General features: G+C 38.9%; 22 protein-coding genes across 31 annotated transcripts; 11 read left to right on the top strand and 11 right to left on the bottom strand.

Moving 5' to 3' along the window:
- Positions 1–31,843: 31,843 nt before the first annotated feature.
- On the bottom strand, positions 31,844–58,985 carry LOC117380025 (arf-GAP with Rho-GAP domain, ANK repeat and PH domain-containing protein 1-like). 6 transcript variants are annotated; one of them, XM_033976744.2, is made up of 33 exons: positions 58,096–58,985; positions 55,422–55,600; positions 54,562–54,650; positions 54,401–54,483; positions 53,747–53,896; positions 53,604–53,673; positions 53,387–53,507; positions 53,111–53,295; positions 52,932–53,038; positions 51,987–52,186; positions 51,833–51,918; positions 51,559–51,741; positions 44,841–45,015; positions 44,459–44,593; positions 44,112–44,244; positions 43,921–44,023; positions 42,665–42,857; positions 42,519–42,558; positions 42,253–42,416; positions 41,303–41,515; positions 41,020–41,125; positions 40,790–40,937; positions 39,607–39,690; positions 39,448–39,522; positions 39,250–39,367; positions 38,385–38,498; positions 38,161–38,306; positions 38,007–38,089; positions 37,510–37,569; positions 35,622–35,685; positions 35,294–35,452; positions 33,921–33,961; positions 33,156–33,214 (listed from the first exon to the last, which is right to left on the bottom strand). In XM_033976744.2, exons 1-32 carry the CDS (start codon positions 58,968–58,970, stop codon positions 33,941–33,943), a joined length of 4,662 nt encoding a protein of 1,553 aa, XP_033832635.2. In that variant the 5' UTR covers positions 58,971–58,985; the 3' UTR covers positions 33,156–33,214; positions 33,921–33,940. The 6 variants fall into 6 exon arrangements, with proteins under 6 accessions (XP_055081857.1, XP_033832635.2, XP_033832637.2 ...); XM_033976746.2 differs by having other exon boundaries at positions 33,168–33,214; positions 35,377–35,452; XM_055225882.1 differs by lacking the exon at positions 33,921–33,961 and having other exon boundaries at positions 31,844–33,214.
- Positions 58,986–70,271: 11,286 nt separating this feature from the next.
- On the bottom strand, positions 70,272–79,979 carry stard10 (StAR-related lipid transfer (START) domain containing 10). Of its 2 annotated transcripts, XM_033976709.2 has the most exons (7): positions 79,771–79,942; positions 79,160–79,327; positions 73,659–73,806; positions 73,419–73,522; positions 71,805–71,922; positions 71,415–71,467; positions 70,272–71,247 (listed from the first exon to the last, which is right to left on the bottom strand). In XM_033976709.2, the coding sequence occupies exons 1-7, from the start codon at positions 79,771–79,773 to the stop codon at positions 71,038–71,040; spliced, it is 804 nt and encodes a 267-aa protein (XP_033832600.1). In that variant the 5' UTR covers positions 79,774–79,942; the 3' UTR covers positions 70,272–71,037. The 2 variants fall into 2 exon arrangements, with proteins under 2 accessions (XP_033832600.1, XP_033832601.1); XM_033976710.2 differs by having other exon boundaries at positions 79,160–79,979.
- Positions 79,980–82,760: 2,781 nt separating this feature from the next.
- On the top strand, positions 82,761–102,297 carry clpb (ClpB family mitochondrial disaggregase). The gene is made up of 16 exons (XM_033976708.2): positions 82,761–83,390; positions 83,463–83,514; positions 85,151–85,237; positions 89,050–89,153; positions 90,165–90,293; positions 93,463–93,560; positions 94,332–94,446; positions 98,563–98,640; positions 99,434–99,489; positions 99,559–99,603; positions 99,960–100,121; positions 100,204–100,360; positions 100,436–100,509; positions 100,595–100,714; positions 101,581–101,685; positions 102,016–102,297. The coding sequence occupies exons 1-16, from the start codon at positions 82,940–82,942 to the stop codon at positions 102,211–102,213; spliced, it is 2,031 nt and encodes a 676-aa protein (XP_033832599.1). The 5' UTR covers positions 82,761–82,939; the 3' UTR covers positions 102,214–102,297.
- A 6,605-nt stretch (positions 102,298–108,902) lies between these two features.
- Positions 108,903–113,053, top strand: phox2a (paired like homeobox 2A). Its single transcript, XM_033977135.2, has 3 exons — positions 108,903–109,498; positions 110,551–110,738; positions 110,995–113,053. Exons 1-3 carry the CDS (start codon positions 109,276–109,278, stop codon positions 111,475–111,477), a joined length of 894 nt encoding a protein of 297 aa, XP_033833026.1. The 5' UTR covers positions 108,903–109,275; the 3' UTR covers positions 111,478–113,053.
- Positions 113,054–116,279: 3,226 nt separating this feature from the next.
- Positions 116,280–132,540, bottom strand: inppl1a (inositol polyphosphate phosphatase-like 1a). Its single transcript, XM_033977225.2, has 27 exons — positions 132,068–132,540; positions 127,347–127,410; positions 126,057–126,204; positions 125,871–125,952; positions 124,891–125,037; positions 124,391–124,481; positions 123,904–123,993; positions 123,367–123,465; positions 122,704–122,854; positions 122,502–122,608; positions 122,122–122,224; positions 121,836–122,032; positions 121,608–121,725; positions 121,406–121,502; positions 121,164–121,302; positions 120,981–121,080; positions 120,805–120,893; positions 120,649–120,730; positions 120,451–120,540; positions 120,264–120,377; positions 119,768–119,944; positions 119,524–119,679; positions 119,344–119,428; positions 119,176–119,262; positions 118,364–119,099; positions 117,765–117,898; positions 116,280–117,681 (listed from the first exon to the last, which is right to left on the bottom strand). The coding sequence occupies exons 1-27, from the start codon at positions 132,244–132,246 to the stop codon at positions 117,585–117,587; spliced, it is 3,759 nt and encodes a 1,252-aa protein (XP_033833116.1). The 5' UTR covers positions 132,247–132,540; the 3' UTR covers positions 116,280–117,584.
- Positions 132,541–133,576: 1,036 nt separating this feature from the next.
- On the bottom strand, positions 133,577–135,473 carry folr (folate receptor). The gene is made up of 5 exons (XM_033977229.2): positions 135,383–135,473; positions 134,613–134,754; positions 134,352–134,540; positions 134,054–134,189; positions 133,577–133,969 (listed from the first exon to the last, which is right to left on the bottom strand). Exons 2-5 carry the CDS (start codon positions 134,751–134,753, stop codon positions 133,695–133,697), a joined length of 741 nt encoding a protein of 246 aa, XP_033833120.1. The 5' UTR covers position 134,754; positions 135,383–135,473; the 3' UTR covers positions 133,577–133,694.
- Positions 135,474–136,608: 1,135 nt separating this feature from the next.
- On the top strand, positions 136,609–139,828 carry anapc15 (anaphase promoting complex subunit 15). Its single transcript, XM_033977231.2, has 4 exons — positions 136,609–136,928; positions 137,117–137,176; positions 137,259–137,399; positions 137,733–139,828. Exons 1-4 carry the CDS (start codon positions 136,809–136,811, stop codon positions 137,778–137,780), a joined length of 369 nt encoding a protein of 122 aa, XP_033833122.1. The 5' UTR covers positions 136,609–136,808; the 3' UTR covers positions 137,781–139,828.
- On the bottom strand, positions 138,320–139,364 carry tomt (transmembrane O-methyltransferase). Its single transcript, XM_033977232.2, has 4 exons — positions 139,103–139,364; positions 138,818–139,014; positions 138,610–138,732; positions 138,320–138,524 (listed from the first exon to the last, which is right to left on the bottom strand). Exons 1-4 carry the CDS (start codon positions 139,362–139,364, stop codon positions 138,327–138,329), a joined length of 780 nt encoding a protein of 259 aa, XP_033833123.1. The 3' UTR covers positions 138,320–138,326.
- Positions 139,829–139,990: 162 nt separating the features above from the next.
- Positions 139,991–142,051, bottom strand: sfrp2l (secreted frizzled-related protein 2 like). The gene is made up of 3 exons (XM_033977228.2): positions 141,344–142,051; positions 140,903–140,983; positions 139,991–140,821 (listed from the first exon to the last, which is right to left on the bottom strand). Exons 1-3 carry the CDS (start codon positions 141,867–141,869, stop codon positions 140,412–140,414), a joined length of 1,017 nt encoding a protein of 338 aa, XP_033833119.1. The 5' UTR covers positions 141,870–142,051; the 3' UTR covers positions 139,991–140,411.
- Positions 142,052–142,352: 301 nt separating this feature from the next.
- lamtor1 (late endosomal/lysosomal adaptor, MAPK and MTOR activator 1) lies at positions 142,353–145,690 on the top strand. Its single transcript, XM_033977230.2, has 5 exons — positions 142,353–142,585; positions 142,878–143,014; positions 143,087–143,164; positions 143,979–144,102; positions 144,166–145,690. The coding sequence occupies exons 1-5, from the start codon at positions 142,544–142,546 to the stop codon at positions 144,256–144,258; spliced, it is 474 nt and encodes a 157-aa protein (XP_033833121.1). The 5' UTR covers positions 142,353–142,543; the 3' UTR covers positions 144,259–145,690.
- A 5,190-nt stretch (positions 145,691–150,880) lies between these two features.
- numa1 (nuclear mitotic apparatus protein 1) lies at positions 150,881–161,860 on the top strand. Of its 3 annotated transcripts, none has more exons than XM_055225879.1 (25): positions 150,881–150,957; positions 151,184–151,238; positions 151,304–151,401; positions 151,494–151,570; positions 152,049–152,137; positions 152,215–152,289; positions 152,372–152,465; positions 152,536–152,686; positions 152,763–152,902; positions 152,981–153,092; positions 153,202–153,319; positions 153,444–153,584; positions 153,657–153,770; positions 153,855–156,686; positions 156,757–156,966; positions 157,045–157,235; positions 157,303–157,434; positions 157,529–157,607; positions 157,757–157,946; positions 158,052–158,188; positions 158,297–158,581; positions 158,649–158,735; positions 158,803–159,126; positions 159,266–159,298; positions 161,411–161,860. In XM_055225879.1, the coding sequence occupies exons 2-25, from the start codon at positions 151,206–151,208 to the stop codon at positions 161,432–161,434; spliced, it is 5,766 nt and encodes a 1,921-aa protein (XP_055081854.1). In that variant the 5' UTR covers positions 150,881–150,957; positions 151,184–151,205; the 3' UTR covers positions 161,435–161,860. The 3 variants fall into 3 exon arrangements, with proteins under 3 accessions (XP_055081854.1, XP_055081853.1, XP_055081855.1); XM_055225878.1 differs by having other exon boundaries at positions 157,529–157,631; positions 161,411–161,858; XM_055225880.1 differs by lacking the exon at positions 159,266–159,298.
- Positions 161,861–161,905: 45 nt separating this feature from the next.
- nlrc3l (NLR family, CARD domain containing 3-like) lies at positions 161,906–167,604 on the top strand. Its single transcript, XM_033977226.2, has 12 exons — positions 161,906–162,109; positions 162,519–162,734; positions 162,821–162,913; positions 164,046–164,226; positions 164,294–164,441; positions 164,512–164,604; positions 164,686–165,038; positions 165,177–165,386; positions 165,507–165,682; positions 165,754–166,030; positions 166,136–166,348; positions 166,438–167,604. The coding sequence occupies exons 1-12, from the start codon at positions 162,069–162,071 to the stop codon at positions 166,813–166,815; spliced, it is 2,379 nt and encodes a 792-aa protein (XP_033833117.1). The 5' UTR covers positions 161,906–162,068; the 3' UTR covers positions 166,816–167,604.
- Positions 167,605–167,658: 54 nt separating this feature from the next.
- On the bottom strand, positions 167,659–177,321 carry naalad2 (N-acetylated alpha-linked acidic dipeptidase 2). Its single transcript, XM_033977447.2, has 21 exons — positions 177,149–177,321; positions 175,436–175,557; positions 174,506–174,617; positions 174,139–174,325; positions 173,911–174,012; positions 173,718–173,843; positions 173,562–173,642; positions 172,825–172,930; positions 172,639–172,732; positions 172,454–172,549; positions 172,202–172,287; positions 171,986–172,105; positions 171,838–171,920; positions 171,703–171,766; positions 171,374–171,441; positions 171,212–171,303; positions 169,879–169,969; positions 169,528–169,792; positions 168,855–168,936; positions 168,409–168,501; positions 167,659–168,318 (listed from the first exon to the last, which is right to left on the bottom strand). Exons 2-21 carry the CDS (start codon positions 175,515–175,517, stop codon positions 168,129–168,131), a joined length of 2,220 nt encoding a protein of 739 aa, XP_033833338.1. The 5' UTR covers positions 175,518–175,557; positions 177,149–177,321; the 3' UTR covers positions 167,659–168,128.
- A 1,249-nt stretch (positions 177,322–178,570) lies between these two features.
- LOC117380274 (NADPH oxidase 4) lies at positions 178,571–189,854 on the top strand. Its single transcript, XM_033977054.2, has 18 exons — positions 178,571–178,731; positions 178,922–179,017; positions 180,041–180,151; positions 180,574–180,658; positions 181,723–181,820; positions 182,342–182,369; positions 182,457–182,529; positions 183,216–183,296; positions 184,177–184,336; positions 185,117–185,281; positions 185,459–185,521; positions 186,173–186,233; positions 186,873–186,954; positions 187,882–188,001; positions 188,073–188,181; positions 188,251–188,319; positions 188,937–189,037; positions 189,649–189,854. The coding sequence occupies exons 1-18, from the start codon at positions 178,675–178,677 to the stop codon at positions 189,767–189,769; spliced, it is 1,680 nt and encodes a 559-aa protein (XP_033832945.1). The 5' UTR covers positions 178,571–178,674; the 3' UTR covers positions 189,770–189,854.
- A 693-nt stretch (positions 189,855–190,547) lies between these two features.
- On the bottom strand, positions 190,548–192,858 carry tyr (tyrosinase). Its single transcript, XM_033977629.2, has 5 exons — positions 191,852–192,858; positions 191,558–191,774; positions 191,341–191,488; positions 191,087–191,268; positions 190,548–191,018 (listed from the first exon to the last, which is right to left on the bottom strand). Exons 1-5 carry the CDS (start codon positions 192,677–192,679, stop codon positions 190,771–190,773), a joined length of 1,623 nt encoding a protein of 540 aa, XP_033833520.1. The 5' UTR covers positions 192,680–192,858; the 3' UTR covers positions 190,548–190,770.
- A 5,267-nt stretch (positions 192,859–198,125) lies between these two features.
- grm5b (glutamate receptor, metabotropic 5b) lies at positions 198,126–234,695 on the top strand. Of its 2 annotated transcripts, none has more exons than XM_033976717.2 (17): positions 198,126–198,284; positions 198,883–199,311; positions 200,210–200,324; positions 203,876–203,950; positions 204,072–204,246; positions 219,930–220,165; positions 221,258–221,379; positions 221,529–221,653; positions 221,749–221,917; positions 221,988–222,114; positions 223,337–223,454; positions 223,536–223,722; positions 223,857–224,015; positions 224,113–224,238; positions 232,263–232,445; positions 232,543–232,709; positions 233,624–234,695. In XM_033976717.2, the coding sequence occupies exons 1-17, from the start codon at positions 198,126–198,128 to the stop codon at positions 234,693–234,695; spliced, it is 3,744 nt and encodes a 1,247-aa protein (XP_033832608.1). The 2 variants fall into 2 exon arrangements, with proteins under 2 accessions (XP_033832608.1, XP_055082140.1); XM_055226165.1 differs by lacking the exon at positions 198,126–198,284 and having other exon boundaries at positions 198,928–199,311; positions 233,624–234,045; positions 234,139–234,695.
- Positions 234,696–243,451: 8,756 nt separating this feature from the next.
- On the top strand, positions 243,452–352,939 carry ctsc (cathepsin C). The gene is made up of 9 exons (XM_033976718.2): positions 243,452–243,723; positions 243,965–244,110; positions 244,469–244,623; positions 244,775–244,930; positions 245,253–245,371; positions 246,104–246,235; positions 246,307–246,539; positions 246,740–247,036; positions 352,930–352,939. Exons 1-8 carry the CDS (start codon positions 243,564–243,566, stop codon positions 247,004–247,006), a joined length of 1,368 nt encoding a protein of 455 aa, XP_033832609.1. The 5' UTR covers positions 243,452–243,563; the 3' UTR covers positions 247,007–247,036; positions 352,930–352,939.
- Positions 247,677–253,542, top strand: rab38a (RAB38a, member RAS oncogene family). The gene is made up of 3 exons (XM_033977034.2): positions 247,677–248,004; positions 250,304–250,584; positions 253,047–253,542. The coding sequence occupies exons 1-3, from the start codon at positions 247,806–247,808 to the stop codon at positions 253,200–253,202; spliced, it is 636 nt and encodes a 211-aa protein (XP_033832925.1). The 5' UTR covers positions 247,677–247,805; the 3' UTR covers positions 253,203–253,542.
- fzd4 (frizzled class receptor 4) lies at positions 274,947–281,706 on the bottom strand. Its single transcript, XM_033977109.2, has 6 exons — positions 281,102–281,706; positions 278,893–279,030; positions 278,216–278,602; positions 277,792–277,937; positions 277,460–277,707; positions 274,947–277,359 (listed from the first exon to the last, which is right to left on the bottom strand). The coding sequence occupies exons 1-6, from the start codon at positions 281,360–281,362 to the stop codon at positions 276,941–276,943; spliced, it is 1,599 nt and encodes a 532-aa protein (XP_033833000.1). The 5' UTR covers positions 281,363–281,706; the 3' UTR covers positions 274,947–276,940.
- LOC117380629 (uncharacterized) lies at positions 344,397–350,583 on the bottom strand. The gene is made up of 8 exons (XM_033977462.2): positions 350,552–350,583; positions 347,692–347,720; positions 347,507–347,577; positions 346,852–347,142; positions 345,958–346,239; positions 345,104–345,178; positions 344,535–344,592; positions 344,397–344,457 (listed from the first exon to the last, which is right to left on the bottom strand). Exons 1-8 carry the CDS (start codon positions 350,552–350,554, stop codon positions 344,427–344,429), a joined length of 840 nt encoding a protein of 279 aa, XP_033833353.2. The 5' UTR covers positions 350,555–350,583; the 3' UTR covers positions 344,397–344,426.
- Positions 351,144–408,640, top strand: LOC117380151 (cytoplasmic dynein 2 heavy chain 1). The gene is made up of 96 exons (XM_055226164.1): positions 351,144–351,243; positions 351,643–351,848; positions 351,938–352,111; positions 352,203–352,341; positions 352,444–352,562; positions 352,641–352,785; positions 352,881–353,026; positions 353,092–353,178; positions 353,268–353,402; positions 353,635–353,748; positions 353,821–353,932; positions 354,010–354,134; positions 354,211–354,386; positions 354,467–354,662; positions 354,732–354,827; positions 354,901–355,062; positions 355,187–355,285; positions 355,353–355,492; positions 355,563–355,791; positions 355,868–355,995; positions 356,146–356,261; positions 356,350–356,477; positions 356,558–356,707; positions 356,925–357,130; positions 357,205–357,360; positions 357,437–357,551; positions 357,639–357,809; positions 357,918–358,076; positions 358,206–358,274; positions 358,369–358,523; positions 358,604–358,736; positions 358,820–358,937; positions 359,020–359,132; positions 359,289–359,402; positions 359,479–359,629; positions 359,971–360,176; positions 360,584–360,766; positions 360,854–361,036; positions 361,207–361,430; positions 361,502–361,617; positions 362,698–362,897; positions 362,963–363,094; positions 363,381–363,513; positions 363,631–363,838; positions 363,914–364,043; positions 364,147–364,302; positions 364,458–364,717; positions 365,826–366,072; positions 366,137–366,288; positions 366,364–366,508; positions 366,588–366,690; positions 367,506–367,670; positions 368,396–368,520; positions 368,787–369,035; positions 369,171–369,279; positions 369,606–369,719; positions 369,831–369,973; positions 370,070–370,151; positions 370,245–370,405; positions 370,478–370,615; positions 371,351–371,464; positions 371,534–371,694; positions 371,828–371,951; positions 372,071–372,192; positions 372,300–372,386; positions 372,477–372,603; positions 373,219–373,360; positions 373,658–373,767; positions 373,954–373,968; positions 374,480–374,578; positions 374,805–374,928; positions 375,462–375,625; positions 375,790–375,909; positions 376,297–376,431; positions 376,705–376,848; positions 378,413–378,502; positions 380,503–380,568; positions 380,651–380,755; positions 380,848–380,979; positions 381,417–381,489; positions 384,356–384,516; positions 384,915–385,040; positions 387,618–387,728; positions 388,765–388,834; positions 388,915–389,000; positions 390,871–390,946; positions 391,059–391,279; positions 392,827–392,931; positions 396,960–397,076; positions 397,926–398,033; positions 398,679–398,780; positions 399,188–399,277; positions 404,197–404,306; positions 404,384–404,465; positions 406,596–406,712; positions 407,406–408,640. The coding sequence occupies exons 2-96, from the start codon at positions 351,666–351,668 to the stop codon at positions 407,565–407,567; spliced, it is 12,921 nt and encodes a 4,306-aa protein (XP_055082139.1). The 5' UTR covers positions 351,144–351,243; positions 351,643–351,665; the 3' UTR covers positions 407,568–408,640.
- A 50,126-nt stretch (positions 408,641–458,766) lies between these two features.
- pdgfd (platelet derived growth factor d) lies at positions 458,767–556,953 on the bottom strand. Its single transcript, XM_055226155.1, has 7 exons — positions 556,463–556,953; positions 507,313–507,502; positions 503,829–504,006; positions 491,292–491,342; positions 485,958–486,174; positions 470,549–470,766; positions 458,767–464,357 (listed from the first exon to the last, which is right to left on the bottom strand). The coding sequence occupies exons 1-7, from the start codon at positions 556,578–556,580 to the stop codon at positions 464,226–464,228; spliced, it is 1,104 nt and encodes a 367-aa protein (XP_055082130.1). The 5' UTR covers positions 556,581–556,953; the 3' UTR covers positions 458,767–464,225.
- Positions 556,954–558,781: the final 1,828 nt, after the last annotated feature.

Genomic DNA, 558,781 nt, shown 5'->3' with positions numbered 1-558,781 from the left:
AGATCACGGATACAAGCGATCTAAATGAGTTTCCTCTGCTGGGTGGCTGGACGCTCCCTTAGAGATAGGGTGAGGAGTACAGTCACACGAGGGGAGCTTGGAGTAGAGCCACTGTTCTTCCACCTCCTGGATGCCTCCTCAGGGAGTTGGATGGACTATGTCTCTCAGCTGGCCTGGGAATACCTTGGGGTCTCACCGAACGAAGAAGCTGGAGGAAGTGTCTGGGGTGAGTCAAGTCTGGGGGTCCCTGCTTGGACTCCTGCCATAGCAACCCAGCTCCAGATAAGCTGAAGAAAACCGATGGATAGATGGAAATATTGTGGTTATAGGGAGAGTTCTGGCAGCTTTTCTTTTTTCCCTGCCCCATTTAATTGACGCTAGTCTTACAGTCGAACAAAAATTTCTTAAGTCAACTACAGCCATACTAAATATATTATAGATGTAGTAGATGTTAACTAAACCCAGCAGCATTTTGATCAACAGACTTCAGCTGAAATGAATGGAATTTCAAAACCGGAGTCAAAATGAATATTCGATTCAACCACCACAAGTTCATCTTCAAATAGAAACGGATCTTTTCTGAATAGTCTGAATATTTTTCCTCTCTTATCTCCCATCCAACACTTGTGGCCCGGAACACTTTCCAAAGGGGAGGAACGTTGTGTGTCTGTGAAGTCGTGCCATTTTAATAGATGCCTCTTAGGTCACGCAGCATGGAGCCATCAATTACAAGAAAGGACAAGACAGAGAAGATAAAGAGGTGGGGAGACGTATTGTGAGTGTGACAGCAGACAGCGGGAGGGGCAGAGGGAGGAACACAAGAGAAGAGAGGAGGTAAACAGCAAGAAGAATACAGGGCACAAATGAAGGGAGGAGAGAGAGGGAGAGGAAAGAGAGAGTGTATCTGTCATTTTGTGACATGTAAAATCTGTATATGCTCAATTAGGGATCTGCCTCCCTTACGCCGACAAAAATCAGGTCCCCATGTCATAAGTTTATCTATGATTTATAATAGGTTATGTTTAGGCTTTAAGGTAAGTTTAAGCAACAATGGTTAAGGTGTGAATCAGTCTCCAGGAAATTAATGTAAATCCCCAAAAAGCACAGAAATCTAATGCGTGTTTGTGGGCATGTGTGTGTGTGTGAGAGTGTGTGAGTGGTTTTATCACATTGAAGAGACAAAAACTGTATACACACTCACATTATGGAGATGGGGACAACAATCAGGTCTTGATGATATAAAGCCGTTATTAATCAAGTTAAAACATGAACTTAAGATCTGAGTAAAAAAGGTGACGGTTAAGTAGTAACTATGGTTAAGGTTAGGATCAGTCTCTAGGAACTGGATGTAAATCGATGTAATGTCCGCAAGAAGCATGGAAACCCAACATGTGTGTGTCTGCTGTTGGACACACTGCTCAGCTGGGCTCATGTGACGGTCCATTGCCTAAGGGCCCAAATGAAGATGTGTCACAGAAGCCATTAGGGAGAGCTCCGCTGGGGCCTGGGGCTTGCACTGTTAGCAACAGAGTATTTTGGACTGTGCTGTTATAAAAGGAGGGCTATTATGAACAAAAAGTCAACTGTTGATTCAGTAAAAAAAAAAAAAAAAAAATGAACAGAGTGAACTCCTTGACAATATGTTTAATATATTTAACTTAGCATGTACTTTTGTATCGTTACAGAAGCAAATTTGACTTTCCAATTTCTTGCATAAATGCATAAAGTAGTGACTGGATTTTTTGTATTGTGACAAGATGCTCATTTGTGTTTTATTATAGATAATTAGAACCCTGATGCATAACCACATTTGCCACTTGGCCTGATTTAAACAATACATACAATATTGTTTATGATAACAATGGTGGAGTGCTGCACTGGATCAAATGCAGTAAAACATACAAAAACAGATGCTCATCGTACCGACAGTTTGAAAGAATTGTAGAAAAAAATAGCAGATCACGGCCTTTTTACTCACTCATTCTGAACTTAGTCTTTGTTCAAAATACTACTCGCAACCAACCCGATGCATTTATCCAAAACCCAATGAAGACTTGCAGGCCTGGTGTAGTCTATGTAACTTCAAATACATGCAAAAATCAAACATAGATGGGCAGAAACAAGAATAATTCCTGAGTCAAAGGAGCCCGCTCAAGCTAACATACTGTACTAAAATGTATGGAGAAGCCTTTTTCCCTATGGCCATGTGAAAATTTTATTACGTTTCATCCAAGGGCTTATTGATCTCTTTTATCACTACCGCAACACTTGTTAACACCCTGAGACACAATAAACTATAATGATCCCCTTCCCGTTCTTTTATTATGGCTACATATTGTCCCTAAGAGCACACAGAAAAATTATATTGTGTGTAGCAAAGAGCTGCTTAACATGTAGTAGTACAAATGCCCAAGCTAACGAAGCATAGCCACATTTAAGAACGCACGGGAAACAGCAGTAATGAAACAGTGGTGACCGACAATTGGTGATAAAGTGCAGCCAGGCTTTTGCTTTTATGAGAGGGGAAATTCCTGCTCTTCCAGTTTGTACAGAGCACAGGCTGTAAATAAGACAGGACAGATGAGCAGAGCCAGTGGACCATAGCCTCTCAGTGTTTTAGCACACTTTTAATATGGAATAACGGGCTGTAAATGTTGGCTCCAACAGCAGGCGAGCTCATTAAAAGTTGATTTGTTTGTTACATAAGATAATATTAAGGACATGCAGTGCCCTAGGTCACTAGTGTACAGACTTGTCACACCAATAACAACCAGTAAAATATTTGGATGGTCAGTGTAAATTAGTGGAACGCTGGGTGCATTTTATCTAATGGCTTGGCCCTATACAGCAACTTATGATTATGCTCTGGAATTATATAGCTCCTTCCAAGACATCTGAAGTGTTTTACATGACTTTATTCATTCAATCCATACTCACTCACACACCACATTCTTACGGCAATACGGGTGAAGTGTCTTGCCCATAGACTGTCAAAAGAAGTGGACTAAGTGAGTGTGATGTCACCCATAGTGTTCAGCTCCAGTCAAATAAAGCTTATCGAGGCTAACGGTTATAGGGGCAAATTTGGAGCCTAGTTCCTGATTTGGGATTCCGACTAATACCATAGGAACCAAAGAGCCAGAGCCCTTCCCTCCTGGACAGCTGGATTAGCAGGGAGCAGGTGCTTTGCAGTGCTGTCAGTCAGACCTGTTGCAAATACTAGAGGGAGTGAAAGAGTATGATTTGTCTGTTATTCATGTTCATATCTTGATTCATGGACAAAATAGTGAAATAAAAACACTAGGATCATGTAGAGCAGGTTAGTATGAACATTTTAAAACCAAAATAACAAGGCTCAGTGCAGCAGTTACAGAGAGAGGGGTGACTATTTTTCAATGCAAAGTGAATTGGAGTTGATGGAGCAGGAAGAGCGCTCATGATAACTTCCTATTTGGAATGCGGCAGGTAGCGTGTTAGCTCTGTCCATTTATAAATACAGTCTATTGTCATGCCTAAGGACGCAACCACAAAACGCACCAGAGCCACTGCAGCCCCACTGTAGCACCTGGTATTCCCAGCGGTCTCCCACCCGAGTTCTAGCCAGGCCCGGCTTCACTTAGATTCAGAGATTAGACAAGATCAGACAAGCAAGTATGGTCACTGTGCTTCTTAAACTGGGATTTGTTTCTATAACTGTTTTCAATAATATCACTTCTGGAAAAAAGACAGTAAAACATAATTGGAATGTGTAAGAATCAATTGATGGGGTCTGACAAGAAATGTTCACAAGAATTATTATTTTTAGTCTTGCAGATACATAGCACTACTCTTGCAGCACTTTTCTGTGGAGGGTTTAAAATCATAACAAATACAAATTGACAAATGACAAAAGTTCAAACACTAGAAGAATGAAATTGTTATAGTTAACCGACTAAACCAACCAATGTCCCCTCAGTTATGTTATCAGTGATTGGTGAACATGTGCTTGTGGGACCTACACCTCTGTTTGAGAACCATCAGGGGAAAGCATGTGCTCTTTTCTGTTGAGTGTATGAGAGATTGGCGGGGTCAATAAAATCGTTTAAACTCTTGAAAGTCCCCCTGTGCGGTCCAAAAGGTCAGAACAACAGTCCCTCCTCCCCTGAAGATCATAAGCAGCTCAAATCAAAATGAGCTTCAGCTGACAGAAGACTCCAGAGAGCAGGTCTCATATCAGCTTCTTAGCATCACTGCACTCTCATTTTATATCACTGCACTATATGGTTGGTGTTTAGGGCTCCTTCTTCCTCATTCTCAGCATTGCAGTTTCTACTTTCTAATATTTATTCATAGTTAAAGTAATTGTTATGCTATATATATTTTTTCCCAACCATGTTACAGTGTTTTTTCATCATCAAATAATACCCACAGTCTGCAGTCCTTTTATGAAATCAGCCTCTCTATGCCTTGTTTCAATTTGTGAATTTATGAATCGAACCGCAAATGTTTTTGACCTTGTTTACACTGTTTCGCTAATCAATGAACAATCAGAGGAAAAGTCCTTGTACCATCTGCTGGAAATCTGACTTTGTATGTTCAGAAATCAGGTCTGAAATACTGTAATACTATTACATACCAGATATCTATAAAGTTTCTTTATGGACACCCTGCATATTGTAAATATACAATTTTAATAATGTATCACAAAGGCAATTGATAAGATCTTAATCAGACTTGTTCTATTGTATTCAGTGTTTTTTTCAAAAAGCTTTTTACCTCATTTAATACACCTCTGTATGGGCACCATTAGTCACACGAAGCACATCAAGACAGTACTCGATTTTTTGCCATGTTTGTCTCATCAGTGCTTGCCATCGCTTCTGTTATCTTTTGCTTTAGTTCAGTGTCCCATATATGTCCCATATAAAAATATAAAAACATTTATAACCACTGAGTACAGTAGAATAAATCTAATTAATATTTCTTATCAGTCTTTATAATAATTTTTTAAAATTGTAAAGAGACTTTATGGACACCCTGTATATTTGAATCTGTAAAAATTCTTTCAACAGCTTGAATAATGTTTGATATGAGAGGATCCATGCATTTGAAGATTACATTGATGCCATGTTGAGAACTTATGAGAAACAATCGCTAACCATATAAACCAGAGACACTTTTCCATAGGGATGCACGGATACAACTTTTTCAGTTCCATAATATCTATAGCGATAGATATGTGGCTTTAAGCATCTGCCAGTATCCAACATTAACCAATCCCATTGTAGGGATTGAAAATGGTATTTTTTTTCCTCTTAAAGCAAAGTTAGCTTACTACAATATTTATCCAATTGTGTTATGATTTCATACATTTTCATATTAACCAACCCAACAAAGTATTATTGTGTCATTTATATGTAAAGCACTGCAGAATCCAGTGAGCCAATGGGGAGCCTTTCATTAGATTGTCCTTCATGGAGCACGTATCTGCTCTCACTGCGGCCAGGCGGAGCAAGGCTAGAGGCACTGTGGCTGTTTTTCTTTGTATATTTATCACTGGTGTCATCGCACTTTGGTTTATTCAGTCCACATCCCCCTTCTTAACAACTGGGACATCACTATCTCATCCTCACACTCAGTGCCCAGAATAAAAACCATAATGCAGGAATGCTAGCCACATTTGCTCCTCATTCGCACAGCTCCTTCTCCGACAGCCCGTGGAGTGTTCACACGATGTCAGGAGGTAACAGGCAGTGCATGACAAGCACTCACACTCTCACTGCAGAGCCCAGAGCTGTGAGGCCATTTGTACTGCTCAAATTAAAACACACATTTATTTTTTGTTTATTATGGTATATTTCACTGAGTTTTAGACCATCTTTAACGGCGCTGTAGGCCGAGCTAAATTTTCTTTAAAAAGTAAAAAAAAACAAGTATATTATAAGTTTGCTGTGGTCCAGAGTTATACCTTATTTTCCTAAACGCATCCCTAGCATCCTTAGAGCTTAGAGTTTTAGCGTCTATGAAATTCTAACAACAACTAGCATGCTAACAGCACACCCACCCTATTTCCTGGTTTATAAACAGTAAAATGCTTTCTAATAACATGCAGACAACACACAGTGGTCTCATTTTATTGTAACAAATTTAACTGTGACCAGATGACAGCTGCTGTTGTGTAATAAACCTGAATTATTATCAATTGGAGCAATGGCACTCCGAAGGATCATCAGCACTCACAAACTCACATTAACATTATTTTATTACAACAAAACAATCAGGTACGCCCACATAAATCTTTTGAAATGGATTATAGTGTAAATATAATATCTGATGAAATACATTTTTATTCATAAAATTTTACACTCAATATCCTAAAATTAAAAAATTAAAAATAAATTAAAAAAACATATATATTTTGAAAGTTTTAAAGAAAATAATAAAAATAAAACAGCCTCAGTATTACAGAAGTACTCAGACCCACACAGCAATTTCATTAAGGATGAATTTTCTCCTTCATAGCAGTAAATTATACAGTTTGATCCTGATTTGGAAAGGAAAATGCAGTCTTTTTGTGTTTATTTTTCATAGCTTCCACAAATTCTAGTCTTCGTTGTTATTGTTTAAGACATGAGCTTGTACATAAGCAACCGTGCTGTGCTTTGGCCCACCTCCTCCAACTGGGCCGAAGTCCGAAACATGCCGTACCTGAGCACGGATCTATATCTATGGATTGGGCTGGTGTGTTAATGTTTTGGAAAAGGGGATTCCAAAAGAGGAAAAGCATACTAAATCAATATATGTACACATGGTGAAAAATAGATATATTTTTAATTTTAATACCATTCAAATCAGCCAAGAAAATGCAATTTGAAGTACGTTTGGTGGTCAATGTTTTCATTGTTGTTCACAGACTTGTTGGGAAGAAACTGGACCACTGTCAAAAAGAAAAAGAAAAATACTCCAACATTTCTCACTCCTCCTATCTATCTCTTTTCATCTTAATCCTCTGCTTTCACCGCACACTCCACCCCTCCTCTTCGGTCTAATACAGCCTCGGAACGCACAATCTCACTCTCCTTCATCTGTCCATCCTTTCCTCGTATGTGTCCTTCCTTGCACCCTTCCTCTCCCCGTGTAAGTCTCATCCAAACATGGCTTTAACTGGAAAGCTCTGGGCAATTTTTACTTGATCTTTTGAGTTTTTCTTTTTCTTTTTTTTTTTTTTTTATCATAGCCAGTCGTACGGGCCACTGTTATCTCGGGCCCTGAGCAGGATTTTTCTCAAAAACTAATTAAGTCTCTTCTCAGTGTTCATCTGGATTACCTTGCTGCAGTTCCTGGTGTGAACTCGCTGTGGAAAATGCTGGTTTGCAATGAGTTTCTGTTGTGTGATCTTATGGGTGAAACGTATTACATCAGCTTCTATAATGAGTTGCTACATGCACATGTTAGCAGAATAAACCTCATTGTAAGCATGAATGAAGTGTTGGGGGATAGCACAGTGATTATTTTTGAAATGGTAACAGATCGTTCTGTTCTGAAAATCACAGCAGGAGAGCATGGACACTTTCTGAATGTCAGTACTGCACCAACTGCCAGCCTTTTGTTACCCAGTTACAGCTTTCTTGATATGTGGTTTTTGCATTTGAATTTTGTAGTTTATGTTTTATATCAAGTAAACCAGTGGTGGAAGAAGCACTCAGTTTTGTTACTTCAGTTAAAATACAGAAAAAAATAAATATTCAAATCTCATGAAAAAGTGTTCTTGTAGTAAAAGTATTTTGTGCTGAAACTTAAAAAACATTCAAATGCACTGATTCTGCAAAAAAAAATTATGCTGCATATTGTTCAACTGAAACAATAGAATTATTATTATTATTATTATTATTATTATTATTATTATTATTATTATTATTATTATTATTAATTTATTTATATATATATTTTTTTGTATATTTTTGTTTGCTCCAACTATGTCAGCCGATCTCAAACAATGATGAAAAAAATACTTTTACTTCTTTTACTACTTTTACTCAGTTCTGTTCAAAAATGTAGTGGAATAGAAGGTACATCTACATGCTCTCAAATGTAGGGGAGTAGAAAGTAAAAAGTATCCACTTTAATATTTACATCAGAAGAGTACAGATACCTTCTTTTTTTTTTTTTTTTACTTAAGTACAGTATTTCAGTATTTTTACTTCATTCCATTCCACCACTGATGTAAACCAAGTACAATTCATTACCATGAACAGATAGGTTGTGATAAAATGTATTACAGAAATGTACATTTTAGTTTAAAATATGTTGATTTGTGTGTGAAGTCTCCTTTTTAAATGTTATTATTTCATGTTGATCCAAAGCCAGTCATATGAATTGCACTATACTTTTTTGGTGGAGAGAAAGTTTGTCTATCTCTAGTACAGACTTGTAAAACTGTGACCTCTAAAACAACAACAACAACCTGAGACCCCCTGCTGTAAATGTAATTGGCTCATGTAATAATTTCCAACAATAAAAAAAAAAATTTAAATTGCTAAAAAAAAATTGGTTTCATTAATTTTTGGATAAAATCTTGTGCCCCCCCCGCTCACTTGCTCTTTTGATGTTACCCTGCCTCCTGTATTCTGCTTACCAACATCTCACATAGTTTTGCATACGCTCCACTTCGTCCTTGGGAGTGATCTTCAAGTGCGCTGACGCCTCCGCAGTCTGGAACCACGCAGGACAACGCGGAGTTAATGGCATTACTCTAATTATGCTTTATCAGGATACAATCAGTGAGAGGAGTGACGCATGGCCAGACACTACACACTGATGAGATCTGTGAATGGTGCACTGCATGTCTGAATACATTTGCCAATTTTAATGCTTCAGAGGAATAACTTTACATAACAAAAACAAAAAGATGGGAGCACATCATCAAATCGAATGAAAGGACTTTTGGAGCATAGAACAATTGTTGAAGGCGCACTATATAACTTCTCTGGTGCAGTGTCCCCCAACTGTGTGTCTCCATGGTGATGTTATTGTTTGAAAGAATGTGCCTCAGTATGGCACTTATCTACCTCTATGGAGATAAGCACATGACGTCACAAGGTCTTCTTACAGGTCAGATCTGTGGAGAGATGGATAAAAACAGAATAAAAGCATTATGATAATAGGATACACGGCTCAGTAATAACATCTGCATTAGGTGAAAAGCCAAAAATGACACAATGTAGCTTTAAAATATAGCATCTAAACTGTTCTACATGTTCTTCTAAACTGTGATTACATGTATATTGATGTGCTAGAAGAAAGGCCCACTTTAAGTTTGCATGGCAGGAATTGAAGGCAGTTATTAAAACTTTCAGATGAGTCAGCGCACATTATAATAGAGTAAATAGAACTGGAGTTACATGCAGTAATTATTTTTAACATCACTGGCTGCGCAGAGCACCTTGAGGCTGTATGTTAATCAGTTAATCAGTAGGTAGAGTTTGATCACTTCACCCACTGTGCCTGTATGATTCTGGGATGGGGACACAGCAGAGCATAGGCACAAGTGGCATATAGTTTAATTTGACCCAATGCAGATAAAAAAGCATAGGATTCATATGGTGCCTTTCAAGAGTGGCTCAGGGCAGCTCCGACCACCACCAACTTGTTCACACTCTTTCATACTAAGCAATGTGGGAGACGTATCTTGCCTAAGGACATAAAAAAAGTTTTGCCACTTGCACCCCACTGTAGCACCTGATATTCCCAGCAGTCTCCAAATGTTGCCTCAGCCCTGGTTAGACAACAGGCTTTGCCAAGGGCTTTGGCCACAACACAGATTAGTCATATTTTTAGACTCATTAGCAGCAAGATCATGAGAAATACAGTACACTACTATTTTACCAATTTTGACTACCTTCTAGCTTAGAGAAATAAGTATGTAGTCAGCGTAGACTGTATATATAAATGGACATAGCTAGCTCATTAGCCGCCACGTTCCAAATAGGAAGTACTGGCTCCATCGACAATTCACTTTACATTAGAAAACTGTCGCTCCTCTCTCTGTAACTGTGGCTGTGCAGTTACAGTTGCATTTTGGCCTTAAAATATTCGTACTGACCCTTTCTACACGGTCCTGGTATTTTAATTTCACTATTGTGTCCTTAACTCAAGATATGAACATTAATAGGAGACAAATCAAGCACCTTCTTTCCCAGAGGTCACTCTCGCTATAGCTTTAACAACAGGTTTGATTGACAGCATTGCTAAGCGCCTGCTCCCTACTAAACCAGCGGTGCAGGCGGGAAAGGGCATTACTTTCAACAGCTTCACTCTAGATTGGCTTTTTGGTTGCTATGATACTCACGGTCAGAATTCCAAATATGGAACTCAGCTCCAAATCCACCCCTATAACTCTATGAGCCTCGATGATCTTTGAGATTTGACTGGAGCCAAACGCTATGGGTGACACTCACTTCGTCCACTTCTTTATATACTCTGGTAGTCATTTAGGGCATCTGTAATAAACACCATATGTGAGTACATTTAGACAAGTGGACAATCCATCTACTGTGGCTGCTCTAATAGCCAAATAAATGTGGTTTACGGTACACTTTGCATGGTTTTAGTTTCCCAGTGTATATAGTCCTCTTGTCAAATTGAACCCAAATAGAATGTGACAGTGCTGATGCAAACCATGGGCCGGGTGGGTTTGTGAGACTGACACATTGTGGGCACTGGAGTGTGCACTATTTTGTTTCGAAATGGAAACTTCATCGAGTGCATGTTGCAGAAATATTGCCAGCATTAGTCAACAAAACCTGCTCTGTTCCTAGTTTAATGTCAGCAGACTTCAGTTAGTCATGCTCCGAGCCCATCGCCACGATGATTTAAGTGGTGGGAGTTTACATTCATTTTCATAGCACAAGAAAGCATCCTTTTATTGTGTGGAGGGCATTTAACCAGTGAATGTGACCAGAGAGCACAGAGCCACATATTGAGTTGGCCTTTCACAAATTATTGGTGAAATCTTTTGAACCCAGGAGGAGGGAAGAGGAACAGAAGATATGGCCCATTCTGCACTTGAGTTTATTGAATTTCATTTGTCCTCAATGGGCTCCTAAGATGATTTTATAAATGTCAGAATGAGTGCAGAAAATGGGACAAGAAAAGTGAATTCTCCAGGATGGAACTTTTTCTATATCTTAGCGGAGATTTGGTTTGCTGGAGTATTGATTGAGTGAGTCTAGCCAAATAAAGACGGTATCGAGGAAAAGATTAGGCAGGCTCTGGGGAGAGGACATGAACTCAAGCCTTTCTCTAAAAGTATGAAAACATATCAAAACAAGAACTAGAGTTTGCCAATCTGTTGCTCTGGTTTTACTGTGATATATGCAGTGGTGGAACTTAATGAAGTACAAGTAGTGGAGTACAAGTGTTCAGTACAGTGGATACTTTTAACTTTTACTTCACTACATTTGAGAGCAGCTATCTGCACTTTCTACTCCACTACATTTTTGAGCTGGACTGAAAGTATTTTTTTGTATTATTGTTTGAGACCTGCTGAAAAGGATGAGGGTTTATTTTTAGTACGTTTTTAGTTTGAGCAAATGACAATATACAAAGAAAAACAGGCAGAAAAACTATTGATTCAGCTGTTTCTGTTGGGCAAAATTCAGCACAAATCTTTCTCAAAATCAATCCATTTGAAGCTTTATTAGACCTCAAAATCTGTGTGAAAACTTTTCATTTTTGTTCTTTAACGGGAACTTTTACTAAGTAGATGTAGATTAAGTAAGATTTTTTCATTATTATTATCATTATTATATTATTATTTGAGTATTTCTTGCTCTAGTATCTGTATCTTGAGTACTTCTTCTACCACTGTATATATGTGATTTGGAATTGATTAAAGGCAAACTATGTAACTTTTCTAGGAGAGGCTACTCCACTTTCTTGTATCTATGGAGATGATATCACTAAGAATGTACTACAGTAAAGTAAACTTGACTAATGTTGGCATTGATTTGATTACACATTTTACAGATTTTTAAAAATTTCTCAAAATACCTTAAAACCATCCTTTCTTGAGTGAGTGGGGTTGCTTCTCCACAGATCTGATACCACACTACGGAACATCCTTGGCTAAGCGATAACATCTCCATGGAGCCAAGTAGGTGGTGTGTCCTCCTCCAGAAAAGTTAACAAAAATACAATTTAGTCAAAGCTCCTTATATTGCATTATTCATTCAATCATGGCCATTACTGAAGCCACAGCTGCCCAGGGGCAAACTGCTAGAGACAAATGTAAATCTGGACATCATCATGGACATATGTAGATGAAATCGATTACATGTCTTGCTCAAGGACACAACAGCAATATGCAATAGTTGAAGCTGAACCCCTAACCTTTGTATTTTGTGGATGAAGCGCAGTTATAATATCTAATTTCTTGCTGCCGTTACATGATATACAGTGGAGGTCGGCGTGCGCTCTGTATGTGATTATAGCGTCCAGGGGCCCAGATGGCAGGCAGCTGACTTAGCACATTGAATTAAAGGAAATCAAATGAGACAGTGGCTCTTATCTCTCCATTAACGCTCTTAAATGGCCAGATGCACACACATGTACGCAACACAGTAGTTTACGGCTGATTTGAGATGTACATCCTTCTATACTGCAGCGAGAAGACAATTCAATGGTATTTTCCCTCAAGCCAATTATGAAATCATAATAGAGTTTATATTGGCAACCTACTAAACATTATGGGATCTTATAATATTATGTGTCACAACTATGTATCTAATATGAAGCCCAATACAGCAAAAATGTACTAACCCATCTTTAGTGAAACTTTAAACATGGACTCACTATGTTATATGTTTATTTAGCTGTGTTTTTTAGACAGGGTTTCAATTTTGTTTCCTGCATTGTAAGTTCAGGACAACTGCCAAAATCAGGAGGGTTGACATTTAGAGTCAGACAACCTTTCATTCATTACCTATGGCCAATTTAAAGCCGATCAACATGGAAACAGTTTGTCTGGGAGAGCACCAACACAGCTATTAAAAAATAACAATACTGCCATGCATTCAAAGTAAACTACAAATAATACAGTATGTTTTGACAAGTAAACATAAAATGGCTACCTTCTACTAGCTTATTAATATCAAAATATCCATCAGGCCACTGCAGCATCTGGAGTTGCTGATGCAGATTAGTTTGAAGCTCTTCTCTGTTTGAGCCAACTCATTTTGGAAAGTCGGGAGTTCTCCATCATCAAATACACCGGCCCTTTGGCTCCTACCTTGACAGTTCAATCACCGCCAAGAAGTGGCACCGGGGACGGTTTATCCCAGTCCATATGGAGGCTGTGTCAATTCAGATTAGCATTTACTGTGTAGGGTGTGAGGGCATGTTTTGACTAGCACACATGGAGGAGTGGATGTTTCATTTAATTGCTGATAACATTTAGGAAGCAGGTATGTACATCTTTAATGTCAAATTTGATACATATGATCTATCTGTGTCTACTACTACTGATTATATTATTGATTTATTCTTATTTATTTATTATTACAGCAACATTGGGCAAGATGGCAGAGTTGTTTATATTATAATTTGGTGTTTTGATTGTCAAGAACCAAAGAAAGCACACTGAGGCTCACATGAGTCATTTAGATTGCCAGTTTCAGTGCTGAAATCCTGTTGGTTTAAACCTAAAAGGACTCTCTCTGATCTGAATCCCAGCTACCTAAATCCCAGTACCTGCAGCCAATCATTAATCAGTGCTAGTGCAGCCTCTGCAGCTCAGTGAGTGAATTCTGCAGGTTATGAGCTTTTGCAAGAGGCTGGGCCTGTCCATATACTGAGAATGGAAAAAAAAAAGTGTTAAGGTAGACCTATTAAATGGCAAAATTGACTTTTCAGAGCTTTTAACCATATTACATTTGTTTTGCTCACCATTAACTCACCTGAAGTTGTATTTGGAAAAATTCATGCATGTTTTGAGCAATCTTTAATCGCTTATTATCAAGACGCTATATTGCTGATCAATCCATTTTCACTGCCACCAGCATACACCCACTGCTCTGTACTTACTTCATTCTTTGATTTTATTTTCTTAATTGATGATATTCATAGGATTTGGCAGCATCACATAGTGAATTTGGTACAAATGGAAAAGAGTTACTCGCTAGCATGATCTGCAGCTATCCATCAGAGCACAGACTATTACACAGCTCTTTGTTGTGATGACGTTTATGGCAAAGTCATCCGACACTGCAGTTTTCTAAGGCAGAAGTCAGTGGACTTGTTTCTTTTATTAACTTTTTTAGATTAATGTTGCAATTTAAATGTGCAAATTATAACACAATGATGGGTGTCACAGAGTATAACTATAGCAGTACAAACACAATACGTCGTCTTTTAGACACTGGCAGCCCAGGTTCAGTTTAGTAAAAGCACTTGCTACGTACTTACGATTAAATCCTAAAGTAGTATTGTGAAAAATCTTGTCCTACTCTATAAAGTATTAATGTTAGTAATGCACGATGTCACTTAATCATTCTAGCCACAAGGGTTCAGTAAAGAGCATAATATTCATTTTGGCACTGTTACTGTTGGCGGTATAAGCCACAAAAGATCACGGCTGATTTATGCATTGCAATATTTACTTGATGCCTTGGCAGAGATTTGTGTCTTTTCCTATCAATAATTTATGATTTACATTACGCTGAGCATAGCAAGGAAATTGTGCTTGCATCCCATCCAAAAATCTAGAGCCATGACAAATCTTTGGCATCTAAAATTGCATTTCATTGGACACTGTATTAGCTGTAATGTAACTTGTGGCTCCTTCTGTCTTTAATGTGCAAACATTTAAAGAGTCTGTGGCATTATAAATATGGTGTTTTTAGCCAAACAAGAACTTTGGCTGGAAATGCCCCCTCTCATAAACTACATATTAGCCAGTGGCATCGCATAACCTCACATTCTGTCATAGCAGCTGTCACTCAGAAGGCACATTATTTTCAATGAATTCGGATATCACTGCCAGTAGTTTGGTCATAGGGCCCTAAGCTACAGTATTTGCGCATTTTATTCCACTAAAATAACTAAAAAGACAAAGCCTTGCAGAACTGGTGATGAGACATGAGTGTGTTGTTCAGTATACAATGATGTGCCATTACACCTTACAGCTGTGGTACCCGTTTAGTTTTTGTAAAGGAGTATTTTTGAGTATATTATAAAAGCAGCACTTTGTGATAAAATGAGACCTCTGCACGTTGTCTGCAGCTAATAGTTAAATATTTTTATTTCTTGTCAACCAAAGTAAGCACCAAAAGCAGCATTCTGATTGACTGCTCTTTGGCTGTCCACCTCAGTTTCACTTCACCACCTGAAAAAATCTGTTCTAAAGCCATGCACACACACAGAAATCATTGCACATGGATATCAATGTGTCTCATGTGCCCAAGGATTTGTGAGAGCCACATGCAGGTTTATTAAGAATGATTTGGGCTTGGTAACTACTTTATTGAAGGGTTAGGTTATTAATAAGGTCCTATATTGCACAAAAGTGACGCTTGTGAGTTTTTAGCCATTTCCTCAAAAACATGGAGTTGTGTTTTGTTTCATTCACCTATGTCTGAGTAATCCTGCATTATTAAGCCCCATCTCCAAAACTCATAATACCCAGTTCCTTCTTGTGATGTCAACAAGTTGTAGTTTCAAAGTAAACAGCTATGAACTGATTTACTCTACAATACATTAGAATAACCATAAATCCTTTTTTTTAAAATCCTCGCTTTAAAAAAATTCTCCAATATGTTCTGGTGCAAAGAGAAGTGAAGTTTCAACAAGGCTCAAACAATAGATTTGAAGTTTGGCAGTAAATGATGCACTCAACACAGCCTGAATATACAGGGTTCGTGGGTTAAACATGAATGAAAGAAAACACAACTCCAGATGTTTTTGATGAGGAACATTATAATAAAAGTTTGTGTAATATATTTAAGTAGCAACTATGTCTGAATTATGAATAAACTATTTGTTCATAATGAATTAAATGTTTGTTCATGCTTTATTAAGACAATCAAAGGTCATATATTACACAAAATTTACTCTTGTGAGCTTTTAGCAATGTTGTTAGCTCATCAAAAACATATCTGGAGTTGAGTTTTGTTTTGTTCACACATGTTTGAGTAACCCTGTGTTAATAGTCTGTCTACAATCTCCAATGCTCACAATGCTCTGTTCCACCTTATCATGTAGTGGTAGTTTTCAAATTAACTGCAACCTTTTACCTTTTGTTCAGCAGATATTGACAATTCCAGGCCTGAAATCATCCAAATGATTCTAGTGAAGGTGTATGGCATTTAAAAACACAGTGGAGCACTTCCTGTATTACCACATGACATCACAAGGGGGAACAGAGTGTTTTCCATTTGAGAGAAGAACTTAGCCTAAATATGCAGGGTTTGTGTGTGTTTGTGTGAATGAAACAAAGCTCTAAGTATGTTTTAATGAGGAAACGACATTATAACATAGATGAGAAAATAGTGTAATATGTGTGCTGAGCGTTGTGCTGTACGTGTCTATGCTATTTCTGTGCCTTATGTGATAATCATCTTTATTATATATCATGCCCTGCAGACTGCTACAAAGGTTCATCCATGGCTTGAAGGAACATTTGACTGCCTCGCTTCGTAAACAAGCTAACGCCATTTGAACACGCCCCTCCCCCCCTCTCGCATAGAGCTAACATAGTTCAAATTATATGTATCAGTACTTTAAATATTTATCTCAAATCTAGCTCAACTAACTCAGATGAAAAGCGTGTGCTCATATGGGCTTGGGTTTTCTGAAAGCTGAGTAGTTATAGCCAGCATTTGGTTTACATTAAAAATCAATCATAAATTTGATGCATATTGCAGTCAGATCCTTCAATAAAAATGTCGCTTCTGTGAGCCAATAACCAAAGTCTCCTCCAGTGATGTAGTCATGGTGAATGTGGTGTGTGAGTCACTGGTGGTGGATAGATAGACCAAAGGCACAGATTGGCAGCCACATAGCCAACAGTCAACCTCAGGGCAGTTGGGTCTGCAGATGTTTACCATGGAGTGTAGGCAGAGAAGTGGCTATGTAATGAAATAGGCTTCGAATATGAACATTCAAGCATAGATGGGAAAAGTACTCAATAACAGATCATTTCCATTGTATGCTTGCTTTCATTATTTTGCAAGTACTCCTAAAATTAATGACTAATAATAATAATAATAATAATAATAATAATAATAATAATAATAATAATAATAATAATAATTATAATTATTATTATTATTATTATTATTATTATTATAAGTAATTTTGACATCATAGCAATAATAAATAAATGTGTCAAACAGCAGAATAAAAATAGTAGTTTCTCTAAGCAATTTTACACTGGTTCTGATATAGAAAATTCAACAAATGTACGTGATTTTTCAGTAAAATACTTCCAATCCAATCTAGTACTGACGATTTGTATCTGGGTATAGATTTTTGGACCACCCTGCTTCCCTTACCATATTATAATCCTATAAATACCACTTTCTGTTGCCACGGACGTCACAAACTGCTCTGACGATTTACCTAACTAAAAGTAACACTTCTAAATTTAGTCTCACTTGAGCTGTGTCTGGCCAAGAAAAAAATACACTCAATGGCTAATTCAGGTTTTTCTGCTTTTTACTCTGCGTTAATCCCTGTATATGTGCGACAATGGAAGTGGGATTATCCGATTTTCGAGTGCACACAAAACTGACACTGCCACCGCGACTGACAGACCTTCACAGATGGAGCTGTTGAAAATCACTGTCCCTTTTCTCCGCTTTTAGCAGCAGATTGGTGCGTCATGCTTTGGCATCCCCCCACCCCGAGACGTGTGAGCGAATAATGACTGCTGCAGTACGGGAGCGATGATGAGGGCGGCCATTTAAGACAAATGGAGGGGGAGGAAAGAGGATTATACTGTCATGTCAAAAGTTGTGAGAATAAATGAAATCAAAATTAAAATTATGTAAAATTAAATAAAGTTTGTTTGGAAGAAGAACAAAAACAAAAAACACGACCCTAACTAACTAACTATGAATAAATATACAAAAATACAGGGTAAACATGTTCAGACAATTATAATAGTAATGTGGTATTATTTGTAATTAGAAAAAAGGGACATGATGGCCAAGTTGTTCATATTGTCATTGATGTTTTGGTTCAATCAGAAAGCAGATCTCATGAGCCTCTCATTTGGGTTTCAAAGCTGAAATCCAGTTGGTTTTAATCTAAAAGGATTCTCTCTGATCTGAATCCTCACTACCTAAACCACACCACCTGCAGCCAAAATACATAACTATGTACATAAATACAAAAACAATGTTTTCAAGTTTTGATGAAGTCACTAGATAAACTCTCTCTCTCTTTCTCTCTCTGTCTCTATGTTATTTGTGATACAACTGGTGTTATTATTTCTGTCTGCTGTAAATTGCATTTTTGCAGCTATTCTTCCTGCTCCTACTGTGCACAGTTTAGCCCAAACAGCTTACATAACTGTCAGGGCATAACCTGGACTACATGCACTCGTACACACATCCATACACACACCGCACATGCACAGGAGAAGAACCCTGTGGCTATCTCTCTCTCTCTCTCTCTCTCTCTCTCTCTCTCTCTCTCTCTCCCTCCCTCCCTCTCCCTGTTCCCAATTCTGCCCCCATGCTGTGTTTTGTCCATCTCTATCCCCTCTATCTTCAATATGGCTCTCTATATTAAAATTGCATTGTCTTGTGCATTTGGCACTGACATTTCTGACTCCAGTTCAGCATTTAGTATGATAGCTTGGATGCTTGAGGGTGTAATAAAATGAGTGATCTAAATGAATGGAATAAATGAGGCATGCACGCCTCATGACAGACACATGTTCAATATCAGTTGGTGGTTTTCAGAGAATGTGATGATCTTATACTTCAAGATGGGGGCAAGAGTCAGATTTATAATAATGATAACACTGTATTATCATATGAAATATCTAAGGTAGCATGTTGGACTCCACCAGGGCTGCCCTTAGTCACTGGTTCTGTTAATTGTTTTTATGGACAGAATTTCTAGGCACAGGGGCTGGAGGGGGGTCAATTTGAGGACTACAGGATCCCATCTCTGCTGTTTGCAGATGATGTTGTCCTGATGGCTTCATCAAACCAGGGCCTGCAACATGTACTGGGGCGGTTGAAGCCCCTCCAAATCTGAGGCCATGGTTCTCAACCGGAAAAAGGTGGCTTGCCCTCTCCAGGTGGGTGGTGAGTCCTAGCCTCAAGTGGAGGAGTTCAAGTATCTCGGGGTCTTGCACAAGTGAGGGAAGGATGGAGCGTGAGATTGACAGGTGGATCGGTGTGGGAACTGTAGTGATGCGGTCGCTGTATCAGACTGTTGTGGTGAAGAAGGAGCTGAGTCAAAAGGCAAAGATTTCAATTTACTGGTCAATCTACGTTCCTACCCTCACCTATGGCCATAAGCTTTGGGTAATGACTGAAAAGACATGAATGTGGATACAAGCAGTTGGAATGAGTTTCCTCAGCAAGGTGGCAGTGCGCTCCCTTTGCGATAGGGTGAGGAGCTCAGTCACACAGGAGGAGCTCAGAGTAGAGCTGCTGCTCCTCCATGTCCGGATGCCTCATGGATGCCTCCCAGGGGAGGTTTTCCGGCCACATTCCACCTGGAGGAGGCCCGGGGAAGACCCAGGACACGTTGGAGGGATTATGTCTCTCTGCTGGCCTGGGAACACCTCGGAATCTCCCTGGAAGAGCTGGATGAATTCTGGGCTTCCCTGCTCAGACTGCTGCCTCCATAACCCGACTCCAGATAAAGCGGAAGAAAATGGATGGATAGAATATCTAAGGTAGAGACCCTAGAACTCACAAAAATCTGCATTTTAACAAATTTCATTTTAGTTGCCCCCATCGTATTGGACAATGGAATGTTGTAATGTGTTCTGATACCCACCAATACAACCAATGAGTAAAATTACTTTTAAAAAGGATTTAAAGTGTTTAGGGGTAGATCAATGTAAACAATGTTATATATAATACACTTACTTCATTATATTTCATTATATGTGGAGTTGTGGAGATGTCATTTCGTCTTCCTCTCCATTAAAGATGCTTATGTAAATGTTTAGTTACAGGGCCCAAAACCTTCTATTCTCCATAAAGATGCTTGTTTTGCCATTAATGTTTGAGAAAATAGCATAAAAAATTTAACAATCTCCAAGGTGACTCTGCTAAAGCAATTATTTTCGGGAGCAAAAAAGCATATTGAATAAATGAAAGCAAGAACATTCCAAGTAAAACAATAATATTTTTATGAGACAAGCGGACCACCAGAAACCAGAAAAGTTACATCTGGCACTTAAGCTCCTCTGTGTTTTTTAAGTTCCCATGACGCTCTGTGCTGCTGTTTTGTATAAACAGTTTTCATGGCAACTAAGGCCTTGGGATTGTTTCCAGACACATTATTTTGAATTGTCCAGAATTGTTTAAATAGGTAAACAATCCATACTGTTGCAGGTTTATCTATGCTGCTTGCTCCTCTGCCTGTCAGATCCCCTCAGTCTTTAACGCACTAGATTGAAAACCGACCTCTTCTCCCTTGTATTTAATACTAGGTAGGCAGGATATCTTGGTGTTTTATTGTACTTTCCCTATGTATCGTGTTATCTTGTTTTAAATGTGCTATATAAATAAACTTGAATTGAACTATGAACTAAATATGAACCAAAAAACTGTAGCGAAGGATTATGCAATAATAGTTGGGCCAAAAATCAAATTGACCCCCACAGCGACCTTCTAAACCAATGCAAACTCACACTGCTGCATTATCCTTTCAATTCAAATTATGCAACTGCTAACAACAAGCCTGAAGACATATACGAAGCGTTTTATCAAAGCTGTTCTTCAATACCACACTAGGCCATCAGGGGAATTTAGACATCAGTAAAATGCACAAACACGACACGTAATGCCCCAGGATGACAAAGGATATAATATAAGCTGCAATAACTAGAGTGGTCTGTCAGAATGAGGGAATCCATGTTTTATATTTATGCCAGTGTGTCAGGAGAGGGATCTGCCCTGAGTGTATGGGGGACTTCCTGTTACGTGACATCATCAGCCTGCAGCTCACTCCGTCTGTCTTAAAGTATGTGTGTGTGTCAGAATGAATCATGTGTACAGTCATTAAGAGCCTCGGACTGTCCTTCTAGGCTTTACATCTACACTAAAGGAGGCACTGTGGACACTTGACCTTCCTTTCATGCATCCTTAACTCATCCTCCAATTTTTCCGCTTTATAATTACCTTGGAGTGAAATTTGTGTGTAACTTGTTAAATCTCTGAACCAACATGGTGGCAAAATAGCGGTTAGCAGTACCCATTGAAAAATCATACACTGTATAAAGGACTAAGTGGACAAAGTGTGTGCACCCATAGTGTTCGGCTCCAGTTAAGCAGTTATAGGGCCAAATTTGGAGCCAAGTTGATCTTATTGGCTTGGTCAGGACAACCTCAGATGGAGGATTTGACCAGTGGTGCATGTTTTGGGTTGATGGGGTAAACCGGAGTGCCTGAAGGAAACATACCCAGACACAGGGAGAACATGCCAACTCCAAACAGAAAGGACCGGACGACCAGAGGATCGAACCTTCTTGCCACCGTGCGCCTGATTTGTCTGTTATTAATGTTCATATCTTGATTTATGGTCACAGTAGCAAAATAAAAATACCAGTATCAAGTAAAACGGGTTCATACAAACAGACCAAAATGTCAAGACGGACAGCAGCAGTTGCAAAGAGAGGAGTGACAGTTTTTTCATTTGAAAGTGAATTGGAGCCAGAGGTGATGGAACCAGAAGTGCGGCCAGGCTCACGTCATATTTGGAACATGGCCACTACCAGGTTAGCTACATCCATTTATATATACAGTCTATGTGGAAAAAGTGACATGTTCAAAATAAATTGAAATTGTGAGACTTTGTAAATTTGAATTATTCTTTTGGTTGGAATAATACTTTATGATGAGGAAACAACTGTACAAACACATGTTCACATTTCTCTCCATCTGGCCTTTGTCATCATAGGTTATAATACTCCCTACAGTGTAAGCATGGCCAGACTTAAATGGACCAAACATTCACCCATTGAATGTTCAAATCTCCAAATCATCTGTACTCTCTGACTTAATCCAAGACAGGTCAAAATTAACTCGTATCAAGACAAATATCCTTGAGTTCAAGCTATTTTAGCCTTTTTTATTTTTGGCTCTTTATTTGCATGTCCTCTCTGTATCGGGCTAAGATTCTGCCAAATATTAAAGTTCTCCTCAACCCCAAATATTCCCAAATCCTCCAGGTATAACCAGTGCCTAAATGCATAATCAATTCTGTGCAGTAATTCTTTTTGCAGATGCCATGTTTTGTGTTTTCTTAAGCCTAACATGTCCCTAGAATAACCAAAGAGTTCTACCACACAATGTTTACGTAACAAAAATTCCACTTAGTCTGCACCACAGTTCAACTCAAGGTTTAAGCACATGTCTGTAGGCCATGATTAAAGTTGTATTCAAGTCCAGGGCTTTAAAAGTGGATGAAAAACCACAAAAGTACACCTAAGTTATTCAAATCACACACCTCGATAGAAGCACATAATTGAATTCGCGCATATGCAAATGAACACAGCTGTACAAATGTCATGTTGTAGTAATTACTGAAAAAAACCCAAAAAACAACCACTTACCTTTATGAAATTGTAAAATATAACCAGATAAGTTGTGTTTGAATAGTAACAAGATGGTTTTGTCAAATTTTCACAATACAGAAAGCAGCTTACCTGGAATGAATTTCGAAAGCCCTGCAACCTTTGTTGTCTAGTGTCTGAAAATATTAACATTTTTTACTAGATATGGATGTTTTTTGGCACTGTAGTTAAACTAGGAAGCGAAAGTAGCTCAGTAGTAGTAGCTCCACTGATCCAAACGTTGGCAGTTTGAATCCCGCTCTAGACATAAACATCGTTGGTTGAGCGGTCAGATCCACTGACGCACAGGTTGGCAAGGTGATTCCAGCTTCCACAGATGAACGCTGTTCTTGGGCAGAACACTTAACCCACCTTGCCCTCTGTGTCTGGATAGACTGGTGTATCTGTGTGTGTGTGTGGGTGTGTGTGTGTGTGAATGGGTGAGTGGTTCCTTGATGTAAAGCGCTTTGAGTGCCTTGAAGGTGGAAAAGTGTTATAAAAAAATGTCACCATGACCATGACCAAGCTGTAGATATTATAACAGTAGTAGTAATAAAAGTAGAAGTAATATCGGTAAGTCCATGTGCATTTTGCTATTCCTGCTAGTTTATGCTGCTTGTTCAAATATTAAAGGTTCATTATGAATCTTTTCTGGTGGACGGTTTGCCAACTGCTTGTCTTCATGGACATTTTTTATTTTTTTGCATTAAACTTACCTTTCTCCAGGGACAAACTGGTGATGCTACTGAGCCAAGCCACAAGTTAAAATGCAGGATTTTCAAAGTATTTAATTTCAGCCATCTGTAAAACAGCTGTAAATGACGTAATGCAAGATATATACGTTTAATACATACTGTGGAACATTAGAAGCCAGAACTTTCCCTTTAAAAGTTACACAGTGCACTTTTAATGGCCCAATATGGTTCTAAATTTGTAATGCGTTTTATGATTGTCTTCAGTCCTTTATGATTGGTTCCATCCCACACTGCTTGCTATCTACTGTCCCGCTTCCCTGCCGATCCATCATCTCCTCACATCCTCCTCTTTACCTCATGGCCCCTCCTCGTCCTCCTCCTTCTGCTGCCACCACGCTGCCTCTTGCTGATGACATCTGGAAGATAAGGCACAAAATGCATTTCAATTTTGGGGAGTCTGCTCCAGGGGAGGACAGGACACAGAGGAGGAAGTGGAAGTCAGTGGTTATACGCTGCCAAAGAGTGGAACAAATTCATTCTTGCTTTTGGGGTTATTATTGATCTGGAGCATATGAAGACATATGATGGTTTTAGGGCTATTTAGTGTTTGGTCATTGTAAAACACTATATTGAAATAAAAAAAAGCTGATTTGCATTTGCTTGTTTTATTGTTGAAAAAAGCCATATGTGACATTTTATTCAGTTTTTTTGAATGCGGGATCACTCAAACTTGCATGGAACAATCAAAATATAACTCAGAGTAACATAACACTGCTATAACATGGTTTCATAATATGTCCTCTTTAAAAACTATGAAGACAAGTTCTGTATAAATGCATCAATTAGGACAACCAAAGTTGGAATCTGGAGCGCATTCACATCTATAGTAAACATGTTTCCCAGCTCAAGAGCTGGAGCAAAAACTAGATGTTTTTATGCAAAGACATGTAAAGACTTTGATTTATCTATCTCACCCATCTTAAATACAACCAGAGCGTGATCTGTTTGTGTCAATACGTGTCAGGTTATAAGTAAAAAGGAAAAGATAAAAGAGCGCTATGAAACATCACAGAGTGTACTACAGGGTATATACAGGCTGTGGATCAAAGAATATGATAAATGAAGAGAAACAGTATTTTTTCTTCAGGGTCATTGAAAAAAAAATGCTGTCTTTACTCTCACCTATATGCACAGAATGTTTCAGTCCTGATAACATTACATGATAACATTTACAAAATGTCAAATAGTCTCGGCTATGTTAAAATCCAGGCCCTAATGTCTTGTCAAATTCGGTATTCAGATTCACTTCTCAAAGGCTGCTACATCGCTCAGCAGCTCATGAGTGATTTGTAAATGGAGTTCAGTGGTGCTCCTGTCCCCCTCAGCTCTGTGTGGGTTACTCACCTGAGACCGGAGCAGAGAGCGGCAAGTCTCCAAATGATACTGCTCCTTCACTCTGACAGAACCTTCTTCTACCATTATGCTAATCAGCTTCACAAAATCTTTTTTTTGTTTTTTGTTTTTTTTTACCATTTACCTACTTTCTTCTTATTTTTTAAACTTAAAGAGGAGGTATTATGCTTTTTTTTTTTTTTTAGCTTTCTACCATGTCATAAGATCGTTCCCTCTTCAAAAACATGCTTAAAGAGGTTTGAAATGTCATCAATGCATGTTTCAGTAATTTAGCAATCTCTCTGGCCTTAGTTGAACCCTCCTTACTGTTCGCTATAAGATTCTTTACGATGTTCAGCCCAGTCTACACACTCACCCACACTCCCACACGACAATTCGCCATAAATATACAAAAGCATGATACAATACAACTTGACAAACCTGATGCGATGTACAGTGTGTTGTGATAGTGCTCTGAAGGGGAAGTAACTTAGCATGGAGAGCAAAAAAAGCGTTGAAAATGAAACTTATCAAACATGTTACATAGTTTTCTGCAAATATAGCATTTTCAAAACAATAAAAGGTAACATGTTGATCTAAATCTGTTGCATGTATTAGCAGTCAATACTCCATAGAAGTAACATACCCCCTCTTTAACTTGGTAACGCAACATCATTTGTTTTTCCTATTGTGTATTTGTATGTTATGTTTTGTTTGTATATGATCCTGTTTGTTTAATTTAATACACCCTGCATGTCCACTTATTGCATCACAAGCGCCACATTAAGCTGCTTCTGCTCATTTTGTCTATAAAACCACAGACATAAAATCTCCCAGAGGTCGTGATGCACTTTACAGAGTGTTAGACATGAGATCAGATGGCAAAAGGGAGCTCAGGTCAAATTCATGTGAAAAGTGAGAGAAGAATTGAGTTATCCTATTTTTTTTTCTTTTTTTGTCATTTCAGTGCCATATTCACCCAGAGAGACGTGAGAATCCGCACTGGGGTGACAGACAGCTGACGCATGACAAGCCGACCTGCCTTGTCATTTCTCGGATCTCTCAATATGTCATGCGGGTTAACAATAGCAAGAACAAAGAGCCCGATGCCTAAAAGGTACCAGCCCTGCGCAACAAAGATTTTTTGATTAGTGCCATTTATCTTTACAAGCATCTGCCTGTTATTGTGCCGCTATAAAGCTCTTGAAGTCATTAGTGTTGATACTGAGGCATAAAAGTGAAAGAAACTAAGCGAGGAAACCGGAGGGAGTATATGTCCCCAGTGTGTTGTGGTGAAGTGGTGCTAAAAGTTTTGTTTCAGAGATTAAGTAGAAGGCTTTTCGGGAGACCAGGGCTAAGTAATACTGAATCACTTTTTAAGAGATGCATAGAATAATAATAATGATGAAAATAATAATAGTGATAATAGTAAGTAGAAGAAGAAGAAAAATGCTCCCTCCACCAGTCCATCAACACCTATGCACATACCACTTTCATACTAGGTGATGCGGGTGAAGTGTCTTGCCCAAGGACACGACAACAGTTTTTACCACTGGTGCCCCACTGTGGCACTTAGCATGCTTCAAATGATTTGTCAATATTTTAGCTTGATTTTTGCATATTTTATGTTGAAATAAGATATTGTTCCCAAGGACCCATATTTAATTTGAACTGTTATAAGCTTCAATAATGTTATGTCGTTTTATCTTCCATTTAGATCATTTAGAAATGTAAATATGACACAGTTACAGTATGACATTCATGGAGGTGGTATGTCACTTCGCATGCTTTTGTGGAAAAAGAAAGTTTAAACCATATTTTGGACCATTCTCTGCCAACTAAATTATAATGTAGCAGAGCTGATATTGCCAAAACACATACCCTCATCTGATCTTATGGGCTTTCATTAACACCCGGTCAGCAGTCACCTCCAGCTGACCGCATGACATGGTCCACTGACATGTCTAAGGACTCACGCTGCTCCTCTCCCAAGACCTTTTCCTGCATCTGATTAGCTTCCTCCAGCCCCTCCCTCCAAGTTTCTCATCAATTACCGGCCCTCAGAAATATAAGGGGTGCAGGTCTTCCTCCTATTCCCATGGCAACCACCTCTCCTCTGCTTTCAACACAATCAATCAGACTGCAATGTGTAGCTGCTCCTCTTCACTCGGCCAAAAAGGAACGAAGCATGACTTTGAGATGTCTGGATGTAGTTTAGTTATTGTCTTAATGTCGTGGCAGTTTTAGCCTATTTGATTTTGAAGTGTTGAGAAAGCAAGTCAGATGTCTCAAACATGAGGTAGGTAGGGCATGTACATTGGAGGGATAGTGGTGCTGGTATAAAGAGCTAGAAAGTTGCGCGTGTGAAACGAAGGTGCTCATTGGTCGGCCATAATTTTGAACTAAATAAAATTTCTCTCACTTCAGATTTACAGACTTTAGAGCTGCGATGTTTTTCAGTCCCTTGTGATATTTTTTCCATTCTTCATCCTTCATAAGTAGGAATATGTAGATCCCTGACTGGCTAATCCACCTGTCAATCACAGCCAACTGAAACTGGGGAGCTGTACCCATGACCAGACTCACATCAAACAAAAAAGACCTTTTCAGATAAAACTTTGATGCTCTTGCTTCTTTTGTGGGCTGTGGGCATAGCGATGATGTGAGTGAGGCAGATCTATGTGCTCTCCTGTGGCACCTCTGCAGGGAGCGGGGATTGCCTCATGCTGCCCGCAGTGATCTGTGCCCACCTGAATGCAAAACTATGGTAGAAAAAATGCCTCCACCTGTAAAACCATTGCCTTTTCTCTCATTGTTGCCCCTCTTCTCACTCCATGCATTACTAGAAAACCATTACTTATTATGCTCTTTAAAGGTCCTATATTACGCAGAATGTATTATTAGTCTATCTACATCTCCAAAGCTCAAAATGCTCTGTTGCACCTTGTGATGTCATGTAGTGGTAGTTTTCAAGTCAACAGCTATTTTTATTTTTATTTTTTTACCTTTTGTTCAGTAGAGATTGGCAATTCCAGGGAAGCAGTTTTCCAAATGATTTTAATGATGGTCCGTGGAGTTTAAAAACACAGTGGAGCACTTCCTGTATCACCACATGATGACATCACATGGTGGAACAGAGCGTTTTCAGTTTGAGAGAACTCAGTGTAAATATGCAGGGTTTTTGTGTTAAACATGTGTGAATGAAACAAAACACAACTCCAGGTATGTTTGTGATGAGGAAACAATATTAGAACATAGATCAGAAAATAGTGTAATAGGACCCTTTAATAGTTCTATTTAATTGCATTACATGAACTCACAACTCTTAATCTGAGGCCTCAAATTGAATACAAAGCGTTGACTTGTTTATGTCAAATATGTCCTGGCTTACAGATTCTTCCCAGATTCAAATCTTTCCACCATACTGATATGTCATCCCAGTGCAGTTGAATGCGTTGATGTCTTAAATTTGAAGGGCACCCATGGGCGCACATTGGCATTCATTTATGCTTCAGTCATGCAGGTTATTTACTATGAGTTTGATGGGTTCACTCTGCAGTTTGTGTGTCCGTCTCACGCTGTTATGGTGGAAATGAGAGAAATTGGCTCTTACAGGTAGAGACGTGAGCAGGCTTCAGGGGATGAGACGCACTGCGGTTGTCCTTCCCATTGTTTTCCAATAGAGGGAGTTATGACGGTGGAATTTACATTTTTATTTTGGGAAGCCAGCAGGTGGGCAGGTTGGCAGGCTGGCACGCTGGCAGGTCCCGGCTCACCCTGGAGTCAGTCTGTAAGGTGACGTTATCAGTGTCTCCTTCTGGCCACAAAGCCTATTCACATCAGAGTGAGAACAAAAGCTTAGGTGAGGGAATTCAACTGACCAAATGTTCAAATTAAAATATTAAACTTTGTCTACATTTTAAGCATAATAAAAACTACTGTTATATAAACTGAAAATGTGTTGCAAAATGTGATGTGAGAAAGAAAATTTGCATCTGTTCTTGTGCCGCAAGTTGAGTTGGTACATCATTTTAAGATACACTATGTAACTTTTAGGTGGAGGGTCCTGAACCTTCTAGTCTCCATGAAGATGTTTTGCCTGGAATGTTCCACAATATGGCATTGAACATATCATAAGGCCGTTTTCATCTGTGGAGAAGCTATTCGTAAAAACACCTGCAATTAAAGAAATGATAGATAAGGCCAAACTGTCGAGCATTCCAAGCAAAGCAATAACATCTCCATGGAGACAAGCAGATGGCGGACTGTGCACCAGTAAAATTACGTATTACACCTTTAAGATACAATGATAACATGAACCTGGCTTTTGTTTTGCAGATAGAAAGAGTAGCCATTGTACTGCATTTAAGAACAAACTGATCTAAGCTAATCATCTAATGACAATATACACAAACTTCCTTAGCATCTGATTGAATTAGCACTTAGGCTTTGTTTGGAAATAGCCTATTCCAAAGTGTTCAGTTTTGGCATTTGTCCAAATGGCTACTTTGGTAATTTTGTAATTTTTACATAACCTGTCTCAAGAATTGAAGATAGGTTATCAGGCAGTGTGTGGTCACCCACTATTCATGCAGATTTATATTCCACAGAGAATATGAAGAACCTTAACCTTAAAGAACCTTATGCTGTTTCTGGTATTTATTATCAAACTATTATTATTTTGCAGTTTTCTCATTATAAACCACTATATTGATCTATGGCTCATCGAAATAGGTAGAAAATACAGAGAACAGGGCATAGGTGAACAATGAAATTTACTGAGGACTCAAGGCAATGCAGGGCGATACAGTGTACAACTCAAACACTCAAAAGACAATCCAAATAGAACTCTGAGGAAGTTATCAATGAGGGACATGATTAAAAAAAAATAAGTAAAAGTTATTATTTCACATATAATAGCTATATGTTTATACTATAACCTCAATAGTCATAACTCAAAACTCAAAGCTTGCATGCCTTAATGCCAGCCCTATGCGACCTATATAGTAAATGCCACTCTAGCGTGTACACTCAGGCATGCTCCTTCCCTGTGGCGCTCCTGTCCCGTACGCGTGGATGGGACAGTGAAGGTCTCGTGTATCCCACAGCCTGCTGGGGGTGTTGGCGGTGTGTGTCTCGGGGAGCTCTGTGACCCTGTTGTGTCAGCTCAGCTTATGAGGAGAACTGGTGGACCACAATGACTAACCAGGAGCTCTGGGGGGCTCCCACCACCAGGACTGTACAACCTATGCACTGCTCACGTTTTCACTCACAGCACTTCTATAGGAGCGGCTCTACAATGTGGAGGCACGCAGGAGAAAAGTTGACATGTTCTAAAGGGCACAGGTCATCAAACTTTTGCTTCATGGAGCACATTTTCAAAAGTTAAAGTTCAGAAGTTAAAGGGGCTGTATGTAGCCTGTGCTCTTACTGGCTAAAAATGAACTATAATCACAATTGCACTTGGGATGCCAGTGGATAACCTGCATGTAGAGGACACATAAAGGTTTTTCTCATTCTCAGTATATGGACAGGCCATGCCTCATGAAAGCTCAGAACCTCCACAATTCACTCACTGAACTCCAGAGGCTACACTAGCACTGATTAATGATTGGTTTCAAGTGCCAGGGTTCAGGTAGTGAGTATTCAGACCAGAGAGGCCTATTAGGTTTAAACCAACTGGATTTCAGCTCTGAAACTGGCAACCCAAATGAGAGGCTCAGTCTGCTTTCTGATTGGATGATTATCCGACACCAAATTCTAACATGAACAACTTGTCCATCATGTCCAATGTTTTATGTAATTTAATAAATCAGCATTACAGTTGTCATCTGTAAAGGGTATATTTGATTTGTACATGTCTACTTTGTATCTGGGGACACAGATATTTAGCTTTCAATTGTTGCTTATATTATCACTTTTATGTACATAGAATTTTCTCTACGTCCAAAACTTTGAGGGTCTATTTCCATCCATTTTATTCACATAATATCAGAATCCTAAAAATATTAAATTTAATTATTATGAAATTATTATTTAAACTGACAATACAGATAAAAAAAAAAAATAAAAAAAAAAATCAACAAATAATCAGAGGCAACGTGTACCACCACTGGAACTTGCCCCATATTTTGAGAACCGATGTTGCAGTCCCGTTGCACAGTCCACATATTATGCAGTTCCCCTGTAGGCCAGATTAGAATTTGTTTGGAAACTCATTTCATAAAAAGCAATGAAAAAACAAGAGGATTACCAAGAGAGGGCAAAGCAGAGCTGGGGGAAGCCAACCTTTTGAAAAACATGTCTGAGAGAAAACATGAACTTGGGGGGATGCAATAACACCAGAGCCGCTGCAGCACTTCAGAAGACTACGAGTGAGGAAATGTGTTTATTGGAGACTCCAAGGTGTAAAAACAGGGAAACAAAGGATATTTATATTGCATAAGAACTGAGAGTAAAACTATTTATGTAGTTAACTGCAGAGGCTATTTTGATTTTTAAAAAAGCTGAATGAATGGAACTATTTTATGCACAGTTGAGTTTTGGGGTTTTTTTTACACTAAGTTTTAGGTTTGGGCTAGTCCTGGTATGGGCCAAATTCCGTCCTGATGTAGATTTGGCTTGTCCTGGTTTAGTCCTGGGCTAATCCAGATTTAGTGTCAGATTTATTCCCAATTTTCATGTGATGTGTGAACAAATTGATGTACAGTTAATTCCATTGACTTCTCATATTTTCATTTTGTAGTACAATAGGTTAACACATTTGGTCAGTCTTTCTGTTCATTCTTCTGCTCACTACTGGTGTTCCCACTCTTCATGGCATCAATGAAAAAATTATTTAAAACATTGTTTAAGTCAGATCATTCTGTATGTGGCTATGATTGGTTTAAATAGATAAATAAATACCACAATAACGAAGCCTCTGAATAAGAATAACATTCCATGGACAACATAGACAAATGAAAGAAACAGATTTTGTGATTTAATATATGTATTTGTATATACATTTTAGGTGAGGTTATAACAGCTATAAAACTATACAACAAAATGCAATCTGTACAGGTACTACTAAATGTGGGTACTACATCAAAAACTGGAAATATACACATGGATTTTAAACTTGACCCAATGAATTGTAAGTAGGCATCATGACGTCTCTACTACGATGCAATATGTCCGACCAGCCGCATCCAACGATAGCATGCTAAAATAAATAAGTGTCTTTACATATACCTATGAACAGTACAGCAATAACGTAACTAAAGGTTTTGATATGATACAAAAAGTTAATATTTTCATCAGTCGTGAACCATTGCTGTGTCGTGAACCATTGCTGTGTTTATCATGTTTTTGCAGCTATACATTTGCTTATATGATTTAAATAAAGCTATAAAACAATACACTATAAGTAACAGGGGTGAGAGGCAACAAAGACAGTCTAGTCCTATCAGAAGGGTAAATTATACAGAGCGGAGGACCATAGATACAGGATAAAATAAATCATTCAAAACATTACATTTGACGCAGGTTTGACTGAGCAAACACACCTTTAATAACTTTAATAGTCTGTATCACATCAAAGTGTTTCTTATTTGAGTTATAATAGCAGCATTTAAAACATTTGCTGTCAAAACTACTACTTTTGGTCATTTGGGCAAATTCAGCAGGAAGCTTGAGGGCCACAGTGTGGACACCCCTGATTTAGACTATACTAACCAAAACAGAGTAACTTAAAATACATCTACATATGGAACATCCTGTGCCTTCACTCTTTCTGGCTGTTTGGAGAGAGTTGTGACACTTTCCACCTTTACATGGAAATGCAAATCTTTAGTCAAAAATGATTCTGCTAATAGTCCTTGTGAGTAACACATAATCATCCTTCAATAGCACCAAGCCTTTGCCTGAATACACCAACACTGCAAAAAAAAAAATAAAAAATTGTCTTGCTGCCTCCATGTCATCACCTGGGCTCATCACAGCACATTTCAGAAGAGAGTTAAACAGACATCAACATATACAAACACTTTTTTAATACTTAATAATACATTAGCCAGTAAATGGTTTGTGAAAAGTAAATCTAAAATGTCCTTCATGCATCTATAAACGATGCAACACAGATGAGACTAAGCCCAAAGTTCAGCTGAGCGAAGGCTGCTGTTTGAGCTGTTTAGTAACTGTGACTGTAGTCCATGAAGCTACTGTACAAAGATACCCCACGGTTGGTGCTTTAAGTGATAAAAAGTCTAAGGATGTGTTTAGTTCCGGGTCCAGACTTTTCAATGGGTCTCCAGTTTTCTTACGGCTGTAGCGTGTGGTGAGGGGAGCCGTGACTTCTTCCATCCTGTGAAGAAAACACACAAAGCTCAATGATGGTGGGTGGAGGATCGATCTTTCACAGTGGACCAGCTGTAGAGAAGTCAGCATGGCTCTTCCACTCCCAACTCCAAAAGACAATTTCACAGCAGTTTCAAACTCAATAGAAAGGTCACACTTCAAATGTCTATCTCAACTACAAATGTACAGAGCCATGGCAATCATATGAGACAAGAGGATGGAGTGGACGATGGATTTTTCAGCCATGGTAGAAATTGTGGACCAGCTAATAATGGGAACGGTTACTTTATTAAATCAGGCAATAAGGCTAGAACAACAAACAACAGCTAGATGTGACAGAAAGCTATAGAATTTCTTAGACATTGGCATTAAACTTATGCATCTCTCTCTCTAAGGTAAATGGCCAGGGTTTTATATATAGCGCTTTTCCCCCTTCAAGGCACTCAAAGCACTTTACATCAAGGCTAAGTGTTAAGGTTAAGTGTGTTGCCCAAGGACACGACAACAGCCTTCATCTGTGAGAGCACCAATCATGTTTATGTCAAGAGTGGGATTCGAACTGCCACCCTTCGGAGCAGTGAACAAACGCTTTACAAACTGAGCTACTGTTGCCACTATATGGAGACAAGCGACACCACCAGGGAAAAGTTACAAGTCAGATTTGTGGAGTGATGACTATATGTAATAAAAAAATTTACTTTTCGGAATCTTACCTTTTAAAGCAGTTATTCCACTACCGGACATCTCTAAAAATCTGAAAGTTAAGAACAGATTAAGACAGAAGCAGACAGAAATGCACATAGAAAAAACAAGTACAATTCCACATGCGGCGTGTTCAAAACTCAGACAGATACGGAGTGGTCTGTTCCAGTGGCATTAACGTTCAGTCTTGTCTGCCATCATTGCATTCACCTTGAGAACCATAAACAGAGTCACTCAGCCATCTCATCTGTTTCCCTCTGTCTCACATACACAGGAATAGGTGTACTCTTGTTTATATGAACTGTCAGAGTGTCAGACACAAACAACCCCACACTTTGACACACTCGGCTAGTGTTCCATAGATTCTCTCTTTCACTGGCCGGTTGAAACTGGACATAAATATGCAGTGAACCAGACCACTCACTCACACAGACGGCAGCATCAAATATAGGCTCCAGCACAGCACCGCCACCAAAGTAATCACACCTTCACAAAAATGTTATGTGCCAAGAGGCTGGGAATCAATACAAACTATCTGCAAGGCCACAACAAACTGCCCCCGACTTTTCCACACGGTTGATGGGAAAGGCAACACAGGAGGGAATGCTTAAGTGCTGCCGGAGACTTGAAAAACATAATAAGAGCTATGTGATTGCAAGACGGAGCGGGAGACAACTACATCATCATACTATGGACATTTGGTCCCAGAGCACCCAGACTTGCAGCAGAGTGATTTATTTTGGATGACTGCACACAATTTTGAGATGAAAATAAGAAAGAATTGATGGAAAAATAGTAGTGCAGGTAAAGACTGACTTTGCAAGGCTAGATAATATGCAGCCAATCATTAGGTTACTCAAATTCAGACTTTTAAGTTGAAAGATGCATCCTAAGAGTAAAACTGTATATACTTTTATAAATACTTTTATTTTTACTTTTTAGTTGGTTGGTTCAAAAATCTGTGTTGAAGCCCCTTAGCATGTAATGTGTATTTGTAACCCAGACAACATATTGTGTTATAATTAGTAATACACTGAGATATGTTGAAGTAAATATTAGTTTAGAATTCAATCAGAATTAAATTATATGAAATCACAAAACAGAGAGACTGCACAGGCACTACACAGGCCTAAATATACCATGTCCAACATTTTCAAAACCCGCTACATTTTAATTCATGTCCAAATACAAGGATTTTTGAGAGGATATGCGAGTTATTACATGGAGTTGAAATTGTGGCGCTAATGTACAAATGAGTCCACATTAGCCTTTGACAGACAAATGCAGAGGGCATGTGCCACCTGTTCAGTCTCTCAGCACAGCCGGCAGCTCCACTCGGAGCGGCCTGCTTCCCCTTGATTAGCCCCTGTGATTGTTGACTCACACCAAGCGGGTCTTGGCTGAAAGCTGCGACACTGTTCCGCATCTCGTTTTCACTGCCACGCAGTGGAATCAGTGACACGTTACCATGGTGCATGTCCGGCAGCGCGCGGCTCACCCGCGTGTGCTTCTGTCCCTCCTCAGGCCACATGTCTCCCTCACACTGTAATGAGACAGGCACAGACAGCAGGGGTCATACATGACAAATAAGAGACATAGCAGGTAGAGACCCCCGCAGGGCACTCCTGCTATGAACCCATTAATGTATGCTTTGTGAAGCATAAACCATAGCATTTATGCTATATACAAGAACGTATGTGGACAAAACTTACCTGTATACTTAGGAAACTAGCCAACCATTCCCTCAGATCTGACTGAGTTTCACAGCACACATACCTGCACATAAACAACAAAACATAAACAACAAAACAGGGGTTTGCAGGAGAAAAGTGGGCATTAATATTGCAGAATTTTTCTCATGGGCCCAATGGAGAGTGCAAATCCTGATTGAAACATGGGAGAGGAAGACCTTTATCATTTTTAAGGTCTGGGCTCATGAAGGCACCCTCTGTGTCTGCTTGTCTTTGTGCATATTTTATAACACTTGTAGAGCCCTGTGAGTCATCAGCTATGCTGTGATGCTGAACAAACAGGCTATATTTACACAATTATTAGTGTGATGAACACACATTGAGATTAAACAATTACGCAACACTCACTAGAGAGACAACAAAACATCAATAAATACAAAACAATACATAACACGTCATGCTCCACTAACAGGATTGAGTCTGGTGTATGGCACATGTACCTACATCTCACATTCTCCTCACAACTCTCCAGTTCATTTGGACCCACACAGCTCATTATGTTGTAGGGCAAAATTGGCATAAATAGAGAGCATTCAGTCACATTAGCCCAGCTCATCTACAATCAGACTTTAATTACAGATTCTACAGAGTGTCAATGCTACAAAAATAAAATCTGTCCATCATTACTGGAGTCCACTTGCCTTGATCAGCGTGAAGTTAACTCATGTGATTCCAAGTATTTAAGTGGACAGTGTTAGTGTTTCGATATTAGTTTTAGTATCTGTCATTTTCTTGACAACTCCAACCCCTACTCATCCCATAAGTTTACTTTTCTTACTTCTAACAACTTACCTGCAGCAGATGTTAGCCCTGATTTTCATCATAAAAAGCACCTCCCCAAAGCATCTTTTGCTCCCACTTTCCTCTCTTTTTATCTATCCTCCAGACTTTCCCTCCTCCCTCCTGCTTTCTTCCTCTCAGGTGTGTTTTGGAGCTGTGAGGGACATTGTGATGAAGCATAACCAAGAGATGATATACCGCCTGCAGTGTGACGAGAACAGCACTGCCACCGCTCCAGCACTGAGGCACACTACGGTTGACAGTGGAAAGGCGACTAGAAACACAACCCCAAATGTGCAGACGATATACATACACACGCACACATTCACACATAAAATACTGTTAATGGACTTTAGATTTGCCAAAAAGAAAGAAAAAAAAGTATCATATCCAGTGCCAACAATTGAGTTTACAGTGGTTTACAGGTGGTGTTTGGTTGTAGATTCTCTTACATAATAATAAAACAATAATATAATGCACTGAATTTATGTTGTGCCTTTCAAAATCCTCAAAGTGCTCTCCACAGCTGCTATTGAATAGACTGACAGAAGCAAGGCTGCCAATCTGTGCCATGTGCCACCAATCACCACCACACACACTCCACAGATAGAGGAAAGATGGGTGACGTGTCTTGCCCAATGATAGAACAACAGTGCACTGAGCTGGGATTTGTGAGATTGGCTATAGAGTTAGACTATTCTACAGCTGCCATACCTATACATACATTCCTTTAAACCCAGGGACAGTCAATACTAGTATGTACTATATGACAGATACTGACTTTAAACTTGCTGTAAAACTGTTATGATTATCCACAATGTCTATATATGTGTTGTTGCTCCTGGGTCAATACTGTTATGAAGCTGAATTGGCTCATTTACTCGTTAAAAGCTAAACACAAGGGAAATGAAAAATCACATTAGCAAATTATGATTGGACAGCCCTCTTGTGCACAGTGACACGAGATTAACGCAAATGGACCTATAATAGCAATCCCATTTCCTCCTGCATATGGATAAACATTTCAATGTCTGCTGCTGACTGCAAAAGTTCATAAAGAGGCACTCACCACTGCTGTTTTTCATGCTTGTCTTGTTTTTTACTTTCACAAACCAGTGTGAGCCCCCAACTGCAACGGAGAGGAAAAAAAACATTATTTTTCATGTCAGTTATTAAGTCTAGATGATAGACTTTTGGTCTAACGGTGCCATCTAGTGGACACAATTATAGTAACCACGAGATGATAGGAGCTGACATTGCTATGGGATACTTTAAAAAATATATTTACATAATATTAAATGTGCTCTAGAGTTGGGTGTTTAATCAAATTAGAATCAGGGCTGAGATACATTCATTTGTAATCGTCAGTGATCAGCTTGGGTATTTTTAATTGAGAGGCCAACAGACAAGTTTGATGCCATACAGAGGAAATTCTAAGAAAAACAGTAACATCTCCATAGAAACCAGAAATTACATAATTCATCTTTAACCTGTATTTAAAAGGTCAGAGGAACATTGAGGCACATGAATTATTGATCTTTGCATTGTCCACTTGCTTGACCTTACCAAGTAGCTGGACGAAGTTTCTTCTTAATTCCCAGGTACACCATAAGATTTTTGACGGGCCACTCATTTTCTGGTCGGTTGCTCTGTCAGGGAAACAGCCAGTATTAGTGGTAGTATCACAACATCTGCAATATACAGTGTTGATCAATATTACCGTGACTTCCTTGTACATCCTGAGAGAGGTGGCTGTGAGAGTGAAATATTTTTCATGGAACCCTGAAGAGAAGAGTCCAAGCCCTGGAATGTTCCTCCCATCCCTAAACTTCATCTTGCCGTGTTTGGAGACATCTGGTTTACTGGCTAAAGATCAGAATAATAATCTGAAAATCTTGAATACTGAACTTGTTCCAAATACTTGCAACTAGCATTTGTGTTTACCCAAATAGGACAGCATTGCCTCCATGCCCAGGTGTTTCTTGATGAGTAGTTTGGAGTCCGTGCCAAAGGAGTGAAGAATGGGTAAAACACGCTCCCTATAGTGTAGAGGGCGTTCTGCCAAAGAACAAAAACATATTTCAAGGAATTACAATGTTTGTTTTGCATTTTATCTGTGACAAGGTGACTACATAAATATACACCGAATATTCAATAGCTTGAAAAATGTTGCCTGGCATCTTTTGGATAATATTATGTTTGCAACTGTATTATTAACTGTTTCCATTACTCCATCAGACATCATTATCATAAACAAACAGACAGCATTCCCCTAAAATTCCACTGTTCGTTTCATAAGGGATGGGAAAGTGCCATATCAGAGGAGCTTTACCGGCAGCTGACAGGACACCTCTAGCCTTCCCGCAGAGGAACCAGATGGCCCACATAGCAGGCCTCAAACATGAGCTCACAGCCCCAGTGCTCGAAAGGACAAGCTAACCTCGCAGTTTGGGTGTCTTATCAGCTCACATGTCTCTTCAAAATCTCAACAAACAATGACCATGTATGTTATGTTCTTTGAAATGTTTATGTTGATGATGCGAGTTTTTAGTTCAAATTTGAATGTTCTAATAAAGTACATCTACATTAATTATGTGAAAAAGAGAAAAACAATATACTATGCTGATTTAGCAGAAGGGGATACAACAATTTCAAGATATACAGAGGCCATCAATTGTTATGTTATTCCATAGGAGGAAAGTATTCATGTCTATATTTTGATGTAGTTTTACAAGATACAATAAATGTAAATAGTTAGTGTTAGTGATCCAACAAATACAGGTTCTTTACTTATTAACTTATGTCTCACCCATTTCCTCTTTTTCATTGATCTCCCAGCAGCTCCAGTAATCCTTGTCCTTAGCGGGGATTTTCCGTATATCTAAAACTTCCCAGGTCAGTTCTGCTGCTGTCATCGAGCCAGGGATCTGACAAAACAATAATATTACATTAAGATGACTTCTGTTCATTCTCGTTCTTTCTTGATGCCTTCACACTGGTACAATACCTTGACATGATGCTCTGTGAGACTCTTTTCCTCAAGATACACTGTACAGATGATGTGTCCTCCTTGAGTGTTAGCCTGATATAAGCAAAGTCAAAATGTATAAACAATGACAAAACATTCAAATATAAACAGTATTTTATAGCGACTCTTTGTACTTACTGTAAACTTGTTATTCAATGTTTCCCGAAGCCGAATAATCACCTCAATTTCCTGTAGCTGTTTTGCTAGCTGTGTCTGATTTACCTGCAAACACGAATAATTATTTAGTATAGTGCTATAATTACTGTAAGTCACTGTTTACAATCCCCGATTGTGTAGTTTAGAGCTATTCATTGTCATTGTGATGTATAGACCTCCAAATATCTCAAAGCCGCGTGCACACACACACACACACACGCACACACACCCACACACACACACACTACAAAATCCTACTCTTGGGTGGTCCTAAACAAAAAACATCATCATCTGATATTTTGAACTCAAGATGGAAATCCCTAACAGTAAGTACTCTGATCTTTTCATCAAAACACTGTAGAAATCCAAATGTGCAGAAATAGCAGCAGGAGTTAAAAAGTTCTCTTTATGAGGTTGTTTACAGGATGTATAGTGCCAATAAACTGAAACCCTCCAGGCCACTTTAAGTGCTAGTCATAACAAAACAAAAAAGAATAATCTGGTTGGATAAGGGCACGCATCCTTAAATCTTTGTTGAAACACCTGTTGATATGATTACAGCCCTCAGTATTTACAGTCTAATAACATGGATTATCTCAATTTGGGAATATTTAACATTTCTTCTTTCCAAACATCGAAAAAAAAATCATTATCTTGTTATCATATATTTTCCTGTCTTTTTTTCTTGTTGCCTGTATACTCGTCTCTCAGGTTATATGTTTTTAAAGTGGAACTAAACACTAAATCCATTTGTTGCTACTAAACTGTATATGGTGTTTTAATATTTAATAATTCCTAGTCATTTTTGGTAATTATAGTGCAAACTAGGTCAATTTGCAGCTTTCTGGTAAAAATGCCTAAATGAAAGTGTGTGCCATCTTCAGTGCCCTCTGTAATTTGCAGTAGTTGGTGACATCACACAGAACTGCCCTGATTACAAACACCTGGCTGCAGGGGTGGAGTTGTGGAGTGTGGATACCGGTTAGACCAATCACACTGTTCCTTATACCCTGAAATCCCATCCCTCCTTCCTCATCACTCTTTTCTTTAGTCCTCTAGGTACAGCCCAAGTTAGCGCCTCTATTTTAAATGTGGTTATGGGCAGAGTGTAGGTGCTTAGTCCCACTTTAAGATGGATATTCTGGCTGTTACCTTCGACTCTTACCTCAAAGATGGTTGTGTAGTGTTCTATTAGGTCCTCAATCACTTGGCCTGCAGTGTAGTCTTTTCCATCAGTCTGAAAAAGTGTGGGGCCAAACACTATGGCCAAGTTATGGATGTTCATCTGGTTGATATGTGCATGACACTGAACACTGTAAAAAAATAATAATAATAACAGTAATTATTTTTATATACAAATGCCATGAACAAAATACGCATGTGTCCATTTCTTACCAATACAGGTGGTTTATAAGTGCTTCTAGAGTGGCCTTATTGACATGTGGAAGCTTGTCTAGCAACTGCTGATACTGAGAGATTTTGGCATCTTTGTCCTGAATGACTGAATGAGGATAAGAGGAACTTAAAGGGAAGGTATGACAAAAACTCAACCACGTTTAAACTAACTTAAGGTGGAAGTTGAAAAGAAATGATGGAAAAATCAGATTTGAAATAGAAAAACAAACATAAATGATTGTTCATTTTTTTGTCTCAAATGTAGTTAGCATAATAATCTTACTAGATGTCTGGAGCCAGTTTGGACCTTCCTCTTGTGTGAACAGCCCTTCCTCCAGTTCCCTAAAGAATCGCTTGAGAGTGTTGGAGACATCGTCCACCACGTTGTTTTCTTCCTTCAGACAAATGCTGCGCGCGTCTGATCGGAATTTATCTAGGAGTGCTTTGACCCGAGAGTTCACCCCGCTCTTTCGATAGATGCCCTCAGATGTCAGGCCTGTACAAATACAAAGTACACAGGAATTACAGATAAAGTACATATTACATTCCCTACAAGTTACTAATTATTAAAAGTGCACTATGTAACTTTTATAACAACAGATCATCTCCATAGATATATTATAGCATGTTCCTCAGAATAGTTTTACAATATTTCTAAGAAAAACATGGAAAAAGATGGCTTATTAGTGTAAGCAGTGTCACCTCTCCATAGATCTAATCTGTATCTTGTTCTGGGGACATCATCTACTTGTCATCATGGAGATAGACATGTTTATTCCAGGCACATCTATTCCAGACTCAAAACGGTTCTGTTTAGCTGTGCATATGACTGAAAGGTTTTTATTCTGCACTCTTCTCTTAATGTTAATTTTGTGATGATTTGTTTGTATTGTGATTTTAATAATGTCTTTGTTACTCTATAAAACACTTTGAATTACTTGTGTACAAATTGCTATACAAATAAACTTGCCTTGTCTTGCCTTATTGCCATAATAGTGCACCTTTAATTAAGAGACACACAAATAAACGAAACATCACATAAACTATTCAAGCATTACAAAGGTCATTTAGATAAAGGAGACCAAATGTTGTTTAGACACTGGACTATAAAACATCGAAAATGTTCAGACCTCCAGCCTATAATTTGTGGTCATGATGTATACCAAATGACTTGCTCCAAAATACAGTTTCATTTGATAAAAACACACTGATCAAGATAAAAAAGTATATCACCATATTGTGTGATGAAGCCGATGCAGCTGTGCACTATGACGGGAATGTCTGTCTCTGTGAGTTGCTGTTCGCTCAAGGTGTCTGCTCCACTCTGTGCTGCGGTTGTAATGGCCTCACACCAGCCAGCAAAGTCCAGCTTCCTCTCACCTTCAATGTACAGGGTCCTGAGAAAACAATGAAAACGTTTGATAATACTTTTGCCTCTGTTTTTTTTTTTTTTTTTTTAATTAAACACTATTAACATATTGAAAGTACTGGTTCTTTACCTGCCCTTTTCCACCAGAACTAGTACATCTGACTGTGTTGCTGTGACAGAATGAATAACATTTATATTAACAGATGTCCATAAATATGTACTGAATGAAGAGCACATGTAGCTTTTATACATACGAATGATTTATGATTTACTCACATAGTTCAGTTAGTTTGCGCAGATTTATTTCCTCCATGTGGCCCTTCTCCATGTGCGCGTGCAAAGTTGAGCCCTCCAACGCAAACCAACCCACTTTGGAAGTTTCCAGATTCAAGCCACCTTTACACCGCAGCCTCCCGATTCGGACAAAATCCAGTCGTAGTAGAGACTCTGCACTGGCTGGAATAATGCTCTAAGGAAGAAGATGCCAACATTAAAAACTGAACATTGAAAAACTGAATTCACTTGAACTAAGACTTATTAAAATTAAAAGTTCTGATACTATGGTAATTCACAGTGTATATAAAACATACATTTATATTTTTATTGATACACAAATATTTTCTTGTTTTTTTTTCTTGTTGTCTGTAGTTCCACTTCAAAAACATATAATCTGAGAGGAAAGAGGATAAACACTAAATCCACTCTTTTTTTGCTACAAAATTGTGTATGTGGTGTTTTAATAGAATAATCTTCTGTTTCGTTTAGTTTATTGTTTTATTTTAACAGGTACCATGTGCAAATATATTAATCTCATAAAAGAAGATGCTTTACACCAGATTTAGCTAAAGCTAGTTTCCATCTGTAGTCTCCGGGCAGGTGACAAACAATTAAAGTACATCTGTTACAGCACATACTGTTCCAAGTAATTTTTGGCAATTGTGGTGCAAACTAGGTAAATTTGCAACTTTCTTGTCAAAAATGCCAAAATCTAAGTGTGTGCTGTCTTCAGTGGCTTCTGTAATTTCCGGTAGTTGGTAACATAATATAGAACTGCCTTGATTACAGCTAGGTGTTGCTGGTTGCAAACACTTGACTGCAGTGGCAAAGTTTGAGTGTGGATACCTGTTAGACCAATCACACTGTTCCTTATACTTCTAAACCCTGCCCTTCTTCCCCTCTCACTCTTTTCTTTAGTCCAGGTACAGCCCAAGTTAGTGTATCTATTTGGAAAGTGGTTGTGGGCAGAGTGTAGGTGCTTAGTGCCACTTTAAGATGGATGATAGATTCTGAATACAGTGATTTGGAGTTGGTTTTACTATAGATGTCTTCCTCAAACAACCCTTTCCATTTGGGCTCAAATTCAAAATACATTGGGCTGTAACTCATTAATGTCAACATGCAGAAGAAGCTGAACATATCATACTGTTTATCCAAACCCTAAGAAATGTTTCCTCCAACACACACTGTCATTTTCATTTTTCTCTACAGACCTAAAAGCACATTGGCCTTATCGGAGTGTCTCTAAATCACACCTTTGCAATGGACTTGATCCATTCCTTGTGGCTGTCAGGATCGTCTGTGCCAAACAAATACAGACGCTCTGCTTCTGTGTACAGTTCAAATGTATGGTTATACCTGTACAGAAGAAAAGATATTTATGCATTATGTATTATTATTAGTAAAAAAGTATCGGGTAAATATATAAATGTGTGATGACGTTTACCCATGACTGATTGTGCCAACTGACAAACACACAATCTCTGAGGCCTTTAGAGATCCGTTGGGGTTTGAGTTCTTGTCACTTTCATAATAACTGAAGGTTCCGTCATTTAAAGTACACCAGCGCCGGCTAAACTCTAGATGAAATTAAAATACAAATGCATACAGTGTGCATAAATACATGAAATAATGACTTCCTGAGTCACTAAAGCAAGTAAGAGGTAAAGAACTCAAAAGTTGGTAACTATCTCAGGTAATTTGATATGATAAAAAAAACTTGTTCTATAATATAATTAATATAGTTTTTTAGTTTTTTTTCATTGTTATACCATATAAACAAATCAAACAAACCTTCTTTTGCTTTGCGATCTGTCACTGCTCGAGTCATTGACGCGGTCTTGAACAGAAAACCATTAAGGCAAACAGTGGATGGGGCCGAGTACGGCATTGTGTCAGTGATGTCGCCTACTTCTGATCGGGGCAATTCTGTGAAAACAACAGAAGGACAATGAACCCAGCAGACTAAAATCAAAATGCCCACTGCATTTACCAGAGATGCGTTTTTATCTAGAATGATATAATATAATGTTCTGAAATGAAACTTATCCATACCATCACGGGTCACTTTTGTACACCAAATAAAAACAAATGAATTCAAAGTGAACTAGTTTGCATTTTTTTGTCAGTATTTTAACATCTTAATTCATCTCATTTATCACAATATAAGACCTACCTGTGTTGAGATTGTGGCTTATGAGCTCTGCTTGTAGAGGCTGTGAACTTGCTTGAGCCAGTGTCAGTGGGGATGGACATTCGGGAACACCAGTGGAACAGTTAACATCCGCCCCGCAGAAGATCAGGCGTAACGTCTCCAGGACATCACTGCCCTGCACGTTAATGCACAACGCCTGGAGAGGGGAGAAAAACATGAGTTAAATTGGCAAGGCAAGCATTCAATCCAATGCACTGTGACTGATAACTGTAATAAAAACAAACAAAAGGGGCAAGGCAAGTTTATTTGTATAGTGCAATTCATACGCAAAATAATTCAAAGTGCTTTATAGAATAAGACATTAAAATCACAATGCCAACAAATCAATAATCATCATAAAATCAACACTAAAAGAGAAGAGTGCAAAAAAAAGTATTTATTTTTTTTCTCTTCTTTCCAAACTTTACACCCTTTCCTTCTTATTTTTTTTGTTTCCTTTGTTTGTTTTATTACTTACCTGCCCATACACACATGCACACACGCACACACACCAGTGCACCCCCCCCCCCCCCACACACACACACACACACTTATATTCCCATATCCAAAGAACAGATGCAATTCTTATTCTCTCGTCACCCCCTCTTTCCCTCAAGTAAAAATGTTTAATCTCTTTTATTGTTTGTGTTGTCTCTAATATCACAGCTAAAAAAGAGAGAAGAGTGCAGAATAAAAAAAACATTTTACTTTCTAAAGCAATAACTTAAATTAAGAAGAGGATGTAAAAGAAAAAAATAAAAGTAAAAAATTTCGCACTACACTATAGCTTGTGGGGGCCTTGCCTAAATTCACTGGACTGCACGGTTATCAGAACAAAAGATTTGCACAATAAATATACCACCTGGGGAATAGGTAAGAGTGATCCTTAAACGATACCAGAAAAAAAAACAAGCAAGTATCCAGTGTACACTTTTCTTTTACAGTGGTTCCCTTTCTGCTCTCTTTTCCAACAGAATTAGTCACTTATTAGTAGATAGTCACAATAGACAGAGCATGTCCCACATTTTTAAAAGGGCAGGGGAAGTATGTGGCAAATGCTGCAATCTGCGTGAATTTTGAACTTATGTTTGTTTGAAATGCACTATTTTGTGTAGTAGAAGAAGCCTAAGCAAAACCATATACAGCAGTGGTGGAACAATTCTATTATTTAAGCAAAACTACAGATACTAGAGCAAAGAAATACTCAAGTAAAAGTATCACATGAGAAAATCTACTTATGTAAAAGTATTAAAATACCTGTTTAAAAATGTATTTAAAGAATAAAGCGTAAATGTTTTTCATGCAGATTTTGAGGTCTTGAAGCTTCAAATGTAGTGATTTTGACACAGATTTATGCTGAATTAGTTTTTGTTTATATATTTTTGTTTACTCAAATTATGAACATGTTAAAAAATAAACCCTCAGCCTTTTCAGCAGGTCTCACACAATAATAAAAAATACTTTTACTTTTCAGTCCTGTTCAAAAATGTAGTGGAGTAGAAAGCACATATACCTGCTTTCAAATGTACTGAAGTAAAAGTAAAAAATATCCACTTTAAAATGTACTTAAGTAAAGTACAAACACCTAAAATTATACTCTATACTTTACTCCTTTTACTTTGTTATGCCCCACTTCTGATATATAGACAAACTATTACCCAGGTTAGAAATGCAACAGTGGAAATATCAGATTTGAGAAAGTAGGGACAGGGACCACGTCAGAGACAGAATAATGAATGCATTCTAGTGACTCTTGTCCTGCTGACCGGACCTTAGCGTCATGTGATGCTCTGTCAGCTTTTTGTATGTGTGAGACATTCGAGGACAAACTCAAGTGATTCTTCCTGTGTCTATGTCAATGAATGCACTGTGGGACGTTTGGAGAGCTTCTTTTGCATCAGAGCAGAATGCTAATGAGATTTTGAAGAAGAAATTAAACAGATCCTAACAATGAGGAGAAAACACTGGATCCCATAAAAAGTATATTATCAAACTTAATTTCATAGATTGTTTTGGTCCAATAAGAAAGAAATCTTCGATATATAGTACTGACATTTTCCTAAGCTCATTCATTCGTATGTGACGTTCCAAGTTTGTTCTCTGTTTACACATCAGATGCACAGACAGTGACTTATAATGGAAGACAGATGTATTTCAAAACTGCATAAAATTCATACTTAACTGCAAATGAGTGGGCCTTGCAATAAATGTAAAAACATCAATATGAACATAGGCAAACATCAGTTATCAGCTACTACAGTGTTACAAATATTGCATGATCCCTAACTCAGACTTTAGCCATATTATTAAAAGAACAAGGAAGTGGGCTGGGAGGAGTGGAAATATGTTGTGATGGGAAAAGAAGGATGCAATGTTTTTACAGCTGAAGATCTCAAGTTGGCCACAGAAACCGCACACGACTCCGCTCTCAGACTCGGCACTTTGTTAAAACCAATAAGCTCCTTTGGATCTGATTGGGAAATTCCACAGCAGCATGTCACCCATATAGACAGCCCCTCCTCTTTTTAATCACCACTGAGCCTTAAAACACACATGCACACACATATACACTCACACACACACACACACAAGCAAATCAGTAAACATAGATCTAAAATTTCGCAACAATTCAAAGACACTCCCTCTTTCATAAGCATATAGCATGAGGACACCATAAAAGTACTACAAAGGAGCTAAAAGGGGTTCATGTCTAACTGTATTTATGTAACTGTCGTATGAATCACATATGTTGGTGGTTATAGATGAGGTTTTACTGATTGGAACTGGAGTTGGAGCTTACAGTAACTATGAGTAAGTACTACTACGAAAGGCACTGGTTTTATGCTGCAATGACCCAGTAAGCCTCTGCAGATCAAGGACTAATATTTCATCCAGTAATATGTATAGGAAGTACATCAATACAAAATAATTATTTGGGTCATTTTTTTGGGTGAAATGAATCTACAATTCGTGCTATCACAATATAAAAAATTTCCAATTCAATTTTGATACTAAGGACTCAATATGGACTTCGATACCACAATCATCATAAAACCAGTAGTAGTTTTTAAAAATATTACTACCTGGTGTTGTAAGGGTTGTGATATTTTCATTTACTGGATACATTGGTGCCACTAATACACTTTAATAATCTGGTAATAAACATTTATAATCACACCTGCTCCTGTTTTAATGTTTTAATTGGACCTATGTAATTATTTGTTTTGTTTGTTTTGTTCCTTATTTTAACGGTGCTCAAGAAAAAGAGTCTGGTACGCTCACTGGTCGCTCCCTGTAGAAATAATGATACATGAATTTAAAATTATTCAAGAAACGTCCAAATTTGTCCTATTTATGGGATGCTTTATGTTATCTATATCAATTAAGTTTCTAGTTTTTGATACTGCTTTTACTATCAATTATTATTTTGGGGAAAAAAAAAAAATGACAACATGTTTTAGTAGATTAAAGTCATCTCTGTTACCATATCAAATCAGGGAAAAACTTCCTTTTAAAAACAATAGATTCATTTAGTATCAGTATCAGTATCATAAATAAAAAACAGGAAATTCTCTTAAAAGTTAAAATCAATTTCAGGAAAATTGTGAAAAATATAAGTATTTATATTACTATCTACAATTTTTTTGTTCCAAGCAATCCCCCAGCACCATTTACACAGCATTAGAAGTAATAAAAACCTTTATTGCACTTTTGACCCAAGTGAATGCAGCGTAAAGACAAAACATATCAAGGCCATCAGATAAACAGCACTGACTGCACTAATCAAAGCAAACGGAAAATAAGCGAGGAGGATGTTTCAGTGTCTGAACAACTCGCTCTGACATCTGTAGCTAGTGAGAGGGGCAGTAAAGACCAATCCCACTTGTGCATATGTGAGCGAAGGGGGAATTCAAGAATCTCAACCAACTTCCCCAGAGAGCAAGCGAAAGATTTTATCGGGGTGTGTCAAAAAAAAAAATCTGAGTATTCCATCTGGCATCTGCAACCCTATAGAACAGGAAAAGGACGAAAGACAAACAGGAGAAGGGAAAATATTGAGAAAAGAAGATGAAAGGCGTTACAATTATGGTCGTTTGATTGTGCAGTGGAAATGTCCAAACAGTGCGCACAAATGGGCTGTTCCACTTAGGCCATTTAAACATCAACCGAAGACCCACCCACGTTTATACGCACACAAGTCCATATATTAGATCCAGATGAGGGAAAGGTTGTTCCATTATTACCTCACCCAGACCACTTTACAAAGATGGGGGTGAAACTACACAGAGGAGGAGGACAAGGAAGTAAGTAAAATTTCAAAATGGATCTTGGAGATGGCTTTAAATAGTTGGGTTTAAATAGTTTGGGAAGAATTTTGCTGGGAAGTGGTTAGAAAGAGACTGAATTGATGTGAATGAATTTTCAATTATGACAACTATAAAGACATAAAAACAAACATATAAAAAGGTTTAACAGCTTCAGTATATTTGCAACCGGTATGAACCAATATGAACAAACCCCCTTGATTTGGGGGATTTTCGTGGAGATATTCTGAAATTTGAACATAATAAATCTTCTATAAAAAGTCAACTGTAGCTTAAACAGTTTACCTGATGTATGGTCATGATAGATTTATGGCAGCTTGCGATTCCTGTAATGTGACAATACAAATAATTGACTTTATGAGTTTATGACACGATTGCTGCTCAAAGTCAATCAATGTACCCAGTTAGCAAATGATTATACAAATTGGGAGTGATTCTTGAATGTCTCCCCCCATTCTTCACCCCTATTTACGTAATTTGAACAAGGTTTTCATTGTACTGTGATACAAAGTTCTAAGAGTCAGTTTGAATGGGGACTAGGGTAGGTGGGTGGAAAGGAGGAGACATAACAAAACAATACTGCCCGTTGAGTAAGGTGACCCTCTAACCCTAAACGCATGGACACACACAGTGATTGCTACCGGGAAGTGCTGAAATTACTTGCAGATAGCCACCAGACTTCCTACACATATCTGCATCCATATTCATCTGATATAACTCAGCCCACTTGCAAGTATAAAACACACAGAAGCTTTATATTGGAAACCTCAACAACACAACACCCATTGTAGAAATAGCTGCAGCCCTCTCAACCAAAGTGGCACACATTCCACTGTAGCTTGCACTAAAAGCTTTTTCTAAAACACATTCTCAAAACTACATTCTTCACTGAGATCCAGTCTAACAACTTCCATTTCCAAGTAAAACCACCACCCCACCACTCACCTGTAGAGTTCAGTTTGATCAAATTCACACTCGTGCTCAAATGTCAGTTGTCAAAGTTGCGGAACGCCAGTGCAAACAGGATCTATAAACCAGTCGAGCAAAAAGTACAGACAGAAACTAGAGATCAGCTCCCGTTCACAGTGGCAGCCAAACAATGAGAAGAACAGCAGAGGGAGAGAAGGAGGAGAGCGGAGGTGGAGTCAAGCACATTCCAGCTCACTGTGAGTAGTGATGTCACAGCCAGAAAAAATGCAAAAACAAAGAGAAAGAAAGACCTAAACAAAAGTAAAGAAAAGACTGGCTTACCTGAGAGAAGCATTGTAAAATAACCAAATAGGCTACTATCAGTGAGCAATGCCACTCACTTACATACAGGCTGAGGGATACTACATATTACTGTGTGTTTTTTTCACAGTGAATGAAAACACACTGCATTCTACAGACACACCCAAGACAAAAGAGCAAGCCAAGGGTTATTCAATCTGGAAAGTTAGGTTTTAAACAAAATGACTGGAAAATACTACACACTGGCTATGTTTATGTGCATACAGAAATCAGATTATTATTAGATTTCTGGAGTTGTCAGATTATGAAAATTAAAATCCAAAAGCTGATGTGGGTAATTGTATTTCTTCCTGATCATGGTATGGCTCATCAGATTACTCATCTCTGATATTGCTGTTTACATGCCATTTTAATAACAGAGAACTTCAGAAATCTAATAATAATCAGATTTTAAGTGTGCATGTGTGCTACTGTTTATCTACACAGAACAAATTAAACTGGGTCTTTCAGTGGAATGAATGGAAGAGTTGGGTTATCTCAGTTCGGTGCATCTCAAACACTGTGAATCACCAGCCGACAGGAATAAAGGAAGAAAAAAGCTTCTGGTTTAGTGTTAAATGTGATTCACACAGAGCCTTGCGTTTATGAGCAGCCCTTATTGTCTGAGGTAAACTGGGTTAAGCTGCTAATGAGTGACCCAGCTGGATCTAAAACACTCACAACTCACCACACACTCCAGCTCAGCATGGCTACAATTACCACAGTTTCCTAAGGGCACAGTTCTTTCAAATGTTTGTCTTCACTTTCTCCAGTATCAGTGGTGTTTTTAAGAATCCAGTTAAAAGCAGAAAATCATGTTTCTGTGCAGTATCATGAAAAACAAAGAAACTATGTAAACACTTCAAATAAAGCTAAACATAACTGACATCCAGGACAGCGAGTCTATTTTCTAAAATCCTATGAAAATCATTGGACCTCAAATACTTTAATGTGGTCAGTATTCAAAACTCTGCAAACCTTCAACAAGACAACAACCCAAAATTCCATCACAAAATCATGCCACTCTTCTTCCAACCCAAAAATAAAAATAGAATGCATTATGTCACATTTAGCTTTATTGTATAATGGTTAGTAACTCTACTTACATTGTTCAGCTCTTTCTGATTTCCAAACAGTTGGTGGTACTTCCTGTATTTTCCCTGGCGATATTTGTTTGTGATGTAGCGTCTGCGGTCTTCAGTGCAGCTGGACGGTGTCAAAGCTTCACTCGGAGGAACGTTACCAGCCCAAAAACTGTTGACTCGTTCATTGCCCATCAAAAGAAATACCTGCAAGAATGAATGCAAATAATGCATGCTACATATACTGTACTGTACACAACATAATCTTGTATTTAACTTTCATTGTAAGTATACATACCTGAATTAGTTCATCTGTCCACACCTTCTTGTCCATCTTCAGACTCCGTACTTTAGAAATACTCGGACCCAAACCACGATGCTCTCCTGAAATAATTGTATGTATTTAAATTGTGTGTAAAATGTATCTAACAATCATCAACAGTGGAACTAACCTGCACACCGTTTACAGACCACCACACACAAATTTATAGCTGCCCATTCTGGCTTGGGGGCTCCACAGTCCGCACAGCAGCTGTTAGTAGGCTCCGCCCAGATCCGCTCTGCCACTTCGCTATTGGACAATGCTTCATCTATGGCATTATGCATCGCCTCAACCCACTGGTCCTTCAGCTGCTCTGACTCTGCAATGAAGCTGCAAAAAACAAATTCCAATAGTACATCTTAATAAAATCTAAAAATAGGAAGGTTTGTGTCTGCTTTGGACCTACTAAATACAAACTGGACAACTAAAGATACACCACTGGCAAACACTTGTAATTTACATGCTATGACTTGCAGCTTGTTTTATCCATAGGTCTCAAAGTGATGAAAGAATTTGCACTGTGGCCATAGTAACTAACAACTGTAAAAATCTATATTTTGAATTAACTATGGCCTTAAAGTGGGAATAAACCTCTAAACTCAGCCCCCACAACCACATTTCAAATAGAGATGACAAAATGGGCAGTGCCATTGGACTAAAGAAGAGAGTGAGAGAGCAAGAGGGATGGGGTTTAGTGGTATAAGGAACAGTGTGGTCTAACAGGTATCTATACTTCAAACTCGGCCCCTGCAGCCAGGTGTTTGCAGTTTCAAGTAGTTGGTGACATCACGAAAGATTGCCCTGATTACATGCAAGGCTGATTACAAAGGCCACTGAAGGCAACATAAATAGTCTCCCCAGATTTATCTATCTAGTTTGCACTAAAGATACCAAGAAATGACTAGGAACAGTAGATGATTCTATGAAAACACCACATACACAGCTTGGTGGCTGCTAGTGTTTAGTTCTACTTTAAGATGTCGCCTATAAACAGGAAGTTGAAACCCATAAGCCCTTGCTGACTACTACTAGGAGAATATTATAGAGTGAGTCACACGGTGAAGATGCATTTTACCAGAAAGTACGATAAGGTGTAGTGAGATCAAATGCACGCTGATCAGTAACTTTCACATTGCCAACATTCATATCAATAGTGGTGATGCCTACACCAATACGGTAGTCCTGAAATATAAAAACAAGGAGATAAGTTTGTTTATTTTTCTTGCAAATACATAAAAAGAAACTGGTCCTTACCTCCATATTCTTGTAGAGAAAGACCTTATCTAAAGCAACCACAGTGTAAAGCCTGGAGCGTATTCCTCTTAGCCCCAAATACCCATGAAAATCAGGAGCCAAAGGAGAACCGGGGGTGATGGTGTTGCGGTACTGGCGCCCTCCAGTGCAATCCTTTAAAAGTGCCACCCACTCGTCTCTCTCAGCTAATACAAGATTAAATGCATTATAAAAGTGTACAAAATATAACTAGATACATACATATTTTTCTTCCATAAGCACATATTACATACATACCTTCACTTTCAGCCCTGAAGATAAAAGTTCTATTGTTTGTTACCACCTCAAACTTCAGTTCTCCAACACTTGATACACTAGTGATGAATGCTGTTGAAATTAGCCCTTTAGAATAGATAGCCTTTAAAAACAAAAACATTTACTGACAAATCCAGTTCTTTCATCATTCGACCTTGAGGTAATATCTGTCAAATTATGTAGAGAGAGATTGTATTACCTTTTCATTGTCAAAATATCTCAGGTAGTCAGTGTCTAGCTTTACCCATCTCCTCTGGTAATAAAGTGCTCTGTGGACAAAATATAATGAGTTCAAAAATTGCAATAGCTAGTGAGACTATTCAAATTCAATTGGATACGTACCCTTGTGGTGGGTTCTTGTCTAGCCAGCCCACCTTAATGATGGCTGATTCCTGAGTACTGTCGTCCCGAGAGGAGGAGGGTAACTGGCCTCTGTTTGGGGGTAGGTAGATACTTCCTTGTGGACTGTGGCCCTCTGACCACATGGATGAACTTATACACAAACAACAAAGGACATAGTTGAATACTTTAAATAGGAGTAATATTTAGTTAGTAAACAACAATATGCAAGTATTTATACTGATGAACTGCGGGCAATTGTCAATAACCACCAGACAAACAAAAAATCAGTTACTTGTTTGTAATGTCAGAGTTTGATACTACAATGGCAGCATATGAAACCTCATATAATTAGAAAATGGCTAACTAATTATCTGCAATTGTAAAATATAAGTAGGGTTTTCTGCAAGTTATTATCACAAACCTAGTTTAAGTCCAGGTTTAAGTTTGTATGTTTTTGATTTTGACTTTTTAAAACATGTTGGTATCTGTGTTGTTGTAAAGTGCTATACAAATAATTGGTAATTGACTGAATATTTAGAATAAGCAATTTGAGCATGGGCAGAATTTACAAGCTACTCTATATTCCAGCCACTGTGGATTTGGACAATAACCTTAAGATCAGTTTTTCTGTTTTTGTTTTGATGTGTGACTCACTCATCATCGTCCAATAGCTCATCGTCGCTGCACAAAGCACTGTAGCGCATCTTTGCCTGATTGGCCATTTGCAGGGATCTGTCCTATTGAAAGACAGAGTAATAAAGGTTGACAACTAATAAAAAAGAGGTACGGTATTGGTTTGTTGTGGACAGTCTTACTCTGAGTGGCATGTTCACCTGTTGGGCACCAGTGTAAAACAGATCTGGGTCTTCGTATTCATCTGAGTTGTCGTCAATCGAATCTAATCCTGAAAAATACAAAACTCAAAGGTCACTAAAGACAGAAATTTTTTTTATCATTTGCAAAGATATAAAAATCTCACAGCCACTGTCAACCAAACACTTGTGCAGTAAAAGTGCAATGAGTGGTTAGCAGTTTGGTCATTTATAGATAATTTCACACTCATTTACATTTATAAATCAAAAATGTATTTCCTTAAATTTCAGCAGTGTGACTATGACTCAGTGTCAAATGCAAACATTTTTTTCAGATTGAGTTAATAACACTGAATATAATCACAGGGCATGACTTCATGCTGCTATATTTGGTTAACTGTTAATGTCATGTTGCAACTTTAGGCCTCACTCATGTGTTTGTCAGAACTGTTGCTATAAATGTTTAAGATTACATAAGACCAAAAATGAGTTGAACATTTTAGAAATTTAGAAATTTGAACAAATGAGAAAACTGTACACAAAAACTAGTAATAAGAGTCATTTTGAGGTTAATTCAATGGTTCTATTATTTAAACTAAATAACAAAGCAACCATTTAATTAGAATTGCCAAACAAAAACTTATCACCAGACAGTAAGTGATAAAAAGGACAAAAATTTTACCTTTCCTGAAGTTTTAGAACAGTCTTTATTTATATCAGAATAGTTATTATAGAAACTACTCTTACTTTTGTTAAGAATTACATTGTCTGAAAATAATCTGTTACTATATTAAACTTATAGTATCATGACCCTACCATCTATATGTTTATTCATATCTGCTGCAGGCCAAATTTGTACTCACTGGTTTCCCTCTGCGGTGGTGGGGCTCTCCTCGCTGGTGGGGCGGGTGCCTTCTCGAGCTGAGTTGGTTGTTGTATTTGCTGTAAGTTATCTTGACTTCTCGATAACGTGATTCGAGGTGGGACCAGCGGTATTTGGTCCTGTTCCATGTCATCAGGAGGTTTGATAGTAGGTGGCAGACTGTCAGACAGAGATGGAGAGGTTAAAACATCAGTGCTAGGTAGATAAGGGCAAACACTGTCAGTCTCCATGTTAACGTTTGAGCGAGTAAAAATCCAAAGCAGACGGCTAATTCTGTACATCCTTGGGTACTTGAAAGTGTCCTTAAAATTCACATTACTGCCAGTTCAGCTTGTCCAGTTGAATAAGGTTTAGTCTTAGAGTGTGTACGACTTGCAGCAGCACTGGTCTCTTCCTGATTCTTGAGTTTTCTGTCACTGCCTATGTTATGAGCAGCACGTTTAAACCTGCCTATCTCGTAAAGAAAGCCCTGCAACCCCTGCATACCTTTGGATTCTCTCTAAAAGCACATTGACGTACAGTGGTTAAGTATATGGTAAGCAGACGTTAGCTTTAGCATTTTTAGCTGCTAGTCCACCCGCTTCTACTGACTGGTTTGCTAGAGGGATTCAGCAGCAACAGCATAACATTGTAAGAAAGAAATGTAAATAAGATATGGGTAGGCTACTGCTTTTCCTCTTCCTATGTTGCATTTCAAACTATTTATTTTTCCTGTTTAATGAAACCTCGATAGCTTCCATTGACCAAACACACACTTAAAAAACATGCAATTACCTACTACTCATTCGATGGTACGATGCCAATTTGCAGTATGGTCTTATAACTGCAGTGTATTTTAGTGTATTTTTCTCATCAATAATCTGTAATCAAATCAGATTCAGTAAAAATGTGACCAAGCTGCTGGGAAATTCAAATATGGCCACACAGAACTCATGTCTTCCCTTATACTATTGTGAAAGTTCCTCTTACCCTCGGCTTATGTGCCTTTGTGTGTTATTTTTTATGATTTGCATACAATCCTTTTCAAAAGTAAGAGCAGTAAACATATGTGTGTGCTATAAAAACATATCAACGTTATAGTTCACTGCCAATAAAAGATAGCTTGTAATACTATTCACTACTGACAATAAGTTATGTCCCCTACACACAGTTGACATACGAATAGGTCATGTCTATAATGGAATAGCAAGTATAAAAGTGTTTGTTTTTTGTTTTTTTTAATGATGTAAAGTCTATACACAAACCAGCCCCACAATGACAGGAAACTAACCTGACAGAGTTCCTGCTTTTACACAGAGGAAGAGTGTTCATAGCTGCAGCATGCTAAATTTAACCATAAATGCAATACGAATGCACTTATACTGTACACAAAGAGACTCTGGATACAATAGACCTCTAAAAGCATTTGTAAAACAACTAAAACAGTAAAAAGTACACATATTAAAGCACATGATTTTATCCAATAATGGAAAGATAAATGAATCCTCGTGCTATTAAAGAAGATTTAAAGAGCTTAAAGTAGCTTACGTCTGAATCTTTTTCACATCTAGACTAAAATCTAACAAAGTATTTACACACTGCATGTAACTACAAAGCACCGTGCCAAACACAGACCTAATAATAATTCTACGAGGGAACTACCCAAGCCAATGAGTATGTAAGGTTATATTAACGCTCTGGCAGCCAACTATGTTTTTAATTAAACAATAACAATAAACACTTCCTTGTTTGAACTATGCCACAGTGAAAAAGTGATGACCAACATAAAAATACAAAGACACGAGAAGTAGTGCTGAGTCAGTCAATAGATTAGAAGCCATAAAATTATTTATAAATGTTACCTGCTCTGGCATATTCACAAGCAATGCTCCGTTCATAGTGAGGCAACAAGATTTCAGTAGCACACAAAGCCACGATACTAACAAGGACGAAAAGATAAGGAAACAGGCAGCTAACCAGAAGATGGGAGGAGACAAAAAAACCCGGGTCAGGACTTTTCACATATTACTTGGAGTTAGTTGAGTAAAGTGAGTTCCTTTTAGCCAACCACTTTCAGTGTTGCCCCTGTATTTCTTCACTCAGCCATGCCAGTTTTCTCCATTCATTGTAAGTTCCTCATACTTACTCACATATATGCATATATTATTTTAAACTATTTGCTGATTAAGGCCTGCAACAAAAATTTCAAATCTCTAGAGACTGCAATAAGTAACATTTTTCTTTGCAACAACAAAAAAATCTTCTCATATTATGTATAAAACTTGATAACTCTCAACCCCAATATGTTTTGAAAGGCATGAGATAAGTTTAGCAGGGAACTGAATCCTATTAAAACTACCTACAACAACCTATTAAATTACAAACCTAATTGTAATGAAAGAAAATCACCTTAATATTTACAATCAAACTATTTCAGAGCCTGTAGACACAATACATCTGGATATCTTTAAATGTAATTCACCACTTTGACCAGTTGATGGTAGTGTTGCAAAGTAGGTCGACCTGTTAATGAAGGACCGCTCACTTTCTGTAAACAAAACTATGTCAGAATGAGGCAGCTACACAGCAATCAGTACCTATAATTTATGTTAGTATTACCATCCAAACAAAATGTATATTATTTTGCAACATAAAATGATCGGAAACAAGTTTACCTATGACGTTTAGGAGATGCAGAGATCCTCTGGAGCCGGGGAGGGGGGCCTTTGGGTGCTGGTCCAGTTTTGGGAGGCAGAGGTGGGGCAAATGTGTCTTCACTAGGGGAGGGGATGGGTGACACAGGTGAGCTCCTCTTTTTCCCATCATTATTAGAGTTTGCAAAGTCTTTCAGTGGAGATGGCAGACTCCGAGGCAGAGTTTGGCATATGGAGGTGGTGGGCTGAGAAAGTTGGGCAAATGGTTGGTCCGATGTATGGGTAGGGCTTCTGGATGATCTCGGAGGTCTGCTGGGTAGCCCTGGCATCGTTTGCTGTTTGTCTCTACGCAGAGAGATTGGGGGTGGAGTTTCAGGGGAGGTGAACAGTTGTGGGGGGCAGTTGGGGGTACTTCGCGGCGGGACAGGGGGCAGCGTGACCTCAGTTGAAGTCATCTCTGAATCTACTGGAGCTACAGGAGCAACCGGGCGATACTTTGTCCTTTGTTTTGGCACCGGGCGTTCACTTTTGCCATCTTCCTTCAATAAACTTTGCTGTAAAAGTGACTCTCTCTCTGGAACTTGCCTCTGCCTGGGTGTGGGTTTATCCATGATCTCATCTCCTCGTCTTTCTCTTTTCTCCTCCACAAATGTGAAGTGAGGGTCTTGCTGCAGAGATGATGTCGTGTCACAGAGCATAATAGTTTTATTAAGGCTGGATAGGATGCGCCGCTGGTGTCCTGGCAGGTTGATGCCCATCTGCTCCAGGCGCTCTTGTGTCAGGGTGCGACATTCTTGTAGTGTTGTCAGTCCGGCACTGAGAAAAACCTCCTTGTACTGCTCAAGGCGGAGCATGTTCAACCAGTCTGGCAGAGATATACAGGAATCAGACGTCATGTTGGGTAAGTTACAGGTAGCAGGTAGTTCATTCCATGGTTCACATTACACTGTTCATAGAAAGAGAAAAGGAAGTACACAGTTAGAGTTATAGGAAAAGACCTAACACTCAGACATGCTTGGGCGGGTTGTGCTTTCAAGCAATCACACTAAAAGATCTATAAAAAGGTTTCCTCTTTACGAAAAAGACTTGTACTCTAAGCAACCCTCCAACACCTGTAGTTGCTACACTAATACATTACATTGAGAACTGGACATGGGTGGTAACCCCAATCCCAAAATAAAACCCAATCCTAACAGTTGCTAAGAATATTGATAAAATGCCAGATATAGAATTATGAAAAATCTACACTAGGTCATTTACAATAAAAATCTAAATAATGCATTTTGGTAAGGGTTTTCTTTTTTTTTCTTTTTTTTTATAAAAAAATAAGTGTAATGTCACAGTGACAGTATTCAATCTCTATACAACAAAAAATTTACAGATTCCACATTCATTAACAGTGTGACAATTCTAATCTGCTCTTTCATTAGAGCTTTTCCCCATTGTTCACTCATCAAAAACATGTCTGAAGATGTTTTAAATGTCATCCATGCAGGTTTGAGTAATTTTGTAATCTCTCCTGGGCCCTATTCGAATCCTCCTTATAGTTAGCTGCAAGATTCTGTGCAATTCTCAGCCTATAAGCCTACGTCACCCATGCTTCACAATTCTCCATAAATATACAAAAACATTGTACAAAGGCTTTCTCAAGTTTGTATCATATTTAATTTTATCAGGACATAGGCCTAGATAAATTATTCCTGTTAAAGGCAACACTTTTTCCCCATTCAAAACATAGAATATTTTGGTTTAAATTGTTACTTGTTATTGCAGTAGTCATCATTTTTCATTCTTCAACTCATGGATAGGCTGAGGAAAAAGGAATCTACATTTACCATTGCAATTGAAGGCCGTCAAGGCTTGTCTTAAATACTTGAACATAATATACATACATTTCTAAATTTTCTCTTTCAATAATCTGGAGACCCCTGAAATCACTGTGCGGCCCATTAAAATCACTGTGGATCATGCTATGAGGAAATTCTCCAAAAATAGCGTTATGCTTGAATAGGGAAAAGATTGCCAGCTCTTTCTGATTTTGAATACAATTTGTTATTATTTAGAGCTACTTAGTAACAGGTGCAAACATTTAGGAGGAGACTGCTGTTCTGCACTTTAGACTTAACAACACCTCAGTAGCACGATAACACCACACACCATGGTGCAAAGGAAGTGCTAGTGCGTTGGCACACACAACTTTCATAGTTTTGTCTCCCCAAATACTGCATTATAGGAGCAGCTTCACTCCGAATGCTTCTACAAAATAAACATGGTTAATTACAGATTGTAAAGTGCGCATTACCAGTGGTCTCTGGTCTTAAAAGAGAAGCTTCTGTTTCCTAAAGCAATGTCACAAATGCAACACACGACCAGGGCAACTGCATTCATTTTTTAGAGAAATACACTATTACTATTAACACTGGTTGATAGAAGAATTTTTTCAATTAAACAGCTACATAACACAGTACAGTGAGTTTACTACGCATGACTACACATATTGAAATGTGTTGCTTAAGAAGTCTAGTATGAACTTTTGTTTGAAGCACATCTAATGGAAAAAGTGCTCAGTCAAGCCATTTTTCTTACAAGAGATGAACTGTAGTTTAGTCCACTCACACCACAGTTTCACACTTAATACCACTCTTTTCACCTGAAGAAAAGAGTTTGTCTGAAGAAGAGCCAAATATAGTAATACAGTTGTAAAAAAAATAAGTCTAGCAGAGTAGTAAAGTTGAAACAAAGTAAGTTAAGGTTATATACTTGTACAGTGGTCAGTACCCAAATGGAGAACATATTGTAGAAAGTGAAAGGTGAGACATATTGGTAGAATAAGATCACAATCTAAGACTAGGATCTATTGGTGCAAAGGGAAAATGCTTTATTTTGAACAACAAAGCAATAACATTTACAACTGCAATTACAAAACTATCAACATGTTTCTCTACTGACCTCTTGTGGCAGTAGTTAGTATCTAAAACTGGAGCCTTAAAGGGGGCATATTACGAAATACTTTTACCGTTTAATGTTATAACTGTGTTCCCTCATCACTAGCTTACTCAAGACTTGCATTTCCATTGATTCACACATGTTTGAGTAGCCCTTTATTGCTCTATATTTGAGGCTTGAGTGCTCGGAAAATTTCTGATTCCACCTACCCCCTTTCCATGCGCAGTAATATTCACTTAATTGTTACAGCCATTTTCAACAATAAAAACACATGCATGAAAATCTTCTGCTTGTTATGGTGAAATTTCACTATGCAGTTCTGCAGTTTTGAACAGGAAGTCAATGGACTTCTTTGTTATTTCTATCTGTATTTTTTTTTTTATTTTTTTTTTTTTTAGATCAATAAAACTAAAATTAACAAAAATATGCTAAATATGTACTTCCAAAATAAAAAATAAAAATTGAAATATGTAATTCCAAAATAAAAAAAATATATGTTAAATAATGAACTACATATGTTATAGTTTATTACTAAATATTCACCATTTTGGGCAAAATATACTCTTTTTTTCTCTTTGGGGTACAAATTTCAAACTAAATACAAACCCAAACAGACTGGACTGCTAAGCAACCACATACTTCAGTTGGTGAACATGTAAAAAAAAATGTAACCACACATTTCCTGTCAACTATTTCCGCCTCCAATCGCTGACCACACAGTGAGAATCCCAACATCTTACTTATCAAACACAGTTCCTATTTTTAAAAAAAGGAAGTACTTTAGTATAGTAGTCCATAGGTCTTAATGGGTCAACAGTTTAGAGATCACTCAATCAAGATAAAATAAAAATAAATGCCCTCTCTGGCGCAAAGACATTTTTAAAACAAGCAAACAGTTTTACATGATAAATTGCAGGTTAATCTTGAATAATCTCTAAATAGTTTTAGGTATTAGTGAAAAGGGAAGCTCAAAATGCAGAAGAACACAAGATAACTGCAAGGGTGGTTAACAGCACTGAAAATACTAACCAGGATACTAATTTTGAGTAGATTCCAGGACAGTTACTTTTTCATTTGGTGGTATTCAGACAACAGTTAGTTTCCCGAAATTAAAACAATACATTACAGTACTTGATCACACAATTTAGGTTTCAAACTGAACAGTATTAATGACAAAAATAGAAGACACTTGTGGTGAGTGAATGATTTTTCCTTGTCCAGTCAGTGATAGGAAATGCTTAAGGTGAAAAAAGCATAAAGCTGTTTTTGATCTTATATTGCGTTTTTACACTATAATTTAAATGTAACTCAACGTAAAAGTATTCTAAGTATTCAGAATACAGAACTCTGATTGACCCATAACAAAGTGTGCCACTTTCAGTATTCAGTATTCTATAAGTGAAAACATTTTCAAAGTATTCTTCCCATCACTGGCGGTTAATGAGATAGCCATTGTGTATAGCTGTTCAAATAGAAAGTTTAAATTTTTACACCGATTCTATATTTTTTTCAAGTAATTTTCTTTTCCAAAAAAAAAAAAAAGATAATTGGGAATGCATTAAGCTATAACAAACTGTATATTAGTCTAATATCAATACAAACTTGTCTAATGATTAACATTGCATTTGCTATTAGAGGTTTATATTTTAAAATCTAAATTTTGTTCATAGTCCACATTTGAAATTTAAATAGATCTGGCAGGCACATCAACATTTGAGAGACTATAAACTGCTAATAACTGCTCTGAATAACATGTATTTCAGAACATGTTTGTAGGCGTCTAGGATAGAGTTAGTACATTGTATCTATGCATCATATGACAAGCTGGAAGCTTGAATTCAAAACATTGCATTGGCATAATACTAGTAACAGTTTCAAAAGAATACCTGTTAAAACTGCAGAACTGAGAAACCTGGTCTCTTCAAAGTGGTATTTGAACCTAGAAAGCTATGTGACATTTTAGAACCCTACAAGTATGACCTGGAGTCTGAATGTTCTGAACAATAGCACATAACTCTCTTTTGCTTATCGAGCTGGTCAGACATGGAACATATATATGCTCTTATACGACAGCTCTCAACACTGGCAGCATTTTCAAAAGCTTTAAACTGTGGTTGTTCGAGGCTCAAATATGTCACCATGTGTAACTAAATTACTTTTATATATTGAGGGGTTGTTGATTTAAATTTTAACTTCTAACTTCAAATAACTGTAATTGTGTGTATAGAGAATTGTGCTGTGTGTATAGAGAATTGTGTTGTGCGTATAGAGAATTGTGTTGTGTATATAGCGCGTGTGTTGGTGTGTTACATTTGCTTTTGATTGGCTGTTGCTTTGTCATTCTTATGTTTCAAGCATGCTAAACCGAGATATTAATCTTCTCAACTAACTGAAGATAAAACAGCAAGCACACTTCCTAAAATAAAATCTTAGCTGGTTAACCTGGCCAAATACATTTTGTTTTTACAGAGAAGTTACAATGTAGATCACCTCAAAAAACACCATCATCTGTCCCCACTTTCCCTTTCTGCTTATCCCTCATCTAGCACTCTCTTTCTCTCCCTCCCTCCCACTCACTCACAAATCTGCCAATAACAGGGTCTCTGTGTGGCCTTTACAATGGAGTGGTCTGTATGGCTCTGGACAAGCGCACACTCACATACTCTGTGACAAGAGCGAGGGAAACGCATTGTGGGGCCCACTGTTCAAATAACACTCTTTGAAACAAGTGCTCACCTAATTATTTTGTTGACGTCTTGGAAAGACGTGCTGTTGCCTCTAATCCTCCTTAAGATCATTTGCATCTATAAATCTTTTCTGGAACAAAATCAATTAGATTAGCATCTCAGTGTGATGCTACATTTTTTCGTACGTCAAATGGAAAATCAACTTTTTGGATCCATCACATTATGAAGTGGTCTCTTCATCAAAACACTCTGAATTGTGTTTTGTTCATGCATGTTTATGGAGGCTAATCATTTACACTTCATCACATTTTAATAGACAACCAGATTCTGTCATTTTAATCTGGAGGTGTATGGCCAGTCCTCTGACAGTGAAAGGTTACGGTTTGGGGCAGAGTTCGGCAGTTGAACGCAGTTATTAAAAGTCTGTATAGTTATTTTATGTTAAGGAAATAAATACTGAAAGCCATTTTTAAAGACACAATAAAATTTGAGATCATTGAGGTGATTAATCATATCGCCCAGCCCTAGTTCTTACCTTGACCTATACTGTTTCTAACACCTATACACACAAGCACTGACCTATCAGAAAGCCCTCTAAAGTTGGTCCCCTTTTGTTATCATCAATGCTTACATTTTAATTTTTAACATTAATATTTTCTGCCCCCAATATATGCGGTCTAAACAATGAAAGCAATGAATAACCTATATTTAAATCTACCCTTTTGCACTTGAGCTGCATACAGTTTTTAACAGAACAATGCATAACAAAAGGAAAAGAAACCCAACTTCCTCAAAATGACACCAGTTAAAAGGACACTGAGCATGCCTTTTTTGTACAAAAGATTATCATGTAAACTAACATCTTCTGCTTAATGCACATATTCCCAGATTTTGGGCTCTCTCCTCCAAGTTTGACAAGGAGGTACTGCATGTTGGCTGCATATTTCATAAATGTACTCATGCGGTGCTGGTATCAAAGTACTGTTTGTGCCTTTTCTTTGGTTTCTTAATACGGTTTCATAAGTTAGTGGCAAGTGGGGAGTGCACTTTACCAGCAGAGACAGTTTAGTGACTTTTGTGCTATACTTGAAACTCAGTCACAACGTTCAGATGCATTTTAGCCCCTTTTTGTGGGACTGCCATGAAATCTTCAGAATACCATCATCGGGATAAACCTAAAAAAAATAGTGAGATATTCATTTTTCAAGCAAGAGTTAGTTATAATAGAAACCATATGAGCACTGGCACAGCAGCAGTTACTGTTGAGACAATAGTAGAGACAAAGTGATTGATGATCTTAAATGTGTAACATCTTGAAAATTCGCAATATGTTTTCCTCTCTAAGTTAAAGCCGTGAACATAGTGACACATTTCTATTAGCCAGTTTCCGGTCTGACCTCTCAGACCCCGCATATTTGTCTGAAGGTATTGCAAAGGCCCAGTGAGAGCATGACTCATATCGCCACTGACACACTCTTCTGTTCAGCCAACTTTCAATTAGACCTCAGAGTGACTCAGTGCTGCCAGTAAAGAAATGTGTTTTAACAATGTCTTTCAAAGTCTCACTCACAATTTCTTTATGTTCCCCATGGCAACCATCTTTTGTCACCATCTCCAACATTGTAAGACATTCAGCACTGATGGAAGGTATTTATTATACTCAACAAATGTGCCTACGTAGTAAAGATTGACTGATATAGTTTTGTTTTTTTTTCATGGCCGTTGCACATACTAACTGTTGGCCGATAAGCTCTGCCGATATTTTTCGGCTGATATGAGACCGAATTTGATTATTTTCCACAAATTATGTCATTTAAATTTAGCAGACAGACTGTTTTGATTAGTCTATACTAAGTAGTTCCTTTAATTTACATGGGGTTAGTTTTTCCATTTCCTTTTCATTCTAGTGCCTAAATTTATACACAATTTAACATCAAAAATAGAAGCACATACTCAGATCTCTGCAAAGGTGTTGTCCTATTTTGCAATAAAAAAAGATCAATATAAATTGCCTGGACATGGGGTCATAATATCATTGTTTGAGAATATGTGCTTCTCTCTTCTTTGCAGAACTTGCATTCCTTGACTAAAACTCACTACAAAGTGTCTCGCAGTACAAGTTATCAAGTGGATCTAAGACACAGGAAGACCAAAAATGTAATGGACACCGCAGATTTGAGAAGATATAGAAAATTGCAGACTTCATAAATCAGTATGCTTTCATTGCAAAGGCCTATAGAAGTAAATAACCTCATGTGAAATACTGTTATAGTGAATTTTTTTTACTATCATTTTGTGCTGATAGTTCCCGCTCAGATGTGTGTTGTTACTTTCGCAGGGGACTGTAGAACTTATGCAGCAGAATAATGTGATGTCTCAGCAGAATGATTTTCACAGTTCAGGGAGCCTCTCATCGCCTTTGCACTGGAACGCTGCTTTAGGCTGTTCTGTATACCAACAATCCGTACACTGCTTATCACAGGTTTATGCTATGGCAAATTATGTGCATAGAACTTGTAAAGTAGCATTTTAAATTAAGTTGAAGTATTAATAATGTTAAATTTGTAGGACTTAGGACAGGCTATAATAGGTTAATAGCTGGTTTCATTCTTCAAAAATTTTCAAATAGGTTATATTTTCTAATCTTTATTTATGATACTACAGGGTGTCCTCTTTACAATTTTAAAATGAAATTGCAAAAGCATATGATAAGATATATTAATTAGATTTATTCTATTGTACTCAGTGGTTACACAAGTTTTTAATTATGTTGCATTTTTGTATGTCAGGCATCCTGTTGATTAAAGAGGCATTCTTTTGAATCAACCCACAAGAAATGGCTATTCCTCAAGAAAAGGCACAATGTGTAACATGGTTTCTGTGGGGCTATGTTAAAGATATCATGTATCAAACAAAGATACGGGACATTACTGAACTAAAGCAAAAGATAACAGATGATATTGCAGACACTGATGAGGCTATACTACAGCGAAGACAGTAAGAAATCGAATACCGTCTTGATGTGCTTCGTGCAACTAATGGTGCCCATATAGAGGTGTATTAAATTAGGTAAAAAACTTTGGAGATCACTGAGCACAATAGAACAAGTCTGATTAAGATATCTTATCAATTGCCTTTGTGGTACATTTTTTTTAAATTGTAAGGAGACTTTATGAACACCCTGTACATGAAAACAAATGACCAAAAAATCTGTTATATATTCAGTATTTCTAATGTGACGTGGTGGATGGTTTTGGCAAAAAATAAAACCTATTATGGTGGACTTCACATTTAAATAAATGGGAAGTAAAACGTCTGCTTCAGTTGAGAAATGACCTGTCAGGCACATACCGATGTTGCCATGTTACCTAATGTAGCCATAACATAACTAATAAAGCTACAGAAATCATTCTCCAGTAGGCCTATTTGTTGATTAGTGCATTCTATGCTGTTCTAATGTAACTTTTATGTTTTATCACTCCCACTGCTCCACATCACATCATTTCAAATGCACTGTAGCCAGACCAGATTATTAACACTGGATTCCAATAGGGATAAACAACTATAAGACTTCAGTGGTACTGGGGGATTAATATTAAGAGGAAACCAGAGAGTTCTAGAGAAAAACACAGACACCTACTATGTCCATGCTGTCATTATTTCCTCCTTTTGATTAAAGAGTAAACTGATCAAAGGAGAACCGGTCAGTCTCAAACTACACACCACAAGTGTGCCGAAAGCAACCTGTTGAGTCTATGATCTCATGTTTTAGAAACATTTAAAAAGAAAAAGGCAAAGGGTTAATGACTGGATGTTACCTGGACAACACGTATCCAAGCTAAACCATCCATCCCGAGTTGTTTGTATCCACTTTTAGCTTGAAGCATACAAAAGTTTTACGCGTAAACTTTGATGAGCTTGATTTTTCTTACCTTTCCGTCTGGGGCAGGTTTAAGATTTCCAGTGAATGGTTTACGGTGAGCGTCTGGTTAGAAGGTGTGCTTTACACACCAACATCAACGCCAAATATAGCGGATAACAGTTTTTTCTCACGAATGAACCAGCAGCAACACCAAAGTAAAGAAGTGAGTAAGAAGTAACAAGTAACTTCCGGTTTGGTTCCTTCAAAATTATGCACTTCGAACAGTTTTTTTATACCTGGGCGTTTTATTTTGAAAGTAAGATAAACGTGTTCCGCTTTCTTTTCAGACAGCGTTTGAGAGCAAAGATTGAGCCTAATTGTGAAAACTTCCGTCAGGCCCTCATGTGACCACACTAAAAAGGACTGAAGTGGATTTTTGGACTGCCCTGTTAATTTGTATGCTTGTAAACAACATATCACATGCGCATGAATAGCCCTCACAATTATACAAATAGGCCTACTAATCAAACCAACGCGCTGCAGTCTAAATAGGCCTATAAAACTTTATCCCATGTTATCGGTCCATACGTTGGAAGGCTATCTTGCAGTCTCTGTGCGTAATACGAATTTATTTTTACTGAAGAGATGCTGATGTGGCATAGAAATACAGTCTAGAATATTCACAACCCCACGTTACTGCAAGATCCCATGGGGACCAGTAGGGGGCGACCAGTCACTATCTAGAAATGATCACTGAACACTCAATTCAAACGGCGCCTTTATGTAAGCCTAAATTATACTTTAGCCCAACCACTTTTTGTCAAAATGTGAATGTGGATGCACAGATGCTAAATAACACTGTGATATAATAATATGCTATTGACCCATAACTGCTAGATGGATTGTGATTTGTGAAAAAAACAAAGGGGACACATGCTCAGCTCAGGCCTTACAATGGGAGCATATACCTTGAGTGTGTTGAGTCTATTCCCAAATGTGCACTACACTTGGTTTCTGCCATGGACGCCAGTTCCCAGTAGTGCAATGAGCCTGAATGAGCAATATGCCGTCTTTATAACAAATCAATGGCTAGATGGTTTGTTGTGCTTTTTTACTACTGACCTGGGGCAATACTGAGATTGGATAAATACTATATATACACAGTATGCAGTATATAGTCTCAAGACTTGTGTTCTATGGGGTATCACTGCAGTAGACTAGGTAATATGAAATAACCAATGTAATATAGAGTTTCCAATGGTTTGTTTGAACATATTACCCCAGAATATGATGCCACATAACTGAATAATAATATGGATCTATGTCACTAAATGGTATCTGTGCTTGGGCCTGGCACAAATAGTTTCCTGGTCATTCAAGTAATTGGTTACTCAGTATTACTTAACAATTAACAATGAAAGAAGGCATAAAGCTTCCATATACTGCATTTTATTCAAAAGTGCAAGTATTTGGAGTTCTGAGTCACAGGCATTTATCAAAAAGGTGAAAAAAGAGAGGACACACAGAGGAGAGCACGAAAAGACTGATAGAATCCGGGCTGAAAAGGACTGAAGGGAGGGAGAGGAGTAGGTGAGGCCGTGGTGACTCATCAGCGGTCTAGCAGCAGTGGTGGGCCCGTGCTGTGGGGGTGGCACATACACACATATACACGTGCACACACTGCTCATGTCTGCTCCTGATGTGTACAGTGCCGCCCAAAAGCACTAAAGGGCAGCCTCAGAGTCACTTCACTGTCATAGACTACACCAGCAAGCCCCTCCTGTCCCATGTGCATGTGATGATAATGACAGAATGAGAGGACCATTAGGCAGCTAAAGAGGGGCTGGCTCTGTGCACCATGGGGATCGATACAGCTGTATGAACAAGGCAAAGCTGCTTTATGCATGGGGCACATGTTGTCACCTCACAGCAAGGAGGTTGTGTGTTTAATTCTCAACTCAAAGCCTTTAATAGATGGTCTTCTGCATGCACCCCTGTTATTCTTGTGGTGTCTCAAGGATACTCAGATATGTTACTACCACACAAAATAATGCATTTTTTAGAATAATTGATTACCCTAAATTGCCCATGCTTGTGACTAATTGCTTTTCTGTGTAAATGTGTCATCCATATGACCCACAGTCCTATGCACCACACTGACGGTTAAGGTACATTTGTCTCCATAGGGAAATTTGTCCTTCAGTGCTGCTCTGGCAACCTGTCTTGAGCTAGGACCAGAAGGCAACTTCTTATGGAAAAAAATACATAGAGACAAATGAATGTAACCTTTCTTTAATACAATCTTTCTCACTGCCCCTAAGAGGAAGTCGACTCAAGCCAGTTTGATTGCAATCAGAAATGATGCATGCCTGAAAACAGTATGACAAAGTATATGTTTACTTCCTCCATTAGCTGTTTTTGAATGCACCAGCTGCTAACTCTTGACAGTGCTTTGGGAGATAAGTTAGCCCACAAGCACACATGCCAATAATTGAAAAAACGTTAGTCAATAGGTTGTATGTAGTGGGGCAGTTTAGGTTTAATCATGACAGCTCATTTGAATAATCAATAAAGTTGTCCGTTTATGCAGTGCTGAAAGAATGGATCAATATGAACAGTTCAGCAAGTTCCATCAGATTAATGACTCTTAATATCCACTATTTGAGCAAAAGCCTTTATGCACAAAAATATGAAAAAGACCATTTCTGTTGTGAAATTCAAAAATCTTTATAGAATTTCATGTTAAATTCTACATACATTCATACATCTCTCAAACAGAGGAGCAGACAGTATGCGTGAAATGTTTGTGAGACAAAGCTTCCAAGATGGGGATCACAGCTGCCCATTTATGAATATTAAACATGATGGAAACAAATCATAAAACAAGGGTAGGGACTCACCAGTGTATTTACGAATAAAGAAATCTATGCATTTTAAATTATATTTTAATCTGTGTACACATGTTGCCTTTTTCATGTGTAGGACTAAACCTGGAATTTATAGAGAGGTAGCTAAACTTACAAAGATACACCTCTCAGGTAAAGGAAGTGGACTGTGTATGGTAACTTACATGCAAGGAAAGGTTGTAAACAGATGCTGTAAACTCTAGAGAAAATACAGTCTATTTTGCTATATTCTCCTGGATAGCCTTCAATTACAAAGTTCACTGTATCAGGCACAGAAAATGTACAATATGTTATCCACTGTGTGTAAAAAGTACTCCTGCAGCCTAAGAGGTTGTCTGAGAGTGCATCTTTTATGGGGGCTTATTATGTATAAATTATGTATACAAGGAAAATATGTATATGTTTTAGTTTCTCAGCATAAAACCTGCATTTTCATGTACAGTATGCAAGTATTTTCATGCCGACTCTAATACAGAACCTCATACTTGTAAATGACGGTATGCGTGTCAGACATGCGTGTATCCCTGCATTACACTGTGTACATGTAGTAGAGAGGGCTGTACTAATCACTGTCTTCTCCTCTGTCCTGGGTCTCAGCCAAGCAGCTCTCATCAATATTCTCCAGGCTCTCAGCACGCTGGATGCTAAGTTCCGACAGGGGAATGCTGGGTAATGTAGTCTGCTCAGGGTAGAGCCAGGGTTTGAAGCCAGGGTTGTGTCTCTGTTTCCATTCTGCATACTTCAAACATGCTTTGTTGATTTTCTTCATTGCCTGAAACAATAATTGAAACAAAATATTTTCACATGTTTTTTTCAGCATTTTTGTATGTTTTGTATGTCTCTTTGCATTCCAGTGTACCTGCACGGATTACTAGAACATGTTCACAGACACCCACACAAGGATAATAAAATTATATTTTTATTCTGCAAAGTACTTACACTAGGAGCATAGAAGTGGGAAGACTTGTTGACCAGCCACTTGGGTAGTGAACCTGCAAAAAAAAGGGAATGGTAAACAGCAGAGAAATAAAATGGGGGAATAAGGCTTGGCTCCGGCTGTTAGTGCCATTACATGCACTGTTATTTAGCCTTATTTTGCACAATTAGATTCGCCTCACACTTAAGCAGCATAAAACGATGGAGCACAGCAAGAAACAGGAGCACAAAACCGACTGTGTCCTTCAAATGGTTACTATGGTGACTCATTTTGACATAAAGGAAGGAGAATGAATCATTCATTAAAAGTATGAGCATGCGATTATCACCTGGGTCAGTGAGTGCACGTGTAAATGTTAGCCCATGACTATTTTAGTTATAGGCTTTAGTTACCTCGCGGATCAACCTGGGCCAGGTACGTCAGGGTGCAGGTGTTGGGGCCTTGACTCTGGATCATGTACCCGGTCTGCAGGGAAACAGCTCGAACCAAATTCTTTTTAGGAGGGTATTTCTGCAGAGAGATACACAATGCCCCAAAATGACACTCATTATCATTCACTGCGGGTAATAGCAGCAGTGTGTCTTGTCAAAGCAGCCCTTGAGTGGAGCAGGGATCTTCTTAAAGTCTTGCAACTGTCACAGTTGAAAAGTCACACTGTCAGTGAAGGAAGTCATGACACAAATACTCCCACCAGTACAATTCAGGTCAATTGTCTGGATCAAGTTGAGAGGTTGCAGTTAAAATGACACTTACAGCACAAGAAAAATGATAGACTATTTATATCAATGGAAAGCTTATAGTTAACTTTATATTGATTCCATGTAAGATGTGTTCATAAGCCAGGTTTGATCTGCATGTTTAAGATTAAGGTTGCATTTTTGTGTCATATTTCTTTTAACTTGAAATTTTGTTGTTGTTTTTTGTTTAATATTTTTCCACATGTGCCAATTAAGGACTTGATCATGACCTTTTATGTTATTTCAAATACCAATACACCCATCTGTGATCAACCAAGCACTAAAAGTCATTTCTCGCTTCCACTGCTGCCTACTTTGACTATCCATCTAAGGTTATTATTCATGATGATAATGTGCAGAGCTGGTTAGGCCGAGCTAATTAGAGGAGGCACACCTCAGAGGACAGAGCACTGCAACATTCAGCTAGAGATCATTTGAAAGTACTTCATCTGTGTTGCATAGACTAGACTGTATATGATGAATAAAATGGCTTAAAATGGATTAAACGTCACAGCCATAGGGCTAGACCTCAAGTCAAATTCTTGTTAAAATCAAATGTGACCTTGGCTAATCACACAAAGCCAGGCACACAGGAGCACACAGTGTTATGTTAGTGACTACTTATTGATGCAGGAATGCGGAAGGCAAGATCGCAGTCAACAGTCACATGAACGACCTTATCCTTCTGCAAACATGATATTAGTGAGGGAAACTAAGGCACAGATGACATGGATGTTTGAGACAGGCTGCGAGTGATAAGATTTTTTAAAAGTTATCTAAGTATTAAGAGAATATGAGCAAAGGTATTTTTGTCTACCAACAGCCTTATTGACTAAACGAATGATTTAATTTTCTCTTGTTCTACTTGGAAAGAAAAAACAAGCCATGAGCCAAGCTCACTATTTTCTGATAATTCTGCTTGTTTTAGCCCTTGGCACATTCAATTTCCTAAAGAGTACAGTGGGACAATCAAGAACAATAAAGCATCTACTATTATAAGCATGAAACGCCATCCGGGCATATGTGATAGCAAGGGAAAACAGAGGAGGGCATTACTTCCTGGGTGGCGTAACTCCATAAATTAGTGATTTTATAAATATTGCATTCTGGCCTGCATTATGGATTTAAAATATTTATGTTTTGTGTTGCTGTGGCCTTTCCGAGGATCATAGCTAGTATCCCACATCTTATTTTTACCTCCTGTATAGATCTCTAATGGTTCTGGATTGACAGTAAACAGAGTAAAGAGGACCACTGGAGTGTACTCACAGAGTGTTTGACAGAGTAGTTCATGATGATGTAATCTCTCCCGATTGGAAGCCAAGAGCGCAGTGTGATGACGTCACGGTTTCGAACAGGCTTCGGACATTTCCCTGTTAACAGCAAAAGGATAATTCAGTGAACACATCAGGCTGGATCAGGGCCTTTGCCCATGGTTCATTCATGTTGAATGAATCCCACTCATGAGAGCAGAAATTATTTCCTCATGGGTGTGCAAGTGTAACATACATGCATAATAGCCAACATCTGCGTTGACTGTGAGTTTCCCAATGTCAAAGGTCTCTATGACGTTGGTGTCCCATTTTTTTCTGTATTCAATATCATGCAGCACATCGTACATGGTCTCTGCAGACACATCCTTGCACACCATCCGGCACTGAAAAGAAAGGAAAAATATAACTAGTAAAATAATATAAAAGCTGTGGTATAAATCAACAGTGCTGTACACATGCACAAATATTTGTAAATACTTGTTTGCTTGGCTAAATAATCAAAGTACTAAGATATTTGTGTGTCACCATTTATAAAAAGGGACCATGGGGACTCCTGCTAAAGTCTATTTAAAAGCAGACAAGTAGGAGAGGTCTGCAGAGTAAAGCTGTTGCTGCAGCTACAACAGCCCAGAAGGGATTAGTCATAGTAAAAACAAGAGGGGCAATGTTCAGTCACAGGCAGAGTAACACAAGAGACAGGAGAGACAGAGACAAAAAGTTAAATCATGGAAAAGCACCAGTTACCAAGGATGCCCATCTCTCACAGAGCCTTATCAGCTCACTTTTAATTACTTGTCCCTATTAAATATTGCACTATTCATGAAAAGTATTTTAACTCTGCTTGGATAGAGAATCCTAGAGGTAGGGTTGTGTTAAGAAAATGAACAATTGTGCATCTTTAGATTCTTAAATTAATGTTAAAATTTAAAAAAGAGTGAAAAACAATATACTAAGCTACTACTATGAGTTAATAAATAAGAGTGTCTACAGTTACACTCACAGACGGTAATGCTGTATCAACATTACTACAGGAAAAAAAAGGGTCCCTTTGGACCTGACATATAAACCAACTGAAATAAAGGAAAGCAGAACACACATTTCCTCTCAATGAAAGACTTGGAAATAAAGCTGAGGACAAGCAAACATACACTGCCTGGCCAAAAAAAAGTCACCAACCAAAAAAAAAGATCACACACTCTAATATTTCATTGGACCGCCTTTAGTTTGATTACAGTATGCATTTGGTCGCTGTGGCATTGTTTCGATAAGCTTCTGCAATGTCACAAGATTTATTTCTATCCAGTGTTGCATTCATTTTTCACCAAGGTCTTGCAAAGCCTTCTCCAGCACATCCCAAAGATTCTCAATGACGTTAAGGTCTGGACTCTGTGGTGGCAAATCCATGTGTGAAAATGATGTCTCATTCTCCCTGAACCACTCTCACAATTTGAGCCCGATGAATACTGGCATTGTCATCTTGGAATATGCCCGTGCCATCAGGGAAGAAAAAATCCATTAATGGAATAACCTGGTCATTCAGTATATTCAGGTAGTCAGCTGACCTCATTCTTTGAGCACAGACTGTTGCTGAACCTAGACCTGATCAACTGGAGGAGGCTCGTACCTGTTTGCCTAGTTAAATAAAGGTGGCGACTTTTTTTTTGGCCGGGCAGTGTAGATACATTACAAAAGTAACAAAAACATGATTATTTGTACCAGGATATTCTGAAAAGTAGCCTTTTGCTTCAGAATCAGCAGCTTGAATAGCACTCAAGAATGCATGACAAACTGATAAGATTTGAGAACAAGGGAAACTCTACCCAGTTGTTATTGTAATGATTTACTACAACCCAGGGTCTGTTCACACTTGCACATATGACACATCATACTCTGGACTAAACCTGAGCTAAACCAGGACTAGGACAGGGAATTATATATATCAGGTAACAAAAGATGGAAACTTTACCAAGACATCCATTGGAATGAATTGTGACTAATTGTTTAGGAGGCTGATACTCTCATTACTGCTGCAAACTAATGAACCAATAGATCAGTATAGATAAACCATGTAGTGGTTTTATTAAACTATGTAAAACTTAAATACCTTGTGATACTAACTATATGAGAGACCTCGTAGTTATGCCTTGACTAAAAACAAACAAGTAACAAAAACTTTACCTCCTTGGTAGAACATTGTCCAAGAATTCTACCATTTCTTATCCTCAATGTTCCCACTCAAAATGAGCTATGACTTTTGACTGCAGCCTCCCACCCGCCCTCTCTGTTCTTCTTGGTTCTTGCCTGACAGTGCGCACCGATCCTCCACCTCTCCACCTTAGAGATGCACCAATCCAGGTTTTTCAGCTTTGAGTATCTGCCAATAACCTATATCAACCAGAGCTGAGACTAAAAACCGCATGTATTACCTTTAAATAAAAATAAGACAAAACTGATCAAAATGTGTCATGTAGCGGTGTTATTTATCTCTCAAGTAGCTACAGAACAACTTTGTATAAATAAAAGTTTAAACATTGATACGTTCCAGGCCAACTATGACCAGTGAATAGTTGTGTTACATTAATTTATAAGTCCAAACATGATAAAATCGATATTTGGAAGCTGATATCCAGTCAAGCAAATTTTTCTGTTTCGGTGCAGATAATACCAGTAACAGATCAGTCCATCCCTACTCCTCCTGTCAGCTTTTATCACTGGCTCCTTTGGGGGCTGATGCGAGATGGTGGAAGATGATTATGAAAGGGAAAAATCAGTGGGTGGGTGTGATTCAGCGCAGGGCTTCCCTATGTGTCAGCAGCAAACCTGGGAGTCTCCGCTGTTTGGAGTAGAAGAAACTCTACCAATCTGCTGCCTACACAATAACAACACATCGGGTGGTGAATAGTGAGAATGATGTTAAGTGTTAAGAAAAGAATTGTAGAGTGATATTATTAATTTCGAGTACAGCTGCACCAAATACGGGATATTTGCACATTTCCTAGTTATTCAATTTTCTTCGGATTACCAGAACAAACAAGTGACTGGCAGGTTTTTACACCCCAACCCCAGCCTGTAGAGATCAGACAGACATATGTGAGGGAAATGGGTAAAAGTGTCTTGCTGAGGGGCACAACAACAACATTTGGAGGAGGCTTGATTCCAGAGACTTCAAATGGGAAAGGACATGAAAAGAAAGTTCCAAAATAACAAGTTGATTCTGCTGTTTTAAATAAGCTGACATTATCATTATGAGGATTATTTGTGATTATTTATGTTTTGATTTGTTGTATTGTGATTTTAATGTTTCTTATTCTGTAAAGCACTTTGAATGACTTTGTGTACGAATTGTGCTATACAAATCAACGTGCCTTGCCTTGCCTTGTCATTGTATTATCACCCACAGTGGTTCCTCTAATATTGCGCATAATCACAACGCGTACTTCCTTATGTATAATGACTGCACTAACACAATGTGATACCAAATTAGTATTGATGAACATAGCAACACACTAATGACAAGAGATTATGAGCCCACTAATGATAACGTTGGTTTGTGATGGTGTATTAACATTTCTCATTTACATTCAACAGGAAGTACAAGCACGAAGCTGTCAACGCCCAACATTATTCAACAGCAGAGATGCATACTTTTATTTCATCTATAAATAGAACAGCTGTATCTGCACCGTCGCATTCACGCTCACACAACGGCACCTACAAACATGTGCCAATAAACTACCATCACCAAAACAGTCTGAAATCTTCTCCTCTATTTAAGTTTAAGCATTTTTGGTCCAGATCAATAATTTGAGAACCAGAAATTTGTATTTAAAAGCCGTATTTATTGATGTCCATATTTATAAAAGAGCATACCTCCAAACATAAATCAATCAACGTGATTATGATGAGAACAATGATATTAAAAGGAATTATAGAAACGCTCAAATTAGCTTTTAAGTTAGCTTTTGATGTAAGTGTAAACACCAAAACTAAGATTCTAGACGTTCCCGGAACATCCACAGATCCTGTTTTCATTTACTTATTCCCAGTTGGCCTATGTACTCTCTTCCCGTCTGTCTTGTTTGCAGAGCTGTCATGAGAGCCCGCACCTGTCTATTCCTAAAATGGTTAAATAAGAAACACCTGTATGGTAGCTATATAAACACTGGGTTTTACTCATTGACATATATTACCCAGAAGTAGATGCAGTACACAGGCTCTGCAATAAAAAATGCAAATGAGTTAATTGAGCACACTTTGTTAGCGTTCAACTGACACTGTGTTAACAAGCAGAAACCTGATCTGTTATAGCCACCGGTTAGGAAAATTATACACACAAAAAAGAACACTATTATTTGACAAGTAAACATTCGCCGGGGCTTCCAACTGCTGTGACATTTAAGATGCCGCAGAATAAAGTCCTAAAAAAGTTAAAGTAAAAATGCAAATAAATTGTTGAATTGGTGGCAGTATAATCTAGATATACAGCTCTGGCTCCAATGTGTGGCTCCAGCTCCCATTATAGCTGTAATGTCATTGACAGACAAATGAGCTTCTGTTATATGGTTACAGGCTATCATTAATCATACATTTGTTTTAATACAATCTAAATGGGTTAGATAAGCTTTCTCCTTAATGTAGACCTGGTGATTTGCTGACAATGTTTACAATATTTTATAATCCACAAGAAATTCCAAGAAACTCAAAATTACAGTTTGAAAGATAACCTCTTCTCTTTTTTTTCCTTTTTTTTTTTTTTTTTTTTTTTAATCACAGGCTGATAAAACTACTGGTTGATAGAACGACTTTGCATATCTCTATTTTGGTATCTCTCACCATTATGTTGACTGTAATTTGATCTCAGTTTAATATAAATGGGTTTTAGAATACATCACATACAAATGACTAAAAGCACAGACCACAGCAGAATTTTGATAGCTGTTCACTTTCACATTGCCTCCCAAGACAAACATTGCGGTTTAAAACTGCCACGACTGCTATTTGCCTTGATAACAAAGTTTACTCATGGGGCTCTTTCTATGTGGCATCACCCTATTTCCTTACCTTATCCTAACAGCTGAACTACTGTAGAAGCACTGTATATTTGGCACAACTCAGAAATGTCCTGCTTGCAATCAATACTTAAATTATTCAACAAAGTTATAGCTGAATAGACACCAACACTGCAGCCAAACTCTGAACAAACAATGGCCCCAGAGGAACAAGAGGTATTCAAATTTCACTTACAATAAGCAGTGATAAGCAGCACATTCTTTACTTTGCAGCCACAAAATCGACCGCTTCAAATCATTAGCTAGGGTTTAAACAATATAACTAGACCAGCACTTTGTCTACTGCTGCAAAAAAGTATAAAAAGTTAATATGCAAACTAGAATTAACCATATGGGGAAGTGCAGAGTTGAATATTGGCATGACATGTACCAGAGTCATATCCATTCAATTTTCCAAATCAAATGTGGAACTATGAGTGTTGATATAGTTTTAGTTCTTATTTATTACATGCACATATGTTATCTGAGGCTGTGGATGCTCTAATACAGATGTTTTACAGTTGGTATAGTGCAACAAACAGAATAATCACAACTAAACAGTTCAATCTTGGAGGAATTTAGATATTGTTCAATTAACGTTCTGGCTGCTACTTATCTTGAAAATTATAAACTATATAGCCTATAAACTTTGAGTCCCAGAACTTTCCCTGTGTTATTTCCAACTTACCTTCATTTTGTGGACAGTCTTGCCCTCCTCAAGAGACTGCGCCCACACTGTGATGCTCCCCTTATTGTGGGTCACGTTCCATCCATCCTCACGCAGACACTCAGACTTGAAGCTGGCAAATGCCCGGTCGTCTGGGATGGTCACTGCTTGTCCGGACATGGCTTTTAACTGGGAGGAGGAGGAGATTTTGTTGGCTGCTATTATTGATCGTGATAATGGGGGGAGAAAAAACAAAAAACTACAAAAAACAACTCTTGCGCAAATGGAGCCTGGTGTCTACTGACGTCTCTTCTCTTCTAAAAACTTGTTTAATTCAATTTCCTGCCTGTGACTTGTTTTTGTAGGCTGTACCAACCCCAAGTCTTGTGATGTAGGTGTGTATGCGTGCGCGCGCGTCCAAGGAGGCACAGAAAGCAAAGCACACCGCAGTCAGCTCCGCGTAAAACTAACCGAACAGATGCGCTCTCACAGGTGGACAAACGAATACAAACAAGTCTCAAAAAAGCCCCAAGCAAGCCCCAAGGGAGGTATTCGTGAGTCCTTTAGCAGCGGAGTTTAAGTTTGAAGCTCGGTGCAGAGGAAACGACCACTCTGCCTCTCCTCACACTAACCATATGTTTGTGATTCGGCGCGTCTCAGTCCCCCGGTTCTCTCCCTGGTGGCGTGTCCTTATCCGGTGACAGATATCCTGGGCTTTTTGGTGCGTTTCGCCTCATTTACGGGGGCTCGTCTTCTCCATCATCGCTGCGTCGCGGCTGTGGCAGGTGGCACAGAAGATGCGGTGAGAAATAGGAGGAAGAGGAGGAGGAGGAGGAGGGAGAAGAGGCAGGGCGGGCGCGCAGGCAGGCACCGTTGACTTGGCTACAATAGACACGCCCCCCACTGCTGCATTCACGTGACCCTCGTAAAACTTCATCAGTAATGTTGCACACAGTTTTTGTAGCAGATTTTTAGTCACTGAGCTCATTGAAAGAAATCTCGAGAAGAATTGTCCACAAACAGTGTTTCAACAGTGTTCAAAGACTTAACTTCATTTATGTGCAAAAGAATCGTGCGTTCATTAAATACTTTTTATCTAAACGAATAGGAGACCCCTAGCTACTGACTTTGAACTACCAACCTTTAAAGTGGCTTTTCCATGATAAAACTATGAACATAATCAGATCAGAACCCTGTGATAAGGCTAAATTAACTTAGAATGGCGTGTCTCAAAGAGAGTGATGCATTTCTCAAGCATGCCATTTCAAAAAATAAATAATAGTAATACGCTTATCCCAACTCGAAAGAGAGGAGTAACACCCATCAACCTTTTCAGTTGAGGTGAATATTCAGTCAAAACTCTGAAAAGCTTAAGTAAAACTGTTGCAGTGTCAACAAACAGCCATTTATAGATCCGACAGTCTGCCTCATAATCCTAGTATAAATCAGGATAAAGACCAGGACATAGAAGTTCTAAACCTTAAAATTTAGGGCTGCAGACATATTTGTCTTGGTTTGGCCCTGGTTTGAGTCCAGTATACTTGTGATGTAGACCTAGTTTATTCCCAGATTTAGTAAAGACGGTCACAGATTACAGACTATTCTGTGCTAAAATTTGAATATATCCACACTCAATTAGACGGCCTATTGTACTGAACACTTCTTTAGACTGTTGAGACATAACATTATTTTATTCAACCTAACTGACCCCCATTAAGCGTTTTTGATGCCCAACCATAGAATGTAGATATAAACTCTTCATACAGTCTATGTGCCTGACACCAACATCAGTTCATGAGTTTAGTTTACCAATGGGGTGTGCTCCTTATCTGTTAACACCTAGATTATTTATCCACACACTCTGCATTTGTCTACTCTGGACATAAACAATAAAGCCATTGTAATGTGATATAACCCTTATTACACTATCTTTGTCTTGTTAGCCTTTGGGGCAACAAAACAGCTGGTGCATATAAGTAGACAAGCTTTTTCAGTGAGAAATTAACAACTGGAAAAGCCAATGCCTAACTGGCACCTAAAAACAATGTGTGCAAGATGTTCAATGAGTCTTCTTAAATCACTCAGCCACTCTTTATAGAGAAAGAGGCTAGAACGTCCATGAGCGATGCAGACTTAGTGCCCTTTGGATTTTACAAAATAAATAATCTAATAAAAAACCTAATGGCCTGAGAGGTTGCATCAGACTAATTTAGATGCAACACCACTTGAGAACATGCCTCAACATGTGGCACTCTGCAGCAATAATAATTAACAATCAGAACTGAGTACACCAAGCTTGATTTATACACAGGATAATACATGTTGATGTGTGTGTAGATGTTTATAAAAATATCCTCAATAGCTTTGCAAATGCTGTTGGGGATCTCTACCACTATATTTGCATATTAAGTGTAGAAGAACACTGGCAGAGCAAAATAGTGTGGACCAACAAACTAAAAATGGTCAAGCGTATAATAATAGGGCATTATTACAAGAAAATAACAAAACAAAACACTGTTCTGTATTAAAAATGATAATATATAACAAGGTGACATGAACTTATGTGGCCTACAATTTCCATTTAGGCCTATTTAGCTGGCTTATGGTTTAAAATATTTGAGTTTTAAAAGGACAACAAAAATATCCTACTTAGACTGATGGATGTAAGTCCTCAGTTGACATGCCAGCAAAATCTGCAAGCGAATTTATGGTCTGACATTCCATATGATTAATGTGTGCCCAGTGCAAAAAGTCCACAGGTAGAAATAAATTACCCTTTTCCCATATAAACTAAGGACCCAGTGCCAAATGATTTATATTAGCTTGTCTAAAACTCTGCTCTGTTGTGCTGAGCAAAGGTGCTACTGATTCTCCACAACCGCCAGTTCATCAGACAAGGGTTGCAGAGGATGGCTGGTAGGCTTACTTCATTTGGCAATCTGAATGGTTGCCCTTGAGCAAGACACATCCCCAACTGATCCACTGTGCACTCTTCTCAAGAAATGCTTAAAATAAAACATTTATACCACCATGTTAAAAGTGTCATTTGGCATAATGTAAATTGTGTAAATATGAAGAATTTAGAAAAATAATTTTAATACACATTTTTGTTGTTTTAGATCTGATTAAGCCATAGTTTTGGTCTTGTTATAGACCTGGCGGAACTTAGAGGGCCAAATATTTTCTTACTTTTTGTAAAAGTTAGAACCACTGAACTACTTGGCTCAAAAAAGGTGTAGTGGCTCTCTGGTGCCATCTGCCGACTAACTGGTGAAACTAACAAGTGCATGGGGTTGCAGTTTTATCATACTAAGTGCCTAAAAGACTGTATAGGCTTATAAATTCAGGCCACAATACAATTATCATTAGTATAGGCAGCAATAACTATAAAAAAAAAAGTGAAATATTGTATCATCCATGACCTACAGTGCTTGGACTGTGGGCCAAAATTGTGGGTAATTGTTTTATTCGTATTTACTAATTGATCAATTAGACCTATTTTACATTATAAAGTTACAGTTCAGGCCTATATTTAAAACACGGGTTATATTACATCAGTTTCCCCTTTTACGCTACAAGCCATAGAAAACGACATTTCCCAGAATGCATTGCGGGCGTTCTAGCGACATCCACTGCATCATGAGGGGAAACGGTCATTGTTTTGCTCAAGCTGTGCTACATTCAGTGGTTCTACAGTAGTTACACCGTCATTACAGCTAGACTCGCTTCATTCTGAGGACACATTAGGTCAACTGTAAACCCGAGGGCTCGGACCAGCTCCTGATCGGTGAGTTTAGAGCCATGTTATCCTCAGTTCCCACCAGGTTGATAGCCCGAAGGTCGCGCAGCCTGTCACCATGTAGTCGCATTCTCCAAACAAGCGCAAGTGGAGCGACTTATCAGAGCATTCGTGACACCCCATCTGAAACCAACCGAAACCCCGTTGTGTCCACCTCCCGAGTGTCCCGCAGAGGCATTCTAGCCGAGGAGAGCTCGGGTAGCGTGAACCCCTCAGTGCAGTACCACCATCTCGCCCCCAGATGGCTTTCTCACCTGCAAAACCGCCGCAGTTCATGGGCGGCCCTGGCCAGCAGAGGGCGCAATAACAACCAGTACTGGGAAGACGGCGATCATGGCCGAGGTGAGGGCCACGGGACAGATGGAGGGGCTAGCCGGGCAAGACTGGCCTCAGCCGGGGTGCTGTCTGCTGCTGCCGTAGCCTTCTGTCTAAGGAAAGATTCTGATGATAAAGGTACCCTCAATAGTAAATGATGCATTAACATGTCTTAAAAGTAAACACTGAACAAATCTCTTCTGATTCAAGGTGATGCCCTACTGGAGGCGGCAAGGACCAGTAATAGTGCAGATGTTATGAGGTATGACACATTCAGCATTTACATTTTAGTGCACACATCCTATAATGAGTATAGTTTTTATCTCAATACTACAGGGGTACAACAATGATAAGGAAAAATATTCTTATTTTTACACAATAGGATGTAATTACTGTAGTTGAAATAATAAATCAGGGCTCGAAAAGATAGTTTCAGGCACTTTCATTACAAATATAAAAGCTTTTATTTTGAAACAGTTGTACCTGCAAAGTGTGCATTGCTTTTTGATTTGAAATCAAAAAAGCAATGCACACTTTGCAGGTACAGTGTACCAGCCGGTAAAATTGCAGTATTTGCTTTTCCTGCTACAAGCCACTAGGTGGAAACCAAGACTGACTTGTCTGAGAGCATTCACTGGCTATGTTCACATGCGCACCAAAAATCAGTTTATTATCTAATTTCTGGGCCTTTAGTTTATTTAAATGACATGCAAACCGCAAAATCTGAAATGAGTAATTAGAGGGACCATTATCACAAAGAAATTGATGATTTAGTTACATGTCATTTTAATGGTCTTATAACTCACATCTCTGTTAATAATCAGATTTTGAGTGTGCATGAAACCGCAGCCAATGAGGTTTTGAAACATACCAGCACATACACACGCCAGGGCCATTTGTTACTTGTTACTAGTAAGTAAAAACGTGGACTTTTCCGCTTCTTCGTTCTATGTAAAACTGAACCGTGATTTATACAACCGTATTGCATAAAATACTGGTAATCAGGCTCTCACACATAAAAGTGCACTAATATCTGTTTTCAGCTTAGGCTGCCCGCACTTGGACTACCTTCTTAAATTACCTTGTTTGCAGCAGATGGTGTAGGTGAGATTGAGACAGGCTGCAGGTCATTGATGTGTTAAGTGCTTTGGTTTAGTTTGAGCTAGTAGGAGAGTGCCTGTCTTCCTGTTTTCAAAAGTTCAAACCACTTCTCAACAAATTTAATCTATAATTAGAATTAGCCAATAAATATAAAAAAAAAATATTTTAAATATATAAGGATTAGAGTGAAAATGACATTTAAAAATGTAATCATTTGGTTTAGCTTAAAAAAAAAAACACTGACAGGACATTCTAGGGTCGCTATACAACATTGGATACATTTCTCTCGTTTGTTGTATTCCTGTGTGTCTCTCTTTGATTTTCTCTCTTAATGTAATAAAGGTATCGTTTTAAAGTCCCAGATATTGTCTGTGTACTCTCTGTTACCCAAGTCCATAGCACATTAAAATAGTTAAGTACAGTATATTCCCAACCTCAACATTGTATAAATACTCCTATTGAACCTATCCTTCACATACAGTACAGTTGAACGACCTGTAGTTAAGTGCAGATGTGTCAGAGCCCGCTGTTGTCTAAACAGTGACTGCTTGCTCAATGTTAGACTCTCAGATCACTTACATTTAAAGCAGTGGAGCTGTAGCCCCGGGCACAGGCCTCACACCTGGCTCAGGTACAGCTCTGCAGATAAGGCCTAAGCTGTCACCGTCTGTGTTTATGTTAGACTGTGAGACAGACTAAACTTTGATACAACAGCAATGACAGCTAGAGCAGGGTATTATATTTGCTTTAAAACAAAGCCATAAAAAACAACTAATGACACTTTATTTTGTCATTAGACTGGTAAAGGAGGGAGTGGATCCAAACCATCGTCACCGCCTCGGCTGGACTGCTCTCATGGTGGCAGCCATGAACCGACAGCACAGGTGTGTACACTCTCAGATAAGGTTTTCCTTCTTAAGCAGATGAGCTGTACGACTTCTGCCCATTACAAGTAAAAAATGATCCTTTGGGCCTGTTACAGTAGGCTGTTCCGGGGCTACTTACAGGCTGACAGACGGCCGGTGCATGTCCCCCATCTCAGTGACCACCAAATTAAATTAGCCTGCTGGCCCCCAGAACACAAAACGCCTCAGACAGGGTTTGAGGTTAAGGCCGGGGCAAATCCAATTTACTAGGACTTTTTGGGGGAGAATGAATTCTCTAGTCAGTGTTCGCTTTTTCTATATGTCATTGTACATATGCAAGAAGCCTAGTGTGACATTTAAATGTATAATTGGCTTTAAATCTTTAAAAAGCTTAACTATAGCAAACACTGCTTTTTCTATTGACTAATTAAATTTAGAAAAGGCCATTTAAATGATATGCATAATTATGTTTGATTTGATACTGAAGTTAAATCCTCATAAATTCATAAGTTGACATATATAGGCCTTTTAAACTGGTGTTTTTATAATAACTCATTACTGTGGATTCTGTGCTCACATGAGTGCATGTTATTTGTGTCAGCTCTTATAAAGAGCAGCGTCACTTTGGCTGTTAGTGTTTTTGCCACAGATGATGTTGTTTGTGTCTGGCAGTGATGGTATGTGTGTGACCAAAGTGTCCTGTGTGTGTATTATGAGTGCTATAACTCAGGCGGTCATGACATCCCTCTGTGTTTAATCCTGTCTCCAGCCCCCAGTGAGCCGTCAGTGCTGCAGGGAAGACACAGCATCAGCTCCCTGGCATCAGTCACACTCCCTCTGTCCCAGCCTCACCCACACAGGCTACTGGAGTTTAGACCAAATATCAAGTGTCAATTACTCAAGCACATGCTACTCAACTGTTAAGTAGAAAACACCATGTATGAATGGCGCATCGATGTTGTGATTTAATGCTTTTTCAAGTACGTCAGGAGCACAGCATCCTGATCATTTCAAGGCTGAAGTGATGCTGAGTAAAGGGGTGTGCATTCGAAGCAGCACTGAGAAATTGGGGGCGTGTATTTGTTTAGCTTTGATGTAAGGCTCAATCATGGATCAGGGAGGCGCAGGGCCTGGCCTAATGTTTGCACTCTTTAACACACAATACCTATCTCCATCTCTCTTTCTCTGCTTCATGCCTCCCGCGCAGCATTCACGTGCACAAAGAACACTCAGCCGAGTGTAACACTGTTGACCGTTCCGACCTGTCGGCCGACTAACTTGATGGGTGGGAGAGAATAAAAGGAAAAGAAACGTAATGCCAAAACGAGAGGTTTCATCGGAGAAAGGCAATATATGAATACCGGTAGTTTTGTGAGCAGAACAGGTTGTGAAGTGGGATTACGGGCTGGCACTTATAAATTCCAATGAAATGCAGCAAATCAATTAAACTCTATGGAGGACCGTTCAATTTTTGTTCACTGTAATTGTGAGTGATAACCACAGAATTATTTTAACTAACTGAAAAAGGTTAGATTGAGATATTATGCATAGCTGTAATGTCAAACTAGTTTGTAGGTTGACGTTGTCTGGCTGACCTCAGGTGTGCTGCTGTGAGCCAGGGTCAAGTGAGGTCCACGTCTGGACCAGGTGGTCAGAGACATGGATGGTCAGTTCAGCTCAGGTGTCCTTATATCACAGCATCGGAAGTGTCTGTTTCCTGTCTCCCCTCAGGCTGATGAGAAACTAACACCACAAATAACAAATGTTTAAATGGGTCTATCAGCCTCTAAGTTTGTGTAGTAATGCTTTTTGTTATGGTATTCAAAATAACTTAAATGGTTTAGCTTTGAGAAATCTAAAGCAAAATATTTGGTAAGCCCGACAATGCACATGCTTTAGCTCTTTTAGTTCAATGAAGTTGCCAAAGAACTTGCTTAATAGTTGTCAGTTTGAACACAGAAAATTTGATTTTCTCCTTGTCCTCCAAATTTTAGTGGCATTTAACCCAATTGATCTTTGCATTCCTCCAGTTTAACATCACATTAGGTCTGTAGCACTTTTTCTAAATGGCCAAATAAAGTTAGTCACTTGATAAAAAGTTGATTAGTTTAAACTCCACACTGTTTTCACAAGCTCATTAGTTTTAGCAACTCTTTCTAATTAAATCTACTTTCATCTGTGGCTGTACTTCCCGTCTTTCATGGTTGCCCCTCCCGCCTCCCTCTGGTTTCTTTATCCCGCAGTGTTTACCTTTCTGATGCCATTAACCCTTTTCACAGCATCTTGTCTCTTCACACAGCCGTGCCCAGCCTCGTGTGACCAGTTGCAGTGGAACTTTGTGTGTGCGACTCTAAACATGCTGAGGATGCTTGGACCTGTTTGTAGAAGTGCTTGGAAGGGTTAGAGAAGAGGCCTCTGTGGGTCATGCCCCCCCTGTTGCCCCCTACCTCTGCGATACAGTAACAAAAGAGGACCCCCCGATAGCCCTTTTTAGTCCATTTAGCAAGGTCACGCACAAAGACCTGGTCAGGCTGTTCTCACAGCTGCACACATGTTCCTAAAGTCCAGACAAATTACACCAGATGACAGACGCAAAGAAAAAATACATCAAACAGCCACAATAAACTAAAAGAAAATTCAATGAGATATTTATTAAAACTTAATAATTATTGTTAATACTATTGTTTGAATTGTAAAAACATTGAATTGTTTAAAGCATTTACAATTTTTAGTCAACATTTTTGTCATATTAAAAACACTATTAAAGCCAGAGGTATTTTCAGAGCTGCAGTCAAACTCCCAAATAAACAAATTGCTACTTGCCATTTGCCACTTGCTAGGGTCCTGTGTCGGCTATCATCCTCACTGGTTTTAACTGGAGTTGTCTCAATGTCAAAGTTTAGTTCACGTTCACAGTCTGAAGCTAGAGTCTGTAGACCGAGATACCGTACCTGGAATGTCCGTCGGGTCACAGTGGCTGGTGTTGCCGAGGTATTCAGTGTTTGCTCTATAAGGCGGCACGCTCCAATGACAAACTACACACACATAGCCAGTCTAACATGCAGACCCCCCAATGGCACCGGAAACAGCCCGATTCAGAGGCCTTTCACATATATGTACATACATGTAACAAGGAGAACAAGTGTGAGGAGCAAGAAAAACGGGGGTTGTCAGCTGTGACCGCCATGGGTTACAAATAAATGCATTGTCTATTCAGGGAGGAGGAAGTGTTGTCAGTTATAATTGAGCATAGTAATAGTTCAATTTTTGTGTAGATTTAATTTGTGTTGTGTTGTGCTAATGGTCAAAAGCTCAGTGCCAGGAGTCACATGCACATTCTATGTCCTTTTTGAACTACTTTCACTGTATAATTATTTAAAAATAGCTTTATGTGATTTAATGCTTGGTCACTTGTAATAAAACACTTAACATTACAAATATGAATATAGTAATAATTCTTTACTGAGCTCCAGTGCAAACTTGAAAATTTGATACGGTATATAATTTCCCATGTAGTGTTCATTAATTTAACAATTTGAGGTGTAAAGTTCTATACTTCCGTCTATAAAATGTAAGTTCTTGTTACAGTAATTACTTTTATGTTTATGCTTTTACAACATGGTAAACCACTCTTGTAATATACAAAGAACCTAAAAAAGTATGATTTGTCATGTTTGCCATTAAATGCAGTGTTTTTAGTCTGTGGGGGGTTATGGAGGGGCACCAGGGTCCTTTATTAATGAAAAACACTGGAATATATTTAAGAGGTTGTCATATTGTTCTATGACATACAGCACACAAACTATTGTCTTTTTTGTTGTATTTTTCAGTGTGGTGAAAGTCCTGCTCGAGGCGGGTGCAGACCCAAATGCTGGAGACCACTTTAACAACGTCTATGACACCTCTCGAGAGAAAGGCATCCACTCCTTGGAGGGTATAAAAAACACTTTGTGAATGCAATCATGTGTGTGTGATATTGGTGTATTTTTCAGCAAGTGTAGAACCAGATATTATGAGGCATTATCATTTGCATAAAAATGTGCATATGTACAAGCTTCATTTTTTTCGCCTGCATTATTTATTTTCCATGTAGCGCGTATTTTATTTGTTTTTCTTATGAGCTGCCGACCCACATGGCAGGATGCATGCTCACTACGCACCTCCCTTCCCTGTTTCTTCTCAGTCTGTGCTGGGTTTGGGCAGACATATTTATATGGGATATGTATATTGCAGACATTTATATGGCTGTCAGGTTTGGGTCCACGTGGGGCCGGCCTAGCATGGGGAAGCGCTTGCCAGACACGCGCTGATGGATGGGCTAGGGGGGCCTGTGCGACGCTTTATTGGGTTAGCTATGATTATCCCGGCCTATCTCTCCCTCCCTCATACACACTCGCACTGCAGAAAGACTGTCACGGAGATGAGGAAGGAGAGTAGGATGGATGGAGGAGGGAAAAGACTGATGAAGAAAGGGGAGAAGAATAGGGAGAAACAGCAGAAGAAAGTGGAGAAGTAAAGTAGGTATGAACAGAGAAATGATAGGAGGTGCAGATCGAAGGGTGGCATGCCTGGAAGGAGATCGGCTCGCATGATGAGAGCCAATGAAGAAAGGAAGTCAAGAATTGGAGGAGACAAAGTTAGTGGCTTGGGAGGAAGTGGGTACCAGTGATGAAAGGAATTGATGGATTCTGAGCAGAGGGGGAAGGAGGCAGCAAGATAGACATGATGGAGTGGTACCAAATGAGTGCTCTTATGAAAAACTACAGTAAGCTGCGAATTTATATGGCGCAAAGATAACCTTAAAACTAGCTTCTGCTAGCTTACATGGTCAAATTTAACTTTATTTAACAGTAACCAAAGCATATAGATGGTCCTACTGTTATGTACTACAATAACGTTTCTTCATATATCTTTTAGATGTTCATTGAGTTTCTTATGTCGACAGTTTTGGTTTCCAGAGAGGATGAGTTCAGCAGCAGACTCAGCAGCCGGGCAGGGTTCCGTGGTTGCACAGCGTTGCACTATGCTACGCTGGCCGATGACCCGCACACTGTTCAAATGCTGTTGGAGGCAGGTATGTATGCTCTTCACAACACGTGAAATTGTATGACAGTTCCAGATCATTTTTTGATTTGGTTTTTGAAAATAAATTCACAAATATAAAAGACACAGTCAGTCACAATTTTGAGCTATAAGATGTGATCAAAATTGCAATTGGAATGGTAACAGTTGGTATAAAATATGCCGTCTCATACAAAACCCCTACAAACACATTCTGAAATAAATTCTATAATCCTTGCATTAGTGTAGCAGTTGAAATTTCAGTCTTGGACAAGTTTAGAAATGTGCACATAACACACAACAGGATCCTGATCTTAAAACTAAAATTGCAATGAGCCTTACCCCAATACATTCACAGATGCCACAAAGCTTCATCTGTATGATCAGTTTTAATCCATCCTCTGTCTTGTACACCTTTTTGACTTCTTAAATGTTCTCCATGTATCATCTTATTAACCCTCTAGTGATATAGAGTATTACAAAGCTCATTTGAAATTGATCACTTGTTCATACCCCCCGTTTCCTCACATTAGAATCGCACCTGTCGTTGACTCAGCACCACCAGCACACACACAGAGCCTGGGGCAGAATATCCCCCCAGTTTTCAAGCGGGCAGTTCTTAAACAAGCTCTGCCTAGTTGAACTCTGACCTCTGCTCAGAACATGCCCCTAGGATAACTTGCAAAATGAGTGTGTTATGATACTCAAGCTCCCATTACATTATAATATTCATATATGTATACATGCTTTGGCTACAGCTTTTAAAATGTCCTATCAGTTTGAGGACATTTGGGGGGAAAAAACTCCAGGTCAGTGGTGTGGTCTTTTTAAATTCATTTTGAAATAAAATATAATGCACCCGAGTTTCTGTTTTACACACATGTATTAATGTCTTGTTTATGTTTATGATGGATGGTGCGTTTCAAAGCGTTGCCCATCCCTCATCTCACCTTTGCCTTCGTAAGCACTCTGTACACTTAAACAAATCGCCCCGTCTAACTCAATCAAATGTTCTCTACGCACATTTTTGAATTAAAAAGGTAAGAAATTTCACAAAGCAGGGACATTTGTTTCAGGCAAATCAGATTAAAGGCGGAGCAGGTTGTTACTTGCCCGGGTGGGTCGTGGCTGAGTTGGCGCCACTTTCACATTCAATAACAGTCATGACATCACTACACTTTGTTTAACAGTGTGCAAGTGAGCGACACAATTTATAGATACGTGTCCATTAATCTTTACAGCTTTTTACTGAATTCTGTTGATGTATGTTTTGTTTTGTAATATACTTTGTGAAACTGCCAAACATCTGTATGCGCTCATCTTTCTTGTATGTATGTTATAGGATGGATAATACTGAAAAAGACAAATTTCCCGCTGTTCTTGAGATAACAATATTCTGATATTTGGATATTTTTGCACACCATTAAGAAGTTGCCAGTCAAATGTCTTGGATGAGATTCAGTTATTTCACGAAAGTTAATGAACAAAGGGCCATAACATCATCTTATACCCTAGTTTTTGTTCTTTTTGTGGCTTTTTGAAAATTCTCTTTTTATAGATATACTTAATTTCGATATTACCAGGATATAGACTGATGTATCACCCACCTCTAATCTATGTATGAGCATGAGGTGTGTACACTGCATTAGATATTATTTCCCTTGTGTTTCAAAGTGTCCATGTTAACACTAGTGGCCACGGGTCGGCACTTTTGGCCTTCGCCCGCTCCATACTCACATCTCCATCCATCACAGTCTCCAGGCTCACCCTCGGGCTCCTGCTTGGCCTCACTGTCCCTGGTCCTACCTGCCCCAGCTCACCAGTCTGTCCCTGGGCTGCACATCAGCCCACTGGCCAGAGGCGCCCGGTAATGGCCAGCTCTGTAGGAGGTGGTGTGCCAGAGGAGACACAGATGCACACAATACAGATATGTGGACACACAAAGAGCAGCAGGGGCTCTCTCCCACCAGCTGCGGTGAAAGGAGAGGAGGAGGAAATGGGGAAGAGGAGGGGATTCCTAATAGGCATAACTAAAGCAGTCCTAATGAAAGGGTCCTGTGTATGCTAGTGTGTGTTCCAGTGTTCAGCTGTGGCGTATGCGTCCGAGTGCCAGTGTGACAGTCGTTAGGGTTGATCCTGTTATAAAGTGCTATGGCCCAGAGGGTTAGCCTGATATTAAAGCCCTAAATGATGCTATTTATTATGTCCTGTGTGTCTGCGACTGTGTGGGTGCTTTATTGCACTCCTCCCCAGTGTTTGGAGGAAGGTGGTCACAGTGTATTGTTGTCAGGATCGATCGTTTCATGAGCAGGTCACCAAATTTAGGGGCTTATCAATAATAATCGCTGCGATTATTAGTCTATGCTCAAAAGGAAGGGGCAAAAGAAAGCATAACCTATATTGATCGAATGCAGTGAATTAAACAGTATATGTACCAGATACCAACTGTAATGTTTTTACTTTCTCCTAACTAACTTTTTTTCAAATGGTCTCAATTCATTAAAATATTACTGGTTGCTTTGAAATATGTTTGGTTAGAAATTTCAGCTTCATGGACAGCAACTAAAATAAATGTTTTTATTTATGTGTTTTAGGCAGATATTTCAGATGCCTACAGAAATACCAGCAACTTATTCTTTACACTTTTAATGAATACGTCATTACAGTTTATGTAGTGATTGCTACTATCTTCACCTTCATGTGAAGGCACGTTTTCTGCAACCTGATTGAAAGCAGTTGCACAGGTCAGGGCAGAAGGCACTGCTAAGCATCTCTGTCAAACCCACTGCCAGTTGCACTATTACATGCTTTGTGTTCCCCCATCACCAAAATCCCCAATCCTTTCAAAAGTGTTCAACACAATTTCCTCTTGCTGTTAAAAAGTGTGTGCTGTACAATAAGGCAAGAGTGCAGGGGTCAAACTGTGCATTATTGGCACACGTTGCACATTTGAAGCCCCCCACAGAGTGATTTCTTTGGCTAGCCTCCTCTCTGCAGTTAAACCCATGACCCCTAGACCTGTGTAACCTCTAACGGTACACTCTAGATCGACGTCCTGCCCCTCCTGCTGAGACAAAATGTGTGCATTGAGCATGATAACATCACTCTGATAGTAAAACAAAGTATTTCTTACATGCAGACAGTTTTCATCTATAAATTGAATGTTGACCACTTGTGTGCAGGTGCTAACCCTCTGCAGACCAACGGACTGGGACACACACCACGAGCGTATGCTAAAGATGGAGACGTGGGCAGACTACTGCAGGAGTGGGAGGGCAAGGTATGGAGTTCTCATCCTGACAGATACATTTTCCCTACTTTATATTATTTAAAAAACTATAAATACACAGTGTTGTGTGTCTGGAGCCAGCTGGTCTTGTAGATAGACACCCTCTCTTCAGGAGGTCTGCATGTCTGCTCATTGAGTGACAGGTGCTTTTGAAGATCCATAATATAAACACTAGTTAAGGTTAACTGGGGTTAAAAACATCTAGAAAACTACATCGTGTTGTAAATTTATAGGAGTCCTTTAATGTGCGGGTCTGATTATTTTCAGTTTAATCAAACACTTAAGGAAGTGATCCTTTGGAATAATGAAAGTAGAAGTATGTTTATACTGGTCAAAACTGACTAAAACCAGTCAATGCAAAAATGCTTACCCTAAGCAAAATGTATTTAGTTCTTTGCTCATTTTTATTCCCCATGACCTTCCTGATAGAGAGAGACATGAATTCTTAAGTGCCAACCCACACAAGAGTAACTGATTAACGTACCATGATCCATGCAGCCTCTCTCTTGTCCATCTACTTCTAACCATTTTCTAAATTTCAATAAATGAGTATTAAAAATTATCTGCAAAAGAGACAAGAGGTTTCTGCCCAATATAAAATATACAGAGATACAGAGTGTTGTTACACGGAAACAATGCATCATAAATGCTAAGTTAATTACATACTTAAGCACTAGTTCTCCCCTCCCTGTTCTGTGGAGGCTGTCATCCGGCCTCCTCCCTCCTGATTCATGGCCCGTCTGCTCTGTTTTGGGTGTGTAGTTCCAGGAGGCACAGGCTCGACGGGAGGCTGAGGAGCGCAGGAGGTTCCCCCTGGAGAGGAGGCTGAAGGAGCACATCATTGGGCAGGAGGGGGCCATCAATACTGTGGCCTCAGGTAAACACACTGCTCCCTCTAAAAGTCTATACTGTGGATCTTAATGTACACTTTTCTCCTCAATGTCTTATCTCTGTAGCTGTAGGCGGGCTCAGACAGACCGGCGGAGGCTCTAATTGGTTAATTGTGATAAATGAGCTGTCCGTCAGGCGCACACAGGTGCTTGGTACATGCGTGTGTGTAGTTGTGTGTGACAGCTGAGAAGGCCAGGCCCGGAGCCGCCAGTTAACACAATTACACAGGGAGGAGACATAGTACAGAGCCAGGCCCTCGCTCTTCCTCCGTCTGCTGCTCTTCCTCATCTGCTTTCCCCCATCTTTGGTCCATCTTCGGTCTACTGCAGCACCACACTTTACTAAACAACACAAACACATTCTACTTTACAGTTTCATCTCCTCCCTTAAACAACAAACTTGTGTTTTATTCAATGTATTATTTATATTTTTTATTTACCCTAAAGAAAATGATCAATTTATTCCATAGAATCAAACTGCTCAACAGCAAAGCCCACCTTAAAGTTAAGGTATCCCAAACACACAAAAATATTACTAAAGTGTTGTCAGTGTATAATTAGTTCAACTTCATATTTTCATTTGTTTAATAAAATCCTTTTTACACATACAGTATGCAACATATTTCCATTTTATTATAAGATTGTTGTTTTAGAATCTTATATAAAGCTTGCAATTCACCCTCTTTAGACGTTAATCCACCTATTATCCATTAGGGGAACAATCATGCAAATCAGATGGGAAAACACAGCCAGCAGGGGTATTCAACAAGCCCTTTAAGCCAACTACTTTAGCTGCTTGGGAAGGATCTTCAGAACAGGAAGCTGAGGCAATGGCAAACAGACAAAGGAGGCCAAGTGCATTGCATGGAGAGGAGAAGGAGGATGAGTTAGAGCACAATAAGGCTGCAGACAGTAAAGAGCTGATATTACACCAGGCATCCATGGAGGCCACGTATTGATCGCGCCACCATCCACCCGTGCAGGAGGCTGTGTGTTATTTTTATGATCCCGGACAGTGTAGATTTGTGAAAATAATCAACCCACTCCCTAAACCAACAGCAATAATAGTTATTTTTGTCTACAGATTAACAAACAACTGAACAGTTTAATAAGTCTTTAGCATCTCAACCGAATACATTTTTTTGATCTATGAAATGTCATTGCTGCTTTTAAAAAACAAAGTAGAGAGAGGGAGGATTATGGAAGTTGTAGTCTTTCAGCAAGGCAGTGAATGATTGCGGTTATCATGGCAAATTGTCCTGAAAGCCATAGAAGACGTCTCTGCAGTGATAAAGGAACAGCTTATTGATCCCTTAGAAGTATTACAGTGAATATATCACACACAGTCCTCTCTCTACGCTCCACACGTGCACACACTCACTACCACGGCAACCAAGATGAAACAAACTGGAAAACATTGCATGAGCTATAAAGTACAAGTGATATACCAATTTTGTTTAGTTTGGTATGTTTCTAATAATGTATTCTAATAATAACTTTATTTATAGAGCACCATTAGTACAAAACTCAAATTCAAAGTGCTTATTATACAACAGAAGGAAAATTACAATTACAATTTGAAAAAAATGCTGACAAACACCCCCCCCAAAAAAAAAACCCAAACAAACAAATATTTATCACATAAAGGAAAAAGCCTGTTACTTTTAAACATGTACTGGTTATAATTTATTATAAAATTTCAAAAAATATATAATATACACTGGTAACATCAATATTATTCAGTTTAAAAAGTTTTGTTGTTTTTTTTATTTATTTTTTTATTATCGGCTCAATTTTGGCATAGTGACACAACTTCTGTCCTGTTGTTATCCATATATCTAAAGACTATCAGAACCAGAAAGAAAAGTTTTTGCATGCAAAGGTGTCACTATCCCCTTTCCCTGTAATGACGAACAGCCGCCCTGTAGCTCCAAATATACGAACTCTGCACACAGGAAGAAGGCTTGGATTGATCCAGGTTTAGCTCTCAGGGCTAAGAGTTATTGAAGAGAATCATCCCACTGTAATCGTGTTAGAGCCGAGCAGACCTGCCCAGAGCGTGCGGTGTGCAGTGCCGTGTGTGTGTATGCATGTGAGAAAAAGAGGGAGAGAGAGAGACAGCTTTCATTTGTTTTGTGTCTGCTGCTTTCCTTGTCATTGTCAGGCCCCTCTGAGAAATGTCAGGGTGCCCTTCTGTCAAAGTCGCTCTCAATCAGCTAAAACGCACGCACACACACACAACTAACACAGAAGGTTACGCTGTCATTCGCACAACCATTGATAACACATAGGAACCCCTCTTGTCACTGCTCATCTCCAAGGCCATCTCTGACACACCTGCCTGTTCCTTCTTCTCTGCCTCCTTATCTCTTCACACGGCTATCTAGCCCTCTTTATCTCCTTTTACATCCTTGCTCCTCTTCCCTCCACTTATCTCTCCGTCCTCCTCCCGATTTGTATAATCTGTCCATCTCCTCCTCCTTCGATCTGCTCTCTTCTCATGCCAAGCTTCTGGGCTTTATGATTATCAGCTATTAAGAGTTAGTTTAACACTCGCGTCCAGTTATCATACATTGTGGCTTGGTTGCTTCGAATGGCTGTATTGTTTGTGCATTATTTCTCAGTATTTTAACCATTGTGGACAACCCAACAAGAAGACCTGCATATAAACAAGGAGAAAGCAATATATTACAGTATTATCTTTTTCACATTTGAAACGTTCTTTGCTGTGATGTTCCTTTCTGGCTTACTGTCAATAAAACTGACCAGGAGTGATCTAGAGAAATCCTGCTTTAACTGAGCTATTAATAATAACATGTAAATCAAATTGTTCACAGATTGCAATAATCTGTATCTTTCTTATTAAAATGGTCTATCAGCCAGTGTTTTATCTTGGAGAAAGTATTCTGGAGGAATATAGAATTTTTCTGTTTAAAATGGCACTGACTAAAAATCCTTGTTGTCTAATAATGGCTTACACTTGTAATGTGCTTTTTCAAAGCCTCTCAAAGCGCTACACTATAGTCATTATTCATTCATTTCCACACTTGTTGATGGTAAGCTACTACTGTAGCCACAGCTGCCCTGGGGCAGACTGACGGAAGCAAGGCTGACAATCTGCGCCATCGGCCCCTCCGACCACCACCTATCATTCGCGCACACACCACTTTCATACTAGGCAATGTGGGTGAAGTGTCTTGCCTAAGGACACAACAACAGAACTTGGTCCGAGCGGTACTCGATCCTCCGACCTTTGGGTTGGGGGGACCAACACTCAACCACTGAGCCACTGTCGCCTCAACTGTCTGTTGTCTAGTGTACTAATGTTCTTTGACATTCTTTTTAATGTTACATGTTTATTTTTTGTTCAATTAACTTAATGTTTGATCAAGTATGCATGCATCACATACTCTCTACTGCCACAATGAATATGTCTATACGGCATAGTTTACTTGTTAAGGGTTTTTAATCAGACTTCACCAGATTGATGGGCCCATATTGTATCAACAACTACATACAGGTGCATAGTGACAGGCTGAAAATTTTAAACCTTATAATATTATACTCCCCAGCCTCCCCCCATTCTGCAACAGGTTTCAGTTTGAGTAGGCCCATGCTTGTGTCGGCTTTCTTTGTCATGTGCTTAAAACTAAAGCCATATACACTCTGTACGTTCCTGCCATTCACCTCATCATCTTGTCTTTGTGCATGTGTGTGAGAGCCGTTGCTGGGGTGATGGCAGGGTTGGGTAGGCACTCCTCCTTTTAAGCGAGCGTGTGTGCTTCTGTGTGTGCGAGCCTGCGATCTATGCTAAACTGATTTGGGCATGGCCGCGCCAGGGAGGCTAACACAATTACTGCTGGCTAATGGCCCCACTGACTGAAGGGGGGGGGCATCAGCGTTGGCTTTCTGGAGGTCTCTCATCTCACTTGCTTTTCTTCTCCTCTTTCTCCTTTTCTTCCAACAAATGCCTCTGACCCTTTCCGCGTCTCAATTGTCTTTTCTGTATGGTTTCTGATATCCCCCAATACCATCAGGTCAACTAAGTACTTAAAGACTTGAACTAAAGATAATTCATAAGTGTCTTTGTCTTTGTCTAATAGCCATCAGGAGGAAGGAAAATGGCTGGTATGATGAAGAGCACCCCCTCGTATTCCTCTTCCTTGGGTCGTCAGGAATTGGTAATGCACTATTTAACGTTACATTGAGTCAAAATGTAACTCAATACAACACAAGTCCAAAGAACCAAAAGAGTAGACGAGAGCAAGAGAGCAACATTGATGGATTAATGAAATATGGAATCATGTAGACTGTAGTAAAAACAAAAAGAGTTGATTACCCTATGCCTCAGCCAATGCTCCAAACGTCTTGCTAGTGATATCAAGACCTAACGATCTTGTTCAAAATGAAATTAACCTGTAACAAAGACAAAAAAACAATCTATTAAAACATATTGTATAAGACATGTGTTTAAACATGCCTATTTTAGTGTACATATATTTAATTGTGTACTTACGAAGGAAGTTTGAGGACACAAAGATGTATAAAACAGCAGGAGAGGGTGAAATGACAGGACAGAGAGATAGATGGATAAGCACCGGTGTTCATATTCTCTCGTGCCTTCAGCGACAAATAGTGTCCATGAAACATCAATATTAAACATCAGCAACGAGGCTCTCACAGTGAAGCCGGGCGCACGCATACCAAACACAGGACATCAATATCACATGTGAGCGTTTGTATGCAGAATATTTTACTGACAAAAATAATGCACGCCTTGGTAGAGCACAAGAAGATTGAAAGCTTTGAGGGGGATTTGGATCTAGGCCAGCCAGCAATATTGGATGTAACATTGATTTAATGCAGTATATGATGTTGTTACTTTTTTGATAATTTTACAGTTTTAGTGATAACTTTGCCCTAAAATCTTTTTTTTTGTTTGTTTCTGATTGTTTCTCGGGATTTCTGTTTCAGGCAAGACTGAATTGGCCAAACAGGTTGCCCGATACATGCATAAAGACATAAAGAAGGTATATTAAAAGCAACACATCTAAAGTTACAATATCCTTGTAGTCAGTCTAAATATGTTGTATTTGTAGGGCTTCATACGTTTGGACATGTCCGAGTTCCAGGAAAAACATGAGGTAACTTGAATTTTTTATAGTAAAAATGTCAGTAGTCAGACTGTGTCTTTGATGCATAATCAATGCATAACAATGATCTGTGAGAAGAGTTCATTATTTTCACATGTCCTGGCTGCACATTCTTCCAAATGATGCATTGGATTAATTCTCTTTATGTATTTCATAAACTGAACTGATGGTGTTTTCCTGCCGTTGTGTTATGTTTCTGAATTTTTGATGATGAATACATTTAATTATTAAAACGTTTAACATTTCTAATATTGTTTTACAATTAATGGAGAATTTCAAGGCAGTTTAGTTTTACAATTCTTTTTCAAGGCTCTATATACAAATTAATTGTGTTGCAATACTTGTAGGTGGCAAAATTCATTGGATCTCCTCCGGGTTATGTGGGTCATGAGGAGGGGGGTCAGCTAACCAAGCTGCTGAAAGCCTGTCCCAATGCTGTGGTTCTTTTTGATGAAGTGGACAAAGCTCACCCTGATGTTCTCACCATCATGCTGCAGCTCTTTGACGAAGTATGCATAGACCACAGCAGCACACAATCACATCTATATGTTTGAAAAGATGCACATGCTATAACCACTGTCCTCTGCTTAGGGGCGTCTCACAGACGGTAAAGGAAAGACCATAGAATGTAAAGATGCCATCTTTATTATGACTTCTAATGTTGCCAGTGATGAGATCGCCCAGCATGGTTTGCAGCTCCGTCGAGAAGCTGAAGAGGTCAGCCGTAGGAAACTGGTGGACAGCCTGGGTAAGAACACAAGACAGTTCAAATATTTGTGATCTTATGCCACTATTAGAATATTAATGCTGGTGTCTTATGCAGATGATGTACAGAAAGGTAATGACATCCAAATCTCACGTCAGTTCAAAGAATCAGTAATTCGGCCAATTCTTAAGGTAAAAACCCTGCCTTATATTATTTTTCTATATATAGTTTTTGCACAAAATAGCAATAAAGCATTTATATTATTTTGTCCTAAAGGCTCATTTCCGACGGGATGAGTTTCTTGGAAGAATCAATGAAATTGTGTACTTCCTCCCATTCTGTCACTCTGAGCTCTTACAGCTGGTCAGCAAAGAGCTCAGCTTCTGGGCAAAGAAGGTAGGCCACACCGACTGCTCTATAAGAACACTGATGTGCCAGTCTGTGGATTTGTGACATATTACTTAATCGCACTTGTCACTGTTTCTATATTTTCCGAGGCTTCCTTACAGTATCTTCAATGTGTGTGTCCTTCTGCTGGACGGGTACCATATGCTCCTGTCTTAGAGCAGCAAACACACACAGATCAATAGTGCCTTTGCTACTCACTATAATGTGATTACAGTGTTTAACATGTGGAGCCTTCATCAATATTTAATTATTAATATTACAGCTGGTTCCTCTGGGCCTTTCACAGACATGAGTCTGGAGTCACTGGGTGTCTCTTGATAACTATCGTGATAACCTCAGTTTGTTTGACCACTTTCAATTCTGAGTGCTCAGCTTTATAACCACTGGGTTGATTCTTCATTGATTTATGTTTAGAATAAGTAAAATATTTTGCATCATGGGTTTCATTTGTGTAGGATTATTTTTCCATCTCTGGAGAAAAGACAAAGTAGATTCTAATTGAATGAAGTTGACCTTGGATTCTAAATGAGCCACTGTGTTCATTGCTATTGACTGGTGTTTGATTAAAACACATTAATGAGTTGTTGATTAGCACTCAGAAACATGTTGTTTGACAGCAGATTTCCTCTGCCCATTTTAATCCAATTTTTTCTTACACATTTACTTTTTCTTATATATAATAGATTGCCCATATCATTTGCCAAAATGTACATCCATACATTACTTAGTAGATATGTATTTGGTTTACCATACAATAATAAACATATTTTAAATCCATAGCGGGTTAAGGTTAAGAAACTGTGTATTAGACAGTGATTTACTGTACATGTATCATGTTTTAACTGTTTTATCAGGCTAAACAGCGCCATGACATCACTCTTCAGTGGGAGCGCCCAGTTCTAGATTTGTTGGCGAGAGGATACAATGTGCACTATGGCGCACGCTCTATCAAACATGAGGTATGTTTGAAGACACCTGACCAGTTGGCTGTTTATTACACGAGTGGAAACTCACCGATCCTTCTATTTCAGTCCTGATCCAGTCAGGATAATTCCTGTTACTAACCAATATTAGTGCAGAGAAGAATAATTATTTATTCTATAAGTAAATATGATCAACAGTGTCTAATAGACAATATTTACATACATTCATAGATTAGCCCTTAACCAATATCCAGGACCAGTGCATCTTTACCTGTGGCCTGTCAAGGAAGTTACAATAAAAGTACTATTTTTTGGACATTACATGTATTGTTTTTTTGTAACCCACTGGTGTCTTGTGGCCCGTAGGTTGAGCGACGTGTTGTGAACCAGTTAGCTGCTGCCTATGAACAAGAGCTCCTGCCCAAAGGTTGCACTCTGCGCCTGACTGTCCAAAGCGAGGGCCAGGAGGAGCGCAGTTCTCAAAGTCTGCGGCTGGAGGTGGTAGGAGAGGACAGCTCTGCCAGAACACTAGACATCCGCCCTCCTCTCAGCCCAGATCACTAACAGTATATGTTACCATTACCACCAACATATATAAGGTTAGCACTATGGATGTGTGGATTAGCAATAAAAGTACCTCAAGCAACACATCACTGCCTCTCTCTTTCACTGACAGAGTAACAAGCTGCCACCCAATATTTACACTATATCTTCATGTCCCTTGCACATAGTCCAAAAAATGTGTTTTGTCTTAAAAGTAGTCGAGTAAATAGATGTTCATGACATCATGACATAAGAGCCATATGAAGACCCATAACATGATCGATGTTGCTGCCACAGTTAGTATATTTTAACATAAATTTATTTATTTATTAAAATGGAAGTAGATTTATAGATCTGAGGCAACAAAAGGGGGCATTTGAAGAGTATTGAGAAAAGGTTAAACATATAAAGACAATTCTATAATTCCTTTTGCTTACCTGTTGAAGTAACCAAAGAGGGTATCTGATTTGCTTCCACTGTTGCTGCTTGATAACTCACTTTGATGCATATCACATTCACCAGCATTGTCATAGTGATAAACGTATGTAAATGTTGAGTTCTCAGTTTATTTGAAACAATAGCACCACATAGGATTGTATAGCAATCTTGTTGAGATATGGGCCATAAAACTGCCGTGTCCATCACTTTGGCCAATGCATCTGTGTTTAAAAGTGTTGCAGATTTCTCACATGCTTCGCCGTCTTAGTGCAAATGGCTTTGAAGAGAAATTTTGTAGCATGACATGCCTATATATAAATATTCAAAGTTGTGTGTCATTAATGTTTAAAGAGCATGCTGACAAGGCGCATATGTATTGGCATTTTTCACTCTTGTATCCCAGCCTACACCATGTAAATAAAGCCAGGACAACAAAAAGAGAATTGTGTGTTTTTGTTTTGCCCTGACACTCCTGATGGATGTGTCTGTGCCTGACTCCAGACCCTGGGTGGGAATTCCTACCACAATGACGCTTGTCCACCTTGTGAAATGACAAGACGCTGGAATTTGTTAGGAATTTTAGTTTGTATAGGATGTCACTGTGGGACATTGGGAGGGAATGCTGTGCAACAAGCCTGCTGCAGGGACATCCTCCATTTTGGGTGAAATTAGCATGAAGTGTGGTCTTGCTTTTTTAATGTGCTCCACCTGGACCCCCCAACAACCCATACACAGACTGTAAGCTTCCTTCCACACTGAGTTGTAGTTGTCTCCTGTGGAGGTACTGTAATTGTATTGTTTTTAAATCACTCCCCTATGGCAGACACTTTTTATTACACAGAAAAACCTTTCCTCTAGTCATATTCACATATGCCTCAGAAGAGACAGAGAATTTGTGGCTTTAATAATGGTAATCAATAAAGAATATGATTTGCTTTTTTCTTGCATGGTGCTAAAACATGCAATATTTAGAACCTCGTTCATCTATGTACATTTGATGAATCACTGTACCATTACAACAGGTTACACTGCAAATAAACATAGGATACTGGTCACATCACAAATGCCATCTGGATGCCGGTGCCTTTGATATCAAACAGTGATAGTTGGCCAAACCTCTCCCATGCAGTAGCCACATCTGGACAGTAGATCAAGTTTAAGCTCTGATACCTTGAGGCTTTTCCCATATCTCTTATCCCTCAAACTCTTCTACACTTTATGGTTTTAGGAAGCCGAGTTGGCATGCATGTGTTTGTGTGTATCCATTTACCCTCCCCGCGGAGGAAGACAAGAATAAGGAGGAGGAGTAGAAAGCGAAGAGGCTCTTAGTCTGTCCGTCAGGCTATTTCTGACTGCAGCCATTTCTCTGATTAGATTATGGAGAAACAGAACCTGGCCCACCATCGTCCTAGCCTCCATCTACTCTTTCCTTGTGCACTGCACTCTCTCACTCAGCTCTGTGTTCACTTTTTCTGGACTCTACCAGGCACTCCGTTACTTTCCACCCATCTCTCTATTCCGTCTGCCTGTCTATCCCTCTCACCTTCTCTTGTTCAAATCAAAAGATTCGTATATGCATTGCTTTATGTAGGCCAGTTTTGTCCCTCTGGTGGAGCTTACCCTCTTGTATCTGGTTTTAGCGCAATGCAGTGGCCCAGAGGTGCAGCCAGGTGGAGGTGCTGAATGATGAATGACTACTAGAGTCTTCCCATTATCATATCTGTCCTGCTCTTAACGGGGCATTTTCATCCGTGTCCCTCTGCACTCCTCTCATCTCTCACTCCCTCAGTGCGCTCCCTCCGGAAAGCAATCGATTGCATCTCCATTACCAAGGTCCTCCACTCAGATCCGAGTTTAAGAGGAACTCATACTCGCTGGTGCAGCATAGTCTCACAACAAACGCTATCCTTGTGGCTTTAGACATAAAAAACAAAACAAAAACGTCTGACCTCTGTGAGTTGGAGTTTTACGCGTGTGCAGGTGGATGCATTACGCACACAGGATGACGTCTCCTCGTTGCAGGTCACAGAATAATTAGCATAAAAGACGAATAAAGGAGCCACCAAAAACACACCAGTCTGTCCGCTATTCTTTTAAAGAAAGGGAACAAATCCATTTCGCCTAATTCGAACCTTGCTCAGGGACAGCTCGCGTGGCAGATTGCAGCCTAATTAGTTTAGAGGGAATTTAATTGAATTAAGTTTCCACAGCTCCGCGCGCCCCGCCGCTGGGCTGCTTTCAGAGCGCGGGGCCAGAGCTGCAGATCTAATTAGCGTTGTTTGGAGAAGCTCCCGTACGCACGGCCATCCTCGCTGCTCCAGCTGTGGTGTGCGTAAACCATGAGTGTGTGCCATGGTCTCGCGGGACCACCTTTTTCTTACAAAAAAAGCTTATTTTAAAGCAACACACAGTCATCCATTACAGTATTACATACTCACCGCAGTTGCAACATTGTGTTAATGAAAACCACCAACTCAAACTGGAGCTTACAGTGATTGAAAACATTTATAACCCGATAACCATTTAAATATTTATCTTTACAGAGAGAAAAAGTATGAAGCATTGTCTGTTATATATATATATATATATATATATATATATATATATATATATATATATATATATATATATATATATATATATATATATATATATATATATAACAGACAATGCTTCATACTCAATCACAAATTTTAGTTTTTTTTTAGATGGGACTGTTGATCCTTCCGACCAACACCGAATAGGTTGATCCATTGTGTAACTTATTAACTTATTAGGCCTACGAGAGCAAACCCCGTTTATCTGAACATAAGACTGATTAATTCAGTCCGAATGTTTTTGGGGTTTTTTTTGTTTTTGTTTGTTTGTTGTTGTTTTTTTGTTTTTTGTTTTTTAAATAGGCGCCAATAGCCAAACAAATTATCACCATAAAACTGAATTTTTGGTCTAATTTCTCACCTTAGTATTTCATCACCCTCTACCAAAATCTGTGCTTAAACTTAGGCTCCTCTTACTACTGTGTCTAAACAGGTTACAAGTCGTAGAGCTGAAGCGTCATAGTATATTTCAGTAATTGGAGAGTGAAATGCTGGGACAGGCGCACGCGTAAGGGACCCAGGCCTCGGGCCCACCCCCTCGCCTTATCTCTCTCATCCATCATCAGCGAAATCAAATGTGCTGCGCCCCTGCCACTGCGGCTGGTGCTTTAGAATCTGGCTGTGCGTTAACGGCAGCATCAACGTTTACATTATGGCCTATTTCAATCACAGTTTAATCCACGCGCTCCGTGGACGATGACGCAACACATTTCAATCACTAAACTACGCACAGCTGATACGGGCCACACTGCAGCATCACCTCGAGCGTTCACCACAGTGCTCCATCAACTTACTCCATATAAATCAGCAGAACAGAGACATTTTAGGTCTGACTCACAAAGGAGGAATTAGTAACGTATCAATTAAGCAGTGTCCAGAAATATTGTTACGTTGACTAATGTGTTGTTAAATCAACCAGTTGACACACCCGAAATGGTTCAAACAGCGTATGACCATAAGGAGATTAGGTATCTTAAACTTGCGCACAGACTTAAATGGGCATTAGCTTACAAACATTTGTTTCTGTTTTTTACGACTCTGTTGTGGATAAATAAAGTGTTTAGAATCGATAATAGCACCATGCTTCCTCACCAGGGAAACATACGGGACATGATGTTGTGTGTGTGCGCGGAATGATGGATGGAGCTGGCAGTCGCGCGCTCTGACTGACAGCTTCTCTTGGTTCAGACCACCACCGCGTGTTTCAGGACATATACGACATGGGCCTCCCGCGAGGCCTTTCTTTAGTGCAGTGCGTCTGCTGGCCCATTTTTTACTCATCCCTTATATCCTGTCTATGTCCATACACTCTTCCATCTCTCCATCAAAACCACCCCATCATCCATCACAAGGTCCAGCCATATTCTGCATCATCTCACTCCCTGCGCTCACCTCGCACTACATTCCCTGTGCGCGGGGAGCGGGACCCCAGAGACTACAGACAAGGCGAATCCGGGCAATTTAATAATGATTTTTCTACAGAATGTGCTTTTTGTAATTGGACAAATTGGGGTAGATGGGGTCTGCCCACTACATCTTCTCTAACTTGGAATATTAATGACACTGCAAAGATTTTCAACTGCCAGCAAAAACATTATTTGATTACGAACAATTTTACGCAGAGCGTCGTTATTTGAGCAATTAAACAATTATTAGGCCTCTATATTACGCACTTTGTAGACTAACCTAGGGGTGTAATACCAAATTCAGCGATACATTCTTAGTTTACAATTCCTGTCGAGTTTTTAATTGTAACATTTAAGATCATTTCTGAAGTTACAACATGAAGCCTGTTGGTCAGATCATGGGTCTATTATCCATAAAGTGGAGGTTTCTCTCTCAGGGTCCCTCAGCAGAAGCCTCTGGAGAACCATTGTGCGTCTCTCTGTTGACTCAAACGTCATGAATGCCAAAGCCTCCCGTTACTGTTTCCGTCAAATGGCCCCATGAATGTAAAAGTCCAAAGTTAAAGGCTGCGCAGAGGAAAGGTCTCCCCCTGCGCCCGGGCACTAAGGGGGGATTAGGAGCCTGGAAGAGACCGCTGCCCCTTTGAAGGGATTAGGTTAGAAATGTTTAGGAGGGAGAGTAGGGTCGTTTATAGTTGCTCTTTTGGGACCCTGAAGCAGGGGTGAGAGAGTTTAGCAGTGAAACTGTTTACGTTTCCCAGCAAACACTGAACTTTTCTTTCATGACCTTGGAAAATTGAAATTATACATGAACATACACTATTTTTTTCATTAGAGCTACACCTGCCATTTCATTAATTTGAAATTTTATGCCCAATGAAGCGTCATGGCCTGTCCTGTAATAAATACAAGAGCTACAATTAAATAAGATTAATAAGATCTATATTCAAGTTTAAATTAGGGTAATTTAGGCTCGCTAGGCTACAGCCTATATTTTGCAAAATGGGGTGCGTAGGCCAGCGGTGCGCACTGCTACAAACAGGCCTATAAGCAAATCGCAAAACAAGCTTGTGACAAATCTGATTATTTATAGACTCTCTCTAAATTTCTTGTGACTGTCTGTGTGATGCTGGAGCAGTAAACGCACGTGTGCGCTCTCTCCACACTCTGTGGGTTAATGGCATTAAGGATCATCGTACAGCGCCCCCGGACACCAAGATAAGAGTGCACTTTGTGCGCGCGCACGCAAGAATAAAGTTAATTATTTTTGTCGCGCGCTTGTAACGTCCTTTTGGTTTGTGGATCATATCATTTGTTGAAATATATCCTCTAATAAAAAGCCTGTTAATTCCACAAGCTCCAGCGTGGTCTTAAATGGCCTTTAACTAAAAGTGTGGGTAGTGCGCTTCTCTGCCACTTTTCCACGTTCTCTGTGTACGGTGTGCGCTGGGGCCATGTGGGATATGACTTATCACATTGTATGACACCGAACAATAAACTTAAACCAATTTCTAACGCGTCAATGCGTTTATGGTTAGCCTGCCGTGGTTGCTCACTCGCTCCTTTCTCTTCTATATATCAAAATGACGCGCACTCTAGTGACATCTCCCTAAAAGTGATCGGAATCGAATCAAAGCTTTTAATCTCACCAATCAGCGTCACATCTGGACATTTTGAACTACATAAAGACTTACGGCAGAAACTCACTCTGCGCACCAAGGATGTTACAAGTCAAGGTAGGCCTAAATATTTAGACGTTTGGAGAATATTGTGTCATTTTTGGAGGGGTATTGATGGTGTTATATTTTACAGGCTATATCCAAATCATTACAAAAATAAAATGGCTGAGCTTTGTCAAACTATTTGGTAGACCTACTAATCAACTAATGCATTTATTTGCTATTTGTAATTACAAAAAACAGGGTAAGTATTGTGTTTTATTGTCTACAGGTTTCTAGCCAAATCATCTGAAGACGGGAAGATTTAAATTGTGGCCTCTTAACACAAAATGAACTGTTTTGTAGCCTATAGTAAGGCCTATAAGAAGTGGCCTTTGCTATAATGCTGCCTTATCAGATATAGGCCTAGTAACGTATGTCTGATAACCTAAAGTACAAAAAGTAATGTGGATCAAACGCGCCCAGTGTCAGTGTCGTAGAGAGCGGGCTGCCACCTGCGCTCGTCTGTCCTGCCGGAGGTGCACGTGGGCGGTGCGTGGCCTGTGGGCGTGACCATTTCGTGTCCAGCGTTGTCACGACTCTGCCATTGGCTCCTTGCAGGCAGAGGGTATTGTCATGGAAACTAGACCACCGCCTTGCTATTGTCTCCGCGCGCTGCCAACTTTATTATAAACCGTGCGCAAACTGCAACGGACTGTCAAACGGAGCAAGAGCGCACGAGCTGAAGTGGGTGGACAGAGGTAAACTGTGCCATTGAAACTCTACTGGATTATTCCAAGACTTCACAGCATCTTCTGTTGAGTTAGTGACCAGGATTTGGATGCCACAAGAGCCACTGAGGACTGAACATTCTTGATTTGTTTTCACCATTGTCAGCCCAGTACAACAGATTGTCGCGGGTCTGAAAGTCACTCCTGGCACTTTTTCCCGTGCACACACCGGTCATTCAGCCGGTCCACATCCATGTATAAGATGGATTACTCATATCTGAACTCCTATGACTCCTGCATGGCAGCCATGGAAGCCTCTGCCTACGCGGACTTCAGCTCTTGCAGCCAAGCCAGTTCGTTCCAGTACAACCCGATTAGGAGCGGGCCCTTCTCTAACCCGGGCTGCACTCCTCTCAGCACGGCCAGCTGCACCCTGGGAGCGCTGCGGGAGCACCAGCCCACACCGTACTCTTCAGGTATGCCTCCAACCAGAGCTCATCCGCAACCTGAACACCTGAAAGACCAAAAGTCCTTATAGATTTTAAATAAAGAACCTACATTCTTATTGAATTTGTTATGGATATGCACATTTACTTTTATTTTCACTCCCAACTAGTAAATGTAAGAATAAGCTTTAGGCTTACATAAACCAATTAGGCTGTTTATGGATGTGAACATATGAAGCCTGAATAATGATAAAAGTACAAACAATTTGGGGGAAAAAAGCTTTATTTTTGCAGTGATTTTATTTGTATGCTTTATTTGCGTGCTTTTATTTTGAAAAAGCATCTGATAAATGTAAATTAAGCATTAGGCCTACGTAAACTAATTACCAATTAGATTGTTTATGGATGTGAACATATAAAGCCCTAATAATAATAATAATAATAATAATAATAATAATAATAATAATAATAATAACAACAACAATTTTGATGGAAAACACTTTATTTCTTAATATATATCTAACAAGATGAAAATGCACAAGCATTTTTTCATTGATTTATTTCATGTTTTATTTATGTGCTTTTATTTTGAAATGTTTTTTTATCGTGCTTTGTACTTTGCAATTTACTTCCTGTTTTTATTTACCTAAATACCTACACCTGGTGGACCCTTTTAACCAGAGTGAGAGTGGAATTTTAAAAGGAGGGCATTTTACACTGAGGAAAAAACAAAACAAAAACAGAAACAGAAAAGCCAGGGGCAACAGCAGCTGGCGCGCTTCTGCCCTGTTCCTAGATCATTTGGAGGACTAAAATTCGACGCCTAGGACCTTCCCTGGATTTTAATTTTTTTTGTTTGTTTGTTTGTTTGTTTTAAATAAATGTATTTTATTGTTCCTTGGTTTCATATATATTTTACTGACACTGCTCCTTTGCTTTTAGAACCTTTTTTAGCCTTATAGTGAGAGTTCCTAGTCTCTTTTTAAAACTAGATGGCGTTGCTTTTAGTCTGCTTCTTATTATATTTGCCTCTACTCAGCCACAGCTTGCATACATAGAAATCTTAAATTTCTCTTTTGCAGTACCGTACAAGTTTTTTTCGGATCCGTCAGGCCTGAATGAGAAGAGGAAGCAGCGGCGGATCCGGACCACCTTCACCAGTTCCCAGCTCAAAGAACTTGAGCGCGTTTTCGCAGAAACTCATTACCCGGACATTTACACGCGCGAGGAGCTGGCACTGAAGATAGACCTGACCGAGGCGCGCGTACAGGTCAGAAATGTTCCCGTATGCCTTCTCAAAAAGCACATCATTTAAAACAGTAAAGGGTGCAAAGTTTCCATGGTACTACTGTTAATGATTTGGACATATAAATGACAACCTCTTCAGCATTTAATAGTAGGATTTTGCTCCACCTCAGAAAATATTAAGCTGATAAAGTCATCGAAAGCATGTCTAAATGATTAATACTAAACCAGGACGATTGTGAAATGAGTTCAAGTACTATAGTTTTTCTTTTATCCAACAGGTGTGGTTCCAAAACAGGCGTGCAAAGTTCCGCAAGCAGGAGCGAGCAGCCAAAGCAAACAGCTCTGGAGGATCCACGGGCAGCACCGGGAGCAGCTCTACGGGCAAGAAGAACGGAGAGCCCAGATCCTCCTCAGATGATGAAGAGTCTAAAGAGTCCACCTGTAGCCCCACGCCTGACAGCACTGCCTCCCTGCCCGGGTCAGGCAACGGGAACTTGGGCAGCCCTGCTAGCCTCAGCCCCAGCCCTGCACCTGCGGGTACAGTCTACAACACCTCCAGCTCCCCAGTGCTCCAGGGGCTCAAGGCACCCAGCTGGTCCAACCTGGGGCCTGCCAACCCAGCCGTAGCTCAGCCTGCAGCCCAGACTCAAGAGATCATCAAAGCCTGGCAGCCGGACAGTATGACCGGGCCCTTTGCTGGAGTGCTGTCCTCTTTCCACAGAAAACCCAACCCGGCGGCCATCAAGACAAACCTGTTTTGAAGCACAGAGCGGGAGAGCTGGGATAAGACACGCAGGCTGATTGAGACTATGAACACTACAGGTGCAAACAGCTGTACTCTAATCCTGCTTTGACATCAACCTTTTTTGGGCAGAACAAGTTTAGAGATGAACAAATGTCTTGGTATGTTGCAAATTGTGCACATAGTGTTTAAACCTGCAAAAATCAAACCGTTAAAATCGTATGACAACAAAATCTACTAAATATGTACTAAATGTCCACTGAGGCCTTTCTCTCAAAGCAAATTTATAGTTGGACAAATTTGAATCACGTGTACAGACAACTTTTGTATTACCCACAATGTTATAATTTACTGGTCGTTTTTTGTTTTGTTTTTTTGGGTTTGTTTAATGTCCAACCTTTTTCTCACAAATGCCTCATTGTAGTAAGACCCTATTCAGTATGTAAGTCAAGTCCGGATGTAAGTTGTGGAACTAACTCCAGTCTTTGCTGAGAATACAAAACAAACTTGCCAGCAAGCACAACCTCCTTTAAGCCCCTGACTCAGACAATAAGAAAGGAAAACAACTTTACAAATCTTCACTCCACAATCCAATAACTTGTAATGGGAACCCCCCTGGCTTCCTCTCCATTGTCATACCCTGTCTCTCAGCTGTGACCCAAAAATACACAAAACAAATGTCAATTAAATTAGTATTTATTTAGCAAATTAATAGTTTAAGGTACTTTAATGAGGTGTGGAAATATCAGGGTGTAAGCGTGTGTGTGAGAGAGGGGTGTGTGTTGTAAGGTACAAGTTAAATTAGAGGAAATAAACTAGTGTGTGTGGAGGGCTGGGAGTGGAGCAAGCCAGCATGAGCTAGTGGCTGTAGGCAGTTCTTGTATATGTGCTGTGTGTCGGGTCCTTGACACTGGCACGGCCAGAACTACTCCCCAGCTCCACCTGCACACAGCAAAACAATTAAATACAGTGCCACAATGGGGCAGCCAAGATGGGGCCGTGACATCGTCTAAATCTCATCACATTTAAATTCAGCGTCCTACAAGTCTTTTTTTGTTTACAACTTTTACAGCAGTGTTCACATGGAAGTTATATGGGGTCATGGTACAACTAGGATGTACCAACTAAAGATATTTTTACATATGTTAACGATTCAACAATGTGGACATTAAAAGTAGTTGTCAATTTGCTCTTACTGTTGCTCAGTCTGCTCACTTCTGCCTTGGGAACATGACACAGAAAAGGAAAACAAATGTATTTATTATTTGAATTATTTGACTGAGTAAGCCACACATTTTGTGTTATATAACGCTGTTATATAAACTGTTATACTGTTATATAAAAAGTGTGACTGTAAACTCTGTAACTAGTAATATAAAATGTTAGGTAGCTTTTCTTTTGATTTTGTTGCTTTGCAGATTTCTTTTGGTGCCGAGATTCTGTCTACAAAGGACCAACACATCTATGAAACTATGAAAGACAGAAGCTCTAGTGAATGAGAAGTTATAGCACTACTCTGAATACTAATAAATAAATCTACATTATGGACGCATTAAGTGATGTCTTTAATCTTTTCCTCAGACTTAATCCACCATGACGTCCCATAATTGGCCCTCACCAGCAACGAAGTGTAACTGGCGAGAGGTATTGCTCTTTGTTTTGCGATTTTAAATTTTTTATTTATTCTTTTTCAAAATGATTGCTTTTTTTTTTTTTTTTATCTGAACACAAACTGACAAAAAGTCTCACATGGGGGTATAAAAGCGATCGACCCGACAAACATTTTTATTAAATGGGCATCAAGACAATGCCTAGAAGTGGAGAAGAAACAAGCAAAGTTTGGCATAAAATCACTAAATTCAGAACAGTTCCATGCAACAAGCCTAAAAATGAATTGAAGCACTGCTCTATGATGAACAGGAAGTCGGCCATATTGGATAAAAAATGTGTCACCATTTTGGCTGCATGTTTATAAAGAGTATCTAGTCCTAGGTTTTTTGTCCAAGTGAGCTCAGATTTGACATGCCACATCTAGAGATATAATTTTTTTAAAGTTATGTTGTTGTTTTTTTGGGGGGTTTTTTTTTTGGATACTGGGATACTACTTGCAGTTTCCCTGTAATAAGCAGGTGAAAAACACCTTAATTTTCTGTTTCTTTGATTACTTTTCATGGCCACAGTCATCCCCTACCATATTCATCAAACATCAACATTATCCGATTTGTACAAAACTTGGGGATTAAATTCTATGCATAAGGTGGGGGAAAAAAAAAAACACCTATTACAAACAGGGCATTTTTCACAACTGGCCAGCAGAAGTGCAAATACTCAAAAACACAAGAACTTGTTCGCATATTTGACCGGATTGCTTGATTATGTTCATATATATTATGATATATATTAATACATTATTATTATTATTATTATTATTATTATTATTATTATTATTATTATTATTATTATTATTATTATTGTTATTGTTATTGTTATTATTATTGTTATTATTATTATTATTATTATTATTATTATTATTATTATTATTATTATTATTATTATTGTATTCATAATTCACACTTAATGCTCAGTGCTATAGTGCCTCCAATAGGACTGGGAGAAGAAGAATTAATTTGACAGAACTGACTGAAATTTTGCAGACAATCCCCTATGTGCCCCTAATCATAAAACATAATTAGACCCATGCCCTAATTATTACATTTACACTTTACAAGTTACCTCTATGGGGTGTGAGACATAGGTCAATTCAGTTTGGAAGAGTCACAGTACAGAAGACATAGGGCACATGACAACAACCCTAAAAGATAATGGGAGCAATGCTCTGTCCACCTTATTCTGGACGTTGCTGTGGGCGCTGCCATTGCTATTCAGGTTGTATTATTTTGTATTGTGTTGTATTAATTTGCATGGGGCTGCCAATCTTGAAAGCAAATAAGTTCTATATGGACTACAGAGCCATTTTAAAGCCTCCCAGAGAATTGGTGCAGTGTTGACTTGTAGATAAACATTTGACACAAATCAATCTACTTATATGTTAGTGGTGAAACTTCCTAAATTCTCAATTGAAATGAATGGGATTCCCACTTAACCGGATGTGCCACCACAAAGAAAGTGCAGTTTAATAGCATTTACGACAAAAGTGCATGGGGTGGAATAAGGTGAATATCACACAGGAAGTTGGCCATATTGGATGGCATCTGCTACCACTTTGACATACGTTTATATGAAACCTGTCTAGTCCTAGGTTTTTGATCCAAAAGAGCTCACATTCCACACGCCACATCTACAGATATATATAATCAGTAGTTATCCACTTTTCTTGGATATTCATCATGTTTTTTGTGTAACATGTTGTCAAAGCATTTATTTATTTTCAGTTTTTTGATACCTAGTCAAATTTTAGGCTAAAATTTTAATCAATAGTGCAAAATCAAAGTCTGAATAGAGCAGAGTACTGAGCACATAACCAGCGGTGACTATAGCGCCAAAATTATCTAGTTATTACGAAACCTGGGGGATAAATTGTATTCACTGTAACATACAAAAACGTCAGTACTATATGCTTTATATTTGGACTGTGGGAACTTAAACATCCAATAAGAGAATTTTTCATTACTTTCTTTTAAGTCATAAGTTTACATACATAAATATTACTATGCATTTAAATAATTTGGGAAAACCCACATGATGATGTCATGTCTTTGGAAGCTTTGGAAAAGATTTTGGCAGCATTTGAGTTAATTAGAGACATGTTTGTGGATGTATTTGAAGGCACACCTGAAAAACACTGCTTTTTTTGTGTAGCATCATGGGAAAGTCAAACGAAATTAGCCATCAGGAGAATTGTGGACTTGCACAAGTCTGGTACATCCTTGGGTGCAATTTCCAGATGCCTGAAGGTGCCACATTCTGTTCAAGTATAAACACCATGAGTCCTAGAGATTAATTGCTTTTGTTATTGGGTTGATATGCACATTTCAGACTAAAGCACAAAGAGCTTGTGAAGATGCTGGCTGAAACTTATAAGAACCTGTGGTCTAACAAAATGTTTGGTGCATTTCACTAAATATATGTCATCATGAGGAGGATTATGTAGAAATCCTGAAGCAACATCTCAATACATCAGCCAGGAAGTTAAAGCTTGGGTGCAAATGGGTCTTCCAAATGGATAATGACCCGAAGCATACTGCCAAACTAGTTACAAAATGGTTTAAGGATAACAAAGTCAGTGTTTTGGAGTGGCCATCGTAAAGCCCTGACCTCAATCCTATTAAAAATGTATGGGCAGACCTGAAAAGGCATGTGTAAACATGGCAACCTACAAACTTGGCTCAGTTACAACAGTTCTGTCAAGAGAAATGGGCCAAAATCCCGGTATATAAACTTCTAGTTTCAACTGTAACTTGATAGAACTAAAGTGTAAAGTGATTGAAAATTGACACAAACATTAGTTAGGTGACTCCAATCAAAAAAGTCAAATACAACATGGCTGTATTATGCATAAGATTGCTGGTTCAAAGCCTACTGGGCACCACCAATATAAAGCAATTTACACACTTCATTATAGAAATGGGGTGAAGGGAAACACACAGTGGCCTGGGCAGTAGCCAAGCAGGGAGATTGCAATGCCAAGGCAGTTGTGACACAGGGGTGGTTGGGATGCAAAGGCTTATGTGATGCAGAGATGGACGCGATGCAAAGGCGGCTGCGAGTCCAAGGCAGACATATGGGAGGAATGAGCACACAATGGCGAGGGCCATCATTGCAGCTTGCAGCTTTAATTCTTATTATCAATAATGATTTAAAAAAAAATATAGATTGTTATATATTTTAATTGAAAAAACATGAATAACTGTCTTAGATTAAGTTAACACATTGAACATTTGCAAACACAAATAACAGACAATGGCAGGAGCACACTTTTCATACACACATACACAAGAACACTGAAATGCCAAGAGGCTTAAAAACAATATTTAAAACATCTGAACAACACATCACTATACTGAAGTTGCCAAAAAAAAGAACAAGATATGGCACATTTACAGGTTTAGCAAAATGGAAACGTGAGATTATGAAAATGACCTGGCCTGATGGTGAGAATGGTAGTTCTAATGGCCAATAGTGTCTTCAGATCCCGAATCTCCAAAGTCAGAAATCGTTAAAGTAGCAGCGCCATCTACTGGTAAAAGATAGCATTGACCTCAGCAGTAAAATTCTGTGACATGAAATTTAATATGCTACAAAAAATGTAACAAAATAATAAAATACTCAAAACTATTACAGACATATTTGGCAACTGCATTACAGTCTATTGAAAGACAATTTGTTATTCTACTTGGCCTTTTACGCTTTCCCGGGGCAATTAAACTTAAATTAAAAAATACACTGAAAATGTATGTTTTGCAACATGTAGTAGTCTGCTTAATATTCAAATAAATCAGTATTTTACAAATCACAAGAGATCATAGTGATTTAGCTACTAATATATCCCCCATGACTTTGTAATTTTCCAGATCCTCTATGTTTACTCAATTCTAATTCCCTTTGTGCCAAAAACATCTGAAAAAGCAACTAGTATGAAAAGTCAGTGACCCCAACATTATACAAAAGCTGATTTCAAGTTGCTTCACTGCTAGCCTAGGTCCATATTACTCTTTTCACAAAGAAACCTTATTCTCAAATGGATTACCTCAGTTTCCCTACTTGGCTCCGACTCTAGCAGCTCCAATGTGTATGAAATAAGTCAAAGACAAAACCTGAGACAAGCAGTGCTCAAAAATTTGATTTTAGTTCTTAAAAATGAACTGCATTTTTGCATTATTCTTCTGAAAGAATTCCCATTTCTCCCAGTCAAAAATATACATATAAATAAAACTAGCTAGATTTGTTTCAGTTTAAGGCTGATGGCTATATTTTGTTGAGTAACATAAAAGATTGAAATGATTATATTAAATAAGGCCACATGTATAACAGTGACAAATTAATAGTACATTTATACAGTATGCTTTAAAAAGTATTTTTGAAGTCCACTTGGGATAAGGTGTGCTGCTTGAGTCTTATAGCATTACAAGGCTGGTTTGGACCACTCACAGACCTATACAGCACAGTTCATTTCTGCTGCTGCTGTCTGAGGCTTTCCAACAAGATCCGCTTGTGTGCAGGGTCCAGCACGCCTGCCTCCTCCAGGTCCTCTTCTGTGATGTCACTGCAGACCACAAACACATATTCAACACAGAGTCTCACATTCGCCTAATTTTTTACCAGTAAGGCTTTAGTAAATGAGTGTACCTTAGAAACTCCAGATCATCCCAGCCATTGTGTAAAAGACCCTGTTCATACTGTTCGAGTCCCAAACGCTGCAGCCACTCACCCACTGAAGATTCACCCACAGACAAGGATGAGCTACTACTACCCCATAGTGCCTGCAGACAAGAAATAAATGTAGAATTAAAATCACTTTACAACCCTAATAAATGGCAAATATATGGCTTTTATAGTTGAAAATATTGTGAAATTGTAAATTGTTATTGTAAAAATTGCCATTAAACATAATAATGGGCAGCTATACTCACTCACTAATACACATCAATTGTAAACCACAATACGATTCAAAGATTATGTAATATCTCTGGGCCAAACCAAACAGAAATTCTAGATCAATGTCATTTATTGATAATTTCTTGTAATTAATGTTCCACTCTAGATTAGACAAGTGGCTTTGTTCTTGGTTTTGAGGGGCAGAACCAGTGCCCATACCATTCAAATCTATTTTTTTTTTAAATTAAAGCAAAAATCACGACTAAAAATTTTATTAACTACACAGTTGTAGTATTTTGGGTGGTGTAGCTTTAAATGTAAATTCTTCCCAACATCCCTGTGATGCATACCTCTTCAGGCATGTCCTCTGCTATGCTCTCTGGGATTGGATTTCTGGGTGGGAATGTGCGACAGGCGTCAAGTCCAAAAGCCATAGCCTGCCCCCTGAGTGGAGGCGGTGCAGAGGGGGCCCGTGGGGGTGGTCCTGTAAACTCACTCTCACTCAGTGTCTTTGCCATCTGCAGCACAGAACACGACTGGTCATCCATTAGACTAGCCGCTACTGCTGCTGCCCCACCTCCTCGCCTAAACCCCTCTCCAAGTCCAAGGGGAGGGGCAGGACTGGCTGTTGGGATTCGGACTTCTGCCATATCTGGATAAACGGGTCGTGATTTGGGAAAAGGCACTTCGGTGACCATCTCTAGGGCTCCTTTTGGCAGAGGGGGAGGGGGAAAGTCCGGCGGGGGACGATTGAGTGAGCTTCCTGTTGTCCCAGCCCGTGTCAATGCTGCTATACAAGAGTCCTCCTCGGATGGGCCGTCCTCGCAGATGGTTCTGACGGTGTGCCCTGTTAGAAGCACTCGGGTATGAGAGGGTCCTGGGGCACCGCAGGGGGGTTTGGCACGAGTGCCGGAGGAAGGGGGAGGCACTTTAGTTGCTGGGCCAGTGGCAGAGGTAGGAGATGTGAGAAGATCAGGGGAGGCAGCAGCTGCAGATTGGTTGGGGACACCTTCCAGGATGTAGTAGGCAGGATTGTTGTAGCTGTTGTTGACGGGTGGGTCAGTGTCTGAAGAATCTTGTTTTGGTCTAAGCAAGACAAACAAACCAGCTTTAATATAGACATGCTAGTTATTTAGGTAAATTGCCTTTCTAGACAAGTTACCTAGCTGAGGCTTCCTCTTTGCTATTTCGTTCTCCCTCCTCACTGACTTTACCCAATTCTCCAAGTTGTTTACGAACTACAGAAGGCCTAAGAAGTGCAAAGAATGAAAAAAAAAAAATCTGTTAAAATGATAACAAATTACTTAAAATTTCTCAAAAATGTACTGACTTAATATATTCGTGTCCTGTCCTTGGATGAATAGTTGATTTTCCTTTAGGTCCTCCAGTTTCATCTTTGTCCACACTAATCCACTCTGCAATACAATTATGGTACATCTTTAAAAATAGACTTTAAGGAGTTTAAAGTAGATAGAGCATAGAGAATCTTGAATGGAACATTTGACCTCACCATAGAGTCTCTCTCTGGTTCCCATTCTTTCAGAGGGAACTCGGACTCTCATTAAACCCCGAATATTCCCTGTCTCCTCACCGCGATGGGACAAGTAAGTGTGGAACTGCTGTGGTGTGCTGCCAATCATGGACTTCAGAGCCAACACACACTCTCCTGGTGAATACAGATAGGTACCCTAATGCTTAATAACAGTCCAGTAAATAAAAGGTAACAATTATGGGTATATCAAAAGTGCATATACCATATGACTCGTATCCATCCAGAGATTTGACTGTCAGCAGCAGATGTTGGTCCTGAAGATATTCGACCTCAGAGAGCAGTGGTTTGAGTGTGGTGAGCTGCTTGTTCGACCAACCGACACGCAGGAAATTGACATTATCACTGCTCTGACTGTCATTCTCGTAGCTCTTCTTAAACTCTACAGAAGAAAGGGAGATTGAGGGGAAGGGAGCACAATTAACACAAGAGGGAAAGAGTTAAGGGGAAAAAGGACAAAGAGACAGGGTATGTTCTTGATGCAATTTGAAAGCATTATGCAATGACAGTGAGGAAGGAACATGCAGCCAGGTCAAAAACAGATGCAATATACTAACTGCCTGATACAATGCGGGTGGGGTTAGGATACAGAAAAGAAAGAGATAGTCTAGTCTCAGTTTAGGATTATAGTATACAGTGACTGTATGGGTGACTATTAAATGAAAAAATAATGTAAATTCTGTTATGTTGTGTGATCTTACCTTCCAAACAAGTTGAGTAGAATTCAATGAAGAACTTGGTTCTACTTGCTGTTTTCACTATAGCTTCTATGCTCTCAAACTCTATGTAGGCCTGCTCCGAAGATTTGGGCAAACCTAATTAAAAACAGAAATTATTATTAATTATTATTATTAATTTTCTTTTGCTTTACATTGACAATAGTTGTACCCTTTTTAGAAACAAACTGGGAGGTCACACCAACTTCATAGGTTGCAAACACTGGGGAATGGTCACTGGTCACAATATCATCTGTACAACCTAATTACCAAAATAACAAAAACAAAACACACTTTGTACCACCCATTTACAACCAATACAATTCAAATGTGAATAAATAAATATATTATGAAATTACATTTCATTTACCATATGAGTTGCAAACTATATGTGTTTCTGGGTAGGATTTCCACAGGATTCGGTCACACCAAGACGGGACATTAGTCCTCATCTGCAATAAACAGAAAACACACCACTGTTAATCACTGCAGCAGAAATAGACAAAGAACTTGAGTATGATCATACCCCTGTGGCCTTCTGCTTCTGCCACACATACGTGTCTCGTGAGCCACGTTCGTAACGATAGGTTGGTGGGAATGAGATTTCTTCTTCAGCTGCAGTCATCAGACAAATAACAAATGAACAAATGAATTGATGTTTAGCTTTCAAACGAGGTTGTTACAGATTAAAGTCATACTAACCAAACCGAAGAAAAACCTTGTTCTTTTCCCTTTCCAAATTAAGCTGGTCCACTTTGAGAAGGGGTTCAAACTCTTTTCGATTAATGTAGTTTAAGATCTCCTGCACACAAACGATACATATATAGAACTTAGTAATGTCACTTGTAACCATAAAGCTCTCAGACCAGTGTGATACTAGTGTACCTGAATGTCCATATCCAGTCTGTAATTGAGGTCCCCCAGCCAAAATAGGTGTGTAAAACGCAATGAAATATCAAAGGAGCTCAGCTGTTTATCTCCTAGAGACAGCAGTCGCAGGATATCCAAGTAGTTCTGGTTCCTCCTACAGCAGGACAAAATATAGCTGTTGAATAATCTGTTGCCAGATACAAGTAGCATTTATCATATATTGTTCTGTATATCTGTGATAACCAAAAAAAAAATACCTGGCAATTTTTTCATTCCCTGATGTCAAGTGACAGTTTACAAAGCCAAAAGAAGTACCATTGAACATAAAAGAAACCCCCACAGCTCCTTTGTTACCTAAAATACACAATGAAAAAATACATTAATCACAATTTTGTATGTAACAACATATAACATTTTAAATAGGTACAAGAAAGTTGAATTGAAAATTTTGATGGTTACCCAATGTGTTAGCAATTCCTGTTTTTACACTGGACATTCCCACATGGCTAATGCGATTCTCATGCTCAGGCTTCACCAGCACAGCAAGCTTTATATTCCACAATGTCTGAATTGCTATCTTTAATAAATGATTAAAAAACATTTGTTAGTGAAAGTAAATTACAAAGCCATACTATTATAATTACTCCTTTAAAAGGTTATTGTGATAAAAAAGAAACTTATTATTACCAATTTGTAATCTAGTTCTGTTTGTTCTTTTAATAAGGTCCGTAGTGATTCAATCCACTCTCGATCACAAACAGAGTTTTCTTGGCTACCAAAAACATACAAGTCATGAGGGATAGTGACGGTCATCTCATCCAGAGTTTTCCCAAGGCCACGACACAACACCCATGATGCAATAGACTTAGGAGCTGGCACAGAACCTAGAGGAAATTTGAAAATAATTTAAAATTTGGTCCGCAGTGCAGTACAGATAATAGATCTAGATTTGCAAATATAAACAAGCATTTACCCATATTCCAGGTGCCGATAAAAATGGAAATCATGTCAGGTTCATCCTGGTTGGAATGTTTATTTTTCATGAGCTGCAGTAGTTGACAGAAAGCCTCTCGTTTCTATAAAATACACACGCCCACAAACAAAAAAACAAAGTAGAAACCACTAGATGGCAGTGTAAGATAACTAAACACTCAATACTCAACCCATCAGTTGTAATTGCAAAACCAAGTACACCAGAAATATAAAAACACCGTAATGAAAAAAAGAGTTGAACCTAAAATATTGAACTGCAAATAGTATATACGAATTGGTGTTGGAAATTTACCAAAGTTCAAATACAGAAAGAGTTTGAGTGGCATGAACTGAAAGATATTAAAGTTGGTGTTTGCTAACCTTGGCACTTGCAAATATAAAGTCTTTCCTTTGGCTCTTGTCCTTCTCCTTTTCAAAGACTATACCCAGTTTATTCTGAACTCTCTGTGACTTGATCAGTTGACGAACTGAAAAAAGAAAGATGTGGCCAGCTCAGTGTGGAAGAGAAATAGACATAATAAACAAACATGAGTTGCCATGCAAGGACATAATAAAGACTTACTTTTATCATGTGTGAACGTGGTCCAGTCTTCCTGGCTGTCTTTCACCTTCTTCATCACCACAAGTCTTCCTCCCTCCACATCCACAGACAAAGTGTACTTCTGACTCTTACCGATCTTTGTCAGTTCAGCCAGGTAGACATCCAGTTTTACCTGAGTAGGAATAGAAAAGTATAAAAAAATATGCTGTATCCATATGTATAATGTAGGACTTGTTTACGCCTTACCCAGATCTAATCATGTTTTAGCATGAGTTCTATCTATAAATCATTTAAAATAATCTAATCACAGTAACCTCAACCCAGTTCTTTGCAAACAGGAAACCAATGTGTCAGCATTTTAGCATTTCACTGTTTGCTAACATTATCTGCTGCCATCTCCATAATGACATTGGGTGTTAGTACACTCAACAGACTATGATTAAAGTAATACACCTCTTAAATAGGTTACAGAAACAGACATGTGCATAATGATGAGATACACGTGCACCATCATAGATTAAATTATAGAAAACATTTTACTTAATGCGTCAATCTATACCAGAAAAAGTGTATCTTCTTTTATGTGGAAAGTCTAAAGGTAAAATAAGGCCACCAAAAGTATAACCATGACTCAAAAAGGCAGAAGAGCAGTCACATGCCTCTATGTTAGTGTGTTCTGTATACCTCAAAGGCTTGCACTGGGATGGATTTACTGTTCCGCATCGACGGTGGAGGAGGGGAGCACGGAGAGGTCAAGCTCATGTCCTGGAGAGCTTTGAGAGCCTAGTGAAGAAAGTGAATACAACATGATTAAATAACAATAACATAAAATGCATTACAGAGATTTGGGTCAGGGTTACAAACACAGAAACACACTGATGGCATTGTTTTTCTCTCCCATTGTTGGTGTCAACAAGGAAACAGCTTCCTATTTCCTGGAGGATCTACAGCAGCAGAAAACTTATGGCAGTGTGACAACGCACGAGGCTAGATATTGTCTCTAGCTTGATTGTGCGGTGGTTATTTCCTTCCTAAGCAGCTCTGCTAACTATATTGTAACATTAGCAAAGTAAAGCCAGGGCTGGATTACAAAACGCATTACACAGTTACGTGAATCAACTACCAACTTGTTTGCCCTGTTCAGAAATTTCACAAAATTTTCAGCCCAGTGTAAAACAAAAAATAAACCAATTACTCCAAACATTATCCAAACATGCATACCTTCTTCTCTATGGAGGAGAGCAGGTCTTTGAGAATGGCAAGCTTTGTCACAAGGTTCTCCAACTCCTGGTCACCACCCTGATTTACAGACTGTTAAGACACAGAAAATACATTTGCTTAAAAGCCAATATTTACAAAGGTATGTCTAAAATATGCTAATTCAAGTTATATGCATACTTGCACTTACCTATGCTTTGAACTAGTTGACATAATATTAAAATACATTAGATCTCTATGTTTAGCTCCATAGAGGCAAGTCGAATGTGTGCTAAGATTTACTTTCTCACGCTGTATTATTTCATAAAACTGTTCTGATTGGCTGAGTCACACACAAGAGCCCCGTTTTAAAGAGGATTTTAAAAACATGCTAGCTGGTTACTTAGGGGCATTATGTCACCAATTCTGTTTCTATTTGAAACTTTTGATACATTTGACAGATATACTGGCACATTAATTTGTAACATATCAAATCACAAATGCAAATTACCTGCTGAATCATCTTTGACACCATGAATGCACTTTGCTGGTCAAAGACTTTAGACAGTATCTCCAGTCCAGACAACACCTTGTCGACCTCCCTGTGTTGGAAAGAAAGATATTTTTTGGCATCAGTAAACAATGCCTCCAATGCAAAAAGTATTTCAAACTGTATAATGAATTGCACATTGTGCAACACAACTGACTGTCCCCAAAACAAGGAACTGTATAAAGCCCATAAATAGCTGAGTAATTATTATTCACAGTCAGTGTATTTGCAATGAAATTAAATAAACAATACTATTATTGTGAGTTCACTCTGCTCAAATTGGCCCAGCCCATGAAGGTGATTAGAGTTTATATAAAAACATTAACTCCAGAATGTAGGATAATCGTTAGTAAAGCCCCTCGGCACAAATCACTTTTGATTGTGATCCTGGAACACTTTTTGTATCCCTGAAATATGTATTACAAACATAACCCACTTAATGATTGTCATTTCTTTCATACCCATTGAGACGTTTACATGAAGCCACTAGTGTCTTGTTGAGGTGAGGGAGAGAGCAGGCTCCTTGTTTAACCGCCTCCAGGTCCAGAGCATAGCTCCCCTTGAGGTATTCATGGGAAATGGTACTGAGGCCGTTAGCTGCTGGAGTGCTAAAACACAAAAAAGATAGATATTGCTGATTTTAAGAGATAAAAATCACCAATATGTAAGTAAATGATTGCCACAAAATGATGATTTAGATATAAAGTTGGCATCATGGCTGGTTCAATTCTCCCTTTGTTTATAATAGCCTCAAAATCCCTGCCTAAAAATAACATTCACATGCTTTTTTAAATCTGTTGTCAGGGTTTTTAGAATCATATACTTCCTCTAATCCGGGGAGTACACTCCAGTCTATGTAAGTTACCACCCACAGGCACAAACATAGCCCAGACAGAGTTTACCAGCACAACTTCCCCATCCCCCACGTGCTGCTGCCCTGACCATCTCATACAGCAAACAAAGCTACCATCAACACAAACATATAATGCATTAGATTTACGCATTGACAGGAGTAATAAAGCCCATGCCCTTCTTTACTAACATGATTTGAACCACATAGTTTGCATTAAAAAACAGTGATGGTACAATGATTGAATATGCTGCAATAACAACATAGTCAAGGGGTTTCTAAGCAGTCATAAAACTTATTAGTGAAACTGGAAACCAAAAACTATAATCTTAAACAACCACAAGATGGATCGGGGAACGCGCCATTTATAGGCTAGCGTCATCTGTGTGCAACATGGCTTTTTCAACAGGATGTGGTTTTCTTTTTACACAGTCAAAGGTAAATCAGGCAGCAGAGGAGTAACATCCATGCTCCTTCAAATATTATGGCTTATATAAAAGGACAGCTTGTCTACTTAGTATTTCAAAGATGGCTAAAAATAATTCAAATGTACTCTTGAAATAACTGCGGTAATACTGACACACAATGTACCTTTCCGTCGGTGCGTCTGTTCCAGGGGGGGTGGAGGTTGAGGCGGATCTGGGAGGGAGTGGTGGTTTTTCATCTTCACCATCTACCAAAAGTGATTAATCAGTGATTGATCGGTTATTAATAGTGATTAATGTGTATGATTAACAAGACAAGGAGGAGGGTTTGTCTAGCTTTGTCCCTTTGTACCTGAATAGTCCCTGTCGTCACTCACAGCAGTTTCTTCTCTGTCCACTGGGTATAGGAGAGTGGTCACCAAACCCTGGCTTGGTTGGAGGTACAATGACACCAACTCTGGTAATGTCTTGAATCGTTTAGGTTGCACACCCTGAGATGTCTGAGAAAGAGAAAAAAACTACAATATTTATAGCAGTCTCATACAATGACTTACCATACTCTCTCACATTATATATATTAATACAATAGAGAAACAATGCAGTCATAATGATTACATTGCGTTGCCTTTTACAGGCTTTGTTAACTGCAATAATAGTTAAACTAGGACTGCTTACAGACAACATAACAAATGGGCTTTGCTATACAAACCACAACAGTGTCTTATTTTATTTAGAGTATTATTTTTAGATAATTTGAGATATTTAAGTAAAAGTACAGATATGGGAGCAAAAAATGTAAAAAGTAATAAAGTATCTGTTTAAAAATGTACTTAAAGAGTAAAAGGTGAAAGTATTTGTTGCAGATTGTGAGATCTAAAAAAGCTTCAAATGTGATTTTGACACAGATTTGTGCTGAATTTTATTCAGGTAGGAAAGAAACGATTGATTCAATTGTTTCCGTTTGTTTACTCAAATTATAAATGTGTTAAAAAATAAAACCTCAGCATTTTAAGCAGGTCTCAAACAATATTAAAAAATGCTTTTACTTTTCAGTCCTGTTCAACTTTGTAGTGAAGTAGAAAATACAGATGCCTGCTTTAAAAATGTAGTGAAGTAAAAGTAAAAAATATCCACTATAAAATGTACTCAAATACAGATAGCTAAAATATACACCCAAGTACAGCACTTCACTATTTTTACTTGATTTGGTTCCACCACTGATGAAAGTAGACCTTGTGGTTGAGGTCAGAAAGTGTTACCCACATCGCTACACATAAAAAAATGACACTTTGCTGTCCATACCTCCTGCCTCCACCCCTTGTGGAGTATACTTTAAATCATTTGGGCAGTTGGATGGTCTATAATTTGCCACATGTGCCACTGAAAATAGTCTTCATATAGTCTTCAAATAGCAACCATAGCACTGTGTCGGAGCGTGTGTGGCGAAGAGAGGTGGTGGTGACAACCTCACAGCTGCTGGGCCTGAGACACAAAGAGGCTGCTGTTGCCCCACACATGTACAAGTGTGCTTAGAGATCACAGCCAACAAAAGCATCTCTGCCCAGTCTGCCTGTCTGATACTACTTAAGTCAACCATTTCTACCACACAAATGAGCAGGATACACCCAGCCTAAGAGTCTACCTGAACAGCTAGAAAGCCCTCTTCATCCGGGAGGATTCTGTATGTATGGACATGCTTCTGAAACCTGAAAGAGAGAAAAAAACAGGAAGAAATTAGACTATCTTGTGTGTATCTTTATCCTAGGACAAGTTTCACGATACAATATTAAACTGCACGTGACATTCTGCAATATATCACCATTTTTAAAGAATCAAATACATTTTAGGAACGTTTCTTTTTTTAAACACTACCTGCATAAACTTAATGTGAAATACACCCAGTTTATTCATCAAAATCATAAATATGTCAAATGGATAAAAACGGAGATAAAGCTTTCTTTCTCTAAACAAGCAACCAAATTAGCACTGTCACTAAATAATTTTGTAAAATATACAATATATTGGCCGATATATATAATCCAAATCTGACCCACACATCACAAAGTGGTTGCTCTGTATTCTAAACAATTGGTGTCAGCATCAGCCATGAGAAAAAAAAAAAACTAAACAAAAAATAAAACCCAAACATAATGGGCAATCTCTACTGGCAATACATGGATAAAGCAGCCAACAATATCAATACTGTATCTCCACATTTAGTAACTTAGCATAGTTTTATGGTGTGCCAAAATATCAATATACCGACCGAATACTTTATTTGCACATGTGGAGATTTTTTTTATGTAGTATGCTAACACACACTGCTGCAGACGGTCAAACAATTATACAGCCATGACTCATTTTATTAATACTGTTACTATTTCTATTAAAGTAATTTATTGTGCAGTTTATTTTTTGCTTTTGGGGCTTTGACATTTATCATAAAACTTTTCAGTAGCAAAACTCCCTCTTTTCCACATAGTTTTTTATTGTGACAGGCCTAAAAACTATTACAAAATGATATAAAATGTTAAACTGTGAAAAAGGTTCAATAGGCCTTCTATTTACTTTGATGATACATACATGACCCGGGATAAGGGGGGGATGGCTAAATGGTGTGGAGAACCCAAACCTGTTGCTGTCCATCATAGCATACAGACTGTTGTCCTTTATCATTACAGTAGCATACCATAACATGACGAAGATAGTACTATTGTTAAACCACAATAGTTTTGGCTTAGCAGTTGTGTCAGAAGTCTATTTTCAACAGTAGATTTTCAAACCAGCTAATGATCAATACTTCAGCAGTGAAACAGAGGGCTACATAACATGCAGCCTGCAGCCCCCATTTCAATGATTTTCATGTCCACTCCCATGTCTACCCAGTGGAGCGTACACGAAATGTCCAGTTTACTAAAAATAAATTGTTACGGTCTGTTGTGGTCTCCTTGTTGTGATGTTAATGAAAGTTAGTGGCAGAAAAAGTAATAAACCTCTGTCCCATGTCCAGCACAGCACCCTGGCACCAAATACATACAAATAACCAGGAAAGAATAAATCCATGTGACGAATTCTTCCCTGTCGGAGAGCTCAGCTGGTTTTCCTGTCTTTCCAGGTCATTATTATTAGGGAACCATGAAATACAAAATTTTATCTGAGACTAGAGTAAATTACTGGGTGAATTATTATAATATAAAATGTTTTATGTTCAAGTTTTGAGTCAGGTGTTTTTCTACATCGAGTCAACAAAAACAAAAGGCAGCGGAACAAGTGGAACAAGAAGATTAAAATAACAGCGTATAACCTAATAATTACTTACATGGTTTGGTCATTCTGTGTATTTGATTTATTAACATTTGAAGTATATTTAAAAGGTGCACTGGTAACATCGCTTCCAAGTAGATGGACATGTTCAATGCCTTAATGTGGAAAAAAATAAGGGCAACACCGAAACCTCTCCAATGGCAACAGGCAGGTGGCAATTCCCGAACCCTCCATTAGAAAAGTTACAGAATGTGCTTTTAACAAAATGCATTGACCATTTTTATCATTATAGGACATTTTTGGACACATGATCTAGGTTAGTTATTAACAGTGATATGCCTATGGCTTTTGGGGGGGAAAATGCAAGTCGCAAACAGTGCTGAAGTGTGTCTTCCTGTTGGCTCAGAGAGGAGATTCTCCGCAGGGCTATGAGGTAAAGACTATTGTTTCAGGAGCAGCAAAACTAAAACAGGCACATGCACAAGGAAGGAATGTGATTGGACAAATTGGCAAACAGATAGGGATGGTTATGTCGTTCAGTGCTTTCAGTACCTCCATGATTTGTTTGCTCTCTTGTAAACTTAATATTAGAACAGTTTCCAGGCTTTTCCAGTATTTCTTTAACTGATCAGTCTAAAAGATTAAGCTTGGACAAGTCTGGGTCTAATACCTGTATACATCCATTGTTCCACTGTGATAGGCAACAGGGAGAAATAATAAAATATCACAAAAAAATCTTATATATGTCCAGGTAAAAGAAGAAACATCTACAATTCATGCATTTATCATTAACATACTAGTGTTGTCACAATACTAACATTTCAAATTTGATTTGATACTAAAGAATTGCATCAATACTAGAAAAGAACTTTCATATCCAAATGATATTTTAAAAGCTACTTCTAAAAGACAATATTGTAATTTTCAATACAAAATAGTAGCAATTGTTTATTATACCATGTTGGCTCACACTAGTTCTGATAAAACTCAGGAAAGGTAAAATTTTATCCAGTTAAGTGTTTTTCCCTGTTATCACTACTTGCTTAAACGAGTATCTAGTTGTGATACTAATTTTAGAATCAATTAGCATCTGATTTTCAATACTTTTACATATAACCCAATATAACAAATACTAGTGCAGACCAGTTCTCAGTTAACCTAATTAGTAGCAAATCCATCAACAATTTTCCTTTAAAGTCCTTCTTTATCATACAAACCACACTGTTAATCAAGACCAGATGCACACTACTAGACTACAATGTTGAAGAGTTATTGTAATTTAATAACATAAGCCAATAAAAAGGTCTTGAAGGAATGTTTTAACAGTCTCAGATTTCAAATTCTCACACATACAACCATCCTTGACATGTAAAGACGCGTTGAGTCAATATGAAACAACATAATCCTGACAAGAAAATTCAATATCTCTGAGAAAGACAGCCCCCCACAACAATGAGATCAGTTCAGGATGAAACGTTATTGTCCTAGCAATAATAATAACCAGTCTGCAGATTTTCTTATTTATGAGCTCAATCTACAGACCGTGTTGAAAAGTATGTAACGTAGTGGGGTGGGATATATAGTTGTTGTTTCAGCAATATGCAAATTTAGAACATAGAGCATATCATCTATAATGAAACAATAAAAAACAACCTCAAAAATAGACAGAAACATCTAGTGTAATCTTCAAAATAAAACTATAATGTGATAATTCTGCCTTCCTTTTGTGATTAATACTATGGTCCGTTGTGTGCAATGCTAGACATTTGCAGGCATATTTAGCACACCCTTACGAATTGTTAAAATATTGTCTGAATATTGTAAAGACATTCATTTTTGTCAGTGTCACACTCCTAAACATAGGGCAAATGATTTCAGTCTAGTTCAAGTTTCACATCCAAACTCATTTTTAACTTTCTGGAAATTCATCCAATGGCATTGATATTTCCTTGTGATTTCCTTGTGATCAGAAAGAGCTTGCAAAGTTGTTTTTTTTTTTTTAATTTTTTTATCATTCTCCTTTGCAAGAGTTTTATTTTGTACATTTGAAGAAGTAGTTGATACGGGAAAAGTCAAAGAGCAGGAGCCATATGTGGTGATGTGATGATGCAGTGATATGAGGAACTGTAATTTCAAACGTAACTAATTGAGCACTACATCACTGGTGCCATTTACACAACACTACAGGAGCTTGGATCAAGTCTGAGAAAGTCACTCCAACAGACTGTAAACATAAGCACACTGAACTTGGCACAGGATCAACTGACACATAGGGGATGTAGGTCGAGTCAATGTCAGAGTGCTGAATCACAGGCCTTTTATTTCCTGCAACCGCTACACACAGTGTGGGCTGTGCATGAGGAGAGCTAAATGCACTTTATCTGTCATTTGACTTATTTGTAGTGTCCTAATTAAGTTTTTTTGTCGACATTGTGAAGTACAGAAACAGCATGGAGATGAAGAGATCACTGAAGTGTACTGATATAACTTGTCACACTTGAACCCCATAAATGATTGTTTAAATTTGTACCATTTTCTTGCTGAACAAAAGGATTAAAATATAGGACTGGTTAAGACTATTTAGAATGTTTACTAACTGAATATATGGCTGATGAGTCGGCCATAGCTGGTATGCCAATCAATCTTTGGATAAGGTATAATAGGATTTCTAGACAAATGGCTTTGAGTAACCATACAATCACAGTATCCACGCCAAACACTGTTCAGCATCTTAATATTCCTCCTCCCATTAATACACTGCCACAAGACTGCCTGTTTTTCTGTTCAATCCTTCCAGTAAAACAAAACTACAGGCAAACCACAGTCACACAGGACAGGGCTCAAGTCTCAATTTGTCCTGATAAAATGAAGGAACACAGGAATAATTCATTTTCCATTTTGTTAAACTTACTCCAAAGTTTGGGGATTATTAGACTATCGCAGGAACAGCCCGGGGTCTTGTGGGAAGCCTCAAAACTCACGTCCTAGCTGGCATATCATTGTAACTCAAATATGTGGTGCTGGGAGCGTCGAGGCAAAAATGTAGCCCGGAAACACAAGTCAGACTCATAAAGTTTACTGAATGCCAAAGTTACTTACAGCACACACAAGGCGTAAGCCCCGTTGACGCTCTCACTGTCCCGCACCAGGAAACTGCCATCTCTCCCGGCGCGGGCCAGCAGCTCCTCGGCCGCGGCTCGACTCAGGTCCCGGTGATACCACATCGGCGGCGCGGGGCCCATCGGTGAAAGCCCACCGACTCCTCCACTCCCAGCCATGGCCACAGCCCCTCAGCCCGGGCTTCGACTCAAGTTGCTCCCGACGTCTCCGAAAAATCTCCCGAGCCTTTTTCCTCCTCCAGTGTCGAAAGGAAGAGCTGAAAAGTCACGGTAGGATGAGAAAATAAACTTAGGAGAAAGTGTCGAAAGTGTCGTAGTTACAAACGCTGCCCCCCAACTGTTATTTTCTAAAGCTGCGCTGTTTGTGCCCTGTCCTGGGTTCCTGAAAACCCTACCCAGCCTTTTGGGCTTCCCTGTCCCACGGAAATCAAGCTGTGTAAATCCTCGCTGGACTGATCGAGTCTCGTAAAGGGACTTCCGCTTTAACTGTGCAAAGTAAAAGCAGCTGCACTCTGGAGGATGACTACCTTTATGTTTGTTATTATAGCATTATTTAGGTGAATATTGAACAAAATGAATAGATCAGATGAAGATGTAGGCCTGGTTATTTATTAATTCTAAACTAACCTATAACAAAGAATAAACTGACTAAAATGTTTACCTATTTCTAATCCCATAGTCCAATGGTTATGTAATTATACTCTTGTCTGCATGGAGGAGTAGGCAGGCAGTTAGCAAAATTAGTTATGTTGGCTTTTGGACAAAAAAAAAGTTGCTTTAATCATGTATTATGGCCATTGTTCTCTTATACACAAACTATCACACATGTTTAGCTTGACTAGACAAAGCATGAGATGGCAATAGTCAAGGAGGGGTGTGTCAATGATCTTAGAAAATTTAAGTATTTATAGCCACAGGGACAGCAGCCATCCCAAAGTTATTTTTGGGTATGGCATCACAACTGCAAATCTGTCAGTAACACTGTATGTCAAAATAAAAGCATGCAGTGTGATTTTTTTTTTAAATGAGGGTAATAAAATTAGGCCTCCTTTTTTGTGATGAATAGAAATTGTGAACAATGTATGCAGCGTCTAATAAGAATAAGCAACAATAAAGGTTAGTTCCAGTTCTAAAAAACTGTGAATTAGGTTATTTTTTCACATGTTCAATCATCACACAAAAATGACACGAAAAGTGATAATATAAGTGACATGCATGAACATATTTGCCATAAACTGGACAAATGCAAGTGTATAATAAAATACATTGCCGGTTTTTGCATTTGCAATCTTTCTCCGTTTCTCTTTCTTTCCAGCGCTGCAAATAGGTACTCATGGAAGAGAGGAATCCCATAATTAGGCTTCCAGTGGAGCTCTCTAACCACTATAGGCCCAGGGAGCTGAAAATGCTGGGGCCCAGTATGAAAGTTTATTTGCATACAGATTCCAATACAGTTATAGAGACTTTTTATTTAGACATAATTGTTCCCTTTTTACATTGATTTAAAGATATTAAGATTAATAAATGTAAGGTATAAAGCATTGATTATTATAGTAAAACAGACTGTACAGAATAAGTAAATCAAGTTTGTCACATCAAGTGTTTGATTACACAACTAAAAAAAGAGGTGTCACACACAATATGAGAAGAGCTGTGAAGGAAAGTTTGAGCTGTTGGTCCACACTGTTAAGGAGATAGTACTCAGCTACTTTTTTGTTTGGATTCTCCCCAGTGAACCACATCTGCATGCAGCGGCCTGATGTATTGGAGTGAGTGGTGTAAAGGTAGGAATTGGACCAGATCTGTTCACACATGGCCTTAGGAGTTGGAAAGACATCCGTCCACTTCCTGCACTGCGTATCTTTTGGACATTTATTGGTGCCTGTATGAGATGATAAATAAATAAAAACAATACTGTTGTTATATAAGTCTGTATGTCTTAAATACAAAGTCTATTCATAAATACCTGAGCTCCAGTCCCAACCCTTGTGCCAATCAGTCTTGCAAGTCACATCATTCTTGCAATCCTCCCACCAAATATGGCAGTCCTCTAAACACAGGGGCACATTCACAATGCGCTGCTTACGCCAACTCTGGTTTGCCTAAACACACACACACACACACACACACGAAAGAAAAGTTAAATGTCCATCATTGTAGGGACACCTAAAAACCTAAAAATAATGTCTCATATTTCAAGCTCTAATACTGCCATCTAGAGTTAAAAAAAAGCATGCACAAAGAATCATGATAACGAAACATACTTCCTCTATCCATGGCCCCAAGTGAGGAGAGCACTCATAGAAACAGGTGTCTTGGATGAAGTGTTTTTTGCATTGTGGACTCATAATGCCACAGTGATTCCAGTTAAAGTTGTACAGGTAAGAGTTGTCCTGGTGAGCCTCAGAGCTGGTATTCGCAGTGCAACATGCATTATCACGCCAAGGTGCGCACTAGAAAACGGTTGTTATTCAATAACGTATCACATTAACCCCATTATAAATCAAATACACAGAGAAATAAACCTGAAGGTACAGCTCTCCCTCAGGCCCAGGGGTAGTTTTGTGGTGTTTGGCATCCATACACATGGACAGTTTGTCCAGAGACGAAGCACCACTGCAAAGACTATAGCACTGCAAAGTCATAGCCACAAACAACCACATCATTCTGTGGAAAGAATAAAGCATAAATAATACAATTTAATACATTTCTTATTTTAAGAAATTTCTATTTTGTATTATATTTTGATTATTATATTTCACAATAATCAAAGGGCACATCCTTCAATATAAAATTCCTTAACTATGACAGATTATCACAACAAACAATATAGAGAGTAAAAGTTATTTCATTTTAGCAATAAAGTGACAAAAGAAAAAAAAAAAGAAAAATAACAAGAGATGATCAAGCTTTGATTAGAACAAGTGCATCTGTTGGTGGTGTCCTTTAATCATGATTAACCATTATAATTCTAATGAGCAATGTATTGTAATTGTGTAATGGATTGAGCAGGTTATCTAAGGTCTATCCTATCTACAATAGGTAAATTGTGTTGTTGTGGAATGAAACTTTTATTCAAAATTGAAATTAAGCTTAACACAGCTTAGTATGCTTGTTAAGTCCAAAATTGTCATCAGACAAAACAACACAATCCAGTATCAATGAAAGTAAACAATTGTAGCACTGAAAAACAAAGACTGAAACTTACACTATTCAAATTTGATGAATGAAGTTGATAATCATTATTTAGGCACAAACATGTTGCAATAATGTTTGTTATAGTTATACAAGTTACCTGGTTAGATGAATCTGGTGATTCCTTTGTCCAATTTGTTCTTTCCTTGGGCACCTTCAATACAACTCTGCTGCACTCACACAAGTGTTGATGTGAGTGGTCAAGTGGTTTTAGGCTATGTGCAGTGAATTGCTCTTTATGTCCAAAGTTCAAAGTTTGCCAACATCTGAGGACTCTGAAGCGTATGAGTGTGTGAGAATTGTGTGTTTTATTACTTCTTACTCTGAGAAATGCTGTTATCTCAAGGTCTTAGCTGGTCACACACTGAAGGGTGTTATAGAGTTATTGTGACCCAGGACAGTTAAAAATAAATAAACTGCATAATAAATTGCATAAAACATATATATATATATATATATATATATATATATATATATATATATATATATATATATATATATATATATATATATATATATATATATATATATATATATATATATATATATTATCATTGTGCAATACCAAGGATACAATACCTTAGTTTATAGCCTGCCAATGTTTAAAGTGAAAGACATGACACAAACAAATAATCTATGTATAAAATATAAATCTAGAAACTGCTATGCCTAGAATCATTGCCTTACTTACTACCAAGTTGTTAAAGGCTGGGTTTGACTCTGCTGTCCTTAAGCCAAATCAACCATTGTAAGTATGCATGGCCCAGTTATAGACAAAATTGTTGGTACACGTCGGTTAATGAAAGAAAAACTGACAATGGTCACAGAAATAACTTGAATCTGATAAAAGTAATACAAATTTAACCAATGAAAGTCAGACATTGCTTTTCAACCATGCTTCAAAAGAATTATAAAAAAAAAAATAAACCCCATAAACAGGCCTGCATAAAGATGATGGTACCTTTAACTTAATATTTTGTTGCACAACCTTTTGAGGCAATCACTGTGTAGCACCCTCAAGGATTTAGCATGAGCACGAGGTAGAGAAAACAGGGTTTATTCTTCCTTTTAACAACCCGTGAGAACTATCACTATCACGAACTATCATGTATGTATGTATGTATGTATGTATGTATGTATGTATGTATGTATGTATGTATGTATGTATGTATGTATGTATGTATGTATGTATGTATGTATGTATGTATGTATGTATGTATGTTTGTTTGTTTGTTAAAAGTTTTTATTATTTTTTATTTTTTTACTTGAACGCGGAACTTTTAATTTCTTACTGGGAATCTTTCCGGAATTATTTAGGAACGAACACCCGTGCTTCCGGTAGCAGTTGTTTTGAATTTGAAAACGCTGCGAGAGATAACAAATACCCCATTAGGGAATAGTTTATCTAAATATAGGCGTATGTAGCTAATTCATCTTGCCGTCAGTGTTTATTTGGGGCTCGGTACCCTGGTATTATTTCCCTTGCATTAGCCCCTCGTTCCTTCGGGCTTATTTGAGTATCAGGCATGTCTACCCTATTCCCATCATTATTTCCAAGAATAACCGAAGCTCTCTGGTTTAATTTGGACCGGCCCTGCGTGGATGAAGCCGAATTGCATCAGCAAGAGCAGCAGCATCAAACATGGGTAAATATGACTAAAATGGCTATAACTAGGCTGTAACATGGTTGTTAGGCGTTACGATATTTTCTTGTGACAAGTGCTTTAGAACTAGAATAATCAATAGAGTTAGAGTTACAGTAGACTTTGTTGTCCTCAAGGGGAATTTTGCCAAATTTGTCACGTTGTTAGTTGTAACTTTACATCTTTCCCAGCTGCAGAGCATTGCTGAAAAAGACAACAACCTGATGCCCATTGGGAAACCAATCTTTGATGTAAGGCAGTCAAAATGAACTTAAAAAAAATACCAGTTTAAAAATAAATGTGAGTATTTTGTGTTTTCTTCAACCATTCCAGACAGGTTATGAGGATGAAGAAGAAGAGGATGATGAGGATGAGGAAGACAGTGAGGAAGATTCAGAAGATGAAGAGGACATGCAAGACATGGATGAAATGAATGATTACAATGAATCACCTGATGATGGAGAGATTAATGAGGTGCTTTTGTTTTTGTACATCATAGGATTCCTTCAAGAAAAAGTTGACAAAATTAGGTCAATAATCAGGCTATGCCTAACCAAATTATTTTGGTATTTTATTATTGTTCACATGTATTTATAATTAATGTGATATAATCATTTTCACAACTATACCACTACTGCAAATCACTAAACCATCAGCGAAACTCATTATTGACACATGTGGTTCTCAACTCACTTAAGCCAAAGTAGACTTTGGTTATTAAATGTACAATTTCTCTCTTTATAATTATGTTGTTTAAAATGATGTTCTGTCTTAATATGTCTGGCATTCTTTTTGTTCTGTTTTTAGGTTGATATGGAAGGACCAGATCAAGATCAAGACCAATGGATGATATGAAATCTATAGACTTTTGCTTAATCAATGACAATTATCTGCTCATTTGTACAAAAATATTTTTATAACCTTTCTTGAAAGAGTGTGAAGCAACATTGGTCTCCAGAACTGTAGATCATCACTACTCACACTTTCAACAGCTGACCTTGCATGTACAATAGTACACTCAGCAAGATAATTTGTTACCTATAAAGAACTTGCACAGTTGGCAGCAAAGGTGCAAATGCAACCAGCTGTATTTTATTAAACTTATTTTGTAGATACAAGCAATTAAATTATCACAGCTACAATATAACATTTGATCTTTTGTGATGATTGTCTATTTCCCTTGCATAACAAGACAAATTCCCACAATATTTGTGAGTTCACAAACTTAATGTGTAGAATTCAAATAACATATCATTGTGACTTCTGCCAGGCCAATTGTCTAGCACAGGGATGTGAAACCACCTTAGAAGTGTAACCATATAAATTCAATTTTCTATATGCCATGTTGTACTTTTAAAAAGGTAACATTATTTCAGGCAAAAAAAATTAATGAAAATAATCCTATTTGATTCCAAGATAGATCAGCTCAGCCATCCCATCCCTGATGCCTTTGCTATATTCTAGCGTGGCTCTATGAATTTTCCATTCATATAAACCACTTTTGCGAATGTGTCTAAGAAACTTTGGTGCACCTGGAAATAATACATTGTCAGCCAAAATGATTGATCCCTTTCCCAAGAGTCCAGATTCCTCAAGCATCTGCAACAAATAGGCAGTACTATAAGCAATAACTTTAACAGGATATTCTTACATTTTAACTTACTGACAATTTGCAGTCACGTACCTGCAGGTCTGGGAGGTAACTTCTCTTCCAATGATCCATGAAAACAAAATCCAGCCTTTCCAGGCCATAGTCGGACCGCAATCTGGGGATTACTTCATCAGAAGGACTCACAATTAATTCCACCTAACAAAGAAGCAAGTTATATATACATACATTAATGAGATATAAAGTTACAGATACAAATGTCCCTGACAAAAAGACACTTAACTGTATCATCATCTAAACCTGCCAAACGAATAATTTTCTCTGCAATGGAAGCATTTCTTTGATCCATCTCAACACTGTAAATTCTGCCACCCAGGGGCAGGGACCTGGCCATCCGCACTGCGCTGTAGCCACAATGTGTGCCCAGTTCTAACACTGTTAAGGGGCTCTGCTCCACCAAAAGACGGTCTAAGATCTTTCCTATACACAAAGTAAAACAATCTATCAATAATACAGTAAGTGGCATTTGAAAGAAATCATACTGAAGAAGATACAAAGATCTACTGACCTTTCTTTGGTCCAATGTTACTGATAAACTCCACTTTGGTGCACCATGTATCAAAGGCATCAAGAATGCTATCAGCGTCTCCAGGGGTGGCGTGTGTTAAAACATATTCATAAACTCGCTCCTCTCTGCTCAGGCCAGTAGAAATGTCTTTCCAAATTCTTACTAAAATAGCTCGATAAAACAACAGAAAGAAGTGCCTATATCTGATAATTAGTGTCAGCAGGAGTGGCAGAAAAGCCAGTGCAATGGCTGGAGACACCATCCTAAAACCACAATGAAAGAAAAAGTTTCAACCTCACATTCATAACGTATAATTGTAAATTATTCCATAATACATAAACCTAGCAAGTAGTAACAACTCAAGCAACATTCTTTTGTTTAATTAAGTTCCACTGACCTTTAAAAAGTACTCTCAATGGTAATGCAATGCAAAGAGATAAATGCACTGCGAGGAGAGCAGACCAGAATGACAGCGGTGTTTGTTAGAAAGACTAGTAGACCTGTGGGTATGAATAATATATGGTTCGCATGTTGATAAACGTCCTCAGAAAAGCCATAATTTAAATGTGACTAATTTTAACATATTGTCATATTGCAATTAAAACATATATAGATTTTTAGCAAGCTGGAGAATATATATAGTGTAATATTCATGATGAAAAGGCTGAATAAGCCTGGTAAGACACAGGAAGACACATGATATAGAAGCAACGACAGGTGTTTGTCTGGGAGGTTTAATAAGTGTCCTGTTTCTTCCTTAGTTACAATAGAAAACACAATAAAACACCAATAACTAGTAGTTTATGAAAGGTATTACTGTAAAATATATTTAAAAGAGTATGGCATGAAATATATACATGCAAAGTATTTTAAATATTTCACACTAGAAAAAAAAACACATTCACAGACCCAAATGAACACTGCTGTGGGTCTATGTAGTAGGGGAAATAACTTAATGTACTGCAATTAAAGGTGGATGTTATTGACAAAAAATATCTTAATAAAATTATTCAGCCTATATTATGTCATTCCAACAGAAATGTGTTAAAACATATCTTTAAATCTATGAGTCCATGTTTAAGTGTCAGACAAAATGTGAAACAACTATAATATTACTGGATTTAGTGCAGAAACATCACTGTATATCCTTACTTGGAAGTTTTTTTCATCTTCTGAAACAATATACTTTAGTTTATATTCAAATTTTGCATTTCTTAAAAATAAAATAGCATTCACAATATTTTGATTATCTGCCCACCTCTATTTGCAATTATAAATGGTACTGAATTTGCTGTGTAAAATGAAATGGCTACACATTTTTCTCTGGACAATGCTGTTTAAGAAGAGCTCTGATAAACTTCTTTAGCTCTTTGTCATCTTTGGTCCACCTCACCAGGCGGGTTATGACCAACCTCCCCTCTTCTGCTTTAGCCAGAACAAGATTCCACCCCTGAACTGCAGCACTTTCACTTCCATTGACCTGCCCTGCATCTTTATTGTCTCCTAGTTTTGTTCCTGACAGCTCTGAAGAGTCCAAACCAGGGCAAATGCAGTTGCCCCCTTCAGGGAGCCACAAATCACTGTGTGCCATTGCACCACCAATCCCCTCCGCCTTCTCAGCGCCTCCTCCTGCCCATCTCAAGATTCGACTCCGAGGCGTAGGCACCAACTGCCGTTCTCCTCCAACAGTGGAAACACTCCGCAGGCGCATCTTAAAGGCTGAAAGAGACAAGGATTCTATAGGCTAAGCTACATTGTTTCTACCTAAATATTTGACAGTTTACAGTTGCCTTCACTCACCATATGGGCTCTGACAGAAGTTGTCCTGGATGTCAGTTTCTCCTTCTGCAGCAAGGCTACAAGCATCACAGATAACAGTTCCTACATATAAAAATATGTAACATTATCATAAGGTTGTGAGTGATGCTCTTTTGTCTACTCGTGGTATTTATGCTTTTACTGTACAGTCTTTGATATTGCTATTAACCTTAATGCGAAATTGCTGAAGTTTGAATGTACAAGGCGCCTTGATCTGAAGCACTGAAAACAATTACACAGGTCACACAGACTTAATTAGGTGACCTTTCTTGTGTCATCTTGTTTACCTGTAAACCTACGTCTGCCTGGACATGTTTTAGTATTGTTTCTCGATGATGGTGATGTTTCAGTGGACAGTACAGTGGAACTAGTTACCCCCTGTGGTGAGATGTAGAGACTAAGTGTGTCAGATTTTGCTCAAACCTTTAAGCGCCTCCTCGTTCTTGAGCTCTTCGTCTGTCCGCGTGTCCCCCTCTCCAGTGGCTGGGATACAGAGCTCGGTTCCACGTGGAAACCGTGTACAGTTAAACATCTCCGGCCATGGAAAACCAAAGGCGCTCATAACAGGGACACAACCATCTCGTACAGCCTCACAGAGGCTCCGACACGGGCTTACTGGCGCGCTGAACTCTGGCAGACACACGGGGGCGAATAGTGAGCAAAGAAACTTCTTGGTGTCCCTGTGACAAAGCTTGGAAATCAGGGGCATCCATGCCGCAGATTGTTGTTGGGCCTCCCTCAAAGAATCATGGCCGAGAAGGTTAGGTATACGCATTTGTCTGTAGCCGATCCCGTGGCAAAGAGCCAGGGTGCTCGGGATGGGTCTGCACACAGAGCGCACCGAAGACGCCAAACCGAGTGATTGTGGTCCATGTTGAGTTTCAGACTCATTGTCAGCATTACACAATCCAACTAGTACAAAAAAACTCAAGGAACATAAAAGCATCATTCTGTCTTTAAAAACAAAAAGAACAATAGAACTGAAGGCATCGGGACCCCTGTCTGTCCTACTGCAACCGAGTAGTAAAGGTGTAAACGAAGAGGTGTGGTGGAAAAAGGGGGTAAATTATGTAGGCGTCCCCCATTCCCACCTCTGTCTGGAGAGCAATGGGCAGCACTTTACAACACGGTCTACTGATGTTTGAACGAAACTGCGGGAATGTCCTTCATCGCAACAGAGTGGAAGCAGCTATAATAGCACAATAGACTACATCTATATTACGCAACATGCGCATATTCGTTTGATTATAAAAAGACATTTGATGAAATTAACACGTGATCGGTTTCAACAAGTAAGTAATACTGTATTTCAATAGCTAAAACTCGTGGTCTGTGCAACGGGACTGTCATCACAATCTCATGGGAGACTAAACTTTCTGTAACTGTCTTTCCAAGTTAAAAAAGAACACGTCTGTCACATGACCCTTTCTCAAAAGCGGAAGTGCTTGTTGTGCTCTTGTATTTGGCGTCATGTGATTTCCTTGTAGCCCAAGAAGCTGCTTTGACAGTTAATACTTTTTCATGATACTGAAATAATTTTACTCACACGTTGTATGTTTACTGGGGTCCGCACACACGGGTTGTTTTCTGTGTGTGTAGTAGATTCCCCCCCCGAACGCTGCCATGGGTTGCTGTTACAGCAGCGAAGACAAGCCCCTAGAGGAGGTAAGCTAGCTGCTAGCGTGTCCAACTATCATGCTATATAGCATAACAACCCTTGTTTACACGTATAAATGTAATAATTAAGATCAACCATTAGCACATGACAGCATCAGCCCGTTAAAACCTTCGGAAAAAGACTGAGCTAAACAGTCCAGTTGCAGAAACGTCAAAATAAACATTTCTCCATAAGTATTTTGCAACAGTGTACTATAATTTCGTATTTCAGTATTCTTGCTCTAACCTTATTTTGAAGTCATGTGGGGTTTTTTTTGTCATATTTCTGAACACTTTTTAGGAAGTAGAGCCCCTGATGCCACCCAGTAATACTGTTAGCAAATCTCCAAATGGAACAGATTGGACCACACCAAGTGTCCCCTCAGCACGTACAGATGAGCAGGCCCTCCTCACTTCGATTCTCACCAAGACTGCACAGTAGGAAAACCTCTCATGTAGTGACAGTATTTATAACATGATCCCAAACAAAGCAACTGTTTTCCCATTTAGGAACATCATTGATGTCTCAGCAGCTGATCAGCATATGATGGAGCCACATGAATACATGGATAGAGCCCGGCAGTACAGGTACAGTACTTTAAACCGTTTTTAAGAAGGATCTTGCTGCAGACCTCCACCCAGAGAACCAAACCCACAGATTTCCACCAGGAGAACCCTCACGTGACTTACCTCCATCCACAGGTCCCTAAAAGTAAACAAACAGTGGCCATGCCATAAGACCGTCAGGACACTGTTTCCTGACTGCTGTTTTCAATGTAACGTAACAAAAGTTGACATTGTTTTACACTAAAGACAAGCCAAAACCCTTTTCTTTAACTTAACCATTGCAGATTTCTACTTAATCTTAACCTGACACGAGACCTGTGGCAGCAAATGTAAGAACAAACTACATCTAATATGCCCATGCTATTTATGCTCTTGTATATGTAGGCCTATGTTGACAGTTTTTGTCAACATAGTTTTTTGTTTGGAACTACATGCTTTAAACTGCTAACCTGCTTAACCTACACAAGCAGAGTAGAGACGACACAAACCCAGCTTCAAATTAGAAATGATATCTATTGGTGATTAAATGTCTTTGAAGTGCTTTGCTCTAAACAATTTGAAATGAGCTTTATCAGCTTTAATGATCTTTGACAAGCAATGGACAAAAGCAACAGCTGAGTGCAATTAAGAGGTTTATAAAGTAAACTAATGAAAAATGGTGAGGGACATGTGACCGAAGGTGCATGCTGGTTGAAGTCTGTGAGATACTGTCCTCTGGATGGAACTCTGCAGCAGTGTTTTGGCATGGTAACTTGTAATAATTGTCTTTATCATTTTTTTCCACATTTTTTTTTACATATTAACTTATTGGTGACTTTAACTATTTTAATTGTAGCACAAAATTGGCTGTGTTGGGCAGCAGTTTGCCACCCAAAAAGGCCCTCACTCTCCCCTCCCTTACCAGTCAACCACACCAAGTGCTTGCAAGTGACCTGGTGCCATATTCAGATGTTCAGCAGGTAAATGTACACTAAAATATGTGTGTATATATATATGTTGATACACCATTTTTTTCTTTGCAGGTTTCCAAAATAGCCGCTTATGCTTACAGTGCAATCTCTCAAATCAAAGTGGATGCTAAAGAGGAATTGGTTGTCCAGTTTGCAATCCCCTGATCACGTTAACACATTGTCCCTCCATTATACTCGCTGTAGTTCTGACTCTTTTACTTCTTTTAAACAATAATTTCCATGCCTTTAGTCATTAATCAACTGCAGTTCTAGATCATGGGGAAACTACACCACAAATCATAGGTGTCTAAGTTATAATGTGGGACAATGTCGTCATGATGGCTACAATATAACACTTACATATAAAATACTTATTTAATAGGTTTCAGTAACTTTCAGTACCAAACCTATTTGGTGGTGTGCTGTTTTCCTTAGTATCATACAGATTGAGTTGGATTAATACTCCTATCTACCTGTTCAGAATTCAAGCATTCTGGTTTGACTCACGTTTATATGGTAATTAACAGGAATGAAACATGAGGAGGTAAAAATTTCAGCAGTGACTTACCGTGTCCATAAAGCAGTGAGATAGAAAAATATATTTTTCTGTTAAGATTTTTATAGCATTTAAATAATATAAGCATATGGTAAACTTTACATTCAGTTTTCTCACTTTATATGCCATGTCAAAACGCCGTTACATAAAGTCCATAAAGTGCTACAGCCAAAAAAACGAATGATTCACCCAGTCTGACCATACTTTTAATCACAATTCCAATTAACCATGGGTTTCAGAATTTAAAAAAGGCTGTTGCATTAGCAATTTATCTCAAATGTCTTTTTGACATGTGAAAAGTCCTCAAAATGTCACCTATAACGGAATGCAGAAAATCATTAAGTCTTGCAGTTGTATTTGTAACTACCGGTACTCTTGTACTCTCAGAATGTGTATTCACACTGGACAGGATCTTATTCACATGGGGAAAGTTCATAGGGGCAATCGGATGTTGATGGATGAAATTAGGAGAAAAAATATCATTACATCCAACTTTTTTGAAGCTTTCAGGGCATGTATATAAGAATGAGGTTGTTGTGGAACTGAGATGGACGAATCATGCCCCATTTGTACTTTTTTTTTTTTTTTTTTTTCAGTCTGTTGACCGATGGTAATAAAGTTACTGTTTTGTTAACTCTGAGCAGATAACTGTCAGAAAATGATTTTAAATCAGGTCTGCTTTTGGTCAAATTCTAATTTGACTGAGGATTGCAACTAACCATTGTAGCAGCGTTTTTTTGAGTGTTTTTGAACAATTTTAACAGAACACCATAATTTTGAGACTATTTATTTGAGTTTAAATGTAATTTTTCTCTTAATAATAAGGTTATGAGTATACAGTATGTCACCAATAAGCATGGCGTGGCTTGTCTTTAAAGGGATGATCTCTGACTGTTCAATGTTTCAATCTGAATTTTCTTGCAATGGGTTGTTGACAATTTTCAGCCACAAGGTCTGTAATATGATGTTTGTAATATACTATAGCACCAAAAATATATGTTTTGGTTGTCCTTTTTGATTCATTAAAATACTTAAAATACATGCTGTGCAAAGGTACTCTTTACAACAGTAGGCAATACTCTGAGTTTACTATGAGTTTACTATAGGTTACGTGACCGTAACCCCAACCTAAATGATTTACATTTTTTCCCCACTGATCGCATGCACCACAACCATAAATGATAAACTTAAGACAAAAAACAATCACAGACTGACCATCTAACGCAGAGGTGTCCAAGCTATGGCCCAGGGGCCACATGCAGCCCTCAGACCAAATTTTATTGGCCCTCAGGCCTTCAGTTGAACTGGCCCAATTGATCATAATCAGTACTTTTTACGGCAAATTTGAGTAATGCTACCAATATAACCTAAATAACATCACATTTTATTGTCATGCAGACCTAATATTATATTTCAAGCCTTATTTAAAGTATGAAGTCAAAACTATGTTAAATACACCATCTGAATTATTCACTGTATTGATCACTGGTCTGAGGCCCACTGTGTCAAACATTTTTCAAGATATGGCCCTTCGTGAAAAGAGTTTGGACACCCCTGATCTATCGTGAAGATGGAGGGAGATAAAGATGGTGGAGTGAGCAGTCAGAAAAGTTACAGGTCTGACATAAAAAGTTATTTTGACGCGCAGTTCATTACACTCTGAAAATACAGTTACCCATGGTGGATTTTTTAAGGTTGGTAAAAACCCGAATATTTAACTGTTTTGTGAAACTTGGAGGAAAAACGTATAACATTTGATTTGGAAAATATAGCTAACCCTCAGCTAACTGTTAGCATCCTGGACCATAACTAAAGCTGGACGCGCTGCGTGAAGCCTACGGGATGAAGAGGGTTTAGAGGAGACGGAGATGACTGGAAAAGTCACCACACTCCACAGCAAAAGCCCTAGTCCAAAGAAACTGAGAAAGAGAGACGAAACAAGTCATATAAGGATAAAAAGTGCGGCCGATGCAATCACAGCTTTATCAAAAAGGATGGATCAAAGAATGGACATGCTCGAAAATAAGTTTGAGAACTTAGACCTGCGCATGCAAGCTAACCATTTTTTTAAGTGAACAAACTCAAAGCGCAGACACAGAAAAAATAAATTAATTAATAAAACAAAAAACGATGTGAGAAGCCTGCAGATCGCGCGGTACTGGAGACATTCAGGGGCTGATAAAGCTGATGATGCTGATCAAGCTGCCCGAGAAACAAAACGAAAATACACCAGACACGACGAGTCTCCCTGTGTCAGTGGACAGACAACAGGAAACAGTGGACACTGTCCCTCCGACTGGGACAGAAGAACGATGCAGCCATCCAACAAAACTGTCCGATCAGCATCCAGTTCAGCATGAGGACAAACCGGGACGAGGTCTTGGCTTTAGGCAGCTGTGGAAGAAGCATCCTGCAAAAAGAGCATTCTTGAAGGAAGGGTATGCTCTAATTAATGGGAGAAGAGTTGAGCCATAAACAAAAGTTAAGCACAAATACGAGTATGCAGGGGTTCTGTAATATTTATTATTCATATGGTAAAAGAGTACCATATGAATGTTACCAGAAAAGAGGGAACCACTGTCTGTGTGAATGGTCATATATGTTAGCATGCACAGGTGTTTTATTTTAGGGTTTATGGGGATGATAGGTGATCACAAAAGTGATGAAGGTCACTGGGTCATGGCGGTGATAAAGGTACTTGATATAAAATTTATTTTATTAATGTGTATGGATACAATACCAGGTCTCCTGAAAGGAACAACATGATGTCAAAATTAACCAAATTAATTGGAGAATGTAGTGCAGCTTATGGGACAGACAACATAATAACAGGAGGTGATTTTAATATAGCCCTAATGGCTATAATCGTGCCTGGATGGGAAGCCTTTCAAGGTTTATTATAAGATTATTAACATCTTTTGTGCGTGAGATGTTTTGGGCCGACACTGGTCAGTAAATCATCTTATTACACCAATTTATTGATCAAAATGGGATATCAGATGAACCGATATCTTGGAAGCTGATATCTGATCCACCAAAATGTTCAATATCTGCACCGATACCATTACTGTATTGGTGCATCCCTAATGTTAACCCTGACACATTAAAATATACATGGATTACACCGGTCTACTCTAACCTATACTCAAGGTTGGTTTATTGGCTTTTGTCTCTAACTAGGCAAGGCAAGGCAAGGCAAGTTTATTTGTAACTAGCTGATTTTGTAAAAAAAAAAAAACACACCAAAAAAACAAAAAAAAACAATGTGATATCCAACCATCACCACTTACTGATCATTGCAATATTAGTGTATCACTGGAATTAGTAACCCAGAAACAGAAATCTGATAATGCCTGGAAATTCATTAATGCATTGTTGCTAAACAAAGAATTTTGTTGCCAGGTTTAAACTTTTTTTTATTGAAACAGACAAGCTGGACATGTCAAATATGAGCAAATGGGAATGGTTCAAATTTCAAGTGAAGCAACAAGCTATGGAAACTGGAAAGACAACTGCAGATGCATGAAAACTTAAGCAAAAATAATTAGTTGAAAAAATAAGATTACTAAATAAGCTATTAAATTCTTTTCAAAATCAATTAGATGACCTTTATCTAGGGAAGGCAAAGGCCACCTTTTGTAAGATCTAAAGCCAAAGGAACAAGGGGAGAAAAAAACAGTTTTTTTTTCTACAGTCTTGAAAAAAGAAAACTATGAAGAAAAAGTATAATCAAATTAAGTAAAAATGGTAATTCAGGACTCAACCCAAATAATGATGATAGTCATTTTCTCAAGGCACTGATACTGACATGGTCTATTCCTGTGAAAACTGAAATTAAGTATGGGCATACACGTAACCACAGATGTCAACCAGAGATAGTGTGTATGTATATGTATGTGTGTGTGTGTGTATATATATATATATATATATATATATATATATATATATATATATATATATATATATATATATATATATATATATATATATATATATATATATATATATATAGACTATGGCAATAAAAGTCTTCTGATTCTGATATATAAATATATATAGCAAATTTTGGCTATATATATATATATATATATATATATATATATATATATATATATACACACATATATATATATACACATATATATACACACACACATATACATACACACTATCTCTGGTTGACATCTGTGGTTACGTGTACCTGTAAAACTGTCTGAATACCATAAACACATTGTCTATTATTGGAAGATGATATTTACCTGTAACCTGCTCCAAATGGCTCCACCTTATGGAACAATAGAGCAGTTATATCAAACAGGAAAGCATTATTCATTCAAAAATTGTATGAAAAGAATATAATCTTTATCAGTGATATATTAGAAATATCAATTCCTTCCAGGTCAATTCCTTAGTTTTAAAGAGTTTGAAACAAAATTTAATATACAAAGTTCTCTTAGGGAGAATGAAAAGGTTTGCAAAGCAATACCCATTGCCTTAGAAAATTATTTTCCTATACAATGGACTAAAAATCCCCTTAAATGAAAATACATAAATAAATCATTTTGACAGAAATGTAAAAAATTCAATAAATAAATTACAATATTTATGAAATGGCTGTTCCCCCATAAAATAAAAGAAATGCTGTTTAAAATCATAAATCCTTACTATCCAACAGCAACAGTGCTTAAAAAAGGTTTGGTTGTTAGGCTCTCAATTGGAGGAAACAATTGAACATCTCTCTTTTTTTTTTTTTTTTTTTTTTTACCTGGATGTGCGATTATATTTGGAACAAATACTTTATGGTATAAACAAATTACCAACTGAACTGTTGAAACTTTGTAATATAATTATAATTATGGGTAAATGCCACATTCATGAAAGTAAATGGCAAACCAGAAGTCCATATCCATCCATCCATATCTTATGTTGTTGGAACATTTTCTTTCTATGTTGATCCTGAAGATATATGGAAGCCCGTTTCCGCCATGAAAAAAAAAAAAAAAGCCCCACAGAAAGTCGAAATTACGAGTTTTAAACTCGTAATTAGTAGTTTTAAACTCGTAATTAGGAGTTTTAAAACTCCTAATTATGAGTTTAAAACTCGTAATTAGGACTTTTAAAACTACTAATTATGAGTTTAAAACTCGTAATTAGGACTTTTAAAAGTATGAATTATGAGTTTATAACTCGTAATTTTGGGAATGTAACATTTACAAAAAGTGAACCTTATCAATTTTGATTAAATGAATTTGGTATTTTAATAATTTCCTCAATAAACCAGCGGGGTTGTGACCAGCTGGCACTCTGCTCAGACCAGGAAAACGAGCGCTCACAGACACAGAGCACAGCTCATGAGTGGTCAGAACAGCACTCAGGGCCCACTGATTTGTTCAAGACGCCAGAAACTTTACTGGAGCTTAATTTATTCATTTTTTAAAAGTATGTAGGTGATAAACATAACAGTCCTCCTCCTGTCTCCTCTGCTCTGTACACTCAGTTGCAGTGTGCTACAAGCTCAATTAAGACTTTAAAAGTTCTAATTACGAGTTTTAAACTCATAATTAGTAGTTTTAAAACTCATAATTACGAGTTTTAAACTCATAATTAGTAGTTTTAAAACTCATAATTACGAGTTTTAAACTCATAATTAGTAGTTTTAAAAGTCCTAATTACGAGTTTTAAACTCCTAATTACGAGTTTAAAACTACTAATTACGAGTTTAAAACTCGTAATTTCGACTTTCTGTGGGGCTTTTATTTTTTTTTTCATGGCGGAAACGGGCTTCCATATTGAAGAACTCTAATAAGGACATAGAATTATTGTGTGATGATGTCTAGAAAATATTTAAGATTTGAATCTAAATAATTTGCACAGAAAATAATGTAAAAATATAAATAATTTGCGCTGAATATAATGTAAAAGTATAAATAATTTGCGATGAATATAATGGCTTGTAAGGAGTCGTGACTGGCCTTGCAATGTGTTTTCTTGCTTTCCATTTTTTTTTTTTTTTTAATAAGTCAATTTGTTTTAAAAATGTACACGCAATGTTGTTATCTCCCACCAAGAATTATGCATATTAGCTTATGTAAATAAAATAAAAATCTAGCGTTAATATACTGACTTCCGGCATTTGGACCAATCATCGTGAAGCATTTTCAGAAGTAGCGAAAGAGGAGCATGTGATTGGCTGGTTAAATTTTAAATTCAATCCGCTCACTCCCTGTACACAGTGGGACGTTGGATCCTTGCCGTTTTGGCTTTAGTTTACTTCAGGAGAAAGAGGTTGAAAAGGTGGATTTGTATGCGTAAGTTTGCGCTTTTATATTATTATTAGTAATATTAGTACATCATTAACCTCTCGGTGAAATCCCAGTTCGTGGCTAACTAACTGTTGGAGAATCTAACACAAAATGCGGGACTATACTAACGCTAAATGATAATATTAGCTTTAACGTTATCCGTCTTTAGTGTATGAAGTGCCGCATCAGTAGATTTTGTTGAGTAAATTGGCTCATTTCTGTAATTTTGCAGTCGTTTGGGCAGAGAGGTCGAAATGAATTTGGGCGTCAAAGCTCTCCTTAGCTGGGTAAGACCTTACAGCATATAACTAGGTGAGTCGATCGTTTTACGTTTTGCCAATGTTGCATTCAGGTCAAAGCTACAATAGCCACAGAGAGCGAAGCTGAAACTGACGTAAACATTGAAGATTTACAAAATGGGGAGATCTTACTCAAACTTGTCCATCTCCTGTAAGTAAACCATCTGGCAGTGTTCTTTTATTCATTGTTAATTAGACAGGCCAAAACAAAACTACAGATTTTTTTTTGCCCTGTCTTTGCAGAAAGAGGGAGTCGTCTACCCCTTGCCTGAGCAATTGTGTTGATGATCGCTTCAAGATTATTTCTGACTTTGTTGAAAGTAAGTTTGTTATGGTCTGAGCATTTACATGTAGGGGTGGGCGGCATTGACAGGAATAAATAGCTTCATATTTTCTGGAGTATCCCGTTGTTTTTATTCAACAAAAGTGTGCTACAACCAGTCTTTACAACTCTTTGTCAGACAATGTGGAATATCACTTTACTTTTATTTGGAAGGTTACCACAGTTGCACCACAATTGTTGCACTATGAAAAACATTATTTGGTTCACACATGTGTAATAAGAAACCTCACCTTGACTATGTACATTGCACATGCTGTCATTAAAATGCATGCGCTTTCTAGTTTCTGTTGGTACATCTGTAAACAATAACTACATTCAAAGATTGAAAATCATAACATTTTGAATCTTGTGTGCGTATAAAACAACTGAATATACTCAAAAAGTAAGCTTTCTTTTTTTGGTTCCTAAACAGTACCCTGGATTATTCATGATCTTCAACTTCTTTCTCTTCACAGGAGATTGCAGATTTAATGCACTAAATGGGACTCCAATTATATGGGAAACTATTAAAGATGGCAGCAACTTAACAATTGAAATTGCAAAGGTAAATAGTATATATTCAGTGACACTGGATATTTGTGGGTTTTTTTTCTTCAAGTACTGTACTATGTTTTATTTTAGGTCCTTTTGTTGCTTGTTTATCATGACATGATGAATGACCATTGCACACTGAGGACCCTTGATTGTGATGTGGAGGTCAGTCTTGTCTTGAAGTGAATGTATTTTTTTTTTTTTTATTGTCATTAGAAAAAAATTGATCTAAATCAATATTTTTTAGAATCAGATAGCAAGCTTAACTGCTACATATGTGATGGAGAGTGAAGGAAGTGTCTCTTTGAGGCCTGGACTTGATGCCCATTTGTCCAGACGTTGTAAGACATAATTCCATTTTAATAATTTGTAAACCGTTGCAGGTTAAACTGACTCTTGCTTTCCTTTTAGACTTGCCTGTACCGCGTGATGTTTTTGATAAATCAAGCTCCACTTCATTATCCAGTGCATCATCTGTGTATGATGATGAGTCCCCTCTCTTTGTTCGTTCTCAAAAAGTCAAATTTTTGGACTTGCAAAATGTTGCATCATCTTCAGTCAGGTTTTTGTCAACCTTTTTGACACATTTTTAGTTGCACTTTATATATGTACTAATTACCATATTTTCATTCTTACAGCAGTTCACCTATACAAGACATTATGAACACACCCATATTCCAGATGAGGAAGATGCAACGGCAATTATTACAAGACCGAGACTACAGAGATGGGCTGGAGAAGGAACTCTCCAGCAAACTGGCACTTTTGGCACAAAGAGGCAACCTGAACTTCTAGGTTATAATATGCATTTTATTACTTTTTCTACATTTTTAACTTAGATTTTTTTAATTTTTAGAAACTCAAATAAATCAGCTGCAGTATTGTTTGGATAAATTAAAGGAGGACCAACGTGTTGGAGAACAATTTGCAAAAGAGCAAAATGATGAGCTGGAAAACAAGAATAACATGTAAGTGATTGTGTCTTAATTACAGTGTGATTTGTAGGTTTGGCAGGTTGCATTTATTTTCACTTGCAACATACAACACTGGTTAGTAATTTTTGTTTTATGAGTTTAGGTTGCAGTCACGCTTTAATGATGTACTGAAGCAGAATAAAGAACTCAAGGGTAATGCTGCACTGATGGAGCGCAAAATAGATGAACTAACTGAAGAAAATGGTGTGCTTTCTTGCCAGGTAAATGATTTCTGCGTGCGTGTTAAGTTCAACACCTATAATATTGTTTTTATATTATATATTATATATATATACACACCGTATATAATGAATGGCACTTGGTCTTATCTGTTTTTCCATTTAGATGAGGACAGTGTGCTCTCAATTGGCCAATTTTGAAGCAGAAGTTGGCAGGCTGACAGTGATCCAAACGTCTAATGAAGTGGAGTGGAGGAGCACTGTAAGCAATTTGCAATCAGAGCTTAATGAAGCAAGGGCACAAAAGGTAAGGAAAAGGTTTTTGACCCTGTAGTCCAAGATGAAGTGGCAAATAAACTCCAATATTCTCCATTTACAGGAACTTCTTGCAGAACAAACTGAGATCCTACAAGGAAAGATATCCTGTTTGGAAGATAAAATAAGCAGATCCACACAAGAAGAGGAAGGAGACAATATGTGGGTTTCAGTGGAGGTAAGATGAACTACAACAGTTTATCCACTTAATAAGTATTACTGTAATTTTTACTAATTGACCGCACTTATGTGATATTGGCAGAAAGAACTGCTGGAGAACAAAATCAGCTTGTTAACAAATGAGTTGGAGAACACCGCAAATTCTCTTCAGAAAATTGAGGTGGAGGTTCAGGCCAAGTCACAGCAGCTGAAGGAACGTGAGCAAGAAATTTCTGACCAGAAGAAACTTTTACTTCAACAACAGAACCAAATTGGTCAATTGATTGAGTCAAAGAAAATGGCTGTAGAAAACCTTGTGAAAGAGATGACTGAAATGAGAGAACGTCTGCAACAGGAGATATGTGCCCTTAAACTTCGGCTGGAAGAAGCTGAGCAAAAGAAACATGAACAGATGACAAGGTTACAAGTCCAAGTTGAGTTATGCAATCAAGAAATTGAAATGCTCAAAAAGGAAGATCTTCAAACTTCAGAAAGAATTAAAGATCTAATGACTAAACTGTGTACTGCCAATAATCTTTTGGCTGATAAAGATCAAGAAGTAAACAGCCTCACAGAAAAGGTAGTTCTACTAACTGAAATTAATCAACAAACCAAAGATGAAAGTTTAGCCAAAGAGGAAAAATTTTCACAGTTGCTGCTAGAAAAATCTCGAGATGAGGAGGTTCTTCAAAGTAGCATCCAATCGTTAAAGGATCAAGTCAACAACCTTAAAACATCACTAACACACACTGAAGAGGAATTGCAAATAGAAAAAAATCGCCTCAGTCAAACTAATAAAGATAGCAGTGAGCGAATTGAGGGACTCAATCATGATCTTGTACTTTGTAAAGAGACAATTGAGACACTTAAAGAGGAACTTCACATCAAAGATGAGCAAATAATTAAGACTAAAAAGGATAATGCAATAGTGTGTGAAAGGCTGCAAGAAGAAATTTGTGCTCTTAAAAGTCAAATCAATGGTTTGGGTGAAACTTTGAGTGAAGCCAAGCAACAGGTCCAAACACAGCAGAGTGAATTGTTGAAACGGGAAGAAGAAAGTTCTCATCAAAAAGTCCTTCTGCAGCAACAGTTGACATCTTCTGAGGAGATGGTAAAAAATTTAAAAGTTGAAATTGGGACAAAAATTGAACAAATAAGCTTGTTAGAAAACCAAACTGTTGAGCAATCTGTGCTCTTGAAAAGGGAAGCTGATAACTTCCAGCAACAAGTGGAGTCTCTCACATCTCGGCTAATAAAGGCCGAAGGGGATTTGTGTTTCAAGGAAAATGACTTGGTCCTGAAACAGCAGCAGGTGGAGTCATTGCAGACAAAGGTCTCTGAATTTGAAAAGGAGATCAAGACACTACATGCCAACATTCAAACTAAAGAGGAAGAATTATTCAATCTTAAGGGGGAGCTCTCCACAGACATGAAACGTGTAAAGGAAGAGAACCTTAAACGGTCAGAGGAGCTTGAAAATGAAATCCAATTTCTCAGTTCCCAAGTACAAAGTTTGAAACGATCTCTAAACAGTGCTACAGAACAGCTGACTCTTACAGAAGGCATGCTGGCCAAAAAGGAGATGGAGATGTCACATGAAGAAGAGGTGATTCAAAAACTCAAGACAACATTTGATGAGGAGATGCTTGCACTTAGGCAGCACCTATGTGCTAATGAAGAACAGATGATTACACTAAAGAGTGAGGCTGATAGCCAATCGAGCATACACCAACAAGAGATTCAGTCCCTTAAGGACCAACTTTACAATATGGCTGAAGCGCTGAGTAAAGCTGAAGAGATGGTTCAGACTCAGCTACAGATAATTACTGAACAAGAGATTAAAAGTGCTCAGGAGAAAGAGTCACTCGAGAAAAAACTTTTAGATTCTCAGGCTGTTATCAGGGAGCTTGAGAATGAGATTACTGTTAAAGAACAACAAATGACAGAGCTGAGGACGCAAAGCTCTGAGCAGTCCAATGTTCTATATGAGCAGAATGAGTATCTTCAGAAACGGATGGAGTCACTAGCTTCATCTTTAAAAGCCACTGAAGATGAGATGCATTCCAAAGAGTCTATACTAACTCAACAACAACATGAAAACCAACTGAAACAAAAAGAGCTTTGTGGCCTACAGCTTAAAGTCGAACAGGCTGAAAAAGAAATGGCAGCATTTAAACAAGAGAAAAGTGTGATACAGGTCAATCTACAAGAAAAGGAGGATCTTCTGATCAAAACTAAAGAGCAGTACCAGATGGTTCAGGCAGAGTTATCTGCCATTAAATTCAGGATGTCTGAAAATGACAAAGATGTTGGTAAACTCAGGGATGATGCCGTGGCACAGAGAGAGTTGCTTCACAAAGCACAAGAACAAGTCAAAAACAAAGATGATATGTTAAAAGAGCTAAAAGGACAAAGTTCAAGACAAACCGATGATTTGCAACGATGTGTGGAGATCTTGAAAGGTCAACTAGAAGATTGTTCTCAGAAACTTGTGGGCAAAGAGCTGGAGTCGGCTCAGCAAATTGATCATCTTAAGCAAGAACTTGTCTCTCTAAATTCAGAGCTCAACCAACACAAAGAACTGAATACCCATGTCCTCAGACAAAAGGAGGAAACACTCGAATCTACACAAAAGGAAAGGGATTATCTAATTAAGGAAAAAGAAGCTCTGCATGAAAGAATACTTGCAGTGGAGAAACAACTGGAAGTCACTGCCTCAGAAAACCAGAGACTGGCCAGAGCCAAGCAGGCCATAGAAAGAGAAAATGATGCTGCGTTAAAGCTCCAAACTAAATTGCAGCAGGAGCTGCAAATGCTGAAACAGGACAATGATGCGCTCCTAAATGGAAAAATGGAAGACGTTGAGGCAGTCAAGACAGACTTCCTTGAGCAGCTCTCTGCTAAATCTACAGCTGTGGAACATTATAAAGCTCAGGTGAGTGAATGAATGGCTCTGAAATTTTGTTTGTGCTTTGCTCATTTATTTATTTTTTTTGTTTCAATAGATGGAAAAGGCAGTGAGTCACTACAATAGTAAGAAGCAGCTTTTACAGAAAAGTGAGGAGGAGATGGCTAATTTGAAACATTCACTCGAGGTTCAGGAGCGTGAAGTTAAAACCGTTACCATGGAAAACAAGCTTCTACAAATGGAACTGGACAAAATACAAAGCAATGAAAAATTTCTTCTGAACAAGATTACCAGTTTGGAAGCACAGGTATGGTCTGAAGGTACTACTCCATTAGTGTGAAAAGTGGTTTTGTAAGTAACAGCTCATCTGTCTGATTAATTTCAGCTAAGCTTTGCTGACAAGGCTCTCCGTGCACAAAGTAAGTTCCAGTATGACGAAAAGACTTCAGAGCAAATGCCCTCCACATTGGAAGTTCCTGGAGAGAGATATGGTATGAATACAAGAGCAAAGCTTAGAAGCATGAGCTCTGACAGCCTGGACCAGAGCTCTCTAGATGATTCGCTGAATAACACAAGGTATTTAACGAATGTGACTAAAAGACACACAAGACAACTGTTGTAAGCTTGTCTTTATTCTTCATAGAAAATTATCTGCACCTAGTGAAGCAAGCACACCACTGGTTCGTAGTTCAGAGCGCCTAGCAGCCAAACGCCGTGGACCTCAGGCTGAGTCTCTAGAGACCCTTTACTTTACACCCATCAACACAAGGCATAGGTAAGGCAAACCATGCATGTTTTCTTTAAACTGTTTTCTGTATGTAAATGTTAAGGATGCACTGATGCATTTTCTGTACATTGTGACTTTACAGGACTACTACAGACTTCAAACCGGAGGAGTCCGCCAAGAGAAATTCAGCTTCGTCTGTCAAGAGGCGTAGGACCACACAGGTTATAAACATCACCATGACAAAGGTGGAGGAAACTCTCACGCACCCTAATGTTTATTTGTAATTCACATCGTTGGACCATGCATGCAATTATTTTAAGGCTTAAACAACTGTTTATTGTAAAACAATCTTTAACTTTTTTCTCTGTAGAAAACTCCAGGCCACAATGAAGCTGATGAAACGTTCTACAGTTTGACTTCAGCTCGCTCCCAGCCAAACCTCTCCAGTGCCCACAAAGCCCAGGGAATCTCCACAGAACTTTTCACTACACCTAAAGCATCTGAAGCAGACCAGCTAATTGGTCTCCCAGGATACAGACGCAGCACCATCCATTCACAGGGTAACTTTTTCTTGTTCACAGGTTAACTTGTTTGTATCATGTTATTATAAAATGTAGGGTTAAAAGGTTCTAAATTTAAATTATTTATTTCTGCTGTCCCCCTAGCTACAAGTACATTCTGTGTTGGAACAGAGAATGAACCCGAAGGTGGACCTGAGGACTGGATGAGAATAGCTGAGATTCAGGCAAGAAACAAGGCTTGCCTTCCACATCTGAAGAGCAGCTATCCAGTGGAGTTTGATGTGAGTTTGACACTGGTTTGTAATACTAGTATACCAACTAATATTAGTTGGTATACAAGTTAGAGTACATGGAACAAATGATTTTGATGGCAAACCTTTTTTTCTCAGACTGTCCGCAATAGTGCTTTGATGTTCACTGATGAAGAACTGCGGACTGGCGACCCCATTGAGACAATCCGCCGTGCATCTGTGATGCCTGGGCAGCTCCAGGACTCTCTGACTTCCCATAGGCTCTCTTACATGGGTCAGAGTGGTAATAATGCCACATCTTGGTCACGGCTCTCTTTAATGCCAGGCCAAGCCATTCCCGAAGCAGTCAGCTCTACTCTCAGAAACCCAAAAACCAACAAGCGGGCGCCATCTACGCTGACTATACATTCAACCTCACCTGAGGTAATATTTATAGCTATTTTAATTTTTGTTTTGCATCGGCTTTATGAAATATTTTGTCTCTTCACAGAAAAAAATTAGAGCCAGCTGTTTCCCTCGTCCACTTACTCCCAAAAATAAGAATGTTAGTGGTCCAGCTATCCCTCACATACAGACAGTGAGTTCCTGCATTTTTTATTTTAAATGGTTGCCTTTTTCTTTTACTAATATTATATATTTTGTAGGCCGATCGGAGGCAATCAATGATGTTTACTATTGACAACACCCCAAGAAAAGACCCTAGAAAAGACATTCTAAAGAAAGGTCTGAGCAAACTACGAAGCTCTACTCGTAAATCACCAGGGAAAAATCTCAAGTCGCCTGCGCAGTCAGCTAACCGTCATGGCCAAGAGAATATTCCTGTAAGAAATGGACGCATAGCTGTTGGAGGGGCTGCCAGGCTGGGAAGCCAGAAATCCCCACTGATGGCAAATAAAGGACCGAAAAAGTCCCCACGTGTATCCACTAGGGCTGCAAAATCCCCTGGCCTTACAGCTAGTGCTCGCAAGGTACGTTTCTTTTAAACTGTAACTATATAGTTATGCTATACTTTACTCTGAAGCACTGTTTATTAAAAGGCAGTGCATGATGTATAGCTACAAAGCCATAGGAATTACTCAAACCCAATTTGATATGAACACTTTTCAGGAGTGTGTGCCTGTAACTCAAGAAAATCTCACTGTAAGTGTAAATTGTTGTTCTGGGGTTCTGTGGAGTGGATTCACAATGGTTCTAATTGCTTCACATGGGCTTAAATGGGCACGCTAACCTTTCTGGTGAGAGTCCACCACTTGCTTATCATCCATGTTTTAGCTTTGCCTAAAATGTTCGCTGTATAGTATAAATCTTTAATTAAATGAATCGATCTATGAGTTTCAGCATCATGAAAATTGAGCACTTTCACCATTCAAACCTGTAATGTTTTTGAAATGTTAAAGTGGCACCTATTCTGCCATGTATCCAGTATAGAGATTTCTTTAAAATAAAAACAAAAAACATTGTTTCTGGTAGCGGGTCATCTCTCAGAAGGTCAGACTGATCTTACCTGAGGGTGTCATTTACAGTGAGGCGAATAAGTATTTAAACACCCTGTGATTTTGCAAGTTCTCCCACTTAGAAATCATGGAGGGGTCTGAAATGTTAATCTTAGGTGCATGTCCACTGTGAGAGACACAATGTGATTTCCAGATTTTTTTTTTTTATAATTTATTTGTATGTTGCTGCTGTTAATAAGTATTTGAACACCTGAGAAAATCAATATTTGGTACAGTAGCCTTTGTTTTCAATTACAGAGGTCAAATGTTTCCTGTAGTCTTCACCAGGTTTGCACACACTGCAGGAGGGAGTTTGGCCCACTCCTCCACACAGGTCTTCTCTAGATCAGTGCGGTTTCTGGGCTGTCGCTGAGAAAGAGTTTGAGTTCCCTCCAAAGATTTTCTCTTGGGTTATCCTGGCTGTGTCCTGGCCATGTGCTTCGGGTCATTGTCACGTTGGAAGACCCAGCCACGACCCATCTTCAATGCTCTGAGTGAAGGAGGTTGTTCCCCAAAATCTCGCAATACATGGACCCGGTCATCCTCTCAATACAGTGCAGTCGTTCTATCCCATGTGCAGAAAAACACCCCCAAAGCATGATGCTACCACCCCCATGCTTCACAGTAGGGATGGTGTTCTTTGGGTGGTACACATCATTCTTCTTCCTCCAAACACGGCAAGTGGAATTAAGACCAAAAAGATCTATTTTGGTCTCATCTGACCACGACTTTCTCCCATGACTCCTCTGGATCATCCAAACGGTCATTGGCAAACTTAAGATGGGCCTGGACATGTGCTGGTTTAAGCAGGGGAGCCTTCCGTGCCATGCATGATTTCAAACCATGACGTCTTGGTGTATTACTAACAGTAACCTTGGAAACGGTGGTCCCAGCTCTCTTCAGGTCATTGATCAGCTCCTCCCGTGTAGTTCTGGGTTGATTCCTCACCTTTCTTAGGATCCTTGAGACCCCACCAGGTGAGATCTTGCATGTAACCCCAGTCCGAGGGAGATTGACAGTCATGTTTCGCTTCTTCCATTTTCTAATAATTGCTCCAACAGTGGATCTTTTTTCACCAAGCTACTTGGCAATTGCCCCATAGCCCTTTCCAGCCTTGTGGAGGTCTACAATTTTGTTTCTTGTGCATTTTGACAGTTCTTTGGTCTTGTCCATGTTAGTAGTTGGAGTCTTACTGATTGTATGGGGTGGACGGGTGTCTTTATGCAGCTAACCACAAACAGGTGCTTCTAATATAGGATAATAATTGGAGTGGAGGTGGACTTTTTAAAGGTGGACCAACAGGTCTTTGAGGGTCAGAATTCTAGCTGATAGACAGGTGTTCAAATACTTATTTGCAGAAGTAACATACAAATATATTATTTTAAAAATCATAAAATGTCATTTCCAGATTTTTTTTAGATTATGTCTCAGTGAACATGCACCTAAGATGAAAATTTCAGACCCTTCCATGATTTCTAAGTGGGAGAACTTGCAAAATCACAGGGTGTTCAAATACTTATTTGCCTCACTGTACTTGGCTTCATAGCGACAAGTTTATTGGTTTGCCTGGAATGCTCAACAGTATTATAACACTCACCTCCATATAGACAAGCAAGTGGCAGACCCTCCACCACAGAAGTTGCCTGTATAGTAAATAATGTTGGTGCGAGCTTAACGAGAGATGTAGTCCATTTTAAAATTGATAAAATGCATTGTTTTAAATATGACCATATATTTACTAGATATTTTCTTTCCACAGATGATGAGCAGGATGAAGGTGTGATGCTTTTAAGTGACTGCACAGGACAAAATCATTCCATTGCTTTATCAAATCATTTGAACTTGATTTTAACTACATAGTAGTACCCTACAAAGTAAATCAACATGTTTTAAGCTTTGCATATGGTAACATGGACCAAAATGGGAAAAAATGTATTTGCTTCTTTTATCCTTTTGTTTTAAATGGGGGGTTTGTGTGCCTAAGTTTTTACAAAAAGTAAAAAAATGCCTTATGGTTTATTATTTTTAAGTTTTTGAATTAATTAAGTGAAGATTTGTACTACAACTGTGGTTACCAGTGGCTAATATTTTATCTAGTTTGTCACATTTTTATGCCACACCTATCACTACACATTTTAATGTAAGCAATTTGACTTAAGTTTCAATGTAATATATTTTTATGTTTGTGAATAAAAAAGTCTATCCACATATTTTTTTTTATGCGTGTTTTTGTTTTTTCACTTTTATTTTGAAAGGGTATATCCGGGGGATGGACTTCGAAACCGAAAGTCAAAACGTCTCTTAAATGATGGGTCATATTTCGTATTGAACTTTGTATTGACTTTATTTTTAAGCGAATTCCTGTCTAATCCCAGGCAATTATGAACAGATTTTGTTTTAAGATCAAAATCCACTGAATGCTTATACTAAAAATGGAGCCCAACGCGGAAGACGACCGGTAATTTTAGCCTCCTAGAGATAACAGCTTAACATGATAATAGTAAGGGGCTGTAACTTGTGTTTAAAACCAACTTTGCATTACCTTTAGTGATTTTCGAGGGGTATACGAGCCATGGTTTTAGATTTCTATATGGAGCTTCCCTGGGAGCCAGACTGATTCTCATTGTATAAAGATCTGACTTCGTAAAGTATTGCAGAAGTGGCTGGGTAGACAAAGATTGGGCAGTCATACGTTTATCAGTTTAAAATGGATTCTCCCTTTGAATAATGTTGACTTTCCTCGTTTCTGTTAATACACTTAAATGGCAACTACTAAGCCCCATCTATTAGAATGTGATGCCATCTGTAAGGAAAACAACACGGATTTTTTTTCTATTTTATTTAATTTATTTTTTTCATTTGTGCAGGTATTCGGATGAGGAGATGAGGAAGAAGCGACAAAGGCCACCCTCCAGTTATGGTTCAATGAAAAGTGACAGCGATGACTTGATGGAGGACACTGGTGCTTCGGGGGCAGATGAAGATGACCAAGAGGAAAGCAAATGTGATGAAGAAGTGGCTGGAGTTTTTAATCGCCCTGGTCCTTTATTACCCCGAGAAGCAGCTGTTTGTGAGGGGACAGGGTAAAAAAAAAACACATAAATTTGACCACATGAAATCATAGGCTATATTTTCTTTTCTCAGTATGAACGTTGTTCTGACTTTATAGGTTGCAGATGAATCGTCCAGTTTCTCCAGAGACAGAGTACACCATGACGACAATGCAGACCAAACCACCTGGAGCATTTGTCATAGAGACCAGGTAGATTTTTATATCTGTGTGTGTTGGCAGACTTTGGTGAGCGGGTAAGGCCGGGATCTTATTTGGCAATTTGTTTCACTTGCTTTTATAGTTAACTTTTTTTTTTTATAACTGCGAGACTGAGAGATTATTATTTAAAGGAACTGTATGTAAGATTTTAACTTCCATAAATGTTACCTATTTGTATCCCCAGATATTTCTAATCAAATACAGCTTTTACTGATAACAATTTTGATAGTGATTTATTTTAAGCTGCAAAAACATTGGACATGATACCCATTTTCTTTGTTAGAATTTGGTGTTTTGTTTATCAAGGCTATTATCCAATCAGGAAGCAGAATGAGCTTCACATAAGTCTCATTTTGGTTGCTAGTTTCACTGTGGAAATCCATCTAAAACTAAAAAACTCTCCGATCTGATTCTTCATTACTTAAACCCCAGCACCTGCAGGCAAGCATAAATCAGTGCTAGTGCAGTCTTTGCAGCTCAGTGAGTGAATTCTGGAGATTCTGAGATTTCACACTAGGCACATGACATAACCACATGACCTTTGCATATAATGAGAAAAACTTGTATGTGTCGTCTCTCTGCGGGCTTGGCACTGGCAACTCAGGTTTTGTTGACTGTAGTAGCTTTTTTTAAACAGTAAGAGTGCAGACTTAAAGGTGCACTTTGTAACTTGTCTGGAGGAGGTCACATCTCCTGGTTAAATAATCCACAGTATGGCATTAATCTTATTGATCTCCATGTCAACAAGATGCCTGCAGGTGACACTATCAGGTTAAGTTACAGCTTAGATCTGTTCAAGATATTTTTAACAGGAAATACAACCCACTGGATGGATGCAAGCTAGAAAAGTTTAATGTCATACTGGTGAACCTTTCATTTGATATAATAAGTAATATAACCCAAAGATTTAAAGTTTGACCCTGCTATAGTGAATAATAATCCACATGTAGCTCATAAGACACTTGTGACCTGCTGAAAATGGTTTTAACAGTCTGCTTTTGGGACCTGTCCCACCAGCAGTAAGCCGTTGCTATGGGCTGTGTTTTCATTCCACCACTTTGAAATGACTGTATTATATATTATGTTTATTTGTATGGTAAGTTAATTTCAAGTGTTCTATTAGTGCTTCTGATATAGAGCAGTTATCTGAAGCTGAAGATGAAGAGGATGAGGATGAGGAAATTTTGATAACCAACTCACCTGAACCACCAGAGCCAGTCGAACTAGAAGTTGAACAGCCAATGGATATGTACGGATACCGGGTTGGATTGCACCCTGAACAGGATCTGCCTCATGTTTTTAAGGTTTGTGTGACCATAGCGACCTAAAAATGCAATCATTAAACATTAAAAATGGTCTTTTCTCCCACAGCATATACAGAAAGCCCTCACAGATCTCAGCAAAGATGAGCTTTACAAGTTTAAGCTGAACTTTCACCAACGACAGTCAGGTTTCACTCTTAAACAAATGTTTGAGGGTGATTTACTCGATTTTGTGGATAGGATTATTGAAATGTTTGGTAAGTCAAAAAATACCTAATCAAAAAATCTGAAAATTAAGTTTATTGTGATAATGTTTCAAATCATCAGGCCAGGACCGTGCTCTTTTAAACACAATAAGTGCCCTTGATAACATCACCAAGAACAAAGAAGCTGAAGAACTACGAGTGAGTTGCAAAAAAGGTAAGAAAACACCTATTTATGACCTATTTATCAAAGACTTCAAATAAAAGCTAAACATGTTCTATTATTTTCCCCTGTAAGCACTGATTCGTTCTAGTCTGAAGCAAGATATAGTTAGAAAATACATGTACATCTTTGAGGGAATACCTCAACCAGGAAAACGCAGTCTTCTGGACGACGTCTATGTTGAGCCAGAGATAGTCCATCTTGCTTGTGGAGGTGTTGGCGCTTCAGATGAGTTGAGATTTCCCCTTCAGTCACCGGTCCAGACTATTCAGACTGACCAAAATATCCGAGTTTCCAATCTGTTCCGATTACAGAAGCCTGATGGTCAGCCTGTACGTACTGTACTGACTTCAGGAATTCCAGGTATCGGCATGACTGTGTCTGTAGGGAAATTTTGTTATGACTGGGCAGAACATCGAGCCAATAAGGTGATTTTTAAAATACAGCTCAGCGTATTACAATCTACAATCTACAGTTCCCCTGTAGATTGTACAGTTTGTAGATTGTAAACCCCCCCCCCCCCCCCCCTTTCTAATGTTTTTTTTTTTTTCTTTTCTTTTCTTTAGGATTTGCAATATGTGATCACACTACCGTTTAGTTCTTTGTGGAATCTAAGAAACAAAACTCTTTCTGCTTCAAATGAAATGTCCATCATAGATGTAATAGAATATCATCATTCTTTGTGTAAAACTAAGAAATATCTAGAAGATGAGAACCTCAAGTTTCTCATCATAATGGACTCATTTGATTGTTACCAAACTGCACTGGACTGGAAGGTAAGTGTTTTTCAGTGGTCTTCTAGGTGGCAACTTGTCTAACTTAAACAGCTGACTTTTCTTACTCTTTAAGTACAGCCTTAATGCTTCTGAAATTGAATTGTTGACTTAATTTTTTAGAATTCTCCCATCATAAAGGAAAGCCACATTCCTGCAAAAGTAGATGATTTGATTGTGAATCTTATCAGAGGCACTCTCCTCCCCGGTGCTCAAGTGTGGATTTTAGGTCGACGGGCCGCGGTCTCCCAGATTCCATCACAATTTATAGATGCTGTAACTGAAGTCCAAGGATTCAAGTATGTAATTTCAATTTTGTATCAGATATAACTATGCCAGTTCTTACCTTTCATATATTTGTATCCTCTAGTAATGAGATGAAAGATGACTACTTGTCCAGACGCTTCAAAAATGCGGAAATGGGATCTAACATTGTAGATCATTATAAAAAACTGCCCACACTCCACATTCTAACCCGGCAGCCGTTCATCTGCTGGATGGTGGCCAGAATCTTTGGTCATAACTTTGATAAAACACAAGATTATGGAAGCTATCCCCCCAAACTGACCCAATTCTATGTAAACACCTTACTTATCCAGACCAACCGCAGACTGCAGTTCTACTATGATAAGGCTGAAAATAACCTGGTGAGGTTTTTAAAATGTTTGTGCGATCATTCAAAATTGATGCATTAAGGTTTTATAATCACTTTCATACTTCATACTTTCATTCTTTGTAATCTTCCCACTTAGAAATGGTCCAATTCTGACAGGCAGATGTTGAGGAACTTGGGGAAGATGGCTCTGAAAATGTTGGAGCAGAACTCTACTACGTTTGATGAGAGGGACATGAAAGAGCACAGTCTAGACGTCACTGATGTTACAGTCTTTTCTGGCCTATGTAGCGAGCTTCCCCCAACCTCTTCAGGAAAAAGAAGATACATTTTTATACACTTAACTTATCAGGTATAAAGTATTTCTGCTGATGTGGTATTACGCATTCCTAACATTTCTTAGCATCAACAATCGATCTAAAAGTCACTTATTTCTCCCAGGAGTTCATGGCTGCTTTGTATGTCTTTACCGTTTTTCACGTGGATTCCAAAAACGTTCTGGAGCAGAGTCGAGGCGTCCTTCAGGTGCCCACTTTCTTCACGTCCAAAACAGCAGCAGAAGTTGTGCAGTCTGCTATAACACGGACTTTTAACTCGCCCCTGGGACAATATGACATGTTTTTGAGATTCCTATGTGGCTTGCTTTCTCCCAACAACAACAAACTACTTAGTGGCAATCTTTACAACCGCAGTAATGAGAGGGCGAATGGCCATGATGAGGTGAGGGTGTTGTTGGAGAGGACGCTACAAACTTGTCCAAGAGATAGGATGGAACACATAAGAGAATGTCTCAGAGAGCTAACCCAGGTCGATGATTAGTTGGTGGTGTACAACCATAGACTGTATACAATAATAATATTGTTTGTGATAAAAAGGGTACACAATTATCATTCATGGGACATTTTATATAATCATGAGAATCACCAACAGAGGTAATCAGTATTTATCTCCAGAATGTGCAGAAAAAAATGTACTTATTCATAATCTTCTCCGCTAAATTATAGTTGTTCTTATTGATGAAGTACAATTATATAAACATTATTATGAATAAGTTTCATATTTAAACATTAAAAATATGATGACATTTTTAAACTGTCAACAACTTAATTACCATGATATAATCGTTAATCACAATTATTTTGGTCATCATGATAATATAATCGTAACACCAAATTCCAATATCGTCCCATGCCTGCTGTACATATTCTTTATACAGTCTATGTGTACAACACCTGGAGGCAAATTCACTATGTTACGCATATTTCTCTATCCTTAAGTTATTCTACAGGTGAATGGGTTGATGACATACCGTATTTTGTCTTTCATTGAGTTTGCAGTTGTGTTTCAAGTGAGCTCACTAATATGTTTTTGGGGAGATTAGAAATATGTTTTTAAGCAATGCAATACAATTTTGCACACTTATTGTTTACAAAAAATATGAAAAATGTTTTTTGTCCCTTTTGTTATGGATGAAAAGATACAAGCTGATTGAATTTTTCATAACTTTATATATTTTTTTTTGTGATGCTAAGGAAATGAGAGGTAGGGAGAAACAGTCATGTGTTTGTTGCCATTATAACCCGGTTTAGACTACTAATAAATTGGTTTAATGTAGCCCTGTGTGTTGTTTAATCAGTCATTCAAACCTGACCTAATTAAAATGTCATATTGTAATCTGCATAGAAAAGATTTACAGATTAATGATTCAGGTTATCAGGGTTTTACAAAGTGTTTTTGTGTGTGTGTTAAATTTATCAGTTTTATCTATTGTAGACTTTGCAAATCCTTTTGTGACCTAATGTAATTCACCAGTCACTGTAGATCTGCGTTATAGATGTGAGCCAAGTGTCTGATGTCATGGATCTGCCCAACAGATGAATTCAATTTTGATTCACTTTAACTGAAATCTGAACGGTCTTGTGTTTGTATTATTTTTTATTATTTTGCTTGGTACCGTCCATCCTATATGAATTTTTTATTGCTGGTTTATGTGAGTGTTGAAAAAACATGATTACCATTTTAAAATACAAGGACAAGACCTAATACCTCTTTTAAAACAAATGCTATACACTTTTAATGAGTCTATTATTTTACACTTTGAATTGTCCAATAGTCCAAAGTGGGTAGTCTCTTCATGCTGGTGATGTGAGCGTAATGGCAGCCGCATGGACTGTGAATGAGGCTATGCTGATTTGACGCTTGACTTCATCCCAGGACTTCTCTGGATCAGCTGCATTTTCTATGTCAAACAATGCATCATAGATTCCCGGGAAAGACTCGCCGGCATACTTGTTGTGGCTACTGGGAGCGAAAATCACATGCCTAAAACACAAAAAAACAAGTTAAATTGTAAAATGACAATGAAAATATCACGCTTTTTTAAAACACTAAACAATAAGATGATTTACTTGCCTGTAAAATGGTCTGCCTGGTAAACCTAAAGGGTCTATGAATGCACGCTCCAAGTACATGAGCTGGTCATTCACGATTCGAACCTGCAAAGGACTATGCATGGAAATGTATGACGAATAGACTCTGACAAACAGACTCTTTAACATTTAAATACATTCTCTATTACACAATGGTGGCATCTAGGGGCAAAAGTGAAGTGGAACATAATGCTATTTCACTAAAGAAAGAGGGTTTGACAAATGAAAACCACTCATACAAGTAACATCAGAGCCAGATTTAAAGACATACATGGTTTATTTAACAGTAGATCATTAGAGACATTATTTAGCATTTTTAGTGGATTCTTATAGCCCTGTTAAACACTAACACAAATGAAACAACCCTGGAAATACTTAAAACCATTAGTGCTTTGATCACAGTTTCATATTATACAGTAGGCTACTTACTCTGCTTTATTCAAAGACTGTAACCTCTCATGGAAGCTGTCGGCTGCTGCTGTGAAGTTTGTCACCGCTGAAAAAAGTGAAACTTGGAACAAAAAAAAAAAGTTAAAAACCTGAATTTCATTTTTTCCAAATTCCAAACTAAAGGTTCTGATGTTTGCATTTTTTTATTGCTGAATTTTACTTCAGTGGAAAGACTCTGCAATTACCTCCCATGCACAATGGATGAAAGGCATAATGTCCTGTATGGATTTAGAGAAAATTTGATATACTGTTCGTGGATCAGAGACAAAATTTTATAAACTATGGCCTTTCCCCTCTTCCTCCCCTTTTCATTATCATTTTATTTATTATTACACAGCTTTAAAATTATATGTATTATTGTATTGTATTATTTGTATTTAGTTTAACAACAATAACAACAACAACAACAACAACAATAATAATAATAATAATAATAATAATAACACTTTTTTCATATGTATGTCTTATTTCTGTTCTGTGCAGCTGTGGTTTGTTGTTTTATGTGCGTGGGGGGGGGGGGGGATAATTTTGTTATTTGTTATTTGGGGGGAAAAAAAGTTAAAGTATTGTACACTTCATTGATACTTTGTTTAATAAAAAGACATTTGAAAAAAACAAAATTTCCTCTCTGATTGAAAGAAATAAAACTTACCAAATGACACTCCATATTTCTGCATTTGCTCTAGGTGTCTTTCAGCGATTTGCGAGATGCTCACTGCATACATACTGAGTGAGTTTGCATATTCGTTGACACTGAGAGGTAGGACCACGGAATCAGCCAATGAAAATATCAGCCCTCCACGGACCCGAGCCACTGCTTCAAGTCGTCTGAAGGAGGGGTCGTAGAACTTCTCCACAATCTCAAAAGTTTCATACACACTGTGGTAAACTGGATAACTGCTGTAGCGTTCGGTTTTCTGACACAGATAGAAAAGAACACTGGTTTAGACAAAACACACTTTAAGTTAGCTTTTACATTATTGTCCAAATGATCTCACCCAACCTTATTTTTGGTGTATCTGGCTCGACCGGCAGCAATTCCAAGACGGATGAAGTAAGCCTCAAAGTCACTGCCAGAACCCAACTTACTTATTCTACAAAAGAAAGATCTAGTTAGCTGTAGACTACACTTTAATGTATCATAGACTATGGCTATGATACATTATGCATTCAATAGATTTTAGTCTACACTGCAAATTAAGCTTCGATACATTTAGAGAGAAATATACTGATTTTTTTTCTTTTTTATTACTTATTTTTTTGTTTAAGATGGAAATGAAAAGGAGCAGAATAAAGTATAAACATGTTATATTACCTCCTTTTCACACCAAAAACATTAACAGTTCCATTTCTGCAATCTGCAACAGCTGCATTTACAAGGGGCTTATTAAAGTGACATCAGGCCTGTCACAATAATCACTATATCAACTTATCATTCAATATATGATAGCTGCAGCAATATATTTTGGGGCTCAATATGCATAATGTGTACATTTTTTTTGTAAAAGTGAGGAGGTTTTAGATATCTTTGTTGTAATATGATACAATTTGTGCTGTAAAAGGTTGAATAAATAGTAATAAACTTCTGTTGCTAGTTATCGCGTCATTCTACCATTTATTTATTGATACTGTCTATTTAAAAATGGTGTACTAGAATGATCCTGCTTTGTGTCAATGGCTTAAAACTGTTTGAATATTATCGTCTGGACCCTCCCTGCTGCTGTTTTCCGTCTTGTCTCCCCCTCCCTTTCAGTGTTGTCTCTCCTTCCAGCTGGGCGTCGGCTTACCTGATCTGACAGCTGGCACAACTGGATCCAATTTCTCTCTTTACCTGCGATATAAGCCTGTTTTTTCATCCCCTCCTCGCCAGTTCGCTGTTGATACTTCTCTAGTTTGTTCATGCGTTTGGTGCCACAAGACAAGTTTTGTATTATAATTTGTTCTGTGGCCAGGTGCCTCTGTTGTTTTTAGAAGCTGCCTCCCTGTCCCCTCGCCTGTCTACCTGCCGGCCTGTCCCGTACCTGCCCTGCCTGCACCTCTGGACCCTCCAACCTGATACTTACCACATTTACCTGATTACTAGCATGGACATTAATAAAAAGTTGATCTACTTACCAATTGTATGCTGCTTTTGTGTCCTAAGTAAAACTATGACAATCATTTAACGCAGCAACCATAGCAATTGTGCATCAAAATGTGTTATCGTGCCAGGCCCATGTGACATTACACAATATTAAGAAATAATTGACACAAAAGGACAGTTCCTCTCTTAACACATGATATACTTGAATATGAGTTAACATATGCGGCCACGAGAACCCCACATGTATTTGTACCTGGGTGCGTCACGGTTGTCGGTCCAATTGTCTCTTTTATGCCAGCTTTCATATAAAGACATTCCCTCTTCTCCTTCCTCTGGACTGCCAATCTACACAATATAGATGTTTTACAGAAAGTATATAGTATGTGCACTGTTTTACCCACTCTTTTCATCTTACCTGTTTTGTAATGTCATATACAAGTGTGTGAAGAGAGGGTGTGCAGTCTACCCTCAATGTATACATACCTAAGACAAAAACACAAAAATGCTAGTTTATTTTGTATAAATAAAAAAATACTGTAAGTTGATTTAAATGTAACAGCAAATAATACCGTCTTTGGAAGTCAGTAAGAGATAGAGGCTTTGAAAAATGTACATAAATAGACCATAATAGCAGAAAAATATGGATATAAATAAAAAGAATAATGTGCGTAAACATTTGTGCCAATATTTGACACACATTTTATTTTAAAAGAAGGCAAAAAATCTGTTGTGCATTTCAATTACCTTCTATAGCAGAGTCAGCATTGATATAAGCCACAGCTCTCTCTTGGAGCAGTTTGGCATTGTCCTATAAGAGAAAATTTAAGAGTCTGAAAGATGGCATCGCAACATAAACATGAATTTGAAATACAGTATTACCTCAGCCCATTCTGTTGATCCCTGGAGACCAAATTCCTCTGCATCCCAGCTGGCAAATATTATAGTTCTCCTAGGTCTCCATCCTTCATGCAGAAACAACAAATTGGAAAAACATCAACTCAAACATATTAAATGAAATATCAGTTACCTTTGCCGAGCAGGAGGCCGGCGCTCCTCACAGTTTCGTGGACTACTGCTGCACCGGACATGGGGTCGATGCCTCCAAAGACCCAGGCATCTCTGTGTCCACCCAAAATAATGTATCTGTCTTTGCACAACCATAAACAAAGCAAATTAGTCTAGTCCAAGTTTAATATTTTTCATTCTCAGCATTAGCGCTACATAAAAGATCTCGATGCTTTACCTGGTTCAAGAGCGCCCCTGATCTTGCCAATGACATTGTAGATCCTCGTTACTTGATTGTTGGTGTGGATGTTTAAACGCACCGAACTTCAAATAGAATCAGAAAAATTCAACTTATTATTATCAAGAAATTTTGATTTGTTATCTCTGACTTTGCAGACAGTTTCAAGAGCGACTATAAGACAACTGACATGCTCAGACCAAAAAACGACTTGATAAATATGCCTTTGTAAGTCCGTCAAATGAGGTTTACAAGTTTTTGTAGTCATTGATGAATCCTGGTCCAGTTCTGTATGAGACATTCAGAGCTCCCTTCCAGTTGTTGGTTGGAATCTGTCCTCCCATGTTCCTGTTAGTAAATTACATTTGTTTTGTCTCAACAGTAATACACAGAAACCTTCCATCCAATGATAAAATTTTAAAAAATGTGTAACTAACTTTAACAAGTAAATTGCATCATGGTACCCAATGGGATGCACAGGGATTTTGGGTAGTCCAACTCCTTCCTCAAGTTTATATCTGTATGTGTATTCTGTGAGGTAAGTGGTTAGATGACATAAATTACTTAATAATATAGCAATTTTAACATTTTGGAGGCTTACTGAGAATTTAAAAAGAGTTTACCTTTTGCAGGGTACCCGGGTGTGAGGGGGTCACCTGCTCCATTTAAGTTCAGCACGTTTCCTCTTTGAGCTCCTCCACCGGGCAAGTTCCAGCCTTCTGGGTAAGTCTAAATATTTTACATAAAAATAAAGAATACACTGCACTGTGTATTTCTCTACATATTTAAAATTATTAAAAGAGAACAGATTATTTCTTGGCCAAGGGTTATGTTCTCATTTTACTACAGTATTATGGGAATGCACACATATATAAGTTTATTGTATCTACAAACAATATGAATACCAAATACATTAAAAAAAATTCTGCTGTACAAGTTAACCTTCTTGATTTGTATGATTTCTTAGCCTACATGTCTTATGTGTATCAATGCACTTTTGATTTAGTGTTAGTAGTCTTTATATGTTTAGTATTGATCCAGGTAGGTATGTGGTATTATTGTTTTTACTGGTATTACTGGATTTAGGGAAACAAAAACAAATATTGTCAAAACAAGCTTTGTTCCCTATTCACCAAAAATGAACCTTTTAAAATTGTCAATATAAATTCTGTGTTTTAGTACCTTTTTTTTACTTTTTTTTTTTTTTTTACAGCTGTTGCAACACAGAAATTTCCTCTTTGTGGGCCAAATATCTTATCTCAGGATACTCAAATTAGCAAGTACTTGGTACTACTTTAGAAATATGGATATTAAAGTTATCATTAAAGTGTCACTAACCCTCCAAGTTGAAGACACTCACCTGTACTCCATCAGCGCAATAATCTGCTGGGTCAGAAAACATGATGATGCCTTTTGCTCCTGATAACATGGCATTTTTCACCTGGTAGAGAGACACTAATTTAGTTATTTATGGCTTTGTTTTTTTACTGCTGGGTTCAAATGTAAAATTCCATACCTTATTGCCCCGAAATATTTTTCCATATCTGACTATTACAATTTTTCCTGTTACATTTATTCCCATTTGTCTCTCCAGCTTGAAAAAGTCTTCTGTCCTGCCATAATTGACATAGACTAACTCACCCTATGGTAGAGACATACAGTTAATCCACATATTGCATTATTGTTTTGATCAATCTGAAAAGGCTCACCTCTGGTTGTCCTTTAGCTGAAAATGCATTGTATGGGGGCACAATGTCTGAAACGTCTTCATAGCCTTCTGGAACAGGCTCAGCCAAAGATGTTTTGAAAATCTGCAAACATAAGCCTTAGTTGCCAAGTTCAAAGTAGTTTCCAGTGGCCTACTTATTTATCTCACTACATGGTTATAAAATAGACTTTGGACTTCCCCAGGCTATATAGTTGATGTTGTTGCCTACCTCATTCCCCAGTGAATCCACTATGGAGATGTAATTTGGCTGTGTTTTGTTGGGATAGGACAGCAGGACATCATAGTGCACCAGATCCACAGAGTCCAGCCCGAAGTCCTGCCACTCTTTCTGGATCTGCTTGGCATACTTCAAGTTCTGCTCTGTTCCAGCCAAGTGGGGGAGCTGGGTGAATGTCCTACATGAAGAATAATTGTTATAATTGATGATGAAACTTTAATTTACCTTGTTATAACTGGAAGAATATGATTGTTTTCCATTTCAGATAAGTTGACCTTAAGGAATTCTTCTTCTTGCTGGACATTTTTTGCATACAAAATTACAATAGTTTCAAAAAGTAAACTGTTGTAGCATTTACCTCAGATGCCTTCTTATGTTTTCTGCCTTCATTTCTTCTAAAAACTCCTTCAGGAACTTGCTGGAGTCTTTTTGCTTTTCACTGTTTGGATGTTCAGGCTTTGCAAACCAGCCTTGGGTAAAAGATGGGTTATTATAACACAGTTTGAAAGTAATTGTTGAAAGGGCAGGCACAAATTGTTCAAATATGATCATGTTTTGTCCAGGGTGAAGACAGTGAAGGTCATGGGGGAGGGGCTAAAAATGGGGAAACTTTTGAAAAACTCAAATTAATTTGGTTTACTGCAGAAATGAGAATTAAGTGAAAATTATTTTCACTTTCATTTTTGTAAAAAAGGGTCATTACAGTTTATAACAGATACACAAATTTCCAGAACACACCCACATTTCTACAAAACTTCTCACGCCTCCAAAATTAGTCTGATTGGGATGAAACTCACATATGTCTAAAAACTGTGAACTGTGTAATTTTACTGATAGAGGGTCCCCAACCTGTCTCAAAAGGAGATGGCATTAAACATATCAATCTAGCATTTATTTATTCATTTATTTACATGTGTTTGTATTGAAAACAAATATATGTAAATCATGCATTCTTTCTGTGAGTGACCTGCAACTTGGCCCGGGGACGTTACCTCATTGTCCCCAAAGAGATATCTAAGTAATGCCATACTGGGCAGCATTTTAAGCAAAGAATTAACATCTCCATGGAGACAAGAAAGTCATTCCCAGAAAATTTACATTGTGTAATTTTAGTGGAACACGTGTAAGAAAGTTGACGTAATAATAATAAAAAAAAAACAGCATAGAAAGTATGCGCTAAAGTACTTCTGTGTATGGATGTGAAATGTGACTAAGGGGTGATAGCAAAGCCTACTGACACATATCGCCTAAGTTAAAGTGAGACTGTACAAGTGAAATGTAAACTTACCTATGATAAATCCAAAAAAGAAAAGTCCCATAACAATCATTGTCAAAAAAATCCATTGTAATAACTGACTTTTTGTTCCCATTTTAAGACCTTCCAGCAAGCGTCCAGTCTCCCCAGAGTGCCTGCACAGAGATAGAGAATAATTTGTTTATGTAGTGCTCAGTAAGAGACTGGAGAGAAGACCAAGAGGGAGGGGAAAAGAGGGAGAAAGAGGGGGAGGGGGCAATAACACAGCCTTCCAATGAGTGCACTGAAGTGACAAGTGTGTTATCAGGCATACAAAGCTGTTCATTACAGCCCAGTGTGGTCAATGGAATGGTAAGTACTGTGCACCTTGGCCGCCGCACTGCTGAGTCAGTACAGTGAACAAAACTATTAGAGTCTAATGTTACTGTAACCACTGTTGCAGCAAAGGTAGAAGTCAAGTAGTCATGCTTCATTTTTGAAAATAGAAGTCAAGTAGTCATGCTTCATATATAGAAAATAGAAGTTAAGTAGTCATGCTTCATTGTAATGTAGCTAGTCCATTACATAGGCCTAAACTTAAAGCCAACAGGTAAAAATAACAATATGCAAATAAGTTTAAAATGTTTATTGATTGGTTGGAGTGGTTGTGTAGGTAAAGGTGGCCTGTAACAAAAGACATGAATAAGTGTATCAGCCAATTGATTGCAACTAAATTGTTTGAATTCCTACTTAACTATGTTGTCTCTCATCTTAGGTGTTCTGGCCAAATGAGTCCCCTGGCCACAGGAGCACCTTAATGAGGTTCCGGGGCAGACAACTGTGAGCTGAGGAGGAGGGGTGTCCAAATATTTTAGCTTTTTGTATCTACTTTGTTTTCTACAGTTAACACTGGTAAATTAATATAAAGCTCTATTTTAATAACACATTTGATTGAATGAAGATTAACACTGTTTTGCTAAAGATAACTTTTAACAATATTAGTGGATTTGCTGGAATTTACCTGTGCTGCAGTGTGGGAGTAACCAATTAAGGGAGGTTGGCTCTATAAAAGGAGCCAGACTCCCTCTGCTCCAAGAGGGTGCTGTGTGTGCAAGCTGTTACTGCCAGGCTGGTTTTAAATTTTGCTGTTAGAACTAAATGCACTTGGGTCTGGACTGGACAAATCGTCTCAGCTCTGCTCTGTTCCTCATCAAAACTCCTAAGGTTGCTATCCGGGCGATTACATTCATATGTAGAACATAAAAGTCACATAGTTATCCTTCATATATAAAATAGAAGTTAAGTAGTCATCCTTCATATACAGAAAACATGTTATGTATCTAGCCTAATGTGAAAACAAATGATTTTTTTTGCAAATATAAAGAATTAAGACAAAAGATACATCTAGAAAGGCAAGGCAACTATTATGCTCCATATTAGTAATCCAAAGTGTAAAACTTAAACAGCAGTATTGGTACCTGTTGCAGGTCGGACTGGTGTTTCTGGTTTCACAAAAAGGTCATAAAATAAATAAATAAATAAAACTTTGTTGTCCCATAATCTACATTTATTTACCCTCAGTCAACTAAAATGTAGACAAAAGTTACAGCTGTAAAAAAAAGGGGGGTTTTCATATTTACATCACTTAAAGAGTTTTATATCATTACGTGATAATTGTGCTCATATTTTAGTCAATACCTATAATATTTTATTGAGAAAACATTACTATTATAGTAGTATGTTTTGGAAACATAAATTCAAACTCACCTCAGCAGAACGATCTCCAACGTTTCACCACAGACTTCTGACCTTTGCAGTCCAGTCCACTTTATACCCTTTTGTGATTTGCATTCTTAATCCTCACTCAATAAAAAATAAAATGATTATTTCTCAAAATCAAAGTATAAAATTTCTCACACTTGTATCACACCTTGTGTTGTGTGAACAGCTGTATGTGCTTTGCTTCGCTTAGGTTTCAAGCTGTGGGACACTCTCCTCCCTCAGGAATTTAGGGAGGACTCAGTCCACAGCTCAGGACACCCAGGCTCTTTTTCTCCCAGCGACCCGCTATTTCACCTGTGGATACATTGGTGACATCATTTTCCCACCCGAGAAGCTATTGTCTTATAAGAAAAAAATATATGATTATAAAATACTCCACAGAAGCAGTTAACATATCATCCATACATTATAATTACTACAATCTAGTTTGGACCTCTTTTTAAAAACTCCTGGGGACCCCCTTAGAATCTTTGGGAACCCAGATTTGGGATCTCAATACCTAGGCTGGGAATGACAGTAACTACTTAAATATAGACCTGTAGCATTTAGTAATACCAGGCCCAATAAAATATGATCCATATGTAACAATTATCAACTTAGAATAACATTTAACATTTTCATTCCCCACATACAGAAAAGAATACAAGGGAATTAAGGTATTTTACTTGATTGCAAAACACTTGACCAACTACATTTTTAAAAACTTGTGTGAACGGGGTTAGGTCCACTCTTAACTCAGTGTCTATGGTGTATGCTGTTTATACATTTTGAAGTTGGCTGCAATTCTTAAAAGCTTAGAAACGCAGCCTAAACTCGTGTCAGCCTGATGTTCAAATAGAGCCAATGCAATATAAATTTAAGAGCTTTTAGCCAAAACAGTGTTCCCTCATCAGTGTGATCATGCCTGTTTGAGTATCCTACTTTATTATCCTGCTTTTGAGGCTCAGTACTCAGAAGATCCCAGTTTCCACCTACTCAAATCCAAGCCCACATTTTTGTACTTACTTATACTTACCAAAACAATTCAGACTATATTTTAATACTAAATACTCGGGAAAAAGCATAATCTGTAAAATTTCAAGGTGTCAGGTGCAATAATCTGGTTTTGTTTAACATTTGAATTATTTAGTAGCTCCATCTAGCGGTGAAATGGAGCACTGCAGCGTTGTGTGTTGTCGGCGCGCGGCTTTGTAGTTGCGCGTTGGCATGTAGTCACGTTGCGCTTTTTTTTGCAGAGATGCTGTTGAAACTTTTCGGTTCTTCGACTTGTTTTAGTGGAATGAGATCTGGATGAGCGCAGAGGACACACGGGAGCGCATAGTTTAGTTGGGGGCACGGAGAAAGGACCGATCAGAGCGAAGTCCCAACCAGTCCCAGGACGCGCACCGACCGGCCGGTGGACACAACTCAGGCACGGAGTTAACCAAAAGGGGGACGGGTTTTCTCATGAGCACTCCGCGCGTTCTGTGAAGCCGTGGTCGTCAGCTGCTGCTCCGTGTTTTGGAGACATCATGGTCGTGTCGGTGCGGAGCTGGGTGGCCAACGAAGGAGCAAAGCACTTAGTTCTGGTGAGGAAACTTTTTGTTGTTGTTTGCACGTTGATTTTTGGACTTTATTTTAGGCTAAGACTTGATTTTGCGCGTGTTTTCTGTGTTTTCTGACCTGAAATGTCCAAAAGGAGCAGGGATGCGTTAAACATTTTCAGTTTTAGGAGAAATAAAATCACTTAAGTGTTGTCATTTCCTGATTTTTATGCAGTTATTGTGGCTGGGGACGAATGCCTGGTTATTTGTGAGGACCTTTCTACTCTATTCCACTGGACCACAATATTACTACCTACATAAGATGCTTGGGGTAAGATATATGTCAAAACTCAAAATTTAATGTCCAAATTTTAACATTTCACTTGATGTTGATGTTGATGCATAGATAATAAATTCCACCTTAAATAGGACTTATCTTAACATTAAAAATACATAAATAAAAATGCCTTTGGATGCTTTAATAGAAAGGAACCTACTGTGTTTGTTGTAACTTAATTTACAAAGTGGGAGGCGTTCATTAAGACATTATTAAACAGTGTAATTGGAAAATAGAGTAAACGCGCAATGGAAACATGCCAGAAAGTGGTTGATATTATTAGCTGATGGAATTGAAGCATGTGTACACTGTTCATGATCTGTGCAGACGGAGCCAGGGGCAGAGGGGCAAGTGTGGGCACGCTGCTAGATTTGACAGAATGCCTTGCCAAAGGGAGCAGGTTTATCTCTTTGTTTCACAGCCTCTGGGCTCGTGTGTGCACATGATGTAGATTTAGGGGAAATTTAAAAGTGACTAAAAACAGACCATATCTGTCTTTGGTGTGGGTTTACTATGTGCGATGTGAATGGGGAGTACTCAGACAGAAGGAAATCAGATCTCCTGCTTGTGGTTTAGCCATCAGATGTATTTCCTTCACAGGGAGCTGCAGAGAAGTGTTTCAGAAGTTAGTAATGGGTGCTGTAAAAGTACCGGGTGTGTTTTCATTTGAATGTAAACTAATGAATGTTTTGTTTTAGGAAGGCACAGGCAGTTTGAGTGAGTGAGTTTGTGACTTTTCCACAATGCACAAATCTGCGTAGGCTGTACCATGAACGTTCTGCCTCATTAGCCTTCCACAGCATCAGCTAACAATTAGATGTGTTTTACAGTCGTGGGAATAATCTGAAGAGACAGCAGCTGAAGCGCACACAAGAAAGTGTTTAAGTGTGCTTCCAGGGATTTTGCAAACCCTCTGTGCTTTAGTCAAAATATCTAAAGTGTGTTGTTGCTTCTTCTTATACAAGTCTGTTCAACACCTATGAGTACCATAATGTGCACTTTTTGTTTTTCTCTCAGCTTGGGCTCTGCATCAGCCGTGCCTCAGCCTCAGTGCTAAACCTGAACTGCAGCCTGGTTCTGCTGCCCATGTGTCGATCTCTTCTCACGTTTATCAGAGGAACACAAAAGGTAGATATTCACTGTTATGCTACAATAGAAACAGACATTTAGATAATTGAACTCTATAATGGCAAGTTTACAGTAACTAAAAGTGATTTGTGGAGACATATGTAATTGAGATATTATGAGATTTAAACCATGTTATAATGATGTGCCTTTATCATAAACTTGCATGTTTGAGTGATTTGAGGCCTGGGTGATCAGAAAATGTCACATATATTCACATATACTCACCCACAGTTTTTTTCTAGCAATTATTTAAAAATACAGAAAAAACAAAATACATAATATGTCTTCTTTATAGAATATGTAATTAAAAGATACAGCTGATCTCATCCTTCACATCCTAGTCTCGCTCTCGCATCATTATTCTCTGTTATTAAATAAATATACGATGATTTATTTTAATTAACTTTGGCACACTTTTTCAGATGTCCAGCAGAAAGACGCGCAGACTGCTGGACAAGAGCAAGACCTTCCATGTTGCGTGTGGAGTTGCCATCTGCATCTTCTCCGGTAAGACGTGTTCCTCTTCTGCACAGCCCATAAATCCCCTGCATCATGTTGCGTTGATAGTGGAGGAGTGGTCTGGGGCTGGCTTAGCATTCCTGCACTGCCAGCTGTGAGATGTTTCCGGCGGCTGTTGCTGCTGTGTGTTTATTTGGAGTCATGTTGTGCCTTTGTGCTCTCGTGAGTCTCTTCATGACATCATGGGAACAGCTGTATGTCTGCACGCTAAAGCAAAGGCTCATTCTCTGGATCTGTCTGTGTAGGATATTCCGTAAAGTATGTTCAGCTGCTCACATTGTACTGACTACGCCTGTCAAAAGTATTGAAAATCAAATACTAATCAATACTGAAACTAGTATTGAAAGTAGATACTCATTTGAGCAGGCATCGATACTAAAAAAGTCGCATTCACAGGACAGAAATGAACCTTTCCTGAATAGGTTTAGAATGATCTTGAGCTGTATCAGAACATATAGACTAGTATACGACCATGGACCACTATGGAACCTACCTGGATGACTGAGGGATTACACAGATATAAGGCCACATGATAATATAAAAGAAGGTACCATGATTTAATGTTGAAAATCACGGTTTAAATCATGGTTTAAGGCCAGTAACACCTTTTAAGAAATGAGTATTAGCTTGTTGAAGTCCTTCATATTTCAAGTTCAATCTTTTTTATTTTAACTGAAACAAAAGACAAAACACAGTCTTCTGAAATTAAATGCATTGCTTTGCTTCCTTCAGGCCATCTTAAATGTCATGCACGACCACATGAATAATATGAAATAGAGGGAAAGGCGAGAGACAATGCATGAGGATTGTGGATGTGTATGAGGAAAAGATGGAAAGGGCCCTAGTGTCTCGTGATTATGGCTTATAATTGTATCAGCCGGCGGACAGCTGCGTGATTAGCCCATGATGTCAGAGTGGGAGTTTCACCTTATGAGTCAGGAGGAGATTGTGCTGACTTTGTATTCTATGGACAAAGAGTCTCAGTCTGTAAATAATGTTTAATTTGTGTTCATTCCTCACTGTGTATTGTATATGTTCTTTTTCTCTTATAGTTTTGCATGTTTCTGCCCACCTTGTGAATGTGGTCAACTTCAGTACGAGCTATTCAGAGGAATTCCCTGCTCTCAATTTGGCCCGTTACAAAGGAGAGGTGAGGAAATGTGTGCACAGACAATTTTCAGAATACTTTAGTTGGTTAGTTTCAGATTATAAACTATATTTCCAGAAATGTTTTAGATTTTTAATAACACGGATTGTCATTGTCATTTAGGTTGTATTATCTGGATGGGGCTGCTGATCTTGAGAGTAAATACGTTCTATAGGGACTACAGAGCCGTTTCAAAGCCTCAAGAGAATCTATGCAGTGTTGACTTGTCACATGAACATAGAACGTTTTACACAAATAAACCTCCTTTATATCATATTTTAGCAGCAAATCTTTTCAAATTCTCCATTGTAGTGAATGGGATTCCCACTTAACCAGAAGTGCTACCACAGAAAGCACTGTTTAGTACCATTTAGAGGCAAAAATGAGCAGTTAGAATGAGGTCAATAGTATTCCCAAATAAGAGTTGCTTATGTCAAAAGCATGTCATTAATTGTTATAACCCTCTCCAGTAAATGCAAGTGTAATAGATGGGCACTTACATACATCTTGTTCTGCCTTTTTAGGATCCCAGGGTGATTGTTTTAACTACAAGTAGGTTCTTTATACATTTTTAAATTGTGAAGTATACATTTTGGAATTCTTGTAATGCAACTGTATATTTATGTGTGTTTTGTTTAGTCCCAGGTGTCACTGGGCTCTTGTTGGTTCTTATCCTATTTTTGATGTTTATCTCATCATTCCACTGCATCAGGTAAGTCTTAATCCTGGTATATTACATCTATATTAAGCCTATTGTGTGGTGCAGACAATCCAGTCCTGTCTCAGCCCATTCCTGTGCACTTTGTCTTCGGGCCCCATGACTCACCTGTTGTGAGATGGAAACAAGCAGAGACAGAGGGAGCAAATCCTGCCTAAGTGTTCTCCTGTCAGCTCTGTCATTACCCAGGTCACCGTGGGTCACTCACTGTGCACACGTCTTGTTTTAAACTCTGGAGTGTCTCTGTTTTTCTCGTCACTTTCTTGAAGAGCACTCCAGGCTCTAAAACAACTGCTTGTGGTCAATTGCTCGTTCAGTATTATAATGTTTACTAAGCATTTTTATTGTCTTGAGCAAATATAGTGAGTAGTTTTAGGCTTTAAGAGCAGAATTAGTTTAGATACATTTCAAAAGAGTGACTGATCGTTTCAAAGCATGACATGAATGATTTGTGTTTTTATGAGGGGTCGTTGAGTGAAGTGACCCCTTTAATGCTGACCTCTGATGTGCTGCTTGCTTTACTTTGAGCCAGGAGCCTGGGTGTCTGCTACTGAACCAACTTTAGGATCTAGGATACATCTATCTGTTTCCCTCTGTGTTGTTCTGTGGTCTTTAACCAATCTGCATAAATGCATATGTACTTTAACAGTACTTTTTATGAACATCTGTTTGTGTTACAGGGCTTCTAATTATGAGATCTTCTGGTACATTCACAACCTTTTTATAGTATTTTACATAATCCTGATGATGCACATTGTTGGGTATGTATCTGAAGTATAAATGCATATTTGTGTAAATTAAGTGGTACTCTTGGTTGTACTTATTAAGTCATGGTAAATCAAATTAACTTTCTTATCTTAAAGGTGCTCTGTGTATCTTTCTGAGTCTGACAACTGTTTGTATCCCTGGAGATGTTATTGCTTTGCTTGGAATTTCCACTGTAAGGCATTGACCGGATCTATCTGGCATTTATTGCATTTATTTACTGAAGTGAGATAGGTATGTTTCAGGGATGGTTGATATATCGTTTCCAGTGTCGTATTGGCCGATCTTGATACTGATTATTCTTTATCGTATCGGCCCCATTTTCGGTGCGCCCTTTTTGAACAGACTAATGAGTCAAAATTGAAATAGAAGAGTGTTATATGGTTGTATGTTACACAAACATCTAACAAATAATTTTATGTCCCAGATAAATACATTTCGTTATTATTTTTAAGTTTACGATCTTTACTTCAACTTAAGATACATATGTGGACCTTGCTACCTCAATTTTGAAAGCTTAATATCGTGTCAACATATATCAGTTATTGGCCTCAGTAGCAGGCTAAACATGGAATCCATATTGACCCATCCCTAGTAGGTTTAATACTGTACTGTGGAATATTGCAGGCAAAGCAATAACATCTCCATGGATTCAAGCAGATGGCGGACTCTTTACTAGAAATGTTACTTAATGCAGCTTTATACATAACTTAAGTGTCACAAACAGTACTGGGCATTAAATCACAAAATGTCTTTTTGTCTTCACTTGAAAAAAGACAAATTGTTATTCGATAATTAGATGTATTAGGCTTTTGATAACTTTTCCTCTGCTTTGATTGAAAGTATATAATCTTTACCTCTTTCATTTTTATCCAGTGGGGCTTTGAAGTACCAGACCAACATGGAGGCACACCCCCCTGGTTGTGTCAGATCAAACCAGAGCAGCTCAGGGCAGGACAGGGAAGAGGCGGAGCAGGCAGAGGACGGAGAGCCACGGTGCAGAGAGGACCCCCACTTCCACCATCACTATCCCCAAGTAACCATATATAACACATTTGAGACTGGGATTTTGAGTGAAGAGTGTGCCATACTATAGTTTTGACATTGTTAATGAATAAATACTGTGCATGTGCGCTTATAACCTGCTGGGAGTTGCTTTGAGGGAGCTGGCTCACTTTATTAAAGGGGTAGTGCCGTTTGGGAGGGGCCGGCATCCTCTGCTAACATGGAGCTCTTTGTTGGTACGTGTGTTTCCTCCTCTGTGTGTGATTATGTGTTTGCGCTTGGTCGTTAGGCAACAAACTGGTCCCATAAAAACCCCTTTAAACCTGATTGTGTGCTGATGGCTTTGCTCGAACAGCGACCTATTAGTGTAAATCAAAAACACAGAAAGAAAAACAGTTCTTTTTAATTTTGTTGTTGTAAAAAAATATATAATGCATATAAACGGGGAAAAGCAGCTTATTTCAGTCACTAAACCAGACAATAGAGGGGCAGAGGAGCTCATTCCACACACCATATAACTGTACAATAACTCCCCCTTTTTCTAATAGGTAATTTAATGTCAAAGCCACCATTCTCATCAGTGCATTGTATCTCCTTAACTCATGTCTTATACATAGCCTATACTAGATTAATACTATATATATTTGTATTAATGCATATACAAATCTGTGTATTTATACCTCGTTTTATTGCTTTATTTTTGCTCTTTGTTATTACGGTATATGTTAGTGTGTGGATCAGTAAAGTTTGTCTTAAGTAAACAATATGGTAATTACGCATGTCATTAATTGGAGGTATTGTTTTCTGCTAGACCTGGCTTTGGGTGTCTGCTCCCCTCTGTCTGTACTGTGCCGAGCGTGTATACCGCTACATTCGGAGCAGTGAACCTGTTACTATCGTGGCTGCCATGAGACACCCTTGTAATGTCATGGAGCTGCGCATGGTCAAGAAAAACTTCAAAGCTCGCCCAGGACAGGTGAGACCATAAATCTGCGTTTGAAAAAGTATACCAGTGAAATTTCAATTTTAAATGTCTTATAAGCAGCTGGAAGTGATTAGAGGCTATTTGATCTAATGTTACCTTGTTTCTCCTGGTTTCTACTTGCCCCTCTCTATAATCCTCTGCCTGTCTTTTGTGTCTATCTTCACACAGTATATTTTACTCAACTGCCCAGGTGTCTCTTCCTTTGAGAACCATCCCTTCACGCTAACAATGGTAAGAGGATTATGTAATTCAACTTTTCCATAACATTTTTTACCCATGACCTAATGCATAAGAAACTCACACACACATTCTAGTAAGACCCATATTATTTTACCGTCTTAAATCTGCTTCCCTCTGGCATCTTTAGACACTGGTATGTAACTGACAATTGGTTTCTCAAATACACGGATTCTGTTTGCAGTTCTTAAGAGAGAAAAAGACACAGGACACTTAAAGATATAATAAAAACGTGCACATAAATACTTGCTTGATTCCACGTGCACATACAGTGTGCACATGCCTTTGCTGGTGTTATAAAGCTTTGAGCGATCACACTGTCAGGAAGCAGACAGACCCCTGAGGCTAGTAATGAGAACTGCCAACTGGAGGGCTAGTCTGTGTGTGTAGGTGTGTGCATTGTTACAAAAAATAAGACCATAGCTACGTTTAAGATTCCATCGTTTCATTGCTCGTGTGTGCTTAGTTTGGGGAATGTAATGTAATACTTTCAATTGGTTAATGAATGCCAGCTTTTATCAGTGCCATCAGACAGCTGTTTTGTTCTTTGTTTACACTGGCATCAAAATTCCATATGACTGCATGTGTTTTTTTGTCTTGCGGCAAAGACGATTGTGAGTCACTGATTCTATGAACTTTTCACAGTGCCCTTCGGAGAACAAGCAGACTTTTGGTATCCATCTGAGGGTTGCTGGTGACTGGACTGGTGGGTTCACACACATGCACACACACACACTGACATGCAAATACATGCACAGTAAAACACTGATAAAGAGCAAGAAAGAAACTGTGCGTCCCCTATCAGAGTTCACAGGATGTGGTTTTGCTGCATTCTGTCCTATGAGAAACATAACATTCACAGTCCCTTTTCCTCTTAAAGTCAGACGTGTGCATTTCAGTCTAGGATATTTCAGTGCTAATAGTCTAATTCCGTTCATAACTGATGCACATTCAAGATAGTGGTGTTTATTGATCCTTTCTTTTTGTTTTCATTCAGCAAAACACAACAATCTGCCATGTTATTATGTATTTTTGGTTGTATGTTATATATTACAAAGGTCATTGCTACGGGAAATTTACTTTTGTGACTCTGTGACAGAATCTTTACATTTGCCGGCTCCAGCTCCTGTATTCACTCAGCTGTTTCCAGAAAACAGGAAGCATGTTTATTTGTTTTGGCCCTAATTTGCCGGATATTGCCAGGATGTTTTTACAGTATGTTCTGCTGTACATGAGTTATTTTAAATGTGCACATATTATTAACTTATTTGAGATGTGATGGTAGCTCCATGGTTTTAATTATGTGATGGTAAAACTAACTTTTATATCTTCTCTCCTCCCCCAGATCGGTTCACACAGCTTCTACTCCCCCCACCAAAGCTAGGCCTTGAAATCCTTCCCATGGTGCAACAGAGGAGATATCCCAAGTGCGTACTTGTGTGTGTGTGTGTGTGTGTGGGGGTGTGTGTGCGTGTGTGTATGTGTGACTGATGCTGCTGACATAATATCTAATGAAGGCTCAAAATCACACAGTGGTCAGAGGTCATGCCCTCATGACCTTGCCGACCCCTCTTCTTCCTGCTCTGTGAATGAAAGAGTCATTGATGCAAAGGATCATTGGGGGCTGAGGGAAAGAAAGTTTGTTTTGTGTCAGTAAATAGTACTGTAAAAACCTCAGTTTGTAAATGTCCAGTCTGTTGTAACTGAGATTTTATTAGTTTAATTATTTTAGTGCAGTGTTCTTCCTTTTTTGTATGGAGCACAACAGTTACCACCACAATGTTTCAGAAGTAATTTTCATATTTTAATAATAATAGTTTGAAAGCTTACAGAGGGCTAATTAGCTACCTGTTAACTTATGACCACAAGACCTATAATTTGATATTTAAAACTGTTTCTGAAAGTTAATAACTGCTAACATTTAACATTTGAAGTTAATTTTTTTTTTTTTTACCTGAAAAAAACAGCATTATGGATATTAGTTTCCATATAGCTGGTCAGCCTTTGTCATGGCTTTAAACTCATATTAGAATTTTTTTGAAAAGTCTATGGGGAATATGAGTGGAAAATGTATTTCTGGAACCTCAGGGGCATACTCTGCAGCATGCGGCCTGTACATACACATTCATACATGATGCACATACTTTTTTGGTCTTGAAAATCTGAAAGATAATGTTCTAAGAGAGTCTGATGAGGATGTGGTTAAATACAAACACAAGGCTGCTTGTTGTACTGCACACTGTTACCTTGTCCATATGGATATTTTATGAGTTTTTTTTAGTGCCACATTGACTCGTCAGCTATAAATGTAATTGCAAGTTTAACCCATAATTAATGCCTTTATGTGTATTTAGGCTTTACGTGGATGGGCCATTTGGCAGTCCTTCAGAAGATGTGTTCAATTATGACGTCAGCCTTTGTGTGGCGGGGGGAATAGGAGTCACACCATTTGCCTCTGTGCTTCACGCATTGCTGTAGGTCCAATAATATTACTCAGTCTCAACAAACCCGATAAACTTAACTTAATGTTTATTTCTTATTTCAGTGATGGTTGGACTGGTTTCAAATTGCAGAGATTGTACTTTGTGTGGGTCTGCAGGGAGCTCCAGTCCTTCTACTGGTTTGCTGACCTGCTATGTGCCCTGCATCAAAAGGTCAGAACATAACTTTTTTTTTTTTTTTTTCCCACAAGGTTCATATTTAATCATACTCTGTCCGTTTAGCTTTGGTTGGAAAACAAACCTGACTATTTCAACCTGAAACTATACTTCAGTCAGGCTGATAAGCTGCAGGTGAGACATACACTCTATATGATTTTACCACTAGGGGGCAGTAGACAGCTATTTAGAACAAGCTATTGGAACAGAGAAGTTTGAAGTGATTCAGATGGATACTTGGTATGCGTTTTCACTGGTGGTTTGTAATCTTTCATTGCAAGTTTTTCTCACATACTGGGATACTGGGGTTTGATTTTTTGGCAGTGAGAGGAATTTTCCTTTTCCTAATGCTATATATACAAAGAACATGCTGTCACAAGGCCATGTGTTAGTAATAAATGATTGTCATTGTCCATTAGACCAATATTAAGTGAATTATAGACAGCCATATATATGTCTGGTGGATCTGTTAAATCCTTATGAAACATCTAAAAGTTCAAATGCTTCAGACTTCCAACCTACTGTTTCATTTTCTAATTCTGAAATACAATACTGTGATGTCTTCAAAAGCTTGTCCCATTTACCTGAAACATGCAATGTGTAGAAACACAAACTCAGTATCTCATTGTGAATCAGAACTTAATTAGCCTGCTTGGTAGACTAAATGGGCAAATGAGTAATTGAGTTAAGCAGACAGGGGTTAGGCTCACTGATATATTGCGCTAATATTTGTCCATTGCCAAACCTTGAAGAACATATCCGAGGAGAAGTATCAAGTGCTCACTTCAAGGCTGCAGTTTGGGAGACCCAGGTGGAAACTGCTGTTGAATGACATTGGACGGGCCAATACAGGGTGAGTAAAGCCATGCATAAACCTGCCGATACTGATAAGGCAAAAACTTGATATAACCTTTTACACCTTGTGTTATTTATATTTCTTAAATAAATGGCTTATACATAAAGCATTAAAAATATCACATAGACAAAACAAGCTAATTATAAAATCTACTGCTTATTGCGGTTTACAATAAACAAAAAATGTAAAATAAGCAAATAATGATCTATGATTTTTATAGTTCTATCTCTATCACAGAGAAACAACTATCCGAAATAGTCCTGGGTAGTGAAACAATGTGACTGATTAGATTAAAAATGTCACTGATACTTGACTTTATGATTCTCGTCCTTCAAAATGCCTTATGCATGAGTGATATTATACCATCTGATTTATTTCCTAAATAGCTGCTTTTATAACACTGTATGATATAGAAGCTGTTTTCCTTTCTAGAAGGAAGAAAAGTCAAGCATAGGCCCTTAGAATTGACAACACAAACTCTCAATCAGTGCTATTTAATACAAACAAAATCCAAGCATTAGGTTTCAGTTCATCACATAGCCCATGGTTCTAGTGTTACGGTAGAGCCATCTGAGCTGAGGGTCGGTCTCTTTGTTACTGTGTTTCAGGAGGAGAGTGGGGGTGTTCTGTTGTGGACCTAAAGGCATTTCCAAGACCCTTCACAGACTGTGTAACTCCAACCCTCTCACAGGAACCATTTTTGAATTCAACAAGGAATCCTTCAGCTGACTGACAGCAACAGGTTTTTTCATGAGAAATTTCTAGTTTTTTGTTACCAACTTTGATACTTGAAACATTTTACAAAAAAATAGTCAAGAAACCTTTAAGTTAAATTTGTGTCATATGTAGACCAACAAATTCTGTATATAATGACGTTGAGTTATCTTTTGCTCAGACTGTGGATTTGATAGGTTTTTACACCAAATGCCTTTTTACGACCAGCCTCTTAAAGGGACTGAGTGTGGCTGAGTGTCTTGCTCAGGAACACAGCTATATACTTTTTGTACACACAGTAATGAGGTTTGGACATATATAATTTATCTACTAACGTCCAAAGACAAGGTTGTTTCTAAAGAGTTCTCAAAGACTTTTGAGGACTTACTTTATTATTGTGATCAAATACAAACACAGTAGTGCTTTAACTACTACTGCACCCTGTTTAAACATTTGGACCTGTCCATTACACTTCAAAAGTTTGTCCTAAATAACAGTGACTTTTTTCTTAATGAAAATGTCTTTGTGAAATAATGATCTGAATAAATTATTTTTATTTATTACTTGTTTGGCATTTTCTTTAGATCTTTTCTTTCTTTCTCTCTCTTTTTTTTAATTTTAAATTTTTTTTTTTTTAGAAATATACACCAATAGTGCATTAATATGTAACTATGTAAGTGCCACTATTTCCTGTAGGGAAAAATAAATAGGCCAAACATGTATGTTTGACTTTATTTTCTTGGATAAAAACGTGAGTGAACTCAAGAGTAGTTTGACAATGAACATTTCATTCTTCATATTGTTTCCAGTATAGAAGATTGTATTGGCAATATCATATATGCAGGCGTATCAATAAATAAACTTTATACTAATTGTTTTGACATCAGTATATTACATTGCTGTGCCTGTTTAAATTTACTTGTTGTAAGTTACACTCATGTAGACCGGTTTGAAGTATAGTATTTTGAGGTATCATCATTGTAAAGTTGTAGTCACTGATCCTACTTCAGTCCAAGTTACAGGTGTGTCTGATATGAAGACGAACCCTCTTCTGAGCTGCTCTGCAGCAGTGGCTGTCTTTCTCCAAAACTGGATGCTCTCTTCTTCCTCTGACCATGTTTCATCTTTCTTCTCGCAACAATAAAGACTGAAACTATTAAGACAGCAAGAACTGCCCCGAAGAGGCCAGCTCCCAAAAGCCACTGCCAGATCTGCTGGGCCTGCTCCAGGTATGGTGTTAAAACCTCCTGTACAAACCTTTGCCCTGAAACAACAATACACTTTTAATGTGACTCTTTACAAGAGGAAGATAAACATCTGGTGATTACTGACCTGGATCCAGTAGATAAGCATATTCATATCCCAGATTCTTGTTGGAAATAAAATACTCTCCATTTCTGTAAAGAGGCATGAATGGCACCATGTAGTAACCATCGTTGTGACCTATGGGTGCGTTGGCCTGGGGATAGTTGGAGCGAGGAGGCTGGTGTGTCCTGAGCCAGCGCTCATAGATGCTAGAGGAAACAAAAAGACTAAGTTACCGTGAATGCCTTTAAATTGTGTTAACATCTATGTCTGTGCACTACCTGTCGATGAAAGCATGGTGCAGCAGGAACACTGGGTCATTAGCTGAGCCCTGCACTGATGACATCGTCCCATTCATGAACACATGAAGTGAATTGTGCATTGTGCTTTGGCCTGGCACTGCCATACCTGACATTGGACTGGCAAAACCTGAGAAACATAATTTAAATATAAGGAAAGTATACTTGATAGTTTTCGTGTATAACTATGGACTCTTACCCTCCAGGACATTCCTGAAGCTCATGTTGGAGAATCGGTCCATGGCCCCTGTCTCATACTGGGACAGGCTTACAGCGAACTCCACATCAGCAGAAGTGGGAAGTCGCTGCACACGGTTCGTATCATGATTGCCTGGATTACGTAACAGGGGACCCTCCCCAGTGGAGTTACACAGTGCTTCTCTACTGTTGTATTCTTCAGGCTGGGTGCAGATCACCTTCATTCACAAGCAAACATGTAAAATGTGACACTGGCAATACCAAATGTGTGGAATAAAAACATAAAATATCTTACTTTCCATGATGAGAAGACAGAAGCAGGACTGATAAGGTTTGGATTGAGAGCATTGCGTCCTCCCATCAGAGCATCTGTGCACACCTCACAGCTTTGGGCATTTCTCCAGTCCCAATATGGTATTGTGAAATTAAAATCTCCTGTCAGCTTCCTTATCTCATTCTCCCAATTAAGTAGGAAGACTCTGTGCCAGGGCAGAAAGGCTGCAGATTCATGGGCAAAGTCGATGTCTCTCCAAACATTTCCTGGCCCTCCCAGAAAAGCATCTCTGGACACATAGTAATGCATCCAGACAAACAGGTCATAAGTGCTAATGTCTGAAAACATGGGGTTTTCTCCATTTACACCCATCTGTGCTCTTGTTCCTGTAGAGATCACGTAGTCACGGCTTATGGTGTTTTTTGCCAGATTCAAGTAGGAAATAAACTTTTGTTGTTCTGCAGTTGAAAGAGTGAGGATGTTACGACGAACAGATTCACGGTACTCAGCACAGTTGGCCCCCCAGTAACCAAACCTACATTCCCCACAGTTAAATCCTCCATAGTTTCCAGCACAGCGGCAGGTTCTGTTGAAGAAGGCTGTTGGCCAGCGCTCTCTATCATCTATTCCACTGTGAGGGTACTGGGGCCCATGGGGTTCATCAGAGACCTCCACCTCTGTGCAGAAGCCTCTCCCGGACAGGGCTCCACAGGCTGAGCCGTCCCCCTCCCACACAGGACAGCACTCTTTGGTCCTCAGCCCCTCAGAGGTGGCACAGGGACGGGGGAACTGGCACAGACAACAGTCCAGGAGCATCAGCAGAAGCACCAGCAGACACAAACTTCGCATGATGATGTCAGAGCTCTTCTGAGCGTGAAGATCTTCAAAATTACTCACCCCAAAAATCTCCCTGTGAGCGGCACGTACTTTATCATCAGCGACCAGTTACAGTCTTATTAAAAGACTATGAAACCACCTAACCCTCTTCAAACCTTCTTTCACCCCAGCTTCCTCGCACCCAGCCAGTGGACTCCTGCTCTCCTGCTCATTAAGCTGTTTTAGGGGGCGGCCCTTGGAATACGTGTGTGATCTCATTGTGATCATTCACACAATCACATGCTCAGGATAATATTTCTGATTTCTTTTTGTCTCAAGACCAGCTGACTACACTGTACCCCCTGGCAGTGGTATGCACTTTAAAGTATCCACTCAAGGCCAACTTTGGAATTTGTCTCTGAACAAACTTAACATTAACTTATATAAGTTCAAGAGGATAAATTTGTGAGAAAATATTAATTACATCAATTAATACATGACCTCTGAAGCTCTGAAATAAAAATGTAGTAAATGTATTATTTAGTTGGATACTAAATAATACATTTACTGTTATTTAGTCCTTAATAATGAAATAATTTTAATCTGGTTTGAATTACCATCTCTTGGTAAAAAGGGTAAGTAAGGCCTGTTGTACCCAAACATGGATAAGAAAATCACTACTAAAAATAAATCAAGGAATAACATTATTAGTATTTGCATGGGGGCGGAATGCCATTCATCACTGGACCAATGTCTATCGTTCACAAATTCCAGATCACTAGATTGACCGAGCTCTAGGCTGAAGGTCTTTTTCGCAAGTCTGGATATCACAAGCCGGTCACATGCTGCCAGAGCCAGGCACGGGATGCAGCTTATCCCGCTGCTGGAACGTAGTGGAGCGAACAGGAATGACCATCACAGGACAGCAGCGGTCCACAGGGCTCCACTGTAGACGCACACAGAGACAAAGAGTGTGTGTATGTAGCCTAGTTCTTAAGAGTAAATCCTAGTTTGTAGTTTACGTGAGCGGGACCTGCACATTCACACATGACTGTACATTCAATTTATGATCAGTGAGCTCCTTGAACACTAGAGGGCGCTGTCAGTCACCTGAAATATTGGGCGCGAGCTGCATGACCAAATCACACGAACCTTTAGCATAGCCGAGCCTTGTTGTGTTTTTGTGGTTTTATTTTTTACTTATTTTACTTTACTGATCTAACAATGATTTAAAAAAAGTCACTGTTTCCCCCAAATTAGGCTATTATCAATTTTATAAAATGATAATTTGGTTGCTATCAGTCAGTGTAATGCAAATACAAAATGTGTAAATAGATAACTTAGCCTCTCTCTTTTCATGTTCTTAGTTTTTTATGTCATGGAGGCATCTCTCTGCTTTGTGTGCCATCCCTGTTCTGAGGAACCCCAGGCAGACACTGTGACAGCTCGTCAACCTGTGCTGACAGCTAACACCAACCACAGGCAGCTCTTTTCTATTCGCCAACCTTCTGGAACAGCCCCACATCTCAGTGTTTTTGAAGTCCACCCATTCACATTTCTGCTCTTTAACTTGTCACATCCTGTTAATTATCATCAAAGATCTATATAGTCAGTTGTCACTTGTTATGCAGCTGTCACATATAACCCATAACAAAACTTAAACAATATTTTCATTCATTGCAGATGCATTATTGGGTTGTTTTCCTCTGTCCTACTTAAAGCCAGAATATAGCAGCCTCAGATGAGCCTTAAATCAACTATATGTCTATGGAAACTATGGGTAGTCACTGTTATTTTGAAATGCCATTGAATAATTGATTTGCCGACTGTGACACTGACTGTTGTTGTGCTGGTTTTCAGAGGGGCGCTGTTAATAGAGTATTTGAACTCAAGAATGGGATGCAGTAATACTGGACAGGTATGTTTTAACAAAAGTCTCTAGACAAGGCTATTTCATTTGTGTACAGTAGTTATGTTTAGCCATTGTATTAGCGTTTGATCTGTTTTTGACAGTTTGTCAATTGTTATCCTTTTACCAACTTAATTGCATTTCATATTTTATTTCCTTGCAATTGCTGTAGTGACAAATGGGGACCCAGCATGTCCAAATTATCACCAAATAAAACAGATCAGGTTGCATAAATAAAGTGTGTTTCTGCCACAAAAATAGAGTGATAGAGGTTAGTCAAGCTATCACCATGTAAAACCTTATCCAGTCTGCAAACTGCATCAGAAATAGACAGCTTCAAATTGTGCATAGGCCTAGTTGTGATGTGCTTGTGTATATCCATGCTCTTTTAATGGTCTACTAATCCCAAATGCATTTGGCTGGCAAATTAATCCAAGCTTTGGCATAGCCCAGCTTTTAAACCCCCTCTCTTGCCTATAGCTGCTACTCTTCTCTCCACTCTCCCTCCATCCTTTCTCCTACTTTGGGACTAGTCAGTGGACCTATCTCCAGATGGTATCTTAGAGGTAGGTGTGACATCAAGAAACCAAGAGAGAGACACATTGGGTGGATGACCCGGTGTGACGCGGACGGAGCCTCCTCATTGGCGCGTGGCGCGAGAGCGAGACAGTGAACGGTTCATTTGTTGCCATAGTGAAAAAGTAGATTAAAGCGGCGCAGAGCGTGAGGCTGCGATGGATGTGCGGGATGCTGGAATGTGCACCTGTCCTGCAATCAGCGGTATGCGACTATTCCCTTGTTCCGGGTGGTTTACCGTCTTTGAACTTGATCAGACATAATTAAGACATTTACTGAAGGCTTTTTGTAAACTGTCATTTATATACGCAACATAAAGTTGCAGTAGCATGCACAAAGTCAAATCAGTTGGAAATTCTTACAAATAATTGTATATTCAGCCTGTACGGGTATTTATTTACAGGATGCTGGACCAACTTTCCTTTGTATTGGCCCACAACTGCTAGAAAGCCGGGTGTCTTCATAACATTAGTATTGATTTCTGTAACAGTTGATGTCTGAGTCTTCTGGAGGACGCCAGCCAATGATGTAGCCTATAGGTTAATGGCTCTTTACTCCAGTGACCGCTATGAAACTTCAAATGAAATTGATCTGCTCCATTGCATCATTATTTGGAGCCAGTGTGTCACCCCTGAGATCAGTGCCTGCAGAGGGCACACGCCATTACGCACGCTCAACATCTCTCTAAAATATGCGCATATGTAGCTCTCTTTTTATAAATTTTTGTTTTTTATTATAGACCTATGCAAAATAATACACTACAACCAAGCTGGAAAGCCGTCATTTGTATGATGGCTATTAAACTTGATGATACACTGCTCGTTAGTGGCACCATGTTTTAGGTTCATGCCCGGATAAAGTAGCCCAATTATCAAAATAATAATTTGGAAATATTTTAGATTATTTTGTCTCCTCTGAATAAGGTACATATAAAAATGACCTGGCTTGTTTTTTGTTTAGTTTTTTTGACTGGTTATGCGTTTTTTCCCTTCAGATTGAGAGCTCAATTTCAAACCATTCTATTCTGCCTTTGCCGCACATGACAATACTTCCAATAATAAGGTATGCAGTTAAAGTACATGAAGTACATAGGTGATTTTATTGAGGAGGTCGTGGACTTGGGGGGCGCATCGTGCTTGTTCAACGCACCACCGAGAAGTGTTGGAACTGAGCTCAGAGTGAGACACGAGAGGGCTGAGAGGGAGAGAGGCAGGCTCAGGTGTGCGTGACTAGAAAACGGAGGGAGCTCGAAGACTGCACAATCAGACGCAGCTCCCGATGATAGTGGGCTCCACAAAATCGCTATTTATCTTTTTTTTTCAAAGGGAGTAACTTGGACTTGTTTTGTAAATTAAACGCGGGTTTGGAAAGACGCAGGTGGCCAAGAGGTAAGAGCCACAGTTTGGACATAGTACCAGCATGCCTTGCTCCGTCCTTTATAGACTCGTGTTTCATAGGGTAGTCTTTTCTGCATGTTTGTTTTCTACTGGGATCTTGTTTGGATTCATGTTTGCTGTGGTGAGCACATAGACTCTGTGCTGTGTCGCTGTGTTTTCATTAGAGGTTATCCCGTATCGATGGAGGTTGTCACCTCACTAGAAAATATTCGTTTCCAAAACTGGCAAGAAAAAACGCAAATTTGATCTGTGCACGGTGTAGTTATGTTTATTTGAAACAATGTCTCTGTGATGACGGGTGGCGTTTGTTCATGGTAAATTCGTTTCTCTTCGTGCGAATCTCATTCAGTGAGGGACTGTTTGACCATTGCAGGGACAGATGCAGTGCTGCGCCACGCGCATTGTCTTGGTGCCATTCAGCCGATATAAGACAGTTCCAATGGGCACGGACACTGGAGGATTCTCATGTGTACATGCGTATCTATACTAAAAGACAAAGCACAAATAACAATGCCAGGCGGTCCCGGTGGTAATGTTGCTGAATGAAGCAGCCCAGTGTAAGGTCACAGTTTGTTTGTGAAATCTATCTGCAGTGTCTTCGTTTTCCGGCTACTTTGCGCTCTTAAAATCATACATGCATACCCCACTGCAAAACATTTAAATGTGAAATTTAATATTCAGGGATGTACCCCCTGTTTGGAGATGAGGTCCCTCTGTGGAGCTGATGTCTTTGAAGGTGTAGCCTACTTTCATGGGTGCAACTGTAAACTGGGGAACTCAGGGAATGACATCTCATTTAGGTGTCTTCTCGTCCAGATTATTTAAGGTCATGGGCACACTTGTAAACAAAGTGAACATTTGAACATGTGCTGAGACCACAGGTTTGCTAGGACACAGGTGCACTCCAATATACTGCTGTACACAGGAGATTCAACATGGAACAAATTCACAGCAAAAGTGCCTCAAAAATAACTTCCTAATATTACCAATAGAACAGATCACATCAAATGAACAGTGACATATGATAGGAGACCATGGCCAGACTGTTATCTAACCTTGTGCTGTCAAATGATGCATCCTGTTACTCAGTCTAGTATAGATTACTTTTAAACATATACTTTTAGCAATATTGCAATTTAGGTTTTTATTATTGATTTTGTGTAAAGGTCCAGGTTAATGTTGCCTTATATGTTTTGCAGATTGAGATAGCTGGTTCCACATCACATAGTAATTCAGTCACATTATAGAGAAATAAATACATTAAAAACTAGAGTAAAGTTTTACACCATTTATCATTTTATGTATCTTCTGCTCACAGGGTAATGTGATCCTGTTATGCTATGGAGATCAAACCCACCTAACAACTGAAGAGCTTGGGGTTATTTCACCCAATGAGATTTTCTGCTGCACCTGCCTCAGCTGTTGCAGTAATGGCCTCACCATGAAATCAGAAAAAAGAGGAGAAAGAAGACACAAAGAATTCTCACTGAAAGTGCCACACTCTGCTAAAATGGAAGGAGAAGAGCAGTGGTGCACTCTTCTGACCAGTAACCTCTGAATTGTAGTCTCAAGTCTGTGCTCAAGTTTAACGTGGAACATGATGGCGATTTGGGTACTGTTGTTTTTGTCCGTCTGGATGGTGCCTGAAGGAAGCCTCTCTGCCCAGTCAAATGAGAGGAGGGTTGTAGCTCACATTCCCGGTGACATCATAATCGGAGCCTTGTTCTCTGTTCATCATCAACCACCTGCTGACAAGGTGTGTATCTTTGCAGTGATGCTCTTTATGTTGCTACACTACAATACAATATTCAAACTATTCTACTAGTGACTGTTCTTTTATGGGACTCTAGACATTTGAAATTCTGGATGCAAAATTCAAACTTAATATCTTCTTACTCAACACCTCTTTGATACTCCCACAGTGAAAAGCATAACAAGTTTGTATTGTTTTTATTGAATACACAGATAATTTGAGTTGACCTGTATGTAAAACTCTCTTATACCATTATGCAAATTTTAAAAATCATCAGGACTTTTTTTCTATTTTATTAAAATAAATTAACAACATTATCAAATGGTTAAATCCTCCTGTCAGTTAGAGCATTACGGAGGTTGTTCTATAGGACTGGTTGAGGAAGAGTGTCTGTATTTGAGCAAAGTGCTGCATTCAATTCAATTCAATTCATCTTTATTTTGGACTCGTGGTCCATTTTTTTTTTAATTAAAAAGAACTGAATCATTATAATAGTGATAATTTGTTTTCACACACATACACACACACCCACCCCCACACACACGCACACACACCCACACACACATATATATTTAATAATACTTCTGAACATTTTCACCAGGTACATGAGCGTAAATGTGGTGCAGTCCGGGAACAGTACGGCATCCAGCGAGTTGAGGCAATGATGCACACTTTAGACCGTATCAATGCCGACCAGCAGATCCTCCCCAACATCAGTCTGGGCTGCGAGATCCGGGACTCCTGCTGGCACTCGGCTGTGGCCCTGGAGCAAAGCATTGAATTCATCCGAGATTCCCTGGTGTCATCAGACGAGGCCGAGGAATGGGGTGGGAGCAACTGGGGTGGAGGTGGAGGAGGAGCCATGAAGTGTTCTGATCCCTCGGCGACCCCGATGAGAGGAAAGAAACCCATCGTGGGACTGATCGGACCTGGGTCAAGCTCTGTGGCCATCCAAGTCCAGAACCTGCTCCAGCTCTTCAACATACCTCAGATTGCCTACTCCGCCACCAGTATGGACCTCAGCGACAAAGTGAGGCACTGTCTGATTAAAGGCCACAATGTAACTTTTCGGCCACCTGTTTGTCACCGTGGAGATATTATTGTCTTGCTTGGACTCTACCACATTATGGCACAAATAATTTCTCTTGCATTTATTGATTTACAGACAGCTTATTGGTTAAAAATACCTTAATAAGCATGCATTCTTACTGTGAGTGGGCTCATCTGTTCAACTGGTAGAATTACCTGCTATCTGTCTCCATGGAGATAGATGAGTTCACGTCATACTGTGAAACATTCCAGGCAAAGTATTAATAACATCTTCATGTAGTCAAACAGGTGGCAGACCCTCCATCAAAGAAGTTACATAGCGTACTTTTAAAGGTCCTATATATTATGCAAAATTGTCTCTTTAGCTTTTATCCATGTTATAATGTTGGTCCCTCATCAAAAACATACCTAGAGTTGTGTTTTGTTTCATTTACAGATGTTTGAGTATATCTTTATTATAAGTCTGTCTACATCTCCAAAGCTCTGTTCCACCTTGTGATGTCTTGAAGCGTTAGTTTTCATGTAAAGGGATTAGTTTTACGTTTTGTTTAGTTGAGATCGGCGATTCATCAATCATTCAAATTATTTGAGTGAAGATGTATGGAGTTTAAAAACACAGCGAAGCAGTTTCTGTATTACCACATGACATCACAAGTTGGAACAGAGCATTTTCCTTTTTAGAGAAGAACTCAGCCTAAATATGCAGGATTTGTGTGTTAAACATGTGTGTTAAACATGTGTCTGGGTATGTTTTTGATGAGGAAACAGCATTATAACAGAACAAAAAATAGTGTAATATAGGCCCTTTTAAAATGCATGAAGAATGGGATTTTAAATATTCCTTCTGACTCAACTGAAATATGTACTTTGTTTGTCAGAGCCTTTACAAGTACTTCATGAGAGTAGTGCCTTCAGACATGCAGCAGGCAAGAGCTATGTTGGACATAGTGAAGAGATACAACTGGAGTTATGTGTCTGCCATAAACACAGAAGGTAAGCTTTATATCACCAGTATTAATATGTGTTTTGTCAAATTTGGGGGCTTAGTTGTAATGGCACACTACAATAGCTGCGTGTACTAGATAAAGTTAATTTAAAGTTTTACAGTGTTTCCTGTACGAGTGTGAGACAGCAATCAATTATCAATTTGAACAGACAAAGTCATTTTTTTCTGTCAAGGTCTGTAGTAAGGACTTTGAAATTGTAATTACACAGGTTATTACTTACTTACTATTATTATAATTACTTGGCTTTGGTGTTACTTAAGAACATAGCGTGCCATGTTTCTTCGATGTTGGGTGTACTCGGACACACACATTTACAAAGGGTGTATCCTTACAAATTTTATAGTAGTAGGGGTTACTTACAAGTATCGCCAAATATAAAAAAGAAATGATTAGGAATCTTGTTATCCTACAGCTTGCTACATTGCATTGCATGTGGTTGTCGTATGATGTATTCATAGTCGTTTAACTCATATGAGCTCTCCACAATATTGGCTGAGGATGAATTTTGTATCAGTGCATTTGGAACAGTTTAGTATTTGGATGTCTTCACCCCAGTGAGTTCTTTTCTTATTCCGAGGGTTTGACCTTGTAACAACCTTGAAGGGTGGCAGCTGCCTTCTTAAAGACAATCAGTCAAACGCAACAGAGCTAATAGAGCGGCAGACAGCAGAGGCTCACAGGAGGAGGAGGATGGGGAAAAGAGTTCATTGAAGATGAAGAAATACAAGATATGAGGGATGTGAATGTGAGACACGAGAGCCAACATGCATTTAATACTTAGCAGAGCAGTTAAGCCAAAATGTTTCACGTTTTCTCATAAAGAAAAAGGCAAGGTGTTTTGAAAGATGCCATGTGTATTCATATTTATACATGAGATAATTTGTTCTTTAAAGGGGAATGTAAAATTGACTTTTATAATTAATCATGTTATAACGGTTTTCATTGTTAACTCACTCAAAGTTGTATTTTGATTGATTCATCCAGGTTTGGAGTAATCCAATATTGTCCTGCATTTGAGGCTTGAGTACACAGAATATTTGAGTTTTCACCTACCACCTATCTCCATCCACTGCTCTGCACTTACTTGCAATTGTTTAAAATGTTCAAACTACCTACATGTATGGTTCAAAATAGTCACATATGAAAAATCGGCTGCTTGTTACGGTGAAAATCCACTATGAACTGGTGGGGCTTCTCAGTTCAGGAAATCAATGATCGTTTTAGTTTAATGTAGTGGTTTAGAATGAACAAATTGTAAAAAGTAATGATCCAAATTTCATACAAAATTCCCCCAAAACACAAAATGTTTTTAACTTTATTTTTATTAAACTTGAATCAATCTGCTCTTAAGTGACTACAATACATTGCCGTGAGACATAAACTCTTCTTCCCCTTCTTTACACTCTCCTTTCACTGTTTTTCTTTATTTTACTGAAGCCTTGTAGATGTTATCGACTTTGCGTTTGATGCGTGTCACCTAAACATGCTCATTAGAAAGATTGATCCGCTCCATGAAGCACTGTTTGATTGTTGCCCTTCATCACATTAACACTTCATCGGATGCCTTTCATTTCAGATTTCTTTTCCCTTCTTCATCACGATGTAGCCACTTACCCAGTGCCCATAATAACCTATAGATTGACATTTCAGTGTAGTGAGTCAATACAGGAAACTGGCAGAAAAAATGGCATAAAATGTCTGCTTGAGTATTGTTGTCTCTTTCCTGGCTGCCTAAGGGAGTGATTTAAAATTGGGTCAGAAGACTATTTCTTGTGGGCCACATTATGAGAAGTGCTCTATGCTACTGAATTATTGGTGTGGATTTATTGCTACTATTAATCATATTGATCGGAATAGTTAACACATTTTGAATCCATAAGTTTGAAAGAGACATCATTGAAGATATATGATATCTTTTCAAAGCTGAGTGTCAGAAGGAAGTGGGACACCTCAAACAGTCTTTTTACATGGCATAAGCTGTAAACGCAGGTGGCTGCGGTCTGAATGAGAGAGCAGTGGAAGCAAGTGGCAACAAGGGGGATTTGTACAGTAATTGCATGTGATAGCATCTCAAAAGAGTGAAAAGAGGATGTGAATGGAACAGAATGGAATAGGAAGAGTCTCTTGGCTCCCTACCACTGTGTTATACCAGAGCTTTACAGAATTGAGACAAATTATTTTTGTTACATGGTAAATTTCTTAATACTTTGTTATACTACCAGTGACAAACTGGTACCATGAACAAATGAATGACTAATTTTAATGAGTAGTGAATAACTAATTATTACATTCAAAGTTAGGTTTGAGATATAGCCTATTATTGAATTTAATTGCTTTTAAATGTAGTAGTTTCTATTTCTTCATCAGGAGCGGAGAAAGGCTTGTGGAGATGGGTGCCACATAAAAAATTACTTCTTTAGTCTTATAAATATTAATTAATTAATTGAATGATTTCGTGCATTTGAATAAAGGTTGTCTCTCTCATAATATGAAACAAGCAGCTGGTGTATCACTATTGTTAAGAACCAAATACATTTTGAATAACCGTATTTCTTTGTTAGACTACCTGCAAAACTTTATATGAAATACATCCATTTTAATACCCAGTGAACCATAGCCATAAAATACTCAATATATGAATACAATATGGATCCTGCAGCACAAAATATAATATAATAAAAAAATAATAAAAATATATATATATATATAATTATATTTTATCACCACTTTACAGATTTCACGGCTTTTGGACAAACATTAAGTGTAGAAAAAAACACATGACACGTTGGGTTTAGAGGTAGAGGGTGACTACCTAACACATAAATCCCTATAGAGACAAGAGGGAAGTAGGTTACAAGTTTTATCGATCTGGTAGGAGTGTGAGTGCACTGTATACCCATGTGTACAAGAGAAGGGAGGACTGCACCATCTGTCTCTCTCTCTCTCCTCAGCCAGACACTAATTACAAGACTTTACACTTCTCTGTGACACACTGATCACTGGCCTAGTATCACAAAGGCAGCATTCAAGGATTTGAGACCCTCTCCCTACCTTCATTGCGTGCCTTCAAACATCTTTACGCCCTTTATTTCTTTTATTTATTCATTAGTTTTCTCTGACTTTCCCTCCTTTGACCTCCTATCAATTTTAATAGATCAATCGCGGCTCGTTAGGCTGCTGTTGTGTTATTGATGGCGTGCACACATGAGGGGGCATTAGAGCAGATAATGATCTCATTGAGTAAAGAAAGAGATGTATTTTTGATCTACTCTTCAGATGCCACAGTGAGGGGCTCACATGAAACAGAGGAATGAAAATGAAAGAGGGAAATCCTGTCATATTCTTTGCCAGTGTGTACAACCCATCATTAGCATAAATTCCAGGTCACCCACTTTCTCTGGCAAAGAACTGGGTGCCACATTAGGGAAACGGCTATTTCAATGCTACGTTACTTAGTTAAACCCATTAATGTTTGAAGCCACTATTTTGGATTATGATGTGTGTTCAAAGTTTAATAAAGCTGTTTTTTTGTTTTAGGCAACTATGGTGAAAGTGGAATGGAGGCATTCAAAGACATGGCAGCTAAGGAGGGGATCTGCATTGCCCACTCTGGTAAGAAACAACATCTTTTAGTGAAGGAGGGGTTGGTGATGAAACACAGAAATCAGTAGCTATAAACAGTAGGATCACTTCATTCACTGACATAGATCTGATCACAAGTGTTTCCCTCCAGGCAAAATCTGGAGCAATGCAGGAGAACAGAGCTTCGACCGGCTGTTGGAGAGGCTGAGGGCACATCTGCCTAAGGCCAGAGTAGTGGCATGTTTCTGTGAAGGCATGACCGTCCGTAACATCCTCATGGCCATGAGGCGTCAGGGCTCAGTGGGAGAGTTCCTGCTCATCGGGAGGTGAGGGCAGACACATGTACGGCATCTATTACACAAGGTTTAGACAGGACGTAGCATCTATCATCACTTCATCTTTTGTGTCAATGAGTTCAAATAGTTCTTAAAAAGCAATAATAATTTAATTGTTCTACTTACCATTTCCATCAGTATTTGTGAATGTGTACTCTCTCTATCTTTGGTCTGATAAGTTAGACAGTACTATTCCCCATTTGGGGTACTCAAATGTCAAATTTACATAAAGTGAATAATGTTTCCCAATATGTCCTGATAAAAACATTAGTATAAAGCAAACATCCTCCAGGTATTACCATTAAAATGCTCCTGCTTTCCTTTGATTCCATTATATTGTGCTTTTCCCTCAGCATTGTCTGGCTGTAATTAAGCATCAAAGTGTTGGGTTTTGTTAATCATCATCCTGATTATCTTCATCAGTTCATCATCATAATCATCATCTTCATGCTAACCATCCTCATCGTCATGGACACCGTGGCTCCTGCTCACTAAGAGGTAATGTTATAAAACACTCTGCAGTGCGTAGCTAGCACCACGTTCTACTTTGCGGTAACTGCCATAACCATCGAGCTACAGAAAACTGCATCAAGCAAAGTGCTAAATCGTCATTAATAGCAAAGCATTCAATATTTAGCAGACTGGCTTCTCTTGCTGCTTGGAGATAGTTGTGTGAAACGGGGAACTCTTGTTGCTGTTAGGGCTGAATACTGATTGATAACTTTACAAGGACATCATGAATTTGTTTTCTTAATTTTCTGACCGTGGGAGGATCTGACTTTGCTGTTGAATCAAGAGAAAAAGAGCTGTCTGAATGGAAAGTCAAAAAGCAGACTCCCTCTGGAGATCATCCCGCCCCAGTGTGCAGCCCTTCTGTCTGCTGTTGCCATGGAAATATCCCTTACCATATTTGGATGAATCCAGCCTAGCAGCTGGCCTGAGTGTTTATGTGAATGTTTATGTGTATACATCGAGGGATCCATGCGTCTGAGTTTATTTATGATTGGCATTTAACACTATAGACACTGTTGTTTTTGATTTGTTGGTGAATTTAGGTTCCCAAATGATTATTTGATTTTGGTTGGAAGAAGGCCTATGGTCAGTTATTTGATATAGGTGGATCAAGACCAATCAATATTCTAAAATGTACTAAATAAGACATAAAACCACATCACTTTAGCCATTTGAAAATCCAATAAAACATATTTTAAATTATATTCTTTCATGACCCCAATGAATGTTGTAATTGTTTCCATTATTAATTCTACTAATGATTTAATCAACATTTATTACAAATCTCATGAAACACTTTTCCAAAATTGTAAGTAATAAACAAAAATAAAAATGTAAACTTTGCCAAAACATCACTTGCAACATCTCCAAAAATGAGCTTAAGGATGGAGAGGCCCACATTGACACCTACACACGCATATTCATCCTCTTACTGCTCTCAGGGGGAATGGCCTTATCCTCTTAGCATACTCCAATGGGAAAAGTGCTGGGAATTATAGAAGAGAGGAGGAGCAGGCAGACCGATCGGCCGCAGACACACACAGAAGAGAAAAAGAGGAACCAACAGCCATGGAGTAGTGACAGGGATTCAAGTTCAGGTTTCAAAGGCACAATCTGAATGTATGTGTCTATATGTGGATCGGTATGAGGTGAAATTTGTGTGTAGGCGAAACAAGCTGGTTTGGTAGTCTGGATATTCGTCTTTGAGCTCCCGTTTGGTATTTGGCTGCTCATTTTCAGATTTACACCGTGGGATTAAAGTGAGTGTTACGTCAGCTCCCGGGCTCAGCAGCTCAAATATACACAGTAACACGCATGTGCACACGCTTGGGAAATATTCACTATGTAATCCAGTTTTATGACTAAACGCTTTCCCCCTCCTCCTTATTATTAGAATTTAAATTAATATTTCACTTGATTTGAATTCTGGAGATTCCGGGCTTTCACAAGAGTCCTGTCCATATACTGAGATTAAGAAAAACTTGTATGTGTCCTGTATGTGCAAGTTAAGACACTGACAGCTCAGGTTCAGTTGTGATTGTAGTAATGTTTTTAGAACTGAGTAAGAGTGGAGGCTACATACAGTTCCTTTAATTGTATAGCCTTGACCTGTCTGTGTCCCCAGATATAAGGTAAACATGTTCATATCAAATATAGCTTTTAATGCTAACAGTTTTAATGCTGATTAATCCTTAATTACTAACTTTGGAAATGATGTTCCATTTGTTTATGTTATAGTTTGGTGTTTTGGTTCAAGACAATTATCCAATCAGAAAGCAGATTGAGCCTCACATAAGTCTCTCATTTGGGTTTCAATGTTGAAATCCAGTTAAACCGAAAGGGACTCTCTCTGATCTGAATGGTCACTACCTAAACCCCAGCACCTGCAGCCAATCATGAATCAGTTCGAGTGCAGCCTCCGCAGCTCAGTGAGTGAATTCTGGAGCTTGTCTGTTTTCACATGAGGCATGGCCTGTCCATACAAAACTTGTATGTGCCCTCTATCTGCAGGTTAAGGCACTGGTAACCCCAGTTTCGTTGTGATTGTAGTACCTCCTTTAAAACTATAAGAGCTACTTACAGTTCCTTTAAGTCATAATACATACCATGAACTACTGTCTACTTAACCATCTCCATATTTTAGTCATGATTTATGCAATATATAATGTTGTTTTTAATACATATCCATCCATCCATCCATTTTCTTCCGCTTATCCGGGGCCGGGTCGCGGGGGCAGCAGTCTAAGCAGGGACTCCCAGACTTCCCTCACCCCGGACACGTCCTCCAGCTCCTCCGGTGGGACCCCAAGGCGTTCCCAGGCCAGCCGAGAGACATAGTCCCTCCAGCGTGTCCTGGGTCTTCCCCGGGGCCTCCTCCTGGTGGGACATGCCCAGAACACCTCCCTAGGGAGGCGTCCAGGAGGCATCCTGAGCAGATGCCCGAGCCACCTCAGCTGGTTCCTCTCAACGTGTAGGAGCAGCGGCTCTACTCCGAGCTCCTCCCGTGTGACCGAGCTCCTCACCCTATCCCTAAGGGTGCGCCCGGCCACTCTGCGGAGGAAGCCCATTTCAGCCGCTTGTATCCGCGATCTTGTCCTTTCGGTCATTACCCAAAGCTCATGACCATAGGTGAGGGTAGGAACGTAGATTGACCGGTAAATCGAGAGCTTCGCCTTCCGGCTCAGCTCCTTCTTTACCACAACGGACCGATACAGCGACCGCATCACTGCAGACGCTGCACCGATCCGCCTGTCAATCTCCCGCTCCATCCTTCCCTCACTCGTGAACAAGACCCCGAGATACTTGAACTCCTCCACTTGGGGCAGAGACTCACCACCCACCCGGAGAGAGCAAACCACCTTTTTCCGGTCGAGAACCATGGCCTCGGATTTGGAGGAGCTGATTCTCATCCCAGCCGCTTCACACTCGGCTGCAAACCGCCCCAGTGCCTGCTGCAGGTCCTGGCTCGAAGAAGCCATCAGGACAACATCATCTGCAAACAGCAGAGATGAAATCCTGTGGTTCCCAAACCAGACCCCCTCCGGCCCCTGGCTGCGCCTAGAAATTCTGTCCATAAATATAATGAACAGAACCGGTGACAAAGGGCAGCCCTGGCGGAGTCCAACATGCACCGGGAACAGGTCTGACTTACTGCCGGCAATGCGAACACAGCTCCTGCTCCGGTCATACAGGGACCGGACAGCCCTTAGCAAAGAGCCCCGGACCCCATACTCCCAGAGCACCCCCCAAAGGACACCACGAGGGACACGGTCGAATGCCTTCTCCAAATCCACAAAACACATGTGGACTGGTTGGGCAAACTCCCATGAACCCTCGAGGACCCGATGAAGAGTATAGAGCTGGTCCAGTGTTCCACGACCAGGACGAAAACCACACTGCTCCTCCTGAATCCGAGGTTCGACTATCGGTCGGATTCTCCTCTCCAGTACCCTGGAATAGACCTTACCGTTTTTAATACATAATAATAAGCAAATTTACCTTCGTTTTACTAACACCAAACTTCTGAAAAATGTCATAGAATCAACACCTGCTCAGAAGAGTATCTAGTATTGCTTTATTTAAGTCTGTTCAGATTTTAACCTCATTTCAGAATTGCTGTGATTTCTGCATTACTGCAACTGATATTAACTTTCACACATGTAATTTTCTGTAATGAAATCAGCAAGAAAATCAACTGACCTTTAATTTATCTCTGACAAGGAAAAAGTCATAAATAATTATAATTATTATGAACTGTGAAACAACAGAGAAATGCCTCACATTGTCTGTGGTGTCAACCCCAAAAATGATTAGCTGAAAAGTTTCTTAAAGAACACCTTTTATCTAAGTAATAAAAAAAGGAATCAAAGAGAACAATAGAGTTAGCCAGTATGCCAATAGGTGTGTTAGCACCCATTAAGAGTTGTATGAATATGCAATTTATGAGTCAGGCACAGTGCACACTTAAAGTAACTCAATAGACCTAGCATACATACAGAAATGGTAAACAATACCTGTTTACAGTTTCAGTGTAGTAAGCTCCTTCCTTCAGACAATGTCCACCAGCAATCTGACCAGAACTGAAGAAGTGGCTTGGATGAGCAGCGAAACATTTGCTCTCCTACAACTTTTTTTGTCCAGTTAACAGATTTTACTTTTGGCTTTTACTACGTAATAGTTAACAGTATGGCTTACAGTTCTAGTTAGGTTAAAATATAGGGGGGTGTTAAAGGTCTGCCTCCTGCTTGCATCCATGGAATTGTTAGTGCTCTGCCTGGAATGTTACACAGTATGGCATTTAACGTAAGTGTTATAATTGCTAATAAATACCTTAAAAACCCACATTTAGATATGACTATTTACTTGACCTGGTGGTGTCACCTGCTTTTCTCAGTGGAGATAAATATGTTTAATCCCATACTGTGGAACATTTCAGGCAAAGCAACACCTCAATGAAGGCAAGCAGGTGGCAGAAGAAATGTTACACAGTGCACCTTTAAAAAAATTATAATGAAGGAGGCATAAAATGGTTGTTGCTGGCTGTTTGGGGCTGACATTCTTGTTGATATGCTCCTTGACACGAGTTAGGAAGCAAATGAATGAAGTCCTTTAATTGAAGTTTTGACACACATTTTCCACAAAAAACCCCAAATGCCCTGGATATTTTCCCCTTCATCAAACTCATCTAAATTCATTATCGAACAACAGGTTTTCACACGCACCTGCCCTAGACAGGCTCCAGACCAGATGGCATCTTTGAACACTTAAAATCACAGAGCGTGGAGCTGCCAGAAGCCTAGTCTCATCTATCATTTTCACACATTCAGGTGTATTTTGTTCATTTGATTAAAGAAGGACATAATCCAGTTGGCATGTACACAGTGTTTTACAGTTTTGTCACAATGATAAGATTTTAAACTTGATTCTGTTACTATAAAAATATGTATGCTTGATACCACAGTGAGAGTCCCATCTCTTTCACCATCTTTTTGGTTTATGGATGGCTGCTTTTATGAAAGGTCACATTTTTTCCTTCACTGGTAAATAGTAAAACGAGTGTAGGGCTGTACAATTAATTAAATTTTAGAGCCAATCCTGTCAGTAAAAGCATGTGATTTGGAGCAGAGCAGATTTTGAGGGAAGAAATTGAACTATTTTTTGTGTTAAATGGCAAAAATTAAAAACAATATGTGAAAGTAAATGTCCACCCAGCCCTAATAAAATGCATTTTTTCCCCTTGAAGCCACTAATACTACTCATATGTTGACACTTTTAGTAGACATTTTCATGTTTATTTCAATTTTTATGATGCATTATATAGGCCTATATATTGAAAGACTCAATGTTCACTAGTATTTCAAATGCTCACAACATATAAATAACAGTGCCCAATTCCCTTCTTGAATTGGCACCCCTGAACTCTCATTTACCCCCCAGTCCCCCTCTCCCTTCCCCGTCTCATCCCTCTTCCGGCGCGTTCAGTTAGACGGGTGTCATGTGTACCGCATCTCAGCCCCCGCACTGTTTGTTACCATGGCAACAGAGAGCACGAGCGAGTGAGAAGTACAGAAAGAGAGACGCTCGGTGAAAGCGACCAAGCAAGTGAAAAAAAGTTTGTGATTATAATTTGTGATTTCATTGCTTAGTTAAAACCTACAATTTTGCTGTGTAGAGGACAATACGCTTTTGACTTCCTCTCAACTTGCCCTTGTATAAAATAGGATGCGCTCACATGACAACACAACATTGTAAACTAAACCATATTTTGAAGTTAACTGGAGGAAAAGCAGATGTTTTATGGTAACTATGTTTGGATCTATCCATATGAAACAAAAAACAGAATAAAGTTCAATGTATTCTCCAAGAAAAACTAAGGAAAAGTGTTTCACATAGCTTCAAAAAATACATTTCAAATGCAAACATGTGAGTTGAATGGACTTTGAGCCATATACTAACTATAACCTCATCAACCTAATCTCCCGCTAACAATAGTCTGGTTCAGTTTTGTAGATTTTAACTTTAGTCATTCCAATCAAAAACAGTGTACCCCAGTGTATGCTAAACAGATCCTTGCGCTTTATTTGAAATTAAGAAACCCCACACCTTCAGTGCAACCTATTTTTAGGACACAAGCCATTTAAATGATTGAGGGACTTATTGACAAGATGAAGCATTTCGTTCCAATGCTATCATCAGAATTTGATGACGTCCCAAATAATCCAGTGATAATTTTGTCTGATCCTACTTTTACTAACTCTCGCCTATAACGTTCTGTGGGCGATAAGCTGGATGTCTTGTTAGTGGGCATTAGCTGCACCTCGCCTTGCTAATCCGAGCTGTCAAACATCCAGACTAGTAGCAGGGACCGTTGGCAGTGTATGTGTGGGTGTTTGCATGTGAGACCAACCAGTGTAATTACGGCTGTTGTGTAAAAAGGGAATAGCTGCGGACTGCTGCCTGTTAGCTACTGGACGATTATTAGCTTATGCAAGAAAGACGGGCACTAATTGTTGACGCTTAATAATGTTAATTCCAAATTGGGTCTCACATCAACGGCTACAAGGCTATAACTAGAATGAAATAAAATAATATACAAATTTAGAGCGATTTATGTATAATATTTTGATAACAATAATTTGAAATGTGTGATAACGGACCTATTAATGTCTTGTTTGAGGTTCAAGTATCTTGCATACTGAATGGCTTGTGAAATGAACCATAAAACTACACAAATATCACCATATATGTTTGGAAAGTTACATTGCAACTTTGCTCTCACACTACATCAAAACTCGTACTACTAAACTGGGAGTAAACCTAAAACTAAACTTGGACTACACCAGGACTAAACAGGGACTCAGGACTAAACCAAGACTACATCAGGGCTCAACTCCAAGCCACAAGTGTGAACTCACCCCTAGGGAAACAGTCGCACAATACTTGCCATTACACAGTTAGTAAACTCCTTTAAACTTTTCTTAACATAATAAAGCCCTTAGCTTAGTTTTGTAGAATGGGCAAGGTGCAAACCCGAGGCACTGGTTATGTAAGTCCCTTATAAGGAAGGACGCCATTGTGTAGTAGACCCTATAGCACATGAAGAATAAATATGAAATAGGCAAACCCACAAAATAGCAACATGACTAAATTACCGTACAAATAGGCATGTCCATCACATATGAACAAATGAAAAAAAAAAAAAAAACATACAGGAAGCTAACACTGCACTAGAGATCAGACATACAATGTAATTCCTAGAGAGTTAAACAATAAATCCAAGCGCTCAACCCGTTAATCTGTCTGTTCTTCTTTGCCCTTAGTACATATGTTATTTTTCCAATGGGAGAGCAGCTGACATCTGTTTTATACACCCATTCACAGTCAGTCTATCATCTTTCCTCCAATAAAATTAAATACGTTTGGCATTCAGCAGGCTATGTCTATAAGGAATTTTCAGCTTTTGCTTCTGTATTTTTCTCTCTGGGTATAAGCTAAACCAGAATAACCTTGGATCCAATATGAATTGCTTAGAAATAAATAAATAATTCAACTACATCCCTTATCTCCTGCCAGAACAGTACAATTTTTCTATAGTAGATACAATGAGCCAGTGCTACATTCTGACAATCTGGTCCTTGCGCAAGATACTTAAACCCCCCTTGCCCCCAATGTGTGCACCATAAACTGTATATAGAAATGGACGTAGCTAACCCACTAGCTGCCACGTTCCAAATAGGAAGTGATGAAGTGAAGTCATGGGCACGCTTCTGGCTCTATCGACTCTGGCTCCATTTAACTTTACATTGAAAAATTATCACCCCTCTCTCTGTTACTTCTGCTGTCAGACACATCATTTTGGCCTTAAAATGTTCATATTAACCCACTCTACATGATCCTGGCATTTTTTTTTTCGCTTGTGGCTTGTTGTGTCCATAAATCAAGATACAAACGTCAATAACAAATAAGGTCACTCCCACTAATATTAGCAACAGGTTTGATTGACGGTGTTGCTAAGCGCCCGCTCTGTGCTAAACTAGCGGTTTGGGCAGGAAGGGGCATTACCTTCATCAGCCTTGCCCTGGATTGGCCCTTTGGTTGCTGTGATACTTGTGGTAGGAGTTCTAAAGATGCAACTCGGCTCCACATTCACCCCTATAACCGCGAGCCTCGATGAGCTTCATTTGACTGGAGCTGAACGTTATGGGTGACGTCACACTCCTTTAGTTCGCTTCTTTATACAGTCCATGGTCTCCGCGTATGAATGCGTGTGAGAATGTGTGAGTCACTTCTTAATATTAAGTGCTCTGAGTGCTGTGAAGGTGGAAAAGCACCATATAAAAATGTGTCCGTTTACCATTTACCATTATACATATTGAGATCTACATTCATTGTACTGCTAGTGCTCAAATAACCATAGCAACACAAATGATGCAATTAATTAATGTATGGTGGAACAAATAGAGTCATGTTAGAAAAAAAATGGGCCTTGATTTGATGCCAGTGTGTGGGACCACAGTGGTAATAAAGATAAAGCACAAAAATAAGGGGCCATTGGAAAGACTTACGCTAGTGCCATGGTGGTGTATTACCTCAGCAGGTGATATTACAATGTCTGCAGCATTGGATATAAGAGAGATGACACTTTAATGTGTAGAGCAATAAAAAGTGATGAGGCCAGACCAGGAGGGATACTCATAATATACAGCATGTGTCTCTGTCAACTCTCTGACACCATTCCAGCAGATATATGCCGGTCCACTACTCTGACTACTGTAATGATATTTATCTCTAAGTTCAACATAGGCTTATTACTGATTTTTTTTTTTTTGCTTATGCATATCAACAGCTGTATAAATGTTTTAAATGTCTATGTTGTTTCCATAAATGTTAACCCTCACTGTTTTTTGTTATTGCTGTTGGCTGTATATCTGTTCCATTCAGAGCATCTCCACAGTGGCTATTATGGCTTAATTGTAATATGAAATCCCAGTGACTCTAAATACATTGATGTTGACGTAGATTCTTGTGAGATTTTTTATTCTGACTACACAGTTCTCAATTTTGTGGTTTGCCATTTAATGCTGTAGAAATGTATTGCATTTCTGGGAAGCGAAATAACCAAAAGCGTTTTTTTTCCCATTTCAATTCTGGTGATATTGTATTAAAAGTTCCCGTATCAAAGTTCGACAAGCAAGTGAGATATTCAGGCAGTCTGTCAAGTACTCCCTTATAAATACATTTTATACAGTGTTGTTCTCTTCTGACAGATAGTGATGGTCTACTTTTTCATAGAGTGTACAGTGATAGGTTTTAAATTCATCACCATATGTCTTCTTTCTGACTCTGAACAGGATCATACTCATTAGATTTAACCAGTTTTAGGTTTAGTGTTGATTGTAGGGTTGTCAAAAATCCACATACAAAAACCTGTATTAAAACTAGGCACTCATTTCAGCAAGTATTGATACTAACAAATTAACTACTAACAACTAACAAATATGATATCCTTTCAGAAAACGTTATTTAGCTGTACGTACGTATCACTTTTCTAGTCTTAGCTCTGCCACCTCCTTGTCTCCATGGAGATGCTATTGCTTTCCTGAATGTTCCACAGTATGGCTTGAACACATCTATCTTTCATTTATTAAATTGTACATGGTTTAATTGCCAGTCCAGATTTGACCTCTACTTTCGCATGGTGGCATCATCTGCTTGTCCCCATGGACGGAGATTCAATTTAATGCCATGCTGTGGAACATTCTAAGCAAAGCAATATCATTTCCATGGTGGCAAGTCGGTGAAGGACCCTCCACCAGCAAAGTTACATAATGCTCCTTTGTATCTATTCAGATATTGTTTTTCCCCTGGAGCTGTCAGAGTCCGGCTCATTACTGGTGTCACTGTGTTGGTCCACTGCTGCCGTGTGGATGTGCATGTTGTGTGCATTCAAAATATATGCTTGTAAGCAGCAGATGCTCATCTAGAATTTCTGCCAAGTTGCCATAGCAGCACAAGAGCGGGTGGGCTGAGGTCGGTGGCATGTCATTACACAACTCAGACATTTAATTACAAAAGTGACCTGGTGTCTTCAGAGTCACTCGTCTAATTTTGGCTAATAATTCTACAATCACACTAATGTCCTGGGTTTGAACTGTATCATTTATTCATGAGTTTTAGCTTCCAGTTATATGTAACATTTTGAGGACTTAATCAAAAGATATATTTCTTTTGCTTTAAATTGTTCATCGCTATGGCAATGATTCAAATTTTTTATCATTGAAACCCACAGACTGCTTAATGATACAGTATGTACACTACTACTAAAATACCAGAGAGATACTGGCAAAAAGTTAAAAAGGAAATTTGTATCTTACATTCAAACTGCATACTGTCCCTTCCTGTTTTTGATTTACTCATAAATAGCAAACAACGAAGTTAAATCTGTCAACTGGGCAAATCTTGTAGGAGTGAAGACGTTTCGCTGCTCATCCAAGCCGCTTCTTCAGTTCTGGTCAGATGCTGGTGGCCACTGCCTTTAAATCTATCTGAGGGGAGGGGCTAACTACACTGAAACTGTAAACAGCTATTGTCTCCAGTTTCAGCTGAAACTACCCTATTCAGCCCTTAAGGACCCTGCTATTGTTCTCATTGTTCTGGGTCTGAGGATGGAGTTGTAGATGGGGAAGAGATTATGTCTCAGGCCCCCATTTCTTTTTAAAGGAAGGATTCTCTTTCCTAACAAAAATAGCTTCTTTAACTCCTCTCTCAAACCATTTCTTTTCTCTGGCTAAAAGCAGAATAGCCACCTTAGTCCCAGAAGATACGGATAAGATAAGATATGGAATCACCAGCTGGTTTGGAAACTTGCTGGTCAAATCAAAAACCCAAATTTTAAATCTGGTGAGGACAGCAGGGAAAATTATGGGCTGTGCTGTCCCTCTGAGCCCTCAAGAACTTTACAAACAGGCCATGAGGAGACAGACCAGGAGCATTCTTTCAGACCCGACACATGTGTTGTACCCTGAGTATGAACTGTTGAGTTCGGGGAGGAGGTACAGGGTACCACGGTGGAAATATAACAGATATAGACATTCATTTGTGCCTGTTTCGGTGGAACTGTTAAATGATAAATGATGTAGAAATGAGTGTGTGTGTTGAGAGAGATGTACTGCACCCTGGGTATGGTTCTGTTTGTTTTTTGTGGTGTGAGCAGCCCATTGGTCCAAGAAAAATTTCTCCTAAGGGAGACAAATAAAGAAATCTTGAATCTTGAAGAAATAGCTCAGAGGATCTACAATTTCATAGTCATAGGGCAGTTGAAACAACATGAGGAAACCAAAGAACGGCACATTAGGAAGTTTAGGCAACTACAAGAACAAAGGAATCAGAGCGACAGGAGGAAAAGGGATGGACTCGGCCATCCTGGAAATAGGGAACATTGGGTGAAGAACTTGTCAGACCATGACCTTACTCAGTCAGACAGAGAGGTACTTTCCAAAGGACTGAACTTCTCTGTAACTTCCAATCAGATCCCCACAGTGGACTACATTACAGCAGCAGAAACAGCCATTAGAAACAATAAGCTTACAGAGGCAGAAGCTGGTGACCTGAGACTGAAAGTAACAGCCGCACTGAGCAGCGCCAAACCTCCTCCCTCCAACATAACATCAGAGGAACGAAGGCTCTCACTGCTCTAGAAAAGGACCACAGCATCAACATTTTGCCAGCTGACAAAGGGAGATGCACTGTGATCCTGAACTCAGCTGATTACGAGGCTAAAGTGAAGAGCCTCCTCAGTGACACCGCCACCTATGAACTGCTGAAATGAGACCCTACCAGTGGGTACAAGAAGAAAATCATAGACTGCTTACAGAAGCTGGAGAAGGAGGAAGTCATTGATAGACAGCTGTATTACAGACTCTGTCCTGGTGATTCCATTCCTTGTATCTATGGCCTCCCTAAGATCCATTCCTGTCTTTTTCAAACCCACAAACACTTTAAGGCAAAAATTGGTTCACCCTAAGGACAAAACCCCAAGCCATAAACAAAGTAATGTAGTCTACTCCATTCAGTGTAGTGAAGAGTGCAGTGAGCTTTACATTGGAGAAACTAAACAGCTACTCCATAAGAGGATGTACCAACACCGGCAGGAGAGTTCCTCTGGACCCCAGTCAGCCGTGCATCTCCATCCCAAAGCCACTAACCACTCCTTTGAAGATAGTGAAGTTCAGATCTTAGCCAGAGAAAAGAAATGGTTTGAGAGAGGAGTTAAAGAAGCTATTTTTGTTAGGAAAGAGAATCCTTCCTTAAAAAAGAAATGGGGGCCTGAGACATAATCTCTCCCCCATCGACAACTCCATCCTCAGACCCAGAACAATAGCAGGGTCGTTAAGGGCTGAATAGGGTAGTTTCATCTGAAACTGGAGACAATAGCTGTTTACAGTTTCAGTGTAGTTAGCCCCTCCCCTCTGATAGAATTAAAGGCAGTGGCCACCAGCATTCTGGCTGGAACTGAACAAGCGGCTTGAATGAGCAGCGAAACGTCTTCACTTCTACAAGATTTGTCCAGTTTACAGATTTAATTTTGTTGTTTGCTATGGATCAGACCTGGATGACTGAGGGTCTACACAGACATTTACTCATAAGTAAACTTTTCTTTGGTCTTTAGAAACAGTTTTGTAAAGCATTTTGCTTAAGGCGGCAGACTGGCCGGCAGCACTGGCATATTATGCAAACATGAGTTTCAGTAATTTTAGAGACAGAGCACACTATGTTCATTGAATAGAGAATAGAAAGGTGTATGTGTTTATATTTAAAATCCAGTGTGCACTAATGAGACAAAAAGCACAGACAGCAGGTTGAGCGTGGGCTTGAAACCATGACAACGGCCTTGGGCTTTGAGACATGTGGAGAGACAGAGCCAGCGTGAGCTACAATGTCATTAAGATCATTCATTTTGATATGAATTATCAGTCATTTAGTTTTAACCATAACATGTAGTCATCTGAAAGAGGGCTTTAGGTTATAAGTTTCAGATAACATGAGCTTCTGGTGGACTATGAGTAGAGTATCAGTGTGTGTACATATGAACAGTGCATACAGGACACACTGTACTCTCATGACTGTACTGCTGCTACAGTTTATTTGTTTTCCTAGTGCACACAGTACACACCATAAACACCATACGTGCCTGAAAGAGCAACAGGTAGACAAAAGTGCATTGTGATTGTATTGTCTTGGACATTTACCTAAATGATCCATATTATCAAGTGTCTTTGGTGTTCCTGTTCATAGTGTCATAGTGACAGAGCAGGACAGTAGGTCAGTTCAGTTAAGCAAAGCGTTGAACAGTTTGACACTAAGACATTTTTTTTTCTTCTGGTAACGGCAGATTCTCTTAAGATTAAGTATCACACTCTTCACTTATGACTCCTATCTGCTCACTATCTGGCTAATATCAGTCTACTCACTATCAGGGAAGAAACATGACAAATGGAAGCTGTATAAGAATCTGTGTAACATACAGTTTGTTGATATAAGGTTCATAAATTGTAGTGTTGAATCCCATATTCAGTAATGGATTAAAAATACTTGCCCTGTTCTGAGATGTGACAGAACTGATTGGATATTGTCTTAATTTGCTGAAATTGCTTGTTAGTCATTTGTATTTTTGTCTTTCTTTCTCAGTTTTTGTCAGTCTCACTTCACACCCACTGTCTCCAGCAGTACTGTGACTACAACAGTGTGTTAAACACAGACTTGAGGCATTTATTCTCATAAATATCCAAATCCTTTTATTATGTGCCGTGGGGGTGCCACAGATTGATCCACAGCCAGGGCTGGAGCTTGATGATAGCACCGTGGCCCTGCATGGGCCTGCTCCCGCTGCATGACACCATAGATCCTAATAGTCGGAGGTCTGTCTGAACACAGAAAGGTCAACTATCAACTGTAATACATCCGGCTGATTTGTCTGTAATTATACCTAACAAAATATTAAACTTCTGGCAATTCATTTTGCTATGTATCCTTGGGCAACACATTTCACCCAGTCACCTTATTTAGTGAGGCTGGGGAATCGTAGCTCTGCACGATGGCGCTGAAATGAATAAAACGTGAAACCATTTGTAAAGCACATTACTTAACTTGAGTGTTTCTGTTTTTAGAATTGAGCTTAAAGGTGATGACTGCCTTATTAATAGTTTGTATACAATTTCCTGGATGGACACACTTTGCCAGTCTATGGTGAAAAATGAAAATCAAAATGTAGTAAAGAAAGGGGGGGACTGGACATGATACAAAGCGAAATGTCAGGAGGCAATAGCAGTAGTTTACACACATTCCCACACACAGCACACTCCGGCATGCTGCCATAGGAGAAAATGAGTTTTGAGCCGTGGGGGTCGTACAGGAAAAGAAGAAGTGAAAAGCACAAGGCCACTGAGCTAACAGAGCTGAATGTCTCTGGCTTTGGGTCTTGTTGGATGGGAACATTTGTCAATACAAGTGATTTTTCTTTCCTACAGGTTTGAGAAATATTGTGAGAAATAATATGTAGTGTATGAGTTGCCTTGAAGAATCAGAATAGCATATCAGTCTTGTGGTAAATGCACTATGTCCTCCTTATACAAAGATACAATTTGAGCTGCTGTCCCATCAATTTGACCCTGTTTAAAAATAAAGAGACAGTTTTGAGCCTTAAAGCTAGGGTACCTGATTTTCAAGCAGAGAAAGGAGGAAGTATGTATTTAAACCTAACTTTTTCCTAGCTCTCACAAACCCTTTGGCACATCATTAGTATTCACATTCAGACAGCGATGGCCGACCCCCTTTTTCATAGAGAACAGAGGGATGGGTTTATCGTCTATATTGACGTCAGCAAGAAATGGCACTTCAAAATTTGTTACCATGAAAGTGAAAATAGGGAGGCAAAACTTGTGCTTTCATCCTCATTACATATTTTAAGCTAACATAGATTCATTCTACATCCATCACTTTTAACTTGTCCCTGTGTGGTGTATTTTCGCCCGTAGATTTGCTGATGGATTTGGAGTCCTGACCCTGATTCTTTTCTCATTGAATCCATGGCAAATTCTGAGATTATCTTGACAGTTTCTTAATTACCAAAATGAAAATTAAATGATGTGATGAATGTTTTGCAGTGACGGCTGGGCTGATCGCTACGATGTGACTGATGGCTATGTGCGAGAAGCGGCCGGCGGCATCACCATCAAACTCCAGTCAGCAGATGTGAAATGGTTCGATGATTACTACCTGAAACTGCGACCCGAAAACAACCACCGTAACCCGTGGTTCCCTGAGTTCTGGCAGCATCGTTTCCACTGCAGGCTCAAAGGTCACGCACAGGAGAACACCAAGTTCAACCGCACCTGCAGCAGTGAGTCATTAAGAGGATAAATGAGAGAGAGTGAGTGTGAGGTCCCAGCGTTTTGTTACAGGGCAAACAGTTAGCACACGTATTAAAATTACCCAATTTTCTTTCTTTCTTTTTTTCTTTCTTAATCTTTATTTATACAGCGGAACCCAATGAGAGCACCCTCTTTTTCATGGGCGCCCTGTTTAAAATATGAAACAAACAGAAATAAAACCCAAGCAAAACAAACAAGCATATAAGTCCAGATAAAACATTAAAAACATGTGCAGATGTATGTATAAAAGTTTGTTACCAGCTTTTCAAATTGCTATTGTGTCATCAACGTGTCCAGTTTTGCTTTTTCTTGAAGTGTATTCCATTCCAATTTAAAGTACATGAGGAACAATCCAATCACACATGTACAATTTAAATTTTTTTATGATGCAAATTGGAACAGTTTGATGTTAAATTATAATATATTTGAAAATGTAACCTATTTTTACCCGTCAAAATTAAATGTAATAAAGAGATAATAAATTGTTGTCCTTAAAGTCTCAATTTAAAATAGGTGATCTGATTAAAGGTTTTGTTGTCTGGGAGAAAAAAATCTTTAAAACATCTAGATTTTGTGGATACATGTTAGCTTGACTATTAAATACAGGAACCCTTATTTTGTCTTAATGTAATAAAACTTGGCATGTAGTTGTGATTAGATCATTTTAAATCATTTTGTTAATGCTGCATTCACTATAGTTATTGCATTTTTATTGTGCAGCCTAACTGTACTTTCTTTTTTTATGTGTCTATTCTCATCACTGTTTCTGTCTGGTCCCTTTCATTCATTGGCAAAAATGAAATTGAGCGCAGGATCAAAGGGAATCGTGTCTAATGTATTCTAATGAAAAAGGACATGGAATACAAAATAAAGAGTGCAAGAACAAGCAATAGGAAATGATATATGTAGGTGGGAAACTGTTGATGAAAAGAAGATAGGCAAGAGAGCGGGTTTTGATGAAACTAGAATGAACTTGTTTCAGAACACGATGGGGGCGAATATAGACACTCACTGTTCTCTATCTCATCAACTCATTTCCCCTGTTTGTCTTTTACCCCTAGAACGAGAGTCGCTCCATCAGCAGTATGCTCAAGACTCAAAGATGGGCTTTGTCATCAATGCCATCTACTCTATGGCATATGGCTTGCATAACATGCAGCGCTCTCTGTGCCCAGGCTACCAGGTGGGTATGGAAGCATGGTTGAAAACTCCCTGATGGGCACTAAGATGGAAGAAGAAGTGACACTTCTACTTCAATTTAGTGTTTGATTTGTAGTACTTTTATTGAATAATACTTGTGCTATATATTTTTGACTATGTGTTCAATTGCAGGGGTTATGTGATGCCATGAGACCTATAGATGGTGCCACACTGTTGGACTTTCTGATGAAGACAAACTTCACAGGGGTTTCTGGAGAGGGAATTTTATTTGATGAGAATGGAGACTCCCCTGGGAGGTAGGTGCTTTAATTATAGGCAAGATAGGGTCAGCTGTTTATAGAACAGAGGCTTCAACCAACAAGTACATCTTTTCTTCCATTTTAAATCACAGGTATGAAATAATGAACTTTAAGAAGATGGGAAAGGACTTCTACGACTATATTAATGTTGGCAGTTGGGACAATAGTGGATTGAAAATAGATGATGATGAAATTTGGCCGAACAAAGAAGCTATCATCAAGTCTGTGTGTAGTGAACCTTGTGACAAAGGCCAGATAAAGGTAAGGCGATGTCTTAAGTTGGACAAGAGAGTGTACATTTCATCATTTTCACACGATTTTGTCCCTTTAGGTGATCCGTAAAGGTGAGGTGAGTTGCTGCTGGACCTGTACTCCTTGTAAAGAAAATGAGTTTGTGTTTGATGAGTACACCTGCCGAGCCTGTGACCTGGGCTCCTGGCCAACTGATGACCTCACAGGTTAGCTCTCTCTTTGACTTTTATGTTGACCGAGATGAGGTGTTTGCTTTAATTGACAAACCATGCAAATGCTGACAACTAGGGCTAATCGAGGTTTCTCTTTTGCCGGTGTGATTATGGCCAATATATAGTGTTTTATATTAACAACATTTTATAGAGAGGAACAATGCAAACAATACTGTAGTGTATGAGAGCACATAAACACAGTTGGAGGGGTGTATAAAATCACATTTAGCACCCCCCCTCCCTCCCGTGTCTGTAATTTGTTACTGCCATAGCCACCAGTGTTTTAATTATTCTGCTTCAAGAGAAGGCTCCAATGCAAATTCATTTCTGTTGCTATGAAAATGTGTTTCTTCTCGATTGCATTTGAAGTGCTTGGATATTGCCTTGTTATGCTTTCAGCCTCTCATTATACTGTGCATTCAGTTCTGACCAAGAGAAATGATTAAAACATGAAATGAGTGGTGATGGATATTCACATTCAGTGCCAATGAAGTGCCAGTACCAAATACAGAAACACTACATACTCTTAAAGCAAAACAGTAAAAATGAAATCATAAAGCAAGAATAAAAAGTTGTCATTATGATCAATGTGGAATTGTTTATAAATGCATTGTATTATGGATTCTAATATGCATGTGAAGAGTCATGTGTTATTTGCCCAGAGCAGTAATAATGAGGTGTAAACAAATTCATCAACCTGCTTCTTCAGCGACAAAGGCCAGCGACAAAGGCGAGGTGAATATAGGAGCAAGAAAACAATGGAAAACAGAAAAATCTACAGTGAAATATAAGTATGGAGAAAAAGAGCTCTTGAAACAAAAGGCGGTGACTGTATGATGGAGGACAAAACTACTGGAAGGCCACAGTTCAAGTTTATGTGCTCTGTGTGTTTGTTAACGTCTGACCACTTTGTTAATTTATGAATCAAAAACTATTGGCGTTATTGATAGAATTAATATATAAAATGTGCTATATTTGACTGCTGCTGTTGATCTGTCAAGATTACTGAGCTGCATAATTTCAGCGAGATGGGAACTAATTAAAATGGTCCTTTTAATTAATTACTCCTTATCTACGTGCCTATGAGGAAGACAAAAGACGGAGTGAGGGTAAATCCATTGTGTAGAAGCAAAAAGGCAGAAACACATTTAGAATATGATGACATGAGTTATTTTGAAAGTGTAAGCATGTTTAACATGAGTATGTTTTGGTTCAGGCTGTGATCCCATCCCAGTGGAATACCTCCGGTGGGGAGACCCTGAGCCCATTGCTGCGGTGGTCTTTGCCTGCCTTGGACTCATGTTTACATTTTTTGTCACTGCTGTTTTTATAAGGTATAAGGATTTTTTTCTTTTTTAATTATTGAAATGGCCAGAAGCAGCAGAAGCGTTTGCCTTGACTGTTTATGTGTGCAGATTCCGGGACACTCCAGTGGTGAAGTCCTCCAGTCGGGAGCTGTGCTACATTATACTAGTGGGGATTTGCTGTGGCTATCTATGTACCTTTTGCCTCATAGCCAAACCCCATGTTATTCATTGCTACCTCCAGCGCCTTGGTATAGGCCTGTCGCCTGCCATGAGCTACTCTGCTCTAGTCACAAAGGTAAGCTATCTGGGTTTATGGGGAAATCTGTGATTTAGGATTTCACAGCAAAATAACATAATCAAAAGGTATTGGATGTAATCAGGGCAATTTATTGACTAAAGTATGTGCAATGTTTTTTTTTTTTTTTTTAGACAAACCGCATCGCACGGATTCTAGCAGGCAGCAAAAAGAAGATTTGTACAAAGAAGCCCCGCTTTATGTCTGCCTGTGCTCAGCTCATCATTGCCTTCCTGCTCATTCTCTTACAGTTGGGCATCATTGTTGCTCTGTTTCTTATGGAACCTCCAGAGGTCTGTTATGCACATTCATTGTTTTTTTTAACCTTATTGAAATAGTTTGAATAGAACTTAACTCATGATTGCATTTGGATTGGTGTTTTCTCTACAGGTGATTCATGATTACCCCAGCATTCGACAAGTAAATCTGATCTGCAATACCACTAATTTGGGAGTAGTTGCTCCTCTGGGATACAATGGTCTGCTCATCCTAAGTTGTACATTCTATGCCTTTAAGGTCAGTTCACATATTATAATCCATATGTTTTCTACAAATCAATCAGTCACACTTTAGTTGGACTCAACATGTTAGTTTTATGTTTTGTTCATAAAATATTTTTGAAATTGGTTTAACCCTATAATGCCTGACCCCAGAAATAATGGACAGAAAATTCTGATTTCTTGAATCTGGGACCTTTATTTGACTCTTTCAAAGAATCTGAAATAAAAATGACAAAAAATTATTTGCAAATAGGTTTTTTCATTTGTATCATAACTGATACATTGGGCATTACATGCAGTTCTGGCGGTACAGCAAAAACATCAGTCTCTTTAGTCCCCTTTCTTCTTTTCTCTTTTATTATGAACAGTGGTAAGCATGAAAACAGCACCTAAGGCTGTAAAGAACATTGGCCTCTTATATTTTCAAACTGCTTCCTTTTCCAGTAACTTTTTCTTGTATTATGAACAGTAATAGGCATGAAAACACCAGTTTAGGCAATCTAACAAGAGCATCGGCCTCTTATTTTTTTCAAATTGCTACCTTTTCCAGTAACTTTCTTTTATTGTGACAAGTGATAATAACGAAAACAGCCGTTAAAGTGATAACAAGAACATCAGACTCTTAATTTTTTTATAACTGTGACTGTTTTCGGTGACTTTTTCTTTTATTATGCCATGTGGTAATCATGGAAACAGTTCCTGTCCTTGTTCAGGCAGAGATGGACATTGCATTTTCCACAGCGCACATGGGAAAAGTGTCCTGTGCAGTGCTTGCACCTTTGTCGCTTTTCCCAGGATGGGAAGTGGTCGACGATATCCCTTCTCACATCCGGTGGCACACTGGTTGATCGCCACCTCCTCTGTGATGGTGGTGTTGGTGATTGTGTTGGTGATTGTGCTGGTGGGGAGTGCAGTGGAGGGCATACTGGTGGAGAAGAGAGTGGTCTGCCAACCCTGACTTTTGCTTTTCTTGCACTTATGAGGGAAAAGCCAACTGATGCCTGAAATCTTCTCAGGGGCATGGTGTTTTTCTCTAGGTGCAGTGCCTTCAGGTCTTGTCGGTACAGGGACCAAGCATTGATGAGTGCAATTGTGGCACTATGCCACCAGATATACAAGTACCATCTTCTGGTTTTGAAGCTGTATTTGTATAGGGCAGACAGCATATCCAAAAGATCCACACCCCCCATGAATCTATTATAGGTTTCCACGATGGATGGTCTGGGAACCATGACATATTGTTTGGTCTTCCGATCCTAGATCCTCTTACATTGGGCATCTGAACCAAACCCATGAACATGTACATGCCAAGAACCTGCTCAATTTCTTTGACATTTGTGTTGACTGATTTCCCTTCCTTCTGCACACTGAAAAGGTTTGTTTGATCTGCAACCAGCTGTATCATGTCATCAGTGACAAACTGTTTGAAATACATGTAAGGTATAAACTCACTCCTTTCTTCGATGCCTTCATCAGCACTCTCAATAAATGGAACATCTGGAGGGTCAAATTGTTCCTTTCTCCACCTGTACTCCTTCGTTTTCACTTTATTATTTGCAGATTTATTTGTTCTTTTGGCCTGTGTTACTGTTGGACCTCCTTCTTCTGTGCTAATCTGGTCATGACTGCTTTCAACGTCAGCATCTGTATGTGCCTTTCTCTTCTTTTTTCTTTTCACTTTCCTTCTATCACACTGTTTTGTTGCCTGTGACATTGTAAGACCTTCTTCTTCCTCTTCAAGCCCACCATCTAGAGTTTTATCATCCTCATTGCTACTATCAGTACTAGAGTTTTCTTCATCATAGTCTGCATTAGGAGTCCAATCTTTATCCAACACTTCATCGTCTGCAGACATCAACTCCTTTATGTCGCTTGAATTGCCATCAAGAAAGCATAGGACATCTTCAACACTGTACCGTTTAGCCATCTAAAGTAAGAAATGTAGGTTTATCAATTTTCGATTGCAATTATTTGTTGTAAATATAACATTTCAGTCTGAAATTTGTGTAATTGATTGATAAAAACATTTTTATGATACAAAATCATCAATATAATGCATATTGCACCAAGAAAAGAAAAATAATGCTAATTGAGGGATTTACTGCCAAATTCCCCTTTTTACCTGTAGTATCAAATTTGAACACAAATTTTATACACAATTTTACTACATACTAAAATGCAAAAAAATATGTAATTATAACTTGCTTCAACAGATTAAGTGTTCATGTTAGAATATTACTAAAAGTTTCAAAGAAAATGTCACTGGAAAATTGAAAAAATCACAATTTTCTTTACCTTGATCCAGTGAGTTGGGAACTACCTGAAGGCGGCCATCTTGGATTGTCCCATGCACTGTGTTATAATTGTTGTAGTGATAAAGCTATCCACCAGGGGGTAGAAAACATGTATCAGATGGGATACAAGAGGGTTTTGAGTGAAGTTTTTTACCATAAGGTAATGCACTAGGTCTCAGAAATTCTTGTATCAAATTTGATGCATTTGGCATTATAGGGTTAAGAGGATTTCCGGTTGGGTGGCGAGACATGGCGGCAGTCTAAGTGAACACTCCGGACATTTAGTTGAAAACTGCCAGTTAAGACTTGAGTTTACTAATGGTTAGAGCGTTATTGTAAGACTAGGGGACAACAAAATGCCAATAGCTAAAGGGAAATAGCAGCAGTTAGCCAAACAGTACTTCCTAGCAGCAACGAGGAAGACATGCTAGCTGTGAGTGCCGAGGACAAAGAAAGTGAAAGCGCCAACGTGACCCTAATTCTGAAAGAACTGAGAGATTTTAGAAGAGACAACACCCAGCAACTGAATAAAATCCACAAGGATATCAACAATGCCAGTAAGAGAATCGAGAAGGTGGAGGAGAGGATCAGAGTGGCGGAAACCCGAATCTAGATGTCTGACGTCTATATAACTTAATGCCAAAATAGTGGACTTGGGGATAAACATGTTTGTGGATGCCTTTACTGTAAATAACAACCAAAAGACAATTTCAAAGAATATATAGAGGAGTGCGACAAACAAAAGGAAGCAGCAGCAGTCTAAGCAGGGACTCCCAGACGTTCCTCATCCCAGACACTTCCTTCAGCTCCTCCAGTGGGACCTCAAGGCGTTCCTAGGCAAGAAATATTATTTCATGTGAATCAAAATGAGAAAAGGAGGGACATCTAACCATCTTTAAGCAGGAATGTGAAATTTCCTGTGAGACACAATGAAAAACCTCTAATTCAATAATGTGGAGAGAGTTCTGTTGGAAGAATTTGGTTAGGTTTTTCAAAACACCAGCCCAGGAAACGCATTACACAAAATCATTAAACTGTTGGAGGTAATGTAGAGAACTGGATTCAAACCATTGCCATGTAGTTTGGATATGTCCTCATATTCCATTTTGGAGAGAAATTCACAAAGCATTAAAAACGGTGTTCTGTATGAACATACCATTTCAACTAGAAACAATATCTGGATCTCCTGATGGGTGAAAATGAAATATACACATTTAAATGTCTGTTCCAGATTTTGAGCACAGCTGCTAGGAAAGCTATAACTAGGAAATGGCTTAACCTACAAATACCAACAGTGAATGAATGGTTTGATATTGTTTCAATTTTTTCAACAAAACACACACAGACACACATTTCCAGTGCACAATAATATGCACAACACCCTGTAAAGCAATGTCCAGACAGTTCAAATGAAGAAAAATCTGTCCTTTGAGGTTTAAGATTAGGTCCTTCTCTGTTTCATGTCCTCAATAAAAGGTCCTCAAGTTTTCATGAACTTGTCTCACTGATCAGGCATAGAATCTCTACAACATACAAACAGGACATCATATATTGTTTAAACATTTATTGAAACAGGAAGGTGTGGTGGCTTTCTATTCCCTCAGAATAGCTCTCTTTGCGATAATCATACCAAACATAATGAATTACTGAATTTCCTGGGAGCATGTCAGGGTTTGATCCAAATAGCCAAGCACCACAGTCAAAACATCAGGCAGTGTAATTGTCTTATATCTGGTACTGTGTAAATAAAAAAATCCCAGACCAAAATTTTTCAAGTACAGGACACACAAAACATAAATTACCCAATAAACGATTACTTGCTTAAGACCTGTCACACAATGGTGAAATAGAATGGAAAGGTCTGCTCAGCTTAGCTTTAGAATAATGCAAATGGTGGATACATTTAAACTGTATAAGCTGGAGCCTGGTGTTTATTGAACATAATTTGATCCCTCCTAAAGCTTTCTCCCATAAATCAACAGAAATCTCTGCATGCCATTTGTCCAGGCTTCTTTGCTGTGTAAAGATGGGGTTGATTTGTAGAAAACGCGAACAAATTGTGAAATCAAACACCTGGACGTTGGGGATTTTCTCAAAAACTCTTGCTGAAAAGGGAAGATTCTGCGAAAATTCTGAAACTGAGAAATCTGGGCAGTGTAACAATTTTTATGTTTACCCGTCCAATTAAAGAAATTGGCAGCAGTTTCCACTTGTCAATCATGATTTTAAGTTTGTCAATCAAATCAGAATTTTTTTGTTTGAAATGAAGCTTGGGGTTTCTGGAGATGTTCAAAATGATTAGTAGTGACTTTGAAGGGTAAATGATGAATGAAATCAGAAACTTATCAGAAAGGGGCATGAGTACACTTTTCTAAAGCCTCAGCTCAAGAAGATAACTGTTTGATGGTGGATAATGTTAAAATGTGTCATCAGCATACTGAATGAAGACATGTTATATCTAATTCCAGCAATCTCAGGACTTGAGTGCTAGAGTGAAAAGATTTGTCGAGAGACAGCAACCCTGTCTAGTACCGCAATATAACAAGAATCAGGGAAATTTATTATTATTAGTACACATACACAGTACAAGTAGGCAAGATCTAGGATGCGCATATAACATTTTAGTCATGGACATAAATCTGTCACCTAAAAGTCAAGAACAACAAACATATACTCCCACTCAATTTGATCAAAAACTTGCATCCAATGAAACAACAGCAGAGTATGGTAGTGTATTAGAGTAAATACTCAAGACGGGTATTTGAAAATTAAAATCTTTCAGAGATAAACCCTGTTTGATTACTATGAATCAAAGTGCCTACGTGTTTGTTAAGTCAATTAGTCAAAAGCTTGGCGACAATCTTTTGATTGTAATTTAACAGGCTTAATGGAAGATGTGATGCTGTATTATCGCCTTCCCCTTTCCTTAACAGTTGTTAGCATCATAGAATGTTTCTGGGAATGCACCTTCTTTCATACAGGCATTAGCTATGCAAAGCAACAGAGGAGCAAACCTATCTATGTGAGCTTTATAAAACTCAATGCCAAAGTTTTAGAGGCATCCAAGTTGTTGTAGTAATTGTAGAACCTCAATGAACACCTTTAAGCTGCCCGGCAAGTACACTGTCAGCTTTGTCCCCGAGCTCAAACTGTTGTAGTTCTGTTGTAGTTTACAAATGTAGTTACAGACCTGTTCACCAAGAATATGACTGTACTCAAGCTTAGCTTGTAGAATACTATTCAGACATCTTCACATTTGGTGAAGTACAATAGTACAATACAGCTCCTCCACTAAAGGGACTGATATGAAATAATATTGCCTCTGATTGCAACCTTGAATGTCTCCTACATGGTATCATGTCAGACACCATGCCATTGTCACTGAACTAAAGGAAATCTGAAATTGTGGCTACAACGTATTCACAAAACAGTTTATCCAAGTTTAATGCAGGACTGTACCTCCAGTTATAAGTATGTGAATGTAAGTTTAAATCAGTTTTAATATAAAGGGGGGAGTGTTCAGAAATATTATTCTATATTATTGTGCACTGAACTAACAACATTAGAGATCAAAATAGAATCAACCAAGAAATAGTCAGTCCTAGAAAATCTGCCATGCATCTGGGAGAAGAATGTGTACTGTTTATTCAATGGATGTTGATGCCTCCAACCAAATATCAACCTGTACAGACTTAAGAGAAGGGATAAAAGAGGATCTGTCCAATTGAGGGTCAAGAAAATCACTCCTGTTAGTAAGAATGTGATTATTTTGATCAGCAGCAAGACTGAAAAAAGAGATCAGGACTATCACAAGTTTGGGATGTATATGTTTAAAAGTCAATGGAATTGAATTAATGGCATCTGTACATAGCTCACAATTGGAACTGCTACCATGGACTAGAATACATAAAGAATGGTTTTGCAGATTACGATGGCCACACCTCCTCCTTTGAAGAAAAAGTAGATTGATAGACTTGGGATACCCATAGTGCTCTCAAGCGCCTTTGTTCTGTGGGATGAATGTGGGTTTTGTGTAAAAAAAAAAAAAAAAATGATAGCAGAGGATAAAGATTTTTCCCTTCTTGAGAGCCTATCCTAGACCTCTACTGTTCCGTGATGGAAAAGTGAAAGGGGATGTCAACATGCATGCACTCAGAAATTGGATAAATACAGGCTGAATTACAAGCACTGGCAGGTGAACAAAATGAAGTAAAAAAAATAAGAATAATACAAATAACAAGAGAAAAAAAAAAAAAAATCCAACTTTACGCCGCATAGAACAGGAACAAAACGGCACATCCCACTTACACTTAGGACAGCAGGGTAACAGAGCGCACAGACTGCATTGTTACAAACAGCCATGGCATTTGTGCAGTCTTCTAATACAGAAAAAATACCAGCGTAGGGTAATACTCATAATGAACAATGGAACGTTTAAAGTGCCAATTAAGATGAGTGAAACAAGCCAATATATTTTCAATGCAAAGTTTATATTAACTACGTGTAACACCCAAACCATATTCTAAACTATGCAGCTGAATTATGTCAATTACCAAGCTGGCAATTCACTCAACATCTACAGGTGTGGTAAATATTTTAGCCTTTCTGTTGTATACAGTTGGAAGTTTAGGTGGGAACCATAGGGAACACTTTGCACCGGCATCAATCAGCATTTTCTTGACGCTATGACAATCCACGGGCATTCGTGGTTTTAGGGTTTTTTAGAGATCTGGTGGGTGTGGCCGATTTTTATGGGCTTGATAACTTTTGGGCCAAGTAACTCAGGGATCAGCCGTTTAACAAAATTACCCCTCTCTTCTCCCTCTTTAATGTCCACTATCCTGATATTCAGCCTCTGAGAGCGCCCTTCCAGATCATCTTTTGCTCCGAGAAGAGCTACTTGTAGCTCATTGCGGATCATTTCTAATTGTGAACATTGGCCCGGTAGAGTGCCTCATCCACATAGGTCTGGGTCTGCAGGGATGAAAAAGGGTGCAATGGAACCTCATTCATAAGGGTTTGCAGCCTTTGCCCCCCTTTGAAACTCAAATGCACTCTTAGGTTGTTGGGTCTGGACCTGCCGCTGCATCCACACCATCCAAGTGTTGTTTTCGTTTGAGTGGATCGCTGTAAAGTAGATGAATGGGCTTCAATTGTATCGAGGTGTCCCCCCATAGATTTCTTAATCTCATTCATTTCCATTGAAACTTTAGCTAGTCCATCACCTTTTTTTTATGGCAGCTAATATAGCATTATTACTGGCACTAGCCGTAGCCGAAATAGCTTGTTTATTTTTGGCTTTGAGAATCATCCTTCTTTGGTCAAAACCAGCTGATAGTGCTCCAACAGTTGTAACAGTCAATTGGCAAAAAGCTGGCAGACAGCGACAGGGATTAGTGATAAGACGTCTACTCCATTACTGTGCACGAGCCCGGAGAATCACTTTTAATATTAGACTGCAACAAGAAACATTTAAGAACAAATGGGAATGGCGGGACTGAATTTATCACAACTGTGCTTTATTTTGATTACTGTTTTACTTGGTAGAGGTAACTATTCATATATGTATCTGTATCAAAGTCACACCCCACATGACATGATCATTGTCTTTTTTCATGTTATTTAAATGAAAAATAAAGAATTGCAAAAATAAATAAATAAATGGTTTGAAATACTATATTCCCCACTTAAAGACTAAACAACATATTCATGAATGAACTGATTAAATGTATTTTTTGTCTTACAGACTCGCAATGTTCCTGCAAATTTTAATGAAGCTAAGTACATAGCCTTCACCATGTACACCACCTGTATTATATGGTTGGCTTTTGTTCCTATCTACTTTGGATCAAACTACAAAATTATCACAATGTGCTTCAGTGTGAGCCTCAGTGCCACTGTGGCTTTATGCTGCATGTTTGTTCCTAAGGTGAGTGAGCTACTGATTTTTAACTATACTATATTTTCAAACAAAACTCTTCTTAAATAATAAAAAAAAAAAATCCATCTATATTATCTTTTCTTAGGTGTACATCATTCTGGCCAAACCAGAGCGTAATGTGCGCAGTGCCTTCACCACAAGCACAGTGGTGCGCATGCACGTGGGGGATGGCAAATCATCCTCGGCGGCCAGTCGCTCTTCTAGTCTGGTGAATCTGTGGAAGAGGAGAGGTTCCACCGGAGAGACACTCAGGTGTGTGTCTGTGTGTGTGTGTGTGGTGTCCTCTGGAGGCCTGTTGTCCAGGTTAATACCAGGTTACTCCTCAGTTACAGACCAAGGCACCATTTCTGTAATGGCCCCTCTCTGAGACTATTTATGGTCCATGTGAGTGTGTGTTGGAGCATTCTCTGAGATTGATTCTCTCAACTCCCCAGAGTCTGCTCAACTGTTCGTCTGACCCCAATGTGAACTTAGACAATTGCTTAATGGAGACATAGAAAAGAATTCATAGATGAAAAATAAAACCAAAAATAAAAAGATACAAAAACGTCACGGAACATACAAATCCTAAGTGCAATGAAAGTCTTTAGTATTGAAGACCTTGTTGATGGCTTTCATGCCAGGCTTAAGGTCACCCATTGTCACTGTTCAAAGGACATAAAGGACGAGCAGTGCTGTCACTGATGAAACAGTATGAGAGACATGAACACATTTTGGTTTGTCAGCAGGTTACTGCTCCTTGCCCGCTTAGCAAGCAGGATTTCAATCATACTCTCGTGTGAAATGTCAGGAGAGTTCCTATCTTCGTTTCTTTTTTTCCTCTCCTCCCCTCTACATCTCTTTTTATATAGTCTTTATTCGTTGGGTATTCATAATTGGCAGGACTGTCTGTCTCCTGTGCTGCGGTGGAAGACACACAGTACTGAATCCTATAACAGGGAATACATTTTAGATTGTAACATATATGATAACATTAATGAGTTCACCTGACCATAAAATCTCAGTATGATTCATATTTTTATGCCTAGTATAAGATCTAAGAGTATATGCATTTTTCACTGGTTTCATTTGGAAGTTAACTCCATACCAATTAAAATTGTGAATTTGCTAAAAGGGATATTGAACAGTTAGACTAATATGTAGTTCTTTTGTTTTCTTTGTTTCAGTTCCAATGGAAAATCTGTGTCCTGGGCACAGACTGAGCGCAACACTTCACGTGGCAACCACCTGTGGCAGAGGCTGTCATTTCACATCAAGAAAAAGGAGAACAACCAGACGGCAGTGATCAAGCCCTTCTCCAAAAACTCAGAGGAACGCTACTGTGGAGGAAGCAACCTGCCCCCACATGTGCCCCTGCCCTCCCTCCCCTCCATGTCCTCCCTGCCCAGTCAGCAGGACACCGCCACAGACAAGACTCTGTATGAGCTTTCTGAAGCTGAGGAGCGCTACTCCCTCACGTATCAGCCCCAAACCCCGTCCCCTATCAGCACTGTGAGCCAAAGGCTGGAGGCAGCGTTAGAGGAGGAGCCGCCCTCCACCAGCTTGCCTAAGTATGCCAGTAGCACCTGCAGTGGGGGCAGCAGAGGCAGCGCAGCCAGCAGCTGTGGTCCACCAAGTAGCGGCTCTGTTGTCGCCGGGAGCGACGGTCGCCTGGTTACTGTGGACGATCATCCAGGACCAGCACAGAGTTCACTCATGGATCAGATCAGCTGTGTGGTGAACCGTTTTACAGCCAACATAACTGAGCTCAACAGCATGATGCTGATGCCCTCACCCTCTCACACTCACAAACACACCGCTCCGCCACCTGTTCCCACAGATCCCTATCTGTTACCACGGGAACTCCACATGCCTCCTACACTTACCACCTACGCTGATGTGCAACCTCTGCCACCGGTGGAACCAGGTCTAGCGCCCCGGCCCCCCTGTCCAGTTCACCCTATGGGTCCCCCACCTTGTTCCCGGCCTCAACTGTCCCCCTCTCTGTCACCCCTCCAAGGAGCTCAGGTCGGGTACCTCACTGACTCCCCTCTGAGGAGAGAGGAGCTGGAAGAGGAGCTTATTGCACTGACTCCCCCGTCGCCTTTCCGCGACTCTTTATCCAGCAGCAGCTCCCAGTTTTCAGAGACAGGACTATGTCTGCCCCCAGTCCCCTCTTTCCCTCCACCCTCCCCTCCATCGCCCCGCTACAGCAGACTGACCCTGAGAAACTACAGCCAGAGTTCCTCGTCTCTGTGATGGGCACCTGAAGGCTGCGGACCAGCTGTGAGTTAGCAGCATGAGGAGGATGGTCTCTACTCTGTGTTGACACAGTGGACTGGGGTGTTCTGTTTTGTGTTTACATGTGTGCAGTAAGATGCACTAAACCTGTGCTCGCACCCGATCTTAGTGCTGTTTGACAGAAGTAAGTAAAGAAACAATGATGTGCATTCTCAGTATTTTGGTGTCTGTGAGACCCAAAATCTCTGTGTAAGGTCTACAGCTATTGTTGTGGTTTGGGTAGTGGCCTTAAAGTATCAGGCTATCAACTAATTAGAGATAGTGAATGTGCATGTGTGGGTGTGTGAGTTTGCTGCGTCAGATTATGGGGAGTAGTAGAGGCTGTTGAAGGCACATACAAATACAGTACGTCTGAGCACACCAATGTTACTATTTGACCAGCTATCCACTGTAAATACATGAGAGGGGATAGTCAAACCCAATATGGCTTCATCAAGTGCACTGATGTAACATAACAATTAGTGTGTTACTATGAGGAACTTACAGACCTTTTCATCACTTTCAGTTTTTGTTATGCTTCCTCGGCTCTTTCTATTTTTGTTCACTTTATTTGTATTTCATTTGTAAGCATTTGAATGTATGTTTTCTACAGTTGGGACCAAACATTTTGTATTTATTTTTTTTGTGTGTGTGTCACTTCCGAAAGACGGACTAGGGATTGACAAACTATGGCCATGTTTCTTAAAGGTGTCAAGTTTTATTGACTTTCATTACAAGCTTTAATAAAGGAACTGTATGTAGCCTGCACTCTTACAGTTTTAAAAAGGTAGATTGGGTTGCCAGTGCCTAAATCTGCAGATAAAGGACATGTGTTCTCAGTACTTGGAAAGGCCATGTCTCATGTGAAAGCTCACAACCTCAAAAAATCCACTCTCTGAGTTGTAGAGGCTGCACTAATTAATGTTTAGGTAGTGAGTTTTCAAATCAGAGAGAGTCCTTTTAGGTTTAAACCAGCTGGATTTCAGCAGAGAAACTGGCAACCCAAGTAAGAGACTTGTGAGGCTCATCTTGCTTTGTGATTGGATCTTGAGAAAAAAACAATTATAACATAAATAAGTAGGACATCATGTCCAGTGTTTTTGTCATTAAAAATAAATCATTTAATATTAAATATAATATTAAATTCAAATCTTACATACAATCTTGCCTTCCACTTTGTTGATAATGAGTGATATTTGTAGTAAAAATTAAGCATGTGCAGCCAAAATGTTGCTAATATAAGTCATGCTTGTAATTATATAGGTATACTTTTGAGAAACAACAGGTTGTGTTTGTCTACATCTCCAAGAGGAACTCTTTCAGATTAGAAACACTAATATAGAATCATAACATTTCATGCTGAGGTTATGGTGTTAGCAGAAAATGCCTCATCTGTGACAGGCAAATGTAGTATTTTTGTTCTACAGTAGCCAGCAACACCCAACTCTAATTCTGTAAATAATAAGGGCATGCAACAATTGTTTTGTTTCAGATGAAAAGGTTTATTTACATATCAACAAATGAGAAAAAGAAAAAACATTATGAAATCATACAGTAACAATATGTGTTATGACTACTGAAACTGTGTTACTACTCTAACCGTGTGAGTAACCATTCCTTAGCAAATGTCATATGTGTCCGTATAATAATACTTAATATCAGTATGTATGAATATTGTGCCAAAGGGGTTGGGGAGGGCTAGCCTAGTTTGTGGGTATAAGTGGTTTCATAAAAATGTCAGCGTGGATTTATATTGTTTTTTGATATTTTCTATATGAATATGATCATATTTTCCAGTGTTAAAGCAATATGATCCATTTGTAAATGGTGCACATTTGAGACATTTCTAAACTGTGTCTTAGATGGTTATTTTTTCATTCTGATTTGTGGACAGTAGCAAAGACTGTGATAGTTTCTCTTTGTCTTTGTCTTTACTGGATGGGCAATAGCAGGGGACAAAGTGTGTGCTTTATATTATGTTAGCGTGGTGCTCTGGATTGTGGTTCTAGCAGAGAGTGAAAATGTGCCATTTTTAATAACAATGTCATTATTGCACTACACTTGCTCTGGTTACAGCACAGACGTGCTCTGTTTAGTTTGAATTGGCTTGTCAATACAGTTTCAGATTTATTGCTGTAATTATTTACAGCTCAACTGCAGTACAATGACATTCAGTAAACTTTAATAGGCTTTAACACATTGCAGCTGCTTTCTGCAGTTTCAGACCACTTGTGAGGAGGTAACCAGTGCAGCGCGTGTGCTTGTTGTTGGGAGCTGAGCGTCAGCACTTTGGCGCCTGCTCTCGGCCCCTGGGCCAGGCTCCATGAGGCTGCTGCCTCTGCACAAACCAGAGTGTATACATCTCTACTGTCTTATTCTCTTTAAGGGCTCGCCTCTCACACATCATGGGATGTTCTGTATAAACAGAGGAGGGTTCTCACTGTACACTCAACATATGTCCCCACATTCTGGGTATCATTATCTTGGTTGGTGATATTATATAATGTATTTTGTGGGAATACTATTAATATTGCAAATCCAACATGCCTTTAAGAACAACACGTTCTTAAAGTCAGTCCATCATTTCAGTGGTCATTGAACAAAAACGTTCCTCTGACTGGGTTTGACCTGTGTCAGAGTTTAAAGCAGGTGAGGCTGCTCTGCTCTGCTGGCTGGCCTTGTATGGAAATGAAAGAGCACAGTTATACTGGGAAAGGAAATTGTCATTTTGCTGACAGACTGAGAAATGTGCACTACCATCATTGGTCATTTCAGACCTGCCTCAACAATCACACAGAGCTGCCGCTCGCATTAGCGTGGCCTGCTCAAGGATACATTGATTTTTCTGCAATCAGAAACATAGTGATGACAATGCATGAAACATGGTTTCCTGTCCCTACATCCAAAATGCTGTGGCCATGTTGACTGACTTTATAAATGCACTCTAAAAGATTGAAATAATAATCCCTGCACTCAAAAGTACATAATCCAAACATGTTTGTTGATCATAACAAACCTTAAGTATTCATATCACTAGAGGTGCTGTTCCAGTTGTCACAGGATGAACTTCCTCTGCTAGTGAAAAATCATGGGAATATTTGATTGCTGCCTTTTTAATGACTTAAGATTGCTTGTGTTAAGATGAGCTGGTGAAGGGCACATGGATGTATTGGACATGTTTGAATTTAAGTGTTTGCTTTGTATAAAGTATAGAGTTGGCAAGATTGTGACAGTGTTATTGCTAATTAATTATATTTGTAATTCTAAGAGAACAAAACCAAACTAAACTGTGAGTATATGTTATATACAATGTTATATAAGTATCTTTGCAGGATATATGCTGTGTGCTTTTTACATTTGACACTCCTTCTCATTGTAGTGTGGGGACTACAAATACTACTACTACTTCCAAATTGAACTGATGTCCATTGGTGAATGTTGTATATTTTTATCAAATTATTTTAATAACTATCAGATTCTGAATTACAGATTTCCAAAGACAAAGTAATGTAGGTCTGAACATTTTCCCTCAAATTAACTTGATAAATTGATTTACAATCACCAGAACTACCTGTGCTGATGGTGTAGAATGTAATGCTTGCATTGCTCCTGGAGGAACACTACACCATGAGTAAGTCATTTATAGTTTATATTTCAGGAAAAGTGAAAGAATTGTTTTACTGAGCAACTTTATGGCATTTATCCCTCTCATTTCAAAGTAAATGGCAGTTAATGGACTTTTTATTGCTTGGTTTGTTTTTGCATTTTCTTCTGATGTTCAGAAATACAGAATGTAGTTTGCTAAACCCATGTGAGAAGAGATGGCTCATTTGGGTATTTCATGACCTACCAGTATTTAATAAGTGTTAAGTGTGAAATATAAGAGTATATGGATCTAGATGAAGAGTATTTACATGGCTTTAGGTGGGCTGTTTTTTGCAGGTTAATTGAAACGCCTCTTAGTTTATTTAGACCTATAATCAAATCTGTTTACAGTTTTCTACTCTTCATGCCTCCATGCCGCCCAGTGTGTTTGTTGCTGGTAATTCATTATGACATGTTCTCATAGAATCATTTCAATTTTTTCCAAATACAGCCTCTGAGTAAATTCCAGTGAATCTTCAATTAATTCCAATTTAGACTCATGACACTGTTAAAGTAACTTTGAATATACCTCTTAAATTTTTCTATTGAGCAATAATGAAACACATAGAACACACATATATTTGGTCATTAGTGGTGTCATTGCCATAATGCTATTATTATTTTGGATTAATAATTTTATATTAAATCTAACCACACTCACAAACACGCAGTAAATCCTTCAGATGTATCTAAATCAGGATCCATTGGACTTGAGGGGCAGCTTCATTTCTCGCATACTGACAGGTCAAGAGTCACTTTAGATGAAGGACTTGACCAGGGTCAATCATTTATTGACTTCTTGGTTCTCTGACAAAATATTGCGCTGCCTCAACAGAATTGCACTGAACTGATCATTTATATAATTTTACATATATATATAACTTGGAAGTCTGAATACATCTCCCAATCATATTAATGTTTGAACAAACGCAGTTCTTAATGTTTTAGATGTATCCCAATATGTCTGGTAACAGAAAGACCACAGAGTATATGGAAGACGTAAGGAGGAAACAATCAAGTGTTTTGTCTATGATTTTTTGCCATTGATAATTACTTGTGTATGTGTACTTTGAAGTACCTTTTAAATTGTTATTAAAATTATGCTTGGTTATACGGCTCTGTTCTGTTTTATTCATTTTTGTGCTTAAATTCAATTACATTTGTTAGAGCTTTACCGTATTCTAAGATACAGAGATAGTATTTCACAGTTTTGGTCACATCTTGAACTGTTGGTGAGGCAGTGAATACAAAAGTCAGTTTAGTTCATGCAGTGAATGAAGGCTCTGCACTGTGTCCTACATGTCAATGACTCCAGTCAATAGAAGCTGTGAGTCCATGCTCTGCCTGTCTGTGATATTTGCTTTGCTCTGTCTCCCGCTGCTCTCATCAGCCAGTTCACAGTCTCACACACACACACACACCCCCACACCCCCACACACACACCCCCACACACACACTGTTTTCATTCAGTGTGAGGAGGGATACAGGTCATCACTATGAAACGACTCTGCCATCTTTCATTTTCCTGCCCCTTATCTGCACACTCTCCCCGTTTCACCCTCTAATATTGCGTGTCAGTCCAAAATGCCCTGTCATTGTTCTGAGTGCAGCAATTGCTCTGTATCAATGGGAAATTGTTACAAATAGCTCAATGTGAAAAGATTCATGTCCAGAATGCTAACACAAAATACAATTGTAGATTTTTACCGAGTCAACTAAAATTGTGTCATTCTTATGAGATTCAATTTGCTATAATTTGAGTTGCAAAATCAAATGTGTACTCATTTATATTCATTTAAAGGGACGTCACCTGCATGATTCCATGGAAATAGAAAGTAAAACCCATACTCCATGGTGATACACAAGCTTAATTCCATACTGAGGATTAGATTATAGCCAAAGGAACAAGGAGGCCAGGTTTATGGACATGCAAGCTTGCTCATGGGGGGACGCCTGTTTCTCAGTGCGATAAACACAATCAAAATGAAGGAGCATATTTTTATTTTAGCTTATTTTTTAGGCAAAAAGTTACTTGCTGTGGCTTTAACAGATTTTATTCAAGATGCTTCAATGGTGAACTTTCCTTGTAGCCTTAAAACTGACTAAAAGTGTGCAGGTTTATAGCCCTCAATTTCAGCTGTAAGCACTCAACTCCAGGAAGAACAATACGTTTAGACACTTAGCAGTTGCCTATACAGTCCATTAACTCTGTTCCCTTGTTTGTTTCTGCGTGAATGGCATGTTGTGGGTTCGCTGCCGTCAGATGGGGCCTATATATAAGAGCGTGTGGGCAAAGGGTGTCATGGCAGCCTGTGGTTAACACTGGGTGTGCTTGTATAGTGTGTGGACATTTACTATATATACAAAGCTGTGTGGGCTTCAGCATATGTGTGTGTGTTCGCAAGTATGTGGGTGCACGAGTGTCCATGAAGCTACTCTAGAGGAGTGGAATGATCAGTGCACTCAAGTAGCGCTTCACACATCTTCACAAAATGTCCCTTTCTATGGTTAATCAAGGTGCTTATAGCTAACGGGAATTTCAACACGTTGTTTTTAGGCAGTGGAGAGTGGGAGGTTCAAAGATAATCAAGTAAGAATACATTGCTATTTTGGTGAAATATATTTAAGGTAGGAAGAGCTTCAATTTAAATAGCTCTGCAATTTACCAGCCATCCTGTTATGTAATGATCACATTTATATAATGCTTTTCTAGAACTGAGCAAAATGCCAACAAAAACCCATTTAACACTGTGACACCCTTAATTTTCAGCTTGAGTTGGGTAGCTAGACACATGTTTCATAAGAGTGCACTCTGCTGGAGGGTTCAGTCCCTGGGATGTTCCACTGTATGGCATTAAACTTATCAATCATGTCTTCATTACTCAAAAATACCATTCTTATTGTGAGTGGGGTTGCCTCTCCACAGATGTGATCTCAAACTTGACCTGCTTGCACCACCCACGGGGTTCCACTGAGACAATTTTAATGCCATACTGTGAAACATTCCACTCAATGCTGTAACATTTCCATGGAGGTGGCAGAACTTCCACCTGAAAAGTCAGTTCACTTTTAAGTTCATGAATGACATTGGTAATGCAAGGTTGAGCTGAGCAGGGACTGTATGCAATGTGAATAAAAGGGATCTGACTAGAACAAAATAGTGGCTGCCAATATCGCAGAACTCAGAGTCACTTGAGTTTTAATTTCCTGTCAGTGGAAGCGAGAACAATATCAAGATTGAAACATGACTTGGTATGAGTCACTCTTGCAGGGCGCTTGCTGGGTTCAGGCTGTTAGCATTCATAACCTCATCTCTGTGTCTGCGCCTCTGCTCTGTGCTGCCTGCTCGCCTTCACACATATAGACAGACACACACATATGACAGACACCCCGCTCTCTCACACACACTTTCAGTTACACACGGACTAATAGCACTAATGAGGCTGCATGACTAATTCCTCTTCAGCCCTTTCTTCAGATGAGTGCTTATTATGGTCTGTCAAGGAGATGAGTCAGTCTATGTCATGGTTACTATGGTGATCAAAGCCCTCAGTACTTCCTTTAAGTGCCCGCTGGCTCAAATAAGGCTCTTTTAACCCCTTTAACCACACACCAATCAGGCACAACTGGAGTTTGAGAAATTACTGGCCCTGGACTTTTTGGCCCACACAATTTTTCACAGCTTTCACTTGGGTCCTGTAAGACCTGCAGGGCAAATATGATGTTGTGTCTAAAATGCCAGTTGATATAAACAAAATGACCTCTCAAAATGTGTAGTCAGGTTAACTGAGCCCTTTAAAATGATTGGGAAAAATATAGTCCAGAACAGGAAATAGGGCTGATATTTTACTCTTTCACGAAATAACAGTGGGCCTATTCTTAAAAAACTATAGCATACTTTATCTTCAGTAGACTATTTATCTAAAATTGCTATTGTGTGGTCAAAGCCCCACTGTTCGGATTAAACTGAGTCAGTAACGGACACTAGAGGCTCCACATCCACAGGTTTATAAACTGTAAACCTTTATTAGGACTTCTGAACAAGGTCACCTTCAGTAAAGTTGCATTGAGATAGTGTGATATGTGCACAAACATAGCCCAAATAATGTATTAATCAATGATTTTATTTACTGCCATCCATGTCCTTTAAGCCTGCGTGTGAGGCTTTTGTAAGGTTTATGTTTATATGGCTGTAGCCTAGTACTGCACTACTTAGCCCAACAGAAAGCTTAATGGTAAGATCTCATTTTTTAAAAGAACCAAATCTTTTTCTATTTTGTATGCATTTTTATACTGATTAACACTGAACCCACACATTAGCACAGAAGCAGAGCAGGCGACACAATTAAGATCTTTGTGCACAAAAAACATATTTGACATCACAATAACTTTGTGTTAGCTTTAAAATACTTCTTCTTCTTATTATTATTATTATAGTGCATCGTTTTATTTAGATTATGCATAATTTGAAAGGGTAAACACCCTCCCACTCTGTTTGAACCATTCTAAACTAATCTTACCCTTGATCATTTCTCTCTGAGTCATTTGTAGATAAAATAAGTTCTCTCATTGGCTTCTGTCATATAAATAAATATAAAAAGAGACAATCTTTTAAAAAGCTCTATGAAATGAACGGATCTAAAAGATTTGGATCACATATAAGAGTAGAAAGTCCCGTCACTAGACCAGCACAATCAGCACAAATATAACAGGCAACTAACCAAAGCAAACATGAGTAACTCTCGAGCGATGGGGCTCCTTTGCGCATGTGCATTGTGTGAAAAGTCACATGACACGTGAGCATATCACATGGGGAAAAAGTCGAACAAAGAACACGAGGTAACAAGAGTGATTTTTTCGTTTCAACGTTGCTTCTGGCAGACATAGGCTGTGCTACATACAGACCCACCTACCAGCATTTTTTGTGGCCTTAAGTGAAAACTGTTCGGTGAAAATGTCCAATTTAAGCTACTGAATCTATATTTTTTTAAAGTTAGGCCCGTGTGTTGATTACAAGATTGGCATAACTGCTTGCGTGGTGTGGAAAGTTACACTCATCTTGACTTGTAGTGCTCTTTGAAAAAGTTGCGCTTCCATAATCAAACAGGGAAGTTCAAATTACTCTGCACAGTTTGTTTGACTGCAGTGGGTCACCTGTAAGCGCAGGTACCAGAGTGTGTTTGAGAGCGTCTTCTCATCACCATGAAGCTCAGCGGTGTGCTGCTCTGTGTTCTCCTGATCTGGGTTAAGTCCTCTCGGGCTGACACACCAGCGAACTGCACTTACGAGGAACTGCTGGGCACATGGGTCTTTCAAGTGTCCAAAGGAGGTCAGGACAAGAGCATCAATTGTTCTGCAGAGGGTAAGCTTGTTTTTTTTGTTTTTTTGTGCGTGTATGTGTCTGTTCATATTTGGAGTCACGTGACGGAGTGATTGGGCCTTGAATATCACAAGTGGCGTTTTTATTTCCTGGTTCTTGTCCCAACCATGAATTAATCACAGGTTACAAAAAATAAAAAATAAAAAATAAAAACTAACAAAAATAAATGCATTGTTTTAACTTAAAAACAGTTCCAAATGTCAGTGCTGTGTTTATCTTAAAGCTGTTGGAGCAAGCTCAGTGACAGTGACCCTGGAAAAACTGTCTGTAGCCATTGACGAATTGGGCAACACTGGCTTCTTCACTCTCGTCTACAACCAAGGATTTGAGATGGTGCTTGGTGGATACAAATGGTTTGGCTTTTTCAAGGTACGTTTTTCTTTCACTTTCATTCTTGCTGTACTAATGCTTTCAGGCAGGTTATTTATACATGGTTGAATAGGCATATTTCTTCAATATCAAAAAGGCTGGAACAGATGTATTTGTAAGGCTGTATTAATTAAAAATGTACGCCTACATAATATTCACAAGTATGAGAAGCAAATCACGTGAAACTTGTCCAAGGGAAGTGCCACATTTGGCTTTCTTGTCTTGATTTTTCCATGTCTATACTTCCTCATTATATGAGACAGTTCAGTTAAAAGCTATAATTGTTATAGGCTAAAAGCTGGTGCCTTGTTATGCGTTTTATTGTTTTTCTTTTTATTTCAAATGTCTTTCATTGCAGTACTCCGAGGATGGTTCACAGGTGATCAGTTACTGTGATCAGACCCTGCCAGGATGGGTTCATGATGTCTTGGGAAACAACTGGGCCTGTTTTGTGGGGAAAAAAGTGAAAGCAGCGCAACCCCGAAAAGACAACCTACCGTTCTTCAACAGCAAGTATGTCTACAGCAATATTCGCAAAGACTGTAGCAAGTTGCACAAGATTCTTTTGTCTCATGTATCAGGAAATATCTACATCGTGAGATCCTCCATTTAGGGCAAAAATCAATATCATTTATTGATCTAATCAAGTGCTGCTCAATTTTAGGTATTTCCGGAGTGCATATAAACACAATTTGGATTTCATTGAAGCAATCAACTCAGTTCAAAGCCTTTGGAAAGCTCACCCTTATCCTGAACATGAAACCTACAGTCTGTTGGAGCTGCAGTACAGAGCTGGAGGTCCTGCATCTCGGATCCCTGTGTGAGTACTTACTCATGTCCTTGGTCATTAGCTTGAGGATGCTCAGCTACCTTTATTCTTGGAGACGCTATTACTCCACTTTAGCGTTACTGAAATGAAATGTAAATGACAAATGGTACCTTTTACTTTCAAAGATAATAACTGTATTTTAAATCCTGTACTCTTACAAGAAGGTCAACGTGTGCCATAAATCTTGTGCTCTGCCAATACCTTGTACACACTAAACATATATATATATATATATATATATATATATATATTATTATTATTTTTTTTTTTTTTTTGGGTGACATAATCTGATGTTTTAAATGTACCTGCACAGACGCCCTCGCCCAGCTCCTGTGACAAGTGAGTTAGCCAAGATGGCAGCTGCTCTCCCTGCACACTGGGACTGGAGGAACGTCAATGGTGTCAACTTTGTCAGTCCTGTGCGAAACCAAGGTAAGTCATAAACATGTCTGAATATACAAATCAATCAAGCATGGCAAATATGACATTTTTATGTATGCAGACAATTGTAATTTTCACTGTAGCAGCTCTCAGTGTTGAAGAGCATTTATCCAGTATGATGACTTCCCTCTTGGCGAGCTTTAGCCTGGATTGTGCCATCCTTGTGTTTCTGCACAGCCTAGTGTGTGAGAGCACAGATTATGTGTGCTGAGTGTCTAAGAGGGCCTCGGTAGGGTTGGGTATAAAGATCTGGAGAGGCCTGGAGTGTTTCAATGGAAGCCCTCTAAGCCTGTGTGAATCTCTTTCTGCTGCGGTCTCAAGTCAAATAGATTTTAGCACCACAAAAGCTAAACTTTATCCATATTAAAAGTTTTTAAGCAGCTGTGTTAGAGAGAAAATGTACCATAGGCATAACTATTGGATTGTGGCTGTCATTGGTTAAGTGAAGCACAAATAAAAGCAACCATAACCTTGGCAAGAGTTATGACTACAATTACTCTGCTTAGTAAATCCCTAATATCTTTTCTGTGACCTAATTTGTTTTTTTTACAATGCTGCATAAAGCTCTTTTCCAGACTGTTGCTCTCACTTCTTACCTTCATTGTTACACAGCAGATAAGCGTCCAGGCCAATATGCTTGGTGTGACCTGATCTGTTTACTTTAGCAAGTACAATGGTTGTGTACCTGACTTCTGTGTGAACCTGTTATGTTCTTTTTTTCAGCATCATGTGGTAGCTGCTATTCTTTTGCTTCAATGGGAATGCTGGAGGCACGAATTCGCATTTTGACTAACAACAGCCAGACACCCACCCTCAGCCCTCAACAGATCGTATCCTGCTCAGAATACTCCCAAGGTACATCAATGAAAGTGTAGCAAAATTATGAACAGAGAAGAGTTATTTTTAATTTACCTTCTCATTTAAAGGCTGCGATGGTGGATTCCCATATTTGATTGGGAAGTATGTGCAGGACTTTGGTGTGGTAGAAGAATCATGCTTTCCTTATACTGCCACAGACAGCCCTTGTAGCCTTCCTCAAAACTGCAGGCGCATTTACGCTGCACATTACAACTATGTCGGTGGATTTTATGGTGGATGTAGTGAAGCAGCCATGATGTTGGAGCTTGTCAAGAATGGACCTATGGGAGTGGCATTTGAGGTAAATTATGTGTGTTTTTAAATTCTAATATTTCAAGCATCAAAAGGTTTTTATTAGAACCATGTTGGGTTTTGGTTAATTGCTTTTTACTTACTGTCCTCAAGCCCTTTTACAAGACTTTTGCAGTAAAAAGTAGACCTTCATATGATGTCATTTAGTCTTGTTTTTTATATCAGTGAGTTGTATTGTTTTCCCTCAAGGTGTATCCTGATTTCATGCACTACAAGGAGGGCATCTACCATCACACTGGTCTCACTGATACTGTCAATCCTTTTGAGCTGACCAACCATGCCGTGCTGCTGGTGGGTTATGGCAAATGTCACATGACCGGGCAGAAGTACTGGATTGTCAAGAACAGCTGGGGAACCGAGTGGGGAGAGAAGGGCTACTTCCGCATTCGCAGGGGGAGTGACGAGTGTTCCATTGAGAGCATTGCTGTTGCGGCCAATCCCATCCCCAAACTGTAGTTATAGTAATAAAAGGGAAAATCTTGATGCGTTCAGAGAGATTCAAATTTTAAATCAGTAAATTGTGTTTTCATTGTTTTGATTAAATTCAGTTTCTTACTAATGCATAGGGACAGACAAAGGGACTCTTAAAGCTAAGTGAGATAAAGACAGCCAAATAATTGGTAGAGATAGTCTTTGGATGCAGTTGATGTGTTCTTCATTCTCAGGGAAGCATAAATTAGATTTTTAATTATGTGCTGTAATTGCATCACTGTGATTTTATCCAGTTCGGAAACCTGAGGCCTATTAAAATGTTTTAAAAGGGAATATTTGATTACAACATCATGTAAATGGTTTGATTGTTTAAAATGCTGCCTTTACTGCACTATTTGACTTTAAGTCAATGCATTTTTTTTGCACTGTTTGACAAGAGAAAATAAAAAGTATAAAACTATAAAAATAAATGTCGTCTGTTGGTGTTTTTATGAAATTATACTTTGTGACATGTTTAACAATCTCTAAAAACGGCACTATCAAACTGACTGAATAGTACTAGTAGGTCTACTTTTCCTGTGTCTAGTGAGGTGCAGAGGGCACCGCTTCACTCCCTTACAGCGTCTTCGGTGAGTCACAAGATCCAGACGTCTTGCTCCACATCCCCGTGTGGGCCGGGCCGTACCTTACCACCCTTTCCTCTTCGCCATCCTTCTCTGGCTCTGTGCTGTGCTCTCCGCGCTGCTCTCTGTGGCCCCTTCAAATACTTCATCCTTGACGCTAACGGTGGATTCATGCTTAGATCTCATTCTCTCGGGTCGCGATGCAGAACAACCACAAGGAACATCTTTATAAGATCCTTGTAATCGGGGACCTTGGGGTCGGCAAGACCAGCATCATCAAACGGTATGTACATCATAACTTCAGCCCCAACTATCGCGCCACAATTGGAGTGGACTTCGCCCTCAAAGTGCTCAACTGGGACCAGGAGACCGTGCGCCTTCAGCTCTGGGACATCGCAGGTAACTTTTACGACCAGCGCGTCCTCAGATTTTCTCTTCTACCTTTTAAGAAACAAGTATAACTTTGTGTAGGAAATGGTTCTAGACTGTTTTCTGTTCTATATTTGTGTTATTTTAATTATTCACCAGCTGTAGGCGATATTTTTGCATCAATCTCACGGTTACTGTTTTGTTCCTTGATTTGTTTGATCCAATTAACACCACTTTGAAAACTATTCAGGTAGAGTTAGGTGTACATTAGTTCTATCCACAAATGAAACGCAAACTTTTATCAAGTTGTACTTTGTTGTTATAATAATTCAGTTAATCATAATGAATAAAAGATCATTGCCAGTATTAAACATACATATTGCATACAAGTAACACATGATTGTATGGTGAAAAGACTGCTGCACGTGACCGGTTGGTCACAGTTGACATTTCCTCACTAAAGGGATGGTAAAAGGGTTATTCAGGGTCATGATTGCTCATGTCCCCCAGCTGACATGTTGGTATTACTCACTTCAAATCATTTTGTGCTTCATTACTGCAGTTACAGCTTTTGAGCACTTAAGTTGTTAAGAAATAGGAACAGAAGTTGTAAGCATTACGCATGTTTTTGTAAACTGCATGAGTATATACTCTGCCACTATAGTGATGACATATCTGAATACATCTGAAAAGATTATACACAATCTAACCAAAGAAAAGGGCAGGTGTCTAACATCCCTGGTGGTGAAATTGTAAACATTAAAATAATAATAATAATAACTGCGCACGTTCTCTCACTGACTTTCTTCAGATTGTCAATCTATCTTCATCTGATGTGACACATATCATTGCTGTGCCTGAGTGAGTCACGTCTTTTGCCAGATTCGTAGAACACTTGGTTGAGAAAACCACATACCTAAAGCAGTTTGATGTAACAATGATGCAAACAAATGGTGTAAATGGCCCATGGCTCCAGGAGTGAGTTATAATGCAGCCTTTGAGTATGATGCTTCAGGGGCAGATAAGAGGCTCACATGAGAGTCGGCTGAGGGCCAGAAGAATGCCTGGACCTGCTCTCCTCCTGCGCCTTCTCCTGTAGCACATACAGTCATGTGTCTGCAGCTCATGTGAGGCAGATTTGAGGCCTGAGCTCCTGTATTAAGATGCCTTCATGTGCATAAAAGTGATGTAGGTAGTGAACAGTTTGCATATGTTTCTTCTATTTGGCAAATTGTACAGTATGTCTCAATTTTACATTTCAGCATTTCAGCATTTTGGAGATATTTTTGCCTCACTGAGTTTTCTTATGGCGCCAACGTAATAAATCACTGGGTATTGCTTGGATTTTCCCAAAACAAGCTGCGACTTTTCCCTTCTATTTTTGGCAGTAATTTTTCTACAGCTGACAGGGCTACACTCACCAAGGAGTATTAGACTATTTGGATCAATCTGAACCATGTGCATTCCAAACATAGACTTTCATTTGTAACACCAACTCAGTTAATACTGAAATATATTGAATCTATGATGAAAACAGCTAGCATGTATACAACATATTGCTTATATCATTTACAATTTACTTGCAAGATCATTACAGTGTGTCCCAGACAGGGAATTGCAAATACAGTGGTGTAGTGTAGTTCAGTGTCCTCCCAACTCATCTCTGTATGTGACTGTTGATATTCAAAACATACATGTAATACAGGCATACCCAAACTGTGGCCTGGGGACCAAATGGGGCCCTCAGACCAATTTTTCTTGGCCCTCAAGCTTACCGGTGAATTGGCCCATATTACATTAAACAGTACTTTTTATTGTATATTTCTGAAACAAGCCCATATCAAATAGTTAATGTGTCCCATTGAGGATGTAAGCATGAATAAAGGTCTAGTGGTTCAGTCTAACTTGTAATAATAATGCAGATTTTAAGTATTTTTATTATTATTTTTGTATTTTATTTATTTTGAGCACATGTATCAGATACACTTAAAGAACATTTCATAAATTAATCCTTATATAACCGGAAAAAGGAGTGGGAAGAAGAAAACTTATCATATTCACTGTACTGATTAGCAGTCTATGGCCCTTAATCGGCCCTCAGCTTTGTCTGTGTTTTTATATGTGGCCCTTAATGAGAAAAGTTTGGACACCCCTGATGTAATATGTAAGTGAAAATCAATGCAATCTCTTCCCTCATTTTGTTTACAGTGCAGAAGTTCTAGTGAATCTTTGAAAACGTGAACACTTTTTTGATCAGAAACAAATGATCGAACTGTATATTTGTAATACAGTATCAGTATTAAACATATCAATGTGATGTGTATTACAGGTCAGGAGAGGTTTGGCAACATGACCCGTGTGTACTACCGTGAGGCCATGGGAGCCTTCATCGTGTTTGACGTCACCAGACCTGCCTCCTTCGACGCTGTCACCAAATGGAAGGAAGACTTGGATTCCAAACTGACACTTGCCAATGGGAAACATGTAGCCACTGTGCTTTTGGCCAACAAATGTGACCAGGGCCGTGATGTGTTGACTAACAATGGGATAAAGATGGAGCAGTTTTGCCAGGAGAATGGCTTCGTTGGTTGGTTCGAGACCTCTGCCAAGGTGAGGAAGGGTCATTCTTGTTGGGTTGTGTTGTGCTGTGAATACAAAAGAACTACTGAAACCACCAGGCTCCTCATCCCATTTAAATGTCCTTGGGCCGTGACTCCCTGCCAACTCCCCTGTGTGACACGTAGCACCTGATCATCCCTGTGGAAATGCCAGAGCAGACCCACTACTGATAATGAGCAGGAATGGTGAAGAAGACACACTTGTACAGGATTTCTGCACTGACATTTTAAAATCAATACCAATTGACATATTATATAAGACTAATAGGACATTTAATAATTATATTTTTTTCCGCATGCATAATGTTCATGAGTTAAAAAGTTTATCTTTATAACATTCTATAGAGCCACATGGAGTCCAAAGCTAATTCTGTGGAAGCATCAGGTAAAATAAATGTCTACTAAAACAATGTTGATCACTCCGAAAGGGAAGCAATTTTTTAAGTGAGTTGTGACCCCAAAGGAAAAAGTGGCAAAACTTATCATTTATACATCTGTTCCTAATACTTTTGATACTTTCAAGTAATCAAGTAACAACTACCATTTCCAAATGCAATCACTAGGCAAGTAAGTTTATTTGTACAGCACAATTTGTACACAAACTAATTCAAAGCGCTTTACAGAATAAGAAAGACATTAAAATCACAATACAACAAATCAAAACATAAACAATCATTTTCACTATAACTGCTATTACCCACATCTTGTTAAGTTGACATCTTCCTGGAATAGTGACTCCACAAATGTCTTTGTGAATGAGTGTCTGTCTGATTATGCAATGTATGTGACTAACTGCATGCTGTTACAAATGTGCCCTACTAAAGGCCCAAAGTGACCAAGACTAAGACTATCTGCTGCTACTGGAAATAATGAAAATATCACAAAAGCATTGAAAGTAAACACAGAGTGTAGCAGCATTTCAGAGTAACATCCCTATTGTCTTGACTCAGAACAGAATGAAAGAAGGTGGTGAGAAAGCCCAGACCGCAAGATGAGCTGTGGATTCACCCACCTACACACTAACACACTGACACACCACCACACAGCCTATTATAGCCGCTAATGTGGAGCAGGAATCTCACAGCTATGAGCTAAGGCAAGAAAATATAGCGCAGTAACCACAGCCAATCATCGATGGGACCAATTAGTGGAAGCTAAATGCTAAAACCATTATTAGCTGTGCACACAAAGCTCTTTTGGTATTTAGTTAGTCCACAAAGGGAGATGTTATGCGAACGATACAAAGCTAGAATCAATCATTATGTATGCTCGGCAGCAGTTTTCGCATAAATTAGCTAGTGACCTCTAATGTAAATAGACTTGTAAGTGCAGATCAATGCTTCACGTTTTAAATATAATAACAAAGGATATGTAGTTGCCTTTAAGCATATAAAGGGTTCTTAATACTGCGGGATCGGACTGGATGCACTCTTAATAAAGCGCAGAGCTGAAGAGTCCAGAAGAATTATTCAAAGCTTTTATCTGCAGCTGCACTGGACATGCTTTTGTGTGCTCAGAGAAGTAAGAGGAAGGACATCCTACTGATAAAACAGTGTATTTTATTTGGAAAAGTCAAATCTCGCTGCATAGATCTTAGGGAAAGCGTGATGGATGAGGGTATGTAGTGTTTTGGGCATGTGTTGGCATTCTCAGAGGGTTTAGAGGTTTTACAGACTCCACTGTGTCACATCCTACTGAACACGCTGTTAGATCTTTGCAGTGAATATGCAGGCACAGGCGCCAACTCCCTCACACTCCACATATTAACTAAGTGTTTGCATACAGCACACTTATAATCCCTGCTGGTTCGGTGTGCATATGAATTACTCCCCTAACTCCTTGGGCCATTTTCTAGTTTGCTAAGCCATCACTAGTCACTCCATATTCTTTCCAAATGGCACTTTCATTTACAGTGATATAGAGGATGTTATTATAATTCACTTAAGCAATAGCCAGTGTCAGTGTTGATTTGGCTTGTCCCAATATGCTTTATTTAATTAAAGCACAGAAGAAGGCTCATGAAATTTGAATTCTATTTACTTAAAACTCATAAGCGTATTAAACTTTTTGTGGTAATTTATGGACATGTAATAATAATTGCAATGATTATCCAATTTAACAAGGTGGGAACAGGCTTTCCCAATAAATTTAAGAAGACTCACCTTCTTGGATGTAGTGAATTTGGGACGGAACAACTTGTTTGCTGAGGTGGCCAGGTTCCAATTACTCTACCAATGGGCCCTTTGAGATATGGTCCCTATAGAAAATAAATAAAACGTATTAAACCTTTTCAGACACAATACAAAGGGATGGTTAGCTGTTCAGAGTGTGCCACATGTCTTGTTTTGACATGTTCTACCTTATTACTTCTCTCATCCAATGCTAATTTACAACAATTTATAAAATTTTATATCTTTGACTCAATCGTTTCTAAATTCCCATTTTATCATGCAGGAAAACATAAACATTGACGAGGCAGCGAACTGCTTGGTGAAACACATCATTGCGAGCGAGAAAGACATGCTCCAATCAGAAGTCCCCGATACGGTCACGCCTCAGCTGGAGAAGGACAGAGGAGGAACGTGCTCTGCCTGCTTCCGCTCCCAGTAAACACTCACCAAACGCGGATGTCCTTTTGTATCTCATTATGGTCAGCCAGCAAGACACCGAGGCACAATGGACTCTGGCAGCTTTTAATGAAGAGAAGAAGTGTGCCAATGCCCCAGCGTCAGGAATGACAGGAAGTCAATGGACTCAAAAATTAGATGGACTGAAGAGACCAAATGTGTAGATATATATGGACAAGTACAGATGGGTGCTTGTCAAGGCAAGGTCAACTTTGGAGCAGGCTTTGACAGCATTGTGGAGACAGCTAATAATGACATGCCATCCTTTTAGTGCACACAAAGACCACATTTTCTATATCCATGTAGATTTCTTTCAAATAGCAATAGGCCTTAAATGTACATGTGTTTTGACAAGGAGAATTTGAGTTTTTCACATTAAGATGCTTGAAAGGTCACACAATGGTGTGTGCTCATATTCAGTTGAAGTATAAAAAGTATACTGGACCACAAGCCTTTTATATTATGACTGAAATAAAGTACCCACTGGCCATGCTGGATTCACAGTTAAGCCAAAACATTAAAACTACTTCTGAAGCCTTTTTAAAAGTTTGCACTTTCCTCTGTGAAAATGTGGTTGTTGTGTTGACACAAAAGTGTCCATGTACTTACCTTGTTCTACCCTTTAACTGACTGAAAACCAATTTCAGTCAAACACACAGAGGTATGTGCATTTACTAAACAGACCAGACTAGATCCAGTTCAAACTTTTGGAAGAACGAAAGGGCTTTACACAGTATTTGTTGCAGCACAAAACATGCATGTTCAAAACACAAATTAGATTTTTGCAGTATCTTTTTCCATTTCGTTCAGTATTTCTCTGTCATACTGTTTGTTTGTTTTTTGTTTTTTTTCTAAATTAATCCACTGCATTTATGGTGTCATGCTGTTGCTCTGCCTATGAAGATCATAGTCACAACGTTATGTAACTTTATATAATAAATTCTATTATTTAACTGGGTGTTTTTACTCAATAGGCTGTTGCACATGAAATGCATATAATGTTAACAGAAGATACTTTTATACATTTATAGGAATGGGTCCATTTTGTGCTCTGATTAGTAGTCTATAGTTTATGTGTTAATAGTAGTCTAATGTAAGCCTACATGTAAAGAGAAATAACCAAAGATGTATTTTCAGAGAATAACCCCGGTTGACGTGAAATATCATAGCATGGTTTCATTGTATTTTGAATAAAGACAACCACAACCATGTCTACGTTTTTCCTGTCCAGTTTTTAGTGAGTTCAGAGACAGCAGTCACTGGGATGTTAGGCCATGTGCTTGTCCATTAGTCATAATGAGTTAATAATGACGTAATAATTGTTGAGCTGGTTTCTTAGTAGGCTATTTTTCATATGAGCCGATATTGCAGCAACTCATTTTGTGTAATTTATTTTCCTTAACTCACAATTTTTCCCAAATAAATTTTAGACGGAATCAGGCTATTTTTCGGCGTCAGAATTTTACACTAAAAGACACGGCCGTGTGTCTCTTTGACGTTCTCACCGTGGGACCGCGCTGCACCAGGTTAAGATTAACTTTATATGAGTCCATGCTTTCCTCCTCACACCTACACCAAAATCTGCAGGCTTGTGCTCTAAATGGGTAAATAAAAATAAGTTTATATTGTTCTCATGCTAATGCTAATGTGACATGTGGACTAACGTTAGCCTCGCCCTAACAACCAGGCTCATCAAGTATCACAAAGAATGTGCATCATAACTGAGGGCAGACAGTTTATTTAGTCAGCTGGCACATTCTCAGGTTATTGGGGAAAGGAGTCTGATAAGTCTGATAATTCCTACAATAGCCTACATCTTGAACACATGTAGGCCTAAGAGCTTTTTCTTACTAAAAATAGAATAGTAACATGGCTTACATTATCATCACCAGCCAGCTAGTAAAATTAAACAAGATTTTCCATTTAGGCTGTGATATCCTAGCCACTATTTCATGCATAGTCCTTACCTAGACCTATTCTGTTACACCCATATTGTTTAGTTTTGCTACATTTGATCACTGTCCAATAATTGTATGAAATTTAACATAACTTTTTAGCTTATTGTGTATATTTCATTACAGATGTCCAAACAATACAACTGTCACACCTACCACACCAAATTAAAACCCAAAATGTCTGGTAGGCTAACTAGTAGAGATCAGAGATCATTGATTATCTCCCCTACATTATATTGTTTAAATTTACTACAAGCTCATCCACAACCCTGTTATACAAAACAAAATTAATAATCAGCATAGTAATATTTTGTGCAATATCCTCTTTGCAATAAAGTGTTCAAATACAGCTTTATGCATATCTCTAGGTAACTGGTTGGCCTAAACTAAATCAGCCTTAAATCTCAACATAGGCTGATAGGAGATACTCTAAAAACTTCAAATATCCCCCCAATTTATCAGCCAACCAATATATTGTATATATATATATATGTGTGTGTGTGTGTGTGTGTGTGTGTGTAATACACACGTACACACACACATATCTTAACGGTTAATTCCTAAGTTGAATCTTGTGATCAAACATTCCTGCGTTCTTCTCAGCATTAGCTCTCCCTGCACTTTTTCCCAGTGCAGGATAGCTTTGGTAATATGCTCAAAAATCCGATTTGTACTGTGAGAAGTTCAGATTATAGTAGTTGTTGTTTGTTGATCTTTATTTTTTTTCCTTTTGCATGACCTGCATTCGACCTGGCATGTGACTCCAGCAGCCCCTCCAGCCTGCCAGCAGTCTAACCCTCTGAATCCTACCTTCATACCACAGTCCTGTTAAGACTATTTGCTCCAATTAGAGGTACGGTTTTGTCCAAAACATTTCCAACCCTGTCTTGCCTTTTTCTACTAATTAGCACTTTGCACAGACAACAGTTTTCACCTCTGCGCTTGCCTTTTGCTCCACACCAGCTTGTCTATTCTCTGTCACATAATGGGTTAGGAGGGTACAATTGTGAGGGAGCCCATGCCACTCTCTAAATTGTCATAATTAGTTTTGATTCGCTGCATTGATGCAACAATTTGTCTATGAAAACAAGGACAGAAGGGGAGAGATCGAACTGCAGAGTTTTGTTGAGAATTTTAATTTTTTTGTTGTTGTTGTGAGAGTGCATGGCAGAAGCCGACCCCTTTTTTCTGTACTCCCACACGTTGCCTGTACACGCATTACAGAGATGATCAGAAGATTTCAGCAGATTTATCCTGGTCTCTACGGTAACGAGCTGCTCAGACTGTGATGCGTCGGTTTACATACAGACCACGTCCTTTAGTTCTCCTTGGTTCCCCACACAAGGAAATACTGAAAAGGAGAGAAGGAAAGAGTGGGAGAAAGAAAGAGAGGGGGAGAAAGAGAGAGAGACAGAAGGGAGAAAGAGTAAGGAACCACAACAAGGGAGCATAATCACAAGACTTCTCAGTCATAGAGGATAAGGAGGAAGTAAGCCGCACATGATTTCAGGGTGACTTCAAGTATCTATTTTGTCACACAGATGGATATTATAATTATTCTGCAGCTGATTTATGGAAATGCATGCGCTGGCCTTTAACCTCTGTAGGGCTTCTCTCAAGTGTTTCAAAATGGCTTATGTATGCTTGAGTGCTGTATGTAAATCTTTATTATACAATATAAATATATATTCATATTGCAAGCCACCAATACATCTGCTTACATATTAGCATGTTATGTTAAAACCAATTTAACTGTGGCCATTTTCATGTTTTTCTCTCTTTGCGCTACATACATTATTGGCACTAATGCATTTGACCTCATTCATTTATGTTACACTTGTTCAACTTAATTATAGTTTACTCGTTTATTTCCTTCTAAATAGATTTTTTTTCTGTGAGCTGTCCTATAATGGGTCATGGAGGAATAATCTTTTTGAAATGTTATTTGCTATTTATTGCTGTTTTTCCACTACATTGTTCTTGTGTACTACTTTCACAACATAGAGGCAAAATAACATGGTTAGGGATGGTCTGTCAGGCACAATCAAGTGTATTTATGTATATTTTAATATAAAATTAGGTAGTTGCAGTATATATGTGTTAGCAATAGTGCATTAGATTAAAAGTAAAAACACATTTATTTGCAGTTGCATATTTTTTATTTGCACCTTCATTCCTGAGAGTCTCATGAAGTGGAGAGTTAGTTATTGGTCTGGAAAGATCTTCTGCGTGTCCAGCAATTCTGGGCCTTTTTCCTGAACGGTCTACTTTTTTGTAATGGTTTTGCTTGTAGACCGTCTTCTGGACCATTCCTCTCCTCTCCAGGTTGTTCTTCTTGAAGTTCCTTTGCTCATATTGTCCTCTCCTGGCCCTCCACTTGCCACTTCTCCTGGGACCTCGGACAGTGTGTCCAGTGGTTTCCTGGACCCTCACGCTCCTGTCTTGGAGGGGGTCCTGAAGTTGGACTTTGATGACCAAATCTCTGGGCTGAGCAGGTCTCTGTGAAGGCTGAGGCTGTCTCGGAGGCTGAGTCTGTCTGTCCTGAGGCTGAAACTGCTGAGGCTGAGCAGGTCTCTGTCTCTGTCTCTGTTGAGCAGGTCTCTGTCTCTGCTGAGGCTGAGACTGATGTTGAAGCTGATCAGGTCTCTGCTGAGGCTGAGTCTGCCTCTGTTTGATCTGCAGCTTCTGGACTGATCGCCACTTGCAGTGCTTCACAATGTCCTTGTTGAAACATCTATGTTTCAGGTGGTTCTTGTGGCTCTTGTCTGCTCTTGGCGCTTATGGATTTAGCCTTTTTGAATCAAGGACTCCATGAAGCTGTTATGTCTCTGGTCTGGTTTCTGCTCTGTCACTGAGCAGGTAGGCACCTGCCAGTATCCCCTCGCCTTCAGACTGAGGCCTTCAGAGATGGTCAGGTTCTCCATCACAGACATCAGTTCGTCATCATTTTTGCCATCTTCTGTTTCTGAATAATGACAGGTGGCACATAAACCTGCATTGTGGGAGTCTTTTTTTTTTCCTAAACCAGTCCTCCCTTTTGGTTTGGAGTATGGCTCTGGCTCCTCCACTGGTGATTGTTTATTTTTTTCCATTGTCTTTGTCTTGTTGAGTCTCAGCTCTGTAGTTTGTGGCGATCTGGTCGAGTGTTTCTGTAAAGTGAAGTACTTTACTGTCTGTCTTTGACTTAAAACCTGACATCATCACGTGACAACTGCGTGATAATGTCATATTTAAATATAAACATAAATTTGCCTTATACCAAATCAATCACTTAATAGGAACAAAAATATGATTTCCTAAAATAAATAAATAAATATTAGCTTCAATATCATTCAAACCCAAATTTCACATAACCAACGAAAAATGTGTTAAGTATATGCAAACCTCATACAGAAAGGTACTATATAATGGACCTGGATTTGAACTAGCTCTTTTTTGCTGTGAGGTGAAAGTGCAACTCACCATGCCACTGTATCCCAAGACTATAATTAAACCTCACTCACTGCAGTTTCAGTAAAATACCTTGTAGAACCTGCTATGCAAGTAGAAAGAGTAATAAAATTTCTGAGCAGAGGAAATAAAACAGCTCAAGCAGAAATACACACCCTTAGTTCAGTTGAATAGTGCTACTATGGTCAATAAACATCGAGAGAGGTATTAGAAGTTGTGGCAGTGCCAGGCTTACTTCTGCCCAGAATTAAACACTAAGTAAAAGAATCAATATGTGGAGCCACAGGAGACAGGGGATGAATGAAAATAACGGCTGGGCCTCTTGCTTTTGATCGATGGATGTGCGTGTTGGTCTGCGCGCCCATTGACGTGAGTGCGTATTAATCTACCCTTGTGTATGTGTGTATACAAGACTGACCCCACCGCGGCAGGACTTTGAAATGGAATGGAAATTTCAAAGAGGCCGACTCAGTGACTCATCATTCACGACCAGCTCAGACACGGGAGGAGTGGGCTTCAATACTAGCCCGCAGGACATGTAACACAGACACCGGCTGCTTTGGTTTCCGCTTGTCCCCTGATGCACTTGAGACAGTCCCAGTCGCAATACAATTTCAATTATGCTGTTGTCTTTACAAGCTCATTAACACCAATGCAAGAGATATTCCTTGTAAAAATGGTAATTCATGTACCAATTAGGAACAGTATTTGATTCATTTAGTCATGAAATAATTTAATCAACATTTGTGAAGCATCTTTGTAAAATGTAATACTGGTTAATATGAAGCTGTGGTCTGTGTGTGATTGACAATCCTATTAGTTTAATGCATCAGGACTCCCAATTTGCATCTAAATACCATCCATCTAGCCATCCATCTTCCAATATGAACTCCAACATGTGGCAGCTGAGCTCTGGGGCAAGAAGCAAGCCCACATCAGCCCGCTGCCTCTTGCCACGGGCAATGCCATAAAAGTGGAGAGTTCAACCCCCTCAAGGAGTTGGGTTCCAGAGCCCAAGCTGTCGGCCAGGAAAAGAGGCCGACTATATCTGGTCAGTAACGCTAAACCTCCTGCATAAGCTCAGGCTCCTTCCTCTCCAGAGCCAGTTTCTGTGTCCAGCATTTCAGCTGTCAAGGCCCTCGCCTTTGACTGCCACCCAGATCTCTCTGCACCAGCTCCTTATGGATCCTCCTGCCAGCGGTGGGTCAACGAGAGAATGGCCCCACGTCACTCCTTAGGGCTGTGTGCCTGGCCACCACGTCTGGCTCCAGGGTGGGGCCCTGGTGACACCAATCCGACATAACTGGCCTTAATGTGGTGATCATCATAAGGGGCTTCTGAACAGCTCTTAGTCTGACCCGTCACCTAGGCCCTGTTTGTCATGGGTGACCCTACCAGTGGCATGAAGCCAAGATAATATAGCTCCCAGGATCATCCAGGTGCTCAAACCTCTCCATCACATTAATATGGCAAGGAGGGGATCTAAATATGCACAACTGAAAACAAAGCAGTTGTTTAGTAGCACTATATTAATCTTTATACAGCAATTTGTGTTGTTCTGCTAAGTGCAATGGGCCAGGATCAACTGTATTTCTGTTGTATTACATGTTGCCCACTACGGTTGAGTGTAGTGCACAGGAAAAAGCTGGATGCCAAAGTAGTGGGCGGAAAAGGTCTTCAGAGAGCATTGACTGTCCGCAGTGGACTCTTATATAAACCAGCACATTCAAGCCCACAGTCTATGTCTAGTTCAGACAGTAATGCTCCCACAAACGAGACATCCACCTTCTTATGTATTTGTAATGGTGGAGAGAAGCCAAATATTGTAATGTATTAAATACATTTGTTAAAAAGTCATACAAAAAAGACAAAATCTCACATGTACAAATCTCAAGTGTTAAAGTTTCACTGTTTATTTTTCAGGTGGAGCGTCTACAAACAAATCTGTTGCTTTGCCTGGAAAGTTCCATAGTATGGCATTGATCTCATCTATCTCCATGGAAATGAGCAGGAGACACCACATCATTATGTTACCTACACAGTTTATAAAATACAAAACTGGGTTTGTAAAAAAAATTACTTCGACTCCTCCCTTATTTTCTCAATACTCCTAACCTGGTTTATTTTTGTTCTAAAAATATATTTTATTTACACACATTCTTGTATATTGTGCTTGTCAAATTATGAGTGATACCAAGCTTGATGCTTGTTGCTTTGGATCCCTGCCTGCACAAACCTGCCAACATCCTCCTGCATGGTCCCAATTTGTGGCCCATAGTGTCCTCATCATCCCAGTGACACTTTGTATTGGTGAGTAAAGTGCCAGAGTGGCTGGGAGATTAGCACTGTCACATCCCAGTGAGAAAACCCCACTGGTCGCTTTGCAGCCGAGTTCACCTGCGCACATCGTGTTCTAAACTGTCAGGCACACTGAAGCCCTCCGGTGTCTGTTTTCCTGTCTATCAACCAATGCATGCTGGGAGAAACGCAGTAGTTGGGCACCAAAACAAAGTGGATGTCTTAGCATTCGAGGCCACTGGTTACGAAATAGTCTGGATGAATGACACTTGAAGCCAGAGGGAAAACATAAAATAAGTTTTATATATAGCCTATATCTATCTATCTATATCTATCTATCTATCTATCTATCTATCTATCTATCTATATATATATATATATATATATATATATATATATATATACACATACATATATATTTTTTAACTATGTAAGTCCAATTACTTGATCCAAAATGAGTAGCCTATAGAATCAGTAGAAATTGTGTTCTGAACTAGGCATGCAGAAAGATATTGTCTTGTTATGTGAAAAATTTGCGTGGCAATTTGTAGTGTATTGTATTGTTTTGTTTTTTTGTTTAATTTTGTTAGTGGCTTACCCTTCAGAGCCACCAAAATCTGCCTCCAAAATCAGCACCTTGGACAGTGGCTGCAATGGAACTATGCCTGACTATGACCAATACATATTATGTGCATGGCAAATGTTTCCCAATTGTATTTGTAAAAACAATGAGACCTCTTATCGTAGAAGCAGACTCCATCTGTCCACTACTCTGTCATTTGCCAAAGAATGCTGGAAATGTCACAATCATTTTTCTAGCAATGACTTTATAGTTTATCAGTAGCAGAGATGACAGTAGAGCTACAATTTGAATATAAATTAGTTATTTTGTTATGATGATGTAACAAGAGAGTAAAAATTGCAAACAGTTTGAATATATAAAGTATTGTACAGGGATGGGGCCGCATAGAATATCCACAGTATGACAACCGTAATTAAAAATACCACTATATGATTGAGGTATACTCTGGAGTATAGTCATATTTTATAATGCTGATATTAATGCTAACATTAAACATGCAACATTGCTCTTATGTAATGCTCTACTTTGCTGTGCAAAGATTTAGGGAAATCAATTATCATACTTGAAAACAGACTTCAGACTGTTCCCACCAGGTCATTTACATTATTTGTGATGCGATAGACCTATGATAGACAGTTTGATGACCAACAACAATACATTCATGAATTCAAGGTTGTGAAGAGAGGTGTTTTTTCCATAGACCCTGTGAAATAAATGAACTCTGTCAGTGCCCATCAGTGACCATGTTTAAGGTGTACCCTAATACCAGTTATCGCCCCATCCCTAATAGTAACAAAAAGGCACCATAATATTAACCTCATTATTACCTATTAAATATACGTTCTTACGGCATGTATACAGCTGGATAGTCAATGCTCATCATTGTGAATCTCATTACCACCACCCACCTCTTTCTCTGTTGTGTTTTTCCCTTTGGATCTTCTAGTGTATCTAAGGCCACTGTATTGTACATGTATGCTCTGTGCGATGACAGGACATTTGCTGGCTCTTATCACCTTGGCAGGCTTTGTACAGCGCATGGAAAATTGTTTGGCATTACCCTTCCCCCTTGTGCCAAAAGTCTCTCTCCTCTCCTCCACGGCACGCACCTCCATAGTACTGTGACCTTGCTCTGATTGTTCTTTCTCTGCGCCATTATTAAAAGCCTTGTCAATTCCAATAAATGCATTCTAGCTAGCTTGTTGCGGGGGCAGTGTTTTTTTCACACATGCAAAAATGTTGAATTAATTTGTTTCGTTTCTCTCAGGGTAGCTGTGGAGTGTCTGTGGATTCGCTCTGACACCTGCCTTGGTTCTCTTTGGTGCCTTACAGCGCTATCTAGCAGTGCAAAAGTAGCACTACATGCACTGCATACCAATAAGAGTGGGGGGAAAACAACATGCTCTCCTGGCTCTGGAAGCTGTGCGTGTTTAAAAAGAGTTTTATTTTAAGCGAACAGCATCATGGACAAGTACTATGATCTAACATAAGCAATGAAAATAGAATACTTGTACTAGTGGCTAGCTGGATGGTGAATTGGGACTTTGGAGTAGACCGAGGTGGGCAGATGAGAAGGGAAGTTGCCATGCAGTGTGTGGGAGTTTCAGGACATGATATAGTTGTGTCTATATGAATACATGTGTAGGAGGGCGAGCGAGTGGGCGCGGGACGCATCCATCGCTCACCACTGAGGCGGTTGTCATGGCAACAGGGCATGTCGTCTCGCTGCCATATAAGATCTCAGCTGTCCCAGAATCCTTCCAAACAGCCCCTCTTTGCCTGTCTGTTGTCTTTTGGCGATTCCTCTTTTCCTCTATGCCATCTGTTACTCACAAACGCATCACATCTTAGACAATTTATTTTTACAGCGATTATGGATTGGGCCTTTTCATTTTTCCTGTACCTTTTGCCCCAATTTTCATCATTCTCCTCTGCTACTCTCCCTCGCCCCCTCCCGTCTTTCTTAGATATAAATAGAGGTAATAAATTGCAGCCATACTTCCAGTGAGAATATTTATCTGTCTGTGTGTGCTTGGTTTTTCACACTAATGACCTGTAGTCATTGGTGTGGTATCCCAGCACAGGGAGCTATAACTCAAATTACCTCTTTCACGGTTTCTCTGCCGTACATGGCACACACTCATGGTCCATTAATTCACAGCACAACTCTTAGCCTGCTTAGCTCTGTAAAGCTGGTGGCCCTCGGGCGCTTGGAGAGAACCACTGGGGCATGCTGAGAGTCCATCCAAAGCTAAATAAATGATCATTAAATAGAAAGCAGGCAACTCAATGAATCAAGTCTCTGTATACTTAAGTGATTGTGGTATTATATGTAATATGTGTATTATTAACTCAATTCTACACAATTCTACAAAAAATGAAAGTAAAAAATGTAATAGTACTAGGCACAGTGACAGCAGATTAGTGCTGTTGTGATGTTACTAGTACTGCACATGACGGATAAGGTCAAGAATGTGACCTGTATGAATTCAAATCTGAGGGACCACTGGCACCATATTTACATGTGGCTCTGTCAGCTGACAGTCCTGTCCACTTCACTAAATGAAGTTACTCAGAGCTGTGCCACTGTGGGCTGATTAGCACTTCAACACTGTGACAGGAGATTAAATATTGTAGTAACATGACACTTACTGCCACACATCTCAGCCAATGGATAATCGTTTATTGGGAAGACAAAATGAGACAAGATGTTTCTACATTGTGTATCACTGCAATTCACCTGGGCCCTGGCAAAGTAAAACAACAAAACAATTTAGAGGCAGCAATTTGATGAGTATGATTCACAAGGACAATTACATCTAGCATAGTGTTTTTTTTTTAACTAAAAATATATATTTTAGATACTGAATAAGCATTCAGACATACTTTGCTGCTGCTAAGTAGCAAAGTACAAAGTAAAAGACAACATATTTGTACACTACAGCATTTGTACAACACTTGAAAAACATGAATAATTAATATCAAATACCCAATTCGACTGGGTAGTAATTTGGCTCAGTGAAAGTAAACCTCAACCTAATTCTCTCAACTAAAATATATAATACATTTTTGTTAAGTCTTTGATAGCTTGTAATGCAGATAGATTTTGATGAATTCCTGCCACTTTCAGTGGTATGTTTAGGACTTCACTAATAATGCTTAACTCAAATGAACCCTCACTGAACTCAGATGACTTATTTTATGAGTGACAGCAGTACTCTGTCATAATAATGGAGTTGTGTCCCTTTAGCTGTACCACAGTAGACAGGGTGATAGCATGCACACATAGGCACAGTGTGATTTATGGATGCATTTGCAGTAGTCAGTGTCCCTGGTCGCAGCTAATGCAGAAAAACAGCACAAACACATGAGGCCAGCCCTGAGCTGTGGCAGCACAGTGCTCATCTGTCGACATCCACACAGAAAGGAGGGGGTAAGAACAGTGGAGATGTAGTGCTTGCATGATATTATCGTATTCATCGTGCCTTTACTACTCTGCATGTGTATGAATCTATTGATATTTAGGTTTAATGGTGCACTATGTAACCGTAAGATGTGTTGTTCTGCAGCACGGCTTTGTTCAATCACAGCATGCGAAAAACATGCGTTCTTCTTTTAGTGGGGTCATCTCGCCACAAATCTGACCTAGTGATGTCACCTGCTTGCCTCTATGGAGATAGATAATACTATGCAATGCGGATCCTCCACTAGAAAAGTTACATAGAGCAACTTCAAAGTTTTGGCCACTTGTGTACCAAAATTTAAATTAGAAAACTTGGTTTTGCTAATAAAATCTAGAAAGAAATGAGATGCATCTTGATATTATATATATAACGTTTTCATGAAAAGGCAATGAATAACTGTGGTCTCTGCTTTGACAAAATTGTGGTCAGTAGACATAAAATATATTATGTAATAAAATGTTTAAAATCTCCCTTTCTCAAGTTAACTTCATGTGGAATTTGTGGCCATTGTTGTTACTCTAACACTCTTTCTTGAGAATATACTTATTAATTAAAAAGGTGACAAAAAAGGTTATTGTTGTTAAAAATCTCATCTCAATCTAATTTTTTTATGTAGAATTTGTGGCCATCTCCAAAAAAAGTTTTGTCCACACGTACTCCCTTTTTTAAACTTTCTTGAGGAGAGACTTGACTGCTTTGTTCACGTCTGTGTGATCAAGTGGAAAAAGCATTCTGGGAGTTGAGGGAGAGATGCAGACAGTAGTGACAGGCTGTACAGAGCAGAGGACATCATTAGGGCCCGTGAGTCCCCTAGTGTTCGTGTATAGGCTGCTGTGTGCACATCTGTCTTGGCCCTCTCCACTCAAACATCTGGCCCCTCACTCCACCATAGCCTCTGGGGGCCCTGCTCACTTTCATCTCTGTGTCTCTTCTGTCCCCACAGTATGCCTTTGATGAGCTGCCTGGGGCTGGCGCAGGATCCTGCCACGAAGCTTCACGGGCATCTACCACAACCGCCATGTTTACAGCAACAAGCAAGCACACAGGATGATAGGAAGGTGAGAGAGGAAGTGCATCACATTATTTATTTAAGATTTGGTTGATAAATATTTTGGATCATAGGCCGTATTGGATAGGATAGACGTAATCAGGCAACAGAGTGAAGAGTGGGGAGAGACATTGAATAAAGTGTAACTGCAACAGAAAACTGAAAGAAGTATGTACTATAAATCACTAAGGGGGTGCAACTTACAATGATAGCAGAATAGCAAGAAAATATAATGCTATAATTGGTAACAGAAGGATTAATAATTACCAAGAAAACACTGGTACATTATGGAGGGGGGTACTCAAGAGAGGCTACACTTGAGGTGTACTTGAAAGAAGAAAGGTGTTGGTTAGGGCTATAGCTGGCTAAAGAAATTCTTAGTTGACTACAGGGGAGAGTGGTGTGAAACTGACAAAAGCCCTTTTTCAGAATCTCCATGGTGATCTGATCATGTAGCCGACCCAAACAGCACTCACAAGACTACAGCTGCACAATTTTAGACAGAAATCTACTAGGAAACCGTGTATTTATATGTAAAAGAAAGCTTCACTATTCAAGATTCACTCCCATATCTTAAGGTTGCCCACTCATTGTCCTTGCCTTCTCCTTTCAGATGTTATCCAATTAAAATCCATGTAACTAAATCAACTAATGGGTCAACGAATAGAAGTTTTGAATGACTAACACCATTGACAATTAATTGATTAGACTGAAGGCTGACAGTCCTAGTATTGGTTAAATGCTCCAGTAAGGTTGACTGATTAATTTGTGGTTCACACAGAGCGGCAAACAAGCCAACACAGGTAGAATAACACACCTGCACATGAATAGTGAGGCCCAGATGTTCTCCACTGAACACATCTCTACAATATCAGGGATCGGTCTGATCCATGTACCTGTCTAAAAGGGGATTTAGACCTCTAGACTACAGCCAATCAGTCACAGAGCAGTGCCCGGAGCACACCCCAGCCCCCTCACACTCATGAATAATGCATGCTGCCTGATGGGAAGAAGAGAGAGAGAGATGGAGAGATTAGACAAAGAGGAAGGAAGTTTTCCTAAATGAGTTTTAGTCATAGTTTGTGTCTCTGCCCCTGCGTCCTGTCACATCACCTGTCTCCTGCTATCTGTCCCTCAGGAGCCAATCAGCAAACAGCACTACAAGACAGATGAGAGCCCTGAGCCGCTTTCAGTGGAAAGGCCATAGGAGTGAAGAGAAGGAGGGATATGTGTGTATGTGGGGTACACGTGTGGAACAAAGCCCTGGACAGAGAGGTACTGGTCAGGTGAGGATTATGGGGATTGTGGGATTGTAAATCCTTTTGCCATTGTAGTTATTTATTGTGTGGAGTCTCTGTTGTCTTTTTTCCACCAATATTCATTAAAAAAGACACCAGTGATTGTTAAAACAAAAACAAAACCTTTCCAACTGCAAATACTCAAAAGACAGTAAACTTCCCAGGTAAGAGCAAAAACACATTTTCCGGCCTTCACCGGAAATGGTGAAGGCTGGTGTGGTTTTGTTTGGCCTGCTCCTCACTCGTGAAGCATAGTGTTATTAATGGCTATCAGTACTACCGGTAGTTAAGCTACCGGAGATACTTAAGGTGTTGATAAAGCTGTTTGATGAAATCTGAACCCATATGGTTAGTCAAGAATCATGTATGACTGAATAAATCAATATGTTTACATGCACAGAGAACTCTAAGTGCTCTAAACGACCAAATTTAAATTGTCACCAAAACCTGTCCGGCATCTCTCTAAATTTTTGCATCTATAATGCTAATGCTAATTGCTAATAAAAATCATACATACCATACTTTTGAAAAATCATACATACCATACTTTTGGCAAAAATTGATAAGCAACATCTCGCTTATGTTGAGCATTGGCTTTTCAGACAAGCTAGCTTTTTGCAGCACAAATAAACACACTGAATCCTGGTTAGCTTCACTTAAATGTAGTGTAGTGTAGTGTGTAGCATTGGCCTCCAGTATATACAACTAACACTGGACAAATAGATCACACACAGGACTGGACAAACCTCAGCAGCTACTGAAAAGTTCATGTGTGACAGATTGTTCGTGGGTAAGACCCTTCAAATGTATATATTATATAATTAACTAAAGACATGCCTTAAAATATCCTATAATCAATTAACATCAGGCACAGGTCAGATTCGGCCAAATATAATTTCATTCAGAGATGGGTTTGTTGGTTCTGCAGAATATTTAGTTGTAAATGAATACCTGCCTACCTAGATTCCATCACTTGAATATTTTAAATACATTTTGTGGTCATTTACCTTTAAAAGTAGCTTTAAGAGGTCTGCATTGTCATCATTTGATCCTTTGCTGTTATGAGCTAATCAAAGAGGTAATAAAACCTTCTCCAGAGATGGATAGATGAAACGAGATGACCCGAGGAGGAGACCGGCCCACAGCTTCCATTAAAGCCTCTCTCTCTGTTATGTCTGCTTTATTAAGTTACAGGTTGATGTCATTTTATTGCTCTGTATTGGTTGAAAATGCCCACAGTTGTGAATGTGGCTAGCTTCTTCAAACCCAACCGCCCTAGGTCTGCTTGGAGGTAGTCTGTAATGAGTGCTGTGGTCTCAATAGGACTCTCTTTCTAGAAATGAGCGTTCAATCATTTTCGCAGAGGTATTGCCCGGCAGCCACCAAACCACTGCTTCTCTGACAGTAGTGTGGCGCTCGGGTGAGGGATGATGGCGCAGAGGCAGGTATTATTGTCATATTCGGCCGAAGAGACTGGAGGGGATTGAGATTGGTGATTCCAAAGCAGGCACAGATCAAGCTACTGTGTGCTATAGGGCCTCATCTATTCACACTGACAGGAAATTAGTGTAATGGCGCTATATAAAGGAATAGTGCATGGTGGTACAAACTATGGCGTTTTAACATAATTACGGATTTTCCAGTAAGGATGTCAAGATTATTCCGTGAATCAATAGTCATAATTTTTTCCAGTGAAAGTATAATTGAATAACTTGGCTCTCACCAGATTGATATATGTAGCTCACTGAATTGAGGTCCACACTCAGTACGAGTATCAGAACCAGTGATCAGAAAGTTCAAACAAATACTTAATAAACGCTGATTGGTTGAAGCGCCACAACAGCGGAACAAGCTGTGAAATCAAACTTTAAATCTGGTTGAGAGAAAAGCACATCCTCAAATCCATAAGGACCTTCCCTCTGCACATTTTTCAAAAACAAAATGGATGGTATTTCTGCTAAATAAGGCTGAAATATGTTTATCTGCATCGCCATGTTTGTTTTGATTTGTTCTGTGTTGGCTTCCGCCCAAACCACACTGATGCCCTGTGATTGGTGTCGGTGCGGGACCTAACACTTCTGCCGGAACCTAATATGATGGATTCTCAAGTCTGTGAACACCCAAAAAAGTAATGGGTATTCTTGTTGCCAAAGTTAATAATTTAAACATTTTTTTTTAAGTATATCTATTACCTAAATAATTATGGGCTTCGGCATCTGATAATTCAAATTATGATTGACTATGATTACGACTGGGATATATTGTGCAGCCCTAGCGTATTACTTCAACACTGAACACCCAGAACTGTTAGTACAGATGTAAGTATGCCAATACAGTCAGCTACGCACTAAATTTGAGATAGTGGTTGTAGATTGTTACTTCCGTGACTGAAAAATGAGTGAGAACAAACTAACTCCACAATACCACAAATCGGATGAAGCACACCCAGTTAATCACATCAAAGTGCACACCAAGCTTATCTGACAGAGGGAGTAAGTGCATGGATATCACTCCACAAAATCATAGCTGAGTCTTGGGACTAGTGTGCCCGCTGCCCCTGCCCAGTGGTTTCTTATCACTTGTCATTAATGAGCCAGACTTAATCCCCTATCAGTGTGCCCAGCCCCAGTCTATTATCTGTAACCTGTGAGAGCTGTTATCACTGGGCTGGATCACACTACTATTCTAATAAAAATGGACTCCAGTGAACACTTTTAGAGTTTCCGAAGTCATTTAACACTATATGATTCCTGATTTCTCTACATCGATCAGGCATAGTATTGGTGGACATATTTTGCGCTAGGGCTCTAGTTGATATTAAGCAGTGTTCTTTAATGTTTTTTTTTTTTAAGATACTGGCCACTTCATCTGCCAGGGAAACCCCAAAGAGCTGTAGGATGTTCTGAACCAGTTATTTAACCATGCCAAATAAAAGTGGACCATGTCAAAATCGACCCATTTCTAAGAACGTCTCCCATTTTACCACTTTTACCCGTTTTGCTTTTGTTTGTTGGTAGTTTTAATGCTTTGAACTGACAAGACTGATCTAGTGAGGTAAATAATACACTAACTAACTAATTTGGTTAAAAACTAATAGCTACTAATAGCTTTCCTAAAGGAGCTGTTCCTGATTTTTACAGTGTTCAGATGGTGACAAAAAACGTTCAGAGTTCATTTTAAATGGTTTGCAGTGGTCCAAAGTTTTTCCTCACTTACTTCATGGAATCCGAACTAGTTCACCGTGATGAGTTTAAAGGTGCTTTTCATAACTCTCAAACAAGAGGGAAGTTTTGTCTTAACAGTAAAGCTAACTACAAAAGCATGCTAAGGCGCACTTCCTGGTTACTGGACAGTAAAATGCTTTCTAATTAGATGCAGACAGAATACGGCGGACATATTTTCACATCAAGAGCTGCTTATAAAATGCATCTGGGGCAAGACAAATTTTGCTCAAATACATGGGCAAAAAATCTTGTACAAGGTGTTTAAGAGTTATCAAACAGCACGTTAATTGATTCTGTCGGCAATAATAACAGCATTTAGCGTCTAATATATGTACTAATATAGTTTAATGCTTTGGAATATTTGATAGAAACTACTACCCCAATAACCCAGTAAAGCTACACTCAATCTCTTTCTTGACACACTTGTCTAAATAGCTTGTTGGATGTGTGCCACAAGTTTAAAATTAGGTTTTACAAATGTCCCCAATCCTAAACCTACAGCCTCCAGGCCTAGTGGTCACAGTAACCACAACTGGAATCATAGTATTTTAGCAAACCCATTCTGCAAATCCCACTTTAACTTAGACAAGCAGTCATTTCAAAAGGCACATTTAACAGTCAAGTACTCATTCTTGTGTCATGATTGAGTACAAATTGTGAAGTTTGTACCAGTAGTCTTTTACCAGTAGATTCTGGGAACATCGGTTTCACAAATGGCCCTTTTTCACCCTCTTCTCAGATACAGCAGTTTATTCTTGGTAAAAATTAATGGGAGATGAAATGATACAATTTTAGCCTGAGGTTTTCTTTCTCCTCTGCGTACCTCCATTTTGCAGCTTCCCAGCCTCTCTTCTTATCTGATTCCTAAACTTTGTCAGTATGGATGTGTGTCCCCAATTTGCATAAGTCTGTGACAGTGATGCAATGGAGGTGTAATGGTACAGGTCTAATGAGAGTCCAGGATCTGAGGCCTGTCTGCGCCTTGTCAATTTAAAAACCAGGAGAAGAAAAAGAATGTGACTTAGCTCTGTTTTGAAACGTTGGGGCAATGTGCAAAATACAAATAATACAGAATTGTGTGGTTTGCATTAGTAGTGTGAATCTTTTGTTGTCAGGTGATTTGATTATAATGCAGATTTTTTTAACGCACTGTGTAACTTTTCTGGTTGAGGGTCTGCCAAGAAGAAGTTATTGGTTTGCACATTTATTTGTCTATCTTCATGGAGACCAGCGGTTGATGTTATTAGGCCAGGTTATAGGTCAGATCTGTCTAAGAATGCATGTTTTCAACACCTATAATAAGTGGAAAGCAGATAAGTTGTGTGGAACAGTGTGGAACAGCGTGGAGCATTGCAGTCAAAGCAATATCATCTATTTGGATAGAAGAAACGTGGCATACCTTCCATCAGAAAAGTTACATAGTGTACCTTTATGTGAGGATTTTTTAAGATTTTACAGATGGGTTGTCGTTAGCCTAATATATGCCTCATGTTTTCTGTAGCATCTCATTTAATATTTTTTAAACGACCTTTTTATTTCACTCCATCTGGGATTATGACTTAATCACACTGTAGAAGCCACTTATGCCTCCAATTGGAAACATCTGACATGCAAGTTCAGATAAATTATGTTAATATTTTCGCAAATGTGTCTCTACAATCTGGCAGTCTGATTTCTCATTTATGACCATGTGTTGTGCGTTTGATTATGTCCCATATGTGCTGTGTGATCCTGCGTGGTCTTCTTCTCTGCTCAATGCCCTTGTTTGCTTTCTATTTCCCCTTTTGGCTGGTGCCCTGTTTGTGGAGTCAGACGAGAGAGGCAGAGATGAAGCGATGGTATCGACTGGATGACATTTCAAAAGTTGACAAATGTTGGGCTGAAATAACACAGAATCACCCAGGCTTTCTCCCACGCTCTGACTTCATCTAAAACTGTGGAGCTGAACTATTATTATCAACACAGGCCTGTATGGTGGTTGGACACAATGTTCCACAGTATGGCATTAAAACTTTATGTTTTATGCAATAATGGATTTTTGTATTGCCGGAAATTACCTTGAAAAGCATGTATTCTTACTGTAAACATGCTCGCCTCTTCACAGATCTGTCCTGTGTCATGTCCTGTACATCTCCATGGAGACAAGCAAATGGCAGACCCCTCCACCATAAAAGTCAGATTAGTGCACTGTGAGATCAATGTCATTTCTCATTTAATCATCATTATTTTATCATTCACGGGACACATCAAATCAGTGGTTGAATGTATTTAATATTTTTATAGTATTTATGCATTTGTTGGCTCAGAGCGTTTCTGTAAAACATTAAAAACAAAAAGCATAATCAGAGGAGTATTAGAAGTTGCATCAGCAGCCAGCAGCACATCCTTGCAAACCCACTTTGTGAAAGAGTGCCATCTTGTGGATGTAACTGAGAATCAACTTTTGTGAAAATATTGGCCCAACTACAACCTTACATACTCCAAAAAACTACGTCACCCCATTGATGCCTATTACTCAAAACAGTCCTGTGTGACTGTTATGGCCGTTACTCAAAAGACTTTGTCCAGAGTGGCCGTTATGCATTATGGGAAATAAATTTGGACATAGTCAAGGGAACAGCTGCAGCTATCTGCCTTTTGGACACTGACAGATTTTCTCTTCTCTTTATTTCACCTCTTTTCAGTTTTGAAATTCAGCCACTTTTTTTCCTTTATTTTTGTCAAAGTTTAATGCTGTCCTGATTTAGTTTTTTCCCAGTTCACTCATATAAATCCACAATTGTCCACATGAGATTCCCCAAATGTCTGGAAAATATAATATCTTATGAATTTTAAACCATGGAATTTTAGCTTGGAATAATACAAAAGGTGCAGCTGTAGTAGTAGCTATGTCGCAGTAAAGATTATCTGTCATGTCAGATTGTCATGTATAGTTCTAATCTGTTTGCACGAAAACTAGTATTATAATTATATAATTTATTATACGACCAGTGATGGCATCTGGTGCTCCACCCAAGTATCAATTTTACTTCCACTTCAACTTTTGACAGTAATTTAAGACCAAATTGCACATTTGTGGGAAGTAACAGCAATCACAGCATCATTATAGCAACAAGCCTTAATAGCGGTTGTATTGTTAGCACCTTTAAAGGTGCACTCTGTAACTTTTCTGATGGAAGGTCTATTGAGATGTAATAACTTTGCCTGGGATGTTCCACAGCATGGCATTCAATTTATCTACATCCACGTAGACAGGAAAGTGATGCCCCCAGGCCAAGTTAGGTCAGATCTGTGGAGAGGCAATCCCACTAACAATAAGAATGCATGTTTTCAAGATATTTTTGAGGAATAGCCCATACAATGTGTGCATGACAGATATATTTAACACCATTCTGTAGAACATGCCAGACAAAGAATGAATATCTCTATAGGAACAAGCAAGTGGCATAAACCCAACCAGAAAAGTTATATAGTGTATCTTTAACTTCACATTATTTATACAAGCAGTCTACCATGAGAAGTTTAGCATTGTCTCACCCAGTCTATGCTTTGTACTTGTGAACATGTTGGCTAAGTGTACAGTGTAGCAGCAGCAGCTTGCTCCACATCTGGAAACAATAGAGGTCCGATGCTGTCACTTTCCCTTTACCTCAGGCCTTTGAGTCAGCTCTTAAACAAACACTCAATTCACTTTGGTAAATTACAGGAAGGCAATCCGAGCTGCACAGTCAGATCTGGGCCCGGTTCCTCTCTCTTCACACTGGAGAGAACATGCCAAGGTTGGAGATGCAATTTCAGCCCTGCATGCAAACTACAGCTTCATGTAATGTAGGTGTAATTGCGAAACCAAACTGCGTGAATAATTTCAATGTGATAGCAGGGGTGTGTCCTCTGTGATGGATGAGATGTGATTGGTGGAATTGTAGTGTTTACACAGTGTAATGATGGTTTCCACTGTATGTTCAAAATGGTTTAGGGCTCATAGCTCTGCTATAATTCTGACACAAAGTTTTACAGTGTGTTATGATGTATGAGTTGAAAGCAGAGACTTGAGTTGGGCAGATTTGCTGTGGTTTGTTACAAAAAATATTACTTGAAAGTATAAGGTAAAGTGTATGTATCTTTTAGTAACCACTGTCACCACCTTCACCGCTACTACTATTACTATTACACAGTGCATCTCTACTATTGTACTACTGCTTTTGCAAACAAAAACTACTATTGCATATTCACAATCAAAACCACACTTTCTTGTTTCAATGACTTGTAATACCACTACATGTCAACAGATGGCATTATTATTCCACGAACCAGGTAAGGGTTAACTACTCAGGTGTCAAAGGAATGTAGATAAAAAACAACTTTGTAGGCCTGTTGATCACTCTTTGTAGTGACACACAATTGTTTTCATAGCATTAAAATTTTTTATTCTTTTATCATCAAATGATACAAAAGTGTTAAATAACAGACAAGTTAAAAATAGATTTCCAATATTTGTACAATGATAAATTAACAAACTTCCAAAAGCATTTACAGTCATCTTCAGTGGTTCTCGTCATATGTCGGCAGTGTAATGTTGAGTATTTGAAGGTAAAACTCTGATTGTTTAGACATGTCACTTGAACCTCAGTAGTGAATGGGGCCAAGCATTAAGACTGTTTCAGGCAAACTGCATTAGCTCATTTGGGATTTGGTCAGCATTCTAATTCAATTCTCTTTAACTCAACGTAATGTTTGTTTGACATTGGTAATGTAATAAGTGTGCCATACTAGTCTGAGAAACACTGCTGTTTGGCTTGTCCAGAAACAAGCGCACAGTTCAATCATCCTTTTGTTGACAATCCAGTCATGTGTAATATATGGCTGTCTCAAAAGGAAACATATATATATGAGTGACTACTAATGCACTAGTAGCCCTTCTGTAGTTCTACTTTACAGTCAAAGAGCTTATTATTATACTAATTCAGATTGTCAGGCAAACTTACTTCACACAGGACAACATTGCATGGTTTAGTATGGTCGGATCAATAGTGGGTAATTGATTGTCATTGAACAGAACCATTTTGCGGAATTGGAGGATTATGCATACTGTACATCAGGGGTGTCGAACACATTTTCACCGAGGGCCGCATAAGCAAAATGGCTGCTCTCAAAGGGCCAGATGTAAATAAATCTAACTAATTTTTCAACTTGTTAATTAACTGTTTATGTATTTATGACTTATTCAAGTTACACATATTGCATATGCATTTGCGTAGATGTAAAAATATGGCTGTGTAACTGTATCTCCTGATAAATTGAGATTTTAAGACCATCAAACCTTTTAATTTACCCTGTCGAGGGCCACATAAAATGATGTGGGGGGCCGCATTTGGCCCGCGGGCCTTGACTTTGACACCTGTGCTGTACATGATCAAACCGCAGAATACATAGTTTAACCTGTTTGGTCAGTTCAGTTTTGATCCAGTATATTGTGTGTAGTGCTCCATACTGTACGGTAATGTGTCTTTTGGCCAGTGATTGTCTAATAACCTCTAATTCTTAGCTGGCCTTGGGGCCTATGTTTTGAAAAGAGGGCAGAAGGAATAATTTCATTTCCTGGATTTCATGGTTACACACTGTATATACAGTACAAGGCTGCTCGGTGAGTGCACTCAGTGCTGGAAGTTAATGGACATTCTCTGAGTCTGCTATGGTAAAAAGCACAAGCCTACATTTCCCAGATCCCCTAAAGCGTTCACATTTATTGCTCAATAAAAGGCACTGCTGGACTACTCTCTTTAGGGTCACATATATCTCTAGTGCATGCATAATGTACATACACAAGGCATTGAAAAGCTTGTGGTTTTTGGTTTTTCAGATAGTGACATTTGGCTCCTTCATCAGGGAATTCTGCTCAAATTTGCTTCATCGCACTCCTGCAAAGTTTACACATTTTTTACAGTTGACTTTCCCGTGCACTTGAGGGCCAACAGGGAGTTTTTGACAGATGGTTTAGGGAAAATATCATCCTGTGTAATACCTGCACAAGAATCCTCCAGTGTAAAAGTGTAACTTCAGAAGACCCAGGCTGGGCCTGTGTTCGGCTGTGGAGGTAGACATTGGGCTATAGCACACAGCTACCTCTGCTCATACTTCCTGTTCAACCCTTCTGCGGCACTCTCTCTTTCTTCCTCTCTCTGACCACAGGTCAGGTGAAGAGGCTTGGTGCCCTTCAATGAACCCTCAGACCATAGACCCCTGTCAGTGGGTCTGCTCATAGACTGCTGACACGGTAACATCCAGTGGCTTAAAAACCCGTGCCATCTCCTTATTGTGCTTGCACATCAGTCTTTTGGCATCACCAGGGTTCATTGGCAACACTGAAGCAGGTCAAAGTTCCTCTTCGTTCAGTACCTTTCTCATACCACTGTCTCATTTCCTTTGGTGGGTTTAATCCATCCCTCACCTGGCGCCCTCTTACCTCCTCTGCTGGCCCGGCTGTCCTTGAGCAGCCGGGCAGAGCAGCGCTGCCAGGTGTGTAGAGTCTTTGCTGACCAGATCCACATACCTGATGTGATCCCGACTAGAAGTGACATGAAAATCCGCAGCATCTCTGAAGCGATGTATGAGTCCCTGGGAGTGGAACTGAACTCTGCCCAGTTGGAGAGCTGGTAAAGGTAACAGCCAATCACAGTGGAGGCCGGGACTGTGTAAAGTACAGAAAAGACCCCAATCTTCACCATCAGCCGCTCCAGCTTGTCCGTTTTAGCACCGTCCTTTTGCAGATTGGATCTTATCTTAAAGAGGGCCACCAGGCCGGCACAGATAAACAATGTTCCTACAGAAAAGAACACATGACAAGATCAGTAATTTTCAAAACATGTAGAGGATGTGGCCATGTAGAGATGTTGCTTATAGCTTATAGAAAAATGAATTACCTATGAGAAGATAAGTAGCCAGTGGTGCAACAACAAACCCAGTGAGTGCCTCCTGTTGCATGTTTCCAACATAACAGAGCCCAGTGAGGTCATCTGCATCTACTAGTCTCATTATGAGGATCACTATGGTTTTAACAGCAGGAATGGCCCAGGCGGCAATGTGGAAGTAGGAGCTGTGCATTTCAATAGCTTCATGTCCCCACTTGAGCCCAGCAGCCAGAAACCAAGTCAGGGTCAGAATAACCCACCTGCACAGAGCAAAAAAAGAGATTTGTTTAATGAATTAATTTTTTTCATCAGCTCTCAATGTGTCACTACTTTGTGATACTAACCACAGTGAGGAGGCCATGCCAAAGAAATAGAGTAGGAGAAACACTATAGCACAACCAGTGCTCTTCAGGCCTTCTTGCACCAGAATGGGAACAGCTGTGGCATCTAGGTCACAGGACACACGCTCCCTCCCCAATGTCAAGCGTACCTACAGAAAAATACACAATACATCAATTAGTTGAATTAACTAGAAAGTAGTCACCTTGATCCCAGTGCAGTACAGTAAGACACTTAACAGTAATTTCCATGACTCTGTTGCACTAATGAGTTTGTGGGCATTTGGTGATGCTTGTAGAACCAAATGGTATGGTAATTGTGGAATGGCTGTGTAATAGGCTAATATAAATGTTGTGAGAGTCTCTAAACAATGAATAGATCAAACTGTTCCATTATTATAATTATTAAAAATGTTACTCTAGTTCTTACCAGATAGGCCACGCTGTAGAGATTGCAGCACATGGACAGGAAGATGATGGGCCTTTCTGGGTAGGAGAAGCGCTGCGAGTCCAGGAGAAATGTCAGGACCGTCAGAGTGGTGGAGAGGAAGCAGAGCACCGCCCACACGGCCATCCAGGCATCGGTGAAGACTTTGGCCCCTCTGCGATACAGGCCGCTGTCGTAGCCACACTGCAGAGCACAGCTGTCTGTCTGCTTGAGCCAGATGTACTGGTCGGGCAGTGACCCTAGCGCCTGGCACTCCTCTTGGTGAGGCGGGTGGCGTACAGGGTGGTAGGGCGGGTCCTCGTCGCCCGGGCCCTCCATGCACATGTGGTTGTGGTCGTTCTGAGGTGGGAACAGGCTGCAATTCAGCATCTGAGGGAGAGGAGGGAATATGGTTTTCATTTGAACCAAATACGAATACATATAGCTACGTGATAAGAGATGAAGCTTACTCATTTGTGTAGCACATTTACAAAAACTCCTGATTGTAAAAGTTCCATGCAGTTATAAAATGGAAGTGAAAAGATTTCTGCTAAAGTGGTAATTAAATATTTGCTATTTTTGTCATTGGTTATTCATCTGGAAATGTCAGTGATGTGATGTGTGAAATTCTGTACAAGTACCAGGTTAACGATACGTCACAACAGTGTAATCAGTCTTACCTCTGGCCAAATGAAGCCAAACTCGTGCAGAACCGGAAGGCACTTCCTCTTCACAGACAGACACATGCTTTTACATGGACCAATGGGGATGGGCACTTTGTCTGTGCACATGGGAACATAGACAGAGCACAGGAAGAACTGGAAAGAGAAAAGGATAATAATGAATCTACAATGTGATAATGTCTTGTCACTATATCACTTGCTGATATAGTGACAAGATAAGCTCATGTAATTTAACACTACATTTCCTGACATAATATAACAATCTCCTGCTAAAAGTGCAACAGTGTTTTGACAATTTCAGGAAAAAGTCTACACTTTAATTTCTAGATTATATAAAATTTTTGCAACTTTGTCCAAGACTTTCGCTCATACTGACTTTGTTTACAATAACAGCAGAAGCTTTTCCTCCAGCATGTAGAAGTCGTGAAAGCAATTTTGAACAATTTTACGCTTTTTCCCAGTTAAGCCTGCATGTCCAGGTTTAAAATTGAGCCAGGGTCAAAAGATCATCTCTGCACTAGTTTCATGTAAATAGATTAAACGTTATACTTCGGGATGTTGGGAAAGTTGTACATGGCTTTGTCACTCAACATATTAAATTTGGTTCCAATTGTAAATCTAAAATAATAATAAATATGCATTGGTCTAACTAAGAAGAAGGTGCTTCTGGCTCAGAGGCTGGATTCAGTGATAAAGAAATCCCTTTCACAAATCAGAACTTGAACGAGGCCCAAGTGAAACATGAATCCAAGGAGGGTGTCAAGGTTAAGAAATAAATACACTGGAAATATGCAACATGACTTAAGTTGGTGAAGTTAGTTTTAGTGAATAGTTGTGAGAGGTCATCACAGTGGAGTTACATTTCCTAACGTAAGAACCGAAAAATATGCTTTCCCTGAGATGTAAACCACAGAGGTCTTAATGCACAGTGGAAAGTTACACTCAGGAACCATTTAACCTTAATTTGTAGGTCTGTTCTGTGATCTGTATCTGCTTAGCATGACCTTCTCTTCTATGAACCAGGTCTGCTCGGAAGTCATAGTTTTTCTGTTTAATGCTTTTTATTATGGGAAAGTCTGTTTTTTATGTATTTACAGCTAATTCCAAATCATTTAAAAGAAGACTACTCCGTGATATTGTTTTTTGTTTTATGTAGCCTACACTTTCCACTACACTTTCCACTTCTCTTACAGCTGTTATCACAATCTCCACAACCACTGCTACTACTACATTTTTACACTTTTTTGTGCTTGAAATTGCACGAGTTAAAGTCTGTCTTACGGTTTTGTAATGTGCAAGCTTATTTCCCAGTGCAAGTGGAGCATGCCCCTGCCATGAGTAATGTAGCACATTCAGGGTATTTTGCGCGACCGTTGGTAATGTGAGTGCTGCCACTTCTCTGCTAAAAGCTGCTCCTGTTACCAGTCAGGAAGCCTCCCATTAGAGCAAATGTTAGGGGATATAGTTTCTCTTTTCCCTTTCCCCCTCTTTAGCATGCGTGCCTATGTGAGTGCATGTGCGTGTGTGAGAAGAACGAGACAGCCAGCTAATCTTACAGGACAACTTTCAGCTGGAGCAGGGCGCTTGGGTTCCTTATTCCCTTCTGAGCAGATGGCCCTTTTCAAGGCATCATTTCATAGCTGAATTTTAAGAGGCAGATGCAGATACAGAACATTGTGTCATTCCACTAAAAGATTCTAAGACCTGATCTCATTTTCTTGCATGGTTCATGAGGCAAACAAGCAGCATTTGTCTTAGCGCACTGAGGCCACCATTGTTGGGTCAGTACAGTATAAGAAAAGTCTGGGGACTCAGCTGTTGCTGTGCGGGGCATGAACTCAGAATGTCAACATACACAGAGGACTTTTTCATTGACACAAATGGGTGCATTGGCACAACAGGAAGATACAAGATGACTGGAGGAGGCCATTTATAGCGTTTTAATGCTATGGGAACGAGGTTTCATGCTTGCGTTATCGCTGGCACCATCAGTCTGAGCAACCTTCAATAGTCAACTATTGCTGGTAGCTCCCTGTCATGTGCTTCTCTCTCCCAGCCTCACGCAGCCGCTCAAATATAGCAGATAGAGCGCCTCAACTTATCCCTGCCTTTTGAGTCCTGGATCAAGTTCCTCAATCAGTGCGAGTGACGCGCGCGTGTGTCTGCGCTTTTAATAACGGGGTTTGCTCTGTTATTCTGACTTTACCTTGAGCTGACTGGAGCAGCCGTACTGGATCAGCGGCGTAAACGTGGTCAGTTGCAGCTCAGCGTCCGACTGCAGAACGTTGCCGACCAAATTGGGCATCTTGGTGACATTATAGCCCAGACCCTGGCACATGCTGATCCGGATGGGATCACAGGTCATCTCTTCTACATCGTCTCCAAAGCCTTGCACCACGCCAAGCGGACAGAGCAGCGCAGACATGAAGGAGAGGACGGCTGTCCGCATGAGCGCTGGCCCGGGCATGGTCAGCACAACACAATAACAGTAACTTATTAAATAAACGTCCAAGCAAAATACAGTTTACGTTATGGCAATGCCAATTGTGTAGTCCACACCGTGCGTAAAGGTCCGTGCGCTGATGTGACTATAATATTCCACTCCGCGCCATGCAGTAAATATGAGGTCCAAACAGCAGTCATGAAAATCACTCCTTCACTTTTAGCGTTAATGTTATATTCCAGTGCGTGTCCGCCGTGCCTGTTTCACGTTGCGTCCACATGCGACAAGCAGCGGGGAGCTCGGAGCCTACTGCCAGCGAGAGTCCAGCGCTAAACTTTATTGTGTCTGTGAGGAGAGAGTGTTTTGTCCGTCCGGAGGAGAGTTGGCCAATCCGAGTGAAGGAGTAAATCCTTCCCAACCAACCCGAGGCCAGGAGGCGGGACATCTGCTTCTGCGTCCCACTACTGTTGTATTCTTTATCTCACCTTTCTGCTTACTTGTTCACAAACTAATAGGTCGCACCATATTAGTAGAGTTTTTAATTATTGCCCATGTCTCCTTAATTTTGGCCATATTTAAATTACAGCAACTTGCATTCACTGTGGCTGTATGACTTTGTTCCCACATGTTCTAATTTTATATCAAACTTCTAAGTGGTCCCTTACAACAGTTAACTTTTCCACTCCCCTGCATTAAAGACCCGTCAGCTTTAAGTAGCCCTGACATTGTAATTGAAAGTAGGGCCCTTAAGTGATGCTGAGGCATTGGAAAAACTGTTTTGCATTGCAATGAAGGCACATACTGGACAGGTTTTGTTTGCTTGGCACTCTGGGAGAGGAGGACTTGTCTTGTGCAGCATGAAACTCACAGTGAAGAGTGGTGCTTTGGATGTTTGGGAATTAGAAAGTGAGCATAACATTTGGTGGAAATGCTTTGGGTGTGCGTTATTCTGTGACAGTTTAAGCTCCTGCCAGGTACAATTGAGCTCAATCCAAAACCAGAGGCCACGCAAGCCAGACAAGTTTAAAGTTTGCCCACTAAAAAAAAAAAAAACATCAACAAGTTGGAGTAAGAAATAGCATGCCACATGTATGAAAAATTAGCGTTAATGTACAGTAAAGAGCAGGCTGCAAAATGTGTCTGTACAAAGCCGTATATTTATGGTGTAAACAATTACTTTTTATTTAAAATGCAAATCCATGCAACAATTATATAATACATTTCACCACAGTTAAACAATTTGATTGCAGGAAGATGAACATATTTGAACACACACTAAAATATGTTTAAAAATATGTAATCCTCTGACCACTTATTCTACAGGTCACATACACATATTGTTTCACTTCTGTAAGTCTCAGCTATGACATTTACAGACTTAGCATCATTATTTCAATTTGAAACAATGCATTACACAGTATTCCCTTATTTCTATGACTTACTAACAAACACAAATTGAAAATTAACTAATCGCTCCAAATTCAACAACAAAAGAGAAAAGGACAATATTTTCCCTCTGTAGAACACCTAAGAGCCTCTGAACACCTGAAAACAAAAAAGCACAAACAGTCCAATTGCTCCTATTTTAAAAATAATATTACCAAAATACAAAGTAAAATGTTGTTTATCTCTAATATCAACCCTTTACATAAACTCCAGGCTCCTCCTGTCTCTCCCACATGTGGCTTAACATGAAGCAGCAGTCTCCAAACACAAGTTATAAGTCACTTGTGGTGCCTCCACATTGTTTTTCTGTCAGTCATCTGTACGACACCTTGTGGCCAGTTGAAAGGATATTACAAAAGAGGATATGTTGTCTGTGTAGTTTGTCTTTTGTTTGAAGAAGAACATAATGACAAACACCCTCTAACATCTTTTGGAAATATAATGTTTTGATGTGCCACTTATCAGAAAGTCCGGGTGTGTAGTGGAGGGGGGAGTAAAGTTCATCTACCTGCTACATTTCTGGCCACAGAAGCAGATATCTGCAATTCAACACAATCAATAATTTTCAACTTTTCAACAAATATGACAACAACTTTGCAACAAACCGGTGCTGACACAATGTACAGGTGGATTCTCAGAGAAAATATTCTAACATGGCTTAAAGCTCACCAGAGTCCATTTTGTGTAATATAGGACCTTTAAAAGTTTAGCTATTATACTATCATTGCACCATCAATCACAACATTTGATGACTTCATTTTGAGAACTCAGAAAGGAACTAACAAAATGCAGGAAATAACTTTGGAGCTGTAATGTTGGTCAGCTGTTGCCTTTAAAATGGCATACCTTTGACTTAGACTTTATTAATTTATATGTAAAAATCATTGCTCTCAAATATATTTTTGTGCTACCACCTCAGAAACATTACATTAAACAACCTCACAACATTTAGCTAACCCCAGTGCGTGTCGATATACTTTCCCTGCTGGCTTACGCTGTGATGTTTTTGGTAAATCCACTGTGACAATTGATTGGCAGCAGCGATGACCTCTCCCACCCGTTGACCCCAGACTCCCCTCCTATTTTCTTCTCCACTCACACACATAGATTCACTTTACATCCACACACACACCCATTGCTGTCCTCCTCTCTGCTGCTCTTTGACTGAACCCTGGGTCAGAGCCCGCAGTAATTAGCACTAAGCTGTAACAATAGAGTATGCCCTGCAGCCGCTCCTTATCTGCCCTGTAGTGTGATAAGGATTGGAGGAGGGGGGGTGGTTGAAATCCATCCAAAACACACACAAACTTCAGAAGCAATGTAATATGAAGCTAAAATGACCACACCAATTAATGTATTTGTATGAAGAATTTTATTTTCATTGGCGGGAGAGTGTGAATAGTATTGGAGCGCGAATTGGACCAGGCACAGTAATGGCCCTAACATACTGTATAATGACCGCAAAGCCATATAACTAGAGATAATGATAGTAATTGCCTTGCGTTGTGGGTAGCCAATGGATAATTACCTGCCTTATTTAACAAGTGAGTGGTAAGCAAATAAGTAGCTGAGGTTTCAAATGATTTATAATGCAGATATTGACACAGACATCTTTGGAGATTCATGTAGACCTAGCTAATCAGATTTAAACATGTAAAAAAATAGTTCACCAAATGCACAAAGCAACACTGAAACTAAAAACTGCTCAAATAATAATATAGTTCTGTTTTTCATGAATATATTCACTTTCACACATAAAAAAAAAGTAAGGATTTTGTTCAAACAAAGAGGTTAGTTTGTCTGTCTTTTTTCAGAATTTCTGTGGTTCCACTCTCTGAAATAGAATAAAAAACTACGATTTTTCCCAAGCCCTTTGAATTCCCCCAAAAAACAAAGCCAAAACAAGGATGATGTGATTAAAGGGATCAGGTCAAACAGGCCTTTTCAATAACGGACCAATGGAGAAATTATTATTTCTTTGTGGATATAGAACAATGTGGAAATTCAGAGATTTGGTGAAATATAGGACCAGTGATACCAACTCTGGACACAAGTATAAGAGTCACAATGATTTTAGCTTAATAAATAGAGCATTAATGCATGTAGAAGAACTTTGGTTTAAAGGTGCACTATATACTTTTTTAGTGGATGATCCCCCACTGGGGTGCAGGAGCTGTGTTTGCACAGCTCCTGCACCCCAGTGGGGGATCATCCACTACTGGGGTGCAGGAGCTGTGTTTGCATTGTCGACAATAAGTCAGAGCTGTTCCCGGTGCATGTTGGACTCCGCCAGGGCTGCCCTTTGTCACCGGTTCTGTTCATTGTATTTATAGACAGAATTCAGTCCATAGTCCATGCAGCCAGGGGCCGGAGGGGGTCCAGTTTGGGAACGACAGGATCTCATCTCTGCTGTTTGCAGATGATGTTGTCCTGATGGCTTCATTGAGCCAGGACCTGCAACAGGCACTGGGGCGGTTTGCAGCAGAGTGTGAGGTGGCTGGGATGAGAATCAGCTCCTCCAAATCCGAGGCCATGGTTCTCGATCAGAAAAAAGGTGGCTTGCCCTCTCCGGGTGGCTGGTAAGTCCTTGTGCTTGTGCTTCAAGTGGAGGAGTTCAAGTATTTCCTGGTCTTGTTCACAAGTGAGGGAAGGATGGAGCGTGAGACAGACAGGCGGAACGGTGCAGTGTCTGTAGTGATGCAGTCGCTGTATCAGATTGTTGTGGTGAAGAAGGAGCTGAGTCAAAGCTCTTGATTTACCGGCCAATCTATGTTCCCTCACAAAAGGATAAGATCACAGATACAAGCGGCCGAAATGGGTTTCCTCTGCAGGGTGGCTGGGCGCACCCTGAGAGATAGGGTGAGAAGCTTGGTCACATGGGAGGAGCTCGGAGTAGAGCTGCTGCTCCTACACGTTGCGAGGAGCCAGCTGAGGTGACTCGGGCATCAGGATGTCTCTTGGACGCCTCCCTAATGAGGTGTTCCGGGCATGTCCCACCGGGAGTAGGCCCCGAGGAAGACCGAGGACACACTGGAGGGATTATATCTCTCAGCTGGCCTGGGAATGCCTTGGGGTCCCACCGGAGGAGCTGGAGAATGTGTCTAGAGTGAGAGAAGTCTGGGAGTCCCTGCTTAGACTGCTGCCCCCGCGACCCAGCCCCGGATAAGCGGAAGAAAATGGATGGCTCCCCACCTGAAGATGTTATTGCTTTTCCATGAATATTCAACAGTATTTTATGGTCTTGCATTTATTCAATTGGTGTGTTTTTATTGCTAAAAATTACATTAGAAAATTATGCATTCTCACTCGCCTCTCCACAGGTCTGACCTGTAACTTGGCCTGGTGGCATCACCTGCTTGTCTCCATGGCGATCGATACATTTAATGCCATATTGTGGAATATTCTACACAAAGCAATAACATCTCATTGGAGACAAGCAGGAGGTGGACCCTCAACCAGGAATGTATATAGTGCACTTTTAAGTTTGAACATTTTTGATTGACAATGTCTTAATGTGAAAACCAAAACATTGTCATAACGGGTGAGTGTAGCGGACCAAAGGATGCAGACTCGGGGCAGATTTACAGTGTTTATTGTAGAATAGGACAAGTACAAACAGCGGGTGATCCGGAGGTGAGCAGGTGAGCAGGAACACAGGAAACACAGGGACCGGGGACATGAAGGGACCACAGGACGACAGGCAGACCAGACGGGCGTAGGGCAGAGCAGGCAGGAGACATCCAGGGCCAGAGCACGACAAGAACACCGGGACGACAGGAACGCAGGCAGGAAAGAAGTGACACGACAATGATCCCGCGCTGAGTCTCTTCTCCCAGCTCCTTTTATGCACAGCAGGTGTATTGATTGCACTAATGGGCTGCAGGTGCGCGCAGGAGGAGCCAGGAGCCCAGCCCAGATCTGGCAGGTGAGAGAGGGAAAGAGCAGGACAGGAGTAAAACCAGGAGCGGACAGTGCGGATCATGACAAACATATATGCTGGCGCTGCAGGATTATAACAAATCCACTGCTCCTTGTCAGGTAACTTAATTTGTTCTTCTTTTCACCTCCTTTTAACCAAATCAATAATCAACTCCAGTGTGCCAAAGTAAATATGTTGTGAGTGGATACAGTAATTAAGGTAGCACTATGTTGAGAGGAGTGCTCTGGAATCTGTGTTGTGCTTGTCAGTGATGGTAGCACTCTGACAAGTTCCCTGATAAAATGATGCAGAGTATTCCCTTATCAGCTCCACATATTTCTGTAGTTCTAATGTAACTTACAGTTGCCAACATTTTTTTTACTGCGTGTTACCTAATTGGGTTTCATATACTATACACAAATCAAGCATTTCAGCCAGTCGCCATTATTAATTCAGCCTGCATTTGAATAAGCTTGGCTTTAATCCACTGGGGCCGATTTGCACTGTTGTAGGCCAAGCAAAAATAGTCATGGTTTTCTAATTATCTATGCCAGAGACTTTCTCCCACACAGCGTTCATGTGATTCAGAACAGAAAGGGACTGATGCCGTAGTTTTCCTTTACCAAATTGCCCACTCTTACTAACATTTTGATGGTTTAATGCTTTGGAGCTCTGCGTTTGGAAACACAGTACATCATGTGCACTGGCCTGAGATCAAATGACCCAGCTGTCTTTCTTTAGTATGGTGATGATGGTCAAAGTAGTTACTGGAGTGGTAATCAACATAATTATATTTTAAATAAAACATTTGTTTGGATTACATGGACTTTATACATATTTCTTTGTATTTTTGCAAACATTGTACTGCATTTGACCCATCCTTTTACCTATGACTGATTGCCTGGCATCCAGAACACACACTTCTTACCTTATAAAGATGTGAGTCTGGTCACCGGTGAATCTCCCTGAGTTCAGATGGCCGTGATTGAGGTGGATTAGCCAATTAGGGACATGCATGCATGTCTGTATCAAAACAAATATGGCCGCTTACTAGAAAAAAAGAAAGGGAAAAAAAATCACAAGGGACTACAAAACATTGCAGATTTCTGTAGAATCAGTGAGCAAAGCACTAAACTCTTAATCTGAGGTGAGAGAAATGTAATTTTATTCAAAATGATAGGTGACCAATGAGCTGTTTCATATGTGTCATTGAAAAAAACAAACAAATCTGATTGCAATCATGTTTAGATCTGACTCGATGCATGACAGAGAGTGGGGACCACACATCCGTCTGTGTAAATAATACAGAGAGATATCACTCGGGATTTGCCAGGCAATGTGACTGACGTACTTGGTGCCCACAGCGTAGTGCCCAGAGACCCATCTCCAGCTGTCTGGCTGGAGGAATTGGCGTACTGTGCCTGTTTTTGGTCGATGCTGGAAACATCAGCAATAACAAATCGTAGAAGTTATGACATAATCATTTAAGCAGTAGGCTGTTAGAAGTTTCCAAGTTGCAGTAAGTGGTAATAGTAATAGTAGTAGGAATAGCATGTAAGTTATAGTGGCATAGTGCTAGTAGTTTCACTAGTAGGGAAAGATACTAATAGAAATAATCACAACTTCACGTATGTATATAATAATTTTCTTTTAGATAAGACATCAACTATTTCTTTTGAAGCCTCCTCTCCACTTCACTGTGCACTGCCCCTGTCCCAAATAAACACATAAACATGTGGGGTTGGCAGCGGTCCTGTGGGGGCTAACTTGGTCGTACTGTGGGAACGGAACCATTCTAACCTTTCAGCTTTGGCAGGCCGTAGTGTAAAGCAGTACCTCGCCGACAGAAGAGAGACAGACAAGTGCACACTGGTCACCAGATAGCATCTTATGGTGCAATGCCTGATCCCTTTAGTCCTTGAAGTGTGTTATTAATAGGCCCGGCAACTCCTTGGAATGGTGTGAGTGTGCATAACTTTTAAATGGTCAACATACTGGTCAGCTTTGGGTCTATGTTGTCTTTAATTCACAATTAGTGTTTTTGACATCATTATATTCATTTATAGATTTAAAGTATGTGCTTGTGTGGTATTTATGTTTATGGTATATAGCCAAGTGCGATATATTGCTACAAAAAATATTACGACGTTGAAACAACCCTGTGCCACTGACACAATAACCATAAATCAGGATTATACCCTAATATAGTACAATGGAACACTTTAGTTAGTGTTGATAAAGAGAGTCATGTTTATTTCACTCTCTGCAACTCAAGTCTTATTGTACTACCACAGTTAATATCATATCATTATTGTGACATTAAGTTTTATATATATTAATAAGTTGTAATGAAGTTGATTAGTCCTCACATGGACAGACACCACCCTGTATATCCATCTTCTTCACATGTTGTGAGTGGTGTGCTCGGCCCGGGGCGGTGGTGGTCTCAGTGTCCTGTTTGGTGACAGGCCTCACAGTGCTGATGGATGGTTCCTGTCCGTGGCTGTAAATCGGCTTCTTGTTGTGAGATTTAACCCCTATAACCCTTTGCATCTGTAACTGCACACTCCCCTTTGCCCCCAGCCTCAGGCAGCGCACAAACCTTTCTCAGAAACATCTCAAGCAGGTGGTTGCAGTCCAGTTAGGAAGGAACAAAATGTTAGCATTACAAAAATATAAAACAAAATCATATTTGACTACATTTGCAATAGCTGATGGATCCTGTAGAAATTGCGTTATCTCCAAGTTTACAGATAAAAAAAAATAAAAAATTCAAACACCACCAAGGTCAACTATGCACGCAAAGAAGGTTTTGTAAGCAAGAACTGAGTAGTACAGAAGTATGCCACCTGCCTATTTGCCAGTACATGATGATGGAGTGTGAAGACGATCTACAGTAGCTCATATTGCTAAAACGTAGGTTGCATATGGGGCAGCAAATCAGACTGATGGTCATAACAACAGGTGAAGCTTTAACAATTGAGGCCACTGGGGGCAGGTGTTGATTTGGCTAGTTGGTTTACACTACTTGTCGGCACGGAAACAAAGCTGAAAATACAACAATGCAATATACACACTGTTATATCATTTTATCTTTAATGATTATTAAAAGTGAAGTAGTAAAGAAAGGTCACTTAAGTCTATTTGCAGACGCAGTAGTAGGCCTCTCCCTGCCTCCCTCTCACAGCTGTTTGAGCTCTTTCTCACAGGTCACTGGATGAATTTTATTAATGTGCCATGACTAAGTGACCACATAATTCGCATGGCTGTAGCCCCTCTCACACACTGATTTATACATCGCCTTGTGCATTTGGGTGGGTCTACAACTGCTATGGAGTCTTCTGCTAAAGACATATGCAGGTGGACAAAACCAATAGTAAAAGCTTTCTTGTCCATTTTTATACAAACATTTTAGATGTGTTTGCAACACTATCACAGCACAGTGTTTCTCACTGCAGGAGCCGTTATGATATGTGTTGCGTTGTGTTAACATTTTATCTGTCTGGAATGTATTACTTTGAAGACATGTGTAAAAAGGAGAAACATTTAGTGAAATATTTGAAGGTGATTTAACAAAGCATCAGCAACTGTCCATTTTTATTTTTATTTATATATTTTTTACAATTCCTGACTGCATTCAAGAACTTTTCCACAAGCCCGCTTGGTCTTTAAAGGACCGAACCTTTTTCCAAGCTTGTCTTGCGCCCGTACAGATATATTGCAGTTTTAAGTCAAACTAAGTCCACTATGTAATGTCTGCATCTAATTATAAAGCATTTGATAATTGTGAAGTGTGTGGTTTGCCAGTTGTCTTTAGCATTACTGTGATGGCAAAACTCCTCTCTAGCCTCTGAAAGTTGTGTAACGTGCTAATATTCATTGCGGTGAATAGTTAATTCGGATGCTCAGACTTCATAAGGTTAATGTGGAATTATTTTGTGTTATTTTTTCATGTTTTTAAGACAGTAAACATCAGGTACAGCGGCTTTAAGACATAGTGCAGCCAAACTGTTCAGATGAATATTTGTTGTCCTGCAGGAGCTGTCCTCACTATGCAAATTCAGTGCAGAAATCTTTGTCGTTCCAATTTGACACTGCGTTCCTTCCTCCACACTGAGCTAAGAATCCTTTTCAAGTCCAAAACGCATGCATAATTGACAAGTCCGAGTACTACTTGACAGACGTTCTGGGAAGCTCAACTTTGTCCTTGGAACACAGCTCTTCCAAGGATTCTGCAGGATCATAGTGACACATCAGATCAGCATTTAGAGCATGTGTGCATATATGGGACAGGACATTCCCAAAGCATCTCACCAAAACGGATTGAGCAAACAACGGCAAGAGGGATTTACTCTGGAACTAACAATGCCGAGGAAACGTTCTGTCAGTCCCAGCTGAAATGGTGAGAGTCCAACGCGCAGCTGTGCTCAGAGGCAGCCCGTGTCCGCCAAGACAGAACAATTTACTGTTCTCAAATAAGGGAGGGGGCGCACTGTTTTTCCTGGAGAGATGTAGAGTGGGGAAGGAGAGTGACAGCTTGACGGACATAAATATGTAAAAAGGAGAATAGATGGAAAAGCCCTTGTCAGTTTTATATATGAGATTTTGACTGGGTCTAAAGTGTAAAAGGAACAATAGGTTTTCGCTGTTCATACACAGTACCACTTGACTCTTATGCAGTATTTTACTCATAGAGCTCAGCACTGACTTCCTTGGCACCTGTCTCTTCTCCATCTTGTTTCTCCACTCCCTGAAATAGCCCCCATGTCTCCAGGGGAACAGTAAACACTCTCCCTGGCGTGGGAATACACAGCAACCATGGACATGTCTCAGTATAGTCGTAATGGTTTTCCTGGATTTTGAACGCGCTTGGCCCATGTGACAGCGGATTTAGATGATAAGTGATTGACATGAGTAATGGTGTAAAAAATGATTGTCAATTTGTGTGTTTACATTCAGCAAATCTTTTTAACCCATTGCCCCTCCGCTGGCAGCTGCGATAATCCTTTATAAACTACGGCGGTGGATCTCAAACTTATCACTGCAAGTACGACCAAAGAAAAGTTTTGGCTATCCGAGTACCACCAGATCAAAACCAGGTCTATGACAAGATTATTCCAGGGCTAATCTAGGGCTAAATCAAGTTTAAAAGCGGGCTACACCTTTTTCACTGTGGTTCCACTCAAGAAATTACTCAAAGAAGGATAAAAAAGTGGATAAAATTAACTGTAAATGAGGTAAACCTGCATTCCAAAGAGCTGTCCAAGTACCAACTGAAGGAGATCACGTACATGTACCACAGTTTGAGAAACACAGAAATAGGGTTATGCCACAACAAAAAATAAACCAAAGGACACTAACACAATTATACAATATGTTGAGTGCATTTCCCTATTTTTTTTTTACTATCAATGTCAGATAGCTGATTTTTCCATTTGTTTGTGCTTTATTTGTTCCATTCATCATTATTTAAAATCACTCTCAAAGGCTGAATCAGGTAAACTGCTGGTAAATTTCCACATACCAAAACATTAGCTGATGTCAATGTGCAGTGTTATCATAAAACAATACAAAGTGAGTATAAACAAAAGGATCGGGGCAAGTGGGCGTGACTTTTAATTCACAACAATTTTATCTAAACACAGACTAGGAAATGCATGTCCCTATGTACACAGACACTACCTGCTATTCAGGCCAAATAAAAATAGACCCAAGAGATGTTGTACATAGTGGACATTGAATTATTGGTCTTATACAGCCTGTCAACACACGCATAGTAGTACACTGACAAACCAAAAAGCATTATGGGAGATGTGGCCAGAGGGGTAAGGGCATATGCCACTCAACAAGTAGGTTATGAATCAATCACTGAGACAACTGTGGTCCCCTGGCAGTGCCCAAAAATGAATGCTTCTTTGTGTATATCTCTGCCAATCCAACAACTGAAAAGCCATGACTATTCCCTGACACTCTACCCTCCTCTGGCCCATATGTCAATAAGAGGAATGAATCACATACGATAACTTGAGCAGAACGTTCTCAGACATCCCTCTTGTGATTCCAGCTGACGTTGGAGTGGCTCGTGTCTGTCACCACCACATTAGCAAAGGTCTACAAAGGCTAGCATGGATGACACGATTATTTACATGTGAGGAATTTCAGCCTTTATTTGGCATCTAAGTTTGTAAAGTCTCCAAAATGATTATTTGCAACTGCATGTAGATTTCTAATTTGTCTTGGTTTTGGTTTTATTTTCTTTTTTGAAGCATCTTATCAAAGTAAAACTCTATTGTAAATTCTAGTGCAGTTGAAAATGTCCATTAGAAAAAAATACTTAAAACTTAAAGGTACACTATGCAACCTTATTTTTGTCCAGAATGTTCCACAATATGGCATTAAACTTATCCATCTCTGTTTTTCAAGGTGTTTTTTGAGCATTACAAAAATAATTTGGTAAATTTAAAGTTGATGCCATATCTTGGAAAATGTATTAATAATATATCGGTTTCAGACAAACAAATAACAACTGTATGAGGCAAGCTAGAGCCTAAGACAGGCATGCCCAAACTGTGGCCCGGGGGCCAAATGCTGCCCTCAGACCAATTTTTCTAGGCCTTCAAGCTTCCAGGTGAATTGGCCCATATTACCTTAAACAGTACTTTTTACTGTATATTTCTGAAAATCTACTTTAACAAGCCCATATCAAATATTTAATGTGTCGCACTGAGGATGTAAACATGAGTAAAGGTCGAGCGGTTCTGTCAAACTTGTAATAATAACACAAATTTGAAGTATTCACTGTATTGGCGACGAGTCTGTGGCCCTCAATCGGCCCTCAGCTTTGTCTGTGTTTTTATATGCAGCCCTTAATGAGAAAAAAAAAAAAGTTTGGACACCCCTGGCCTAAGAGGTAAGAGCTGATCTGTATGACCCCTGGCCTAAGAGGTAAGAGCTGATCTGTATGAATGAATGCATTCAGTTTACTATGCTAGGAGGGAAAGTTAATGCAATTTACTAAATAAAAGAAGATAATATAAGTCCAAATAAATGCAAATATGTCACTTGTTTTGTGTCTGGTAATTTAGAAAACCACTTCATTTAAAACAAGCTAACTTTTATAGATTCCTTGTGAAATCAGCCTGAATGCCTCATTGCTGACTTCATTTTGATACCCGATGTGCCCGTACAGTCACATCATCTAACATATGGCCCGTGTGTGAGCGCCTGGGAAAATACTTCATACAAATGTTTTATTCTAGTCTGTTGCAGCAGCGGGCGCCCAGAGGAGCATTCTCACCATTCCAGCATCCCTCTGCCCAATTGTGCCTGTGCGTTTGGGTGCGTGTTTACGTGCCCTTGTATCTCACGACTACTGGCCCGACCACAGGCAGCGGCTGACAGACATAATCTACATGCGCCCGGGATCACTCTGCTCCTTTCTCCCTCTCTCTCTCTGTCTCTCCCTCCCTTTCTCTCTTTCTCTCTCTCTCACTGCAGACAAATGGACCTCTCTCCGCACAGCCAGAGATGTGGACAAGCTGCTTTTCCGTTTGAATGCACAGCCAAAACCGCAAGCCACAATTACACTTGTCCCTGTCTGTCTGTCTGCTGGACGGGAGTTGAGAGAGGGCTCTGGAGGGTGCGGAGGGGCAGAGGATGAGAGGGATGTGATCCTCAAGATGTGTGCTTGTATGGACATGGTCATTCTATTACTGCACGTAACACTTTTTACTTTATAATTTGTTCATTTGAGTTAATCTGGTTGTTATCCTGACGATGGATTTTCATTTAAAGGCGGTGTACCCATTTTTTTATGTACCTAGTTGTTATTGGCAGTGGCAGGATGGCACAACTCCGCCCTGGCCTGTTGAAAAGTTGAAAAGTGAAAAATTAGGATGGTAGGAATGCTTTAGGAAAGTGAGGAAAGTGTATTAACCTCTGCAAGAACTTTTAAAAAATGCATCATAAAATATTTATGAACTAGTTCTGTTTTTCACATTTTTAAGACAGGTACAGCGCCATAAACTGTTCACTTGTAAAGACTTAAAATTTGGTTTTTAGAAATTGATTTCCAAGTTCTGTTGGATTTGCTCTTAAGGTCTTGAATTTCAACATTCCAGCAAATAATAGCATTCCCCACCTGATTGAAAAGATGATTAATGAATGATTCTTTTAGTCTTATCACATCCAGTTCTTAAAAAGCCTTTATAGTGAGTGGTATTGTTGTTGTATTTTTCTCTTAAATCATAGTTGCACACATTTTTCTCTCCAAAAGAAAACCACATAACACACATAACTAATGTTCTCAAAGGCTTACACAGGTGTAAAGGAGCTTAGGGCAGATTGAGAACGTACAAAGCTCTGGCCTGCTGGGAACAAGCAGTGGATTCAGCCTTGATTTACTGGAAGCTGATATGCTACATTTAACATTAGACATTTATAGTTTTATCTGCATTTGTTACTTTATAAGCTAAATATAGTGTGTTCTTTCATAGTAATGTCCACCATAAACTGGAAGATAAAGAAATGTTGAGCTCAACTTAGCTTTACTTGTCTTATCCGCCATGTTTTTTATCAGCAATATTGTAATCTGCTTTCTAGTATTTTCTTTTATGTCAGATGCTCTTGGTACATGGTCAGTTGTCATATTTTGATTTAGTACTTTTCCAATCAGTGGACAATCACTCTACCAACGGAACTACTTTTGCCCTTAATGATGCTTATCCATGTTTGGACCAGAAGTTCACTGGAATAGTCTACTAATCCAAATATTAAACAATTGCCGTCTATAAACTCATTGAAAACTGTCAAGTATTATCTTTCCCTCCCCCGCCTGTATCCTCTTCATTCCTACGTTTTCCTGCTCGTGTCTCAGGGGTACATGACCTTTGAACCCGGTGAGGTCACTTGTGGCAAGGCATCATCTTGTTTTCCTGCTGCTGTCAACAGGCCCCAGAATCTGCCTTCCGAGAGGGAAAGAAATCCTTGTGTTGCAGGATGTAAAGTTCTAGGTTGGAGCAATTCTCAGCGGAGGGATAGGGAATATTTCTGTGTGTGAGTATGTCTGTTATTGAAGGTCCAGGGGGATTGCAGGCACAGATGTAAAAGTAATTTATATCTGCTATTGCTTCATTCTTAGTGTTCTTTTAATACAGTTTAGCTAAAGAATGCAATGGGATTTAGCTAGAGAAGGCAACAAATTTAGAAATAGTCAGGAATAGATCATAAAAATTATTTCGTTTGGAGTTATTGACTAGGTCTAACTGTGGTAAACAAACACAGGATTCTACCTTTTGAGTAGAATACCTTTTTACTCTTACCACCACTTTGTACTTCCACTTGGGTAATGTTATTTTAAAGTAATGTTGAGGTGAGCTAAGTACAGTTTTTGGCTACGCCACCCACCTCTGAGGTCAGGGTACCACATCTTAGCAATTCCGAGTTCAGGACCAGCACCTTGGAAGAAGTCTCTGCATTGAAGATGACTTTAACACTTCTTTGTTCTACATCATTTTACTGTTAGCTTTTCTGTATTTCCAACAGCAAACCTTCCTATTAGCACACACTTTTTAATCTTATTTTTTCCCCCTCTTTTTTCCTGCCTGCTGTTTTTCCAGTTTTAGGCTCTCACACTCTCTAAGGCCCACTATAAGCGCTTATACCTGGCAGTGTGTTTTATTGCGCTGTCAGGGGTTTGGGGCGGACTAATTTCACCTATAAAAGTGCAGGTTCTGAACAAGAAGAAAGAAGGGACCAGAGGCAGTGCAAGCAATTTATTGGACTGTTTTTTTATACTGTGAATAGCTATTATTTTCCATCTCGTCTTACTCTTTCCTGGCAGCTGAGTGTATTGGCTCTAGCGCTGTGTTAGCCTTGCACATGGATTTGTTTGGTTGTATGTAGATGTGTAATCGTGCATTAATGTCTATAGACACAGAGTTGCTGTGGTTGTGCTTGTGGCTCATGTTTGTTTCTCTAACCGTGTGTTAAAGTCACCACAGACCGCACAGCGTTTAGTGAGTCTGCGGCCATTTTGTTTGACGGCAATTTGGCCTGATGACTGTGATTCACAACTCAACACAAGATCTGGAAAATTTGTATGTGATGGGTAACTGTGTGTTCCATTTCTTCCCATAACGATCAGCATATTTTGTGTTTTTCATAAATTATAGACATGTTGTTTGTGTATCTGTATATAAAATCTTTGAACTAGTAGAAGTAGTAGCTGTCAGTTCTAATATTGCAGTACTATGCACACTGCTATTCACTGCTGCTTAGGTAACAATTTTAACCTCTACCTCAAATATTTTCCACCAGCAGTACTTGTTTTTTTATGCACTTTACATTTCCTTACCCCCATAGAGATGCTCTTGCGTTTTGTCATTATTTGCAATTAATTACAGAAAAGAAACTGTTCAAGCAAACTTTCTTTCTGTAGTGGATTATGGAGATATACAGTAATACACATGCAGACTTCAGACTCTACTTTAGATTCACTCTTTCACTCAACCCTTCATTTCAAAACAGGCGATGAATTTAAAGCCCATCAGTGTACACTCTATGAAAAAGTAGATTATGTGTCAGAAGAGAACAATGCCATATAAAATGTATTTATAAGAGACTACTTGATAGACTGCCTGAAGATCTCACTTGCTTGTTGACCTCTGACACTGGAACTTTTAATACAAGATCCCATGACTGTCTATGTCTAAAAACTATCTGCATTAAAACCAAAATGGGAAAAATGCTTTTGGTTATTTTGCACCCCAAAAATGGAATAAGTTTCAAGGACATGCAAAACTGGATACATTGGTGCCACAAATGCACTTTAATAATCTGGTGGTAAACATTTATTATCACACCTGCTCCTTTTTTAATGTTTTAAATGGACCTATGTACTTTTGTTTTTGGCACTCATGAACAAGAGTGTCTAGTACTCTCATGGGGATCTCCTTGTACATTGCTCAAAATTACCTTAAAAAACATGCGCTCCAACTGTGAGTGGGGTCGCATCTCCACAGATCTGACCTATAACTGCATGTAACAGACCTCCACCAGAAAAGTTACATAAAGCACCTTCAAGTAAGCCAAAGTGCTTTATACAAGTTCTCCATGTAGAAGACAATGTTTATTAATATTTAACCCACATTAGTCCTTTTTCTAATCAGTACAAGATTTGCAGGAAATAATCCTCTGGCCTCTGCTCATGGAAACTTTTGTGAACACCATAATGCTTCCTCTGTACAGGACAATAATGCTTTGAAATATGAAAAGTAGCTGCATATTTGATCCTCGGTACTTTGAAGCTTACAAACACTAAGCTTACCGTGGACTTTTAGAATAAGAGTGTTTGGGGCTGAAAGAGGATATGTTGTGCTGCTGTATGGAGCGGTCAGGAAATGCCGCTATAGGACCCTGTAGGGGACAAACCAGAACATATTTTACGAGACTTGATGGAATGTTATTTACAAAAAAGTAGGGCTATTTGGGAAAGAGTAGTATTTCAAAGGTATACTTCAATGCAACTGGGGCAACCTAAGGATTTTGGTTTGACTGGAGGTTGACAAATGTGCATATAGAAACATTTTGTAAAACACTATAAAAAGTAAAGAAAAGAGCTGTGGGCCAACCCGGTGTTTAATATTTGAATGATGTGTAATATTTTTTTTATGTTATTCGTGGTCAGTTTATCTATATAGATTTAATGATTTTATTTCGATTTTATAGTGACATACCATACCGGATGAGCTGGGTCACTACTGGTAAATACATTTATGCCAATATAGTGTCAGAATAGTTTTGAATGAATGCTAACATTATTATTTAGTATCTTAAAATCTCCCTTGGTTTAACTATATAAGCTAATTGAAAATGCATTGAGGCGTGATGACACAATCCCAATCTCGATACTTAAATTTATATTACATTTTGCAGCTTGCACTTGCGGAAAAAAAAACAAAAACAAAAAACTGTAAATGTTCCAACTTTGCAATGATTTCATCCCTCATTGTTTATTTCTTTACAAATCTCCTCAGAAAGTTTGAGTCAATGTATGAATGGAAGGAGGTCATTAAAACCAATTAAGTGCTGTGGTGCGTAGCTAGTTAGAGCAGTGCTGATGGATTGGAAACATCCACCGGACAAAGTCACACTTCTTGGGTTACATCCCAGTCTCCTTCCCTCCTCCCCCCCTCCCACCTCCTCAGCCCCTTCTCCGGGACCGTGGGGCGTCCTTTGTGTGGGTTTGTGTGTGAGTGTGTAAGTGGATTTGATTTCAAAGCGTAGTCTCGGGCCCATTTGAATCATTAAGTGTGATTAGCGGGGAGGGCAGGCAGCCTCCTACCTTCTCTGAGCATGGACTGTACGACCAGCTGTGGTCCGGCCAAAAGTCCAATCAAGACCTTTGTTTTTTGCTGGGAAGACGTTGTATCATGTCCACCTCTTTCTCGGAATTTTCCACTGAGAGTTTGGAGAGTTGGCACTTATAAATTGCAATGTGAAAAAATTGTAACTATGTACTGAAAATTCTGTAGACTTTCACGAACTTTCTCAACAGCAATCACAACGACAACTATTTCATTAACAGTTAGATTGTTTTTTGCTAACTGGAAATTCCTTCGTTGATCAGAAGCTATTGGAACCATAGATTTTATGCCTGAACATTGAAAAAAAGTTTTTTTTTTCAAAACTTGGCTATATAATAGTTTACCATTATGTAACTGTCTCTGCTACAAACTAAATGTGTAGATGTTTTATAGTATTGACATTTGCCTCCATCTTTGACGCCCAAACTTTACAATTCCAAGCTTAAAATTGGACGCACATGGGCAGAGTTGTCAATTATGCGAAAACCTGCTTCACTATTTTACAGAATTTTTGGAGTGCCAGATAAATGCCCTTATAATCCCTTGTTTTTTGTTAGATTTGAGGCTTTTTTATTATGTTATGATGCAAGATCTTTACCCCATCCTTACAATACGTTTTCTTTTACCACTGTGCTCGAACCTTTGTCAAATACAGTTTAAATCCCACTCACCTTTATCATAGTGTAACCATTTCCATTTGTTACTTCAAGTCATTATACGCTGCATTTAGGCCTGCGTATCTCTCAGTAAGTGCCCATGTATTTTCTTAACCTTTAGCGCATGTGTGTATGCGTTTACGTGTCAACAACCTCACCATTGTATTCCCAAATGAGTCTGTGGCTTGTCTGCGCTTTTTGGAAAATGGCTTTCTGAGGCAGCTGAAAGATGTGGCGGGATGGTGCGATTCGAATTCACCCCTTTGCAAAACTGAGAGGAACCGTGTGGCCAATGAGGTCATACTGTGCTCCGGGACATAGACTACTATCAATTACACGGCCACACTGCGCCTCCTCGGTCTGATTGTGTGTGCATACAGGCTTGTAGTTCAGCCGCAATCTACCCCATGTTTACTCTCAGTAGCAGCGGTGAAAAATTGGAAAAGCAGGATATGTATAGTCAATTGCTTTTTACCTCTGAAAATGACACAGATGTAGTTATGAGAATAGGCTCTGTGGACAGGGACACATTAACAAAAACATAAAATATACAACCTATTGAAATTCAAATTAATTAAAATAAAGACTACTCGATTGTTTTTATATGTAGAATACTTCACTTGGTGCCACTATTTTCATATTTATTGTGCCTCAAAATCAGCATTAGCATTAGCGTTGAGACACAAACACCTCTCTTTCTAAACACAGAAGAGTCCTTGGGTGAAGTGTAAGATTTATTTGTGTAGAGTTTTACACGTTGCCAGTGAGATCCACTCTCAGCTCCCTGTCCACTGCCTTATCTTTAAATATTTATTCATGTTAGCATGACTTGGCAAAAACCTCATAGAGATGCAATTGGACAGGAAGTAGTGACACTAACAGTGAAGTTGCCAGGTGCTGTTGTGCACAGAGCCTGTTATAAATATGGTGTTTAGTGGGGATGGGACAATGAATAGTAATATCAAAATTAAAATTACAATTAAAAAAGGGAAGTATCGTTGGTGGTGCATTTTGTATAAATGTGATAGTTGCCAACAAAGGTAATTGCCATTGCCCACCAGATAAAATAAATTAAAGTTGTTCATATACAAAACTTAATAATAGAAAGTTAGCACTGTCTTTTTAAATAAAGTTTTAAGTGTATTGTAATTTGATTAGATTTCCATAATATTTCCATAGTATTTGAACAATGTGACCCTAGGCAATATCTGCTTAATTTATTTGTGGTCTTGAATCTGTATTTTTAGTATTTCCATCGACCTGCTCAGGTACTACAAGTGTAAATCTGGCACCAGCATTTTTCCTATGATTTTTGTCTTGGTTAATATATTGTTGTACACTATCCTTTTACAAATAAATATACCATACCATAACATAACATTTTAAAGTGTCAGCAATTTTAAAGATTATTGTAATATTAATCATAATTTGGCAACAGTAGCAGTAGTTAGACCACTGATCCGAAGGTTGACTGTTCGACTCCCGCTCAGTGTCTGCGTACACTGCTATGAATGTGTGTGTGAATGTGTGATGTAAAGTGGTTTGAGTGCCTTGAAGAAAAAAAAAAAAAAACTCTTTATAATAATGTAACCATTTATCATTGACCATTTACCAACTGTGACATCAAATTTCAAAATCAAATTTATTGTCCCATGCTTAGCTGGATAGGATCATACTAGGTTGATTCACTGACCCTTTACGCAATATGTTCTTACTTTGACATGAAACTTGATTGCACAACAAAAACAGCAGCTTTCAAGTAAAAAAGAAAGGAAAAACACAGGACTGAAAAAACACACAACTTGACTCTCAAAGGCCTTATTAAAATTCACCCTGCTCTTGAGTAAAAGATATGCCTTCGTGCACTTCTTTGTTCATTGTTCATATCAAGCTAAAGGCCATAAATGTCTGCTGTTGTCTGGATTCCTCCCGTTAAAGCATCCCAGACTGATATTTATTCTGGCGGTTGTGCTACTCCTCAGATTAATTATTTGTAGAAGAGACGTTACAGTGAGAGCAAAGTCTGGGGGAGAAACGGCAAAATTCATGTGTTTTTTATGTCAAAGAAGGTCGTGAATCATTGTGAGGCTTTACCAGCAGGCACAGCTACAAATCTATCTGAGCACTGGAAACCAAAACAATCTCAACAATGCGGTACCTCATCATGTTGTTGCTTCAAGAACAGTGTCTAAAAAATACACAGAAGAACATTACTCACATATGTTTATTTATTTGAGCTAACCAGTTTTTAAAATGTACTGTGTAAATGAATTGCTCGGTGATAAGAAGGCTTTTAAGTCTGACACAATTCCCATTCAAGTCAAATATTATGACCCCGGGAAATGTTGGTAAACTTGCCAAAGAGCACTATGGCACAGGTTATAAAAAAAAAAAGAATTAAAAGCTGCTTACCCTAGAGTCATTTTCCAATTAACTCTGCAAAACCTAAAATTCTTTCCTTAGTTTTTGGTGCCATTGTCCCAAGATTTTGAGTTGCCTGAATACACTCTTGTCCAGTACTTTATGAAGATGCGTGTCTAGTTACTGTTCAATCTCTCTTATTACAGATGGGCTTGCTGATTTCTGCAGAATCAGTGAGCGAAGCAATAAACTGTGTTAATCTGAGGTGAGAGAAATTCAGTTTTGTTGAAAATGATGGGTGACCATATAAGCCCTTAAATGAGTGAATCTGATTGCACCATCATGTTTAAGCCTGAATCGAGGTGAGCAGACGCATATCCAGCAGTATAAAAAATATTGAGGAATATTATTCTGTTCTTGCCAGGGAAAGTCGGGATAGAACAATGCCATTTTATGTTTAACTCTCTATTGTGTAGAAGTGAGAAATATAAGGCCAAAGTATGGATGCTGACAAGAGAAAAAAAAAAGGAGCCAAAGCATTTTTTTTCAATTTTTGAGGGAATGTGGAGAATAAAACACCCGCGACATGTGAAATAGTGCAGACCCACACCTTCAGCCAGTCCACTTCCCCTGGAGGAGATAGGAAAACACAGATAGGGAGGAGAAGGTTCTGCAAAAGCTCTGCACGGGAGATGGAAAATCAAACAGGATAAATCAGAAAGGGACTTAAGAATGAGGAGGAGAGAGGTGCTGGGAGCAGAGGGAGGCAGTGTGAATGGAGACAGAGTCAGAGAGATGGAGGAAGAGAGAGGGGGCATTATAGAGCTGTAATGACTCGCTGATGGATGAGGGGCCCAAACTCTGACCCCAGATTTCCAAAGCCTGAGAAATAGTTACACATTTGGAGAATCTTCTGGTGTGGGAACCATGAAAAATTGTACAACATAATCATTTTGTAAAAATTTTAGATTCTTTTGATTATATAGCACCTTTCAAGACACCCAGTGCGCTTTATCGGGCATTAATCATTCACACTTTCCTTAGGCAAGACACTTCACCCACATTGCCTAGTATGAAAGTGGTGTGTGCGTGAATGATAGGTGGTGGTCGGAGGGGCCGATGGTGCAGATTGGCAGCCTTGCTTCCGTCAGTCTGCCCCAGGGCAGCTACAATAGTAGCTTACCATCACCAAGTGTGGAAATGAATGAATAATGACTATAGTGTAGCGCTTTGACAGGCTTTCAAAAAGCGCATTACAAGTGTAAGCCATTATTACTTTCATTCACCAACCCAAAGTAACTGGGTAACAAAATAAAGAAGGCTAAATTATTGTCACCTATAGATACTATTTTGTGATATTTCATCCTTAATCAGCAGAACGTTCCACTTGTATAACGCAATAAGTTCACCAACTTCTGTAGTGATTTAGCAAGTTTATTTGGGAAGTGAAATTTGCCTCTCTCAACACAATTTGAGTGTTGTTAACCCAAGACCACAAATTAATTTTTTTCCATCCTCACTCTAATTTCCTCTTGAGGACATCATACTTATCTTGCTCACAAACCCACAGACGCACACACACAGCGAATACGGAAGCAGCCCAACATTTGTCAGCAGATGAGGACCAGATGAATGGGCTATGAGATACATGTGTTCTATATTCTGGTGTGTGTTCAGAATCAGCAGCACTGGGCCTGTGTCCGGTGGAGCCGCACCAGGGGCCACAGCAGGACAGGCAGCACCCCTCTGTCATTACAGCCCTGTAAAACTGTTCCTGGCTACTTAGCGTGCAATAAACCTCCTATTTTCCACTCACATTTTCTTATTTGAGTAAACAAGCAAAGACGCTGTTGTTGACATACTGGTTCACACTGCCTCGGAGAATATGCCGTCAAACTGTAGTTGTTTATTTATTTATTTAAACTAGAAAAATTATCGGTGAGGATTGTCAAGCTAAATATACAAACGATGTTGTAAACGGTGTTGGCTGAAGTACTCAATTTTGTTACTTAAGTAAAAGTACAGATACAGATGTAAAAAGTAAAAAAGTATGCATGAAAAAATCAATATAAGTAAAAGATAAAAATGTACTTTGAGTAAAAAGTACATTTTTGTGATGATACATATTTTGGTCAACAGTAACAATATGAATCAATCTCTTCATTTTTCTTATTACTTTTGTGTATTTTTGTTTTGTTGAAGCTTGAATTTGAAAATTTTAGTCAGGATTTTAACACAAACATGGTAAAAAATAACCCCTTAAATCATATGAAAAGTACTTTTTACTTTTCAATCCTGTTCAAAAATATAGTGAAGTAGAAAGTACAGACACCTGCACCTAAAAATTCTATGTAAATACAATACTTTACTACTTATACTTTGTTACCTTCCACCACTGGATAATAGATCTTTTTAAATGACATTGCCTGCAACGCCTAAGACTAAAAGTGCTTACTCTTCTTTATAAACTATATGTATAATCTGGACTCGAAATACCTCTCCATGGTTTCGGATAGAGGTGATTGACGGAGGATTAGTCAGTCAGAGAAATGCATGGTTTGATCTTGTTAAAACAAACATGACAGGGTATGTGCAAAAATAACAAAAAAAAGCAAACAAGCAAAGGACTTATCTGTAAATCTGAGGTTAAAGACGTTACACATGTTCTGAGTGAGTGACATTTCAAAGACTGTCCCTCTGTTACCATGGTTACAGACTGGGTTGCCTGCCCTAGTATTCAGTAAAAGCTTATTGAAGGTAGCAAAGTATGTAAATATTTGAAGTTTTCCCATTTACACCTTTATTTTTCTTACTGTAACTTCTCCCATTTTCTAAAATTGTTACTGACTGAAATTCCACTGCGTTTTAACCCTTACCTTTGGATGTTCCATTTGTCAAAGAATGTTTATTGTGTTAGCTAATTGTAAAAATATTAGTTCTTGTCAAAAGCTGCAATTTGTGGACACTTGATACTTCTTTTTAGATGAAAGTCAAGTAAGTGTTGCATACCAAACTCAAACTTTAACTTGGCTTCATACAGAATTTTTGCATTCCTCTGAGTCTCCAGCAGGCCCGTTTGTAATTCTCCATCTTAAATTAATCTTCCCTACAACTTTCTTGGACTGTTCTAAAGATCAAGTGTAATTGCCAGAGGTTACAAAGTGGCCTGTATGTGAATAAGGCTTGTTTGTATTCCTTAAAAACAACAAAAAAACTCTCTCGCTGCACACTGCTGCTCCTGTCCATGTGGAAGTAATAAGTGCCCCAAATGTGTTCCTCATTAGCTTAGCGGCAGCACCGTGTATGAACATGGTCAGGATACACAGACAAATTAGCCCATTTCCCTCCAACACACACTCAACACACGCGCTATCACACATATTTTTACAAGCTGGTGCACACCCAACCACAAAATAATAACCAACTTTACTGCGGCTCTGCACTTTCTTACAGATTAATTAGGCCATGGTGCAGGAATGTGCCGAAAGTGCCACATATGGTGATGGTTATGATAAAAAAGATGATGAATGTATATGGCAAAAGCAGACACATTGTCTTAGAATGGTTATAAGAATTGTATTTCTGTGTTGGGTGTGCGTAACGGAGAGGCTTGGTTTCCTGAGTCCTCATTGAGTAAAATTTGAGGAAACCCCCCCTCCTTCTCCATCCACTCTCATCTAGTGGTTTGGGACATATCCGTCATAAATGCTAGCATAAACAAAACATGTATTCTAGCTTGGCCAGTGTAAAAGCAAAATTGTGTGTGGTACCTAATTAAGTCTAAAGGTCCGAACGAAATAATACTGATAATATCTGCTAAGGCAATTTAAAATTTTCATTAAAAAACATACATTTTACCACTGTTTCATGAAATTGTGTCTTTAATGATTGAACTGATATTACATGATAATGGGAGTATTATGCAAGATATATTCGCAAATATAATTGTAAAAGAAGCTTGAGATTGAGTGGATGAGATGAGGTGGCTGATGTTTATGCTGCTGCAATGGAAACCAGGCTAAGGAGGCTAAGGTTGTAGCATGTATCAACAACAGAAAAACATAATTGGATGAGCTGTTACTCATATATTACTGACTGTGATTGGATGACAGCTAAAAGCAAATGATTAGATGTTAGAATGGGAAAACAGATTGCCTTTCTCGTTGGAAATTAGCTTAAGTTTCCTTCATAGTCGCATTCACTGGACTAATTTAATACAAACAGCATGGCACTGTCGCTCATGTATGCACACACTACAACTGGAGAGCTTGTCGAGTGTTCCTCGTGTAAGAAAAAAGTGAATAAACTCTGAACAACAGCTGATCTTGCCTGCTTTGAAGTTTACACTGTTATTTAATCAACGCATAAGTAGTATTTCCCTTGCAATTTAGGACACCAATGCATCTGGGCTTTACTTTCTCCGGTACAACGTTTGCTCGTCTGCGTGACAACTAAACAACTAACTTCATGATGACGCCACTGAGCTGTGAGTTTCATTTTTGCAGTTGTGAGTGCATGCCAGAGTCTTACTGAGTGTGCACCCTAAGTATATATTTTGACATTTTTAAAACAACCAGCCGCTGGTTTGTACATAGTCTGTAAATGGGGAGATTCCAAATCCACATGCACAGGTCAGACTTAATTTGCATTACTTGCTTGGCACTGAAAACATAATTTGTGCGTGAGAGCGACTTGACAAGTGCAATCGCTGGAAACCGAGTGGCTACAATGAAACTGTTCTGTCTAATAAAAGTTTCTGAGGCAGTCACTTACTATATACGGGGGTGCATTAAATCTAGCTATGACCCATGTGACCTTCTCAGTGTGAGGGATGTTTGCTTTGACAGCCAGTGAATAATACTGATAGACTGTGTGCGAGTGCGTCTGGACCAGTGTTTTCCTAACTACATTTATGACAGCTCTCAAATGTATTCTTGGCCCGAGCTGCTAAAACAAGAACGGCCCACTAGATAAATGAGTGATGTCATGCCCATTTAAGGCCCTGTGTAAGCCACCTCATTATTTTGGGAGAAAACAGAACCAGTGATGAACTCGGGGGGGAATCTGGAGCAGGACAAGGCAACAGTGAAATGTTTTGAGCGGCTTCAAAGAAACACTTAAGTGAGAATAAGTGTTTGAATCTGAGGTCAAACTGGATGCGATGTGAGTGTTGAGGAGCTGACATGGTGTTTATTAGGTCTCCCTGTAGATAGTTCCAGCTACAGTTTTGAACCTTTCAGCTATGAGATTGTGGGTGGGATTCTTTGGTTGACATAATGTATTGACGTTAACAAAGCTACAGTTAAAGGTTATCATTGCAGACTTTGGAGGCGAGGTGGGTTAAATGTCTTACCCAAGGACACAATGACAGCATTTATCTGTGGAAGCTGGAATTGCACCGCCAACCTGTGGGTCAGTAGATCTCACCTCTCAACCAATGATGTTTTTATGTCGCAAGCGGGATTCTAACCGCCAATCATTGCATCAGTGGACAAAGTTCTAACCTTTCGCCACCCAAAATGAAAACTGGAGAAATGTCATGATCCCTGCCGGTCCCGCCCCTTTTCGCACCTCCCCACTCCCTCCTGTGTCCAAGCCTGAAGCTGGGCGGAGATTTTTGGCTTCTCCCGTGCACACCTGGGGCTAATCACCAATCAACCAAACCTGGGAAGAAGAAGAGGAGTCAGGATCTGACACCCAGTGCCAGATCGTCCACATATCTTTGCGGTACTCCTTGCTTGGCGCCGTTCTTGTTTTTGCGCTCTTTGGATTTTTACTTCCCGTTTCCGACCCTGCTCTTCTCCACCGGTACTGTCCGTCCTGTCTCAAACCCTGCTCCTCACGCTCTCACCTTGGACCATGGTGCTCTCCCTGATTCACCGTTCGATCTGCCGTCGTTTTGCACTTCTGTTGTAAATAAACACTGTTAAACTATTCCCCAAGTTCTGTCTTGTTGGTCCCCCTTGCCCATCGTTACAAGAAAACTACAAAATGACAAGTTGTTTAATTTTCACTGTCCAAAATTTCTTTACAACACTTTTAACTCTCAGATTGGTTTGTTGTCATCATTACCATCATCAAGTTCTTTAAGAAATCAACAACCATTACCAGTCAGGTTTCATCTAATCACTACAATCATTATCTTGTGCTCTACAATGTAATATAAATGAACATACCATTGTTTCATGTTGAAAATCACATTCCGTTGTCTAAAGAAAGAGTGTTTTTATTATTGTAGTATTAGAATCAGTATTGAGTATCAAGCCTATTCCGTAGCATCAAAATCGAGTTTTACATTTTTGGATTTTAGTGTTTAGTAACAACTTCATGTATTATCTCAATAGCTGTATTAGTGACACACTTTTCATATTGTGTTCAAGTGTTATTGGTAGGAGCGCATCTGTGGGTCCACATGGTGTCTGCCAGCTTTCCTCCTTAATCACATTTAGGAAACAGACCTCCTTCCCTTCCCCTTCTTCCTGTCACTATCTGTCTTTCTTTGTGTTGTGAACTTGGTAAAAGCAAAAATGCATTTGAGAAGAAAGCTATTGCCTAACTATCTCAGATATTACTCAAGTAGCAATAAACGTATAGTAAATTAACCGTATTGAATTATTTTTACAATTTACATTTATTATCCAGCAAGTTACAGTCTATCAGTTTTACTATAAACTAAAACTGTTATTCTGTCAACTGCTCTACATGGGTTTAAGAATGATGAAAATTTAACACTGTTGCCATAGCGCTTAAGAATTCGAGACAAAATATATATCTTTTGAATGGGTAAAAGTCCTACTACTACTACTGCCACCAACATTAAAAATACTACCTTATTATTACTACAGCTTACTATTTACCACATAATATACAATTTCAAGTAAGAAATGTTTTTGGCCACATAATTCTTGTCCCTCACGTGAAACTTAGAACCATGCCAAATCATGTTTCCTCCCCTTTGGACATATGTTGAATACAATACGGTACTTGCATTAGTGATACTCTAACCCCCTCAACACCTCCTATAGCTCACTTGTACTTGGGAATAGGAGTGGTTTACTGTGGAGAAACCGGATTGTAACTGTATACCATAAGGAGACGCAAGTTCACCTGTAGAGCAAATAGCAGGCAGGGCACACACAAATATGACTGTCCCTATAAAAGTGAATGAGTGGACATGAAAAGGCCGCGGGTGCCAGGTTTTTATTGCATGTCTGGCTACTCTCAAAGTTAATGATCAAACGTCCGCTGAACCCTGAGTGGCACTGTGGCTAACAAGACAGAGGCACTGGGCCCAGACTAATGCCGCCTTACTCCCTTTGTCTTCCCTTCAAGGCTGTGGTAACTGCTTAATTGCTGCTTAAAGAGATCTAGAGGTTATAAGGACGGTAGCTGCTTTGTCAGATCAGATTATTGGCGGTGGTGTGATGTATGGTATATGTGGGTGGGGTTGAGCCGTAAGACAGTGACTGCACTTTTTTCCCTCATATTGTCCGACCTTGATTTTCGATTCAAACTATACAAGCATTTAAGCTTGTATATCAGGGGTGTCCAAACTACGGCCCAGGGGCCAAATGTGGCCCTCAGACCATTTTTATTGGCCCTCAGACCTTCTGCCGACCTGGCCCAATTGATCATACAGATGTTTTCTCAGTAATTTAAGAATTTCTAGTACTATAACCTCAATAATATCACATTTCATTGTGAAACAGACATAAAATAAACATTCCAAGCTTTATTAAAAGGTATGATGGTGCCGTCAAACCTATGTCAAATGCACCCAACAGAACTCAGAGTGTTGACTATGACCCTCCACTTCAAATGTGTTTCAAGATGCGGACCTTAGTAAAAAAAAAGTTTGGACACCCATGTTGTATATAAACCAAGAAATAAGTCAAATTTATTCCTCCAAAGTCTGAACTCTGCTCTAAACCACATGCTTTTGCTGACAGAGGATTAGCTGTAGGCCTTTTGATTACAAAGCCTCATGCTAATCACTGACAATTAGAAATGACTTTATATTGATCTTGATTAAAATTTGATTAATTGCGCAGTATTCTGACAAGTAAAGATGCCTTATCTATTTTGACAGTGTATATAGTATTTCAGCAATAATAATTAAGTTAAGTCAATGCCACAGAGTAATTGGAGTTATCTTATAGAAAAGAGTTGTGTTTTATTATAGCTTTTTAACATGCTCAGAAGAAAGAGTTAAGCTTAACTTCAGTTTAAGCTTGATTACATTTTAAGACACTGAAGTAGTAAGTGACACTCATTCCTTCTATTGGTCAGCCTCCTCATGGTCTGAGTTTGTGACTGGCAGATTTCAGTCATGTAAAATTAACAGTAGCTCAGTTGGTAAAGTGTTTGTCCACTGATCTAAAGGCTGGCTCGACATAAACATCATTGGTTGAGAGGTCATAACCACTGACCTGCAATTTTAGCTCCCTCAGATGAATGCTGTTGTTGTGTCTTTGGGCAAGACATCTATCCCAGTGTCTATGTTCACTGGTGTATGTATGAATATTTGTGAATGGGTGAGCGGTTCCTTGATGTAAAGCGCTTTGAGTGCCTTGAACATGGAAAGCGCTATATAAAAATTGAGCTATTTACCATTTAAAGTCAACAGAGCTAAGAAAATTATGATTATTTTTTGACCATGTTGCCCATCTTTGAGGTCACTCAAGTTTGTTTTGTGACCACCTGAAAACATTCCAATAGCTATTTTCCTATGACCCGCCTTGTTCATATATTTCTGTGTGTCATTTTTTCTGCATTTTCTACAAGCAAATGCTGCCATGTTCCCCCTAAATGATCAAATATAATCTCTCCTAATAGAAACTTTGTGCTCTATGTCTGGCTGAGCTGTCTGGGTTGGAAAATGTCTCAGTCTTGGGACTGTGAGTGCTTTCTTGGCATTTCAGCTTCAATCAATGATCAGTAGATCAGAGACAGGCGATGCCTCACAATTCATTAGCCAGTAACAGTCAGACAATAAAAAATGACGCACCCAAGCCGTTGTCCCGATGATGAGATATTCGATCCAGCCATTAGCAGTGATCCCATTTATTAAAGTCATTTATCAGAGGATCTTTATATGAGAAATAACTCAATATGGACAAAAGCAAGTTTTAGGTTTCAGGTTAATGGGGAACCAGTGTGTATTGTGTCAGATAAATCTTTATTCACAATCTTATCTCCATTATTTCTCTCTTTACAAAAATGCAATGGAAATCTTTTGGGACAAAGCCTATAAAATATGCTTCAAAAACATGAGAATGGCTGGTCTTGGGTCAAATGCAGTGGACAAATTTCCCTAACCTTAACCTAGGTTGGGGTTTGTTAGTACTGGGATTAGAGACCATTCTGCAGTTGGGACAGCGGTGACTCTAAGGCATACTGTTGCTGTTTCCATAGGCTAGACATGTCAGCAATGCAAAGCCCTTTGGGGGTCTTGAAATGCACTATATAAGTTATGAATGGAACTATTTAAACAATACACATGAATTAACCCAGAGAACATGATGAGAGTAACAGAGCCAGATGATTGGTGGCTACAGAATCTCTCTCCTTACAGTTTTGTGCCTTTGTGTCAAGCTATTTTATACATTTTGCAATGGATCATATACATAATTGTTGCCATATTTCTATTACTTTGCCCAAAGACATGTTGGTTAGTGTCCAGAAAAATATAAAAACAGTTATAGTCCAGTAGTTGATGTGCATGTTGACTTTAATTTTTATAATTTTTCTCTGCACCATTACCACTTTATTTGCAATCACAATAAAATAGTAAACAAGAAAAGCATCTAATTTTGAATAATCTCTGTTCTTTCCTGATCCGTTCTCTCAATCTCCTTCCTTCATCCTCTCCTCCCTTTCTCCTTCCACTTTTCCGCTCTGCAGGACTCCAATTGGCCGGACCACCTGTTGCTGTTGGCGACGGGGCCCTGATGGGAGAATGTGATTGGACGGTGGGGTCGTTAACCTCTGCATACACAAATGGTGAACCCTGGCGGTGGGGGGTGACGTGGACACACAGGGTTCTAATGAACAAACATGCACACATACGTACCCCCCACCCCCCTCTAAATGTCTTGCCAGAGACGCACATGTGAAGGCTCTCCACCCCCCTACCCTGTGAAGCAGAGTTTAGTAAAACAGCTATCAGCCCTATTGAGAACCTGCCTCTTTTCTCCTCTCTTCTTTGTCCACGGCTGATTGGCAATTTGTCTGGAGATGAATTAGTTAGCAGGTTTCACAGAGGAGGGTTGGATGGGATAAAGGCCTAAAAGCCAAAGAATTAGAGGGAGGGAAAATGGAGTAGCATGAATGAGAGTGCAATGGTAGATATGGCAGTGTAAAGTGTAGGAGCAGAGAGTGGAGTGTCTTGAGCAATTAAAACGGCTTGCTGCTCTTCTGGTCCCATTGTGAGGGAGAGCAGCCTCTACATACCTCAGCGCTTTAATGCATTCTCTAACCCCGGGCCTCTGTTTGAGTAGAAAACAACAGTTCTAATTTAAACAACTCTTTGAAGCTTTTATAGTTGCTACATGCCAAAGTCGTGATGTGAGTGCAATTGTTTTAACTTAGTTCACACAGGGCAAAATGCACATGTTTTGATCCAAGTGGTGTTGAGGAAACCAGGACAAGAATTCTGTTTTTGTAATAAGAGGCATAATCATATTCATTGAGCTCCAGGTTTGCAGAAGTGTTTAAACAATGTTTTGTCTCTATGGCTACTCCTGCTGTTCCCTTTCCGTCCTTTTATAACATACAGTACAGGGCCTTGCATATGAAGCTCAGAGTTTAGAAACTTGTGAGAATCCTTCTGGAAGGAAGGTCTTGTGAGGTCTTGGCTTACTGCAAACTATGAGAGCAAACTCTGTTACCACTTGGTGATTAAAGGCGCTGTAGTTATTATTGTCTTACAAATGTGAAAAAAAACCATATGCAGTTAAACTTTTTTCACTACTTTCAGATGCCAGAGTGGTAATGATAACAACTAGTGAGTTAGCAAGACACCACCAAAAAATGCTTTAATTAGATGACTTAAATTGGCCCCAAGACCCCTTTGCAATCTTTATGTACTGGGACAAATTAATTGCATCTATGGCACTGGTAATACTAGGACATTTGGTTATTGGAATTCCAGACAACAACGTACCCTGCTAATAATTTTTTAGAACCAAAAACTTAAAAATATCACGAGCACTTCAGATTTTTAGCTTGATTATTGGTGAACTTCAATGTAAAAACATAAACTGACTGGCTTCTGGTGATACTTGAAGAACTGTGTTGGTAACACAATCCATTTGTAACTTTCCAGTGTAGCCTGAAGTGCAAATGTTTTGATTGGCATACTATAGACCTAATAATATTATGATTATTGCTATTATTAAAAACAGAACCAAAAACACTATTCACCAAGTTGAGCAATACTGTCAACCGTAATAAAGACACATGCACATCCTTCATATAAAAAGGTTCAAATCTATAGGTGAACATGTAAACAGAATACAGTACATGCTGACAGGAACACTTCCGCTGGGATGTCCCCTCTTCTGTTATTCAAGGCTCACAATATGAAGCTTCCCCAGAGACAAAGGCTCTTCCTGACAGGCTGTATTTGATATGCTCAGTGTCTGTTTCACTGCAGCACTCCAAAACAGTCAGTACACGCAGTGGTTTCCGCTGCCATGCCGTATCTTCCCTTGTTTGTGACAATTGACACTAAAGCCCTGCCCTGAGACACTTGTTGAAAGACAGGATATTACATCAGTTCATATTCAGTTTCGATTACACTCAGGCAAAATAGCCCTTTAGAGTAATGTATAACCACAGAAAAAAAAGATCTCTTATAAAAAACAGGTTGAGTAAACTTTCCAGCACGTACTCTTCTGCTCCAAATAGAGTTGTGTAGTAAATCAACTTTGAATCGTGGGTCTATTTAATCGAAAGGTTGTGGATCTCTTTTCTGATAGTAAAAGCAAGGGGTTTAACGCACTTAAGACTTAAGAGCAAGAAAATTGAATTATTTATGTTCAGAAATATTTGTATTGGAAACATTTTTTTTTTTTTTTTTTAATAAAACTCACTTAATACGATTTTTTTTGTCATATCATCCTGCCCTTGCTCCAAATAAACATTGGAACTGTGGGAAGGAATTTGCATGTAGAGTTTGCATGTTGCTTTTTTAATTCAGAGAAAATCTGGTCACTATTGAATTAATGAGATTGAAATAGTGTCTCTCTATTGGTGTCTCAAAATCTATCTATCTATCTCAAAGTGTCAGCCCTATTTATTTATTTTATTTATTAGGAACCGGTACTTTAATGTGTTTTAAGATCCATAATTCTATATTTAATCATGAGTCCCATGGACATTTAAAGGTCAGGGAGTCATTGCTCTACAGGGAACATTAATTTACATGGTTTTAGTGGTATGGTCAATTGAAGTGCGCAGAAGAAACATGCAGATACAGTGAGAGCGGCAGTCTCCACCTGATCCTTGTATCAAATAAAGAACCTTATTTATGAGTACTAGCCTTTATGTCACTGGGCTATGTGGCATGACTGCAAAACTCCACCTTGGCCTCTGAAAGTTGTGAAAACAGCTTATAAACTGATCACAGTGAATAATTGGGATGCTAGGAATGCCTTAACAAAGTGAAAAAGACATTTGGATCAATGCAAACTGTTCAAAATGACCTAGTTCTGTCACTTTTTAAAATGGTATTATCAGGTCCTTATCAGATCATATTTAATGAGGTTTTCGTACTTGGATGCGGTCACTTTGGGAATTTGGCAAGCAGGTTTTATCAGGAGTAGCACTTGAGTTTCATTCCACCCAAAGCTTTCAAGCATATTTGTATTAATTAGTATTAACTAAGAAATATCCATTTATTTCCTTGGTTGCAAGTGTATTTACTCCTTTCCAAAAGTAACTCACCCCTGTTGTGATAAGACAAATTTTCTTTTTGCAATATTTGTGGAACACACATCATATCAACACTGTCTATGTTTGGTCTACTATCTGACACTTTAACCACTGCTCCGAAATCACACTTTTTCCATGTACTAATGTGTATTTACAAGAGCACCATAATTACACAGGTACATTTTTCAGATGTCTGCCAGCGGACCACCATATTGGAGCTGTCAGCACGTACCAGACCCAAATTGTGCGGTACAACTGAACAGAGGCTCGCCAAGGCTGTAGGGTAAGGAAGTAACCCCTTTGGAGGGATAAGGGTCCACAAAATGACAATTTGTGAAAAGAAAAGAAAAGCATTTCTGTCATCGCACCAAGAAATATCATATACATTGCTCATTATGTATGGATTAGGAGTTACCTACAGAAGCACGGCCACACACATGGACATTCCACACAATGTACAAAAACCTGATTCTGAAAAGATTTTACAAAAAAAAGTCAAAAAGTATTTCACCAGAGAGCGCTCACAGTCACTGACACAGAGTTCTCATGGTCAAATTATGTCGCCCTTATTTTAGCACGCCTCAGAGGCACATATCCCAAAATGCTCTTCTCAGTTAAGCTCTGAAATGTGTGTGGAATCTGTCGTCTCCTCTAATCAAGTTATCAAGAGCTGTGAACCCGAGATGTAGCTCAGTCAAGACTTCATTGATTAGTTAAGCTTTATTTAACGAGCAGAGAGTGAAAGAAGAATCCAAGAAATGATAGGAAATTATATGAGCTGTATAGAAGTCCGGTTTACTATTGACCCCCATGGTCAAACAGGCTTGGGAATGCTTTTGGAATTTGGAGTAAATTTTGTATTTACAATCTAAAAAACAGCACTAAGCATCTTCAAGTCTACATCAATAAACCCACCCACAGCTATAACCACTCACATATTCAGACGCCAATGTATACATAGACAAAGTAAGTCTTGCCCAAAAGTACAATGGTGGTTTTCAGTGAAGGGAGCACGAATCAAACCGCTAACCTTAACACTGTTGTGCCTGACAGTGCAGTCATCCCGCTTCAGTTCAAAAATGTCAGTTGGGACTATATGATAATCTGCTATGGAGCCAGGGTTGTTTTCTCTATAGAATTCAGTCAGATCAGATAATCTCCAACATTGGCTCCTATTTCCTACATTATCTTCCATCATCCCTCTATCTCTCCTGTCCTCCGTCCCCTCCCTTTGTCTTCACTTACTCCGCCGGCACATTATGTCTCCCAAAGTCACTCTCACATTCAACTATACAACAATATCTCTCCATATGCAATGCCTCTGCCCCTGTTTTTTCATCCCCACCTATTTAGTGCTCCTAGTTCCTCCTCGATACTCATTCTTGCTGTAGGAAACAATGCACAGGAACGGGTGTGCGAGGTGTGGAGGGAGCTAAAGTTGCTTTTTGGAGTTGTCCGGGACATCCTGTTACATATACAGAGGATGTTGGTTGGACAATGGGTTGGTCTCATGTGTTTTGTGGGGGAAAGGGGCCCTCCATACCTTGTCTTACACTCCTATATGCATTATTTAAAGCATTAAGTGTCAGTGTAATGCTTTGCCTTAAATTGGTCACGTCTCCTCTAGGGTTACTCTGGAATATTTGGGGTGTGTGTTTGGCCAGGGCAGGTGGACGAGTTTGTGAATGAGGCTTTGTGCACACGGGGTAGGGGAGCAAAGAGTCAGCCATGAGGTGAAGAGTTCAAGGAAAGTAGGTTTAAAATGCTAGAAAATCAATAAACATATGCTTTTTAAAATATGACTTAGTACTATGTGGCTACAGGTATTTGCAATTTTAAAGCCGCTGAACCAAATAATCATTAAATAAAGTATAATGTTTTGCCCTAGTAAAGATATATTGTAAAAGTATCTTAGGATCAAAATGAGAACCATGTGTGCTGTCGGCATTTGATTATAAAATTTTGTATTGTATGATAATCATGAAGTGTTAGATAGCATGCTAGTTGTTGATAGCAGTAGCGTGACTCCAGAACTCCACCTTGGTCTTTGAAAGTTGTGAATGCAGTAAATAATTTGGATGCTAGGAATACTGCACGAAGTTTAAAAGTACCTGTTTTTTATTTTATTTTATACGTTTTCGGACTTGGACACAGCCACTTTTTGGCAAGTTGGCAAGCAGGTTTTTGAGGATAACTCAGAAAGTAGTACTTGAGTTTCAGTTTCCTGTCATTGATGTCATTTGAGGACTTTTAACAATTCAAAAGATTGAATATTTAGTGTTGGAGTGTTTATTTCTTTGGCAACAGTCTCAGTTTTTCATCACTCTGAAACTGAAACACATTGACAAGCGTAAAAGTAACTTGAGCACCCATGAGAACATCAAATTGCATGTTGTATAGCTGTTAGTAATCAGTTGGCAAGCTATTTGATTAGTACTTTTTTTACTAATACTTACTAACTTCAAACTTTCCTGTGCAAGAAGCTCAATGTCCCAGTTGAGACCTTAACTTAAGACACTGCAGCTAGTAGCAAGTGCACTATTTATTAGGGCCACTTCTCTTACCCACCCCTTTGCGCTAACTAGATGCTACGCTGAGGTGGTGTTGCCTCTCTGTAAAACTGCAGAGTGGGAGATGAATGGGGTGCATGAGCAGGAGATGGGGAGGTTGCAGTGAAAGCCGAGGGAGGGGAGGGTCCGTGGCCGGTGCTATTGTCCTGTCTGTCAGTGGCTGCATGGGGGGAACAAAGAACTGTTGGGCTCTGCTGGATCACATGTCTGTCTGCCTCAGCCTAGCTCTCTCATTCTCTGTGTGGCTCTGCAGCTTGATCCCTGCTTTTAACTTCTTCAACCCATTCACCCTTATTCTCTTTAAGCAGGGCTGTGTTTTGCTGAGTATATTTGCAAGTAACTGCTGGTCTCACACTGCATACTTCTCCTAAACTTTTGCCATTTATTTAGTTCAATTTTCATTTGTTTGCAGTCTGTAATGGTTGCTTAAAGACTGTTCAACAATTTGTGCTGTCCTGATAGATAAGTATAAAATAAATTATTTATGGTGAATCTTGAAAAATAACTATAATGACATCAAGCTGTCTGCATTTGACCCGTCTTTCAATACCACTGGGGCAACCTGTCAGGACCAGTGAGCGCCACAGCACAGTGCCTGGGGACCATGTTGAGCTTAACTTTGTCAGCACTACCTTAGCTGGAGGGTTTTCCCTTTTGTGCTTGTTTGAGGTTGATGAGGGTACCTGAAATCCACCCAGGCTGTGAGGTGAGTGCTAGTCACTCATCCAGCTTGGTGGTATGAGCTAATTTCATTTAGAGACAAGTGTGTATGTTTCTGTCCTTCTTGGGGTTAGAAGCTCTTTTAAAGACTTGTTACAGAGCAGGTGCTTTTCGACAAACAAAGTAGAGAACATTTTTTATAAACACTGACTCTAGTTAATAAGTGAATCAATCCAAAACCAAAATTACCAATATATTTGCAGTGTTAGTGAAATGCTGGTTTATTCAACTCAAGGATACTTGAAATCTCTATTGTTTACTCTCTAATCTTTTTAATGAATTGTGCCCACATGCAGGTGGGGCTCTGGCAGATGGCTGATGGAATAAGAACAGTCACCACCTGCAGGAAGAAGAGGTCACTGAGAGGCCACTCCACCCCACACCTGTCCCATAATGGAGGAAAGGAGGAAGAGGCCTGAGTGGCATACCTGTCCCCCAGGGATGTGACCACTGCAGCAATAAGGGAGAGAGGGAGGAGCAGGTGAGGATGGAGGAACACAAACTTGACCTCTGAACTTTTGGGTAGCTACTGTGTAACTAGAGAATACAAATAAAGTGTTAACTATGGTGTTGATAGTCTGTAAACAGTGGTGGATGTATTTAAAAGGGTTAGGGTTAGAATTAGAGAGAATGAACGATTATTTGAGATGATTTACATGATTTAAAGTACCAAAGTGGCAGTGTACTTAATCTATTTTCACAATTTTAATAACTGTAACTTGACCCAATGTGGGAATTGAATGTTGACACATGTTTGATTTCCTTCTAGTCATATTGTCAGCTGTAAACTAATAATGTATATATGTGGAAAAACTAAGTTTTAACAGTGTTTTATTTAGGTTTTTAATTACCTCTATGTGATGTGTTCTGCCGTAAACATCTTGTAAATACACACCATAAACTATACAGTGTCCCTTTTGTAAACAACTTGACCAACATTCCTCTGGAGTGTGTCTACCTCACAGTGAACCTTGGCTCTGACCTGGATCAGTTTAATGCACTGTTTGTTATGGTGACTAATTACTCCTTAGTGACCCAAGCTTTTGTCGATTACGCATTTCCTCGTCTTTAGTAACACACATAAGAATGAACAGGACTTAATGTGGGAATCCCCTCAAAGGCTAGTCCTGCACATGCCAGGTTTAAAGGTTAGAAACTCTCTGGTCGCTTCTTTGGTTGAGCTAAACTCTACTAAATTCTTTGTGGGAACATTTTTCCCTGTAAAGTTGAGGGAACATTTGTTGCTTCCAGAAACAGTCCAATAAAAGCAGACCTCTGCCTTGCAATCTGTCATCTCTTCCCTGGGCTTTCTTCTTCACTCTCCCTCTCTGTCTCTCCGGCTCATTTTCTATTATCTCACAGTCGCTTTGGCTTTTACAGCTTGTCATCACTTTATACAGAGCACAGCAATTTACCCATGTCCAGAGAGAGCCAAAGTGCTCCAGGACAGGGGCATCTAAAAGTATGAGATGGGACCCGTAGAAGAAAGTATATGTTGGCACTGAACTTTTATAGCCTAATGTTAGGCAGAGTAAATCTTTTTGATTGTATTGAAAATGTTTTTAAGGGTTGTACACTGAGAATATCTAGCATTTATTACAAACAACTGTTAAAAAGATGCAGAAAGTCACATTTAATCTTTTCCGCAGTGAAATTTGTCCTCTGCATTTGAGCCATTCTTCACTACCACTGAGGCAACCTGTCACGAGCTGTGGGAGACAGACCTTTAGATGTTGAGCTATGCTTGGTTGGGACTCAAGCTGGAGCTGTAGGATTAGTCTATTGTAGATGTTTTAGGTTAAATGGGGAAACCAAAGTACACAGTGGAAACCCTTCTAGACACAGGAGATCATGCAACTCAATGCAACTCACACAAGGTTTAGTTTGTTTTCATACCTGACAGTTAGGACTGCTCACTAGCGCTCTTCCTCAGAGTGGTCACATTATGTGGCTGTGACATGTTCAGTCAGCTGATTTAAACAGGTTTTGGAGCTGTCGTCCTACTGGTGGAGGCAGGACGACAGCGGTCCAACTTCTTCAGGACACCATCCCAGGTGTGTGCGAGTAAAAAGGCCCCCTCGTCCTGGTTTATAGTCCCATGGGCACGTTTCTGTATCTCAGTTACCGCCTTAATCCAGCGACGATGTTTGTTGTTCTCTGTCCCAGTGATGTTTACTTCGTCCCAGTCCATAATGTGGTTCTCTCTTTTGCAGTGATCAGAAATGGCTGATTTGATTTGCTCCTGTTCTACTTTGTGTTTTGTTGCTCGTGTGCCCACCTTTGCTTCAGTAGTGTGAGGTGTGCTACAATTTTTATGATTTTCTCTGCATTTTGCTCTGCAGTTCTGTTTAGCTGTGCATATGACTGAAAGGTTTTTATTCTGCACTCTTCTCTTGTAATGTTAATTTTATGATGATTATTGGTGGTCGTTTATGTTTTGATTTGTTGTATTGTGATTTTAATGCCTTTCTTATTCTGTAAAGCACTTTGAATTACCTTGTGCTATACAAATAAACTTTGCTTGCCTTGCCTTTTGGGTTGGGATGGGATTCCTTAGGTCCAGGTTGACACATTGTTGTCCATGACTTGAATGTAATAGTCCAATGACGCCCATCTAGACTTTAATTTCTTTGAATAGATTCTTTTTCCAGACCAAGGTTTAGTTTGTTTTCATAGCTGACAGTTTCAACTGCTCACTAGTGGTCTTCCTCAGACTGCGTCATCAGTAATTCTTTAGCACAGTATCTCAGTTGCTGTCATCCTGCCTCCACCGGTAGGAAGAAACCGGTTTAAAACGGCTGACCAGACACGTTACATCACATGACCACTCTGAGGAACCTTGGTCTGTATAAAGAATCTTCTTAAATAAATTAACAGAAGACCAGATGAACCTCATTGGATTATGGACTCAGGAAGGCACCACACAGCCTGGGTATCAGTCTCTGGACCTTTTTGCTGTGAGATGAGAGTGCTTGCCATTTAGCCACATTATGACACATAGTAAGTTATAGTTTCAACATGTTTTGATATAGTACTGAAATCTTAACATGCTAACAACATGTTGTGGGAGCAGTTGAGGATTACCACTCTCTTCTATCTGGTCCGTCTTTGAGGATCAGAGCAATTCTTTGTCATCTTTGTCATGTAAATCCTCTGATTCTTGGCTCTCTATTACCAGGCTGGATCAGTCCCTAACCAGACACTACCTCCAACTTGATTAGTTAAGCCTCTTGTTTAGCCCGTATTAGACATGTGTTTGATGCAGGAATCCACATTGTGCAAGTGTCCAAGCTTGTTTTTCCCTCTCCTTTTTTATTTCCCGAACAAGTGGCCAGTTCAGTACCTTATTCCGACAAAATACTCCAATGTTTTTGATTTAATTTAGTCTATGTTTTTTGACTGATTTCAGTGTTTCTGCCTTATTCGACCAAAATGATATGTGATTTTTTTTGTATTGTATAAGCAGCTCTTGAAGTCAAAATAAGTACACTGTGTGCTGCCGGAATCTAATTAGAACACATTTTACTGTCTAATCAAGAAGTGCATGTTGTCATGCTAGCTGTTGTTAGCTTTACAGTCACACCAAAACTCAGCATTGGTCTCTGAGAGTTGTAAAAAGAGCTTACAAACTACAAAATGCATAAGGAAAGTGAGGAATAACATTTTAGGACAATAAAAATCAGGTTTAGCATCTTTAAGCGTAATTGTCAGTTAATTTAGTGTAAAACAAAAAAAAAAACAAACATCTAAATATTTGCAAGTATATTTTTGCAGTGTACTTGCATAACCCCATGATGAAGCCATAATATTTTTTGTTGCTTCCAATGTTCATTACATTTTATGGGCTGTTTGAACAAATGCACTTCTTAATTCCTTTTTGAATCACACTTCTTCACAAATCCCATTGTTTTCATCCAGTCACGTCTTTGGCCCATACATGTCTTAAGTAGCTGATACAAGACATTTTGAAAGATTTCTATGGCATGTGTACAACTTGGTGCATGTGTAACTCATAAAATCCCCCCCACTGACTCCACTTGGTCTGCTCAGCTGCCACAGCAACCGTGGTTTTGGTTACCTTTCTGAGTGCAGACATGGCTACATTTGAGTGCTGGGTGGTGGTGCTAGCTCCTATTTAAACACCTTTGAATTGAACTTTGGCCTCTGGAACGGTCTGATCTGCCATCTTTGGTTTGAATGACGGCATGGGTGCGACCCTCGGGCCTGTGACTGATTTACAAAGTGTTATATTTTGTCCATGTATTTTCTTACTCATAAAATCACAATTTGGTAGCTGAAAGGTAACATAATTGGTACTTTCTCCTTAGCACACCCAGTCTCTCTAGAGTTTAACTAATGTGTAATGCTTTTGGAAATGGGGGCGTGGAATCTGATCTGGTTATTTATCAGCTTGTTGTGAATAGGCAGGAAGCAGGTTGGGTGGTGGATGCAACACTAGACCTGAGGCCGCCTCTGGAGACACTGACGTTACATATTTTACTTGAGGCATTATGTTTTGGGTTCAAAGGAAGGAAGTTGTTTAGATGGGAAAAGCCCCAAACAACTTGCAAAGTCTGGTTAGTGGTGGTTTTCACATCCCTTTTGGTTACACTATATGTTGCCATGAAATATCCAAAAGGTATATGAGCAAATGTTGTACCTTACAATTTCTATTATCGACTAGACCCAAGAACCCACTGTATTACAACCTAAATCTAAAGTTGAACTTCATTTTAGCTACTCCCCATCAATAGAGTTCATTCATTTACAACGTTAAGCTTGTAATTTCTCCTCATTTGCAACCGTTTTATTTCACACAATTGATATCCCTGAAACATGTCTCATTCTTTGTGTGGCGGTTGGAGTTTGGTGGTTTGATTCCATCTCAGACCACGTATAATGTCGCTGTGTCCATTAGCAAGACACTTCACCCACGTGTATAGTCACATAAACCTGCAGCTTGGGAAAAACATTCTCAGATTAAAGCATGTACATTTAGATCCATTTGAAACTTCTTCAGTAGTTTATTTACATACATCTTGTTAGAAGCTGAGTTTGTGACATCATCTTTTACATAGCTTATAGATAAAAGATTAGACAAATACTTTAAAAAGGAAAGTCATACTACTACTCCCATATTTATCCTGTGAAATGGTTCCGGGAATCTTTACATCCATTTGGTTTGGGAGTCAGAACTGAGATACCATCTTCCCAATGTATAGGGTCAGGTTGTCTTCATCTTATTTATGTGAGCAAATATGTGGGCTGTAACAGAACGCAGTCAGCCAGTGCAGGGAGTACATGTCATTATTAAAAACATTCAAATTACTGTGTATGTGTATGGGGTTTGCTTTATCTTGGAGTTATTTTTGCTGGGAACAATTAAACGGCTAGTGAGACTACAGGAATCTAGAAGTCATAGGTCATCCCTTCTTATTACACACACACACACACACACACACACCCCCCCCCCCACACACACACACACACACACACACTTATGCAAACATTCCTTTGGCCAGTAACTCAAAGTTTGTCTCTCCCACTACAAATACTCACCGCTACTTTTGAAATCTTAAATAAAACAAAAGAAAACAGGACACGAGTAGCTACTGTTTCCATAGCAACTAATCCCCCAGCCTATATGTAGTGGGGGGAGGCGATCAGCAATGGGGTCAAAGGGCGGAGGGCGAGTCAGGGGGGCATGGTTCTGTTTGGGGTGATACTGAGTGAAGAGTAGAAATGGAGGGAGTGTTAAAAGATTGGTAGGTATTAGACAACATAAATTTGCGTGGAGAGATTAGGAATGTTCACGACTGTACCTCCTGTAGTGATGACAAAATACTGATGCTTTAGGAAGAGGGGGAGACAAGCCCAAATAAGAAACAAAAGCAGGATTAGGAAGGAGAGAAGGATGTGACAGTGGATCAAACGTGTTTCTACTCAAAAGGCCTGGGAGGTAGAATGGGAGAGATTACAACATTAGCTGTCAGCACTCAGCTTTCATTAATGCATTCTGCTCAAACAATAAAAAGCGAAAACATGATTAACTAGCATATAACCAAAATCATTCAAAGTACTGGGGTAACTGCTTTATATCCACAAAACTATTGTATCTTCTGTCCTTTTTTCTTATTTAGTGTATTTTAAGTTTTACTAGTTGCTGTTTATACCTTCAATGAGTTGAGTATCTGATTTTTTGTCTTGAAAGTTGAGACTACTAATGATATAAAGGCAAACGTGTCACAGTATGATGCTGTAGTAGATACTGTATCATAGACAGTATGTATAAATGGACGTAGCTAACCTGCTAGGAGCCGCATTTCAAATAGGAAGTGATCACGTGCATACTTCCGGCTCCATCGACTCCAGTTCACCTTGAAAAACTGTCAACCCTCTCTCTGTAACTGCTGCTGTGAGCCTTGTCATTTTCGTCTTAAATTGTTTGTATTTACCTGCTCTATAAATCAAGTGTCTATAAATGAACATATGAACCTTAATAACAGACGAATCAGGCGCCTTCTTTCCTTGAGGTCACTCCCGTTAGTGTTAGAAACAGGTGAGACTGACAGCGTTGCTAAGCGCCTGCTCTGTGCTAAACCAGTGGTGCGAGTTGGAAGGAGTGATACCTTCATCAGCCTCACTCTGGATTTGCTCTTTGGTTGCTATGATACTTGTGGTCGGAATTCCAAATATGGAACTTGGCTCCAATTATCCTCTATAACCTCTAGCCTCGATGAGCTTCATTTGGCTGAAGACAAACGCTATGGGTCATGTCACACTCTCTTACTCCACTTCTTTATACAGTCTATATATTGTATTAATTTATTTTGATTTGAACTGATTTTGAAAGTAAAGTCACGGCTGTCGCAAGCTGTGTTATGGTTGTACTGGAAACACAGTTACATTGTGCATTGGTATTAAAATGGCACAATTATTGTCGTATTAGAGACTACTCAGTGTAGCCTCTGTGGAAATTACTAAAACAGTTGTGACTTGGAAACAGTGGAGTCAAATGTTGTGCTTTGAGAGGTTAATTATATCTTACCCACTTTATCTGCTGACAGATGTCATGCTGACTGAAGCCACAGTGTGACTTAGTCCAAGTGTTGATGCATTATGCTGTCATTATTTTCCAGGCATGCACACTCCTCTACCTGCAAAAACTATTATAAAGTAAAGCATTTAAACTGTATTTGACATGTAGTACTCCAATCAAGTCACATAGAAAATCACAATATGCCTTACCTTCACCTTAATCCATTCCTAAATCTATAGATACTACACTCTATGGTTAGGCAGCTTTGGCTCAGTGGTTAGACTGCACAATGTGAGGGTCAGCCATTTAATCTCCACTATCATTGTATCCTTAGGCAAGACACTTCACCCATCTTGACTGTGTAGGAATATGCTGTGTGAGTGATTTATGGCACTGCTTCTGTCAGTCTAGTCCAAGGCAACTGTCATTTTAGTAGTACTGATCTAGCATTAGACCACTACTAACAAGTACAGCATGAATGAATATCTCTTACACTCCAATGAAAGAGAGATAGAAAGGTAGAATATTGGCTAAGCACTGCCCTATTAGCTGTCAGAAAAAGAAATACTGTTTATTTGACTGAGCATAAAGTTGATGTTTGGTATCATAATTCCCAGGCTTAGCTTGTAATCAGATAACACAAATATTCAAACGGTGTGCTTGCATACGTATTTAATGACTAACAGTCCAACAGCTTTGATTGAGGCTCAGGTGTCATATGCACAGCCTTAAGTGGGATCACGGAGGAGATCTTTGTTTGTATGAATGTTAAAATCTGTCATTTCCAGGTCAGAGTTTGAGCCCTTTCCATCTCTATTCAGATCTTAGATGTATTTCCCTAATGATGATGATGTGAGTCTGGAGTGAGAGGACAAAAGGAGAAGTGTGAACATGCGGAAATAGGATTCAGAGAGCCAGGGTGAGGAAATAGCAGCTTGGTTTGTTTGGCACATGGGGCAACTGTTGCTATGGGTGGATGCAGATACATTGGCAGCCAACGGATGCAGCCCAGAGACGTAGTAAACAAATGAATGAGTAAATAAGAGATAGGATAGGCTATTGTTACAGATAAGTAATATATGTATTTTATTAGAGGTGAAATTTGTAAGATCAAATGCGATCCTGTGAAAAGATTTTTAACAGTCACGGCAAGTTTATTTGTATGGCACAATTTGTACACAAAGTAATTCAAAGTGCTTAACAGAATAAATTCACAATACAAACAAATCAAAACATCAATAATCATCAAAAAATGAACGTTAAAAGAGAAGAGTTCAGAGTAAAAAACAGCTAAACAGAACCATTTTTAACATTGTCAAAGTAGAGACCTGTCTCACATCTTCAGAAAAACTGTTCCACATTTTAGTTGCATAAAACTGAAACGCTGATTCCCCATGTTTAGTCCTTAGGCACCAGCAGGAGGCCGCTCCCTGAAGTCCTCAAAGTGTGAGATGGTTCATATGGCACAAACAAATCCAAGATGTACTTTGGTGCTAGGCCATGCAGAGACTTCCACAGAAACAGAGCTGTTTTAAAGTCTATTCTCTGAGCCACAGGAAGTCAGTAAAGAGACCTGAGCACTTCCTGATTGATTTAGGCATTGTCTCAGCGACCAAAGATTTTTATCATGTGTAATATTAATCATGAAAACTTGACTAACTTCATATTTTAAAAGTTACTGAAGAAAATTTCCAAAAATAATATTGAAACTGTTGAAACACACCTGTAATCTGGTCAACAAGATGAATTACACAAATCCAGCCATCTGGCCCGATTCCCACTGTTGGGATTTCCGTTTTAGCTAGTGGTTGAGGAGTGATGCGGTGCGAGCCAGGTTAACACACCTGTACTTCTTCTCTATACTACAAATTCAGTTATTAGGGATATATATTGTTAATTAACTTTTTATAAAACAGGGCTTATCTACAATTAAGAGTTACTGATGCCTGGATAGTAGCATAGAAAAGGTGACTGAATATGCTTTTTATGTTTTTTTTTCTTTTTACTCTTTCAGTTTTTCAGAGCCTTTTATGCTTTGTGATTGGTTAACCTCCTGGCCAAGGTGTCTGCTATGTAAAACGAGATGCTTTTATCGGATTAAATTCCACTGTTACAATGCAATTTACAGATTAAACATAGGGACACAATAACACAATAACATTTCTTTCGCCAAGACACAAGTTACGGTAACTTGCGTGCGCATATAGGATTTTCTAGCCTGAGGTGGTAGAATTGGAGGAGTAATCGGGAGCCTCCCACACATCCCCTGCAGGTAAACCTCCTCAGTCCCACTCCCCTCCCTGTGTGTGCCTGGTGGCCGCTGGTGTTGTCCCGCCTGTCACGTTAGAATGGGGGAGATAGAGAAGGCGTAATGCAATACACGAAAGTTAATACAGGTCTGGGTTATGGTAGTTTATCAAGTCTCTGTCACATTACAAAAATACTGGGCAGAGAGAGGGGGAAATCATGAATCTGACTTATTATATAACAGTACTAAGATGTTTGCTTTATACCAATGTCTATACAGTTTTCTGTTGTGTAATTATAACTACAGTTCAAATATTCTTTGCCATAACAGATTCAACGACCTTTATATGTACCAGAAGATAAGGTGATGAGGAAGTGACCATCATTGAGGCACAAGAAATGAACTATGGGCCGAGAGGAGCGATGGAGTCGTAAAAATGTGTCTACTCTCCCATCCACAGAGAAGAGACGATCCCAAATCCCATAATTTACTGTAGTAACACAAAACACTGCCCATAGCTTAAAACTGAGGTGATGGACACAGTCGTGGTCAGTCGTATTGCAGGTTTTATTTACGGTTAAAGGCCCCATATTATGCAATTTGCTGATCTCTGTCCTAATGTTGTTTCCTCATCACAATGATCATGGAAACAGGTGTGAATGTTTTGCTTCATTCACACCTGTTTAACACACACACAGTTCAAAGTTTTGATATTAAACAGTCGAGACCAGTTTTACCTTATGCAATCAGGGCTTATGTGCTTATGAGATATGATAATAAATGACAATCGCCAATGTTTGGTGTTCTCCTGATGAAGATATTACGTACCTGTAAATGCCATGGTTTAGATTCAATTTTTGCACACTACACACGAAGGAGCACTAAAATCAACCTCAAAAGTCCAGAACTATCAGTGTATACCTTTATTTGAAAGATTGCACTGCCAGTTTTAGTTTTTATAGCCTTTTAAAAATATTTTATATATGACCGACTTAAAGGTAAACTATGTAACTTTTCTGGTGAAAGATCTGCCATCAACTTTAGTCCATGCAGATTATTGCTTTACCAGGATTGTTTCACAGTAATGCATTTGTATATTATTTCGTTACAGATACCTTATTGCTAAAAATACATTGAAAAAAGATCATTCTTATTGTCAGTAATGTCGCCTCTCCATAGATCTGACCTGTAACGTGGCCTAATCGTCTCACCATGGACATGAAGAGATTTAGGCCTCACTGTAGAGCTTTCCAGGCAAATCAATAACCAACCTCCATGGAAAAACAAGTTGTAGTTTATCAGAAAAGTTACAAAATACACCTTCGAACTTTGCATCTGAAACAAGTAATTAAAAAAAACAATGGCAGGTTTTGGTTTTAAATTTAAAAAGCAAACAAAACTCTGCCCATAACTGCATCACCTAAATTTAGACACAATATCATAACCATTTAGTCACTGGCCGGTTTCCAGTGCTGACGCCATCAATCAAAAACGTGCTTGTGGTTTCCCTATGATCCACTGCTACTGCCGCACATGTGCTGACTTAACACGGCTTTAAATTAATCGGCGCGTCTGGACACAATAAAAAGAGACAGGATAAGAAGCGACCCCTGCTTTGATCACCAACACAGAAAACCTGGAGAGGCCTAACGCTCGGGATAATGCCAGAAGAGGCTTGTAAACAAAGTCAGAAAAGGGATAGAAAGGAGCCGCTAGACTTGGGGAAAGACGAGAGGGCATTGCGTTGTGGTTCCCAGGGTTGAGAGAATGGGCTGCCTGCACTCACATGGCCTGTAACTGTGCGTGTGTGTATGTGCGTGTGTGTGTGTCACCCAAGTCCCCCAGAGCGCTGACACCAAAGGGGGCTCACCATGACACCTATTATCCCCCCGAAATATGACACACCACCAGGGAGGGAGCACAGGACCGGACAGAGGAGGTGGAGCCCAAAGCCTTCTGTGTTCAATGGCTGCCATTCCCAGCACATGTGGGGGATGTTTCTGGCTTTATCCACTGTTTATAATAGTACTGTTGGCTGTCGCAAACATTTTTCAAAAGTTACTCATTGAAGTAAATTCTAGACGTTGGCAACAGTTGACCACTAAACGGAGAGTCAAATATCGCTAGTGTGCATATATTTTATTTATCTATTTATTTGCTTCATATGGCAAGAAACAAAGTAGGGCTAGGTATATCTTTCAATTCATTTCCTGCACATAAGAAAGACTTTTAAGTACAGTTGTCCCTCGCTATATCGCGGTTCACCTTTTGATTTTTTTTTTGTTGTGCAGTTTTGCCTGTTTTTTTACAGTGTATGAACGTGCATTGTGTTCTGCGTCCTGATTGGCTAAGGGACCGTCAATCAATCTCCTCCGTGCCGTGTCTCCTGTACAGCACAGAATGCGTTCAGCCAAGTTTACATAAATGTTCTATCGCTAGCGGTGTGACTCTAAAGTGCTGTATGTCTTTGTTTTCTCCCTGACAAAACCCACAGTGTCAATGAAACATTCTGCACCAACAAATTTCAGAAATGCTTTGGACTTAAAAGTGTTTTTCTGCAGGGAGAGGCCGCCCCTGTGGATACTGCTGGAGAAGAGGCATACCTGAACAGTGAACAATAAATTTACAGCGATCATCGAGGAAGGGGGACATAATCTACCCAGGTTTGAACTTTGAAAGTGTTTAAACAAGAGAGAAATGTGAGAAAATGTCTGAGAAAAGTGTATAAAGTGTGTGGTGAAGGGTTTTACAGCCTTAAAACATATATGATAATTGTAAAAAATAAAGCTGACTACTTCACGGATTTCACCTATTGTGGGTTATTTTTAGAACGTAACCCCCGTGATAAATGAGGGACCACTGTACTGCCATTTTTCACAATGAAATGTGAAATTTCTTTGTCCAAACTCTGAACTCAAACTATGTGCTTTTATTGACAGAGGACTGGCCTCTCCAATGACAATAAGAACTTACGTTTCTGTTTATCAAATTCTGGTACGTGTAGTTGAGTATTTGTTTTATTCAAAGACAGATCTGTTAATGTATTTGTTCTCATTTAGTTAAGCAAAGCTGGCCTGGGAATGCCTTGGGGTCCCACTAGAGGAGCTGGAGGAAGTGTCTAGGAAGTCCGGGCCCAGATAAGCATAAGAAAATGGATGGATGGTTAAGCATGGTTTAGAACTACTTTATCAATGATTTAGTCTCATTTTAGATGTGGTTTAATCTCTCTTTAGGCTTGGTTTAGCCCTAATTTAAGCCTGATATGGTCCTGGTTTACATCTGCTGGTATTCGGAAAAACAAATATTATCTTAGATGGTACTTGGTGTGAAAAGTTTGAGAACCACTGACTAAAGTAATATACAGTACACTTCTGCATGTCCTTTGACCACAGCTTGAAGCCTGTTTTATGGGCATGCACACGTGTATATATAGCACGTCTGGCTGTGTGAGAGTATAGGGTCCGCTGTGTGAGTATTTGTGTAGTAGAAGGTGAAACGTAGCAGATCCTCCTCCATGCCAGGTGTTTGCCTTGGCCACACTTCTGAGGGGCTGACACACATTTGACACTGTCCAGGGGGAAATAGTGTAAGGGACTTGGGAGCTGTGAGTGCTGTTTAATGCAGGAAGCCACAGTCTGACCCCTGAGTTTATATCTGTTCTTCATGTGCCTCGGACTTATACAATTGTCCTAAAGTCCCGGAGCTGTCGTAAGGGCATCTGAACTTTTACTCCCATTGTACCTCTAACTTGCGTTGTAGATAATCCGGGAATGAAACTGAATTCTGATATTGCACAAGAGCAAATACTTTCCACACAAGTTCTGTGTTTGTGGGATTCTTTGGGAAAGGGCAGAAGTGAGAAAGTTGACAGATTGCTACTGTACGGGAAACTACCGGTAGATACAATTTCAATTTGATGGCTTTATTTTTCACATATCTGTTTAAGATTGCCATTGGCTTTCAGTAACAGTTTTATAGCAGTATAATTATAATTAAAAAGAATAAATGTTTGTCGGAGCAAGGAAAAACATGTGCTATGATGGATTATTAAACATGTCATGATTATCAAAATATGCTGATAAAATTATTTATAATAGCAAGGCATAAGAGAAACACACACCAACAAAATATTCCTTGACGTGCTGTTGCTGAAGCAGATGCACTAACAGTTCATCCAAATTTTCGCACTTTTAGGTTGCAGATGCCAAAAAAAGAGGGGAGGGAGATAAAATAATTTTAAAAAGTATTGACATCTGCAGCATGAGAGCGTGATGACATTAGTACATCATTAATAAGAAGAATTGGGTTATTTTAAAGAAGATATATCGCACTCATGTCAACTATATAGAAATATCACTGATGGATTATTACGTGATCATTTTCACTTTTGAAATGGCAATATTGAGCTAAAACAACTTAATAAAAGACAAGTCAGCTTACTTCTGCATTTGAAAACTGCGGTGCCCAATGGGAGCATCATCGTTGTACCACGTAGTTGTCGGTTCCTCATATGGATAGCCACAGATCACAGTAACAAGCCGCAGTTCTTTTTTTTTTTTTTTCATTTGTATGAAAATTACTACATGATGTTGCAGAATCCTACGTCTATCACCAATTAATATCACCGAAAATAAAATTGGAGAACGAAGTACAGAGCAGTGGGCATATCTCAGTGGTGGCGAAAACTGGGATTGATTGACAATATGGCATTTTGTGATTAAAGATTACTCAAATAAAGTGATTAAAGATTACTCAAATATACACGAATCACTTCAAAAACAAATTCAAGAGGGGAACTGAGCAGCGGAAACATGTATATCATGGTTAAAAGCTCTGGAAAATCAATTTTGCATTATTGCTTTAAGCGCAAACAGAACCAGACTAATCAGTATTAAAGAATATTATTTGTTGTTAATAAAATTAGATGAGATTAGAAACCATTTATTTGCACATCAATGAGGAAATTGCATTCTGAATTGCAATAGGCTAAACAGTAGCAATTCAAAATAGAGAAAAATGAAAACAATAAGCTTTTGAACACATCACTCCCCCTTCTTGGGTAGAATACAGAAGTTGATGGGTGCTGGGCTGTTTGGAGGTGCTTGGGTGTCAGTATGCTGAAAGGCCAGTGGTGGGTGGGGTGGGGGGATAAGTGTGTGTGTGTCCCAAAGAGGGGGGTACACTGGGTATAAGTGGAGGACTGCTGGGCTGGTGAGGGGGCGGGGGGTCGACTCGAGACATTTTAAACCTACTTTCTATAGACCTGCTCGGGTTTCCAAAAGGCTGCCAGCTATGAACCAATACACCGCCAAGTCATGAGAGAGGTGTGGGGTACGAGTATGTTGAAGGTATAACGTGATAAAAAAAACATGTATGAAATTTTTTAAAAGTTTCAAATGAAATTGCAACGAATCCTGAAAGGGGGCCCGCGAAGTCATCGCTGCGGTGTCTATTCTTTGCCTGTGAGCCGTCAAAATAATAGATTGTCACGCTAAATGGCCGGATACAAGGGGGTAGTGGAGCTGGCTAGGCAGGGTGCAGAGGAGGGGGAGGGGCTTATGAAGAGAGGTTTTTGAGGGGTATTTAGTTAAATGGAAGTGGACTGAAAAGATTGACAGGAGGGGTCTGCTTCCAAGTCAATTTATTCCCCATTAAAAAGTACTGGCAAAGTCCTCCAAAGGTCTTAAAGAGGGGATATTATACACAATCTTTTTTTTTTTTTTTTTTTTTTTTTTTTTTTTGCTTTCTACCATGTTATAACCTTGTTCCCTCATCAAAAACATGCCTGAAAAGTTTTTATACGTCAGCCATGCATGTTTGAGTAATCTTTCAATCTCTCACACCCTATTGAAACTCTCCTTACAGTTAGAACTACAATTCTGTCCAAAGCCACATGGCAGGTTTCCATAAATATACAAAAGTGTGATACAAAACCATACACTACAGCTTCACAAACCTGATGCGATGTGCAGTAGTTACATTAGTGAAATGCCCACTGATTGTAATGTGATAGCGGTCTAAAGGGGGAGTGACTTTGTGTGGAGAGCAAAGAAAAAGGAGACTCAAAACATCAAAAATGAAAGTGAAACTTGTTCAATTAAATTCTGTTAATACATTGTTGTTTGTGGGATTCTTTGGGAAAAGGCAGAAATGAGAAAGTTGACAGATTGCTACTGTACGGGAAACTAGATACAATTTCAATTTGATGGCTCTATTTTTCACATATCTGTTTAAGATTGTCATTGACTTTCAGTAACAACTTTGTAACAGTATAATTATTATTTTTAAAAAAAAAAATGTTTGTTGGGGCAAGTAAAAACATGTGCTATGATGGATTATTAAACATGTCATGATTATCAAAATATGCTGATAAAAATATTTATAATAGAAACGTGTAAGAGAAACACACACCAACAAAATATCTCTTGACGTGCTGTTGCTGAAGCAGATGCACTAACAGTTCATCCAAAGTATCGCACTGTCAGGTTACAGAAGCCAAAAAAAAGAGGGGAGGGAGATAAAATAAAATAGCATAGCAAATATAGCATTTTCAAACCAATAAAGGTAACCTGGTGATCTAAATATGTTATTTGTTAGCACTAAATACCCCACAGAAGTGTAATGCCCTCTCTTTAAATGCTTTTCAGTGAAATGGAAATTTTGGTTATTTCACCCAGTTTAAACTTGCATTGGATCTATTTTTGATATTCAACAAAGCGGTTGAGTTGGCGGTGTAACGTTTCCATTAAATGCCAGTTTCACAATTTTTTTAATTCAAATTTGGCTTCATTTGGTTTGGATTAAGTCGAAGTTCAAAGCCGCACATTGATCTTTTGAATATAATTTGTCATATCTGTAATATTTTCTCAGCATGTGTCTTGGCTGTTAGCTTGTTTTCAGAGGATTTTTCCAGACTCTAGTGAAGCCGGGTAATTTGGTGGATTTATAAAGATTTTGGGGGAAGCTGAATGCCTGAATTGAGAAAGTAATAGATGAGTGGTTGGTTTTGGCAGGCGAAAGGTTCACATCAACTGTCTCTTGCCTTGACACGCAAACAAGTAGCATTAAAAACAAGGAGCAGTGACCACACCACCATCAAGGCTCTTACTATGGAAAGAATACAGTGTCCATAGCGTACCTGTTTTTAGTTTAGTGTCATTTATCAGATCATGCATATACCTGGATGCTTTTTTAACTAGTATTGCATAAACTTTCAGTCTATATTAAAGTGTATCAAGTTACCAAACTGCATACAGTAAATCAACAACCACCTTCATAATAAATTTGTATCACATCACCAACAGTTCAAAGTTATTATTGTCTATGTATTTTCCAGTATAGATATATTGTAAAAGCAGCTCTTAGGGGTAAAATGAGGCCACTGTGTACTGTCTGTATCTAATTATAGATGTTTTGTTATCTGAGAACCAGGAAGTAACACTGGTACACTATTAGCATGCTAGTTGTTGTTAGTACAGTGACAGCAAATTGAGAAAAGCACTTAGAAATTCATCTCTGTTGATATGTAGGATGCTAGGAATGCAATGGAAAAGTTTTTTGTTGCTTGTTTTTTTCACATTTTAAGCACCTTTAATATTGCACCAAAACATTTCTAGATGTGAAAGTTACACCACCTTTGGAAATAGCAGTGTTTTAAATTTTATTTTGTTTATCTATATAATCTTATTCCATGTTTTTTGAGATTTAAATGGATTTAAATCCATAGTCCATCTTTTGGGGGTTCATTTTTTGTATTTCCTTTGGTTTCTCCTTTCTCTTCCAGGAGTTTCTTTGCTTTGATGTATATTTAATACATCTCAAGCTCCAAACTCACAAATATCTTTATTCTCATTCCTTCTGACATTACCCAATCAATAACTGACAACAAATTGATTTCTTGAGAAGAGAGAGCGAAGGGCCTCTGGTGAGTCTGGTGTGGACTCTCTGGGGAGGTGAGATAGATCAACACTTAGTGCTTTTGCGTCATATATAGTCACAGATTAAGAATAATTTAATATTGATTCATTATTGGATTTAGCGGAACAGTATGCAGAGAAATTTGAAAATCCTTTCCAAAAGAGACAGAAGAGCGAGAGCACTATTGTATTTGATGGAATATGCAAAAATCAAGCAGTAAACAATAATATAGACAAGTAACTGGTATCAAAAATGACAGTTCAGTGAGTTCTAATTTTGAGTGAAGACGCCAAGAAAAATATTTAAAGATGGCTCAGTAGCGTCACCTCAAAAATGTATTTACATTAGTGCAACGGGAGCCCGGCCCGGAAAAATTTCAACATAGGCAGATTAAATAGATCAGGGCATGTAAAAAATTAAATTATGGCTCCACCTTAAACTCTACAGGCAGTTAGCCATGTTTGCAAAATATACAGATGAGATAAAAAATCTAGCCTACTTATTCATATTTACATACTACATACTAATGAACTTGTCCTAGGGTTTTATCCGACGAACTCCAGACTGAGGCAGAATCATCAGGACATATCTGGGATCAAAAGAATGTATCTAAATCTTTGTGTGTAGTCATAACGTGCTCTTAATGAAGTCGCCATTTTGAAAGTATAAAAATCATTATAACTTTTGCACACATCATCAGATTTAGATTGTTGCGTTTGTGTATTTTGATTACCTTATTAACATAATGACCTGTGAATTAAACTTCTATCTTTAAACATGGCTCTCCAGCGCCCCCCGCAAAGTTAACATAGAAAAAATTATTTCCAGTGTGACAGTGGCAATTTTGAATCCCACGTCAAGTGAGGGTTGATAGGCGTGCCCTTCTGCAGTCAGAAGCGTTGCGAGGGTCCTTTATCACTGCTTGCTATTTTTTTTTTATCATTCGCCAAACCAAATGTAAAAGAAACATAAAAGATTTGGTTTTATTGATTGACAAAGATATTCCCCAAATCCTTGTTATAAATTCTTTGTTCGCTCTGCAATGTTCGAACCTCTCCTCGGGGCGTCTCATTTCCCCTGGTGTTTTTGCATAGAACATGACTCCAATTGATTTTGATTCACACCCAGGTCTTTGTAGGCTCGCTTGTTTATTCTCTTGACCCAATATGTCTGCTATATTTCAGATCCTGCTTGTGAACAGTAAGGTTAGCCCCAGCGTGTCCCATGGCTATACACTTTTAATAATGTGTATTCCGCCTTCCAGTGCTCAGTCTCTGCGGACCTGTCGAGAAACCTAGCCAAGCATGCACAGCCTCCCTCCCCCGAGTTTGGATGTGAGAAAGATGAGATGCTGCAATACTTTTCTAATGGATTGTTGTTAGTGCCTTTGGCCCTCCCAGGGTTTTTTGAAATGCAACCAAACATGGACCCTATTTCTCTTTGCAAACTTTCAAGCCGAGAAACTAGATTCTGGGCATTTATTCAAGAAAGCACTGACTTGTGTGCGCAGCAGAGGAAAGTCGTCATCTCACAGTGCTTAATTCAGACAAAGTCCATGTTTGGATGGAAACCAGTGTGAAACCGAGAGTATTAATCTAATAAATGATTCCCCTATGATATTGGGAAACACCTGGTGACTGATCTAGCTTTTTAAACCAAACACAGTGGATTTCTGAAGCCTGCTATGTGGGTTTAGTAGCCCTCCACAGGCAGTTAACTCAATCAAATAGAGCTCATATCAATAACATTAGGTGTGTACTGTTAATATTGATTGCTCTTGTGCTTTATAGTGAATCTTCAAACAAATGTTTCAATCTTAAATGGATTCACAAATCAATCTGGCATAGCTCTTCATGTGGGGTGCTCTCTTGGATGCAAATCTTTCCACTTATTACATATTCAATAGGCAAATCCTCCAGCAAAGACAGTCCTGACCAAGCCTAAGGTGGATCCTCACTCCACTGCTCCTCTTAGCCAGCAGCAGCATTGTAGGATGGATCAATTGTAAATCTTAAATGTACACTATATAACTTTATAGTTGGAGGTGCACTACTTTACTAGTTGCTGTTGTTGTGCCTGGAATGTTCCGAAGTATGGCTTTACACATACTTAATTACATGGAAACAAGCAGGTGATGCCATCAGGCTAAGTTTGTGGACAGACAACCCCACTCACACTAAGAATACATGAATTTCAAGGTATTCTTTTAGCATGATAGCTATGTTAAGGACACATTGTGGAACATTCTAGACAAAGCAATAACATTTCCATGGAGACTAGCTGGTGGTGGATGCCCAACCAGAAACGTTACATAGTAGGTAGATAGCTAAAGATAGTGGTCACATATGCATTTGAAGCATTTGAACTGTTTGCCTTTTTTGCTGTTGAAGGTCTAAAGCTGGAAGCATGCTGTGGTTCATCTGGCATTATGAAATACGCCATTGTAAAGCCGATCCCCCAAACTGCATTAAGCACCCCAAAGCTAGAAACAACCCTAAACACCTCACTAAACCTCAACATGTCTCATTACTTCACCCCATTCGTTTAAACCCCATGGAGTCGAGCAGCTTGCACAAATGCATCAGCGCAGTCATGCAAACCCGAGCTTGTGCACTATATAAACACTGCTGGATTGGCTGTCGGTGTCTTTTTCCTGGACGCTCACACTTACCCAAACACAGGGGGAGGTGGGAGGTTGCCAGTCCTGTGTCCTCTCAGCGTCTATTTCGGAGGCGACGAGAAAATGATCAAAGCCCAGTGCCCACAATCCAGGAATGACCTTCTAAATGTCTCAGATGTCTCCCCTTACACTCAATATACTGGCTCGTCTTCTACACCCACGCGTATAGGGCTACAGGCGCTCAGTCCGGAGGTGTGCGGGTTCCTCTTAGAAACCAACCCCTGTCTGTTTGTCCTATAAGTGTTCAAGTGCCCAGTCTTTCCACTTACCACTTGACATGTGGGAGATGGATTTCAGTCCTGTCTTTTAAGGAGCACAGGTGGTGAAATATGTTAATTGCGATCTTATTCGTTCCCCATCTTAGAAGTGAATATTTCCACTAGTTTGCTACAAGAAATGAACAGGTGCCTATGTCCTTAATGCATGCCGAGTATATTTGGATTATGCCCATAGCCTGGTCAAAATTTCCCAACAGCTTTTAGTGGCAATGAAAGAATCTGGCTTCTATCTAAGTTCACAATAATAAAACTGGTCAACACTAAATTTATTGTCTAAGATTTTTTAGCTGATTTAGGATAATTTTGATGTGCTGAATCCAAAAATCACATTGGTTTTGCTCAATCAGGTCAGCGTTCTGAACTAAGCTACATATTTGTTTTTGGACGATTTTGTTTACATGTATGAGTATTTTCACGTCATATGATGCAAAATTCTGTTATATTTCTCGCTATAAACAAATTCTGAAGATTTTGCAAGTTTTTTTTTTTTTATATTACAAGTGAATGAAATGGCTTCGACTAGAAGATCTTGCAAAAATAAGCCTGACATATTCTGCTACATCTGCGGTGAATACACCAATGTTCCTAACAGGAATCAAGTCACAAGTTTCATAAAGCGTGCTTACCATGCTTATTTTGGTATTAAACTTGGTGACCAAGATGAAGCTTGGGCGCCACACATGGCATGCAAGTCATGCACCGAGTATCTGCGTCAGTGGACTAAAGGCAAGAAGAGATGTCTGAAGTTTGGAATTCCCATGGTTTGGAGGGAGCCGACATCAATAGCTACTTCTGGGCTATTGATGTGACTGGGATCAACAGAAAGAACCGAAGCAGCCTCAAGTATCCTGATCGTGAATCAGCACGTCGTCCTGTAGCTCACTGTGATGAAATTCCAGTACCTGTCTTTGTAGAAGTTTCTGACATCAGTGACAAAGATTCCTCCAGTGTGGTTTTAATGATGATGCTCCACATCCTTTTTCCCAAAAGGAGCTAAATGTTCAGGTTTCCTGAGAATCTGGGATCACTGAGTGATGAGCAGGTGGATAGATTCCATCAGGACATAAAAGAGATGGAGACCAGGTATCAGGGACCCTTGGATGCAGTCATGATGGGGTTCATGACTCTATTCAAGGGGTTCGTAAAAACAGAAGTTCATGTCCTGAATTTTGCACAATGATAACATAACGTTCCAATTTACATGTACTTACCTTTATCAATTAACATAATGTAACATTTAATTAACACATTCTGTTAGAAAACTATTTTTTATCTCCTAAAACATTTTTTGGATGAGAAATATTAAAGAAAATCAACTGATAATGTCACAAAATTGTAATCAATTTAGTCAGAAGATCAGATTTTTCAAAATCAAATTAGCAAAAACACCTGACCTGACTGAGAAAAATGGATATCATTTTTGGATTCAGCGGTGCTAAATGGTCCTAATTCAGTTGAAAAAACACAGACAACTTTCAAAAATGTTTTTTTTTTGTAACCCAGTGTAAAAATCAAAAAGCTTTATGCTTTTGGCAAGGATATGGTTGTATCAAAGTGGAATTTGTTGTCATAGAGGTTTGACACTGTGCAAACATTTTTTACTAATTGGTATATTGCATTGGCATGAAATTAGTGCCATAAAACAATTTAGAGTAGCATTAGCCAAAACAAAAAGTACCCAAGCCCTCTCACTATTGGTGCACATGCTTCATTTAAAGGTGCCTTCCAGAGTTTCCAGCTTTAATTATTCCATACTATGTGTGCACCTTTTCCACATGCGCTCCTTTCTTTTGAGTAAAAAAAATAAATAAATAAAATAAAAATTACGAACATGTCAGCTAGGGTTGGTGTGCACAGTTGCAGCACCTGAGTACTAACTTTCCGTCTGATCTGACCCTATTCATGGTTCAACAATTGATTTTACGTGATTTTTCTTTTTCCTTCCCTCTGGGCTCATTTTACAGTGTTAATACTACAATGCACTATGATTATGAGCATTTGATTGGAAATTGGACATCTCTTTGATACTTAAAGGTCCTATATTATGCAAAATGGATTCTTGAGATGTTACTATGCTGCTACATCATCAAAAACATACTCAGAGCTGTTTTTTGTTTCATTCACAAAACCCTGTCTACAATTTCAAAGATCAAAATGCTCTGTTCTACCTTCTACCTTGTGATGTCATGAAGCAGTAGTTTTCAAGTTAACAGCTACCTTTTACATTTTGTTCAGAAGAGATTGGCAATCCCAGGCTTGAAATTGTCCAAATAATTCTAGTGAAGGTTTATGGAGTTTAAAAACACAGTGGACATTACACTTCCTGTAATACTACATGACATCACAAGGTGGATTATGTTCCATTTGAGAGAAGAACTCATCCTAAAAATGCAGGGTTTGTGTGTTAAACATGTGTTTTTGATGAGGAAATAACATTATACCGTAACATAGGCCCTTTAAATATTTTACATAATCCAGGGTGCAAAAAATATCTGTCAGCTTGTGTCTGAATTCTCTCTATTCTCTCTCTATCCTAGATTAACTCAGCACTACCACTTTAATACATTAATCTCTCTTTAAATCCATGTAATGCTGGTGTTACTTTTTAGATTCCCATTGAGGTTTTGTTGCAGTGGTCACCTCGGGCCCTCATCCATTCCTTTACATCCTTTTGTGCTGTGTTCTTTCCTGGTGTTAGGCCTGGGGTCAGAGGTCATAAAACAGAGGGGTGATAAATGCTTCCAGGTCAGCTCTCTTGTCTCGGGGAGATGGCTCGAGACATGACAGCTGCTACATGGTCAGTGAGCTGTAGAGGTAGAACTGACTGCTCCACCACACTCTTTCTCCTCCTATGCCACACATGAGGACCCCAGCTACTACAGGCCTGTTCATATGTACAAAAGGGACACATCAAAGAGTCACTAGTGGTGTAAATTCGTTCTGGGAAGTGGAGAAATTAGCAAGTGAAGTGAATTTCAATTTGTCTCATTTTGTACGCATTTCAAAGTCAGTTTCACCAATTAGTCTACTTAAAACAATATTAAACCTTCCAATGCACACTTTTACGACTTCAGCTTTAAATTGTAATATCCATCATTGTTATTCATTTAAATTTTCTTTGGATATTGAAATATGTTAATAATACGAAAAGATAAACATGTGAACAATATGATTAAGACGCATGATGAATTTGGAGTGGGATCACACAGCTCCACAGATCTGACCCGTAACCTAGCCTGGTGGTGCTATCTGTAGATTGGTTTAATACCATACTCAGGAACATTACAGACAAAGCAATAACATTTCCACGGGGATAAATAGGTGGAGAATCCTATGCCAGAAAAGTTACACAGTGTCCCATTTAGTTAAAAACATAACAATAAACTTTAAAATACAAAAACACTGTGTAAAAGTAATACCTCGTTAGTAATAATGTTGCAGTTAAATGATGAAGTATCCTTATGTGAGGTCACACTGGCCCGCTGCTTCTCCCCCCTACACACACACACATCTCCTGCTGGGCTCCTGTGCCTTGTGCTCTGGCTCCCCCATGCTAAAACTAATCTATCTGACTTTCATAACTAGTTTAATCTGATTAGCATTCCCGCCGGTATGAACACCACACAGAACAGAGTGGCAGAGGTCACACATCACAGGCTGAGAAATACCTCTAGACACAAATACTTCTATTAACAGGACCATTAGCTGCTGAAAAACACCTGATGTCATTGTTCCGAATTAGACCCTGTGAAGTGTATATTAAGGTTATGCAAACAATCAAAGACATATGTTTGAATTTATCCTATTAAAAAATCACTTGCTAACATCACAATACTATCTTGTGTGTACCAAAGAACCTATTTCTCACACATTACCTCGTCCAAGGACACAATGGCAGCTTGCATTGCCATTAGTGAGGAATAAAAAACCTTAAGGCCAACTGCTCAGCTGTTTACTTACAACATTTATTCCCAAACCGAATATTTTCTTCGTTTTATTCAGTATTTATGCATTATAAATTATAACATGAAGTATCCATAATCCTTCCCATATACATTACCTGTCAAAAGTTTGGATACACTTCATTTATCTGCACGTCATGTACTACTTTCTACATTTTATACACATATGGAAGACATCAAATATGTGACGCACCATATATGCAATTATGTAAGTATTAAGGAACTCAATTCAGGTTTTTTTATGTTTTATATTCAAATGCTCAAAGTAGCCCCTCATTTGCTTTGTCGACAGCACTGCAAACGCTTGGCCTTCTCTCAATGTCCTTCATGATGTACTCTCCTAAAATGTTTTTTACTTCAAGTTGTCATGTCAGGGTCAAGAAATGCCAAGGGTACAAAGCTGGGATCTAAAGTAAATGGTTGTGTTTGAATTTATTTTTTGTTTAGTACATTCCTTTTGTGTCATTCATTCATAGTTTTGATGCCTTCAGCGAGAATCTACACTGCAACTAATCATGGAAATAAAGAAGTAGTGTATAAATAAAGACTGGTAGTGTATATTTAGTTTCCTTTCCAGTTTCCTAATAAAACTGAAGTGAAGCTACAGCTACTGTCTTTTCCAGGATGCCTCTGATTGGACGGTGTTTATGTTGTGCGTGTGTCTGACATGTGGAGCGTTCCTCCCACACAGCAGAGGAAAGTACAGCCTGGTTTGTTTGGGTTAGATCTGGGCAGGGGGGAGGAGATGGCAAAGTGACGCTTAAATTTGACCGAGGAAGGGTTGATGAAGCTAGTCACTTATTTGAATAGTTTGAGTTGATATAAGACAGCCAGAGATGTTACATTTGTTATAACTTTTGTAGCTGCAGTTCCTGTTTTTTTTTGACACGTTTATATTCACTATGTTTGTATGAATTAAACTATGTATATCAGTTAACATCTCTGAGTGTCAGGGCTTTGTGGGGACTGATTTTGGGGACATTTTGCATACTAAGTTGTGAAAATTCAAATTCAGTTAATCACATTTGGGGCCCTGTACATTTGCACACACTGCTGTAGTTGTGAATAGAAAATCCATAGACAGGTACAAAGAACAACAATGAGTAGCCACATATTGCAAAAAGTTAAATATTGGAGGTTATACTAGAAATGTTTCCTGCTACACAAAGTCAGAATATGAATATGGAAAAATAAAGGCTGTATAAGTCCAAAGTGTGAGATGGAGTTTAGGAGAGATGGTCCAGGAAAAGGGTAGGGACATAGGGGTCACATTCCTGCAGTGCATCCAGCCTGGTGCTGCTGGACTGTCCAGTGTAAACACAGCAGAGGTGGAAGACAGTTCGTCACAGCCAATCAGAGCAGTGCGTTTATATCGAGGACTAGAGCCATCAGGAAGTAAGCAGGACAATTATTCCAACTTGATTTAAATTTATATATCTACCTTTTGCTAAGACGTTTTTTCTTTCTTTGTTATCCAGTCATATAAAGACAATTTTATGGTGTTTTTTTTTTTTTTACTGTGAAGAAATAAAGGAAAGTGAAGCTTGAAATATTAATAAATACTATTGTAATGGCAACAAAAACGCCTCACATAGGAACACACCAAACTGCTATGAAGGACCGTGGAATGGAAATGTATGGACTTCATGGAACTAGACTGCTCTCTGCTGGCGAACAATAGTAAAAGGAACTGCTCAAAGATAAGAAAAGAGAACCTTTTATTTATCTGTCCAACAATGCAGGGCAGAAGAACAGCAAAAGAAAATAAAGATATAAACTACCTAAGCTTTAAATTAGTATATTATAGAACATAATAATAAATAAATAAAATATTATATTCACAAGATATTGCAAATCATCAATGACATGATCTTGAGGTTATTCTGGCCTATAATGTAACATTCACACTGTAATGTACATTTTAGTTCTAAATTCAGAGCTCAGAAAACCTCCTATTTGCACCATTGTGAGGGAATACAGATCATCTTCATTCATATCACACTGTTGCTCATACGACTACACCTGTAAGGTAAATTCAGAGACACAAGTCAGTTTATAAAGACTACAGTGGATTAATTAACAATGCATTTTAGGCTTACCCCAAGCACTGTCTGATTTTATTCTTACAGAAACACCATATAATGCATATGATGGCACCTGGACAGATATACAGAACAGTTGTTATTAGGTTATTGCACTTTGTTTCGAGCCAGAGATGTTAAATTTGTTATAATAATTGTAGACATAGGCTTTTTGGCACGTTCCTATTCACTCTGGTTATATGAATAAATACTATGTTTACTGGTTAACATCTGCTGTCCGGGCCGTTAGCTTTGTGGGGGTCATGTAAGATGATTTTAGGGCCTCAGTCTGTCAAAACTGAGATATGCTTTTACCTTTTACCTTTATATTGGCCTTTATATGACCTGTATTTATTTCTGAACGGTCGAGAAGACACAAGTTAGTTTGCATACTATCTGTATATGCTATATATACTATATTTTATTTACTGTTTCAAAGACTAAACCAAACTATTACTGTATTTGTATCCCACCAAAATAAAATATTGAAACAAGTCAGTTTATAAAGACTATGCAGTGGACAATTAACAATACATTTTAGCCTTAACCCAAGCACTTTTTGATTTCATTATTATAACACAATATACCTATAATGAGAACTGCACACAGAACTGCTAGGATTATATTGGCATGTGCTGTATCTGTAGAACCTTCTTGTTCACCTTTTGAAGAAAAAAAAGGGTTAGTAAATTATGTACAATAATTAATTGAAAATTCAAATATTTTCTTCAAAAGCTTTTCAAGAAGCTGATTGTTTTATTACCCTAGGCATTACAAATCAGGATGAATCTAATCTGGCTCTAAAACAATTGTGGTAATAATTGTTTGGCATAGCACCCGCCAATACCACATAATTTCCATAGTGTGGCAGGTTTTAATACTGAATGACTTTTCTGACTTACTGTGCTTGCCATACATGTCACGTCACAGATATTTACCATTGGTGACAGTGAGCCATTGTGAGACACAGGTAGACACAATGTATCGTTTACCTGTGTTAAATTAAACCATGTTTCAGCATCATTTGACTCTCAAATCAATTGTTTTGAATTTTTTCATGTGCTGTTTTTTGCTGGGTCTGGGCTAGGTCATCATTGTAAAAGAAGATATTTTCAATTGAATTGATGAACGAATAAATAAAATGGCTTGAAATATTAATTTTCTTAAAATAAACAACACCTTACAATAATCATTGCCAATTGATACAAGAATAGTGACATTTCTTTCTCCAAGGGCTGAATTCTACTCCAAACTACATTCTTGGAAGATTGATTAAAAAGACCCAAGCATATGAGTGACGATTAGAAATTACTGAATCTTGATCCCTATTAATTTTTCTTTTCTAAGATAACATGACATTCTAAAAGTCTACATGTCGTTATACTCTAGAATCTGACAAAGAGCATTTACCCCTTAATTAAAGGCTATGTTATCTACTCACAGACAGAGAGAACCGAGGAGACCCCATCCACAGAACAGCTGATGTTCTGCTTCCCAGTGGAACAGTTAAAGGATGCCATACTGGAGATGTTGAATAACTGTGTATTATTGTCTTCTTTAAAGCTGTCATTTCTCCACATCATTGCAATGGGAGGCCCTTCCAATGTAGTTACGTTCCATATGATTTTATTTTTGGGGTAGCCACCGTGTGAAGAGCACCACACCAGACATTGGTCCTTTTTGTCAGTACAATTGTGATGTATTGATGGTTTGCTGTAGTTGGCTGTTTGACAAAAAGCAAAAGAAAGAAACAATAAATGAATAGATGTAAAATATCTTTTTGCAAGTAGAAACCAGTTTGTCATAACTGCTATATTGTGTCTGCACAATAGACATTTCCCAAAGATAAAAAAAAAAATCCAAGGCACTCTGCTCATACAATTTATAGTAGTTCAATTACATTCATATTCATCTATGTTTAGTATGTTTGTACTATTATTTATGATAAGATGTGCTGTAAATTGTATGACTTGTATTTGAGTCTGTTGTGTCTCATATTTAACATGCAAATTTCTGCTACACGTTTTACCCAAAAGACAGATCTGTTTTCTCATGTATAAAAAAAAAAAACAAAAAACAAAAAACACTCCTATCTCCAATGGAGCAGATGTTTTTGAAACTCTTTAAATATGTGTCATTTGCATACACGTGTACCCACAGCAATAATATTTAAGATGAGAAATATTTCAGCACATTCTGAAATTGTTATTACATTAAAATCATTGCCAATCTAACAGGACTAAATTGGGGGTGACTGAAAGATTGGTAGCTTCAGTCTACTCTTCTCTCCTTAGATCACACTCTTGTCAAGTCCTCTAGTTTATTTGTAACATACCTGTGATGATCAGCTCTATCTCAGTCTGATTCTGTAGACCTTTAGTGCTCTCACAGTAACAGGTGTACTGTCCGGCATGAGAAACGTTCAGTGTAGACAAGGAGATGGCATTTTGTGTTTTGTTCACTCTGCTGTTAGGCCATGGCTTATAGAGTGACATGCTTTTAGATTCATAGTAACCATTCACAAAGTCCTCCCCTCTCTGTAAATACAATAATTTGTATTTCTCGTGTGGCTTAAAACACTGAAAAACAACTTCTCCCCCAACGTGTCCTCTCAGCGGGGTAATCTCTAAAAGACAAGCAGAATCATTGAGAAATAATATTTAAAAAAAATTGCATCAGTCAGTGTTTACATTCTATTTAGTAAATACAAAAATGCATTTATTGCCAGATGTAAAAATAAACATATTTGGGTAAGGTTAGTGTGTCTGGTGTAGTTTTTTACTAGTGCTATTTAGTTTTTCTGTGACAAATAAAGAACAATAACAACTTTATTATAAAAATGTATTTCAAATTTTCCAACTTTTTTTTTTATTTTATTTTTTTATAATTAAATATATTCTTTGAACAGACATTTCTGACATGATCCAATAATAAAATGTCCTGCTTCTTGTGCTATTTGTGTTAAAGGCTGTTGTGTTACAATGACTCACTCGTTGCAGTAGCAAAGTATGACGAAGCCAATATGCAGAGCCACACTAGATGGTGGTGACCTTTGTTTTGACTAAGAACAATTGTAAGAAAAATAAAACAATAAACACATTATATTACATGGGGTTATTTTAAGGGTAATTACTTTGAATCTGCAAAGAAGAGTTCTACTTTACTGCATACTTACGCACTGTCTTGGTGGAACCATGTTGCAGGCTGTTCAACAACAAAAAGTAATGAAAGATCAAATAAACTCAAGTGCATTTACCTATGATTACAGGTGCTGTTAAAGTTCTTCCGGTTTTCAAGCATGCTGAAAACTAACCTCTCCCATAATCTAAACATAATGAGTGAATTAGGCCTGTCACGGTAAATTTTGACTTCATTTTGATAGACAATATATTGCTACAGAGAAATATTGAGAACAATGATAGTATTGAAAATGATAGTATTGAAAATGATAGTATTGAAAATTGGCTTTTATTTTTGGAAAAAGTTATGTTTCTCTTTTAATGCAAAGAAGAGACTTGTTGCAGCAACGTTTTTACCCAATCTAGATTGTGGAGATGTTATTTATATGAATGCCCCAACCCAAGCCCTAAAATTGCTGGACTCCGTTTACCATCATGCCTCTCTGCGACTTATCACAAACTGAAAGCCTCGGACACACCACTGTGAACTGTACACACGTGTTGGTTGGGCAGCACTGGATACTCGCAGGCTAAGTCACTGGTACATATTCATTTACAAAAGGATTATGGGTCTGCTCCCTCCATATCTAAGCACGTATATTCAACATAATAGGGACCCCTGCTGTTCAATCTCTACATGCTGCCATTAGGCCAGTTAATACACAGCAATAAAGTGTCTTACCACAGCTATGCAGATGACACTCAGATCTATGTCTCACTGGCAGCAGGTGAATATGGACCAGTGGATTCACTCTGCCACTGCATCCAACAGATAAGTGTGTGGATGCAAAACAACTTTCTTCTGCTAAATTCAAACAAGACTGAAGTCATCATCTTTGGCCCACAGAAACATAGAGAAAGTGTCAGCAGTCACCTCCAGTCTCTCTCTCTCTAAAACCTTCAAATCAGGCTAGAAATCTAGGGGTAATAATGGACTCAGACTTGAACTTTAACAGCCACATCAAATCAATAACATCGGCAGCTTTTTACCACCTAAAAAACATTGCAAAAATCAAAGGTATACTGTCAAAGCCAGACTTAGAGAGACTTATCCATGCATTGTCTCCAGTAGGTTAGACTTCTGTAACGTCCCGCTCACTGGCCTCTCCAAACGAGCCTTAACACAGCTGCAATACATCCAGAATGCTGCTGCTCGGGTCCTGACTAGAACCAGGAAGTATGAGCACATAAGTCCTGTGCTCAGGTCTCTGCACTGGCTTCCTGTAGCTCAAAGAATAGACTTTAAAGCAGCTCTGCTTGTGTATAAGTCTCTCCATGGCCTAGGTCCAAAGTATATCTCTGACATGTTAGTGCCATATGAAACATCTCGCACACTGAGGACTTCAGGGACCGGCCTCCTGCTGGTGCCCAGAGTCAGGACTAAACATGGGGAATCAGTGTTTCAGTTTTATGCAGCTAAAACCTGGAACATTCTTCCTGAAGATTTGAGACAGGCCTCTACTTTGACAATGTTTAAATCCAGGCTCAAAATGGTTCTGTTTAGCTGTGCATATGACTGAAAGGTTTTTATTCTGCACTCTTCTCTTTTAATGCTAATTTTATGATGATTATTTGTGATTATTTATGTTTTGATTTGTATTATTTTAATGTCTTTCTTATTCTGTAAAACACTTTGAATTACCTTGTGTGCGAATTGTGCTATACAAACAAACTTGCCTTGCCTTGCCTTGCCATAAAACAGATGGACATTATGCTCTGCGATCACAAAATGACATGCTTCTTTCTGTCTGCACAGTGTCCGCACAGAGACTGGAAAAAGTGGCATTTCAATATTCTGTGCCTTCAACATGGAATAATTTACAAAAAGTCTTGAAATTACAAGAACTGACTTCAATAGTTCATTTTAAATCTATGTTGAAAGGTTTGGAAATTAAGTCTATGATTTGTAATTGCTTTTAAGAATCCATTTTGTGATGTGTTGAAATGTGTGTGTAATGTAATGTAACTATGCTGCTGTCTTGGCCAGGACTCCCTTGAAAAAGAGATTAGTGATCTCAATGGGACTTTCCTGGTTAAATAAAGGTTAAAAGCATTTTTTTTTTAAATGTACTGAAAGTACTTGCCTCTAACACAAAGCGAGATTATTCCAGTGAATGTGATTTTAAATAGATCTTATCATTAAAAGCCCTGAGTTGCAACAAATAAACAGCAGAATGAACCAATAATTAGCCATACCAGCTATTTACTCAACATTCTACAGCTAAAATCTTACCTTAAATAAAAATGTAAAAAATCTCCACATTATTGTAAACAGCACGATAAATACTGAGCCCCAAAATATATTGTTCCAACTTTCATTTGAGTGATGACCTTCTCAGCTTAACTGTGGCACTAAACTTTTAAATTACTATGGTATGACCTCATACTCCTTAGTAGGTGGGAGCTGAGTCAGACATTTTAGTAAGGGGAAGTATCACTATTTGGTTAAGCACTTCAGCATGCATTTCACAAATCATAACTATGCAAGAAACTGATTACTGTACTGGAATGCATCTGACTTTGTTTATTACTTTTGATCATTACTAAAAATGTTAATGTATTCTAAAAATACGTCTTGTGTTTAACATAAAGAAATCCACCATTTATGTGAAAGTTTGTTTGTAGTTGGATCATATTTCTTACAGTATTACAAACAAAGCCATGTGTGCAGACCGGCACATTATGAATAGCCGGACATTACATTCACTCTCATTCATTCATCATAAAAAGTGTCTATGCAGGAAGCACAGCACTGCACTCACTTCCATTCCCCTCAATGAAATAAAATAATAAATAAAGATCAACTTAACAACTTAACTTCAAATAGAAATGGAGTGGAAATCTGAATTTTCTTACCATGTTGGTGCGTCCCTGTCCGGCCACTTGAGAAATAAAACTTCCTCATTGTGGAAATAACTACGCACACTGTGTGGGTGGAGCATAGCGGAGTATCTACAAACAATGAAAATAATTATCTGTAAATGCCGTGAAAGAAACTTCAAGTTAAGGACATAGTTTCCCTGTGACGTGCAGTTGACTGTGTGCACCCTGACAGTCTAATGTATGCATGCTGCTTTTTGCATGGGGAGGAGAGATGCATGTGTTATTGTCAGAAGAGAATACGTAAGAAATGTGTAGGCTTTAGGGATCAGTTGTTTTCCAAGTATAAAATGAAAGAATGGGGAATGTGGGAGATAAAAATTAAAATCTTAAAAAAAAAAGGTTGGAGCACTAGGTCTGCCATTCCTCCACTTAAAGTAATGGAATGTATTTACGTGACGTTTTGAATGATGATGATTGATGATTAAACCTCAGCCACAGCACATTTCTTCGAGATTAACGCAGAAGCCGGGGAAACGTGGGTACGTAAATGACGCAAGTTTTTTTCATAACGCTCTGGTAAAATCTTGTCACGTGGTACAATGTTTCGCAGTTGCTACGTAGCAACCACGCCAGCATAATCTTTGAGTTTAAGCGAACAAGCGCTTGTGGTGGATTTTATTCATGTGTTACCTCAAATAAACAATCCAGCCATTCACGGAAATAAGGTATGAGGAAAACGTGTCTATTAGCATGTCCTGAGCTGCAGAAGAACCACTATCAAATATTTTACTGTGAGCTACAGGGGAGGGAGCTAACGGTGCTAACAGATAGCATTATTACCCTGAGGAGCATAGGCTGAAAAACTCACATCATGATGCATTCAGCGAGACGAACTGGCATTGCCTCTCATTTAAATGCGCAATATAGATCATTATTAGCGCATTGTACTGTGACAAAAACCTTTAAAATCTAAATATCAAGGTGCAGTTCAGAAACTTATTACGCTGATGTTACGACGATACGTTTTAAACTAAGTACTTTCTGAGTATGTAAGTGAAATAACATGCTTTTAACTCCACCACTATGGTTATGGCGTTAATAAAACTATTCTCCCCTTTTTGTAGCTTCTGTGGAATCAACCTTGAAAATGCTTCAGAGTTCAGATGACGTGCGAAAGAAATTTATTCTAACAACAACCAGCAACTTCTTTCTACTGAAGCCTCCCTCCTCCCTGCAAAACAACCCAGAGCTCAACAGCTTCTTAGATGATGCAAATGAATGTGTACTCTCTGTCTACAACAATGAGAATGACATTCACATGTCTAAAACGGTCAATTTGATTATTTTAACATGTTTTTTCAATACGTACATAAATACCTTATTAGCGTTCTAGTTTTTTTGTTTTGTTTTGTTTTGCAGATCAAAGGATTGGGGAACAACAAACAAAAGGTGTTAGTGTTTTTTAAATTACAACCGACCGTGATAACAGAGGAAAATCTTCACCAGAGCCTATTGGTGTCATCCATGTTGGATTCTCCAATCAATACTCTGTACCAGGCTGTTAAACAGGTCTTTGCACCTGTGCTGCTAAAGGTTAGATCGGGTTAGATGCATATAATAGAACTTAAGAAAGTGTTTTGAGTAAAAAATGTCAATAATATGCTGTTATGCTTCTAACATTTAGGATGAGCGCTGGCGGGCAGCCTTTGATCCAAAGCTGGCAGATCTTCTGAGTGAACTTGAACAAGGTCTGGGCTCAGTGATCCGGCATCATGGAGTGCACCCTTCCTCAAAGAAGGATCGTAAGGAGGATGATGTATTAGGTATGAATACAATACATTTGATAAGTTGTGTATATATATATATATTATATTATATATATATATATATTTTTTTAACGCAATTATTATTTATTTTCTACTAAGGTATTCTGACTCCGAGTGATGAGTTTCAGTACTGGACAGATCTTGCTGAGAATGCAGAAAAAATCACAGTACGAGAAAGAGCTGCATATTTTGAAGAGCAGTTTAAACCTATACAAAAGGTAGATTACTGTGATAGTTGAATGAAAGTGAACAACCTTGCTGAAGAATATGCTTCATGTGTTCTTGTCTTTCTGTAGGAGTATGCAGGGCTGGAAAGCTTGTCCATGACAGAGGTTGTTGATTTGTTGGACATCAGCAAAGACACTTTAGATGATGTTTGGCGCCAAACTGATTTTGAACCTTATCCAGAGCCTCGTATGAGTCGTCTCATGGATGTTATTGGTTAGTTATCAAAAGACTCACACAGCATAGTATTATAATTCTGTGAAAGTGTTTAGTGCCTACATCAATTTACATTCATGTTTAAAAACATTTAGCTGGTGCACTGGGAAGATATGTCCAAAAGAAACTGAGTGATCATAAAATATTTGAGGAGCCATTCACTACAGTGAGAGAAGACCTCAAAATGGGCATTTTGATTTGTGAGCAGTGGGTGGTGGCCTGTGAGCATCTGACTGGCCAGGTAAAACAATAGAGGTATAACTTAAAGTACAGTGTTCACACATAATACTTTTCTTTCTTTTTTAGGCATGGAAAAGGCAGTCTCTTCATCCATGGAAGGGAAACAAACATTGTCCACAAGTTTTGCAAAACCTTGCAAAAAGATTAGATGAAGTATGATCGATTGTAGATGAAATATATTCTTCTTGATTTTCTGATGTTGTCAAAAAGATGTATAACTTTGATCATTTATGTCCACAAAGGTAATCACTCTGCGCATGGTCCATGAGAAACTGTTGCGTTTGCTATCAGGGGCAAAGCAGCAGGCTCTAACTTCAGACGTTGTGTTTGAGCCCTTCTCTGGACTCAACCCTTTGCATTACAACCCCTACACTGAGGTCAGTCATAGCCACGCACTGCTGGAGCATTCCCACCCACTTCAAAACCCACTCCTGTTTCATAATGACATTTTTGATTAATTTTTTAGTATTTTAAGGGTGCCAGTCTAACCAGATTTGCGGTAACTAATGTGTATAATGCTAAATATATTTATAGTGGGTGGGTGACTGGTCAATGTTGGCCGTGGTTTAAGATGAACTAAATAGCCACCTGCATTATCTCTGCCATCAGCCCCTTTGGAAAGCGGCAGTTGCTCAGTTTGAGCGTTTAATTACACCATCGGAGCAGGAAGTTTCAGGGCGACTAAAGAACTACATTGCAGATGTGCAGAACAATCCTCAACAGGTTAATATATATTTACAGTATGATAATATGACTGGTTACTGTAACATGATGCCTTTAAATGTTTCTTTGCAGTTGTTACATGTGTTCCAAAAACACAAAGAGTTAATTCAGCGGCCCAGCATCAGTAAAGAGCTGCAGTCAGAGAGAGAAATCTTACTTGCCAGACTACTGGACTACAACAAAGGTACAGTTTATATTTGTGTCACATTAAACTAAAAAGTCAACATAAACTGAAGATTAAGCTTAAGTTTATGATTGTAGGACTTAAGACTGACTTTGAAACCCGTTGTCATGGTGGTCCTGGAGATAAGTCTGGCCCTTTCATTGGTAGAAATCTACCTGAAGTGGTTAACAAAATAGTCTGGGTCCAACAGGTTATACATAAGGTCATTATCGTTCAAGCTCATTCAAATGACCACAAGGCCACATGCTGAAACCTATGTGTATTGGTTATTGTAACAGCTCGAAGATTCGTCTCGAATCGCTGAGGCTCTACTCTCAGATTTATCTGGGTTCAAAGGGTTTCTGCGTTTTTCCGATGACCTTCTGGATGTCTTAAGAGCATATGAGCAGGAGCAGTTTGAAGACTGGTCCCGAGACATCCTATCTGGACTGGCTGATCCCAAATCAGGAATTAGGTTTTAACATAATTTATTCCAGTATGTTTTTTTTTATTCTGTAACTATCTATTCATCTTACCCTAAACTCCCTCTTCCAGTCTACAAGCCAGTAGCCGTGTGATGGACCTAGACCATGTGGATGGTAGACTACAGATCCAATACTCAGATAGACTAGTCAGTCTGCTCAGAGAGGTCAGGCAGCTGTCTGCTCTAGGCTTCATCATTCCGGCTAAGATACAGCAGGCTGCTAATACTGCAGACAAGTTCTATAGACAGGCCATTGTCCTAAAACAGGTCGGTAAACGTATTCATTTGTCCTTGGGTTGACATAATGCTTAATTCACCTCACTTCTTCTGTTTTAGGTAGCACATTTCTACAACACTATTGACCAACAGATGATTCCCTCTCAGAAACCCATGATGCTCGGTTTGGCCCTAGCTTTTGAACAGGTCATCAAGGTATTGCTTGCAAATATTTCACTTCTTATATAATGTATAGTCAATTTGTAGTTATCATTTTTTTTTTTTTTAGAATCCTCGTTCTAATTCTAAGGATTCTGGTGGAAAAATCCAGATTACTTGGGACAATCCCAAAGAATTAGAGGTCTACATTGCTAAACTTCAAACTGCTGCTGAGAAACTGTCAACAGAAAACAGAAAGTTACGAAAATGGCACACAGATTTTGTTGACAAGGTGGTTTTTATATCTACATTCTACATTTTAAGATTTTTTGTAAAACTGGCATAAAAATGGATGGGTGTATATTATGCACTAAATTACATTGTTCTTGTACTTGTTGTAACACGTAATACTTTAGGTGGTGACACTAATGAATGTAGATCTACTGAGGCATCAGCAGCGGTGGAAGGAGGGACTTCAGGACCTTCGTACTGGCTTTGCTGCTCTGGAGGCTCAAGTAAGCATTAAGCAAATGCTTTTTAGCTCAAACTGTTTCAGTAAAGTGTATTGTATGTTTTGTGTAGGGATTCAGGTCTGATGACATGCGCGCTTGGAGACAGCACTGGAATCATCAGCTCTACAAGGCTCTTGAACATCAGTATCAAATGGGACTGGAAGCTCTTAACAAGAACCTGCCTGAAATACACATCGATCTTACTTTCAAGTATTTTCTTAGTTTCTCGTGTATTCTGATCTATGTTATATTTTAATTGTAACAAATGTCTCTTTGACAGACAGGGCCGTCTACAGTTTCGTCCTCCATTTGAGGAAGTCCGAGCTCGATACTTCAAAGAAATGAAACGATTCATCTCCATCCCCAACCAGTTCAAAGGAGTCAGTGCCCAAGGAGAGGAGCTCATCTTCAGCATTATGATCGACAAGAATGCCTCTGGATTTCTCACCATTTTCACCAAAGCAGAGGATTTGTTCAGGCGACTCCAAGCTATACAACATAAATTTAAGGTGATATGGATCGAAGTAGAAAAAACATTTCCAAATTTGTTTTCAAGCTTCTGTTACTGACGGAGGTTGTTCGTAGGACTGGGTTGTTCTTGGTCAGGTGGATTTGGAGAAATTAGTGGAGAAACATCTGATCTTGATGCACGACTGGGAAAAAAACTTTAAGGCCCTTAAAGCCAAAGGAAAGGAATCAGAACGTCTTCCAAGGTACAGTGAAATGTCAATAAATCACCCTTAATACTACTACAGTTCACATTCTTGTCAATGATGACACTTCTAATAAGATAAAAATATATGTTTATATACTAATATTAAGAATAAATAATAATAAAACATTTTCTCTCCCGTGTTTTTCAGTCAGGAGAAAGTGGACTGTATTACTGTAAATTGTGAGCCAGTAAAAGCAGCAATTGATGACCTCATTCAAAGGCTGTTTGATATGCTCCTTATGTCGCTCAGGAGGTCCATACAAGGTAAAGCATAACTGCCTATGTTTAACTTTCGGTTTTGTTTTCTGTTTATTTAGTGTCGATGCTTTCATGTTCTGGTTTTCTTTTTTAGGCCACACACAAACCATAGAAAATTTTGTATCTGAGTCTACAGAGGCTCTGTCTGTTCGACCAGAAAGCATGGAGGAAATTAGTGCAACACGAGGGCATTATAACCAAATATTGTCGAGGAAGCCTGAAGTAAGACCAAGTGCAAAATTACATAAAATAATATTTGCAAAACAATTGGTGACTTTAAATTTGTACTTTTCTGTGCACAGATCCTACAACAGTTTCAGAGTGCTGAGGAGAAAAACCGCTTGCTGCGATCTGTTGCTGGGGCTGGTCTAGACTCTATCACTGCGCTGAAGGCAAAATGGGATAAACTAGAGCTTATTATGGAAAGCCACCAGCTAATGATCAAAGAACAGGTAACACAAGATGGTGCAATGCACATGTACATATTTATTTACTATTTTATTAAAACCCTAATTAAAAAAATACAAGCCATATAACATATTGAATGCAATTATATGAAAATTTTGATTCTCAGGGTTTCTATATTCTTGCATATATGTGATGAAAACATTAACGCAAACTAAATTATGCTCAGTATATTATGTTTTTGTTTTTTTTGTTTTTTTTAAGGTAGAAGTAATGCGCAGTAAAGTGGCAAGTCACATGGACATCTACAGAGCAGATTTGGAAAGGTTTAAGGCCCGTTGGGACCAGCTCAAGCCCAAAGAAGACATTTTAGAGACTGGGGATCATGCTGCCTTGCTTGGATGCCTTCAGAACATCAAAGATAAACAACAAGAGTTCCAAGAATTAGAACTTGTTAGACACAAATTGCTGTAAGTGCTATATTTTTTATTGTATTTTATTTTTGTGATTAATTGTAATGATATTTGGTTATTCTTTTTATTAGTGAAGACTGTTCCTATTTCAACCTGGAATGCCCAGATTTTTCATTAGCTGAAGAGACAAAACAGGATATGGAGGATTATAGTCAGATGTGGGGTTTGTATGAAGAGTGGCAAGAAGGCTTCATGGAGAAGGCTCAAGAGGACTGGATAACATTCAGGTGTATTTGTATATTTTAAAAGTATTTGGCTGTAAACTAGGGAATAGCATTGACACTAACAGTGTTTCTTTTTTAGGAGTAAGACATATATTTTTGAGGAGTTCCTCTTTAATTGGCAAGAAAAGCTTCGGAAGTTGGAACAGCCCACTGCCATGTCTGTTAAACTGCAAGCAGAAGTGGACAAGTACAAGGTAGTACAGTACAGTGTGGACATAACATTGTTTTTTTTGCATTGATGCATTTAATTCAATTTTATAATTATCTAAATTTGAATCTAGAACATGGTGCCTGTCCTGAAGTATGTACGCGGCGAACATCTGTCCCAGGACCATTGGTTGGACATGTTCAGATTGTTGGGTCTACCAAAAGGCACCACGCTGGAGAGGCTAACTTTCCAAGACTTACTCAATGTGGCAAATACTATAGTAGAAAAAGCATTTCAATTGAAGGTATTCCTCCTCATGTTCTCAAACACTTTCTGGGAGGTTGCCACAATGGTACCTTTTCATATATTCTTGAGTTATACTTTATTAAAGATGGATAAATTGGTTTTGCAGGATCTGAATAGCCGTGCCCAGGCTGAGGTGACAATCAGAGAAGCACTGAGAGAGCTGGATGTGTGGGGAGCATCTGCCACATTCACTCTGACTGAGTACACTGATAGCAATAGCCGCAGTCTCTCCCTGATCAAAGACTGGAAGGACATTGTCAATCAGGTTTGATATTGTCACTCTGAGCAAAAAAACCCCACAAGAGTAGATTTTTATTTTCCCCCAGATTGTTAGATGTGTTACTTGTGTGTTTTTTCCCAAAACAATTATTTTACTATGTTTTGTTAAATCAAGGTTGGAGACAGCCGCTGTCTTTTACAGTCTCTGAAAGACTCTCCCTACTACGGTAGTTTTCAAGACAAAGTTAGTTCAAATGATTAACATTTATATCCAAAATGTCCTTAAAGTTATGGTGTGTATGTATGTTAGGCTTAAAAAAACACTTACTATATCCCAGGTCAGTCTATGGGAGGTTCGTCTGTCAGATCTGGATGAGTATCTGCAAAGTCTTAATACAATCCAGAGACGCTGGGTTTATTTAGAACCCATTTTTGGACGTGGGGCATTACCACGGGAAGAAGCTCGTTTTAAAAGAGTGGATGAAGATTTCAGGTTATTAATTTCTTTGTTTCATTTTTGTTGTATGTGGCATGTTATACAGTACTAATTTTCTACTCATAATTCGTATAAAGGTCTATTATGTCAGACATTCAAAGAGACACCAGAGTGGTATCACTCAGCTCCAGAGCTGGCATCAGAAACTCTCTGGTTACTATACTGGACCAGCTGCATCGCTGCCAGAAATCTCTCAATGAGTTCTTAGAGGTACCAATAACAAGACACAATTTGAAATAATAATTTCAAATTGTGCCATCTGTATTTATTGAACCTATTGCAACATGATGCAGGAGAAGCGCTCTGCCTTCCCCCGCTTTTACTTCATTGGAGACGATGATCTTCTGGAGATTCTGGGTCAGGCAACTAACCCCACTGTCATCCAATCACACCTCAAGAAACTATTTGCAGGTCAGAAAATGAATGTGATATTAACCAGACACATGCCTACTGCTTTTCATGTAAAATATGAATGTATGTGTATGTTTTACAGGCATCCATAGTGTTGTATTTGATGAACAGTGTCAGCACATTGTAGCCATGTGTTCTTTAGAGGGTGAAATGGTGCAACTGCAAAATCGGATACGTATCTCAAATCTTGTAGAGGTAAGGTAACATTAATTTTACATTTGATTAACCCATTCCCCTTAGATATTTTTAGTACAGAATAAAGCTTACAAAAATATGTATATTTATGTTATGTGGATCATGTGCGTCAGAAATAAAGATTTGATGATGATATATTCTGTCTATTGTTCCAAGGGTTGGTTAGGTCAATTGTCCACTGAAATGAAGGAGACTCTGAAGCATCTCTTATATGAGTGTGTCTTGGCTGGAAAAAAAGGGCAGGTAGATCCTTCACGCTACCCATCTCAGGTAAACTTGGAATAATTACTTTTTAAAATTGATTTTTATTTATGTTACCTACTAAAATATGTTGAACCATCTGCAGATTCTGTGTTTGGCTGAACAAATCCAGTTTACGGAAGATGTGGAAAAAGCTATTAAAGAGCAAAATCTGCAAAGACTGGAGCTGGAGCTTAATGCTAAATTGGATCATTACACAGCGATAGACACTAATTCAATGGGCACTTCTAACACAGGTATGGTTCACACAGGTATTGTTTTTTTCTCTTAATACTATAATATTTAAAATCTTGTCAAGTAATGATAAATAAATGTGTTTTTTAAGTCGATTTTTATTGGCAGAGTTCTGTTAATGCATTATTCTATTGGATGTTAACATTGCGTCCTGCTTGTTTTTATTAAAAACAACACATGTATTCTTATTTGATGTTTTAGCTTAGCTTAGCTTTTCTAGACTTGTGATGAAATGGCAGTATGATGGAAATTGCTGAAACTACACTGCTCTATGCAATCAGTATAACATTATAAAGATTTAACAACAATTTAACAGTTCTTTGTTACATATATTTCTCCACAGATGCCAGTGTACTGGAGTTGAAGCTAAAGGCTTTGATCCTGGACATCATTCACAACATAAGCGTAGTGAAGCAGCTCAGCCAGGAGGGGGTTACCAGTACAAATGCCTGGTCATGGAAAAAGCAGTTACGATTCTACATGGAAGCAAATAAATGCTGCCACATACAAATGGTGGATGCCCAGTTCAACTATACTTACGAATACCAGGTGTGTGTGAATTTAACATTGCACTTATTCTCTGGTACCACTTGGGGGCACTGTTTAAATATCCAATATACCTCACACTACAGCCACGCTATCTCTCATAGTGTTGTCACAATTCTAAAATGTCAGACTTGATTTCAGTACTAAGGAAAAGGCTCACTACTCAATACCAAAGAGATAGTAAAAAGATGATCATAATAATGTTTTTTTCATATTACCATGTGGTCTTATACTTTTTCTGAAATGGATCAAGATCACTCTAAAATTATTCAGGAAAGGACAAATTTTCTTCTATTTGATTTTTGTTTTGCACCTGCTCAAATGAACATCTAGTTTTGCTCCTTTCTATCCATTTATGATTATGCCATTCAATATAAACAATATAAAACTGTTCATGTTGTGTTTCTTAGGGAAATGCAGCGAAGCTAGTGCACACTCCACTGACAGATAAGTGCTACCTAACACTCACTCAAGCCATGGAAATGGGGTTTGGAGGTAACCCCTATGGGCCTGCTGGAACTGGCAAAACTGAGTCTGTCAAAGCCTTGGGTGGGCTTTTTGGGAGGCAGGTGCTGGTGTTCAACTGTGATGAGGTGTGGTAGTGTTAAAGAAAAGAAGGAAGCATTTTGTTTTTTTTGTACTAGTTTTAGGCATTAATATTCTTTGTGTTTTATCTTTAGGGTATTGATGTCAAGTCAATGGGCAGAATCTTTGTGGGCTTGGTGAAGTGTGGTGCTTGGGGCTGCTTTGATGAGTTTAACCGATTAGAAGAGGCAGTACTATCAGCAGTTTCTATGCAAATCCAGGCCATTCAGGATTCTCTTAAACATAACAAGCCAACATGTGAACTGCTTGGAAAAGAGGTACATTTGGACATTTACTCTGTATACCACTGCTAAATCAATTCCCTTTTATTGTAATGACCTTTTTGTTAACTTGGCCATTGTCTTCTCCTTTTTTATTTTACATCCAAACCATTAAATCACTTGTCATAATATACCACATACTGTATTTCTTCTATTTTGAACCAAAGGTGGAATTAGACCCAAACTCAGGTGTGTTCATCACAATGAACCCAGCAGGAAAAGGCTATGGGGGCAGACAGAAGCTTCCAGACAATCTGAAGCAGCTGTTCAGACCTGTGGCTATGAGCAGGCCGGACAATGAGCTCATCGCTGAGGTCATACTCTACTCCGAGGGGTTCAAAAACGGAGAGGTTCTGGGACGGAAACTGGTGGCAATCTTCCACCTGGCCAAGTAAATGCTTTATTAAAATAAGCGTTGAATGTTCTCAAGGGTACAATTATAATTCTCCCTCCTTGTTGCAGGGAGCTGTTGACTCCTCAGAAGCACTATGATTGGGGACTGCGAGCTCTTAAGACTGTGCTAAAGGCCTGTGGCAGTCTCCTACAGCATCGGAGAAAGAACCAAGACAAAGACAAGAGTAATAGAACGAAAATTATTTTTACAGATTTCAAATTTCTAACTGAGAGTGGGTGAAAGCAAACATATGAATCGCTATGAATAAATGTAACTTACCATTATTTCTCAGAGTGCTAGTACAGTTTTAGTTTCAACACACACAACATATTTCTAGCAGACAACCAACAGCATTCACAATTTACCACTATGTGCTTAGTACTCACAAAGAATTCAAGGAGATTGGAGTCAAGTAGCCTTTTGTCACACAGCGGCTCTTGTCCTCTAAATCCTCTAATGCACCCCATCAAGTGACATTTAGACAAAATGGTCCACTGCTAAACTTTTCCCCTCCCTTGGGCTTATAACTTGTGTGTACTTTTGTCCTCCATTCTCTCATTTCCTGACACTTACTGCCAAAGTTGTGTTGTTTACAGCACTTTAGCCACATCTCCCCCCCTCCTCCTGACCTCTTGTTGCCTCTCCCTCTCTCTGATACCTGGCTGTCGATGCTCCTCTCATCCACACACCTTTCCCTCTGTGCCCTCTATTTCCCGCCTTCATCTCCCCCTTATGTCAGCTTTGCAAACTCCTGGTGTCTCACTGCAGTTTGGCTCCATGTCTGTCACAGTAGCATCCTCTCACACAGTTGTAGACCTACACACATACACCAGCCCTTTCAATGAGTCCCTAAGGTTTTCCCCTGTCTGTCTGTGTATAGTCGGGCCAAGAGTTTCTCTGTTGTAAAAATCTTGCTGCAGGGAAGACCAGAACCTTTGAAGGAGAGAACAAAAGTATTGACATAGTGAATCATGATATGCTTTGTTAATTTGTGCATTTTAATGGGGTTCTCACAAAAATCAAAGCAATAATCGAAACCATAAATGAACTAAGACAAATGCCCTGAGAATGGTCTGTGCTTTCCAAGTGCTCCATCTTGCAATGGGAAATAAAGACCATAGACATAACTTGAAGTGATAATCACACAGACATTCTCTCATACATAAGAATATTTCACAAAGTAAATTTGCTTTGTTTTTAGTTGGTGTGACTTTGTGACCCTGTCCAGTGATGTAAGCCAATTTCTTATTTCTTCTTGTTGCAGTTCAGGAGAGTAGCCTGGTGGTACAAGCTTTACGACTTAACACCATGTCAAAGCTAACTTTCTCAGACAGCTCACGATTTGATGCTCTTGTCCGAGATGTCTTTTCTGGAGTAAATTTCAGCGATGTTGAAGATAAAGTCTTAATGCATGCACTTGAGCAGGTTTATAAAGAAGCTAGACTTGAAGTTATACCAAGCCAGGTAAGTTTCAAACAATAGTTCTGAACTATACATCGCAATTTACTGATAAAAAATCTTCTGTGCAGCTAAAGAAAGCTTTGGAACTGAATGAACAGCTAAGACAGCGTATGGGTGTGGTGATTGTTGGACCAAGTGGAGCTGGAAAGTCTACACTGTGGAAAATGCTTCAGGCAGCGCTTAAAAAGACAGGCAAAGTGGTAAGTTCTGTGCTTATATGTTATTGTCAGTACAATGATAGAATAATATTATGAATTATGACATTATAAATGAGGCGAAGTGAATAAAATCAATCTTTATTATGACACTTTTATAAGGTCAGAAAGTAGTGGCTATTTATTCTGATAGTGACAGGTGAGACACTGAACTGAGAACAAAGGTTGCCCTGTGCTCTGAGGTGTCTGCAGATGGTTATAATGTTATCTTTGGTTGACATATGTTTTGCTTACAGCATTTATTGATGTTTTGTAAAATGTATTTCTGTAGGTGAAACATTACACAATGAATCCCAAAGCCATGCCCAGGCAGCAACTCTTGGGTCACATAGACGATGACACGAGAGAATGGGCTGATGGGGTTCTTACACACAGTGCCAGATGTGTGGTGAAAGAACCACAGGGTAAGCAAGAAATCATTCAATATGGAAGATTCTATAAACTAGTGATTACATAACAATACAATTACATAATAGATTTAAATTGCTCTAATCCTATAATGTGATTTATGTGTGGTTCAGAAGTGAGCTCCTGGATCGTGTGCGATGGTGACATTGACCCAGACTGGATTGAGAGTCTTAACTCAGTCCTCGATGATAACCGATTATTGACTATGGCAAATGGAGAGCGAATACAGTTTGGACCCAATGTCAACTTCTTATTTGAAACTCATGACCTGAAAAGTGCCTCTCCGGCCACCATCTCTCGCATGGGCATGATATTTCTGAGGTCAGCCAGTGATTTGTTGATTTGATTTCTTGTTATCATGTCAATTTCACTCTTTTTTTTACCTTATGTGTTTAGTGATGAGGATGTCGATGTGCAGGCCTTGGTAAAAACATGGTTGCACAATCAACCAGAAGAGTGCCGCAGTAACCTAGAGAACTGGCTAGGCGACTACTTCCACAAAGCTCTCGAGTGGGTTTCTAAACAGGTAAACATTTTGCTGCACACTGATGTTGTAAGATGCGCTCGCTTAATATTGATTACCCCATGTAAAATCCACATGATTCCGATTGTGCTGTATTTTTCATCAGAGTGACTTTGCGGTTAAGACCAGTCGAGTGGGGACCGTGTTCAATGGCCTCTCACACCTCAATGGAGTAACAGAGAGAGGTCAATTCATCATCTGCCTTCTGAGGGGTCTTGGAGGAAACCTGCATCTAAAAACACAACAAGAATTTGCCAAAGAGGTATCACATGTTTTAAGAGTTTTTGCAGTAGCTTTTTTATTGTTTAGCTGTGACCCATTACATCATCCATTTTAAGAAATCAACAACATACAGTATAACACAACAAGGCAGAATGATATTGTAGTAAATCCATTTCCTCTGTGTAATTGTTGTAGTTGCTGAGCTGGGCTAGAGAAAGTCCCCCCAACGTCAAAAAACCTCTCGACACATTCTACGACTCTGGCACTGGCCATCTGTGTGCTTATGAGCTTCGTCGCCCTGACAGCCTCACACTGGAACAGCTGGCTAACACGCAGAGGCTACCAGTGATTGAGACCACAGATATGCAGAGGAGCCTGCACTGCTTCTCACCATGGCTGACTGCTAAACAGCGACAGCCCTTTATGGTAGTGGGGCCAGAGGGCTGTGGCAAAGGGTAAGTAAACCATACACAGTGACACTTAAAAGTGTAGTTTTTTACACAGTTTGCAGTGGTTCCTTACTTACGCAGTCTGGCCAACCTAATTATTTACTGCAATGAGTTTATAAGCTGTTTTCACAACTTCCAGAGCGGACTTTTGTCGTCAGCGTAATGTTAACAGCAACAACTAGCATACTAACTGTGCATATTCTGATTGACAATATCTGGCTCCAATACAAGGAGCAAAACTGGGTACAGGCCCTATGTCATATTTCTAGTGAGGGGTACACCACCTGCTTGCTTTGCCTGGAATGTTTCACAATAGTATTTAACATATTTATCAAGCTTTTATTTATTAATTTATTACAGCTTTTAATGCGATGTGTAACTTCCCCCAATGGTGTCACCTGCTTGATATATAAGTGTAATGCCATACTGTGGAACATTAATACATAGGAATAACATGTCCATGAAGACAAACAGGTAGTGGACCATTCACAAAGTTTGTGCACCTTTAATAAGTTAGTAATCAAAGTAAGTACCGGTAATCAAAATCCATATAGTATTAGTAAATTTGTATGATGTGACCATGTTGTGTAATAATATGCTTGTTTATAGTTGGAGAGCTGTTGCCTCAAAGTAATTGCTTCTTGCCTCAGGGGGTTTGGAGAACATGGGGTCACTCAGCTTGCCTTTTACACTCCACTTGAGCTGTGCTGTTTCTCTCTCTTCCATCTCCTTGTCTTGCATCACTTTATCTAAAAGGTCACTGTATCAGTGTGGCCCTGGGTCTGTCAGCTCATTTTACTGCTATGTCTAATTATTTCCCATATATTTACTGCAGTAGACTGAATACACATGCACACTCCGGTAACTTTCCAATTATATTCTGTTTGCGCCCTCACAAATGTCTGTCTTTGCCATTGGGCTTTTCCAGACAAACAACGGCTGCTAGATAAAACTGCTAAAAATAACTAGACTGAATTATTTGTTTGCTGCAACTTTTACAGCTTTAAGGAAATAAAAATAAAAGGCATTCTCCATTTTGAACAGTGCGGTTTAAAAATGTATTTACTTTGCTCTATTGTCAATAGTTAGTAAGTATACTGTTCCCTTTTTCTAGGATGCTCCTGCGCCACGCCTTCTCCCAGCTGAGGTCCACACAGGTAGCTGTGGTCCACTGCAGTGCCCAGACATCCTCGCGCCACGTTCTGCAGAAGCTTGGTCAGACCTGTTTGTTACTGAGCTCGAACACTGGCCGAGTGTTCAGACCTAAGGACTGTGAACACCTCGTCTTGTACCTTAAAGACATCAACCTCCCCAAACCAGATAAATGGGGCACCAGCAATCTTATTGCTTTTCTTCAACAGGTACACACCATTTGGACAAGGAGATATATATTGAAAGATTACTAAGATTTAGTTTTCATTTTAGGTGTTGACCTACAAAGGATTTTATGATGAAAACCTGGAGTGGGTCTGTCTCGAAAACATCCAGATTGTAGCTTCTATGTCGACAGGAAGTGCTGTTGGGAGTCATTCTCTCACCTCACGCTTCTCTTCTATAGTGCGCATTTGCACCATTGAGTAAGTATGCATTGATTATTCATGTCATATACTGTCTTTCATTTGTCCTTCTCAGACTTCTTATTTTGGCTTTAGTTATCCAGATAGGGAACAGTTACAAACAATCTACTCAGCGTATTTGCAGCCAGTTCTCCAGCACAGCCTGGGTAGCCAGGCAGACTGGGCCAGCACTGGGCGAATACACCAGCTGGCCAGCTCCCTGGTGCAGCTTTATGAACAGGTACAAATTCAACAAAAGAATGAATCACTTTGTTTGTTTTGAGACAACACATGACTTATTTGTGTTACTTTTTTGTCAGGTCAAAGTAAAATTCACAGTTGATGACCACAGCCATTATCTCTTCACGCCCTGTATTCTCACAGAGTGGGTCCTTAGCTTTCTGCGATATGACCTCACTGCAGGTAATCATACTATAGACAAACTGCTGATTTAATGTTGTATGTAAAACTATACTTTTTCCACTTTTACTATTACATTCAACACTGTTTAAGAAAAATATCAATTCTATCATCTGGAGAAAACATTTTTTTGAGTGAAGACATTTGGCTGCTCATCCATTTTACCATCATACCTGGACAACTGAGGGATTACACATATATTGAATGTAATGTTTAGCTAATCCAAATTTCAGAAAATGTTGACAGCTTAATGAATGAAAACTTGTGGCATGTCCAGAATGATTTTGCTTGTCATGAAAGGCTACTATTTCTTTTGGATTTCTAAGCCAGAGTCAACATGGCAGCTCCAGATGGCAGGGTTCCTTTACTCAAGGCCGTTGTAATTCTCACCTTTTCCTGGTTCCCTCCTTACCCGTGTCTCCTCTGGGTCTCACATTGTGCGTGTCACTGCTCTGTCTCTTCCTCTTTTATCCTCGTGTCCCTCTGCTGTCCTTTCAACTCTCCCTCTGCCACACTTTCTGTTCTCAATGTGTTCCTGCTGCGATAGGCAGTCCAGTCATATATTTTAATTAAACACGTCAGCGGATCATCTGCCATTTCCCATCCTCGTCATTTTAACTTCAGTTCTTTCTTTCCTTTTGCTTGCTGCTTACCCTTTCCTTGGTATGTAAAATCAATCTTCTGATCTTTATTTCATTATTTAAACTATTTTATGAAATTATCTTCCTTACTGATTTTCATTCTAAGATTATACAAATAATACACTCCACCGTAGTGTTACAATAAACATGTTAATCTTGTCTCTTTGTTTCTCTCAGCTCAATCTAATGTGACAGACAGCGTTATGGAGGTGGTGGCATATGAGGCTAGGAGGCTTTTCAGAGACCGACTAGTTTCCCCCAAAGATCTTCACACCTTTGATAATATTTTGTCCTCCACCATACGGGGGGACTGGAGCTCTGATGCAATCGATAACATGACAGGTAGAAAGCTTTCAACTTTCTTTGTACTTATTTTTTGCTCAAAATTATAATTTTTTGACTTTGTATTATTTTCTTTGTTCTGTGTCCTTGAATACTTTGTTACACACAAAATTCCTCCACATAGAACTCCGCTTTTTGGTGGAGGTTCAACCAGCTGGGCACCTCATTTGACATTTTACTTTTTTACCCAAAACATATAAAGAAAGCCTCACGGAGACTTAAATAATCAGCTCACTTTGAGATAAGATTAGATAAGAACAAATCTGCCTGCCAAAATGCAATGTCATATTTTAAACCCAGTCCTTGAAGCACCAAAACAAAGAAAGCTTGATTAAAAGGAAAGAACAGGGTGTCAGAGGCCTAATGGGTGCTTTGGATTACGGCATTAACTTACTCATATCTTTTTTAGATTTATAGTAGTGATAAAGGGCTATTTTCATTAAATACAACTCTCTCTCTCTCTCTCTCTCTCTCTCTCTCTCTGTCTCTCTGTATATATATATATATATATATATATATATATATATATATATATATATATATATATATATATATACACACACACACACACACACCCCCACACACACACACACACACACACACACACATACACACACACGTATTTAAGCAGCATGTATATAAGAGCTCACCATCTACACAGAAAATATGTTTACATTATTTAGGCTGATTTTATGAATAACTATTTGTATTTGCTCGGTCTCCAGATGGTTTCTATGTGACATGGGGTGCATCTGAGGGGGCTGTGACTGCTCCAGGCCAGTCTCTGCCTCCTCATGGTAAACAACTGGGACGTCTGACTTCTGCAGATTTGAAACAAGTCATACAAAAGGTGGAATTAAATGTTCATCATTTGAATTTAAACTTACAAGACCTTGAATTTGAATAAAAGTTTACTTCTATTTAACAGTATTTTCACATCACACAGTAAGTTGTAAAATGCCCATACACCTCTACTGTAATGTTGCAAGGTTGAAGTAAACTTTGCCTTAGTATTGAAGCATATAAAAGCTGACCTGTGTTCCTTTCTTTTGGTTTGTTGGTGACAATGCCAAAGCTTGCAGTCTCACCTGAGTGCTTGTCCCCTCTCCCCTCCAGGGAGTGGTGCTGTACAGTCGAGATAACAGGGAGCTGGATCTGCTGCTCTTCAGGGAGGTGTGTGACTTTGTGTCCAGAGTAGAACGCGTCCTCAGCCGACCCGGTGGCTCTTTGCTCCTGGCAGGGAGGAGCGGTGTGGGCCGACACACAGCCACATGCCTCGTGTCGCACATGCACGGATACACACTCTTCACCCCCAAAATCACCCGGAGTTATTCTGTCAAACAGTTCAACAATGATCTTAAGACTGTAAGTCTACCATTCATTGCATAATTATTATCAAATACTATATACATGCCTGCTGCATATTTTTAAACAGTATGTGAACACTGACGATCACAGTTTCTATTACGACTTACAATACAATTACTTATTGCTTTCTAGGTGATGCAGCTGGCCGGTCTTGATGGGCAACAAGTTGTTCTATTGCTTGAAGACTATCAGTTTGTCCTCCCAGCATTTCTAGAGATGGTGAATAGCCTCCTGTCATCAGGTGTGTGCTTTCATAATGCTATATCAAATTTTAATATCACTACATTTTCTGTTCATTGTTCACTCATAAAGGTTTATTATGTTATGCATTCACAATGAAAATTCCAGTCTGTCTTCAACAATGTGTGTGCAGTTTGTTTGTACTCTACATATTATCAAGAGTGTTCTTCTTTCTCAAACTTGATGTAAATCTATAGTTTTGGTTAGTCTATATAAGAGTTATAAATGGAAGTGGTACCTGATTCTTTATATTGACAAACTCACTTTGTTACAACTGTTTAGTATTTAAATTGTTCTAATTTTATCAAATATGTCTTCCTTCATTAGGGGAAGTTCCAGGTCTTTACACACCAGAAGAACTGGAGCCTCTACTTTCTCCCCTCAAAGATGCTGCGTCTCAGGATGGATTCACAGGACCACTTTATAACTACTTTTCCTATAGTGCGTCAATCCCACAGTGTCTAAATTCTGCTCTAATATTATAATATAACATACAGTGTTACTATGTCGGGTCTTATTGTCTACCTAGTCTGACTCTTTTACACCCAACAGGAATCCAACAAAACCTCCACATTGTTCTTATCATGGACTCCTCCAACCCCAACTTCACCATCAGCTGTGAAAGTAACCCAGCGTTTTACCGCAAGTGTTCTGTGCAGTGGATGGAAGGATGGTCTGATAGCAGCATGAGGAAGGTAACTTACAACACAGGTCTAGCATTAGATAAACTGAATGAACACATTGTTTTTCCGCCCATCTTATCACCATAATGCCATTGCTTACTGTTGCAGATTCCCGAGCTTTTGTTGGCTAAAAATGAACAAGCAGCAGAAAAGCTTGAAGGAGACAAAGGATCCAAAGGGAAACACTCCGGTAGGACTACATTTATGAAGTACAATTTTATACCGGTTGTCATTGCATATACTAGTACAAGCAATGCATTTCTTCTATTTATGCTTCTGACAGGGTCTAGCACCACAGATCTTTGCCGTTTGTTCCTTATGGTCCATGAGTCATGCAAAGAAAATGGAGCAACCCCAAGCCAATATATGTCATTTTTGAAAGTCTACACCACATTATTCAGTCGCAAACAGAGCCAGCTCACAACCCGACAACAGCATCTGCAGGTAGGAATCTTTAGATATGTCAAATATTTACTGTTACAACCTAATAACTTCAATGTGTGTTTTTGTCTTTAGGCGGGTGTTGCCAAACTCAACGAAGCTAAAGCGCTGGTTGATGAATTAAAAAGACGCGCGGCTGAGCAGAGTGCTTTGCTGAAGACTAAACAACAGGAGGCAGATTCAGCCCTGCAGGAGATCACTGCTTCCATGCAGGTACAGTGAGCGTATGTGTGTGCTCTATGTGTGTGGAAAATTGACTAAAGGCAGACAGCCTCAAGGATGGGAAATCTGCTCCCAGCATTTTTGCCTTAACTTTCTGCTCTTCTCGCTTCTTTAGCTTTTCTTAACTCCTGCTAAAGCTGGTGTTACTAAGTCAACAATTTGCACCCCTGTTGCAAAGTCACTGTTGATTTACTTTTGTTCATTTGTTTACTCTGTGGCTCATCTAGGGCTGATGCATGTTTCAATTTTGTTCCCCTTTTAGCTCATTTTTGTTCTTAAAAATGAAGGAAAGAGCCTGAACTCATTAGTGTTTCTCCCTTGTTGTGAAAGATAACCAACATTACAGGAAGGAACAAAACAATACACAAAAATGAAAAGGAGTTAGTCTTTCATAGTTTAATTAACAGCTACGATCTTCCCTCAAGGCTGTAACAACAAAGAGTCCTGTTGAGATGGAGACAGCGGGGCCAGACTGGTGAGATGAGGAGAAATGAATGATGGTCTAGGGACATAGTAGATGATGGTCAAGAACTTAATTATCAGAGAGAGCCTTTCAGTGATTCAGAATCATGTCTAATTCTAAAAGGCTGGAAAAAGAGTATTCTTTGTATAGAAATAATAGATTTAACCAAAATAAGACTACATTAGCATAGCAATATTATTATGCTTGAGTGATTAATATTGATGTGTGAATGTATTGATAATCTGCTCCTGTTTTTTCTTAAGAATGCCAGTGACCAAAAGACCGAAATGGAAAAAATTAAAGGCAAAATGGCTCAAGAGGTTTCAAAGATTGAAGAAAGAAAAGCAAAAATTGATGACGAGCTGAAGGAGGTTCAGGTATGTTTTTAATGCACAAATGACTTACTCTCACAACAGTGTTTACTTATTAGCAATGCTCCCTCTTAGCCCTTGGTAGAAGAAGCAAAACGCGCAGTGGGCAACATCAAGCCAGAAGCGCTGTCAGAGATCCGCTCGCTCCGCATGCCCCCTGATGTCATCAGAGACATCTTAGAGGGAGTCCTCAGGCTCATGGGCATCTTTGACACATCCTGGGTCAGCATGAAAAGGTGGGAGCTTTACAAGTATTTTGAAGAAATTAAATAAATACAATATGTTTTATGTTTTACAAACTATTCAATGGTATGATATGAAATGAATGTTTTTAGATTACTTTTTTGGTATCTATGTATTCTTCTTTAGTTTTTTAGCCAAACGTGGGGTGAGAGAAGACATAGCAACATTTGAGGCGAGAAACATAACACCTGAGATTCGTCAAAGTGTAGAAGAACTGCTAAAGAGAAACTATGCGTCTTTTGACCCCAAGGTTGGTTCTCTTTATAGTTCAATGTGTAGATACATTTCCTGTATATGTTGTTCTGTATGTTACAGCATGTAAAACATGGCTTTCATTTAGTCATTGTTGTGATGTCTTCTTTTGGTCAGAATGCAAAGCGGGCTAGTGCAGCAGCAGCACCTCTGGCTGCTTGGGTTACCGCCAATGTCCAGTACTCACATGTCCTGGAGAAAATAGAGCCACTGGAGAGAGAGCAGGCTGGACTATTGGAGTAAGACCCCTAAAACATTTCTTTACTAAGACATGTTTACTGGTGTTAACTGCCTCTTTAATGCATTCCAATATGGTATGATAACTTTATTTGTTGGTTGTTTTTAGAAACCTGAGAAAAACTGAAAACAGGAAAAATAAACTTGAGGATATGCTGAACTCTGTTGGAGCCAGAGTCAGTGAGCTCAAAGAGAAGTATGCAGCTATTCTTGGACTACTGAAAATTCTCCAATGGCCTAAGAATTCTGAACAAGTTCTTTTACATTTTTCGTATCTATCCCCAAGGTTCCAGTGTCACACTGCTGAGGCTGCTAAGCTGGAAGCAGAAGTGACAAAAGCTCAGGACACCATCACTGCAGCTGAGAGGCTCATTTCACAACTGGACGGAGAGCACACACGCTGGAACGCACAGGTGCTTTGATGTATAGGTCTGCTAGTGTGTGGAGCCGAGTGGGAGCTTTTACACATTTAGGGGGATGGAGGCTCATTTAACATCTAAAAGCAACAGGGAGAGAGAGAGAGAGTGTGTGTGTGTGTGTGTGTGTGTGTCACAGGCCCATGGTTCCTGCTGTCTTGAGTTCCTTCTGGCTGTTTTTAGTCCTCTTCAACGCATCTGTCTCCACCTTAATTAAAACACTCAATCTCCTCCTGACACACACACTCAAATCCTCACAACCTCCCTTCAGCCCCAACCAAAGCCTTTGACTTTCTCCTCACGTATTTCCATATATTTACAATTACTGACTTCCACATACACACTTGTCTAAGTCTTCATGGACTCTGTGGTCGCTCTGCTCTGTTATATGTTAAGCCCTGCAGCTGTTGTGTTGTGCTCTAATGGGGTCTGAAGTTACTGGTGCAGAAATTCATACATAGCATACACGTTTAAAGGTGGTGGAATTCCACACACTTGACAGATGGACTTATTTTTTTTAAATAAATAAACAAACTCTAGTCAGATTGAGGAAATGCACATTAGACTGGCTTAATATATTTCTTACCTTCCTCTTGTAATTTCTTCTTGCAGATGTCTGAGATAAAGAATGAATTGGAAACACTCCCTATCAGAGCCATGCTAGCAGCTGCCTTCATCATCTATCTATCTGCAGCTCCTGAAGGCCGTAGAAGGCACTGTCTGGAGACGTGGATGGCTCAGTCTGGACTGCAAAGTAATTTTAAATTTATAGCACATATGCTATTTTTACCCTTAACTACTTCACTCCTACTCACAAAACATCTGTGCATGTGGGTATTAGATACTTAAGTTGTATTGTCTTGATGGTATGTGGATATGCTCTTACTGTTTTAAAAATCAATCAATCAACTACAATCACAAGTGAACCAGTCTATCCGTATATCTTGTATATTTTTGCTAGTTCCCCAATTTTTAAGTAGTGTAACTGAGACATATTTTGACATATGGTAAAAACATTTGATATGTTGACTTTCTGCTTAATTTGTTCCAGAATTTGACTTACGGTCCTTCCTTTGCACCGAGAGTGAGCAGTTGATCTGGAAAAGTGAGGGACTGCCGTCTGACGACCTCTCTATGGAGAATGCACTTGTCATACTTCAGGTTAGATTTTAATCTACGGTATTAGTAATTTCTTTCACTACCGCTATGCAAATCAAACCATGAACCTATCACCCGTTGTTATTATTATTATTCCATAAAATCATAAATTGTATGATATTTCATGCTTTGTCTGCCATTTATCTGTCCTACATTTGTCTGTGTTGCTTTTGTCATTGCTGCCACCAGATCAATGAGTTCAAGGTAAGAGTGAAAATTTCATTCAGCTTTTAATCATCATAGTCCTTCCTACGCCTCCTGTTTATGTTTTTGTGTATTTTCAATGCATCTGTACTTCTCTTACTACTGATTGATTTATAGACAACAACAACAACAACAACCTCCTAACGGAAACCTGCAACTTACTTGGTTATTAAGTTCTCAACAGATCAAATGCTTTAAAATCCCATGAATCCTCTGCAACTACGCAACACAAATGGTTTTCCCTCCTTGTGAGAGATTTTAAAAAGCCAGAAGAAAATAAACTGACATATGAACAGGTTCAAAACAGATGGGTTGAGATTGAGAATTCTTGAGCAAGAGACCATGAAATAGGGTAGCAGGGGATGAAAAGAGGGGGGGAGTGGATCTCTTTCCTTAGCCTGGCATGGGAGGGACTAGTGGTCGATAAGCATGGCAGCAGTAAGACAGCAACAAGCACATACACAAAATGGATCCTTACTAAAACTTCTCTCCAATCTCCGTCCCGCATCAGAGCGTGGCCTGCCCATTCTTGATTGATCCGTCATCACGAGCGACAGAGTGGCTCTGTACACATCTGAAGCAGCACAGACTGGAGGTCATCAACCAACAGGTAAAAATGTGAAAATGTATGAATATGCACCAATAAATAGTGGCAGAAAGTTAGTGTATTAAATGTCTGTTGTAGTCTCCGCCTATCCCTGAACCTGTTTCGAGGTATCTTCCACTATTTGGATTTAGTTATTTTATTTTATTTTTTTTAATTAGGATGTGCACACAACTACTCAAAAATACTATCACTTTACACTAAATCATAACTATACTGTTCCTTCCAACAGGATGGCAATTTCATGACGTCACTTGAGTTGGCAGTAAGATTTGGAAAAACCTTGGTAATACAAGAAATGGATAGAGTTGAACCTGTTCTCTATCCACTGCTGAGAAAAGAACTCATTGCTCAAGGTAATAGATACAATTACATTAGAGAAAAGTAGAAAAGTCCCCTAACACTCTTTATCTCCTTTAAAAGCTTTATGTATATGGATTAGCAGTTCAATTCTGCTATTTTAATTAAGAAACCAGTCAGAACATGTAAAATTGTAAAACTCTGCTTTTAAAAAAGTTGTCAAGTTCAAATTTTTACCTCCCATTGTTTTGAATGATTATGTAGATTGTTCAGTTTACCGTTAGTCAGTATCAATTATCCTGCTGCTTTATAAGTCTGGAGTTTATTATCGGAGTTTGGAAACATACCTACACAAACAAGGTGTTCAATCATTTCGACAGAACAGTTGTTTTTGTAAAAGTAAATTGGCATGAGTGAGGACAGAGGCAGTGCAAGTGAGGATAAATTATCCACTTAAAAGTGCTGTTGAACAAGAAAAGTGGTGAAGCACAGAGATGGCACTACCGCATTGCAGACTTTTTAAAGACTGGGCACAAGAAAGTTAGTTAGCACTTGTTTGTGCTAAGTTTTCTGTCTTTTACACTTTCAGGTCCTAGATATGTGGTTCAAATAGGAGACAAGCTCATTGACTATAATGAGGATTTCCAACTCTATCTGGCAACTCGAAATCCGAACCCATCCATCCCTCCTGATGCAGCTTCGGTTGTTACAGAGGTGAATTTTACCACAACAAGAGCAGGTCTCAGAGGACAGGTAACTCATATATTCAAATCTATTCTGTGTGTGTGTGTGGTATTACATTATGGCAAATGTAATCTACATATCAATCAATGGTCATAATGTTATTCACAATACAGAAACCTTTTTTATGTGTTTAATAATGTCTGAGATTTTCATTAATGTTATTTCTTCTGTAGCTTTTGGCCTTAACCATCCAGCAAGAAAAGCCTGAATTGGAGTCAGAAAAGACCAAGCTGCTACAGAAAGAAGAAGAGAAGAAAATACAGCTGGCAACTTTGGAAGAATCATTATTAGAGGTATCCCCTTATAGATAATGCCTACTCCTCACAATCAAGATCCCTATTGTAGAAATTCCTCACTCAACAGTCTAGAAAGAACCTACGCATGATTATTCTTAACTTGTACATGCTTGAGTTTGATTTGATATTTTCACACTTCATTGCTTCTCATCTATATTATTCAAATGTATGTAAATAAACTATATTATGTTCAAAGCAAATATTATTATTTTTTTAGAATGTATGCATTAAAACATTAACAGAGAAATGAACCCCAGTGGTCCTTATCCATGTTGAGAGTTATTTCAGATTATTGCTGTCATAATATTTAATGCTCCTACTATGATACTATGCTATACTTAATACTTAACCTTTACTTTATTTCTATCCATCTCTCTCTGATAGACTCTGGCTACAGCTCAGGGTAATATTCTGGAGAACAGAGAGCTGATTGACAGTTTGAACCAGACCAAGGCCAGCAGTGCCCTCATCCAGGAATCACTGATGGAATCCCACAGACTGCAGGCTTCTTTGGATCAGGTACAATACCCCAAGCCCACACAGGCACATGCAGGATATGCACAGTTAAAACAGAGTGAGACATTACATAAGTAGCCTCTAGGGAGCAGTGTTGCACCAATCTCGACACATCCCTTATTTGCATATCTTTCCCTGTTTGTTTTTTTGAATCTTACCCTACATCTTTTTTTCCCTCTAAATAATACATTGATCTTCTACTTTTTATTATCTTTTTTGCACTCATACATTTCTTGAACTAACTGTAATTCTACTTTCCTTTGGGTTCCATTTTAGGAGCGTGATGTCTACCTGCCACTTGCTGAAAGTGCCAGTAAAATGTTTTTCGTCATCACAGATTTGTCAAGGATCAACAACATGTACCGTTTCAGCTTGGCATCTTTCCTACGCTTGTTCCAGAGAGCTTTGCAGGCTAAGAAGGTAAATGCTGCTACAACGCTGGCCAATATTTGTCTTTTGTTAGCCAAAAATATTTAAATGTGTAACTGAGGGGACCAAAACTACCATCTTTCATGGGTGTGAGATATTTCACCAAGGACACAAACTGATGTCACACTCCCACTCAGATGCTATAGGACGCCATATGTTACGGTGTTGCATTTCTGTTTGAAAATTCATCAGAAGATACAAAACTAAATAATTTCAAGATGATGATATTTACCTTCATAAAGCCATAGTTTACTCTAAAAATATTAAAAAATGTATTCAGGGTTGCTGCAGTAAACCAGATGTGGTTTACTGTACACACTACACTGTATAGGTTTCACTCTCAACATAAAACATAATCATTCTAACATTTACAAGGCATTCGAGACTGACTTTTGCAAAGAGTTACCCTATGTTTGTTTGTATGTATTCTATATAAACTAGACTTTCTAAGCACATTTGGCATTTAACTTTATTTATTGCTAATCTGTTTGTTTTCTGCGGTAATGGGGAACTATAGCGACCTTCTGTGGGTTGATTTATTTTGTTCATTTGTTTGGCTGTGTGTGTTTATCGCTCTTTGACCTGTGCAGCTGGACAGAATCATGCTCTGTCTGTCTCTGCTGTGCTCCATTTGAGCCTGTAACACTGCCTGATAACCACAGCACACACACACGCACATACAAACACACACACAAACACACGTACACACACACTACACAGATTCACACTGAGCGATTGAACACTAATTCCTCCAAATCCTTTGGGGGTTGTTACAGCCACTGTTGTTATCCAGGAATGTCACCAGACAGCAGCTGGTCAACACCGTGTCTATGTGAAAGTGTGTAAAGGTATTTCTGAGGGCTCATTCACTCAAAGTACTGTATTGATTTACAGACTCATTCCCCTGTTCTCTTGTTGGCTGTTTATTGAACTCATTGACACTGTGCACAAACTGTAGTAAAATGTTGAGTGATTTTTCTTAAATTGATGGTGGAGGATAATGGAGACGTTATATCATCAAAGTGGTGATTAGATATAATGTAATAAAATCACCTCAAGGGCCATGCAAAATCTCTTGGCCATTTTGAAAGAAAAGTGCTTAACCTTCCTCAAGTGTTTAAAGATGCTGTACTTGATTGTTGCTGTCTTAAAAACACGACTAAGTTAATTTTAAACAGTTTGCAGTGGTCCGAAGTTATTCCTCACTTATCGTTTCCAAGCATCCTAATTAGTCACTGTTGAGTTTATATATAAGTGCAATTCACAACTTTCAGAGAACAGAGCGGAGAACACTAGCCTGCTAACGCACAGGTCCTTATTATCAGAAATAAACTGCTCCATAATTAGATGCAGACATCACGCAGCTGACATATTTTGCCCTCAAGAGCTGTGTATATCTGTACTGGTGCAAGAAAAGTTGTGTTCAAGTATATGGGTGTATAGGCCCATTAACAATAATATTAAACTGAATGACTGACCAGTTTGTGACATAGTTAGACTTTGCTTATTTGTTTTATATTTATGAAGACATTTTGTTTTTTTGTTTTTATTTTAGGAAATGGAGACTACTGAGGCCAGAATTGCTGCTCTGGAGACCAACCTCACAAATATGGTGTATGAATATGTCTGTCGCTCACTGTTTAAGGTATTCCACCCATTAGGAGATCTGCAAATAACTGTAGTACTCAACTACCCAGCGATTTTTCCCATTAGTCGACTATCAAATTGTTTCTACTGCACATTGAGATTTCTTTATATACATTTTTGACCAGATTGAGGTGAAAGTATCCAAACTAAAGATTTCTACAGAGAGAATATTTTCAAATTAATTATATTATTGATGAGAAAAATCACTTTCAATCAATTTTTATTTCATGTCATTGAAAGATAACACTGAATTAATATATGAAATTAATATGAAAATAGTGAACAATTATTATTAATAGTTTATTAGTGTATTAATTATTGTTTTTTAATTTTAATTAGTGGGAACATTTAATTTAACAAGACAAATATCAAACATAGGGATGCAACAATATCTAAATCTGTCAGTTCGATATTTTCATGATATACATGTCACAGTATGACATTTAAGGTGATATTTCGTGGAGGTTAAAACTGTGAATATGCCACATTTTCTTTTTTTAAATCCCTTGACAAGCCTTTGGTTCTTTCATAATCCAAAGAATTCATATTTAAAAGTTCTTTATAACAGATAATAAAATTATTTCTACATGTAATCTGCGCTCAAAACGGTGCAATATTATTGTGAGACTTGTGAGACAATACAATATTTTGGTTATTGCTACATCCCTAACGAAATGCAATTGAACCTTTTTGTTTTTGTAATCCTCATCCTTAGCTAAAATCTTATGAAATAATATGTCAGGTGGTATAAAGTATTTTTTTACAGCTTGTTTTTAGTCTTTTGCAGACAGGCATGAACACATTTAATGGTCAAACCATGTCAACCAACACAGTAATGAAGTGTCAAATATTGACCAATACAGCAATCAGTGCATTGATTAGGCCCTAAATGGTAAATGCAATTTCTTTTTCTCCCCATGTGAGGATGTGGCTGTGTTGTCTGCATGGTAATGATGCACCAGCCACAGGCAATGTCATGGTGGCTTTTAGATGTTGATCTTGTCGGTCTCTTATAGGTTATCTGGCAAATGTGCACTGGCATACATTAGTTAGGAGCACTGTTATTAGCAGGTAGGAAACAGTGAGCTATGATATCAGTATTCTTGTCACCATGCTATCAGGAGATAACAGTCTGGAGAAAAGTGTCCTAAGAAAACACTAGATAATAAAACAAAAAGGGATGCACTAGGGCTGCAAGGTTAGCAAATCGCAAAGGCTGCAATTTTATCATCATCATAATTTACTCCACAAACGACAAAATATCCTGTCTTAGTCAACTTAAAAACACCTAACCCTGTTGTTTATATCCGTACAAACATACTCACGTGATTCTTGTATTAGTTTGTCAGGTCATATTTCAGGATTTTGGTCAATTCTTCTGGGCATGTTTACTATTGTTAAAACATGAACTGTGAATCTTGTCTGAAAAATCACAGTTAGATATAGTTCCCAAATGGCGCCCTAGGATGTACCATTTAGACATCCCTACGTGCATCATTTAAAAAAACATTCATATATTTTTGAATGTTGCATTGACTTAACATACAAGAGTTTGTTTGCAAATCACCACTTACGCTATACAACATGGATAAATCAACTAAATTAGAAATTGATCCAGTCTAATTAGACATACAAAAAGCTCTCGTAAAATATTAGTGCTAGAAAAAGTCATAAGCCCCAACTGCTCATCAATTCTAGATCCATCTTGCCAAGCTTGTGTCAACCACATTTTACACATGTTTAGCCAGATAAGGAAGCACATACATAACTGTTGAAAGACAAGGGAAGGGAGGTTTTGCCAGGCAGTGATAACCGTTATTCTAAATACCACCGTTAATTTGTTTGCTACAATGTTTAACGAGGAGACTCAATTGCATACCGCACTCTCTTGCACAAATACAAAATATACTCACATCTGGTTAATGCCGTTCACAACTCAAACAAAAGGCCACAAAAGTTTGAAATGTGCATGATACTGTATTTCTTTTTCCCTTATAGGCCGATCAGCTGATGTTCGCCATGCACTTTGTTAAAGGGATGCACCCAGGGCTTTTCCAGGAGAATGTAAGCTAGCACTTAAATACTATCTGCACTATTTACACAATATATATTTGGTTCATAATAAACTTGTTCAATATGTTTGTAGGAGTGGGATGTATTCACTGGGGCCATTGTTGGAGAAATGTTTAAAAAAGAGGAATTCCCGTCTTGGATCAACCAGGAAAGACATGCAGCCCTGGCTGTTCTCAAAGTAACTACTCAAAACAAACCTAGCAATTTCAGAAGATATGTGATTTAATATGTGAACTTGCTTTTGATGTTTCTTTGTTTTGTCCTGAACAGGCAACTTTTCCTGCCCTGTATCAGTCCCTGTGTTTGAATGACACAGATCTTTGGATGTCCTTCTCTAGAAGTTCTCACTGTGAACAGGAAATGCCCCCCTCCATTGTCAAGAAGATCACTGCTTTCCAACAGGTCGGCTTTCATAATCGTAATCATAATAACACAGTGTAGGGCTGCAGTCCTTTAGTCGTTTAGTCGATTAATCGGTTGGTGGTGCTCTTGTTGGCCAGATTTTATTGATTTAAATGGGACAACAGTAGCAACAGCAAGATATGCTATGAGATGGCTAAGAATCTGTAATTTAATCATGAGTTTATCTGAATTTTTTCATATAAATACACAGTTTCCGTACTTTGCTGTACAAGTAGTTGTTTTTGCAGAAACTCCTGTGCAGTTGTAGCCTTGTTGTGAGTTTAGTTGGTGTCTTTACTGCCCTAATACAATGGGTTTATATAGCTCCTTTCAAGACACCTGAAGCAATTGAAATGTGAATTTGAAACAGGTATTCTTTGCTTTTCAGTAGCTTATTGACATATTTAATAAAAAATAATATTCTGCTGTCTTTCCAGCTTCTATTGGTCCAAGCAATCAGACCAGACAGACTACAGAGTGCCATGGCCGCCTTTGCCTCTCAAGCTTTGTGTAAGTTTCATAAACAAAAGTGGTTAGAAACATTAGTCTACCATTTTTATACTAACTGACTATAATTTTTGCATATCTGCTGATTGAAACTTATTCTCTCCGTAACAATAATTCCTGTTAGTCAAAGATGCTGAATATTTTGTGCTTTTTTATTTTACACAGCCTTTTTCCAGTCTTCCCACCACTGATGCTCAGTGGTGTTGCTGGGGACTTCTTGTTTTATTGTGGTTAATGAGGCCATTCATTTAGTCCAGATAATCCTAATTGTGTGTTAGCTTTTGACTGCTCTATCTGCTACACTACTAATTGGTGTCAGGTGGAACTAATATACAGGGTTCATTGATGTGGATATTTGTCAAATAGCACAAGTTCAAGTATTTAGTCATCTTGAAAATGCAAGCTTCCGTTATGGAAAGCCCAACAAGTCTTCTTTATGTGAAAGGACAGAATCTTAGTGAGCACTTTGGTTGAAATGAATTCTGTCACTGCTTTGCTAAGCTCTATTGATTCAAACTCGGTGTCAGCTGTTGTGCAGCTGTTACTGGAGGCTAATAATACTCCTTTTGTATTTGGCTCTTCAACTAGAATGTGTCTTCTTCACCTGGGTGCTGAAGATGACCTACTGTACCTTGCAGTTTTCAAAATTGTTCTTTGACTCTCTTCTAACACATATCAAAAGAACAAGTGCACTCAATGAAGTAGGCCAGATTTGTTGCACAATTAGTATTAAATAATCGGGCTAGGTCTGCCACGATAACAAATTTTGAAGCATGATATATTGCTAGAGATATATTGAGCTGCAACAAATAGCCAAATTAATCAATAATAAGCCAAAGAAGTGACTTATTCTCCCCTCTACAGCTCAAATCTTGTGTGTATGACAAAAATAACAAAAATCTTCCCAGTTTGTTTGTACCCACAATAAATACTGAGCTCCAAATTTATATTGTTCCAGCTTTCATATATTGAATAATATGTATATTGATATAGTAATTATTGTGACAGGCCTAACTAGGGCTGCAATTAATGATTATGTTAGTAGCGATTAGTCAGCAAATATTTTTTCGATTAGTTGTCTACTCAAATGATTAATTAATTGAACACTGAGATTTGTTAAATCAATCCAAGAAATATGGTTACTGAAGACTTTTAGATATAGAATTTTCACAAATGTGTGTTATTGATGAAAATCTGAAATCTTGATCTCTAAATAAAAAGTAAGAAATTCTTTTCATATGTGTTTTTAAGTCTTTATAGTCCGGATAACGATGATTAAAATATGACTGATTTTTTTAATAGCTCGCTGCAGCCCTTCGTAAATACGAGCATACACTTCTATACCAGAGATCTTTAACCTCATCGAGTGAGTGGTTGTTGTGTACAAGTGCACAGAACTACAGAGAGTTTGTTTGTATGAGAACGCAAAGGAGAAAACAGAATGTGTAGAAGATTTAGTGTGTATGTGTATGTTTTTGGCAGTAAATCAGTATGCTAATGAGGCATGCTCTGTAATCCTCTTAGAGCTAATCTCAGTCTCTCCCCAGTCCAGGCCTGGGCACCACTCTCATGCACGCGGGCATGCCTGGCTGAACCCGCCTGGATACTCACATTTGGACCAACTCACCCCTGGGATTATTCTCTGCTTCTCTAAAATAAATACTATTAGATATGAAATACAGTATAGACACCTGCCCTATGATATACATCTGATTTAAGTGTTGTGTGAAATGCCATTGCTTTTATGATCCTTTCGGTCTGATTGTGTCCTCAGTCCAAGGTGACCGCAGAGGTGAAGTTGGTTTGCCCCATGAATGCTGATGACCAGATCGCGCCAGAGGTGTATGCGCACACATTCTGTAAATAGCCCTTGTTTTGAAGCCAGACATCACAAGGCATGCGCTCAGACCACTGTTTTTCTTAGTGTTGCTATGGCAATGGGAGAAAAGGTCGCTCTGAGATTTCTGTGCCAGGACCTTGTGTGAGTGCATGTACTGTATGTGTTCTTGAGTGCAGCAGATTGCATTTGGCAGCAGGAACTAAAAGAATTTTGGACCAGACAAGGCTGTGTGCGGATATGGTTGTAGTCGTGGGCAGTGGCGTATGGTCCTGTGGTCTTCATTAGCATCCAAGTAGATTTCGGGACTTCTCTCTGTGCTGTATTAATGCTTATCTGATGTGTATGCAGTGCTTTACAGCAAGATTGAAACATAATCCTCAGTAAGCTCACACACAAATGGATAGATTTGTAGAGATAAGTAGAGGTGAGCAATATTGACAAAAATGAATCAGAATTAGATTATATATTTGCAATCCTTCAGAAACCTGTTAAAATGTCTACAAATGCCTGGGTTGATGTTCCAGTATTGTACAAATTTAAAAAGACTAAAATTACAACCGTGCATAAATATGACTTACTGGTACTACCCTTCTTTGAATAGTTAATAATTGGTTTATTTAATGTCTCCAACTGTTTTTGCAGCTTTTTGACATTTCTTCTATTACAGATGATATACTTGACATTCTAATTCTGCAAATCTCCAGAAGAAATATTTTGCTATTGTGTGCCTATTTTTCTACTCTTGACAATCACGAATAGGTTTCAGTCAGTTACAATTACTCTTACTTGAGTAATAGTTTCCCACTTTTTTACTCTTTCTTGGTCTAACCAAGACAACCATTTTGTACATCTAGTTGAATAATATTATTTTGAAGTTACGTTACTCTTACTTTAGTACAGTTGTTATTATATTCATGTCTGTTTTAATGATGAGGTTTGCACACCCTGGTCACTGTTGCTTTTTTGTCTTTGTACTTCTATAGTAACTCCTTATGTTGATTATTCCCTATTTGTGATTTGTGCTCTCAGGTATGAAGGAGCTCTCCCCTCCTCCTCTGAACCTCCGGCGGCTCTTCGCTGAGACTTTGGAAGGAGAGCCCGTGTTGATCATCATCTCTCCTGGGGCAGATCCCTCCCAGGAGCTGGCAGAGCTGGCCACGGAGACTGTGGGAAGAGAGAACTATCATGAGGTAGACTCTAACCAGATTAAAAGATTACGGAGTGCCAATACTTGCAAATAAAACATTTGATTTTACAGTTATAAGTAATCCCAAGCTCCTTCAATTCAATTCGGATCAAACTGAACTTGTGAAAGTGCGTCCCTTTGTGCCGAGCCCGTCTAAGTAGTCATATCAATCATTACTTATTGGTGTCGATATGATTGATGCATGAACTGACACTGTAGAAAATTACATTATAAAAACTGTCTTTGCAAGCGTTTTTCAGTCCGTATCACTGAATATAAGAGAATTATAATAGTGAATTACATTTTCTGCCCTCCACTTTAGTGAAATTACAATGGAGAATCAAATTTTCCATCTGGCTGCCTCTGTTTCTCACCCTGTGCCCCCGCTTGCTGTCTGTCTAGATTTCCATGGGTCAGGGCCAGGCTGATGTGGCCTTAGCTGCTCTGAAAGAATGCTCGAGAAATGGAGACTGGCTTTGTCTGAAAAACCTTCACCTTGTCATTACATGGCTCCCACTACTAGAAAAAGTAAGTAGAGTGTTCGTGGTACTGCCCTCCTAGTTGGATCATTGCAGTATTGTCTGTGGTTAATAGCTATATAAGTAGCCAATTTTATTAAGTTTTTGTTGTTTGTTTGTTTTTCTCAATATTTGAATCACAGCTTAACAAATGTAGTCACTTCACAATGCTTTTATTCTAAAAGTGCCCTAAACACTGGAAGAATACTAGTACCTCCACTTACTGTAGAAGTGCTTTGCAAACTAGCAAATCATTCAATTAGTGCCAAAACACCCCTGACTGGATAGATAAGTTTGGGCATTATAATTAATTACTGAAATAGTTGTTAGTGTTTTTGGAAAGCCTATATAAAGTGCTCTCTAAACCTTGGTTCATTTATAAAATCCAATACAAACTATTTATTGCTAAAATGCAAATATATTTATTCAGCATCTAATGAACCGAGCTTCATTAAACCCCAATTATCTTGTGTAGAATAGGTGGAGTTATAGTAGAAAAAGGTCAGTGGTTGCCAGTGCCTTGGGGATGTTCTGTTCTTAAAGCCTGTGTGTAATTTCTCATCACAGTGAGTCTGCTCAGTGGCTTACACCACACACAACAGCCTTTCTAAAATTACCATTGTCCTTTGCCTTCACATACACTAGTGTATTCTAATGTCAGCTCCTGTTAGTCATTGTGCTGTTCGTGTGCTCATGTGAGTATTTCCTTATTTGAATTGAAACTGTGATGTGGAGTTGTGTGTTGGTAAAATACCAATCCATTAATGGGAGCTTTCAAACCAGCTTATGCTTTATGTTTCTTCAAAGCTCAGATAAAAGCTCCTTCAGAAAGAGCATGTGATCAAATGAATATGAAGAAGCAAATCAATGAATGACCGTAATGTAATTCAGTTTCTAAGAAGACTCCCGCACACTGTCTCACTCTTAATTCACTATTATTATTATTAGTGTGCCTAGTAGACCTAGTAGAAGTCAGAGGGACCGAAACGTTCTTATGAAAGTGAAATGCTGTACTAATAAAAGTGAACCAAGAGTGAGACAGTGTACGGAGGTCTTCTTAAAAACATTTTCAGCTAAGTGCCTCTCCTCCAATGCACCTGCCCTGTCAGGTGAGCAGAGTTTACACAGAAACACATAATGAAATTCAGGAAAAATTACTCCCAGGCCGGTTGCGGATACCAACATTTGACTGAGCTATGGGGAAAACCTGCTTGCTTTGGCTCACTGTAAAGTCATATCATACTGAAGGTGACAAATAACTGTTGCACCTCACCTCTATTTGTCGAGTATCCACACACAATGTATCCACACACTATGGCGATGGTTAGAAGAGCAGTTGTCTTACATTGTGTTTTTCTACGTAATTGAAGCTCACAGCCGCCTCCTGTCTCTCTCGGCCCTTACCCTCCACCCGATGAAGATGAGGTCTCGGCAGTCATGCTTGAAATGGAAAAAGCAGCACAGCCAGGGGAACAAAAGGAGGCAGGGAGCTTAAAGAATGAAGACAGCCCATGTGAAATGTGTAAAGATTAGCATAGCTTCAGCAGACAGGTGGAAACGACACACCAGGCAGCAGCTTTGTCGTACAACCACTGATGGAAAGAGTAGTGAACATTTGTACTCAAGTAGAAGTGCAGGTGCATGGATAAATAATATACTCAATTACAATTACTGCTGCCAAAATTGTACTGAAGTAAAATGAAAAGTATGCATGAAAAATACTACTCAGAGTACTAGTAACCTTTTAACACAATTTTAAAATCATTTAGTGGTTTTAAATTGCAATCTGTGTTTTCTCTGAGCTCTGGCCAATCAGCGCAGATTGTACATTTTAGCTTTTTATCATTTGAAATTTAACTAATTACAATTACATGCTTACATTTATGCTTATACTTACAACTACAAGTACATCTTTGGAAAAATCTACTCAAAAAAGTTAAACTACCCCAAAAATCGAGTTGTTTTTTTTTACAATAACATGAATATTATTAGTTACTTTCCACCCCTGCTTACAACCAACTCAATTTTTATGTCTATCTATGCCCATCTGTTCAATTGTACTTTATGCCGTACATTTTCATCCAATAGCCCCAAATTAATATGATTCTTCCAGTAAAATCTTCCCCTGCGCTGACATGAAAGCACACGTTTCTTTGAGCAGCAAGAGCCATGTTATTCAATGCTGAGTGATCTTCCCTGAGAATAGCCTCCAAATGATGCAGAAATACATTGATTACAGCAGTGGGGCTAAGTACCCAATCAGATGTCTCAAGACCCCAAGGTGCCAGACTGCTATTTTTATCTGTGGTTCTCTGGGAACATGCCTGGGGAAAAAAACAAATTGCTAGTTACTCAAAAATACTTCTCTGTTCTAGAGTATGACAGTAATACCATAACACTGAATTTTATTTGAGGACTAGATTGCGCACCTACAATTGAACCATCTGCTAAACTTCCATTTGCAAGTCTTAAAATATTACAACTTTTTTATATTCACAGAGCTGTATTGTAATTTCCTTTTTAAATGAGTCTTTCCCATTGGACATGTAGGCTTGGTGTCTTATGTTATAATGCAATTTCCACACAGGAACTAAATGCACTGCGACCCAAACCAGGCTTCCGTCTTTGGCTGACAGCAGAAGTTCACCCTAGGTTTCCTCTGATCCTGCTTCAGACCAGCCTGAAGATCACCTATGAGGTATTCTCAGTTACTGCAGGGTCTTGGAATGGTGGGTGGGTTGACCTCATTGTAAACACAGAGATACTAAAGCAGTAGCCAGACTGTCACTGATGGATACTTTAAGACTCACTGTGGGATCATGGGATAGCTGAATCTTCAGTCAAGCATACGACAAGAAGCTGCTTTAGTCAGATAGTTTTGTATATATGCTTGCAAGGGCTAAAATATGCTCAGTAGTTTTTTGTTGGTTTTTTTTTTTTTTTTTTTGGACTAATAGCAGGACGGTAAAGTTTTGCCAAGGCAGTTTATCAGGGGATTTATGGCACTGTAGTAAATATGCTATGATTTTAATTGGTCAATGTGACATTTATTGAGTGGTGCTTATTGGTTGAAATAAAAGATGAGAAAAGATTAATTAATGCCACTGCATTATACAACATATGCACAATTACTGTTCACAAACTCAGGGGGATAAAAGATATTGTTTAAAGTAAGGAACCTCTATAGAAAAGTCTTTATGCATTTCTGGACACATTTCTGTATTATCTACATGCATTTTTATGAATTAAAATAAAAATAAATCATACAAAATTGTGAATTCTTTGTATTATGCATGCTTTATAAGTAAATACACAGTATATTAATGGCGCTACATGATTTACGTAACCATGCAGTGCTAAGCTTATATGATTGTCCATATTTTTAGTGCGTTCACACTGAGGAGGGAAATGGGCTTACCAGGAGATAGCGATCAGATACTAGACAGTTCTCACAGGCCACACTTTTTGTACTCATGAAAATAAAGACTGGACTACATAACCTTTGAAGTAAGCTCTATGCCACTTTCTGGTTGTTTTCAGGATTAAACTCAGTTCTATTGTTGGACAAAATGTGCTCCTACAGAGCACAGAAAGGCTGTCACTGCACTGTCTACTTTAAAAAAAAGGATATTCTTAATAGTGGCTCCACAACATCATGCTCTCCTCTCTCGTAGAGGGACTTGCGTTGCATTACACACCAACAGATTTTCAGCATCCCTTTTCCTCTCCTTTAGGCTCCACCTGGGTTAAAGAAGAATCTTTTAAGAACGTATGAATCCTGGACTCCTGAGCAGATCAGTAAAGGTTTCAACCTTTTCATACTTTGGTGAGATTCCAGTATTCTCATTTTCATAATTTTAAATTGTTTCATTTTCTTCACACAGGGGGAGTTCTATCAAGAGCTCAGAGTCTGTTCTGCCTGGCCTGGTTCCATGCTGTCTGCCAGGAGAGGCGAAACTACATACCTCAGGTAAACACGCATCATTAAATTCATTCACATCTGATGGGACAGGATAGTAGATATTATAGTTAAACCATGGCCCAATCATTTTCCCAATAGCTCAGGTGTTAAGTGGGCAACAGTGGTGTACTCGGCAAGTGTACTAACATAAATCTTTATATAGTACTTTTCACAGTAACTCAGTGACGCCTTAATTGAACTGAAAATCCTTGGAAAAGTGCTGTTGAATAAAAAAAAAAATTTGGGAGAACTGTGAGCCCTTGAACATTTTTACATTTTCAGATCTGACACACAGTGTTAGAGTCACAAGTTCCTTTCCACAACAATGTCAAAACTATGAAAATGAATAAATTCAAAAGTACAGTGCAAACACTCAATAATAAAACACTACCTACTGATGTGAGCCTAGAATATTCAAACAATGAATTTTTAGATCAGTTGTCTCACGGTGCCAGCCTGTGGATTTTATACCAAAGCTTTTCTACATGCAAGTACAGTACAGCTGTGACAAACAATAAATAATAAATGATAATTGTGGATATGAATATTTCCATTATTCATGATGTTTTGACAGCTGTGACTTATATTGTTTTAGCAATAGACAATACTATATTTTTAACCAAAAGAAATAAAATAACAGCAGATCACATGGAGGTTTTCTGAAATGGTAATGCTTAAAAACAGAGTATTTTCATTCACACGATTGCTCATCGCAGTTTTGGTCATGTTTTGCTTTGCTTGTCAGGTGTATAGAGTACAGTCGATCACCTCGCACTGGGACTAATTTGTCTCCTTGCGTGCTGCACTGATGTGTTGGAGTTTATTGGGTACAATCTCATTTTGTGTTGCTTAGCCAGCAGAGACTCTAGACAACTATGGGAAGGGACATGTTCTTGTAATTACTTGCCTCAACTTTCTCCCCCTGTATCCACTTCTCACCACTCACTGTTTTTAGACTCTCTCCCAGGCGGCCCTTATAAACACCCTCGCCTTTTGTGCCTCATTTGGGAAAATACACATTGATTGTACTTAAGGATATGCAGTGTAAGAGAGGGTTTATCTTTGTTTGGCCCTTCAGCCATTACATCTTTTATACAAGCTAGTGGTGCTGTTCCATTATTTCTTCACCCACTTATTTACTGAAACATTCTTTTTCTTCTTTTTATTCTGGGCTCAGTCATGGCTGACATGGATATGTTGTATTTATTCACCATGGATGGTTCTATGGGTTATTTACCAAAGTGTTACTAGACATAAATTGACCAATTTTCACTTCCATGTACTTCCAGTACTTTGTCTATTGACAAGCTTTTTCCCTAAATCCATGACCTGAATTTGTGTTGTGGAGTTGAACATTTTTATCTTTAGTAATCCTTCAGCATTAAACCTCTAGAACAGGGGTGGGCAAACTTTTTGACACACGGACCACAATGGGTTCTAAAATTTGAGAGAGGGGCCGGGCCAGGGTATATATGTCTTTATTACATTAGAGATTTGGCCTGTATCATGTAGCAAAGCTGTGTTGTGCTGTGTTGTGTTTAACTTATATTAAATATCAGTTAAATAAACACAGCAGAAAAACTCACATTCAGTTTTATCAAGTGCCAAAAGATCAACAACTTGTTGAAAAGGTAAACTAAACCAAGTTTACCCTTACCTATTTTAATATGATTTAGTCACGTTTGGCTGGCTGGATTAATAAGCCCAAAGGGCCATGTGTGGCCCCCGGTCCGTAGTTTGCCCATGTCTGCTCTAGAATGTCTTTTTATATTGTTGTAAACAATCTATTTGTGAATCAGCATTTATTTTGGTCATGTAATTTTTGCATTTATCACAAAAATACTTCACGTTAAAACAGTAATACATGTGTATTTTTCAGGGTTGGACAAAATTCTACGAGTTTTCTTTGTCGGACCTCCGGGCTGGTTATGAAATCCTTGACAGACTTTTTGAAGGTTGGTCCTCTCTGGACTTCAAGTTTTCGATTGTTACTTCATTTGACCAGAATTGTGTTTGCCTGCAAAATCCTTTCATAAACAGTTTCTAATTCTCTGTTTTGTCTTTAAGGTGGTAAAGCCTTTGAATGGGAGTTCATCCATGGCTTATTTGAATGTGCCATTTACGGTGGACGCATTGACAACCCGTCTGACCTGCGCATCCTTCGCTCGTACCTCGAGCAGTTCTTCTCGGCTCGCCTGCTCTCCTCTTCAGCTGGACAGAGGAAGAGCAGAGGAGGAGTGCGGGGCTTCCCACCTCAAATCACTCTACCGAACTCCTGCTCAATTTTAGTACGCAAAACATTAATTTTTTTTGGTCATTTTTTTATATCATTTTTGTCTAATTTAGTGCACGACTTAGTAAAGTTCATAGTTATATTTTTTAATGCTTGGTGTCAAATATAAGGCATTAAATATGTATTTTTATGACCAAATAATTCATGTAGTTCTGTTGGGGCATTAAAAGGAGCACTATGTAACTTTTCTGGAGGAAGGTCCACTACCTGCTTTTCTTCATGGAAAATGTAATTTTGTTGTCTTGAATTTTCCCCAGTATGATTTTAAACTCATCTATCTTGCATTTGTTCATTGCAAATGTATTTCTAAAAAAAGTATTTATTTTCACTGTGAGCAATGTCTCATCTCCACAGTTTTGACTTGTAACTTGGCTTGGTGCTGCTATTCAGTTTATCTCAATAAAGAGACAAGTTTAATGCCATACTGTGGAATATTCCAGGCAAAGCAATAACATCTTGTAGGCGGCGGACCCTCCATCGGAAAATTTACATAGTGCACCTTTAATACTCAACATTGTCTTTGCGTTGTATTAAGTTATTCAGTATTAAAAGTAAAGTCAAGGCTCGCATGTCAGTATCTTACAATATCTAAAAATATATAATTTCTTAGTACTTCCGAGAAACTATTTTGTAAGTGGGTAGGATTATGGTCAAATTTGTCCTAGGTGGAAGGGCTGCAAGTTTAATCACAATTGAATTCAAATCCCTAATTCAATGGATAAAATTCACAAATCACAAAGGCAGTGATTTTTGAAATATCATAATTTCCTCCACAAACTACAAAAATATCCTCTTGTTCTGCTTAAAAAGTGCTAACCCTGTAGTTTAGATCTGTACAAACATGCTCTGAAATGTGATTCGTGTATTAGATTGTCAGTTCATATTCTTTTGTCGATCCATGTGGACGTGTTTAGTAAAGGGGGCATATTACGCTATTTTGTATATTATAATGTTGTTGCTTCATCAAAAACATACCTAGAGTTGTGTTTTGTTTCATTCACACACGTTTAAAACACAAATCCTACATATTTGGGCTGAGTTCTTCTCTCAAACTGAGAGAAGAAACCTTGTGATGTCAGTGGTAATACAGGAAGTGCTCCACTGTGTTTTTAATTTCCATACGGCTTCATTAGAAACATCACAGAAACAAAAGGATAACAACATGAAGCATTTTGAGCTTTGGAGATGTAGACAGACTGATGAACCAAGATAAGTCAAATGTGTGAATGAAACAAAACATAACTCCAGGTATGTTTTTGAGGAGGTAACACAACTAAAACCTTACATGAGTCAATTTTGTGTACAGTGATATAGAATATAATATAATATGTGAACTTTGAACAAAATTGTATTAAAACATAAATTGCTAATGTCCATAAAAATTGCAATTTGATATTTTTCCCAAGCCATTCAGCCCTACTAGGCGGTATTGTATTGCTCTTGAAAGATCTTACTATTTCCTGCAAAACCCTGACTCTCCTTAGCTGTAAATGTGAATGAGGCTGCTTGTTGTGTTTGACCTGTGGAGGTGTGTGTTCCCAGGACTACCGCAGTGTGATTGAGAATCTCCCAGAGGACGACAGGCCGGCATTTTTTGGTCTGCCAGCCAACATCGAGAGGTCCTCCCAGCGGATCGTCAGCGCTCAGGTGCACTCACACACGCGCTCCTGCTCTGCTGCACACATATAAAAACACAGGATCGTCCTTATTTCCACCTCATTCGGGCTTACAAAGGGAAAGATAGCACATGGTGGATCTCAGTTAATGGAACAGTATATAGCTTGTGCTTGTACAGTTTTAAAAAGAAGAACCACAATCACAACTGAATCTGGGTTGCCACTGCCTAAACCTGCAGATAAAGGACACATATGTTGTTTTCATTCTCATTACATGCACAAGCCATACCTCATTTGAGTGCTCAGAATCTCCAGAATTCACTCACTAGACAAGCTAATGATTGACTGCAGCTGGTAGCAGGTAGTGACGATTTAGATAAGAGAGCAACCTTTTAGATTTAAATTACCTGGATTTTGGGAGTGAAACTGGCAATCTAAATGAGAGACTCGTGTGAGGCTCATTCTGGTTTCTGATTGGATAATCGTCTTAAGACCCAAAACAAAATATAACATTAGAATTGTTATCAGTAAGAGCTATGTCTGATTTGAACATGTCTACCTTGCATCTGGGAACACGAGTCAATCTTGCATATGATTCCTCAAGCATTGACTCCATCATGTAATGCTCAACTGAACTGGACTATACATTTTCAAGATCTGTTCACAGCTTTGTTTGCAATTGTTTTAAAAGGAGTCAAACATTAAAGGGGACTGTACCCATTTTTAACATGCATTTTTACCCAGAACAGCATACTGTAAAAGCTGCTCTTAATATATAACTAATAAACCTATGTTTAAGGCCCTGTTGCACTGTTTGTAGAGTAGAATTTGTAAGCATGATCCTTAAACTCCACTTTGGTCCCTGAGAGTTGTAAAAAAAAAAAAGCTTTAAAACTGGTCCCTGTGAAGAAAAAGAATGTAAGGAATGTGTCAAAATGTCAGTTTTGACCAAGACAGTTTAAACGTAGATAGTTCACAGCTCAGTTGGGGAAAAAAATCCTCTTTAATGAATTGACAAAGTGGTTAGTAATCAGATAAAGATTACATTCCTGGTGGGTACATTTCCCATGCATTATACAGGTGTTTTGAGCATTAACAATCATGGACAATATTGCGTCATGTATTTCTGTCTGTCAGTAAAGATTCTGATGTAACTCAAAGCAATACATTGACATCTTATACAGTGGTGCTTTGGGCTTTTGTGGCTTTGAGGACTTCAAGGAGCAAAACAGAATTCTTATTTTTTTATGCTCAACTTGTAAGCTCAAATAAACACAAGGTTTTTGTGGTTGGAAGATAACACAATATAAACAATTCAGTCCAATTAATGTCAAGTATTTACTGTCACAAGACATTGTCCTGGTTGGTGGTCCTGCTCTGTCGCTTAAACACATACGCCACTGTTCGTGTTGCCAAGATATTAACATTTCAATCTCAATTATTGACACTAAGGAATAAACTCGATCCTCAATGCCGAAACCACAATGAAAAAACAAAACACTCTTTCTTTAGATTTGATTTTCAATATTAAATCACAGTTGCTTCTTTTATATCACCATGTTGTCTTGTATCAATCCCTCAGTCATCCAGGTAGGTCTCATAGTGGTCCATGGTGCGTATACTAGTCTATGTGATCTTATACTTGTTCTGATACAACTCCAGATCATTCTAAAGCTATTCAGGAAAGGTTTCTGTCCTGTGAATGTGATTTTTTTTAGAATTGAAACCTGCTCAAATGAGTATCTAGTTTCAATAAGTATCTGATTTTCTGTACTTTTGACAACCGTAGTCAGTATGCACATTTAAAACAGAATCATGCAATCAACGGATAATCTACAAAACAATTAGGAGGAAATACTCTTCTTTTTCACTATAGTAGAAGCTAAAGATGCTAAAGATGACCATGTTGTTGTGTCCCTGGGCAACACAGTAACCAAATATGAAAGTGATATAGTGACGGTCAGGGAGGCAGCCACGTCCATGTCAAAGTCCTGTTGAATTCGGATGGGAAGAGTGTTATATCCTTATTCTACCTTAGAGCCATTACTAATGCGGCTGCTTTTAATGCATTCATTCATAGCTTATGTGTGGTCTCCGATCACAGAAACCACCCACCATGTGAACTCCCTGAAGGCCTGTGGTGTGTGTGCAGTGCGCCCCGCTTCTGCTGCCTACCTATCTCCGCTTTTAGCATCATTTGTCACTGTCACATTCAGGCTTTCTTTCTCACTGTGTGTCATTGTCCCTCTAATGTATTCCCCTGTCTCTCCCTCAAGACCCCTGTCAGTTACACACACCTTTAACTGAGCTCAGCAGACAGATGCTGGCTTTGCTAGATGAGATTGGGGTCTTTTTAAAACAATCAATACAATCTGTGGATCACCTAACAGAAGCTCTGGGTAATGTTTGCTCTGTCAGTCAGTTTTATAGTGCAAATGGAAACGTATGAAAATTGTAGACCGTCAGCTCTGTTATAAATTATTTTGAGACATTCTTGTCCCTAAATGATGAATCCTCCAGACAGTTACTTCTAACCATTAACCTAGCTTAAGATCTGGAGAATGGTCCTTGGGTGTTTGAACTGGTGATGTTTTACCAACGATCAGTCAAGTAAAAAAAAAAAGAAAAATGTGACTTACTTTTTGAGTTCCGTGTGTCATGGATGACAAGACCAGAGGTTTGACATGAGCCCAAATCTCCTCCCACTGGGGGTGTCATCATTCTGACAGTTTGAGACAGTTTGAGGTCTTTATATAAACCAAGTGGAATTGGAAATGTATCAAGTCTGTTTACTAACATGTTGGCAGAGGTATTTTTTTGTTCAGAAAGCATTGGCAAATGTATTTTTTATCTCATGACAAAATATGACTTGCTCCATTACTTTTTATGCCCCCTCTTCAAACCAAATGCACTGACTGACTGGTGGTCGTCATCTTTTAGTATAGCACAAATCTTAATATATTTAAATCCCCCTATGTAACTTTGAGCCCCAATCTAAGTGAACTCCTCATCCTGGGCTGCCCTCATTTTCACTGCTGTCAGGTGAAGTTTGAGATTAGCAATCTGTTTTTTATCCTCTCCTCCCATGTGACCCCACATCCTCTCTTACTCACGCTTACTCTTTCCATCTCTCTCTATCCCTCTCTCTCGATCTCTCTCTCCCTCTCTGTCTCCCACTCTTTCTGCAGCGTACTCCTCCACTTCTCCTCCTGAGCAGAGAAGATAAAGCAGGTGTTAGTAAAGAGTTCTCTTGGACCAAATGAAAGCCATTTATCAGACACTCTGCCTTCCTCCCAACACACATACGAAGACAGACACACAACCTGACCAGTACACAGGCTGCTGAGATAAAAGCGCTATCCAGGAGCCCGCGCCTGAAGCTAAGCGTGCTTGATTAGGTGTGTAAGGAGCTGTTAGGAGACACATTTAGGCTTTTCTTGTTTGCAATATTAGCAAACTAAAGGGAGATTTGTGATTTATAGTTTCACAAAGATGAGCTACTTTACAATTGCAATTAATATAAAAAAGATACATTGCTGTTTTCAAAATATTTGTCTTGTTTGACCTACTAGTTCAAAGAGAAAATGTTACTTCAATTGACTCTTAACTCAAGTGTAAAGTTAAGTCTGTAAGTCTGTATTAAGTCTGTAAGTCTGTATTTAGTAAAACAACAGGGAGGTGAAGGAAGGTCTCCACAGGCTCCACAGAAGTGTCTTCCAGTGAACTTTTCCTCCTATCTTTGTGTTGTCATTGACATCCACCTCTCCATCCTTGCTGTCCACTGCCTGACCTGTATTTTAGCGTGATGCTACATAAGTCTCATAGATATAAGATTAGATCGACATTACATTACAGTGGAAATGGAAATGGCGTTTAATTGGAACTAGCCGGATATTGGTGTGCTCAGAGCCCATTAGCCCCTTTGTATGAAATTCCTTTATTAACTGCATAGGGCTAGATATAAATTCTGCTGTGTTTTTGCTCATCACCAAAGCAGTAGTGCAGTACACTGGAGCCACATTATTTTTATATCTTGTTTTTATGTGTCATTTGTTGCAGGTTATTTCCCAGCTGCGTGTGCTCAGCTGCTCTGTAGCTGCTGGGTCAAAGTTTGACAGGGAGCTATGGTCCAATGGGCTTTCACCAATCCTCAACTTGTGGAAGAAACTCAACCAGGTTAGTTTTGTCTCTCCATTGTTTTACACAGCACTGATGAGTGCTATTTTATAGCTCAGCTCATTTGAATTCATTTCATTTTAAAGCTTAATTGAAATTAGTTAGCTGTCTAATTGAACATTGTAGGAGATTGTCACTGGCTTGCGTGGTTGTACAGCAGTGCTCCGTGCAGTTGCCTGGAGACAAGCATCTTTTCAAATCACCTCCACTTTTAATAATTTAGGCAATGTACTGTATTTCTGTTTTCTCGCCCTGTCGGCACTCAGTCTTCTATATGACACATACATGCAGTTCACCCATGCTGTCATTTTCAATCTGCCTTTTATTTAGCAGTTATTGTAAAGAAATGTGTTGTTTCAATACAACTACATATTGACCAAAATAACCTTTAAGAATGTAGCATTTCAACCCTGTTTTGTCTGTATGTTGTTTTGTTTGGTCTGGTCTGATGTAGATGGGTCCAGCCATTGCAGACAATATTGTTTTCTTGTATTTATTAGCTTAGCTGCAGATCAGTTGAGAATTATTCTACACGCTGTTTTCCTGTTGACTCATTCATCTCAATTTGTCTCCAATGCTGTGGCTGTTGTTTTTCTTGGAAATGTTTCATAAACAAAAAGGCTGGCTGGTAGTACAGATTGCAGTGCTTCACACCAGATAGAATGAATTTTAAATACAGTGATAGTATAGTTTTGAGTATAAAGTTTAAGCAAGTGTATTAAAATGAATGACAGGATGACATTTTGACTTGAGTGAATAATTATATACCAGATTTATGTTTAACCTCTTATTAACTCAAGTGTTTTATTGTTTAGTTTAATGTTAAGAGTGTCTATGTTTGTCTCCCAGGGTTCTGCTCTGCTCCATCAGAAGGTCACTCCCCCAGCAGAGGATCAGGGGTCTCCGGTCAAGTCATTCATCACCTTGGAGGAGTTCAATGCTATCGAATTGGTTCAGGTTTGTCAGATAACACTTTAATGTGGCAGCTGCACCCAAACTGTTTATTCAGGACACGCTGTACCAACATTTAAATGCATTAACTCGTGTGCCAATAATGAACAGCTAAAAGCAGACTCAGTGGCAGGGAAAGTTATTCTCATAATGTGAATGTTTAAGGCACAGATGTTCCAATGAAATAAATGAGATGGAACAAGCGATGCATTGTTTTAGTAGTAGAACATATCATTAACGGGATGGCTGGGGTTCAAATCTATGCATAGTCCAAAATGTGCTTTTGCCTCAGAAAGGGCATTTTTGCACTTTTATATCAAAGTAAAAGAGAAGGAAAGTCACATACGTTTGGGCAGTAATTTACTGACCTATACTTTGGCAAGACACCACACCCATGTTGTCTGTATAATGTGACATGTGGGTAAGTGATGTGTGATGTTTCAGCGTGGCAGCTCTGTTTTGATCAAACTCCCCCGGGCTACCTACGGCTAGTGGTTACAGAAGTAGTTTGCTACCACCAGGTGTGAGGAGTGAATGGGTAATGACTTCATTGTATTGCTTGCCAAGTGAAAGGCAAATGTAATGTGTTTTATATTGACATTCCTAAAATAATCAAGTATTCAATTGCCTTACTACCTCACATGTTCGCAGAGTATCCATCAGTCGCTGGCTGCATTGAGTAAAGTCATCCGAGGGACACAGCTGCTGACTCCACAGGTTGAAAGACTGGCCACAGCTCTGCTCAATCAGGAGGTAACTGACAATTACTGGTGAAATTCTATATTACTTAAGTGGTATGTAGTTAATGGCCTGCTATAGTGGGGGAGTGGTTTAGTTCTCTAAATGATTGTGGGTTGACAAATAATAGTGATTGCGAGAAAGATTAGAGGATCTGAAAAACAGCGACTATTTGTTTGTGTTATAACTTCTGGGCATGTTGACAACTCATAAACCCACACATTTTTCCAGTCATTACCTCCCACTAATGTGTATTCATAATCATACGCGCAATAATAACAATGTCTTATGGTGCACATTTTGTCATTTTTCACTTAAATTTGTAATTCAGATAAGGACAAGAAAACAAGGATGTGTTAAACTATTCAGTTATTCTTATGACAAATGACTGTTACTTGGCTGAAGATTGGGTTGTGTTTCAGTGTCCTCTAACATGGCAGCAAGACTGGGAAGGACCAGAGGAGCCGATGCAGTACCTCAGAGCGGTTGTAGCACGTGCTCTAGCCATAAAGGTAACATAATACATAAATATAAAATCATTTAAGTCAATTCAACTATTCCTTATCAGCTTTGTCATAAATATTGCCAATGTGTTTATTAGAAAGATTACATGTGAAGTTCTGTACTTTAATATTATTTGGTCATTGCAGCTTTTGTGATCTGTGTCTAATACTCCAAAATGCCACTGTGACCAGAAAACCAATTTACATAATCTTGATTAACATTTAACTAAAATGTAGGAAAGCTTACACTGCAAAGTCTACTAATCTCTAATAATGCCTTCATATCGAATATTAAAGGCGCTGTACTGTAGCTTATCTTTAACATCTAAAAATGTGAAACACCACCTATTCTTTTTAAATGGTTGGTCCAGTGTTATTCCTCACTTACCTTATGCATTCCGAACATTTTCTCTGCGATAAGTTTATAAGCGCTTTTCACCACACTTTTGATTCTTGGTGTAATTGATTCTGATATAAAGCTTTATAATTTAACGCAGGCGGGACACAGAAGACTTATTTTGACCCCAAGAACATACACTGCCTGGCCAAACAAACTGGATTTAACTAAGCAAATAGGTACGAGTCTCCTCCAGTTGGTCAGATCTAAGTTCAGCAACTGTCTGTTCTCAAAGCCTGAGGTCAGCTGACACCTGAATATACTGAATGACCAGGTTATTCCATCAGTGGATTTTTTCTTCCCTGATGGCATGGGCATATTCCAAGATGACAATGCCAGGATTCATCGGGCTCAAATTGTGAAAGAGTGGTTCAGGAGCATGAGACATCATTTTCACACATGGATTGGCCACCACAGAGTCCAGACCTTAACACCATTGAGAATCTTTTGGATGTGCTGGAGAAGGCTTTGTGCAGGGGTCAGACTCTACCATCATCAATGCAACATCTTGGTGAAAAATCTTTGCAACACCAAATGGACATAAATCTTACATGCAGAAGCTTTTCGAAACAATGCCACAGCGAATCTGTGCCGTAATCAAAGCTACAGACAGACCAACGAAATATTGAGTGTCTGACCTTTTTTTTTTTTTTGTTGGTGGCGACTTTTTTTTTTGGCCAGGCAGTATATTTGTACAGGGCAAGAAAAAAATACAAGCAAAAAATCCGGTACAGGCACTTTTTCTTTCTGTTTTTAAACAGAATCTGAAACCTGAATGGCCTTAAACTTTATCCCCCAAAATTGAAATAGGAATAGGAAGAATGAAGAAATGAAGAATTTAGTGTTATTTAATTTTAGTTTAAAGGAAAGAATTGCTATTATGAGTCTCTGCACTGGCATCGGTTGATATCAAATATCGTCATATACTTAAAGCTGTAGTATCAGTACTGGTATTGGAACTGAACAAGCTGAAATTGGTTCATCCCTAGTGAAAAGCACCAGGTGGTGGGATGATTTTGCCCCTGCTTATTACCTAGAAACAAAGGCTGTGACTAGAAAGCTTGTCCGGCTCCTCTTTGGTCTGTCTGAACTTAGGGTGGGTGCTATGCTAAAAAAACACACATCACAATTTTCAAAAAGCCAAAAGGTAACTAAAGCTATCTGCTGTTTCTGAAACTTTACTCTTCACTGTGATTGGTTATATCCACCTTTCACTCACTCAGAGCGTGATGGAGGCTGACCAATGGGAGGAGTGGGTGATGGGAAGTATCTGTTTTTAACCACAGAGCTACATTAAACAAAGAGGCAAGAATTACGAAATGGCATTTTTAACCAAAATAGCCTATCTTCACAGGGATGAAATCACGATTCAATTTTCATTGTCCTATCGTCCAGCCCTAGTTTGAATTTCTGACCACATACTACCTCAATATGCTATGGCCAATTGGAAAGCACCCATGCAGACTATTTGAAATGACGTATTTGTATGCAAGTTTGATGCATTTCATTATTGGTGTGGGCGAGCCTCCCTGTGCCTGTGTGCGCCGTGTGCCCGGTCTGACTACACGATCCATCTGTTTGTGTGTGAACCTGCCATCTCTCATTACTCTCCATCTACCTGGCCGGGCCTCATCTGTCTCCACGCTCGTATATCCGGATGTGCCGCTGTCCTTACCTGTCTTTTTGAGCCATCAGAAGTGAGTGATGCGTGTGTTAGCCAAGTGTCAGTGTTCTTCAGGGATAAGCAGTCTAATAGGTTGCATACTAGGATTTGACGATGTTATAATTTCAGATGGAGGGCAAGGGACTGTATAACTCTGCGAGATATTCATTGTTTTTTAAAAGAAATATCCAAACTTATGATCCATAGACTTTGAATTGTATTGTTATTTGTTTGGGGTTAGCTCCACAAATTTGCCATATTAATCTTATGATTTAAAGTCCTTTAAACTGACAACAATCATGTCTTTGGAGGTGAATTATGTTGTCACTTTCTGAGGTTATTGTGGAAAAAAAAATATCACTTAAATTTATTTATGCTGACAGAGAAGACATTGCCAGTTTTTGCTTCATGGAGATAGGATAGCATTATTGTTTCTTTATTCATTGGATCCCCATTAATCTTTACAAAAATAAAGGCTGTAATAATTATTTAAGTTAGATATAATCACAGAGATATTAACCATAAGATATATCAAAACATCTGCAAAGTGAACAGTTGAACAAATTGCAAATTCAGCCATAGAAATCTGACCTGTCCTCCAGCTCAATTTTAAACTAGAATGCTGTGATGCCAACACAGTGTGAACACAACCTATCCTCTGGGTTTCAATGATTAGTACCGTTACCATAGCGATTAACAGCTTAAAATAAAATGTTAAAGCTTTGGAATGGAAAAAAGTCCTCAAAATGTTGCATATAACAGCAGGCTTAGACCCATGTGGGCCAGTATGGACTAAAGCTGCTACTGCTACTGTGTGAAGACCTGTAACAATGAGAAGCTAACAGCCAAACGACCTTGAAAACCCACTGTGATAAAGTACACACACACACACACAAACACCTGCGCTCACTGGATCCTTGTCTTGTTATCGGCCAAACTCTACTCTCCAACGTCCACACGTTCTCCTCTTCGGCCTACCGCTCATCTAAATGTATCTCTACAGCCAGAGCTAACGGATTCTGCGATTGTAATGACTCCATTTATAATCAAGATGGAATCAAATGTTTGTCTCTTTTTTGTCATCAGCGATTTCATCCGGCTGACCTCCAAATCTGGTGGTTTCTATGGTAATTTGGAGGAAAAGTGCCTATGTGTTTAAAAAAGGACTGAATAAATAAATCAACACTTCAGTCTGAGGTGTGCTCACGCAATATAATCTGTCTCCGCTCCAGACAGGCTCATATCTTGATAAGCTCTGCAGCGTGGGTAAAGGCACAGTGAACCCGCTGACTTGGAAGTATATTTGAAAAGAGAAAAAAAAAAATCTTTACTAAGTCATTGTAGCTGATTCAGGCACTTTTTATTGGATAACATGTCACACCTTTTATTATGTGTCATTTGTCGACAGGTATTTATCACCTTCTAGGGACTCAAATCTGTGTACACAAACACTTTATGGGGACAAAAAAAATCCAGTCCTGACCAACAACCAACAACATGATTTTAGATGTCATCCATGCATGTTTGAGTATTTTAGCGATCTCTCCCGGGACCTATTTGAACCTCTCTTAAAGTTAGCTCTAAGATTCTGTACAATGCTCAGCCTACAAACCAACATCATCCATGCTCCCACACAACAATTCTCCATAAATATACAAAAACATGATGCAAAACTGTACACAACAACTTGACAAACTTAATGTGATGTGCAATAGTTTCATAAGCGGAATCTTAAAATGTTCTGTGTTAGCAGTTAAAAGCCCATAGAAGTAAAATACCCCCTGTTTTAAGGTTAGGTTTGAGGTTATGGTTAGGCAAGAAGTGGCTGTGATTAAGGTTAAAATCAGTCTCCAGTAAGTCAATGTAGTAAGACGTGTAAACTCAACGTCAGTTTTGTGGTTTTTCAGTGACAAACTACATGCTCTTATAAAGGATTATTTGACTCAGGGCAAAATATTGTAGTACTGATTGTAGTGCTTTTGTAGCTTGCAATACAAATTTATCTTATAGTTGTGTTTTTTTTTACCCTTTCAAACATCACAAATGAATGTTTTTGTTTTTTTTTACTGGGTGACAATGGGTCAGTACATATATACACTCAAGGTTGTTGTAGACAAAACATTGGAATGTTGTGTTTGCTGTGATTGTGTTCAAGTAAATCCACGGTGACTATAGGTTTTTAACATTTCTGTAGAGTGTGAGACAAATGCACTGTGTTGTGTTGCTTGTACACCAACTAATAAACACACAAAAAAATCATGCTGGCAGAGAACAGATCAGCCAGGTGAACTGAACACATTTTCTACTGACCACACGTTCATGTTTTGAAATAAATACACCATATGACCTTTGCCCTCCGCTTCTTTGTGCATAACATAGTCCTTGCAGTCTACAATGGCTGTTTACGGGCTCCAACCAAATGTTTTATGTGAAAGACAAGCAGGTGGCAGACCATACACCAGGACAATTACCTAGTGCACCTTTTAAAATACCATGCTAGATAAAGATATTTTTCATGTATTGTTTTAATATTCCACTTACTCGCACATTTTGTTGTTATGCATTATGATACATTTTGGATGTTAAATAATGCACATATTTGAAGCAAAAAGTGTTAGGTGCTGTATGAACAAAACTATACAAGACATCTGCGCCGTGGGGGACAAAGTGAGACAAAGGAGATATTCCATTAACAATTCCTTTTCCGCCTAACAATGCCGATGTATTTTCATTATCGTGCATTGATCCACTAAATAGTTTGTGTGATTCATGTGCAGGGCTGATTTTCTGCTTGAGTAATGTGTTATCTCAAAGTGTTCCTCATTTGTTATATTTTGGATGATGAATGTGCGGTGTTTTTATGTTCAGGCCTGGGTGGAGCGTGCCGGCAGACAGGCCCTCCTATCTGACACCCTGGATCTGTCGGAGCTGTTTCACCCTGACACTTTCCTCAACGCTCTCAGACAAGAAACCGCCAGGTAAAAGTTTCCAGACTAATTTAACTTTGCTGTACAGAAATGCAGACTTAAATGAAAGTGCATTGCTGCGTTTCCAGGTCGATGGGTTGTTCTATGGATAGTCTGGTTTTCGCGACATCGTGGAACTCTCACATTGTGCAGGCAAAGCTACAGGTCAAGGTGAGATCACAGAACTCAATAGCAACCTGTGCATGTGTAGACTGCAGAAGAAAGTATACAAATTGCTGGATTATAACTGTAGAAATATTTATTTTTTAATCAGAAAAGCCTCATCTGTATTAGTGCTAAATGCTAACAAAGTGGATTTATTTGACCACTTTTTAATGCTGGCTGCAAACAAAAAGATAATGCATACATAAATAACTTAGAATAAAATGTCTACATTAGTCCATTAATACATTTATTAACATTAAATAAATAAATACCAAAATAAAAAGGCTGCAATTAAAACCAACAAAATGACACGCACAACAAAGCCAAAAACTGCTTTGTAACTAACTACAAACTACAAATAAAGTCACATCATAAGCCTTTTTAAGCATTTATCGCTCAAGAGACCAAAACACTATTACATAAATATAGAAAAGTAAATTATAATAACAAAAAGGCACATATAATACAACACTGAATCACCCACCCAACATTATGAACAACACGTCCACAGATTTTAAAGCTACGGTTGCAATCAGAGCTCAGACTATAGACAATTTCCCTTTGTAAAAATACTAATTGTGGCAGCCGTGGCGCATGCAGACACAGGACAGAGACACAACAGAGACACAACAGATGCCGCAGCGCACTGAGCCTCCAAAGAGACCGGGATGAGGAGTGATTAGAAAATAATGGACAACATAAAGCAGAGGCAGAATACAAATGTGAAAAGTGTTGTCTGCATAAACAAGAGACGCCTGCTGCTGACGGCTATGATCATTTGTCATCTGCTTTGAATAGTGCAAGAAGTTGTTCAGTGTTTTAAAGGAACAGAGACGAGATCGAGGCTCTTTGAAGAATATTTGTATTTAAATATAAAGTTGTATTTAACATCTTGGTCATTGATGTTTTTCTCACTGGGCTTGATCCAGTTCCACTCAACAGCACCACTTTAGTTAGATTTAGCCTCAATGTTTGGACCAAAATATACACCCACTTTAGAATCCCATTAATTGTAATAGGACAGCAAAATAAAGACATTAATTAAAGTTAGTAGACAGCACAGACAAATAGCTGCATTTGATATGTAAGTCATACTAGTAATACCTAACTTGGCATGGATGCCAAGTCTGACACTAATTGCTAATGCTAAATCGATAAAACAGTGCTACACGTGTGGTCGAGTGATTGTCAGTCAGCAAAACAGCCCTAGTTTTTCATATTTTGGATGTTTGAAGGCTAATGCTAACTCTCTCATTGAAAACGCATCGAAGCTAATATATGGAACGATACCAGCCATTAGAATACAGGCGTTCTGTTTACAAACGCTGGAAGGGTCTATACCTTGTTATGTGTAATGTTTACCATTTCTGCCTCACGCCAAGATAGTCCCATTGGGTTTGATTAACAAGCTGGGTGAGTTTTCAGGTATTCTTGTTTCCCTCATCAATTTATGCAGAGTGGGCTAAACCTATAGGTACACCCATTAACCAAATGGATCAAGATATGGAGAAACGTAATGGCAACACGGCAAGCGTTCTGCATTGAAACCAGAAATTGTGTCACAGAATGTTAGAAATGGAAATGAGGACGTTGTTTTGACAGAGGAGGACGTATTGGCTTTGCTTTAGTGTTTGTTTATCTAAGGCGGTATTCCATAAACCTTTGCGATGTGATGTCAAGTTATTTTTAGCATCTGTGAAAAGCGCTATTCCTCATTTTTATCAATAATACAATTTATATGTAAATATTCTTTATCTACAAGCCTTCAGTCCTGGTATTTCAACCTTTATTTGGTTAAAAATGTTTAGATTTCAATGTACAGAAAGCACATACCGAGCATTGGTTGTGTACAAATGAGCACTATACACACACAGATTACAGCAGTGTGCGGTGCCAGGCCTGCCTTTATTGTGAGGTCTAGTGAGGAAATCCCTGAGTCATTGTGCTATCGTCCCTCATGTAAACAGTCCCTCTTATGTACTCTGCGGCTGACATGCTAGTTAATCCGGTGCCCTACTTTTTCCCCCATTATAGAGCACTGCCTGTGTTAGTCTTTCACTGAATAGCTATTGACCTAACATGTATTGGTATTGTTAATGGCATCCTCACTAACACAGTTGCCTCGTGATTTGCCAGGTGGGGGGTCTGCAGTTAGAAGGCTGTAGTTTTGACGGAGCTCATCTCAGTGAAAACCAACACGACTCTCCCAGTGTGTCAGCCGTGCCTCCCTGTTACATGGCCTGGGTCCCACAGGTATGTCTCTGTTACATAAATGAATGTGTCAATCGTGCTGGAGCAATAGTGGTTAGATCTTGAACCGTTGTCTATAGTGTTGGTTTCTTCCTATGGCCTTGTATTGGTTCAATTTTCACATTATTCTGCACTCTTCTATGTTAATGTTAATTTTATGATACTTATTTGTGATTATTTATGTTTTGATCTGTGCGATTTTCATGTCTTTCTTATTCCATAAAGCACTTTCAATTGCTTTGTGTACCAACTGTGCTATACAAATAAACTCGCCTTGCCCTGGAGTGTCCACCATATGCTTGTCTTCATGGATATGTTGCTACTCCATTTTTTTACTTCTCTATTTCCATAGAGCCAAACAGCTGGCAAAGTTACAGGTCAGATCTGTAGGGATGTGAGCCCGCCCACATTAGGACATGTTTTCAAAGCAATAAAACATTTGTAATTTAATAAATGCAAATTATACAAGTTTAAATTTTAATGCCATGCTGTGGAAACGTCCAGGCAAAGCAATAACAAGTCCATGGAGACGGGAAGAAAAGTTGCATAGGTCATCTTTAAGAAAAATCACATAATATATCATACTGCTGCTTAACTGCTTCACAGGCTGTGAGTTTATTTTATGTCTAATTCGAAACCACTCTCTTTGTATCCACCTGCTGCGTACTATTGATCTGTGGGCACATCTCGCTGCAGAAGTCGCCCGTTGACCTCGGCTCTTCAGAGGACAGGATCTGGCTGCCTTTGTACACCACGTCAGAGCGGCTGAAGGTGGTCACGCACATCAGCCTGCCCTGCGGAGCCAACCCCAGCCAGTGGATCCAGACTGGAGCCGCCTTCTTTCTCAAGCAACAATGAGAGCCCGGGCAGGTCGGTGAAAGGTCAACTCAAGCACACAAGCAAGGAAGTGGCCCTCGCCCGGGGGAAAATAACCTTTGTATTTAGACAGAATGGTGTACGATCAACCGGGTAATATTGTAACCTGGCCTGCAATTTCACTTTTCTGTTTGGGAGACATTGGTTAATTTGCTCAACCATAAAACTACATGAAGAAACAAACACAAAATGAATCGAATATAAACCATGATGGATGCATTATGTTACCGGGGGACTAAACAAATATATTAGGCGATCTGCATTTAATGGCGAAATCACATGAATTGCTTGCCTGGTAAATCCAGAATATCACTTTGTGTCTTTATGCAGTCTGGTCACCACACCCTCCATCACGTCTCAAGCCAATCTCCAAACATGACGGTGTAATTAGATTCATGTTTTACCTTCACACATGTAAAACGTGATAGTTTTTTCAAATTTTTTTTTCCTCGTAAACAGCCATATTTGTTTTGATACAGAGAAACCACGCACGTTCCTGATTGGCTAATCCTCCTGTTCCATCTGAACTTTGGGAGATTCACTGGTGACCAGATTCACATCTCTGTAAAGTATTGAACATACTGTGAGTCTGTATTCTGGATCCCAGGCAAATAAAGTGCATCAACTATTTAAAACAGCCTGTACTCCGCCCTTGAATGATCACGGGAAATTCAACTCAATGTTATTTATATAGCACATTTAAAACAACTTCAGCAGTCCAAAGTGCTTCACATAAAAGTCAAAACAAAAAAACAAATATACAGAGAATAAATTTATGAAGCACGGATGGTTTGATTGGAGAGAGGTTACAGACCAACTTTACATGAAATAAAAGGTAATGTGTTTAGATGAATGGCTACACTACTATGAGTATGTAGTATGTAAATATATATATATATAACTAGCATGTCTATTGTTGGCTAATATTATTTTCCGAAAATGTACATGAAACATTGTAGAATTTGCACAAAAGTCAACGGATCCCCGCTTTTCGAATCTTGCAAAGCTTTTTTTTTTGTTTCATGTCCTCTGTGTATTTTTTATATTTATTCTTTTCAAAATAAAGGACCTTATTATATTATTATAATTGCTTTATTGTCGCTATTGTGTTTGCTATTGTGTCAGCTGTTGTGTCATCCGAGACCGCTTTTCAGAACACAAAGAGTGGTGTATGTGGCTTATGTGCGTCGCTCACACACAGACACACACACACCCACACACACGCACACACAGACACACACGCTATCAGTCTTCCAAAGCAGTAAACAATACAGATCGCAGTTGGGTTTGCACGCTCCGCTTCACACTGACTCGCTCCAGACTGGCACACGCACACGCTCTTTAGAATCAGGCAGTTATTCCCTAAGCACTGTGAGATTGGTTGGAGTAGAGGTTGAGTGTAGTAGTGATGGATGGCCTCAAAGGTACAGAAGTGGCAACTGCCAAGGGATGTGGGGTGTGTATGTTATATGAAGTATTAAATCTGTGCTCCTAATTTGAGTCAAAGCAACACTTCAAATCACTTTTTCAGAATATTACTTTTAGGGTTAATCCTACTACTGCAAGTATTGCTACAACTACTTATTTTACTAATATTTGTACTACAATCGACCAGTTACTGTTATTGAATTGATTTTACTTACACTTACACAGCTACCATCACTGCTACTACTACTACTACTACTACTGTTGTTGCTTCTGATATACATGTGTTTCAACTTCCTGTTTATTGGTGACATTTTAAGGAAATTCAAGCCCTTCCCCCATTCACTTGACAGATTTTTATTATTTTTTTTTTTTTTGCTATGCATCAGAGCTGGACGACTGAGGGATTACACCGAAACCCTTCAAATTATATATTTTGTTTTGAATTGTTAATTGCTATAGCAACAGTCCAAGTTTTCAGCACACTCCAAGCCATGGATTGAATTGTTTCTACTGGCGGAGATTTGCCTGGTCAAGTTACTGGACCCTGCTCACAGTAGAAAAAAAAATAAATCTGGATATTTATTTCAATCTGGATAGTGATTAAACCGATGTATTGAAAGAAATAAGAAATGCAAGATAAATCATTATTTGTTATTGCTTTATCTGGAATGTTCTACAGTGAACATCTCCATGGAGACAAACAAGCTAGTGGCTGCTGCCTCATCAGAAAAGTACCAGCTAAGATTATCCTACCTACTTAATAATAATTAGCACCAACTATTAGAGTTGTCAAAAGTATCAAAAATCTAATACTAATCCATACTATAACTAGTATCGAAACTAGATACTCATTTGGAAAGGTATCGATACTTAAAAGTCATAGTAATTGAACATTTCCTGAATAACTTTATAATCTTAAACTATACCAGGACCATACAACCACATACTGTAGACTAGTATCTACAATAGTAATCTACCTGGACGACTGAAGGATTACACAGATATAAGGACACATGGTAATATAAAAGAAAGTACGTACTACCATTTAATGTTGAAATAGTAGTATCGTTATCAGTATTGAGTATCAAGTCTACACTATTAGCAGTATAAAGTATGGATGTTTGAAGTTTTTCTCTTCATAACACCAGTCCAACCGAGTGCTGATTTGTTTACTGGCTGAATAAAGTTGTTTTCAGATTTGTCCTGGATTTAGTTTCTGTGTTTATCTGTTCATATGTTTGCGTATTGTGGAGACTAGTGTGACTGAATGGAGCACAGAGGAGGAGCGAGGGCATTGTGTGCAGCACGCTGTGACAAAACGCTTGTGAAATGGAACAGCAGGTTTAGAAAAAGGTAGAGGGATTGGATTTGGGCGAAACACAGGCCCTCGGGTCAGGGAGAGAGAGAGAGAGATGATGATGAGGCAGAGAGCAGAGAGGAGCTAGAAAAAAACAAAACCCTAAAAACAAAAAACATATGAGAAAAATAGTGAAACGTAAAAATGAGGGCAGGGCAGGTGCAGGGGAGAGAGTGAAAGGATGGAGAGGGATGGAGAGGGTCAGAGGGAGCAGTCAAAGAGTTCAGGACAAATACAAATGTACAAAACACTGGACACTGTATTTATATAACACAGTTTAGAAAAAAAACAAAACAGCTGCTCTTCATTTAACACAATAAAACTTACAAAATCAAATAAGGTGATGAAGGTGGTTTGGATCTTAAAAAGGGTCCATTTGTATAACAGATACTGAACTTGGGTTCAGATACTGAATCTAAGTTCAGTATCTGTTAAAGTGGTTGGACAACAGGTAATGCATGTGGATGCAAGGTTTAAAACATATATTTAAAAAATAAAGGTGCAGTTACATTACAGAATATTAAGAATAACTTCCTATGACTTAAATCATTCTTCAGTGTCTTTGAGAACTTTGGTAAATCCAGGACTTCGCTCGGACTCTAAGCCCTCAGTCAGAGCACTCTCCTGCTCTGCTCAGTCCCAGGGAGGTGGTCATGGAGCTAGTCCCTCAGGTGCTCCACAGCCTGTGGAGCTCCTCCTTGAGACTGACCCAGGCCATTCTGGACTAGCTCCACCAGAGACTGGACCCCTCACTCCAAACTAACTTTACCCGGGCCGATTGGGACTGGCTGTCTCTGAACTTTATGAGGAAGATCTTCCATGTGCTAACGTGCCCAGCCCCACCCACACCATTGTGGCTGATAAGATCTGTGGGCTGTTCTAACACCCAGTGCCCCAAGCACCAATAAATAGTACTTCACAATACTGCACTTCAGTCTGAGTTTCACTTTATATCATTATATGATCCTTTCCAAAACACACCATTAAAGCCAATTTAACATTTAAGGTAGTTTCAGAGTAAATTAAATGCCTTGATTTGATTATGGGTGTTGTGTTCCTCAAAATACCCTGCTTACTGTGTACAGGCTTGCCTTTCCATTGACCTTACTTGTAACTTTCTTGTCACCGTTGAGATAAATCATATATTTATTATAAAGACACTACTGAAGTAAAAGCTTTGGTATATTTATATGCTGAAATATTATGGAGTGGGGCTTCAAAAACAGTTGTTTAAATTCAAGGAGTCTGTGAATAAAATAATGCTAATAAATTATTATAATACTGTAACTTTTAATATAATTTGCTAAGTTGAGAATATTCACAAGGCCAGCCCAGCGGCACAAAATAATACTGAATCTGTCTGAATAAATCAAATCATTTGTAACACTCTCAGATGGTAGAATGTTAGAAGAAGCACAGACAAACATTCAAATACATCACAAACCAATACATCAGTCAAGTAAAATGTACTATTAACTTTCATTAGGTCATGAGGCTTTAGAACGCAGTAGAAGTCCTCGCCCAGTTCATCCTTCGGCACCTCAGACCAAAACTAATCGCTGGACTTTGTAAAACTTTGCTTCTTTTTCGGTCTCACTGAGGGACCAATCACCTCCATTGACTGTGGGTTTTATGTTTGCCGAGTTATAGAAGTAACTAGTTCATCTGGAATTTCAGCATAAAACCAAACACTTGGCTTCATCTCTTCAGACTCAGAAGTTGTTGGTTCCTCTTTATTGGCCACAGTGGATCTTGACTGGATGAAGTTTGGCTGTAAAATCTTAAAGTCTACTTTTCCTCCTGTTTCGATTCTTCTTTTCAGGAGTTTGTACCTTACTTGTTGATGCACACGTCTCTACATTAACATTGGATACATTGTCTAATCCAGGGGTGCTCAGACTTTTTCAGTATGTGAGCTACTTTTAAAATGATCGTGTCTGAAAGATCTACCACCTAATACAAAAATGTTAAACATATATTTATTTGTAAATGTATTATGAATTCTTACATGTACAGTGCATTTTGATGTACCTTGCACAACGTCATGAGATAATACTGCACAACACAACTGCACTTCTTACATGTTCATAATTACTTGAATGATGATTACTGCTCTGATGACTTGCACTGAATGGAAACAGTGAGGGATGCATAGTTCAGGCAGTAGCTTCTGCTAATCATGTTGATTACAGTTTTGTCTTTTTTATAGCCATAAAAATCATGTTAAACGAAGTATCAGAATTTACTGCATTTTTTCACACAACTACTTCTATTTTACACATCCATCCGTATTTTTTCTTTTACGCATCGAATAAATGACTGGGAAAATCCCCACAGCACCGCGCTCTCATTTGTCACCTTCGAGGGACAACAGAGGCAGATTACCGTAATGACGGTAAAATATTGAGATAGCCCCATGTCTCTACTTTGAGATGCCGTTTGAATTTACATGAGAGCACGACTGGGCGCAGAGTTACGCTGCTGGAAATTCCGCAACCGCACTCTATCTGCGACGATAGAATCTGACGCTATAGGGTTAAACTAACTCGCGCTTGTTTATGCGTGTGCAGCGCCCATGATGTGACCTAGAGTCAGGTGTCATCTGACTGGTTGTCCTGTATATTAGTCCTGTGACTGGATGGATGACGGGACGTGATCTACCCAAAATGCCTTCACGATCGACTGGTAGATCGCGATCGACGTAATGAACACCCCTGGTCTAATCCTTCTTGTTTGACAGTCTCCTCCTCTGGCTCAGGTGGTGATGTAGGAGCTAGTACTAACGATGGCTTTTCTTTCTGTGAAGTTTAATCAGTTTTGGCCTCAGTTCGCCTTGCTTCCTCAACTCTACCAGATCTAGGATTGGATTTGAGTGTTTGCTCAACCCTGCACTCTCTCATTAAAATGTCTAGGTCCACCTCCCTCTCACATGGAACCCAGTTGTGTGGAGGGTGGGCCATCTCATGCTTGTAGTTTCTATAATAAGTGTGGTGATGGCACAGTGCTCCTTGTGTCCACAGGGGATATGCCAGGTCTATATCCACCCATTCTCTGATGTGCTTCCTCTCACATACCTCTGCTGGTTTGTGTCCTGCTTTTTCTCGTGCTTGTCATGGATGTATCTATGCCCACCCTGTCTTTTGGGGAAGGGGACTCTTGCGTCTCTGGGCCTGCTGTTTTTTGAAATGTCTTTTTCTGTGTTTGCCAAACTCTCTCCATGTTTTCATTTGGACCTTTCTCAACACCCTGATCAGCTGTACTTGGGGTGGAGAAGTTCAAAGATTTTGGGGTTACTGGAGATTGAACAGTACTCCTACTCAAGTCTCCTGCTTTGATCCCTCAGCTGTTTCAGGGCGTGACCTTGTTCCAAGTTGAGGAACCTGCACAGTTTCTACTTTAATATCTAAGCTTTTATCCATTTCATCAGGTCCTTGTCGAGGTGTGTTCTGCTTGTTAATTGCCTTAGAGATGTTTCTTTTCTGGTTCTTTCTCTTACAGTTTCTGACCATTTCAGTTTCATCAATGATCTTCATAAAAGAAAGCATAGTGTTTGCTGTGGGCTTTGTTTAAAAAATGTTTAAGAGCGGTGACTGCACTTGTCCATTCGTGTCTGTCCTTGTGTTTTATTTTAAAGCTTTAAGTGTTCAATTCAGTTTTTAGGTGTGTTTTTAGGTGAAAACATAATGCTTTCAACAAATTTCTGTATAGTTTCTATTGACACACAGCCACTCAAAGAGACAAAAAATACAGACAAAGCTGAGGGCTGATTGAGGGTGATAGACTGGTCGTGAATACAGTGAATAGTTCAAATCTGTGTTATTGTTACAAGTTAGACTGAACCACTAGACCTTTATTCATGCTTACATCCTCGATGGGACACATTAAATGTTTGACATGGGCTTGTTAAAGTAGATTTTCAGAAATGTACAGTAAAAAGTACTGTTTAAAGTAACATGGGCCAATTCACCTGGAAGCTTGAGGGCCAAGCAAACTTGGTCTGAGGGCCAATTTGGTCCTCAGGCCACAGTTTGGGCATGCCTGCCTTACTCTGTGGTGGGAGGGTGCAGTGGTGCAGGTTACCCAATCCTGCACAGCATTTTGTGGGCATGAGACTGGTCAACATCCGATTCGGTTCATCATTTTTCCCATGACACACATTTCTAGAAAAAAACCTGATCTCTGCTCCATGGCCCATCGAGATCCATCTAACCAAATTAGACTATGGCGAAGGGAAGTAGGAAGTGGTGGTCTGGAAGGCTAGTGAACCAGTGCCTGTCCTGAATTACTGCTGGCTCAACTAGATCCAGGTATACTCATATCAAAGGTACAATTGGTTAGAAATGCTAGAAGACTAAATATCACACATGCAGAATTCTCAATAAGACTTGTAGGGTGGTAAAGTGCTCACATACTGGACTAGATGCATGTTAAAATGAAAATGGTTTATTGGTTACTATAATATATTTTCTTGACAATTTAGAATAAGGTAGAAATCCATAGATTTTTGTACTATTGCTTGATCAAAATAGCCCACATTGTCGGGATGAGTGATTTTGCCTGGACATAAAATTGATGCTTTTTTTTTTTTTTTTTTTTTCAAATTTTCTCACGTCTCTACCAAAAATGTCCTGCAAATTTCAAAACAAAAAGATGTAGTGGTAGTAAGCAGTGAGCTCCTTTTAACTAAAAACTGCTAAAAATGTGATGCTACTTCAACACCGTATTGAGAAGTGATTATATTTAACTCATGGGCCATTAGGGTAAATCCATCTTCATTTCATGAATGAGATAACCACAACAGTGGGGGCGGTGGGGGCTGTATTTCTAGACCTACAAAAGGCCTTTGACACAGTAAACCACCGTGTGCTCCTGTCCAAGCTCTCTCAGTACCACCTTTCCAGTGATGCATTGCATTGTATGTAAGAATAAACAATTCAATGTCTTCTTTGCAGCCCTGCACAACAGGGGTCCCACAAGGGTCCATTTTGGGGCCCCTGTTGTTCAGCCTTTATATCAATGACCTCCCAGACATGTGCAAAGATGTAGACATCATCATGTATGCAGATGATGCTGTCATCTACGTACATGGAAGGGATGCCCAGAAAGTGGCCACCACATTATCCTCAGCTATGGACAAAATCGATAATTGGCTCCAATCTTCATGTCTGACATTAAATATTAATAAAACAGTTGGTATGTATTTTTTCAGAACTAATAGAATTAAAGACAGGCCTAACATCTTTGTTAACGGAATAAAACTAAACATTGTAACAGAGACAAAGTATCTGGGAGTTCATTTGGACCAGACTTTGTCTTTCAGAAGGCATATAAAAAAGTACGCAATTCAATACGCTACAACATCTTTTCCCTTAGACACATGAGGAACAGCCTGACAGTAGAGGCCGCTTTTACATATTTTAATGCCATGATTATTCCACACCTGACCTACTGTGTCTCCTGCTGGTCTCAGGCCAATGAGAGTGCTTTAAAATCTCTCAGATCCACCTATAATCAGGCAGTAAAGGCACTCGATAAAAATCCCTCCATTATCACCACTGTAACATCTTAAGTGAATATAAAATGTTCAGTTTCAGTAATTTAATTTTGTATTCAAATCTAAGAAAATTATTCAAAATTATTAATAATGAAGCTTCACCTACATAAAAAAATTTTACTATTCTTTGTTCTGAACAAACTACCCGATTCACTCATTTCTCCGTAAACTGAAATTGCATAGTTCCAAAAAGATCCTCGGCCTTTGCTCAATCGGCTTTGTCTTATCAAACCATTAGGCAGTGGAATCAGCTTCCAGACAGTCTGAAATTGTCTGTGGATTTTAATAGTTTTACTAGAAATTTGAAAAAGTTCATTTTAAATAATCAAACGTGTCCACATCAGTCTTGTTAGTTGGTGCTGCTCTGTGCTCACTGTATAAACCTGCACATAATGATTTTTATATTAGTCTGGACTGGGGGGGACATATGTACGGCAAATTGATAGTCGTATGTTGTAATTGTTAATTGATATGTGTTTTTTAATGTGTGTTCACCTGCTCAGGGACTGCAGATGGAAAGTAGCAGTAGCTAAATCTGGTGCAAATCATCTTTTCCTTGTAAGATTAATGAATTTGTACATGGTCCCTGTCAAATAAAGAATAAAGAAAGAAAGAAAGAAAGAACAGTGTGGTTACATTAAACCAGGGGTGGGCAAACTTTTTGACACATAGGTCACATTGGGTTCTAAAATTTGACAGAGGGGCTGGGCCGCGATTATATATATATATATATATATATATATATATATATATATATATATATATATATATATATATATATATATATATATATATATATATATATATATATATATATATATATATATATATATATATATATATATATATATATATATATATATATATATAGTGTGTGGGGGTGTGTGTATAAGTGGGGGGCCAGCCCTGTGTGTGTAAAATAAAAAAATATTAAAAGATTAAAAGATTATTTGTAATGTGTGTTTTATTCTGCTGTTTCAATATTTTACTTGTTCTTGTACAGTGTTCTTGGTTTTGAAGGTGTTTTAAAGGAAATGTGTTATTATCTACTACACACCCTACACACATATATAAAAAATAAATAAAATAATATTTTTTTTTTTCAGAAGCACATTTGTATGGGTGTTTTACAAACGAAAAGACTAAAAATGAGTGAAGTTCAGTTTATATAAAGTACGGAACAATGTATGAAGAGCCCACAGAAAGATGGTTTTGGGGAAAGAGGAACTTTTCAGAGAGGACTCGAAATATGTCACCATTTTACATCAGTGGACCTGCAGGATAAGACAGTGAAACTGGACGTGTATAATTGTACAGACAGGACACACCTCAGAGGACAGAGGACAGCAGGTGAGTCCGTTTAGTACACTGGCTGTTTTTGGTTATGGCTGATCCATTTGTCTCTAAACCATCAGATGATGTGAGTGTAGTTAAAGCGTCACTGCTCCTGTGTCTGATTAACGTTGATTATGGCAGAAACCTGTTACATCTGCTGAACGAAAGAACGAGCTGTGAACGACTCCTGCATTCGTTGTGAATGCTCATATAGAGATGCACCGGTACCACTTTTTGCAAAATGAATACTAATACTTAATTTTGAGAACATGCCGATACTGAGTAAAAATACCGTTTCCAGACATTATTTTTACAGGTGTTTGATTATAGCAGTAAATCGAATTAATTTCATAGGATTTTTATTGTATAGCCTACTTTTAATCTTAGAATTCCTATCTTATCTACTGAAATCACTGTAGTTATCATCTGGCTTTAATATTTACTTACTACTTCCTCTTTGCAGACTTCGTTTCGCGGTAGCTGCTAACGCGCTAACTGCTAACTAGCCACTGTTAGCATAACAGTGATTGTTGTGTTTTTACCACGGTCACGCTTTCACACATATGGACATGCTGTACCTCCTTTAAAAGCTCTGAACCTGCTCTGTTCAGTCGCTAAAACTGTCTGTCAATTATAATAATAAGACAATTATAAGTTCCAGCAGCACAAGCAAATAATCACCAGCACCACTTAGCAACATTAGCATGCTACTATTGTAAACACAAGCATTGCGCTGATATCCTGTGTGAACTATAAACACCTTTTTAGAGTCCTAAATATTTGTATATTTCACTTGACAGTCACATATGATTACAGCTGTGATGTGCAGAATAGTGAATGTGCAGCTTTATGTCCTGAGCTCACGGCTGTGAGGGTCAAACAAGAGGCAGCACAGTTACAGTGGTATCGGCTCTTAGTATCGGCAGCCCATTGACGAGTACTGGCACCCGATATGGTATCTGTGCATCCTACTCATTAATAAACTTATGTGAAATCACAGCATCCAAAACCTGACAATAAACAAAAAAATAATGTGATCCTAAAATCCTCTTTGATTTAATGTTCAGTACTTCCAAATGATCTGATTAGAATTTACAGTCTTTTTATCAGTAGTTATGACATGTCTTAATGTTGTTAAATATGAATATGTGGCACTGAAGTGGTGCTCTGCTTCCAGTAGTACAATTTCAATTCATTTTTCCCGTCAAATCTTAAGAGTTCAAAGGCAATGCAGAGGCTAATCAGCTATGTGCTAACTAATGTCCATAATGCGGTTTTGAGTTTGTTTTAAGTCCAAAAGTCACGTTCAAAACACAAGATTCTGAAAAATGTTTTAATAAAATAGCAGATTACAAAGTTTTAGAGATTTTAAATAAAATTGTATTCTTGTGGTCATTAGTTACCATGTAGCTGACTAAACCTGACCAAGCTTCAAACTATTAATATAGTTGTTGTTGGTTTTTTTTCTTTATTTTTTTCTTTATTTATTTTTTGAAAGTCTATGGAAAAAATGGAGCTCCATACTTGGTGATACAATCAGTTAAGATGATTCCAGTTAGTCTTGTCTTGTTTTGCTGTTACTATTCTTTGGCAAAAGTGTATTTCCCATATTTTGGGATCTGTGAGCTGAGGAGCTGAGAGCACAGTTTTGGTTGTTTTGTTGCATCATGTCTGCGTTAAAGAAATTGTTGAATTTTCTACTTATCAGAACTATTTATAAAAGTCTAAAGCTGTGGAAGTAGCATGGCCCTGTATTAATACACGCATTGTCTTTATGGAACATTTTCACTCTGTGGGGTTTTTCCTGTGCTCTACAAACCACCAAACAGCACAATGTGTCAGTGGCAGACGTAAACACATTTCTCCTATCAGATCAAGCGCTTTTTACAAAGTAGGCTAAACAAGAAGTATTCCATTGTTTTTGCATGTTTTATGTAATCTCTCCATCTCTGAACAGAGTCTGGTTCATTCATAAACATTAGAGGAGCCTGGTCCCACATCGGGCACTTATTGTATTTTATATATTATTATTACACGCCTATGTACAAACCATAGACTGTCTGTATAAATGGACATTGCTAACCTGCAACCTGATTATCATGGACGCATTTCTGTCTTCACTGACTCTGGCTCCAATTCATTTTACATTAGAAAACTGTTGCTCCTCTCTCTGTAATTGTTTCTGTCAGGCTCGCGGTCTTAAAATGTTAATATTAACCCTCTCTACATGATCCTGGTATTTTTATTTTGCTATTGTGTCCATAAATCAAGATATAAATATTAATAACAGAGAACTCAGGCACCTTCTTTCCCCGAGGTTGCTCCTGTTAGTGTTAGCAACCGGTTTGAATGACAGTGTTGCCTGCCCCCTGCCAAACCAGCAGGAGCGGGAGGGAAGGGGTGTTACCTTCAAAAGCCTCGCTCTGGATTGGCTCTTTGGTTGCTATGATACAGAATTCCATATATGGAATGCGGCTCCAAACTCACCCCTAGCCTCGATGAGCTTCATTTGACTGGAACCGAACGCTATTCGTGACGTCACACTCACTTAGTCCACTTCTTTATACAGTGTACAGTACAGTGTACATGTACAAACTGAGGTGTACTACCAGCCAAAAGTTTGGACATACCATCTCATTCAGAGTTTTTTTTTTTTTTTATTATTATTATTATTTAGTAAACAGACATGCAAAGACAAAAAGAACAAAACATAGGATATACAGGTATAAATTTATGACAAAGATGGTAACATTACAAAAATAAATGAGATCCCTGGTTCATTTTGTGTTCAAGGCTCTGTGGTTGTTTAGCAGCATTTCCATGAAAACTGCAGTCTCCGTTGGTGAGTCAGGCCCACGTGTGCATTGTCCTTGCCTGAAGATGGTTCTTGTGCTTTTCTAGGCCAGGGAGTTACCCAAAGTTTGTAGTTTTAATTTCAAGCAATTTGGCAATAACATCGAAAAAAGATGGCTGTGTGTATCAAAGAGTCAACTTAAAGGTGGCATGTTTTTTTTCTTCTTTGTGTTTCCTACTTTCTTTAGTTGATATACATACAGAAGATATCAAATATGTAATGCAAGATGTATGGAATTATGTATGTCATTAGTTAAATAAAGTAAATAGTTTTTATATTTTATATTCAAATCCTCAAAGTATCCACCCTTTGCTTTGTTGACAGAGCTGCAAACCCTTGTCTTTCCCACCATGAGCTTTATGATGAAGTCTCCTGAAATGGTTTTCACTTCGCAACTGTGCCTTGTCAGGGTCAAGAAATGCCAAAATTGCAAACCAGGCTTCAAAGTGACAGGTGAAGGCAATTTTTTTATTATTATCATTATTTTTTTAAGTTTGGAGTTATTTTGAGTTTATTTTTTGTTTGCTACATTCCACATGTGTCATTCATAGCCTCGATGCTTCAATGAGAATCTACAGTTTCAAAAATCATGGGAATGAACATAAATGAAAAAGTCCAAACTTTTGACTGGTCGTGTAGCTCTTGTACAAAGCTAGGTTTCACATTTAATTTTGATCTGAAACGTTCAAAATGCAAAAGGTGCAAGGCCATTTCAGTCCAAAGGAACTCCAGCAGTTTGCTATAAAGGCATTACATCTCCATTTTAATCATCGTACTTAGTGCTGGGCAATGAATCAAATTTGAATCGAGATCGAGAATCAGTCAGGTCTAATTATCAGTGATCAGTGTGGGACTTTTTAATTGAGACATGTACAGCCAATTCTCAGTAAAAGCATACAGTTTTGAGTAGGGCCTGCACCAGACATTTTAGGTTGGAGGGGCTAAAGGGCTGCTTAGCGCTTCAGTGTGGGTGCTCACTTAACATGGTAATTTAGTGCCATTTAACAATGGAGCACACCTCTTACGCCCCCTACCATGTTTGAGTCACTGTTTTAAACAAGTTTAAATGTAGTTAGCCCCTTTAGTAATTTATAAAAGCTAATATAGAATAATTTTATTTGTCAAGATTGGATGTCCTATGAAAGTGGGGCAAACATTTTTGGGGGAACTATGGGGGTGCATTGACCATTCTGGCACTGCCCCTGGTTTTGAGCAAAGTTTGAACTTTAAAGGAATTGATTTGGCTATTTTTGTGATAAATGCCAATTATTTAAAATGTGCCTTGTTTATGTTCAAGAAAATACTTAATACTTAACCAATACGTAGCCGAGATCAGTTCATATAAGGAAAAAAAAAAAGATGTATTTTTACCATATCACCCAGCGCTAATTGTGCTGTCTAAATTACTGATGCTTTTCACACATAGATTAGTTCATTTTTTTTTGTAAAAATCCCTAAATACTGACTGGTAGTTACTCTGAACATGTTTTGGTGTCTAGATTACCAAGGCTTTTCACATAAATAGGTCAGTTGCTTGTATAAATCCCCAAATACACAAATTCTACTAACTAATTTAGAATGTACCAGGATCTGCTCATTTTTAATTCACCAGGATAAGATTAGTGTGTCATGTTTTTTTTCTCTGTTTATCAGGAATTTACAACAATTTATCAGTTTATGAAAAATAAAATTGAAAGAAACATCAATACACAAAAAAAAGGAACACACAAACACACACAGGCAAGCACACACAGGCAAACACACAAGCACACGCACACACACAGGTGCACACACACAACAAACAAATCCACAGGCAAACACACAAGCACACATAAACACACAGGCAAACGCACAAACACACATACACACGCAGGCAAAAATACAAACACACTGGCAAACACACACACAAACACACACATGTACATACACAGGCAAACACACACAAAAACACAGGTACATACACAGGCAAACACACACACACACACACACACACCCCAGTACACATACAGGCAAACACACAAACAAACACACACACACAAACAAACACATGCACACACGCAAAACAAAAACACACATGCAAACACATACACAAACAAACACACATGCAAACAGATGCACATTTATTTTTATTTTATTTTATGTGTCCTCTGTAAATTATTTAAATTTGCAAGGAGCCATCTGTACATCATGGCAACGGACAACAGATGAAAACTAGCCTCTTGGCTAATTCTGGCATGTTAAACAGTTACTGTTGGTCAACATGCACTGTCCGCTATAAATAAATAAATAAAATAAATAAATACACACACATGCAAACACACTCACAAATGCACACACAAACACACACACCCACACACACACACACATGTAAGCACACACACAAAGGCACATATAGTTATATTTGTCACATAATTACTGTACTACTGTGTAAATTGGACCAGCTTTGGCCCTTGAAATTACCTCTACTTATGTCACGTCTGCTGCTTATGACCAACCAGGAGGTAAAATTAAAAACTTCCCTAAAAACACTACAAACGCTACATTTTAAATATAATCATTTTAACGGTTAAGTGTGAAATGAGTAGTCTCACCTGTCGTATACACTTAAATGGCCCATATTATGTTATTTTCATATCTATGTTATAATGGTGTTTCCTCATCAAAAACATACCTAGAGTTATGTTTTGTTTCAGTCACACGTTTAACACACAGAACCTACATATTCAGGCTCTTAGTTCACTTCTCTCAAACAGAAAGCAATCTGTTCCACTCTGTTCTGTATTACTACATGACATCACAAGGTGGAACAGAGCATTTTGAGCTTTGGAGATGGAGACAGACTAGTAATAATGGATTTCTCAAACGTGTGAATGAAACAAAACACAACTCCAGGTATGTTTTTTGAGGACGTACCAGCATTATAATGTGGCTTATAGCTCACAAGAATCCATTTTGAAATATAGGACCCTTAAAGCCACTGTCCATGTCTATCTGTCTGTCTATGTTGTTGCAGCATGAAACATTTTGTACCCAAACAAGCTCAAGATCTCTCCTACCCCACGGGCGCCAGGTTGCTTTTGTGTAAATAACTTCCTTCTCTCTTTTAAAGGGAGAGCTCGGTGTTGCCCCTCGGGGTGATCCATCTACTCTTCCAGCTCTGGTCTCCCTGCTGCGCTGTGCTCCTCCTCACACTACACTAACACTTGGATGATACAATATGAGACATGAGACGTTCTGTCCCTGAGTTTTAGGGTGGGAAGTGAGGAACTCTCCGCAGGGGAGCGATGAGGCGGAGGAGGTGTATACGGGAACCAAGAGCCGTTACTAAACTGTGTATACGGTGTTTTAATAGCATAAGTGTGTGTTCCAAGTCATTTTTGGCATCTTTAGTACAAACTTGGTCAAATTGCAGCTTTCTGGTCAAAAACGCTGAAATTTAAGCATGTGCTGTCTTCAAGTAGTTGGTGACATCACACAAGACTGGCCTGATTGAAGTCAGGTGTTTCTAATTACAAACACCTGGCTGGAGTTTAAAGTTCAAATTCCTGTTAAACCAATCACATTGCTCTTCATATGCCTAGACTCCACCCCTCTTCTCTTCTCACTCTCTTCTTTTGTCCTCCAGGCAGTACCCAGTTTAGCAGCTCTATTTGAAACGTGGTTGTGGGTGGAGTTTAGGTGTTTTTAATCGCTAAGGGTGCAGTTAGCATGCGCTTGGAGTTCTTTACAGTGTGCATTTTGAACAGAATCTTACTTTTTAAACATATATTGCACATTTTGTAACAATTTTGCTGTCCTAGTTTAAAGCTGAACATGTAACTTCTCTGGTGGAGAGTTCCCCATTTGTGACGATGTATTTCCTTGCCTTGAATATCACACAGCATGGCATTAAATTCATCTGTCTATGCACAATGTTTAGTTTTTATCGCTCAAATGTACCTGAAAAAACACGCACTCTTACTGTGAGCTGGCACAACTCTCCGCAGATCTGACCTGTAACTTGGCAACGTGGTTTAACGCCATGTTGTGGAACATTCCAGGCAATGCAATAACATATCAATGGAGAGAAGCAAGTGGCTGAGCCCCCACTAGAAATGCTATTTAATCCACCTTCAAACTACCAAATTAAATTTGAGGATTACATTTTCTATGTACATATTCAACACGATGATTTCTCCCCCAAAGTTTCCCACAAAATATATTTCACTGCAAAAACTGAACTTTAAAAACGATGCTGCAGTTCTATGACCAAAACACTCCGTACCCTAACCAAGCCTGACGTAACATTTGTGTCCTCATTTCTAAGCAGGAATTGATCGCTGACACCACTTAGACCAGACCTGGGCCCTTCATCCTGTAATGGAGTCATCCTCACCACAGCCAAGAAAAGAATATAGATTTTAATATCCGTCTATATGACTGGTCAGCCTCTCCCACAACTCGCCGCACTTAGACATCTCCAGTGAGCATTAAGGTAATAACACAGCAGCGCTCGGACAAGATGAAACAGCCAAATTACGATGGCACATTTGTCTGAGTGAGTGGTCAGGTCTATTTCAAAACACTTCAATCATCACCGAAAAAATACACCTGGATACTAGGACCTCAAGTATTTCATCTTAAATCTATATATTTAACACATTTTACTGAAGTAATCTTAATCTTAGTCTAAGATATTCATTTGGTCATTTTGTTTGCTTTAAAAAATAGCTTGGAAAAACATGCATTCTTATTGTAAGTATAGGTGGGTAGTACTCAATTACATTTGCTCAGTTACATGTACTTGAGTTTCTTTTTCAAGCTGTACTTTTCTAGCAGCAAACTTTTACCTCTACTTGAGTAATATTTTATTGAAGTAACAGTACTCTTACTTGGGTAAAAATCTGTAAGCGACAAAAACTGTATGTATGATATGAAATTATTCGTGTTTCTTGCACCGCTCCTTCAGATATGATTTAGTTTATCTCATTTTTGTTTCCATCCTTTGAAAATGCCAAATTTCGTGCGTTATTTAATGTTTAGTTCCTTCAAATTACTTTAACTTCACATTATAAATCATACGTACAGGCAATTACACTTTAAGTTACTCTTAGTTGAGTAGTTTTCCCAAATATTTTTACTCTTACTTGAGTAATTACTTGGACTACTACTTTGTACTTGTCTATTAATATATTGAATTAACATTATTCTTACAACTCTTGGCTACTCTACCCACCTCTGATTGTGAGCAGTGTTGCCTCTCCACAGATCTGACGTGAAACTTGGTCAAGGTGGCGTTGTCTACTTGTCTCCATGAAAATAGATTTTAACGCTACACTGTGGGACATTACAGACAAAGCAGTACAATATCTATAGAGACAAACAGGTGGCAGACCCTCCAATAGAAACGTTTCATATTGTGCATCTTTAAGTTGTGTAGTTGTTTGTCCAATGTGGGTCAACCTAACGTTGTGTTTTAGCGTTATTTTAGTTTGAGTTCAGCTTATCTAGTCCAGGAATTGAACCAGGGACCTTGTTGTAGGCTGAAGTCCTAACCAATAGGCCACTGTGATGACAAAAGTTAGCCATGTATAACAAAATAGCTGCATAGTTGAAGTTTTGGAGATTGAATTTTCCTTTATACTCAAATCCTTCTGCAATGTGTCATCTTGCAATCTGAAAATCTCTCCCGTGAACTGTTTGAAAACAATACTGTAATTTCAAATAAGACAGCGGATTTGAAATTATACCTCCCCCCACAACAATCTCATTCCAACTCACTAGATTGGAACCACTGTATTAAAGCACATCCCTCTATAATCCCTGATCTTTCACCAGCTAAACAGATTACAGCATTATTGATAGGATTACCTCATTCTCATACCTGTCTGTCAGCACAAACACCGCACTGCATTTTGGCTGTGTAAAACTTTTTAAGAAGATAGCACCAAGGATTTTATGCAATCACCCAACAGGAGGCAACCTTTACATATAAAAGATAGTTCACATTTTCAGAGATGGACATTCAATTTGCAACAATAGAGCAGCGTGGGAGATGAATCAGTTGGCAGCGTTTTCCATTGACTGAATAGTTTGAAGGTGAAGAGGATAGCATTTAGCTGTAGTGGGCGTGCGTGCTTGTGTCTTTGTGCATGGTGTTGACCTTTGCATTTGTTAAGAGCAAATCACAGCTGAAGTTCTTTGGGGAAAACTTGACATGTCAGGGATGGTGCCTGCTTCTCCTCTAAAAGTAATCTAGTAACACATTTTTATATATAGACCTATTGTAAGATGTTTCTTGTTCCCTCTCTCTTGTAGATTGCATACATTTGTAAAGGTGGGTGTTAGAGAAATTCCCTTTCTGTGCTGTATGTAGGGCGCGTACTGCCAGCTCACTCCTTGTTATCTTGGCTTACATTATCATAGGTGTAATACTCCCTACAATTGAAGCAGACTGGACTGTACTAGACTGGAATGGACAACACTATTATAATGTCTTGAGGGTTCATGTCTCCGGGTGCTGGGTCCTGTACTGATGTAAATAAATGTCTTCTACATCTCCTCTTCTCTTTAACTCTCGGGCTATTACAGTTTAATCTACAACAGTGGATAGTACTCAGTTACATTTATTCAGCTACATTTACTTGAGTAACCTTTTAAAGAAATTGGCATACTTTTAGTCCTACTTGAATCATATTTTTATTGAAGTAACAATACGATTACTTAAGTAAAAGTTGTGGTTACAAGGAACAAAAAAGAAATATAAAATGATTTGAACATTTGTGTTTCTTCAGTTATATAATGTCCATCCATCCAGCAGGTGGAGGATCCATCCATCCAGCCATTTTCTTCCGTTTATCCAGGGCCAGATCGCGGGGCGGCAGTCTAAACAGGGACTCCCAGACTTCCCTTACCACAGACACGTCCACCAGCTCCTCCGCTGGGGCCCCATGGCGTTCCCAGGTTAGCTGAAAGCCATAGTCCCTCCAGAAGGTCCAGGGTCTTACCCAGGGCCTCCTCCTGGTGGGACATACCCAGAAAACCTCCTCATGGAGGTGTCCAGTGTAACCCACGTGACCTAAATTAACCCCACCTATTACCGCACCGGTGAGCGATATTTTACCTGGCGTGCCCCTGTCACTTTCTGCTTCTGGTGCTCCCACTGCTACTCATTGTGGCTCATGCTGGTCGTGCTCTGGAGTTGGCGTGCTCATAATTCCATGCCTAAAATCTGATTCCACTGCTTTCATACTACGCATTCAACCCCCTGCTCAGCGGTCAGTTTCCCCCCCTTCGTTTTGGATGATTTCAACAACTTCACCTGTGATGGCAAGCTAACATACACCACATTGTGGTAGGAGATCGAACTCTTTTCTCTTTTGCTGGATTTAAAACAGGGTTTGAAACTCAGTCTGAAAGACTCTGCCTACACACACACACACACAACCCCCCCCCCCCACACACACACACACACACACACACCCATGGGACTGAAGTTGTCATTTTGTTTGTTCTTTTATTTTATTGATTGATATATCTGCATTATTATATCTGTCTAATATATAAATGTCATTATTATTATTATTGCTATTCTAATATATACATAGAACAATTATTATAATACAATCATTCATATAATCAACTTTATTTTGCCTGTCTTTCATTCACTTACTTTATGGCTCACCACCGAATCTAGTCCTGAGACTTTTTGCAGTCAGTCCGCCTAGCCTACATTGCGTTACACCAGGTGGCATCCTGAACAGATGCCCCAGTCACCTCAGCTGGCTCCTCTCGACCTGGAGGAGCAGCGGCTCTACTCCAAGTGTGACTGAGCTCCTCATCCCATCTCTAAGGGAGCACCCAGCCACCCTGCGGAGGAAACTCAATTCCATGATTGTGTCCTTTTGGTCATTACCCAGAGCTCATGACCATAGGTGAAGGTAGGAGCGTAGATTGAGATTGCCGTAAATCGAGAGCTTCGACACAGCTCCTTTTTCATCACTGCAGACGCTGCACTGATCGGTCTGTCAATCTCACGCCCCATCCTCACCTCACTTGTGAACAAGACCATGAGATACTTGAACTCCTCCACTTGAGGCAAAGACTCACCATCCACCCGGAGAGAGCAAACCACCTTTTTCTGTTAAGAACGATGGCCTCAGAATTGGAGGAGCTGATTTTCATCCCAGCCGCTTCACACTCAGCTGATAACCGCCCCAGTGCCTGTTGCAGTTCCTGGCTTGATGAAGCCAACAGGACAACATCATCTACAAACAGCAGAGAAGAGATCCTGTGGTCCCCCAACTCTGGCCCCTGGCGGTGCCTAAAAATTCTGTCCATAAAAGCAATGAACAGAACTGGTGACAAAAGGCAGCCCTGGCGAAGTCCAACATGCACCAGGAACAGGTCTGACTTACTGCCAGCAATGAGAACACAACCCCTGCTCCCGTCATACAGGGACCGGACAGCCCTTAGCAAAGGGCCCCGGACCCCATACTCCTGGAGCACCCCCTAAAGGACACCACGAGAGACACAGTTGAATGCCTTCTGTCGATGCACACAGTACATGTGGACTGATTGGGTAAAGAAAAACTATAAACTACATCAAGCTATATTGCATTTGTGAGGGATTTTTTTTTCACTTACTAGTTAAATATTTTACAAATATATTTACCTGTAATCCATTGCCCTAAGCAGATTTTTGAGAGTAGTGCCTTTAGAGCTCAACTTGAGCTGTATTTTACAAATATTTGGTGAGCAGTCCTGCCTTTTGCGCCGCTCCTCTGAGTCAGCAGTTTAGGCGAGTTGTTGACAAAGTGGCAGAAATGCTGTCAGTGCATAAGTCTTTTCATTGGGTGCAGATGCTCAACAGATGGCTCAGCCCGATGCAAAGAACGCACCGCGATGGGTCCGCTCTCAATGTACTATCGACCATAAGCAGAAATGCAGATGCAGGCAGGACCGGCCTTGTGCACTCAGAACTATTCATCATGTGGATCTTCTTTTAAGGAGACTGGGCTACAGTGTCACCTTTTAGTTGTAGTCATTGTGATAAGCAGATTTTTATTTATTTACATTGTTTTGAAATAAAAAAAAAAGTAATTTATTTCAACTGGCTTCATTATGTTCTGCAAATTGGGAATCTCAGTCAAAGGTCTCAGTGCAGCTTAACAGGGGGGTCAGCAGATTGTGTGTCAGGCAATTTGAAGTGAGTAAAATCCCTCAGGACAACTCTCTTACTCTGCTCTGTTGTTTTGGACCATTCCTTCGAAGTGTCCTCTGGAAGGTCTTCTGCTGCATTTGTCAAAAGTCTGTAGCATCTCAGAGATATATAGCTTCATCTTTGCATGGTCTCCATGGACGCAGGAAATACAAACAGCAATACAGCTTATTTCACACAATCCAACAGTTCTTAACTTCTGTACTTTAAATTGTATAAAATGCACTTTTTAGTTGGTTAAAATCCCAAGATATTATATTGAAAATTGACCGTAAAAATGTGGTTTTAAACAGTGCTCAGTGTCACAATAGCAGCCAACCACGTCCTTGCCATGTCCTTTTGAGAGTTAATAGCTAATCAGCCAACTTTGAATGATAGAAGGGGAACACCTGGGATAGACCTAACTCTACACAAACATTCATTTACACATTCTTCTACAATTGGCAGTTTAGATTTAGAAGTTGACACCTGGATACTTTTGGGCTAAATTAGTATTAGTATTAGATCCAAAGTAACTGGGAAAAGACAGGCACACTCCACTTAGGCAGATGTGTGCTCATTAATCCCAAGTGGAAATCCCATTGTTGGGTTTTTAGTATATGAACAAACTGACAGTTTGAATTTGAAAGTAGCTCTTGTGCTATTTGTTTTAAAAATGATTAAAAAGACTAAAAACTCATTCATTTTTTTCATGTTATTATAGAAATTATATTGTGACTACATTCATATTAGAGCCATTGTGGATAATCTGTCCTTGCCTGGCCAGCCAAAATGCTTTTCTATAGAAAGTGTAATCTGGGACCTGGTTTTATATCTCCTAGAGTTCCCATAAGCATGATTGACAGACAGATTTGCCAGCCAAAACACTGAGCAAAAAGCATAACATATTTTGCCTGACAAATCCAGAATGATATCAGGGATATCACTCTTCGTTGTACCTGAAGCCACTACCAAACATGTTTGTGCAATCAGCTCATTAGTCACTTATCATTTACAAACAAAATCAAATTTCTCAGCTCAGATTAACAGAGTTTAGTGCTTCTCTCATTCATTCTGCAGAAAGGTTTTTCAGTCTCTTGTTTCAGTCTCTTTATTTCCTTTCTTTCATCCAGTTGCCATATTGGTTTTGATAAAGACAAATCATGCATGTTCCTAATTGGCTAAACCACCTTTCAATCATGTCCCTCTGAAATCTGGGACCTAAAATATTAAAGAAGTGTGTATTCTGAATCCCAGATAACAGTAGATTATGATTAAATAACAATAGTATCTCCATAAATTTTAGAGGGACAAACAAAATCATTTTCCTTTCATTTCGCTTTTTCACTTTACCATGTACTTTTTTTCCCATTCCTTACCCTCCCGGACAATCTCATGCAGTGTACAAATCCATTGGAGGAGCAGAATTTGATCAGATGCGGAGAGTCCAGTCGCCTCTCTCGTGTTTTGCCGCTGTGAATCGATGTTGCCGAGGCTGCCCACACATGCCATCTCCGCTCTTCTCCTCATCGATTTCACATCAGCTCTGTGGGCCCAATCAATCACAGTCCAACTTGTGGCTGTAAATGGTGTCATTCCAAATGCCCCTCTCACACAGCTGTACACACACTCTGCCTTCTGTGGTCCAGCTAGCATCCCATTTAGCCTCTCTGATAGCGAACAAAGCAAGTGAGCCGGAGAAATACAACGTGGAATTGTATTGTTGTATCTTGCCCCTGATAGAATGTAAAAGATCACACTGAAATATAGACCTTGCCAAGTGTTTAGAATTGTTCCACACGTAGCCTGATACTGAAATAGAAATGTTCTATTCTATTTATTTAATGAGGCAGCAAAAGCAAAAAAACTAACAAAAAACTATGAATTTTGTCTTTTGACTGGGTCGATAAATGGCTGTTGTTTATATGTTAATAAAATTCACCAATATGTAATTTCTAACTCCACTTTCTAATGTTCACTAGTATATGCATGGTTTGCGGTACAAGATAAACTCATTTTTTTTCTGCACGCTATAATTTTCATGCAGTTAGTTCTGAAATAACATTAGATTTAAGAAATATTAGTAAACTGGTTGTTAGCATTCATAGCGTTCATACTCATTTTGGTGCTAATCTTTGTGAATAAGCTTGTTTTTTCACTTTCTATTACAGAGATCTCTTCTTTCATGAAATAGTCGAACATGTGGAAGTCAAATGGCAAAAGAAAGAGAGAAAATAAAGTAAGTAAAAACAAAAAGTATCTGCCAACGCATCAGATTGTTTGGTTTCTTAGGGTGTCCGTGTTTTTCACAGTGTCACTTATATATTGGCATACATATGTAAATAGGAAATGTATGTATACAGTACTTGTGTATGTAGTTTGTTGTTAATCATGAGTGTGTGTATGTGCCTTATATAATGTCGACCACTGTGAAAAATGAATTGAATTAAACTGAGCGCTAAACACTTCAACACATAGGAATATTTTCTAATGAGGGTCAAGTCTTCAGTGAGGTGGAGTGGTTGTCAGCTGCCAGAATACTTTGTGATATTTCGAGGCAAACGCTAACTCATTTGCTCTGCTCTACTCTAACCCACTGAATAATACATAAACTAACATATGGAACATTACCAGCCTTTAGATGCAGGTGATCAGTCTATATTTAATACTGGACAGGCTACATCTGGCCTTGCAATACACTGTGGAATTCTTCATTGATTAATCATTTTCAATTCAATTTAACTCTTTCAGCCCACTTGGTTAAATGTCCTTTATTCTGGCTGACATTTTGAACCATGTTGTAATTACTGCGTCTAGCAACACATTATAAGCAGCTGGAGAAATTTCATATGTGAGATGATTGACTTGTTTAGTTAAGCTACAAGTAATGCCAAAGCTGGCAAAAAGTGGTTTTAAAAGCTTAATTGTTACAAAATGGCTTTACAAGACTAGAAATGATTGAGGCGTAACTTACTTCCCTAGTATGGTTGTGAAAAGTATCGAAAATCAGATACTAATCAATGCTAAAACTACTATCGAAACTGGGTACTCATTTGAGCAGGTATTGTTTTTAAAAAAGTCACATTCACAGGACAGAAATGAAGGCAAAGTAAGTTTATTTGTATAGCATAATTTGTATACAAAGTCATTCAAAGTGTTTTACAGAATAAGAAAGAAATCAAAACATAAATAACTAGAAATAATCATCATAAAATTAACATTAAAAGAGAAAAATGCAAAATAAAAACCCCTCAGTCATATGCACAGCTAAACAGAACCGTTTTGAGCCTGGATTTAAACATTGTCAAAGTAGAGGCCTGTTTTACATCTTCGGGAAGACTGTCCCAGGTTTTAGCATCATAAAACTGAAACGCTGATTCCTCATGTTTAGTCCTGACTCTAGGCACCAGCAGAAGGCCGGTTCCTGAAGTCCTCAGAGTGTGAGATGGTTCATTTGGCAAGAACATGTACGGAGATGTACTTTGGTGCTAGGTCATGGAGAGACTTGTACAGACGCAAAACTACTTTAAAGTCTATTCTCCGAGCCACAGGAGCCAGTGCAGCGACCTGAGCACAGGACACATCTGCTTGTACTTCCGAGTTCCGAGCAGCAGTGTTCTGGATGTACTGCAGCTGTCTTAACACTCGTTTGTAGAGGCCAGTGAGCAGGACGTTACAGTAGTCTAACCTACTGGAGACAAATGCATGGATAAGTCTCTCCAAGTCTGGTTTTGACAGTATACCTTTGTGTTTTGCAATGGTTTTTAGATGGTAAAAAGCTGCAGATGTTATTGTTTGATGTGGCTGTTAAAGTTCAAGTCTGAGTCCATTATTACCCTTAGATTTCTAGCCTGATTTGAAATGAACCTTTCCCGAATAGCTTTATGATCTTGAGCTGTATCAGAACACGTATAAGACCACATACTGTAGACTAGTGATGATACACAGATATAAGACCACATGGTAATATAAAAAGTACTATTATCTAATTTTGAAAATGACATTCTACAATCTAACTAAAGAGTGTTTTTTATTATTATTATTATTATTATTATTATTATTATTATTATTATTATTATTATTATTATTATTATCATTGCGACATCAAAATCAGTATTGAGTATCAAGTCTATTCCTTAGTATTCAAATCTAATTTGAAAATGTACTATCATGACAACACTAGTATTCAGTTTGTAATATTGTTGTCTTTTTGTCCATCATTGTGCGAATAAAGGTTACTAGAAAAAAAAAAAAACTTTCAAAATGTAGCCATAAAGGACGGCGCTCAGACATTAGTTTCAGTTTAAGTTGAAAGACACGATTCATTTTCATCTGCTCCCTGTCTCATAGCTTCTCCAAAAGTCCATGTTGTGCAATAAAGCTCGTGAGAACAGCACCATGGACAGCGGCGGGCTTTACGGGATCCAGTTGGGCCTCAGTGATTCTCTGTGCACTCCATCTAATGTTGAAGAATGTTCCAGATTAAAAAGCTGACAGCGGCTAACTGACCAGCTGCAAGGACCCCTCCCCTCTGCCGTCACAGCCAATGGAGCGGCGGAGATTAATGACCCCCCTCAGACCCTTGACCAATCACGGAGGAGCGCTCGCATCTCGGCGCTGGAATGCCCTTGAGCAAAGCCAGATTTTCACACACGGCGAGCAGACGCACACTCACCAGTTAATCCAGACACCTTTTGGTCTCCCTCTCCTCTCTCTCGTCTTCCCCGTCTCTCTGTCTTTCTATCTATCTATCTTTGTCAATTACCCTTTCACTTTTTTCCCTCTCTTCTCTCTTTCTTTCTCCTTCCTCACCCTCCCTCCCCTACTCTCTTAATCTCTCCTCCTCTTTTTTGCTCTTGCTCCTTCTCCTCCCTCTACCTCTTCTCCCTCTTTGCCCTTCTCTTCTTCCCCCGCTTTCTTTCTCTCTTTCTCTCCTCCTCATCCTATTGATCTCCCATCTCCATCTACTCCTCTTCTCACTTTTTCTCCCACCCTATATATACCCCTTCTTCCTATCTCTCCCTCACTTCCTCTCTCTCCCTCTCTTTCTGTCCCTTACTCTCTCCCACAATCTGAAAGCCCCCTTCTCTTCTCTTCTGAAACTCCCCTTCTCTTCTCTTTCTCCTCTTCTCTCCCCACCTCTTCCAGTCTCGCCCTCACCCCCCTTCTCTTCCTCTCGTCTCTCTCTCTCTTTCCCTCTTTCTCCCTCACTCTCACAGCTCATGTTTATGGTCTCTGAACCTGCAAATCACCGTGGTTACAGCGGGTCAGATTTATGACCACAGGCCTCTCCTTCAACCTTAGACAAACCCTGGACCCACTGCCAACACACACCCATGCAGTACATGCAGTACATGCAGTAAAAGGAGTACATGCAGTACATGCAGTAAAAGGAGTACATGCAGTACATGCAGTAGATGGAGTATGGACATACAGAGCGTTCACAGTGCATACATTGTCTTCTATTTTAAGGCAGGGCAACTTTTTTTGCATAGCACAATTTGTACACAAAGTAATTGAAAGTGCTTTACAAAATAAGAAAGGCATTAAAATCATAATACAAACAAATGAAAACATAATCATCATAAAATTAACATTAAAAGAGAAAAGTGCAGAATGAAAACCTTTCAGTCATATGCACAGCTAAACAGAACCGTTTTGAGCCTGGATTTAAACATTGTCAAAGTAGAGGTCTGTCTCACATCTTCGGGAAGACTGTTCCAGGTTTTAGCTGCATAAAACTGAAACGCTGATCCTCCATGTTTAGTCCTGACTCTGGCCACCAGCAGGAGGCCGCTCCCTGAAGTCTTCAGAGTGTGAGATGGTTCATATGGCACTAATGTGTTGGAAATGTACTTTGGTGCTAGGTCATGGAGAGACTTGTTCACAAGCACAGCTGCTTTAAAGTCTATTCTCTGAGCCACAAGAGCCAGTGCTGCTCAGTTCCATATCTGAGCACAGGATTTATTTTAATAAAGCTAAGTGCAAACCAGGACAGAGCACACAAACGCCAAACTCAAACACTGCCAACAATACGTAACTACACAGATTCTCTTAATAGATGTGTTTGTTTGTTTACATATACAGTATTGCTATCATTACTGACAATCTGAACCAAGTCAACTTAGAATGTGGATACGATACTCAAAATACGTTTTTAACCTCCAACTTGGCATTTTGACTTGACTGAAGTGTAGTGGAGATTTTTGCACAATATACAACACTACTACAATTCTACAGGCAGCAGGGGCTATAGGTCAAACTGTCATTGTGTCCTTAGGCAAGACATGTCACTAACACTGCCTTGTATCGATGTGGTGTGTTAGTGAGTGATTGGTGAGAGTCGGACCGGTTCTTGGCACAGATCACTTTCATCAGTCTACCCCAGGGCAGCTGTGGCTACCACCAGTATGAACTGATTGAATAATACCTGAAAATACTAAAACATTAAGATTATTTCCAGCCCAACTTAACATTTCATATAATTCCACTTTTATCATGCTTTCTTTAAAGGTCCTATTGCACAAAATCGATTCTTGTGAGCTTTAAGCCATGTTATCATGTTTTTACTTCATCAAAATCATGTTTGCGTAACCGTTTGTTATTAGTCTGGCTACATCTCCAAAGCTCAAAATGCTCTGTTCCACTTTGTGATGTGATGTAGTGGTAATTTTCAGGTTAACAGCTACTTTTTACCTTTAGTTCAGCAGAGATTCAGATTTGAAATTATCCAAATGATTCTAATGAAGGTGTATTGAGTTTTAAAACACAGTGGAGGACTTCCTGTATTACCACATGACATCACAAGGTGGAACACTATCTAAGAGAAAAACTCCGCCTAAATGTGCAGGGTTTATGTATAAAAACATGTGTGAGTGAAACTAAACACAACTCCAGGTATGTTTGTGATGAGGAAACAACAGTACCGTATAACATAGATCAGAATATGGGCCATTCACAATATAAGTATCACCATTCCAGCTTGGCTCTCTTCTCTGCTGTGTAGTGAAACAGGAGGTGCAATGGGTGGCAATCAGAGCCAGGCCGTTCACTTTTGCTGACAGATGCACTGCTTTAATCCAAACCACATCGTGCATTATGTACACTGTATATGATTACACAACATTTGCATTTTAAACACTGCGGAAATGACTGGATTCGTCATATTTGTGATTCACTGAGCGCATCCTTAGTGCACATAATAACACATTTTTTTGCTTGTTACTTCATTAATAAGTACACTAATTCTATCTGTCCAAGCCGTGCAGGGGTAGTATTATGCAGTATCAGTAAATGCAGTGTGATTTGGAGAGGACCGTCTTTCCAGAGTCTCGTCAGCATTGCATCAGTGCAGTATTGTGGTATTATCTGGAGCACATTCTTACAACTTTGAGGAACATCAGCAGCCAGGCTCAAGATTCACACATGACTGCTCCATGCCTCTGTCTCATTACAATATGATATGGTGGAGGCGAAGATATTGCAAAGTCTATATATGCCTATGTACTGTGAAATGTATACAGCCATATCTCTTTATTGTGTTGCACGGTTATGGCTAAACCAGTGGTTCTTAACCTTGTTGGAGGTACTGAACCCCACCGGTTTCATATGCACATTCACCGAACCCTTATTTATAGAAAAAATAAATAAATAAATAAAAAAAAAAAAATATATATATATATATATATATATATATATATATATATATATATATATATATATATATATATATATATATATATATATATATATATATATATATATATATATATATATATATAATTTTTTTCAAATTCAAGACATATGGATGTTTTACTGGTGCACAAAATGAACCGTGCATTAACATCACTGTGTTCAAAGAATAAAACCAATAAAATGCATGAACTCACAACAAATTACATATATACCTTTTTACAAAGACATGACCTTTTTTAATTTTACCACACTGAAATTATTTACATTTTGAACCTTATGTATTTCAACAATGAACTTATTTTATATATGCTATTTATAATTTTTAACATTTTAACACACACCCATCACCTAATTTCCATCAGGCTACAGGGTCGGCAACCTTTAACACGCGAAGACCCATTTGGACCCAGTTTCCACGGAAAATAAAACACTGGGAGCCGCAAATACTTTTTGACACCTAAAATGAAGATAACATAGTATATAATTATAATAATAATGCAACGGAATAATGTAGGTTTTATTTTCACGGACAAGCCTTCTACACGTGGCAGATAAATATGGCAAAAATAAGTTAAGTGCATAAAAAATACACCTCACCAAACCGCTGCATCAGAGGGAGCCCTGCATTTGTGTCTTTGGGATGAGGTGGACCCATGGAGGAGTGATGAGAGACAATGACACCCGCAGTGTGATTGTGTCTAGTCTGCTCCACAGTTTCTTTCAAAAAACTCTAAAGGCTTATCTTTTAATCCCAGGTACTTAGTCTCCATGTGCCAAAGCAGTTTTGAAGGTTTCATTGCCTCATTTGCTTTTTCCGCATGTTACGCAGAGCGGACTCTGCACGTGAGAGTCACCTGTAGCGACAAACCCATATTTAAGTAAGACTCCTGGTATAGTCTCTTAAATTTAACTTCCTTTTTCTTGGAGGTCATAGTCTCCTCTTCTGGCTCCTCAGTTGGCCTTTTCCCCTTTGTTAAAAAGCTCTCCAAAGACTTTTGTTTTGGCTCATTTTCACATCATGTCTGATGTGTTATATGTGATACATCATTGCGGAGACAAGAGCAGATCTATCACAGATATAATAAACTTGTTACTACATCAAATAGATTTCTGTGGCGATCTCCTATCAGGATTTTCATTATACATCTACAGACAAGATTTTTAGCGCGTCATGAGGGACGAGCGAAAGTTACGTCCTCCTGATCCTCCTGCTCCTGCACACAGCGTCTGAAAATCAGGGCTGTGTCTTTACGCAGGACTGTGAGCTGGGTCTGTGAGGTGTGAGCAGTGTTCAAACGGCTCATTTAAGTTGGGCAGGTACTTCGATAGACACATCAAAGGGTGCATTTGTTGAATTGGGCCAACGTCTGGAGATGCTTGCAGTCCGCTAATCATATGAGTCGGGTGCGTGTCTTGACCTCCGCCGAACCCCTGAGACTGACTCACCGAACCCCTAGGGTTCGCTCGAACCCAAATTAAGAACCACTGGGCTAAACCAATTTGGTCAATGATTTAAACCATTTGTAATTAGATTAGCCGACCCAGTCTTGTTGTATTCTCATAAACCACCACTAGATGCTATCTGTGTTATTGCTGTCTGATAGGGATGACAGTAGCTCAGTTGGTAGAGTGTTTATCCACTGACCCTAAAGTGTCGATATAAACATCACTGGTAGAGCGGTCAGATCCACTGATCCACATGTTGGCGGTGCAATTCCAGCTCCCACAGATCAATGCTGTTGTTGTGTCCTTAGGCAAGACTCTTAACCCACCTTGCCCCTCGTGTCTGTGTACACTGGTGTATGTGTGAATGGGTGAGTGGTTCCTTGGTGTAAAGCGTTTTGAGTGCCTTGAAAATAAAAAAGCTCTATATTAAAAAAATTGACCAGTGTCTGTGATCAGTTTGGCCTGACAGAAGAAGACCCTGAACAAAGGCCATGTGACGGCGGAACAGGTTTCACATCTAATGGTGAAAAAATGCGTAAATTTATAGGTGTAGTTTTGGAGAAAAGCCGCTGACACCACTAAACTAAGTGTTTTTGCCAATAAAAACACCTCTATTTGAATGAATGCAAGATAGATAAGTTGTACCATTCCAGGCTAAACAATAACATTTTCATGAGGCAATTAGAGACAGTTTAAATATGGTATAAACTTCTCATGTGTTCAGTTACAAGCATTTTATTGTCAAAAATACTCCATGGAGAAAAGAAGGTTTTGGATTTACCACCTAAAAACCTACATAGTGCCCTTTTAAAATTGCTATTACATGTGATATTTATACTAAGGTGCATCAAGTGGCGTCAAAATGGGAAAGCTGTCAACAAATCAGAGGAGATGGACAGAATTATTACCTTCACTTTTTAGTTTGCCAAGTTTAGGGTTGGAAGGGGTTGAAATCTCCTCCCTAGCAACATGGGTTATAAATCATTTGAGTGACTGAAAAAAATTGACAAAACAAAATAAAAATTGCATTGCTACACTGTATACTTTATAGAATGGACTTGAGAGCAAAGGGTCGAATCAAGGCAACTTTCGGAATAAGGTCAATAGACTTAAATTTTTTGGTTTCTCACTATTAACTTGGGAACAGGTGTGTGCGTGAGTTCAACAGGTGTGGGTTAATAAGATCACGCCTCCAAACCCATTAACCACACCCACAAGAAGTAATAAGAAAAGGGGAGACTTGGGACCATAACTAACTAGGTACCTCGCATTCCAAACAGGAAGTGATCATGGGCACGCTTCCGGCTCCATCGACTCTGGCTCCAATTCACTTTCTATTGAAAAATTGGCACCCATTTCTGTAACTGCTGCAGCGAGCCTCATCATATTGGTCTTAAAATGTTCATATTAACCCGCTCTACATGATTCTGGTATTTTATTTTGCTAGAAAGGGACGTTACTTTCATCAGCCTCGCTCTGGATCGGCTCTTTGGTTGCTATGATACTTGCGGTCGGAATACCAAATATGGAACTCGGCCCTTATTCGCCCCTATAACTGCTAGCCTCGATGAGCTTCATTTGGCTCACTTAGTCCACTTCTTTATACAGTCTATGCTTGGGACTCACAAATCATATCACTCCATTTGTCAGCGAATGCAAAATAATTAAGCAACAACAGTTTGAAGAGACGGCACAGCAGAAAGCAAAGACTCAAGTTAAGCCAACGGTTTTAGATGGATTTATGCTGATTCACAAAAGATCAGTTCCATAAACGCTAACTGCTAATGATGCTAATGAACAACTTTTTAACTTAGGCCCATCGGTTTCATTTAAACTTTTTTATGAGGGTTCCCAGGATCTTTTTAAGTGGCCTACCATTTCAATTTGTGCTTTTTCTTCGTGCCTCTAAGTGCGGCAGCCAGGGCAGAATTAGCTTGGCGTTTGTGTCACTTGCATGCTTCATTAGTAAAGATGGAGTGGGCCAAGCAGGCAGATGGGCGCAGTCTGACAAAACAGATGAACAAATTGACTGTGGAGAGAATAGAGACAGGTGGTGAACCGCAGGTCGGGCAGCCGTACACATGACATCTTTACCAATATCAAGTCTTCAGTGTTTATCTTTCAGTCAAGAGTTTGCAATCTGTTATGGAACCAGAGGGAGACATTTTTGCTAACTCCCTAGCTAGCATGAACAACACATGTGTTCAGTCATGTGTGCTGTGGGTAGAATTGTAACCTTGGTGAATGGTTGAGTAAACTAACTGAGCTTTATTTGGAACGTTCTAGTAGTCTTTTGAATATTCTGCTGTACTCATATACATTACAATACTAAATACTATATACCATATTTTCAGGACTATAAGACACACTTTTTTCATAGTTTGGCCGGGGGTGTGACTTATACTCAGATGCGACTTATATGTGAAATTATTAAAATATATAATTTCTCATCTTTGTTATTGTCACTGACAACTGTGCGAGGGCACTGTGGACTTGTGTACCAGTAACAAACAGAGCTTCATCTATTTCCGAACCAGGCACAGTTGTTCAGAAGCGACACCAAGGATGAAGAATTCAATGGATTTAGTGATTTGGAGTGAGAAAAAACAAGCTAAAAAGTTTACTCTCAAAACTTTTTAGCTTGTTTTTTATGCTTTAGTTACCTGATTAACTGTTAATATCTTACGCTAACATACAGTCATGTATTAATTTTGTTCGACTATGCTTCACGTAGCTGAATAAATATGTGTTACGTTAGCGTAGTTATCTAATTAACTGTTTGTAAAGGTTGAGCATATATGTTACAGTTCACTTGTTTGACCAATAGATGGCACTGACGTGTTTGTAATACCTGTAAGAAAATTTGCTTGACCTGTTTTCTTTGTTCATATTTAATTTCCTCTTATGTATTTCCCCTTCATTTATAAGACCATAAAGGTGATATTTTTTCATTTGGAGCAGTATTGCAAATGTTTAGTTTATCATATCAAGTCTAGTTTAAGGTCACAAAAACTATTTCCTGTTTTCTGGTTCCCAACAGAGCACTATTTAAGAAACAATTGAGAAGTAAAATATGTTTTCGGTTCACCGGTTTGTTTACTTGCAGGCCATAGTGTCTGTCTGTGCTTCATGTAGCTGAATAAATATACTGGTAAATGTGTTATGTTAGCGTGCTATACTGCTATTCAGCCTGTTGGTCTCTATTTTATTGATATTATTATAACTTACCTTTAAAGATAGTTATTTTACAAAACAAATTTCCCCCAAAGATGTGACTTATAGTCCAGTGCGGCTTATACATGTTTTTTCTTCAATACTATGCATTTTTTTGCTGGTACGACTGGAAACGGTTTCTTTTAATCCTACATCTACATTTCTGCTTTTCTGTAGAGTCCTTGAGCAGTTATCAGGGGCAATTGGCAATGTGCAAGTTTAGATTCTAGACTTTTAAATTGCTGTAGCATTAATAGCATAGAAATATGTTTGTGCATATGCAACTCCGTCGGGCATTTGATGTGTCCTATTGAAATGTCAGTGTTTAATCTCAACAGAGGTAGTAGGCGTCTTGTATGTTTGTTTTGCATATCTTATTTGTAGCATAATCCATCTTGGTCTCATAACTGGAAGGTTTGCATGTCAATCCCAGTTCTAACCAGTGCAAACAAGCAGATTGCCAGCCACGTTCCTATCAGCAGACCCAGGGCAGCTGTGGCTACTGAAATAGCTGACCACCACAGAGATTAACTCATATAAATCCATGTTGCTATTATGAATTAAACAGTAGGAAGCTGTTACAGCATTGCAAAACTACCATTTCAGTAGTTGCAGTCATATTTTTTAACCTTCCCTTTCTACTTTAGCAAATTCAGCAGCTGATTACACAGTCCACTTCTTCAACTGGACCAATTTTGTGTCTGCTCCACATGTGCAAAAGTCATCATTAAAAATAACTGTTTGAAAAGTGAATTAAGAAGTGAGAGCTCCCCGCCAGGCTCGGGGACCGTCGGACCACAGAAAGACAAATGTAAAGTCATTTTAGCGCGCCCAGAAAGAGGCTTAAGAGGAGATGAAGACGGGAGGAGGAATATGGGGCAGTAAGTGTGTGGAAAGAGATAAGGAGCTAGAGTCTCATTGGCAGATTGTGAACAAAGCAGCACCTACTGTAACCCAGAGATGGCCAGTACCCAAACAGCCTGCAGAAGTAAGTGACACACTACAGAGGAGGACAATAAGACAATCAGAAGAACAAAATGGTTCGATGAGAATGGAGCTTTAAGTTGCAGCTGTTGTTAACTACTGATTTCACTTTACATAATGGATATCGAGGTTAAGCAAAGGAAGATGATCTATAGGAAAAGGGGACACACAGATTAGGCATGAAATTATGACTGGGAGTGTGACTAAATGTGATATTTTGTACTTTACTGCAATCATGAACTGGTACATCAAAAGGACAGTATGAAAACTATTCCATATTTTTTGCTTGTGAATTTCCAATGTTATTATTTATATATTTATTCATTTATTTATATGATTGTTATTTATTTATTTGATTTTTTTTTTACCAATAGGAACACATTCTGCAGCCAATACCTATCAAAGTAGAAACAGTTTCAACAGTGGTCATATGGACATTGTCTTTACGATCAAGACATTTCAGCTCCCATCCAGAAACCATTTTTTATGGGAGCCGAAACGTCTTGACACAATGTAAAAAAAAATAAATAAATAAAATAAATAAATACTGACCCCAACAATATTGAACGATAGGTATGGCATGATGTAATCCCTCATTCTTCCAGGAGTGGTTCAAAGTAGAATCTTGACATTGTTTTTGCGATCAAGATGTTAGATGGGTACTTTTTCTTTGTACTTTTTGTAGTATTTTGAATTTTCTATACTACAGAACAGAAAGTGTAGTGGGTTGAATAAGTAACCTCTATGGGTCATTGTAGATACAAACTAACTACCAACGTGTTTCATTCTTTTATATTTTAGTTTAGAATATATTTGTTCATGAGTTAGTTTCAGTCCATATTTTTTTAAGCAATACATTACACTTAAAAATATGTTATCGTGACAAGTCTATATAATCTGTAAAGAATATGCAGGCGATCCATGGCCAAAATATGCATGTGTAAACAAGAGTGAAGAAACGACACCTTAGAATTGTGCTGGCTCAACAAGAGTCCAGAGCAGCTATGGAGAAGCGGTGACACACTCTTTAGATAACTTTGACTTAATCAGAGTATAGACGTTTAGCAGACAGCTATAGTTAGCATGTACGACGGAGGAGTGTTTGCGCTTGACTCATCCTATCTGCCGTCTTTTCACCCCTTCTTTTAGAGACACATCCGAATCGCGCTGAAGAAGACATGGTGTCAGCCCGTTGCTTTTAAAGGGCCACAGTCACAGCAAAACGCCGCTAATGGTTCCCAAATCCTTTTAACACTCCCACCCACTCACAAGTGCGAATCCTCCAGTCTGCTTTTGACGAAGGAAGGAAGAAATGTGGGTTGACAGGGGTATAACAGTGCATACAGTCACCTATGTTCTATGTTGTATGGAAATGCAAATGTAACCGCTAACTGTCTCTCTGAATGCGATATGGTTTTCAACATCTTGCGTAGTCTATGCATGTTGGAGGTCATATTAGCTCATAAGCTTTAGCCTGAAGAAGGACAAATGTGCTCAAGCCTCACTGTGGGCCTACTCTTCAAGTCCACCAGTATCTAATTAATTAACAATCTAGTCATTAGCGATAATTTACATACTTATAATATGTTAAATGGCCTTTTACACTGGACATGAATTGCAGTTGTAATGTGGATTGGGGTTAATTGCCAGCTCAGGGATTGCTCAGCATTTTAATATCAATACTGTACAGGTACTGCAGATTTCTCCCACATTTAAAAACTCATGATGATTATAAGTTCATGTCTATAACCATGGTAGACAATTGTTGTATGCAAACAAGCTAAATGTGAATGCATATTGTGACTTGATATGAAAATGCAACAGGTGCTCTGACACACACACATAAAGTGGCCATATCTGATTGTTTTTCCATGTATTTGAGCAAAATTAGTTTTGCACAAAGGCTGTATAAAGAAGCGGACTAAGGGAGTGGGATGTCAGCCAATCTGGAGAGAAGCTGTTGAAGGTAACTCCCCTTCCTGCCCGCACTGCTTGTTTGGCAGGGGACAGGCGCTTAGCAACGTTGGCAGTCAAATCTGTTGATAACGCAAGGAGCGACCTCGGGAAAAGAAGCCACCTGATTTGTCTGTTATTAACATCCAATGCTTGAGTTATGGACAATAACGAAAATAAAATACCACAATCATGTAGAGCGGGTCAATACGAACATTTTAAGACCAAAATGACGAGGCTCACTGCAGCAGTTACAAAGAGAATGCCAACAGCATTTAAACGTAAAGTCAATTGAAGCCAATGGAGCCGGTAGCACGCACATAATCACTTCCTATTTGGAACGTGCTGGCTACCAAGTTAACTATGTCCATTTATATATACAGTCTATAGTTTTGCCCAGTACAGATAGATTGTAAAAACAGCTCTTAGTGTCAAAATGAGACCACTGTGCACTGCCTGCATCCAATTATAAAGCATTTTAGCCTCAGAGAATGCTAATATTTGTTAGCATTACCATTCTTAATGTGTACCCCCCACTTTGAGAGGATTATAAAACACTCACCTTGTTCAACTCTGCTTTAAACACCATTTAGGACACGACTCACTTGACTCTGCTTTGAATTTTACCGGACGCTGCATTTAACCCAACTGTATTGCTGTAACCGACAATAAAGATCTACAGAACAATTCCTGTGCCTCTGCTCCTGTTCTTCACGCAGCAGAACAGAAACTGACAGCACCTTTTAACAGTTCAACCTAATCCCTCATTCATCTAGAAATGGTTCATGTATCAAAGGCTCGACAGGTAGTCTAAATCCTTCTCAATGGCAAAAACCTTCTGATTTCAAAAACATTGTCCAAACCACAGTTGAAACTTTTGATACAGTTCAAATGAGTCTACTTGTGTGCTATAAATGAAAAAATCTCATACCATTAACAGAACATGAGGTAGTGTATAATGGAGCCATGCAGGTCTACAGAAAAATATGGCTTCACTGCACCTCCAAAAGTCAGAAGAATAAACACTCGTTTCGCTGGGTAGTGAAGGACTACATTTTCTGCCATATCTGAGCAACAGCACATTTCAGCGTGTCAGCAACTCATAAATCTTATATTTCAAGTTGTTTTTAATTGGTGTTACTGTATGTTCATCAGAGCAGGTAGGTGACAGGGTTGTCCTTTCTACTTGGAGCTCTGGTAGTCTGTCAGCGTCAATAGCGTCGTAAAGAATACTGTGGAACTTCCCGTCAGGTTGGACGCTTTCAGACACTGCGTAAATTATGAACCTGGAGGCGTCAAGGGCAGACACTGGGTTTTATTTACTGTGCGGCTATGTTCGCTCCATTTTCTTAATACGCCACCATCTTGGATCCGCAGTAGCCTGTGCTTTGTAATAGCCTTATATGTTCAGGTTTAAGTCTGTGTAATCCTTCAGTCATCCAGGTATGATCCATTCAAAATTCAAATCTGTCAGCTGGACAAAAAGTTGTAGGAGTGAAGACGTTTCGCTGCTCATCCAAGCTGTTTCTTCACTTCTGGTCAGATTACTTGTGGACACTGCCTTATATCTATCTGACAGGAGGATCTAGTAACACTGAAACTTTACTGACCAAGTTAAAATGGCTGTTTGTTGTACTTCCTTCTTAGAGGTGTGTTCCAGCAGTCTGTCTCGTTACATAACTGTGAATAAAGTCTGAACAGCTTGTGTGGATTCCCCTTCAAGAGCTGAACCCCTTAATTAATGCTCTTTTCTCCTCTGTCATTTTGTCCTTGTCATCAAAGAGAATTCGCACAGTGTTTGCAAGTTTCTCAATGTGACTTTATCCCACTACGAAAACCATGTTTTATTCTACAAATGCCAGTTTGCCTGTGTGTTATTACCACTCCCTTTATACAAGGCTCCAGATGAGATTACAGCCTTAAGTGATAACAGGGAACAGTGTTTGTATTAAATAATTTTTATCAAAACAATCTCGTCATCTACATCTACAGCTTAGAACAAATATTCTGAAGTACAAGGGCGTAAGAGTTCATAAAATGGTGAGACCAGTGTTGTACCTCCACTTATTAGTTCTCTACACTTACAGTAGTCTATCTCCAGAACAGACCATTTGCTAGTCCTCAAACTCCAATACAAATACATGTATTGGAAATCAATATCTGGCCAGGCTGTGATGAATGTCTTGTTTCAAAGTGCAGGCTTCTTTAAAACACACTTTCTTCAATGGCAGTCTTATATAGCCATGTATACTATTGCTACTTATGTTTTACTATCGAACAGTGCAGAAATGAACATAGTAATTATAATCTAGTCTTACTTCTTCAGTGCCTACGTTAGATACACTAGGTATATGCATTTAAGCACAAGTATTATTCATCTGTAGCAAAACAACTTCAGCTAATGGATGAAATGACCTTGGCTTTGTGATTGGTCGCTCCAGCCGCCATAGCATACGCAGTGTTTGTGCTGCATAGTGGAGTGCCTTTGAGTGTGTAGTGTAAACATAAATACTGGCGACATTGGTGCTCTATAGTGAACATGGCCGCTCCTGTACATTATTGCTGTAATTCTCTGTAAAGAGCAGTTGATCAGCTGCCTCATTTCTATGCATCAACATGTTTATGTTGCTGTAGTGTGAGAGTGCGGTGGAGGGGGGGGGGCTGTATCAGGGCTGCAGGTTTGCACTGGCACATTTTACATTCAAGATCTGTGATTTTCTGTGTACCAGATAAGCCTTAAAATTATATTCCTGTGTGAATTCATATTTTGCTCATGTCTGCCTTGGTTTTAAATGCACACGATGTTCATCTAAACCAAAGTGCACATAGTGTTGTGTTAACACCGCTTGAGAGATTTACATTTCACCCCTTTGCAAACTTCAGTCACAGTAACATGGGCTGTTACAATAGAAAGTGCAACTGGCACAAAAATCTGACAAAGCGTCAAGTGACTGGATTATAGTGACCCCCTTACAACAAAGGATAAGAACAGACAGGCAAAAAACACTGATCATAGCCAGAATTACTACTTACTTTAACCCAAATGAATCCACATTTTAAAGAACACATATTATGCCTTCTCTTTTAAACATACTCTTGGCCACCTTGGGGTGAGTATTTCACTTTTTTATTTACTTAATGTCTCCTTTTGGAAAATGCGCTAATAGAACCATTCATTTGTTGTGAACATAATTTGACCACAGTACAAGTCCAGAGATGGCTTATGGCCTTAAAAAAAGGCTGTAATGCTTGGCTGGCAAATCAAGACTGATATCTCTCTGTATTTATTTATACTGATTAATATCATATCATATCATGTCTGGTCCTCATGTTGCATCTCAAGACCAGTCAAATGTGATCGTTGCAATCAGATCAGTGTTTTTCAGAGATTCATGTGAAACAAAGAAGCTCATTAGTGCTTTGCTCATTGATTCAGCAGAAGTCCGTGATGTTTTTCAGCTCCCTGGGATATTTTTCTCCTTTATTTTTTCCTGGTACAGATGGACTATATGTGTCACTGGCTAATCCACCTGTCAGTCACGCCCATTTGAACACAGGGATCTGAATAGGTCACTTGAGACCAGACTCCTATCGTCGTAACCATTGAAAAAGTGTGCATTCTCAATCTCAGGCAACTGTGATGCAACAATTTGGGCAAAAGGTGAACAGAGGATTTTGAGTCATTGAGTACTCAAAGAAGACAACTTTGAGTCAATGGTTTAATGAAGCAAAAATATAACTCTAGGTGTGTATTTAATGAGGAGACAAACATATAACATGGCTAAAAGCTCAAAAAAGTCCATTTTGCATTTTGTCATTTAACTTTCCAAATTTAACCATTTCAAATGTCTATATCTTGTTAGATTAACCTTGAGGGTTAACCTTTGTGGGTTAAGCCTTTCAACAACTTTTCAATTCCTCCCCTACTACACACACAAACGCACACACACATCCACATCTACTAAATGTGGCTTTAACATGTGTTTCCTGTTTTTGGACCTTTTTAGGCCTGACAAATGTCCGGGTCAGTCACATGCACACACAGCAGACGTACACAGAGGAGTTGATCATGTTGACTCCGAGGCTCTCGCACTCTTTCCTGCTCGCAGCATTTGTGAGGTAAAACCTGTCAGGCTGTGATGTTGTTTTTGCACTCGCTGTTATTTCCTTTGTTCATGTTGTTTTTAGGTCCACAGTGTTCCCTCCATCTATTTTGAGAGATGGCCAGCTTTACTGGATCAGTCCAATGGGTTTCTCTCCATTTTTTTCCTGCAGTGACATGAGGTAGCTGGAGTGTTTATCTCAGAGGATTGGTAAAGCTTCAAGTACAGAAATGAAGGATTAAAGGTGACAAGTTTCATATTTTATAGACTGGTTTAGGATTTTCCCACTTCTTTTAGGAAATAGTTTCAGATGATTGAGGGCGACAGAAGCACCAACCCAAAAGTCAGGGGGTCAGTTCCATCTTGGGCAAGGCACTTTACCAACCTTCCTTTGTATGAAGGTAGTATGTGAGTGAGCGCTGGCACATATTGGCAGCTTCCATCAGTTTACCCTAGCACTTTATTATTAAAACTTTATTATGTCTGCCTGAACTTGCACACTGAGATTTGAGTTCACAAACCCATGAGAATCTATCATGGCCCCACTGTACAGGTCATCAGGTGACTGGACCAATCACAGAGCAGCATTGAGGTTTGCGCAGAAACCAAAGTCTATTGAACAGTTCAACAGACCTAGCTAACCCACAGAAACTGTACACAAACAGGTGTGGTAGTTTCAGTGTAGTTAGCTCCACCCTTCAGATAACTATAAGGCAGTGTCCACCAGCAATTTAGCCAGAACTGAACTTGAATGTGCGACAAAACACCTTCATCTTCACCTTCGCTATGGATCGTACCTGGATGATTGAGGGATCACACAGACACTATTAAATGTATCACTGCAATGTATCTGGTTGCAGTACATTTCAGAGTGGAAAGTAGTAAACATTGCTTTATTTATTTCTCTATTCAGGCATTTGTTCATTCACATATCATTTTGAGCTGTTTTCCTTTCCAAGTCCATTACAAGTTTGGCTACATTGTACCAACAGCTCATTGGATAGACATCTTTACTATTCCCGATCATCTTGACACCTTCAGCATCATGTGCCTCATACAGTCACTTCTACAGCAGTCTGTCTCACACACTGATCCACAGTATGGAGTATTCACTGAGAGGGCTTGGCACAGTCCTTCTGCTCTGATGCCAGCTCTGTTTGTTGGACCTGGAACAAGCAGATGTATGCCTGGCACTACATCTGCTGTCACAGTCACAATGAAATGGGCACTATTCTCTTCCATAAGTAATGAACTGCGTTACTGTCTGAATTATTAAGGGCAAAAACCTTTCAAACTAAAGTTAATGAAGCTTGACATTTTAAAAAGTGTCCTTTCCTCTTCTGTCGCTGTTGTGAAAAGTTCTAGTTAAGTTATTTGAAAGTAATGAATTCTATCAAAAACGACTTTGAGAATACTTTGTGATGTGGTTTAACCTTGATGTAGAGGTATTTACAGTAATAATAATCTGAAATGGCTATTCTTTTTTGGGCTCGCATAGCAACCCATCTTATCAACATGTGCAGATCTGCACTGAATCTACAAAAATGCCCTTCCACACCTGACCGATTCCTCTTATCCAGGTCTGGGACTGAGCAGCCCTTGTGGATATAGCAATTTCAGTTTTCGCTCTCGTCTTTTTCGATGTACCTGCAGTATTCAATGCATAAAAGAACAGATCCTTTAGTTTTGCAAACCCGATTAGAAAATGTCAGTCGGAGGTAAAGCTTTTAATCTCATTTAAATACAACTCCAATCTGTGTTGTGCGAGTCTTTCTTGTTGATGTCGGCACTTTCATTCGCGGCAGAATTAATGCATGTTTTGCGTGCGTGCCAGCGTCAGTCCGTTTGAGTGCAAGTCGGTAAGCCCCTAAATCCTTGAAGCAGGTAGCTCAGGTAATTAAATAGGCTGCAGGAAAGGGGTGTATAACTGCACTGCCCGCGAACAAACTCTATATCTGAAGTATATAGAGGCCAGAGCCAGCACTGAATCACTTCCATCATATTACTGTGGCCCGTGTACACCGCCCCAGGCCAGGGCTTATTTCCTTTTCTTTTCTTCTTGTTCAATTTTCCTGGTGATCCGTCTCCACTGTTTACAATATGATGCCACCACTGGATGTAATCTCGTCAAGTTGAAGTAATAAAAACTACAGAAATGTTTCATGGTGTAATATGGTGGTGTAAATACAGAATGGACAGATGTTTTTAAACCATGTAAACAATTTTGAAACCAAATGTACTGACGTTGGGTTTGTTTTGGGTTTTGCCAGTTGATTTTAAGTTCTTAGTTTACTTAGAATCTGTAATTAGACTGGCTGACCCGCCCCTATTGTATTCTCCCTTTTTTTACTACTGTCTGATAGTGTGCCACCTTTAACCTGACAGAAGAAGACCAGAGTAGACAGGTGAGACTGAACAAAGGCCACGGGAGGCGGAACACATCTGCCATCTACTAGTGAAAAAAAACAAAAAAAACAAAACAAATGGTAGCTTTAACTGTCATGCATAAAACACTGGCAGAACATGAAGGTTATGGTTTGGTTTATTGCATCATAGCCAATCATCAAACTGTCTACATACAGCATAGAAGATACAATATACTGATAATATAATAGAATATACTGAATACACCAATTTAAGATAATGTAGTACAAAAGTGTAATTCCTCATTTGTCCAGGAGTGGTCCTTGGCAAAAGGTTTCAAGGGGAGTCATCTGGACAATGATTTTGAAACTGAGACATTTCGACTGCCATCTGGATGTCAATCTGAAGTACTAATCAATAATTTGTAGTAAAATAATGATTTGGCTTTGTCCTTGTGTGGCTCAGAGGTAGAGCTGTTGTGGATGAGCAGGACAATTCACCTGCCAAGATTCGTGTTCGTTCTTTTCTTGATTTTCATCTGTCACTGAAACAGATCATTACAAAATAAGTGAATGAAGCACTGTTTACTTTAGCCAATCATGATTCAAGCACTCATAGAACATAACTCCACAATCAACAACCATTTGAGATAAATTTTATGTCATAACTTTTAATCTCAAACCATAAATATATCCACATACAGACATCAAATACATGAAGCAACATATGTGGAATTATGCAGCAAAGAAAAAAAGTGAAATAATGCAAATAAATGTTTTTGCTCAATATTAACTTCTCAAAATAGCCACCATTTTGCTTCGATGACAGAGCTGCAAACCCTCCATGATCTTTATGATGAAGTTACTTGAAATGGTTTTCATTTCACAGCTGTGACTTGTCAGGGTCAAAGAATGGCAAAGTTATGCAAACGGTGGCTATTTTTCAAAATCTAAAGTAAGTTATTTTGAATTTATTTTTTCTTTACTACATCCCACATATGTAATTCATAGTTTTGAGGCCTTCAATGAGAACCTACAATGAAAACAGTCATGGATTTAAGGAAAAAAACATAAATGAAAAAGTGTGTCCAAACTTTTGACTGGTAGTGTATGTAATCCCTCAGTCATCCAGGTAGGTTCCATCGTGGTCCGTGGGCGTATACTAGTCTATGTTGTCTTATATTTGTTCTGATACAGCTCAAGATCATTCTAAAGATATTCAGGAAAGGTTCATTTCTGCCCTGTGAATGTGACTTCTTAGTATTGATACCTGCTCAAATGAGTATCGATTAGTATCTGATTTTTGATATTTTTGACAACCCTACCGCATAGCCAGTCATTGTTAAGTTGGGTTTGCTTCAGGGTACGAAGCCTAACCTTGAGGCATAAACCCATTATGAGTCTGACACACCACTATGCGAGAGTAGCCACAGGAGGTACAAGACACCAGCCCATTTCTGCTCATAAAGAAGAACAGGGGGTACTATGCTCTCTCCAGCTGGCACTTTAACACAATCATTTATTTAATGGAATAGTTTGGACCCGAGAATGTCATTTTTATTGGACTATTCTAAATGTGCCGGTGAGGAGACACAGATAGTCGCGTACCCTTTTTCTCCCTATGTCGGCAGATTCCTCATATACTGTCTCCCTGTATTATTCAAAGGAAGTATCTAATATTCATACCTAAATGAAAGCTGTTCCATAATGTAGTGTGAAAGAGGCAGGAAGTGGCACTGCAGGTCAAGAGCTGCGCTGTGTGCGGGGAATCAAAGGACAGAATATGTGGTAAGGTCTGTGAGAAAAAATAAGGGAAAGTATGTTATCTTGCGTTCAATTTGTATTCGAAATGTCTCTGTCTCATTTGAATTGTGTACGGCTGTAGTCAGTTAATGAAATTTTTCCTCAACGAAAGCCACGTCCTGCCGATCCTTTAGTCAACTATAAAGGGGGTGTGGTCAAAAGTCTCAAAAACTATTATGTGTTACTACAATGGTACGGGAGTTCATGCAAAAACAATCATTTATGCAGAAAAAAAACAGAAAACAAAGCATTTATATAAACACGAAATTTGTGAATCATGAGTTGAATCTACTTTTTTACATATTGATACTTAAAGATACCAACTCTTCAGCTCACTCGCTCTCTACCTTGTCCCATATAACTCCTTCTAATCTAAATAAAATAATTATTCAACCAATACAAGTTTCGGTCAACTAAGACGCCATCAACCGATTAATCGACTAAATGACTAAAGGCACACAGCCCTACAACTGTGATTTTCAAATTGTGGTGCAGGAACCAATTCTAGTATGCAGGCTCCTTCTGATTTTGATATGTGGGATTTCCTCTGCCATTGTAGTTTGTTTTTTGATGTTTTTGTCCTGTTTTTGTCATGGTTTATTCCGCTTTTAGATCTTGCAGTCTCATTATAGCTCTGGTTAGATCTGGTGGTACCTGGAATGTCAGATATTTTCTAGGATGGTAGTTGGTGTGTCTGGGAGTCACTGATGCTGCCGTTTTATATTTGGTTTATAATATGTATATTATTATATTATTATATGCAATGAAACTAGGCAAAGGAGAAAGTTGTTTTGCATACACTGATCTGTTGGATGCAGTGGCAGAGTGAATCCACTGGTCCATATTCACCTGCTGCCAGTGAGATATAGATCTGAGTGTCATCTGGTAGGACACATTATTGTTGCGTATTAACTGGTCTAATAGTAGCATGTAGAGATTGAACAGCGGGGGTCTCAGGATTGAGCCCTGGGGCACCCCACAGGTCAGAGCCATTTTATCTGAGACACTTTTTCCAATTTCTCCATGTACTCCATGTTTTCTAGATAAGACTTGAATCAGTTTAGTGTAGTACCAGAGATGACCACCCAGTCCTCTAGTCTTTGTAAGAGGATTCTATTATCAACAGTGTCAGCACTCAGATCTAACAGGATCAAGATTACCGTTAAATGTTTTTGTATATAATAAATATATAGTAAATAAATATAATAGTAATTGTTTGTCTTGAACCAAAAAGGACCGACATAAAACATGTTGCTATATGCTGTCATGTTTTTGATTTATTCAAAACCTGCTTCAGTAAATTCCAGAGGAGTCCGTGTGAGTGTAGACAGGGCAGACAGAGCAGACATGCAGCTGAGGTCACATGATGTACAGTACAGTGCAGTCCCAAGATGGTGTTTCATTTCTGGGTCACATTCTCACAGTCTTCCACACGCCCCAGTGATTTAATCAGCTCTCCTCCGCCTCCTCATCATCTGGCTCTGTCCATCCTGTCTTTGTAAATCCCCCATATTACGTTTTCTGTGGTGTTATGGTTCAATTATATTTTACTTTTCTTTTTTTTTTTTTTTTACTTCTGAAGAGACACCCTTTTATACCAGTTCATCGAGCTTAATATAATAGTACTCCACCCTACATTACATCATACGCTACGCAGTCTCACCATGCCAACTGTAACAAATGGAATCCAGAGATTTGTTTAAAAGTAGAGTTTGACAGTCTTCACTAGCTGAGTTTTTGCCCACTGATCCGAAGATTGCTGGTTCGAATCCCGCTCTTGACGTAAACATCATTGGTTGAGTGGTCAGATCCATTGACCCACAGGTTGGTGATGCGATGCCAGCTCCCACAGATGAATGCTGTAGTTGTGTCCTTGAGCAAGAGACTTAACACCCCCCTTCCTCGCTCAGTGTCTGCGTGGGAAGCCTGTCCTATGACTAACACACGACTAGATTGAAAACACATATCTCTTTTGACACCTCTGTCCCATCTGCACTTAAACGAACAGCATTGGAGGAAGGCTAGAGAATGGAGGAAGGCTAGAGAAATGACAAACGACATATATATATAAAAGTTTAGATATATGGAGCAGACCGTGGGGACATATTGGCTTTTTGAATAAAAGGCAGCTTGATATGTTTGCCACTGTCTTTTAAGGTTTCATTTCCTGGTCTCGTCTAGTGGTATAGGGGACTGATTTTCCCTGATAAGATAAGTTCATAGGAACCGTCATGGGATGAGTGATGCTACAGAAAAAGGTACAGCCAATAAAGAAGTGATAATGGAAGTCTATATAAGAAAAAGAAAGGAACGTGGGGTGAAAAGGAAAGCATGGAGTGGTGTTATCTTAGAATGAGGTCAGGTGGGCTTGTGGTTTCATTTAAAGGTGGAGTACCTGATTTTTCCTTAGGTCCACATGTATTTTCCTGAGGTAGAGTGGAGTTTCGGTGTTACAGTAATGCAAACAACAACTAGCATGCTAACAGCTACAGCTATAAATGCTATAACTGGATGCAGACAGAACACAGTGGTCTCATTTTGACTCTAAGAAAACAAAAAAAGAACCCAGAGACTATTTTTTGGGTTCTTTTAAGCCTAATTTGTGAAACACGGCAAGTCAGCATGAATGTAGATGTGTTGGTATGTGAGTTGTTAGTTGCTGACAACCACAGAAACAGCCTTGTGCCAATGACTGTTTCAAACAAATAGTGCATTCTCTCCCTCATTGACCTTCCCTCACTCGTCTTTATAACCCTATATTTTATCCCAATCGCAATTTTACGAATGTGCCCATTTACCTTTGTTGTCGACGAAGGCCGCATTGTCCTTTGTTAAGGCGTAGTTAGAGGCTGTTAGTGGCTGTCTACATTGATCAGAGCAGCATGTAGTCTGAAAGAAAAAAAAAAACTTATATAAAAATGTGTTTTTTAGGATACTACCACATATATTTTGAATGCTGAATGACTTAAGGGTGCAATTGTTTCATAGTACTTAAATGATACCTAGTTTATGGGGTCAAGACCTGCAGTACCAAGTTTAGATATACTTTTTCATTTATCTTTCAGTATTATTCAAAAAACTGTGCATATGGAATGTAGCTAAAACTCCGAATAACTCAAAACCTGGTGGATATTTTGAGGATTTGAACAGAGAGCATAAAAGAAAATGTGTTTATTGATTTAACTTTTTTCTTTGCTACATAATTCCATGTCCTACATCATATATTTGATGTCCTTTGTAAGTATACAAAATGTAGAAAGTAGAAAACATAAAAAAATATGTGTGATCTGAATGGTGCTGCAGCAAGACTATCCAAGTTTAACCTATTTTAAAAAAAAGAAAAACAAAATCTGTATTTGCACTTAATTTTAGGGGGCTCATATAAATCTTATCTCTAGTTGTAAAAAATGGGGTCTCGCACATAGAAATTTAAAACATACACAATGCCATAAAACTAGCCTCATATATACTGTATTTTCGGACTATAAGTCACACATTTTTGTCATAGGGTGTGACTTATACTCTATACTCTACGATGCAATTTATATGTGAAATATATGTTTTTTTCTTCAATATTATGCATTTTTTGGCTGGTACAACTGATACTGCGGAAAATACGGTACTGAGTAATCCTTATAAACAGATATTTTAACACCTTTAACACCAAACGCATTGACAAAAGTATAATCTAATAAAAAAGGTTTACTTTTTATATTGTCTGTGTAATCTCTGAGATTTTTTCACAAACGGAACAAAACAAAACTGAATTCAGGCCAGTGTACACAAGTTCCTATTCAGTGTGCTTAATTCAATTTTCTTCTGCTCTTTTATATTGTGTTGGCGCTCAAATTTGGGGGATCGTCCAATACTGTAGTCAGTTTTTCAAAAATGGGGGCTGTTCCAACTTTCTAGCTTAGATGCACTGCAATTTCAAACTTCAAACTAAAGCTGTAGCCCCTATAATAACGTAGCATCTGGCTCTACATCTCGTGTAACTGAAGCCAGACAAACAGCTCTGTGATGCTCTTTATCTGGGAGCTCATCAGTGACTCACACAAAGGATCTCCCTGGAGCCTGGTGATTGTGAAGAGCCGTAATTATGTGACCTCTCCTCACCTGATTACTAATGCATAGCTCCGCTGTTTTTGGTGGTGGCCGGTAGTTTACTCTTGGCCTACAGCTCCAAGAAGAATCGAGCTGTAATCACACCTAGGCCTGTCACGACTCTCAAGTGTGATGTATAGCTGAAGTATAGACAAACTCAGGTGTTATGATGCAGTAGGCGACTCCATTTTTACTCATTGTTCATTTTACGATGGACCAAATATTAACAGCTATAAACTCCACAATTAGAGTAAAGGATGAAATTAGCCATAAAGCAGGATCTTCCCAAAAAATCTTCTAAATGTACAATATTGTTGAAATATTTGGCCTGTCAAGACAATTACTATATCCACTTCAGTACAGATGGCAGAGGGAACAATACTTTTTGGAGGTCAGTATTTATTGTGGTACTATTTCTTTACACTAGAGGGAAAAGTTTGGTTCTTTTTTTGTACTACAATGAGATTTGAGCTGTAGTTGTGTAGGATTATCAATTTCTGATTTATTATAGAGACAAACTAACTACTTCAGTCAACGGTGTCCAAACTTTTCTCATTAAGGGCCACATATAGAAACGCAGACAAAGCTGAGGGCTGATTGAGGGCCATAGACTGGTCGCCAGTACAGTGAATACTTCAAATCTCCATTATTATTACAAGTTAGACTGAAACACTAGACCTTTATTCATGCTTACATCCTCAGTGGGAGACATTAAATATTTGATATAAGTTTGTTAAAGTGAAGTTCAGAAATGTACAGTAAAAAGTACTTTTTAAGGTAATTTGGGGCAATTCACCTGGAAGCTTGAGGGCCAAGAAAAAATGGTCTGAGGGCCGCATTTTGCCCCCAGGCCACAGTTTGGGCATGTCTGACTTAAGTGTTGCATTCTGTTTATCTGTTTATTTATTGCAGTTCACAATACGTTGTATGGTTTGGATACAATATTAACGTTTGTCGTCTATATTTACTTCAACAATATATCGCACTTTAAGATTTGTTATCAGGACAAGCCTATGAGATGCAATATCAAAATAGCTAAATGAATAGAAGTGATTTCTTCACAGCTCATATTTTATTGTAGTACAGAAAAATAACAAAGTTGCCTATTAGTTAAAGTGGCCAGACGTTCTTGTTTACCCAATACAGTCCCAGTTTTGAGCCCTGTGTGCCCTGTCCCAGCTGATTTATCCAAAACCAGTGATTTGGACCAGTTTTAAACAAGAAATATCACAGGTGTCCCTATTTTTGACCGATTTGATCCCTGCCAAAAAGAAAAAGCGGCATAAATTATAATTTGTTTAGCCAAAATACAGAAAAACGTGATTGAAATTGACCATAAAAAGGCAAAAATGCACCTACAAAAGCCTCTTGAGATTATAGATAAATATGTATCCCGCTTTCTGATTCACTGACCCACAGGTTGGCGGTGCGATCCCAGCTCCCACAGATGAATGCCTGTTGTTGTGTCCTTGGGCAAGACACTTAACCCACCTCGCCCCCACTGTCACTGTGTGTGTGAATGGGTGAGCAGAGAAGTTGAGAGTGGAGCAAGGTTGCACGCTCATTTCAAAGTTATTACCATCCACTCCAACCCGGGTGTGTCCCCATTTTTACTTTTGAAAATCTAGTCACCTTACCATTAGTAAATTATATAAATATAAAAATATAAATAAAAACAAGAAGAAGAAAACGATCAGGAATAATACCCCTCGGCAGTTACGTCCTTACTGACTGTAATTACTGTGACGGGCCTAATCAGAACGATGTCGACTACTAGCAGAGGAATAATAAAGGCATCAGAATGCAAAAGTGCGAGAAATACTTTTATCAAAACAACCAGCTGATAGTTGAACAAAAACACAACAACCATGAGAATAAATTATTAAAGGAAAGCATACAGTTTTGTCGTGAATATCTTTCTCCTGGACACAGCACAAGCAGCAAAAACGCGTTTTGATCTGACAAGCATCACAACTTTTCTGCAAAATAGCTGATCAAAGCCAACACTTTCAAAGGACTTGGAGGGGTTTGACGCTCTGCTGGATCCCGTTAAAAAGCAGGCTACAGGTTTAAATGAGCCGAAATGTATGCGGATGTAAGAAACAGAATAGTTATAAGGACAAAGGGGAGTGTCACTTTGGGGCATACAACAGTGGAATGTGCTGATAACAGTAGCAACACAGGAAGAAGGAGTAATTCAACAATATGGTGAAAAAAAATGCTTTAAAAATGGCATACGCTGACCTAGTTAAATACAGGTACAGTTATGGTTTACAAATTGTATTAATAATGATGCAGTGGTGGAGCGTGATGAAGTAAAAGCAGTAAAGTACGATACTGAAGTACTTATTTTAGGTATATTTAAATTTTACAGTGCGCACTTTTTACTTTTACGTCACTACATTTGAGAGCAGGTATCTGTACTTTCTACTCCACAACATTTTGGAGTATTTTTTAGACCTGCTGAAAAGGCTGAGGGGTTTAGTTTTAGCATGTTCATAATTTGAGCAAATAAAAGTATACAAATAAAAACGATCAATTCAGCTGTTTCTGTTGAATAAATTTCAGCGCAAATCTGTATCAAAATCACTACATTTGAAGCTTTATTAGATCTTAATATCTACGTGAAATATTTTTAAAGCGTTCTTTAATACTTTTTTCATTTTACTTTTACTTGAGGTTTTTTTTTTTTTTTTGCTCCAGTATCTGTACTTTTACAAAACTGAGTACTTCTTCCACCACTGCTGTAATTACTTTGCAATCACAAACATTTTATCATTTCTTAAACTTGGCACAACAAAACCTTTCCAGTTGATTGGTTTACATTTTACTATACACACTGATAACACATTTTAAATAGTACAGTAACACAAAGGTCATGTATTTTGCAGTACTCCTTCCATAACTTAAAGGGCCAATATTACTCTTCTCTGATCTATGTTATAATGTAGTTTCCTCATATATACAACATACCCTGAGTTGTGTCTTGTTTAATTTACACATGTTTAACACACAAACCTTGCATATTTAGGCTGAGTTCTTCTCTCAAACCAAAAACACTCTGTTCCACCTTGTGATGTCACGTGTGATGTCACATATACTGACCCACAAGTCCTACTTTTAAAAATCCGGTCACCCTACCATTAGTACAAAGAAAAGTACCTCAGACACACACTGAAATTTACCATCTCTATTGAACTGAAGGTAAACTGTAGGTGTTAAATTGAAAACTACCACTTCATGACATCACAACGTGGAACACAGCATTTTGAGCTTTGGAGATATAGACAGATGAATAATAAAGGGTTACGCAAACATGTGTGAATGAAACAAAACACATCTCCAGGAATGTTTTTGAAGAGGTAACAGCATTATAACATGGCGGAGAGCTCACAATAGTCGGTTTTGCATAATATAGGACCTTTAAAGTAAACAAATGTGTAACAAATGTCTTCATAGTGGGTTATGTTTATGATGAATATTACCATGAATTAAACTAGAAGCACGTAGTTATTGACTTACACAGACTTTTAGTTACCATGCTATATCCATCATGCAGTTACAGTACGGCAAGGCAATGTGCTACCATTTATTTTTGAATTGTTTAGAACGCACAAAATAGAAACATTAATGGAATTCTTATGCTTTTAAACATGCATTTCTTTACTGACTTGTTTGTTATAGTTCATGCACTATTGACTTTGTTCCACCCCGCCCACTTTTACCTCTAAATGCTCTTAAAACGTGCTTTCTTTGTGGTTTGTGGCACTTCCAGTTAAGCAGGAATCCCAGTCATTTCAGTGGATAATTTGGGAAAAATGTTGCCGCTTAATTGTGAAATAAATTGGTTTGTAAAGAACTTATTTGCTGTCAAGATCAGCAGCTCCATGCCAAATAATGCAACCCTAATGATGATAGCGGCGCCCACAGTAATAGTAAGTGACTATTTTGAAACTTGGTGTGTTTAAAGTATTTGTCATGACTGTGCAGTACTGGCACAGAGGCATGGGAATGTCAAAACCTGAGCTCGTCTGAAGGTGGTGTGCATCTGGTGGATAAAGCTCATAATGTATAGTACCTGCATGCACTGCCTGAAAGACTACACCGTTGCATTTCAGTGTGACCAAAGAATCATCTCTGTGTCAAAATCTCCAATCTCAAAGGTCTCTGGAACAAAAGCTTCAATTTTTCACTGTAGCTTCTGTTTTTATATAGGGGGACACATGGGGAGGTGAGGATAGAGAGAAGAAAGATGGTATGTCGTATTTCTTATTGCTGGGTCATGTGCTTGAAGATTTAAAGGGGCGGTATTGTTTCTTTCATGTAATAAGGTAACATTTGTTTTGCCTCAGTAAACTAATCCATATAAGAAATGGCACAAAATAATAATAAAAAAAAGACTGTCGTGTGCCATCTGCATCTAATTAAACCAGTTTTATCATCTGTAAACTACGAAATGCTCAGTTGGCATGCTAGTCCAATGAAATTAATCTGGTTTTTATTATTTTTCCGGAAACAGTGAAGACCATTGCAAAAGAGAGAAACATATTATGGACTGGGACGGAGCAAACATTATTGGGACAGAGGACAACAAACATCGTCGCTGGGTTAAGGAAGTAATTGAAATATGGAAACGTGACCACGGGGCTTTAAACCGGGACGAAGGGGCCTTTTTACTCTCACGCACCTGGGATACTGTCCTGCAGATGGTGCTGTCCTCCCTCCAGCGGTTGAAAGACAGCACCAAAACCTGTTTAAATCACGTGACCACTCTGAGGAAGAGCGATAGTGAGCAGTCCAAACTGTCAGGTATGAAAACAAACTAAACCCTGGTCTGGAATAAGAATCTATTAAAAACCGTGATGCGCATTAACTCGTCACTAGAAATGCTAGAAATACAGGAAGAAAGTGAGTAGTAACTTTGGACTGGTGCAAGCGAGTTCTGTTTTACATGTTTTTAAGTAACAGTGAAAATCAGGTAGGTCTGCAATGTCTTTAAGAGTAGACATAGTTGTTGTTGCAAACTCAAACTGACGCCTACATCTCTGAAAACAAAAGCAAACTCTACTTTTGAGTTTACTTTTGTGCAATTATTTGAAGTAATTTTATGTTGGAAGCAAAAATTGATGGATATGTGCTATTACTAATGCTACTTACTGGCTTCTAAAAGAACATTTTGTACTGGTTATGACTATTATCCCTGAAAATACTGGGCCTATCCACATGGAACTAAAGTGGCAGGTTTGATATCATCTTTTACTCCATGTTGTCAATTGAAATTACTTTAAACGAACAATTAAAATGCCAATCCCTGACAATAAAACACTTCAAAACATTTCTAGATTTTCAAAAACAGGGATTCTAAAACATCTTGAAGGTCTGCCCCATGCTTGTCCTCATGTATATGTTATTACTTTGCCTGGAATGTTCCACAATTAGACCTTAACTTTATCTCCATGCAGACGAGTAGGTGACACCAAGGGCCAAGTTATGGATTATTTTAGCCATAAAAACACCTGTAATGGAAAAAAAGAAAAATGCAGACAATACGTGGAGACAAACAAGAGCCCAAGCCCTCATCAGAAAAGTTACATAATGTTCCTTTCATTTTGTCCGTGTAAAATTTCTTTTCTAGCCTGAGATTCGCCCTTTGTCTCACATTTGCCTCACTGCCATGAATCGGAGTCATTACTTTAAAAAGCAGATGTAATCTTTATCCTGATGTATTTATTGCTCCCTCTTGTGTCATTTCCCACCTCTCCAGTGTGCTAGCAGAATTCCCGTTAGCCTGGAATGCCTGGAACGCTAAGAGCCCTAAGCGGAGAGGCACGGCGGTCTTATCTGACATGTGCTTTGATGTATTAGAGAGTGAGAGAGGAGCTGGCCAAAAACTAACACAGGAGCCGAGAGACGAAAGGTGGAGACGGGAAGAGAGAGTGCACCGGGACAGACTGGTCTTTCCTCCATTTTTGTTTTGTCCACATTCCAAAGTCTGTGTGAGTCCTTTTTAAATGGTGTCAATGTAAAGACCATAGACTTGTATTATCAAAGGTGCTGTACCTGATTTTTAGAGTCTTAAAAATGTGAAAAACAGAACTTGTCATTCATTTTAAACAAGTTGCAGGGGTTCAAAGTTATTCCTCACTTTTCTTATGCATAATGAGCATCCTAATTATTCACTATGATGAGTTTATAAGCGCTTTTAATGACTTTCAGAAGCAGAGCAGAGTTTTGCTGTCATGGTAATGCTAACAACTAGCATGCTAGTTGTATACACTTCCTGATCACTGCAGAATAAAATGCTTTACAATTAGATGCAGACAGTCTACAGCGGACATATTTTGACCTCAAGAGCTGCTTATAGTTCAGTCACACGGGAGGAGCATGGAGTAGAGACGCTGCTCCTCCACGTCAAGAGGAGCCAGCTGAGGTGTCTCGGGCATCTGTTTAGGATGCCTCCAGGACGCCTACCTAGGGAGGTGTTCTGGGCATGTCCCACTGGGAGGAGGCCCCAGGGAAGACGGTGGACATGCTGGAAGGACTATGTCTCTTGGCTGGCCTGGGAACGCCTTGGGGTCCCACCGGAGGAGCAGGAAGAGTCTGGGAGTCCCTGCTTAGACTGCTGTCCAACTCCGGATAAGCGGAAGAAAATGAATAGATGGATAGAGCTGCTTATACAATATATTTGAGCAAAATTTGTCTTGCCCCAGTACAAATACAGGGACAAAATTGTCTTGTTGCCTACCTCTTATGCCTTTTCCGTTTTGACCCAGACTCAACAAATACTTTTAATTGCATTTAAAACTATATATTTTTCTTTGCCATTCAAGAACGAGTTGCTGATGTATAGATAATGATTTTTTGCTGCTTTTTAAATTTTGGTCAACCTTTTTCAAATGTAAAAATAAAATGGATTGGAAAGAAGTAGAAGCAGAGCAGGAGTTAGTAGTGTTGAATATGTTAGGGTTGATATCCAGGCAGATAAGCAATAATTGGAATCAGAAAAACAGGACAACAGGAGATGTTACATGTTTTGGAGACCAGATTGAGATGGTTTGGAGATGTAACGGACACATGGACAGAATAATGTTGAAATGATTTGAATCAGTAAAAAGTTGACGATGAGTTGATGCCAAAACAACATGGCTATAGCTTAAAAGTTGTGGTTTGTTAGAAATCCTCTTGGTCTTCTTGTAGCGTCTGGTTTGCTTGTTATACTGCTGTTCCATAGTCTGTAGTATTATACATGAGGAGGGGTGTGAACAGTTCGTCAGCGGGGCGGCTGATATGGACATGAGCACTCGCACTGTTCGTGATGTGTGAGGAAGATCTCTCCGATGACCCAGCGCACCTTTGACCGGTGATGGCGCTGGGAGGACATGTCTGGGGAGTATTTCAGCACCTGCAAAACACATCAGGAATCCGTTTAAATACAGTAAGGGGTGGGCAATATGACAAAATATGTAGCACACTTTTGTTCCTCATGTTGATTTGTCTTGATTTGATTATACTTGCTGCTGTCTAGGCATCTCAACATTAACTGGTTTTCCTATCACCGCAAATATTTATGGTTACACTAGGTTAATCATGGGAGCTTTTGAATTTGAGGTATACCACAAAAACGTCTCTCAAGGCTGTGTGTGCCCGTGTGTGTATGTGGAGCCCAGCCATGCATTTTTCATCGTCTGTAAACCAGGAAAGAACTTCTGTATAGAGTTAAACACATTTTGGGCCACCTGTTGTGCCTAAACTTCATTAAAACAGTTGTTGTAGTGGTTTTTAAGTCATCGTATATTGCCTGAGTTGCTCTCGATTAGGAGGAATGGGGCCTTCACTGAGAGCATGCTGACACACACACACACACACACACACACCCACACACACACATGCATCGCACACACTGAGGAGTAGACGCATATGAGACTGCAGTGATACAGAGGAAAGATGAACAGGATATTACCTTCACTTTAGCGTTGTGGTTTGTTTTGCCGTGTTGTTGTTAGCAAAGAGAAAAAAGTGAATGTGCTAACTTCAGACACAACTTTTTTGAGCCCAATAATTACAAATGACAAGTAAATCCATTTCAGAAGCTATATATTTCCTTATTTTGCCTTGTTTTTAAGTTTAATAAACAATACAATACAATAATCCAGTGTACATCATAAGGAGGCTTAATATTTGAATGTAATTATAAGCTCAACTATCAGCATCTGGGTCTTTTTTCTTTCTTTTTTATATAATAATTGTATATTATTATGATAATCGTTAGTAATCGCAATATTTTTCCTTACAATAATTGTAGCTAAAAAAAAAATTGATATTATGACATAACTACTACTGTCCCAAAACAAATAAAAATGGCTTTCTATATTATAACTTCCTTATTGAACCCTGCAGATGTGTTATGGCCACAAGACAATAACTTGAGGCAACGAGGTACTATGAAGAGAATAATATCTCGTGGGAATGAGGTAATTATCTCACGTGCATGACTTACTAACAAACAGCTTATCCTGTTATTATTGATCAGTTTAAACTTAAACATGGTTGTGCAACACATTATTGGTAACATTTGAGCCCAGGTGCTGAGTGGGATCCCTTGGGCTGTGATTAAAAAGACCCACTTTTATATCATTAATGATTAGAAATAACTGAATCTCAATCTCCATTCAGATTTGACTGATTACACATTACATGGCTACAAAATGGTTCTAAAACTCCATTACAATTCATTTATCCATTGTGTCTAATTAAGTGTGTTTCCGCTAAGCAATATAATACAAAATCTAATTGTGACCCAATGAGCTGGATAAAATGTGTCATATTTCTTCTAGGCTTGGTGATTTTAACCTATCGCTGTGAGGTGTGTACTCTCTGAAGAAGTAGGTACCTCTTAAAAAGACTAAGAAATGTGCATTGTAATCTCTAATATTGTTTATTGACTGAAGTTGTATTTTACCTGGATGTGTTGTTTTGAGCATTTTTAAATGTCTTTCTTTCTATCCTGTTCTTGCATATTCATTTATGAGGGGTATTACACTTCTACGGGGTATTACTTGCTAACACATACGATATCACCATGTCACCTTTTGTTTTGCTGTATTCGTATTAAAATATTTAATACGCTTTGTTTTTGCCTCTTGCCTTTTGCCTTCTTGCTCTCTTTGCGTTAAGTCACCCCCCCTTTCAGAGAGCTATCACATTGCAATCAACATGCTACTGAACCTACTACATATTGCAACAGGTTTGTGAAGTTGTAGTGCATTGTTTTAAAAAACTGTACTGTGAGAGCATGGGTGAAGTATTTTTGTGGGTTGAGCATTGTATAGGATTGTACTGCTAATGTGCTAAGCTTCAGAAAGTTATTTTGCATAATACCCCTATTTAACTACTGTGAGATGCTGCCTTAAGTCGATTCTGTCACTCTGCTGTAACCACGGGGATGTCTGTGATCTCTGCATATTCAGATATTTAAACAATTACATTAAGAAATAACATAATAGGAACATAAAAATGCATGGAAACCCACAGGGGAGGATATGCAGATTTAACAATAAGCCCACCGCATTCCCCCAACATGCACCATTCATCAATATCCGAACTTTGAGTCACTTTTGTGCAAATACAGGTTTTCGCAAATGGCTTACATGAGTACAAATTGTTATAAAATTGATGTAGTGAACTCTTTTTCCTCCTTACTGCACATGATTTATGAGCGAGGAGAGCCCCAGCACCGGAACAATACTGTGCCAAAAATCGCGCTCTCTTAGAAGTTTTTTTCCGTTTTCAGTTACCTTTATTTATACAGGGAGAGCCCTATGAGAGTACCAGACTCTTTTTTATGAGCGCCCCATTAAAATACACAACAATCCAAACAAAAATACACAAAACAAATAAGTACATATGTCCATTTAAAACGTTAAAAACAGAGGCAGGTGTGACATTAAATGTTTATCACCAGATTGTTAAAATCTGGTGTAGCCAGTTTTTCATTTCCTTTAAATGTATTCCATTATGAGAAGCAAAATAACCAAAAGCATTTTTTCCCATTTTGGTTCTTGTGGGGCTAGTTTTTAGACATAGACAATCATGAGATCCTGCATTAAAAGTTCCCTTATCAAAGTTCAACAAGCTTGTCAGAGATTCATGCAGTCTGTCAAGTAGTCTCTTATAAATACATACGTTGTGCTTTTCTGACAGACAGATAGTGATGGTCAACCTACTCTGTGTGTATATTATAAAGTTGCTTGAACAATTTCTTTTCTGTAATTCAATGAGATACAACATTTGTTTCTATAGTAAAATGATCATTTTGATTTAAAACTGAAATGAAATTAATGTATTTTAAATTATACATTTTCATCAAGCCAAAATAAGATATTCTTCTATCAATATTTCTTTCAATCAATGTATCATTTAGTGTCTGAAAATTTGTATCATGCACATCACTTAAATGTCCATTCAATGATAATTTAAGATTGTTGGGGGAATTTTGGATTTCATTAAAACCTCACAGTTTTAAAATCACCTGATCAGCATTCCATTAATATATTGGTGGGCCCAAAATAGAGCCTTGGGGCTCTCTTTTGTTTAAAGTAAAAAATCATCAGCCACTACTGCCTGCGTTTTTAGAATTAGCAATTATTTTTGTCAGACATGCTTGTTGACATGGGAATTACTCAGATTGTGTTGTCGTAATGGAGTGAGTGTCACTGTGATGTCCTGTGAGGATCTAGGACAGGATGGTAAGTCCTTGTGACTTGATAAACATGGAAACTCATTCAGGCCAAGAATGTTAAATCTATATGACAGCTCCAATGGCTGCTTCTGATTAGGACTTGCATGATGATGTGAGCGCTTTCCCTTTTGTTTACTATTTGTAACAAGGGACCAGTTGTGTGAGGGAGTAGACAAATTGGAGCGTTTGGTTTGGCTGCACCATAACAACCCCATGTATCATGCTCAACACGGGCAGAGGTTGGATGACTGCATCCCACATCAGCAGCAGTGGAATTTACAGTGGGAACAGCTACGGTCGGATCTAATTCCTTCATCATGTTGATGGACATGGATTTAGATTTTTCTACTGACCAATGAGTCAAGGACCTGCTCACAAGACCAGCTCTGGGTTTGCTCAATAAGGAGATGTGATTTTCTAGTTTTGTCATTCTTGCTTCCAAGAGTAGACAGCTGCCACAGTGCGTCAAGCCGGCGAGCAACGCCATACTTTGCACTAGACCCAAAGAAAAGAGTTCCAACACCCAAACGCGTGGAGCACTTTAAACCCTACAGCTGTCAGGCTGTCACATACTACTTCATGCATTTCCAGCATAAACGCCCCCATTTGCACACACACTCAAATACACGAGGCGGAATTACTATCCAAATCCCACTTTTGTTTCCATTCCCATTGTATGACTTCTTAACAGGCAGCGCAACACAAGAGCTGATTTTTAATATTGAAGCCGTGCTAGAACAAAACGCATTGAGATACCAGAAAGCAGGACAAAGCAGTGAATGACAGGCTTAAAATGGCGTTGTGTAAAAGGATAAATTGAAAATGGGAATTGGGATGGGATTGATGGATAGATAGGAAAGAGTGGTGGAATTTTGGGAATACTAGATGGCGTAGAAACCAGTGGAGGACAGAAAAGAGAGAGACAGAGGGAGGCTATAGCTTGCCAGTGGTGCATTGCTGCTTCATTGTGAATGCAGGGGCTAGCTCTTGCACGGCCAATTTCTCCCCACTCCCCTCTGCTCCCTAACTGACTGTCACAAGCCATCTCCGAGTTCATGTCGGGCCAATGCAGCGCTGTCAGACTGGAATCATTTAAGGGGCTATACATTGGGACCGACAAAGTTTTTCCATTTTATAGTTTTGATTTCTACTTTCATATTGGAGTCTGTGGTAGAAGTGGGATGAATACCAAAAAATTGAGAATATGTTGTTTTGGAGATGGGAGTGAACGATATGCCCAAAAAATGAAATCAAGATTTTCCAGAGCCTAGATCACAATTTCCATTTTTTCATGATACACAAAGTAGCTCTATTTGAGCATATAGCTGCACTAAACAGAAAGCAGATGTGAAGGGAAGATATCAAAGTAACTTCACAGGGATCACATTTCAAAATTTGGTGCCTAGCCTTATTTGGAGATATGCACAATAACTAGAGAGGAGAGCAAGTGCGGAGAGGGGTAGTGTCTGGAGGTGTAAGGTACAGGTATCTACATATCAAACTCCGCCCGCACATCCAGGTGGTTATAATCAGAAACACCTGGCTGTAATCAGGGCAGTCCTGTGTGATGTTAGTTAGTACTTTAAATAGCAGTGACCTACCTAGTTTGCACTAAAATTGCCAAAAAAGAATTAGGAACAGTAGACAATTTTAATGATTGATATTATTGGTTTAGTGTTCTGTTAGAAATGGTGAAATTTAAAAATACAAGCATGCACTCAGTAGTGGTGAACTGCTATTGTAGCCACAGCTGCATTGGGGCAGACTGACAGAAGCAAGGCTGCCAATCTGCATCAACAGCCCCTCCAACCAACACCATCACCATCACTCACACACACATCGCTTTCATACTGAGCACAACATCTTGCCTGTGGACACAATGACCCACTGTTGCAACAGGTATTCCCAGCAGTCTCCCATCTAAGCACTAACCAGACCTGGCCTTGCTTAGCTTCAGAGATCAGACGACAGCAGGCTTTGACAAGCTGGTTCTGTGGTATGGTTTTTGTACATTTATGACGTATTTGATCAATTACCAGTGATATAACAGTGGCACAATAGTATACAAGCTTCAGTTGTGGTAAAATTCCATTATGTTGGGCCATGAAGCCCACTTGAGAAAGAGGGCACATTCTATGTTTTATTATCCGTGAAACACTGCTCTATGCCTTCTAAACTCTCTCCTAACTCTTGTCAGTTTTCTTCTGGCTTCATAAACTCAGAAGACGGATACCTCGGCCAAAAAGCCTTTTGACATTTTATATGGGCCACAAAATATATGGCATGAGCCTTCCCCTATTGTCTCTGTCCTGGCACTTAAAGTTAGAGTAAGGAGTTTTAGAGGGATCACTCGGACAACAGTATAAAGACATAATAGACATGATATTCTGCTTAAGTCAAATGGTCAATTAGTGTCAATTTCAGGGCCCATTTTAGCTTCTTCTAGGCCCTGTGAGAGTTTCTTCTTAGAGTGCCCTTAGTTTACTAAAATCTACTTTGAGGTATTCAATTATTTTTGGGAAAAGGGACACATTATTTACTCCGAGGACATGATGCATTACATTCTGATGCTGTAAAAACATCTCTTTCATGGTATTTCTTGGACACCGGAATTGATGCTCTCATGATTACACAGGCAAGCACAATGATCACAAAGGGAAGCACCAAATTTAAGACTAAATTTACTTGATTTATTTATAAAACGTTAATGAAGCAAAATACAACTCTTGGTATGTATTTGATAATGGGGCAACAATATAACATGTTTGCAAAAAATTATCATTGTCTAGTGTCAGTTTAAGCAATGATTAGTATCTGGATTTTGGATTTTTTTGACCACCCAGAATGATACTCACCTCGTGCAGTTTTTGCGTGGACTTAGAAGGCTGGCAGGTACATCCGCTGTTCCAGTAATCCGTGCCACATGCGCAGTTCCCTCCGCAGCGTTTGACCAGCAGACAACGAGGGAAGAACACAGCACTGGTGACCCTCAACTCCTCCCGAAGATTCACCGAAAAGTTCCGAGGTGTGCAACTGTAGCGTTTAACATCATCGTAGAGCCGGTTCAGATCAACTTTAGATGGAGGAGAGAGAGAAGGAAAAAGAAAAGGATTAATCATTTTGCACAACCCTCTAAAAATATGCTCTATTGAGATTCGGGCATGGGACAATTTGCATAGTTATTACTTTGGGCAATTCTTCTGTCTGTCAGCAGAAATTGGTGGCATATGCAGGAGCCCAAATCGTTTAAGTGAAGAGGGAGAAACGAATTGTGCAAAGTGGCTCCGATTCAAACCAAAAATATCTGTCATATTGATTGACTAAATGACAAAAATGTGGGGAGACTATTGTTAGGCAACGATTGATGTGAGATGGTTGGATAAGTGCGAGAGGAAAGATGATACTGAGACTCAGAAGTGCACAAAAGGATAGAAAGGATGCAGAATTGATTGAATATTGACTAAAGTGGCTAATGCTATTCTCTACGGAGGAAACCGCATCTCCCATTGGTGCACTTAGTCTCTTAAATATGACTCACAGACAGGTTTTTTTCAAATAATTTCACAAGCATTAAGGAGGATTAAGACATAAATGAAATAAATGCCAGCTTTGTTGACTACGATGACACACTCTATCAAATAGTATGTCCCCAAAGTATTTTAATTGGCTTTGAGTATGCTTCAAAGAAATAAATCAATTCATACAAGGAACTGGAAAGGAAAATGTGATTGCGAATACAGAATTGTGTACCTACATTTTCTATCTTTAAAAAATCCCAAAGTTTATTTTTAAAAATTTTGCAGTAGGACAGAGTTATTCCTCACTTTCATAGTACAATCCTAGCAACCCAATTATTCACTGCCAAGACTTTTTAAGCATTTTTGCATCATTCAAAAGGCGCTACTTTCTGGTTCATGAAGGATAAAATCGTGCAGACAGTAAGCAGAAGTCTTATTTTGACCCTAAGAGCCACTATTACAACATACTCATACTGTACTTTTGAAACGACCCCAGATTCAGAGCACAGATTCAAGCAAATGTACTTTTACTGTGCATGATGTAATAATATATGTTACGTTCAATGTTTCTCTTCACCGTAATGACACGTACAGAGTCACCCAAATAATTTCGTACCTTCTAATCTTGACTTGCTGCTTCTAAACTAGCTTGTGTTTAGACTTAGACCAGGGGTGTATAAACTATTGGCCCTCAGGACTTCTGCTGAACCGGCCAAATTGATCAAAAGCAGTACTTTTAACAGCAAATTAAACTGTTTCTACCACTATATCCTCAAACATCACATTGCATTGTGATAGAGACCTAAAATGAATATGTTTCAAGGCTTATTAATACACAGCGGCTATGTCAACACTGTGTTTAAAGCAGCGCACTGCATCGATCACCGGTTTGTGGCCCTCTGCTTTGAACATGTTTTGAGCTGTGGCCCTCGATAAAAAAACATTTGGGCACCTCTGACCTAGACACTTATTTGTAAAATTTTAGGGAAATTAAAAGTATTTGTCATTAAAGTTGTGGAGATATTGGAAATGGTTTAAGCCTGTCATAATAAATACTATATTGACTTACCTTTCAATACCGGACAGACGGGACAATCATTTTTCGAGGTCAGTATTTATTATGTGGACTTTTTCTGTGCAATTTTAGGTTTTTTCTGTTTTGTGATGAGATTTGAGCTAGAGAAGGTCAAATTATGAGCTTCTATGGCTCATTATAGAGGCAAAATAACTTTCTAAGTGTTGCATTCTGCTTTTTATCTACTGCATCAGTATTCTCCATTTAGGCTGTGTTTGAATATCCACACAAGGCCCTAAACCCACACTCACGACACAGCCCTGCGCTCTTTAGCAGACCCTATAGTGCACTAATTCGTGACACGCAGCTCACTACTTTGGGTCACGTTACTCTGGTGTCTGGGTGAAAAAAGTCTCAAGGCTAAACTCTGATAAAACTTGATTTCTGTCATAAATAATGATCAAATTGGACTGGCACGCAAGTATTTACCAACTTCTTTTGAAGGTGCATTCAAAAGTATTGTCCAAATTACCAACCGGTCATTCGGACAGAACTAAAAATGGCGTGACCCCTAAATAGTGCCCAAAGTAGGAAATAGTGTGGAGATTTTGACATAGCCCTAGAGATACTTTTTGGGGATAATCTGCTTCATGTTTTGGTTTAAATATATCTTTTATGATCTATATTTACTTCAGAAATATATCGGATTTAAAAAAATTGTCATCATGACAGGCCTAGAAATGGTACACGTAAAAGGGATGTTCATAAAGACAGGGACATTTTGTGGTTGCAGGAGCTATGGGGATGCACTTAACATGTTCATTTAGAGTCTTATATGGAGCGCACCCCCTCCATCTACCATGTTTGCTTCGCTGTTTTACACTAGATCAAGTGTAGTTAGCCCCTGTAGTGATTTACGGAAACTAAAATGAAATTCTTTGTTTATTGTAGCCTAATTTTGAAAACTCTTTGGGGCCCTAAGGAGGAGTATTAACTATTCTGGTGGAGTCTAGGGCCCCCTTAAGCCCCCCCTCTGACACCGCCCCTGAGCAAACACATTATAAAATCACTGAATAAAAATATATTACTTGATTAAATTCATTTGAAATCCTGTCTGCACAAATGAATCATGAGTGGCCCATATGTCCCTTATTCAAATGGGTAAATGGTAGCGTATTGTGGCCATATTATACCTAAAATTGCCATAATTTGGAGTGAGAATACAAAATGAAATCACAGGCTAAAAGCAGAGGACACAAGAGGACCAATCAGGACTAATCATGACACTGCGTCCGTACCATGGGTGCAGATTACCACCGACCTGTGGGAACTTTGTCCTATTGATTTAGACTCCTTCCAATCATCCTCATACAGGGAGCTCTACTGGGGACAGGGTTTGGGATATGTGGCCCACTGGATTCAATTAGGAAGAGGAGAAATCAAAGAAATTAAACGAAAACATGCAAATGAAATCAAATAGAAACGAGAGAAATGCAGATGTTATAAACTCCTTCTCCGTATTATGCATAAAATCTGCTGAACCCTGAAGCTGAGGCCTCTACAAACATGTTCCAAATGCATGGGATTCTTGGATTAGTTAAGCAATTCACATTTTTTATGTTTGAAATGTGACTTGGTTATAAATCGTAGTCTTATTTTTGAAAGAATTTGTTGTTTTTGAGTTTGACTAATAATCCTGGATCCTTTTTTTGTGTTGAGTGTGTTATTGGACTGCAGTTTTTGGTTCGTGTGCCAGGTAAGGTTAATATACACAATGAATTTCAGGAAAAAGGTTAACAGTAAAAACCTTTTAGTATGACTTGATTGGCTTAACTTTTAAATGGCATCTTTAAAATGGGATTAAACTCCGCCCACAACCACATTTCAAATCGAGCTGCTGAACTGGGCAGTTCTTGGAGGACTAAATGGAGCTATAGAGAACAGTGTGATTGTTCTAATGGGTATCCACACTTCAAACTCCGCCCCTGCAGTCAGGTGTTTGGAACTGAAAGCACCTGGCTGTAATCAGAGCAGTCCTGAGTGATGTCACATAGTACTTGCAAGTTCAATGGCTACTGGAGGCAGGTCCAAATTGACCTAGTTTGCGCAAAAATTGTCAAAGAAGGACTGGGGACAGTAGTAGCAATGAAAACACAAAATATGTAATAGTGTATTAGTTAAAAAATAGTGTTTAGTTAATTAATACCCAATCCTGCAGTTATTTCTGGGTCCAATTCCTGTATTTGTGCAGCTCTACATTCTCTTTTCAGTCATATTTTTGAAAAAGAGAGCCAAGTCCACACATCCCCAAAAGCATTCACACATCGAAGTAAACGACAATTTGGACAATTACGTTTGAAACATTAAAGATCATTAACACCTTTAGCCCGCACCTCTTCATGTGTTCATAATGCAGCGTTTAATTAATGAAGGGTGTAAAAGGGGCTGACGACTTGGTTAATGAGCTCTTAAGGTGAACAGCCGGGAGCAGCGCCGGCTCCGAGCGGACTACAAAGTGCTGATGCCGGGTCTTTGTGGTTCACTGGGACTGAACTGGACTGCATGTTTTAACAGTTATATAATCGCTACGTTTAAAGGAAACATATGTGAGATTTGTGTCCATTGTGTGATTCATTCCTAATTTCAAAAAGATGGCTATGTAATCCCTCAATCGTCCAGGTAAGATTAAAAGAAAAATTCAAATCTGTCAACGGGACAAAATGTTGTACGGTTTTGAATATTTCTCTTACTATAAATTTCAAAAATATTGGGCATGATGGCGAAGTTGTTTGGTACAAGTTGGTGTTTTGGTTCTCAATACAATTATAGAATCAGAAAGCGGAATAAGCCTCACATAAGTCTCTCATTTGAGTTGCCAGTTGCAAAGCTGTTTATACTGTATAGCGCTTTTCCACCTTCAAGGGATTCAAAGCACTTTAAACCTAAAATACCTCTCTCTGATCTGAATGGTCACTGTTACGACCCACCCAAGTAATTTAATTAACAGGAATGGTAAGGGTAAACTAAACAAAAGGGACTAAACATATATAAACACAGGGTACCTTACAAGGCCTTATGTAAACCAAAAACAAAAGTAACGTTAACTAAAGCACAAATTTCAGAAGAATAAAATCTTATGTACAAATAGAGTCAGTACTGACAACAAAGTGTCTCATAACACAAAGCCACTACCCCTGTACTGATTAGACCAAAAGAAACGACATACTGGCCACACCAGGCCAGCAGCCCAAAGAGGTGTCGCCAATCTTCTTAAGTAGGGTGGGAGGCGGCTGAAGGTGGGCCAGACTGGAAAACTATCCTCCAATCACGGCCTAGGGATCCAGCAGCCATGTTTATGGGGAAAAAAAGAAGACTCGGGAACACACACAAGAAACATAATGTATAAATACAAACAACAAAAAGAACTTAAGTCCTAGGGCTTTTACAGTCATTACCTAAACCCCAGCACCTGCAGCTAATCACGAATCAGTGCAGCCTCTGGAGCTTAGTGAACGAATTTTGGATGTTCTCAGCTTTCACATGGATCACGACCACATACTTCGACTGAGAAAAATGTGTATGTGTCCCCTATCTGCAGGTTAAAACACTCACAACCCAGGTTCAGTTGTGATTGATGTCACTGTAGTACCTTTTGTAACAGTGCAGGCTACATACAGCTCTTTTAAATGTGATCTGCACAGACAGCAAAGATGCAAGTGAAGAATGCAGAGGGAGACTGTTTTTGTTTTTTTTAGGGGGGTGTTGAGGCCTGTCTTATTTTGCAAAAACACCATATAATTTAGATGCGATTCTTGAACTTGTTTAAGAGTTTAAAGTTGAACATTTTCAGATGTTTATGTTCATGGAGAAGTTTAAATTGGTTTAGAAATGTTGAAAGAAAGGCTGCAGTTTGCATATTCGTTAACATGACTCTCATCATTCACACGCACCTCAATCAGTAAAGTGTTTTGCGCAAAGACACAACATCAGTTTGAGCAGGAAGGAGGAGTTCAAACACCAAACATACAAGCCAAACTGTCTGCAACAACATGCATTGAGATCTTCATCCGCACCTCATCCGCGGGAGAGACAGCGGTGAAAAAGAGGGGAAGAGAATCTACTTAAGACTCATTACAACCGGGGCATCTGATGTAAAAGTCATTTCCATATCACCGTGCAAGTGATTTACGACAGCCACAGTATGTAGGCGTATTCACAAAAAAACTATTGTATTTCATAGAGTCGTGTTTGGGATTATGAACTGTGTAGTCACGTCGGCACTGTTCTCATAGCTCCATTGTCCCCGAGAGTGAGTCTTTTAAAGCCAAACACAGTAACATATTTGCTGCAGTCAGTATTCTTTGTGTGTTCCCGCGTCCACACTGTGCGACTCTATGAGGAGGCTATTGATCGAGACGCGTTTCTCCAGCCTCGACGTCCAAACTTAACAAGAGGTCAGTCATGCGATACAAGTGTCTAAGGAACACTGTGCTTCAGCTGATGATGGAATGTGCTCGTGTAGCGGCGCCGGGTTTATGAGAGAGAAGCTGGAGCTATTTGGAAGTAGCGTCAAGAAAAACGACTGATATTGGAAATCGATAAGCAATTGTTTGGTAAAGGAAAATCTTTGTCATGCATCCACGCTACAAATCATGGTGGAGCCTGAAGCAAAACGACACTTTTCTCCAAAGATATGTGTTTTAAATCGCTTTTTGGCACGCCTCATTGTCACTTCTCCACGGATCTGATCAATAACTTGCGTGTTTTCAAAAGATATTCATGGTTTTCCTGTTTAGAGTTGATCTGATATAACATTTTGTTCTGAAATACTATGAAATTGCTATGGCACCACTCTGAAATCCAGGTAAAGCAACAACGACTCCACGGAGACTCGCAGGTGGCAAACTCTCCGCCAACAAAGTTACACTGAACAGCTTTAATATATGTGTTAATATATGAAAGAGAATGTTTTGTTTGTAAAAATAGGAACAATTTGTCCAAAGCCCTTGCCTCTTGATAATGCACGCACTATGTTCCACTTTGAGACACTAAAGAGGATTACTGCAGTGTTGGGATGCATAAACATAAACATCCAACTGTTGTGTTCTGCGGCGCGTTTTGAGGTTACGTAAGGACACTTTGCATTTTGCTAACAAATTTACGGCCTGTAAGTGATCACCATGTTAACTTTAGTACGGTTTGCTGTGGTTGACAGAAGCCTAAATGCGAATAACAATATACCAGCGTTAGACTCTCTGAACAGCCACAGCTCAGAATAACAGCACTGTTATAGTAAAATCCATAGCAGTAAATGAACTTAAAGCGTACATTAAAGCTTACAAATGTGGCATTATATTGCATAAAGACCGATCTACAGTGTCTTTTCTGTGCTGTTTTTATGATACATTTTCAGATGCAAAAAGTGACAGCTGCGAGTTGTGACAATGAAAAGCTTTTTTCTCTCCTGCCATTAATCCAACATTGATGCCTTGAGTAGATGGGAGTGCTTTGACAGTTTTAGAGCAAGTACACCTCACGTATAAATCTATAATTCAGATTCTTTTGTGAAACAGCCAAAGTTGACAGAATTTCTTCAAACTTTCCTGAATGTTTCCATGGCTGGCTGCTGTAAATGCACTGCTCTTTGTCTTTGGGGAAACACAATGAGTTCTGCCTCAGACGCCCCGACACAAAGACTGAGTTTAGTGCATGACGGACACTGTGCAGCTTCCCCAAAACAATACACTAAGCAGTACGCCCCATGTCGCCTGTAAATGGGGGGATGCGTGCGTGTCTGTGTGTGTGTGTCTGTGTGTAGGGGCAGGTATTCATCACATTGTGGGGGCTGAAATCTGTACACATTCACTTTACGGGAAGCTTAAGGTTAGGTTTTAGGTTAAACGTGCACAATGGAACTTTTCCACAGTATGGAATTAAACAAACCTATCTCCATAGCAACAATAAGGTGATGCCACAGGCCCAAGTTACAGGTCACAGTAGAGGGGTGACACCAAGTAATAAAATTGAATAAATAATAAATATGTTTAATTGCATAACAAGGGACATTTCATGCAAAGTAACAGCATCCCCATGGAGACAAGTAGGTGCGGACCCCTCACCAGAAAGGTTGGCAATTATGATTAACGTTAAAGCTGTCTCTGGGAACTGTATGTAAGTCTATTTAATGTCCTCATAAATCCTGTAAACTATTCGTGTGTGTGTGTGTGGGGGTGTGCAGGGGTGTGTGGGTGTGTGTGTGTGCGTGTGTGAGTGCGTGTGCCTGAGGGCTGAGCTTGTATCTGTTAAAGGGGAATAAATGTAATCTCACAAAGGCGGTGATGTGGAACCTGAGGGGACAGACTGAACCGCTGTATGACTGCAGAACGGCCACGCCACTCACCACTACAGAGAGAGGGGGAAGAGACGAATGGAGAGAGGGGTGGAGAGAGAGGGAGAGAGAGGGGTACAGAGAGCGGGGGGGAGAGAGAGGGAGAAAGAGGAGAGAGGGTGAGAGAGGAAGCGAGGGGGGGGGGGTGGAGAAAGGGGTGGAAAGAGTGGGAGAGAGGGTGAGACAGGGGTGGAGAGAGCGGGAGAGAGAGGGTGAGAGAAGAAGAGAGAGGGGGAAGGAGAGTGGTGGAGAAGGGGGTGGAGAAAGCGGGAGAGAGAGAGGAAAAGAGAAAGAGAAAAGGGAAGGGGGGGTGGCGAGAGAGGGGGAGAGAGAGAGTTGGCGAGAGAGTGGGAGAGAGAGAGAGTGGTGGAGAGGGGACGAGAGAGGGAGAGAGAAAGAAAGAGAGAGGGGGAGAGTGGGGGAGGAGAGAGAAAGAGGAGGCGAGAGAGATGGAGAGAGAGCGGGAAACAGGGAGAGAGAGAGGGGGAATAGGACAGAGAGCCGGAAAGAGACATGGGGGGAGCGGGGAGTAGTTCTGTAAAAATGTGCTCTTCTCATATGTTTTACTATAGGAAAACCAATGTGGTCAATTCTGATGTCAATTATAGATCCTAAGAAACACACTGGATTTCGTCTCTCTTTTCACACCAAAGAAACGGTCTAGGTCCAGGCCTAATCGAGAGCTAAACCAGGTCTAAAAGTGAGCTACATTGTTTCCACTGTACTTCTAAACACATTATCCAAAGGAAGCCAAAAAGTGGATAAAATTAGCTCTAAGTCAGGCAATCCCACATACCGAAAAACTGTCCAAGTACCACAATTTGAGAAACACGGCTCTAGAGTAATGTTGAGGGGGTGGGCCGAAAAAGTGATTTTCTTAGAGCCAGATTACAATCAGGTACAGTTACTTTACATTTTCCAACATTTAATATGAACAACTTTAACTTTAACAACCATGAAGACTGAATGCATACTGTATTTTCTGGTCATCTGAAGTCACACTTTTTTTCATAGTTTGGCCAGGGGTGAGACTTATACTTACATGCGACTTATATGTGAAATTATTAAAATATATAATTTCTTGTCTGATTAACTGTTTGTACCAGTTGATTATATATGTTACAGTTCATTTGTTTGACCACTAGATATGCTGGTGTGTTCATAATACCTATCAAAAAACTTACTTGGCTTGTTTTCTTTTATACATCTTATATTTGATTTCTCCTTCATTTATGAGACCATAAAGGTGATCATTTTTCATTTGGAACAATACTGTAAATGTTTAGTCTATCATAAGTCTAGTTTAAGGTCACAAAAACTATTTCCTGTTTTTTGGTTCAGCCCTTTTTTTTTTTACTCTAATGCAAAGTCTTACCTGACAGAGAACTATTTAAGAAACAATTGATAAAGATAAAACTTTCAGCTCACAGGTTTGTTTACTAGCAGGCCAAATTGGTATAAATATTTTCCATGCGTTCATATGCATTTTGTGTGTATATGTAATATGAGCCAGAGCTTATGTTATATTTGATGTGTTTGCTAGTTCTACAGCGTGAACTGTGATGACCACAGTAAACATCAGTGAAAAGAACTCTCTCGTGTCTCTCCTGTTTATGGACAAGCCGGCATATGTTACATTAGCGTAGAGTATTTGAACTGTTAATATCTTACTTTAACATACCAGACACGTATTCAGTTTGTTGTCTATGCTTCGTGTAGCTGAATAAATATACTAGTAAATGTGTAATGCTAGCGTGCTGTACTGTTATTCAGCCTGTTGGTCTATTTAAAGTAAATACATTTCCTGAAAAAATGTGACTTATACATGTTTTTTTCTTCATTATTATGAATTTTTTTCACTGATGCGACTTATACTCCAGAGAGACATATAGTCCGGAAAATACGGTATTTGCCACTATATTATGTTACTAAACTATCATTTTCATATTTCATTCTGTTATTCAAACATATCATGGGGTCAGATTTCTACATGGAGTGGAAAAAAATGTATACGGCATCTGGAAGGAAGGGCATCTGGCCTAACTAATCTTAATAATTAAGTCGTGCAGTATTTGAGTGTTGCCTGTGCTAAATATTCTCTGTATATTTTCATTAACAGAAGCTAACAGATGGGCTAATGCAGGTTATGGTTAGGGTTTAGATTAAAGGCGCACAGTGTAACTTTTCTAGTGGAGGATTGCTCACTTACTTTTCTCTGTGGAGATGTTATTGTTCTGGCTGAAACGTTCCACAGTATGAAATTAAACTAACCTATGTCCGTGGAGACAATTACGTGACGCCACAGGGCTAAGTTACAGGTCAGTTACAGGTCAGATCTGTAGAAGGGTAATAATATTGAATAAATAATAGATTAAGGCGTTTAATGGCATACGGTGGAACATTCCGTGCAAATTAACAACATCTCCATGGAAACAAGTAGGTGGTGGACTGTGTAATGTCCTCACAAATCCTATATATGTTCCATTAACTGAACAGTGCAGACTATTTACAACTTTCTGAGAGAACTATAGGCCCCAAAATTTCAATAAATATCTGTATATGACTCGGTGTCCTTGCTGTTCCAGAGGTGGGCAGGAGCCTTGGATGTGTTAATGAAAACAAAGCTAAGCTGCTGACGCTGGCACATTTCAGGTTGGCCGCACAAGTTGAATTTCCAATTAGAGAAAAGTGCAGCGTGTACCGTGGAGCCGCCTGTACCGGGCCTATAGAAACCTGTGTATAGCATCAGACCTGTCACATCAGCCCCATCAGCACCTGTGAACTCTGATAAAGACGGATGTGCTGAGGAGAAGAGGAGACGGAGAACAGGTTAGAAAGCAGTGATAGGACTTTTCGACTCTTTTATGGGATCCGAATCTTTTGCATCCGTTCATTTCGAAGAGCCGTTCAAAAGACTGGCTATTTTACTATGTATTTATATGACAGAAACCAATGTGAGAACTCATTTTAACAACAAACTAATCACAGAGAGACACGACCAATGTGTTTAAACTGGTTCAAACTTTCAAATTATGCATAATCTACGTAAAACATTGCACTATAATAATAATAATTTTAACTAACTGTTATTATGATGTCAAATGTTTTTGGTGCACAAATCTTTCACTCGTGTCGCCTTCTCGCATTCTGCGCTGAAGAAAAAAAGAGATTCAGAGCCAACCGCTGAAGACTCGTTCAAGAATGTCACATCACTACAGTACCTGCTCAAACACGTGTATTATTTCCCAGACTGTTTCTTACCTTGTGCAGTTGAATGCCTCTCCAAATCTGCACTTAATGTAATTTAAACTGTTGTTACATGCAGTGGTGTTAATAAGAGAGATGTTTTTGAGATCTGCGGGTATCAAACCAGGATCAATCACAGAGATAAACGACCATTGTGTTTAAACTGGTTCAAACCGAGAGTGGGAGTGTTTTTACTCTTTCAAATTATGCAGCATCGAAATAAAATGTTGCACTATAATAATAATAATTTTAACACTAACTGTTATTATGATGCCATGCTCTCACTCGTGTCGCCTGTTCATGCTTCTGCGCTGATTCTTGTGTCAGTTCAGTGTTATAAGTGTTATAAAAATGCATACAAATTAGAAAGAAAAAGATTCGTCTCTTTTAAAAAATTTGATCCGGATCCAACCGGTCACGTTAAAGAACCGTTCAAAGGAGCCGACTCGTTCGCGCACGTCACGTCCCTATTAGAGAGTCAGGGAGCGTCTTCGCTGGAGTTGCAAAGTTTGCTTCTTTATGGCGACTTTAGTGTTTCGGAAAGTCACTTGTAAATTTTGACATTCATGAGTTGTGTTCTTGTTTTCATAGACTCAATGAAAAGAGGAGTTTTTTTTAGCCTTTTTCAGTTCTGTTTCATGTTTATAGACAAATTAATTACTGACATTCAACCTGCTAATTATGTTTAAGGTGCACTGTGTAACCTTGCTAGTTGAGGGTCAGCCAGATGCTTGTTTCCGTGGCGATGTTATTGCTTTGCCTTGACTGTTCCACATAATGTACATATTGCATTTACCTTATAACAGGTGTTTATGCTACAAAAAATGTGTGTTCTACTGAGGGAGGGTCATCTCTCCCCAGATCTAACCTGTGACTTGACTTCATTGACTCTCCTGCTTGTCTCCATGGAGATAGTCATGTTTAACACCATACTGTGGAACATTCCAGCAAAGAGTTAACTAACCAAAAGTTGGATAGTGCACCTCTAAATGTGTTTAAAAATAACAGCATTTAACTAATTGCTTCTTTTTTGGCTAGCTTGTATTTATTTATTTATTTTTATATCTTGATCGCTTTAAAATCTCTGAAAATCTGGCAACCCCGTCCTTTACGCATGTGTATCAAACGGCGCTAGTGTGTTCGGATACATGCGCTCAACCAGTTTAAGACGTCCACAGGGGCTGCAGACCGCTGGTGCGTTAAATCCGGGGGAATCCCACACGACTTTAATTTCACTGGATTAAAGTGTAGTGCAGTGTAGCAGATAGAAATGATGTCCTCCTGGTTGTTGAGTAATGGTTGTCAAGGTAATGGGAAGTCAAACACTGACATTGCCAGATAAATGTTTCTAGTCTGGAGTCTTATATTAAAGTTAATGCCTTTCAAAATGGTTCCGGTGCTTCTAGTTGTGGCGTGAATGCAACATCCGACAGTACAATGGAGAATAAAGTGTGGTTTTGCAAGGATTGTAAGGACTGGGTTGTTTTTTAACTATGGGGAGAAATTTAGAGTATAGACTATTCTCTCTAATAAAGGGAAAACACTCACTATGTTTACATGCACACTTTAAGCACACTAAACTATAAAAGTCAAATAGTCTTGCCCGAAAATGATGAAAAAAGGCATGCTGGTCAGCGGTGAAGGGACTGAAGTTTGTCCTCTCTGCTAATCTAAAGTGAGTGAGTACAGGACACTAGTAATGGGACTTTTGGCTTTTTTATGGGATCTGAATCTTTTTTGATCCATTCATTTCAAAGAGCCTTTCAAAAACTTGCTGTTTTACAATATATTTATTCAGAAGCCAATGTGAGAGCTCAATTTAACAACAAACTAATCACGACCAAGGCTTAAATGTGTTTAAAATGGTGCAAACTGAGAGTGGGAGTGTGTTTACTCTTTTCAAATTATGCATAAGCTACATAAAACATTGCGCTATAATAATAATAATTTGAAAACTAACTGTTATTATGATGCCAAATATGTTTTTTGTGCACGAATCTTTCACTCTTGTCACCTGCCCTGCTTCTGCGCTAATTCTTGTGTCGGTTCAGTGTCGATCAGTTTAAAAATGCATACAAATTAGAAAGAAAAAGATTCGGCTCTTTTAAAAAACGAGACCCAGATCCAACCGTTCACCTCAAAGAACCGATCAAAAGAGCCGATTTGTTCAAGAAAATCGCATCACTGTAGTATGTCTATTATTTTCCTGGCTGTTTCTTACCTTGTGCAGTTGAATGCCTGTCCAAATCTGCGCTTAATGTAAATTAAACTGTGCTGCTACATACGGTGCTGTTAATGAAAGCGTTTTTGAGATCTGGGGGTATCAAACTGCGACACCTCAATCATAGTCGTGCATTTTGATACATCTGTTTAAATTGTATGTAGTGACTGGGACAGAACCACTCGAACCTCATTTATTGCTAATAGCACATTATCTGCCATTATCAAAAGTGGCTCTATTAAACTTAAATGCACACTAAATAGGCCATATTCTATACTCCTGGAGTCTGTATAGATAAATGGAGCTGTGTTGTTAGCTCAGTGGCAGTGCACAGTGGAGCTAAGTCTACAGTGTAATGCAGGTAAATGGTGGCCCTGCTGAGTGAGCACTGTGTGACAGAGAGCTGCTGCCATTTTTGGCCTCTGCACCTCTTTATTGTACCGGTGAAGAGCCGCACAGCTCTCTACTGAAAATCTAACAAAATTTTTATTATAGAACAAGATTATTTTTTCCGTCTTAGTCACACTTTGCGTTTTGAACTCATTAAGAGATAGGGCTTAAACGGTAAACAGTCACATTTTTATATAGCACTTTTACACCTTCAAGGCAATCAAGGCTCTTTATATCAAGGAACCACTCATCCATTTATTCACCAGTGTACACAGACACTGGGGGCAAATTGGGTTAAGTGTCTTGCCCAAGAACACAACAACAGCATTCATCTGTGGGAGCTGAAAACACACCGCCAACCGATCTGACCGCTCTACCAATGATGTTTATTAAGTGAAATTCAAACTGCCAACCTTCTGATTAGTGGACAAACGCTCTACCAACTGTGCTCCTGTTGCCCCTGAATCTGGATCGACTAATGTTAAAGGGTTTGTGGCCTATAGTCTGTTTGCATCTAATTATAAAGCATTTTTATTGTCTGTGAACCAGGAAGTAAGGTTGATGCACTACTAAACTAACTAAGCAAACTAGTTGTTAGCATTACAGTTGCCACGTACTATAACGTGGTTCATCTTTTGTGGCCTTCCTGTTTCACGGATTTTTTTAGTACAATTTTGCATGCTTTTTTTAAATTTTTTACAGCGTATGAACGTGCATTGTGTTCTGCGTCCTGATTGCCTAAGGGACTGTAGACAATTGTCCATCAGTCTCCTCCGTGCCGTGTCTCCTGTACAGTACAGAATGTGTTCAGACAAATTTACATAAATGTTGGATCGCAGTGTGACTCTAAAGTGCTGTATGTTTGCAAGTTTTATTCCCAACAAAAACCACAGTGTGGATGCAACGTTCTGCACCGACAGTATTTCTAAAAGCAATAATTTTTATTTACAGTATAGGAAAACTTTATATAATACTGTATTTATTTTTATTTTTATCTACTGAAGAGAGTGTTTAAACAAGAGAGAAATGTGAGAAAATGTAAACACCTGTCTGAGAAAAGTGTATAAAGTGTGTGGTGAGGGGTTTACAGCCTTAAAACATATGTAATAACTGTAAAAATTAAAGCTGACTACTTCATGGGCTGTTTTTAAAACATAGCCCCAATGATAAACGAGGGACCACTGTACCTTGACAGCAAACTCCACTGTGGCCTCTGAAAATTGTGAAAAGCACTAAGCAACTCATCGTGGTGGATATTTGGGATGCTTGGAATGCGTTAGGAAATAACTTTGGACCACTGCAAACTGTTTTAAGTCTATCTTTTTTCCATGTTTTGACATGACAGTGAAAATCAGGTAGCCTACAGCACTTTTGACTAACTGCCTCAAACAGTCTCTTGGGGGTTTTTAGCACCAAAACAAAGTCCAACACCAAAAATGCATTGGTCTTATATTCCCAGGATATATATCTCACATATATATCTCACCTTTATTATGTCTGCTGGCCAGGTGATAGGCTCTGGAGCGGTACAGGATCTGGCTGTCCGCCGTGTAGATACTATCCAGATCTTGTTTCCATGTGTCCGGGTTGAGGGACTTGAGCAACTCTTCGATGGTGTTGAAGGCCGCGATGGTCCTGTCCAGATCCTCCAGAGAGAAGGGTGCCGCAGGGACCGTGGCTGGCACCTGGCCCGCCCCAAAGTCCTGTGTGTAGCATGGAGCACATATAATAGAGGCAGAGCAGTGCATTATGGGATTGTTCTCAGCTGGCAGATTGTAAAGTCAAACTTCTCCGCAAACTCATGAGTCACCACATTTCAGTTTTAATGAAATCTCTATTCTGTTCTGAGGCTCTGATCAAAAGGTTACCCAAAACTCTGGCCGTTTTATTGTGTTAGGAATAGTTCTCCTGCGCTGTTTCTCAGACCTTGACATTTTTTATTTATTGGAGAACAAATAGTTTAGTTTAGGGCTGGCTATGAAAGTTTAAAGACAATGATGAATGCATGCTAAGCTATCAGTAGAAGGCTTTTGTGTGAGTCTGATTGGATGTAAAATATAGTCCATCCAACAATGTGAACATAGTGTAGCATCTAAACGGAGCTTTATACACTGCTACTACCACAACTCCTTTATTTGTCCAGATGAGTCTCAGTCAGAAGTGATGGACAATACCAGTGATTTTTGTTTTTTATATGATACCAAGTAATTCTGTGGAAAGTATCAATGACAGAAATCCAATATTGATACAAGTGTGTTTTGAACTGATCTAAATATTAAAGCTACAGTACGTAACTTTCTGGAGGTGGCACATAACCTGCATGATTGCAAATAGAAAGTTAAAACTACAGTATGCTTGGATATATAGATGCATAAGTAGGAAGCCCTCCTCCAGGCCAAATAAGGATCAGGTTCATGGAGATGCAAGCCCATTTACAGTAAGGCGCATGCTTGTGTATGCTTTTCAGTGCTATAAACAAAAAAATAAAACTTTTATTTGTTTGCTAAAAAGTGACATACTGTGGCTTCAAGTATATCTGCCAATGAGCTAAAATTTAAGTAAATAATTGTTACTATTGTGAACTATTTTGTGCATGTTTCCTTATTTCTACAGGGAGAGCCCAGTTCTTTTCGTGACTGCCATGTTCAAATTCAAAACTACAAAAAAAAAAAAAAAAAAAGACAAACCCCCCCCCCCCCAAAAAAAAAAAAAAAAACCCTTATAACTGCATAAGACCATTTAAAACATTAAATCAGGAGCAAGTGTGATTATAAATGTTTATCACCAGATTATTAAAGTGCATTAGTGGCACCAATGTGTCCTTTTTGGAAAGCAAAATAACCAAAAGCTTTTTTCCCCATTTCAGTTTTAGCGTGGCCAGTTTTTAGACTTGGACAATCATGAGATCTTGTATTAAAAGTTCCAGTGTCAAGGGTCAGCAAACAAGTGAGATATTCTGTCTGTCATGTAGTCTCCTATAAATACAGTGTCTCTTCTGACAGATAGCGATAGCCAACTTACTTTTTCATAGACTGTACAGTGATGGGCTTTAAATTCATCACCTGTTATGAAATGAAAGGCTGTGAAAGAGTATATCTAAAGGTTTCAAAGTAGAATCTGAAGTCTGCATGTTTATTATATCTCCATAATCCAGTACAGAAAGAAAGGTTGCTTAAACAATTTGTAAATGTACCATTAAGCCAGTTAATGTACCGTGCAGTTTTGAAATTGTCTGATCAGCAGAGGGAGTACTTGCATACAAAACAGCATCATTTACAAATAAATGTATGAAGCTTTCTTTTAAATTGCAACCAACTGAATCAATAAATATAGTTAAAAGTATTGGGCCCAAAATTGAGCCTTGGGGCACTCCTCTGCTTAAAAAAAAGAAAAGAAAAAAGATTTAAACCCATCGGCTACTACTGCCTGGGTTCAGTCTGAAAGATAATTTTGGAACCAATTACATCTAGCATTGCAATCCAATGTTTCAGGCGCTTCAAGAGGATTTTATGACGCACTGAATCAAAAGCTTTAGTTAAATCAATAAACAGTGCTACACAATCTTATTTGTCATCAAGGCCTGAGAAAATGTCATTTAAAACTTTTGTGGTTGCAGTGACAGTACTATGCCCTTTTCAGAAACCCAAAGACTTCAAAGTGAAGCATTTATTTTGATGAATAGTAACTTGATTTGTAACTAACTTTTCTAAAACTTTAAGGTCATTTAGATATTGACCTGACATTTACAGTTTTAGTTGTCCCATCCTTATGTAAAGGCAAAACCTGCACCGTTTTCTGTAATTCTGGTATAACTGCCATTTGAATTGATACATTGAAAATACGTAATAGAGGTTAAATTAAAATGGGGCAGCTAGTAATAGAAGTTTTAGATCAAGGTCATCAGCTTCTGTGGACTTCTTCGGGTCTATGGAGCGCAGAGCATTTAAGACCTCCATGTAAGTGAAAGACTTTAAAGAGAAAATGTGACTGTTATCTGCGCGAGGTTCAGATTCAACATAATAAAGATCAGAAGGATGACCATTATTATCCAAAACATTAAAGCCCGGGCGCAGATGAACCTGACTGAGGAAGCATTCGGGTTTCAAAGAAGTGCAAACATAATACGCTTCCATTAAGTGCCATTATTTTAGGCGCCTGAAATGAGGGTGCAAACATTTTAACTGAGGTTGCAATGCACCTTTTGCACTCCTGTAGATTATATGCAGATCAGAGCAGACATGAAGTAAAACGTTTTTGCCATTCTAACTTCATAAAGATCTGTTTAATTTTTGTTGTTACGAAAAAATATCCAATCCAAATCTGACCTAATCCAAAGCTGCCTGGAAAACCCTGTGTTGTTGTCCAGGCAGCATGTATTTCTTTAAGTAAACTTGCAATTTCTGTATTGAACCAAGGATTGTTACAGTTTTTCTTTTAATTTTTTACTGTCTGCAATTTCATTAAATGTGTTTATAAAAAGTTGTAGGCCACATCAGGGTTTGGGAATACTGATGTTAGCCCGATATCACTGTAATCACGGTCACAGACTTGTGTCAGATGTGTCTTTTTCCCAATTGGACAGTGGTCCCTAAAAACAAGTGGAAAAACATAATTATGGGGTTTGTTTGTTGGTTTATATCAAGTGTGTGCCTTTATTTACATTTCTAGGGTTAGGTCTAGACATAATAGAAATGAGTTTTGCGAAATTCAGGCCATTGCATAGATCCTGTCCCATTATTAGGACCTCATAATTTAACAGTTTGAAATGTATCATGACTAGATCTTTTTTTAAAATCTTTTACATAGATAACAGACAGAGATTTAAAACATTTAAGCTTTGAGCATGAGAATAGAAAAACGTACTCATTTTCAGTATTGATTTCCGTATTACTTATCTTAACGTAAGCTCATTTAGATGTAATTAACTTGATGCCTGGGAATGCCTTTGCTATTCTCCTATATATTACACTCTACAACAACCCCCAATACCAAAAACATCATACTTTAAATTCAAATCCCATGAGTAAACTTATTGAAAACTACGATTAACAACTCTGTGATGCGCCGCTGTATTTCACGCCCCTTTGGTCAGATAATTCAGGGCCGACACTATCAGCGAGCCTACATGAGTGCCGTATATAAGAAGACAAAACATCCACCCACGCACAAGCATTACCAGCCCATGCAGAAAACGTGGCCCACAGTCCAGTGCGCAATAATTATTATCATCATCACAAATGTCAGAGCAGCCATTACAATCATGGCATGTGCTTGTGAAACATTAGTGTAAGGAAGCGTGCCAATGTACATCAGGCGTGAGGATAATATGAAAATAGTATGTCCGTGTTAGGGTTTGGGTTGGCCGTCTGTCACAGTGAATACTATAGTCATTGTTAAAGAGGAAAAAACTGCCCCCGTTTCCCATATTGTAGTAAACATTGGCTGGATTTGATAAATTGCTTGTGACTAAGACAGATCTTTTTAACATTTTAACCATGTAATATAGTTGGCTCCTCGTCAAAAAACCAAAAAACCAAAAAACCAAAACATACCTGGAGCTGTATTTTGTTTCATTCATACTCTTTTCAATAATCCATTACTTTAAAGTTGTCTTCTCTGGCCACTAAAAAATGCTCTGTTCAAATATTGGTTGTTTAGTTGCTTTACAGTTAAAGCTTTGGATTTATCCTGTTTTTTAAATCCACAAAACATCCTCATTCTCTTTCTGTGGTCACAACAGGTTTACAGTGAAAAGGACTTATATTGTTTTCTTTCTAAATGTTAATTCCTGTTGCTGACAGCAGAGGGAGCTCCAGCACTTAAATGCCTCATTGGAAATAAAGGTGAAGTTTATAAAGTTTTTTTTTTTCAAACGTAGATGTTAGAATATATGAAATACTAATCTCACGGTGACCAAAAGCATGTTTAAAAGGGAATTAAAACCACAAGGATGCTTAAGATTTGTACTTTAAAGCTGTACCATAGACTGTATAAAGAAGTAGATGAAGTGAGTGTGATGTCACCTATAGCGCTCATGAAGCCAAATGAAGCTCATCGAGGGTAACAGTTATAGGAGCGAATTTAGAGCCGAGTTCCATATTTGGAATTCCGACCCCAAGTATCATAGCAACCATAGAGCCCATCAGTAGTGAGAGTGTTTAAGGTAAGGCGCCATCCCGTCCTGCTAGTATAGTAGGTGACAGGCGTTAAGCAAGACTGTCAATCAACTTGCTAGCCGGAGCAACCTTGGCGAAAGAGGGCAGTTCATTGGTCTGTTACTAACGTTCATATCTTGATTTATGGACAAAATAGCTACATAAAAAAACACTGGGATCATGTAGTGCGGGTTAATACGAACATTTTAAATCCAAAATGACAAGTCTGACAGTAGCAGTAACAGAGAGAGGGGCAATGATTTTTCAATAGAAAGTGAATTGGAGTGAGCGTTGATGCAGCCAGAAGCGTAGTCCATTCTCACTTCCTATTTGAAACACGGTGGCTAGTGGTTTAGCTATGTCCATTTATATATACAGTCAATGAGCTGTACCCAACTTTTTTCTCATAAGTTAGTACTTTTTAAAATGTCTTTTTCCCCCTGAAAAACAATCAGATCGCTACACGCTGTCTTCATCTAATTCTAATACATTTCACAAGAGCCATGTGAGCCAATATGACACTTTGGGATGAGAGTTGATTAGCTGTGTGGGAGTGGTTCAACCTGCTTCCTTTATGCATCTGAAAAAGCTGTTCTAAAGTTATGCTAGTGGCTTTAAATCAGTTCTGTATTTGATGATGGTAAATGTGTGTGTATGGGACTCACCGACATGAGCAAAGCATCCTCCGAGCTAGGACTCACAACAGGAGGATCGTACTGCGGAGACACAATACAGGCATATTAACAAAAGCAATTGAGGTTAGATTTCATTTATGTTTGTAGGATTCTGTTCAAAATTCATATTTTAAACATGTACAGAAGAATTGACAAAAATACAAGAACTAATACAACACAGAACTACAGGATTAGGGCCATTTTACGCAGAATAAGACAGGATATTTTCTTCTCTTAAAGTTTTGTCCATTTGACAGAACTCCATTTTCTTTTGCACCCAAACATAGTTAACATAAATATTTACAACTTACAACAGCCTACCTCGTTTTTTCTAGTTTATAATTTTACTTCCTGGTTTGACATCGGCAGGAAATGGGACATGACATAAGGGTTTGATAACTGTTACCTTACTACTATACTGTAAACAAGTGCCAATTTGTTTGTCTCTATTCGTTATTATTGGGAAAAACTAAAATATTACAACTATGACTGCTGATGTTCCTTGTGTAAACTGCATTTTGGAAATAATTTTATGTATTGATGATGTAGACAGGATTGTCTCTAAATAGGATTGCTCTAATTTCTGTATTTTGCAACTTATTTGGCAACCTCTTTTCAAAACTGTCACTTGACTGGTGTAAAACTTTGACAAATATTTCTTGTTTGCGCCAGACAAGTCAGGGTAAGAGCGGCTGGATTGCAATGAGTTACACATGAAACTGACACATAAAATTCATTTTTAGGTGCTGAGAGGATTTGGAGCAGGTCTTCTTCAGCAAGAGAACAACACACATTAGCTGTTAAAGTCCTCTAATACAAGTAACCATAACCAAATTAACAATACAAAACCCAGTTACCAAAAAGGAACACGAAAAACCAAACACCTCATAAAATCTAACCCTAAACACCATTAAAAACACGGAATTTATAAGCGATGTCTGGTCCCCTGGGGAATCTTTTGGCTGGACACAAAAGTGCAAGCACTAAAATATTCATACACACATACCACTTTAACACTTTAAAAAAACACATACACCACACCCACACAAACACATACAAGACGCAATTAACTTAAAACACAGCACATGTATTGCACATTTCCTCAATTGTACCATATTTGCTGGACTATGAGTTGCACTTTTGTTATAGTTTGGCCGGGGGTGCGACTTATACTCAGGTACGACTTATATGTGAAATTATTAAAATATATACCGGTAATTTCACATCTTTCACATAGATTTAGTGATTTGAAGTGAGATTGAGAGTAAACTTGTTGGGTTGTTTATGCTTCAGTTATTTGATTAACTGTTAATATCTTAAGTTGACAAACCAGACATGTATTCAGCTCTGTCTATGCTTCATGTAGTTGAATGAATATAAATGTGTTATGTTAGCGTGCTGTACTGCTATTCAGCCTGTTGTTCTCTATTTTATTGTTATTATTAAAACTTGCCTTTAAAGATAAAATGTCTGTTCTTGGTCTTGGATTTTGAAAAAAAAAAAAATTCCCCACAAAATGCAACTTATAGTCCAGCGCGACTTATATATGTTTAAGTATAGTTTGACTTAAAAATATAAGTCTTCCTCATTAATATGTATTTTTTCGCTGGTGTGACTTATACTCCGGAGCGATGTATAGTCCGGAAAATACAGTAATTGTATTGCATTGTGACCAACGGCTGCCATTACCAGAGGTGCATCTCCGACCAGTTCCACGTGACAAACAATAAAAGTCTTTAATAAATATTTTCAAACTACACAAACGTATGCAATCTGTATATTTGTACGTAATAAATAGCCTGTTTGTCTGTGTAATCCCTCAGTCATCCAGGCGTGATCCATAGTAACAACAACATGCATTTATTATAATCTATTTTTTGGCTAAAATATTACACAGTGTTGCTTTAATGAAGGGTTAGGAGTTAGGTGTTTTAAGTAGTTAAACTGAACCTGGACTGAGCCTCTGTCATCTTTGTTTTAATCTATTTTTTGGCTAAAATGTTACACGGTGGTGCTTTAATGAAGAGTTAGGTGTTTTAAGTAGTTAAACTGAACCTGGGATGGACCTCTGTCATCTTTATTTTAATCTTTTTTTTGGCTAAAATGTAACACAGTAGTGCTTTAATGAAGGGTTATTGTTTGCAGTTAGGTGTTTGAAGTAGTTAAACTGAATCTGAACTCAGCCTCTGTCATCAGAACGGCCTGTTTGTTCCTTTTGTACACAGATAAAATCCGCTAATGTCAGCTATATGCAAAATAACCCAAAATCCTGGTTACAAAGGTTATACAAACAAATGGAATAAACTCCTCGGGGTTGTCTTTTTACATGCAGCCTCTCGCGTCTGTTTTGCTCCTCTACATCTCCTTGAAAACTCTTAAGTACCCCGTCTGCTTGGTGTAGAACAGTAAATCTATGTGAATACTTCAAAGATGCTTTGTCTGGCCGTGCGGGTGCAGAGACAGGATAGAGTTGACATCAAATGTGGTGGGAGCGAGTGGGGTTTTGTTTAACAGCCTCTTACATGTGGCCTTTGGATAAACAGACTATCACACACATTTCCCCCCTAACAGCTGTGAATGGGATCAAAAAGTACATGTTTACAAACTCTTGCTATCCTTTCCTATTAAGGACAAGTATTTGAGTAAACAACGTCTTAGTACTCGACAGTGGAGGTTGAGGATACGGGAGAAAAATTTCATCCTTAATCAAAGCACCACTGTATGATATTATAGTCAAAAATAGATTCAAATAATGGTGGATTTCTTATGTTTTTCTTGCACTGAAATACATAGAAAGATGTAAGGGGCTTTCATCATCCTTTATATCTTCTATAATCTTCGACAGTATGGCATAAGCTTATCTCCAAGAGGAATATTCCAAAGTATGATTTTAACTTTCTACTAAGTTGCACAGTGCTTTAAGTAGTTACTAAGTCTAAATCATTTTTATTTTTTTTATAAACAATTTGTTCAGGCTTTATTGAAGTCTAATTAAGGTGTAGTAATTATAAGGTTGCATACTTTTGTAATCCTTTTAAAATGTTTTCTCATTTTCTTGCTTTATATTTTACAAACAACTTTCAAACTTATTTGAAAGTTTGGCTGTATTTGTCAACAAGATAATTCTAGTCTCTGTTTTGGGATAAACTGGCAATTCCTTGAAAGATTCAAAAAGCCCTGAAACATGATTAAAATATACAGTTTGAGGACAGTGAAGGTTCAAGTTGATGTTACCATGGTTTCGTCACGATTCCTCCACAAACACAAATCTTACGCTCAAGGCCATCCCTACTACAGCTCTGAAATCACACTGAATAACACGACTTTCTGTGTTGGTTGGTACTTATATTTTCCTTAGTGAAATAGATTGTTGCTATAGCCAACTTATAATGAAATTCCTTCAGCAGTAATCAACAATAAAACAATGTATCTGATGATCTAATGTCTACAAACATCTTGTTATTCACTTCATTTAGTACATGTAAATATATCTTAGAGGCATTATAAGCATATCCATTTGATGTGAAGTGATCTAAGCCAACAGCTCATGGCAAAGTGTCCATCCTAAGTTACCCAAATAAATGTCTGAATCATGGAAGTATCATTGTTACTGATACATGTCAAAATTGACCAATTATTAAAATGGCTCTATTTGCAGCTTTTTGCACACCTCTGCATATAGGTATAATGTCTCCTATGGTGCAGTTACAGTAAAGAGAAATATAAAAGGTGCAAGGTGCATAATCATGCACTCAGCTTCTGATTAAAGGTCCTTATATGGACAATACCAGTCTGCTGTTTGCAGAATAATGCACCCACACTCACTTAGAAATGTGCTATATAAAAGTTATGATGTGACTTATGAAAAACATGCATAATAAAATTTTAATATTTTTAAAAATAAACAGTGAGAGACTGGACTGAGCTCGTCATAGTATCTAATACTGTAGTTATTAATTAATTTTTCTTTTGCTATGGATCATACCTGGGCAACTGAGGGATTACACAGAGAATTATAAATAGACTCTTAATAACTTTTGGCCATTAGTGTTCAGCACAACTTTTTGAAAACAGTATTTCTTGTCTCATAATGTGCTTCTATATTTAATGCTGCGTGACCAGGGAAGGCTCTTATTTACAGTAGCAGTAGAGTGGAGGGGACTTGAGGGAGCTGGCCTTTTCAACCTCCATTTTGTAGCAGGGGACAGTGGAGCGGCACAGGATTAAGTGTGAGCGAGCCAGAGCCTGTCCACATTCACCCAGCCTGAGCGCTTATCTGTATCCCTCCATCCAAGGACAGACAAGTTAGCCCATAGATCACCTCTGCCACAGCCGGCGCATTCTCCGACCTGCCATCTAGTCTCTATGGAATCTACGCAGTGAATGCACCAGTTAGCATTTTCAAGACTGACACATAAATGTAGCTTTCATTTCATCTCTATTGGTGATGTACAAACCGAGCTCATATTTCTAGAAATGTCCTTGAGTCAGTGCCATAGAAAAAAACATAGGATGACTACATAGAATGACCTAAGGAGTTGTGGGAAGAGGCTTGACTCATGTTACTAGTCAATACATTATCTTTGGTCTGTCTGAGGGAATAAGATGCATTGCAGTGGGCTGGGGTCCGACCATCAACAGGAGGGTCATCGGTTCAAATCTTTATATCGGTATAACTTTAATGACAATCTGAAGACGCTTTGAATTTTGAAAAGATGAAAGCATTTGTTTTTAATTGTTAATTTATTTAGTTGTTATGAAACTAGTAAGTCATAAATAAGTGCCTACTGATACTGACACAGTGACATCACGCTGGGGGAGTTCTACATGTATGTCTATGGCGGAATGTTCGGCAGTTTCCATGTTGACGCAATGCACACATTATCAAACGCCGCCTAGAAGTTTTAAAATAGCCTGAAACTTAAGAAAAAAAAAAAAAAAACTAAATGGATTTAAACAACATGTTTTCGGGAGCCTGTGATCGATACAAGTGTTTATGGTGCGTTCATAGAGTCTCAGACACAGCAGTGCCCCTAGTTAGCATCACAAGGAACGTTTCAATACTCTAGCGCCCTGAGAATCTGGTCAAGCTTGTAAAGTGCAATAAAAACAAAACCTATATAAAAAACATTGGTTAAAAGTAAAAACTATATATGAAATAGTGGTGATCAACTTTGCATGGGCTGATTTCCGAGATTGAAAGAGCTCATTAGGTTGAGAGCTGGCACGGCAGACAACATTTGAAAAAGGATCAAAGACGTGATATTTTGGGGAGCACTCACATAAATAATGAGGAATGTAGTGTCTGAAAGAGGGCACACTGAAGATAGGGCTTTTTACTTTTATTATGGGTCAATTAAGGAACTTTTCTGGGATGAGAAACTTTGCCTGATCTGCTGCTGTTCTAACACAGAAATGCAAGATTATCTACAGCGTTGCTACAAATAACAATGTCACCTAGCAACTTGTCTTTATTTTCAGCTTGAAATGTCATCAAATGTATGTTATTACCAGAAAAAGACACATTCAATTACTGCAAATATAACACTAATATTTAAGTTTTGTAAAGTTTGGACTCTCAAAAGATGTAGAGATTGAACCACAAAGCTCTTATTTAAAGAACCACTGTAGCACTAAAATGCTTTTTACAAATATTTTTACCACCTTCACTGCAAAACTATTAGGCTCAATAAACAGTCTGTGCTTTTACAGTTTAAAAAAAAAGGTGTTACAACCTCCTCTGAACCCGAGTTGCCAGAGTCGTAACCAGTATATAAAGGACATATACAAGATTTTTCTTGTTCTCAGTATGAGGACAGGCCATGTCTTGTGTGAAGCCTTTCAAATTCACTCACTGGCTGCAACTGCTGGGGTTTAGGTAGTGAAAATTGAGTTTAGGTAGTGAGTATTCAGGTCATTTTAGGTTTAAACTAACCAAAGGAGAGACTCATGTGAGGCTCATTCTGCTTTCTGATTAGATAAACACCAAATTATAACAAAAACAACTTGGCCAGCATGTCCAATATTTCTGTAATTAACCCTATTGCGTCAGATGCTATCGCCGCTGTTAGACTCGCGGTTGTGGACTTTCCATTGCCGTAACTCCGCAACCAATTGTGCTATCATGTAAATTCAAATGGCACCTCAAAGCAGAGCCATGGGGCTATTTAAATATGTTACTGTCATTACGGTAATGAGCTTAACGTTGTCCTTCGAAGATGACCAATCAGAGCGCAGGTGCCGCCGGGATTCTCCCAGTCAGTTATTTGATGCGTCAAAGGAAAATTAAGGATGGATATGTAAAACAGAGGTAGTTGTGTGAAAAAGTGCAGTACATTCTGATACTTCCTTCAACATGATTTTTATGTCTAGAAAGAAAAAAAGTCTAGGTGAGCTATACTGGTCTATAATGTGTCTTAGAATTGTAAAAGACACATTTCATGTCTACTTCATATCTGGGGGCATAGTTAGATCAAGTATATAAAATTATAATACTTGTTTCCGTGTAGACTCTGCACATCTGACTGGGCGACTGGAGGAGAAGCACTTGACTGAAAAGTTAAGAAGACTCCAGCACACTGTCTCACTCTTGGCTCACTTTTATTAATCCAACGTTTTGGTCACTTTCGGTACCAGAGGAAGGCCAAAGGAACTGAAACGTTGCATTAATAAAAGTGAACCAAACATAAGACAGTATACGGGAGTCTTCTTAACCTATAAATTTATATTAAAACTCTTACATACAGTTCCTACGAATTCAAGCAAATACAGTGCTTGAAAAAATGCCTTCGCCTAAAGCTAAGAGGCTTTTTTTCAAATTAACGCTTGTATCAGTTTGATGCATCCCAAGCGTACTCTGGTTTACTTTACCTAGATTTCATTGACGTATCAGAAGTTCCTACACATGCTGCATTTGTATTGGTCTTTCCTGGTCTTTTCACCCCAATTTGCCTGACTGTCTCTCAGGGCTCCAGGTTTATCTATTGCCCCCGTCAGCCCCGCCCTCCCCTTTTCCCTTCTTCCCTGTCCAAAGCAAAGCGTAGGTCTGGCAGCTCCGGTCTCTCCATGCAGGTTGTTTCAGTCATTAGCTGACATGTTGATACCATCGCAGACACCTGTTCGCTCCCTCTATTTCTCCTCCTTCTCATCCCCCTCTCGCCTGCCTCTCCTCCTGCGTCTTATCAGTCCGGCAAGTCTACAGAGAGCAAATTAGACCTGCTAAATTAAGCCACGCACACACACACGGATGGCGAAATCGTGGACCAAAACTCACCAAGAGCTTTGAAAAATAGTGATTAAATAAAGCGATAGGAGTTGGATTGTGTTGTGGATGTATACGTGTGATTATTTGACCAGAGGAGATATAGTGCATGATGAGAAGAGGATCTGAGAGCTGTAGATAAGAAGAGGGTTGTTTGGGCTTTAAACCAGGCATGAGAAATAATGAGCAGAATGCAACCGAGTACTGTACTTAACCCAGCTATGTGGGCCATTCTGAAGAAGACCGAATGTACCAGCGTGTAACACCGCTGGCAAGTGCACGTACAAGTTTGAATATACGCAATATACGAGTACGGACTGAATTGGGATTTCGATATAAATCCAATACTACAATGATCATTAAACACATTAATCATAGTACTTTCTTTTGCATTACTACGTAGTCTTATATCTGTGTAATCCCTCAGTTTTCCAGGTAGGTTCCATAGTGGTCCATGGGCGTGTATCTTATACTTGTTCCGATACAGCTCAAGAGCTAAAGCTATTCAGAAAAAGTTCAGTTCTGTCCTGTTAATGTGACTTTTTTGTGCTCAAATGAGTTTCTGGTTTAAATACAAGTTCAGTCACAGATTTTTGATACTTTTGAGAACCGTAATTGGGACTCAATGTAAATAATTTGTTCAACATCATCAAACTGTTGTTAACTTTTCTAGCAGGTATGCCTCCTGCTTGTCTCCATAGTGATGTTACTGCTTTGCCTGAAATGTTACACACTATGGCATTAAGGATGCGTTCACATTTGCACAATTACAGCATTGAAGTTGGGGCTCAGATGTATTAAATTGGAACTAAATCTGGACTAGAACAGGACTAAACCAACTCTTCCTCTGCACTCAAACTTGGCTTAAAAAAAGGAGCAAAAGAAATCTTGAATGTGTCTGTCAATCACGCTTTTGCTCGAAAACACCTTAAAAACATGCATTTTTGTGGTGCGCGGGGTCACCTCTCTATAGATCTGACTTGTGACTTGGCCTGGTGGCACCATCTCCATAGAAATAGATAGGTTTATTGCTCTAACTGTAGATACAAGCAGGTGGCTGACTCTTTGATTTATTAAAGGTCAAATAAACAATTCCTCAACAGACTGCAGAGGGAATGCATTTATCTACAGCTTGTGACCACTTTGACCCCTGCATTTGTACACAAAGCTATCTGTAAAAAAAAAAAAAATCTGTTGAGTTTTCAGTGTTCAGTACAGCTAACATTGATACTACTTATAAATAAATACATTCTTACCCTGAATGTGTTCTCCGAGACCCTATAGAATAAACCAAGTACTTGTAAACTATGACATAACAGCTCTGTTGTGGTTAATCTCGTTTGGTCTTAAAATCAATGCATTTCACTTGGACTAACATGTTCATACGTCTGTATATATTATGTTCTGCAAGAGGTAAAGACTAGCTGTGGACCACTGGATGCACGTTTGTAATGGTTCCTGCTCTAAATCAACTCGTAAATGAATAGATGTGACAGAAGCTTTTACTGCAGTATGAAGTCCGCCTAAAGAGCGATGGGCCAATCAACCGCTCCAAATTAAGTCAGCTGAGTTGTTGTGGGCTACAATTTCCTAAGGGGGCCGTCTAAATACCTGCGAATAAACTTAGGGCTGTGCTAGGGACCTTTTTGATATGAGCTGTTGTCTAGAAAAGTAAGCATTGATCCCTTAAAGAGCTGAACTGTTATGGAGCTAAAGTATTGCTGCGGGTGACAAACAAGAAGAAGATGGGTAACACTTCATAATAACTATTAATAAAGCATGAAGAAAGGGTTAATTAAGGTAACTAAGCCTGAATGAATGAATACCATAACTCTAACTCCTTATACTAATCCCTTAATTAAATAGTTACTAAGCTTTAATTAAAACCCAAACCCTAACTTACTACTTCTGAGTCATTTTGTTCATTATTGAACATTTGTTGGGTTTTGACAATTCCCGTGTAAAAGCAGAAGCATATTTCACAAAAAAATGTATTTAGGGACTTATAATTAGATAAAAATATCCAGGCAAAATTAATGTAACACTTTTTGGAGTTCCAACTGGTCCTGATTCTTCCCAGAATGACTGATTTGACTGAAAATAAGTACGTTACAGCTTTCCATTAATGTGTTACATGTCCACGAGCTTCACCATTAATTTCTTTTTGTCCACCACCTGATAAAAGCTGACTAAGAAGTAATATGCATTGGCCCTTTGAGTCTTAAGATGTTTAGGTGTAACCAAAATGTTATGGCTTGGCTTTATTTTTTCTCATTTTGAAGTATTTTCTCATTAGAATAGCTATATTTGCTTTGGGGCAGATGGACGATGTTTTGGCTGCAAGACAACAACGACCAAAAAGACCAGCACATAAATACACTATCTACAACCTACCAACACTTTTGTACCTCATGACCTTGTTAATGTCCATAACCACACAAAAAAACCAAAAATCATTTAAGTCAGTAAAGTTTTGGTCCAATATATACCCTTTTTGGGGTTTCCCATCCCCTATAAAAAGTTCTATTTAAGCGAGTGAGGTTATATACGCAAAATAGTCCAATATATACCATTTATTTGATTTCCCTGCCCCTATAAGGAGTTCTATTTAAGTGAGTGAGATTATATACCCAATCTCACCATTTACTTGATTTCCCAGCCTCTATAAACAGCTCTATTTAAGTGAGTGTGGTGATATACCCAATATATACCTTTTGTTTGGTTTCCTAGCCCCTATAAGCAGTTCTACGTGAGTGAGGTTATATACCCAATATAGTCCAATATATACCCTTGATTTGGTTTCACAGCCCCTATAAACAGTTCAATTTATGTGAGTGAGGTTATATACCCAATATAGTACAATATATGTTTTGTTTGGTTTCTCAGCCCTTATTAGCAGCTCTATTTAAGCGAATGACGTAGTATATACACAATATAGTCCAATATATACATTTTGTTTGGTTTATCAGCCCCTATAAGCAGTTCTATTTAACTGAGCGGGGTAGTGACTAGGTCTACAGCAGATGCCATTATAACATTCTTCCATATGTTTTCTATACATGTGCGCTCTGATCCTACCCTCGTCACATAAATGAAGGTTGAAGTTTTAAAGCAATGGCATAATCTAATTCTTATTCAATGTCTGGCTTGACTGAATCCAACTGTGTATTGAAAACAGCTCCAGTATGAATCATATCAATGGAAATAGATTGTCAGAGCATGTCTGTCTGCTGCTCTGTCCCGCCCTTTATTACACTGCTGTTTTGTCTTTTCCCCAATACAAAAGAACATTATGACTACAATTTGACTTTAAAGACGCACTGTGCAACTTTCCTGACGGAGTGTACATCCTTGAATATGTTTTTGCTTTTCCTCTACAGTATGGCATTAACCTGATCCAAGTTACAGGTCAGATCTGTGGAGAGGTGACCCAGCTAACAGTAAGAATCAAACTACCTGCACTTGAAAACTGTAACATTTTAAGCAAAGCAATATCGCTATCGCCATGGAGACAAGCAGGTGGCAGACCCCCAATCATAAAAGTTGCATAGTGCACTTTTAAACACAGTTATGGATTTTCAAAAAAAACATAAAAACTACAAAACATAACTGTCATCTCCATTGTAAAGCTATTATCAAAGGACCTAACTCTTGCACTATGTTACAATGTGATCCAAATACTATAGCAGCAGCTCATTTTGCTTTATTTCCCCTGTTTCATCTTAACGCATGGAGGATATGTCTTAAAATCAGTATCTGTCTTTCTTCAGTGTACTTTCAGACAGAATGACAAAGCTAATCTTCATATTTTTTCCTCTGACAGCCTTAGGAGAAGACTTGCAAGCTTCCTCATCTCCTTTCTCCTCCTTCCTCGTCTCCTCTCTCCTCCTTCCTCGTCTCCTCTACTGTCAAGCGGACATGTGAGAACAACACCTCTGGCTAATACATTTTGGCATTTCCTGACAGTGTTGCCAGATTCAACCTTTTTTCCCTTATTCTCTTATCCACCTGAATTTCTTTGTTATGCTAAGTTTTGTACCTTTGGGTATTCCCCTGCAACCTATTAAAAATACATCACCTGTCATCAAATATATGTAATTATATGTGTTAAATAACTCTTTATGTTTTATGTTTTAGATTCATAATCCTCAAAGTAGCAGTGTAGCAAAGTAGCATGAACTTGGCCTGATCTCAGTGAGCGTTGTGATGAGGTCTCGGCAATTTTTTCTCGGGCGACAATTTTGAAGAATTTAAAATATAAAACATTCATTGGGTTCATTCATAGTTTTGATGTCTTCAGTGAGAATCTACAATGTAATTAAGGCTATAAGGAAAGGGGTAAACATAAACTGGTGTGTTTGAAAAAGTCCGGAGAATTTTCAGAGTTTGAAATCCCCGTCAATTTCAAAGCTACAATCACTTTACGACAAAAACAGGTTCACCTAAAGGACAAAACTCCATGCCACAAGCAAAGTAATGTAGTCTACTCCATTTAGTCTAGTGAAGAGGGCAGTGAGCGGTACATTGGAGAAACTAAACAGCCACTTCATAAGAGGATGTACCATCACCGTCGTGAGAGCTACTCAGGACCCCAGTCTGCTGTAAATCTCCATTTCAAAGCAACTAACCACTCCTTTGAAAATAGTGAGGTGCCAATCTTAGCCAGAGAAAAGGAATTATTTGAGAGGGGGGTTAAAGAAGCAACTTTTGTTAGGAAAGACAATCCTTCCTTGAACAGAATATATAATTTATTCCTAACATAATTTACCCCTGATTTATAACTCCATCCTCAGACCAGAACTGAAGAAGTGGCTTGGATGAGCAGCAACTTCTGTCAACTTTTTTGTCCAGTTGACAGATTTAACTTCAGCTTTTACTTAGGGCTACAAGATTAATCACGAATGCACGAAAAGGCACGAAAACCGCTAATCCTGTAGTTTAGATCTGTACAAACACGTTCTGAAATGTGATTCTTGTTTTAGCTTGTCAGTTCATCCACAGATATTTAAAATGTGTATTTTGGCCAATTGAATATTATGTAAATCGTCATTAGTCGGGGAGACGGTGGTGTATGAATGTGTCTGTGAGTGGGTGAGTGGTTCCTTGATGCAAAGTGCCTTGAAGGTAGAAAAGCATTATATATTTAAACCATTTACCATTAAAATAAACAAAAACAAAAAGTCATCAAATTAAAAGTGTATATACATCTGTAAAAAAAATCTGTATATTTTCCTAAAACATGGGTGGGGTACAGAGTAGAGTCTTACCAGTATGGAGTAATGGATCTTGAAGCCTGGTTTAGCCACAAAGTAGTCGTTGGACTTGAAGGTGACTCGCAGGATGTTGTTCTTGGAGTTGAGGCTGGACGGAGCTCTGTGTCCACACCAGCGTCCCCAGATGATGGAGGCTGCCCTGGCCAGGTCCTCCACCTCCACATAGTCATTACTGGAGTGACATACAAGGGGAAAATGTTAGAGGTTTGTTATACTATATTATAATTATAACTAAAATAGTCATAGTCGCCTTGGGCAGACTGCAGGGATAATGGCTGCAATTCTGTGCAAAAGGCATCTCCAACAAGCACATAATACAGGCAGCGGAGAGTGAACCAAGCTATACAATTTAGTATTTTGTTGACTCTAAAATCGAAACTAAATAACTAGGGATGGGCAATGTGGTAGTCGTGAACGAGTCGGCTCTTTTGAACGGTTCCTTATCCAGATCTCATTTTTCAAAGGAGTCGAATCTTTTTCTTTCTAATTTGCAAGCATTTTTTTTACTGATTAACACTAAACTGACACAAGAATCAGCACAGGAGCAGAGCAGGCGACACAAGTGAGAGCTTTGTGCAAAAAAAACCAAAAACATATTTGGCATCATAATAACAGTTAGTTTTAATATTATTGTTATTGCTTTATTCTGATTATGCATAATTTGAAAGGATAAACACTCTCCCACTTTCAGTTTGAACCAGTTTAAACACAATTAAGCCTTGGTCCTTTCTCCCTGTGATTAGTTTGTAGATAAATTGAGTTCTCACATTGGCTTCTGTCATATAAACAAATAGGCTCTTCGAAGTGAATGGATCCCAAAGATTCGGATCCCATAAAAGAGCCGAAAGTCACATCGCTAGTGGGCGACGCAAGTTTGTGCACTTCTTTGAAACAGCATTCACAATATTATATGTTTTGATTATCTGCCCATGCTACTAACTACTAACTACGTGCACAACGGAAACTTCATTTTCAAACTTTTGTGTGATATTTGTCTTGCTTTATGTCCCACTATAGATACTGACCTCCGATACCTGCTTCATTCTGACTGTTTTGTTGGATTCCTAACAAAAAAACATATCAATGCTAGATAATGATGTTTTCTGACATACTCAAACCTTTACCAGACTTAAGGAGCCATTTGGTTTAATTGGACTCTAAATGTACCCAAGGCTGGTCTGGTGTTTACACATTTTGCACATCATTAAAACACAATGTCCTCAGTTAATGTTGACAGTGCCACAGAGAAGACAGTAAACAGGCAGCAGACATCATTTAAAAGCCTTCTGCCGGCTGTATGGGAATAAAACATGTATAAAAGTTATGTTTTACACATTATTTTCAGGATTCAAATGCAGCTGTAAGTGGAACTAAACACTGACTTTTTTGTGCTAAACGGTGTACAATGTGTTTTAATAGAATAAACTCTGTTCTGTAGCCAATTTCTTGCTATTTTTTGCGCCAACTAATTTTCAGATTGTAGCCTTAAAGTAGAACTAAAAGCAACTTTTTTTTTCAAGTAGTTGGTTACATCAAGCAAGACTGCACCTGGCAATTGAAGATGTATAAAAGTTATGTTTTACACGTTATTTATAAGCAGCAATTTTCAGGATTCAAATGCAGTTATAAGTGGGACTAAACGTTTTAATAGCCCGAGCTCCGTTCTTTAGCCAATTTCTTGCTATTTTTGTGTCAGCTAAGTAATTTGCAGATTGTAGCCTTAAAGTGGAAGTAGTTTTCAATTAGTTGGTGACATCATGCAAGACTGCCCTGATTACAGCGAGGTGTTTCTAACAACAAACATCTGGCAACAGGGGCAGAGCTTGAAGTGTGGATACTTTTTACCTAGACCTTGCCCCTCCTCTCACTTCAGTGTCTTCTTTAGTCCATAAGCACTGCCCAGTTTAACAGCTCTATTTGAAATAAATGTGGCTGTGGGCGGAGTTTAGGTGTTTGGTCCCACTCTAAAATGTGGACTGTTAGACCAATCACAGTGTTCCTCATATGTTCAGACTCCTCCCATCCTCAGTCTTGTCTTTAGCCCTCCAGATGCCCACTTTAACAGCTCGTTTGGACTGTGGCTGTGGGCGGAGTTTAGGTGTTTAGTCCAACTTTAGACTGAAATGCTGCCAATAAAGATAATGTATGCTTACAGCTGGAGTACCTGGTTTTCACCCCGTGGAAACTCTTTAGCACGTTCAAGGCTTTAGAACAGCTTTTTCAGACGGTGAAGTGAAACTGGGGTGGTCACAAAGCGCAACCAATCAGAACGCAGTTTTTGGTGCTTACTTCCAGGTTGATGAGAAATAAAAATACAGCACACAGCAGTCTTATTTTGCTGCTTTTACAATATATTATTTGGGGAAAACACAAAATCTATACAATTAAAACAGCAATAATAATACCTTTTTTTGGCCTTTAGCTGCCTAGGTCTAACCCAAAACTAAACCAGGACTAACTCAGGACTACAACAGGACCAAACTCAACTCAATTCAGGACCAAACCAGGACAAGCTGAAAGCACATTCCTAACTTTTAAGTTGCAGTCATGAAAATGTAAAACAGATATTGACACGCCAACCGGGGCATCCAATTCTATTAATACTGAAAACCCAAGTCTGTCTCATTTTAATTGAAGTCCAAGTATCATACACTTGCGGTATACCAAACTAATGAGCACCATTTGAAGCAGTGGCCAGATCTGTGGATCTGTCTCCCACTCACACCTCTACCTCCTGCTGCGCCTCTCTTCTACAAAGTGCTTACAAAGACGCCACGGTTGCAAACGGGGATTAAAACGTCTATTTTCTCCCCCTCAACGCTCAAGGACAAACTTCTTCTGATTCTCGCCAAGAAGCAAACTCCGAGCATCCGTCTCTGTGAAAGTGCGTCCTCCCCTTTATGTTCATGCACCTGGTTCAGCTGCTAGTTCATTGTGATGTGAGCTAATGGGCTCACATCACATACATAGTAGCTAAACTAAAAACGAATATGCAACAAAATAAGCACTAATATTTATGCCAAGTACAGCCACTACTGGTTTACAAAATGGCAAAATATGTGCTTATAGTTCCAAAGTCATATGCTACTTTGACAAATACTAGTACTTTTGGTAGTCATGTCAACTCATTTTGAACTATAGAGCAAAACTGAGGCAAAAAACAGAAAGAAAGAAAATATATTACAAGCTGTTATTGCCACCTGGTTAACTTAAAGGTCAGATCTGTGCAGAGGCAACCCCCCACACAGTAAGAAATCATGTTCTTTTAAGTACTTTTCTACCAATAAAAACACATGTAACTGAATAAATGCAAGATGGCAAACCAGGAACAGTATTTACATGAAGACAAACAAGTGGCAGCGCCTTCACCAGAAAAGTCCCATATTGCCCCTTTAAAGCAGCAGAATTGGTTTGGTCCAGTTCTAGTCCTGGTTTAGCTCCTTATTACCACCTTTTGTCTGAATCCTTCGTCTGTTACCTGCAAACTCCTCTGGTCGGCCCCTCTAAACCGAACTTTTTGTCAAACACCAGGTGGATGCGGCTCCCCGGCGGAGACATCAGTTTCCATGACAACAGCAGGTTGCGAGGGTAGGCTTCGGGATAGCGTGGGCTGTGGATGACTCCGGCGAGCTGTGTCACGTTGATGCTCTCCTCTCTGTGGTACAAGTCTGTGGTGAGGTGATGTTTGTTAGTGGCCACAAAGTTAGTCCGTACAAATAAGTGAAATAAGACGTACTAAAAACTAGCAAAGCATTGAGTACTTATATAGGTAACAGGTAAATGAGCTAAAATAGACTGTATATATTTACATAGTGATTACGGGAGTTTATTTGAGGAGAGCTTCCAACTTTTATTGCACTTTACACCATTACTATGCAGTGTTTGATGCTCTAAAGTGAGTGTAGATGTTTTCTTATGACAACCACACTACACATAAATACTGAATCCAAATCTACGCTATAGTTGGAAGGAGCATTTTGATTAGCAATGCTCTACTGTGTGTTGTGCTGTTCCCTCTCTCTACCTTTGAATCACACTTAACGGTAAAACACCACTGGAATTTGAATTGAAAACATCATTTGATTGTGGAGAGGAAATCTGCTTCTGCCAAAATTTGTAAGCTACTGGATTAATTTAACCCTCTGAATTTCCTGTCTGTTTGGTGTTTCTGTCTAGTTGCTGCAAGAGCTTAAGGGAAAAAATGAAATCACTGTTTACTATTGACAGTTAAATTCAGATTTGGCCTAGTACCAGTTTCGTTTACTTTTAGCGTATAATCATCCACTTGAAGGCAATGCAAACATTACTACTAGGCCTGTCACGCTAACACATTTTTACGCAAGATATATCGCTACAGAGAAATATCACGATACACGATAATATTGGAACTACTTTATGGCCCTGACACCATAACAATAAACCAGGTTAATTCTTAGTAAACCATTTTTAAATAGACAGTGAACAACAGAATGAAGTTACTTATTCAGCCCTTTACTGCTCAAATCTTATCATTTTACAACTAAACAAAAAAAAAACTACCCATTGTTGCAAAGAAAGTGCAAAATAAATAAATATTGAACCCAAAAATATATTGTTCCAGCTATTATATACTGAATGATACGTGGATGTAGTATTTATTGTGACAGGCCTAATCATCAGTCAATAAACACATGGAGCGGTCAGAGTCGCTATGCGGAAAACTGAGGTAGAATGACAAAAATAAGTAGATAAAGATAGGGTATTTTACTTCTATAGTGTATTAATCAGATTTTTTTATTTTATTTGGGGTATTAAAGAGGGGGTATGGGGTATTAAAGAGGGTTATTATACATCTATGGGGTTTTAAAGAGGGGGTATTTTACTTCTATGGGTTATTAAAAAGAGGGTATTTTACTTCTATGGGGTATTAAAGAGGGAATATTTTACTTCTATGGGGTATTAAAGAGGGAATATTATACTTCTATGGGGTATTAAAGAGGGAATATTATACTTTTATGGGGTATTAAAGAGGGAATATTACACTTCTATGGGTTATTTAAAAGGGGGTATTAAATTTCTATGGCATATTAATTGCTAACACATTACATATTTAGATCACCATGTTACCGTTTAATGTTTTGAAAATTAGGGATGCATCGATCTGATACTGGAGTAGAATATTGTCGATGATACTGAAAAACCTGCTGGATTGGAAATCGGCTTGCAAATGTCGGTTCCATCAATATCCTGGTTGAGCCTATACACTGATATAATAAGACTGGTCTATCTACTGGTCATAGTTGGCCCAGAAAGTCTCATAATGCTTGAACTTTTATTTATACAAAGTTGTTCTGATGCTGTTTTCAGTCTCTGCACTGGTGTCCACTGATATCGGGTATTGACAGATACTTAAAACTTATAATATAGAAATCGGTATTGGGGCTGAAAAAGCTGGATTGGTGCATCCCTATTGAAAATGTCATATTTGCAGAAAACAACAGATTAAGATGTTTAATAAATTGCATTCACACAATCAGAAATCTGTGTTCATTTCACCAATGGAACTACTACACATCACATCAGGTTTGTGAAGTTGTAGTGTGTTGTTTTGTATCATGCTTTTGTATATTTATTGAAAAATTGTAATGTAGATTTAGGGGTTGATCTCCGGGTCCAAGAATAGGGTCCAAGAGAGATCACTAGATGACTCAAACATGCATAGATGACATCTAAGACTTATTCAGGCATGTTTTTGATTAAGGAGCAACTTTATAACATGATAGAAAGCTCCAAAAAGTCAATTTTGCATAATATCCGCTCTTTAAGTACGTCACTGCATGTGGAAGAATAAGAGAATAGCAGAAGGACTATGATATTTTAGAAGTTATACTGGTAAAACTTTTGATAACTAGTGTGGAAATGCACCTTTTTCCATAAAAAAAAAAAAAAAAAAAAAAAATCACAATAGCGCAATGCAATTTCTTATACTTTAGTTAGAGTTGCAGCATATCCAACATCAGAATTTCTTGCTGCACTTTTGAACAAGACCACTTCATGTAATCAACCAACTGTTTACATTTATAGCATAGCAAGCTAACAAAAATCAGATGGCTGGCCAGGCTAGCAAACATTACCCAAACTATGACAAAGTCTTATTTACTCGAGTATCTTAGAGTTGCTAAATTGCGCGGCGGCTCACACACTGAAGGTCAGGCTGTGCTGAAGTAGGCTGACAGAGCTGTATTTTGTGAGCGCTGGCTGCTTTTTGTGGGAAAGCTGAATGCATAATCAAGGCTCCACAGTCTCCCTGGGGATGTGCTGCTGATGAGGAGGAGGTTTGGCCTTTCCCTCCACCTCTTTACTGCACAACCCTCTCTCCTCCCACTGCCAGCCCATCCTGTCTATCCTCTCATTACAGCAGTCTGCCTTTAGTCACTCATTTTATATTATGTGCTCATTTGCTGTTTTTTTATTTTTTGTATACACCACCACTGATCAGACACAACTTTGCCCACTATGTGTCCCTGTGTGTCATAGACTGTATATATAAATCAACATAGCTAACTAGCCTCCACGTTCCAAATACGGAGTGCTCATGGGTGCGCTTCCGGCTACATCAACTCTGGCTCCAATTCACTTTACATTGAAAAACTGTCGCCCCTCTCTCTATAACTGCTGCAGTGAACCTCGTCATTTTGGCCTTAAAATGTTCGTTTTAATCAGCGTTACATGATCCTGGTATTTTTATTTCCCTATTGTGTCCGTAAATCAAGATATGAACCTTAATAAAAGACAAATCAGGCGACTTCTTCCCCTGAGGTTGTTCCCGGTAGCACTAGCAACAGGTCTAAATGACAGCGTTGCTAAGTGCCCATTCCCTGCTGCTGGCGGTGAGGGGCGTTACCTTCTACAGCCTTGCTCCAGATTTTCTCTTTGGTTGCTATGATTCTCGTGGGCGGAATTCCAAATATGGAAATCGGCTTCAAATTCTCCCGTATAACTGCTAGCCTTGATGAGCTTCATTTGACTGGAGCCGAAAGCTATGGGTGATGAATGTGAAATGAAGGAGCTCACTGGTCACCCACCATTTTGTTCGTCTGAAGTGATAGAAATGTCATTTTATTCCAAGTTTAGTGCTTCTCTCAATGATTCTGTGGAAATTTGCAATAGTTTACAGTCCCTTGTGATATATTTTTCCCTTTCTTTTTTCCTCATACGTAGAAATATTTATTTTGATACAGACTGACCATGTGTACCTCTGATTGGCTAATCCACCTGTCAATCACTCTCATCTGAACTCAGGGAGATTTACCGACCAGACTCATATCTTCTTAAATTATTGAATGCCAGGCAAGTCTGGTACTGCTTTGACTGAATTTCAAGGCAGATTTTTATTTTTTAAAGCAACGTAAACCCCTGCTTGTTCCGGCTGCCTCAAAACTCTCATGCTAACTTGCTAACTAACAATTTCCACTTCTTCTGACAACGGCATTAAAGAACAGGTCAAATACTGAAGACAAATTTCCCTACACAGTACCCACAACTCTCAGAGACCAGAGTGGAGTTTCGTTGTGACAGTAAAGCTAACAGCAAATAGCATGCTAACGTCCACTTCTTGATTATCGGATAATACATTGCTCTCTAATCTTAACATAAACAGCATGCAGAGGACTTATTTTGACCTCAAGAGCTGCTTATACAATATATCTACTGGGGCAAGACATATTTTGCTCATATAGAAAATAGTGTACAGTATTTTAACCTTTCTCCTCTTTGGGTGTTAGCCAAGTGTTGCTAAAACAAATCAATATTTAAAGAACATGTAGCAAATCACTGGCAGCATGTTATAAATACTTCACTGGAGAATAGGTCTGTGTGTATAAAAGTGGGTGTTTTTGTGTCAAAGCTAAAGGCTAACATAAATTATCATAAAATCACAAATGAATAACTTTATACTGTTACAGTTAATGGCTAGTGTATTGTTTTTGTATGCAGATTAGTTTGGTTTGTTCAGTTTTAACATGAATAATTCTAATTAATTTGGGTTAGCATTAGCTTCAAGACAGAAATACTACCTTATATAAACACGCAGGTTTCCATGAGTGAAGTATTTACATCTTATAAGGAATGTTCTTTAAATACTGATTAATTTTAGCGAGTTCTGTACTTTTGAGACAACCGGAACTAACTAGGTGGTAATGTGAAAAGGCTGAAAAGGCTGATTTCTTTTGTGTTTGTTGGTGTGTATTTCATAGACTGTGTATATAAATAGACATAGCTAACCTGCTAGCGAGCATGGGCGCACTTCCGGCTCTAACTCTGGCTCCAATTCACCTTACACTGGAAAAAAATGGTCACTCCTCTCTCTATAAACACTGCTATGACTCGTCATTTTGGTCTTAAAATGTTCGTACTGACCTGCTCTACATGATCCTGGTATTTTTATTTTTAATTTTGTGTCCATAAATCAAGATATGAACATTAATAACAGACAAATCAGGCGCCTTCTTTCCCTGAGGTCACTCCCGCTAGCGTTAGCAACAGGTTGGATCGGCAGCGTTGCTAAATGCCCTCTCCCTGCTAAACCAGCAGTGCAGGCAGGAAGGGGCGTTACCTTCAACATTCCTGCTCCAGACTGACTCTTTGGTTGCTATGATACTCACAGTCGTAATTCCCAACATGCAACTTGGCTCCAAATTCACCAATACAACTGCTAGCCTCGACGAGCTTCATTTGACTGGAGCCGTCACACTTTATTCAATTCTGAGACTGGATACCCATGCCTCGTAACACTGTCATCCTGTTCTGATTGGTCTGGAGTTTTATCGCCTCGGATCCAGAACGCACATTTCTCCAATACTTTACGAAGATGCTAGTCCAAGTGCAGATGGGTGTGACTGACAGGTGCATTAGCCAATCAGGGACACGCATGGTCAGTCTGCATCAAAACAATTATGGCAGCTTAAAAATGAAATAAACAGATCTGACCGCACGATTTGGTGTTTGGTTCTGGATCGAGATGCGATGGAGCGAATACTGACTGGACTAATATCCCTCTGTTTAAAAAAATACAGAGATATATCATTCTTTACATGTTTAGACCATACCTCTTGGCTATAATACATGGGGAAAACCGGGTGGCTACAATTGCACCTGTTCAATTGGACCAAACCAGCCCACACATGCGTCACCTGCCACTTTCTTCTATGGAACACTCGAGATTGAAATAGACAAACCCAGGCAGACACAAAGCATCTCACACGAGCTACAATTTTGGAGATGGCTTGACCAAGTAATTTTGCCATCACAATTTCCCCCCCTGTCAAACTCACTTAAATCATTCCAAAACATCAGATTTGAGCTAAAAATGTCCCAAATTCAACCCAATGTGTTACTATCTATGAAAATACTTTCACTTTAATGATGCTTGAGGGATATGATGAGGACCAATATGTGCTCAAGTGTACGGGTTAAGTGTCGTAGGGTTGAAATAGACTTGTTCCACTCTGCTGATCACAGAGCTGACTGTGTAGGTTCATTGGCTTAAAAAAATTTGCTTTTGTCAGTGTCAGGAACTTTCACCTAAAAAGCCCAGGGGAACACTTTTAGCGCTTGCATAGGATTGATATAGCTTGAGTAGTCATCAAAATTGTAAATGGAGTTCAGTCCAGTTCAGTACGCACACATTACGTTGGCTTGTGAGAACTTGCTCATTTTGCTGTGGTTCCTTCAAATTTTCTGTTCGTAGACACGGTTTTTAACATTTTGAGCTGACTTTATCGCAGCATAATAACAATACATTTAATACACTGTAACTACTTTATGTAACAGACTCTATAACAGCCTGTAGTAAATTAAAACTAAATATTTTTTAAAGGAGACAATTCACATCCAACAGTGTATATGTGCCTGACTTAGCTGATTAGTGCTAGTTGTCATGAGTAACCCCATATTTTCCAGACTATACGTCGCTCTGGTGTATAAGTCGCACCAACAAAAAAATGTGTAATAATAAAGAAAAAAACATATAAGTTGCACTGGACTATAAGTCACTCAGTGTCGCTTCTGAACAACTCCGCCTGCTCCAGAAGTACCCAAATTTCCGCACTATAAAGTGCATTGGAATATAAGGTGCACCTTCAATGAATGGCCTATTTTAAAACAAATTTCATATATAGGGTGCACCGCATTAAAAGGCGCATAGAATATAAACTACTGTAGTAGCTGGGGTTGTGTTATGCATCCACGAGATGGAGCTGCGCTAAAGGGAATGTCAACAAAACAGTCAGATAAGTCAGTCAAACTTTATTAATAGAATTTAAAAAAACATTCTGAAAACTTTGTTCACTCACAAAACAAGTTAATGCATTCACAATATAGTAACTCTTGAAATAGTGCAAAGCAATACCAATAACTCAATGTTGTTCAAACGTTAACCCATAAGGACCCACGGTGACAGTGGTGTAACGTCCACTTCACGTGGTCTGGAAACCTCTTTAAATTATTATTATTTTTTTTAAATATGTGTAAACTCCCAAAGTGACCCCCAACATATATCAACATATTGTGACATCACAAGATTGATCATGTGATTTTTTTTTTGTCACCACCCCTTTTTCAAGATGGCTGACTAGAAGCAGAACACCTGTCCCAAAATTAGCAATTCTCCAAAAGTTGATTTCTTCAAACAAGAGGTAAGATTTTAAATTTGCATTATTGAAATTAGTTTATTAGAAGTTAGTGAGTACATTTATATCAAAATTAAGTAAAAAAAAAAAAAAAAAAAAAATTATACAAAACACATCAAATTAAAAACGTGGTTGCACATATGTCACTTCAGGCCTTAAGTAATAAAAAGGCCACAAAAAAAACACGTTACATATATGTCACATTATCTTTTTTTACCATTAAAATTTAGTATTTCTTAAATATTTATGTTTGAAATAACATGTTATAAATTATATATATATATATATATATATATATATATATATATATATATATATATATATATATATATATATATATATATATATATATATATATATATATATATGTGTATGTATGTATGTATATATATATATATATATATATATATATATATATATATATATATATATATATATATATATATATATATATATATATATATATATATATATACACATTTATTTTGTAGAATGGACACCCGGACACGCCTGACTATTCGTGACGCATTGGCAATCATTCAAGGAGATGACAGTGAATTTGAGGGATGTGAATCAAGCTCTGATGAGGAAACTGAAGACCCTTTTGACCGTCGGAAACAACCTGGATGATGTGTCAAGTGAGAATGAAGACTCTGATTCTAAAGTTGATGAATCAAGTGATGCTCCTCAACCAAATATGATTTCTGAGCAGCCAACTACAAGTAATCAAGAACAGAAATTTTTTTCTTGGAGGAAGAAAAGTTTTGATGCACCAGACTGTCCTTTTAAAGGACCAAGTGTTACACCCCCAACTGAAATTCTTTCACCTCTTGAATATTTTTGAAAATTCATTACTCCAGTAACGCTGAGTCTACTTAGGGATGAAACAAATCTGTACAGTGTCCAGAAATCTGATACATATTCCAATGTTAATACGAATGTTAAAGAGCTTGAAAAATTGATTGGGATGTACCTGTGGATGGGACTTTGCAAACTTCCCGGAAACAGAGCATACTGGGAAGCTGACACTAGGTGCTCCATGGTGGCTGATAACATGTCCCACAATCGCTTTAAACATTGTTCACCGCCCTTCATTTCACTGATAATGCTGATATTACCAACAGACAAAAAGGGGATAAGTGCTGGAAAATCCACCCATGGCTTGACATGTTTCGGAAACATGCTTGGACATTACGCCACCTGAGTTCAACTCACCTGAGTTCAACTCTATTGATGAGCAAATGGTGGCTTTTTGAGGAACCCACTGTCCAATAAGACAGTTTGTAAGGGGAAACCAAACCCTTGGGGGCTGAAAATTTGGGCTTGCTGCACATCTTCAGGAATGCTATGTGATTTTGATGTTTATCAAGGTGGTACAGGACAAAAAAACCTTTCTTGGCATTGGGGGTGATGTTGTGGTAAAGTTATGTGAAACACTGCCATCCAACCACAACTACAAAGTATTTGCTGACAACTTCTTTTCCTCAGCACCACTCGTACTCGAGCTTCTGAAGTGGCAGATCTACTTTGTTGGTACAATCCGTAGCAATCGCTTGGCTGATTGTGAGCTTGAAAATGAAAAAAGTCTGGCCAAGAAAGGAAGAGGATCAGTTGATGAAAGGGTGGAGAAATATGATCGGATGGCAATCATAAAATGGTATGACAATAAATCAGTGACACTAATTTCTTCTTGGTGTGGGGCTGATCTGCCCGACATGGCCCAAAGATGGAGCAAGACAAAAAAGGAGTTTGTGCGAGTGAACAGACCACGGATCGTAAAAGAATACAACACCTTCATGGGTAGTGTAGACCTTCTGGATGACTGTGTGGCAAGATACAAGTACCACATGAAAGTTCGGAGATGGTACCTGTACCTCTTTTGGCAAACCATAATGCTTGCCTTTGTCAATGCATGGCTGCTGTATCAACGTGACTGAAAACTTCTGGGAATCCCAAAGCCACTCAAGCAAAAAAGGTTTCAAGCCAAAGTCGCAACAAATTTGATTCTCATTCAAGCACAAAGAGGTTAAATTTGTTGAGAGAAAACGTTAAAATAATATGCAAGAGGAATGTTGTTTTATTGAAATATATATGCAGTTTTCTATGATTTCACATTGTGATGCAGAGAATAAAGAACAAGGTTATAATCTTACAAAAAAAGCCAAAAAGTTTTGTCATAAAACAACAGAAAATTTAAGCGCACATCTTCTAAAACAATGTGTTACATTGGATATCTCAGACATTAGGGGGCGTTTTTGAAAAAAAAAAAGTCATAAATGTGTTATTTAGCCTCTAATCAGTCTGGGCTATGTCCACCATAATTTACCTTTAAAGATTTAGGTGTCCGGGTTCTTATGGGTTAATGTCCATATTCACAATATCTCCCAGCCTTGTTTAGTTGTAAACACATGAAAAAAACACGTAAAGCTCACTTTTTCAGTTCATTCCTCATTCACGAATCCGTCGAATTCTTCCTCTTCAGTGTCTGAGTTGAACAGTTGGGGGAGCTCATTCAAAGAGCCTGATTCCGTCTCGTCAAAATCGCCATTATCCGTGTCGCTGCTGTTTAACAGTTCAGTGACAATTCCTGCCTTCGTGAAAGCTCAGACCACAGTTGAGACTGATATATCAGCCCAGGCATCCGCAATCCATTGGCAGATTGTGGCGTATGTCGCCCGGCGCTGTCTTCCCGTCTCCCCGTTATCCCTATAGCGTCGGATCCTATTGTCGCCGATAGAGCACGATTGCAGACTTTCCAGCAGCGTAACTCCGCGCCCAGTCGTGCTCTCATGAAAATTCAAACGGCGTCAAAGCGGAGACATGGGGCTATCTAAATATTCACCATCATTACGGTAATCTGCCTCTGTTGTCCCTCGAAGGTGACGAATGAGAGCGTGGGGCTGCGGGGATTTTCCCAGTCATTTATTCGATGCGTAAAAGAAAAAATATGGATGGATGTGTAAAATAGTAGTTGTGTGAAAAAATGCAGTAAATTCTGATACTTTGTTTAACATGATTTTTTTGGCTAAAAAAAGAATAAAAGTCTAGGTCTAGGTAAACTATACTGGCCCATAGTGTGCTCAGTCCTTAAAGGGTTATTACCGCTATTACTTTGGCGACGCCTCCTGACTACGGGTGTCATAATTGACCAATATTGAACCATATATAAGGCGCATCGGATTATAAGGCGCACTGTGGGTTTTTGAGAAAATTAAAGGCTTTTAGGTGCGCCTTATAGTGCGGTAGATGAAGTACTGCTCGAGAAGTAGATGGCTGCCATTCTGGTACACAAGCCTAGACGCCCTCGTGCAGTTGTCAGTGTGACAATAACAAAGATGTGTGAAATATATTTTAATAATTTCACATATAAGTCGCATCTGAGTATAAGTCGCACCCCTGGCCAAACTATGTGAAAAAAAGAGACTTATAGTGCAGAAAATATGGTAATATAAGTAAAATTGCCCACATGAATAACAATATGAACACTAAGAATTGCAAGGATACATATTTTACAGATAGGTTATAGGCTAAGTTTCAAATAACAAACGAGGGAGACTCACTATTGCAACAAACCGTAACAGTAACATGTAACTCTAATGGTAGCAACCCGTGCTAACATGTAATACTATGTAACAACATGCAGTACACTTGCCAAACATGTATTAACACACAATACGTTACAATATACTCAACTACCTCTTTTGTACTGTTATAAATACACACTGTATAACAACATAGAGTAACATGTAACACTGTGATCAAAAAAGTTGCTGTAGATGCCTTCATGTTTGATTTGCTGCTGTTTTTTCACTGCTATTTTTTGTTAATTCTTTAGCGAACTTTGACCGCAACTTTTGGAATAAACAGATCCGTTTACATACAAAATTGAAACACAGTGAGCCTTTTCCCTAACACCGTCTCTAAGTAATATATATCAAGAGCCGTTCTCAGGCAGAGGAGAGGTGCAAATGAATGTATATTTATGCCAGCTCCAGGTGATAATGTGACTGCTACAGACTTCCATTTGAATCCTGCAAGAGCAAAAAGTCCCACGGAGCAGAGAGGACAGTGAGGTCTTTTGGGTTTTCCGAGTCACAGGGCTGACCTCAACATAAATCATGCAACAATGTCAATGGCACAATGAACATGCAAATAAGTTTTAACCAAAAGAGGAACGAGAACTACGCAGTACAGCCAGAAAGCGGGAGTTATAGTTTATATTTCTGATAACAGTGATTAAAAAAATGTACAAGTTCTTATTCATCAATAGAAGATGCAAAAACATTACAGCAACGCCACTAATATATTTTCCAAGCATATCTTAAAGACGCTGTACCTGCCAAATGTGAAAAACAGAACAAGTTCATTATAAACTGTTTGCCGCATCCTAAATATACTTACAAAATGCTTCCTGAGTATCCGAATTATTCACCTTGATAAGTTTATAAGCGCGAGTTTCAGAGGTCAGAGCTGAGTTTTGCCATCACACATTAGCATGCTAAGTGTGCACTTCCTGTTTTGCTCCAAAATACTCTATGATTAGATGCAGGAAGCAGAAATCAGTTTCATTTTCAGAGCTATTTTATAATCTATCTGTACTGGGGCGAAACATAAGGGCTCAATATTTCACGTTTGTACAATTTCTTTGCATTAATGGGGAGATATTTTGCTATTTTTTTATATAATAAGGTAAGATTTGAGCTGTAGAGGGTTGAAGTTAAGTAATTTCAATGTTATCGTTTCATTAATTACATGTAAAACTATGGTACAGCCCCTTTAAAACGAATACCTCCAACTTTCACTTCGAAGCCAGCAGATCAAGCACGCTCTAGCTCTCTTAACTCCGATGATGTCAATAGTGTTGATGATATCAGTCTGAGTCACTTTCCTCCGTTTAAACTCACTTAAACACACCAACGCTATGTCTGACACCGACAATTAGGCCTTCAGTCTGCCCCGACAGTAAGATAACCCTGACAATGTGTGTGCGTGCAGGCTGCAAAAGTGCACATCAAATCAAATGAATTCCGATGTTTGAAAAGAAAAAAATTGTTTAAGTTTGCGTAGATGTCTGTAATGTACTGTATGTGGGTACGTTATTAGTTCTCCCGCCTCCAGACTGCGCAGGGTGTGATGTTCTTCGTGGCTCTGCGATCTATTTCCGATCCAAGTGCCAATCATGGTGCTAAACGCTCGCAACTACATGCTTCTGTGACCAAAATATAACTATGGAGATACAGTAGTCGTGATGGGGGAAGGAGCGCATGACTAACAGTAATAACAAAGTTTATACTGTTTATCTATTGAAACTTTAGCTGGTGTCTATGATTATACGGTGCTGATGCTGTAAGGGAAGAAAAGTGAAGCATGAGTAGATGGAAGATGAGTGAAATTGTTGGTTTACAATAACAAACACCCATACATTACGCTAACTTGAAAGAAGAGGGCTTATAGATTTAGCTGACACTATATAAGAGCGGAAAAAAGGAATAAGTGGGCGGGGCTAACAGTTCAAACTAAAACATGTGCCTGAATCATGGTTCAAAATCAAATAGATGCACTTTAGGCTTTGGTGGATGAAGTACTCTTGGTAGTAGTTTTGTTATATAAGTAAAAGAGATACAGAGGCAAAAAGCTACTCAAGTAAAAGTAAAAGTATCACATGCAAAAATCTATTTAAGTACAAGTAGTAAAGTGCCTGTTTAAAAATGTAGTATTTGACAAAAGTGTTAATTTGTTAAAGTGTTGTTGAAAGGTTTTTATTCTGCACTTTTCTGTTTTAATGTTAATTTTCTAATGACTATTTGTGATTATTTGTTTGATTTGTGTGATTTTAATGCCTTTCTCATTCTGTAAAGCACTTTGAATTACTTTGTGTACGAATTGTGCTATACAAATAAACTTGCCTTGCCTTGCCTTAAATGTCTTGATATTGATTAAAAATTATACATATTTTGGTCAACTTAAAACTCTTCTTATTTCTAACTCTTATACATTTTGTGGATTTTTTTTTGTTTGCTCATAGCCAAAGCTCAAACTCGAAAACTTTAGTCAGGATGTTACGACGAACATGGTAAAAATAACCCCTCAAATCATATGAAAAGTACTTTTTACTTTTCAGTCCAGTTCAAAAATGTAATGGAGTAGAAAGTACAGATACCTGCTCTCAAATGCAGTGAAGTATCGACAGTGAAATGTGCTGACCCCCATTTCCCTACTTAAGTACAGTACTTTACTACAAGGTAACTCTTTAGACTGACAGTTACCCATGATTCCTACACACTTATACTAGCTGGTATCTACGGTATATGTTGTTGATGCTGTAAGAATAAAAGTGAAGGACAAGTAGATGGAAGATGAGTGAAAGTGTTGAATTACAAAACACACACCCATACATTATGCTAATTTCAAAGTACAGGGCTTCTAGATTTAGCTGACTCTGCAGTTAGCCAAGGCCCTCAACACATGCATCTTAATGAGTTCACTGGACCAGAGAAGTTAATGAAGGGAGATGTACAGTAGTGTTCCTAATAAATACCTAACCTCTGAGTTTACCTAAAGCAGCTCGATAAACATCAATTCTGTCCTGGGCAGTAAACTTACACTTTACTCAATACGGTTTGTTTTAAAAGTAGCTATATGTGGAAAAAGAGGCCTGTCACAATAACACATTTTGAAGTGCTGAGATAAAAACAGACGATAAACGATAATACTGAAACCAAAACATAAAGCAGAATTATCCCCCAAAAAGTATTGTTAATGTACAATACACAAACTGCAATGAGTAATTAACAATGCAACGCTTAAGTGGCTTAATTAAGTACTTCATCTACCACTGCTGAAGTAAAAGAACAGAAAGAGAGGTAAAAACTTGAAGAATAAAGTGTTATTCATTTGTTAAATGTAGTGATATTGATTCAAAAATGATACATAACAGTTGCAATACAAATCACTTCCTTCAGTTTTCTCATTAATTTTGTGTATTTATTTTTGCTCAAAGCCAAAGCTTAAACTCAAAAACTTTAGTCAGGATGTTTCCGCGGACATGGTAAAAATAACCCCTCAAATCATATGAAAAGTACTTTTTACTCTTTTAGTCCAGTTCAATAATGTAGTGGAGTAGAAAGTACAGATACTTGCTCTCAAATGTACTGAAGTAAAAAGTACCCACTGTAAAATGCAGTTAAGTAACGTACAGACACCTAAAGATTCTACTTAAGTACAGTACTTTACTACTTATACTTCATTACCTTCCACCACTGCTTTAAGGTAACTCTTTAGACCGACAGTTATCCTATGATTCCTCCACAGTCCTTCCCACAGGGCAGTGCTGTAACAAGCTAAACCTGCTTCACTCGGTCGGATTTTGAACAGCTCAGATGAATTCTGCAGTTTGAACACCGCTAACAGAAACACATAATACTTTCAATTTAAGCTGAGGAGCTCCCTGAGGAACCATTCTGTGTCACTCTTGTTCTGTCATAGCCCCAGCTTCGGTACATCTTTACAATGCACAGATGGCGGATAGGAGTTTTTTGCTGTGAAATCCAACTACCGGTACTTCTTTTGTACTGTAAGAAAAAAGTTACAATGTACAAACAGGTCGCTTCTAAATTATTTTCACTAATCTGATGTCTAAATAGCAAAACAGAACTTTTAAACTTCTTTTTTTTTACCGTAACATTATGATATATACCCACAGACAATTCCACGCACTATGACTAACATGGCTATACTTAGATTTACCCTCTGCGCTTTAGTTTGTTTTGCAGAATTCAATTGTTCTGGACACTGGATGACTAAGGGTTTACACAGATACATTCTCGTTTAATTTCTGTTTAAATTTTCAGTTTTGCTCAAAATCCGAACTAGCCTTCCATTTCCAGTTATCCGCTTAGCTGTTTACACATCTGTATTTGGTCGGTGTTAAACAGTGCCCATTAGCAGCGCAAGCACATTAGAAAAACATTGGCTCATGTCATTGGTTGTGTGTATCCTTCACATCTGGTTACATGCACATCTGTCGCTATAGCTAATGCATTTCCACTTGTTAATATGGCCATCCACTCCCAGCATATACGCTCCCTTGAGAAATAAGCCACGTTTTCTCCATCTGGCTAAATGCTATTGCTCAAAGCCTTATGGGCGTTGAGGGATGTGGATTTCTTGTCTTTAGCCAGTCTCTTATGACAAATCAGGCTCTAAACATTGGCTCTTGCGTCGTGGTCACGGTTGCACAGGCATGAAAAAGACACACATGATGGCCTTAGGGTGGAGGCTGCACGGCGGGGGTGGTCAGTGTATGCCCTAGAATCATCTATTCACTCCTCCATACTCCTCCTCCTCCTGATCTCTCCATCCTGCACCAGGGCTCTTCTAATAGTCTAAAGATGTTATGCTGGACTTTGCTGTTGGTTTGTTTGAAGAAGACATATTGTGCTTTTTAGGTAGTTCGTATTAAACCAGACCATACTAGATTCTCATTTAACATTTTTTGTTTATTGTAAATAGTTAATATTAATTTAAAACAACATAAATAATCGAAACATCTATTGACTTCCTGCTCAAAACTGCAGAACTTAGCTGCCCAGCATTTCCAGGGTGCCATTTCACTGTAGGGTTAGAGTTTAGCACGTTGCAGAAGTACATTTTCTATTCATTTTCCCATAGACTTTCTGGGAAAAAGCTTACTCTAATCTAATCAGTGATGTGCTAACTAATGACTACGAGGTATATATATTTATTTAAACTCTATTTCTGTAAACTGCTAAGCTACCAAAACATCTTTGGACTGAAGCAAAAGATGAAATTGAAATCTGTGAATTGGACAAATCGTTGTAGGAGTGAAGACGTTTCGCTGCTCATCCAAACCGCTTCTTCAGCACCGCTGAACTGAAGAAGCAGCTTGGATGAGCAGCGAAACGTCTTCACTCCTACAATGATTTGTCCAGTTGACAGATTTAAATTTCGTCTTTTGCTATGGATCAGACCTGGACGACTGAGGGATTACACGGACATGTTTGGACTGAAAACAACCACATTATGGATATTAGTTACCATATAGCTTTAAACTCTTAATACCTGAATTTTGCAAAATGTCAATGGGAAAACTGAAGTGGGTGGGACTGTTGAGCTCCATTAAGGTGTAGTTATATGTGATTATAAAGAATTATCAAGCTTTCAAATAGTATAGAATAGAATATGGCGAGTTCCATATTTGAAATTTCGATTGCGAGTATCATAGCAACCAAAGAGCCAATCTGGAGCGAGGCTGTTGAAGGTAATGCCCCCTCCCTTCTGCACCACCATTTAGCAGGGTGCGGGCACTTACCAGCAATCAAACTTATTTCTAATGCGAGCAGGAGCGACCTCGGGGAAAGAAGGTACCGGATTTGTCTGTTGTTGATGTTCATATCTTGATGTAGGGACAAAATAGTGAAATAAAAACACCAGGATCATGTAGCGCAGGTTAATCCGAACATTTTAAGACCAAATGACAGCAGCAGTTACAGAGAGAGGGGCAACAGTTTTCAAACGTCAAGTGAAATGTATGCGGCGAAAAGCAGGTTAGCTATGTCATTTATATATACAGTCTATGAGGATGACGCAAGGAATTCATGCACTGACTTCTCATAGTCTCATAGACGTATATATGGAGAAACAGGTTATGAGTCATCAATGCTTATCAAAAATATTGTCAAAGGAAAGAAATTTAATACATATGAGACTGCAGTGGTGATGAAGACCATAATGTAACCCAAAAGAGAAGAAGAGACACACTTGTAGACTTGCTGTGTGGGAGTGTCCAGTACATTAGGCAGGCCACAGACGCATTCATGTGCAAATCTCATCCATGCTTCAACCGCTGGGCCGTACAAAACATGAATTATGAAAACTACGACGACTATAGAAAATTGACTATGCATTATTGTACATATAGGAACACTTTATATACTGTACAATTTGTCTCGTGTATATCATAATGGCATGGCAAGAAACTGCAGCTTCTTCGTTGCCCTGGTAACAGTATAGAGATGTTTTTAAAGTGCTTTTTCAAACTTGAGTGGCAGATTTTGATGACTCATGACCAGCCTCCCACCTTCCACACATTCAGTACACCTCAATCACTTATCCGAAGCTCATTTGCAACTAATTCAGCCCAGTCAGGTGGGAACAAGCATTCGTACAACGTGCAGGCTCGCTTCTCCACAGTACTGACCTGTAACTTGGCCTGGTGTTATCGCATGCTTGTCTCCGTGGAGATAGATGAGTTAAACAAGCAAAACAATAACATTTCCTTGAAGGTCGATCAACAATTAGGGATTAACGATTTCTGATTTTTCTCACAAGAATTGCGATTAGATTTGCAATTTAGGTTTTGAAATTGGGATTCTGTTCAAAGGCATCCAAAAAAATGAAATTTAAAATGCATTTGCACACATCTAAACTATGGTATTAGCACGATAAGAGGACGTTTTTGCTGCAGCCTTTGCGATTTGCTAATTGCATCCATTCAAATTGCGATCCCGATTCGTTTTCAATTCATGTTACAGTTCTACCGTCAACCAGAAAACGTTACAAACTGTACCTTCAACACGCTCTTGCTAATTTACATGGGTTGAATAACTTCCATTAATTCTACAGTATACCTTGACCTTTCAGGGTGCTTGTGTTCTGCTGTATGAGGCCACTTCTACACAATCCTCACCACCGTAGGGAACTGTACCCTACCTCCTCCACTCCTCACTGCAGTATGTTCACATGTGTCCCATCGAGCTGCACACAGAGCCATGTCAGGGGTTACACAAACAATGGCCGACAAGAGCCAAACAGTCGGCCGTCAGCCCACTGGGTCTCTCTGTGGGGGGCGGGGAAAGATCAAATGTGTTCCATCCTTATTTCAGAATGGCACAGTTTGCAATGACACCAACTCATATCTTCAGTTTACACATTTTCTCTAGTCTGTGGGGGCTGTTGTGGACTGCGAGGGAGTGCATTGAAGAGCAAAGAATTAGAGTCTAAGGAACCTGAGCAGAAGTTGGTATTACAAATTATTACACTAACACTACACTTATCTAAACCCTTAATATGTGGATGGTTTTAAAAATCTAAAATTGTCAAAAATTGAGAAATATCATTCATTTTAACCACTTTTCACCTTAAAAATGGAAATCCATCACCTGCATGCATTTTGCCTGGATTGTTGCATCACGGGCATAAATCCAAACTTCTCATTTGCAGTTTTCTGAGGGCAAACAAAAGCACGCCTCTCTTATCACAGTGAACACATTCATTTGTTTAGTTTGTCATTGTTCATTCTTGGTGCTGACAGCAGAGGGACATTGCTTTTGGAGTTAAAAAATGTGAAATGCTTTATCCCAAGGTGACCAAAACGATGTTTAAATTAAGGAATTAAGGCCACAAGAATATGTGTTCTTTAAAATGTTGCTTACAATTTTGATAGAAATTGAAGAATAAATTGTGATTAAACCAGTCTCAACGATCAGATCATACATATGGCTTAAAAAAATGAAGAATTATAGAAATCATTCCTTTTTTGACCATTTTTCACTTTAAAGCATGTGTCAAACTCAAGGCTCGTGGGCCAAATGCGGCACGTCAGTTTATGTGATCCGTAACAAGGTAAATTAAAAGGTATGACTGTCTTAAAATATCAGATTATCAGGAAATACACAGTTACACAGCCATTTTTTTCATATCTGTGCAAATCCATATGAAATATTTGTAACTTGAATAAGTAATAAATATAGAAACAGTGAACAAACAAGATTAAAAAGTAGTTGCATTTATTTGTCATCACATAGGGTTAATTTAGTTACATTTATTTTGTCTTACAGTTACATCTGGCCCTTTTGAGAGAAACCACTTTGTTGATGTGGCCCTCTGTGAAAATGAATTTGACACCCTGCTTTAAAGGGTAACTTTTCTGGTTGGGACTACATCACCTGCTTGTTCCCATTAAATCTTAGTGCAATGCCTAAAACAGTCTGGCATTATACTGAATTAACTGAATTAAAGACAATACATACTACACCTTTAACAATACAGGCTCCATATTATGCGTTATTAAGTTGTGAATTATGATTACAGTTATTCCACCAATCAAGTCAACGGTGTAATAAAAACAACAATAAAGCAATTACAATCTGGAATGATATAATTCTCAAAACATTAAAAATAAACCAAGTCTACCATTATGGGATATTTTTGACAATATTCCTGGATTGCAACTTCTTGTTATATCCAACATTTTGAGGAATTTGGTTTTAAATTGTTAATCGCTATGTCAACTGGCCTAACATCTCAACATCCATATTGTTCCATTTCTGGTAGTCATGATTTCCCGTTACTCAAACAATTAGGATTAACTTGCTCCTATAACTGAAAATTTCGGAAATCCCTTAACTGTTAAATTTATGGCAGTTCTATTCAAATTTGATTGAGCTTGAGAAATATTATGAAATTATAGCGGCAATAACTGAAATTACAAATGCTGAAGCAGAGATGGAGTGAAACCACGGCCCGGAGAGTGTAGCAAAAAAAAAAAAAAAAAGAACAAGAAAGTCCAGCAAACCCCCAGATGCCTCGGCACATCAAACAGAGCAGAGGCAAAGAACTCCACTCATGAATAAGTCTGTGACAGTGCAGTGGGCTATGAACTTACTACCATGTGTTAAATGTTTGGACCATTTTTTGATTATCTAGGCACTAATATAATTAATAGCGATTGTTCAAGTTGCAGTATAACCTAAAGAAGTAAATATTTAGCCTAGAAAGTACCGTCAGATAAAGCCAGGTCTGTAACAGGACTATTCCAGGTCTAAAACAGAACTACACCTTTGCCACATTAGTTCTAAACAGAGGACAACGATGTAGTTACGATTAAACACCTCAACTCCTCCCGCAACCACATTTCAAATAGAGCCACTAAGTTGGGCAGTACCTGGAGGAGAAAGGAGGGGCGGGGAGAAAGGAGGGGCGGGGTCTTATCGAGGTATAATTGACACTGTGATTGGTCTAAAACTCCGCCCCCGCAGCCAGGTGTTTGCAAACTGAAACACCAGGCTGTAATGAGTGCAATCCTGCGTGATTTCACATGGTACTTTAAATTGCAGTGGCCACTAGGGGTCACTGCAAGCCACTTTTTGACTGTTTTTGACCAGAAAGATGCAAATACCTAGTTTGTAGTAAACAGTACACAATACTGTTATAGCCAAAATAAAACAAGAAGAAATAATTAATGCAGCAACTAGTTTATTAAGAATGATTGAGGTTTATTTGTGTGTTTAGGATCGGATATTAATTGCGTTGTTGAACCATTGTTAATCAACTGCTTGTTCATTATGAGTTAAGTCTTTCTTCATGCTTTAATAAGGCTAATTAAGGTATGAGTAGTTGTTATAAAGTGTTAACTGAGAGTGCATCACACTTTGAGAAATACTGAACGAACTCGGCTGGCCTGGGAACGCCTTGGGGTCCCATCGGAGGAGCAGGAGGAATTGTCTGGGGTGAGGGAAGTCTTGGAGTCCCTGCTTAGACTACTACCGCCGCGATGTTGTCCCGGATAAGAAAATGGATGGATGGATGAAGTAGACAATTTTGGAAGCAACATTATGTAATTTGACCTAAATGCAAGTGCTTTTTGATTTGGCGGAACTGAACATTTCACAGTTAATTCATGGTCTACGGAATCAGTAAGCCGTATACTGCATGCAACACATTTTATTCTTTTCTCCCAATCTTCACATCTTTCCCAGTGTCTCTCTATGGTCTTTTGGAGCATGTGATTAGCATTAGCATCCACTCTGCTTCAGTGAGTGGCTCTCAGGTCTCTATGACGCCGCACCTGTGGATGGGGCTGAATTATTCTAATGGCCAAAGGAAGAGGGGCGGACCGGCACTCTGCCATTTTTGAGGTAAAAAGGGATAATGCCTTTTATTTTTGGATATGATTGTATGATATTCCGCAAAGAACACCATAACAATCCCATGATGCCTATGAGAAGAGCGTGTACGGGGTGTTTTGAAAGCAAGTTAGATAAGGTAGGCAGTGGTAGAAAGTGGTCTGTAGTCTTCTTTCCATTACTACTATAATTACTACTATTACTACTACAACTACTTCTGCAGCTGACAACATGCAGCAAATGTAAAATCCTCCAGCTACGTAGTCCTGTAGTCCTGATCAAGCCTAGCTCATGATCTCTAGATGGGTTCCAAGGCGTGTCACTGCAGCGCCAACTTGCTCCTGACAGGTTGCCCCAACAGCATTAAATGATGGGTCAAATGCAAAGGACAAATTTCCCTACAAGAAAAATAAAGTTGACCTTAATAGGGTTTATGGGGTTTTTCTTCATTGATGCTTGTTTCATTAATCCATTAATCCAAAATCTCTATCTTCTTTTAGTATTTTACCTGGATTGTTGCGTCACAGGTAAAAATCCAAACTTCTCCTGTGTAGTTTTCAAGTCCGTAACTATCACTCAGCTTGTTCTGCATTCAAAATGTGTCCACATCAAGCACACGCCTCCATTAGCAAAGCGGTCACGTTGCCTAATGGATTTATTTATTTATTTCCTCATTGTTCATTCCCGTTGCTGACAGCAGAGAGGCATCATTTTAAGTTAGAAAATGTGGAATACTTATCCCAAGCGAACCAGCAGAATACATAATATGTGTTCTTTAAAATATTGCCAAAAATCATGAAAAATGCAGACACATTTGAGTTATGCGAAAAAGAAAGATAGACTGCGATCAAAACATTGGTCAAACATTAGCCATCAGGCCATTGTTATGTTTTTGAAGTGCAGATTGAATTTAAATGACTTTACAATTTTCACTGTTACGATTTTCTAGTTCTTACAATTATATCCAATTATGATTGTCGATTTACTCAATAATCTTGCCATTCCTACTGTGCTCAAGCCTATTACAGTCTCCAACACTGTGCCTGTGGTGTGCCAGCCCACTTAGCCTGCCACTGTCCTCTGCTGTGATGCTCCTGGTTAACACCTCCGCCTTAGCTGCCTGAATAATGCACGCTCGGGCTGACTCAGCTCCAGCACAGGGCAGTGGAGATGCAGTCTGGCAGCTACAGCGCGGGCCTATATAAATGCACACATACACACACATACACAGATATACACACGCACACAGACGCTCGCAAAACTGAATGGAAAAGCAGCCACAGGGACCTGCTCTGGAGAGATAGGCGAAATGCATAATCAATGTACATTAAAGCACAGCCCACACACCTGCCTATAGAACGCACTGGAACTCTGATTAGCAGCACTATAATGGAGCGTCATCAGTCACTGTGTGATCGGGGAAATTATGCAAAGTGCATAAAAAATTTTTTTTTAAAGTTTACTTTTATGATTAAAGTTAAAAGCAGACAGCAAGAAAAGATTCTGAAGATTCAACATGGTGTATCATTATTTGCACTATGTTCATGGATAATTTGACTTATTCAGGCCCGTACATGGCACCAGTCAGATTGTCCAACAGTGACCGCTCACCACTTGGTTCCAGAATACATTTCCCATTCCTTTTTCCAATATTGAAAAATATTATTAAAGATTTGAAAGTTTGCTTAGAGCTAATTAGCTATATGGTAACTGACCTATTTAAAATCTGTTTCTGAAGCTTTCTAATGTGTTAAGTCAGGGGTGTCCAAACTTTTCTCATAAAGGGCCACATATAAAAACACAGACAAAGCTGACTGAGGGCCATAGACTGGCCACCAATATAGTGAATACTTCAAATATGTGTTATTATTACAAGTTAGACTGAACCACTAGACCTTTATTCATGCTTACATCCTCAATGGGACACATTAAATAGTTGATATGGGCTTGTAAAGGAAATGTAAAGTAAAAAGCAACTGTTTAAAGTAATATGGGCCCATTCACCTGGAAGCTTGAGGGCCAAGAACATTTGGTCTGAGGGCCGTATTTGGCCCCCGGGACACAGTTTGGGCATGCCTACGCTAAATGAATAACATTTTGTCTGATTTAAAGTTTTTCAAATTCTGATATTTAAAATTGGAAAAAAAATGAAAAATGTATTTTCAGCACTCCTAAAACTGTACATATAAGACTGAAGTACAGCGTTCTCCAGGTTACATAATATTTTGCCAATGCTGATGTGGATGCTGATGATTTATTTATTTATTGATTGATTTTTAGAATTCAGCATTTTTCCAAAGTTGTTAAGAACAGTGAACCTTGCGAGTTATTTGGGGAGAAAAAAAGAGTAAGCCACATTTGAAAGAAATAATGATTGATTTAATGATTTAGGAATTTGAAATAAATCTCCATAAAGTGTTTTCCATGTCTTAGGGGTTAAACTGGAGACAGTGGGACAGCTGGCCATTGGATGATGCCAACTCACAACTGAAAATGAAATGCCTCTTTATGAAAACGTGTGAGCTTTGATTGACAGCTGTGCCCATTTGCAGTTGTCAAGGAAATTGCACTTCTTCTGAGCAAACGGTCTGGTATTTTTATAACTTTTCTTTCATGCAGGAAATGAGTGGTAAGATTACATAATTGTAGGTGTGATATCCTTTGGCAGTGGTGTGGGTGACAAAATGGGCTTCATCAGAACTAGGCACATAATTACTACAGCCACAGAGCAGACGCTTGTCCTGTTTGTTGGTTGGTTTGTGAAGAGGTTTCGCAAAAAATACTGGCTGGGTTTGGTTGCATTGGATGTAGGGCTATAGTCAATGGAGTCTTAAGTACGCCGACACTAAAGGGTCATTTGCCAGATTTAGGCCCTGATTTGCTTCTCCTCGACTTCATGGAGGCGTGACCGGACCTTGGATCGTCATCGTATGTGATTCTCAAGCCGCTGCACTCCTCATGTGTGTGGTGTCATGGAGACTGTAAGATCCTCTGCTGTATCGTAACCACAAAACATCACTGACAATGCACCAGGAAAAATCAAAAAAGAGCGTTGGTTGACCACAATTTGTTTTAGTCAATTATTTATTTATTTTTAAGAATATAAGGATTTATATGGGACTGCAGAAAGGAGAAGTGAGTGGCTTAGCTGAAGATGTGTGTGTAGTTGTGTTTACTTTATATTAGGCATTATTGTGAGATACTTAAGACATTGTAAAGATTACAAGACAGGTCGTGTACAAGACAGCTTATAAGACAGCACTGGCATCTTACCCATCCACACGTGCACAAAGCACTTTGCTCTGCGTGTTTTTCAAAACCAAAATAGTCTGCATTTTTGCTAAAATAGGCTTAAGTACGTCTGTTGGCGTTGCGATGTTTGTTTTGGTTCGTTCAGCGCTGGCTTCTGCTCAAACCAAAGTGCTGCCCTGTGATTGGTGGTGATTGGTCAGTCTCTCTATCACATGCAAAAGCTTCAGCTGGAGCTGAACAAGACAAATTCTCAAGAGGATGTGCACTCACAAAAAATGCAAGAATTCATCTTGCTTGCAGGCTAAACAAGCACATCCTCAGGGCTGAATAAATCCACAATTTTCTGAAGCTATTATATTAAATAAATTTCACCTTAGTTCATTTGTACTGACAGAAAACTTTGTGCCAGTTTTTGTTTCTTGCAGATAGGCCCAGTACAGAGATATTAACCATAAACCAGGTCAACAAATTTGAATTTTGACAGTTAAAAGTCGATCAACTGATTAACATAATGAATTATCACAGAATAGACCTGGATTTAGCCTGCACTAAATTACCACTCACACACTATCACACTTTAAGCAGGAGCTCTCACGATCACAGACATGCCCACATGTCCACCTGCTGATCTGCCAAAGGAAGTAACAGAAGAAAAGGTGTCAAAGGACAAGAAATATCCATATAGAGGAGGCACATTCCTAAAAAGTGAGAGCAGATTGATAGTAAGAAAAAAGAGATAGAAAGTGAAATGGGCATGGAGAGATGTAGAAAAGGAGATTGTCTTATAGAACAGATTGTGAGGAGGGTTCAGGGGAATGGCTGAATAGATGGAAACGAGCTATGAGTGATAAGACAGCCTTGTCCTGGTCTCACCTCATCTACTGTGATAGAGTGTATTTACCATCTCCACAGCAACACAGTCCTCCTTCTAAATTGACAAATATTTCTGTGTCTTCATTATATGCTAATCAATATACAATCCAATACTGCCAAGTCATGTGCTGTGAGCAAGTTAAGACACAGTAAACAATTAGAGACCGATGTATCGTCGCACTGATATGTACACTTTTTTGTATATTGATAATCGGCCTTAAATATCCTGCATAGGCCAGTATATGGTTTGCTGCATAAAGCATTGTTATTATTATCATTAGGTTTTAGTGCAACAATGGCATTGCACAAAATGAGATTACACTGCTCCATTATGGGTTAGAAACAGGGTTGTGGATGTCTAAAAATGATTTCTATGGAGTTAATTTTCCTTATTATACTTTAATTACACAGATTAGTAAAATATATAGACAATATTTACGTTAGTGGTCATTTCAAATAGTATATTTTTAAGGGAAAATAATCAAAATTGTTTTCGGTATCGGCACCGGTCATGAAAAAAACATTTCACTTAAAAACTAAAGATAAAAAGCTCGTACAGTTTCACATCACACCAAGTATATTCACACATACTAGCAAATTGCATAATTGCTTATTGCACTCTGAAATTGGAAAGCAGCCTGTCATAAAGTGCTTGTACTAATACATAAGTGCTAATGTTAGTTTCGCTAGATTGCTGCACTGGGTTTGGATTGTAGTTTGTGTAGAATGCATTTCTTTTAGCGTTCTCACATTGCTTAGTCTCTTGGGCATCTGACATAATCACCCTGTTACTGTGTCAGCCTTGCATATATAAATTGTTACTGGAATAAGCTCCAAACATCCACAACCCCGAGCAAGAGCAAGCTGTGCCAAATGGACAAGCAAAACCAGGACTAGACCAGGACTAAACTGGGACCAGACCAGAACCAAACCAAGATATGTGAGAACTAGGTCTGGGCATTACAAAATCATAAGAAATACAGACTTTAAAAATAAGTGTTAAACGCATTCCTCCAATGTGTAAACTCTGGCAGATGATGAAAACGGCCTTAAAAGCTCATTGATGATTTTAATTCATTGGATTCCATTAAAATTTTATTAATTTCACACCATTCATGTCCTCTGAGTACTCCATTTTCATCAACTTAAGATGCAAAATACAACAATCCTCCAGGCCCCATCAAGGAAGTTATCAGGACTTCTTTGCTGAACTTGGATCTGTAACTTTTCCTGCCAAGTTGCCTCAGTGGATGGGTCAAATGTGTTTAATATAATGTTTGTTATCTATTCTATTATTATTATTGTAGTAACTAGTAACTACCCGAATATAAACTCCTAACCCATCCATCCATTTTCTTCTGCTTATCCCGGGCCAGGTCGCTAACCCTAACTCCTTTATTAAGTAATTACTACGCATTAGTTCATTCTGAATTAAGTCTCTTCTTTCTCCTCCCTGTCTTTCTTGTAACACTTATACCCTTTTAACATTGCCCCGTACATGCACTCATCGCAAACCCATATGCTCACATCTCTGGACACCACAGATCGTATCGACGTTCGCGCGGCACCCTGGCTCAAGGCGAGATTACAAACTGCGGCTTTTGTTGCGCTGTTCAAGAAATGCCACGGAATTCTCCACATACTTCCAACGCCTGTCATTCACGCCTGCAAATGTCAAGAATGCCCCTCACACGTCTCCCCCTCGGCATCTCCCTCCATGCGCGCGCATTCCTGATCAGTTATGTTGAGTACTAAACTGCGTCGGATTGTCCGTTGGAGCCCGATGCGATAATGCCGCGGAGGGGATAGAGTGTTGAGGGCTTGCGTTGGATAGCTTGTTAAGACTCTTGCTGACAGATACTGAAGTCAGAAACAGGGAGGAAGGGGAGGGTGGGGGCAATCAATTAGCATTGCATCTCACATACACTGCCAGCATTGATATTCCCGTAAGGGCGTCTGCAGACTAACGCGTCAATCTAGCACCGCGCGATGTAAAGGCAATCTAAGCATCGCATTGAACATGTTACAAGAAACATGAGGAAGCATTTTATCACTTTGTTATGGCATTTGGAAAGTCGTCCCGGGGAGATTAAAGGTTTAGTTAACATGTGCGTGTGCGAGGTGGTGGAGGCATGTTCGTACTACGGTGCATATGATTTGTGACGCTATGGAGGAAACATATGGTGGTGTTCCAGTGAGCCGATGTAAATACAGTCTTCGGTTGCCAATTTAATTACAGGGATGACAGACTACAAATTTGTCATTCAAGCAATATCGGTCAATGCAAATTCTCTGCTACATTAAGTATCAGTGTTATTGTTCAGTTTCCGTGAACTCGTTCCCGCATGGTTGTACTTTTGCCATTGTTTTGTCGTGGAATGGAACAACAACAACAAAGTGTTCTTCCCAGAGTGTTCTTCCAGTTTTGCAATTGATAATCTTTGTTCATAACATTATGCAGTAGGGTTGTACAGGTATTGAAAATCAGATACTAATCAAATACTGAAACTAGTGTCCTGTAGGCATGGTCAGCCTGGTCAGCGTGGTCTCAAGGAAGGTGTGCTGTCTGTGCCCTGTTTTCTGATTTCACCCACATTTTGCCTCCCAGATCCAGCGTTTGAACTTGTTGTTTGCTGCTTGTAGCTAGCAGCCAAAATATGTCAACACGGGAAATACATCTCCTACTGTATCGTGTTTAAAAAGTTGCTAATATACAAAATAAGACAAAATAAATGTTTTTGGATTAGTATCGAAACCTGATACTCATCTGAGCGAGAACTAATACTAAAAACATCTGCTTTAGAATGATCTCGAGCTGTATCAGAACAAGTATAAGAACACAGACTAGTATATGCCCATAGACCAATATGAAATCAGGATGATGATCTAACACCACATGGTAATATAAAAGAAAGAACTATGCACTTTGGTGGGGGTCTGCTACCTATTCTATCGAGATATTGCTTTGCCAGGAATGAATGAATAGGTGAGCTCACTAAGAATGCATGTTTTTTTTAATCAATAAAAATGCTCTAAATTGAATAAATGCAAGCTAAAGTATGTTTAATGTCATACTGTTGAACATTCCTGGAAAAGCAATGCTATTTCCACGGAGACAAGCAGTCATGTAAACCTTGCACAGGAAGATGGTTTCTCACGATATTTGTGATGAGAATCCATCTTGAGAGGCTTTATGCTTATGCTTATGTTTAACCTGCTTTATGGTTAATTGGGCAAGCGGACCAATCACAGAGCAGCATTAAGGTTTGTCGACTAAGAAAGTACAGGGACGTATGTAGAGTGCATCCATGCGTTGCCTTCAGAACCAAGCTTTTAATGAACGTGGCAAATATAATGGGCCACGTGCCCTCTGAACATTCTGACTGTATTTCCACACAAAGCAAAGCAGTGCACATGTGAGATACACACAGAGCACCACTGTCAGAGTTTTCAGCTCAGGAGCGATAATGTTAACAGTGTGGCTGAACAGAAAGTAAAACGAGGGCTTCTTGTGCTGTAAAACGAGGCAGACTTCACAGCGCTGCACATGCCACACTGCCCTCACTGTGCTCTCATGTATCCAACATTTTGTCTAAACATAAATCCTTCTGGGAGACTCCATTTCTCAGCAGAGCTACACACCCACCATGAACTTTATAGATAAACGACCTCGCTGACTGTACAGGTGATTAGTCAACTAAGCAAAGAAAATATTTGTTTGATTAATCGATAAGAAAATAATCAGCAGTTGCAGCTCTCTTCTGTGCCCTTGTGGACAGGGAAGATGTCTGTGCTTTTCTCTCAACTGGATGTAACAAAAGTTTGATTTTTCAGCTTGTTCCGTTATTGTGACACTTCGACCAATCACATTTAAATAATCGTCATGACCTTCTGTGTTTTCCGATTGCTTTCAGTGAGAGCCGTCCTGATGAGTAGAACTCACAACAGAGTGGAGCACATATCAGTCTGGTGTGAGCCAGGTTTGCAGTAACATACTCTTCACCAGAAAAGTTACATAGTAAAACAGTAAATTATACAAAGCTATTACTACAGTTCAAGTTCAGACCTTCTCTCACTTCACTGTCTTTTTGTTAACCACCTCGGTAAATAAAATCAAAAGAACATCATCCTTGACACTACTTGGCTTGAGAATTAATAGTGCATTTAACAGCCCATATGGACTCCTTATTTCCCCTTATATAACAACCGCCCCAGCTCACCCCGAAATACGCCCTGAGAGACTGAACCCACGAGCTATCATCCTGGTATTAAAGTGGGCAGGTTGGGTCCAGTCGCAGGGGAAAGTGGTAATGGTAGGTCAAAGTAGAGCCACAGAGATAGTACAGTGTGGAGCAGAGAGGGACTGAGGATCACTGTATTAAACCCATAGGGAAATTCAACACGCACTTAACCCATCCATCACTGAGCGCCTCTAGGGAAGCATAAGGAGAAACAGTCAGTGAGCTGCCCGGGGCCATGGAGTACCCACATGCTAACAATACAAACAGTGGATATGTGAATTATATATTATACCAAAGGGAGCAGAGCAAATGCTAGCTGATAAAGATAAGAATATAAAACGCTTTAAGTATGGGTTTGTGTGTTGTTTAGGTGGGCAATACACACATTTGGCATACTCTATGTTCAGTTCTAAATAAAACATGAATGCAAATGACTTAATTTACTAGCTGACAGGGAAACTGAACTGCTATGTTGTGTCACCCCAACACTGCACTTCAGCTCTTGTTATCTTAGTTTACGTCACCGGAGGTATAATACTCCCTACAATGGAAGCAGAGCCAAGCTTGAATGAACAATATTGCAACGTGTTGAGTGTGTAAATCATGGCTCCCAGGTCCTGTTCTAATGGTGAATAAACTTCTTTGTTCGGACTATAGCCGCATGCCTCTTACAACCCCTGGGGCTACTTCAGTTTATTATATAACTAGTCAAACTGTGTCATTATAAAACTTAACAGCAAAATAAATACTTCAATAAATAAAGTATCAAAAATGATTATCTATTAAAACTGATAATGTGCTATATCATGATATTTGTACTTCAAAGATATATGGGGCAGCAGTATGGCATTATGTTGATTGTGAATAGTCGTGACCCCTAATAGTGAGTATTGAGCGCCCGTAAAATTACATTAAACTGTACAAGTGAACATTTAATCCGCTAAGTTTAGGTGGTTGAATCAGTCAAGCCAAAACTGGCCCAACGAAGAAACAGTAGTCAACTTGTACGGAGCAAAGATCTGACCTTTCAAACAACTTATATATCTGAAATAGTTGGGAAAGTTAATCCTGAATTAAACATTACAGTTAGTTGCTTATGAGGCTGCATACGAGCAAGGAGGAAATCACAGTTCGATTTCTGGATATCTTGATACTGTAAATAACCAAAATCTTGTCTTCAGTTGTCTACAAAATCCAACACACACCTGATGCTGTACCACTCCACACGCTATCATTTAATGGAACCACCTTATCCAGTTTTATCTAAACCATCACAGAAATACACTTAGCCCCAAAACTTGCTGTGTGGGCGAGCGCATGTTTTAGATAAGGCTGAACTGGAGTAGCACTAGTTTATCAAATGGGATCCTGCTCTTCAGTGCTGTGTTGCTTATGTTTTGACAGCCATCTTGGCCTGACTCTCAAGTGTGTGCTGTATGTGTGTGTGTGTGTACTGTGTGTATATGTGTGTAGTGGCCGGGCACAGCGCTGTAACAGAGCGGGGTTAAGCACTGGCCCGCCTGTCCGACTCATCTGACCTCTTCTTCACCGCTGGGATCACTTACCCTACTCCAGGCATAACTCTGCTACACACACACACACACACACACCCACACCCCCCCACACACACTATACACTATACACACACACTATACACACACATAAAAATATATTACATTTCTGTCCCTAGATGTTTTTGACTGGCTATTGGGTTTACTGCGGATGGTAATTGAACTAAATTTCACAGTAACACTGATCAAACTTGAAATTATGATCATGCAGCTATTTCAATTCAGTTTAATATAGTTATGTGGCCTTAAACTAGTCCTGATATAGATCAAGACAATAAAAAAAAAACTCCTCAGGAAAGCTATAACTTTGTCCCGTAAATTGGGGATGCACCAATCCAGCGTTTTCAGTCCCGATACCGATAGCGATACGTTTACTGCCAATACCTGATATTAACTAATACCCATGTAGTAACAGAAAATTACACTTATTTCCTTAAAAAAGCAGTTCACTTATTACACAAGAGATCCAGTTGTGTTGTGTAACTGTTATCCTTCAAATAACTACAAAACAGATTCATATGACTGAAAGTTCAAACATTGTGAGACGTTTTGGGGCAAAATCTGCTTATCTTATTACATCTATTTAAAGGCTCATCCAGGATATCAGCTGGACCGTTATCATGGGACCGATACCGAATCCAAGTAATATTATATGTGATACAGTATTCTTTCTGACCACTGCATGACAGGAATGCTACACGAAAACATTACTTTTAAAATGTTCTCACTTATGTCTCTTAAATCAGTGTGCTGGCAGGTTTTCCCAGGTTTGTCAATGTCGATACTAAGGAAAAGATGCTGGAAACATCATTTTCAATACAAAGTAATAGTAGTTTCTCTAATAAAATAACATCTTATATAGACTGAGACCATTCTAAAACTATTCAGAAAAGATCCAGTTTGGTCTAACTTAGTATTAGCCTTATTAGCCTACTAGCCTTAGTAGTTTTGATACTATTTTTGATATAAATTATCCGGTTCTAGACTTTTTTCTGATAACCCTGCTCTCTGTATGTCAGCAGTCACCTCCAGTCTCTCTCTCTAAAACCTTCAAATCAGGCTAGAAATCTAGGGGTAATAATGGACTCAGACTTGAACTTTAACAGCCACATCAAATCAATAACATCTGCAGCTTTTTACCATCTAAAAAACATTGGAAAAATCAAAGGTATATTGTCAAAACCAGACTTAGAGAGACTTATCCATGCATTTGTCTCCAGTAGACTATTGTAACGGCCTGCTGACTGGCCTCTCCTGACAAAATCCAGGAAGTACAAGCACATAAGTCCTGTGCTCAGGTCTCTGCACTGGCTTCCTGTGGCTCAGAGAATAGACTTTAAAGCAGCTCTGCTTGTGTACAAGTCTCTCCATGGCCTCGCACCAAAGTACATCTCCGACATGTTAGTGCCATGAACCATGTCGCACTCTGAGGACTTCAGGGACCGGCCTCCTGCTGGTGCCTCAGGACTAAACATGGAGAATCAGCATTTCAGTTTTATGCAGCTAAAACTGGAACAGTCTTCCTGCAGATGTGAGACGGGCCTCTACTTTTACATGTTTTTTATTCTGCACTCTTCTTTTATTGTTGATTTTATGATGATTATGTATGTTTTGATTTGTTTGTGTAGTGACTTTCTTATTCTGTAAAGCACTTTGAATTACCGGTACTTTCTGTACTAATTGTACTATTCAAATAACCTTGCATTGCCTATGTCTCTACAGCTTTCAGTTCAAATGAGGCAAAATAACTCTTGAGCTAGGTACTATTTCCCTGGACTTGGCTTCAGATCTGGAGAAGATGCAGTGCAGTTGCCGATAGCCACTTTCTCCAGTGGGAATGAAAGCTGGACTCCATCCAGCACATGCCAGCATTTTATTATTCACCTCACCTTGTAGCTTCCTCAAACTCTGTATTATCATCTCATCACATAGGCTTGTCACGATAAAAAACAGTTGAAGTATGATATATCGTTAAAGAGAAATACTGTGATAAACGATAATACTGAAACTACATTACGCCACTGATAAAAAGCAGGATAACCCAGTGAAACTATTTTGAGTTTGACAGTATCATTAAAAGGCCTGAGCTGCAAGAAATAAATTAACTAATAATTAGCCATAGGAGTTATTTATTCAACCATCTTCAGCTCATATTCAGTGATGGAAGAAGCACTCAATTTTGTTAATTAAGTAAAAGTACAGATACCGGAGCAAAAAAATACTCAAGTAAATGTAAAAGTATCACATGACAAAAACAACAACAACAAAAAAAATTAAAGTACCTGCTTAAAAATGTACTTAAAAGTAAAAAGTAAAAGTATTTTGCGCAGATTTTGAGGTCTTATAAGGCTTCATATGTGCTGAATTTTCAACAGAAACGACTGAATGTTCAAAATGTAGTACAGATACACGCTCTCAAATAGTAAAAATAGTAAAGTAAAAGTAAAAGATGCACTAACATAGAGTACAAAAACCTAAATTTGGAACAGGCCTACTAACGCAACAAACGCAGAGGCCCTACGTTCCGTGTTAATGGCGGGATAGAGAGAGAAAAAAGAGAGAGAACGGCTAATGAAGACAGGATGAGACAGGGCAAAGTGGAGGAGACAGACGGAGGAGTGCTGAGGTACACAGACACGGAAGCAGACGAAGCGCTGACAGTCGCAGAGGCAGAGATAAAAGTGTTTGACAGAAAAGGGAAAATGGGTGCTTTTTTGGCTTGTGTCGGGGCTCTATTGTGAGAGTAACAAAAACGCCTCCGCACACAGCCATGGTAGTGCTTAGGGACCAGTCTGCCTCTGCCGCTGTTCGTCACACTCTTAACCTGCGCTCCTCTGTCATGGCGGTACTGGGGTGCAACAGCTCATCTCTGCAATGTTTCACTCGAAAATGTGACTGATTTTAAGATTCTGTCTGTAGTTGTATTCATTGGTGGGTCATAATTTGGCGAATGAGTAGACCTGTCTCGATAATTACCAGTTTTCAGATAGATATAAGGCAGTGTCCACCAGTAATTTGACCCGAACTGAAGAAGCGGCTTGGATCAGCAGAGAAACGTCTTCACTCTTACATCATTTTTGCCCAGTTGACACCGACATATTGAGTTATTGTTCAGTATACGAAAGTTGGAACGATACTTTTTGGGGGTCAGTATTTACAGTGTGCACTTTTTCTCCGAGGTACTGGGCAGTTTTTGGTTATTTTTTGGCTATATAAGATTTAAGCCATGAAAGCAGCTCATGATTTTTTAACAATATTGTAGATTTAGAATAGCTCTTGTGGTTTAAATCTGTCTTGTTGTGTCAGTGGCATAAATTAGTTTCAATATTATCGTTTATCGTCTATATTTTCCTATGTGAAATATCGAACTTCAAAATGTATTATCGTGGCAGGCTTAAGTATGAGTACTAATGAAACGTTTCTGATCGTTTTGGCATATTCATTCATATTTGTTGGCATATGGTTACTCCAAATTTGAATTGTGTTGAATGCGGCCGTCTTAACATAATTTGATGTTGTATGTATTCTTTAAAGTACGTAAGGTTTTTATTTTAAATTTCTTAAACATGACCTAACTGTGTCCCCAGATACGAGGTAGACATGTTCAAATCAAACATAGCTTTTACTAGTCATCATTTTTGTGTTAATTTAATCTTAATTACAAAAACATTGGACATGATGGTCAAATTTATGTTCTAATTTGGTGTTTTTGTTCTCAAAATGATTATCCAAGACCCTCTTTGATCTGAATCCTCGCCATCTACTCCCCCGGGTTATTTTTAGAACGTAACTCCCGCGATAAACGAGGGATCACTGCATATATGTATAATTGTGTAATTCAGTTCACAATTTTGTATTTATTTACTTATATTTTCACAATCTAGCGCCACTTTTTCCAACTATAAGAGACGCATCTCACCAGCACTTAACCCTTTTTTGTCCAATCCAAATGCAAACACATGGGGAAAAAAATCTCACGAGATATTTTTTCTCTTGTCTGGTGGTGATTTTGTCTTATAAGATCTTGTTCCATCAATACCGAGGTCACAGAGGCAGGTCAGACTGAAACGTCTGCCGTGTTGTAGCAGTAGTGAGGGACCTGCTTATGTAATGTGAGCACAGGAGAGGGTAAACGGGGTGGAAAGAACCAGCGAAGAAGACCACGCAACACATACGACCAGGACAGGGATCAGAGCGGGATTACGCCGACGGGGGAGAGCAGAGCACACGATAAAAGTCAAAGAGAAGCGACGGAGGCGAGGAGGAGGAAGAGAAGAGAGAGAGCTTCTACCAGGAGGAATACATGAATAGTAAAAAAAAGAAACCCACGGGAGAACACGTCAAAGTTCTAATTTAGAAAGTTATAGAGACTTCATCACAAAAAGATCAAAATCTTACAGGAATAATTTGGTTTGGTAGAATAAGGTTTCATGAGTTCCTGGTGGGAAATGAAGAATATAGAGAAGGAAGTCATAAAACTATATAAATGTGAATGGGGTTGTAAAGATGGAACGATAGAGTTCTCACAAATACTACATTTTTAAAGGTTAGGAGAAAATTGAGTCATCACTGAGGGAGCGGTGCAAGGAAATGTTCAAATGTTTTAATATTGTTACTTGCAGATTTACTCAGCGTGAGGAGTAACCAAGAGAAGAGAAAGAAGGAAGAGAGTGTTAACACTTTTAAAGGTCCTATATTACGCAAAACTGACTCTTTTGAGCTTCAAGACGTTTTATAATGTTGTTACTTCCTCAAAAACATACCTGGAGTTGTGTTTTGTTTCATTCACACATGTTTGACTAACCTTTTATTATTAGTCTGTACATCTCCAAACCTCAAAATGGCCTGTTCCACCTTGTGATGTCATGAAGTGGTAGTTTTCAAGTTAACGGCTACTTTTTACCTTTAGTTTCAGCAGATATTGGCAAATCCAGGGCTGGAATCATCCAAATGATTCTAATGAAGGTGTGCGGCGTTTAAAAACACAGTGGAGCACTTCCTGTATTACCACATGACATCACAAGGTGGAACAGAGTGTTTTCTGTTGGAGAGAAGAACCCTAACCCTAAATATGCAGGGACACGTGAAACAAAACACAACTCCAGGCACATTTTTGATGAGGAAATAACATTATAACAGATCAGAAAATGGCATAATATGAGCCCCTTTAAAAATTATTGTGATATAATCGTTAATCAGAGTTATTTTGACTACGATAATCACACCAAATGACACCAAATTTCAACATCGTCCCATGCCTACTAAAAAGTGACTCGAGTACTACCCACCTCTGACCACAAAGGCTGCAATTTGTGAAGTACCATCATTTCCTCCGCGAACAACAAAATTCCCAGTCTCTTACTCTTACATAAAAAACAGCCAACCCTCTACTTTCAGATTGTTGTTGCTCTGAAATGTAATTCTTATATTAGTTTGTCAGTTTATATTCTGTTCAGTTGTCAATATTTCTGGATGCGTTTAAAATGTGAACTTGGAACAGAATCCTATAGTTAAAACAAATCACAAATCAAGCCAGAAATCTTAGTATGTACGACGTAATGGTAAAGACGAATAAACATGCGATAACACATTTTCACGATAATACATTTTAAAGTTTGATATATCCTAAGTAAATATAGACTTTATACAATGGTTCCTCGTTTATCGTGGGGGTTACATTCTAAAAATAACCCGCAATAGACGAAATCTGCGAAGTAGTACTTATTTAGCTTTATTTTTTACAATTATTATATATGTTTTGCAGCTGTGAAACCCCTCACCACACACTTTATACACTTTTCTCATTGACATTAACATTTTGTCACATTTCTCTTTTGTTTAAACACTCTCAAAGTTCAAACCTTCTTAAAAAGGCGCCTTTGTCAGTGCTGAACGTTTCATCGACATTGTGGGTTTTGTCGGGGAGAAAACTTGCAAACATACAGCACTTCAGAGTCACACTGCGATCCAACATTTATGTAAACTTGGATGAACACATTCTGTACTGTACAGGAGACACGGCACAGAGGAGATTGACTGACAATGGTCTACAGTCCCTTAGCCAATCAGGATGCAGAACACGATGCACATTCATACACTGTAAAAAAAAAAAGCATGAAAAATTGCACAAAAAAATCCAACCGCGAAAGGTGAAGCGCATTATAGCGAGCAGCAACTGTAAACTAATTTATTCCACTGACACAACAACCCAAGAGCAGATTTAAACCACATAAACTATTCAAAATCTACAATATTTTTAAAAATGAACAGCAGAATGAAACACTTTCGTACCTTAGTTTGCATCTGTAATGAGTCAAAGAAGTTATAAATTCAACCTTTTATGGCTCAAATCTTATCATATAGCAAAAAAGAATTCAAATCTGTCAACTGGACCAAAAAGTTCTTGGAGTGAAGATGTTTCTCTGCTTCCTCAGTTCTGGTCAGATTACTTAGTGGACAAAGAGAAACTGCAAACGATACTGTAGATGCGTTGGGTTCACTATAGTTAGCTCCTCCCTTCATAACCACACGATAAAATACTGACCCCAAGTAAACGACTAGAGATAACTTCAATTTCCATCGGTACCTTCTCTTTTGATAGACGCTCATCAAACCCGTAGTCATGGCAACCAGCTCTCAATAACACCGACCGGCGGAGGAAAAATCGATAGAAGCCTGGGCATTTGACACGCTTCATGTGGAGATTCATTGCAGTGACATTGCTTTACGGAGGTGGAAATCAGATAATATTCTTCTATTTTATCATCCTGTCCCTTCTGTAATTACCTTATCTAAGAATGTGCCCTATACTTCTGTCTGTCCTTCATCCCGTTAAGACTTTGTCCATTTGGCAGGCTGTTGGTCCACTATCTCTCCCGCTAAAGCTGACGGGGCCAAAAACTTAAGTGATGGCGTATTTGAACTTATCTAAGCTTCGTAATACCTACATTTTGGTCCGCTTTAAACTTTTTAAATCCCTATTCAAACTTTTATTTTTAACATTTGGCCGTCTTGGTGAAAATCCTTAAAATCCATCTAGACTTATAGTATTGGCTGTAATGCAAAGTGTACACTAATGCAATATATCATGGGTTTATGGGTTCTTTGGGTCCTAAACAAAGAAAAATATTGCTGCATACACATTAAAAAGTTCTTGTACATAGATACCTTTTTACATATATTTAAAGGGCCGATATTACTCTATTTTCTGATCTATGTTATAATGTCATTTACTCATCACAAACATACCTGGAGTTGCGTTTTGTTTCTTTCACACGTTTAACGCACAAACCCTGCATATTTAGGCTGAGTTTTTCAAACGGAAAACACTTGTGATGTCATGTAGTGATACAGGAAGTGCTCCACTGTGTTTTTAAACTCCATACACCTTCCCTAGAATCATTTGGATCATTTCAGACTTGGAATTGCCCATCTCTAATGAACAAAATGTAAAGGTAGCTGTTAACTTCTAAAATATCACTACATAACATCACAAGGTGGAACGAAGCATTTTCAGCTTTGGAGATATAAACAGAGTAATAATAAAGCATTACTCAAACTTGTGTAAATGAAACAAAACACAACTCTGTTTTTGAGGAGGTAACGCCATTATAACATGTCTTAAAGCTCAGAAGAGTCAGTTTTGTGCAATATAGGACCTTTAAATATTAATATTATCTTTAAAACTACTTTTATTTTTGTTTAGCGCACAATGAGCTTCACATTCAAATAATGTGGGTGAAGTACTTTGCCCAAGGACACACCGGGGCATATAGCGGTCCGGCGGAGTTTCAAACCACTGACCTTTGGGTATATTGTTTATTTGTGTGATATTTGTGTGTAGTAAGATTGCTCTTATTATACAAATGAGCTATAATAATTTCCATTATAATTCAGTTAAGATTGTGTAAGGCTGCATGCACGCCCGCCCACATTAATATTGGGACTAAACCAGGACTACATTAAAACTATACTGGAGTCATGTCAGGACCAGTGTGAACACAGCCTAAATAACAAAACAAGGAGATAAAAATGTATAATCTGCATCTTTACTCTCTTAACATTATGTGAAGAGCTTGGAGTAGAGTTGCTGCTCCTCCACAGTAGCTCAGTTGGTAGAGGGTCAGAGCCACTAATCTGAAGGTTTGCGGTTCAAATCCCGCTTTTGACATAAACATCATTGGCTGAGCAGTCTGATTCACTGAACCAAAGGTTGGTGATTCGATTCCAGCTCCGACAGATGAATACTGTGTCAATACTTGATTAAAAGTTCTTTGAGTTGCCTTGAAGGTGGAAAAGTGCTATATAAAAATGTGACCATTGCCCAAAATACACAACTTGGATATCTAGACAAAGAGGTTAACCTGTGAATGTCATGGGACCTGGAAGACCTGGAAGAGCCAAAGGAAGCAACTGGGAGGAGGGACGTCTAGTCGTCTGTGCTTTGACTACCTCCCTGACATTACGCATACTTTGGTGTTTCCTCTGTTGCTCATCTCACATCCGGATCTCAAATTAATTTCTGTTGCATTTTTAACCATATTTGGTCGATATTGTGTTCTTCTGCAGTGCTGTGTCCCCTCCCTGTGTCCTGGCTTAAGAGGAAGGCACTGGACCCGTAGGTGGGGCGTCGTGGCTTCTAAGTTCCTGGTGATGACAGATGTGTGGGGATGCAGATCCTGTCATTGTCCTCTGAGTGCTCCTCCCTGAGTGTATATGTGACTCATGTGTTCCTTTTTTCCTTTAACCTATAAGAAAACACAGCCAATGAAAGTCACGACTTAAAAGGGACATACGCAAAGTGAATGGGGTTCCCTCAACATTAGCATTAGTTTTTGATGTATCCTGTATCCTGTATGTATCCAGTTTGAGTAACCCTGTATTGTCCTGCATTCAAGGCTTGAGTGTATGTTTTCACTTACCCCCTATCTCCAGTCTACTTGTTTGGCCGGGGGTGCGACTTATACTCAGAAGTGACTTATATGTGAAATTATTAAAATATATAATTTCACATCTTTGTTATTGTCACACTGACAACCGAGCGTGGGCACTCTAGGGTTGTTTACTAGTATCTACTACTCCTGTACCATTGAAAATATAATATTTCAACATTACGGTAATTTAAAAGACATGTGAGAAAGACTGAACATAAATGCCCCTAAAAGAAAATCGCATTCTGCTGAGTTTGATGACAGCCACGCCGAAGAGGAAGCGGAAGAGGAAGTGGAAGAGGAAGCAGAAGTGGCACTTCATCTTCCTCTGGAGTTGGCGGAGTTATTCAGAAGCCACACCAAGGATGAAGAATTCAGTGGATTTAGTGATTTGAGGTGAGATCGGGAGTAAACTCGTTAGCTTGTTTTTATGCTTTAGTTATCTGATTAACTGTTAATATCTTACGATAACATAACAGACACATATTCAGTTCATCTGGGCTTCATGTAGCTGAATTAATATAAATGTGTTATGTGAGCGTGCTGTGCTACTATTCAGCCTGTTGTTCTTTATTTTATTGTTATTATTATAACTTGCCTTTAAAGATAAAATGTATGTTTTTGGTCTCAGATTTTGTAAAATAAATTTCCCCCAAAAATGCGACTTATAGTCCAACACGACTTGTTTTTTTTTTTTGTTTTTTTTTTTTTTCCTTATTATGCATTTTTCCACTGGTGAGACTTATACTCCGGAGCAACCTAAAGTCCAAAAAATACGGTAATTGCCATTATAAAGAGGCGCAGTTTATCACTTCTGTATTTTTGAACAGTGGACCCATTTCTATTATTAAGTGATTTTAGATTAATAATGCAGTTTATAAAGAACTAACTGTAAAATGGTGAAATTTCATACTAAGCACCGGGAAAAAGATAAAATCACTTTATTAAGATATAAGGAGAACTGAACGAAAAAATATATAAAGACACTGCTGGTCATGCTAGGTTTTGGGGAATTACATTACATCACCAGTTGTGTCATTCTATTGAAACAGCAGATGGTAATGTTCCACAGCGACTATGCTGTGACACAAAACACTTAAAATAGTTATTTCACTTTTGCATTGACTCAAGGTGAGTTCTGTTGTAGTAACAATACCACAACACATCTCTCCTCAGTCTCAGTCTGTCATAATGTACGCAAGTCTAGAGGACAATTCATAAAACAGTCGGTATGCATTTTACCAAAAGACACGCCCAGCATCTTTGTTAATGGAGTAAAAATACATATTGTAACAGAGACAAAGTACTTATGGGTTCATCTGGACCAAACTTTGTCTTTCAAAAAGCATCTGAAAAAGTATGCAACTCAATCCGATCTCTTCCCTAAGATCCTCGAAGAACAGCTGGACAGCAGAACCCTCTTTCGCATAATCAGTGCCATAATTATCCCACACATGACCAACTGTGTGTCCGGCTGGTCTCAGGCCAATGAGAACCCCCTCAAATCAGGCATCAAAGGCACTCGATAAAAAAGCACGTCATTATCACCACTGTAATATCCTAAGTAAATACAAAATGCTCAGTTTGGACTATTTACTGTATTTTCCGGACTCTAAGTCGCTCCAGAGTATAAGTCAAAAAATGTATAATAATGAAGAAAAAAACAGGGTTGTCAAGTTGTTGTAGAGACCATAACGAAGATGTAAAATTATATACTCAGATATGACTTATATTCCACATATAAGTCACATCTGAGTATAAGTCTCACCCTCGGCCAAACTATGAAAAGAAAAAAAAAGTGCGATTCATAGTCCAAAAAATATGGTAATTCTATATTCCAATCTAAGAAATGTATTCAAAATCATGAATAATGCAGGTCGACTTCCACTGAAAAAATGTATTAAACTTCTGAATAAACTACCTGATCCACTGGGTCCTATGTGAACCCAAACTGCACAGCTCCAAACAGATCCTTAGTTTTTGTGCAGTCGGCCTTTTCTTTCCAAATCATCAGACAGTGCAATCAGGTACACACAGTCAGAAACAGTCTGTAGGTCTTGATAATTTTGCTAGAAATTTGAAAAAGCACATATTGGATAATCAAGTCAAGTGTGTCTACATCAGTCTGGTTCATTTGTACTGTTCTGTAAAAACTTGAACATAATGAGTTTTAATATCTGTATAGACTGTTTTACTGCTAATGTTAATGATGAACTGTTAGTCTTATGATGTAATTGCAATGAAATGTGTATTTTTAATGTATGTTCACCTGCCCAGGGACTGCAGATGGAAAGTAACAGCAGCAAAATGTGGTACAAATCATCTTTTCTTTTGTAAGACTGTACATGGTCCCTGACAAACAGAGGAAGAAAGAATTCAAAGGATTTCTTATAAATATATATTCTGACCTGTCATAACTAAAATACATTTTTCACTGGCTACCTTCACATCTTTATTCCTACCTTCACAGTATTATAAACCTGAACAATACTTTATTTACTGTGGAGATCAGCGTGTAGAGCCATCAAACAGAATCAAAATGTATACATGTATTTTCTATAAAAACGAAACCAGTTTTGATCAATTATTTGTGTTGGCATCGATTCGGAACCTTCATAAGTTATTTTATTTTCAAATCAAAAAGCAGTTCTATTCTCTATTGTGTATAAATGTTTCCATGTTTCCTTTTGATACGTTTTATGAGCCAGTGGTTCTTGAACAGCGACGATCTAGGTGTCTGTACCTGCGCTTTATGTGGTGGTACAATAGTCCTCGTATACCTCCATCTGTCGCTCTACGTGATTGCCGTTCCTACTCCAACAAAAACTCAGCGAGCAAGGTTTCCTCTCGTCTACAGCTCGTGTGAAAAGAGAAGAGGAAATGATGAAGAGTGCGGAGGTCGTGAGGCTGGCGGAGATAGACTAAGTGATTCGCCCTTGTCCAGGTGACTTTGCTTATTAGGCCTGTCACTGTAATCTGCAGCGCGTCTGTCCCTCACACTATTTACTGCGTTCTGTTTGCTCACACTGTCCGCACGCTCAAATAGGTTTGGATTAAAAGAGCAGAAACACATGGCAGGAGAATTGAAGATAAATATTGAAAAAGAACAGAGGTGAGATTGAAGGAGGAATGTAAAAACGCATGGACGAGTGACAGACACCGGCGTTAACAAAGGGGAGGTTTGCAGTCGGGTTTTTCATACAGAGGCAGTTTGGAATGTTTACAGACTCTCCTCTTTTACATATATTCCCTATTCAGATCATTTTTATGCAAATCGAGTAGCGCAGAGCCTAATTCATGCATTTACAAGTAATAACACTAACATGAAGTCCTATCGGTTTAAAACAGCACCACGATCCCCACTGAACCTGCCCGTGCCATTAGCTGTAAATAACACAGTGGACACGTCCTATCATAGAGAAACAGCCCTTTTGGGTTTAGTGCAAATTGGTTGTTGGTGCAGCGTCTGGCAACCCAAAGTAGGAACCTTTTTATTTTTGAAGATGGTTTTGAAATATTTAACAAAAACAACAATCCTATGTCCACGCTTTAACCACTCCATTGCAATAAAGCCCTAATACACAGGAAAGGCTGTAGATTTTCACACCGGTTCAAGCTGGTTTCTGGTAGAGGTAAAACATTTATAGTTTTTCAAATTGGAATATTGAGTATAGTCTATTAAATGTGCATTATGGAACTTTCCTGGTGAAGGGTGAGCCATCTACTGCACAGTATGGCGTTAAACTCATATCTCTACATATCTCAGCAATAGAAACACATATAATTGAAAAAAGGCAATGGATTCAAATCGTCATGGAGACAACCAAGTGTCGGACCCCACCCCAGAAACGTTAACGTGCATAATGCATCATTTAAAAAAGCTTACAAAGAGGGTAAGACGTGAAATTTGTTTTATTTTACAAACCATCTCATTTTGTGCAATACCTTTACCTTTACCCATAGACTGTGTATATAAATGGACATAGCGAACCTGCTAATAAATAGGAAACTCTCTGTAACTGCTGCTGTCAGGCTCGTCATTTTAACCTTAAAATGTTCGTACTGACCCATTCTACATCATACTGGTCTTTTTTATTTCGCTATTGTGTCCGTAACTCAAGAAATGAACGTTAATAACAGACAAATCAGACGCCTTCTTTTCCCGAGGTCATTCCCACTAGTGTTAGCAATAGATTTGATTGACACAGTTGCTAAGCGCCCGCTCACTGCCAAACCAGCGATGCGGGCGGGAAGTGGCGTTACCTTCAACAGCTTCACTCCAGATTGGCTCTTTGGTTGCTATGATACTCATGGTCGGAATTCCAAATATGCAACCCCACTCCGAATTCGCCCTAGCCTATCCACTAGCCTCGACGAGCTTCATTTGACTGGAGCTGAACGCTATCGGTGACGTCACACTCCCTTAGTCCACTCCGTTACACAGTCTATACCTTTACCACATCTTTTGCTATTGTTAAAAAAAAAGAAAGGTTTTAATTTTGGTCAGTATCACCCAGCTCTACTCACTGACAGTAGCAAGATTTATATTGTCCCATTGGGTTTGTCATCATCACTACGGTGTTACAGTTCAGATCTCCTCCTCTGTTTCTCCTTGTGGGGCCGGAGCCTATCAGAGCTGACATTAGCCATGAGCAGACTCTGTGTAATGGCCAGTTAATCGCAGGCTTGACATTTACAGACACAGCCTTTAAACACCACCATTTATTTTCCACGGCCATTCCAGTGACCATTTTAGCTTCTGTGGATCACGGAGGAAGCGCTGTAATCGTCCATGGCTTCAACTTGGATTTCTTTTATATCACATGTAACCAACACGTTAGTTATGTTTCTTTTTATACAAATACGTTGTTGTATCGTTCAGCTGAAAATGTCAAATGTCCTCATAGACCTAGCATACAGTTTAATTGATTTTTTTTATGGTTTAGGGGGTAAAAAGGTTACAACAATAGATTAATACCATAGACTCGGTTAGAACTAAGTCTGCTGCATGCTACCCTGCGTCTAAGTATAAAGCATTTTACTGTCTGGTGATCAGGAAGTGCGAGTTAGCATGTTAGTTGCTGTTAGCGTTACCGTCAAAACTTCCCAATGGCCTCTTGAGAGTTGTAAAAAGCGATTATAAACTCATTGCAGTGAATAATTAAGCTCGGAATGCATAAGGTAAGTAACTACTGCGAACCATTTAAAATCAACTAGTTATGTTTTTCATGTTTCTAAGACTCAGGGTAACAGCAAAAGCAGGATGCTGAAAATTTGCCTCTAGCGACACCAGTGAAAATCACTATATTTTATTATTAGCTCTGTATGGCAGTATTCAGATGATATTAAGGCAATCCATCAAAAATGTGCTAAAATGTGCCTGTACATGTCTGGGCTGAGGTTCAACTCTGACAAAGTGTGAATGGACAATAAAATGAACCACAACAGTGCAGAAATATGACTTTATACCATAGACTGTATATATAAATGGACATAGCTAATCTGCTAGCCACTGTTCCAAATAGGAAGTCATTATGGGCGCACTTCTAGCTCCATCAAGTCTGGCTCCAATTCACTTTACATTGAAAAATTGTCTTCCCTCTCTTTCGTATTTTGGTCTTAAAATGTCCCTATAACTGTTAGCCTCAATTGGCGTCTGGTGCGAACTCTATGGGTGACGTCACACTCCCTTAGTCCACTTCTTTACACAGTCTATGCTTTATACAGATGGATCTTCTGTATGACTTTTATTTTGCAATAATTCATTCTCATTTCATAAGTCATTTAATAAATATTTGGAATTTGTGGGCGTGTTTTACTGGGAACTCTAACCCCACTTTGCTAAAGCACTTTTGGTAAGTCATGGGTTGTATTGGTGGCTGTGTCTCTACCTGCTTGTGGGAGTACATATTTCCCTGCTTGCATAAGGCCACAGTCCCAAAGCTACCTCCCTCTCCTCGCTCCTCTCCTCTAACCTTTTAATGCACACTGACACACTTCAATGGGAGCAGACTGGAGCAGAGCACTGAGCAAACATGGGAGGGAGAGCCTGGGGTGAATTCTTGGAATAAGTTCGGGCCTACTGTCAGAGGATTGGCACAACGGCACATACAAAGGACATGAGAGACAACAGCTAAACGAACAAGTGAACTCAAGCTAAGCCCATCCCAGCCCAGGGTCACCAAAGCACATGAAACACAGGCCGTCAGCACCAGTCAATCACACAGTGAACTCGGAGCTCAGGTTGCACGTAAGCCTGGTAAAAATGCACTCAGACATTACTGGGTCAAGATCCGAGAAGCGGCAAAAGCACTTTTTCAGTTCTTGTTGTGGAGATCATAATGGGATAAAAGAATTTGATTAAGTGACTTGGAATAGTGACCTACATTTTATCTGTCCTAGTGCCAAGTGAACCCCAACTACTTTTGATATAGTAAGTTCTTTCTGTAAAAATGCAAAAAAAGTGTGTTTAGAAATCCAAAAATGTAATTGTTTTGGTTATTGAGATGAGCAATATAGCAAACTGTCAATAAAATCGTGAATGTACTTTGGAAGATATGCAGAGTCTAGCTTTTATAGACACTAGATTTTTTTTTTTCAACTTTCTGGGAATGGAAAGTAACCTGTATGAGTCCATGGAAATAAAAGTTAAAACCATACTTTAGAACTTTCTCCATGGAGATACACTTCATGCCATAGTGTGGATTATTATAGCCAAAGGAACAACGTCCAATGTCCATGGAAATAAGCAGGAGGAAGGTCTCAATCTGTGCAATAAACACAACCATAACTGTAAAGAATATGTGTTTTTAGTTTCAGTGTAGTTAGCTCCACCCTTCAGATAGATATAAAACAGTGTCCAGCAGTTATCTGACCAGAAATGAGAAACAGTTCTTCAGTTCTGGTCAGATAACTGCTGGACACTGCCTTATATCTATCTGGAGGGAGGAACTAACTACAACTTGGATGAGCAGCGGAACGTCTTCACTCCTACAACTTTTTGTCCAGTTGACAGATTTTATATTTTTCTTTTACTACACAACCGTAATGAAAAAAATGGGAAATGTGCTTTTATTTTAGTCTGAAAAAAGTGACATACTGTTGCTTCGGTCAGCTATATTTATTCTTCGTTGCATTTGCAGATGACTATTTTTTATTTTGGACATTTTAAACTGAGTAAAAGAAACAAGTCAGCTGATTTTTGGTTTAAAATCCCTTAGGGTAGGTCGTCATAAATGTCATCGCAACCGAATGGCACGCTCCTGGCCCATGCTGACGAGCTCGCCTGTCTACAGTGTGTTTACAGTGGTGAGCGGTGGATTTTTGTATCACAGTAAGAGCCGTGGATGTGAGCGTTATTTTTCAGAGCAATGGCATCTTGATTGCAGCTGTGAACAAAGATTACTCACACATGCACGAATTCCTCTGAATACAACTTAGAACGTGTAAATTAGAAGGAAAAACTAGACCATTTTGCATAATATGTCTTTAACGAAACATAATTGTATCACTGATGTCTCTTGCCAGTCCCTAGAAGCTGAAGTTTCTCCATTCAGTAAACAAATATCCAACACAACACACACCAATTAAACAGTCCCTCTGCCATTAAACAAAGTTCTTATGATAAGTCTGCTGCGGCGTCTAAAAGTCCTATCGCACTCAACTGTAAAAGTAAAGAAAAGTGATGCTGTTATGAGCCTATAAATGTACATCAGCGAACAAGACATCAACAATCTGTCTGTCTCTGAAGAATTATAACTGTGCTGATCTGTGCTGTCTGGCCAGTGTGACACAAAGATTAATCAGAGCATTGTTACACACAGTTCAGAGTTGGGGGCACAAAACCAGTAGCAGCAGCAGCAGCAGCAGTAGTTTCAACATTTAGAATGAGTCTGCCAGATGGCAAGTGCAGACAGCTCAGGGATATGTGCTATTAGAACTATCACTCTGTCTCTTTGTAATGAGAAAAATCTGATTTGAAGTAGAAACAGGCATTATTTTATATTAAATCAACTCAAGTTAAAGCGGTGAACTTGCTACACCTGGATTCTCTGATCTCAAGATTCAACTAACTTCTCCAATTGTCCAACTTCTTCTTGACAGTGACACATTAAAGGTCCAACATTACGCAAAATTGACTCTTGTGAGCTCTGAGCCATGTTATAATGTTGTTACCTCCTCAAAAACAGACCTGGAGTTGTGTTTTGTTTCATTCACAGTTTCATTCAAGTTTAAGTAACCCTTATCATTAGTTTGTCTACATCTCCAAAGCTCAAAATGCTTCGTTCCACCTTGTGATGTCATGAAGCGGTCTTTTTCCAAGCTAGCAGCTACCTTTTACCTTTAGTTCAGTAGAGATTGGAAATTCCAGAGCTGAAATGATCCCAAATGATTCTAGTGAAGGTGCATATGGAGTTTAAAAACACATCGCAGCACTTCCTGTATTACCACGTGACATCACAAGGTGGAACTCTAAAATATGCAGGGTTTGTGTTTTATTAAACATTTGTGAATGAAACAAAACTCCAGATATGTGATGAGAAAACAGCATCATAACATAGATCAGAACATAGCATAATATGGGCCCTTTAAGACTTTGTTTATACAGATATTTGACAGTATCTATGTGGTTATTACACATTCATGGTTTCCTGTGGTTGGTGAGGGGATAGACTGCTAATATGTGACTACATGTCTGCTAAAACTAACCCAGCAGTAATTGTGTAGGGCCATGACTCCAGCCTAAGGGCCCATACAAGCAGTAAGTGAGCATGGCCTCAAAATACCACTGTAATACCTTGTGTCACTTATATCTTCATTACAGCCATATTATGCATTGCTGTTGTAAAAAAAAACAAAGTGAACAATGTGTCATACAAAATAAGTCTTTTTCCTACTAAAAATTATTAAAAATAAAAATAAAAAACAGCTCAGGGTATTGTTACAAAATGATACTGTTTCCTTCTTACGCAAGTTGTTATACCCTTGGATGTGTTTTAAGTAGCTTAATAGTAGTAGTAGTAGTAGTAGTAGTAGTAGAAGTTTGCAAGGCTGTTGGTAAAAAAGCGCACAAGTTTCTTTTCACGCGTCTCAAAGTTTTTCAAAGTGGGCTAAACAACATCTCCCTACTAATAACACAGTCAAGTGCCCTGTAATAAAGCAGTCTTACCGTCTCCTCTGGTGTTCCCTCTCATCACTTTGGCGTTGGCCACCTGAGCCCTCGCCACTTCACTGGAACAGCCCAAAAACAAAAGCATCCACAGGTGGAAGAGCGCGCGTCCACTCATGACAACAGCACAAGTTTAGTCCACTTGGGAAGTAATATCCGCGAGGACAAGTTAACTTTATTATACGAGAAGTTGTGCGCGATTACGCACGTGTCCGTTTGAAGTTATCCAGTGCCCTGCTCCGTCAGATTACGCGCAGGTGGGGAGTATTATAGCTCCGTTCATGGTCAGATATAAGATTACTGGCGCCCCGCTTCTTATCACTGCTCTCTCAATAAATTCTCCCCGGTCACTGGGAAATATCGCGCATATTTGTTCCACTTTCTGTCAGACATGTCTCGCACTGAAAAAAACGCCTGTTACAAAGTCGTCTTCGTCTCAAACTTTCCCCCCTCCAAATAAGTGACGCGCGCTCTCGCTGCTTTCTCGTGCGTCTGGACAAGATGCTGCGCGCGCGGAGAGGCAGACACAGTTTAACGAGGAAATGCGCCAGCAGAGCCCAGAGAGGAAACATTTGGGGAGGAAAGCCCTGTTAGCGCGCGGAGAGACACGGGAGATGTTATTGCACCAGGAGCCCCCCTCTCTCACCCCCACCCGCGCGCAAGAGGACTTTTAGTGCGCTCTGCTGGGACACATTACGCAGAGGAAACAGCTGACACACACATAGCACTGAAGCCATGTCTGCTGAGGAAGTTCAGGCTTTCACTTTCAACTAATAAAAGAGAGTTGTAAGTGAAGACAAAATATGGTTTGGGAAGTAGCCTAAATAACTTAACTCAAATACAAAGCAACAAGTCATTTTGAGACATTTTCAAATCCGCATAAACCTTTCAGAACTATGGTCCGCTATCTGTCTCCAGAGGTCATCGTGTTGTCTGGAATGTCCCACAGTATGGCATTAAACTGTATCTCTCCTCATAGAGACAAGCATGCCACAAGGTTCCATCCATCCATCCATTTTCTTCCGTTTATATGGGGCTGGGTCAGGGGGAGCAGCAGTCTAAGCAGGGACTCCCAGACTTCTCCACCCCAGACGCTTCCTCCAGCTTCTCACAAGGTTACTTTATCGCATTAGAGGAACACCTACTTGAAATAAGTAAGCACGTTTTCTTTACAAATGTCAAATTGCGAGATAATTCTGTACTGTGGAGCATTCCAGACAAGCAGGTGAGAAAAGTTAGACCTACACTGGTGATGCAATGTTGGTGAACGAGTTGGCTCTTTTGAACAGTTCCTCAACGTAAACAGCTGGAATATCAGTTTTGAAAAGAATCAAACCTTTTTCTTTCTAATTTCTATGCATTTTTATCCCGATTAACACTGATCCAACACAAGAATCAGCACAGAAACAGACATGAGTGAGAGCTTTGTGCACAAAAAAACATATTTGGCATCATAATCATTGCTGTTAAATTAGTTCTCACATATAAAATGTCACGATCCCAGTCTGCCTTGTGTTTTGTGCTGTTTTCCCCCTTCCTTCTGGGCGGAGATTCGGGCTCCTCCCATGCACACCTGCAGCTAATTGTTAATCAAACTGCACCTGGGGAGGACAAAGGGAGCCAGGACCTCAACGCCAGATCATCCGCGTATCCATAGTGATACAGCTCTGCTTGGCTCAGTCTCATGTTTTCTAAGTTAGATGTTTTTTGCTCCTCGTCAGATCCCACACCCTGGACCCACTCAGCTCCTCTGTCTCCGACCCAGCTCTCCACGACCGGTATGAACCTCACACCCTCCGACCCAGCTCATCTCTACAGGTACCGCTCACCTCGTCTCTGACCCCGCTGCCCACGATCTACTCTAGGACTACTACAAACAACCCTGCTCTCAACTATCTGATCCATCTACCTTCATTTGCACATTTCAAGCTGTAAATAAACACTGTTAAGCTGTTCCCCGTTCTGTATCTTTGGTCCCCCTGTCAGTCGTTATGACATAAATTCACATATAAAGTTCTCTGTCATATAAATAAAGATAAAAAAAAACAGCCAGCCTTTTGAACGGCTCTTTGAGATGAACCGATCTACAGGATTCGGACCCCATAAAAGAGCCATATAGTGTCCTTAATTTAAATGTGTCACTATCCTTGGTTCACAAAACATTACTAGCCTTCTATTCATTTCAACAGCTAGAAATTAGAAGTAGCAGTAATCAAATTTGTACTTAACAGTTAATCAATTTCTCTTTATTAGGTTTGACTCTAACCAAATAAACAGTGTGGGCACATTTTGCATGGTCTAAACACATTAATAAGTAAT

This window comes from Periophthalmus magnuspinnatus, chromosome 13 (assembly GCF_009829125.3).
Source record: "Periophthalmus magnuspinnatus isolate fPerMag1 chromosome 13, fPerMag1.2.pri, whole genome shotgun sequence".
NCBI classification, from domain to species: Eukaryota; Metazoa; Chordata; class Actinopteri; order Gobiiformes; family Gobiidae; genus Periophthalmus; species Periophthalmus magnuspinnatus.
This window is presented reverse-complemented; position numbering and strand designations above follow the sequence as displayed.

Coding starts and splice junctions, on each gene's coding strand:
- LOC117380025 (XM_033976743.2), bottom strand. CDS start 58,970: ATGACGTCTGATTCCTGTATATCTCTGCCAGACTGGTTGAACATGCTC. Junction 55,601..58,095: donor GCATCTCCTAAACGTCATAG/GTAAACTTGTTT, acceptor TCTGTCTGACAG/TCTGCCACCTACTATCAAAC. Junction 38,090..38,160: donor GGATGTACAAGGAAGTCACG/GTAATATTGATC, acceptor TTTCCCTGACAG/AGCAACCGACCAGAAAATGA.
- stard10 (XM_033976709.2), bottom strand. Junction 73,807..79,159: donor AGACTGTCCACAAAATGAAG/GTAAGTTGGAAA, acceptor CTTTCTTTTCAG/TGCCGGATGGTGTGCAAGGA. Junction 71,248..71,414: donor CCCACTTCTATGCTCCTAGT/GTAAGTACTTTG, acceptor TTATTGTTTCAG/GCAATGAAGAAAATCAACAA.
- clpb (XM_033976708.2), top strand. CDS start 82,940: ATGTTATCCTCAGTTCCCACCAGGTTGATAGCCCGAAGGTCGCGCAGC. Junction 94,447..98,562: donor CATCAATACTGTGGCCTCAG/GTAAACACACTG, acceptor TTTGTCTAATAG/CCATCAGGAGGAAGGAAAAT. Junction 99,604..99,959: donor AGTTCCAGGAAAAACATGAG/GTAACTTGAATT, acceptor CAATACTTGTAG/GTGGCAAAATTCATTGGATC.
- phox2a (XM_033977135.2), top strand. CDS start 109,276: ATGTATAAGATGGATTACTCATATCTGAACTCCTATGACTCCTGCATG. Junction 109,499..110,550: donor GCCCACACCGTACTCTTCAG/GTATGCCTCCAA, acceptor TCTCTTTTGCAG/TACCGTACAAGTTTTTTTCG. Junction 110,739..110,994: donor TGACCGAGGCGCGCGTACAG/GTCAGAAATGTT, acceptor TTTATCCAACAG/GTGTGGTTCCAAAACAGGCG.
- inppl1a (XM_033977225.2), bottom strand. CDS start 132,246: ATGGCTGGGAGTGGAGGAGTCGGTGGGCTTTCACCGATGGGCCCCGCG. Junction 122,225..122,501: donor TTATATTTGCAAGTGCCAAG/GTTAGCAAACAC, acceptor TGTATTTTATAG/AAACGAGAGGCTTTCTGTCA. Junction 117,899..118,363: donor CAGAGGACATGCCTGAAGAG/GTATGCATCACA, acceptor TCTTGTCTGCAG/GCACTATGGGGTAGTAGTAG.
- folr (XM_033977229.2), bottom strand. CDS start 134,753: ATGATGTGGTTGTTTGTGGCTATGACTTTGCAGTGCTATAGTCTTTGC. Junction 134,190..134,351: donor TGGGGCCATGGATAGAGGAA/GTATGTTTCGTT, acceptor GTGTGTGTTTAG/GCAAACCAGAGTTGGCGTAA. Junction 133,970..134,053: donor GGGTTGGGACTGGAGCTCAG/GTATTTATGAAT, acceptor CATCTCATACAG/GCACCAATAAATGTCCAAAA.
- anapc15 (XM_033977231.2), top strand. CDS start 136,809: ATGTCTACCCTATTCCCATCATTATTTCCAAGAATAACCGAAGCTCTC. Junction 136,929..137,116: donor AGCAGCAGCATCAAACATGG/GTAAATATGACT, acceptor CATCTTTCCCAG/CTGCAGAGCATTGCTGAAAA. Junction 137,177..137,258: donor TTGGGAAACCAATCTTTGAT/GTAAGGCAGTCA, acceptor CAACCATTCCAG/ACAGGTTATGAGGATGAAGA.
- tomt (XM_033977232.2), bottom strand. CDS start 139,364: ATGGTGTCTCCAGCCATTGCACTGGCTTTTCTGCCACTCCTGCTGACA. Junction 138,733..138,817: donor CAGGTTTAGATGATGATACA/GTTAAGTGTCTT, acceptor CTTCTTTGTTAG/GTGGAATTAATTGTGAGTCC. Junction 138,525..138,609: donor GTTACCTCCCAGACCTGCAG/GTACGTGACTGC, acceptor TATTTGTTGCAG/ATGCTTGAGGAATCTGGACT.
- sfrp2l (XM_033977228.2), bottom strand. CDS start 141,869: ATGATGCTTTTATGTTCCTTGAGTTTTTTTGTACTAGTTGGATTGTGT. Junction 140,984..141,343: donor GAACGAGGAGGCGCTTAAAG/GTTTGAGCAAAA, acceptor TTTTATATGTAG/GAACTGTTATCTGTGATGCT. Junction 140,822..140,902: donor CTTCTGTCAGAGCCCATATG/GTGAGTGAAGGC, acceptor TGTCTCTTTCAG/CCTTTAAGATGCGCCTGCGG.
- lamtor1 (XM_033977230.2), top strand. CDS start 142,544: ATGGGTTGCTGTTACAGCAGCGAAGACAAGCCCCTAGAGGAG. Junction 143,015..143,086: donor ATTCTCACCAAGACTGCACA/GTAGGAAAACCT, acceptor TTTCCCATTTAG/GAACATCATTGATGTCTCAG. Junction 144,103..144,165: donor CATATTCAGATGTTCAGCAG/GTAAATGTACAC, acceptor TTTTCTTTGCAG/GTTTCCAAAATAGCCGCTTA.
- numa1 (XM_055225878.1), top strand. CDS start 151,206: ATGAATTTGGGCGTCAAAGCTCTCCTTAGCTGG. Junction 156,967..157,044: donor TTACCAGTTTGGAAGCACAG/GTATGGTCTGAA, acceptor GATTAATTTCAG/CTAAGCTTTGCTGACAAGGC. Junction 159,127..159,265: donor TTACAGCTAGTGCTCGCAAG/GTACGTTTCTTT, acceptor AACACTTTTCAG/GAGTGTGTGCCTGTAACTCA.
- nlrc3l (XM_033977226.2), top strand. CDS start 162,069: ATGCTTATACTAAAAATGGAGCCCAACGCGGAAGACGACCG. Junction 164,227..164,293: donor ATCTGCCTCATGTTTTTAAG/GTTTGTGTGACC, acceptor TTTCTCCCACAG/CATATACAGAAAGCCCTCAC. Junction 165,039..165,176: donor CAGAACATCGAGCCAATAAG/GTGATTTTTAAA, acceptor TCTTTTCTTTAG/GATTTGCAATATGTGATCAC.
- naalad2 (XM_033977447.2), bottom strand. CDS start 175,517: ATGGGAACAAAAAGTCAGTTATTACAATGGATTTTTTTGACAATGATT. Junction 174,618..175,435: donor CTTTTTTGGATTTATCATAG/GTAAGTTTACAT, acceptor CTTTTACCCAAG/GCTGGTTTGCAAAGCCTGAA. Junction 169,970..171,211: donor GACAACCGTGACGCACCCAG/GTACAAATACAT, acceptor TTTCTTTTGTAG/AATAAGTAAGTTGGGTTCTG.
- LOC117380274 (XM_033977054.2), top strand. CDS start 178,675: ATGGTCGTGTCGGTGCGGAGCTGGGTGGCCAACGAAGGAGCAAAGCAC. Junction 178,732..178,921: donor GAGCAAAGCACTTAGTTCTG/GTGAGGAAACTT, acceptor ATTTTTATGCAG/TTATTGTGGCTGGGGACGAA. Junction 186,234..186,872: donor GGTTGCTGGTGACTGGACTG/GTGGGTTCACAC, acceptor CTCCTCCCCCAG/ATCGGTTCACACAGCTTCTA.
- tyr (XM_033977629.2), bottom strand. CDS start 192,679: ATGCGAAGTTTGTGTCTGCTGGTGCTTCTGCTGATGCTCCTGGACTGT. Junction 191,775..191,851: donor CTGTCTTCTCATCATGGAAA/GTAAGATATTTT, acceptor TTGTGAATGAAG/GTGATCTGCACCCAGCCTGA. Junction 191,489..191,557: donor CTTCAGGAATGTCCTGGAGG/GTAAGAGTCCAT, acceptor TATGTTTCTCAG/GTTTTGCCAGTCCAATGTCA.
- grm5b (XM_033976717.2), top strand. CDS start 198,126: ATGATGGCGATTTGGGTACTGTTGTTTTTGTCCGTCTGGATGGTGCCT. Junction 221,918..221,987: donor GTGACAAAGGCCAGATAAAG/GTAAGGCGATGT, acceptor TTGTCCCTTTAG/GTGATCCGTAAAGGTGAGGT. Junction 222,115..223,336: donor GCCAACTGATGACCTCACAG/GTTAGCTCTCTC, acceptor GTTTTGGTTCAG/GCTGTGATCCCATCCCAGTG.
- ctsc (XM_033976718.2), top strand. CDS start 243,564: ATGAAGCTCAGCGGTGTGCTGCTCTGTGTTCTCCTGATCTGGGTTAAG. Junction 244,931..245,252: donor CCTGCATCTCGGATCCCTGT/GTGAGTACTTAC, acceptor GTACCTGCACAG/ACGCCCTCGCCCAGCTCCTG. Junction 246,540..246,739: donor CTATGGGAGTGGCATTTGAG/GTAAATTATGTG, acceptor TTTTCCCTCAAG/GTGTATCCTGATTTCATGCA.
- rab38a (XM_033977034.2), top strand. CDS start 247,806: ATGCAGAACAACCACAAGGAACATCTTTATAAGATCCTTGTAATCGGG. Junction 248,005..250,303: donor TCAGCTCTGGGACATCGCAG/GTAACTTTTACG, acceptor TGTGTATTACAG/GTCAGGAGAGGTTTGGCAAC. Junction 250,585..253,046: donor GGTTCGAGACCTCTGCCAAG/GTGAGGAAGGGT, acceptor TTTATCATGCAG/GAAAACATAAACATTGACGA.
- fzd4 (XM_033977109.2), bottom strand. CDS start 281,362: ATGCCCGGGCCAGCGCTCATGCGGACAGCCGTCCTCTCCTTCATGTCT. Junction 278,603..278,892: donor TTGGCTTCATTTGGCCAGAG/GTAAGACTGATT, acceptor CCTCTCCCTCAG/ATGCTGAATTGCAGCCTGTT. Junction 277,360..277,459: donor GGCTACTTATCTTCTCATAG/GTAATTCATTTT, acceptor TCTTTTCTGTAG/GAACATTGTTTATCTGTGCC.
- LOC117380629 (XM_033977462.2), bottom strand. Junction 347,578..347,691: donor TGGTTCCACCAAGACAGTGC/GTAAGTATGCAG, acceptor AATTGTTCTTAG/TCAAAACAAAGGTCACCACC. Junction 345,179..345,957: donor CTCCTCGGTTCTCTCTGTCT/GTGAGTAGATAA, acceptor TTTCTTCAAAAG/GTGAACAAGAAGGTTCTACA.
- LOC117380151 (XM_055226164.1), top strand. CDS start 351,666: ATGCTTCAGAGTTCAGATGACGTGCGAAAGAAATTTATTCTAACAACA. Junction 359,133..359,288: donor GTATCTCAAATCTTGTAGAG/GTAAGGTAACAT, acceptor TATTGTTCCAAG/GGTTGGTTAGGTCAATTGTC. Junction 360,767..360,853: donor TGGTGTTCAACTGTGATGAG/GTGTGGTAGTGT, acceptor TTTTATCTTTAG/GGTATTGATGTCAAGTCAAT.
- pdgfd (XM_055226155.1), bottom strand. CDS start 556,580: ATGAGTGGACGCGCGCTCTTCCACCTGTGGATGCTTTTGTTTTTGGGC. Junction 507,503..556,462: donor AGGGAACACCAGAGGAGACG/GTAAGACTGCTT, acceptor ACCTCACCACAG/ACTTGTACCACAGAGAGGAG. Junction 470,767..485,957: donor GGCCAGCAGACATAATAAAG/GTGAGATATATA, acceptor CTCCATCTAAAG/TTGATCTGAACCGGCTCTAC.